General features: G+C 46.4%; 17 protein-coding genes across 34 annotated transcripts; 9 read left to right on the top strand and 8 right to left on the bottom strand.

Annotated features, from left to right (window-relative positions):
* Positions 1 to 9,009: 9,009 nt before the first annotated feature.
* Positions 9,010 to 21,946, top strand: stard3 (StAR related lipid transfer domain containing 3). Of its 2 annotated transcripts, XM_088622585.1 has the most exons (16): positions 9,051 to 9,156; positions 9,335 to 9,557; positions 12,299 to 12,522; positions 12,937 to 13,014; positions 13,834 to 13,911; positions 14,079 to 14,132; positions 14,756 to 14,873; positions 15,091 to 15,192; positions 15,874 to 15,929; positions 16,086 to 16,178; positions 16,500 to 16,562; positions 16,970 to 17,065; positions 18,083 to 18,162; positions 18,292 to 18,396; positions 18,631 to 18,724; positions 18,840 to 21,946. In XM_088622585.1, the coding sequence occupies exons 3-16, from the start codon at positions 12,310 to 12,312 to the stop codon at positions 18,945 to 18,947; spliced, it is 1,338 nt and encodes a 445-aa protein (XP_088478711.1). In that variant the 5' UTR covers positions 9,051 to 9,156; positions 9,335 to 9,557; positions 12,299 to 12,309; the 3' UTR covers positions 18,948 to 21,946. The 2 variants fall into 2 exon arrangements, with proteins under 2 accessions (XP_088478710.1, XP_088478711.1); XM_088622584.1 differs by lacking the exon at positions 9,335 to 9,557 and having other exon boundaries at positions 9,010 to 9,156.
* A 121-nt stretch (positions 21,947 to 22,067) lies between these two features.
* Positions 22,068 to 34,047, top strand: LOC148638666 (melanoregulin). Of its 2 annotated transcripts, XM_088622586.1 has the most exons (8): positions 22,068 to 24,768; positions 24,902 to 25,001; positions 25,518 to 25,701; positions 26,223 to 26,637; positions 26,723 to 26,882; positions 28,256 to 28,346; positions 28,835 to 28,998; positions 29,328 to 34,047. In XM_088622586.1, the coding sequence occupies exons 4-8, from the start codon at positions 26,546 to 26,548 to the stop codon at positions 29,556 to 29,558; spliced, it is 738 nt and encodes a 245-aa protein (XP_088478712.1). In that variant the 5' UTR covers positions 22,068 to 24,768; positions 24,902 to 25,001; positions 25,518 to 25,701; positions 26,223 to 26,545; the 3' UTR covers positions 29,559 to 34,047. The 2 variants fall into 2 exon arrangements, with proteins under 2 accessions (XP_088478712.1, XP_088478713.1); XM_088622587.1 differs by lacking the exons at positions 22,068 to 24,768; positions 24,902 to 25,001 and adding an exon at positions 25,084 to 25,295.
* Positions 34,048 to 35,560: 1,513 nt separating this feature from the next.
* On the top strand, positions 35,561 to 38,538 carry tcap (titin-cap (telethonin)). The gene is made up of 2 exons (XM_088622591.1): positions 35,561 to 35,896; positions 36,414 to 38,538. Exons 1-2 carry the CDS (start codon positions 35,748 to 35,750, stop codon positions 36,799 to 36,801), a joined length of 537 nt encoding a protein of 178 aa, XP_088478717.1. The 5' UTR covers positions 35,561 to 35,747; the 3' UTR covers positions 36,802 to 38,538.
* Positions 38,539 to 43,149: 4,611 nt separating this feature from the next.
* Positions 43,150 to 45,404, top strand: pnmt (phenylethanolamine N-methyltransferase). Its single transcript, XM_088623022.1, has 3 exons — positions 43,150 to 43,727; positions 43,841 to 44,048; positions 44,213 to 45,404. Exons 1-3 carry the CDS (start codon positions 43,547 to 43,549, stop codon positions 44,646 to 44,648), a joined length of 825 nt encoding a protein of 274 aa, XP_088479148.1. The 5' UTR covers positions 43,150 to 43,546; the 3' UTR covers positions 44,649 to 45,404.
* Positions 45,405 to 46,865: 1,461 nt separating this feature from the next.
* pgap3 (post-GPI attachment to proteins phospholipase 3) lies at positions 46,866 to 59,558 on the top strand. Its single transcript, XM_088622705.1, has 8 exons — positions 46,866 to 47,380; positions 48,748 to 48,845; positions 49,167 to 49,319; positions 51,995 to 52,057; positions 52,246 to 52,307; positions 53,419 to 53,555; positions 54,164 to 54,368; positions 54,668 to 59,558. The coding sequence occupies exons 1-8, from the start codon at positions 47,161 to 47,163 to the stop codon at positions 54,729 to 54,731; spliced, it is 1,002 nt and encodes a 333-aa protein (XP_088478831.1). The 5' UTR covers positions 46,866 to 47,160; the 3' UTR covers positions 54,732 to 59,558.
* Positions 59,559 to 62,721: 3,163 nt separating this feature from the next.
* On the top strand, positions 62,722 to 90,605 carry erbb2 (erb-b2 receptor tyrosine kinase 2). The gene is made up of 27 exons (XM_088622632.1): positions 62,722 to 63,015; positions 72,520 to 72,671; positions 73,224 to 73,413; positions 73,548 to 73,682; positions 74,597 to 74,665; positions 74,851 to 74,966; positions 75,195 to 75,336; positions 75,727 to 75,843; positions 76,196 to 76,322; positions 76,415 to 76,488; positions 76,801 to 76,891; positions 77,051 to 77,250; positions 77,408 to 77,540; positions 78,516 to 78,603; positions 78,871 to 79,025; positions 79,335 to 79,382; positions 80,202 to 80,340; positions 80,509 to 80,631; positions 80,755 to 80,853; positions 81,102 to 81,287; positions 81,422 to 81,577; positions 82,639 to 82,714; positions 83,281 to 83,427; positions 83,927 to 84,024; positions 84,242 to 84,418; positions 85,400 to 85,727; positions 86,439 to 90,605. Exons 1-27 carry the CDS (start codon positions 62,937 to 62,939, stop codon positions 86,759 to 86,761), a joined length of 3,768 nt encoding a protein of 1,255 aa, XP_088478758.1. The 5' UTR covers positions 62,722 to 62,936; the 3' UTR covers positions 86,762 to 90,605.
* p3h4 (prolyl 3-hydroxylase family member 4 (inactive)) lies at positions 90,220 to 100,087 on the bottom strand. The gene is made up of 7 exons (XM_088622643.1): positions 99,386 to 100,087; positions 95,180 to 95,329; positions 94,796 to 94,967; positions 94,402 to 94,530; positions 93,670 to 93,815; positions 91,738 to 91,821; positions 90,220 to 90,954 (listed from the first exon to the last, which is right to left on the bottom strand). Exons 1-7 carry the CDS (start codon positions 99,851 to 99,853, stop codon positions 90,811 to 90,813), a joined length of 1,293 nt encoding a protein of 430 aa, XP_088478769.1. The 5' UTR covers positions 99,854 to 100,087; the 3' UTR covers positions 90,220 to 90,810.
* Positions 100,088 to 102,806: 2,719 nt separating this feature from the next.
* Positions 102,807 to 113,121, top strand: fkbp10b (FKBP prolyl isomerase 10b). Its single transcript, XM_088622642.1, has 10 exons — positions 102,807 to 103,276; positions 104,625 to 104,770; positions 105,715 to 105,904; positions 106,308 to 106,453; positions 106,831 to 107,020; positions 107,463 to 107,608; positions 108,089 to 108,278; positions 109,238 to 109,380; positions 109,983 to 110,146; positions 110,989 to 113,121. Exons 1-10 carry the CDS (start codon positions 103,083 to 103,085, stop codon positions 111,175 to 111,177), a joined length of 1,698 nt encoding a protein of 565 aa, XP_088478768.1. The 5' UTR covers positions 102,807 to 103,082; the 3' UTR covers positions 111,178 to 113,121.
* A 774-nt stretch (positions 113,122 to 113,895) lies between these two features.
* LOC148638659 (cytosolic 5'-nucleotidase 3-like) lies at positions 113,896 to 124,578 on the bottom strand. The gene is made up of 10 exons (XM_088622602.1): positions 124,543 to 124,578; positions 123,530 to 123,604; positions 121,792 to 121,890; positions 120,999 to 121,068; positions 119,872 to 119,918; positions 119,626 to 119,711; positions 119,255 to 119,344; positions 118,500 to 118,662; positions 117,849 to 118,049; positions 113,896 to 116,984 (listed from the first exon to the last, which is right to left on the bottom strand). The coding sequence occupies exons 1-10, from the start codon at positions 124,576 to 124,578 to the stop codon at positions 116,874 to 116,876; spliced, it is 978 nt and encodes a 325-aa protein (XP_088478728.1). The 3' UTR covers positions 113,896 to 116,873.
* A 2,142-nt stretch (positions 124,579 to 126,720) lies between these two features.
* On the top strand, positions 126,721 to 131,362 carry LOC148638658 (kelch-like protein 10). The gene is made up of 5 exons (XM_088622601.1): positions 126,721 to 127,077; positions 127,400 to 127,889; positions 128,604 to 129,221; positions 130,184 to 130,333; positions 130,988 to 131,362. Exons 1-5 carry the CDS (start codon positions 126,890 to 126,892, stop codon positions 131,360 to 131,362), a joined length of 1,821 nt encoding a protein of 606 aa, XP_088478727.1. The 5' UTR covers positions 126,721 to 126,889.
* Positions 131,363 to 132,000: 638 nt separating this feature from the next.
* On the bottom strand, positions 132,001 to 140,220 carry klhl11 (kelch-like family member 11). Its single transcript, XM_088622641.1, has 2 exons — positions 139,666 to 140,220; positions 132,001 to 136,554 (listed from the first exon to the last, which is right to left on the bottom strand). Exons 1-2 carry the CDS (start codon positions 140,133 to 140,135, stop codon positions 134,970 to 134,972), a joined length of 2,055 nt encoding a protein of 684 aa, XP_088478767.1. The 5' UTR covers positions 140,136 to 140,220; the 3' UTR covers positions 132,001 to 134,969.
* Positions 140,221 to 142,419: 2,199 nt separating this feature from the next.
* On the bottom strand, positions 142,420 to 179,188 carry aclya (ATP citrate lyase a). Of its 8 annotated transcripts, XM_088622634.1 has the most exons (31): positions 178,976 to 179,188; positions 176,934 to 177,187; positions 171,216 to 171,392; positions 169,353 to 169,475; positions 167,787 to 167,849; positions 167,311 to 167,501; positions 166,214 to 166,293; positions 165,153 to 165,283; positions 163,243 to 163,361; positions 162,137 to 162,273; positions 161,654 to 161,715; positions 160,805 to 160,922; positions 159,419 to 159,573; positions 158,488 to 158,581; positions 156,799 to 156,855; positions 153,642 to 153,692; positions 151,851 to 151,992; positions 150,911 to 151,079; positions 150,671 to 150,775; positions 150,340 to 150,536; positions 149,517 to 149,598; positions 149,122 to 149,232; positions 148,467 to 148,594; positions 148,236 to 148,329; positions 147,617 to 147,771; positions 147,118 to 147,268; positions 146,492 to 146,635; positions 145,767 to 145,880; positions 144,920 to 145,002; positions 144,400 to 144,476; positions 142,420 to 144,023 (listed from the first exon to the last, which is right to left on the bottom strand). In XM_088622634.1, the coding sequence occupies exons 3-31, from the start codon at positions 171,372 to 171,374 to the stop codon at positions 143,929 to 143,931; spliced, it is 3,387 nt and encodes a 1,128-aa protein (XP_088478760.1). In that variant the 5' UTR covers positions 171,375 to 171,392; positions 176,934 to 177,187; positions 178,976 to 179,188; the 3' UTR covers positions 142,420 to 143,928. The 8 variants fall into 8 exon arrangements, with proteins under 8 accessions (XP_088478760.1, XP_088478759.1, XP_088478763.1 ...); XM_088622633.1 differs by lacking the exon at positions 176,934 to 177,187; XM_088622637.1 differs by lacking the exon at positions 176,934 to 177,187 and having other exon boundaries at positions 153,663 to 153,692.
* Positions 179,189 to 184,396: 5,208 nt separating this feature from the next.
* On the bottom strand, positions 184,397 to 198,580 carry LOC148638655 (outer dynein arm-docking complex subunit 4-like). Its single transcript, XM_088622600.1, has 15 exons — positions 198,337 to 198,580; positions 197,971 to 198,102; positions 197,264 to 197,417; positions 196,650 to 196,711; positions 195,882 to 196,041; positions 195,247 to 195,471; positions 194,348 to 194,555; positions 193,890 to 193,976; positions 192,686 to 192,882; positions 192,485 to 192,585; positions 191,658 to 191,736; positions 191,147 to 191,199; positions 186,863 to 187,535; positions 186,189 to 186,325; positions 184,397 to 185,902 (listed from the first exon to the last, which is right to left on the bottom strand). Exons 1-15 carry the CDS (start codon positions 198,454 to 198,456, stop codon positions 185,372 to 185,374), a joined length of 2,919 nt encoding a protein of 972 aa, XP_088478726.1. The 5' UTR covers positions 198,457 to 198,580; the 3' UTR covers positions 184,397 to 185,371.
* Positions 198,581 to 200,586: 2,006 nt separating this feature from the next.
* On the bottom strand, positions 200,587 to 217,408 carry dnajc7 (DnaJ (Hsp40) homolog, subfamily C, member 7). Of its 2 annotated transcripts, none has more exons than XM_088623216.1 (14): positions 217,284 to 217,408; positions 212,389 to 212,477; positions 211,592 to 211,716; positions 210,747 to 210,860; positions 210,426 to 210,500; positions 209,754 to 209,872; positions 209,245 to 209,398; positions 208,453 to 208,617; positions 206,376 to 206,467; positions 205,703 to 205,776; positions 205,049 to 205,195; positions 204,433 to 204,585; positions 203,623 to 203,694; positions 200,587 to 203,524 (listed from the first exon to the last, which is right to left on the bottom strand). In XM_088623216.1, exons 1-14 carry the CDS (start codon positions 217,352 to 217,354, stop codon positions 203,487 to 203,489), a joined length of 1,488 nt encoding a protein of 495 aa, XP_088479342.1. In that variant the 5' UTR covers positions 217,355 to 217,408; the 3' UTR covers positions 200,587 to 203,486. The 2 variants fall into 2 exon arrangements, with proteins under 2 accessions (XP_088479342.1, XP_088479343.1); XM_088623217.1 differs by having other exon boundaries at positions 203,632 to 203,694.
* Positions 217,409 to 218,690: 1,282 nt separating this feature from the next.
* nkiras2 (NFKB inhibitor interacting Ras-like 2) lies at positions 218,691 to 224,908 on the top strand. Of its 2 annotated transcripts, XM_088623139.1 has the most exons (4): positions 218,691 to 218,811; positions 219,743 to 219,849; positions 220,723 to 220,964; positions 221,538 to 224,908. In XM_088623139.1, the coding sequence occupies exons 2-4, from the start codon at positions 219,756 to 219,758 to the stop codon at positions 221,778 to 221,780; spliced, it is 579 nt and encodes a 192-aa protein (XP_088479265.1). In that variant the 5' UTR covers positions 218,691 to 218,811; positions 219,743 to 219,755; the 3' UTR covers positions 221,781 to 224,908. The 2 variants fall into 2 exon arrangements, with proteins under 2 accessions (XP_088479265.1, XP_088479266.1); XM_088623140.1 differs by lacking the exons at positions 218,691 to 218,811; positions 219,743 to 219,849 and adding an exon at positions 220,413 to 220,636.
* Positions 224,909 to 239,117: 14,209 nt separating this feature from the next.
* znf385c (zinc finger protein 385C) lies at positions 239,118 to 411,869 on the bottom strand. 6 transcript variants are annotated; one of them, XM_088623136.1, is made up of 10 exons: positions 411,706 to 411,869; positions 343,538 to 343,783; positions 263,985 to 264,127; positions 257,693 to 257,803; positions 250,533 to 250,725; positions 243,786 to 244,127; positions 243,335 to 243,522; positions 242,069 to 242,167; positions 241,199 to 241,288; positions 239,118 to 240,121 (listed from the first exon to the last, which is right to left on the bottom strand). In XM_088623136.1, exons 1-10 carry the CDS (start codon positions 411,752 to 411,754, stop codon positions 239,891 to 239,893), a joined length of 1,692 nt encoding a protein of 563 aa, XP_088479262.1. In that variant the 5' UTR covers positions 411,755 to 411,869; the 3' UTR covers positions 239,118 to 239,890. The 6 variants fall into 6 exon arrangements, with proteins under 6 accessions (XP_088479262.1, XP_088479261.1, XP_088479264.1 ...); XM_088623135.1 differs by lacking the exon at positions 411,706 to 411,869 and adding an exon at positions 410,904 to 410,995; XM_088623138.1 differs by lacking the exons at positions 343,538 to 343,783; positions 411,706 to 411,869 and adding an exon at positions 307,334 to 307,685.
* Positions 411,870 to 447,926: 36,057 nt separating this feature from the next.
* Positions 447,927 to 459,236, bottom strand: dhx58 (DEXH (Asp-Glu-X-His) box polypeptide 58). 2 transcript variants are annotated; one of them, XM_088622580.1, is made up of 13 exons: positions 459,083 to 459,236; positions 458,472 to 458,676; positions 457,677 to 457,881; positions 456,606 to 456,796; positions 455,810 to 455,926; positions 454,970 to 455,096; positions 454,014 to 454,205; positions 453,331 to 453,587; positions 452,638 to 452,787; positions 451,639 to 451,800; positions 450,907 to 451,097; positions 450,478 to 450,571; positions 447,927 to 449,857 (listed from the first exon to the last, which is right to left on the bottom strand). In XM_088622580.1, exons 2-13 carry the CDS (start codon positions 458,637 to 458,639, stop codon positions 449,666 to 449,668), a joined length of 2,046 nt encoding a protein of 681 aa, XP_088478706.1. In that variant the 5' UTR covers positions 458,640 to 458,676; positions 459,083 to 459,236; the 3' UTR covers positions 447,927 to 449,665. The 2 variants fall into 2 exon arrangements, with proteins under 2 accessions (XP_088478706.1, XP_088478705.1); XM_088622579.1 differs by having other exon boundaries at positions 458,472 to 458,657; positions 459,083 to 459,234.
* Positions 459,237 to 460,034: the final 798 nt, after the last annotated feature.

Below are 460,034 nucleotides of genomic sequence, written 5' to 3'. Positions count from 1 at the left end.
TCAGCTGCTAAACATTGCATTTTTTGTTACATTTCAATATGTACTAGTTAACCTGAAATCTTTAACAGTTTAAGGGCTGGAAGCAAGATAGATCTAATCAATCAAATTACTGATTCAGCAAAGGGCTCAGTTAAATGATTAGGGGCTGAGCTGGAGTGAGGAGACACTCAGGTCCACCACTATGAAAACTGGCACGACCTGAGAGCTATTCGTATGAGTAAATAAGCTGATTTGTACTGATTGCAATGCCTATAGTAAATATATGTGACAATAATTGAATAATTGATTACTCGTTCCAAATATTTGCTTTCAATTGATTGATTGTGACACCTGGGACATTTTAATGGGGTTGTTTTGCTGTTTTGGAGGAGCAAAGGTTTCATTATAATCTTGCTCAGTGCACAGTTACATTCTAATTGATGTTTTCATCAGTGCAGAAGAACAAAACATAAACTAGTCCTGGCTGCCCTGTGCCAACGCTGAGACTGCTCAGTAGTTATGAGATAAGCTTTGACTGCATCTGTAGGCCTGCTGTTCAAAGGCATACTTCCAGAATGAATTTGCTGAATCTTGACCTGCCAGTTGATCTTATTTTAAAACTTGAAATCTTAATCTGTGTTTATTTCTGTGACTTGAAGCGGAGCTTGCAAATCTCCAAACCAATCTCTCCCCAAGCATCTTTCTAAAGTGAAGAAACGCAAGCTGTGGCAATGTTCGGAGCACCATGAGAGGATGCAAACGCTGCATCTCTCTAGCAATCTAAGCCTTGCAATTTCCTGTATTATTAACATTATTACTGTCTGTCCAGAGCCTGTTAATGGATAATCTGGGTATCTGTCCTCAGTGGATTGTGGGTCCTGGGATGGGTTTTGTTAAAACAGTAAGCAGGGAGCACCTAGGAAGATGAAACTTGCTTAAACAGTAAGTTACGCCTCTCTTGCAGCCTGTAGCTTCACTTCCACCCACAGCCCTCAGCCACACCTGGTAGCTGAACCACAAGACATGCGGCCAAGCTTGCTGACAGCCTTGAATTCCTCTGTCCGTCTGTGAAAGCACAGGCTGAAAAGTGTGGGCGGTGTGCTGACAGTGTTCGGGTTCCTTTAGCAATCGGGGATCTCCTGAGTGGCTCTACAAGTAGGTGGCCCCTTTTCAGATTGTAGGCTGGAAATCACCCAGTTCAGATCTGGGAATTTCATCATCCATATGGGACCAGGATTCCCCCAAGCAAACCTCTTGTTGTGTGCTCTGGCTGGGGGCTGCCAGATTATGCTCAATAGCGCCCCCTGTGGCTTGCCAAGTGTAATTGACCTAACAGCACTGACAGTGAGAGCTGTGTGGGTGTTCCTGGATGCCTCCTAAGATGACTTATCTGTGCCATTGCTGCTGCAGGCTCACAGTGTGAGGAGAGAGTGAGTGGCCCGGCGTGATCCTCAGCCCGTTTCTGTGAAGGTTGTCTATATCTCCTGCACTGGTGTGAGGCAGCAGCCAGTAAGGTTCAGTAAGTCAGGTTCAGTACCCTGTGGGGAGCTCTGAAAAATTAAGAGGACTTCCAGGGGTGTGGGGGTGGGGTCCCCTTTATTCTGGCACCCAGTTCTAGCACATTCATCTCATGTAAGAGGTTCAGCATCACATCCAGACAAACACCCCCTGCACACTGGAAGCACTGTGTGACTAACAAATGGCCTTGTTTTCATCCAGCCTTTTCTCACTTTTCCCCCAAGGCCATGCTGTGTGAAGGCTGCTCCATCTTCATTATGGGGTTTAATTTTTAAATTAAATAGGGTTCTGCATTGCTCTGCTCCCCTTCTGTGTCTCGGATTCACTGGTTGAGAAAGCTGTCTTTTAGAGCAGTTCTCATTACATCCCCAACTCCTGAAGGCCGTGGAAAGGGACAGTCAGTCCAGTTAAACCGTGATTGCATCAATTTAATTCCCCATGGGAAGAGCTGCTTCTAGCTCAAGGAGATCTAGAAATCCTTTTTCCAGAGCTGGAGACCCAGAGTTTTTCATAGTAAATGGACGTGGTGTTGCTGCAGTTTTCCCATGGTCTTGTCATATTTGTATCATCTTTACATTTTACTGTGTTTTCACTGGGGTTTACTGCACTTTACTCCACTTTTACAGTAACATGCCACAGTAAAATTCCATTAGCTGTGATTTTATCATGAATCGCTGGAGAAACGGCTGTAGATGCATGCTTTCAGCTCTCCCTGTGAGAGGGTAGAAGGTCACCAGATAAAGGATTTGCAATGACAGTGTGACAGTAGGGACGTTCCGCTGCCCTGGAGCAGGAGAGCCTTGGGGGACGGGCGTGTGTGGCCCATGGCCACTGCCCCACGCTGCTGTGGTGTGTGTGTGGAGAGCTGTGCCAGGGAGACAGGGAGGTGTAGGCAGACAAGCGGAAGGGAAGAGGGGCAGAGCTGCGTGAATAATTGATGGCTCCTGAGGAGGCTGCCAGCTCTGAGCTCAGCAGGACCCCAGCCCCAGAGACACAGTGCCCAGCGATCACACTGAGGGACACAGCCGCCCTCCCCTCGCCACTTCCTCCTCCGCTCAGCCCCCTGCTGTCACTGTGGGCCTCAGTCCTGGCTTGTGATCGAACCACATGTTCCGCTGGGAACGAGCAGAGTCTCTGGCCTGGAAACTGCGCAACAGGAGCGAAACTCGAAGCTGGTGCCTGCATGGCACGCACATGTTTAACAGAGGGTGTACAGTGAGACAGTTACAGTAATGTGACATATTGCCTCCTGCAGTTTGAAAGGGGCTCCAAACCTGCAGGGCCCCATGATTAGGATCAGTAGGTTTATTGGTGTGGGGGTTATGTGAAGCACCAGTGAGACAAGTGGAATAAATCCCATTGAAGACAGACTGCACATGTGACATCAGTGCTGGGGCTCTGATCACTGACACTGACTTCGTTGTCAGAAAGAATGAGCCCGTTCCAGCTGAGCCCTGTTGCACCTGTTTTTTGTCTTCTAAGCGAGTGAACATGAATGTGAGGCAAGAACAGGTGGCGCTTCTAGGGTCTGTAAACAGTGCCTGATGAAACACCAAGTCTAGCAATGGCACTAATGCGTACAGTTAGGAGCACACTGGATGCTTTGGTGTCTGATCGGCGATCCACGTCCACGGACCCTTTGAATCCATGTCATCAGTTTTGATGCACCATAGTGACATTACCATGCATCTGGGAGTAAAGACGAGACAGCTCAACATCATCATCAAGTGCCTATTTTTTTCAGAAAATGACATTATGATTTAACTTTTTCGACCACACACGTTTTATTCCGGATCCTCCCAGACCAGTTCAGTCCTGGAGATCTTGAACCTTCTGCTTTTTCTGGATCGCTCTAACTCTTCAATTTTTAAGGCCATGTGGTTGAAGGGGTGGGGGCTAGGAGTGAAACATGGGGAATCTTTCAGAGCAGTCTCATGCTCTGATAAACAGCCATGTGAACAAGGAAGGGGAGGCACAGACTTCCTCTCCTTTTCTGCAAAGCAGAGTTAGTAAACAAGAACAGCTGTCTTAGTGTCGAGGTAAGATGTTTTCTGCCAAATCCGTCAATGATTTGGTGAGCAACGTCCCCTTTTTGAAAGCAGAGACACGTAATTTAAACCAGATCTTTTTACATCCCAGTTCCTGGTATTGCCGTGTCTCCAGAAGAATTTGTGATTTTTTTTCCAGAAGGCATTTCCTTTTCAGAGGAGCACAGGTGATCCGTCTTGAGTCTGACCACATGTGAAACTTTTTTCTTTGTTTTTTCAAGTCTATTAGAAATCTGATTTTGAGGCCCGAACCCTTTTTGTCAAGCTGCAGTTTGTCTCTGACATTTAATGAAAAATATCATTTTATCCGATAGATCACTATGGACATGTATCATCTTTAAATCTGGAAAGGCTCCCGGTCTTATGAAATTTCTCAATAATATCTTTTTTTATTAAGAACAGAAAACCCATTCTCAATGAGTGCAAATTGATTGATGTAACGATATGTGCATAGCACCCTGAAGTAACAGCAGCCTGCTTTCAGTTTTCCACTGGGTTGCTGCTGACAGGGTAGCTGGGTTTTACTGGGCATTCAGCAAGGAAGGAGACGAAACCAAACAATGGCTGTGTTCTGCAGCATTGAAACATGAACTGCTGGCTGACGTGGGAGACTAAATGATTTCCAACATCCTTGAAGCTTGGCATTCCTGTGGTGAAGGAAGAGCCATCACTAGCAGGAGGCTCCCAGTTCAAATCCTGCAGTTGAGCCGCTGTACGTGACCCAAATGGAGCCCCAGGAGCCCCCTTGAGCTGTGTCCTTCGGAGGAGATGTAAAAGCACAAGACCTGTTGCAGATTTGGATTGCAAAGTTCATCCTCTCAGCTCTGTAAATCACTCTGGATAAAAGCGTTTGCTGATGTCATTGTGCTAAGTGCTTCTGCGTGATAACTTTTTAAGATAACTGTTGTGCAATGCCCAGGCCTATACTAAGCACAGCTCAGAGACTGCAATGCAGGAATGGGATCTGGACCAGCGATTGGCCATCATATACTTCCAGGTTTTACACATGTGTCCGGTGAAGAACTCAATCCGGACCTGAATCCTGAATTTGTCTTTCACATAATCACTTGACCTCTCACCTGAGGTTTTCCTGTAGGGTGCTGTCCTGTTTTAAAGGTGTGGATGCTGGAGTGGACAGCAGAGCCGTAGTGTCTGACGAAGCCCGTCAGGCCTGTGGACTGCGTTGCTTGTTCTGACCATAGTGCAGACGTAGCAGGGATTCTCTGAATGGCATGCTGAACTCCAGTCTGGTGCGGCTCCGGATAAACTGACTGCACGGCTCAGCGGCTCCCAGCGCTCACCCAGGATTACTGGCTAAAGCGTTGGATTATTATTATGACTACTCCATCTGGAATCTGTTAGGAGAAGGGGGTAACCAAGCCTGGAGCCAGGGCCTAGGATAAGCCCACAGCAGTTAGACCCAGTGGCAGGAAAAATCAGATGGATCAGGAGGCGCCGGTGAGCAGGGGACAAATTGAGATGTTTTTTGTGCCACAAGATACTGGAAATCTTGATCCATCGGGGCTGTGTCACTGTGCATACACTGCCAGCTGCATGGCAGTGGTTTAGCCAGAGGATTAAATTACATCATCCGCATTTCCCTGTCACTTGATTTGTAAGGCCTGTGCTGTGTGATCACTCCTGGTTGCCCTGTAGCCAGCATCATGTGTTATTTTCAGATGCTCTTTGAGGAAGTGAAACTGCACAGCACAACCACACAAATAGACAGCAGGTGTCTGGATAGTTCCTTAAAAACCCTGTAATCACCTTCTTGATCACGGGTCCCCAGCAGAAATCCATACCTAAGACGCGATGAGGCTGTTCACTTTGTTCATCCCTGAGGTCTGTTGCATGTAATTGTCCCTTAAAGAGCTTCAGAGCCACCGCCTTTGAGCTGAGTGATGTCTCTGCGGAAGAGTTGTGGCGAGGAAAGTCATCTTCAGGGCCCATCGCCACAGAGTTGCCCACTGAAATCTCGGAGGTTCTCGTTCCCATTCCGCCCAACTCTCACCTGGATCTGAGAAACCTCTGCAGAGGTTGTGGAGGTGTATATAACAAAACAAGCAACAAAACATCCATTTATTAACTGCGTCCTCCAGTTGAGGGTTGCGGGAGAGCTGGAGCCTGTCTCGGCAAGCTTTAGGCACAAGGCAGGGTACCCAGGGTACACCATCACAGGGCAGTAAAACAAACATTCGTCACACCTCTTCCTCCTCCTGGAGTTGTGATTCAGCTCCCAGGCTGTGGCTCTGAAGCTGTTCAAGAGAAAATTACACACAACAGAGCTTAACAGAGTCGGGACAAAATCAAATGCACCATTAATAAAACTAAGGATACTGTTTGACCAGAACAGTGAAACAGTAAAGTGCCTGCTTACATCTTTCTTTAAACTGGTTTCCAGCCAGGGTGGTCCTTTCTGCAACTTCAAAGCCGGGCAGGGAATTTATCACATTTACAAAAGAAAGCGTAAGAATCGCAAAACAGTTCCAGAACGCAGAACACCCCTGGGGTGTGTAGCCACGTAATGAGCCGGATCAGGTGTGCCATTAGCGTTGTGTTTTGCAGGCCTTGTTTACGATGACATAAGTCTTACACCTGTATTGTCAGTGCGGGCTTCAGCAGGAGGGGCTCCAGGTACTGTATCTCCAGTGAGGCTGGGGATGGGACAGTTAAGGGGGGTCAGGAGTGCCCCGTGCTCGAGGCTGACAGTACACAGACACTGACGCAGGGACGTGCCTGTATCAGCAAGCTCTCTGTGTCAAAGACAAATTCAAAGGGATCTGTTGGCATGAATTTCAGTGTTGCCAAAGCACAGACAATTTCCAAACATTTACAGTAAAAACATATTATTGGATGTTACATAAAACATTTTTATTATTGACAGGCTCACTCTGTGTTCCTCAGGCTGTGACAGGAGATGTCATACTGGGCTGCAGCTCTGGGGAGTTTCCTCCCTGTTCCCAGTTGTTTAGTGGGCTTTGAGAAGCCAGGATTTACAAAAGTGACTTCAAGGTTTTGATACAGGGAACATATAGCACAATTTCTTCTGAGTGGAAAAGGCAACAGTGCTGGTATAACATTTCAAAACAGTCTGATCATGGATGTTCAGTCCATCCTATATGAGAGCATTTCAAGAGCCCATATATTGCAAAGAGCGAAATACCTGCAGCACACTGCCGTTGGCACTGGGGTATGGTAAACTCCCTGTCACTATTTACCCAGGACACAACTGCCTCCTGCCCTCCCACTGACCACACGAGCACCAGCTTCAAAGGACGTGGGGGGGGCGACCCAAGAAGGAGCAGTCCAGAACTGACTCGCTACACACGCCACAGACAAGCCGAACAGCAGCTTGCTGTCATGTTGACAGTAAAAAAAAATATGTTCAGTTGCTGTAAAATCAGACTCACTAAAAATACAGGATTTACAGTCAAGGTTAAAGCTTTTACTCGGGAATTCTTTACAACGATATATGTTATTAAGGATTTTAAAATTAATCTCTTTAGTTTTTGGAGGGGTGAGAAGAATAATGTCCTGCCACAGACACCTTGACCCTCCTTGACCCCCCCAGTCTCACTGGTACTGGAATACGTTACAGGCATATATATGAAGCAAAATTAAACTGGTAAGATCTGTGAAAATAAAATAGCCCTTCTGTGTGAGCAGGGATAATCTGAAATCTTTTTATATCACAAAATGCACCCAGAGAGATTTTCTCCTTTAAAGTAAGATTCGTGCCCCAAACTTATGAGGTCCTCTGTCTGCATTACAAATTCTGGGCAGGTATGTTTTGCTTGTTAGGGTGTGTTTGGCGATTTTGCAAAGCATTACGGAACTATACAAATGCAGACATGCAGGGCCCTCCATAAGTGCTGGGACAGTGAAGTCAGAATTGCTATTTTCAAGGATTCTCCAGCAATTCGGATTTGAGATGAAAAGATGAATATTAGTTAAAAGCACAGAACGTCACCTTTTATTTCTGGATATTTCTGTGCATACTGTATATGCTTTATATTTAAGAATAATACAACTTGTGTTCCACCCCCCCCCCCCCATTTTAGGTGAACATAGGTATTGGGACACATCTGGACTTAAAGATGAAACTCTGCAGTTTAAACAAATGTTAATGCCATGTAAGGTGCAAGAAACACATCTGAGCACAAAGCTTTGTTTCCCCGTCTGTCCTGTAGTGTGTTAACTTTGGATTTGTCGCCCTCCAGTGTTCAGCTGCACCCCAGAAACGGAATATAGTGTTGCACCATTCCTTCTCAGGTGCTCTTGAAATAGATGAGATGCCCATATCACATCACACCAGCTCTTCGGGCCAAGTCCCATGTGAGAGTGTTAAAGATGTTTTTATTCCTAGGAACTCACTACGACCTTGTCAATTTCTACAGGGATGGGTTTTGGAGGGTTTTTCAGAAAAAATCAATGAACATTTCCTCTGTTTCTCTGTTTGGAGGCTGTTGAGCTGAAGGTTGTTGTGGACATCCACTTCCCTCCTGTGTCTGGTTTCCTCTCGATAAGACCCATGGGTGGTGTTATTTGCAGACTTGAGCAGCGTGACAGAGGGGTCGCTGGAGGTAGTCGTTGGTGTTCAGGGAGTAAAGCAATGGGGAGACAGCACAGCCCTGAGGTGCACCAGTGCTGACAAACAAGACCCATCTGCCCATACTGCCTTCTGTGTGTTAGACAAATAGATCATCCACTGGCAGGTGGGGAGAAGAACATTTTAATAGGAGAGTTTATTGTGGAGGAATTCTGGGATGATGGTGTTGAATACAGAGCTACAATCAACAACATAGAGACACGCATATATTCCCAGAGATCCCAGATGTTGCAGGATGTAGTGAAAGCAAATATCAACAGCATCATCAACAGAAACCTTCCTGCAGTTTTAGTTTGCAAAGAGTTTTAGGACTTCTTGTTCTTTAATAACAAGTGTAACATTTTTGTATTCATATTAATATGAAGGAAGAAAGTAAAAACTGCACCTGCTAAAGGTTGAATTTGAGAGCGAACGTTTTCATTCTAAAAGGAATATGTGCGGTCACTAACTATTAAAGTGAACCAATCACGTTGTTGTAATTCCTCAACCTTCCACGGGATGGCGGTATGACTGATTAAGCAGAGCTTTCTGGGAGATGTAGTCCTTTACTGGGGACACTATTGCTGAAAAAAATTATCCTCTGGATTGGACGTAAAACCGAAGTCCTGACTCACTGTGGTCATTAAAAATCCCACGGTGTTTCTTGAAAAGAGTTCACAGTGGGTGAAGTAGTGGTATTTAGCATGTCCTGTGATTTGGTTAACTTTGATTTAACAGTGCTGTCCTGACGAGGCTGACTCGTGTCAGTGTGGCCCAGAGTAATGAGCTTCAGAACCAACTGGCTGCGGGGGGTCTTCTTAAGCTTCAACTGGGCCTTGTGGTGGCGGTAGAGATCTGGTCACCGTTTTTCACGTGTAGACTTTATTTTGCTGTTCTCTTCTGTGCATAAACCTCCGGTCTCTCTTTCCCTGTGTGCGTGCGCGCACTCGTCAACCGGAAGTTGACGGCTATACTGTTACGTCGTCTTCCGGAAGTCAGTGCGAACGTGATTAGTATGATCAGGTGAGTTTCGGTTTATTCTCAAACATTGAGCTTTTGCTTTTTGTCGTATAAAAATACATTGGTTTTTTTTAGTTGTACGAGTCGTCGGGTAATATTCTTAAGCTGTTGTGACTGTTTATAGAGGGGGGAGAGTTCCTGACTTATCTGCTGTCCTCTGGTTTATTTGTCTTCTTGCTAGGCAGTGTAGAGAGAAGCAGAAGTTTTGGGATTTTTTTTTTGCTGGAAACGCGACTACCTTTAGCACAGCTCTTCGTCAGAGCCTCAGCTTCTCCACGATCGATTCCGAAACTGCGTGCCGCCGCAAGATCCGAAAACGGTAGATGAATTTCTGTCAGATCATCTCAGTTCTGTCCCAGCGCCAGTTAGGGTAGAGGGCTAGACCCGTCTCCTACCAACAAGAGGTAATGTGTTTTATTTACCGCGCTTATAATTGTACTAGTCGTGTTTGTGCTCCTGCTGCCTCCTGACTGTGGCGAGAGCATCGCATCTGATTGAATTCGTTTTGAAATTTCTTCCCATCTGCAATCCCTCTCTCAAACGATGCACAGTAACGCTGTAAGACTATTTGACTGTACTCGTGGTGTGGGATGTTTTTGTTGTGTCGGACTCTGCTGTAAAACACACTTGCCCCAGGGGACGATAAAGCTCCATTTAAAATGACTACTTGTTACCCCTGGTGTCTCAGCAGCACACCATTCACACCGACGAATCGCATTTGCTCTACTGTTGGTTCCTCTTGGTGCAAGAAATGTTTTCTGTGAACTACGGTACACAAAGAGGTGCCCCAATTGGCGACACCTTCTTCCTGGACGTTTTAATTTAGTTTTGTTGCAGCCGGGATAGTGAGGAATCGATGCGGTCAGAGTGTCTCCGATCTCGATATACGGACTTCGACACAACAGGCTGGATTAGTGTGACCAGGCAAGCTAGCTTTGCAAATACCTGTTTATTTTGGAACCGATCTGAACTGTGTTTTGTTTTTTTTACCTCATCCGGCTTTGATGCCTGTTCGAGTTTTCTGCTTGTAAGAGTAAGTAGATCGTGTTTCAGTGACGGCGTGCAACTCCAAAAGCGCAACATTTTTAAGGTCGCTGTCATCACCTGTACTTCAGTTTGCCTCGGTTTGAAATATTCTATAATAAATATTTAATATAATCAGAAAGATATGCATGACCGTCTGCGATTCTGTTTCTTTCCCCCAGTAAAACACACCGCGCTGGGGCTGCTGTTCCCGGGCTGTTTACTGTAAGTGGTGAAACAGGAATCATCAGCAGATGTCTTGTTAAGCAAGAGGCGTAAATAACCAACATGCAAATATGGAACATCAAGTGCGCTGGAAGCTAAATTAGGAACTCGAGAAAATTCGGAAAGGGGGGGATCACGTGGGTTTGCCCAGCTCGTTTTTTAACTTGGGAGGAGTGAGGGGTATGCGTGACCCCGAGGACAGAAATATGATGGAATTGTTTGGGTTTTTTAAAATACAGCTTCTTGTTTCTACATACTGTGGACCTGTTAACCTCTCCACAGCTGATGAGGGAAGGGGGGGAGAGGCTGGGGTACGGGGGGTTGAAAGATCGTTGTGCCAGCATTAGTATTAATAGTGTAGTATTAGTACCAGTCCAGTTAATTTGTCACGTGCACAAGTGCAATGAAACGCTTATTTGCATGTATGCTCCAATACAAAGACATTGAAGGAATCGCCAAAAACACAAACGCAGAACAGCAGCAGCAGCAACAACAGGAAGTTAAAAAACATACAATTTAAAATATCGGTGTGCGCCGGAGGTAAGGGTAGAGTTCAGTGATCTGACAGCTCGTGGGAAGGAACTGTCTCTGAAGCTGGACGTCCGTGCCTTTATGCTCCTATAACGCTGACCAGAGGGAAGGGGGGGAGAAAAGTGGGAAACCAGGGTGATTTCTGTCCTTAGTGATCCTTCCAGCCTTCCTGAGACAGCGAGTTGTAAACATGTCCACAGTAGAGGGGAGCTGGACTCCAGTGATGGACTAGTAGTCTTAGTAGTGATGCAGGGTCCCCAGCTGACTTTCGCCCAGCAACAGAGAGGCGACCCCAGACTTGGAGGAGATGGGGTGCCCTGCTCATTGGGGTTCCTGGGGCACAGCCTGCAGTGAAAGCCCACAGGCTCCCAGTGTCCAGTGATGGGCCTGACCACGGCAGAGGGCAGTGTGGAAGGGGATTTGTACGACAGGACCCTCGGAGCTGTGGTCTGTGAAGGGGCTGTAACAGCTGTCCAGATGAGAGAATCCATGCCAGTGGGTGGTTTGTTCTGTACCTCTGCAATGCTCTGTGTGGAGAAGGTCCTCCTGCTTTCAGTTTTGGACAAGACTAAAGGAATCAAATTCCCTGAACATGCTTAAGACATTTGTTTCCTCCTAGAGCAGTGGATAACAGTTCTCATGTAAGAGATTAATAATTCCCTCTGGTTTTTATTCCAGCTGAGGTCTGAATGAACAGTCTTTTCAGTTGCTTACTAATTGTCATTAATGTGTCTGCGCATCAGCCATTTTATGCTGCCTGTGAGGTCCTCAAGGCTGTGACTCTCCAGGAGCTGGGTTACTGACCCCTGTTCGAGAGGGACATCTGCTTGCTACTGAGGGTAGCCTTCAGTCTTAAGTGGGCAGTATTTGTCCATATTAAGTCAAAAGGGAGTGAGATCCTTAGTCATATTTTAAAACTATTACGTATCGAAACGGAGACACCGATGCCATCATCCTCTCGCCACGTTCAAGTGTTTTGGAAATTTTCTAACCTGGTAGCTGGGGGGTTTTTAAGAAACTTGCCACGGCCTGGAAGCTGTGCCCTCAAGTACTTAGTCAGCCTCTACAGTCAGCACAGTGGAGAACCCAGGCAGGGGTGTTAAGGCTGTAAAAAGCAGAAGTGCCTGTTCTCTGTAGGCATGTGTGCTGAATCCCCCTTCGGAGTCCTCACAGGCAAGCAAAGAGGTAATTTGGTGAGGCTTCTGAGAAAAAGAAAGCTCCAGATTTGCCTGTGAAACTAGGAAGTCATGGCTGAAACACCTGATGGCAGCAGTATATTTCTACATAATCAATGCATGGATTGATGCTCCTGTAAAGCATGTCTTCAGCGGGAATTCTCTTCCCATCCCTGTCTCTCTCCCTTTAGAGTGCAGTAAGATGCCGGGGGGGGTGGAGAATGGAGACCTGGGGGCCAGTCTCCCAGCCATCGCCTCTCTGAACGCCTCGTACTCCCAGAATTCCTTGTCCCTGCCTCCATACTACCTTGCCCCTGGGGAGCGCAAGCTCATCTCTGACGTCCGCCGGACTTTCTGCCTCTTCGTCACCTTCGACCTCCTCTTCATCTCCTTGCTGTGGATCATCGAGCTCAATGTCCGTGCCTTTATCCCTCTCTCTCTTTCTGTTCAGGTTTTTCTTAGAAAATAAGACAGGTTGCAAATGAGCCAAGACTGTTTGACCCTCGTGTACCCAAATGAGTTAGTAGCTAATTGATTTTAGACCCTGTCCAGCCTGTTTCCAGGAAATGAACAACATGTCTGGACACCTTGTTCATGTCTTCCACAGTCCTTTGTACGACAACGTGCCTCCTGTTCTCTTGGAACTGCGTATACTTAATTTGCATTTGTCTTGTATTTTGTCTATTGGTTTGGCTTTTTTCAGGAAGTTTGACAAATTTAAATACTTCAGCCAAGCTGTTGGAACCTGTAGCTTAAGTCCAGTCTGTTAGTCTCTCTCTGCTGCTGTTGTTGTTGGCCCAGTGTCCTTATCTGTGTCCCCTGTCCTCAGATAAAGGACTCTATCTGGGAGAACCTGGAAGAAGAGGTCATCCGCTACAAATTCGCATCTTCTTTCTTCGACATTTTTGTGAGTCTCCTTTTACAGTCAGAAATTACAGAAGCGAGTGGTGTGAAGTCCAGCTGATTAGACTCATTATAATAAGTGAATCCGACTAACCAACGAAACATGGTTCTGATTAACTCTTGGTTTCACTGTATTGGGTGCAACAATGATGCAGGGGATTTCTGACACCTTTATGAAGGCTGTTTGTCACATAATAATAATAATAATTGCTTACACTTATATAGCGCTTTTCTGGACACTCCACTCAAAGCGCTTTACAGGTAATGGGGACTCCCCTCCACCACCACCAGTGTGCAGCATCCACCTGGATGATGCGACGGCAGCCATAGTGCGCCAGAACGCTCACCACACATCAGCTATCAGTGGGGAGGAGAGCAGAGTAATGAAGCCAATTCATAGATGGGGATTATTAGGAGGCCATGACTGGTAAGGACCAATGGGAAATTTGGCCAGGATGCCGGGGTTACACCCCTACTCTTTTCGAGAAACACCCTGGATTTTTAATGACCACAGAGAGTCAGGACCTCGGTTTTACGTCTCATCCGAAGGACGGCGCCTGTTTACAGTATAGTGTCCCCGTCACTACACTGGGGCATTAGGACCCACACGGACCACAGGGTGAGCGCCCCCTGCTGGCCCCACTAACACCTCTTCCAGCAGCAACCTTAGTTTTTCCCAGGAGGTCTCCCATCCAGGTACTGACCAGGCTCACACCTGCTGAGCTTCAGTGGGTTGCCAGTTGTGAGTTGCAGGGTGATATGGCTGCTTATAAACATGAGGTACAGGGTGTGAGCCTGTTCCATTCCTGTTCTTTTCTCCCAGCTCCTGGCGGTGTTTCGGTTCGTATTGCTGCAGCTGGGCTACGCGGCTCTGAGACTGCGACACTGGTGGGTCATCGCGGTAAGAACCGGTCCAGAGGAGTGACGCTGGGCTCTTGGAGAACCTGGGGAAAAAACAACAACAACCACCACCACCTAACTGTCGATTGCAGAATCATCAAAGTTATCTTCTAAAAGAGCTGTTTGAATTCCGTGATGAACTGTCTACTGTCCTTCCTTCTCTCCCAGATCACCACCCTCGTGACCAGCTCCTTCCTCGTCGCCAAGGTCATCTTGTCCGGTGTGAGTGGACAATGTTTCAAAGAGCCCCAGCTGTATGAAAATGATCTCCGAGTCCCCCTAATTTAGACTTATTTTCCTGTTTCACTTCCACAATTGGTAGGAATGTAAACTTTCTGCCAGATCACCAGCTTACAAACAAGAGGGGGTCATTTTGCCTGTCTGACTCTTTCAGTTCACCTAGAAGAAAGCAGTGCACTGGGGTTAACATAGCTTGAATTAAGTCCACTTCTTCTTCAAGACCAAAAATATTCAGTTTGTTTAGCCTGTGTAAGGCTTTCATTTGAGGAGTGAACTTTGTTACTTTTAAGTGATTCCAGAGCAGCACTGCCCTGGTGCTCTCTGGGGTTGGGCTATGTGTGATGTGATACCTTTGTGCCGGCAGTGCATTGCGTTAGGCAGTACTGCCACAGTAGTGTTTTCCCTGCATCAGGCCTGCCTGTCCTTGTATGGCCACAAGGGAAATGTGAAAGTCTTTTTATTTTGGGGGGGAAAAATGGAGTTCAAGTAAGAGATTGTTGGAAATACTCTGAAAAGGATAATGACTTGTAGTTTTAAGCATAACAGAAAACGCCCTGGCACATCCGGGTCTGCTCTGATAGCTGGTGTGCTCCGGTCTCCCCCAGCCCCTGTTCAAGAATGCCTTTGGGTATGTGCTGCCCATCACCTCCTTCGTCGTGGCCTGGCTGGAGACGTGGTTCCTCGACTTCAAAGTGCTCACCCAGGAGGCAGAGGAGGAGAGGGGTGAGAAAAGGAGCGAGAGGGGATGTGTTTGTAGGGGGTGCGAGATTGTTTTGCATGGAGAGGAAGAGACGGTTTTGTGACTCATAGACTTCGTGCTGCTGTACTCTGTTTTTCACTTTCTTTCTCCGTCTCCAGCTTCCACATTTTCCCCCGTTCTGTGCTTGTCTCTGCCGGTGCATCTTGTCTGTCTGTCACTTAGTGATCCCCTCTCTTTCAGCATATCTAGCAGTTGTGAATGCAGCATTGGAGAGGGGACCCCTGATCTATGCCCAAGCCTTCTCCGATGGCCAGTTCTACTCCCCGCCTGAGTCTCTAGCAGGTGAGATGGCTGTTTGCACCCTGCAACACACGCACATCGGTGGTGACCACTTCTAGGCTTGGAGAGCCATGTTCATGCAGGTTCTGTTCTCTTCACGCGTCACTATTCAGCTGTCAGTGACATGGGGGGGAGACACAGGCACAGTAATCATGGAAAGACCCGAGCGAATGAGAGCTACAAGCCCCTCCTGGCTTCTGAGGCCCAGTAATCACTGGATCATGCTGATCAATAATGCTATTGATTGGCAGCTCCACACCTCAGTGTTTGCTTGCTCTGCAACCTGTTTTTGTGGAACAGCACAGCGGCTGCTGTGTCTGTGCCAGGGTCCAGGGTTCAGTTCTAACTTTACCCTTCTGTCTGTGTTGAGTTCTTCCTGAGTTTGTTTTTGTTTTTTTCCCCATGAGCTCTGGTTTCCTCTCTCTGCAGAAGGCTGTTTGACTTGAGTGGTTTTTCAGAGAGTTGTTCCTTTCTCCACAGCCTTGCAATGATCCTGTGCAGGAGAGCAGTCAGTTCAGTCCTTGCCGGGACTGATTGTTTAAGGGGTTTTCTGATTGTAGAGAGGTGGATGGACTGTTTTTCTTCATAAGTCTTTAACTAGCGGGTGTTCAAAGAGCTCATGAAAACAAGCTAGACTCACGACCTCACTGTTGCTGGTCTGGCCTGACGGCTGTCTCTCCACAGGATCTGATGACGAGCAGGAGGAGGAGACCCATGGGCGCAAAGCTGTGACTCCCCAGGTGCGCAGTGCCTGAGTGCATGTAGAGGTGAAATTCCCTGCTCGTCTCTGCGCCGCGTGGCTGTGTGGGTCGGTGCTAGACTCCCCCCCCTCAGGCCCGGCGTCTGGGCCGTCCCAGGAAGTCCAATCTCTCTCTCTTCCTGTCGCCATCTGCCAGGAGAAGGAGTTTGTGCGGCAGGGCCGGGAGGCGATGGCCATCGTCGATCAGATCCTCGCGCAGGAGGAGAACTGGAAACGAGAAAAGAGCAACGTGAGTCTGTCCGTCTCTCGGCAACATCCCAGGAAGTCTGGGGGTGGTTACTAGCGCGTGGGGCCTTTCTCTTAGTCTGTTTGTGAAAGCTCTGCTTTGTACAGTCTTACTTCTTGGGAGCTGTGCTTGTGTGCGATTGTGATTGAGGAATGGAGTCGTTTGTAACGTATTATCTTGACCTTGGTTAGCGTGTGATGTTTTTTCCAGAGATGAGTGTGTTTAACTTCACGGCAATTCTAGTTGCACAGTCAGGATTGTGGTGTGTGCAGTGTTGCTCTCTCTGTGTGTATCCGTGTGTAACAAGTTATTGATGATTTTTAGGAGCATGGAGATGCTGTTTACTCCCTGGAGATCCCCTTCCATGGGAAGACCTTCATCCTCAAGGTGACAGCCGTCTCCCTCAGCCTAGTCTGTGCTTCCATCCAGCATGTTTAAATCTGAGGATTAATGGTTTTGTAGAATGTAATATTTCTGAATTCCCTTTTAGAATATTAAAATGTTCTAAAAATCAGAATGTAATCCTAGTACTAAAATTATACATAAATTGATAGTGTAATCTCTCGCTATAAATCAAGGATCAATTAGTTTTCAAATAATTACTCAAGTTTTAGAAAGGTGTTACATGATGTTAAAGCTGATTAATAGCAACTGCAGGCTGTAGGCCTGAAGCAAGAAAAGCAACATTTTTTAAAATAATTAGCTTCTTGGAGTGTTAAGGTTTCTATAGTAAACATTTGGGTGCCATGTGTCTTTGACACTTGTCTTTGTCTGGTGTGCCTGTGCCTGACCAGGCCCTCATGCAGTGCCCTGCGGAGCTGGTGTATCAGGAGGTCATTCTGCAGCCTGAGAAGATGGTGCAGTGGAACAGAACTATCTCTGCCTGCCAGGTGCTGTGGATCTGGGTTGTGCGGGGATGTCCGATTGTTGTTTAATGGTTATTAATTAACGCTTAACTCATTAGGTTGAAGCCTTTATGTACAGTGAGCTGTGGTTGTAATTAGTAGACCACACAGTGCATTACTAATTGAATAATAAACCTCATTTTATATAGCTGCTTTAATCATGGCTTCTAAAAGCCCTTTACAGCATAACAGGAGAAGACCCTGTCACCCATAGAATGTAGACAGGCTTGGGGGACAGTTGGGAGACCAGAATTAGAAGAGCGAAGGTTGCGAGGTGGGGAGTAGGGCGATAATAGTTCAGACAGGTACTGAGGTGCCAAGCCATGCAGAGCCTTGTAGGTGAGCATGAGGATTTTGATGTCGACACAAAACCTGAGAGGAAGCCAGTGCAAGGACTCCAGGATAGGAGTAATGTGATCACTTGTACTAGACCTGGTCAGGGTTTTGGATGCTGAATTTTGGGCGTCCCGGAGTTTGATCAGTGTGGACACTGTATGAGTAAAGGAAGGAACACACACAAAATGTGCAGTGCTTTCCATAACCGGAAGACTCAATTTCCTACAATGTGGGTTAGCATACTGGTTTAGCACAGAGCTGTGCAAAAGGAAATTGTGCTTCCTGCATGCTGTAGCTGGGAGGGGGTTGTTCAGCCAGTCTTACTTGTGTAGTTACTGGTAGATTTTGAATCCAGGGGCCTCTTCTGGATGATCTTGGAAGGTCTATTTAACACACCTCAGTCCAGCACTTGCAGCTCTAGTTCTGCTTTGTTGTGCCATTCCCTGTTCCTGCTCTCTGTCCCCCGGACAGTGTGGTGTTAGACTGAGCCTTGGCCCTCCTGCTCTTTCCAGCTGTTTGTTCCCTAATTAGTCAAGAGATCCTCCTCTGAGGGCCAGGTGAGCTGTGCTGTGACACTGGTTGGCTCAGACTGGAACATCCTGGTGCCGTAGTTGTGAATGCCCCCTGTCAGTGCTGTGTGCGAGAGCTGTACTCTCTGTGCCGCAGATCCTGCAGAGGGTGGACGACAACACGATGGTGTCCTACGATGTCTCGGCAGGAGCAGCAGGGGGTGTCGTCTCACCCAGGTAACCTGTCGAAACACTCGGACTGAAACTGCTCGTTTTCTTCTCTCTCTCCCTTTCGTTCCCCCACCCCTGTTGGGTGATGACAGTGTCGGTTGACTGCAGGTCTCCCTCTCTCTCGGTGTCTGTCAGGGACTTTGTGAATGTTCGGAGGGTGGAGAGGAGGCGGGACCGCTACATCTCTGCAGGAAAGGCAACCAATCACGAGTCCAAGCCGCCCCACGTCCGCTACGTCAGGTGAGTCGGACACATCCTGTTCCGTTTGCTCCCAGGCTGCCACCACCATGTGGTGGTCAGGTCTCGGGTCTCCACACGTTACACTTGCTGCCTTTCTCTGTATAGTTGCAGATCAGCTGTTTAATCTTACCAAGCTAACAAACAGTCCCCTCAGCCCCTCTGCTGTAAGTAAGAAGCAGATTCCCTTCACATCTTCCTGTCTGCGGAGGATATAAACAGTGCTGTTTTTTGCAGGGGTGAGAATGGTCCAGGAGGCTTTGTGGTCCTGAAGTCCAACACCAACCCATCTCTCTGCACCTTCATATGGGTCCTCAACACAGACCTTAAGGTGGGCACCCTGTTGTCTTGGAGTAGGATTATGTGTCTGTCGCCCTGTTCCTGTGGGTTTGAATGGGTGTTGCTTGTTTTGGCTCTGAGATTTCCTGTCTCTCCCTCTTTCTCAGGGTCGGTTACCACGCTACCTCATCCACCAGAGCCTGGCCGCCACCATGTTTGAGTTTGTGTCACACCTCCGCCAGCGGATTAGCGAGCTGCGTTCCACTCTGCGTTAGAGTGGTCCCACGCACGGTTCACCCTGCAGCACTGCCCCCTAGAGGCTCGGAGGTCATACTGCCTTCATCAGTGGCAATCCTCCCGGTTCTGCACTCAGACAGCCCTACTGGAAGGCGCGTTGCAGGAGGCACCACCCAGACTGATGCCTTTTTCCACAGGGGGGTGCTCATTTGTTTCTACTCAGTTTTCTAAGCAATGAAGGAAGAAACTGAAAAGCTCTCTGTACAACAGTGAAATTTTGGAAGGATCATTGGACAATGCAAATGTGAAAAGGCAAACACGGGAGATGAACTGGAATCATCTTACTTATTCCTCTGTGTCCTCAAATTGATTGTATGTGATTGAAACCTGCTGCTGTTGTCTACCAGGGGGTATAATGTAGACTGGTGTTGATGTCCGAGCAGCACAGAAGAAGGACCACAGAGTGAGCTTTGCTGAGTCCATCTTGATGTTGGCTGTGGGGTCTTCCGTCCAGACTTTGGGTTCTGGTGAAGTGGGTTTCAGGTGGTCAACACCTAATTATCTGGTCCAATTTGCATTGCTTCTCGAATTCCTCTGCCCGGTTAAAGATACTGGTTCTAGTACGACTCGGTTCCAGAAGTTGTCTCATCTTTCCCCGTGGTCTTCATATTCACTTTTATGCCAGGCGTACCACAGACCCATCCAGCCAGACGTAGGCAGACCTGAAAGGCATACACATGGGGAGCCGTGCGTAAAAAAATAAAGAAATAAAAGGGCATGCATGCATAGCCCTGTTCTGTGAAAATGGGCAGCTTTTCCCTGAGAGTTTGCCTGCAGCACCAAGCAAAGAGCTCTGCCAGCTCAGCCTGGTGCTCAGGCAGGGCCCGAGCAGGTGTTGAGGACCCATTTTCATGTGGCACTCGCATAGCCGCGATCACGCTAAGCAAGACTGCATACAGCTACGTGCTGGGGCTGATGCTTATGGACCAAACCCAGGCTCCCATCCCCCTATCCCAGAGGCTCCGTGCATGTGCGATCACAGGACTCTTTTTTTCTGATTTCCCTAGGAGTACAGGTGATGCCCTTTTGCACCCTCCCTTGGGTTTTAGAGGAGACTGATTCTGTATTGATCTCCCTCAGAGATGTGCTAGGCAGGCGGAGTGGGGTGCTGTCGATTGTACTTCCTGGCCTGCAGGTGTCCTGGAAGGAGCAGTTTCTACATGCACACCATGCAATTCAAACTGGGTTGAACAAATTATGTCTGACTGGTTATTTTTTATATGTGTACATATCAAATTGAATTCTAGTTCTGCTTTGTTGTGCCAGTGTTGGATCACCAGTTCTATTCATGCTTTCTTACTGTTAACTCTGGGGGGGGGGGGAATGTTTTCATATTGCAAAAAAACACTGATCGATGGTGGAAGACAAAATGAGATGGTGTGTGCACACACTCCTCTTCCCCATGGCCTTGTTCTAGATTTTTGTGCAGTGTAAAAAGTCTGGCTGAATCACGTTAGTGCTGAACCATGGGGCCAGAGCAACCACTACAGAGGAGAATAATGCTGCTTACATCATGTGGAGGAATTTTGCCTTGCCTGACAAAAGAACTCGTGCCTTTTTGAAAAAATCAGGAAAAGAGGGGTTCACATTGCATGCATTGTTTTTTTCTTTTCTGTGCCAAACTGGAATTGCAGCCTTGTTCCACACATTGGCCCAAGGTGCTTAGGGCTTTGTCGTGCACTGTGGGTGGAGGAGATTCTCGCTTGACATGTTAATGTTGCATCATCACACTGTATCGGAAATGGAGCAGAGCAGGGGTCTGAGTCATGGGCTGTCTTTGAGGTACCAGCAACTGTAACTTGAGCATGGATTTGACATTGTGCTGTGGGAATTGTTAAGGCGATATGAATTTTCAGAGGCAAACCTTCCTGGAATTGCAGTTCTACAAGAACAACTGTCTACTCCGTCCCTTTGTTGTTTTATTAATGGGTTTCTGGGTTTACAGTAGTACTGCCCTGACTCGAGTCAGTGTCTGACCACCTCCTCCAGAATCTGCAGTGCCTGGCCCTGACTATATTGCTTTTCCATTACAGGCAGCTTTTTTTCCCCACATTTTCCAAAAGGGTTCTTGTTTGTAAGAGAAGGTGCTTGCTCTTTCCTGCTTTCTACCTAATGTCAAGTAAAGTTGTGTAGACCGATGGGCTCAGTTAAATTAATTTGAAAAGTAATGTACAAATACAGATTTTTATATTTCAATTTCTGCTTCATCAGTATATAATTGCACAAGGGCCTGTAGCTTACATATCCTGAAGAGGAATTATTTTTCCTTGTTTATAACCCTGTCGCATCTTCAGCTGGGTGCGGCCTATCTCCCTGCTCTAGGAGAGCTTCCCGAAACGAAATCCCGCACGGCACAGGGTGTCCTGGAGCTGGTCTGGCACCCCGGAGCAGCTGGAGTACAGCAGGCTCTTGTGATCGCTGCCCCCCAACAGATTGGCTCAGAACAATCGCGTCCTCACAGACCAGCCTCTCAAAGCTGCGATTGTTGCCGGTGCTGCTGCTGCTGCTGCCAGCGTTTGTGCTCCCTCACTCGCGTCCCTCATGGTAGACCGCACGGTGACTCGGGAGTCACAGGCCCCAGCCGAAGCAGTAGCAGAGAGAACACATCCGTGTTGCAGTGCTAAGAAGAGATGCATACACTGGGACCAGATCTCTCTGCTGGGCTTGATCTCTGGGTCTCTGAGTGGGACAGACCCACGTATCTCAGGTCTGACTGCTCTGTAAAGCTGAGCTGGGTGAGGCGTTATTGGGGTATGCTGCTCTATCGACATTCCTGATGTGTAATTGACAGTAGCCATCTGATTATTCACCCAGGCAGCAGTGAGCACAGCCTTCAGATAATAGAAATTGCAACAGTGGTACCCTTGCTGACTTTCTGATTGCATGTGAGTGTCCTATGTTCTCACATAGACATTACTGTATTTATTAAGGCCAGGTTTAATAAAATGTCCTCTAAGGGCAAATTACGTTTTATAAACCAACCAGCGTCTTTCTTACATTCTGAATAGTGACATGCTGTAACTGTTTGATGTGGGTCTGCTTTTGCTCTGGGCCGAGAGTCATCACTGTAGTGCACTATAGTAAATAAATACAGACATTGGCAAGTCTAGCCACAAACCTAGAAACCCGAATGCCGTGTCTGTCTGATGTGGAGACTGGTTCTCTGCGTGCTCCTCTTTCCTGAAATCTGGATCGATGGCAGTATCCGTTAAGGGATTCCTTGCACAGCCACAGCCTTCTAGGAAAATAAATATGGTGGGGGAGAGGGCACTTCAGGGACGAGGAGTTTATTATTATATTTTCAAGTATCTTTTGTTCTGAACCTGGCTCCAGAGACTAGTGGATCACCTGAGTTTAGTTACTCCTTCACTCTCACTCAGCCCAGTGTTTGCTTGATGTGACTGGTTTTATCACAGGTCTTCATTTGGGTTATTCTTTATTATAAACCCACCCAGTCTGGAGAGCAAGCGCTGGGCATCAGAGCAAGGCAACTCTCGCTCACACTGCTGCCTGTTCCCAGGAGCACAGACGGTCACGGTTCTGTCCGTTTCTACCCTTTCTGGTGCCCCTCTCGCCAGTCGTACACCAACCTGCCCGCTGAGCAAGCGACTTCGCTGGCTGAGCTGTGCGGGAGCCCGTTGGTTTAAAATGGAGACTGTCGAGTTTGACAAGTCCCTCGGGTTGCCTGGTTCTCTGTGAGACCTCGCTTGTTAAAGACCTGGGACAGAAAAGCACCCACGAACTGGTCAAAACGAGGCCTAGTGGCTGAAGCAGGCCATTGTTGGCTGAATTCGGCCACGGTGTTCTGCAAGCAGTCAGGTGTTCATTGTATCAGTGCTTCTTAAGTGAGTGATCGACTTGTTTAGTCTTCCAAGCCCATAATGATTAATTACAGACAACCAGAAGACCTGCAGCACTGTGGATCTCCTACAGGACTGGAACCATGGGACCTGAACACTATCCTTAACATGTCAAGGCCCTGTGCTTCTAGTCTCTCCCTGTTCCTCTCCATTTGTAGCTGTGTGGACTCTCTACATCGGAGATGCAAGGGTAGAAGTGCCCAGCCTAGCTGAGTGGCTTTAATGCAAGCCTGAATGGAGGCTTTGTTGAGAATGCTCTCGACACACACTCGCTCTCTGTGCAAGTGCTGAAGGCCAGCACACAGAAGACTGTTGTGTACGTGTGTGTCCCTCGGGGCAAGAGGAATCATCAGGGGACAGTCCTTCCCTCTTCCCTGCTTCACGTACAATGCCCCTGTCATGCACGCTGCCTCATGGAGAGAGGTGTGCGCAGGGGACGCAGGCTTATCCTTTCCCCACTGGGACTGAGAGAGGGGGCTACTTCAGCTGGCTTGAGTATTCTGCTTCAGCTCTCTCTAGGGATCAATTCCTGGTGTTCTCCCATGGTGTTGGGATGGCGCCCTGTTCCGTTTCTGTCTCCTAGTTGTAGATTAGGGCCCCTGGAAACGAGCACATGAAAGCACAGTAAAAGCTGCGTGCCCCCTCCCCTGCCTGTGCTGCAGTGTGTCAGTGCCAGCTTTGATTGGAGTTTGTTCCTATAGAGAAAGAGCCCAGGTTCTGATTTCCCACTGTGTTCACAGTGTCCCACTGGATAGAAAGCAAAGGGCAGTTTGTCCAGAGACAGGAGGCCATGTGGGTTCTTGGGCGGGAGGGTTGTCCCTCAAGCATGCAGGGCCTAGCTCTGAGCGTTACAGCAGCCCAGCCCAGAATCTGTGTCCTCAGTCTATCGGTATACTGTATCATAGCGAGGCAATACTACATGATACAGCAGCCATGCTTTGCTGCTCTGCATTTCTCCGGTTTCCCCCCTGCATGAATTGCTTTCAGCTCCTTCATAGCTGTCCTCGCCCTGCTCTCTCCCCATCTCCCCACTCCACACTCTACATTTCTTCCACACTTCTTCTCCACTCTGTGCCTTCATCCTCTTCCTCATTCCCTGTGTCCTAACCCCCCCCCCCGCTCCCCTCCGCTGGGTGCAGGAGCTGGCTGTCTCGGGCCCTGAGCCCCTTGGCGGTTGGCGCAGATCTTGTGATCGTTCAGCTGTTCCGTCTGTACGGGTGTGATCTCAATGGGCCTCTCAGCTTTGTAGCTTTTAACAGTTTGCAAGGCTTTTTCCCATTTCAGAAAAAAAAAACGGAGAGAGCAGGTTAGCAATGGATGTGTTGTCCGCAGTCAGGTGTGCGGCCTGTGTGCTTGTGGCGCTGGTGGTGAGCGGTCAGTGACGAGGGTGACAGCAAGGGCGACTGTGTCAGGGCTGGGTTCCTCCACTCCAGAAGGGCCTGCAAGTCTTACAGGTGCTTTGTTAATGAGCAACTGAGCAAGAGCTATAAACAACAAATGATCCAATTTCTTATGCAAAAAGCTGCTTCAATTAGGCCATTTCAAGCTGGACTGAAAAGTAGAGGATGCCACAAACCCCAAGGACTGTGTGCACCAGTCACTGAGGGAATGTGTGTTGAAACAGCTCTGAGGGCTTGTGCTGTAAATATTGGGCTACTCTACTAGGTCATGAATCTCATATTAGCCCAGGTGAACTCTTACCAAGAGCCTCTCTCCTGACCAGACGAGAGGGAGTGCTTCGTAGCAGGTGACCTGCCGCGTCTGAACATCTGTCAAGCAGGACTGGGGTCCAGAAGAGCACGTGTGTGCCGGCTGTTCGAACCCGGAGGAATGTCTCCTGTGTGGGCTGGGAGCAAGGGGCTGAGCCCAGGCCTGTTTCATGTGACCCAGGCTGGAAGTCTGAAGCTCAAGAGATCAAAGGCTGCCTTTGGAGAGCTCGGTGAGCAGGCTGAGAGGTGGGGGGGGGGGGGCTGAATTTGCCCCTTGTTCCCTTGGGTCTCCTTCCTTTACCCACTCCCTCAGCTAAGCTGTGTGCCCGTGAGTGTGAGTTGTTTCTTTTCTGATCATCCCAGGTGGTTGTCGCAGTGAAGGCAGCTGATGGCCGGTGCTGTGAAGCCTGAGCAACACTGAAATACCAACCCCACCCCCCTGGTACTTCTCAGGTTTTACAATGTAAATGTTCTCAAAAACTTTTAATAATTGTCCAGAATGACGATACACTGAAAGACAGGAGGGCTATCATGGTTGCTGTTTTTTAGGAGGTAGAAGGTGTTCGTGTTGGAGTTCGTTCAGGTTTGTTCGCCTGAACTCTGGCTGTGTGCAGCGTCTGTCTACAGTGCTGTCCCGGGGCAGTGGGCGGAGGGGATACGGGGAGCCGAGACCGCGGTACCCTCACACTGTCAGCCAGTGGGTGCCAGGGGCAGAGAAAGGGGCTGCACATGACTGCACTGTGACTCCCTGATTGCAGTGAGTTTATTTCAGTTTTCTCTAAAAACCGTGTGTCTCTGGCGCTGTGTGTGCGGGTCCTTTTCTCAGTTTGAGCGTGTGTAGCGCTGCTTCACTGTAACACAAGTAGTGGGCTGGGATGCAGGCAGCAGTCTGATCTGCTGTTAAATCTACAGTGACGGGAGAGAGTCTCTGGGACCGGCTCACACAGTAAGAGGGATCACAGTAGTCTTTTTTTCACAGCCTCCTCACTTCTGGACCAGAACCATCGGGTCTCCCCATCGGATCAGGACCTCCCTGGTATTCAGCTGCATGTGTATCCCAAGGATCTGAATCTGTGCAGCAGGATGCTTTCATTCCAGCCCTGAGAAAGGAGATCAGGCTGTTTGTCCCATCTGCAGTTTGGGATCAGAACCAGTCTTCAGAGGTCAGTCCCGGGATAGAGTCTGGAGGTGGGAGATCAATTTTCTAGTTAATTCATCTTGTTTTGTGGACCCGAATACTTTTTCTGTCACTCTGGAGCTGGACCAGGATTTATCTGACAGAGGTGCAGGTCTGCAGCAGTAGATCTCTTGTTATTTTGTAGTGCTGGACTAGAACAGCTCCGGTTCAGCTCCGGTGGTTCTGCAGCCTGTGAGCAGGGGGATTCTGGGGTCATTGCTGGGTTAGTGGGTCACCATCGGGCCAAAAGATAGTGCCACCCGAGTGGCCAAGACGACAGCACAGTCTCCCCGGTACAACTCCTGCAGTTCTTCAGGTTATCTCCAGTAAGCCTGAGGGGTCTGGTACCAGTTAATCTCCAGTCTGGATGGGAAGCAGCTTCACTTTTGAACTAGCATAACCTCCGCAGATAGCGAGCATTCAGACCACTATAGCTACATTGAACCCAGCTGGCAACTTTACAGCCCTGGGAAGAAATTCTGTTCATGTCGCTCTCCTCTGTTTCAGTCGGATCTCCAGAACCGATCCAGTGGTATTGATCTAGTGAACCGCAGTTTGGACTCCCCTGTCAACACCGGTGCACAGAGAGGTCTGTTCTGCCACGCCAGTCTACATTCCCAGCTCAGCCCTGGTCTGTTACCAGCAGGCCCACTCCTCACGGACCTGGGAACTCTCCAGTAGACCAGTGTCAGACTCGCAGCTCTCCAGAACAACTCCAGTCGGGGTGCCATCAGAACTACCGTCCAGGACTCCAAATCCCGGGATTCGTCAGAGCGTGCTCCCTGCGTGGCACCAGGTTCTGACCCGGTCAGCCTCCCCCTGGTGCAGCGATGGGCTCTGGACTCCGAGGGTTCTGCACGCAGTACTGCTGCTGCTGCTGCTGCGGAGAAGAGGAGCCGGAAGAGAAGAGCCCCATTCTGAGGTACCGATCGGCCCCCCGGCCCGGCCCGCCTCTCGCGCCCTGAAGTGTCTGTGTGTGTGTGTGAAGGCGCTGTGTCTGTCCTCAGCGAGACGCTGCAGTACTTCGACCGCGAGGCCAAGAGGCGCAGGGCGGAGGAGACCAACCTGTGGAGTGAGCCGGCCGACAAGTCGCACACGGAGAGAGACGACGACCGCGAGCTGTACAACCTGCTGCACAGGAGAGCCAAGACACGGCGGGGGTCCCAGGTCAGAGGTCAGAGGTTAGAGGTCAGAGGGAGAGAACCAGGGGTGAACGCATTTATCTTTTCACATACCCTGTATGAAATGTGCTGATGGAATGCAAATCCATTTCAAACATTGATCTACTGGTCCTGTCTGTATCTGAATTGTTATCTAAGCTTGAGGAATAGCTGCCCTGAACTTTGCCCTGATTGAAGAGCATTATTGTTCTCTGTCTGTCAGTGATCAGCTGGCAGTTAATCAATCTGCCTTTATTATCATTTAATTAACCTACATTGTTACCTTATTCTAATGGTCATTTCCAGAGCATCTACCCCAGCACACTGTAGGGTCTGTAAACAGTGTTTTGAGTTTGAAAGGTTACAGCTGTAAAAGTCGGGTCACTGTGCTTGAGTCTTATATTAATTAAGGAAGCTAATGAGCCGTAATTAGCTATCAGTTTAGCAATATCAGTATATCAGTATAGCAATATTGGTGACAGTTGGCTAGGTGCAGTTATCACACATGGCCACAAGATGGCACACTAAGCCCACACTAATTGGTGCCTCTTGTCTCTATATTAATAAGTGGATTTTTGTGGGTGCAACCAGCAGTGGACTGGCATTCCAACCAGTCCCACCTTGCAGCCTGCGTTTCTGGAATGGGCTTCCTCGACCCCATCCAGGAATAAACAGCTTTCTGATAATGGTCGGATGTTTCTTATTAGTAAATGGGTTCATGCTGTGTCAGAGGTATTGTGTATTGTGTTGTCTTTTACTGTATCTCCCTGCAAAGCAAAATTCCCAAATGGGACAATTAATAATTAATAATAATAATTGCTTACACTTATACAGCACTTTTCTGGACACTCCACTCAAAGCACTTTACAGGTAATGGGGATCCCCTCCACCACCACTAGTGTGTATCCCCACCTGACGGCAACTGTAGTGCGCCAGAACACTCCCCACACACCAGCTCTCAGTGAGGAGGAGAACAGAGTGATGAAGCCAGTTCAGAGATGGGGATTATTAGGAGGCCATGACTGGTAAAGGCTGGGGGGAAATGTGGCCAGGACGCTGGGGTTACACCCCTACTCTTTTCGAGAAACACCCTGGGATTTTTAATGACCACAGAAAGTCAGAAACTCAGTTTTACGTCTCATCCGAAGGACGGCGTCTTTTTACAGTTTAGTGTCCCCGTCACTATACTGGGGCATTAGGACCCCCACAGACTACAGGGTGAGCGCCCCCTGCTGGCCCCACTAACACCTCTTCCTGCAGCAACCTGAGTTTTTACTTAATTAGGTAAGGAAGGAGGTTTTAAATGTCCACCTGTTTGTTTCCGGCCTTTCCTGTGACTTCCTGTGCTGAGGCCCTGCGCCCCTCTCTCCTCCCTCTCAGGGGTACCGGCGGCTCAGCGTGGACATCCACGCCATGCGGCAGGTCCGCCGAGACGTGCGGGAGAAGTGGAAGATGATTTTGGAGAACCTGGGTGAGTCCCCGAAGGGGGAGGGAAAGAGGAGGGCGCCGACAGAATCCACTGTGAAGGGCAGGGGGACGAGTGAGGTCTGGAAACCGCAGACAGCACCGTCTGCTTGACCACTGCACACAAGAGTCCCTGTCGCCCGTCTCGATCGTTTGACTGCTTAGTTGCTTGGTGATTAAAAGATCTCATGCGGCTCTTTTCTTTTTTTGAACGACACCCAGGGAGTTGTCTTCAGTGATCGAGTAGTTGCTGGGTAGCTGCACCACGCACCCCCAACTCTTCGTGCAGCGAAGTGACAGCTACTTTCCTTCCTAAAAGCACTCACTGCTGGAGCTGAAGTTCTCCAGGGGGCAGACTCTGCGTGGAGCGCCTTTGCAGTCTCTTCTGTTTAAAAATGACCTGGATGTTTGGGGTGTTTCTTACGCTCCCGCCACGCAATCGGACGTCACTCCCTCTCTCCACTGGCCCATTTCCTCTCTGTCTCTCTCTCTCAGGGTTCATGGCAGAGGCTGAGTCTCTGCTCACCGTGTCCTCCAGTACCACCTACGCCAACCTGCGCTATGCCACCACTGCCCGCTCTCTGCTGCAGGCGCTGCACCAGGACACTTCCATCTTCGACAGCAAGGGGGCACCGCCCGAGCGCTACCTCTTCGTGCTGGTGAGGCTCGGAGGGGCAGGGGGGGTCGGGGGGTGGGGGTGGAGAGGGAAGCTGTGTGTGGGGGGGGGGGGGTCAATGACGGGGGGCATGCCCATCATTGGGGTGGGGGTGGGGAACAAGGATATTACAGGGGGTAGCAGTGGCCCCAGGTAAGGATAGAGTAGGAAAAGCAGAAGGAAATGGGGGCGAGAGAAGGGAAGGGGGGAGAGAAATCTGGGAAAAGAGGAGGATGTAAGGAGAGGGCCAGACTGGGAGAGCAGGCAGAGAAACAGAAAGGGAGTATCCAAACTCTTCATCCCATCCAGTCCCTCCTCCTCCTCCTCCATCAGGACCGCCTGATCTACCTGGATGCGGCGGAGGATTTCGTGGACAAGGCCCGCCGATTCTACCCCAAGGAGGAGGAGCTTCCGGACGAGGCAGAGGTGGAGCCGTTGGTGACCACACCCATCCTTGTGGCCAAGGCCAATCACCTGCTGCCAGGCGAGGAGGAGGAGCTAGTGGAGGAGGAGGGCAGTGCAGAAATTGACGAGGACATGTTCATGTCCAAGTCGCTGGAGTGAGCGCGGTGTTGAGTGGGTTACCTGGCAGGGTGTGGGCAGCAGGGGGCACTGTTTTGATTTTGGTTAGTTGCAAGTTGCAAGAGACAGCTCAAACTGGGCCAGTCCAGCCTTATAAACCTTTTTTTGCTAGTTGCTGTTCTTTAGGTACTTCTTTAAAGTATTTAGCTACAAAAAACTCCCCTAGTCCACCAAAACCCAATATTCAGAGTTTTTTTGTTGTTATCAGTCAAAGGCAAGCAATGAACTGGCCTTGTATCCAATCCCAAAACCAAAATCTCCGTCTAGAAGGTATTGCAGGTTTGCCTGTTAACTCAGAATCTACAGATACTGCTTCTGTTTAGATTTTGTAGCTTTGGAGTAAACAAAAAAAAAATATCTTTTTTTACATTAATTGGCCTACATTTGAGGATACTTTCAAAATATTCAAAAATAAGTAATGTCTGCTTCATTGTTCAGTCCAGCTGGAGATTCTGATTGAAAGGGGAACTGCAATGCTATTTTTATATTTTGGGGTTAGAAATGGATGCACAGCTGAGTGCATTTCAATTCAAAATACAATAAATGTAAAATGTACACTGTAACTTGCAAAACCTTAAATTTACATCACAAAATTCCAGGTCTGTGCAGCCCCATGTTCTAAGATTCAGAATTCAGGCAACAAAGCGTCGGCTGGGGTGAAGCGGACCTGTGACATTGTACACAAACAGGCTTCGTGAATCCAGCTCTTTCAAGCCAATAGAAATATCGCTGTCGACTTCAATGTAGTTTTGCCGAGAAATACTATTTACTTGTTTGCTCTGTATGCAGATGGCTTTGGTATATTTCTACAGTGAAACATCTGCCGCACAACCTGCGTGTATTCGCTTGTCCATCACATTAGTGACTAGTGAGCAGGAAGGGCTGCATCACGTTGTGATTCTCGCGAACTCCTGACAACTTGGCAACCATACAGTTACTTTCACAGAGTTCACGATTTTGTGCTTAATTCGAAGTTTGTCAATTTTTTCTGTACCGTCAAAGACTTTATTCTGTGACTGCGATTTAATAACCGGTCTGAGAAATTGGGACTGCAGTTGCCCTTTAAATCAATTGACAAGCCACAGTGTGCCCTTCAGCAGAGAGTGCCTGGCCTGTGCAGTGTGCCCAGCGCTCAGGCACATGCTTGCACAGGGGTCCAGGCTCCAGTGTGCTTGCTGGGGTTACAGGGCCAGTGTGAGGGTTCAGCAGAGAACCAGGGACTCAGGTTGTTGCTGAGGGGTACAAAGCTCACAAGAGTGAGGCAGCACGAGGAAAGAGACGTCAAACAAATTAAGAGGAGTTTGAGAACTTGATCCGGATTTCGTCCTGAGAGAGCGAATTTGCAACAATGGCTCAGGCACAGTTGGTCCCTTTCCTCTGTTTTTCCTGTCAGTTCTCCTGTAAAATTGAAACCAGTGGGGAAAAGGCTGCATGCTTGCAATCCTGATCTGATCCTGGCCGTCCAGCAGGTTCTGAAGGTGTCATCAAGTCCTCAGCAGGGTCACATTGATCTAATTGAGCCTTAATTAAACTATTTCAACCCAAATACAGTTCATTGGGTTGCCTACAGAAGACGAATAAGAACCCATGCGTAATGGAATATTACAAGGCATGAAGTATTAACAAGCCTTTGAGCTCTATTCCCATGTTCTCTGTAAGCCTTTGAAGCCAGAATTAGAATTGTTCCCTTATTAAAAATCCAGCATATCTGAGCAGGACATAAACAAGCTCGTGTGTTTTTCCAGCTCCACATTTGCCAATAGAAACTGATCCGTCTCCTCTGGCCGTAGGGTGTGTGTGATCACTCTGATCCCTTTCACAGCGCAGCTAGAGCAGGGAAGAGTGAAGAGCCCATAGAGAGGATTAACCACAGTGCTTCTCACTGAAAACAATGCCAATTACAAGAACAGAAGAAAGGTCACAAATGAGAGGAGGCTCATCTAGCCTGTTGGGTAGCTAGCAGCGATTGAAGGATCTTTAAAATAAGCCAGGATATCTGCTTCATGAGCATGGCAGGGCAACATGTTCCAGACTCGCACAACTCACACAAAAAGATAAGTCAGCTGTTAGCGAGTAGCTCTGCTGTCTGAGTACCAAAGTGTTTTCTGTAAGAAGTGAGCAGTGAACCGGTTGTGAGTTGTTTTTGTCAGTAAGAGAGGCTCCTAAAGTGGCTTTTGTAGGAGTAGGTGTCTAAAACTGGCAGTACTAGCTGTGAGATGTGGTGCTCTAAAAGCACCAGGGTTCTCTGTATCAGGGCTCAGCCTGCCTCCTGTTGTAATACACCCCTCCGAGTATCCAAATGAAGCATGAGCACAAGCCAGCGAGCTCTTCCCAGAGCCCAGGTGATCAGGAGCACGATGTGGAAGAGGGCGTTGAGACTGGCATTGCTGTGCAGTGACGTGACTGTGCTCCTGTTGTCTGTACGATGGGCTACTGTCTCGTAACTCTGCTGGGATTCTGTCAATCTTTTATTCTGTCAAATAAAACTCAAAAAGAAAGTTCTGCAGTGTCTAAAACTCAAGTGATTTGGGTAGAAGTCTGGCGAGTTTCAGGAAAGCTCTAACAAATGTTTTATGTTTTTTTCATGAAGAACAGCTCAATCGCAGGGAGCTGCTTTCTTTCAAACAGTCCAAACTAGTGGCTTCCCAGTGTTTAGGATGAACTGTATCACAGAGCTTCTGCTGCTAGTGTCATAAACAGCTTGTTGTTTTGTTCTGTCCACTCTGCCTAACTGCACACCTTTTTAAGTACAGGACTGGGTGTCACCATAGGAGTGTGTGTGTTGGAGTGTGTGTCACTGCAGCAGTGTGTGTGAGAGTGTGTGTTTCAGTGCATCACTATGTGCTTGAGACTGTGTGTGTGTCAGTGCAGAACACTGTGTGTTTAAGTGCAGGAGTGTGTGAGTGCGGGACTCTGTGTGTGGGGTAATGTGTATCTCTACAGTAACAGTCTGGCAGTGCTGACAGATGCCAGGTTATGTAACTATGTGGCAAGAGAACAACAACAAACAGCAACAACATAGAACACAGAGTGGTTGCGAAGGGAATCACAGTCTCAGTCCTCCCCCTGGGTCCTACAGCCTCAATAAGCTCAGGGATGGAAATAAGACTCCTTTTGTGCTCCTGGAACATTTAGATCGCCTGTAAAAGAGTCAAAATTGTACACAGACTGTTCAAATTAAACAAAAAAGCCAATGTACATGCTTTTTATAGTTAGGTCGCAGTTCTGCCAGTGCAGAGTAAGGTCTTGTGGGTTAAACACCAGCACCAGGGCTTGGTATGTGGGTGTCCCAGTTCGGATGAGCCCGCAGCCAGTCTGAACTGGGAAGGAAAGGGGAGTCTCTTATCTCCTGACTGAGCACAGGGCATGCGGTGCAGTTATAAACAGCTCTCCATCTGTCCTGATTCTCTCAAATCTCCCTCATTTCAGAGTCTTTCTAGATCCAGATTTAAAGCGCTTCATCCGCATTGCCATGAAATGATACAGATGTGTGCAAAACCAGTGTGCGGAGTAAGAACATGTGTCCAGCCTTTGTGTGATAGGCAACCGTCTCATACTTCTGCTTGTGGGATTTTGTAAATCTGGAATAAGCATTAAAAACTGTTAAAAGTTCAAGCGATTTGGGTAAAAGCATGGAGAGTTATGGGAAAGTTGTCTCAAATGGTCTTTATGAAGAACAGATCAACCACAGGGAGCTGCGCTCTTCTGAAAAGTCCATACTAGTGGCTTCCAGGTGCTGTTTAGGAGGCACTGTATCACAGCAAGGCTCTTGGCTTGCTAGTGGGTTGAGGTACCGCCTCCTCAGTCAGGCCCAACCCTGCAGGATAGATGCTCAAAAAGTAGTTGATCGGTAAGCCCTCTGTCTCACCCACTTACTTCCAGATGGCCTTTCCTCTTAGCTTCCTGTCTCTCCCCCCCACTCCCCATCTTCTCTCTCTCTCTCCTCCCCTCCAAGCAGTTCTTCTCCATTAATAACCACCACTTTCACGAAAACGGCACACAGGCACCTTTTGGGCTGCCTACACAGAGCTGCCCCTGAGCCGAGCAGAAACAGGGAGCAAATCGATGTCTGGATCGAACTGGGTTTCTTTGGTATGTTAATTATATAGTAAATTTAATACTGGCCCTAAAAAAAGAAAACTAGTTTGTGGTAAACCACTAAGGGGAGGAACAGAAGGAAAAACAAACGTGTCCCAATGTCCAGTAATTCCAGAATGCGTCTGTCAGCATTCCATTCCCAGGTCAGCTGTGCTGCTACTCCAGCGGGGCATCTGTCATGACTGAGGGTCTGTTTCTCCGGGCTGATGAAAGAGTTGAGCGCAGGCAACACCTTGACTCAGTGCCCCTGCGTCATAGCTGAGAGCAGAGCCTGCAGAATTAATCAGCTTGTTACCCGGAAATGAGAAATATTGAGGTGCATGGTTACTCTATGTGTCACACTCTGGTAAATATATTCTAAGCCTTGTCCTCACTCTCCTCCTGTCTGGTGTCACTCATTGGTAATCCCTTCAGCAGGTTTGAGAACCCATGGCCTTGCTCGAACATATAAATTGTTTAGTTTAAATAGCACTAGCTGTCTGACACATTGATCCAGACTTGCTGTCTTACAGCTGAACTGCTAGATTTTACTGAAGCGGGCTGATTCAAGTGCGTCTTGCTCAGAGGTATGACAGCCCAGCTGGGGGGTCTGAACACCCTGCCCCTTTGTCCACACTGCCTTCTGAGTCCTGGCCTCTGCTCTGTGCTGTCTGGCTGACTAAACTGTCACCCCCCTCCCTCTGGAGTGGACAGGACAGCTGTGGCGGGACAGCGGAGGCGGGGGCGGGGAGAGGGGGGGGGGTTGGGTGATGTCAGGAGCTGAGCTGGGCGAATGACTCAGGCTGCGTATGTGTCAGACCCTGCCGGGTCAGGGCCGGCTCTACGGCGATCGGTAACGTGAGACAATCTGGCGGTGGTCACATCCCGTCAGCGCTGGATTAGTGGGCAGTGACTGAGCTTCCCATCTCACGCTGCCTGGTCATATCGGGGTCCCCTCTGACCCTTTACCCTTCCCTACCCCTGCTAATACCCCCTTTCGTGACTGACAGGGTGACCTGCATTCTTCCGGAGCTCAGTGTAAATTCAGTGTAATTTCAGTGTAAATCGGCACAGGCCCCAGCAGGTATGGAAATACTTAATATGATCTTCCCACTGATTTTTCTCTCTTCCTCCTTCAAGCACTTACCCGAGGTGAATTTACAGAACCTGAGAAAAAGAGCATAACAGAATCAAAGTCTCAAAAGCGTTCTGCTCCTCAGAGGTCATCAATCAATATTATTTCAGTAGTAGCATTGAAATACATACACCCGACCAACTTGGTAAAGTTTCTAAGAGTACAACCGTGAAATCGAATGTTAAAATACTTTGACCAAAAGGCATACAGTAGATTTATAATAGGCAAAATTGTGGGAAAAAAAAAGCTGTGAAATATTTTGGCATCAGAAAGAGGATGGAAATGTAATCGAAAGCTTTGAGAGGTGTTTGGAGTGTTCTGGCTGTCCCTGAGCCCTGCTCTGTCAGCTGGAATGAGCTGATATTGTGGCTGTGTGATAAGTCAGACATCAGCGTAGTTTAAAAGTCCTCTGAACAGAAGAGAAGGGGGGACCTAAACAGGCCCTTTAAAAAAACAGTCATTCAATTTTTTTTCCATTTAGGGCAAAGGAGGCATAATGAAAGACGCCTGGGGGATTTTAGGGGGATAATTGTAATTTTCCGTTTGTGGTTGGCTTGTCGGATGGAATGGGGGGGGGGGAGACATTGTTATTGGGGTGTCGGGGGCTTTGATTCTCGTCATTTCCAACATCGCCCCCTCCTTCCCCTGCCCACTGCCCGGTGCCCACTCTGCCCTGGGTGTCGGGTGTCGGTACACGGAGTGCGCTAGCTGGATCTGAAGGGTGAGGGCAGAACCTGGAAATAGCAGCACCTTCCCCTATATAAAGCGGGGCTGGGCTGGCGGAGAGGGAGACCGAGACAGAGCAGATCAGAGGACAGCTGCCACTACAGCTACAGCTACAGCGCTACTCACCCAGCAACACAGAAGAAGGGAGCGGTACCATCGCGAGGAGCCTGACCGACCGCACATCGAGAGTGTCCTGGAATCAGAAAGGGCCGACAGACAGACGGACAGACGGGATGCAGGGGCGCACGGTGCTCGTCAAGCGGGCAGGAACCCTGGCGCGGGCCGAGCTGGGCTGCAGCGTGCGGGAGGAGAACCGGGCGGACCGGGAGAGCTACAGCGCAGACTGGCAGAGCGTGAGGCTCATCACACAGCCGCAGGACAGGTGAGAGAGGCGTTCAACCCCTGAGCACTCCATGACGCTTCGATAGGGAGGGCGTCGGGCTTTTCTCATTCAAATTTCCACTGGTGCCTCTGTACAGTAATTGGTGCTTCCCTGGTGTGCTTTACATGATCAGCTCTCCGGTCCTGCCCCATGGTGAGATAATGAAATATTTCATACCCGGACCGCAGTCTTGGGCACCAACAGCCTGTTTGCTGTGCTCTGGTTCTGTGAAATGTCCTGGACACATGGGTGCAAGTTAACCGCTTCTGAACCTGACCACCTTAAGAGCAGCCTTTTGAGCAGCATTACAGTGAAGAGACACCAGCCTGCCTCAGCCCATCGCTGCTGCTGGGAGGGCCTGATGGTGACGGATGGCTGGAGACGGTGACGTCTGGCAATAGTCTGCGGGATTTTGTGCACCCCTGTACAGGAGTGAGCCGTGCTTGAAAACTGCCCTGGCCTGGTTGATTGTCTGCTTCACTCTTGTCCTCTTCCTCCGTCCCCCCCCCCCCTGCAGGCAGTCTCTTCACGCCGTGGATGAGTGTCGGCGCGAGTCTCTGACCCGCCAGTGGGAGGCCCGTCCCCTGGTCCAGCACTGCCCCTCCGGCGTGCTGCGTCTGGGCACTGTGGCTGGGGGGGTGCGCGAGTACCAGCTGCCGTACCGGAACACCCTGCCCGTGCCCCTGTTCGCCCCCGCGGAGCTGGGCGCCCGCCTGGGCAGGGGCTCGCCCCACGAGGAGGAGCCCCGCCCCGTCGTCCTCTCCGACGGTGCCTGTCCAACCAAGAGGGCCCTCAGCGACATCAAGAGGGACCTGCCCCCCATCACCCAGCCAGTCAGGATGGACTTCGCCAAGGCCCCCAGGTCACTGGGCCGCTCCATGTCACAGGAGGCCCAGAGAGGCTGAGGGGGAGAGGGACAGGGAGAGGCTGAGGGGGAGAGGGACAGGGAGAGGCTGAGGGGGTGACAGGTCTTCTGATGGAGCAGCAGGAACAGGATGGAGAAAAAGGGGTGTTATAGAGAAATGCCCAAATTTTGGACGAGTGTAGCTGATTGAATGATGTGATCTGTCTGATTTATGTACCTGGAGTTCGAGGATCTGTTAACAATTTTCTGTGTCACACCCCCCTATGAACCCCCCCCCCAGGCTAAACTTTCTTAAACAGAGGAGGTTTTTCTACAGTGGAAGGGGGAGTGAGGGGGGAGTTATTGAGATTAATTTACATGGGATTTTCACATTGCCAAAGGAGTCACCCCGCCAGCACCCCTCCTTTTCCTGCCCCGAGGGGGAGACCGAGCCTGTCAGAGGCATCCTAGGTAGTGCTGCCCCAAAACCTAATTCAGAGGTTCAGACTTAGTAATGCTCTTTCTCGCTAACGGGACTGTTTCTGCCAAATTTAGATTGAGTCTGCTGCTTTGCAGAGCAGCTTTTGAGGTTGTCATTCTAACTGGATGGCTTCTAGGTCGCTTCAGTATTGGGGTACCCAGATGAAAGGATTTGGCTGGAAAAGCCCCTAGCCCAGGGGATCCTGAGGATTAATTTGCACCCCTGATAGTGGGGGTTTGTTCTCCTGCTTCTTGCCTGTGCGAAAGCAGCAGCACAGCCAAGCTTCTGCAAGACTGTGCTTACTGGTGCGAGCAGGGGTGATTCGTGAACGGACGACCCTGGATTGGGGTCCAGCTGCAGAGTGCACACAGAAATAGTCATGGATACTGGGGGACGCACGGCGTAGTTTTGCACGGAAGAATTGGCACAGCACTGCTCCGCCCTGGGACACTACCCCCCCGCCTGCTTCAATGCCCACGCAGGTGGAGGGCACAGTGAACAGGACCCGATTCAGGCTGAAAGTGGCTGGGGCAGGGCTAATGCCGACAGCAGGTGTTGGCAAGGTGCACATGTGGGCAACAGAGGGCTCGTTTTACAGAGGGAGCACCTTGCTGAAGAATGCAATGCGGGCACGCAGTGTTCCCGCAGAGATGGAGGGATTATCGGAGGTCGGGCACGGAAAAGGGATGAGTGGATACAGGGTTGAACGAGAGAGGGAAGGAGGAGGGGCAGGAGCTCCAGGCCTTGAGCGGAGTCTTCTGGCTGTTGGATTGACAGCAGCTGCCTGGGCTGCAGGCTCGGGAAATTTCTCCGCTGTCTGTCACTGAGCTGCAAGCGCTGCCCATCTGCCCCACCCCTCACTGTGGTGCTTTTATTTGGGGTGGGGGGGGGGAGGCAGAGTTATTTCCCCTGCTGTGGCTTCTGGGGGAACCCTGTGGGACTGCTGGGCGCCTGTCATTTGGGGGCAGTGTAGCACAATGGGTGCTCCAGCTCCTTCTCCCTGAGTCCCTCTCAACGCCGCAGCTGCCTGGGGGAGCTGGGACCACCAGGGCAGATGCCTGTGCAGGATGGGAGAGCAAGCATCCTGCCCTCTGAGCTGGGGTTGAGGCTCGGTGGGGTGGTCTGAGCTCGTTTCGGGATTTCTGCGCCAGTGGGGTCCTCTTGCACAGATTCTAGCAGTGACCAGGTTTGGGCACTCTCTTCGGTGGAAGGGCAGAGACTTTCTTAATATGTAACATTCTGTATAGACATGCTATGGTATCTTGGATTGTGATTTTTATTTTGTACAATAAATTATCCATGTGATTGAAACACTTCCTTCTGGGTGACTGAGTATTTCTGTTAGCAAGTTTGACAGTCTTGTCTTTGTGAACATGCAGGATATGTGTACTAGCTGTTATGGGTATCTGGACCACAATATACAAAAAAGGGGGTCTAACTGGTGCTGTTGTCCCCCCAACTCCCTAGTCGTTACTATTTTACTGTTTGGGGTGTATTTGCACATTAGCATTCATCTATATGAAATGTCAGGTGAGATTTATAATTGGTATCAATCCTGTACCAATTTTTGAGGTTCAGAACTGCACTCATTCAGGTGTGTTGTCTGAAATCTAACTGATTGCACCCCTGCTCCTTGTGGCCTGTCTGAAACTGTGCCACTCCCACTGCAGGCATATCTGATACACTGCCACTCCTGCTGTGGACATGTCTGATACAGTGCCATTCTCATCTGTGTCTGTTCATTAATTTGTCAACTAGAACTGTTCAGTCAGACATAACATGAAACCAACTGAGCACAGCTTAACGTTAAAACAGTGTCCTTGATGTCAGGTATTTCTGATTGACTGAATGACAAGTTAAGTAAAAGTCTAAGACAATAATCTGATCAACTGAGTCATCAGTAAGCCCTGGAGATGTCAGCTGGAATGTAAACCAGTTGGCACAGTGATCCTGCAGGGCCAGGACTGGGAGACCCCTGAATTGGGCAGAGCAGTGGCACTGTGGCTACAGATCTGCGCCTTTGACTGGAAGGTTGCTGGTTCAAATCCCACGGCTGGCAGAGGAATCCTACTCTGTTGGGCCCCTGAGCAAGGCCCTTCACCCCAGCTGCTCCAGGGGCGCTGTATAAATGGCTGACACTGCGCTCTGACCCCCAGCTTCTCTCTCCCCGTCTGTGTGCCTGTGTGTCTCGTGGAGAGCAAGTTGGGGTCTGCGAAAAGACACATTCCTCATGCAAGAAATTGTATTTGGCCAATAAAGTGATCTTAACTTATCATGAACTCCACTTTGTGAAGGGGACCTGGAGTTGTGACAGCCTTTTTTCCCTCGTCTCCTTTCTAATGAAACTTACAAGCCCCCTTTACAACAGCTGTGTGGGCGGTCTTTCTCACGATCGGAGGCTTGTTGTTCTCGGGAGCTGCAGCAGCCTCTATGTCACGAGATGTGCCAGGGGTAACGCAACAAGGCGCCCAGCGTCCAGACCTTTTAATTCCCACTCGTACGGATGCTCTTTCCACCCTTTTATTCTGTGCCAGCTCCCCCACCCTGCCTGTCTGCCAGGGCATCAGCACAGGGGTATATATAGCACAGTAAACACTGTCCTGCCCCTAGAGCTGGGCTTAACTGCTCCTCACAGCAGAGCCCATAATCCTCCCAGCTCTCTGGGGGGTATTTCCAAAATAAGTGCCACGAATAACTGCCCCAGCATCACAGTGGCCCAGCACTTGCAGAGAGGGGGGGGGTGACCAGGCCTGGTGCAGCCAGGGACGTCTGCCTCTCTGCCTGTCTGATTATCGGTGTGCTGGTGGCAGAGCTGGAGACAGGACGGGGGTAATGGAGTCGTAGATATATAGATAAGGATAGAGCTGCACGGAATCCTGACGTTTAAATAAGGACCTGCAAATCACAGCGGGATATTCCAGTTTTCCCAGAATACTTCTGCAGCCGTGGTGATAAACGTCCAGGCTGAGTCTCTCCGGGAAGCGGTAGGCAGGTGCTTTAAGCCACACGGATTACAATGCAGGACAAACAAGACCAAGGCTGTGTCTGGTGACAGCTGGGGATGAGCTGGGAATGTTAGAGGGGGGCAGCAGGGTCCTGTTTCAACCCCTGCTCCAAATAATCCTGTAGGACACTGTTCTCTCCTTTCTTTCATCCCTCACTCCCTGTGTCTCCTCTCTCTCATTCTCTCTTTTTCTTGTTGCTTTTCTTCTTGTTGTTGTTACAAACAGGAGGAGACCCTTTGCCCACCCCCCCCCCCCCCACTGTAGTTCGTTTTGGTTGCAAGCAACTAATCAGTCTCCTCTAACTGTTTCGTAAAAAGGCCAGGGTTTAGAATGGGCTCCAACAACATGGCTGGGCATCTTGCTCCATTCTCCCACAACCCTTGGGGTAAAGACGCCGCCACCGGATCTGAGTTCAAATGCACCTCTAAATAGTTTCCACCTGTGTCCTCTTAGATTTTGTGTTTGGGATTCACACTGATTGATCCTAGAAGAGTCCGTTGGAATGATTTTGTCGATGTTTTTGAGGATTGTGAATATGTTAAATCAGGCCCCCTAGTGGTCTTCTCCTCTTCATCACGGCTTTATCTTTCCCTTATAATCTTTCTCTGTCTGACCTTCGCCCTCTCTGTCCCTTTGTGTCTCCATACCTCCCCCTCCTTCCTCTTCATCCCGTTCTTTCTCACTCAAACACTCTCTCCTACTTCATGATAAAAGAGGTGCTGACAGGTGGCCCTCTTACAGAGCCCAGTCTTCTGGGGGACATCTGGAAAGCTCTGTGTATAGTTTGTGTATGCCCCCCCTACACACACATACACATTCTCCCTCTTTCCCTATCTCCCTCTCTCTCCACCTCTATCAGTGTGATGGCTGACAGCAGCACAGCGCTTGTCTTTATCAGCATGTCTCTATGTTAATGGAGCTCTGGCTTGAGTTAGCATGCCGTAGGGCGGGCGAATGTGGGACTTTAATAGCCTCGTGGGATGCAGGGAGATGCTATCACAGACTCTCACACTATCCTGATGTCTCCAGAGTGTGTGTGTGTGGGGGGGGTTTTATTTAATTAGCGCGTATCTCAGGACATGTGGCCATGATTGTGGAAACCACACCATGCACTCTCAGGAAAGGGCAGTGACAGCCAGCCCCATCTCCCCTCAGCTGCTCAGTTACCTGCCTGCCATGGAAAGATTCAGTTATTAAATCTCGCACAATTGTTCCTGTAGGAGTCCTGATGTGCGATACCGAGACATATCTGTAAACGATAGAGATAAAAAACGCCACTGGCCAAGACATATCTTTATGAGCATATCACTATTGTTATCAGTGCATGTACCTCCTTATGTACAGTTTATCCTGATGCATCCGTTCTTTCTTTCAATCACAGTTGGCTATAGCCATATCGAGCAGTGAGAGTGGAGTATAGAATAATCATGATACACTGTAGCACAGTGATTGTGTACTGTAACACAGTGAACACACTGATTGTGCAGTGTAGCACAGTGAACACGGTGATGGTGCAGTGTAGCACAGTGATTGTGTACTGTAGCACAGCGAACACAGTGATGGTGCAGTGTAGCACAGGGAACACAGTGATGGTGCAGTGTAGCACAGTGATTGTATAGTGTAGCGAAGTGTAACAGTGATGGTGCAGTGTAGCACAGTGAACACAGTGATCGTGCAGTGTAACACAGTGATTGTGCAGTGTAGCACAGTGATTGTGCAGTGTAGCACAGCGAATACAGTGATGGTGCAGTTTAGCACAGTGAACACAGTGATCGTGCAGTGTAACACAGTGATGGTGCAGTTTAGCACAGTGAACACAGTGATCGTGCAGTGTAACACAGTGATGGTGCAGTTTAGCACAATGAACACAGTGATCGTGCAGTGTAACACAGTGATGGTGCAGTGTAGCACAGTGAATACAGTGATGGTGCAGTGTAGCACAGTGAACACAGTGATAGTGCAGTGTAACACAGTGATTGTGCAGTGTAGCACAGCGAATACAGTGATGGTGCAGTTTAGCACAGTGAACACAGTGATCGTGCAGTGTAACACAGTGATGGTGCAGTTTAGCACAATGAACACAGTGATCGTGCAGTGTAACACAGTGATGGTGCAGTGTAGCACAGTGACCACAGTCCTTGACTGGGAGGACAACTTGGAGCGCAAAAAGACACGAGACACAGAGAATGTCAATTGACAGCACCATCCCCTTGCAATGAAGCCAAACACAGACCATGATGGACAAACACAAATACTGACTTTTTTTCCTGAGACATTCAGTTCAGTCAGGAGCCTCACCTGATAGGGGGAAGGGTGAGGGAGTCCAGATTTCTGAAGGAAATATTCAGCAGGATTGTGCCCTGGAGTGTTTTGTAGAAAGCAGCCATTTTGGATCAACTGGAAAACAAGGGGAGAGGATGAACCAAAATGGTGATGGGCACTCCAGTAAGTGATTACACCTGTAGGCTGGGATAATGAGCCCCAGCTGCTATATAAACCTGATAGAACAGGACAAGAGTCCAGCTTTGGGAATTAGGAGGGAGAGAAAGGCATTGAAAGAGGTGTGTGGGTTTTATGTCTGTGGTAATTGGGATGGTTTAAATTAATCCTACTTTTTTTTTTCTTCTAGTGAGGAAAATTAGTTAAACTGTAATTATAACTCTACTAGGGGACTATTTTTTTGATCTGGTCTCAAAAGGATTTGTTGGTTTTCTCCAAGGATATAGACCTTTTTTTTTTTGTGCTAAAGAACCTTTGGTCATCTGCCCTGTGGTACAGCCCAGTGGGTGCAGTGTTTTGCAGTAATGGTGTAGCTCAATGAGAATGCAGCAGGGAGAGTGTGCATCCCTGTTGTACTGGAGAGTGGGTGGTGAGAGAGGAAGGAGGGGGGGGGATATTAACAGGAGAAGTGTGGGTGGGGTGATCCATTAGTAGATGCTGAGGCAGAGAGAGCCTCCTTAGATCATATCACTGCCCAGGGCTGGGGATGACCTAGGGCATGGAGCAGGAGGGGGACAAGTAAAATTCTCCAGACGCCAGGATTCACTCGCACAAAGCGAGCGAGGGGTATAAATACAGATGGCAGCTCACACCCAGGGACAGACTGAGAGCGGCTCTGCTGCGCTGAGACTCGGGTGCCCTCAGACTGGCACGGCTTCCTCGCAGACGCAGAGCTGCGCTTGCAGGCCGGCGGACGTGGTCTCGATCGCTTGTCTTGTTCTGTTCTCGGCCCGGCGAGACTTAAAACCGGCTACGTCTGCGGGGGAAGTCGAGACGGTCTCGCTCCCGGGATTGAATCCGCAGCCCAGCGAGCGGGAGGGATGGAAAAGCGGGAAGAGGCTGGCATCGAGGTGGGGGTGGCTGCCATGGCTCAGTGCTACCAGCCGTTTGAGCCGGCTGCCTACCTGCAGTACAACTACACCCCTCCCCGAGCGGACTTCTCCCGGCTGGACAGCATCGTTCCCTGGAAACTGGGCTGCCTGCACCGAGCCTTCACTGCGGGTGAGCCTGGCACCGGGGCCGAGTGTGCGTGGGGGGGTGGGGGGCGTCTCCCTGGGTGGATCTGTCGGAGTGAGCGTCCTCTCTTGCTCTGACCCCCTCCTCTGCCCGCCTAGGTGACATCTGCGGGGGCACCCTGGTGGACGTCGGCTCGGGCCCCACGCTGTACCAGGTCCTGAGCGGCTGCGAGGTGTTCGAGAAGCTGGTTCTGACCGACTTCCTGCCGCAGAACCGGGCCGCGCTGCGGCGGTGGTTGGGGGACGACCCGGGCAGCTTCGACTGGAGCCCGTACCTGCGGCACGTCTGCCAGCTGGAGGGCCGCAGGTGAGGCACGCTGGGCACGGCGCTGGGGCCTCATTCCCAAGGTGTGGCCGTCGGTGGGCTGAGATCTCCCTCCGTGTGATGGGCAGAGGGGTATTGATCAAGGCCAGGTCAGGGGTGTGTTCAGACACTTGTATGATTCTGTGTCCCTGTTTGCCCCCCTGCAGCCCGGAGGCGTGGCGCGAGAAGGCTGCCCGCCTGCGCTCAGTGGTGACAGACGTCCTGCCCATTGACGTGCACCGTCCCGCCCCCCTGCTGCCCGGTGCCCTGCCCGGCCCGGCGGACTGCCTCGTCTCCTCCTTCTGCCTGGAGGCCGTGAGCCCGGACCGGCCCGCCTTCACCCAGGCGCTGCGCCACGTCTCCACGCTCCTGCGGCCGGGGGGGCACCTGGTGATGATCGGGGCGCTGGAGGAGAGCTACTACCTGGGCGGGCCGGGCGTGCGGATCCCCGTGGTGCCCGTGGACCAGGCCTTCGTCACCGCCAGCCTGGAGGAGTGTGGCTACACCGTGCTGGAGTTCTGCACCTACGTCCTGCCCGCGGACATGTGCGTGGGTGTGGATGATGTGGTGGGCATCTTCTTCCTCAAGGCCAGAAAAAAGTAGAAGGGGGATTGAGAGGGGGCACCATCGTCAAGGCTCCCTACTCAAAGGCAGCCTTGCCAGTCTAATTCGGAGAGTCTGCATCTGCTCCTTGGCTTCTAAATCCCCAACTCGAGACTCATCCTTCTCGGTTGGTATCTTTACCTTTCGTTCTGAAAGGTGGCGCTGAAGCAATCGCAGCAGGGGCCAGTGGTGCTGTCTGGCGCCGGTCCCCAGATGGGCACTAGTGGCATATGTGCACGTCTGTCCAGCTGGGCAGGATGCAGGAACAGGTGGGATTGGAGAGTGAGGAGCAGAGAGGCTGTCTGAAATTCTTGTTCCAGACCCCCACAACTATTTGTGTAATGGCCCTTCTGTTTTTCGGTCTTAAATGCACTTGTTTGCAGTTCCAGCTCGTCTGGGTTGTTTGGAACAACTGCCTTTTCTGTGAAATAGGTGCTATGTAAGATGCAGCTTGGTGATCTGCACTACTTTTATTCTCCTGAACGACGCTGCCTGCCTGTTGTAGAGTCCTGGACCCCTCTCTCACAGACCCCTTTCCAGATACTCGCTGGACACAGAGACCAAGTCCTCCTCAACTGAGGCTGAGGCAGTTTAAACAGGGAAGGAACATCAGCCCTGTTTGAGATCCTCACACACTGGATCAGTTCAATTTTACACCCTACATTACAGTCCTTTCAAAGTTGCTTCTTAAACCCACCTCCCCCCCTCATTTAATGTACATTCATTGTGAAACTTGAATAAATTTTCATATCTGAACTTCCCAGTGTACTTTTCTTGAGTAATTCCACCATTTATGTGCATCTCAAAGGATGAGAGGTTTATTCAGTGGCTTAGGGAGGGTTCAGGCTCCAATGTACCACAGTGCTAAACTCTGCTTGAAAGTTGGAAAATTGTATTGCAAGAAATGCCTTTTGGAGGGGTTAGGTGTCATTTTGTTTTTTTTTTAAATGCTGTGTAATCCAGGAATCGGCTCGGTTTACACCTGGTAGAGCTACTTATCAGCTCCAATAGGTTTCATCAACCTGGAATAGATATTGGATTTTTAAGGATGTGGTCTACTTGTGTGAGTGGTACAGTTAATTTAGAGAACTGCAGCTCTTGTCTAATTGGAAACCTAGTAAATGGCAGCCTTTTCATTTTGTGCAGTCTGAAGTATGACTTTCAAAATGTGCATTTTTGGCCCTGTGTAGAATTACTGACTTGCATTTGGGCATGTTTTTAAATGAAAAGCTGTCACTGTGAAGTTCCCCCAACTGCTCAGTTTTAACTGCTGCTGTGCTTGTTAAAACCCCTCCCTTTCCCATCTTCTCTTCTACTCTAGACTTCTCCCCCAGGACACGTGGGGCTTTGGGGATTTTCCTTAGGTTCTTTGATGGCTGATTAGACAAAGACCTTCACTTCATTAGAGGCACAGAACCTGGCTAGAAAAATATAGAAGAGTGATATAAATAAGAGCATGTCTAGCAAAATAAAACCTGCAGAGAAGCTAGGTCCTCCTTTCAGTATCCTGATCCTGCACAAAAACAGGAGAGGAGATGTTGAGCATCATGGTGCTGAATTAAGACTGGCCAGTGGTTCTCAGTCCTGATCCTTCAGAGCCACGCTCTCTCCTGGTTTATGTTCCAGCTCTTCCCTGTAACCATCAATCTAACTGATCTACTGGCTTGTTTAGGCATTTCTTTCAGTCCTCGATTTTAACTATCCTAAACTGTTGTTTTCCACAACTTCAACATACACACAACCCCATCTCGGCTTGCTTGTTAAAACTAATGGAGCAAATTCTTGACTAAGAAGCTCTTAAGAGGTGGGAATGACAGTGTATCAGACACTGATAACTGGTTACTGTTCAGCTGACCCACTTGCAAGAGAGGAATACTCAAACCCAGCGGTTGGCACAGGGCTGATACCCAACGTGAATTCCGTGCAGCTTTTTTTTTGTTGTTGTTTTAAAGCTGAAAGGCATTTAAAAAAGGAAACGGAAATCGGTTTACCTGCTGGAGAACAGAAGCCTAGGTTTTGCCCAGCACGGGGACTGAGACAAAAGGAACAGGAGGAGTACAACAGGCTCATACAGTGTATGACACCTGCATTTGTCCCTTGCACAGGTGGCGCTTGTGAAGTGGGCGAGTTAGGCGCCTTAGCTTTGGGCTCCCTCTAGTGGCGACAGGGCGCCAGGACACCTTGGGCTTGCGGCTGCCCGGAACTGTGCTACTCGGAGCTCGGAGGCGCGGGGGGAGTGTATTCCCACAGACATAGGAAGTGGAGAGCGGCCGCGGCAGCGCTCCTGGAGCTGGAGCTAGGCAGTGTTGGCACTGCTCGTGTTGCATGCAGTGACGTTTCTGCCAGGTTTGCCCTGCCGCCGCCGAACGCGAAAACCTGCCCGGGGGCCGAGGACGCGATGCCCCGGTGAGACCTGCCGCTGCTTCCCTATGGCTTGATCGCCGCGTCGCCTCCCCCCCTCCCCACCACCCCCGTCGTGTGCCTTCCGTAAACCTGTCCGCCGGGCCCGACGATGTGCCCGTCGCCGTCCCGGGGCACGCAGCACCCCCGCTCCGCTGCCCGCCTGCTCCTGCTGGCGAGCTGCCTGCTCCTGCCGGCTCGGGTCTCCGGGTCCCAGGGAGACAAGGAGCCGTTTTATCGGGATTGTGTCAAGCAGTGTGTCCGAACCAACTGCACCGGATCTCGGCTCAGGGGGTTCGAGTCCTCGCAGCCCCACTACATGGCTCTGACCGGTAAGTCTCCGTGCCGCGATTACCTGCTTTGCGCTAGAAACAGCCGTCTTTTTAAATTACCTACGGACAGACGTGCAGTTCTGCAGCAGCAGCAGCAATCGCCCGGATCAATACTGCACCGCTCGCCACGGTAGATCGCGGCTCACAGCAGTTCATTTGGAGATTTTTAATTCGCTGTTCAAAGTTGCCGTCGGAGCTGGGCTACTTTAAGGGTGCAGCTCGTACATTTCGTGTCCACCTAGGGTCACCTTTGTTGGACAGGGGTCGTTCCTTCATCGGGCCAGCACAATTCTGCACGATCGCACGTTTTCCCTGCCTCTCGGCGTGTTCAGTCTCCCGTCAGTTCGGGAATAAAAGACAGGGCTTGTGCTTGGGTGCAACGGTCCTGTAGCACCTATCGATCTACCTGGGCGCAGTGCACAGTAGCTCCTGTCGTTGTAACCGGTAAACGGAAAGAAAAGCTTTGAGTAACTGCTGGTGGGCTAATTTTAAGCAAAGAAAAGCGACCATAATCTAAGATACCCTTTGCTGGGTTAAATGAAAGGAAGGATTTGTCAGCGGAAGAGTGTTCTGGTTGTCTTTGCCCCGGCTCAGACATAGCACTGGAGAAAAGGGAAAAGGCGGCTGATATAAATAAAAGCCTCATGCCTCTACAAGTCCCTTCAGCTGACAGCTGTGGCAGAGGCCCTTCCGCCTGTGTAAATTGTACTGGAAGATGGCTGCCTTGAGAAAAACAAGAAATTCGGGTTGAATAAAATGAAATGATTTGTTGCCTCAGAATCCAAGACAAGGTGGGGGAGATGTGGATCAGCAGTGGCCGGTCCTGGGGGGGCAGGTCAGTGTGTCTCCAGGGCTTCAAAGCCTGTTTAAAGCAGCAGCACCTGAAGAGCTGGGAGAGGCAGTTCAACTGGTCCAGTAACCAGCTGGCTTTACGACCCTGCTCCTGAAGATCACCCTGGTGCCTCTGGATATCACTGAGCCCCCTGAGCGCCCGGGGGCTTGGCGCACCCCAGTTACCCCCATTACCCCAATTGTGTGATGGCAGAAACAGGATCTTCGGGGACGATTGTGCCCCAGGACTGTGAGTGTGTGTGTGAGTGAGTGAGTGAGTGAGTGAGTGAGTGAGTGTGCGTGTGAGTGAGTGTGTGAGCGTGTGAGTGAGTGTGCGTGTGAGTGAGTGTGCGTGTGAGTGAGTGTGTGTGTGAGTGTGCGTGCGTGCGCGGGGTCAGTTTCACGGAAGTGTCCCGAGCTGGACGCCGCCGCCCCTGGCGACCGGTCTGGCTCCCTGTGTGAGGTGTGCGTGGCGCGTGTGCGTGGAGGGCTGGGCCGCGTGCCTCAGCGCCTGCTGCCCTTGTGTCCGCCCGCAGGCTGGACCTGCCGCGATGACTGCCGCTACCAGTGCATGTGGACCACGGTGGGGCTGTACCAAGCCGAGGGCTACAGGGTGCCCCAGTTCCACGGCAAGGTGCGTCTCTGCCCCCCTTCTGTCTCTCTCGCCTCCCTCTGTCCCTCTTGCCTCCCTCTGTCCCTCTCGCCTCCCTCTGTCCCTCTCGCCTCCCTGCCCCCCCTCTGTCCCTCTCGCCTCCCTGCCTCCCTGCCTCCCTCTCGCCTCCCTCCCTCCCTCTCTGCTCCCTGTTTGTGATTCCAGTGGATATTCCCCGTGCTGTCCTCTCTCGCTCGGTGTATAAATACACTGTATATTGCCGGAGGGGCCCAAATGGCTCCTCTTGTGTGTGAACGTTCCCGTGTCTGTGCTGACATGTTCTCTCCCCTCTCTCTCCCTCAGTGGCCGTTCACACGGTTCCTGTGTTTCGAGGAGCCGGCCTCGGCCCTGGCGTCTCTCCTGAACGGGCTGGCCTGCCTGCTCATGCTGCTCCGATACCGCAGCGCCGTGCCGCGCCAGTCACCCATGTACCACACCACCACCGCCTTCTCTCTGGTCCGTCTGCCTGCCTGTCTGTAGCCTCTTGACTCCATGTCTCTGTCCCAGCCTGCGTCTGGCAGGCTCTGCCACTGCGTGGTTCAGCGTGTCTGACTGAGGCTTATTGTGAGTCTCGAGTGCCAGTGTGTCTTGACTGTGGGTCTCGGGGTGTGAACAGTGCCAGTGTGTCTTGACTGTGGGTCTCGGGGTGTGAGCAGTGCCAGTGTGTCTTGACTGTGGGTCTCGGGGTGTGAACAGTGCCAGTGTGTCTTGACTGTGGGTCTCGGGGTGTGAGCAGTGCCAGTGTGTCTTGACAGTGGGTCTCGGGGTGTGAACAGTGCCAGTGTGTCTTGACTGTGGGTCTCGGGGTGTGAACAGTGCCAGTGTGTCTTGACTGTGGGTCTCGGGGTGTGAACAGTGCCAGTGTGTCTTGACTGTGGGTCTCGGGGTGTGAACAGTGCCAGTGTGTCTTGACTGTGGGTCTCGGGGTGTGAACAGTGCCAGTGTGTCTTGACTGTGGGTCTCGGGGTGTGAACAGTGCCAGTGTGTCTTGACTGTGGGTCTCGGGGTGTGAACAGTGCCAGTGTGTCTTGACTGTGGGTCTCGGGGTGTGAGCAGTGCCAGTGTGTCTTGACTGTGGGTCTCGGGGTGTGAACAGTGCCAGTGTGTCTTGACTGTGGGTCTCGGGGTGTGAGCAGTGCCAGTGTGTCTTGACTGTGGGTCTCGGGGTGTGAACAGTGCCAGTGTGTCTTGACTGTGGGTCTCGGGGTGTGAGCAGTGCCAGTGTGTCTTGACAGTGGGTCTCGGGGTGTGAACAGTGCCAGTGTGTCTTGACTGTGGGTCTCGGGGTGTGAACAGTGCCAGTGTGTCTTGACTGTGGGTCTCGGGGTGTGAACAGTGCCAGTGTGTCTTGACTGTGGGTCTCGGGGTGTGAACAGTGCCAGTGTGTCTTGACTGTGGGTCTCGGGGTGTGAACAGTGCCAGTGTGTCTTGACTGTGGGTCTCGGGGTGTGAACAGTGCCAGTGTGTCTTGACTGTGGGTCTCGGGGTGTGAACAGTGCCAGTGTGTCTTGACTGTGGGTCTCGGGGTGTGAGCAGTGCCAGTGTGTCTTGACTGTGGGTCTCGGGGTGTGAACAGTGCCAGTGTGTCTTGACTGTGGGTCTCGGGGTGTGAGCAGTGCCAGTGTGTCTTGACAGTGGGTCTCGGGGTGTGAGCAGTGCCAGTGTGTCTTGACAGTGGGTCTCGGGGTGTGAACAGTGCCAGTGTGTCTTGACTGTGGGTCTCGGGGTGTGAACAGTGCCAGTGTGTCTTGACTGTGGGTCTCGGGGTGTGAGCAGTGCCAGTGTGTCTTGACTGTGGGTCTCGGGGTGTGAACAGTGCCAGTGTGTCTTGACTGTGGGTCTCGGGGTGTGAACAGTGCCAGTGTGTCTTGACTGTGGGTCTCGGGGTGTGAACAGTGCCAGTGTGTCTTGACTGTGGGTCTCGGGGTGTGAACAGTGCCAGTGTGTCTTGACTGTGGGTCTCGGGGTGTGAACAGTGCCAGTGTGTCTTGACTGTGGGTCTCGGGGTGTGAACAGTGCCAGTGTGTCTTGACTGTGGGTCTCGGGGTGTGAACAGTGCCAGTGTGTCTTGACTGTGGGTCTCGGGGTGTGAACAGTGCCAGTGTGTCTTGACTGTGGGTCTCGGGGTGTGAACAGTGCCAGTGTGTCTTGACTGTGGGTCTCGGGGTGTGAGCAGTGCCAGTGTGTCTTGACTGTGGGTCTCGGGGTGTGAGCAGTGCCAGTGTGTCTTGACTGTGGGTCTCGGGGTGTGAACAGTGCCAGTGTGTCTTGACTGTGAGTCTCGGGGTGTGAACAGTGCCAGTGTGTCTTGACTGTGGGTCTCGGGGTGTGAGCAGTGCCAGTGTGTCTTGACTGTGGGTCTCGGGGTGTGAACAGTGCCAGTGTGTCTTGACTGTGGGTCTCGGGGTGTGAACAATGCCAGTGTGTCTTGACTGTGGGTCTCGGGGTGTGAACAGTGCCAGTGTGTCTTGACTGTGGGTCTCGGGGTGTGAACAGTGCCAGTGTGTCTTGACTGTGGGTCTCGGGGGTGTGAACAGTGCCAGTGTGTCTTGACTGTGGGTCTCGGGGTGTGAACAGTGCCAGTGTGTCTTGACTGTGGGTCTCGGGGTGTGAACAGTGCCAGTGTGTCTTGACTGTGGGTCTCGGGGTGTGAACAGTGCCAGTGTGTCTTGACTGTGGGTCTCGGGGTGTGAACAGTGCCAGTGTGTCTTGACTGTGGGTCTCGGGGTGTGAACAGTGCCAGTGTGTCTTGACTGTGGGTCTCGGGGGTGTGAACAGTGCCAGTGTGTCTTGACTGTGGGTCTCGGGGTGTGAACAGTGCCAGTGTGTCTTGACTGTGGGTCTCGGGGTGTGAACAGTGCCAGTGTGTCTTGACTGTGGGTCTCGGGGTGTGAACAGTGCCAGTGTGTCTTGACTGTGGGTCTCGGGGTGTGAACAGTGCCAGTGTGTCTTGACTGTGGGTCTCGGGGTGTGAACAGTGCCAGTGTGTCTTGACTGTGGCTCTCGGGGTGTGAACAGTGCCAGTGTGTCTTGACTGTGGGTCTCGGGGTGTGAACAGTGCCAGTGTGTCTTGACTGTGGGTCTCGGGGTGTGAACAGTGCCAGTGTGTCTCACCATGTCTGTCTCTGCAGGTGTCTCTGAATGCCTGGTTCTGGTCCACAGTGTTCCACACACGGGACACCTATCTAACCGAGGTAACGCTACAGAAGAGAACTAGACAGCAGAGCAGGCATTAAATAACTGGAAAATATTTGGTGCCCTTTGATTGCAAATGAAAAAAATCATCAGTATTCAAGTCGTATCCGTTTGTGGATTCTTGCTGCCAAGCTTAATACAACCGGCTGTCCTGTCCTGCCTGCCCACCCATCTCCTTCTCTTGCAGAAAATGGATTACTTCTGCGCGTCGGCCGTCATCCTTTACTCCATCTACCTGTGCTGTGTGAGGTAATGAGCGACTCTTCTCTGATTGGCCGTGCGAGCTGTCCGTTCCTTGCTGTCCCTCCCCCTTGCGCTGTTGTGCTGTGTGCGTCCAGCCAGCAGCGATTTCAGGGAAAAGGGAGTTTTTGCAGTTTCAGGTTTTACCGGCTTGTGGAAGTTGTAGAGACGGGGGGGGGGAGAGCCGCTAAGTGTCGAATTCATGAAATGGAATGATGTGGCCGCGCAGCAGGGATCTGTTTTGTCCCACTGGCTGGTTCGTTTCAGTCATGGGCAAGTGGATGAATTTTTTCTGGGGGGGCTGAATTCAGCCTGTTCGGCAGGAGGCTGACAGTCTAATGCTGAGGTCCTAGTCAGGTAAATGCTAGAAGACTGGACTCAGTGACCAGATTCGTTTCAGGGGAATGGATGAGCAATTCAACCTGCTAAACTAAGGTTTTCTCATCTAAACAACTTTGTTCTCTGGGCAAAGAGCACAGGAGAAATTAAGCATGTCTGGATTACTGGTGTTAAGCCACTCAACCCCAGCAGTGTAATCCACTCACTGTCTCCGCTGTGATCCAGGCAGGGCTGAAGGGATCTCTGGTGCGGGACCTGTCAGCAGGGGTTGCTGGGGCTGCGCGAACTGCAGCGTGGGAGTAACGCTCACAAGGTCGTGGGTTCAAATCAAACACTCCACACCCAGACATCTCCAGTTATATTCCCAGCTATCCACAGCTGTACAAGTGATTGCTGCTTTGGTTAAAAACCACATCAATTCTGCTTGACAAACATTGGAACATGCAGGAGTGCCATTGCAAGTTGTTACGAATGGTGTGACTTGGTAGTTTGCTGTGCCCTAGTGTTGGTGCCTATGTGCAGCTGTGGCAGATTTCCTGTTAGCAGCGTGGGGAATCTCGGGGGTTTGTGTCAGTGTTGGGGTGTGGAGCCTGTGGAACCGGGCACTAAAATGGGGACTGGGCAGCTACTTCTCAGTTAGGAACGGATCGAGACTTTTGAAAAAGGGGTGATTTGCCTTCGTATCTAGTCGTTGGTCTTCATTGGCGGACTTCGACGTGGGGTGACGCTCACCGACGTCTCTTTTCCTCCTTCCCGCCTTCTCCGCCTGGCTCTGCCCCAGGACGCTGGGACTGCGCCGCCCCGGCCTGTCCAGTGTGGTGGGCGTGGTGCTGATCCTGGCCTTCACCTCGCACGTCTCCTATCTCACCTTCGTCCGCTTCGACTACGGCTACAACATGGCCGCCAACGCTACCATCGGTGAGGAAGAGGGAGGGAGGAGGCTTGGGGGGGGGGGATTGTGGCAGTGGACTCTGTGAGAGGAACAGTCTACAGCCATGAGTCTGCCTGCTTTGTAACTTTGTGCAGAAAGGTAGTTTTGGGAACAGTTGTTTTGATGAAAACATGACGTCAATGGCTTTGACGTACATTTGCATTCGTTTAGAATAGTTTTATCCCATGCGATGCCAGTCTAGCACTCTCTGGGCTTTGCTCATTCAGTGCAGGCAGCACTCCTGGACAACGTAAATTTTATAAACAACATACAGACAAACATGTGTCTGCAAAAAAAACGCAACGACAACAAACGACAAGAACAATGCTGCACGGATCGCTACAGTAGACCCTGACTCACAGCAGTTAATCTAGAGATTTAATTAGCTTGTGGACACCGCTGTTTACAGACACCAACTATGCAGGTTTGTGGATAAGGGGTTTGAGCAGGTGTAAAGTGAGCACATTCTGGTGTTCTTCCCCTGGGCTCTAGCTGTGAGACCGTGTGCTGTCATTGTTTGTACCTGTGGGTGTCACATGGTACAGTGTGACCCCTGCCTGACCCCTCTCTCTCTCTCTGTGTGTGTGTGTGTCAGGGATGGTCAACCTCCTGTGGTGGCTGTGCTGGTGCTGGATGAACCGGCGGATTCTGCCGTACTGGTGGAAGTGCGGCTCTGTGGTCCTGCTGCTGCATGGGCTGGCGCTGCTGGAGCTGCTGGACTTCCCCCCTCTGCTCTGGGTGCTGGACGCCCACGCCATCTGGCACCTCAGCACTGTGCCCGTGCACTTCCTGTTCTACAGGTGAGGCGCGCCGCGGAGAGCCGGAGTCCGCCAGCCCCTCTCCCCGCTCCCCTCTTTCCTGCATTTCCACATTTCCTCGTGTGTCCTCAGATGTGGGTTGTGACCGGGGTACTGTCTGGGTGGCAGGCAGTAACGTCAGGAAACCGAGTTCCAGGGCTACTGCCCCAGGGCACGATCCCACCCTCTAGCTCCCTTGCCCAGTCCTCTTTTCGCTCTTCCCATTCTGTTCCTCCTTTCTTTTCCCCCTGCCCTCCTTCCCTCGCTCCCATCTGACCCCCTCTCTCTCCTCTCTCCCCCAGTTTCCTGATCGACGACAGCCTGCACCTCCTCAACACAGAGAAGACGGGGGTGAAGCTGGAGTAGGAGAGGCCTGGCCCCAGCTGCTCGTCTCTTTGGGCTCTCCGGTCTGGAGAGGAGCACGCCCTGGTTTCCCCAGCAACCACACTGTTTTTCCCCACTTTTAAAGACATTTTCAGATTTTAATTTGGATTTTATTTTGGGGGAAGAGGGGAGGGGGTGGGGAGGGAGAGATTTTATGTTGTGCCATGATTGATTTCTTTCGAGTTTTATTTATTTATCTTTATTTGCATTCACTGAGCTTTGCCTTGTGGGGGTGAGTGGAGGCCCAGTCAGCGAGACTGTGCTGAGAACCCCCCTCCCAGCAGTGTGTTTTATTGACAGGGGAGCCTCTGAGATCTCTGAGATCTGTCCTGGGTTTTCGTGAGCTGCAGGATACTTACATTAAGAGTCTTAAAGAATTTAATGAGCGGTGCTCTCTCACGCTGTCTGGGGGTAGGGCATCTGTGCTGTCTGCAGGGGTAGAAAGGGTGCTGATGGGTGTTGTCCAACATCCTGTTTTGCAAAGGATGCTGGGAGAATTATTCTCTCACCCCGACTGAAGGAAACGGGGACCTGACCTCTCAGCTGGGCTGATGTAGCTGCAGCGTTGTCATCGTTACCAGCCTCGGCAGTCATCCCACTTTTTATGTGCTGCTTATATTTTAAGCTGTCTGCATTCGTTTGCACTGGAAACGTAGCTAGGACTAGTTTAACAGGTGAGGTGGCGGGGAGAGAGGTGTCCACGGAGAGGAGGGGGTTAAAAAGAGGTGAAGCAAACCGGGACCAGCCACTTTGAGCAGTTTTTAAGACGCATGGCTGGTCTTGCCTTAATATGGTTCACTCTGTCCAAGCTCGTGCAGATTACAGTAGCTTGCCTTGGCGTCGGTTGCTTGGTAGATTGCGATTGGCCCTTTCATTACAGGTTTTCTGCTTCTGTTTGAAGCAGCAGCAGAACCTTCGGAGCTGGAAGACGTCATTGGCTTAGTTGGACCAATTTGCCAACGAGCCGATTCAGGTGGTTGAATGTCCGTGGACAGGGCAGTCCTTCTGGGCTGCAGTTGTGCCGCGCGGCCAGCAGAGGGAGACGTGGTCCTCAGTGTTTGACGCTGTGCTGCCCTGTGCCCTCTGGGGCTCCACGGGGTCAGTGCCAAGCCCTTCATTAGGGATTGACGTGCCTTTGAGCTCAGCTGAGATAAGCCTGGGGCTTTTTCATAGTCGTTAGCAGACAAGGTCTGCTACTAGGTGTTGGTGAAGGGGGTTACACGCTTACATTGCTGACTGGGTGCTCTGTGGTCCTGTTTTAGAGATTTGCCATTTACAGATTTTGTTGCTGCTTTTTTTTCTTAAAGATTACTGTTATATCCTAATTGTTATTGATCTATTTGTTAAGGGTAATGCTTTTTTCACAGAGGGGTGGCAGTGCTCCTATTGCACAGCAGTCTCTCATTTTACCAGCTTAAGGGCTGTTCTATATAATGAGCCAGCACCAGGCTTCTGCTGGTTAACATGGTTTTGACTGGATTTACATAAGTAGATCCATGAAGCTAAAATATCTGTTTTCTGTAAGGTATGTAGCGGAGTCTACCAGCTGGTAAAATCCTGAAATGGATGGCGCTGCTGTGCAATGAGACTTCTGTCTCCTTCCCTGTTAAATGGTGTGATTTTTTTTTGGGGGGGTGGGGGAGTGTTTTTTGACCAAAAGGATGATCAATCTCATTCACCTGGCTGCCTTTATTTTCACAGGGACAGGGAAGGGGTGTGTGTGTGTTTTGGAGGGGGGGGGGGTCTGTCTCCGATCAGGTGACCCTGTCTTCTCCAATGGGATCGCTGTGTGTTTGCTGCGAGTGTGTGGTGTTATGACTGTTCTTGGATCATTTGTTCTGGGAGTGCGACTGGCCTGGGGGAGGGCAGTAGTGTGTGGCTATCTTGAAAGCTGATCTTGAAAGCTAAGCATGTCTGGTCCTGGGCAGTACTGGAATGGAGACTGCTGTTGCAAGTGGTGTTGGTGGACCAGTAGGTGGTGCTCAGAATTTCTGAATTTCCAAAAACTGGTGCCCCAAGTCAGAGGTCCTGACTTCTTGATCTTTAGAGGTCTGGGGGCACTGCTTGTTAGAGTAGGAACACCAAATTCCATGTGACTCACATTGAACTTCATAAAACAAAATACAACTTCATCTCAAACATCGCTTTATAGGCACCCCTCGTATGGAAATGAGGTCACCCTGTCTTAGCATGAAGCAGCTGTGTAGTTATTCTGATGCGAGATTGGGAAGGCTAAGATGCTGAAGAACGCTGATTTACCAGCCCTGTGGCCAGAGAAGACAGGAGTTTTGAATGCGTACTGTACTGGTGCTTTTTAGGTATTCCCGGCTGGCTATTTTAAATTCAGATAGCAGTTCTAACCTGCACTGTGCCCTTCAGACAATGCAATAACTTCCATTTTGGGGAAAAAACTGCAGCTCATCCCCTTCCCCCATCACCCCCAAAAAACCTGATGGGTCGTGAGGTGTTGTCTTGTTGTCCTTCATCAAGGGGATCCAGCTCTTCCAGTGTCTCCCTTATTTTTATTGTGCACCTCTGCCAGTGCTTCACCCTGGGTGCTGTTTGGGTCTGGGCTTCAGCTTCCATGTTTTTTTTTTCCCCCGGACTCAACTAGTTTTACCTCATGACTTAAAAATGTGGCACCGTCAGGTGTTTTCGTCTGGGTTGTGCCCCGCTGTCCACCGCGTGAGTGCGAGTGAGCCTGCATCACCGTGTTGGTGTGGTTACATGCACGTCATTCCCCAGACAGGACCACCGTGCATTGAATTCCCGAGAGGAAGATGACAGGGATTCACAGCCATGGAAAAGCTGTGGGAGTGGGTGCCAAAGGTTTGACTGAGGCTACACAGCAGGCTGCCATGAGTCAGGTGTGGAGAATGGTGATGGCACTGGGCCGTTACTTGAAAGGCTGTATGGAACTGACAGTAGCTGAGTTTTTAGTAAGGAAGTCTACCCTGATTGCTTCAGTATAAAAGTGCCAACATTGCTCGAAAGTGTATGTGTGTTTCCTGTTCCTTATGAGACAAGGGGAATGGAAACTCTGGCCCTCAGTCCCACCTGACCCCAGCCTAGTGTTTAAGAGCCTTTAAAATGAATACTGTTTAAATTGAAGTGCCAAAAGTATAGAAGCGAGTAGCAAAGCATGGATCGGGTGGCCGTGATTGATGACGGGGCTGTCATGAAAACCATGACTGGGAAATCAAGCCCCAAAGGATTGTGGGAAACCTGTGAGATGCATCGTGGGATTTCAGTTCTCACACTTGTGTCCGAGCTAGGAGCCGGTGGTTCTGTCTTGCAGCTCTGGAAAAGAAATTCTACCAAGCTTAGTCCAAAGTGTCCAGTTCTGCGTGGGTTGGTAAATTCCGTTGGTTCTGGTCTTTTTTTTTTTGCCGAAGTAGGTGTGGGTCAGGATGGAAATAAGAACATGACGTTTTCAAATGAAAGAAGGACCATTTTGGTCATGTGATAGTTTGGTAGTAAATGGAATACAAAAGATATGTCTGGATGTTTCTTCAAGGACATCAGAGTTTGGGTCTCAGCCACCCGACTTGAAAGTCTGTTCCAGGTAGCTCTTTATAAAAAAAAGTTTTTAAACAGTGAAAGGGATTTCAAACTTCTCAGTTCTTATGCATTTTCAAGCTTTACAACAGACAATTCCAGTGCAAGTGTGTGCTGGCTGGGGTAAGTGTGCAGTTCAGTGCTTCAGTGTCCTTGAGGAAGTGTGTGTCCTTGGGTGGACAGTGTGTGTTTGACACCTGAGATAAACTGCTTTGAACTGGGAGACAGGGAAAACAGACATCTTTGTGCAGACTGTGAGCAATTCAGTGTGTATTGTTGAGCAGTGAGGCTGCATTGGTATATAAGTCTATGTTGGAGTGTGTTCGCAGGATAAAATTAGTGGTGAACTGTACAAAGTCTGCTTTTTTAACAGAAAAAAAGGTATTCTCTCATTTCTTTGGGGGTGGGGGCAGGATGCAGTTAACTCTGAGGACTTTGCAGTTATACTTTGTACTTGGTGCAGCTACATTATACCTTGTAATTGCAAACTGTTTTAACAGAGTTAAAGTCCGTTAAATTCATACAACCGATTGTGCAGAACAAGGTATCTAGTATAACCCTTTCTTTACATACTAACCTGTATGCTCACAAATGCAGAACACTGCCAGTTTGTCCTGGGCAGGTGATATGTCTGAGTTGTGTGATTGTATGTGTGTAGGCTGCTGTATCCCTGGGAACCCTGTGATTGATCTGGGAATGTGTGTGTGTGTCTGTCCCTTGCTGTCCGGGATCCTGAATGCTCGTGTTTGCGATGCAAGAGTACGTCTCCACTAAGATAGTAGGATGATAGATGATGTGGATAAATATAGCAGCTTTCAGATACAGAGAAAGAGTGAGACGGTGGACAGAGAGAGGGGGGAGATTTAGGATTGAGTCAGGGGGGCAGGATGGCAGAAATTCGGACTGACTCACTTTGGAAGGTGGAGTGGAGAGGATTGTTTCCTGCATACAAAACGTGTCGACTTCCATTCCGTTTTGACGGCCACAAACCTTAAAAGAGCAAGTGGGCGTCCCTGCAGGTGTCCCCAGGTCTATATATATATAAATACCCGAGCCCTTCCTAGCCAGTTGGCATGCCACCAGACACTTTGTGCTCCACAGCGCCCCCTCTCTGCTACGTATGCACATTGTCATTTTTTTCTTCTCTTTGGGAATGATGAACCTGTATATATCCAGTGGTGTATCCAAAAAAAAAGGAGCTTTAAAATGCAAACGAATGAGAATCCAAATAAATAGTCTTCTGTTACTTCAGCTGCCATTTTTGTTGTGTTTTTTTAAAGTCACAGCACCTTCCAGGAGTTCGTCTTTCTCTTAAACTTGTTGTGGGTGTTGAGGACTTGTGTGTTGTAGTCCTGCAGTATCAGGAATGACCAGGGCACAGTGTTGAGAGGCACGAAGGTCTCGGAGAGGGCATACACACACAATACCGGTCCAGGAGGAAAGAGATTGTCCACATCTTGACCCGAGTCCTTTTCTCTGCTGTGAAGAGAGGTGGGTAGCCGATATGGTGGCCACCAATGACTGGCCTTGTTCGTATCTTACAGACAGTACAATTCAGGGGTGTGGGTCAACTTTGTTCAGGGGCCTTTTTAAAGTAAAATGAACTTGGTTCCCCAGTTTGCCTTATGAGTTATCACCCATAGTCAACAATACTTAAAATGCGTCCTCAGTGGTCACTTTCTTGGGGTGGGGACTGAATTGCAACAGTTTAGCAGGGGCTGAAAACAGACCTGACTGACGTGTGAGGTGTTGTCTCCCTCCATTTATTTGTGCACTGAGTTTAAAAACAAACCCTAGCACCTCATCGCCAACGCGTCATGTTCTGCCAAATAACTAAATATATTAATGGTGTGCTTTGTAAAAAGAAAACCCCTACAGACAAGCATCCTTTCTTTAGCTTTTGGAGTATTTTAATGTTTTCCCCGTCTTCTCCTGTTCTAAATCATACATAAGTAAATATTACAACACCAAAAGGAATTTCAACCAATTCAGTGTAATAGAATACATATAAAAAAACACGTCTTCTTAAAACACTGAAGTGCATGAAGCACCAAAAAAAATATATTTTTTTTACAACAAAAGTCTTGTTCACGCCGGAAATGGTCAAAAACCAACCACATATGATTCTACCAATACTTTTACGACGCTCTCTTTAACTGAGGTAATCACCTTTTTGTAAAAATAACAATAGCTATAAAAAAAAGGATCTTAATGACCCTTCGTAGCTGAGTATTACAGACATCCTCCGATGGAATTCGGGGGTGTGCTGTAACATTTGTAACATCATTTAACACTGTAACTAACGTGTAACATTTGGGAAGTATGACCGTGGATCTGTACAGAAAGATATACACATATTTGACCAGGCGTTATGGTGTTTTGAGAAAACTGTGCCGAGACCGCTACCGTTACAGCTCGGACTGGCGCCGTCGTCCGGCATCTCCCACCCACCCGCGAGCTGCTCGAGCAGTTCACCGTCACTAACCCCCCCCAAATAAAACTTCAAGAGGAGGTGCCGAGCGCTGGCCAGCTGAGTTGTTTAGTCTGACTAGAAAGTGGAAGTCAAGGGAATGTCAGCCACAGGGCAACGCCGAAAATGAGCAACTTGTCTCCTCCCCAAGCCCAGCGCTGCGCGAAATCGACGCTCTGTCCAAGCGCTCCGACCTCCAGCTCGGTTTTTATACCTCCTCGCTAATAGTAACGATCATTGCCATGAGTTTGATTTTTTTTGGGGTATAGAAAATTTGGAGAAGGTCTTTTTCCAGATAGCCGAATTTTTTTTCCATGCCAGAATGTTTGAAAACTTCCTGATCAGAAGGTTTCTTATTAGGACAATCATACAATAATACATTGCAGCCTGATTGTCACGACAAAGCCGAGTAGGTGGATAATTGATTTAATTACAATGATTAGGGGAGCTCAGATAAATCTCGGTAGATACTGTATCCGGTATTCCGCGATTATCTTTTTTTTTCTCATTCTCTTAACGATTTATTTTCTGTATATTACAGGTGCAGGCAGACATTACCTAGACAGGTGTCAGTTTTCGCAGTGCGAAGTCATTTTTTCACCTTTAGCCTAATCCGCGTCTCAGGCCACAACTATATTTCCAGGTCAGAGATTTGTCACAGACGGGCCGTGATCCCTCTCCTTAAACCCATCTGAAAAGACCATCAATGAGCAAGAGATGTTTAGAAATCAATACTCCCACGACAGTGCGCGAATACAATACCCCAAATTCACAATAACTGTAGTCAGAAGTGCGACAAAACTTTAGATTTCTATACAGTTCGGGGTGAAGAACTGCAGCCCGACTGTTTCGTAAAGCGCTCTCTTTTGAAAACGGAAAAAATTCCAGTTTGTCAGCTGTGTTCGGGTTGTCACCCCTGACACCAGTCGGGTTTATAATGAACTCTCAGACAATGTGGTTTATTATTAGCTGTACAACATCTCATAGCCGCCTAACCGCCGGAACGAGACAACGGGTGTCACTGGGTGTAATATGATACAAAGAATGACAAACTGCCGCTGCTCGCAAGCTGCTGTCAGTGTAATTGAATTTTAATTAAAAAAAAGTAACGCAAGCAAGACGTTTAAATGGAAATTCCTGGTGCCTGTAAAACGAAACGCGAGGTCTGACATGGGAGGGGTTTGAACTGAATTCCATTCAGGGTGTGAGTTTTTAACTTATTATTTTTAATGTCGATTAAAAAGAATCTGCGAGTGAAAAATGTCAGTCTGGACCATCCAAAGACTTTAAGATATAGGGCAAGCTGCCAGCATTTTGCAAGAATAGAAGAACTGCACCGTACAACTTGTTCAAGACATTTTGCTGAGACGTACGACGATTAGAAAGTTGTTAGCCGTTTGCACCTTGCTCGTTGGCATACACCTGCGGGCAGTTTCATGACAGGAGAAACAGAATGGGAGCTTTGTTTCCTGATTAACGCTAGAATAACAAGGACTATTCAGAACAGTCACCTATTAATTTATCTAAGCCGGGAAAACAAAATCAAACATTTAACGCGATACGAACGTCGTTATGATAGCTGGGTGAATTAATTCAAAAATAAGCGATATAAGTAAGATCAGTCGCCAGTGCAGAACAAATGCGCTTGTCTGCATATCAATAATAATGATAATTTCAGATACTGTTTTGCGTGGGCTGCGTGCACAGACTAGGGAATTTGAACATGGAATCCGAACATTTGTAGCACCCGATTAGCAGCTCGCCCAGTCTCTGTCCCCGTTTTCGGAAGGGTCTTTTTTCCTTGCTGGGGTTCCTCTGCCCAGTCAGAGACAGCCGGACAGGGAGAGAGAGGCGGACACGGCGCCTGCACCAGCACCAGCAGCAAGCTGAGTGAAGTGTGAGGCGGGTCGGTCTCTCGGCTCAGTTTCAGCTCTGCCACTCCCAGCACGGGCCCCGGGAGCGCGCTGCGCGTCACCCTCGCCTACCAGCCACAAGGAAGGGATACAGCGAGTGAGACAGGGAGTAGGAGTGGGGAAGTGCTGGGATATTGTTTTTTAAATCGACAAGGAAGGAGAAGAGGTTCTTGGAGACTGCCCGTTCTTAAGTTTCGACTAAAACCGAGGCGCCCGGTGCTCGCTATGGAGTAGAAGCCGAAGGCGATGGAAACGCCGTGGAGAAGTTTGCTGGTGTTGCTCGGAGCTGCGCTGGTCGTGACTGCGGGCACACGGGGCAGGGAAGGTGGGTTGACTTTGAAACTTTCATTTCTCTTCAGGGCCACGAGAGACGAGAGAGGGGAGGGAGAGAGGGCAGGAAACGCGGGGGAAAAAAAAACTCTCGGGGGAGACTTTGTGTCCCCTCGATTCACGTTTTCCCGGGCGTGAAACTTTTCTTGCGCGACTCGAAAATAACTTTCCAACCCCCAGCCGCGTCACCCCGCGCCGCTCTCTCCCACATTCGGTCCAATTCGTGGGGACTTCCCTGGATGTGTCAGTGCGATTTCAGGCGCGATTTCAGGACGGCTTGGGTGCTGTTTAAAACTCCGCTTTCTCGAAATATGTAAACACTATAACTCGAAGCCAAATACTTAAAGGAGGTGTGTTTGTGTCGGGAAGGGGAGTGTTAGAAAATACTCACGGCTGCCTGAGAACCTGCTTTGCGACTCTGAATGACGACACTCGAGTGGAAACAGAATAATCCTAATAGCGAAGAAGAATACCTTTCTGTAGTAAACAAACCCGTATCCCGTCGCCAGTATAATCTTGGAAACCAGTCCTGACACCTAATAATTACAGACCCGAACTGCGGCGGAGATGCCGCAGAGAAACGCCAAGTTGTGTATTGACATATAAGCTAATAATAAACTAGCCGAGCTTCAGATTTGTGTGAAGTATCGATTTCAGAAACAATTGTATAAGCCTATTTCGAAATACAGACGTTGAGCAAACTTTGTAGTCAAATAGGCTGTTGGCTACGGAATTTGAACTGAAACACTGCACGTCTCCACTCTACAACCCTCTCCAGCGATGCAGCACTCTTGTTGTGCTTGGGCACAGTCAAAACAAACTTATTCGCTGCCGATATCTGGTTCCAGGTTGTGCACAAGGCGGTGGTGATGTGTGTCATATTCTTCAAGTGAGTCTGTAAGGTGGCATTTCCTGTTATCCGTGAAATAATAATAATAAACTTTATTTTATATAGCGCCTTTAAAGGTGGCTTCTCAAAGCGCTTTACAGGATGACAATAACAATAAATAAGAAGACTACAACAATAATTAAGAAGATTTCACAAGATAGGACACAATTATAATTACAACAATGCAACAATAACAATAGAGGAGACCGTGGAAGGTGGTACTAAGAAGAGCAGAGGGGTGAAGCATGGAACCAGTTAAGTAAAGGCTTTTCTGAAGAAGAAGGTTTTGAGTCTAGATTTGAAGGAGTTTAGAGAAGGTGACTCTCTAATATCCTTGGGCAAAGAGTTCCAGAGCTTTGCCCAAGGATGCAGTTGTTGAAATGCAGTTGTTTTCTTACTGACCGGGCACTATATGTGTCGGCTTTATTTTCCATCCCAAAATATTAAGCCTACTTTTATGGCAAAAAGTCTTTCCATGGAGTTGAGTGTTTTGAAACCTTTCCTTTGTAGAGACGGTTTCCACCATCTTTCCCTGTGGAGGCCTGTTCTGCCACCCTGAGCTCAGGCACTGCGTGAGCCTTTTTAACACCCTGGCTGTTGGAAACGCTGTAGTTTTGAAATCTCGTGCCCAGTTCTGGGTCGCACACTTCCCACTGGTTTTTCCCAGAGTCTCCCCTCCATGGAGATGCAGTCCCATTGGCACTTCCAGTTGCCAGTTGGTTTTTTTTTCTAAACAGCCGAATCATTTTTTTTCTATTTTTCCGTTTTTGCAACAGCCGACTTGTTCCTGTGGATAGAGTAATTTCAAGTTCCGCAAACCCAAACCCTTTTTCCCACAATCTTTAAAAATAGGTTTTAGAGCCTGAGAGTCTGTCGGCAGGATTCCGACGGGTTAGTTATGGGATGCAAAGATTCCCGCTGTCGTTCAATGCCTGAAGGAAAGCAGGGAAGTATCTAAACGGATTCTGGGCATAATGATTCCAGATGGGCTTCTCAGCACTGCGCAAGGGCGATTGTCTTCCCCTAAGCATTTTTCAGAGCTCCTTCTGGACGCTGAGGATGTTTTCAGCAGCCCTTTCCAGCTTCTCCTCTGAAGCTAAGAAGACTGACCCTCAGCTTCATGGAAGAAGACATCCTCTTAAAATTAGCAAGCGGTCATTTTTCAGCACAGAAGATGGTTATAATCTCTTTTTTTATGTGGCAATATCTTTTGCCAACTGGACTGTGATTTTAGCCTACATTTGGCCAGTCCAGCATTGTACCAGACGAATGGGTTTCCCTCTGTTTTTCCAGCTTAAACTCTTCTGGTCTTTCCAGACGTAGGCTTCTATGTCCTGTACATGCCAAAAAACCTGGTGCTGGATATTTGCCAGGGTTGTCTTTTAATAATGGTTAAGTGGGTCTCAGAGCTGTAGATAAAAATATGATAGATGTTGTTTTCAGTCATGGGTATTTTTTTCTACAAAATCCTTCACCTAATAAATCCTCAAATGGATCAAAACAGATTTGCTTGGCTTGCAGTAAAGACGCGCACTGCCCTAGCTCTTGTGGATTCTCATTGGCAGACACAGTTTGTCACAACATTTGCACATTTACGCCACCAGCCACCTTTTTGAGTGACTTAGCCTTGGCAGTTTGGTTACAGTGTAACGCCAGTAAAAAGGGACATGTTAACCGTCTCCTGTCCAGCAATAGGTAACCTATTGTTATTTATGCGTAGTGCTGCCTCTAAAGGAACTGAAATACCATTGCTTAAGCTTCCTTGTTTCCTTGTTTTCCTTCATGCGCTGTCTTTATTTTGCAGAGCATTGTTTCCTGGTGGGCCGTTTTTGTCTTGATAATAAATACGCACCCTGTAGGATTAGGGCTCTTTGACTAGAACAAAGCCATTTGAGCACATGACTCCCATTGTTGTGTTTCTGCACTGGCTCCCTGTAGAACTTAGAGTTATATTTAAAATACTGTTACATATGTTTTAAATGGTCCAGCTCCGGAGGGGGGGGGTTCTGCACTTGTGGTCCTGGAGAGCCATACTGTATTCCTTTCCATTCCAGCTGAGATTTAAATGACTTAATTGGATCAACCAGTTCCTTAATTAAGAGGTTTGAACATGTTTTTGAGACGTCTGCTCACTGATGATTAAAGGTTACAAGTAAAACCTGCAGGACTGTGGCTCTCCAGGAGCAGGGTTACAGACCCCTGGTCTGCCATCTGCTTACCTCAGTCAACTGCTTGCATGCCACAGTCCCTTTCTCTGGACAGCATTGTAAACCAGCTTCAAAGAAGTTGAAGAGTCTGTATTCTGCTGTTATGTACCACTTTACCTATAGAAGGAATAGTGACTCCGTCAGAGCTTTTAAATCTAACTTTTAACTATAATTCCTTTTTTTTCCTGATGTATGTTTTGTAGTGTTATATCTTTTGTAAATGCTCTGCAGATCCCTGAACTGCATTGTTGTGAAAGGCCATTTGCAAAATAATAAGTAGTGTCACTTCTGCAGTGGTACTTGGTCAGACCAGAGCATAAGTGAAAGAATCAGTATTCCTGCGGTGTCTTTGCTGATTGTGAGTGGATATTTACTTATTGCTTTATTACATTTTGACTCCAAGGAGGTATAGACTGACAAGAGCAGGCTCTGTGCTTCCAGAAAGCAAGACAAAACTGTTTTCATTTTTCTTATTCATGCTACGTAGGCTATGCAGTTGGGTCACATGAAATAAACGAAAGCCTTGAACTAGCAAAGATATAGGTGTAACGCCCAGGAAAGTTATCTCATTCCGATTGTCAAAGGAAGGTTGCACTCTGTTATTACATAGTGCTGAAAATATGCTGTGATTCATGCAGTGTTTGTGAAGGAAGGAAAGGACGGGACACTTTTTTTTTTAATGGGTTCTGTCCAATTTTGAGTGCTGCCAGATGAAAACACACTAGAGTAGATTGTTACATTATTAGGTGTAAAACTGAAATACCTACATGCGCTCAGTGGCCAGGGTGCATCACATTTCAAGTGGAAGCAGTGGCAGAGAGTGCTGTTGAACCCTCTCAGCGGGTCATGTGCCAAGTACCAAAGGAACGAAAGAGACAATACCGTCAGCCTTTTGTTTAGGTGGATTTCTTGGGCACACTGGTGTGTGCATGGTTTCTGCTTTGTAGTTCAGATCCAAGTTCTTTGCTGTGCAGGTTTCACTTTTACCTTTCTCCCAAGGCTTACATTGAGTATCCAGCCCCTTACAGACTCCTGCCTGTTACTCCGATAAGAGGCTGTGCAGAAGTGTCTCGTAACATGCTTGTGTTGGTCCCCCCTCCCATGCCCCAGACTCAGTACACATGAAACTGTGCAAATAACCTTGGAACTCTGCTCTGCTCCTCCCCTTCCTCCTCTGTATTTTGTGGCCTTTAGATTTTGCATCAAAGCCAATTGTCCAAAGTCTGCAACTGAAAGAGACTGAGAGTTTGCGAGTGTTTCTGAATAGAAACCAGCGCTGTGCAAGGGCTGAAGTCTCCTGTTTTCTGTCTGTGTTCTGATTATTACTCAGCTGTTGACACGTCTGCCACTAGTGAGCACTGACGAAGTTTGTGTGATTGATAAACTCAGGTCTGCTGACTGCATTTACAAACTCCCACCCAGGGCAGTATGTCAGTGCTGCTAAACAGTCGTCTCTGGTCCATCAAACAGCTTTTTTGATTTTCTTGTACAAATCCCTTACCAAAAGCTTGGTGAATTACTTCTAGAAGATATTATTTGTGGCACAGTTAAAAACACAATATGCATTAACGCGTGGATCTGTGGATAACAGTGCAATACTAGTGTATAACTGAAATAAATGAATTGATAAAATTATGCCTGTTTAAGCAGACCGCAGTAATTGTTTAATAGATTATTTCTTCACTGTCTACAGAGTAATTGAGTCAAACTAGAAGGGAGTGGGGGATCTGAGGAATTAAACTCCTGTTTTAAAAGCTTAGCACAAACAGAACAGTGAAGAGTCTTGACTTTTGTTAACGATCAAATAAGGGTACAAAATCTCTGTGGTATTGAACAGAGGATGTTGAGAGGCTGTGACTCAAGTATTTTAAAACCTTGAAAGATCAGAGACAAAGTCTGTGTGGCCAAAAGTAGACACCAGGAGAGAGTGCATTTAAGTTTGATGTCAGGAATAATTTTTACATGAAGATTTGTGATAATCTGGAGTAAAGAAAACTGGATGAATGAAGTTCTTGGATTAATAATTTAGTGGCAACCAAATGAGCAAATAGGACGATTTGGCCTTCTTGTCTGTTAACGTCAAGGTCTAATGCAAAATCCGTGCATTGCCTCTGCCTCTACATTTCCCTGCCATACAAAACAAGTGTACTGGCACAAAGAAAACGCCAAAGCCACAGGTCAAGTGAGACAAACACAGCAGCATGTAGAGGATTGCCCTCTCACATAAGGCAGAGCCTGACACAGATGATTATGCAGGAAGGAGGTATTTATGTCATAGTATTATGGTGCAATGTGGCAGAGCCCCGCTGTGTTTGAAGAGTGCTTATGTTAATAAAGCAAGCTCTGTGCAGCAGCCGGCTCAGAGCTCGTAGCTAAGCACATGGATCGAGCTGCAGTGAGACAGGAAGGGAGGTCACGTGAATGGGAGGCGAACTCTTGAGAGTCTCACTCGCGATCGGGAGGCTGCAGGCTAGCACAGTCTGAGCGAGGTCTGGCAGGGCCTCCAGTTCCTGTGTTGTAATTGCAGTGTGGAGAGGAGCGCGTGGCGGCGCAGGGCAACCCGGGGTTTGCGGAGGAGCAGTGAAGTCATTCTCACTTTGGGCTAAAAGGAGGCGAGGTAAAGCAGGAAGTGAGCTGGAGAGCCGGAGCTGAGATTTATTCCTTCTTTTCATAAAGGCAAAGATATACCAAGAAAATAGAGGCCCCACATGCTACGTGCATTTGTGACACTTTTAAAGTAGACACGCATAAACACAAGATATACACAAACACACACTTGCATAGGTGGGCAAAAGGCACAGGTGAAGTTTGATTTGCAGATAAGCATGAGACGTGCACACCCTGTCCTGCATGTGCATATGCAGAGAAATTGTGCACGCACATGGCCCAGTAGTAAGATGAATACAAAAAGGCCCAAATGAACTCGTGTACATATATACACACACTGCATGCACTTTCACCCAACAAGCACGCAGCTAACATTTCAAAGGTCAACAGTCAGAGTTTCCGGCCAACTGTGGCAAGTTCTTATCACTTGGGATTGTGCTCCTCCTCCTTCTGACACAAAGACACATGTGCACCTCTGCAGGACCTTTGTGTAAAAAAAGTACCTGCTTGTACTCTGTTTCAAATACATTTCCTCATAGTTTTCACTTGTGATCTATGGGTCGTGTTTCAATTGCCGATTTTGAATTTCAGCAAGGGTTGACGTGTCACTGCCTTTGAGGAGTCTGAATACTTGAGTTAGGTTCTTATCAGCTTCCCTGCTTCGAGACTGCAAAGATACAGCTCTTTTAGTCCATCGGAGCTGGAAAGATGAACTCAACCTGAAACTGAAGTCTTAAACAGAAGAATACAAAGGGATCCAGATTCTCGGGCTCAGAATCCTCCACATGATTTGTGTGTGTGTGTTGAACGCAAGGCTGCAGCAGGACTTCTTGCGTAGTTCCAGTGCGGCCAGTCCATCAGGTTGAGCGTGTTGTGGCAAACGAGAAGACGGAGGGGGGGGGAGGAGGAGGAGGAGGGATCTGAGCTGAAACTGAGGAATGTAAGCAACAAGAGCAGGAGCAGGAATCTGGCGCGTCAATCACTGCTAGAGAGACTCTGTTTCCTTGCTGGCTCAGAGTCGTGGACAGGTGTAAATGTGTTTACCTGCTATTTCCTGGTGACCGGCTTCTTGTTTTACGTATTCCAATGAGTGCGCTTCCTGTGACTCTCCATTTTCACTTCTGCTTAAGCCAAGTGTTCCAAACTAGCTTTACGGATGGAAGAAGCGTTGGGATACCCAGAAATAGTCCTAGGAGACGGGCATGGCAGAAGACACCGTACTGTTTCTCCTAAGATCTCAGCAGTGATTAAAACAAGCGCCTGCTCTCTATAGACCTGTACTGATAGTACTTTTCATTTATTTTATTGTTTTTCTCCACAAAACTACAAAAACAAATCCCCCATCCCCCTTAGACTTTCACTGTTTTATAATGGCTCCTCGTGTTGCTTATCATGTTGCTTATCACGATGGTAGGTTTCAGTTTGTATGTTTTACTTAGTGAGAGGCGTGTCTTGAAAAAGGGTTCTGCAGCCGGAAATGTCATAGATAATATAATTAGTGAATTATCTTGTGAATCTATAAATATTGACTTCTAAATCTTAGAAACGGCATGGCATCTCCTTCTGTCAAGTGAAGTCCCCACAGCCTGAACAAGGTTAAAGTAAAATATTCGAACAGCTTAAGGGGCCGTAAGGAGAGGAGGGGGACTCCTACTATTACGACGTCTGTAAACCAAAGCTAAAACTAGTCAGGAAAGAGATTTGAAGAGGCTGAACCTTAATTCCTGGCCCTAACAGTGCGAGGGATGGGGTGGGTCCCTGGGGTTGCTGCGGAAACACTTTGGCACTTTGATCCAGCAGGCCTTCTGTGGGTGGTTGCTAGGAGACAGCGGGGAGCAATGGTGTCCCTGGGCCTCTGAGCCATGGGCACTCTATTGGAGTGGCGAGAGGCAGCAGGGGATTAAACAGGCCGCGCTGTGTCCGCATGTCAGTGAGCACCATTGTCACGCACTGACGCAGGCAGCACAGCTCTAGTGACTCCTGTCATGGCGATGCCCTGCTATCCTGCCTGTTCCAGTGCCATTATTCTTGCTCCTACTGTCCAAAATATCAGAAAGGCCTAGTTAACTCTTTCAGCGTTTAGTAATGCCTAGATTGGCTAGATGCCCTGGTCAGAACAATCCCTAGATCTCAATCCTTTTGAGAACCAGTGATACCACTACTGCTCATCACTGCCTTACTTGAAGCTCATCTGCTAGAACGCTGGGATGAGATTGGAGTGTAAGCATTTCAAAGCCCATTCCCAAGCATTTCCTTTGAGGAGCACATGGCCCGTGTCATCTTCAATTTGCCCTTCTCACAGAAAGCCTGTTTTTGGGACTGAAGGTTCCTAATGGTTTCGCAAGTGAGTATGATATTTTTTGATAAAATTAGGGTAGGTTATGTCCCGCTGCATTACTCCCATTTCAGATGTATCAGCTGCTACTGATGATCTGATGATTAGCAAGATGAAACCTCAGGTTGACCAACCCTGTTCCCAGTGCCTGGTGCACACGCAGTGTTTCTGACTGTACTAATCCTATTCTCAGTCCCCAGCCTGTCCCGTCCCCTTCTGCGTCCATCCCTAATCCCAACTGTCCTAGAACCTCAGCCTCCAGCCCAACTCAAACCCCATCCCCACCTCTGGACATGACTGCCACACGTATCCTAATGCTTGACTCCATGATTGCCTACTAAGAGCCTTCAAATCTTTTTTTCTTGTTAAATTAGTTTAGTTGAGGTCTGCCAGACAGCTCCCTAGTAGTGTGAAAGCCCATTTTTTTTACAATATAATGAGCATTTAGATTTTTTTTCTGTAGCACATGTTTCTCCGTGTTCACATTGTTTCACATTGTACATGTGAAGGCATTTAGTAAAAGTAAATGTAAAGGTGGATTCAGAGAGAGTACAGGAATGAAAACGGGAAGCAAGCTTTTCATTTGAACACGTCTCAGGAGAATTGTCGTTTGGATATTATTGGCGTTCGGAGAAGTGGAATTTGCATTGGGCCAGTAAAACTTTGAAAATCACCCAGCAAAATCAGACAATGTCAGTGGGAGCAAAGAAAAACCGGAATTTAAATCAATTCCCCCCACATTTTACTGCCCTCTCCGCCAATATTTCATAACACTCTTCTTCACACACAGAACAAAACTCCGCAGAAAGGAAGTGGCCAGGAAGTATGAGTGTCATTTCAGACTGTGTGGGCTCAGGTCACAGGAAGTTCACAGGAAGCCACCAGGAAATAATTATAGCCCTTATTGGCCTGTCAGCATGTTGTAACTTGGTAATACTCCCAGAGATATTCAACACTGTACTTCCTGAGAAAATCACTGCTCATTTTCCGAAGGGCTAAAAGGAGGGGGGGTGTCAGTTTCTCTCTCTCTGTCCTTCTCTCAATCCTTCAGTCCCAGTCTCTCTTAAATTGGCTTTCTCTTCTGCTCCATAACAAATCTCTCACATTTCTCCTGTTCTCTAACCCCTCTTTCTCATCACTATGTTGGTGCCCACCCTCACCACCTGTGGACGTTCCATCAAGAAGTCCAGGATCCAATTCCAGAGGGAGGTGTTCAGTCCCAGGTCCTGGAGCTTGATGACGAGCTTTGAGGGCACTGTGGTATTGAATGCTGAGCTGTAATCAACAAACAGCATTCTCACATAAGTTCCTTTCTTATCCAGGTGTGAGAGGACAGTATGGAGGGCAGTAGCAATAGCATCCTCTGTTGACCTGTTCGGGTGATACAGAAAGGCCTGCTGGTGTGTCAGTACTTCATATTAACAATATAAAGTCTTCTTCTTTTCTGCTCTCTCCTCCCAGTGTGCACCGGGACAGATATGAAGCTGGCTCTGCCTTCCAGCAAAGAGAATCACTACCAGATGCTGCGGATGCTGTACACAGGCTGCCAGGTGGTGCAGGGCAACCTGGAGATCACCCACCTGCAGGGGGCGCAGGACCTCAGCTTCCTCCAGGTGAGTGCAGTTGCAGAATTGTGGGAATATTAGGAAATAGTATTTGCATCTTGCATTACTGCATTGCTGCTATATAGAGTTTTGTCCACTGCAATGACCTTTAAATCAAAAGTACATATATGAATGACAATTATTTAATTTTTAGTATGTAGGCATTATGCATATATACGTTCAGGTGGGTAGCTGCGTCAGCATGGGTAGGCTGCAAAGGAACAAGCAATAGGTTTATTCCATGCTGAAAAGAGAAGAAAGAAAACGCAACGTTTCGGCTTCTTCAACCTATTACTTGTTCTTATGCATATATACTCTAGGTCCCTGTTGAAAGTAGTTTCCGTGGCCAGAAAAAACTGTGAACCTTATTACTTGTTAGCTGTTACTTTGACAGTTCTGTGGCCAACCCAGACTCCCTTCAAACTTCACAAAAAGCTCATGTGCAGAAACTGAGCCGGGTCACAAGAGCTTGGTCAAGAGCTTCAGCGATTTGACTTCTTTTAACACAATCCACTGCCTTCATCAATGTGTTGGTTTCTGTCTCGGCTTGTGTCTCTGAAGGGCATTGTGGAGGTGCAGGGCTATGTCTTGATTGCCCACACCACCGTGGAGTCCATCCCCCTGGAGAACCTGCGTATCATCCGGGGCTCCCAGCTCTACAATAGCACCCTGGCCCTGGCCGTGCTGGACAACTCGGTGTCCCAGGAGGCTGGGCCAGGGCTCCGGCAGCTCAGACTGAGGAGCCTGACAGGTGAGAGGGAGGAGGGGGGAGGGGGAGGAGCAGGTAGGGAGGGAGGGAGAAGAAGGACAGGGAGGAGGGAGAGGCTGGGAACGGGGATCGGTCTGTATCTCCATGCAGCTAACTTTTCTTGCTCTGTCCCACAGAGATCCTGCTGGGGGGGGTGCGGATTGCGGGTAGCCTCCAGCTCTGCTTCCCCAACAGCATCCGTTGGACAGACATCCTGGATCAACAGAACAAATTAAGGCAGATTCTGGATATACAGGAGCGGCCTGCCAACTGTGAGTGTGAGAGTGCAGTACACGGACTGTAATACTGAGCACAGAGACAGGACTGCAGTACACTGACTGTAATACTGAGCACAGAGACAGGACTGCAGTACACTGACTGTAATTCTGAGTACAGGGACAGGACTGCAGTACACTGACTGTAATACTGAGCACAGAGACAGGACTGCAGTACACAGACTGTAATACTGAGCACAGAGACAGGACTGCAGTACACGGACTGTAATACTGAGCACAGAGACAGGACTGCAGTACACTGACTGTAATACTGAGCACAGAGACAGGACTGCAGTACACAGACTGTAATACTGAGTACAGGGACAGGACTGCAGTACACGGACTGTAATACTGAGCACAGAGACAGGACTGCAGTACACTGACTGTAATACTGAGCACAGAGACAGGACTGCAGTACACGGACTGTAATACTGAGTACAGGGACAGGACTGCAGTACACGGACTGTAATACTGAGCACAGAGACAGGACTGCAGTACACGGACTGTAATACTGAGCACAGAGACAGGACTGCAGTACACTGACTGTAATACTGAGCACAGGGACAGGACTGCAGTACACTGACTGTAATACTGAGCACAGAGACAGGACTGCAGTACACGGACTGTAATACTGAGCACAGAGACAGGACTGCAGTACACTGACTGTAATACTGAGTACAGGGACAGGACTGCAGTACACGGACTGTAATACTGAGTACAAGGACAGGACTGCAGTACACGGACTGTAATACTGAGCACAGAGACAGGACTGCAGTACACTGACTGTAATATTGAATACAGGGAGAGACAGAAATGCAGTACACTGACTGTAATACTGTATAGAGAAGAAGAAGCCTCTAAGCTCTAACAAAGTTATCAGCATGGTAACACTGCCTGTCTCTCTGTCCCAGGCCCACCCTGCTCTGCCACGTGTCTGCCCCAGTCCTGCTGGGGAGAAGGAAACCAGGACTGTCAGACTTGTGAGTAACACTGTCTTCCTGTCCGTCTCTGTGTCCTATGTGCAATGGTGTCTGCCTGCCTGTTACGTGGGTAACGGTCTCTGCCAGCCTGCCAGTCTCTGTCCTGCGAGTGTCTGTGTGAGGCATGCCCCTTGGCCATGCTGCTGTCCGGGAGACTGACGTTGCTCCTCCCCGTCTCTGTGCAGTGACATACACTCCGTGTGCCTCCGGGTGTCGGCGCTGCAAGGGTCCCCAGCCCAGCGACTGCTGCCACAAGCAGTGTGCAGCCGGCTGCACGGGGCCCAAGGACACCGACTGCCTGGTGAGTCTCGCCGCTGCTCGCCTGACCAGCGCATGCAGTGGACGTCATGTAGGACTTCGGTGCACACATTTCTCCGGGCGTGCTCTTTGTGCATTGCAGCTCAGAGGTGATATCTCTTTTTCCATTCCCTTTCCCCTTTTCCATCCCCCCTTCTTCTTCTCCTCTCCATCTCTCTCCTCTTCTCTTTCGCCCCTCCCGTCTGCCTCTTGCTCATCTGGTCTTCCCCAGGCTTGTCGCCAAGTCAACGACAGTGGGACCTGCAAGGAGGACTGCCCCCCTCCGACCGTCTACAACCCCGTCACCTTCCAGTCGGAGCCCAACAAGGACAGGAAGTACAGCTTTGGCGCCACTTGCGTCAAGGAGTGCCCATGTGAGCTCCGACATCACTTCCTCCTGCGTGCCCAGTCCCGCTCCCCACCCTTCCTCTTCTGGCCTCTCCCTCCAGATCGCATGCGGTCTCTTCCTCATGCTTTGAGATCCATCCATCTGTTCTCGGTTGTTCATTGCGATTGAAACGTAGAGTAAATTTGGATCGGAGTTCAAGTAAATCTGTGTTCTTTCTCTCCCTTCCCCCATCTCTCTAGAAGATAAAAAATAAATAATGCAGAAAACAGAAATAGTACAGTATTCAGGTTAAATATATGTGCAATGAGTGAATATTTCCATTGAATAAAAACAAATAGAAATTCTGCACTTGACAGTTGTCCCTGTGCCCTTTCTTCCTGACTTGTCTTGCTTTTCCAATTCTCTCTCTCTGTAGATAACTACCTGGCCACAGTGGTGGGCTCGTGCACGATGGTCTGCCCCAATCACACGCAGGAAGTGATAGTGAACCGGGAGCAGAAGTGCGAGAAGTGTGATGGGGAGTGCCCTAAAGGTGCGCGCCTCCTCTGTGCACGTCTCTGCACCGATTTCTGCAGGGGGTGTGTGTAGGCGTGTGCACTGCCAGTGCATGCTTTTTGTGTGCGTGGCGAGAGTGTGCACCCTGTATTGAATTCTCTTATTTTTTTCCTCTGTCTTTTGATGAGCTCACTTTTAGTGCTTGCTTCAACTTCATTAGCACAATGACTCGATTAAATGTTGCCATTTGGTTGACCTGTCTCTGTCTCTATTCAAATGATGAAAATCAGAAAGACTTCTATTCGCATTGATGATACAGTCGTGCGGTTTTGCTTCTATGAGAAATATAATCAATAACATGAGCTGTTCTCTGCCCTCTCCTCTCTCAGTGTGCTACGGGCTGGGGATGGGATCTCTACAGGGGGTCTCGTCAGTGAACCCCTCCAACATCGGCCTGTTCCGGGGCTGTGCCAAGATCTTCGGCAGCTTGGCCTTCCTGGCGGATACCTTTGCTGGGTAGGAGGAGAGTCTCCATTTGCTCCTTCTCTTGTGCCTGATCCTGCTGTGCGTGTCGTTCTGCATGCCTGACTTCCTTCTGTGTGTTACAGTGACCCAGCCACCAACAAGTCAGGCCTGGATGTGAGCCAGCTTAGCGTATTTAAAGACCTGACGGAGATCACAGGTACACCCCTCCCTCTGTCTCACTTGTGCAGCCACAAATTCACTCATGTACTTAGAAAGATGGGTTTCTATTGGATGACAAAGTGAAGTGTTTGTGGATTATTATTAATTTGTCTTATCCACTCTATATTTTTAACCAACTTTTACAGCTGGGTATTTTCCTGAGGCAATCTTGAGTAAAATAGCTTGCTTGGGTGTACAACAGATTTGAACCCACATCCTTCCAGCTCACAGCCATCTTGCATCCTCCACATTGCCACCAAATATAGTGAACTGGGCTCCCGCTTCATGAGATCGTGTGTCTGTCTGTCAGGGTACCTGTATATTGAAGCCTGGCCCGATAGCCTGAGAGACCTCGGGGTGTTCGAGAACCTGGCGGTCATCCGGGGCCGGATGCTGTACAGGTGGGCTCACTGTCCGTCCACTTCGAGAATAATTCCGGGTCTTTTTTCCACGTTCAAACACTTTTATCAGTGTATTGACAAGCCCATCAGGTATTGCCAGAGACGCATAACACGGCCCTCCCTCTGTCCCTCCACCTCTCTGTCCCTCCCTCTGTCCAGGGGCGTGATCTCGCTGGGCGTCCAGTCGGTCCAGGTGGAGTCCCTCGGTCTGCGGTCACTGCGAGAGGTCAGCGGCGGGCTGGTCCTCCTCCATAACAACACCAACCTCTGCTACACCCCCTCTCTGCCCTGGGGGACCATCCAGCAGCCACACGCCCAGCAGCTCATTGACACCCACAACAAGCCCCCCGACGTCTGTGGTAGGAGCTCTGCGTGATTCCTGGACTCTGTCTCTGTCTGCGTGCGCCTTCTTTCAATGTGATTAGCTGCTTGCTGTGTTATTGGTTGCCGTGTCTCAATTCACACCCTTATTGGTTCTCTTGCCCTCGATTTTATTCGTTCCTTTTGTCTCCATAGCGGCGGAAGGGCGGGTTTGCTACCACCTCTGCACCAATGGCAGCTGCTGGGGGCCGGGGCCAAGCCAGTGTGTGTCGTGTGACGGATTTCTGCGAGGGTCTGAATGCGTCAAGGAGTGTAACATCTCCCAGGGGTGAGAGACGCCTTACAACTCAGCCCACTGACTCACTGCAAAAACCCTCCTGTGCAAACTTCCATTGCACAGTAGCACAAGATATGCTCGGGAGCTGTCATCATCTCGATACGACTTCGCTTCCCGAAAATAAGGGCATGGTTGCGTGCTTGTTTCAAAGGTCTTCCCAGGGCTGTTTGATGTAAAGAGCCATCCAAGAAGACTAGACAGTTGCAGAAGATGTTGAAGGGGAATTGCGACTCTATTTTTATATTTCAGAGTTAGAAAGAATCAGCATTGATGAGTGCATTTCAAACCACAATAAAAGTAAAATGCACAGTATACAGTAACTTGTAAAACCTCCAGTTTACATCACAAAATCGGCAGAATTTCCAGTTTTGCGCTGCGCCGAGTTCTGCAATTCAGAAAGAGGCAACAAGACTTCTGGTGAGGTGTTGCAGCCTTATTATAAGCTGGCTTGTGGATATATCTCTTTTAGTCCAATAGAAATATTGCTTTTGATTTTGAGATGGTTTTGCTGACAAATACTACTTGTTAACTCTGCGTGCAGACTACGTTAGAACATTTCTGCAGTGAAATGTCTGCTGCACAACCATTATTTATTCACTTGAACATCACATTGCATTCCTCATTACGGTGACTTGTGAGCAGGAAGAGCTGTATCTTGTCCCAATTTGTGGGAACTCAGATTGCAAGTTTGCAACAACATGGCGACTTAGAGTACTTTCACAAAGCTTACGGTTTTGTGCTTAATTTGAAATTTGTCAAAATTTCTATGTCAATTATTTTGTTACCAAGATTTAATAACTGGTCAGAGAAACTGGGGTGCAGTTCCCCTTTAAAATACTGAAAGAAATGGATTCTGGTCATGCTTAACAAAGCTATAAGCTAACATCCCCTTAGAGAGAGTGAAGTACTTTGCCTATCCAAAGCTGTGGAGTATTTTAGTGTGACTTGTCTGTGGTTTGTGCACAGGGATATTCGGGAGTACATTGATGGCCTGCGCTGTGTTCCCTGTCACCCAGAGTGTAAACCCCAAAACGACACTTCCTGCGATGGACCGGTAAGTCTCTGCAGGGCATTCTGGGACACTGAGGCAGGACGATTGCATTTGCCTTGATTTGTCAGTGTAGGATTACAGAGATCAATCTCCTTTTACATAGAAAAGGTTTTTTCCCCCTTGCATTTGACAACATTACAATAGACTTTGTGTTTATCAGTGCAGTGATTGGCTGTGTATATCAACCCTATGTATATCAGTGCAGTGATTGGCTGTGTGGGTTGTCACCCAGGTGTTTATCAGCACATTCATTCGCTGTGGTTTTACCAGGGGGCGGACCAATGCAAAGAATGCCAGAACTTCCAGGATGGGGACAGCTGTGTGGCACGCTGCCCCAGTGGAGTCAAGGATGGCCACTATACCATCTGGAAGTACCCTGATGAGAAAGGGCAGTGCCAGACCTGTAGCACCAACTGCACCCACTCGTAAGTGTGATGCACACAGGCATGGGGGGGGGTTTGTGTGCAGGAGCTGACAAACCACAGCTGTTAGTGATGTGTGCGATATATGCACACAGACAATTCCAAGCACCTGGAGATGCATGTACACTTTAGCAAAACAAACACTTGCAGCTGCAAAAATATTCGCCCAGTGGTGCACACACTGTTCACTTGACATCCAGCAACTCATCTGAAACAAGAATTAAAAAAAAAAAAGAAAACCGGGTTCTGGAGCCTGGTGTGGAAATGAAAAAATGAGGGGAACAGTTTTTGTTTTTGTCGTCCTTTGTGCAGATGCAGCTTGCTGGATGAGAGAGGCTGTCCCATCGACCAGAAGGCTGGGTAAGGACTGAGCCCGAAGGGTCAGCGGCTTTCTTTCAAAAGGGTTCAGGCGCTGAGTTTACATAAAACGCGTCTTTGCGTGAAATATTTTTTCCTTTTATCTATGACACTGAATTTCATGTGTTAGGCTCAGCTCCACTGCACTTAAATTTAAAGAAGAACAAAGAGCAAATTTTCTTTAAAATCCTTTATGCAGCTGTGCCCAGGCAACTACTGGGTCCCTAACTATGTAACAGCCTCTTTTTGGTGACTCATCTGAAGTTTCTAGCTTAAGACACTGGTATAAATGTCACCAGTGTGCTTAGTTGTGCCTCATTTTTTGTTTTGCAATGGGTTGCACTGTTCCAGCAATTCAAAGAAGGATCATATTTTCAGATGAGAAAGGCAATTATTATTAGCTGGGTGGTTGATTGGCCTCCCTCCCTTGGTCTCTGGGAATTGTTAATAAGTGTCTTGATCGCTTTGGAAACGTTAAAGTTGGATTAAGTAAGATGGCATGTTTTAAAGAAGAGTGGAGTAAGCCTTTGAAAGCACAAGGTTTAAAATAGGAGCTCTATATAACTCATCATCATAATTGCACTATAAACGTGATAGATACATTTTTAAGCTATACTGTGAAGTAGCTGTCACTGTACCTGTTTTTTAAAATAATTTCAAGTGGAAACTGTGTGGAAGCAGAGAGTGGAGCTGTCGCTGTAACAAAAAGTATTCTGTTTGTTGATTGGTTCATCTGGGATAATGTGGTGGGATGTAGTTAGGGGCGTGTGGAAAGATGAGCCAATGGCGTGACGGCCCCGGTGGTCTGTTGTCCCCTGATAGGCCGGCAACGTCAATTGCAGCCGCGGTGGGCGGGGTCCTGCTCTTCCTGATCCTGGTGGCCCTGCTTGTTGCCTACCTGAGGAGGAAGCACTACCTGAAGAGGAAGGAGACCATGAGGAGGCTCTTGCAGGAGCATGAGGTGAGAGGGGGAGAGGAGTTGAAGCGAGAAGCCGAGTTATGAGAGAGGTCAAGAGCGGAAGTGAGAAGAAGGGTTTGCTTTCTAATAAAATACGGGGAACCTTCTGGGGCACCACAAGGCTGTAGATCTTTCTTACTGCTGGCCTCTTTTTGCTTTCCTCTCCCCCAGCTGGTCGAGCCCCTAACGCCCAGCGGCGCAGTGCCTAACCAGGCCCAGATGCGAATCCTGAAGGAGACGGAGCTGAAGAAGGACAGGGTGCTTGGCTCTGGGGCGTTCGGCACGGTCTACAAGGTGAGCGCTCGGCCACGGTGAAGAAGCCCCGTGTTCCGCGTGCCGCCGATACTGCCCACAGTCTGTAACAGCCCCATCGCCACCTCTTACTGTTCTGCTGGTCTCTCCTCTGCTTCCGCTCAGGGCTTTTGGACTCCGGATGGAGAGAATGTGAAGATCCCCGTGGCCATCAAGGTGTTGAGAGAGAACACCTCCCCCAAGGCCAACAAGGATATTCTGGATGTGAGTCTTTTTTTTGTCCGTCAGTCTGTCCCTCTCATGACGTTTGCTTCTGTCGACCTTAACGTGGTCTGTCCATTGGCATGACTCAGGAGCGTCCATCCACCTGGACAGCGATCTCATCCCTGTTCCTTTCAGGCAGTCTCTCTATTGCAGACTACATAGTCAGTCCCCCCCCCCCCCCCCTGCCCTGATGAGAGCTTCTGTGCGGCTGTGTAGCGTCCTGTGAACCCCTCTCCCTCCCTGTCCAGGAGGCCTATGTGATGGCGGGAGTGGCCAGCCCCTATGTGTGCCGCCTGTTGGGCATCTGCTTGACCTCGACGGTGCAGCTCGTCACCCAGCTGATGCCATACGGCTGCCTGCTGGAGTACGTCCGCGAGCACAAGGACCGCATCAGCTCCCAGAACCTGCTCAACTGGTGTGTGCAGATCGCCAAGGTACGGTACTGCCCCCTTGCCCTGGACCCGGAGGAGTGTCCCCGTCTGTCCCTCCCTCTTAGCAGCAGCTGGTCCTCGGTCTCCGCGTTTCTGTCCGTCTCGCCCTGGTTACACCTCTTTGTCTGTGCTGGCAGGGCATGAGCTACCTGGAAGACGTGCGGCTGGTTCACAGGGACCTGGCGGCCCGGAACGTGCTGGTGAAGAATCACAACCACGTCAAGATCACCGACTTCGGCCTGGCGCGCCTGCTGGACATCGACGAGACCGAGTACCACGCTGACGGGGGCAAGGTAGGCACTCATCTGTCTGGCCCTCTGCCTCTCTGTGTGCCCGTCAATCCAAGGTTGACAGACTCTTGCAGCTTAGGATGCAGGCTGGTGTCATTTTATGGTTTCTGTGCATTTGCTTATAACACATTATTGTGTATCCAATAATGGATGATCATGGAGATGCTCAAATGGCCATTTGAGAGGAGTGATATTTTATCACTATCAGTTGTACACCTCTTAATGGTAGACACCTGTCCTTCTTAATTTGAGGCTTTTGTCACATTCTGTTACATCGTGATTAAATTGTGACGCGACAATTTTGTTTCCTAAAAACCGGTTTAATGGCCAGCAGTGTAGAGCAGTAGGTAGAGGTCCGGAGTAGTGACTGAAAGGTTGTGGGTTCAAATCCCAGGTGAGACTCTGCTGTTGTGTGCCATTGAGCAAGGTGCTTCACCTGAACTGTTCCAGGAAACACACTCAGCTGTATAATAGGTGCAAATGTAAGATGCTTTGAATTAGGGCTGGGCGTTATGGCCAAAAACATTATCACGATAAAAATGTTCATATCAGTCGATATCGATAATTATCACGATACATGTCAAATCATGATTTCTTTCAAGTTTAAAGGCAGATTTTTTCTCCTGAGTGAAAGTTGAAGAAACCAGGCAGTTAATTGGTAAATTAAACAACTTTTTATTTTAAGAACACAACCAACACTTGCCAAACAGCAGAAACATTAAACAAATCTGTTAGCTGCCCAGTCTGCAACACACTCGCGCAGTATTTTGTGCGCATGCGCATATCATGTGCAAAACATAAACATATATATCGAACCTTTGTTAAAATTATATCGAGGAAAATTATATCGCGATAATTATTATCGAATTATCGCCCAGCTCTACTTTGAATAAAACAGTCAACCAAATAAGTTAGTAATAATACTGCAGATGCACAAGTCTGGATCTAGAATACCTGCCTATAGCAAGCTCTAACCTGTGAGCAGGTTCAACTATTTGGCAGTAATATCATGCAACTTTGTGCGATTCATTGACACTGTGTTTTCCTGTGCTCCCTGTGTGTAGGTGCCCATTAAATGGATGGCGTTGGAGTCCATTATGCATAGGAGATTCACTCACCAGAGTGACGTGTGGAGCTACGGTACGCTGCTCGAATCCTGGCCTTAGAAAATTCATGGCAAAACTCTTCTTATTTTAATTTCAGTTCTTATGACTGTAATTAATATGATTTCTGTACGGTCATGTCATATGTTTCCCTGTGTACCATGTTGCTGTATACTAATAGCTCTCGAGATAGATTAGTATAAGCAACTGACTTGAGTGCATGTTTTTTAATAAGCCTGGAACTGTTAATGATATATTGGAATAGTTGTTTTAAAACTCGACCATCTCTGGGAACAACTCCCAGTACCCACTCACCTCACGAGAGAATGGGACATGAGGACACGAGTCCTCCTCTGACATACACACTGGCAGAATCCATTTGGCCTTAAATCCATGGTGCCTGCCAGGAGGGGCAGCACTGATGTCCCTGCAAGCCTGTGGACGCCTGGCGAGTCACGGGAGTTTCTTGTGTGCAGGAGGTCCAGTTGGCTCTCCGCTCAAACACGTGACATCTGGAGCCCAACCTGTGCTCAGAATGAATGTAGTAGTGTGTGTGGGTCACGTGGGGAAGGCTGTATCAGTGAAACTGTTTCTACATGCCAGGGGTGACAGTCTGGGAGCTGATGACGTATGGGGCCAAGCCCTATGACCAGATCCCCGCCCGGGATATCCCCGAGCTGCTGGAGGGGGGGGAGCGTCTCCCACAGCCCCTCATCTGCACCATCGACGTCTACATGATCATGGTCAAGTGTGAGTAAGAGAGGATGGCAGGTTCTGGGGACCGAGAGGAGGAACTGGACACCAGGGAGGGATCTCTTCAGGGGCAGAGAGGGGAGAGAGGAAGGAAGGTGGGAGAGAGGTATGGGGGATCTGAGATGGGTTAGGTTCAGGGGGGTAGAACGAAGCTGCAGAGAGAGAGGAGGAAGGATGGATTGGGGTTCTGGAGAGGAGAAAGGGGAGTCAGAGGAAGATCCATGGGCAGGCACGAGTAGGGGGAACTGGAGCCTGGTAGAAATATGGGGAGGGAATGGAGATGTCTGCCAGGAACTTTTGGACAGAGGGGAAAGAGAAAGGATGAGCGATGAGGAATCGGGATAAGAGAGTTTGGTGTGACATGCCCAGGAGGACCAAAGAGAAGGACAGCAGAATAGATGGCTACAGGGAGCTACTGGGAGGGAGATATTTATAAAGGGGGAATAAATGAGAGAGCAGTAGCAGTAATGGCCTGTGTATGCATGTGAATCCCCAGGCTGGATGATCGACCCAGAGAGTCGTCCCAAATTCCGAGAGCTGGTGACAGAGTTCAGTACCATGGCCAGAGACCCCTCCAAATATGTGGTCATACAGGTGGGTCTCTGACTGCACGGTACCTTTTGGCTTACCAGTGTGTAAAAACCTACTAGGCAGTTGTTGTAGCAACCTCATCGGAGGTGTTCCTCATTGTCCGTCAAATGCTTGTTCAGTTTCTTCATTCATTCTCTTTTTTGTTAATGCCTCTCGGAATGACAGGCATGGCCCCGTTGACCCAAGCAGACGCTCACTCTCTCTCTTTCTGCCCTTTCAGAATGACGGGCAGATGAGCCTGTCCAGCCCGCTGGACAGCGAGTTTTACCGGACGCTGATGGCAGAAGAGGGAGACATGCGGGACCTGCTGGACGCAGAGGAGTACTTGGTGCCTCAGCCAGTCTTCTTCAGGGGGGGAGACCAGAGCAATGGGCCCACGCGTCACCCCTCCCACAGGGTCAGTGGAAGGGCATGGGATTGTGTGTGTGTGTGTGTGTGTGTGTGTGTGTGTGCTTGTGTTCATACCTCTGGTCACACTGAGTGAGAGGGAGTGCGTGCTTTTGTGTGCAAGTCTCCTCTAATCAAGTCCAGTTAAGATAAAAACCAGCTCCAGTGGTTCAGCTATTCAGGAGTGATGGTGCTTGCAGAGCTGCTACTGTCTCATTACTGCAAGGTCCTGGGTTCGATTTCAGCCTGGGATGCCTCTCTGTATAGAGTGTGCATTTTCTCCCCATTGTTTTTTGCATGGGGTATCACTAGGTGCTCCACCTTTTTCCACCTCATAAAAATAATTGTGGGTTAAGTTGATTGATGATTCTAAACTGTTGCTTTCCAAAGGGTGTTCTGAGGCATTTTCATGCTTGAGGGGCTTGGTTCCTAGCACAAGCAGTACAAACTAGTTGCATGACTGAAGGGCAATGGAACTGATGGAGTACCCTGGGCTGAATGACCTCCAATCAGATGTGCCTCTTCTGATGTTGTAAAGTGAGAAATTCTTATGATCTGTCAGGCCAAGAGTAGCCAATTCCTTCTGTCTATCCATTTTCTAAACTCTTTATCCAATTCGGCGTCCCAGGGGAGCCAAAATGTTATATACATATACAGCACATGATCATTATCATGGTGCAGTGGCTCTGTGGCTGGAAGGTTGCCGGTTCGTATCCCGCGGCCGGCAGAGGAATCTAACTCCATTGGGCCCCTGAGCAAGGCCCTCAACCCCAACTGCTCCAGGGGCGCCGTATAAATGACCCTGCGCTCTGACCCCAGGCTTCTCTCCCTGTCTGTGTGTCTCATGGAGAGCAAGTTGGGGTATGCAAAAAGACGAATTCCTAATGCACGAGATTGTATATGGCCAATAAAGTGATCTTTACTTATCATGAACTCCACTTTGTGAAGGGGACCTGGAGTCGTGACAGCCTTTTTTCCCCCGTCTCCTCAGAGCACGGACCAGGCCCTGGAAGGGGACGGCCCTGTGGGAGGGCGGAGCCTGTACCCATCCGTGAGCACGCTGGGGCGGAGCCAGGGCCCCACGCTGCCCGGCGGAGGAGCATGGGGAGGCCAGTACCCCTCCCTGGCCCGCAGCGTTTCACAGCGGTCTGCAGGGGACCAGTCGGACTCGGTGTTCCTGGACGGGGATGGGGGTGGCCCCTGCAGCCCGGGGAGCACGGTGCTGCGGTACTGCGAGGACCCCACTCTCGGCCCCGGCAGCGACTCTGATGTGGAGGCTGATGGGTACGCGCACCCCCCCAGCGCTGCCCCGCAACACGGTGAGTCTGGGACGGCTGGCCTGCGCTCTGTTCTGCCCCTTCCTTGGTACCGCATGGCCTGGCACCTCCAGCATTGTCGCCATAACCTTGCAGGGGGTTAACAGCTCTTCTGTGGCTGAGCACCTTATTTTCTTTTCCATTCACAATCACCCATTGGTTTTCCGACGCCTTTCCGGTTGGGAATAGCCAAGTCTGTGTCTTTCCCGTCTCGGCTCGCTGCTGTGAAGCCCGTAAGGACACCTGAGGGAGAATGAGCAGGCGCAGGCGGATTCCTCTGACCTGCCCACCTTTGAAACACTCGTGTTTAAACACATCACAGGCTCTGGGCAAGGGGGGCTAAATACCTTAGTGGCATTTAGCCGGTCGTGCTTCATTGGAGAATCGGCAAGTCTGCTAATGACATGCTCCTGGCTCGAACCCGTGATCACAGAGTGCCCAACCTGTGCTCAGCCAAGTCTTTTACCAGCTGAACCAGTTGAGTGGCCCTTCCTCTCCCTCTTCAGTGTCATGCTCAGTATGGGCACAATACATGACAATATATTGCAAAACCTATATAGGAGAGATATAGAAAAATCTTCAATGTTTCTATCCCTCCCTTCAGTGATCATCGGAGTTCTGTTGTAGGAGGAAGGTTCCAGCCACGTTCTCATGCATCTCTCAGGCACAATCACATGAATGATGAGCTGTGCTGCTCTCTCTCCCTTTCCCCAGAGTACATAAACCAGCCCATGGGTGGGAACAGAGGCGGCACGGAGCGGCCCAGTACTCTGCCCCGCAGGTCTCACGGAGCGCCCCGCTTTGCCAACGGGCTGGCGCCGGGCAACAGTGTGGAGAACCCCGAGTACTTGGTACCCATGGGCAGTGCTGTGCCTGCCTTCGACAACCCCTACTACCTGGACCTGGGCGCCAAGGCGGCGGGCAGACATGCTGAGGGAGCGCCCACAAGGCTTGCCAATGGCTTTGTCACGCCAACCGCGGAGAACCCCGAGTACCTGGGGCTGGCGGAGACCTGGAGCGGACCGAGGGAACCCTGATACCGGCACACAGGCAAGAGCTGAGCACACCAGACAGACTTGTGAACCCTGAACTTTTGTAGAGATGGGGCTTGTTTTTACGGGCAGGGCCTGTACGAGGAAGGAGCTGTGGCTGTTCTGCTCGGTGTCTGGTCCAGATGGTGTACCTTCCCAGGACGCTCTGGGGCAGGGCACCCATCTCATCTCCCCATGCTCTTTTACTGCAGTGTGCCTCTAAATGTCAAAACCCCAGAGGATGGAGGGACAACATGGTATGCTGGCATCACACCCTGGAGGTGTTAAGTCTAGGCATCTGTAGCATCACAGTTTCTCTGTGCCAATCTGGTGTACCAACTCAGGCCACTTGACTATGAAGTGTCAGAGAACCTAAGAGCAGCCCGTTTGACTCCAGGCTTCATTGACTGTTGCTGGCAAAGGGTAGGTCAGCAACCTGACCCGACTCCCACTGATGCTGGTCCAGGCTGTACTGTGAGCTTGGGGAACCAGAAGGTATCTACTGGTCCAAGCTGAACTAGTCCAGGCTGTAAGGCAGGCTGCATTGGTTCAGCATTGACGTGCTTTAACCATAAATGACTTTGTCTGTTTTCACCCTAATGAGAAAACAGCCTTTTGTAGCTTAGCTCAGCTAAAATCCATTGTGTGACACATAATTGAAATCCTTGCTTCTTGCTCCTGGTTCTATCTACAATGTTAATCATTTAATTGAATCAATTATTCATTTAGTCCTTAATCATCTGTAATTTAATCATTGATGAAAAATGAGTATCTTACAGTTTTCTATCTGTAAAACCAGAATGGCTGGGACTCTCCAGGAACAGAAGTGAGGATGTATTTAGCGTGGTGTATTCAGTCACCATTCTCCAGCTGTTGGCAGCAGCTCAGAGTACTGCTTGAACTGGAATGAAGGTCCGATTGGTTTGTAACTATGTACTGGGAAACTGGAGTCTTGTTGGGTTAGTTCAGAAATTAAATGAACTGCATGGTGAGTTCTGGAGTGGCTGACCAAGACTAACATTTGACCCTGATCCTAATTCTGCCATCTCCAGATTCCCAGCAGAGTTGGCAGCTTCCCTCTACAGCTGATGTCATGCACTTTTTATTTGCCCCTCCACTCACCTCAAAACCAGGCAGCTGTTTCAAACTTTTCATCTGTAGCTTCTGAACAAAAGCTGAAACTGGGGGGGGGAGCAAAGTCTGGGGTTCTTGCATAGCGCCTCTATCTTGGGGAGAGCCGAGCTTGCGCTGTGGAACATCTTCAATGGTTTTGGGAAAATGGAGAGGAGAAAGATCATTCATTTGCTTTCCACTGCTCACCTGCACGTGGGTCCTCCTTGGCATCAGGCCCTTTACCAGAGAGAGTGTCACCCTCACACACTCTGGAAGTGGCCAAACGGACTGAGAATATGCGAGATTCTGGAGAATCGCAAGTGCCTGGAGAGCGTGCACTGCTTCTGGGCTGGGATTCGGACCATTCCTGCCCTAATGTCCTGGCCAGCACAATGCATCTCTTGAGAACCCCCAGAAATCATATCAGGTCTCTCTTAACAAAGCATTGCATAAAAAAAGTGCCAAAAACCCTCCTCCCTTTTGTAGTCATTTTTGTTCGTCTGGATGCTAGTAGCTAATTGACCTGAGAAGCTCGTCCACCCGTTTCATAGAAAAAGAATCCAGTGTATCAGCAATGATAAATTCGTAGCCTGTTCCAATCACTGACGATGCTAGTGCTTGCAAGGGGATTGGCACACCCCTGCTTGTGCAGAACTCAGCTTGCTCTCAGGCATGAGACTAGAGAAGCTGTTTGCCTCCGGCAGAAAATACTGCTGCTTTCCAGCTCTACCCCTGGCTTTGTGATTGGAGACAGGCTGTAATAAAAGAAGATGTCATTGTGTAGAAGTTATAGCAGTAGCACAGACACAAACACTGCGGCAACTCGTAGGGCTTGTGCATCTTGCAGGGCCTGATACAGAGCAGTTCAGGTGGCTGATGTTTAGCCCCGTGGTGTGGGAGGAGTTGTGGGCCGCTCCACATGTGGTTGTTTGTATATGACGGGGTTCTGTGCTCGCCAGCATGTACTCGTAAGACCACAAAGACTAACGCTTAAGCGTGCTCCTCGAGGGCAGTGGTCCAGCAGAGTGCGCAGGTCTGTTCAACTCGCCATCGGCATAGGAAGACGGTTAAGTGAGTTTAGTTAAAGCCTCGTGGGACTAATTTCCCCCTCGTGCCCATGGGAAGCAGACCTAAGCCCCGCTCGACCTTGCGAAAAGCTTTGGAGAAGAACGACAGCCAACAGCTCGAACCCCTGTTGACAGGAGGAGTGAACACTGGCCTCGACAGGGCAGCATGGCGATGTGCTCGCTGCGAGGGACTGACTCTGGCCTGGCCCTTGGGACCTCAGGACGGTACAGCTGAGGAGTGTACAGAGAACCAGACCCCCCCCGCAGGGCTGGGGCCATGTGGACTAGAAGCTCCAGGCGAGCCGTCCCCATGAGTTTCAGTCCTTGGCAACTCCAGTGATCGTTCACGTTTGCCTCGACCCTCTGACTTGGCCTTGGGGCTTGGTTTGGAAAGGGGGGTTAGGGTATGAGCAAAGTGGTCGGAACAATGTGTACATTTTTTTTTTAAAAAGAACCGTTGTATATTTGATACTTTAATGTTTTTTTTCTATAAGGTACAGTTCTCCTTTTAAACGTTTTATTTTAAAAAACTGTAATAATCTAAATAACTGTTTACGCACTTGAGGGGTTTTGAATTTTTGGAATTAACGCTGTTTACCGTTGAAGGGTCTGGGCAAACGTATGTACATAACAATACAACGAGTGCAGAACTCCGTTCAGACCTGCCAGACCTGCAGCTCTGGGTTGAAGTGGTCACATGCGAACCCAGGTCTTTAAGGCTAGCTGAGGAGGCTCGTTCTGCCCTGCTTTTGGGCTGATAGAGGGACAGTGTGTCCTTGGGGACAGGGCTCGTGGGAATGTCCTCCTCCCCCGAGGCAGGAATCGGCTCAGCAGTGATGGGATGAGCATGAGGAGGGAGGTGGAGTTTCAAACACAGGAAGACCATGAGTTCACCAGCTGTTATTTGGACGGTACTGACGTCCGCTAACTCTGTGAATATCACGGGGGAGCCGATAGTTGCCTACGCTGTTCCTAAGGAGTACAGTTGTCTGGAGCATTGGAAGTGTCCTACCTCCTTCCCCAGGGGCAGGAACAGGTGGATGGGGCTGAGAATTGCTGCTGAGCAGAGCTCTGAAGAAAGCAAGCAGGGACCTTCTGAACGCAGAACCCTGCTTTATTGCGTTCTGGCAGATGTGCCTCTCCTCCAGCACGCAAGTCAGACAGTTGACACATAAAATAAATACAGGAAACAAGTCAACTGCCGTCATAAAAGATAATAGGCCAAGACTTGAAAAACCCATTTCAAAGAGCTACATACAATTAAGCGCCTCGTAAAGGAGTAGGTTTTGTCATTTACACTTTTAATTTTTTGACAAAGCACATTCTGTGTATTTTGCATAATAGTCAGCTAATTGCCCAGGTTACAGTAGCCCTTGGTCTACTCAAACAACTGCTTCTGAAAAAACTCCTCAAAATAGTTCACGTAGTTCAGGGTCAGGAAATGCAGGTTGGTGTTGCACATCGAACGCACAGTGGAGCACTGGGCTCTGCAGCCTGTGTGACCCTCAACTACTTCTCTGCGGTTTATTTTCTATCGCATTCGAACAGGAGGGGTCTTCTCAGAACAACATTTTTGCCTCCTGGGAAAACAGGAGCTGCAGTGTCTGTTTTGTTCAGATTACTCTGTATTTAAGGCACAAAAATAATAAAGAAGTCTTTATCCAGTTGAACAGTCAGTCTGAGTGTTTTTGTAGTTCTGTAAGACTTTTTCAAAAGTGCCTAGAGAGTGTGCATTGCTTCCAGCTGGGATTGGGACCATTCCTGTCCTAATGTCCTGGCCAGCACGAAGCCTCTCTGAGAAGAGCCCAGGCCACTGAGGTATGTGTGTTGAGGGACATCCAAGTCCAAAAGGTGGTCAGGCGAAGAGTGTCTGGCTTAGGGCTCACCTACATCACCCTTGGTTTTGGGCTCCTGCCACCACTCTGCATAGATGGACTCCTCATAATCCCCCACACCCTCGAACTCGGCATCTGGGGGCTCGTCTGGACCCACCCCCGTTACCTCTGAGGTCACCACATCCTGGGAGTGGACACAGAAGGTTTGTCAGTAAGCATGCTGCATGTGGCAGGGTGTGTTGATCGATGTCTGAATAGCATGCTTCTATACGCACACATACATACACGCACACAGCATTCACTCTATATTTACATACAGAAGTCTAGACTGTGCCTGCTCATATTTTTAATTCAGAATTCACCATTAATTCCATCACTCTATTTCATATTTTCCACAGGGTTTGTATCCCCAGGTGTTTTTTCATGCTTCTTTTTTCACTACTCTTAAAGGTCTCCAACCCGGCTGCCAGAGAGCCCCATTTTACATCCAACCAGTAAGTCACTGATTTCTCGGAGGCACACAACAATTTTATTGTGATAAATGGAGCAGGTGACTTGTTCAATGATTTAGAGTCTCAAACAAAGATCTTTTAAGCCTTTAACCTAAAGGGGCCACATTCAAGCAGCTGATCAAACTACCTCCTTAACTGTCAAAAGTGTTCCCCGACATTAGGAACAGCTGATTCGGGGTGATCTACTGCAAAAATACTCCCTGTGAAGAATCTGAACTCCACTGAGCTGTTGATGTGTGTCGTGAGTGTTAGTGTGCTCATTTTAATCTAGTAAGGCTCTGTCGATTTTTCTTCCCACGGTGAGCTGTACAACCTCAAGATAACTTAATCTGAGCTCTTAAGCGGCTAAGCTGGGGTGCCAGGACCTATGCGAAACCAGCCAGGACAGGTCGCAGGATTCTGGCTCAGCACCCCAGGGTGCCCTGGGCTTCACGCGGGCTGGCAGAGATGCTCACCTCGTCATCAGCCTGCAGGTAATTCGTCGCAAACTCCAGCATCTGCTTCTGCAGCATCGTCGTGTTGAAGTACCTCAGAGCCTCCTGGGCAGGACAGCACAGGAAGAGCAATCCATCAGCTCTGACCAGCAACATTCTCACTCAGCTTGTTCCCTTTTCCCTAATCTTCAGCTCCTTTCCCAAAAATGACTTTTAGCACGGAAAACTGATTTCCTTTATTTTCTGCTATGTCTTCAGTTTTGTATCTTTAGATGTCTGCAATTACATTTAAAATATGGGCGGCAAATTCCTCTTTTAGAGACTCCTCTGCCCTGAATAAAGTATTCTTGACTGTTAGTGTTGCTTTGATTTAAGTCGCTGCAATGCTGCAGTATCCAACGGCTGTAGAAATCAAAAAGTCACTTCCCTGGACACGTTTCCACACGAGCCCCTGACTTGGCTCCATGAAAGGAGCTCAGGCTGGAGTCTCTTTCCTGCCCTGCTGTGCAGCAGCTCTAGACAAGGAGAATTCTAACACACCCCAACCCCAGGGGTACAGCGCCGCACAACGCAGGGCTTTGTTCTGCTGAACGGACTGCTGGGAAATCCTTTAGAGTCATTTTGGGGGGGAGGGGAGAGAGTTTGCCAAAATGGGAAGAGATTAGTGTGGAGTTCTGCACCTTCCTTTAAGCTGAACAGCTGAGCCCCAGGGAGGACAGGGTGGCCGACTGGGGGAGCACTGTGACCCAGGGGAGCCCCAGACCTCAGAACCCCCACGCACCCACCCACCGGCTCTGATCCAGCCCAGCTCTTGGTTACTTCATTAAGGCCTCACCTGAGCTAATAAACTGGTTAATCAGACCCATCTACGTTGGCAAAGAAACGCTGTACAGGGGCTGAGGAGGGAATGCCTGTCTCTTTGAGCTCCTGTGGAGGACTGGACAACCACGGTCTCAGAGCCAGGCCAGGGAAAACACAACTGGGCACCACAGCAAGGGCCAGGGCCTGGAGCTTGGAGCTCTTTTATCGTGCAAATCAAGCCACCACAACCACAGTAAAAACAGACAATAATCCTTTAAAGAAAGTTTATAACTTAGCCAACGTTTTATGCTATGTTAATGTGAGTACTAATTGTGGAATAAAGTTTATTTTGTTCAAAAACAAATAAGACCCATCTACCTGAAGGCTGGAGATTTTAAATTTTGTGTAGAATGTAATGGCTACAAAGGCCACCTCCAAGGCTTAGACAATTAAGTAAAGTTAATTTAATTCAGTCATTAGTTGAATCAACATTCAGTCATGTCACTGAGGGCTGGAGGGTATGTGAGTGGGGAGGGACCCCCCCCAAGTATCAGACAGTACCCTGACATAAAGGGTACTTACTCACTCCAGGTGTAGGACAAACCATCACTCTATTCTGAGGCTTAAACGACTGCCCCTCCTTACAAATACAATTTCATTAGTTCTCCTAGCTGTCCAGGCTAAATTCCATGCTGGACTTCTAGAGTCCAGCCTACTTAAAATTCCTCCTCAAGTTAATTAATTAAGCAGTTACACACTTCTCTAACTGACTGGTTGTGCAGCAGATTTCATTACAAAGCCCCCCGGAATTATCGGGCCAGTACTCCGGCAGTTTCAGACATAAGGACGCCCTCTGCTGGACGTGAACAGGCACTGCTGCTCACTGGGAGCTCGACACATTTGGAGAGCAAATCGTCGTAATGAATTGTTTCCAGTGAAGGATTCTCCCAGTTTACTCTGCAACTACAGGAATGGAATTTGGTCTGTGCTAACAGAGGAGATGTCTGTCTCTCAAGAGAATTTAAACCTTTGTGCGACCCACAGGAAACGCGGTCCAGGCTTGCGTTCAAATTCGTTTCACCTGGCACGGCCCTGCGGCACGCGGACCCCGCCAGGGCTACAGGGCTGCTGGGCAGAGCGTCCACAACTCACCGGCCTGGGCTGGAAGTGGCTCTCCTCCAGCCCCCACTGCTCCCGGTAGAACCGGTAGTACACCATGTTCTGCTGCATGACCTTGTCGTCGGGGTCGAAGAGCATGTAGCTGGCCGCACAGGGGGCGGCGTTCCTCACGTCGTTCACTGCCCAGCAGAAGAAAGAGGATCACCTTACAGCCCGCGGTGGGCTCCCAGCACTGCCACCCTGCGTCAGGACTGGGGGCACACTGCAGATCTTCCCACGACCCTTTCAACCCCCATATAAATAGCAGCATCTACACCAGGCCCTGAATGGTGCTAAACACTGCTGTGTTAGTGTATTCTCCAATATATGCATAGTGTTGTGTCACCTACACATTATCTGTAAAATCAGGAGTGGCAGACTCCATTCCTGAATGACCTAGTGTCTCCCGTTCTTTTGCTTCAACCCAAGAAGTCAAGCGAACAACTCATCTAATTATTTTCTTTACGGGATCTTTCTTAAGATCATATACAGTCGATTCCTGAGAAAGTGCACGTCACTAGAAGTCCTGATGCCCATAAAACACCTTCAAGGCCGGTCAGAAACGTAAAGTTCTGCTGTTAATTAAATAGCTGGGCCAAGTACAGTGTCTAACTGAGACACTAACACTAGTAACTACTGTTTGTAACTATCAAGGCAGCTGGAATCACTAGAGCAGTATATAATTGCCACATCAGCACAGACGCCCCCCTGCAGTCCTGTACTCACACTTGTAATAGGCAAACTGCAGATAGTGGTACATGGTGGCCACGAACTTCTCCACAAAGAACCCCCCGACGTTGGGGGTGAGATTGCCCTCGCACTTCACCTTGCACTCCAGCACATCCGTGTAGAGATCTGCAAGAAACGTCACATTTAAAAAAAAATATCAGAACTGAAATTCCCCCGCAGAGAGCATGGCTCTCTTGGCGTGTCGCGATGACGGGGACGAATGACAGATCGGGGAAACGCCGATGACATGGGACTCCCAAGTTAGAACTCCCGAGCTCCTGACCCCTGACCTCTGACCTCTGACCCCTCCCCCATATAATACGGCCCTGATGATTGGGAGCTGGGGACAGCGATTGCCAGGAGGGCAGGGGGAGCGTCAGTGATCACTGACCCGCCAGGGAAGGGTAGAAGTCCTTAAACTCCGTGATCTCGTAGGCGCCCTCGCAGCCTGCCAGGCACAGGTCGTACACATTGAAATACTCAGAGGCGGCCTGCTCCATGTCCCGCGCGCTGCTGCTGAAGTCTCCCGCGTTGAAGAGCTTGACGGCCTTCAGGAAGACGCCCTGCAACACGAGAGACGAGCACTCAGTCACTTCCCTGAGAGACGGCGAGACCCCGCGGATGACAGGAGCCAGTGACAGCCGGCCAGAGGCTTCTGCGTTCGTTTTATTTCACGTATGTAAAAATGCCCACCACACACTGCCTGACCCCCTCCCCGGCCCACGAGCGCCCACCAGGACGGGCCTGTGGAATGCTGGGAAGGCGGGCCCCTCACCTCGTAAGGCTGTTCCTCGTGGTCAATGAGATACTCCTCCACGTCGAACAGGGTCTTGTAGTAGTTCATGTTTTTCTGCATCAGAGCGTCCTTGGGGTTTCTCTGCAGGTAGGTGTGCGCTGCTGAAATAGCCTTTTCCAGGTGGTTCTCCTAGGGGGGACAGACAGAGGACAGTCAAATATTCTTAAGAACATATACAGGTTACATATGGGAAGATGGTCATTCGTCCCATCTAGCCCATTTGGTTGTTAAAGGCTAATTCTCCCCAGTATCTCATCCAGCTGTTTCTTCATGGAAGCCAGGGTCTCGGCTTCAACAACACAGCTGGGTGGCTTGTTCCCCACTCCCACACCCCTTTGAGTAAAGAAGTGTCTCCTATTCTCAGTTTAAAAGCACTTCCTCTTGTTTTCCACTCGGGTCCTCTGGTTCATGATCCACTGAAGAAATAAGCTGAGCTGACTAGGTCTGAGCCCTCGAGGCTTTTGAAATATGCTGTAAAACTTAACGGCACGGAGAACAAAGTTGGAGAGCACACATAATGAGTGAGCATGTGCACATTCACTTGTTCACCACTTCCTGAGAAATATCAGGCACAGACACAGATGGACACCAGCTCTCCTCCTGGTGCAATTCAACCCCACCCCCATACAGCAAACCTAACCCGACCCTTAACCTCCCTTCCACACAGGGACTCTAAATGAGACTGTGGTATTTACTCCACACAGCAGGACTCCCAGCTCATTAGCTGCACATGTGGGCAAAATGTGTAACTGTGTAAGCTAGTTCATTTTTACAAACCCTTTGCACATTTTAATGAGTTTTTTTTTGTGCTGAGCACTAACCTGGCAGGTTGTGGTTATTTGGTTCAGTTTCCTGTCAATAGTCTGGCAGACACGTCTAAGGAAAACTCCTTTATTGCAGAACTGAGCTGCAGTACAGAGACTCACAGGGCGAGAGTCTGGTCAGAGAATACCACCGAGCAGGTTTTCCTTGTGTGTTAATGGCACAGCCACAGTGTCATTGACAACATCATTGAAATGTGCAAAAAATAAAAAGGATTCAGCTACTAATGAGACCGAATATGAACGAGGCACGGTGACAGATTACATGGAGAAGAGAGAGAAGTACATCTAATTGAGGTCCTTGCTTAAATATAGCATGTAATTGAATGTTTAATGGTAACAAACAGCTACATATTCTTATTTCCCATCTCCTCTAGAACATCCCACCTCAATACCTGTCCCACACCTATAAATGCACAGGTAAGAGACCAGGACTGATGGCCAGCAAGCTACCTTAATCAGCCCAAATGAGAGGCATGGGCTCAGCTTGGACAGCCTCTGCCTGGCCTCACTGGTCACGATCTGTATTGCAACACCGAGAACAGAGGCAAGTCAACCCGGAAATCTCCAAACCGGGAATGGAGATGAGACTCCAGCTGCACAGCTGCCTGGTTGCATTCAGGTTCTAGCAGGCAAGGGCCTCTTCATCACATTGAGGATGCAAAATCAAACAACAGGGCTAAATTAGGTACTGCATACAAATACCTGCTTATCCACTTCACCAGTACAATTCCATCATGTGAGGAGGTTTGGGATGACGCCAACTGTACAAGTGCAAGGAATTTTTGTTCTAATTAATTCACATCACAGTCTGTAGTTCATAAAACCTAAGATGGATCAAACTGCTGTGGAGCCAGAGTCTTTACAGTGCTTTCTGCACTTACTCAAACGTCTATTGAGGATGCACCGCAGAAAGGGGCAACCTGAATTTACCAAACTCCATCTGGACATCGGAACCCCGTCTTGGGGTCAAACGAAAAGCAAATTGGGCTTTTGGGGCGTGCTCCTCAGAGTTACGCCTGTAAGGGTAAAAGCTCATGCCCCCTGTGAAATATGGTGGTGGTGGGGGGTCTAATATGTTTTGGGGTTTTTGTACCCAAGGGCCCTGGAGCCCCTGGTAAGATATGTGTTGGAGTTCGTGATTTCCTCTGTTAGGATATTTTGGTCAAACACCTGGTTCTCTCTGCTAAGAAGCTCAGCTTCGCCCTAAAAGAAACATTCCAGCATGACAATGATCCAGAGCATGCAAATAAATGGTTAGCTGCACACAACATAAATATTCTTGACAGGCAGTCTCAATCTCCAGACTCCTGTTGAACCCTTGTGACTCCGACTCCAGAAGGTAGGTCACAAATGGAAAATAAAGGGTCTAAAGGATGAGCAGTTCTATCTGGAGGAAAGGTCAATATTCCTCCTCCGAAGTGCCAAACGCTCACGGACACTATAGGACACACCGGGCAGAGTAATCCCTGCCAGAGGAGGCTTTACAAAATACTTACTACACGGGTGCGAGTGAATGTGACCCGTTGTGTTTTCTGGTCTTTATCGTGTGTGACAAATCCGTCTTTGTTCTGTGCAATGTTTTTAAGATAAAGCCATCTCTTTTTTGCGGTTTTTAAGCAAGTTCGTAAATCTTTGTTACGGGGTTTCTAGTCCTCACTTGGGTGTGAATAATTCTGGGGGGGGGGGGGGGCACTACTGTCTGCATTCCTGCTGAACTGCCCAATCTCCCCACCCCCCGCCGACTACCGCTCTATACCTCTGGCTAATCCACAGCCCCACCTGTGTTTGTACTTAAAACCGGGCAAGTTCTCTCTTGGAACTCGCCGTGGAAAATAAAAGAGGTTTCCAAACAGCAGCCCCCTTCTGGGAAAGCCAAACAGTGTCTGAAGGTATTATTGGTCCTCAAAACACGATATCGCTACTCTCGGCTGGATTTTTAAAGACACAAAAGACAAAAAGTGTATTTCTTACAGTGACTGGCTTTTCAGTTTTGAATCGGTTTCCTGGTAGGCTTTATGTGAAACCAACATTAAGTATGGAAGACAGAACATAAATAATGCACCATATACAATACCTCTGTAGCTATAATTAAACAAGTATGTACACTATTTTTTTCCCCAAACACTGGACATATAAATGCTTCACACCTTCATAAACAAGGCTGTTCACTGCGCAATTCTGATGTTTCGTTTTAACAATTGACTGATAAAATCGGAATGAAAAAATGAAACAATATCGATTTTTTCCCCATCATTACACTTTTGAAAGATGCAAACTCCCCCGCGACCGTAAATGGGGTGAAGCGGTTAGAAAAAGGATGGAGGGATGAAAGATATACATTTATGATCAAATGCACACAAAACAAATCTCAGTCCCATCCTCAGAATTACACTCCGGAAAGGTGGGCTGCACGCGCTATCCGCAGGGCGCGGGGGACGTGGCAGCTCTGATCCAGCCCCCCGCCCCGCGCGCTCTGAGTCACGGAAAAACTCGAATCACGCAGAACGACCGCGGGGGCTCCCTCACAGACAAGACTACGCACAAGCCCGGCAGTCCTGTGAACGGAAAAACAATGTACTTGTCCTCTGGCACACAACCCTGAAGTCACGCCTACCGTTTCAAAAGATTTGTTTTTTAAAAATCTCATTATTAATAATAACAACAATATTTTCATTCACCGTGCATAGACCTCCTGGGCGTTCGTCTTACAGGAGCTTCTGAACTGCCGTGAAATGGAAAAGACATTTATCAAGTAATAGGTTTATTCCATGCTGAAAAAAAGGAGAAAGAAAACGCAACGTTTCCTCACACCTGAAGAAGGCTCCACGGCCGAAACGTTGTGTTTTCTTTCTTCTTTTTTTTTCAGCAGGGAATAACCCTATCATTCGTTCCTTTGCAGCCTACGCCTGCTGACGCAGCTCCCCACCTGATTTATCATTTACGCTTGGTGCGGCCGATCACAGTGAAGCGTCTGGTTAAAAATGTAAACCCCATGAGCTTTTTCTTAAATAGACAATAGATCAAATAAATCCATTGTCTGCATTCGTATCTAATTTGGGACTCTCATTGGGTAGCCTGATACTGCCACAAGACTACCTCGGTCTCCAAGCATCCCGTGTAAATGGGGAAGAAAATGACATGTATCGCTCAAAACCCCACAGCGCCGGTCCTGTTGCTGCTCTGGTTTACACGGCTACACCTATAATCTCACCTACTGTTCTGCAAGCTTCGCCGTGACTAACAGCGAAACAACGTGACAGACAACACGCAGCGCTTGGATCGTGTTGGAAGTCGATGCGCGCCCCGCTACCGAACCGGGATTCCGTTCTCGGCGAGCGGGGAAGGCATTAACAAGCCCCACCTGGTAGTGCGCGTACTGGAGATAGCGGTACGGCATCCTCTTCTCGAACGCCTCCAGGACCTCCTTCCTCGGGTAGGAGACGGAGAAGACGGGGAGGTTCGCCTTGCACTTTCTGAGGCAGGACGCCCGGCGCAGGATGTGAGCGTGGACGCGCAGCTCACTGTCGGCGAAGAGCGAGTCGTGTTCCCGGCTGACCCGGCTGCAGTTCCGGCTGCAGAAGGCCTCGCTGTCCCTGAGCAGCCGGTGGAGCCGCAGGCTGAGCTCCAGGTACCTGATGCTCTCTTTCCAGTTCTCCGCGGCGTGCTGGTCCAGCGCGTACCCGTAGGCGGACTCCAGGGGCATCAGCTCGCTGTGCGGGTAGCTCCTGAAGCTGTACTTCTCGTACTGCGCCTCCGCCGCCAGGAGCAGAGCGGCGCAGAGGAAGACGGGGAGCAGGGCTCCTCTCGCGCCGCGGAGCCCCGGGGACATCGTGAGGGGAGAGACTGCTGCTGTGGCGGCCGGCTCCCAGTCGTTACCAGACGGTCATGCCTGCGCGCACGTACACAGGCCCGGTGGATGAATGAAGGAAATTTGGAGAGGGAGGGAGCGCGAGTGCGAGACAGGAGGGAGGAAAAAAAAGTTTGGGTCCTTCATAAGTTTTGGGCAGGAGTCAGTCAGTCGGGTTCTCGGCTCTCTCCGGGTCATAGCGCCCACAAGACCGCAGCAAATTGCTGTGATAAAGGGCAGCTGTGCACTTTAATCGTATTTCACTGCATTTGCTACAGTGTTACTACATATAGTCATTTGACAACATATCGTGATTAAAGATCATAAATAAGTGCGACATAACCACCATGAACTCTTTTAAGCTGGGGAGTTGCGTCAGCATGCGTAGGCTGCAAAGGAACAAGTAATAGGATTATTCCATGGTGAAAAAAAGAAGAAAGAAAACACAACGTTTCGGCCGTGAAGCCTTCTTCAGGTGTAGAAGGCTGAAGAACCTGAAGAAGGCTTCACGGCCGAAACGTTGCGTTTTCTTTCTTCTTTTTTTCACCATGGAATAAACCTATTACTTGTTCATGAACTCTTTTTGACACTCCTTTTCGACATCATTACGTCCTTCACGTTTTTGTTTATATATATATACGTGACCTACAGTACAGATCCTCCAATTAAAAATGGCTTCAGAAACTCAGACGGAGAGACAGGCTTCTAGTCATGCAAACACGCAGCAGTGCAGAGTAAGATGAGTTCTGTAGAGGGCTGACTAGAACTGTTCTTTACAAGGTAGGATATTCTTCTCCAGATTCAGTCCATTGTACAGCCACGTTGAAGAATTTAAAAGTATTATTATTAATAATAATTGCTCACACTTATATAGCGCTTTTCTGGACACTCCACTCAAAGCACTTTACAGGTAATGGGGATCCCCTCCACCACCACCAATGTGCAGCCCCACCTGGATGATGCAACAGCAGCCATAGTGCGCCAGAACACTCCCCACACACCAGCTCTCAGTGGGGAGGAGAGCAGAGTGATGAAGCCAGGTCAGAGATGGGGATTATTAGGAGGCCATGATGGGTAAAGGCCAATGGAGAATTTGGCCAGGACGCCGGGGTTACACCCCTCATTCAGAAAATGCTAGGATTTCCTGTGTACTAGTGCGAAAAAGACAAATCTGACTATAATGTCTTTATTTTAAAGTGATTTATTTATTTCGCGTATTGTAATAGAATGCTTATCTTTCCCGGGACCCCTCGGGGACATTGCTAGACTAAAAGAGATCTCCGAGCTCTAATTAAAAAAAATGTCAACTAAACCAGGGCAACAGCTTCAACAGTATGTCTGGGCAGCTTGTTACCCACTCCTACACCCCTCTGCGTAAAGACGTGCCCCCCTGTTGTTGGGTTTTAAATGCGCTCCCGAGTCCTCTGGTTGGCGTTGGTCGTACTCAAACAAAAAAAACTATTTTCAAACCTGCTAACCACTCTAGTTATAAGCCTGGGTGTTTTTCCGGAGTGTCATTCTGCAGACAGGGAGACCTCGCTCAGGAGAGTGCTGTCTCTTGCAGCTGCTACCCGGTGTGTCCTGGCCATCGTGGACACAGCAGGCATACTGAAGCTCATTTCTGTCCCTGTGTTTAGGACACAGAATGAGAAACTAGACCCCTATATATTTTTTATTTTTATGCTTAAGTACTTAATCTTTTTTTCTCTTTATTATTACTGTAATAAGTGGTAATGTTGCTATCAATAATTGGATCCTAGACCTGACAGTACTGCCTAAACATCAGTTATTCTAATATTTTTATCATCATTGGACAGTTTGTTCCAGGCCCCCACAACCATTGGTGTAAAGAAGGCCCTGCTGTGTTCAGTCCTAAGCGCAGGCCCTCTTGGTTTCCCGCTGTTCCTGACGCTGGGCTGACCTTGGCAGTTTCTTTCCAGATTGGAAACGTTTGTGTCGCAGTCACAGGCCGGTTCTTCAATTTAAGACAGAGGCGGCTCAGTTCCCCTGAACCAGCACGTATCAGACACTCCTACAGGGCTGAGAACTCATCCCTCCTGCCTTCCCCTGAGCTCATTCCACAGCAGAAAGCTCACATTTCGAATGCAGAGACCAAACCAAATGTCCGGTTGTGCTAAATCTGGTCTGAACAACGCACTGGACAATTTAAGCCAGGGTCCTGGGTTCGATTCCAGGCCTGGGGTGCTGTCTGTGTGGAGTTTGCATGTTCTCCCCGTGTCTGCGTGGGTTTCATCCATGTGCCCCCACATGGCCTCCCACAGTCAAAAAAAGACATACTGTCAGGTTTGTTGGCTTTCTGGGAGAAATGGTGGGAAAACTGGCCCTGGTGTGAGTGTGTGACTGGCTGCCCAGCTACAGACTGGCGTCCTGACCAGGGTGTGTTCTGCCTTGTGCCCAGTGTTTAACGGGATGGGCTCTGTGACCCCCCCAGCTGGAAGAAGGGGTTAAGAAAACGAATGGACTCTAACCTACAGCCTTGTTGAATTACTTCTCCATAAGCACAATGTCTCCATGATATCTCTTGCTCTTTTATTACCGCTAAAAGACATTTTGACCCTCTTGCCCGATTAACCGACATCCTTTGTTACACGTTTTGAACTCACAGACACAGCGCTGGCTTTTACCCGCGGGTGTTTAGGACCTTGAGACGTGTTCCCAAAATTTTGGAAGCCTGAAGGACCTTCAGCGCCGAGCCAGATGTGCGTTCTTTAACTCGCCAGTATATTTGCCCCCTTTTTATTTGCACCAGGAAAAGACAACAAACAGATCACTTTGACGAAAAAAATAATTAAGTTCCCCCCCCCCGCGCGTAAGATCCCAAACAACGGGCAAACGTTGGAGGTTGTGTGAGAAAAACAGATCCGCCCCCCAAAATCCAAGACAGCTAAAATTTGTAGCCGAAGGCCAGTTTACACGTTTGCAGAATTCCTAAAAAAAGTGCTCAACTCCCCCCTCGGCCCCCTCGCCTCCCCCTTCCCTGGGATGAATGAGAAACCGCAGCACTTCTCCTGAGCTTCGAAGGGACGAGGAAGCTCTACAGAGGGGTCCCGCACGATTTGTTTTTTTTGCAACAGTTTGCACTTCGGTTTTGAGGGGAGCCCTTTAATATTTCGACATCTTAGGGAAGCAGAAGCGGGGGGGGGAACCAAACCAACCAAAAAGAGCATCGCCATCGCAGCCGGGAGTCAAGATGGAGTCGACGCTGGTGCTGCTTTTCCTGAGCGCGGTGGGAGCCGGCGTGTGGGGGGACCCCGGCCCGCTGGAGGACGTGGTGATCGACCGCTACTTCGTCCCCAAGGTCTGTCCCCGCGAGGTGCAGACGGGGGATCACGTGCGGTACCACTACAACGGCACCTTCCCGGACGGCAAGAAGTTCGACTCCAGGTGAGACCCCCCGCGGGAGCCTCGGTGCCGGACCCCCACCCCACCCCCAGAGCCCCGCTTGCGCCTCGCGGGCGTCACCTGGGCTGGGTGCTGGGCAGACCAGCGTTTACAGAACGCGACCTCCTTGCAACGTCTAATTAGCGTAGCCCCCCCCCGAGCTGCTCTTCCCCGGGCGTCTGCAGACGTGTCAGGGATGCCTCTGAAACCTCTCCACCAGATGAGAGTGCGGAAGCGTCTTACTTGCACAGCAAAGTCTACTTTAAAGGATTAAAAAAAAACAAAACCTCCATAGAGTTGCCTTTACCCTAAGACAAAGAACATTCCCAACTTTCTTTCCCCTTTATGCATAAAAAGACTTCTGAAACGTGCAACGTTGGTGATGAATCACTCGCACACCGCTGGGTTACAATCTAGAATCTAAAATGCAATATCAGAATCACGACGTTTGTGAAAAAGCTTTATTGAAATCAGTTTAGTGATCTAGAATAGTAGTTGAACAAGAGGAAGCATACATTTAGGCCAATAAGGTTAGTTGAATAAGAGGAAGAATACATTTAGGCCAATAAAGTGCGTTCTGTCCCTTAACAAATAAGAATTAAAGGTGCCCCGCTTTCCTGCGTTATCAAAGTGGAGACCGGCGTTGCAGCGAATTGCGACTCCAGTATCGTTGGTCGTGGAGACAGGGCTGGCGGTGTCGGTAAATTCCAGGTTTAAACCGCAAGCCTCAGCCCAAATTAGTCTGTGTCGCTCGGGGCGTGTTTACTCTGAGAAAGGCCGCTCTATGCACGCGGGTTTTACGGCCTTGAAGTGTGATTTCAAATGGGCTCGACGCAGTCTTGTAGGTTAGTAATTAAAGTATTGCGTTACAGTCTCTCAGGGTCCTGCGATGTCACACTTCTTCAACGCAGGATTAACCGTATCCTGGCGTTCAAGCACGTCTATCGTGAAACACGCTCCCAAATCCACCGGTGTTTTTTATTTTTTTTAATTATTACTTTATTTATCTGATTAAAAAAAGGCTTCACTGCTGTGTGGCGATAATGAAGGCACTCAGTCTAAACGTCACCGGCTCGGCTTAATCACCTTTCCAGGGATTTGGTTGCGTGTAAAACCGACTGGTGACAGTAGGTGGCGCTGTAATGTCGCTTAGTACCGGAAGAGCGTACCGGTACGTACTTTTTTCGGGTTTATATACTGACAATGAAAGCGAACACGTCACCCGCTACTTCAGCCGCTGCATAAAGCGGCCTGTCTTTTCATTTAAGAGCTCCGGCCTGTCCGTCGGAGCGCAGACTGACTGGCCCGCCTGCGTTTTTCTTTTTTCTCCGTTTCCTATCGGGGGTCGCAGCCACGACCGCGGCCTGCCGTTCAGCGGGCTGGTCGGGCTCGGGAGGCTGATCACGGGGATGGACCGGGGCATCCAGGGGATGTGCATCACCGAGAGGAGGAAGATCACGGTGCCCCCTCACCTGGCTTACGGGAGCTTGGGCGCTGGTATGGGCACGGCTCTGTCTCCCTCCCTTTCCTTTGTGCTCTTTTTGTTGCTAAATATCCTCTCCAGGCCTCGCCACGCCGCAGCTGGGAAACCGGGTGCTGGCCATGCTGCTGGGACTGAGGCAGAGGCCGCCCGAGCCGAGCCCCTTCCACACCCGCTCAATGAATTTATACACCACCCCCCCACCCACTGAGCTTTACAGCTGTCTGTCCTGTTCAGCAGCTGTATCACCCTGCAGCTCCCAGCTGGCAGCCCACTGAAGCTCAGCAGGTGTGAGCCTGGCCAGTACCTGGATGGGAGACCTCCTGGGGAAAAACTAAGGCTGCTGCTGGAAGAGATGTTAGTGGGGCCAGCAGAGGGCGCTCACCCTGCGGTCCGTGTGGGTCCCAATGCCCCAGTGTAGTGACAGGGACACGATAAAAAGGTCCCGTCCTTCGGATGAGATGTAAGTCCTGACTCTCTGTGGTCATTAAAAATCCCAGGGTGTTTCTTGAAAAGAGTAGGGGTGTTACACTGGTGCCGTGGCCAAATGTCCCCTCTGGCCTATACCAATGGCCTCCTAATAATCCCCATCTATGAACTGGCTTCATCACTCTGCTGTCCTCCCCACTGAGAGCTGGTATATGGTGAGTGTACTGGCGCACTATGGCTGCCGTCGCAGTGGTGGTGGTAGAGGGGATCCCCATTACCTGTAAAGCGCTTTGAGTGGAGTGTCCAGAAAAGCGCTATATAAGTGTAAGCAATTATTATTATTATAATCATTGCCAAAGCCACAGCCGTGATCAGGCTATAATCTAGCTTGAGAAATATAGTGAAATTTCAATTTAGCCTTTAATTCAATTTAGTGTGGCAGCAGTGGGGAAGCCCAGTGACCAGTGATAACGAGTGCAGGACACCTGGCCTGCCGGGCCTCTCAGAGTTCTGCGGTCTGTCTTGCTGGCAGGTAACGTCATTCCCCCAGACACCACGCTGGTCTTCGACGTGCTCCTCCTGGATATCTGGAACCCGGACGACAAGGTGCAGACGCGCACGCTGGACAAGCCGCAGGACTGCAAGCGCACCGTGCAGAAGTCCGACTTCATCCGCTACCACTACAACGGCACCCTGCTGGACGGCACGCCCTTCGACTCCAGGTAGCGCATCTGGCGCACATCTGCACGGCAGGGACACGAAACGTCAGGGCTGGGGCTTGATTCTCTTGTTTGTCGTTGCCTTTTCCCAGACCGCCGTCGGCATCCACCAGTCCCCTTTCTAACTGCTTTATCCAGTACAGGGTTACAGGGGAGCCAGAGCTGATTCAGGCAGGCCAGGGGTGCAAGGCAGGCTACACCCTGGATGGGACGCTAGTTTATTCCAGGACGCACACAGACACAAACACACACACGCCAGGGTCAGGTTTCCCACTAGCCAGTGAACCGTCCTGTATGTCTTTGAACTGTGGGAGGAAACCGGGGGGGGAGACCTTGTGACAATGGGGTTTATCTCCCCTGGGCTAGAGGAGCAGTGTGTCAGTGCAGTGACGCTTGTGCCCTGCAGTTACAGCCGGAAGCAGACCTACGACACCTATGTGGGGGAAGGCTGGCTCATCAAGGGCATGGACGAGGGGCTGCTGGGGATGTGCGTGGGCGAGAAGAGGAACATCATCATCCCTCCCTTCCTGGCCTACGGAGAGAAGGGATACGGTAAGAACGCAGGGACTTCCGAACAGCCGGAGCCACGAGCCTTTTCCTCTGCCCCGCATTTGAGGTGTAGAACACTGTTATCAGTTTATTTAAATGCCGCTTTTAGACACAGAAGAAGCCAGTCAAAGCCCTGATATACTTGCATGAATAGACTGGAGAAGAGGTATAATACATATACATGTATAATGGATAATTCGACTGGGTTAAACCCCCAGGCACAAACTGGAGATGCAAAACGATTCTAGATTTAGCCTCTCGGCCTTGTTGTGCTATGTGGTCCACCTCATGAGAAACCTGGGCAGGGTCTGTTGCGTTGGTAAGAAAGGGCCTGTCACCTGGCTGCCCGCTGAAAGGCTGACCTTTTTGCCCCCCGCCAGGCTCGGATATCCCACCCCAGGCCAGCTTGATGTTTGACGTGCTGCTGGTGGACCTGCACAACCCCAAGGACGACGTCGTGGTGGAATACCAGCAGATCCCCGAGTCCTGCAAGCGCAAGTCGGTGGCGGGCGACTTCGTCCGCTACCACTACAACGGGACGCTGCTGGACGGCACGCCCTTCGACTCCAGGTGGGTCCCAGGGCACAGCGCTCCATGCACGGGCCAGTCCCCTCCGTAAGGATCAGCCCCCTGGAAACAGCTCTCCAGAGGCGTGCTGTCCAGTTCGTGCACTGCAATATCAGAACCAGATCATCAGTAGCTGGTTCTTGAAATAAATCCACCTGTTCTGATGGTTGTCCTCATGATGAGGATCTTGAACTATCAGCCAAGATCTCAAATGATCTCAAAAGGTCGCAAAGGATGGCCGATGATCTCGCATGATCGCCAAACATCTCGAACGATCTCGGTTGATCTCAAAAGATCTCAAGCAATGGCCGCGATTGCCAGTGATCTCCAAAGATCGCTAATGATCTCGAGCAATCTAAAAAAATAAAGTGGCTGGCATCTGGAGCGATTTCACACGAGTTGCAACAGGACCCACAGTGAAGATTTTTTTCCCCTCTTGTTGCAGCTACACCCGGAATCACACCTACAACACGTACATCGGGATGGGCTACGTGATCGCTGGAATGGACAAGGCCCTGCAGGGAGTGTGTATCGGGGAGCGGAGACGGGTCACCTTGCCTCCTCACCTGGCCTACGGAGAGAACGGAGCAGGTCAGTGTCTGGGGTGGGCTTGGAATCGACTTTTTATAACATGTTTAGTTTTGCAGAACACAGCAAAATGAAAGGGTGAGCTCACACACTGAAAGAATAAAAAGAATAAAACAGCAATTGGAGTCTCTGTCAGGCCCACAGGCACACTCTCATACAGAGTCACCGATTGACCTAGACAGCATGTCTTTGGAACGTGGAAGGAAACTGCAGAATTCAGCATAACATGGAGGCACCATGCAGACTCCATACAGAAACAAGGGTGACTTGTTGGCAAGGTTGAGTCACATACACCAGCCCCTTTTCCAGTCATGACGAGCTAAACAGGATGGGTTTTCAGTGGTGCACACGATGAAGATCTCGTCTTGGACCCTGAACAGGAGGACCTGTTTTAGTCTGTAAATGTCCTTATCCTGCCTGCACTGTAGTGGGTGTGGTGCTTGTGATGGTTTCCCATCTCGGCCTCTCTCTCTCTTACCCCAGGTGAAAGTATCCCTGCCTCAGCCGTGCTGGTCTTCGACATCCATGTCATCGACTTCCACAACCCCAACGACGTCGTGGAGATCGAGACCACCTTCAGGCCGCCGGACTGCAACCTCACCAGCGCCTCCAACGACCTCGTGTACTACCACTACAACTGCTCCCTGCTGGACGGCACCTTCCTGTTCTCCTCGTGAGTGGCCGGCCCGCACCAAGCGCGCCACCTGATTGGCCCTGCCGCACGACCAGGGGGCGGGGTCTTGTGGTTAGGACTGAACTCTGTGTCCTGGCTTCAGTCGCGCGTGACCTCTTATCAGCAATATTGTCTCTTGAGCTGTAGTAAATTCGGAGATCAACACTTGATCTTGCATCAGCTGTGTAAGTGTGATGCCTAAGCTCTCCCTGTTTGTGTGTGACAGTGTTCAAGGCCAGCAGGGGCAGCCCTGTCTGATGGCCTTCGTTGGCCAGTGGTTCTCTATGCATGGGTCCTCAGAGACAGCCCAGGGCGTCCTCCAAAAAGCCTTAAAATTGGAAGGGTGGGGGTATAGTTTGAAAGATATGAGCTTTGTTCCAACTGGTTCCTTCCATGGATTCCATGGAAACGCGAACCTTGTGAGTTCTGGTTTCTGTAGCATGAAGAGACAATAGAAGAGCACATGACTCTGCTACTAGACGGGCAGCTTGTCCATCACAGGGTTACCCTCGGCAGTGCTGGTACCCTTATATACAGATAGGTGGGCGATGGGCTTTTGCTCCAGTCTACAGGGTGTATTGGAAAGTCTGGACCCACAGGGAAAATTCATTCAAACTGGTCCTGTCGACATTCATACACTAATACTTGCACCCACTGTTTTCTCAGCCTTTTTGCAATACCATTTGGTTTTTGGCTGTAAACCACAAATTCCAGATGCCCAACCCATAGGAAAGTCTATGGTTGTTGTGTAGGTCTGGACTGGGCGGAGGGCATCCCACTGGACCGCAGAGGTACCGTTGTGTCACATTGTGTCCTGTTAATCTCCTATGGGTCCAGACCTCTCATGCGTCCTGTGCAAGAGCAGTGTGCAGTAGGGACTTGAACCCGGGACTGCTGTAAGAGTACCACAGGCATGCCTGGCACATGTTGGAATGAGTCTGCGTCTGTCCCCCGTGTAGGAACGACTTCGATCACCCCCAGGAGGCCTTCCTGGGAGCCAACAAGGTGATCGACGGGCTGGACGCGGGCATGCAGGGCATGTGTGTCGGGGAGCGGAGAGTGGTGGTCGTGCCCCCACACCTCGGCCACGGGGAGGAAGGAGGTAAGACTGTGCCGCCTGCCTCTCCCCCCGCCGCGAGGCTGCCGCAGGCTGTGAGGATCCGTACCTCCCGACAGCGGTGTGCTAATTCCGCCAGCGCCAGACTGAACCGGAGGGCCCCGGGCCTGTTTGAGTTTCTCTAGTTTAAGGATAAATGAGAGAGGTGTGGGGTTGGAGAGGGGGGGGGGAGATTTTTATTTTTGTTACTCATGTTTTATTGTTTTTTTATGAACATACAAAGGTAATCAGAAATTAAGAAGTTGTCACTCATCTCAAGTCGTAGAACAGAGTTCTAGTTGTGTTGCATTTTGACCAAGGTTATAGTGCTGGGGAGAAAGCAGGGTGAAGAAAAAAGAACTTATCATTAGGTAGTGGGGGGGGGGGGAGATATTATTCTATGAAATATATATTTATATATATAAAAATATATATTTTCTACAGGGCTGTCTATTTCATTTTCCACTCAGGCTTTAATGATCCGAGTCTGCTTAGTAGCTTAACCAGATCACATTGCAAGCTTCTCCCAGCCTGAGACCCTCCCAGGATGGCTGTTACTCTCTGTCTGTTGTCTCCTGGCCTGACGTGCCTGTCTGCTCCCTGCCCAGCCCGCGGGGTGCCTGGCAGCGCGGTGCTGCGCTTCGAGCTGGAGCTGCTGAAGCTGGAGAAAGGGGTGCCCGACGGCTACCTGTTCGTGTGGCTGGAGGAGCCCCCCGAGAACCTGTTCGAGGCGCTGGACCTCGACAAGGACAAGGAGGTGCCCCTGGAGGAGGTCAGTGTGCCGCCGGACCACGCCGAGCCTGGGCTTCCGTGGAGATCAAGAGCGCCTCTAGGCCTCCGTGTGCATTTTAAAATCCAAAACTGTTTACAAACGTTCAGCACCATAGTTTTCGATTGATACTTGGCTGTCCCGGTATAGATGCATTGGATGCTGTCCCGGTCCTGGCTGCTCTGAGTCAGATGAGCAGTTTCAACCGAGCCCCTCCTGATCTTAAATCCCTTCTCCGGCAGCAGCCCTGTCAACTTCCGGTGCAATAAGCCGTCTAATTCCCTATCATTTCCCTTCTTTGCAAGTTTTTTAGTTCTCTTTTAGCTTTTTTTTATGTGAAGCCCACCGAGAGTCACTGTAGTGAAACGCGCACAGTGGGTTAAATGTATTATTTTATTCCATTTTGCACAGATTTTAAGGGTTAGGGATTGTCTGTTTAAACGTGAACTCGTCTGGACTAAACCCCACACCTACGTCACGCCTCCAAGGTTCACATCGTATTTTTCTTAATTCATCATTGCTCATTTGTAAACGACCAGTTTTGTGGGTTCTGTGCCCTTGCTGGCACCAAGCAGAGGAGCTGCCTGAACCCCGAGTGACCGACCCCCCCCCCGATGATATCACACCACTGTTGAGGGAACCCTAGGGCTTGGGGGACTGGTGACCCAGGCTCGAACCTGCAACACCTGGGCCACCAGGCTCAGCCGGTACCCCACTGCTGCTTGGGTCACCCTGGTAATCTCGTGCGCGTACATCAGCCAGACGGATCTGCCCCCCCCGGTGTTCCTGGCACCCCTCTCAGGCATTAACTCACCTCCTCCTTCTTCCTGTCCCCCCCTCCCCAGTTCTCCACCTTCATCAAGACCCAGGAGGCGGAGGGCAAAGGTCGCTTGAAGCCCGGCCAGGACCCCGACGTGGTCATCCAGGACATGTTCGGGAACCAGGACCGCAACAAGGATGGCAAGATCACGGCCGAGGAGCTGAAGCTGAAGGTGGACGAGGACGCGGAGAAAATGCGTCACGAGGAGCTGTGATTGGCCGGGGGGGGGGGGGCGTGCGCACACTCACACACTCTCACACACACACACAGGGAGGGAGGGAGGTGCTCCCCAGAACCTGCCCATTCAGTACCCAGAAACGCAGACTGTGACCAGCCAGCATGATGCTGCCACAGCTGCAGTTCATTCAGTCGACTCCCCCCCAAAACTTGGCTCAGTAAAAATCTAGGATTCAGTTTTTGGGCAACAACAGAATATCCTAGATGCTCCCAGCCAATAAAATCAAAATTAAGCTATGATTTTTTTTAAAGAAATCATTATTTGGATGCCCAGGCAATCAGATGGTTTGGTGATTACCGTATTGCACGCATTGAGCCCAAGATTTTCCCCAGAAGGGCTCAGGAAATTAAGACTCCTGTCGCCACCAGTGCCTTACAGCCAGTGGAATGAACTCACACACTACAAATGTTTCCACTCGTATTTTCATCTGAGAAGTGAAGCTATACATTTTTAACTTTATTACACATTACTATTTATTTTCTTTTAGAAGAGACAAGCAGCCACAGATTTTACAGAGTATTGTGGCTTACAGGAGTCTTCAGGGACAATCGAGTAGTGTCACATTACATTTTAATTCCTGAGAAAGATCTGAAAACTAACTGGAGTAGCAGAAGTGGAAGTTATGTGCATTTCAGAGGAGATGCGGAACTCCCAACTGGTTTGTAATACAATCCTGCAGGCTCTAATGGTTTAAATACCTTTCATCCTTTGTCTTGCACTTGAAGCAGCTGGTATGTGAAATGTCTACATGCTGAAGTCTAACCTGCGTTTTCACTATTGAGCTTTCACTGTTTGGTATTTAGGCATTATAAAGTCTAAATACTGCCATGTAACTTTGCAGATCATTGATGGAAAGCTTTGTGAAAAAAGCATTTGTGAAAGGTCTCTTCGGTTTATAGCAGTTGGGCATCTAGTTTCCCCTTATGAACATGGTCTGTGATCTGAAACCATGATGCCCTGATATATAAGTGAATGTTTGTGAGAGTGCTCTTCTGGTTTCTTGCTCAGTTACATAGTTACTAATTGATCCAAATTCCTAAGTCCTAGCAGTAATATCTGACACTTCTAAAATCTAGAGGAAATGGTGTAGTTTGATAGTGTAAATCGATGCAGAAAATAAGAAACAAAACTCATGGAATTCCTCCAAATTCAAGGAAAAAGCATATGATAAACAGATTTGCATCCATTTTCTTAGAAACCTTTAGGAAATTGCTGGTTATTTTAAAGCAATCACCCTGCCAGGAACTGCCATTCAAAGGCAGGAGGGCCATATTCAGAATATATTTATACATTACACCACTATGCTGCGTTTACGTTTTCCCCCTGGCTAAAATATCAATGAAGGTGCGCAGTCTTTCAGGTAGTTAACTTAAAAGGGCTTAAAGGCAGCTGCTTCAATGCTTTTTTTTTTTTACTCTGTGAAAATAAGAGTTTATTTTTCTCTCTCAATGCAAATGTGTGAATTACAAAGTCAGGCCAAAGGTGCTCACTGACTGTGGTCCAGAGCATGATGGTGTGTTGAAAAGGTGTGGTTGCACTTGTGAGGACACAGCGACAGTGCCTTTATCAGCAGCCCAGCTCCATGCCAACTGTGCCTTTTACACTGTAGGCTAGTCCAGCTGTGACAGATGTGGAAGCACATTCTTTCGATTACAGCCTGTATACAAATCCGCAAGCTGCAGCCTGGGATCAGGCAGTGGCAGTCTCTGCTTTAGCTTTGACAGCCAAGGTATCTGCTAGGGGCTGTTTTCAGAGAGGAGGCGGTGGCTGTTCACCTGCCTATGCTACTGAAGGCACTGTAGCTGGATCTCGCTCTCTTTGAAGCCATAAGCCGAGTGGTGAAGCCGGTGGGAGGTGTACTTTGCGTGCTCGCGCCATGTACTACTAATCACCAAATAAACAGTGGCTGTTTGGATAATAGCTACCAGCTTCCTGACCCGTGTTTCCTTCCTCTGGGGTGTCTCTGCATCGTACCGGTTCAAGCGTGGGGGGGTGGCGATTGGCCCGTGTGTATGAGCACAGGGGATGATGGTGGGAGGGGGTTCTTGACAGAAGCATTTAAGATCGCCAGAGGTCTTGACAAAACCAACCTCAAGAGACACAGGTTTAAATACACAGCAGGTTGGGGGTTGCTGTTGAAGAAGATTCCTTGTGATAAAGTAGTCACTTGACTATAATAAATTAGTAATTAATAAGGTATTCGTTACCAAATGAGCAAGATGCTTTCTTCTCACCTGAAACCTCTTACATTGTCAGTAGAGTATCCAAAACCTTCATCAGTAAGAGCCCTATTAAAGATCGCTCAGACACTGAGTATTCAGTGACAGGTGCTGCCAGCTTCCCCAGCAGTGAAAGTGCTTTCAGAATGGATGTGTGAAGCTAGCCTTGTGTCAGGGGGAAACATCTTCATAATCACTGGTTCTGCAAAGCGCACAGTTTTAGCATTTAAAGCTCATTACTTTTAAAACTGAAAATGTTTTTTAAAATAAGACAGACTTGTAAAACACACTGTGCGGGAGTTCATTAAGAGTCTTTTCAAGATATTTGTCTTCTTATGCACCTATTATAAGTTTGATGAACACCAGAATTAAACTGACCAGCAGACATCTCCAGTGTGATCCTCAGACCTTGTTGGCCTCATCTTGAAATGAACTCGCAACCTCTGGTAACACAGCACTCCAGTTCACAACATGGGGGAATTCAAAAACGAAGTTTAATGTTAAATAAGGCGAGAATGTTTTCTCATGCAATTTACAGATGTTACAGTCAAGTGATGCACAAACACTGCAGCAATAACCATAACTGGAGTGACCACTCCTGGACCCAAAGCGTCTCTCTGATCAACAATCACATCTAAATCGCAATGAACAATAACCGTTCTATTACATAAACTGATCCACTGTGGGGGGTTCGTTAAGTGATCCACTGTTAAGTGACAAGTACAGTAGTCATTTTTATGTTCGTTCCCTCGGGGACACTACGGCACAAATGCAGCTTTGGCTAGTATTGCACCAAGTTCTGAACAATGGAAACAAAAAGACCATTGTGGGTAAACTAGTACTGAAGAACCATACAAAAGACTGTTTACCAAAAATTAAAAGTCTTTAAGCCAAGTGTCCCAACAGCAAGAATACAACTTAAGTTATAATCTTCAAAATGCTTCTTTTGTAAAAAAAAAAACCCAACACCTTCATAATTGCCAGATTGTTTAAAATTTAAAATTTTCAGTGATCACAGAGAATGTTTTTTTTCCTAACAACTTCTTGTTAAGTGACTTACACCCATCCCCAACACACACCTCCCAGAGGTGCAAAACTAGAAAAACAGCTGCAACTGTTTTAACGCCATGGCATTTTCCCTTGTCATCACACCACAGAAAAAGACCAGCTCTGCTATTGGAACAGCACTCCCTCGAGTCCAGCTATGTTAACGTCATGACACCGTAGAAGAGGTAGATAACCTGGGTCCATGAGCTCTGGGTTAGAGCAGGACTGTCAGGTTTTGGTCCTGGATAGATCGGCTTTAAATAACCAATTTCTAAAGGGGCAAGACAATGTAGCTCTGATCAGTTAAGCAGGTGATTTATTAAAATTAGAAATCCTTTAGAACCAAAGGCTTAGTGCACCTCAGCCCTGACTGAATACAAAACCTGCTTAACTGAACAATAATTTCCACATATTCCCAATCTGTAGAAATGGACTTAACTCATAAAACCTACCAGACTAGGTCTCCCCAGGTCCAGGACTGGACACTCCAGTGCTAAAAGTGGCACTTTTTTTAATTAGCACCTGATGAACACCTTGAAAACAGCTGCCTTCTTATCCAGTCCACTGGTTTGATTAAGTCATTAAGGTCCAAGATGGAATGAAAAAAGCAGAAACATGGCAGTTAAGGACCAAGGTTGTCCACCTCTGCTATCTATAATCTGCTGCACATATATCATGCATCGGACAGCAGGGAGTGTACTATAAGCTGCTGTTAACATTAAAATTAATAAAATACCCTCTAACACAGGGATCTCCAATCCTGGTCCTGAAGGACCACACACCTGCTGGTTTGCGTTCTAGTCGAGCTTAATTATCTAACTGAAGCCTTGAAGGAACTAACAAGTTGGTTGATTAGGATATAAACATTTTTTCGACTCAAAAGTAGTTGGTTACGTTAACCGAGAGCTCGTCCGGAACAAAAGCCAGCAGGTGCGGAAGCCAACAGGATCAGGATGGGGAACACTGCAACACCCTAATAAACACCTCTGGATTTCCAGCGGATTTAAAAATTAATACAGGGATATCGAGAACCGTTCTCTAAACGGAAAGTTTTTGTAAACTAAAAAGGCACAGAAAGTCGTCTTTAAGACAAGCATACTCTGCTTAGCTTTTCAAAAAGTAAAAACTCTGAGTCCGTTTTACCCAGAAGAAGCAGCTGCACATGCACAAGGACCACAGGCACACTATAACCAGAAAGGATGGAAGTGAACAAAGTGAGCACAGCGCCACCTTGTGTCAGTTACCGGTGATACTACAGCTGCCAATCTGTGGGAGGGCGAGCTGGTCCTGCTGACGTCACGCAAACTCTCTCTCTGTCCCTGTGGGCTCCCAACCTGACCCATGATGGCAATTATGCTTCATCCGTTTTCCAGGCCCAGCCCTGGGAACCTAACCCACAGTCTTCTATTGGTTCTCAAAAGCTACATGATCTTGTTTTTTAAATAGACTCTTGGTAGGCAAAAAAAATAATAAAAAAATCATTCCCACAGCAGATTGAAGGGACATAAGCCCTACATTAAAACAATGAAGATTTTAAAAACCGAATAAAAAAAGTTCGGGTTTACGCCTTACATGCAGATCTTTTATGCAAACTGAACACGTGGCAGGGCAGCACAAAAGACTCCAGTTCCATCTGCACAAAACAAACACGCCATGAAGCCACTAGGAGACCGTCTGAGGCGAGCCCCCTTTCCATACAGGTTTAGCACAGGGAGGAGAGGGCCAGTGTTTCTACAGTATACATTTTCTTTATAGCTCAGATCTTACTCATTATGGGAGTACTAGCAACTTCTCTCCATGTCTTCGGGTGTTGGCCGTTGGAAGAGGCCTGGTACACCGGCCCTCCAGGAGGAGAACTGCAGATCACTGATTTAGCGCCCGTGCGTGACAAAGATGCCATCCTCCAAACAGATTAAGCGAAGGGACACCCACTGAGCTTTGACGACACCAGATTAACCGCTAGAGTGAACCTCCACAACAAAACGAAAAACTCAGGAAAAAAAAAAACGTGACTCAGGAAGGAGTTCCCCATTACCTTTGCCGTCTGTAAACGGGACGAACAAAACACTCGTGTACAGTGGAGGTTAAGAGAACAACTGGCTTGATCCTTTAAAAAAAATTAAAAATGAACTTGTAAATCTCAGGCACCGGGGTGTGATGGGGGATACACCACAACGGCATTTTCTCCTTAAGAACGTGGAAATTAAAACAAGGGTTTTGAAGCACTGGTTCTCAAAAAAGGATCCTGTCACCATGCCCCTTATAAACCCATTACAAACTAACTGAAATGTCCTCCCCAGCGAGGAGAGGAGGTAGGAGGGTCAGACATGCCTGGCCTATCACCTATCTCCAAGCGCCTCTCCCTCCTACCCCCCCTCCACTGGCCCGGTGCCTTTTCCCCCTCAGTTAATTGGCCTTGACGATGCGCTGCAGGATGGCATTCACCACGTCCATCGTCTCGTCCTTCTCCAGCACGATGTCGTAGGAGTTCAGGTACTGCTCCTTCCTCTCGTCCACCTGAAGGGGGGGGGGGGGAAGAGGTTGGGTTTGCTCAGGTGGAACAATCTGGGTGCAGTACGCAGCCCTGAGGCGCAGCTGCAGCAGTGTCCCCACTGAAGGGAATTAAAGCCAGGAGTCCCGAGTCCCTGGCCACTACTCCCCTGTGCAAGCTGCTGCCGAGGCCATGCAGGAGCGCCAGTCACTGCAAGAGTGTGCAGCTCGATGAGTGTGCGTGTCTGAGAGTTCACATTCACAGCAATATCTGCTTTGATACCCTGCCAATCCGGAACTGCTCATCAGCACAGCTCACTGCGGCGATCACCTGATCACAGCTCACACACCGAACTCCTCCGACAAGCCCAGCGCCTCGTCGCTCTCTCACCCCCGGCTCCTTGCATGACCTTCAGGAAAGCTGGCGGTGACTGGAGAAGCCGCTGCGCCTCTCCGAGAGCTCACAAGCGCCTCTCAAGTCTCCGAGGGCACCCCAACGATTTCAATCCACTTTTCCTCGCAACGTTACCCGAGCCCCTAGCAGCTGGTGCTGGCTTACATAAGAGCCTACAGCTCGGCGGGCTGGGCTGGCTCAGATAGACGTGGAAAGGCAGGATTACACCTGTCCTAGCCTGCATCTGCCTCTGAGGCACAAGTAAAGGTATATTTCAAGCTGAAAACAGAAGAAAAGAAACAAGTTTTCAGCTGTGGAGCTTTCTTCAGGTGTGAAGAAGGGTAGGATGAATGGCACCCAAAGAAGGCTCCACAGCTGAAACATTGCGTCTCTTTTCCCTTCCAGCGCGGAATAAACCATTCCCTTGCAGCCCACGCATGTTGACGCAGCTCCCTACTTGAACTTCCCCAGCCCACATCTGGCTCTGCTCTGCCCACCTTGTCGTTGAGGTAGCCGATCTTCAGGATGTTTTCCATGTTCTGCACCCCGTCCGCCATGGTCAGGTCCCCCATGGAATCCCCGAGCAGGATGATGTTGCGCCTGTCCCTCAGCTCCGCGAAGTGGCCGGAGTTCAGCAGGGCTCCTTCTCTCTTGTTGTAGGTGTGGATCAGCTCCCCTTTGAAAGCCTTCAAAACCCCCTGGACAAAAAGAGAAAAGGCGCCAAGTTACAAGTTCGAAATCTGGCGATGTCGAGCTTGGAGCATTCCCCCCCGTAGGAAAAGGCACTGCAGGAGTTCCCAAGTGGAAAAGAGCTCAGTTTGTGTGCTTGGGGAAGCGTCTATGATCACAGGTTCAAGCCTGGTCATATTCCTTGCTGACTGCAACTCCACAGGAGGCTACGTCTGTCAGAATTGGAGGCCAAAGTGATTGACACGGAAGGAAAAGAAAAGACGTAATCTTATCCTGCACTGCGAGGACTTTTGCAGAAGCTCCCAAGAGACACTAACTTGTCCACGCGTCTAACTCAGCAAAGAACACCAAAGGCAAGCTGCTGTGTGAACAAAGGAGCGGCGTGATTGTAATCAGGCCCGAGGTTTCAGGGAAACGTGGGTGTAGGAGTCTTAGTTTTGCTGCTGAAAGAGACTCACGTTCTCGTCAAAGTCCATGTAGTTGGAGAAGACCTTGATGTTGGGGTGGAAGACCCCCACTTGCCTGATGATCTCCTCCAGCACGTCCCCGATCCCCGCCGAGAAGATGAGCAGTGGGATGTTGTGCTCATGCAGCTGATCAAAGAAAACCTTATAGCCATCTCTGTATTAAAAAAAAAACTAAGTTTAAGGAACTGTATTCGCCCCAAAATACCTAAAGAGATCAGGAAGGTTAAAGCTGGGAGTCATCCTTACAAATACTCTACAGTGACTCAGCGTTCGCAACATGACCAGCCTCTTTCTGCGCCCACCCACAAAACCATTGCATAATGAAGTCCTTTCTGTTCTCAGTCACGGAATCATGTCAGTTTGCCTGCAGGCCCCAGGGCACCCAGATCTGGGTAGATTTTCCCAACCCCTTCAGGGGCTTTATAATCTGCAGCTGGAGCTTCCAAAAGTGGTCTTGTGAGGACCAAGAGACCAGTCGCTGTGAAGTGTGTCAGTACGCGTGCATTTCCCATGACTTAGGAGCCATTTGGCGGTCACATCCTGCTAAAGACAAACTTAATTCACAGATACAGAAAACAAGGGTAATGGGACTCAGCTCCCATAAGCGAGTTATAAAGCACATTAATGAAAAAAGATGGATGCTCCCCTCATACGTAAAGCCCTCGCCACCCCTTTTCATTTCTCTGTACTTCACATACTCATCTGTCCATACAATCTACCAGCCAAACACAGACCATGTTCTGTACCTAAGCATTACATCAGACTCCTTCACCACCTGGGCCAGCTGATCCTTGTGAATCTTCTGCTCTGTCAGGAGATTGTGGGCTTTGGTCCACCTGCACAACAGAAAACAAGTCTCAGTGTTCAGCCTCAGCTGCATTCCCTTCTCTTTTAAAGCATTAAATACTAATTACACAGTGTGAAATGCTCCTATTTTAACTATATATAGTCTTACTGTACAAGCAAGACTGTTTTAGATGGGGGAAAAAAATTCATATCTGAAGAAACAAAAATTCAAAATCAATCACTGGGAAAAACCACAAGCAGGTATCTGGCATGTTACCAAACACAAACATATACTGTGTGAAAGGATCAATGGGTGTTTGCTCAGACTCACCATTCAACCATTAACGGGAACTTCTCTTCAATTTTGCGCGTGGGATCGATCTCAATGGGGTAGTAGGTGTTCAGAAGATCCTTCAGCTGCAGCAACAAGTGGGGAAATAAGCTTTCCAAGCCTGTCCTGACACCCTGCATGAATGCAGTCTTGCTACAGTATAAACTGGAAAGCCCATCTTTCCCTTACAGCAGCTATCAAAAAACTGAACCGATTCCTCTAGCTCCTTCATCGGCTGCAGCTCACCTGCTTCTTGCAGTCTTCGCTGATCAGCTTGCTGTTGTCCACGATGTCTGCAGCAGAGCACAGAAACCGAGACAGTTAACGGTTTCTTCTCCTTTGCTTATACATCTTAAGCATTTCCCTATAGGTGGTGAACTGCATACATTCAGTATTGTTACATACCATTATTTCCACCTGACAAGGGCAACTGCCAGCTGTGTGTCTGTTTGCAATCTTGGCTCGCAGCTCACAAACCCCACAACCGCACATGGGGGAGAACGAGGAAGGACGGGCAGCCTCCCCTGATCTGCCCAGCAGTTCCCACTGCCCGCCCCCTGCAGGAGGTTTAGCCCCAACTGCAGGAGAGGCGTGACCTTTACCGACAGCACCACGAGCCCGCAAGTCCCCGGGAGGCCACAGGGGGTCACTGTCACCAAGAGCTAAGAGCTCCCTGACTGACTAATACCCCCCCCCGCCCCCCACCCTCAGCAGCTCTTGCCCAATTGTTCGACACCACTCAGGGATTTCCAACCATAGCCGTCCCAGCTAGCGACTTGACTTGAGCGCTATTACCGCTTGAAAGCTTTTGAGTTTTGTGCAACTGTCCGTCGACCTTGAAATCGCGAGACACTCCGCTCACACTCTCACAGCGCCCCCCTCCAACACATTTTAGTCCACTGCCAACACGGGCTTCACTTTTCCCGCTGCACACAGAACTCTGGGAATCTTCAATCTTTTAATATACATTTCTTAAAATCTGTAGGCACCCCACACACCACCTACAGATCAAACACCTGCGTTCAGGAATGTGATGAATGTAAGTACATGCAGCTGTGTTAGTTTAAGCCCCAGGCAAAGACTAAGGGTCTTCCTAGTCTCATAGGAACATGCAGGTTACAAGTGACAGGGCGTCCTTGCTTATTCGGTTTCTAGAAATGTATCGGTTTGAGGATCTTGTCCAGCCATTTCCCCGAACTATCCCAGGAAATCTTCAGGAACACGGCTGTGCATTTCATTCTGTTTCAACCCACCACCACCACCATTTGTGCAAAGAATTGCATAATCCCTTTAAATAAAGGGCAGGGTGCCAGATGGTGCATGCATATATCCGACAGGAAGAGATCGCAGACCGGGAGGTGCTCTGTACTCACTGTGGCACGTTGGGCACCGTTTGCCGTTGTGGGCGAACCTGGTGAGCGTCATATCGAAGTCGGAAATCACCTGGAAGAGAAGAGCGGCACGCTCAGGCCCTGTCCACACACACGCCCGCTGTGCCGACGGCTCGCAGCTTTTCCGTTCCGGGAGGGAGGGAAACCGGGACTAACCCCCAGCCCCCCTCCTGCGACTGCAGCCCCATGTCAAACTGCTCTTCCTTCATAAGGCACATGTCTGTAGGGGAACGCCATCATCACGAGGGACAAGGATGGTTTTTGTGAAACACGCTATGCAAAACAAATTCTAGATTGAAAATGTCAATGTTGACATGGAGGGGAGCCTGCAGAAGCCCCCTCATCCCACAGCTGACCTCCTTTCTGCAGGAAATAATTTCAAACAGACTTCAAGGCAGGCTGTCAAGCTGCTGTCAACATTGATGCTTTTTTTTAGGACCACAGCTACTGATCTGTGTCTTGTGGGCTGTTACAGAATTCGTTAGTATTCAACAGAAACTCCAGCTCATATCCAGAGAGGACGCATGCCCCCTCCCCACTCCGGAGCTCAGATCATTCCGATGGCTAACACTTGAGTATTTCCTTTTCTTGCTTCAAGAGCACAGAATTCTGAACCAAGCACTTAAGTCCGTTTTGTTTTCCGTGCATCACTAGTTTGCCCAGAAGTTTGAAAGTTGTAAGTTGTCTCGGCTTTGTAAAGCGCACACCGATTCAGAGCAAACCTGCTGCTGCTGCAGCGTCCTTACAAAAGCTCTCCCCCGCCTGCAAGACACACCTGGACTTTGCCGTGTCCTCCCCTCTGAAAGCGCTGGATGATCTCCTCCACCCTCTGCCGGTCCCGCATGCACACTGTGGGCTTGGCAAGCTCGGGCAGCTGCAACACAGGGATAAAGATGAGTTCTGTAAGCCCAGCACTTATCGTGACTCACCCACACACACAGGACAATGACCAGCAATGCAGCTCCGGTGCTCTGAACTGACGTTGACCACCCATAGGGCACAGCCCTCTTACGACTTTTCTCTTAGCCAGCTCCCTTTTGCTGCTGCAGGCCTGTTCCTGTGAGGGGGGGGCCAGTATGCTTAACAACACTTTGGAGAATTTTAGGTTCTTAAGCCAAGGCAGCAATGATCTCAACACATGAGCTTAAATATTTAACGGTTCACTTAGCCAAACCCAATTACTGCAACTGGAAAAAACAACTAAAAAGGAAAGCTTGTGCAAAGCCGTTTTGCAGACTGGCCCTGGCACAACACAACTGACTGCGCGCACCCATATAAAACTCCAGTAGTTCCTGTCCAGGCACAGGAGGCTGCAGACAGCCGGGAGTGGTCCAGAGAGCCTCTGTCTGTACTGTACGCTAAGAGAGAGAGGCATTTTTCTCTTCTGGGCAGCCAAGGCCACGAACAGCGCCACATTGTCAATTTCAGCTGCTATTACTGTGGCAAGCAGTCTCAAACCACAAGGCTTCATTGGCAATCGGAAAGCAGTTCTGTTTAAAAACATTACGTAACAAATAAGACTGCAATCCAACATCTATTCCCCCTGTTGCTTGTTGCTGAAAAGTTTTCTGTAGGTTTGAATGGCCGAGTATCAGAGCTGTATTACCGCCTGAGAAGTTAAGCAAGGGTGGGCCTGGTCAGTACTGGGATGAGAAGCCTCTAGAGAAAAACAGACTGATGATATAAGAACAAGCACTTCCAAGACCAACGCCCCAGTGTGGAAACCATGAACACTGTTGAGGAGCTGTCATCATCTGGATGAGACTTCAAAACAAGATGCTTACAACCACATCGCCACCGGTGCAGTGGCTGTTTAGCATATTTGACTTTAAATCATATCCAGAGGTTCATAATGGACTGCTATCTGGAAACAAAGGCTGTTGAAGAAGGCCCTCATCTATTTGAGTATTAGTATTCTTACACACATCTTTGCTCCCTAGCCAGAAGCAGTGGAGCAGGGTTTAAGTAATAAGTTATATCTAACACAAAAAGAGGGTTAATTTACTGTTCCCACTAAGATCTGACAATTGACAACCTACAAAATCTGCAGGTCAACATTTGAGGACTGGACTTTGGTAATCAAAAAGAGCTCAGATGTATAGTGAAGGAATGGTTCTAAATTCAGTGATGAAGGAATGACTGATTGGGACAACATTCTTCCAAATCCATTGTATTATGCATATCTTAACACGTGACGGTGACAAAATAGATCTGCGATTCCCTTGAAAATGTGTTCAACTATAATCAGAAAAGCAACACCCACATATCTGACTTTTAGGGTCCTTGCTCTGTTGCACTCACTTAATCTGCTCAGGGTAAGGATTAAATCTTTTTGGCAGTAAGATTTTAAGACACCAGTGCTTTCTTTTTCTTTCTTTTTTAAAAAAAAATCCCCCCTGTCCTGTTTTGCCAGTACTGGATTTGGATGAATCTCAAAACTCCCAGACGATACTTAAAAAAAAATACATCACAGGGAACATGCACGACACCATACAGTACAGAAAAGGTCTGACCTCGTACTTTTTCAACTGGTGCCAAATGGCTATGGCAGTCCTCACTGGGTTTACTAGCCAGGGGACCTGGTAAATCTGGACAGCAGAACCAGGAGAAAGAGTTACTGGGTGCAGGTTGGAGGTCACCTTTTTCCAAATGATGCCTTACTGGGTGCACAGACGAGAACTAGTTCAAATATTGTGTTGATCCACAATATCGGGGAGGACCGAAGAGGCCGCATGCGTGATAATCTGCATGATAAACACAAGGCTATTCAGCCTCACTTTATAAATAAATAAAATAACATTTATTTATAAATAACTTTTTAGATAAAGAGATCTCCTGCCACTTGAACAGCGCTACAGTGCGCCGTGCGAGATACGAGAGAAATAAAGATCTGCGCTTTAGAACCAGGCTGTCGAGCTCAGCCTCCTTCGCCCTGTGCAAGTAAACAACCGTGTTCTGCTAACACGGGCACCCTTTCAGCTTGCTGGAGCTGCAGTTCAGCCCAGGCGGCAAATGCCGCTTTGCAAAAGAGAGCACACGAAAAGAAACAAAGCACACAAGAAGAAAACAAAGAGGCAATGAACAGCGGCACAGAATTACAGCTAGAAAGACTGATTTCTACATAATTCACATCGTTTGTAAGGCGTGGGAAAGGGCCTCTTCTGGGTGATCCCTGGCCTGGAATCTTGGTTGTGCAACACAAGGGTCGCATGGGGACAAAGGCAAAGACGTTGGACAGGAACCCAGTTATTCAACTGTAACCGACCAGGGAGAAAGTTGCAGTCTGAACTTCGTACAGGCAGCAAAAGCAGAAGCTGGTTAGTTCAGGATAGTGCTCTGTAATCGTTAAAAGGGATTGCCACAGTATAGCAATCTTACCTCGCATCTAGAAGACATAAGATACGGGAAGGGGGGAAGGGGTGTGGGTTAAAAAAATATTTAAAGTCTCCTTTCATTACAAATGTTTTTGAAAAAGTCAAAAACAGCTGTCACTTGAAGTAGTCTGTGTTTCAAAACTAGCGCACACCGTAGGGCCCGATCGCTTGTCCAGCTTTACAGTCATCTGTGTCTCCGAGCCTTTGAACTTCAAATGTTTCAGTTTTCACACAGAAAGCCTCCAGTGACAGGCCTGCAATATTTTCCCTCTCCTTTCAATTGAAGAGTCTGAGTGAAAGGGAGTCACAACCTCAAAAGGGCGTTTTTTTTTTCGGGGAGCACTCTTGAAGCGGAAGAGTTCACCAACACCCCTTTAGATAGGTGCACCCCAAATACACAGCTCCCCCGAAACTGGACTGGGCCTTATTGAAGAACTTATTTTTCAGGGGCAAAATGCTTATCTGTGACGAGGGTAAGCCCATCAAAAACACAGCTGTAATTCACAGTGCTGTGCGGTCCACACACAGCTTGTGGTGTAGTTTTGCTTGTTTGTACCGAGGCTTTCTGAAATTATACAGGCCAGCATTCGCTGCAACTGGATTAAAATCCCACACCAAACTGTCTCAGCAAAACTCCGCCCAGCACTGCAGGGTTTAGCGCTCGATTCCTGTAAAGGTAGGGGTTAATTCGGAATTATGTGGCTTGAAAATAAAAGGACTTCAATAAAATGCACATCCTTCACAATCTCAACGTCAACCCCCGGCAGTTGTATCAACTGAGCCATGTCTGTTGTTACTGGGAGATAAATTGCAGCGCTGGGCGATTTGAAACCACCGGTTTGCGTGACTGAACCTTGTACCATCTATCCTGTACCAAATTACATTGTATTAATTAACGCACCCTACATTTGACACAATCACAGACGGAGCATCGGTCCAACGAGTCGGCATTTATGAAAACTTACCATTTTGTTTTTTTTGCAGACGTGGTGCTTCCCCGACAAGACAAAAACGGTTCAACCGCAATATTAAAAACTCGAACTAATTTTAAAAGAAAGGCGGCAAAGGAAAGCACTGCATACCACAAGCTTACGAAAACACCCGAGACGTGTTTGACAAGTAGGAGCCGGTACTACGGAAACGAATGAAACTTTATGCTCTGGCAAAACTGTCCGAAGGAGCACAGCGCTACAGTCCACAAAGTTCCGGGGAAATAAAGCAAAAGGCACAAACACATAACTGCGCGTATCGTGCGCTGGCTCCCTTAAAGAAATATTTGGCTTGTTAGCTAATTAAATTTCCCTCACAGCTGAGATCTGGTCTCAAAATGATTTCCGAGTCATCACTGTCCCCCCCCCCCAATAATTGAGAACCTGATTTCAACTGACATAACCGGGTAATGTTTTACAGTCATTTAAAAAATATCTGAAGGAAAACTACTTTGAAAAAACTTTGGATGCGCCCGTATTATGTTTACAATGTGTATATTAACAAATGTCAATCACACATCATCTCGGTATGTGCTATAACTGCTTTGCAAAATCATTCAGTGTTGTGTGTAGCAATTTGCAGAGATGAATGTAAGATAGGAAGCTCACAAATACACACAGAGGTATTAAAAACTCGACAAATGTAATTGCATCCAATACCTATATGTTATGTGTATAAGGCCTCAGCAAATATGCAACTAGGATGAATTTGATGTCTTAGACTGATGTTGATTGTGGGGGTGATTTGGTGATTGTGTGATTGTGGGGGGGTTAGAAAGTGATGTGATGTGACAGTGGGGAGTTGTGAAGTCCTGGCAGACTCATCATGTCTAGCAAGCACAGCTGGGACCCCAGGAAGAACAGGGGTGCCTTTGAGCCCACAGGTTCCAATATTCAATATCGTTTGGGAGGATTTGCTGGTCTACAGAGATCTGCATGGAGTACTGGCACACAGAAGCACATGATGGAAGGCTTAATACTCCACACGTAGTACTTGTTTTTAGAAGTGTATAATGTCAGCATGCCCAGAGAGGTTGGGCAGCCAGTTGACCTTGGACCCCCAGAGGTTTTCTTTCTCCTTACAGAGGAGTTTTTGGTTCCTCTCCTCCGTTGTCTTCTGGCTTTTTCTCTTTCTGTGTTGCAACGTCACGTATTGTCACACAGCCTTGTTCAGTGCCTGTGGGCAACCTTGTTGTGAAAGGCGCTATACAAAAATAAACGGCATTGAATTGAACTGGAAGTGTCTGTGACTGGCTGTACCTGAAGGCCTCCCTGCGGAAGCCTGGAGTCGGCAGCCGATTGTGATGCAATGACTCCACACTGCTGTTCTAGAACCCTGGGAGACACGGGCCCTGCCTGGGCTTCAGTTGCGCAGCAGTCAAGCCAGCAGAGAAAGCCACTCCGAGTCCCTTTCTCTGGGGGAATAAACGTGTCCCCTCCCCGCCAAAGCCTCCGCAGACAAACCCATTTAAAAAAAAAAATCGCAAAAGTGTGTAAGGAAGTCGGCAAGATGGAGGAGCCCTCGACCTCGACCAGGGGCCAAAGATCCCACATGGAGCGGAAAATGAGCGCGATGGCGTGCAGCGTCTTCAATGAGCTGCGTCTGGAGGGGAAGCTGTGTGACGTCATCATCAAGGTCAACGGCATGGAGTTCAACGCCCACAAGAACATCTTGTGTGGCTGCAGCTCCTACTTCCTGTAAGCAGTCCAGAAGCCGTATTTAGGGTTAGGGGACTGCTGTATAGTACTGTAGTACTGTGGTTGCATGGCGGTGCTGCTGTATAACTCGACTGTGCTAGAACTGTAATGGTACCTTATTGTAACAATGTTTGGAAAAGCAAAAATACACTTCTCCGCTGAGCCTTCAAGGGCAGACCTAGCATGGTTTTTTCAAATCAGGGACATTTTTTTGTGACAAGTGAATCTGATTTCTCTGGTGTAACTCACGTCTGGCACAGATTATCTGATGTAAAGGGAGGGAATGAAAAAGAAAAAAGTCTCTTGTCTCCTTCCCCCTCAGAGCCCTGTTCACCAGTGGCTGGAATAACTCCGAAAAGAAGGAGTACAACATCCCTGGAGTGTCCCCGGAGATGATGAAGCTGATCATCGAGTACGCCTACACCCGCACCGTGCCCATCACCGCCGACAACGTGGAGGGCCTGCTGGCGGCGGCTGACCAGTTCAGCATCCTGGGCATCGTGCGGGCCTGCTGCGACTTCCTGGAGTCCCAGCTGTGCCTGGAGAACTGCATCGGCATCTGCCAGTTCGCCGACTTCTACCACTGCCCCGGGCTGCGGCGCAAGGCCTACCTCTTCATCCTGCACCACTTCGAGGAGCTGGTGAAGGTGTCCCAGGAGTTCCTGGAGCTCTCCGCCGGCCAGCTGCGCGACATCATCGAGAAGGACGACCTCAACGTCAAGCAGGAGGACGTGGTCTTCGAGGCCATCCTGCGCTGGATCGCCCAGGCGCCCAGCGAGCGCCGGGCCTGCATCTCCGTGCTGCTGCCCAAGGTCAGTGCCAGCCCGCTCCTGGGGCAACCTAACCAACTCTTCAAAGGCTGGAGCACTACCGCACACTCCTCTGTTTGCTCCCGAATCCAGACCTAGGTACTGTAGGCAGGCCTCCAGCCTCTGTCCAGAACTGTACCTGCACTGCCTGTACCTGAAGTTATGTTAAGATTTGCTGAAGTGGCATCATACAGTATGCACACGAGATTGCGTTTGCCCAAGGTATCCGACATGGCTTAAAAAAAAACATCATGTACTAGTGGTATCCTGTCTGTTGAATTAATTCACAACACCACCTTGACTACCACTTTGTTGGAAAAAGTATAGGTTGATTCCCTGCTGCCAAGAGAAGAAAGGAAACACAACGTTTCGGCTGTGGAGCCTTCTTCGGGCGAGAACACAGCTGAAACGTTGCGTTTCGTCTCTTCTCTTTTCAGCAGGGAATAAACCTTTACTTGTTCCTTTGCAGCCTACGCACCCTGATGCAGCTGCCCACCTGAACTACCCCCTCGTTGGATGAATGAATCTAGTGTTAATTGAAACCAACATGAACGTGTATCCGAATATGCCTGTCTAGTTAATGAATAGCCCTGCTTTGGATATAGAGTGTGCATGCTGCTGTATTGGCGGGTGGCAGCCTCTGCAGGAGCAGATCCTGGCACGGGCCGGTCACCCCCCTCCTCCTCCTCCTCTCGCTGTCGCCGTGCCCGCCGACAGGTGCGCATGGCCCTGATGAACGCGGAGTACTTCATGAACAACGTGAAGAACAACGAGCTGGTGAAGGACAGCGAGGAGTGCAAGCCCATCATCATCAACGCGCTGAAGGCCATGTACGACCTCAACATGAACGGGCCGTCCAGCTCGGACTTCCGCAACCCCATGACCCGCCCGCGCCTGCCCTACTCCATCCTGCTGGCCATCGGCGGCTGGAGCGGGGGCAGCCCCACCAACGCCATCGAGGCCTACGACGCCCGCGCCGACCGCTGGGTCAACGCCACGGTGCAGCAGGAGAGCCCGCGGGCCTACCACGGCGCCGCCTACCTGAAGGGGTTCGTGTACTGCGTGGGCGGCTTCGACAGCGTGGACTACTTCAACAGCGTGAGGAAGTTCAACCCCGTGGCCCACACCTGGCACCAGGTGGCGCCCATGCACTCCCGCCGCTGCTACGTCAGCGTGGCCGTGCTCGGCGGCTTCATCTACGCCATGGGCGGCTTCGACGGCTACGTGCGGCTCAACACGGCCGAGCGCTACGAGCCCGAGACCAACCAGTGGACCCTCATCTCGCCCATGCATGACCAGAGGAGCGACGCCAGTGCCACCACCCTGTATGGCAAGGTGTGTGATCGGGGCCGCGGGACAAGTCCTGGCCGGCGCCCCCTGGGCAGTCTGACAGCTGTGGCTCTAAACCAGCTCAGGACTTGCTAGGCTGCTGCCCTGTCTTCTACAGACCTTAAGTAAGGCACTTAAAGACAGCCTTGAGCTGAAATGCTCTTGCACCTCTTTAAGAGCATATTCTCTCCTGTTCGTCAGGGCAAGACCTGCAGATCCCCCCCCCCCACGCCAATCCGCCTCCCATGTTCCACTTCCAAAACAGTCACCTTCAAAGGGGCCTGCAGAGTCGCGTTTGAGCTGAACGGACAGATTTTGACAGAGACGTCACTGTGAAATGCTAAGTGATATGCCAGCACCCATAGGACCCTGCAACTCACAGCTGGCAACCCAGTGAAGCTCAGCAGGTGTGAGCCTGGTCAGTACCTGGATGGGAGACCTCCTGGGAAAAACTCAGGTTGCTGCTGGAAGAGGTGTTAGTGGGGCCAGTAGGGGGCGCTCACCCTGCGGTCTATGTGGGTCCTACTGTCCCAGTATAGTGACGGGGACACTATACTGTAAACAGGCGCCATCCTTGAGATGAGATGTAAAACAAAGCTCCTGACTCTCTGTGGTCATTAAAAATCCCAGGGCGTTTCTCGAAAAGGTTAGGGGTGGCGTCCTGGACAATCACGGCCTCCTGATAATCCCCATCTCTGAACTGGCTTCATCACTCTGTTCTCCTCCCCAGTGGGAGCTGGTATGTGGGGAGTGTACTGGTGCACTATGGCTGCCGTCGCATCATCCAGGTGGGGCTGCAAGCGGGTGGTGGTGGTGGAGGGGATCCCCATTACTTGTAAAGCGCTTTGAGTGGAGTGGAATTATTTTTATTAAGCGAGACGCACAACGATTCAGTAGGCACAGGGGCAAAAGAGCCTGCCGTCCACCAGTTGTCTCCTCGGTGCAAATCTTTTCCCTTCTTTGTACAGGTGTACATCTGCGGGGGTTTCAACGGGACCGAGTGCCTCTTCACCGCCGAGGCCTACAGCCCGGAGACCAACCAGTGGACGCTGATCGCTCCCATGCGCAGCCGGCGCAGCGGGGTGGGGGTGGTCGCCTACGGGGATCAGGTGTTCGCGGTGAGGACCGGCTCAAGCGCATACGGGCTCGAGCTGCAGGGCGGGGCACAGCTCTGAAATCAGCACTCATCGCCATGCAGGGCGAACGCAGCTGGGGGAAGAGAAATAAGTTCCAGCGAAAAGGATTCAAGGTGCCAAGGTTGCCTATGCCTGAATTAAGGCTCAGCATGCAGGCACGTGAATAAACACAAACGTACGCTCTAAGCAAGGCTTGCAAGCTCCCCCCTGCCTTATTGGTAATCTGCAGCTCAAAAGCAAGATTCATACATCTATACTTGCAGATACTCAGGCCAACACAGTTTTGTTAATAAAAAAAAATGATGTAACATTATTCAAAGCAGAGTGATCAACTAATGGAAATCAATATGGGCAAAAATAATGTTCAAGATTTAATAATGCATATCCACACCCTTATGTGATATTTGTTGCATAAACACATGTATACCGAGAGGCATTTAAAGACACGACAATGGGTGTTGTCATGTGTTAGGTATTAATTCTATATTAAGACCCTCTGTTGCAATCAGAGTCTATTAAAAGAGCAGCTGTCGCCCCTCTATCCAGCTCCTCCTAGGAGGGGGCAGCCCCCTGCACACCGCTCACACTCCCATGAGCCGAGGAGTCGAGACACCGCGTGACCTTTGACCCCTATAGGTTGGCGGGTTTGACGGGACGAACCGGCTGCGGAGCGCGGAGGCCTACAACCCGCTGACCAACAGCTGGCAGCCCGTGCCCACCATGTTCAACCCGCGCAGCAACTTCGGCATCGAGGTGGTGGACGACCTGCTCTTCGTGGTGGGCGGCTTCAACGGCTTCACCACCACCTTCAACGCCGAGTGCTACGACGAGAGGACGGACGAGTGGTACGACGCCCACGACATGGGCATCTTCCGCAGCGCCCTCAGCTGCTGCGTGGTGCCCGGCCTGCCCAACGTGGCCGAGTACGCCGCCGCCCGGGACACAGCGGCGCCCTACGGGCAGCGTGACGAGCCCAGAGCGTCAGCCAGCAACGGCCTGCTCTCCGTCTGAGGGTTCCCCTCCCCTTCCACAAGCCAGGAAGCGCAGAGGGTAGCAGACGCATCTATGTCCTTTTCAAGCTGGGCAAAGGCACTCATTTCGTTCTGCCTTTATATTTTGGGAAGAAAGGGAAAAAAAAATACTCATTTGTTTTTTGAGAGGCTGTTGTTGATTTTAAATGTATTGTAGCCAGTGATCATCCTCACAAAATAAATCTGTAACCCCTCGTTTCCTCTAATCTTTGCCCCAGTTTTTTTTTTTAAACCTCAAGGAAGAGAAACTCTAAAACAGCACACGTGGCACCGGCCCAGTGGTTCTTACATTGTCAGACCATGCAACACCCCTGCACACCTGCTGCGTTCAAGTCAGCAAAATCCTCCAAGACCCCCGTCCTCTCAATGGGCACACATGGAGACTGGCTGGAGGATTATTTAAAACAGGAGAACAGGAGGCCCTCCTCTCCACAAAGGGTAGCAGGAGTCGGGAAGAAGATTCCCCAAACAGGCTGTCAAACCCAGTATCCTGCTTCCCTTTCAGGACTGGCTGGAGATCTTAGCCACTCGCAACTGAATACTTTTGATGAGCACTTCCCGCTGGTAACCTCTTCCGGTTTACAGACCTCGAATCAGAAGTGGAAACGACAAAACGGCAGCGATTCAAACTGGTTTTTATTGCAAATGACGGCACTCGCTCTGTATTTTCCACATGTACTGAAACATCACAGACACAAACACACATTTAGTTCTACAGTTTATAGTTCCTGCTGACACGAGTACCACCTACAAGCAGAAGGTGCATACCCGTCCGCAGTGGACCGCAAAGTGCCAACTACAAGGGAAATCAAGTGACTTGATGACCCTCCTACATCAGTTAAGACTCGTGGAAACCCAACCTGCTCACACTCATCGCCAATTTGCTCTGGTCAGAGATTCAACAGGAGGGAGGCAAAACCTCGAATGTCAGATACAGGGCGAACACTGACCACACCGGGGATCTTGTACAGCCGCTGGGAAGAGGGTTTATTGCGATGGATGTGCCTGTATCCTCTAACAGGAAAAGCCCCGAAGCAGGCATGCAAAACAACAGGTATAAACTCAGCGTGCAAGGGAAGAAAGAAGGCACAATGAGAACTGGTTAAAAAGAAGTAGCGTGGAGGGTGGAATCCTCCACCCTCCACGAATGCAAAAGGAGAATTTCGGCTTGGGGAATGGCTCCGACCCAATAATCTCAAGACACGCGACTTCCTAGACAGATGCAAGGTGCTGAATTTGTGCTCTCAATCGCTGAAAAGCCTGTTTCTGCCTGAACAAAATAGGTCAAATTTCCACTGGCAGCCATTAAGCTCTACAGCATCAGTGCCTACAGACAAAGTAATAATGCAGGCCACTGGAATTTCAGGCCAAAGGAGTTTTTTCCTGGGATTCACGTTGTGGCGCATCTCATTTCCGACAGCCAACCTTACAGGTGCTGTTGCTCATTCTTGGAGAAACAGGACGGCAACAGCCAATTTCTAAAAGCACTCTCAGTGGACGTAACCTGCACAAAACTCAAGGGGTGGTACCCAGTGCTTCTGGCTCAGCCCCCAATGAAGTAGGTACGATCTGGACCCCTGGCTTTAAAAAAAAAAGAAAAAGAGCAAACCAACCTAAAACGAAAGCAAAAAGAGCAGGTATTCGTGTGTTCCCAGTATCGGACAAAACTGGGAAGGCCAAAGTTCTAATTAAACAATACAGACAACACACCTGCCACATCGTTTAACAGACCAAAACACAGAGCCCAGGGCCCTTGAAATATCTTTGGAAGACAAGTGCAAATGGTGATGTGAACAGACCAGGGAACGGGCCTGGCCCTCAGACTGCTCCAGGGACAAGCAAACAACGAAAGTTGAAGCGACCAGTGCGATGTCCAGCAACAGCAGGAGCCTATGTCCACCACAGAAACCACAGGCCCCATGGAATGTACTCAACCCTCTGTAAGCATGGCACTGCACCCAGGGCTGGGAGGAGCGCTCGCCTGCTGGGATGTACCATGACACTTACTGGACTTGCTCATATTTTTCAATGAAAGCTAACCCCCCTCCTCCCTTATTAATCCCTGTATTTGACCGGCGAGAAGGAAGCTACACATTTGTACAGCTGAAAGAGCATCATTGGGAAAACACAGGAAGCATGCTGTCAGACATATTTACAGTAATGGAAAAAGTGGATTGGAATGGATGTCCATAGGAATATTCAGGACTGACAGCAGGAATGTATATTACAGAACAGGAATTCCAGGATGTCAGAATAGGGGGCAGTTACACACATACAGGAAGAGTCTTGCATGGAATGTATTGGATGCACAGCCTGAAACACAACACTACTGCAGAACTCCAACGTACAAACCTTTTAAAGGCTTTCGGTTTCTTCCCCCCCCCCACAAAGCCAATAATTGATTTTATTTCCAAAACGTTTCGCAAACATTCATCCACCGCACTCTGAAACAAGTGCAAATACTGGAGAAAACTTCCCTCAAGCACCTCACGCCCCTCCTCAGAGCTCCCGCGTTTGAATTGAAAACCAAGATGGCAGCCGTGCGGACACTGCTTCACTGCCCACCCTACACCGTCTGGGCGGCTCCCAGAGCCAAAAACAGTTTGGACGGGGCGTCCAAAAGCAACACTCCTCCGAGGTAAACCGCCGCTTCCTCTCATCTTCACCCCGGCCCGCAGTTCGTCACTCTCAGGTTTCACGACCAGGCCGATCTGAGGGAGGAAAGGCTGCACAGCTCCTCACAGCCAGGCCGGACCGCGGAAAAAGGAACACGCGTCGAGCTGGAGAACGGAATGGCAGTGGATCCCGGCAGCACCACAGTGGAATGTGAACGCGGAGATCTCCTCCGAAAGATCTGACTGAACCAGCAGGTCCAGGACTTTCAAGAAGGAGATAATACATAAGTTACACAATAACAAAGGAAAGAAACCATACATACATATATACAAACGGTATGTTTTGTGAAAGACGTACAGCAGACAGATTATCGGTCACTGTCCACAGCTCTATTCACAATGTCAGTCTCTTACTTCCACCCGATTTGGATTTTTAACTCTGATCTGTAGAACTGGACCAATCAGAACACTCTTTCATTTTTAAGACACACCCACCCAACCTGGAGCTGCCAACTTGCTTAAGACTCAGGCCACGGCTACGCCCCCTCCTCTCCATGGAGGCACGCCCTCCTGCCAGAGCTCCTCCTGTCCCTAACGCACTGCCCAAACCCCCCCCCCCGGCATCTTCCAGGACCACAACAGGACAAGTGCCTCCACCAGCCCTGCGGGCGGTCAGCGAGCTGCAGGAGTGGCCGTTTCACCCCCAACAGCAGGGAAGACCAGTTTGGCTACCGTCTGCACAACCCCAGCTCGGGACCCGTCCGTTAGCCGGGTTCGGGCCGGCACCATCCGGGGCGCTCAGAACAAGGGCTATTACCTGCCGAGCCACCCGGCGTGACCCCGGAGAATTCAAAGCAAAAACCCCCCCAAAAAAACAACAACGGTTCAGGCAAGAGATTGTGGGAGAGCAGGTCTTGTGCTGGGGCCGAGGGAAATGTCTGGGGGGCCGGGGGGGGGGGTTGGGGACAGAGCTCAACACTCGATCTGTGACTGCAGCTGCCGCCGGAGAGTGAGAGTGCGCCGGTGCAGTTGCTGCATCTGCTGCATGCGGTCCCGCTGGCGGGCCAGATTCTGGGGCATGGGGTAGCGCTGGGAGCCGTACAGGTAGCGGTAGGGGATGCGGATGTGGCAGGCCGTGGCGCGGCAGCGGGGCTGGGGCATGGGCGGCAGGAGCATCCAGCGCTTCCGCTCGGCGCAGTAGCGGTACGCCTCCTTGCGGTACTGCTTGTCGACGTCGTCGCTGTTCTTCCAGCCCCCGATGATGAAGACGTCCTCGCCGAAGTAGCAGACGGCGGCCCCCTCGATGCTGATGACCTCCGGGGGCAGGCTCTCCAGGATCTCGTCCGAGATGCGGGCGCTGATCTTCTGCCGCGCGGCCTCCTCGCGCACCGCGTACCTCTTGGGGCAGCAGGAGGCGGTGTTGTAGAAGTTGGTGTGAGCCACGGCCATCTGGAAGATGCAGTAGTTGTCGATGAGGGGCAGGGAGTCCACGTCCTGCCACTGCCGGCTCTCGGTGTCGTAGCGCGTGGTGACGGTCTTCAGCCCGTCGTCGCTGTCCGTGTCCACGGGCGTTCGGGCCGAGATGTAGACGTAGCGGTCCTCCACGCTGATGGCCTTGACGTCCCGCAGGATCTTGGGCGCCGACTCCAGGTTGTGCCACTTGTCCTGCTCCGGCTCGTACACGCTGACGTCCTTGAAGCCGGGGCTGAAGTTGCCGTGGCCGCCGATGCTGTACAGGATGTCCTTGACGCAGGTCAGCCCGAAGGAGTGCTTGCGCGTGGTGAGGTTGCTCACCTGCTCCCAGGTGTTGCGGTTGGGGCTGTAGCGCTCCACCGTCTTGGCGAAGCCGGGCTCCATGGACCCGGCCACGTAGACGTGGGACTCGGTGGCGGTGATGGCGTGGCCGTCCAAGTGGTTGTGGATGTGCGGCAGGTTGACCCAGCGGTCCTCGTACACGAAGTAGCCCACACACTCGCTCAGGTAGTCCCCGCCCTCCGAGACGCCCCCCACCACCATGATCACGTCCATGTTCTGGCCGAAGCGCGGCTGGAAGGCGGCCATGTAGGAGGCCCAGAACTCCAGGTCGGCCGTCTTGAGGTTCTCGAAGCGGATGGCGTGCCCCTCCACGGCCTCGGACACCAGCCGGAGGCACGCCTCGTTCTCGGCCACCAGCCTCTCCGCCTTGACCATCCGGGTCAGGAAGGTGGGCTTGATCTGGGGCAGCCGCAGCAGCCGGAACAGCTCCTCGAAGTACCTCTCCCGCTCCTCGGGGCTCCTCTGCACCCACTTGACGATGGCCTCGAACAGCACCTCCTCCGAGTCCACCGTGATCTCCGTGTCCGAGAGCCAGTCCCGCACCAGGTGGAAGGGCAGGGTGTAGAACTCCTCGTCCTGGATGACCTTGTGGAAGTTGCGCCGGATCATGTCGGCCGCCTTCAGGGCCAGCTGGTCCAGGGAGTACATGTGTGCCAGGCTGTGGACGGCCACGCAGTTAGCGAGGCTCAGCTTCTTCTTCAGGAAGTCCCCGCAGAACCCCTTCAGCTGCAGCAGCAGGAACCTGGGCACAAACAAAGGACACATGTTCATTCCTGCGTCTTTCCCTGGCAAGGAAGCTACGCGTCCAGGTGACGGTCACGGCAAGCTGGAGCCTAGAACGGAGGATAAGAGTATGTTCTCCCTGTGTTCAGGTGGATTTCCTCTGCGTGCTCTGGTTTCCTCCCACAGTTCATGGCAATGGTCCTGGTGTGAGTGTGTGCACATCTGTGTGTGTCCTGTGATGGATGGCTGTCCTACCCAGAGTGTACCCCACCCGTTGGTTGCTGGGATAGGCTCTGGCTCCCTTGCGACCCTGACTTGCGTCAAGCAGTTTCTAATACAGAAGGATGAATGAATGAATGACAAAACACAGGAAAATAACCCAGAACAGCCAATCAAACTAACCCTGGAGGTATACTACATGGAAGTGCACGGGATAAAAGGTAGGGAGAGTATGGAACAAGCTATGCAGCCGAACTGCTAAAGCCAGCCCCCGACTTCTTGGAAAGAAATGGTGGAATAAGATCCCTTTATGTTCTTAGGATTTGTGGAAACCAGAGTACCTAGCAAAAACTCAAGAGAACACAAAAACTCCACACAGACCTCCCTGACACTGGAATCAAACCACAGCACCCTGCAGCTGGCCACAGGACCATGTCCGTGTTCATTAATTTATAAACCTCCACAAGCACTGTTTCAAGACACACAAACATCCAGTTTCTCACCACTTTATCCACTGCTGGGCGCCAGGTGAGCCGAGCCTATCCCTGCATGCAATGGCTGCAAGGCGGGACACACCCTGGAGGGGACGCCAGTCCATCGCAGGGCCGACACACAGACACTTGAAAAGCGCTGCATTTCATTTCACGTACAGTAGCAATCAAAGCTAGAGCATTCCCAAAAAATTACACCAGTGCTTGACCCATCTCTTCTACATTGGCAGTTTCTTTTGTTTTTTTTTTCCTTTAGTCATAATGCAAATCCCACAGTCCATTCTGAATGACTGAATGCATAAACATACCTGCTCTTCTTGCAAAATGAGCAGCAATGCCATTCTCTTGGAATGAAAGCCCCCGAGACATAACCCTTGATTTGTCATTCCAGGCCGGAATGGATCTGCATCATGCCGGGCTTAACGAACAAGGGAATTAATGTCACTCAAGAGCACGGCACCTAGCTCATTAACACTCAACTGGTATCTACTTGGATCCTTTCACCAGAGGACTCCACCTACACAAGAGACAAAAATCCTTGTGGAATCTCACAGGCTTACATAGGGTTTTATCTTTTGATATTCCATATAATATACTATAAGCACAAGATCTGCAAAATTGTAAGTCATTGATCTGAAAGGCATATGGTGTACATCTGCATACACTAAGGCACTGACTTAAGGATGACACACAAACATCAAATCATATCTTAAGGAATAAAACATTTTTATCCTCCATCTGTCAGACATTTCATCAACCAAAATCCAGCACGTCCCTTCCATCTGCACAGGAAATGCTCATCGGAATACTGGATGCAAAGAAAGCTGCAGGATCCGAGTTAACACTAGCCTGGGGAGACAGGTTATTTCGACAGATGACTGCACTGGGTAACCAGCTGCCCGGCTATCACGAAAACTGAGGCCCCTGAATTGTAGCAGTCATTGTACAAAAGCCAGCAACGAGCATGAAGTGTTCAGTGACATGGGGAGTGAAACTGGACAGTGCCCTGCATAGCGATTAGTGCTGCCACCTCACAGCCCCGGGGTCCTGGGGTTTGATTACAGATGAGGTCACCTTGTGCGTGGAGCTTGCATATTCCCCAGCACCTTTCTACCAGTTCATCCGCTTCCTCCCACCTTCCAGAAGCCTGCTGGTGAGATTCACCTGGCATCTCTAAATTACACGCCTGTGCCTGCATCTGCTTTGGACCCTGTTCCTCAAGGACAGACTCCAGGTGGCTGTGATCAGAACTACTTTCCGAAACTGGACATGTGCACAGGGGGAGCTATACTGAAATGACACACTTCGGTCTGTTCTTCAGCGGTACAGTTTGTACCAAAGCCCACACCTTTTACTATTCATATACTGAGTCTTTCCTCCGCAGCATAAAACACTTTTCCAGATAACAAACGAGGACAAGGTGAGTTTTCATGTGGAATCATTCCGGGAATGGACAGACGTCCGCTTAAGCACTCGAGAAAACGCACAACCCCAGGTCTCGTCCTACTAGCGGGGAATGAAAGATCCGACACCGCTGTTAATTTGACAACACTGGGCAGGAACAATGCATTTACTGGTTCGACGGGTTTCTGTAAATGCTAGAGCAAACCTTTGGGAACCAGATGACTTCAAGTTCACCGGAGACAGGACAGGAGTTTTAAGATTAACCTTAAGCCAAAAACGCGCTAATTTGTAAACTGAGCATTACGATTTTGCGGAGATGGAAATCGGGGTGGCTAACGTTCGTGTGCATTAAACGCGTAAAAATGATCTGACGGCTATTCGCTACTCTTGAAGCCTATCGGACCGAAAAGTGTTACTGATCTGTAGAAGGAAACCCTGATTCGGTCTTGCGCTGATTAAAGATGTCTCGTTTGCGTAGTGATGAATTGAGAAATGAACGCCTTGCAACTGAAACGCAGATTTAACAAAAAAAAAATCACATTGTTTCTGGAGGGGCCTCTCCAACCAGAAGGAATATGGTCCCCCTAGTTCTGGTGAGACAAAAAGCCCAGATATTTCCTCAGCCACGAACATTAGCATTATTTACCCGTGCTGTTACAACATGGGTTCATGGGTTGGGTAGTGTTACACTGCACAAACGCCAACTCGCTGTTCAAAGTGAGTGAAGTATCTAGCTAAGGACTCGTTGTCGGCAACTGCGAGAGAGCTAATTGCACATAAAAGGACCGCGACAGAAACGCAAATCGGGAATACAATAATCCGTTTAATCTTGATATTTGGGCTAACACGCATTGCGGTCTCCCCACCCCTTTTTGCTGCTGTTCTGTGCCACTCAATGGAGGGGAGCATTTAAATGCATTGCGGTTCAGTCCTGCTCAAGCAAGTATCGCCTTTTACACGACTGAGGCTCTTCAAAGCGACCGGGAATCGCCGGTTCCTGCGATCTCTCTCCCCACCTGTCCGCCAGCTCCAACACTTCGTGGACGTTGCAGGTGCTGACCCGGATCTCCCCGGTGTACATGTACTGTATGACGCTCTCCACGGTCTCCGGGTCTGGCCCCATCTCGGAGCTCCACTCCTTCATTTCGACCCGGCCGGAGAGCGACTCCGAAAACTGCCCCCCCAGCAGCGGGGTGAAGTAGTCGGTGGCGGCGGCCAGGACGGAGCGGTGAGCCGCGAACTCGCAGCTCGGCACGGCCCCGGCGGCCGCCCCGCTGCTGAAGGCCAGCGTCACGTCGCAGAAGAGGCCGCGCTTCCTCTGCTCGTTCTGCCGGCGAGACAGCTCCGAGCAGTGGGAGGACGAGGTGAAATCCTCGGCCTCTTCCGCGTCGCCGTCGCCCGGCAGGGCCGTGGCGGCGCAGCCCCCGCCGCTGCTGCCGCCGCCGTTCCGGCTCGAGTCGTCAATATTGGGCGCTGCGGCCGCCATGTTGGTGGAGGATAACGTGAAATTGTAATGGTCTGTGAAGTAACAAAACACACACAGACAGAGACGAATCAACGCACAGAGCCGAAGGCGTAATTCCCACATTGGTTCAAAATGCCCCCCACCCTTCTTGATTACGTACTAAATACTGGGAGGGATTTGCATCATGCATTTAACTACCGATTCTCAATTGCCACCTTCACAATTGTAAAATATCGCCACACAAAACTTTTTTTTTTAATGGAATCGCATTGCTTCCACCAAGGAAACAAAAAACCTGAGTTATCACCTAATTACCAGATACCAAATTATCACGTAATTACGAGATAGCAACGATCATATCCGTGTATGAACAACCCGTTACATTTGCTGTGACAGTACAAGCTATTGATATGTTAAATACTCCTGTGCACAGGCTGACTTTCTCCTGGGGTTAGCAACTATAGCAGATATCATATATGAGAACGCGTGATCACATACGTGAGTATATGCTACCTTGTAATTACACTTATCTCGTTATCAAATTATCTTTTAATTACGAGATGATAGCAGATCAACTCGTAATTCCGAGACAGTAAATCTCACGTACTGTTTGTGATCACGCCACATACTCTAATATGATATCTGCTATAGTTGCTATCTCGTAATTACAAGATAATCTGTTATCTCGTAATTTCGAGATAATTTGCTATTTGGTAATTACAAAATAACTCGGGATTTTGTTCCCTTTGTTGCCAGCAATGCTCTTTAGGGTTACAGTATTACACGTATCAGTATATTAAAACAGTCCAGTGTTTCGACAGAATCGTTTACACCCGACCTGTAACTTCTGTTCTTGTACCCTGGCTACACTTTCCTATGAGCAAAAACGATTAAAAAATCAAATGTAATTTTTCTAACGACGAAGAATGACCAAACTCGAGAGATGCCCACTAACAACACCCATTTAACAAGACGGTGCTATACTGCCAGCTAATAATGAAGAGGAATATCACTGAAAGAAGCAGCCAAAACCAAAAAAAAAAAACACGGTCTCTGCTTCGGTTACCGGTGTCCCGTTACGAATAGGGAACTATGAAACACGAGCAGCTGGAGTGGAAAATCTGTGCGGGTTTGAGAGGAGAGATAAAGAGGGATTTTCGCAAGTTGGGCAGGGACTGTGGGCCTCGGCACGGACTGTACAAAGTGGCATCTGTGAACGAGCCTGGCACGGACAGTGCGAGAGCCAAAGAAACAACACAGGATCGCCCACAACTGAGAACTGAGACCATGACGCCGTGCACGCAAGCGGGATAAACTGTGTTACACGAACCAAAAGGCTCAACTCCCCGAAACAAGCGACAGAAACCGGTTCTAAGAGCTCGGACCGTGTGGGAGTCCAATGGTGAAAGGAGTTTTAATAACGATTTGTTTCAAGAGAAATTACCAGACCGGCTGGTTGTACTGTTTAAGCCGGTCAGTCACAAACCTAAATCAAAGGGGTTTCATTCCATCCAATACATTTTGTGTAAACTGATTATTTCACCGATATGTCACTATCACCCCCCCCCCGACCTCAAGTTTCAAGAATAGGAATATTACAAAGGCCTGCCCAGTGACTTAGGCTTAATATTTTCTTTCACCAAATGACATGGTGGCACCATTTTTCCACATTCCCTGAAGTACACAGGCACGTTGTAGAGTACAGAGCAAGGTACCCAGCCATGCTGTTGAGGCCAATACTCTGACTTCTTTCAGGAAATAGCTAGATCGCTTCGTCAGATTACTAGCCCCTCACAATTAAATAAGCAGGATGGTCCAGATACGTCTTTATTGTACAAACCTTACATTTGTCTTGTCTTTCTTCTGTTTTGACAGTGACTGAGATAGGCTCAAGTTTAGTGTTTTACTAGAATTGAGAGAGGAAGCCCAAACCGATAGTCCAAGATTTGTTGGTGACAAACGTCTGAGCTCCGAAAGTGAATTCTGAAACTGACAAATGGCATGAGCGATGACGGGCCTATTCCAAACTCGGAGATGTCCGATTCCAAATTGGTCTCGGCTTTTATCCCAGGATTGCAGAGAGTTCTGCAAATTAGACCCATCTTTCCTAAGAAAGGACTATTTCATGGCTCTCTCCAGCAAATACATAGAAATGCAAACCTAGACCCCAGGTCGGTTCACGTTCAGGTTTCGGTCCAGGCAGAATCCTGGGATAAAGATGTGTGTGGTTCCTCAATCTTCAACCCTTTGTGCAGTTCAGAGTAAAGCAGAGCAGCACCAAGCAATCGTAAGAATCCCACACCAATTAACTAAGAAGACGTGTTTATTTTCACTACAATATTACATGGGTTATATTAATAATAATAACAACAACAATACAGAAGCACATTTCACACCAAATAAAATAATGTAAAACAAGGTAAAAATAGGTTAAAATGATACAACTGAGGGATGGGTTTTGACAGATACAATGAACAGTTTTGATTTTGTCGATGTGGCTGGGTACAGAAGGGAACACTTGGTACAGATCTCACACAGTTAAGTAAGCGGGCCTCAAGCTAGCCTATGTTAAGCCACAAGAAACACGGATAGCTAGTTAGTTATGGTCCCTTATGCTAAGACTATTTGCTTCAGCTCAATTGAGCCCCAGGTGCCCTTCATTCTTCACTCAACAGGCTCGGGAAAACAAAAACAAACCTTTTTGTTGATCCTCCTAAGATCATTGCAGGATGCACTGCCCTCGAACCCGAGTGACTAGATCTCCATGCACCATGAAGCCACAGGAACATGCACTCTCTCACACAAACTATTCCTCTCCCACACCTTATGCAAGGCTAGCAGATGACACGGCAGATCAGGATTTTACATTCATTTGCTAGATAACGATCGTATGATCTGATTTTTTTTTATGCTTGCCTATATAAAACTACTGCCTAAGCCAGGAGTCTCCACCCCTAACCATCCAGCCAGGCTCGTAGGTCCTCATGAATTCACCAGGTTCTGCAGACACACAACAATTCGTTTGTGATCGATTAAAAAGGTGAGGTGATCTGCTAAATTGAGAAATTCAGAGATCACTTAGAAGTAAAACCTCAATAAACTCCAGCCCTAAAGGACCAGAGTTTTCTTATTTGAACAGTTAACTAGGTTAAGTTATTAATACATTTAAGGTGCTGCCAATGTTTTAAGTAGGTGACCTACAGGACCAACTGGATTGGGGGCCTTCAAGAACCGAGCTGCTGACCCCTGGCCTATACAAACTGGGAGCAATTTTTTGCGCTAACTAACCTGAAACCTCAACATTTAGAAACACAAGCATTCCTTGCTATGCAACTAGAAGTAGTATCTGCAGTGGAGGAGAGAAAAACAAAGCAAAATGCATCGAGGTAAGCACGAGATTCTGTTGATCTCCACTGAAGTGACACAGTGCTAAAGACAGCAAGGCTAGATCACAATTTCACATTTCCTACTCTAATGAACAGCAGACTGCGACCAGCAACACTGGCAGCTTTCTTACCTGTTTAGTTCTTTACATATTTCCCATTTAAACCAGAAAGTGTGATTGCACAGTCAGAAATTGCATTGCTTGTTGAGGATGATGGTATTTTGTATTCATTCATTTGAGAGATTTTCAGTTCAAAACTGGTCACGGATCACTCACGGTTTGTGAAGAATCTGAAAGATACCCTACCCCCCCGCCACCAAAACCTACTCCCATCCCTCCTGCTGCAACTCTGACAGACAACAGCTCAGAGGATCTGATCTCTGAACCCCCCTCACACACACACAAGGTGGCGCTCCTGAGCTGTCTCGATTACATGGTCATGTGCTCCGGCAGCACATAGGAGATATCATCCCATGGGTGACGGTACAAGCCCTGCTTCAGCCTCTTCTGGTCCAGGTAGTGCCCTGGTGGGAGAAAGACAGCGTCATAATACTCCATCCTCATCCTCCCCTCACAGGTAAGTCAAAAACTTAAACGTACTGTATTTCTGCTTTTTTCCCCCTCCATCATGAAGGACACGAATTCTCTCAAGCAGGGCTCTTCCAATCCAGCCCGAGAGAATTGCACAAGTTTTTATTTCCCTCCACGCATTGTAACCCAAGTATTTTAATTTAAAAAAACAGTCATTGGATTAAACAATGAAGATCAACGTTCCCAGGATTAAGAATTGACTCTGGACTGGACAGTAAAAAAAAAAAAAAGGAAATGTCAGAACGAGAGGGGAGGCCTGTCTCTCTGCAGGACCCCCTGCTAGCCCCCTGCCGCAGTCCCCAGACTCACCGATGAAGCCCATGCTCCTGCCCAAGACGAAGATCCCGTTCAGAGCTCCGATCTCTACGTACTCGTCAGCCTCCTCCCTGAAACACAGCCGCAGTGGTGGTGAGGAAGAGTGGAGCCGCAGGTCCAGTAGATCTATCGGGTTTGACTTGGGTCGGCATTGCTGCCTCACAGCGCTGGGGCCCTGGGTGCTGTCTGTCTGGAGTTTTGTATGTTGTCCCCATGTCCTTATGAGTTCCCTCCAGGTGCTCTGGTTTCCTCCCACAGTTCAGAGGCATACTGGTAGGTTAATTGGCTTCTGGGAAAACTGACTCTGTTGTGAGTGTGGGGTTTCTCTCTCTGTGTCTGTGTGTGGCTTGTGATGGACTGTTTAGTCTTCCCAGCAGTGAGTTTGGCTGCTTGAAAGTACTATAAACAAGGTTTCCCTGTTCTACCAGCTCAATCTGGGCCGAAGAAAGTCCCCGAAACGAAAATCGTGTTTCTCGTTTAATGACGCGTTGTCTCGGTATAGCAACCCTCTCACCTTGTGAAGCCATCACAAGTCCTCAGCAGATCCACGAAGGCAACCCCAATGAAACCGTCTACATTCAGGATGAGGTTGGGTTTCTGGAAAATGCAGAAATTCCTCAAATGAGACACATGGCAAATTAAAGCCAGTCAGGTTGGCTTGCTAGCCAACGGCAATCGCATCCCAAAGCATGATTTTTGAATTGGTTGGGTCCACATCGAAGCATTTAACGAAAGTGATGAAAGATCAAACAGGCCACCAGCACAGCTGAAGTGTCGGGTGAAAGGTCAGTGCAGCTCGCACCGAAAACACCAGGTCAAACAGCGGGTGTATTTATCCGAGCTCCTGGTGAGCCCCAGTCCTGCTGGTTTCACAAGCGGACATCAATAAAGCTGGGGAATCCTTAAACTGAGAAATGAAAAGAGCTTCTCCAACAAAAATCTGATGGCCCATTTCCCGTGCGTGAACAAACCGCTTGCTAAATTGATCGGTAGCTCACAGTGTCGTCAGTTTTTACAAATAGGAAGTTTAGGGTGTGCAATATGATCTTGTGGATCGGGGATCACCAGGAGCAGGGCTGGAGATCCGTGGACCGGAGGCCCACCAGTGCCCAGCCAGCTACAGAGCTGTTGTAGGACAAACTGAACATTGTTTAACCAGGCGAAGGTCGCTCACGCAATCATTTTCTGGTGTAACAATTCAGTAGTGGTACAGGGCAGGCAGGGCTCCACTGGGGCGATAGTGCAGGGTCTGGTTTTTATATCAATTCAGATTCTGAGCCTGGAGACCAGGAGAGGATGCTAGCCCTGAACTAGATGTGTCTCGCTCTCAACTACCCCACCAGGCCAAAAGCAGCACATGCCTTAGAGGTGGTGATCTTCTCCACGTCCAGGGCGTAGTCCAGCAGGTGGGTGGCAGGGAAGTGCTGCTTGACGAAGTCCTTCAAGATCTGCACCCTCATGTCCGGGTTGTTGATCTGAAACGGCAGGAGGGCGAACCTCATCAGGCACGTGGAGTGACAATCTCTTACGACCCAATTGCCTCTCCGACCTGCTCAAGGATGGGGCACAAAGCACCACACAAATGCAGGCAAGCATCCTGATTTCCACAGAGCTGACTATTGCTCTTCCTGGGTCATGCCACACTAGAAACCACATCCCCAAGACAGAGATGTTATGTTTGCAACCCTAGTACCAATACTTCGGCATGGGCATCCACGTCAGGCCCTACACAACACGCAAGGTCAAATGACCAGACGCAAATGGCCAAACTTTCTCCCTCTTCTTTTGTCCCTGGTACTGAATCACATATACTGTACGTTGGCTCCGTTCTCCAACTTTACTGTGTCTTCCTCTGAAAACCAATTAAGATGGAAAAAGTACACTTGTACAGCGGCTGAACCCTTTATGCCTGATTCAGTTATCAGATGGTGTGGAGTTACATGACTGCAGGAATAAAGGGATTGTACCAATGCAAGGCCTTTCTTCACACAGGACCCAGCTGCAGGTGTGGTCACTGACGGACAGCATGGCGCACAGGCACAGAGTACCCAGGCTCTGCTCTGGAAAGAAGAGTGTTCTCCCTCACCGACTTGACCCTGTGGCCGATCCCCATGATGAGCTTCCCTTCCTTCTTCATCTTGTTGACGAACTCCATGGGCAGCAGGCTGCTGTCGAAGGCTTTGCTGAACTGCTTCGCTGCTGCGTCCAGGGCCCCTCCAAACCGGTCGCCCTGCAACAAGGAAGAGACGGTCTTTCTCTTGCAGTCGCCAGGTCGGCAACGAACCTTCTCTTTCCGGTTTGTTTTTATTCTCATGGAGCGACATTCATTTTTGCAGTTTTTCTGTTGGTTTTACCCCCAGCATTTCCAGACACTTGTTACGAGAGGCGTGCTATAAAAGAATACTCAGTCTCATCCGTCTGCAAGCACATGATTACTAAACTATAAGCCAACAGACCCCACAACCACAGGACTCTGGGATCACAGTGTAAGGAGCCACCCTTAAACTAAAGGCACTGGGCCGAGAAAGATAAAGGGTCAAGACTAGAACCACTTTCAATGTTACAGAGTGATTCTGCTGAGCATGGGAGTTAATGGCTGCTGTGCACCGGTGATGGATGAAATGGGTGCACTCTGGAAGGCTTGGAATTTGGTATCCTTTGGGCTGTTATACAAATGCATAGGGATGTCACGTTGAGCAGAGGGGTCCCTACGATGGTCAGCAGGCCGGAGGTGAGGCTGGAGATGAGGTCCTTCCCAGCTCGGGCGCAGACGATGGTGTTGTGGGCGCCGGACACCGCGGGGCCATGGTCCGCCGTCACCATCAGGCACATCTCGATGAACTGGCAGGCGTAGCGCGGCAGCCTGGAGCACACACGCAACGCCGCGTCAGGGCGGGCACGGCACACGCTTCCAACATGCATGCCAACATACACCCCCCCCTCCCTAGACTCCTCAACGGTGAATAAATTAGACTGCGCTTACTGGTCTTGTCTTTTCAGTCCCTGAAAGACAAACCCCTGCTGCAAGCCTAAGAAACTATTCATTTTTATACACACCAAATTATTCCCTCTCAGTATTGCAACCTTTGCAGCTTGAAATCCCCTCTAGAGCAGAACTGCTGAGTAATGCTTTGTGCCTGGTGTATAAACCTGGACATGTGAATATGAAGAGCATGACTCAGCGATTAATGAGAACTGCCACAGGACTGACCTCCTCTGGAACCACAGCAGCCCCAGCACCCCGCCGATGCCCATCTCCTCCTTGAAGACCTCGGTGATGGGCATGCCGGCGTAGATGAGCTCCTGGCCCCTCTCGTCACAGATGCTCGTCATGAAGGAGGCCGGCTTGCGGATCAGGCCCAACTCCTGTTGGCAGAGACACGGGCACAGTGAACTTCTCCCATCTCACTGCCTCACTAGTTCCCTCCCCTCGGCATGGGCCGGATTAACGGCGGGACACAAGTCTTCTCTTTCTGGACGGGTGGCTGTTTTTTCCCCTAGCTGCTGAGCACAGACTGGGGCTCTCCTCTGACTGCTAAACCATACCAAGAGCCAAAAGGAATATCCATCCAATCTTCCCAGAAGCCACCAGCAAGTGGGACTGTGGGATGAAACCCACGTGAACACAGGGAGAACATACAAACATACAGTCCTAAGGGACACCTTTCAAAGCGCCCGATTTCCCATCAGGCTGGGCGTCTGAGCTCAGGACAGGGGCAAGAGTCACGCCTTTTCTGCCCTGTCTCAGTGTGCCTGATCTGAGGTGCGCTGTGAAGCAACGGGAGAGAAACGGCGTCCCCTTCTCTTCCTCGGATCCCCGGCAGACCTACCCGTGCCCAGGAATAGTCCATTGGCACTGTGGGTGGGGGCACCTCCTGGGCAGGAACAATGACGCCCTTGGCAACCAGGTCATCATACACTGACCTACAGGGGAGAGGACAACCAGCACACAGCAGTCAGAAGAGGGTGCTGCCTGGGTTAACAGCTGCAGTCAGTGTGTGGGCCCGTAAGGAACAGTCAGACAGTGTAGAACAGCACGGCGGCCCGGCAGCACTACTGACTTGATGGCGTCTCCCAGCTCGTCGAAGCTCTTGGGCACGATGGCGCCCGCCTCCTTCAAGGCCTGGTTCTTGGCGACGGCGGTCTCAGACGCCTGGTTGGCACAGGCGCCGGCATGGCCAAACTGGACCTGAGGGAACAGCGGAAGGGTTACGTGGCAGTGGACACACAGCGCAGTCGGACTGGTCAGACCACGTTTCTGACGGGTCACCCAGAGACACAACCACTGTATGTCAGGGATGGGCAAGTAACACAACACAGACACGTTCTGGGGAGTAACTGTGCTTTATACAAGCTGATCCCCTGGAGGCAGGAGACTGCTGTTTTAGCTTTTTACAGAGAATATTCTCTGGCCTGAAAATGAGCAGCAGCAGCATTCCATCAGAATAAGACTAATTAAGCAATCAGGCATGAGATACAGGCATACAAGCCTCATACTGTCCTCTTCTTGGTCTGTGTTCAGGTCAAAGGAGCAGCTGAGCAACCAGAGATAAGATTAAGCATTTAATCACTGTTCAAACACTGAACAGCCAAGATGCTCAAACTGGTGTACAAGTTAAGGGGGGACCATAAGTGATGTAGTTAAGGCTTCCCATACTGCATGCATGAGGAGAGAGCTGTGGGATTGGGGGAGAAACGTGCGGACAGGACACTCACCTCAGAGGAGAACATGGTGGCACAGGTTCCGATGCACCAGCACACCACCGGCTTGGTTATCCTGCCCTCCTTAATGCCCTGGCAGATCTTATACTCCTCCGTGCCACCGATCTGCTCAGCAGACAGAAAGGGAAAAGAAAAAGGAGAGAGAGGGAGACGTCTTGAAGCAATTGAGGTCTCTAAGGAACTCCCTCCTGAAATGACATGGGTGTCTGTGTTGATCCCCATGTCTCAAGTCTCGCCACGTGGAAGGTGCCCTTTGTAAATGCATTTTATGTGCAGAAAAAACTGTAAATGTTAAGAAACACTGAGCCTTGCTGCAGAGCTTCAAGGCCAAAGAGCCACAACGAAAGGAAATGCCATCCCTGGGTCTCCCCAGAGTAACGTGTTCTCACCTCCCCAAGCACCACGATCATCTTGACTCCCGGGGTGTCCTGGTACCTCAGCACATGGTCCATGAAGGTGGATCCTGGGTACCTGCAGCACAGTAGCCAAGAGGTTTGACGGAGAGGCCAGTGCTTTTCTCACTTGTGTGCACTTTTCCCCCCATCAGCAGACAGCCTGACTGAAGATTTGAAGGGTTTGAGAATTTGGCTAGCGGCCATATCACCCCGCAACTCCCAGCTGGCAGCCCACTGCAGCCCAGCAGGCGTGAGCCTGGTCAGTACCTGGATGGGAGACTCCTGGGAAAGACCAAGGCTGCTGCTGGAAGAGGTGTTAGTGGGGCCAGCAGGGGGCGCTCACCCTGCGGTCTGTGTGGGTCCTAATGCCCCAGTATAGTGACGCTGTCCTTCAGGTGAAACATAAAACAGAGGTCCTGACTCCCTGTGGTCATTAAAAATACCAGGGCTTTTCTCCAAAAGAGGAGGGGTGTAACCCCGGTGTCCTGGCCAAATTTCCCCCCTGGCCTTTACCAATCATGGCCTCCTAATAATCCCCATCTCTGAACTGGCTTCTTCTCCTCCAGTCTGAGAGCTGGTGTGTGGGGAGCGTACTGGTGCACTATAGCTGCCGTCTCATGATCCAGGTGGGCGTGGAGGGGAGTCCCCACTACCTGTACAGCGCTTTGAGTGGAGCGTCCAGAAAAGTGCTATGTAAGTGTATGCAATTATTATTATTATTATTATTATTATTATTATTATTATTATTAATAATGACAGGTGCGGATCTCCGTGTAGGAGTGTTGTTCTGCCCACACGGCCGCCCCACGGGGCTCACCTGTCCCCCCCGATGGCCACGCCCTCGAACACGCCGTCGGTGCCGCGGGAGATGATGTTGTTGAGCTCGTTGGACATGCCCCCCGAGCGGGACACGTACGCCACGCTGCCCGGCCGGTACAGCTTCGAGGCCAGGATGTTGTCCAGCATGCCGCCCGTGTTTCCGATCTTGAAGCAGCCCGGCTTGATCCCGCCGACCTGGGCAGGGGGCAGAGAGAACGCCGGGCTTGAACGGCACTCAGGACGGGCGAAGGGCCCCCCGAGCCCCGGGGGGGCTGGCCGTTCACAACATGCTCTGCTGCAGCCAGGCCGCATCTGTCGCCGCGGCTCACCGTCGCCGGGCCGATGATCGTGACGCCCTTCTCGTCCGCCGTCTTGATGAGCTTGCGGGTCTGCGCCTCCGGGATGCCCTCTGCGATGATGGCGATGGTGTGAATCTGAGGGAACAGAAGGGCCAGTCAGGACAGAGGGCAGGGTAGAATGCCACTTTCACACAGGGTGGCTTAAGTATCAACACGACCCATCGGGGCCTGATCCGGGACTCCCACTGCCCGCCCGCCCCCTGCAGGCACCTGGGGGTACTGCATAGTCTCCATGGTGCTGTCGAAGGCGGAGCGCAGGGAAGCGAAGCTGATCAGCACGTCCACCTCCGGGTGCTTCCGCATGGCGTCGCTCATGTTCTTGTACACCGGGATCAGGATCTCTTTGTGGCCCCAGTAGAACTTCTGCTTGTGGTCCCCCCTGCAACACGACGCCCCACCAGGTTACAGGGTTACCGACGCAGCGCTCCCTGCAGCACCCGCAGGAGATGTTCAAGCACAGGCGCAGCTATTAAACCTGACGGGCCCTGCTGGGTGTAACTACCCGACAGTGCAATTCGCCTGCACACAAAACAGCGTCGGCAATGATCCTACGATACAAAGGAGGTAGACGGGCCACATTCATTAGTAAACTTGGTCTTTCCATCACTGACAAAAATCTTGTGCACAAGTGTGCTGATTAGAAAGATAACCACATCTTTACACAAAGAGTTGTGGGAGGAGGGAACAAGCTGCCAAGCTGTGTTGTTGAAGCCAATATCCTGGATGCTTTCTAAACCAGCTGGCATAGATCCTCAGAGCTGAGAGCTACAAGCAACCAAATGAGCACATTTAGGAAAGAAAGATTGCCAATCAGAGGAGACCACTGGACCCATCTGGCACATTTGGTAACTAATTGATCTAAGGAACTCATCTAGCTGTTCCTTGAAAGAAACCAGAGTATCAGCTTCAAGAACACAGGTGGGTAGCTGGGAGTTCACCACTCCCACAACCCTTTGGGTAAAGAAGGGCCTTCGATACTAAGTTTTAAATGCACTTTGCTGTTCATTCTGCAGTGCATGTGGATGCAGAAATACAGATGGCGAGCGCTTGATAGGCTGAACAGCCCCCTCCCTTTGGTTTTGCGACTCGTCTCTCGTGTTTGCACCTCGGGGAGTTGCGCGGAGAGAGTGGGGCGGCGGCGGTCACTCACGTGAAGGGGTAGACCAGGGCCGCCACCGAAGGCTCCTCCCGGGAGCAGATGTAGTCGAAGTCCAGCATCCCCTGCACTGCCCTGGTCTGCATGCCCCACACGATGGCCTTGGTGTGCTTGGTGAACAGGGTGCTGGCTTTGGCTGCAGGGAGCGGGGGGGCAGAAGAGGAAATGGGCAAGGATGGACTCGCTCGCACACAGACACAGGACCCCGTCTGCGTTGTCCAGATAGACAGAGCACGCCCAGGCTCTTTTTCCCCACCCAACCACCAGAACCACCAAAAAACCCCAAAACGCTCAACTGTCAAAGCACACGAGCAGAGGCTGCGCTGGCAGACTTTCACACACGCGCCAGCTACGCAGATGCTGGATCACCCCCAAAAGCTTAGGCAGGACAGTGCAGGGTTTGGACGGTGTGGTACTGACTTTTTCTTCTTCCAATTCATTGAAATCTCAGGGGAGGGTAAAAAAAAATCCTCTACTTTTGCAATGACACAGAGGGAGGGAGGAAAATGGAAAGAGAGCGATTGTGATAAAAAAAATCGAGAAAACAAAAATGCAGAAAGGCGATGAGAGAGAAAGAGGAAGAAAGGAAAGGAGAGGTAATAAGAAAAAGAGGGACTGAAGACCTCTGCTTTTTACACTACATCCTGTTGAACACTAGGGGGTGCTGTCACACAGCTCAAGGCCCAGCTGGTGCCAGCTCTAGCAGGGGTCACATCACTGGACAGGTCAGGAGTGGGATTTTCTAAGGTCGCATGGAATTGGGCGAGTGCAGAAGTTACTGGCTCCTGCGAAAGGGCTCAGAGCTCCAAGAGTCACGTTGGCTCTGACAGAGAGGTCTACTGGGCCTGCCATCTTCAGACTGAGCCTTGATTACCAGAGCTCTCCAAGATATTTAAGATACTTAAGAGAGAGCAATAAAGCACAGTTACTACAATACGATCCCCGCAACAATGAGAGATTTACTCTAGTGTAGCAAAAATGCGATTTAAGATGGGACATTTCCAGCAACACGTCAAAAGAGAAGCATCTCGGACCCCTCACTTCAACCACACTGAGCTTATCTGTCCAGCCTGCAGGTTGTCCCAGTTCACCCAGTACACTGCTGCTACTGGGGCTTCAGCAGCTCTGTGGCTTTCTTTTTACAACACAATGTGCCAGAGCAGGCACATATACAGGTGATTGTTTTTATTATTCGTCTTAATAAAAAGGAAATGGAAAAAAATCTGGACAAAAATAATAAAACCGCTTATATTGTCTCATCCCTAGTGCCTGTAAGAATCCTTTTCAGTCCTCAAGGCTGCACTGTGATCTACCCAGCTGCTGAAGTTCAGTCTTTATTCAACTTTTAGATGGAGGGAAAAAATAACACCTCAAATATTAAAATGACTTCATGTTCACATTGTTAAAACAATTTTCTTGCCTTGAAGGTTGGCGAATCTCATTGCTGAGGTCAACTGCAAACCACTGATGATGTCCTGAAGGACAGAACGCCACAGAAGGAAGATCAGGCTTATTAAGTTTTACTTCTGGAAATAATGTAACTTTTAAAAATTTTAAATCAAGTGCAAGTCCCCTCCAGCTAAAGACAAACTGAACAGGGCTTCTAAAAGGAAGGAAAAGAACCAAGAGTGGGAATAACACCCCCTCAGCAAAAGTAGGGCAAAGGGCAAAGGGCAAAGGGCAACAGGGCGGGTGACACCTGTGGCAGCAGTGCGATGGTCAGAAGTAGACTAGTGAGGCAGGTGAGCAAACAGCCAGGCCTCACTGAGGCCTGGAGACACTAACCAGACCAGGGGGCTTTCCTACCTCCCACTCCGCCTGCCGAGCCCTGCTGCTCTGTTACGTCACCAGGCGACAATACAAACAACAACAGAACACAACACAAAAGAAAAATGAACAAAAAAAAAAGATCAACCGTCCTGCAGGGCACTGTCACATTCAAATGATCATAAACACCAAGCAGAATGCACAATAACCAGCACAGTATACACATCTCTATTCATATTTAGAAATGCTAAATACTTACCAGTGTACGTACAAATATATAAATGACATTAATGCCACATAACTACTACTAGCAAACTGGGCAATTACATCACACTGTATGTTGGTGAGGTGGGGGTGAGTGTATTTGGTGCTAAATTTAAGATGGCAGGACTTTGAAAGATTTAATGTCATGTTCATTTTAAGAGGGAGTTTTAAACATTACCCACTAAGGAAACACACTCTGGTTGCTCTTGATCCCTAAAGTCTTTAAAATGAAAAATGGAACCAAAAGTAAGGGCTGTACAATTCTGAACTTGTACAACACCAGTCAGTACATGCAGCTGCCTAACTATACACTTAAAACTTTACTACAAACTATGACCTGTAGGGGAGGCTTTTCAAAAGGGGCAGTGTGTGCTCGTCACATGACCAAGTGTTAACTGACGTGCATACTGCTGGCCATCTACTAGAAGAGCTTTCTTTCATGAGCAGCTCAGTGAACACTATTAATCAAAACCAATGACAAAGACAACCCACTCTGATAAATGCAAAGCCATTACACCACTGGTTCTTAATCTTTCCTGCTGTCTGCACCTCTTCGGTTTTCAAAATCTGTTCTCTCACCCCTTATCAAAAAACCACTCAAGTAGAGCAGGTCAGTTCTTTAAAAAAATATATATTTTTCCTGACCTTAGAATGAAAGATGGGATTATTTAATTTCTCAATAAAATGAAAAACGCATGAAAAAGCCTTGATTAGACAAAGTAGTTGTACTTATGTGCTTCTGTTTATTTAGTCTCTTTGATGATTTGCCTTCTTCTGTCAAATCCGGCATTTCTCAGACCCCCAGAAAGTGCAGGCACCCCAGGTTAAGAACCACTGCATTATACAACATTCTGTCACAAAGCTCACAACAATGTGGAAGTGCTTGCACAACTGCACACACACGGGGGTCACAATCACACTCCCAAGCATAGACCTAAGGTGCTATCCACCTGTCAATATCAGCTCAACACTCAGGATGTTCTTGCAAAGGAACAAGAGATCACGGACCAAAATTCCCAAAGTTCCCGAGTTTGTTGAAAGTTGAAATTAAATTAAATATTTCCTCAAAGTAGCCTGGAAATCCAGTAAAGAAACACAACTGGTAAGGACCAAAAGGCATATGCGGAAACTACTCTGCTTGAGGAGATCTACAAATTCAAAAGGATTTCAACTCCAAACTGTACTCAAAGCTAATAGGTGAAAAACTCAAAGCCTGTTGTTGGTTTGTATGGATGTTTAACCCTTTCTGGTGAGATAAACTCAAAGTTAATCACCATGCTTTTAGTCTAAATTGTTTCTCAGGAATTGCATATTTAAACCTGTTAACAACACAATGCCTCTGAGCAATAAGCAATCAGGTTTCTACCTGCTACTGCCAAATGCACTACCACCAGTGGACTAGGATCTTGAAAATCCTATTCACAAAACGTACGTGCAAGCTTCAATCATCACTAAAAGCTTTTGGAATTGATCAGATGACAGAAGCTGCAATGCTTCGTCCTTCTCACTTTTACTGAATGCAGCAATGCAAGGGTGAGAGAGTTTTACAATTATAATAAGTAACACAAAAAACATTAACAGTCAATTAATGTAAAGGGCTAAAGGGAATTGGAAAGGGGATTAGAATCAGATTAGTTGGATTTAAAAGAAAGTTTTTGCCTAACTAAATTGTTAGAGCTCTTTGCATAAACAGCAACAGTAATAAACAGACACAGAGCATCTGATATTATGCATTGCAATTTTCAGAAGCAGGCTGATAAAGTTCTTCAGAAGACTAATAGACATTCAGTAGGCAGTCAGGGAGACAAGTGACTAGTTAAAGAATTAGCTAATAGAGTATATTGGAGGTGAATACTCCAATTGGAGTGATGTTATCAATAGAGTACCACAGGAATCTCTACTAGGACCTCCGCTATTTTTAATAATTCAATTATCAAGATTCCGCTATAGTTAGTAAACTAGTCATGTTTGAGGATAATAGCAGATTACGATAATTTGTAAATGCAGAGAAGCAGCAAATTAAATTTCAAAAAGACTTAAATAAAATTCCTAGGCCAAGCACCTGGAAGATGCCTAGTGTAGACAAGTGGATTTCTTTGCATGCAAGTACTAAAAATAAACTATTAATACAAAATGTTAAGATGTGTAGTCAAAAGCGCTGAATTTTTACCTGCACTATCAATTAATCATGTTAAAACTCTGTAACAGTACTGCAATACAATTGTAGAAAATGTGTACAGTTTTGTTCACCTCATTACAGAAAAGATACCGATGCTCTGGAATCAGCCCAGAGAAGAGGAAGGAGACATATTCTGGGGCTTGAGAAAATGTTTAACCCCGACAGGCTGAAGGAACAGAACCTCTTTAGTCTTGAGCAGAGAAGACAATGAAGGGCAATGAAGACCTGGAGCAAGGATTTAAAATCCTCAGAGCCTCTAAAGACCAAGTTCACCAGGCAGATTTCTTCAGAATGGGCAGAGAAGCACAAACCAGAGGGCACAAGTGGGAAGGCATTTAAAGCTAAGAACGTCAAGCACTTCTTTACGCAAAGGGTGGTGGGAGTGCACAACAAGCTGCCCAGCCACGTTGCTGACTTCTTTTAAGAAACAGCCATGCGAGATCCCTGAAGTGCTGTAGAAGGGGAGCCTGGGCATTGCAACATGGTAGCTGTGAGCCTCACAGGACCCTAGCGAGCCTGCAGAAGTGTGGCCACAGCCTTCACAAGCACACACCAGCACAACGAGACTGGAGCAGTTCTCAAGTGCCCCTAGTCTCGCAATCCTGCCTTGTAGCTCTTCACTGAAAGCCTGCTGACTCTCACAGTCCCTCCCCCCACCTCCTCCCTCAAGGGTGCCATCAGGGACGTGCGGCATTCGGTAAGAGGGTGCTGTTGGTCGACAGCTGGCCTTACCTTGAAAGGCTCCCTGGGAAGAACAGGTCCGTGACCGGGTGTCACATTGAGCAGGGGCTTAGGTATTTCAGGGTGAGAAAAAGAGATAACACTTGAATACAGAGCTGTGCTCGGGAGTAAGCGTGCTGCAGTGGGACAGCCGGAGGAGCCTGGGGTTCAGAGGTCAGACTGGGGAGACGGACACAACTGGAGGCCGTCGGGGAAGCCGTGGGGGATTATGGGAGGAAACGGTTTCCCAGGAGGAATGAAGAACAAAGGGCTGACACTATGTTAGAATATGTAGCTCCTTTCAGTACAAAACAACTCTTTCTGAAAAGGGTTTAAGGTTTTGAAGGCTCATACTTTCAAGTTAAAGAATCTTTTATACTGAGATTGAAGTAGCTGCAATTTTACTTAATGATTACTAAAATATTTACTTTCAGTCTCAATATTGGGTTTCAGCAGCTGGGCAACAACTGCATTTAAAGCTTAATTCATCCTTCCTTGTTAACCTCTTTTACCGAAGCACAAAACCTAAGGTACCTTTCGCACTGGCTACTGTGCTGCACCAAGCAAGGAGGCTGTAAAATGCCTTGTGACCAGTAGGTGGCAGCAGTACCCCAGAGCAGAACGCTACTATGAGAGGTCACAAAAACAGCAATTCAAGATTTAAAAATACAGCACCATAATACAACCGTGCACGTTACGGCATCTAAAAAATCCTTTCCTGTGAAGATTGACGAGATGTGCCATCCAAAAGCCTGGCTTCTTTAAAATCACAAACAACTTTGGAACTGAGCTTTAGTCCAACTACAGGCAATTAAAAGGGTCCATTCAATGTTTCTCCTCTCACTCAACTAGACCAGTACTCATGTTCCCCTCCTAACTCACCCCCCTGCTTTAACTCCCACTTAATACTCCAAGCGGTCAATAATAAAAAATATTCCAGTATCAGTCTGATAAAACCTTTAGCAGAAGCATGAAAACTTGCCTAGACAACCAAAAACAAAATGAGCATCTCGCACAACACGATGAGGACGATGAGGAGGACATCACATAGGAGAGAACAAGAATGTGTAGCAGACAAAACTAAGGAAAAGGATCCTAAAACTCTGCTCTAATTTCCTTTTCTGTTGCCATCTAATCGCACTTTTGCGCTTCAGTTATAAGAGCAATCAGATGCAATTCAGGACTTAAAGGTTTGTCTGGTGACAGGCCAGAGGAACAGAAACTTTTTCATCTTAAACAGAGAAGATTAGAAGGGTAACTGATACACGTGTTCAAACCCACTGACAAAGTCAACCCAGCGAATTCCTTCAAAATGAACAGGGAAACACAAATCGGAGAGCACAAGTGGAAACTATGCGGAAAACAGAAAAAACTACTTTAGCCAAGGGGTTGTGGGAGTGTGGAGCAAGCTGCCCAGCCATGTTGTTGAAGCCCATACCCTGGCTTCCTTTTAGAAGTAGCTGGATGGGCCAAATGAGCTACTCTCATTTGTAGCCTCTCTTACATTTTTATAATTCTCAGTGGATAAAGACCAATTTGTGGCCAATGTAATTAGTGGTGTTCAATAACGTCAATCTACGTCTGTGCCTTGTAGCAGTTCCAGCACCCTGACCTCCTCACAAGATCCTGCCCGGACGGAGGCGAGCAGCCTGAGCCGAGCCCCAGCGGTCGCCAGGGAGAGGGGGGTTCTGGGGTGGTTACCTGGCGGGACTCCCGGCTTGGCCTTCTTCGCCGGCGTGGGCTCATGGGCGGCCTTGGGCTCCGAGAAGGAGGCCGTCCTGCTGGTGGCGGGGGTCTGGAAAGACGATGGGCAACAGCGATGAGACAGCTCTCCGCAGAGATCACACTTACAGTATCTTTGCCCTTAACTTGCTGTAACACTGTTGCACTGACTTCTTGGTCAGTACATTTTTGTGGCATTGTGTTATGTTGGGAGTGTGCTGTAAAACAATTCTCCCCAATGGGACAATAAAGCATGACTTGAATTACACTACACCCAGCTCCTTGGCTTTTCCAGCAGGGAACCCGAGGCCGTGCTTTATCACAAAGGCACTCTGATTTAAAGAGCTGAGCTACAATGGGCTCCTCATGACCTACAGGGGCACGTGGGCTATAATAAGACTCTCTACAGGCTAGGCAACAGCATAATGGCCCAGAATTGTGCACAGTTCTGCATGATTACACTTCAGGGCTGTTTCCTGGATGGCTAGGAGGTCTTTGCAGCACTGTGCAAAGATTTCCACATCTCTGCTCATCTGCAGTGTGATCTGCTGGGTTGAAGCAACTGCCATAGGATGTCATCATTTCAGAGATGCATGAAGCAAACCCCACCTGTAAAGTGCTCGGAGCTGGCTATAGATGCTATAGACCCTAATTCCCATTAGGGTAATGATACTTCATCTTCACAAAACTGAAACAATTGTGAGGCTGAGCTATCTACAGGGACTTCGATCTGCGCCCGCTGAAGTAGGCGGTCGGTCTACTGGGGCACCCTGGGGCGAGTGCTCAAGGCTGCCACTGACCCAGCAGGGACTCGAACTCACAGCCCTCCAGTCCCAAGGCCCAGAGCCCACGACCGTTCGAACCCGGACACAGGACGCAGCAGGCTGCTCGAGCGAGGCGGCCAACTTACCGAGGCGCTGCCGCTGGAGTTGAGCAGGAAGTTGGCGGTGTGGGCGGCCGTGGGGGGCTGGTTGGGGATGGGCCGGTGGCCCAGCGCCATGCCCACGATGGCGGTCATGTGGGTCTCCGTGCCGAACACATGGATCGGGATACCGGTGGTCTTCCCTGCGGAGAGAGACGGAAGCCGTGCCGTTAGGGGGAGAAAAACAAACTCACACACAGGCTGTCTAATTAAACACCCTGGAGCTGCTGCTTCTCCTCCTACTGCCATCAAAGGCATGGGGGTTTTATTCGAATGGGGAGATTAAAGAAAAAGATGTTTTTATTGCTGCTAACATCAACCAGGGGGGGACTGTTAGTTCGGCTCAGGATCTTCCCCCAGCCTCGCGAGCTGCCGCAGTTTAGGGCACAGCACGAGAACCGACGGGGGAATCATTTTTATCTACAGTCCCTTTTCAGAAGAGGTGAAACCAGCCGGAGTTCCTGAAGCACAGCAGGGAGGACCATTTAAGCCAAGAGCTGGGCAACTTCCAGAGCTCCGTTTGACCACATTGGCTTTATAATCTGGTTCATTAGGGAAAACAAAAGGAGCCGAGCCAATACAAAATTTGATAGTGAGGTCCAGCTATTTTTTCAGCCAGCCTTTTATCTTAATTACTTAATTGAACTAAGAGATTGACATACAAGGTCACATCGCCAGTTTTTCCAAAGTCTAGAACAGTTTCCAGTTGAGAGAGGTATCGGCAGGACTCAAACCCTCAAGGATCAGAGATGCCTATAGCCAAGTTAATAAACGACACTCAATCCCCCTATTTGTTTTTATTCCAAATTAACTCTTAGTTATTGAGGATAAATGATCTCCCTTTGCTTAAAATCTTTTGATTTTTGGAAAAAAAACAGCATTGGAATAAGTATCACCTGTGCATCCCTTTCTGGGTTTCAGAACGTCATTAACAGGGCACCTATTAAGAGTGATTTATAGAGAAATAAGGACAAGCCCCCTCAGATGCAAGTTGAAGAGATATAGTACAAAGGTCTATTTTATTTATTAAATATACCCCACCTACAGCCAGGTGTTTCCCCTAAAGGAAAGACTGTGTGCAGAGACAGGTGAATGCAGCTGGATCCCACAGATCAATGAGCCTCAGTAGTTCAGTCTGAACAAACACTGAAGACACCAGGGCCCCCCAAGACCAGCTCATTAAGACCTTTAGCTGAAATAACAACCAGGAGGCCCCGCGGTGCTTTAGTCCCCAGCGAGACGTCCTGTGTCCTGTGTCCTGTGTCCTGTGTCCTGTGTCCTGTGTCCTGTGTCCTGTGTCCTGTGTCCTGTGTCCTGTGTCCTGTGTCCTGTGTCCTGTGTCCTGTGTGCCCCCCCCCCCGCGCAGTAACTCACCCACTTCCCCCATGACCCTCAGGCCTTCCTGGTAGTTGGGACCGCCCCGTCGGACAAAGATGGTGACCTCGTGCTCCTTCAGGGGGACCTGGTAGTCCTTGATGGCCCTCACGATGCCCTAGGAGGGAAACACCAGCACGTCACCCTCCTGCCCCTGCCAGCCCCTGGGCCTCAGCATGTACGGCACTGGCAGGGGACAGAGCCATGCTGGCACTGCCAGGCCAGCGCGGATCAGACGGCACATACAGTACAGGGTAGAGGAGCTAATCTGCCATATGTACATGTACAATGGAATTCCTCTTCGCGCTGATCACTCAGGACATGCACAGGACATTACAAACGGGCACATACTAAATCGTAACAACCAGAACAAAAAACGTGTTGCAGAGAACAATAAACATGTGGTAGTGGGGAAAAAACATGGTCATCCCAATCAAAAGTGCAGAGTGCAGAAGTGCACTGAGCTCTGAGGCATTGCACAGTTAGCATTTAAGGATGTGCACTGCTGTAGGGGGGTAGAGGCAGTTCTTAAACCCAGTGGTCCGTGCTTTACTGGCGAGATACTGCTAACTTTCGTTACGTCATAAACGGTCAGCAGCAGGGTTGATGCTTCATTTAATTAGCTGAACCTTCACTGATGCCTTAGTCAGCTGGAAGACGTGTGAATGGAATAGACTAGAGAGCTCTCCTACAGCACCCCGGAGAAATACCAGCAAACTGAAACACTTCACTGCTGGGCCTGGCTATGATCCTGCAGCACAGGGGGGCCTTCTGGAGCCTCTTCTTGAAGGACTTTAATTCTGTAAAGACCCAGCAGCCTCACGTAACCCCCGCCCCACCCCTCATCACCTTGAACGTTGCCGCCACGTTGGTGAAGTTGGCGATGCTGCCTCCAATGATCAGGACCTTCCCTGTGGCCAGAACAGACAACAGTGAGGAGAAGCACAGGGATGGTTGGGTCCTTCCAGAGCTCTCTGTTAACACTCAACAGGGTCCACAAGAAAGTGCAAAAACAAACAAAACATTTTCCTCAAAGCTTTAAGACACGATTCGCTTTTTCTCGCCCGGAAACAATATCAACCCGAATGCTCGCGCTGTTGCCGAATCGCTTAAGTTGTGACTACTGGCACAGCTGGGTTTGCCAAAAAAAACTCCTAACATTCTCCGACACAGTGGTACTAACCCCACACTCATCACTGGAGCAGACCCCCTGGTCCAGACCACCCTCAGTCCCATAGACTACCCACACACACACCTCGGTCCAGACCACCCTCACACCCCGGCCCAGACCACACACGCACATCCAGACCACCTACACCCCCGAGCACCCACCTTCATTGTGCTTCTCCCGGGTCATCAGGGACAGAATGGTCTTGGCGTAGTCGTAGGTCTGCTGCTCGCTGGGGGCCCCCGAATACTCGCCGTAATTAGCCAGCTCGTTAACACCTCCCAGGTCGCAGATGGTGTCGCTATTAAAATTGAATGAAAACAAAGAACGAGGGCTCTTTATTTACAAGCTCAGCCATTCGGATCGCCAGTCGGCTGAAGCTCGCCCACAAGTGCATGGACACTCTGCTCTGATCCTCCAGGAGCATTTGTCCATTTTCTCACTGCTTCATCCAGTACAAGGTTGTAGCGGAGCCAGAGCCAAACACGGCAAAGCAACAGGCACAGGGTGGGATACTCCCTGGATGAGGCACCTGTCCATCGCAAGGCCCACACAGAGACATACAACTTGGCCCTGGTACGAGTGTGTCTTTGGACTTTGGGAGGAAACCAGATCACCTGCAGGAAACCCACATGAAAGTGGGGAGAACATACGAACTCCACACAGACAGCATTTGGATTTGAACCCATAGCCCCAGCTCTGCGAGACAACTGCGGCACTGTGCCACCCTGTACGTATATTACTAAAACTGCTGTAATCTGGAGAAGGACTACCACAGCAATTTAAACAAAAGGAGAAATTATTCGCCATGTCCCTGCAAGCAAACAGTGCATTTGTATTCCAAATGTTATTGACCAGGACTCAAGCATTTTAATGATTCAAGGCTCCTATTAGGCAGCATCATTTGCAAGTATTTCACTTTCGTTGCAGTCAAATGAGCCATGTCTGCGCAAGATCGCTTGGCAGAGAAGCCCAGAGTGACTCAATCTGTTCTGCGTCTGCCGAGTTACAGGTCCCGAAGTTGCTTTGCTCACAAATTAATCAGGAGGAAGCTGGGGCTTTTAGGCTCGGCTGTCTAACTGTCAAAACGTATGGACGGGACATAAATTTGTGGTCCTACTGCAAGCAGCTCTAGTGTCTGTGAGTGGAAGACGCCTGCCTGATATCACACGGTAAGTAGGACTCCCCAGAACACAACAGCACAGGACTGTGTCGGGTGAGTGTATAGGTCAACAGCATTTGTGAGCACTGCGGCGCTCGGACAGCGTACCTGTAGACCACTGAGGCCCCCCCGCCTGCCACCATGGTCCAGATGCGGCCCCGCGGGTTCAGCAAGGTCAGTTTCAGACTGGCGCCGCTCTTGGCATCCAGGTCAGCAATGTAGGCCTCCTGCAAAACCCCAGCGACACCCTGCGGTTACCAGACTGCTCCGTCCGCGGGGCAGGGACGGGCGTGCCCGGCGGGCCCCGGCCGCCCACCCGGACCCCCCCACGTCGGAGCCCCCCGAGGAAATTCGCCCCAGATCAGGATCAGGGAGCTGATCAGATCGATAGATCACTTTATTGGCCAAGCAAGTTTTCTCTCACAAGGAATTCGACCTGGGGAGTTCCCCATACACTCAACACATACCATATATACACAGACACATAAAACTCGAGAAACGTTTCAGACATCAAAGGAAAAATATACATTGCACTTCAGGAATGTGTCGGAACTCTAAATCAATAAATCATCATAAATCCATAATAAATATCCACATACAGACAACGATATTAATAAATCACTTAATGCCGTAGCTGTATACTAAGTAATCGATATTCAATTTTAATAATACAGATTGTTCAGTCACTGCCTGGGGAAAAGTGACTCAGTCGGAGGCTCACATCTCCCCCTACTCTCTGTGCGAACAACAAAGCAGCAAAGATTTCCTGCAATCCAATTAAGGCAAACGGGCTGCGGAAATAACAGCCCCCGAAGCGACAATTAAGAACACCTGAATGGCTGGGAAAGTGACAGGAGGATGAAAACTCATTCGCATGATCACATGAATTTTCCAAGAAAAAAAGCAGACAGCTGAAATGCTCTGTAGCCGTTCTATATTGTAGAGCTCAATGACAACACGGCAGGAATGGGTTAGCTCGGAGCGCTGATCTTGCACTTTGAGGACAGGGACAGGGACAGGGACAGGGACAGGGACAGGGACAGGGACAGGGGGCACAGGGTCAGCTGCACGCGAAGCAACAGGCTGCCTTTTACCATATTGCCCTGCCATCTCTCAGAAAGAATGAGTCAGAGCTGGATTTACTGCACCGGTTAGATTCACTCCCCATAATGAGCGCACCCAACGCAGTCAGGGTAATTGCCCGAGGGAGATGAAATATGAGGATGGGAAAATAAAAATACAAATTAAATTTGGGAAGAAAGAAACGGACAGTAACTCTTGGCAGGCAAGCGCTGCAGAAGGCCCGGAGGAAGAGCAGAGATCTGGAAGGTGATCAGATCTCGTTAGCGCTAAGAGGACAGGGATGAGGAGCAGGTTACTGCACAGGGGAAGAGAGCTGGCAGAGAATAGGGGACAATTTCCGACTTGGAGGAGGCTGCATGTTGAGGCAGGAAAACAAGACCCAGAATTTACAGTGATTCCCAAAACTACTCCAGTCGCCTTAAATACCTGTGGGGGGGGTCAAATATTAAGGCTTTGCTGGGGTTAGCAAACTGGAAACATCCTATAAATGAAGGCAGTCTTATGCAGCATAAATCAGGTTTGCTAAAGGCATTTGCAATCCCCTATCGTCATTTTTCCCAGCAGTGTAACAGGTACAATAACCCAAAACCTAAGACGTGATGTGACAAACATGAATACTTACGTGCCTGTCCTGTAAGTCGTATGGGAACAAAACGCCCTCCACAACAGAAAGTGTTTTTTTACACGGTGATATTTAGCCTTAACGACAGTGATATGCATCTCATTACACGGGCTCTATAGCCGAGGGGCCACAGGGGTCACCACTGTAAGAGCAGGTGGCTTCAGAGTTTAAGCCTCGGCAAATCCTGAAGGAGCACATTGATGTCAGCCACATGCTGCAGTAAGGGTGCTCAGGATCTTCCAGTCCTGTGTCCGGAGCTTCTGGTCACTCAGCAGGATGATGACTCCCCCCCCCACCGGCTCAGTCTGCTCACCTCGGGGTAGGCCTCCCTCCCGAAGGGGGGGGGGAACTCCACGTCCCCCCACTTGGCCTTGCAGAGGTAGTCGGCCGTGGCGTCGATCTTGGCTGCCATGTCCAGCACGTATACGCCGTCTTTGGTCACCACTGAGGAGCAGGGCAGAGCAGACAGTGAGCCCGGGAAACACACTCCCAATCTGCCCAACAGGAGGCGCTAGAACTGAACAACTGGCTGCCTCACCCAGACAAACATGAACTAATAAGATCTCTACAAACACATAAATGCAGATATATAATCACATATAACACGATTACGGGTGTGGCCTAATGGGTTAGGCGTGTGCCTTGCATGCCTGAGTCTGGGGGTTCGATCCCAGCGGTCACCATGAGATTTCTTTAATACAAACTTCCACTTGCTTAAACAGAATTAAATACCTGCAGAACTTGACCGTTTTACATTAAGTCAAAACAGGCTCTGCAATTCCAGGATACTTAAAATTGTTATGGGCTGAACAAAAAAAATCCTCAACTGAATGGATCTCTTTTTTCCCCCCATTTTTGAACTTATTCTGGAAAGAACATCAAAGATGTTTCATCAGTTGTGATCTTCACAGCAAAGCCAGATAACATCTGCTCATCTGTGGGCATAAATTCATTCATCTGATTTTCAAAGACATCTCGAGCAATCAAAAATTGAAATTATGCAACTATGGATTATTCAAATGTTTTTTTCTCTGAAGTTTTGAACTTACTACTCATCCCTTGCTTTTTATCCAGAACAGTTATGGATGCATTGTAATTAGAAATGACCCACTGAACTGAACTCTAATCAAATTCCAAATTAACCTGATAATCAATAACTTCAAGTAATAAGGCTCTCAGGTCCATAAGACTCTAGAAACTTGAAAACACTGCTTTATAAAATCTGTATCCTTATCTCATGCCACAGGTTTTTAATATAATCAACATTTACACAGTCTAAGACTGTTAATGTGCATCTGATACCAGTTACCAAGCCTTTATAGTTCAGGCATTAATCAGTTGAAATCTTGGGTGTCAGCGCAATTTGGGACATACCCAGGGGGTTGATCTCCAGATAGGTGAAGTACAGATCTTCATACAGGTTGAACAGCCCCATCACGAAACTGGCCAGCACACTGCAAGAGACCACAGGACAGACATAAAACACAAGACATTCAGGTTTTGTTTTGATCACCTCTGGTAAGACTTCAGAAAAGAACTTGCACTTTCTGGATAAATCTGTAGATCTTTTTTTTTTCAGGCATCAGTTAGGGTTAACAGAGTGGAGGCAGGCAGCAGGTTTTGCTGAAAAGTGGTTCCAAAACACGGAAGAAACTAATAATAAAATGACTCAGGCTGGTTGCCTGGGCACAAACAACGCAGCAGAAATCCCACTTCTCTAACCCAGCCCAGCAAGGAGGAGGAACGGACAGATCAGAAATAAAAAAAAAGACAGAGAGCAGCTTTTCCAGCCTGTCAATTTCTGACAGACGCTGTGCTTGCTGGGATTCAAACTGTCAATTGCTCACACTTTGTTTTCTCACACAACCCCCCAGTCCATCAGCCCATGAGGCCCCGTTTGTGCGAGAACTCAGATTCAGCTCCTCCTGTCAGGCCTGCTGATGGATGCCCAGCTTGTTTTGCTTTGGTGTTCGCTGGAAATCAAAGAGCGAGCAAGGGGGTGTGGGTGTGTGTGTGTGTGTGAGAGAGACGTCTATCTCAAGGCCAGCCAAGCGACGAAGAGCAGCAGCTCATGCATCCTCCTGTCAAACAGGGCCGCCGAGGTCAGTGGGTTCAAACAGATCAGGACAGGCGAAGAGCAAGGAAAACGTGCCAGAAACAAACACAGAACGAGCATGAGTGATGGACCAAACGTCCATTCAGAAATGTAGGTCTATGTCTGTAGCACACTGCAGGCAGGCGGCAGGGTCCAGTAGGCTGAGCACCACAGGGTGGCCTGGGTGGTTTGCTGGGTGGGACAGGCTCAATTGGCCATGGAACATCAACCCATGTGACGTCCTGGGTACCCAGTTTTTCCCCGTGTTACCAGTGAGAGCTGCACACGCCCTCCGATAACACTCAGTGCGTCTGCTGTGGGCTTTGCCGAATGTAAGAACAGCTGCCCCCCCCCGAAGGAAAAACCCGTGGCTCACTCCTTCTTGGCGGCAGGCACGTGCTCCAGCAGGTGCGTCTTCACGGCCTCCTCGGTCAGCTTGGCGCCCACACCCACCAGGTGCTTCTGCGCCTTGGCGTCCACGTCGCCCACGTCCACGCCCCCCTCGTGGTGGAACAGCACGTAATCGCCTTCCCGCGTGGCGTAGATGCACACGTAGCACTCCTCCGCCTGGAGAGACGCGGAGCAGCCCCGTCAGACAGGAAAGAGAAGGCAGGGCGGAGGAACGGAGACTCTAAACAATTAACATCGTGACGGAGACCGGGAGGAACTGGCCCACAAACACAGACGCCGCGAGGGAAATCACAACAGACACAAGCAAGCCGGCTCACAGGAACAGAAGACGCTGTTGGAGCCGGCGTTTACTCATTTAGAAGCCAAGAGACGGCAAAATCCGAGATCGGCAGGCTTGCCTGGATCTGAAAGCTGGCCCAGCACACCGCCCAGCTCTCCTACCTGCTTGTGAGCCACGAAGGGTTCGATGAGAAAGTTCTTGAGGACGCCTTTAGCCTTTGCAATCTAGGGGGGAGGAACAAAAACAACAATACAAACTCTTAATTGCAAACTAAAAAAATCCAACAGTCTTTGAATCTGATCCACAGCCGTAAGCGAGCTGGACCAACGCAGCACGTTTCCAACACAATAAAAATCACATTCAGGGTTATGGAGTGTCTGCGGAACCAATAATCAAGAGGATGGGTGGAGACCAATAAAAAGAAAATGGAGAGACACAAAAGGAAAGACAGAAAAACCAAAGGAAAGTCTCTGTGAGCCAGGCTGTCCACTCCAAGCTCCTGTCTGTCCGTCTGGAGCTGCTCCTGTCTCCGTGAGTCAGGCTGTCCACTCCCAGCTTCTCAGCATAATAACAGCCTGCAGCCACACCGCAAATTCAGTTGTATAAACAGGAGCTTAACAAATTCTATTACACATCAGTTGACTATAAACAGAGATTCTGTACACGATAAATAAAACACAGATGCACAGTACTAACTCATTATAATAATCTGTAATTTCTGGAAAACTGATATTAGGTAGAATATTTATTTAATCCTTATCTGTTCAACTTCAACAAAAGCATAACCCAGACTGCTTCACAGCACAAATCCCGTCTGTCCTAGTCTGAGGAAGCGGGACACACTGACAGGAGGGCAGGGCTACCGCAGATAGACTTTCATGTCAGAGCAGAGCGATCACCACAGACACCTCGCACCAGCACGATAAACCAACCAACAGCCTTGGAGCAGGGGCAAGCCTGTAACACAACACCCGGCAGAAAAGCGGAGGAGACACTAACACCTCAGCCTGGCCGCCAGCGGTCCTTGCATTAAAGGCACTGCAGCAAAGCCTCAAGAAAAAAATAAAAGCAACAGACAACTCGGCCTCAGCTGGTCGCATCAAAACCTGTCATCGTAAATCCAGATAAAGGGGAAACAACTCCGAGATCCACTGCCTGTCAGAGTCAAGGACGCCGCTCTGCTGCAGTGGCCCAGAGACTGGAGTATCGAGACGGCACTCATTAATGCAGAGAGCCACACTTCAAATGCCAGGCACCTGCTTTAGACGTACCAAATAAATGAACAGCGCACAAATTGCTTCCAAGTTTCCAAGCCTGCGGCGTTTTGAATTATGTTCTCGGAGAAACTGACGTGACTTATTGCACGTATTTATTTTTCAATCCGTCAACACGCAAGAACATTTTCCGGGCGACAGAAAGCTCCATCCCTGGACACCCACGCCCCCACGCCAGAGTGTCACCTGAGACTCCCCTGTCCAAACTGTTCCGACCACTCACACCGCCCCCTCCCTCTCCCCAGGTCCTGACAGCTCCCCGACAAGCCCCCCGATCCGCAGGGAGGCCAACCGATGCGGTGACTGGCATCCCCATATTCTGGGAGAGGGGATCTGGACAAGCCTCAGGACCACCCCAGTGAAAAGAAAGATGCAAAAAAGCCCCCGGCCCTCCACAGGGTGTGCTCTGCGCAGGGGAGGGCGCTGGAAAGGCAGAGGCATGGCGGTACTCACAGTGGTTTCCACGTTGAGCCGCGGTTTCAGCCACTCCTTCACCCCCTGCAGGTCCAGGTTGACGCCCACGAGGCCCAGCTTCCCCCGGCGCTTGATCAGCTGGTCCGGCTTCACCACCAGGCGCTGCAGGAGAACAACAGAGAAGTGTCACCAGCCACCAGCCAGGCACCAGAGAGCCGTCTCCAGGCACCAGCCAAGCACCAGAGCGCCGTCTCCAGGCACCAGAGAGCCGTCTCCAGGCACCAGCCAAGCACCAGAGCGCCGTCTCCAGGCACCAATCCTCTGATCACCTTGGCATTTTCCTATCTCAGTCCTGCAAGTGCCTCTGAGTCCCCCCAACAAACTCTGCTCCTGATGAAGCTAATTAAGTAATTAACTAAACTGTTTGATCCTTAATGGATCTCTGCACTCAGATCTAACTTTCAGAAATAAATCCCACAGCTGCTGTAACACGTCACCATTTCGACATGGTTTTAAAATTGGTGCTCTTCGCCATTTTCTGAGCAGATTAACACCACAAGCACGGTCTCCAGACTCATCCGGTCCTTTCTTGCAAGAAGCACAATTTACAGGTGAATTTTTAATAAGCAGCCAATGAAGATCCTCTTTCACTTGAGAGATTGTGAGGGAGGTCGGATTTTGTGAAAGCCCTGAGCAGACTTTTACCAGGACAGTGGACTACAGCTATACCAGCCTAATAAGAGCATATTAACTGAAACATGCAAAGGGAGCTGCTTTTTTAATTTCTGAGATATGCAATGCTCAAGAACACTCTTGCATGTGCCTCATATCTTTGCCAACCTGTGAGTCTTTAGGGCTGCTTCCCTGTTATTGGTCTCAAAGAGCATTCTGGGTTTGCACATTCCCCAGCCCACGTGCACAGACTTCAGCACATCCTTGAATTTTACTGAAGGGTAAAAGCATTCAGGTTAGATTGCTCTCCTTCTCTTCCCTGATGCAATCGCTGTCTCCGGGAGGGACACATTACTTTGCAGACGTCTTTTGTAACGTGTGGAGTGCCAAGGTAATTGAAAGAACACAGCCATTTAATTCTGGATACCTGCCAGAACGGCAGTCCATCACAAAGTTAATTCAATTGTCAAATAAATCCCATCTCTGTCGCTGGCATTTTACAGCCATTCCTATTCATATCTGACCTTAAAAAAAGGTTCACTAACCTCTTAAAAGCCAAGTGCTAGGCTGCATTTTCTGACTGCTGCCAGTCTTTTGAAAAATGCATGTGAAACTCTTATCTTCTGCGATACCACTGCATGCTATTAATAGAGCAAATCAGTGTCCCACAAATCTGAGTCATGTGATGCCAATGTTAAGACTTTTATAATTTGTTCTGATGGCTCAGAAATCGTATTAAGATTTCTTTGAATGTCCTAAAGTATTTACTTCCAGAAGTGATTCTGTCTACCTTATTTTTGCACTGGATTTTCAAATATGTCATACCAATTCAGAGAGCTGGGCAGTCACGAGTAAATTGAGAGAATACTAATTTATTTTATATTGAAAGGGAGAAACCGCTTCCAAGAACTGACAGTGCTCCATATAAGAGCACAAATCCAATGTTATCCATTCGAAATCCAATCACAGATAGTAATCAAATTATTGTCTCATTTAAAATAAACTTCCTGCTGCTCAATAAGACTTTGAACCTCCAACATGAGCTTGAAAACTGGGAACAATATTTGCTGTGTTGCGTCCGTCTCGTTTTCCAATTACTGCTTCACTTTTCAAAATAAAATGTAAAAAATGCCCCCAGGTCTACTATGAAGCAGAACTGGCACTAAACGATCTTGAAATCAGACTCCACCATTCATACAGCGCCCCCTGGTGGCGGGAGGTTGCTCTGACCTCAGTCAACAGCCATGGGTGGTCCTGGGCCAGTCTGCCCCAGTCGGTCTCAGCTGTCACGTTGGCATATTTGAAGCGGTTCTGCACGGCCGCCGAGGTGCAGATGTACTTGTACAGGAACTCCTTCCCCGTCTGCTCGGAAATGGCCTTGGCTGACATGGCTCTTCACCGCGATACCTAAGCGGAAGAGGCAGGAAGAAAAGAGATTCAAATCCGATGTCCTCCATGGGAACGAACGTGGTGGAGAAGGAGAACGATGCTGTAGAGAGACCTTTCACTGTCACCCGGCCCACCTCCACACACACCTGATCACGGGTGGGGTCTGATCATGACTGCAGCCTCAGGTTCCACATCACAACTCCATAGGCTCTTAAGATCAAGGAGACACAATCTCGTCACTGAAACCCTGTTTATTCCAGGCTCGACTTCAGCCCTTAATGGTGCAAAATGAGCCTGTTAATGGAGATCTCAGAGAATAGAGATCTCGGAGACCTCCTAGGAGGAAAAACGGGCTTACAGTGGGAGCGAATGGAATTGCAAAGGTTTTATCTATCCTTGAAACAAGGTCATTAAACAAAACTGCGTTCTGAAGAACACGCACGCACACACTGGGCTCTGAAACAAATTTAACAAGATACTTGGCTCAAGTACTGTCAATCCGCCAACGACAACTCTCAGGTTTATTAAAGATTTCGCGTAGTCCTTGACCTGTGAGCATGTAGATTGCGGCACAGGAACACAAGCTTTTAAAAGTCACCAACAAAACCAAAAATAAACAACACTTAGTCCCGAAAGTAAGAAACTCATTTTCAGGTGGGCCTCTGTAAAGCAGAGCACAGCTCTGTGCTGCGTCATCTGTCGCTCGTCTTCGTTAATTGAATCATCCCTCCCCCCTCACTTCTTCTCTCTTTGCTGCCGATTTGAAGGCTAAAAATAGCTCCCCCCCCCCCCAATGGCTGGCCATCGATTTCTCCAAGACAGCGCTGACTTCAGCACAGCAGCCCCAGACCCGTGCGGAATCAGGGGGTAACAGGTGTGTTTCCCTTGCCTGCTCTGGGGGGCGTGGGGCTGTCCAGACGAGCACTGGGGGGACCCAGCCTATCCTGCCCCACACGTACCCAGGTCTAGCTCTTTCCCAAGCAACAGGATCAATGAAAACGCACTACGGTCCGAAGTGCATTGAAGAATTTATGGCCTAGTTTACCTGAAGATGTGATCATGTTTTTGAAGACTGTGATCAGTATGAATTAAAGATGCTAAGTGAGAAACATTGTTACTCTTCAGCTGAACTAAACTATACTAACAACAAAGCTGTTCGACCTGAAGAAGACACTAGTGGAGGCTCTGAATAACCTGTTGATGTTCACATGCATATGTATTGTATTCATCACAGCAACGCTGGCGTAATCTGAGCCCCGAGAACCTGACCCCCAACTCTGACCTGCAGCAGGAGGAAAGGGGTGTCACGTCAACGCGATTGACCGCAGCCATTGGAAAGCAAGGAGAAAAAAAAAAAAGCTTCTCCTTCTCCAGACCAGTTTAATGATTAACAAACTCCGGAGCCCCAGGTTGTGGTGGAAATGCCCAACCCAGCACAGCATCAGGTTGGGAGGAGGGGCCTGCATTTCTGTTTCCATTCTCCCAACAATCTCGCAGGCTGGAGGAGGAAGAAGAGGGCTCTACCACCCTCACGGCTACAGAAGCCCTCTTTACCCCCCCCACCTCGCCCCCTCACACAGGTCTTCCAACTTATTTGGGCTGTCTTGGGCAGGTCTTCCGGAATTCTTCCTTGTGGATTGTGCCAAGAAATGTATTTCACATGCAAATAATTGCTTTACGGCAATGACCGGCTGCATCACAAGCTAAGCATGCAGAAACGGCAGTTTGGTGACTTTTAAGGCACGCCAATTTCCAAGAAGTTTTTCATATTAGACAAAACATGGCCCAGTGTCTTCTCATAAAACGGAGAAGCTGAATTTAATACACATTTCCTTGACGCAGAAGCTGCTCTGGGTTTTACCCAGGAAACACCGCATTTTTCTGTCCAAAGGTGGCCACCTCTTAACCAGTATGAAACCATGCAGTTTTGATAAAGCCATGTGCTCCAACCGAGCCGACGCCTGGGACTACAAAACTGCTTTATTACTTGACTGACAAAATCACGGACAAGCTACTGAACACAGCAGCGACGAAAATGTACCGATTTGTTTTTTTGGATTTCTACACATGGATCATGATGTTAATTAGATTCGACTTCAGTTAAAATCAGTCCATGAGACATCTTATTCTTCTCAAGTGAACGAATAATATATTTTTGACAAAAAGGTGGGGTGGCACAGTGGCTAGTATAGCTGACCTGCAGAGCTGGGGCTCTGGGTTCAATTCAGACAGACCCGGGGTGCTGTCTGAGTGGAGTCTGTATGTCCCCCCCTCCTCGTTTCCTTGTAGGTTTCCTCTTGGTGCACCGGTTTCCTTCCAAAAACATGCTGGTCGGTTAATTTGCTCCTGGGAAAACTGACCCCAGTGTGAGTGCGTGCGCCCCGTGATCAACTGGTGTCCCATCCAGGGTGTACCCTCCTTTGAGCCTGTTGTTGGTTTGGCTCCAGTGACCCTGAATGTGATCAAGCCCTTATAAAATAACTGGCTGGATAACAGAAGTTAGGTGAGCTGGGAACCTAGTTCTGCACGTCTTATATTGGGACCACTTCTCCACAGAACCAAACCCGTACAGAAAGCTGTAACTGCAAACAGCCACCGCAGCCTCACATCGGCAACAGATGGCAGCCAGCTGAGGGGTGTCCCTTGTGGCAAGTGGGGGCCGCGGGTCTCACAGGCATGACTCAGGCCAGTGCCATCCGTAGGGCGGCGGCTGTCAGGTGCCACAACGGGCGAAAGCAGAGGGAGAGGTGGGACCTGCTGGCTGGGAATCCTTTTTCAGGGCAGGTACTGGAACTAAACAAACACGCCTTTTAAGCAGCACTCCAGACTGCTTCAGGACATGACACCCGGACCAGGCCCTGCAGCTCTCCAGGCTCATTTTTTAGACTCCTCTTCTGGAACGAATGCACAGACAACAGGATAGACAGAATCGGTCTGTCCTGTCAGGGAGGGTTTTAGACACTTCTTTCAACAGCCAAAGGTGAAATTTAAGGATCTAATCGTATCCTATTCATTTCCTGACTCCTGAGCGTTCCGCTCACCACTGCCATTTACTTCTGAATTCTGTACGACTGCGGGGAGGGGTCTGTGGAGACAAGGGAATGTATATTTGTATATACTGTACATACACTTGACTGTAGGTCATTCAGCAATAAAAAGGAAGCCACAGCAATTATCTCTGAACCCTCTTATCAAGTGTCTACAAATACAGCTAAGCGTCACAAACTGTCCACGTGTATATGACAACTGCACATGCCCACAGGGAGGAAGAATTGGGCTCACTTACTCGGAAAGGCTTTTGAAAATAATTCATGAATGCATCCGAGCACTACGAAGACTGTTTTTAGCTAGAAATGGCCCAAGGCTAGGGAGCATCGCAAACTGGCTGGGGATGGTTTCTGCACAGTCACAGGGAGGTACCCTCGCCGGGCCCATCTCCTCCTCCTCCGCGAGCCGAGCCGACTCTGGGCAGAACGTCAGGCTTCTCCCCCTTTCTGCACCTGAACCACCTCTGAACCAGTCGGGGAGCCCAGAGGGTTTCCTGCAAAACGCAACTCATCTTAACTTGGTCAGACCTATAGAACTGTCTTGCAGAAAAAAGGCTAGATGGCTGTACAAAGACAAGGGCATTTGCCTATCAGAGGGCATGCCGAGGACAGGCACAGGTCAGCAACACCTTCTACAGATACCTGGAACATCAGGGAGGATAACACTGCCCTAGGCTAGGCCTGTTAGCCCTTCATCTGCTCATCTATGGACAGTTCATTGTTCTCATGTCCTTTCTTTACACAGCATTAATATACTGTGGTATTTTCAATCTGTATCTACTGTACCTATGCACATTTTTCACATCTTTTATTGTTTTACAGTGACTATTAGCATATTTTGCACACATCTATTTTTTCCTAACTATTTTTTTTTATTTTTGTATTCTGTATGCTTTTTAATTACTCGAATGCTGTAGTTATTTCAATTTTAGTCTATTCTGATGTCTGTCTTGCTTTATTTGGGCTGGGCTGCTGTAACACCTCAATTTCCCTTTGGGGTCAATAGTCTTGTCTTACCTGTATATATTACAGAGGCCTGTCAGGTATTTTGTACATGTCCGTGCCCAGAGAGTAGTCCTGCCTTGAAACTGTCCATCCAAAATAGGTTACAGGTTGCTCTTCCACGGAATAAATGCCTTCCTGATTACTGATGTATGCAATTCTGGAAATTCCAGCTTAAATTTTAATTACATCTCTGCATTCCTATATCCTTAATACTTTAGAGTTACACAGACTGCTCTGGACTGACCTGTCAAGCCTGTTGGACACAAAATCTTTCCTTAGGCAAACAAAAAAGCAAGACCTGTCCAACAGTCTTGCAAGGACAAAATAAACAATGTCTTTGAAACTCCTAAACAAAGCCTCAATAGGGGGACTGGTCAGTCCCTTCCTGCGTGTTGGCACAGCGTCTCTGGGCTTTACACAGGTGAGCAGGGATGTCCATTTAATGGGCAAACACAGCTGAGTGCACAGAGCCAAAGAGGAGCTGCTTCACAGTCAGTCAAACAAGGAAATGAAGCCTCCGGGAAAGAATGCAGTCAAGCTATAATTTGCCTTATCTGAGTTTTTATTTTAATCTAGAAATACAGCAGTATAAATACAGCACAGCTGAACTGCTAGTATCGCTAGTAATAAAAGCACTGATAAAGCAGAAGCAGTGCCACTCAGGAGGAAGACACCTGGCACACTTTATCCCATACCAGCATGCAGATGCGTTCAGGGAGCCAGTTTTCAAGGGGCTCTTTGTACTGCAGCTTGAGGGTCCCAGGCAAGAAAGAGAAGCAACTCTTGATCTCCAGGAGAAAGAACACTTCAGTTGTCTTGCCCTGCTAGAGAATTTGATGGGGTTTTTTCCCCCCGAGACAAAGTGATTTTACTACCTCTAGAGTAAGTACTGTGCTCCTTTTCTCCCCCAAATCCTAAGGTTTATTTAGTCATTAAATGCCTTAGAGGAGGGGTCACCAGCCCTGGGCCCTGGAGAGCCCCAGTCCAGTGAGTCTGATAGGCCACCAGTTCATAAAGACTGGAAAACATCTGCACGATACTGCTGAACAAAGCAAATTACCCGCTCAATTAAGAGAACTGTCTCTTGAGGGCTGAAAAGTACTCAGATTTCACTGCTAAATAAACAATTAGAGATCCTTTAACAAATCACCACTTTAATCGGTCATAATTTAAATGTCCCATTTCTTTAGAAACTGGTGTTTTGACTGCTGGACTGGCAGTCTCCAGGACCCAGACTAAAAATCCTTCCATATTCACGACCCCCCATCTCCTGCCTCAGTAGGTTGAAGAAGATTGTAACGCCGAAGTACACCGGCGGGGCTCTGCGATGTCATGCCCGTCCCTTCACATTCACCACATATCCAGCACGACTCGGCATTTATGAGCTCACCCAAATCATTCGACACTCAAACCTCAACTTAAAACCTATTTATCCAAGTTGGTATTTGATGCTCGGCCTTTGCAGACAAACAGCCTTTCAGATAGCGTGTCTCCTTCTGTCACCTACCCAATCCCGAAAGCTTCGTTCCGGAGTATGGGAACGCAACAGTGTGACAAGTCACTCTCCGGCACTGCTGCAGACCGAGCGCTCTTTCCTCAACTCGCAGATCGTCGGACGCCCAGATTGAGGGGGTGAGACTGGGGGGGGAGCCCACACGTGTGCCCGGCGGTGCAACTCTGCCCTCCTGTCCCCAACCTCACGCACACACACACACCCCTGCCGCTCCGGTCCCGGGCAGCTCTCTGAATTGACGGAGGAAACTCAGGGAGAAAGACACGTCACTGAGGCAACACGCAGCATAAAAGGGCTTTTTCAAGGCCATTCCACAAGACAGAACAATGTTACAGAAAGAGCCGTACACAACTGGAAACAAAAAACAAAGGAGGACAGAGAAAATGATTATCGCTTGAAAGCCGATTCTTTTTTTTTTTTTAAGGCGGGCTTTCAAAACGCTGCAGGTCACAGGACTGAAGACTAAGGCTTGACCTCTGCCTGGACACAGTGATGGTCAATAACGTGGAGGGCGGGGGAGGCATTTTTAACGTCTTGAAAAGTCATTAGCAGAGCTTTCCGAGTCAAACCTGGACTCATCCGGCAGCCAGCCTGCAGAGATTTCAGGACCAGGGGCGATATGGGCACCAGAACGGGGGCTGAATTAAAATGCAGCTGCCGGGATGCGAACTGTAGCCGTGTAATTCACAGTACATCCTTCAGCAAGCTACTGTATATACAGGGCACAGCGCGTTTTCACTGGCCTTACCTGGCTTGGTACCCAGCGCTATGCGGGTCTCATGAAGACCAGCCAGCACGTCTGCTGTGCTCTTGCAGCACGAACATTATTACACGATAATAATAAGCGCTGTTTCCTACCCGTCTCATTCTTATTATAAAATGACAAGTAGGCACATACGCAGGGGGTCCAGTTTTCTTTAGAGTAGCAATGGATTACTACATCTTTCTCTCTGCCTCCTGTACAAACAGCACACGGTGATCTCAGGACCTTTAAAAGCAGCAGATCAAGCCGAGATGCTGAACAGCTATCTCATATTCCCGAACCGAACCCCCTAGAAATAAAGATCTTTCAAAGAACAAGAACGAAAGGTGCTACAGAGTTTTAACCTCACTTTTGTTTTTTACATGATTAATGTTTCGGAGGTGTATTATTTGGCGTCTGTGGTTACAACCGCATAATTCAGCCACAGTATATATATATATAATTCAGCAAAACCGTTTTGTTTTTCCAATACAGACAGTTCTGCGCTAACAAATCTATCCGGAAACAGGATTTATACGATGATTTCAAAGGCATTCAATTATTTCAGGCTGTGAAAAACTTGAGATCTGGTTCATGTGAAACACTCCAAACTGACACTCCGTTTACAAAAGCCTCAGTCACTTTGCGCGGAGGAGGGGGAAACTAACCCTTCATTAGTTAATTGCTTTCATTCATTCCCTGCGTCAGAAATGTGACTTAAAAATGGAATGTTATAGATATATTTCGGGGGGGAACCTGCACACCTGCAACCCTTATTTCTGGGCCCTGAGTTAGTTTTAAGGTCGCGTACAAATTATTAGCATTCACGTTTTAAAATGTGAACAGCAGCGATTCTTAAAACAACTCACCACACAAAAAACACAACACGCCATCAGCTCCACGCTGTTGCTGATCTTCACCGTTCCCACTTTTAATCAAGGATGGCGACAAAACTTAGTATATAATACGGGATGTCTAGGTATTGCTCAAGCTTAAACTATACCTAGATACTGTATATAAATACCCAGATACACACACATCACAACTTGTGCGATCCACCAAAGCGAAATTATTCATGTAACAAGAACGCAGCTAACAACTTCAGTGGAAACAAAATGTTTCTTGTACTCTGATTTTTTTAACATTTGCTACATCAAGACTATCAGTAAGTCAGCATCCCCAGCCCACTGCACATCTTCAGACAGGACATCCAACAAACTAGCAGAGCAGAGCTGAGCCAGTTTGCACAGTGGACACAGAACACGATGCATCTGCCCGGACCCACAGCTCCTACCTTCACAGATCAAACGGGGACCAAGCCTGCCACGTACCCCGCGTTGGCGACCTCTGGAAATACTGCCCTGCTGGCTTTTGTCTTGCGCTGCGCTGCCTCCCAGCAAGCCAGATTCACCGACACCTCACGCTACACCCTGTACATCCGCCTCTGGAGCGGCTCTTCCTTCTCGGCCCCTGCCTTTTCTCTCTCTCTCTCTCCTCACCATCTGCCGATATGGTTACATGACCTCCCGGCTTTCCGATTGGCTCAGCCCGCCCCATGTGATCCTCTGCCTTCCCCCGTCGGCCCCGCCCTCCCTCGGCGGCCGTTCGCTGACATCAGGACAAGCTTTCGAACTGCGCGTCTTGTGAAACTGGTGCTCACGCAGCGGCGCCATTTTGGCTCCTAGAGGAACTTGGGAACAGGACACACTGGAGCCAGACTGGACTCGGCTTCAGGGGCGTGGTGTGACGTACCAAAACGTCTTCAGCCGTCATAGAGAATAGAAGCTGTAATTGGACACTTAGATTGGGGGGCGGGGTTTAACGATTAACTACGGCTGTGAATGGAGGAGCATGCCTTGACCCCTAGATGAGTAATAAGACGATAGCATCAGTTTCACAACCTCACAGATGAGTGTTGTTGTAGTACCGGTGCAGTGACTCTGCATAACTTTTTTTTTGCGGTTATTAGCGCTTTAAAAAGCTTCTATTTCCTGATTTAATGTATATATTAAGAAATATCGTAAAAGGTATTCACACCTAGATTATTTGTTTACCATACTATGAAATATACCCCACCTTATTAGTAATAGTTTTGTTCCACGTCAATTAAAAAAAAAGCAATGATTATTTTTTATGTTATTAATACGCTAAAATGTCGTGTAGCGGAGAAGGAAGCCGGGTGCGAAAGAGACGTTGCAATAGGGCAAAGAAAACAAAATGCATACCGGATACTTGGCACAACTGGTCGTGAGCGGACAAACTTGTTTCCACAGGAATGCTGTGCCCACAACAAGCACGCGTGGGCAAACACAAGCACAGCAGTCTCCGGTTTGCAGAATCCGGATTCTTTACTTGTAAAATAGGCCTCAATTTGTAATCCCCTTTACCAATAACCTAGAAGTAAAATCTGAAGGAGTCGGCTAAAATATTTGACTAACAGTTCCTTAGTTACTTCCTTTCGCCTTTCTGTTGCGTTACTGTATTTCCTTCTATTGCTAACGGCCGTCACACAGGTAATAGTGAAATATTTGTTCTGCGTCTTTATTGCTTCAAGACGGCTCGGACCAGAGATCTCTACAAAGACGTGGCATGCCCTTATATCCCATCTCAAGCACAATCTTTTTAATGAAATATAAAATGTTTCAAGAAAACCTAAAAAAAACGGAGATGACAACAGTGGTTGCAAAATCCTTAAGTTTTGTGTCTTCCCAAACCACAAAGGAACTCAGCAGCAGCAGAGTCCCCTATATCTTTACTGCTACTACGGTACTGAAAACCATGATAATCCCCGTCTGTCTTCAGCATAATTTAACAGTCATTCCAGCAGCACAAAGGTGTTTTGTGGTACTGTCCAGCTGTTTCACAGAGCTCTTGGGTCCTGCACACCAACCCAGTCCGAGACTCATTGTGTGAGGAGTTAACATGTTTCTGTAGGTTCTCTCTGGGTGCTCTCGTTTACTCTCACCTCCCAAAGACATGATAGCTAGGTAAGTGGACTCCTCTAAATTGCGTGCACGCCCTGCGACGGCCTGGTGTCCTGGGCAAAGTGTCACCCTGTTGTCCAAAACGGGCTCCAGGCTACGGTGACACTACGAGCAGAAGCATGTTTCGCCAAATGACAAGAACATAAAAACAGCCATAAACAAGCTGAGGCCAATTAGCCCATCCAGCTCATAGAGTTGTTCGCATCTTATTGACGCACAGATCTCATCCAGGCAGGTCTTGGAAGAAGCCAGGGTATCGACTCGAACAGCATGGCTGGGTAGTTTGTTTCACACCTCTGCAACCCTTGGTGTAAAGAAGTGACTCAGTGCTGATTGGAGAATCTCATTCAGAATAGGGCCGGGTAACTTGTTCCACACTCCCACAACCCTTTGTGCAAAAAAAAGTGGCCCCTGCGGCCAGTTAGGAATACACTTGTAGCCTGTGGCTCACGGTTCACTGCAGTCACTGAGTAAAGTCATTCAGAAACTGGTAACGATCATGGGGTGACTGAGCCTTTTTTACAGAATGCACACCTTCATTTAGCTGCAGCACTATTTCCCCTGAAGCTGAATTAATGGATATTTAGCAGGAGCATGAATCTTTCCTGTGCACAGATCCAAGAGTTCTGCCCCTCATCGTGAAGCAGCGATGGAATAAAACGAGCTAACCAGAAGGGTTAAAAACTGAAATGATGAGTAGCCTGATGGGGAGTGATCGCACTTAAACTTAAAAGGTCTTATTGACTCCACACGTGGCTGTACCGAACCGCCCCCCTCACCCGACAGCCTGCTGAGGCTGTGCCAACAGCCGACGTTGTGCAACAGAAGGGAAACAGCCAGCACACCAGCCTCCTTCTCTTACCTCCCCAGTAGCCCTGAGACTCTGGAGCCCTGCCACACAGACAGGCCGATCCAGGACAGCAGGCAGGGTGAACTCACATGACACATCAGACGTTCGGATCTGGCATGTCAGGGTGGGGTTAGCAACACTAATCCAGTGGTGTTAGACTGAGTCTGCAGGTCTTCACTTCAAGACTGCTCTCAACGACTTACTGTGACTCAGCTCGTTGTTGCCTCAACTGGAACAATTTAGTCATTCAGAAGTCATTACACCACTTTCTCAGCCCTACGGTCGCTGGCACATTGAAGAGACCTAGAAAGCCCATCGACACACTGTCCCTCCAGGACCAGGACTGGAGACCCCTGCGCTGAACTGGTCCTAGTGTAGGTCCTAGGCAGGCTGGAACTACACAGGAACAGGCTGGTGTTCAGTCGGTCTGAGCCAGGCATGGGTACTCCCCTCCCACACAAGTGTGACTAGCAAACCTCAAGTAAACAGGTGAATCCAGGCATACTCAAATAATCATTTGAAAAAAAGTCATTAAGGTGGAAAATAAAACCAGTACAGCCTCCACCTTAAAAGGAGAGCCCCAATCCAGCAGATTATATAGCTAACCATTAAATAATCTCAAACCCCAAAAAATTAATTGTGCTCAATTAAGGAGAGTTAAATTAGAGTACTGGAATGTAAATGTGAACATCCTTCATCCCTCAGAGACCAGTGATCCTTTTTAAATTCTATATTTAATTGATCAATAAATTAGAGGTATCCCCAATCTTTATCAGTAGGTAATTTAGGATGACCTACAAAATTAGATCAAGGATAGTAGACCAAGGAGTGATGCCTCTGAACTGAGCTCAATTATTTGTACCAATTATTGATCCATTTCTATAACAAAATCAAAATCTACAGCAGGCCTTCTCAATTTATAGCCTTCCCAAACTGCTCCAGTACAGACTTTTGTTGCAACCAACTCCTTGATAATTTAATTGCTAATTAGCAGGATCAATGTAGCAATTAAGGAACTGGTTGTATCAATCTCTGGAACTTGATTCCAACAAGCTCAGCATTATTTATAAGTTCCAGAAAGCTAAACTAAGCACAATATTCATGCAACCATTTGTTATGCCACAGCGATTCTATAGCCCATGTTTATACAATGCATCCATCACTTTGCAGTAGAAAAAAATTCTTCTAAAAACATCACACCAGAAACACCAGCTTCTCCTTTCATGAAATCGGTAGCATCGATTATCAGTTTTAAGTGCATTGATTTTATTGGCATCTTGCACCACTCATGTGAATCAAGGTTAATGAACAGAAGAAGTCTTGCAGTTAAGAGGTTAGGCAGACAAATTTGGAAAGTGTCTATTTCTCAAACTGACCTTGGTTAAACAGATCAGAATATTTTCAGATATATATTTAGCAGTACTTCAGTTTATTGTCCTGAACTCAGCAGAAATTATGCAGTTACAGAATTGTACCTTTTCAATGGACTAGAATCATCTTTGGATATTAAAATTGAATATTTCCAAAATATAACTTTGAAATCATTGCCACTAATCTCTTCACGAAGGTTGCATTTGAACAGTTTGTGCTCTTGTTGAGTTTCTGAAAACATTAAAGTGTTTTAAGGATTAATTATAACCCTGTCTATCCCATCCTAGCTCAAGGTCAATTCTGATCCAAGTGTAAAAGCCTGTTGGGACAGCTGAGGTAAATCTGATTGGCAAACACTTGCAGGTTCAATGATAGCTGAAAGAAAAATGCATTGTGCAACTGAGCTGCAACCAAGCCCTCAAATATCTGATTGGCAGCTGGCTTCCTGAACACCAGATCTGAACAGAGAGCTGTATATCATGCAATATCTAGGCAGGAACAAGGCAACGCAATCAAGTTGGTAAACAGTGGTGTGGTATTGCACTAGACCTCTCTCGCTGCGATCCTGGAGAGCTCCAATCCAGCAGGTTTTGCAAGATGACAGACTAAATCAATTGATCAGGATGCAAAATAAACATTGTAAGAGATAACAAGCAGACAATGTTAATAAAGATCATACAGAACCAGCATCTAACTTCAATGAATCAGAATTCTCTTAGAACTATACATCTCAGACTTACAAGTGAACCCAGTCTTTAGAAAGCTTATTTAGGGTAGCCTATAAAAGCAGCCCTCTAAAACAATCTGTAGGATCAGGGCTACACGTCAAACTGCAGGCACACAATAGGACTACATAAAAGACGAGACCACAGCAAACATGACAAATGGGCCCTTCTGATTAAAGCCACTGGGACAAGCCCCACTCTCAAACGCTACCGAGTATTTGTAAATGTGTAACTAAAGCTATCAAGGTACTCTGAACTGTACAATAAGTTCCAAAAAAAGGTATTCTTCAGCTATAATGCCATTACAGTACATATCCATTTTCCAACCACTTCATCCAATCCAGGCTCTGGTTCCCACACAACCCTATCCCAGCAAGCTCTAGCACATACCCTACGATCCTTTTCAGAAACTTGCAGACTGGCACCACCTAGTGGACAGACACCGTATTGTGAAGTTGTAGAAAACTTCACTCCCCTTTCTTCACTACTGGAAAAAAGGATCATCGAGAGGTCCGTATTTTACAATGGCTTTTCTTACTTCTAAAGTTTTAGTGCCCTGTGAAGTAAAAGTGCTTATGCAGTCCATTTATACAGGTTTGAATGTGTTCAGCATTGGTTATAAGAAAATTCTTGCTCTTCAAAACCATCCATCATAGCAGCTATGCTGTTAATCTATCAGATCATATTTCCGGAGTTGGTAGGCACAGTCGCCAACATCTGTTTCAGTCTTCAGGAAACACCTGTAGCACAGGATCCCTAGGCAGTGCAATAAACGTTCTTGTCAGTTAGAGCAAGCACAGTTTTATTAAGTCTACAAAAACAGTTACATTAGTGCAAAAATATATAGTACCTCATCACAATAAGAGCTAGTGGAGCTTTCTTACAAAATCAACCGCATGAACAGGTTCAGAGCCAGGTCTTCCATGGACAGAAGTGCAAAGAAAGGCCAAAAACCAAAGTGCAAACAAAGCCAGTTATTTATCAACACAAAAGCAAAGAAGTGCTTTGGGACTGCCAGCAATCAGCTCTGCAAAGCTGTGATCCTGAGAAGCACAGCCACCCAGTGCCACAGGTTTCAAACAGATCAGATTTAAGAGGCATTGCACTGGGAAGGGAAAATACACAGGCAGAGTGTTAAGACTTGTATACACCGAGAAAGCTCCACAGACTTCAACTGCACACCTTTAATCTTCGCTTTGGGTCAAGTGCCTCTAGTACAACATGCAGTGAAGGCAAAACGAATGTTTAACTGCATGCGGAGGGGCTAAAAAGTGGCAGAAAGCCCTTTTCAGAATGTCACCCATGTACCAAATGCCTGCAGGCACTTCGTTTCATTTAGCAAGGCACAGGGGGAGTTAAACACCATTAATATTAGCCAGAACAAGTTTGTATAAAACCTGCATTCTGTCCACCTCCACACTTGGACCTATGTGACCAGGGGGCTTTTTGGTCTCCAGCAACAGCATTCCAAAAAAAAAAAAATGCACAACAGGAAAGACTCGAATTGTGCCAAGAAAAACCCTATCTGCCGTGAAGTGTCTAAATCACAGCGGCGATCGGATGCATGTGGAGAAAGTGGTTCAGCGGCACCACAAGACTGACAAGGGGCAGCGAGATCACCTCGCCAGCCCCTAGCCACAGCCGAATTGCCCCCAAACCCCCCCCCCCCAAATGCTTTCCACAAGCAAAATGCCAGAAAAATGCACACTAACATCAAAAATCACTGTGCCACAGCTGCCAGATACTACAGGGGGAGACCATTACTGGACAGAGCACTTGGATTTCTTCTTTCCCTCTGGCTGCCCATCTTTTTTTTCCTCCTTCTCCTCCTCGCCCGCTTCCGCCTTTTTTCCCTGCTCCTCCTCCGGCTTCTCCCGCGCTCCGGCCCCTCCCTCTTCCTCCTTCTTCTTGCCGTAGAAGCCGGAGAACATGGCCGGGGCTTCGACGTTCCGGGACAGGCGCAGCATCCACATGTCGTTGCCGTAGGAGTACAGAGTCCCGTCCCCCAGGTCCTGCACCTTGTCCCCCGAGCCCTCCTTCTCCAGCTTGGCGAACTCCAGCAGGTCGATGCCGGTCTGGACGCTCTCCACGCCCTCGGCGCACCCCAGGGTGACGTGGGCGCGGCTCCCCAGGGGAAGGTCCACATCCGGCATGACCTCCTTCTCCGCGTCCGGCGGCCACAGCCTCAGCTGCTCCTCGGTGAGCGCCACGCGGGCGCCCACCGTCCTGGGGGTGGCGAAGAAGGCGGAGATCTGCAGGACGGTCACGCAGCCCATGGACTCTCTCACCACCTGCGAGGCCAGAATAACCGACATGTTTTTTTTCCCTCCGCCATTTTACAAAGCATCGAGGAACAGATCTCAAAGAAGGGAAGATCAGCAAGTTCTACGGCTGGAGAAGGAAACTGGACACATGGGCTTTCTCTGGAATGTGGGGAGGCTGCACACATTGCACACAGAAAGGTACCCCTCCCGAGACTCGCACACGATACCCGCAATCACACCACAGAGGCACACAATGCCTTTTATTAGGCCCTGCGTGCTCCATCCGAGCTCCAGTACAAAGACTTGGACCAACCTCTTTTTCTGCGTAGGCCTTGGCTCCATCCGCCTTCCCAAAGTCGCAGAACTTGGTGGTGCAGTGCAGCACTCCTCTGCTCTGGAAATGCTTCTCCAAGTCCACCTCCCCCTGAGACCCCAGCTCCTCACTGGTAACTGCAAGAGCCAACGGAGATAAGACATCAAGGAAGGTGCCAGTAGTGTCTAGAAGGAGATTTCAGGAGGATCGAGTCCACCGTTTTCTCGCTCAAGGGACATTCCCGAGATGAAAGGCACTTGCAGACCTTCAACAAGGCCCTGCTCTCTCCATGAGTCACACTTGCATAGGCAGAATAAGGAATATGGGGATTTAAGATGAGCATGAAGAGTATCTGGGTTTGATGCACCTGTTAGAACCTCATTCCAAGGAGCTGCATTAAACCCACCAACCTGAAAACTAGCAGACAGACAAAATTGATTCAAGGGTGATTTAAGATTCGAGATTCAAGCAAGTTTTGAAAACCGTCAAATGGCTGCAGGGGACTGGCGTCCTACCCAGGATGCACCCTGCCTTGCACCCGTTGGTTGCTGGGATAGCCTCCCACTACCCTCCCTAACCCGGTGCGGGACTAAATTTAGAAAATGAAATGGATGGACAGGGTTCAAGTAGGATGGAAAAAAAGAGCAGTGCCCCAGATTAAGCGTCGCACTCACACTGACTGATGTGCTGCTTGAACTGGTCCAGCTGGCTCAGGGTCTTGAGGAACTCCCTGCTCCTCTTCTCCAGCTCGAGCGCGTGCTTGTGGGCCAGGAACCAGCCGAAGAACAGGGGCAGAGCCGCGGCCTCCAGGGCACTCATCGCGGACTCGGGCAGCTCCTTCCAGTGGGTCTTCAGCCGCAGCTGGGCCGGGTCGGCCCGCCAGGGCGTCTTGGGCTCCACGAGCAGGACGCAGTAGCCCAGCTCCTCGGCCAGCTCGGCCAGCCTCTCCAGTCGCACCCCCTCGTGGTGGGTGTCGTCCAGCACCACCAGGGGCGTGCCGGCCTTGCAGCAGCTGACCAGCGCCTCGTCCAGGGCCTGGCGCTCGGCGCCCCCGGCCGGCTGCACGCCATAGTCGTCCGCGCACAGCACCTTGCAGGCGTCCTGGTACCGGGCCTCGATGACCCCGGCCAGGGTGGACTTGCCGCTGCCCGGGAGCCCACGCAGGAGGAAGAGGGTGCGGGCCTCCTTCAGGGCCGCGACCGTCTCGTCCCGGTCCAGGAAGGGGAAGGAGAGGGAGCCCTCGATGTGCTCGGGGGCCGACCCAGGCTGAGGCTGCTGCTCCGCCATGCTGGTGCTGAACAGGCCAGGAAGACCGTAAGGGCGCGTGCGCTGCAGAAACCTTTTGATCTGCACGAAAAATAAAAATAAGACGACCAACCTTCAGACCGTTTCAACCCCTTGAGTTTCCTGCTCGGCACTGCTAGCCTTGGGCGCTGTTTTGCACTGGGAGGAGCAAGAGGTCAATTTTCGACCTCTGAAGCGTGTTAACCGGCCTTGTTGACTGTATCACAGCTGCTCCGAAGGGTGGCGGTTAAGGGAGATTAAAGAGCGCAGCTGCATGTATTTATTCTGATGCAACCAAGTAGAAACAACCGGGTCCAGACTTGTAAAGCGCCGCAATCTCACTCGCGCATCACAATGCACAGGCTCGTAAAGCGACATCACGTCAGATGAAGCGCTATGCACCATCGCTGCCTGCAGTCAGAGTGGGGTTTTACTACCTTTGCTTGCATTAATTAACTGAATGCAAAATATCACAGAAACAGCGGTGGCCATCCCCCATTTATTATCGGACAATTCGGAGCAACTGAGTGGCGGCGAAATGGAGTTTTATCGCGCCAGACTATACGACAGCATCTGCACTGGAAAGTAACCCTTGTGGATTGAGTCACTATAATCTCAGATGGGCTGTTTGACTCCAAGTGGAAATATACCGCTTTCAAACGAAAAAGCGACAATAACGGCTCTTCGTACTGGTAATGCAATCGCTTTTGGGTATTCATTAAGCCACAACGGTTAGAATCTAGCCAGGCGACTCAAGACGCACACCAGATAATCAGCAGATGTCCCCCTCCCGTTATATAAAAAAAAAAACAACACAGCTGACTAGGCTGTTGAGAGAAAAAGACACCTGCTGCTCACTTGATAAAAACAGCCACTGTCTAGGCAGCAGGAAAGGGAAACTCACCAACTTGCATCGACTCAGTTATAAAACAGACCCCCCCGCACTGCCTTGTGCCAGTCATGGGGTCTCTGAGCGACGGAGGAGGGGAATCCCAGCGTAAGGGATTGATTTAATAAAACCTGTGCGACTGTGCGAGGCGACTTCACAAACTGGACCTTAGGAACACCCCCCCACGCCCACACTAACACAAAGACCACAGCAATCACTCCTCCTCACTTAGTTTGAAACACGTTTAATATAGACTTCTCTCACACCTGAAGAAGGCTTCAAGGCCGAAACGTTGTGTGTCTTTTCAGCATGGAATAAACCCGTTACCTGTTCCTCCACGTTTAATATAGACTGGGGAGACGGCTACAAAGCATTAAAAAGGTGTGAATTCGATTTTTTTACAGAGACAAGCAGCACAAGTCTAACGCTACTCGCTTCTGCAAAGTGGGCAGCGGTCAGGCTCGGCTCTCCAAGTTGTCTACCGGGCACACCCACTTGAAACAAAAAGACTGGCCTTTTAAGAGACGAGGACAGCTTTCTGCATGCATTTATCAAAAGCCATTTCTCAGCTGCAGAGGCGCGACATTCGCCAGAAATCGCGCAGAACTTTTCTAGCTCCCCAATCAAGCAATAACGCTTTCCCGTCTGTCCCCAGTCTGCGCAAGAGTGTGGCCAAACCGCGACTGCCTACTAAAAGACGCCCTTTTGTCTGGGACGCTTACAATCTAGGTGGCGAAACCGCAGTAGTTTTCAACAATGATACTGTGAACGATAACAACAAACAAAAAAAAGTCGCAACAGGTTAAAACTCACCAAGCTGGAGCTGGTAAGCAGCATGCGTGTCACCCTCCTCAGCTCGCGTTGGCGTATGCTCCTGCAAGCCTGCGCTTTGTACTTGTTTTAAGTGCAGATACCGCCCCCCTCATTAACAATGCCAACAGACCTCCTGCAGGAAACAGAACCAGAAACAGCGGCCTTCCGGCAGCTCTGGTGTGCGCACGTGATGCTTCCAGGGCCGGGCGGCGCGGCGCACGCTCCCGTGCGGGCACGTCGGACGGGCTCTCGCGTCGCCCATTGTCAAAAGTGTTTGTTTTGTGTTTTTAAACCAGCACACCTTATTCTATTTGCGAGTCTTAATGACCCATGCAGGAGAAATCAGAACTCCCCGATATGAGTCTAGCTTGTTTCTCCCTAGCCGAAACTGTTGTCGTTTTGTATGGGGAGCAGATTGAAGCTCGCTAGCAGCTGGAATGACATTGTCAGGGTGCCTGACTCCGTCTATTTGTTTACATTGTACCTTCTAGAATAGTTCCTTTCGGGTACCAGTGCAGCCCAAGGACATGAATATGCTTGAATATGCACCTGTCTTCCAGCATTCCTGCTCACCCTGCGGTCTGTGTGCGTCTTAATGCCCCAGTATAGTGACTATAGTGTAAAAAAGGCACCATCTTTCAGATGAGTTGTTAAACCGAGGTCCCGACTTTCTATTTTAATTTAAAATTCTTTGACATGACAACTTTAAAACACCTTTAAAATATCACATGATTGAACATTTTCCACACCCAGAAAATAAAGTATCTGAATGCCCTACTGCTTCCTGGTGTTACAGGTGTCATGGTTTGATTTGTCCTTATGAGACATGGAATGTCTGTTGGTCAGATGTGTCCTTTTAGACACTGAATTCGACACTGGTCAGAGTTCTTCTCCCAAACAGACCGATGTGAACTGTGTGCCACTGGAACAGACTGAATTTCAATGTGCACACTCTGCCAAGTTTTCCTGTGCATGAATGAAAAAAAGAACTGCTTTTGAAGCAAATTGTTATATCTAATAACTGATAAGTCTATGTATCTAATAAAATAAAATATGCACACCTTGTATGAAGGAATCCTTTGACAACCTTTTAACATCAGAATATTCAACATGAGTAATTTAAACACAGACGTCCAGACATAGAGATTTCCCTGCACCTAAATAATGCTGCCCCTAAATATCATTGTACAGCAATGATCTTTTTGAATGAATTTTCTATCAAAGGAAGCATTCCTATAATATACGAGCGCTTCTTACTCTTTCTACATAGAACAAAAAATCAGTTCACAAAGGGTCATACTGTACTTTTTTATTTGGATGATAAGGCCAAGTCTTGCGTTCATCAGCCCGTGGTGTTCTGTAGCAATAACAAACAGACGTACGCAGGGATAGACACGTAACCCATTGTGAAACTCTTTCTGTACGGTTCCTTAACAGCAGTCAGCAACAGAGAAGCGCAGTAGGACAAACCCACCCTCACAGGCACTCCCCTGGAGAGTGGGGCGCTGTGCCAGTGTGCGAGCTGGAGAGGAGCAAGCAGAGATCAGCTCTTCACTGAAACGTAGAAAGAAAGAAGAAAGCACAAAGACTCAGCTATGAAGCCTTGGGCAGGTCTGTACATGTATGCATGTGGCTGTACAGCCAAAATGTTGTGTTCTTGCTTCTTTGTACTTTTTTCCAACTTGGAATTAAACGTATGTTACCAGTGCCAGAGTCCAGTCTGACTGCCTTTTCTGGGGCATGGCACAAAGAGCTGGTCAGTCATAAACACCAGTGTCCATAAACACATGCGTCTCGGTGTAGCAGAAGCCAAAGGATAAATGATATCACAATGAAAAGGAAGTATTAAATATATATATATATCAGAGGGAATGGCTGCAACTAAAATGAGAATGACACAGCATAGAAAGGACTGCAAAATTGGGATATAAAATGTTATTTTTTCATAAGTTCCTGAAAAGTTTCCTTTTCAGTCTTCGTTAACCTCCATCTTCTCTTTCATTTGCTCTCTCACATTCACTCCATCTAAAAAAAAGGAAAATGAATAACTTAAGCTATACTACATTACCAACAACCAATGAGTGATTGTAAGACAGACTTTCTGGTATGTATATTCATTCAGGAAACTTTCTTTTTTACTTAGATGGAAAAAAGATCTGCTATGAAAAATCAGATTGCATCTTTATTGAGTTATCCGTTCAGATGGAGTACAATCCTCTATTCATTTCTATTTATTTAAAGTCGCACCTCTGTCCATTCATAATATCCCGCACTTCACTTGAATAAGCGCAGGGCAAAAGACTTAGACTCCAATGATTTGATATTTGCACTTGAAACAGCTGCAATTAGGCTAATTAAGCCATTTTTTATTTAAGACACTTTTTAAATGTTTTATTAATGAGGGGGGTGGAATTCATGAGGAATATCATAGTGGCTCTGCTGAAGACGTAGACGTTCCTTCATCATCAAAAGCTATTAAATACCATCGTCAGCCATCTTTTCAGCTGTGCTCTGATCTGCTTTCGGCTCACCAGTGGTGTGTTTTGCAGCATCATTAAGAGCCTGAAGGACAAAAAAAAGCAAATCAACAGCTTCTAACATCAAATGTATTACCTACGAAAAATAATTTCTGTAGAAGACAAGATAAAACACATACTATACAGTATATATAGGAACAGAAATCTCTCTATACAAATGATTTTGTTCCACTAATCCAAGAAAGGCAATGACAATATCACAGCGCTGTTATCACACCTTTCCTTTAACTCAGAAAGCAGCGGCGTCAACACATTTCGTTCAATTTCTGCTTCATAGATTGGGCCCGTTGCTGGGAGGCGCAATCATGGTGCCTTTCTATAAAGCCTCACAAGGCAAAAGTTCATCAGGCTAAACAAGATGTTCCCTGCAAGAAGAAACTTAGTCTCTCAGCAAGAGGAACGTAGCGAAAGTTCAACTGTATTCAGCAAAAAAAAAAATAGTTCCTTGCATTAGTGTAGTGTTGTTCCTCCAAAAGCAGAAGCACTTAACATATAGGGGGGGGTCCGGTTCGTCCTCCGCTGAAGTTCACGACTCACCCAGGAGACACAAGGCAGCTACTATGCATCAGCAGCCCCTCCACACAGCAGAGCAGTTGGACAACGAAGAGTCTGAATTAAGGTTGTGCCAAGCTTGAAGTGGAATTTAACCAGGGAATTGGGCTTAATATCCCTACTCTTACAAACAGTGCCAAGTAGTCAGAACCTTATTTTAACATCCATCTGAAGGACACCACATTGTGGAGGCAATATTCTGTGCGCCAGGGCGACATTACCTTCTGGACGGCCTGCTGAGCTGCATCATCTTTCAGGAGCTTGGCGATCTCGAGCGCCTTCTGGAAGGACGTCACGGCAGACGGGAAGTTGCCCAGTTTCACTGCGTGGGGCGAACAGGAGAAAGGTACGGTGAGGGGGCGACGTCATCACCGGCCCAGGGCCACGAGGGGGGGGGAGCGGGGCCCGGGCCCCTCACTCACCATCGGACTGAGCCACCAGGACGCTGGCGTTCAGCTGCCACTCGCTGTCCCCCGTCTCCAGGGCCGCTGCCAGCGACCGCTCCCCGTAATCCCGCGCCACCGCGTGGTGGCCCAGCTCCAGGTGGCAGCGCCCGATCTCGTGGAACAGCCACGTCTTCTCCAGGCTCGTCTTGGCCAGAGGGATCTTCTCCTCCCAGCTAAGGAGAAAAAAGAGCACCCCCCACCCCTCTCCCCTTTAATACTGTTTACTGGGTGCCCACGCTTGCCCATTGCGTTGTTTCTCAAGGATGGCAGGAAGCAAGAATGGAAACCAAATATCAGGTCACAGATATTTCAGATATTTTTGTCTAAAAACCCTTAGATATTTTTGCATTATACACAGCCACACAAATTGGAATTACCCTTTATTTCCTGCATCCACTCAGGCTCTCCCACGGCTACCTGCAGAGCCTACATGTATGGCCCACTCTGCAAGCACCACAGCACTCGACGTAAGCAGGCAATGCATCAAAATCAAATAAGCATTCAATTGTACCTGCAAAATTCTACTCTGATAAGGCATTCGGGAATCCTGGAGTGAGTTGTTCTGCTGTCTGTCTTCATATGTAAATGTTCATTTGTATTTAGCAAATAACCCTTTACAAATAGTACATATGTAGAACATAGTATAGTGTTCTTAATCTCAAGGGAGACGGACACTTCACTTATAGGAAGGAACCCACTTCATCCACCACTGGTGTTTATGACTCAGTCAGGTGACACAAGGCAGGCATTGTGCATCAGGAGCCCCACCAATTAACAAATCAGGTGGAGAGTTGAGAGTTTGAATTGAGGAGGTCAGGTCACGCAAGCCTGAAGTGCAATTTAACAGGGGAGCCGGGGCTAACACCCCTACCCTTACAAACAGTGCAATGGGGTCATTAATGGTCTCATCTGAAGTACACCACCTGCTACAGCAGTACCCCGATCACCGTTCTGGGGCACTGGTTTGGAAAGTATCCAGAGAAAAAGTAAAAAACGCCACATTCTGGCCCACCAACACCACATCAGGCAACGGCCTGATTTTCCAAAACGATCTGGGTCCCAGTACCATACCAGTCTTGCCTGTTTCTAAGATGTGATGAGATCAGGCTACAAAGAGGTAAGACTGCTGTCAAACCATCAGTTCAATACCAAACTACATGCACAACTGCTGGTCACTCACGCTTCTATGGCTTGTGGGAATTTTCCAATCCTGGCGTACACTCGACCAATGTTGTCCAAAGCCCTGGATTTTGCTTCTGGAAGATTGCTATTACAAAGAGAGGACAGCGGAAAATCAGAGGCGTCAGACAGCGTTTAAAAACTGAATGTGCATTTAAAGGTAGAGGTGTCTGTTCTTGACAAAAAACTGAAACAAACCTAGGGAAAGTCAAATTAACTGGCCTAAATAACCTCTTATTTCTTGGTGGTTAAAAAAGTCCTCTTCCTGCAGTGAATAAAAAGGTCCCAGATCAGTCACATTCGCCAATATGATCTTTAACTCCGAAATCTAGGTCTGTGTGGTGTCAGGGGAAGACAGTGTTTAGTATCCAAACCATCTCTCTGAGTGCTTGTTTTAAATCCAAATTAATATACAATATTTAAGGTTGGGACAAAGGGGAAAGTGATTCTGAGTCTTACTTCTCCTTGGCAATGTCCAGGTCCCTCTTGTGGTTGTCCAGCGCTCCGTCCATGTCCCCCATCTCGATCAGGGCGTTCCCCATGCAGCTGTACAGGTTACCCATCACCTCCCTCTTGTTCGGCACGTGCTCGTCGGACCAGGCCTGGACCGTGTGCAGGACCTGCCGCGTTTTTTTGCAGCTCCCCTCCGCGTTGCCCGCAGCCAGAGCTGAGAACACATCCGGCGGACACGGCCACACTTAAAGGCGAGTTACAGTCCCAGTTTCTCAGACCGGTTGTTAAATCTCGGTAACAAAAGGAATGCAATGGTCAGATTAAGCACTTTGTGAAAGTACTGCACGTTGCCATGCGTCTTGCAAACTCACATTCTAGTTCCCATGAATTGCGACGTGAAGCAGCCCTTCCTGCTCACTAGTCACTATAATGACTAATGTACTGTGATATAGAGTCTCAAAATCAAAAATTATGTTGCCTCATTCCCAATTGCAGAACATGGCGCAGTTTAGTTTAGTCTATTTTGTTATATAAATTAGAGGTTTTACAAGTCATTATGTACATTTGACTTTTATTGTGGTTTGAAATGCACTCATCAATGCTGAGTCTTTCTAACCCCGGTTTATGAAAATAGCATTGCAGCTCCCCTTTAAAGTGCAATCCTGCACGTGAGGCTAGTTCATCACCAGCTCTGCTGGCCTGGGCTACTGGGGATTAACCTCACCCGCACGTCCATTTACTCAACAGGCGAATATAATTAAAGCGTGCATTTAGTGGATGGACACCCTTCAATTCAATTCAATTCAATTCCATTCAAGATGAAGAACCCATCAGCAGTTGATCCCCTGTCAAGGTGCTGCTGAAGAGGTCAGCTGCACCCATGTCTGCAGCTGTGGGGGGCTCACCCATGTCGATCTCCTCCAGGCTCCTCAGGATGTATCCGGTGGGGTCGCAGGGCTTGTTCTGCCGGGTCTTGTTCCACTTCTGCTGCATCAGCTTGCGGTCCCGCTCCCGGGCGTAGATGGGCTTCTGCTGCCTCCAGAATTCCGTGCGGGTGTCCAGGTAGGCGATACCGCCGAGGATGAGGTCCTGGACCTTCATCCCGCTCCGCAGGTTCCCCTTGATCAAATCTGAGGATCACACGTTCCCAGCGACATTAGCGCTCAGAAAACTGGACAGGGGAGGCTCGTGGACTCGACTGGCCCCTAGCAACGGGCGCACAAGCGCAACGGGGAAAAAAAAACAAACAAACAGTTGATCCTACTTGGCACAAATAAAAAAAGATTATTCCAGCTGAGCAGCCAAAACTGCCGACAGAAGTGTGTACACATCGAAATCATTCACAGCCACCTCAAACAGGGATTTAAAATACGCTCTGAAAGTTTTGGTTCCGATTTTATGCGAGAGCAAGCTCTTTGTTATTTTGGTTTCTGAATGAACAGGGTAAAAAGTGCTATTTCATACTGATGCGTCTCGCTGCGCTGAAGATGCTGAGAGACGCCCAGGAGTGAAGGGTGATCAGTGAAAGAGCACTAGGCACCTTCATCTTTCAGCAGCTTCTCCAGGTACTCTTTGTCGCTGTACAGCTCGCCAAGCAGCTGCCTCGCTGTCTTCTCCGTCTTCGGACTCTCCTTCTTACTCTGCTGCTTCTGCTCCCTCTTCAGGGGCCTGACCGCTTCCTTAGGCTTCCCTTTCTTGACCTGCAAGAGGCTCAGAATTACCTACCGGTGTGCCCAGAACAGCCGATGGACCAGTTATCACATCTGTCACACGTCCCTGCTTTCTCTTACTGGGCTTGTGTTATGAGAACATTAAGACAGGTTACAAATAAGAGATGGCCACTTAGGCGATCTAGCCTGTTTGGTAGTTAGTAGATAACTCATCCAAGAATCTCATCCGCCTGTTTCTTGAAAGAAGCCAAGATGACTAGATAGCCTGTCTCCTACAACCACACCCCTTTGGGGAAAGAGGTATCTCCGATTCTCAGTTTTAAATGCACTTTCACGTACAGTAGTTTCCAGTTTCAGCTCATCAGTCTAGGAGATTCCCTTAAGCCCCAGGATGGATTCTGTTGTTTTGATAAGTTCTACAAACAAAAACAAAATATACTTTGGTGCCCCATATTTACAGAGATTTGCTGGACACAGAAGACACAGTAAATAATGTCATTAGCCGGACAGAAATACAAAGGAACTTGTTCCCCTTAACAAGCTCTTATTAGTAATGAAAGCTAAGAGCACCTCCAATCATTTTGAAAAACGGCACTTAAGCTCCCTGTTTAACAGCATTAACAAGTAAGCAACCTTACCTCATCCTTTTTATGGAAGAAAGACAGGTCTCCTTTGTTTTCCAGCTTCACAGATGAAGGGCCTGGGAAACAGAAGAACACATTTGAGACCATTAACATTCCCTATAAGGTCTATTGGAAAGGTCTTTGGAAAGAAGGATGACTTCACCTACCACTGTTAAGAATCGTAAAAGAAATGGGACTACTGCTTATAACTAAAATTTTTTATTTTTTTTATATCCTTGCCAGCCCAATGCTATTCACAGGACTGAAGCAGGAATCAATGCAGAATGTAACACAAATACAGTACCACACTTTGCAGTTACTAAAGCCCGAGTCATTCCAAAAGACATGCTCACTCTCACCCCCAGGGCCAATTTTTGCAGAAGCCAATTAACCTACTATATGTGTTTTAGACCGGAAACTGGAGCACCTTCTCATGCAAACATGGGGAAAAACATACAAACTCCATCCCAAGCCTGTAACTGAATCCAGGGCCTCAGCACTGCCAAGGCAGCAATTCTAACCACGTGCAAATGTGCCGCCTATATAGCAGTTAATTGCCATATTTAATTCCTTATCCTTTTCTAAAGCTCTTGACCAGCACATTCCATGAGTGCACTCGGCTTACTTACTTCCTACAGAATTATCGATTGCCTCCTGTGCTTTTTGGATGCCCAGTCTGAATTCCTGGAGCTCCGGGCGCAGTTTGTGTCCCCGATGATAAAACACCAAAGCAAATTCAAAGTCTCCCATTGCGTACAGAGCCTCTGCTTTCTGATAAAGACCCTGAGGGATTCACCAGGTTAGAAACAGTTAATGACATCAAAATAATACCACTTCGCCCTCTGATTTTCTTCCGCTGCCTGCTCGCAACGTCTACAACATTTCATGAGTTCAACTTCATTTAACACTGGCGGGTTAAACAAACAGTCTATCAGTATAAAGCATTGTGGTTTTTCTTGAAAACTGTATGCTTGTTTATAAATGGAATGAGACCCCTTGTGTGCCTGTAAGGCCTTACAGACTGCTCCTCAGATTCTTTGATGCAGCTCTGCACTTGCTAATGTCGTTGTACCGTGTATTGTTATGATTGTATCTTGTTGAATTTATTCTGTTGACGCTATTTTTTTCCCCGGCTGAGTTTTTATGGTTTAAAAGGCCTGATTGCATCATTAAGGATTCAGACACTCATGTCTGACTATGCTGGAAAAGTTCTTTTTTTAAAACCTTTGGCTGCCTGTACAATGGTCTGGACCAGAGCTTTTCGCTGTGCACACTGACTTATGACTGCGCCTGCTAATTTGAATCAACTCTAATTTGGTGGAACGAGAGGACGTGCCTTGAAGAACTCGTTGTCTTCCTTGAGGGACGACTCCGCGTCCTTCAGTGCTTTCTCTGGGTCTCCCATCTTCAAATAGCAGCGCGACCGAGCCACCAGGCAGTTCCTGTCGTCAGGCTGCAGCGACAGTGCCTGCAGGGGGAGTCAACGGCAGTTGAAATGGTTCTTCTGAAGCTTTTGAGGACCGCGTTCAGACTCAGTGCAACTCTCTCTGATTTTGCAAAAAGGGTACCCAGAGCATCGAGCACCAAGATAAAAACAATTGGCAGTTTATACGTGAGAGCATTAACGGCTTTTTAATATGCACTGAACACAATGAGCACGGTTTTAAAAGGCGTTAGCATGGTCGCTTTTACATAGGTTTACCGTGGTATAGCTTTCGATGGCTTTGACATGCTCCCCCTTCTGATACAGCTGATCGCCTTCCGCAATGTAGGTGGTAAACGAGCTCTTGGGGCCCTGCTCCCCTTCGTCTTGGTCTGACATGCCGGGTTATCTTTAAATATATATGTATTTCCCCCGTAAAAATATCAAACTTGTCGGAAATTGAGTCGCCTGATGCACTCCGCGTTGTGTTGGTAAGCAGCACGGACGGTATCCTAGCAACCAACCTAACTATTTCAGAACCACTTCCGTTTCCAAATCAAAACCAGTGTTGACATTTTTAGACCCACCGGAAGGAATTACGACTACTTTCTGGTAATCTTCGCAAATGTCGAATCGGTAGCCCATTGTGAAATTTGACTTAATTTGGTCGCTTAGTTAAAGGAGGGAATATTTATCAACGGCGTTTCCATTTGTAGCACTTTTAAGCGAAAGTGCGCCCCCTGCTGTAATGTCCAGCTCAAGCAGCTCGATGAGGGGTTTGGGGTAGATGGCAAATTCAGATCATTTTGATCCCTTAACCAGCAATCTTTTCTTCCAACCAGCCTATAACATTCGTACAGGTCTTGAAAGGAAAAGTAAATTAATATGTTGCTTCAGAAGGAAGCCAGGGTTCCTGGAGAAAACCTATACAGAGGGGAAGAACCTGAGCACTACAATGTAAACAGCTGTATTACCATTTAAAACCTGCGGGCGACTCACTCGGCTCCACACCCTGGAATTCGCTATGCTTCACGAGCTGGTGTTTTGTCTGTCTGTCCCCCCCACCACATTCTCCACCCAAAGACAGGGCAGATCACTAAGGCAGGGTTCTCCAACCCTGGTCCTGCAGAGAACTGGCCCGATTCTTCTCCCCCACTCCTGTTCCTGGGAATCCCCACACCTGCTGGTCGGCGTTGAGCCCTTTATTTAAACAGTTGGCTTTTTTGGAACCTCACTGGTGCTTGGTTAGCACCTCCCTCTGTTTGCTCAGAAGCTGGAGACCTTGAAGTAGTTAAGCACAGTGGTGGGAATGCAAATTTCCACAGGTCGAGGAACTGAAAACGAAGCTGAGATTCAGCTATTACTAGGTCTATAAAGGGTTCAATTATGTGAGTGTTCAGGTGGAGCAAAACCCAGCAGGTATGTGGGTCCCCAAAGCCAGGATTGGGAAACCTCACTCTAAACATACTCCTTCATTTCCTGATGGCTTTCCTAGGGACAGAATAATGGCACAGAAAGCACACAGATTCACACAGCATTCAGAGCTCAAACTATGAGATTTTTATAATACTACTAACTACATAAACAGTTTGGGGGTGAGTGCGGGTTCTTCTTAAACCATAGTGATACATGTCATAAACTCATCACTTCAGGTCATCCACACCTGAAGAAGGCTCCATGGCCGAAACGTGTTTTCTTTCTTCTTTTTTTCAGCATGGAATAAACCCATTACTTGTTCCTTTGCAGCCTACGCATGCTGACGCAGCTCCCCACCTGAACTACTACATCCCATAAACTGCTACACGAGCCAACATTGCTGGTACAGTGGAGTTGATTTAATAAGTGTGCATTATATACATACAGCCTTCAAATATCAAACCCCCGTGGTTTGCTTTTGCATCAGGAGATGAATTTTGCGCCGAGCATGCCAGCAGAATGGAGAACATTTAAGGTCTAACAGACATATTCAAACAACTAACTTCAGGTGCTCTACTTCCATCATTCAATATCGACGGACCTTTTCAAATTCTGTAGCTGATAATATCAGTTTGAATATGGTTATTAACTATTAAAGAATTAATAGGAAAAATGCACCCCTCTCCTGGAGCAGTAACCACATGGCTTGAAAAAGAGGCCATGGTACCTCACTGACAACTGCTGGTCACTGGAGGGATCTTTGCATCAGAAATACCTGGAGGCTGCATAAGCCACTGACTCATCAGTAACAGAATCTGCAAACCACATTCCAACACTCCTGTGGAGATGTGATAATAGCATAGTGTTAATGAAAACATGCCCACTGCTAGCACAACAGATTGTAGGTGACCATTACGAAATAACTGGCTGATAATTAAAATCTCAGTCTTTCCTGTTTTAAAGACGATGGGTAGTTACGCAGCAGCATTGCAATTGAAGTTAATGTTTTCTAAAGTGCATTAACGTATTTTTACTTTTTCTTCATCATAATCACGTCGTTTACGACACAGTCATTTACAAACACTACGTGATATAGCACTCTGTACTCTAACATTTATTACAAACGTCACTTTAATGCCAACACAACGTTTTAAATACACAACAGTACTGGGGTACAGTCCTTAAAGATCGTAATTTTAAAAATGAAAGGCCAGAACCTTTTAAAGTGGGAAGTGTTCCACTAAAATGTTCAGTATAACAAAGATCCTACTTGAGGAATTTCAATAACTTTTTACTAATTTCTAAAATATTTAACATGATATCACCTTAATTCAATATTTGGAGGCCGTTACATAAAACAACAGCAATCATAAAACCCTTGCCTGTTAAAATAATTAAAGAGTTTGTAAAGTACGAATATAAAGATACAAATGTTTAAACATTTCAATTACAACATATGATAGCCTATCTCTTATAATAAATGTTGCCTGTGGGGGAAGCACACTTACTATGATAACCTACTGCTTTTTTGTAATAAAACATGTGATTGGGTAATTATACTCTGAGGTGATAAAATGTGACTTACTGTTAATGTAGTCTTGTATTATCAGATGCAGATTTGCATTTTTAAAATACTGTACGCCTGTTTGTACGAAACTGCTGCTTACACTATATACCATTCAGTATTGCATTCACTATCCTATGGAAAAAAAGGAAGAGCATTTGAGAGATAAAAGATGCATATTTAATATCTATAAACAAAAAAAAGATTACTATAGACATCCCTCTATATTACTCCGGTGGCATATTCAATTGAAAAATGGTTATGCATACATCAGGTCAACACAGAATGTTGTTTAATAATTCAAATTGAGATACACTGCAGCTGCTGAAATTAAGAAAAGGGACCAGGCCTTGTAAAAACAAAGAATTAAAAAAAAACGCTTGCTCATACTCCCCCATTGCATCTTCACTTGGATCGCTGAGCAGAATTAACACATAGGAGAGTGAATGTGCACCATAACAGAGGTCTCTGAAAGGATTTGACATTATAACATGTGGTCATCAAGTCTCCTGAGGGGCTGTCATTACAAAGGCATGAATGAAGGCAAAATATATTTTAAGGGGTCCAGAGCCTTTATGTTATTGGGATTACTAGAACATTACATTTGACCAAAGCATTTTCTTTAGATACAAAAGTAAGTGCAAATACTCACATTCATACACACCACTCCTGACTGGGGCCAGACAGAATAATATTTGAGATTTAACTGTTTGCCAACAGCAAGAACAGTGCCTGGCAATGACAGGAGCTGATCACATGCAGATCAGGGCGAGGGTGAGGGGAGGCCCGGGCCGAGGGTCAAAGGTTTCTCTGTATGGACCCAAGACTACCAAACACGTTCACACTGCAGTTTCATTCTTCTCCGAGTAAAGAACCAAAAACAATCCATGCTTACCATTGCAGGTAGTTAGCCAACTAAAATTAATCAGCCCCCTCAAGAGGCATCAATGCAATGCACTGCGAGCACATGCCTGAGTTTTGCAGTGCTGGTACCTTTGGCAATAACTCCATTCAAGGTCAAGAAAAACAGGCCAGCAAAGTTAACAAAATACATCAGCGAGGAGTGAAGGATTCTGGGTTTCTTCGGTCTCGCCTGTTCAATGGATCAAATTTCAGGGTGAGAAGCTTTGAGAATGGGGGGGGGGGAAAACCATACCTCGACTTATAAAAACGAAAGGAAAAGAGAGGCTAACTTTATTTACAAATTTACGACGAAAATTAATTCATAATCCAATGACTTTTTCCATGCAAGAGACGTGGAGGTCATGTCGAGTCCCCGCCTTTTGAAGCCTCTGCACAGTTCTCTAAGATCGATTTGCCACAAAGACAACCCGTACGATTGGGAATGAGGCCACGGCTTGTGAAATTACAATAAATATTATATAAAAAATTTCTTCAGCTATCAACACAAATAGACACTTTACATTCCAGTAAAATGTACAATGAATGCACCAATGATCGACTGGCAAACAGCACACTGAAGCCAATGAAGATTGGATGACCAATGAACTAGCCACTGAACCGGCTAGCATCAGCAGCATAATGCAGTGTTTAGATGTTTACTCCATTACCTCAGCATATTTCAAAAGCACATTATTTGTTCCTAACATGAGACTCAAAAGGGGTGTATTCACAAAGTATTTCGCATGGAGTTTAGGACAGTTCTCTCACCCCTTCCTTCACATGGAAAAGACTCGGTCATTTCTAAAAAAAAACCAACAACAATCACTGCAGTTTCAAATGTGATAAAAGGAATACCGATACTTTGTGAATACAACCAAAATGGCAAAGAGAAAGGTAGAACAGGATTCAAGTATGTTTTGTGTGTGGTTTTTTTTTTGTTTTCACATGTTTTATTCTAGGTTTCTTCCCAGCTGCTCTGTCTTGGGACTGCGAAAGGTTTTCCACTCAGGTGAAATCCCTGCTCTGGACTACCCACAACATCAACAGTCTCTGAAGCAAGACAAAGCAGAGGCCACCTGCAGCTACGCTCCATCTCCAGCAGCAGTCCTACTGTGATGCATGAAGCTAAAGTTTCTCCATTTTTTGGGGGGGAGGGGGACAGGGCATACCATTAAATGTACAATGTATTCAGAAATGTCTGGTCTCTGGTTTTTAAAGAACGGTCGAGCACAAAGTGCCCTCCTGCATTTCAGTTTCAGAGGAACATTAATCCAATCTAAGAACCATGCACCAATTACAGTGACTACGTTTTTTTAAGAACCATTACGTTCCAGGAATATACGATTAAAAAAAAAAGAGGCAGTCTTATGTTTCTTCCGTTATCTATCCACAAGGTGATTTAACTTTCGTCACATGTGAGCATAAATAGAGAGGTATCCAACTGAAAACAGAAACTACTGGAACATTAAAAACAGGGAGGGAACATGAGTCCGTTTCAGTGATGTCCATGACAGAGCTTGGCGAACGTGTTGCTGGCCTCCACCCTTTACCCAAACTGGAAGAAGAAATTCCCGGGTCCAGATGCTATAGGGAAGATAAGAAAAAAAAGGAATAATTTAAAAAACATTCCTTCGGCTTTCCCTTCAAAAGGTAAAGGCGGCTATCTCGCAGCTCATACATACTTGAATTACCTTCAAAGCTGAACCCCCCCGGACCACCGAAGAATGCCTTAAAGATGTTGTTGGCATCGAAATCTGAAAAAGACAGATCAGAAAAAATTGGACTCTTATGCTTAGGAAAAGACTGCTTCTAATGGGAAAACTCTACACAGTGCCTTAATGGCATGTAATATTATCATTATTGATGATAAATAATGCAACTATGCTCTATTTAGCCTAAGAAGCAAGAATAAATTTACAGTAATAAATGAGAATAATTGTTTCAACAGCACAATATTTCACTACTGCAACTTGAGCGAAAGACTTTGATCAAGGATATAACAGAATCTCACCACATATTTGAACCCACGCTGAAGCGGACAATTCTCGAGATTTCATCATAAAACCAAAATTGAAAGCAAGTGCAGTAATATCATAAAACATTTCCAAGGAAGCAAATGCTCCTGGTCAGCCACAACCCAGCAGGATGTCTAGGACACTCTTAATTAGTAATCAAAAAAAGACTCGTAAAACTATATGCTTTTGATGAACTTAATTTTAAATATTCTTACTAACAAGGACCTCCAAGGTTGCAGGGCACTCTTAAGCTGTAATACAATTTCTTTATTAATCCAGTTATCTGCCAAGCAGGTCAGTTGGCCCCCTTGGCAAGTAATATAATACAATGGTAATATAATGGTAACTCACAAACGCTGGTGAGCTGTGGCTCTCCAGGACCAGGATTGCTCATCTCTGATCAATGAAGGAAACATTAATTGGGAATGGAAACCCAGAAAGCCCAGCGGCGCTCAGGGCTGGGAGACGGAGACTGACCTCCCATGTTCATGCCATCATCGTCCAGGTCCTGACCGCTGTCGTATCTGGCCTTCTTCTTTGGGTCTGAGAGGACGGTGAAGGCTTCTCCCACCTCCTTGAACTTCTTCTCCTCCTCCTTCTGCACCTCAGGGCTGGCTCCGCTGTGGCGATCTGAGCCGGGAGAAAGGGGTTGTAAAGAAGGAAACTTCTTATGTGGGTGGCAGCAGGTTCTAGCACAACCATGCGGAGATAAGAAACGCTACAAACAAGAGGTGGCCACGACTCCTAATTTCGCCTGTTTCGCCTGGTAGTATAGGCTAAAGATCTCATACGGCTGTTTCTTAGAAAAAGCCTGGACACTGGTGGAAGGAAAGAAAAAAAACAGCTGAGTGTCTTTAATGGGGAGAAACGGGATTTGGTATCTAAGCTGCAGGCCACAGCAGCAAAGGAGGCCCACATGATGAAAGAGACAATGTGGTATTGGGCCAAACACGATCTTGCAGCAAATTATGCAGATCTAACATCTAGAAATTTAGCAGGGAAACTTTACAAAGCACAGTTGAATCTTATAGTGATTTAAAAAACAAATTGATGACTTATGTCCCGTGTGGAGCACTGACTCCACTGCCCTTACCTGGGTGGTGCATAAGCGCTCGTTTTCGGTATGCCTTTTTGATTTCATCTTCCGTGGCGTTCTTGTCCACTCCCAGGACTTTATAGTAATCTTTTCGCTTGCTTTTCTTCAGTTCCAGCTGAGCTGTCTTGAGTAGAATCTTGTGTTCTGCGAGAGAAGAAAGGATGTTTCAGCATGCACAGTTTAAACAATTCTGGTATTGACCGTACCTCTGAATATTCATGAGTATTGCGCTTATTGGCGCAATACCAGTGGCAGTACACAATTTAGTCAATCTATGTGCATGTAAGCCTTCAGGTTGGTAAGAATGTTGCTGCCACTGATATTTTGATACATCTCAAATCCAGAAAGTGTCACAAATTCATCCTCTGTAAATACAGAATCAAGCTAGCAAAGCAAACCAGCAGGTGGCACTCTGAAGTACAGAAGATCATACTGTAAATGCCAAGAAGTGGGAAGATGAGAAGCAACATTTTCAAATAAGATTTTTTCCCACTTAAATGTAACAGAAGGCTGCATAAGAAACAGAATTGAGAGGAGACCTTCTGGTCCATCGTGCAACCCAAACAATCTGAAATCAATTTATATTTTGAACAAGCATGGTCCGTGGCAGAAAGCTCAGTTTATCACTGCTTATCAAATAAAAAAATATACCTTTTGTTTTCTCTGTCTGATAGACTTTTTCATAATCTCGCACAGCTTCCTCATATTGCTCGGTGTCCATGTAACTGTAAAACAGGAGGGAAAAAACCTTCAGCGATGTGTATTCCTGGCTTTATTTCCCCCAAAATTTCAGGTGTCCCATCCAGATGTTTGCCTCTGTTTTTCCACATGAATGGAGATGATGAAGAGCCTGGAACTCAAGTTGCCCCAACCCTGATCCCTGTGACCTTCATGTCATCGGATGTTCATCACCAGTTTTTTAACCTGAAACTAAAACCAATGGCAGGGAGAGTCCTATCCAGAACGTAACGTCCATGTTGATGTCGAAAACATGCTTGACCCAACAATGGCTTTCCCCTGCTCGGGGGCCTGTCAGGGCACAGAGAGGTCTCAGAGAGGGAGGCACTGGCCCTGCATCGGCCTGCCAATCACTGCCAACACTCCAGATCCATGCCACAGAGCCCGTAGCATGACAAGCTGCACATGGATCGTTGTGAGCCCTTGCAGGGAAAAAAAACCTTCGACAGCGCTGCTTTCTGCATACTGGCATGAAGGTTGTGGGGACATGCCAAGCTCATCAGCCACTGCCAATGCATCAGTGTGATGAGGAAAGTGGAAACATTTTTGGGGATACCAACCTTAAAACAACATAAAGCTCTCTTACCATTGTGCTCTCCGTAAGTATGCTTTGATGTAAGTTTCGTCCAGTTTTATAGCATTTGTGCAGTCTTCTATTGATTGCTCTATTTTATTCAGCTGTGGAGGGGAGAAAAAAAGTAATTTAATATTTGGGGAGCTACGGGATACCAAAAGGTGATGCCTCAGTTTGGAAATAGCCTTCAGATATTTCCTGTGTCCTGAAGCTGTACCTGAACTTGGTGGAAAACAATTAAAAAAAAGATGCCGAGTTCTAAAAATTTAGAACTGGAGCAAGCAGTTTCACAGATCTCCGATGTGTTTTTAGAGGGAATGAGGAAACCTGAGCCAAAAGGCAGATTCAGCATTTTCTCCAGAAGCATTGATTTCAGCAGAAAAAAAGAACAGCCACAATGAAAAAGAGAGCACAGTGAAAAGGGCAACATGAGCAAACTGGAATATTTAATTGGAAAAACATGACTGAAATGTGCATGTTTGAGGACAAGCTGTGTTCTGCTGCCTTTTGCCTCAGCACAGACTACTGTGCCAATCACAGACGAGCAGCAGAAAAAGTCAGCACCCGATGCATGAAAGAACAAGTCATCTGGCAACTATCTCCGTAAGAATAAACAAATGTATACGTACAACTATTTCTTAAACTCAAAAGGAGAAACACAGTTAAGTTGACTCTTCACTTAAATTACACATCCACTCTGTGATACCTGAGCCACTTTCTCTTAAGAACCCTGGACATTCTAGGCACTGACATTGCTTAGATTAAAAGAGGATAACGAAGGGTGCATTAATGCCACATGCTGATGCTGGCTTCGCGGATTTCTCTCTAGGTATGGCCCAAAGAAAGAAATCTTCATAAGATTGTTCTGCATCCTTTCCTTTTATACCAGGTTGATTTGTAATAAGCCAACTGCTTCTTTATGTCACAGTAATTCTAAGAAGGAAGGTAAGACATGCTCCTCGAATCCATCCCACCCATCAAACCATTCATCTTTTGACACACTGCTGACTCTGGAGCTTGCCGGGAGAGTTACCAATGATGGGAGGAGCAGCACATCTCACTAATGAGAAAGAAGGCCAGAGAAGTAACAGGGGACTCTGTTTTGCTAGACATTGAGAGTCCTTGAAGATGGATCATATTCCTCCTATTCTCTAGCGATGGTCTGCCAACTGTGCCCCTCCTTTTAGGGAATCCTGGTCACAGCTGGCTAGTGGCATAACCCAGGCCAGAAGTTTTAGCATCTGGATCTCATGCTCTGAGTGAGCCACATGGAACCCCCTGCTATAATGAAGTTAATTAAGGCAAGAGCAGGGGTAGACACCAGTACATCATAGGGGAAGCTCATTATGGAAAGCCTGTTAAGTGATGCAAAGGAGCTTAGCCAAATTACATCAGTCATTAACATCAGCCCACTCCAGCAGCTGTAGACCTAAAAGCCAGAAGACCTCCCTTTGTCAAGCACTTTTTCCAACTTGGACTAAAGGACCAGCACTCAGATTCTGGCTGTTTTTCTAATAGCATTTCTTTTAATTGCTTTGCCAATACTCCAAGTGGAACAGTAGTCAGGGCACTGCTCTCTTAAGTGGCAGGCTCTGGGTTCAAATTCCAGGTGCTGTCGTGTTCTCAAGCAAGGTGCTTTAACCAAACTGTTCCTGCAAAATGCCCAGGTGTGTGAATGGATGCATGTTGGATAAAAGCATCATCCAAAGTAATCATGTTCAGAATCTGACCTACAACTAATTTGAAATAAAAACCAAACTGTGTACCAGGTAGAGTTGAACCAAAGGGAGCAACCTTAAGAGTCATTTAATTAACAGCACACAACAGACTTTCACTGGTGTTTTGATGCAGGATACCCCTTCCATAATTACAGAACGTCCTTTTTAATGTTTTAAAATTAAATTTAAGATTTGTGCAAGTATCTAGCCCCACGTAGATCACAACTGGAAACCAGCAGTAAGAAACAAATCACAAACCCAGAGGTTGATGGCATAGGACTGGAGTTTTTTTAAATCCTATTAGAGGGTGCAAGTCTGATTTCAGTCAGTGCTGTTCCGCTAAAGACAGTTTCTGTGGAGTGCCGCCATACCTTTGAGCCCACAGTGCCCCTGTTGCAGTAGAGCTTGGCGTTGGTCTTGATGTTGTTGGGGTCTATTTGTAGTGCCTCAGAGTAAAGCTCGTAGGCCACCTCGTAGTTCCCATCCTTGAAGGCTTTGTTCCCTTCCTCCTTCTTCGCTTTCAGCGCCTTGGCATTCTGAAGAGGGGAAGGCACAGTCAGTCAGAAACATCACCGTGATCAGGACGGCTTTCAAACACATCACAAACTTATACCAGTCAAAGACTTTGCATTTCTCATAACTCATATTTTCAAATGATTAGTTCACAATCTCAACTGAAATTAGAATTAGACTGCTGACCATGTTTTATATCTTACATGCACTTGCTCTCCTAAAATATTAAGACAATGAGCTAGTTGGTAAACAGAAGAGGAATTACTGATACATTAAGCATAATTTAGCAAACACTTCATATACATCATAAACAATTATGTATTAGTGAGTAGCCTTGTTTTAGGCAAGGTCCACTTCAATGCATGAAGCAGGCACACAAATCACATCATTTTAAACAGATATAAACAAGTGTTATGTGGCTGTAATACCACAACTTAGCACTAGAATATTTAACTTTAAAAAGATCAGGCTCATTTAGTAACAGGCACTCTACCGTGATTGGTACTGTACATCCCTGTAATTTACTTTTAAAGGACAGAAAAATAAAAAAGGTGATTCTTCAAAAACCGTAAACCAAGCAATTCTCTACAGCCACATCAAATGAACTATGTCAAGGCTGTGAGGAAGACGGGAGCTGCTTTCATACGCACTCGGCACGCCAGCCGCGCCTTCTCGTGATCGGGGGCCATGCGCAGAGCCTGCACGAAGAACTGGACGGCCTTGTCGATGCAGTCCTCGTAGTAGAGGCACAGGCCGCGCACGTACAGCGCGTCGCCATTCGTGGAGTCCAGCCGCAAGATATCGCTGGGAGAGAAAAGACGAGAGCTGAGACGCGGCCGAGCAGCACAGAAGCAGACTGGAATGAAAAGGCGTGCGAAAGACTCAAAAGCATCAATGTACCATACCAACATCTCGATAACATACAATCAACATATGCCAGCAGCCATATCACCCTGCCACTCACAACTGACAACCCACTGAAGCTAAGCAGGTGCGGGCCTGGGCAGTACCTGGATGGGAGAAATCTAAGGAAATTTTCCCTGAATGAAACGTCTTTTTGCTCACTAACACTGCCCTCTTGTAATGTGAAGGGATCACCAGTCAGATCATGTGGCGTCAGACTTCTCCTGTGCGGTAAGCAGACTCCCATAACCCCCACCTGGCTACAGACTGGGCTTCAGGGTAGCGCCCCAGCAAGGCCAGGCACTCTGCTTTCAGGATTTTGAAGCGGTGACACACGGGGGCATATTCCAAGGCACGGTCCATACAAAACACCACCTGCAGACAACCAGTGGGAGAACAGTCTTATTACATGTGCAAACATGGAGATCTTCAGCAGCTGCTCGAATGGAAGGAATAAAACACAGCTTCCTCTTGTGTCCCCTGGCTCATGTTTCACTGTCCACTGGGTTGACTTTATCATTGCCTTTGAGGATGCTGAACACTTGTGTCAGTTACCCTCAGTCTTCTCCGTCAAGACTAAAAAGGTTCAGTACCTGTAGCTTGCGTGAGTAGGGCACCCCTCAGTTGCTCTTGACCTATTCCAGTTCAGCAATATATGTTTTATAACATGGTGACCAAAATTGTGCACAATTCTAAATGAGGCCTTACTAGTGCATTGCACTTTTCCCAATAACTAGTTTTAACAGAAGAAAAACATTACCCTTGTAATCCCTGCACGAGCTCTGTAGGCAGAACTTTAATTTGTGTGAAAAAAGTACTCTACTTCATAAGCATGCAAAGATCTTAACTTCAGCACAGGACCCTCAAACTCCTCCATTTGCTTTCTAAAAGTAGATCCGAGGCACGGTGAGTCAGGAATGACACGTACCTTCCTGAAATCCCTTTTCTCAAAGTCAAACTCTGCCATCTTCTCATATTCCAGCACTGCGTCTGCATTTTTCAGCTGCAAAGTTGGAAGGCAATCATGAAAATTGACAACAGTTTGTCTTTACACCTAAACTCCAACACCAGTGAATATACTCTGTGATTTTTGCCTAGTTTATTGCAGTAATGCACAATCTAAACTAGCATTGTAACTGTAATGTACTGCAAGCTGCTTCAACTCTCACAAAGGTTTTAGGATCTGCAACCAATTCCAAATTGCCAGATGGGATTCCAGTAGTTTACAGGGAGCTGGTCCTGGACTCACCTCTTGCTGAGCCTGGCTGTTGTCTGGCTCCAGTTCTAGAACCTTCTGGAAGCAGCGTCTGGCTGCCATGGCGTTACCCAGGGACAGGTGGCACTTCCCTTCTCTGAGATGTCCCTACAACCCACGCGGAACACGTGCAAGAAATAGAAAGGGGGGAAAGACCTTTTATTAAAAGGTTAATTAAACGTAATTACATTGAAAGTAATTAAAGGTTAACAAAATGTAAATTAAAAAGCCACATTATTACTAAGCTAAGGCACAGAAGAATAAATGCCAGGCATTACCCCATACATTCCTACACAAAGTAAACTGATCTCTAAATCACTCAGAATGGAGATGAAAGCGGAATAATAGTCTACAAGAAAATTATGATCCATGATGCATACAGAACTATATCTCACTCATGAAATTACATAAGACAGAGATGTGTGATAACCTTTAGATGTCTAGAGCACAACAACACTGAAGTGCACTTTCAGCTAAGAAGGAATTGATTAAAAGGAACTGAACTCAGGCATTTAACAACAAATTTAAATTGTCTCGACAATATTAGGACAGTTCCTTGTGCCACCTGTATTTCTTTCTGGCATTTGAATTGTAGTTCCCAAAGAATGTCACTTTCCAGTTGCACTCAATGGTCCTTATCAGTGCAGCCACAAAACTCCACACCAACTGAAAACCCTAAGAATTCAGAAGGTGCTCGTGCTGCATCAAGGGCTCTTGTTAGCGCACACACGCTGACAGGGCGATCTGGAAATAAAAGGGTCGGGCAAAATAAAAGCCCTGCAGCCGCAGGTGCCGGGGGTGCCCGCCTCCAGTGGCCCGCGCGATGCCCTCTTGCATACCTTGACGAAAGAGTCGTCCAACCGCACGGCCTGCTGGGCATCTTCCAGGGCCTCCCGGAACCGGCTGAGCATCATCAGAGTGGCGGCTCTGTTTCCATAGTAGCTGGCATTTTTAGGGCACGCGTCTGCCATGGCAAACGGACACAGGGGTTAACGTCGTTTCTTTTACACAGGCCTGCGAGGAAAAAAACCAGCTGGGCGGAACAAGGATTACTTAAAATACCCTGTCAGTTCTTCAGCAACATTTTCTTAACTTATACTTCAATATCTGTATCTGCCCCAGCTTCTATATCACATTTATGACAATCTTTTTTTAAATCTGGCATATTTTATTTCTCGCCGCACCGATCACTGTGAAGGAGGCGGACTAAAGTGATGGGGAGCTCCGCTGCCTAGGATACCTCGGTCATGTACAAAAGCCTCAGTTCAGGCAGTCCCAATGTGATTACTGCCAGGAAAGGACACTGTGACACAGTGCAAAGACTGGTCCAGCGAATTCTGCCCTCCCTGACCCTTGGGAACAGTAAGGGCCAGATGGCACAAACTGTAAATCAGCAATTAAGATCCGACAACTCCCATCAAGAGACCTTTTGGACCCATGAATAGAAACATCAACCTTGCTTTTGCTTCCCCTACACTTGAACAACACCTTTAAAAACTCTGCAAACCATCAGGCTAATCTGTTCCGGAGAAAATCATTCTACTCGGTAAAGAGCAGCGTGACAGCAGTTTCCACCTGTCACTGGGGGAGAAACCTAATCCCTCGTGATCAAAGACCAATGCCAAGGCATCCTTACCTATGGCCTTTGTGTAGTAGTTAAATGCTTCAGTATAATCCTTCTTGATGTAAAAGGCATTTCCTTGTTCTTTAAAGCATTCAGCTTCCCTATAGTCACAAAAAAGAAAAGCATCCATATTAAGTCAGGCAGCACAGTTGCACAGTGGTTAGCATTACTGCTTTGCAGCACTGGGACCCAGAGCTCAAATCCTGGGGTGCTATCTGTGTGGAGTTTGTATGTTCTCCCCATGTTCACATGGGTTTCCTCCCACAGTCCAAAGACATACTGGTAGGTTAACTGGCTACCTGGGAACCCGGTGTGAGTGTGCATGAGGGCACTGTGTTTGTGCCTGTCCTGTATAGTGTCCCCCACAACCCTGAATCAGATGAAGTAGTTAGAAAATGAATGGATGGATTTATATTAAGTCTGTCTACTGAAAACAATGTATTCACATAAGGCTGTAATAAAACTATTAGCAATGTTGTGCTTCAAAGAGGCAACCTACAGGCCTGTGGAAAGTAAGGAAACAGCGCTGATGTCCTTCTATTAGCACTAGGAAAAGGCCAAGGTTCCCCCGAGCCCAGAGCTCATAAAGGTTTTACAAATCAAGAGGCAGAAAGAAAGGATACAGACATGCCTGTCTCATTCTTTTATTGTTGAAAAATCCTAAGAAGCTTCCTTAATTAATGTGGCTTAGCTAGTTTGTCCCAGACACCACATCGGCACAGTGGTGTTAATGTGAACACCAAGCATTTTGCTGTTGTTTTTTTTTGTGTTGAGAGCAGATGTTAAGATGTTAATACAATATTTAAAAAAAAATTAAACCTGAAATCCAATCAAAACGTGCAGGATAGAGTCAATTAAAGACCCCTGTTCTCAAGCCACAAGTTGAAAATGGGAGGTTCTCCTTTGATTGTAAAGTTCGGTATTCATCTGCACCACTGCTGACCTTTAAGTGCTAAATTAATGGACACCCAAGCAAGCAGGTGTCCACAGTTATCAAGGATTGCAGCGTCTTCTCTAAGCTTAACCATTCACTTCCCAGCTCACAAGGGCAGTGCTGATTACTGAACTGGGCAACACTTGGAAAAGGACAGTTATCGCTGCATTACAGCTAACCCTATCACTGGATGGCACCATTTTAAGTCCCTCCAACTGACCCATGATCTCAGCTCAATCTACTTTGACTCACTGTCTCATAAAAGGCATGCCTAAGAGTACAATGAGGTTATCTTTGCTTGTGTAAGGCGAATGCAGAAATGTTTTAAACAACCAAGTGTAATGGCTTATAAGGCTAATCATTTTTTAATGTTTCCTGAATGCACCTGTAAAACTAAAGCATAAAACAGTCAGACCAGAACTAGTTCACTGAAAATCAGCTGTCCTTATTCACCAAGATCATTTTAAAATAAAACTAAGAAGGAAAGAGCTGCAACGTTAATAGGAAGCAGTATATTTTACCGATCATATTTCCCAGCCACTTAAGTTGTCCTATTAGAGAAGCTGGACTGGTTCAGCCTTTGGAGTAGCCTTAGAAATCACAGGAAGCTCACAGCACCAACTCTGCCTGTTGGAGCAGTACAGGCTGTAGGTTAAATAGTTTTTTTGTCTCTACTCATTTTTAATTTTTTCAAATCACCACATTTTGGGGAGACAAGAAAACAAACTGGCTGTTGGCATGATTTAATTTGACAGTTACAGGGCTCTACACCTTTTAAATCTCCCCCATGTGCAAATCAACTCCAAAACATGCCTGGCACAAAACTCATTACAGCAGAGCAGGAGAGCAGTGCATTACCCCCCCTCTCTGGGTCTATACATAGAAAGAGCAGGACCAGTCAGGGGAGTGGCCAGCTGGTGTTATCAGTCATGGGGAAGCTTCTAGGGGCTGGTGAATTAACCCCACCGGTTACAAGAGGTGTTATGATGAGGCCGCAGAGACAAAAACTATCAATAGTCACTCTACCCTCCATCCATAACTGTTTTTTTTCCTTCTTCCAGGCCACCAGTCCCTTGGTGCACTGTATCAATTGAAATATAGGTCACCTCTCTGGAACAAACATGCACTGTATTAGCACTGTACTGTGTCATGAGCTAGCCTGAGGAAGCTCTGAGATTACTGCTGAAAATTAAACGCACTCTCCTTCATCATCTAGAGGCGCAGCATCATTACAGAAAGAACCGAGACCTCGCTCTAAAGCGATCCAGAACTATTTATCTCTAAACTGCCCTGCGCAACATCAAAGCAAACCTGGGCAAGTATTACGCAGCTCAGACAGGCCAAGGTCAAATTATATAAGATTTCTAAGGACAGTACTGTGAAATGCAAGTGAGAGCATAATTTTCAAGCATAGATACTGAACCGCATATCACAATTTACAGGAGCTATTTGTAGTGCAATGGTGCTAGAGGTCCATATTGAAGTGCTCCTCTTAAGCCATGCTGTGCAGCTATATTTACAACATGTGAAGTGTTGGATGGCTGGTTAACTTTACACAGTAATGAATATAGATATGAATCGAAATGAATAGATAATTCTGCATGAAGAGTCAAAAGATACAGTCTCGTTGTACCAACACTCAAGTGCTCAAGCACTACACCAAATTCCAAACCACTGCCTTTTAAAAAAAAATAAAGGCAAACAGTGGCATTCTATGACAGTTACAATAGAGCAACACTGTATAAATCACACACTACAGTGGCTCACACTGGCTTGAAGTCTGGAACAAAAAATGCCCCATTTGTTAACAACTACTAAAACCACATCTCGTTCCAGGAAGGGAGAGGTCAGGTGTGTTTAAGGTTAGAGAACACCACTATGTCACTGCAAAGCTTTCTGTAACGTTTCTCCAAATGGAGAGGCAACATATGAAACACTAACATCCCTGATCTGATAACGAATCTGTCGCTTTTGTCACAGCATCTCTTCACTGAGAAGATCTCTTCGCATCATGGAGTCTGGAACTGACACCTCCTTCTCTACCCCAAGTCTTCCTCCAGCTTGTCCATTTTTCAGTACAGCAGCAAGACCTCACCAAACAAAAGAAACATACCCTGGAAGCCCTAAAAACAAAGGATGACCCTGAGCCAGATCTATGGTTTACAAAGGCCACAAGTGAGACACTAAATTCCACTACTGATTGATTCTGTTTCACAGCGATTACTGAGTAAAGAAGATATGATCGGATTCCCGTCTTGAACTGTAATTGATGTTTTTCCATCAGGCTTTTCCTGTTGGCACAATTCCTATGCCTATGTCACACTAAATTCAAGTATGAGCACAACAACAAAACGAGACAGAAGAATCTATTACGTTCTGTCAGAGTGGGACGGTGCCAGTCATTGCCAAGGCATGTATCTATACCATATAAGAGGAATAATGCACAGAAATACATAGTGACTTAATACATCTTCCTGCCATAATATAGCATATCACAGGGAAAGAGCAGAGTGCGTTTCTTCAGGTACTTCGATTCACTCAGTGCTGGGTAGCATGATTGGGCAAGGACTCTGAAGCGCACCTTCGCCACCCACAGTGAGGATCCTGGGTTTGCTTTTCGTACCCGCAATGTAAAAACTACTACGATTTAAGCGCAGGATCGGTGTTCCGTGCTTTTTTGGAGTGACGCTGTATTCCCGGGTTGATTCGTGTGCTGCAGTCAATCTGACGTCCGCCTGGAGCCAGCGGAAATAAGGTCCATTTAAAATCGGTTTCGGTTTTGTTTCAGCTGTCAGGCTTTCGATTTTAGGCTGGTGAGAGCCGACCTCTACAGACTCCCCACCCCCCATCTCATCATTCCCGGAGCTGTCCCTCGCCCGCTGCGCTGACCAGCCGCACAACCACGGCGTGCAGCTACTGGGACAGGACGGCGGTGTCCCATTGATACAGTTCCCGAACTAGAAAAAAGTCATAATGTATTGACTGTATGGGAGCTTATAAAGGAAGAGTCTGCAGATCTGCAAGTCCCGTTGCCGGAAATTCCTTTCAATGACTCCTCTACAACAAATACTCGACGCATGCCACCAATAAAAACATGCCAATCTACAAACTGGAATATCGCGATTCCAGTTGCTACCGTGTTACCTAAAATGAAGACAGCACATGGAAGAGATCATTCTACTCGGGGACCCGACTTTCCGGGTTCAAACAAAGTGAATTACTTCTCCGCAGAAGGAAGAGGCACCGCTGATACACAAACGACAGCACAAGTACAAGCAGGGCGCACAAACAACACTGTTGTCTCACTCGGTCGCTCTGTGTTGTCGCTCTTATTAACTGTCAAGACAGCCGCGCTTGCCAGAGGAGTTTATTTCATGTGTATTTCCAGCTACACGTCTAAAGAAACGTATTTGAGGCCTTCAACACCTCTAGGTAATTTCACTCAGATATTGGGGGAGACGACAGAACGAATTACACAAAGTGACCCATTTCCCCGTTTTTATAACGAAACGAGACCGGCTAGCACTGGAAAATCCAATACTTGCCAAAGACGTATACAACAACCTGACCTAAAACTATCTGATTTATTTAATAACAAAGCAACAAATGATTCGTTTATCAAGACGACTATGTAACGCCACTCAAAACACCTTCGCGGAAATGTCGGGTTTCCTTTGTTGTTTTATTCAAATAATTGTTTACATCTGGGACTGCGTAGACAACGCCGTTGTTTTTATTCTTATGTAAAAGACGGCCGCTGAAAGCAGATTTCCAACCCCGGCGGCTGACCGGGTCTCGCTTAAGAGACACCGGGACGGATCCCCATGCCCGCGTCCTAGGGTGTAGGCCTCAAGCAGTCCGGCAAAACTTGGCTCAAGAACCACATACGAGCCTTATCTTATAATGTACGGTCTATCCCCGAGAGCGTCACGGCGCTAGCGACTACCGACTGAAATAAATATCCACGTTGTACCTCGCCAGCTCCTCTTCGTTCATTATTTGCGGCTCTGGATCCATGATCACATCGCAGTCAACAGCGTCCATGTTACTGCCGGGGAAGAGAAGACAGACACTTCCGGGAACCGTAGAAATCACCGAGCGCTAGAGCGGCCTGCGGCAAAGACCCATTTCCTCTCCTTTTTGGGAGGGAGAGAGTCGAGCCCGCACGGCCGCTACACGCCGACATGAAAAGGCGCAAACAGCGCCTCCAGTGGCGGCGCCAGGCTCCAACATCCCTTCAGATTCAGACTTGATTATCCGCCGGTGGAGCTGTGTTCGGAGTCCAACACAACAATACAGCATAACAGCCGTCACCAACCGACACCAGATCAGGGCAAACATGACTAAAAGTCTATGGAAACCATGACAAAAATAAAATGTGAAATTCCGTAGGGTTGGAAGGGTTTTCAGGCGACGCTTTAGAACCGTGGTTAGCATTGGTGCCTGGGTTCAGTTCCTGTGGAGTTTGTATGTTCTCCCGTGTTCGTGTAGGTTTCCTCTGGGTGCTCCAGTTTCCCCCCACAGTCCACAGAAGTACTGGCAGACTTGTTGGCTTCTGGGGAAATTGGCCCTGGTGTGAGCGAGTATCTGTGTGTCTCTTGTGATGGACTTGTGTCCCGTCCAGGGTGACCCTGCCTTGTACCTGTTGTGTAGTAATAATAATAATAATAATAATAATAATAATAATTACACTTATATAGCACTTTTCTGGACACTCCACTCAAAGCGCTTTACAGGTAATGGGGATCGCCTCCACCCCCACCAGTGTGCAGCCCCACCTGGATGATGCGACGGCAGCCATAGTGCGCCAGAACGCTCACCACACACCAGCTCTCAGTGGGGAGGAGAGCAGAGTGATGAAGCCAGTTCAGAGATGGGGATTATTAGGAGGCTATGACTGGTAAGGGCCAATGAGAAGTTTGGCCAGTACGCTGGGGTTACACCCCTACTCTTTTCGAGAAACGCCCTGGGATTTTTAATGACCACAGAAAGTCAGGACCTTGATTTTACATCTCATCTGATGGATGGCAGCTTTTTTCAGTATAGTGTCCCCATCACTATACTGGGGCTTTAGGACCCACACAGACCTCAGGGTGAGCGCCCCCTGCTGGCCCCACTAACACCTCTTCCAGCAGCAGCCTTAGTTTTTCCCAGGAGTCTCCCATCCAGGTACTGACCAGGCTCACACCTGCTGAGCTTCAGTGGGCTGCCAGTTGTGAGTTGCTGGGTGACACGGCTGCTGGTTATTATTATTATTATTATTATTATTATTATTATTATTGAAGCTTATATATAAAAATGATTGGATTTGTTATAACCTGCGCACAATCACAAATGCGCTAGAAATCGTAACGCCCTCCGGTCGACAGGGGTCGCTCTTGGTTACGATCCCAGGTTGCTCCTGTAACCAGCCCATCGATTCGCAGCCTGTGGGTTGGGTTAGTGCCTACGCAAATTGTAAACAGGAAATCGCCGCGGTTGTCTGCCTCTGCACTTTAACAGTACAGTATTTTCAATTATTTTAATATAGTTTTGCATTTTTGTTACTTTTAAAAATGTGTTTTTAAACGAGTGGAAGCGCGCTTTTTTCCCCCGGTCGCGGTGTTTTATAGCTTGGCCGTGGTTATTTTACATCACTTCTTGTGAAATGATGAAATTTTACCCTGAAATGATGTTTCAGTGTAAGATGTAATAAATGTAACCTCTTTTAAACTTAATTGCACTGGTTTATGCAGTACTATTTAATCTCTGGGAATATCAAGATAAATTTGCTGGGGAGCGTTTTGACTCTTACTTTTATGTTGTAAATGTCAGGAAGATGTAATAAAGAAAACTGCTTGCCTGCAAAACTGTATTTTTCAACGGCGCCTGAAATACATCCATCTGAAATAACGCAGTGTGCAGTTCTGTATTGTAGCTCCTCGTCTAGTTGCTCTTATTAAATGGACGATAGCTGTTCCGTGCATTCGCTGTCAGAAAGCCACTTATTCCTGGTTTAGGAATGGAGAATAAGTACAGCCACTCCGCTTTACACAGTGGTGTACTGTGTTCCTGGTGTAATGTAAGATTGTTGTGGAAGCCGGCAGTGTTACATCTCTTTTCCGAGACTGGCGGCAGCTTTTCAAAATTCAACAGGTTGGGCCCGTCTCGTTATAGCAGTATCGTCTTGAAAACGAAAAGAAATGTGACCGTTTCTACGTAGATCGAGGCTGGGAGACATGCTGAAGACGGTACTGAAAGCTAGCGCAGTGCTCGTGTATTTGACATTTACAATAACCGCGTGTAAAAGGTCTTAAATAGAGACAAAAAGATCAATGTTTACCGCTAATGCAGATGGCTAATTTAGAACGAGCAAGTCATACCGATCCGAAAAAAAGGAGAGGATGGGGCTTTGTTGAAATGTTTTTTTCTTGTTTTGTTGATATCGTGTAGACGCCAGCGGACTATGGGAAAGAGCTGTAAGGTCGTGGTGTGCGGACTGGCAAGCGTCGGTAAAACCGCTGTGCTGGAACATGTGCTGTACGCCAACCATGTCGTCGGTAAGTAACCGCGACCTGGTCTGTCGGGGGATTTTCACAAATTCTGTCTCGGGACCTTGAATCAAGTTTTCAAAACCCCCCAGGGAATTAACAAAGTCAGCGCAGTGGGCTTGTTCAAAATCGAGAGCTCAAACCGGAGGACACAGGTGAAAACTCCGGGGAAGAGCATTTAAAACCAAGAACAGGAGACAATTTTTACACGATGCGTTGTGAGAGTATTAAGACTCGCAGTAGTTTTGTTTAAGCTAATACTCTGGATCCTTTCTGGAAAACGGAAGAGATCCTTGTGCCTAGTAGTAATGCAGCTAGATGAGCCAAGTGGTCTCCTATGATTAGTAAACATTTTTATATTCTTATATTCTTTATTATCAAACTTCAGGTTCACTGTAATGACTCATTCTATTGTTGCAATTCCCAAATAATTATTTTCTTGAACCTCAAAAACATATTTTCTATATATTTCTGTGCCCTGTTCAAAGAAAAGACATTTCAATGTGATTTTTGTTTTCATTTTCATTGCGATTACCTGTAACTGTAATGATCATATCATCAACTGACTGTAACCAAAATCTCACCACTGGAGTCACATAACTGGCAGAGCAATGCCAGGGGTAGCTCTTGTGACTCTTTGTGATGTCACAGAGAGATGCCTCTCCTCCCCTCCAGACCAGCCCTGCCGTCAGGCATGGTGGCTCTTGTAGAGTGGTCAGCTCGTCCGCCTTTCCTCATCCCTCCCTGTGCACAGTAGAGGAATCTTTGCAGTGAGTGGCGATACACAGAAACAGCTGTAGGTTTCAGACTGGCTGGGTGTAGCTAAAAACCATAATAATAATTGCGACGGCAATGAAAGAACCACTCTGCCTGTCCGTGCAGGCTCCGAGCCCATGGAGACTCTTGAAGATATTTACATCGGGTCCATTGAGACGGACCGTGGGGTCCGGGAGCAGGTGCGCTTCTACGACACCCGCGGGCTGAGGGAGGGCATGGAGTTTCCTCGCCACTACTACACCTTTGCCGATGGCTTTGTGCTGGTGTACAGTATCGACAGCAAGGAGTCCTTCCGACGCGTGGAGGCCCTCAAGAAGGACATTGACAGGCACAGGGACAAGAAGGAGGTATGACCCTCACCTGTCCCTTTGTATGTGATGGATGCAGTAGCTTTGCCCTTGCGTATGCAGCCAGGTGGTATGCTCATGCTTTCAGTTGTATGTCTTCAAGATAAACAGGAAAAAAAAAACACAAAGCAGAGAACACAGCAGAAACAAAGGTTTATTTAAGGTTTTTAATAGGAAACACTTACAGGCCAAGGGTTTGAGTTTCTGGAACACAAATCTCTGCCTTGTTGGTGAAGACAGTACTCTGGCTTTCTTCAAGTCACAGCTGGATAAGATCCTTGGGTCAGTCAACGATTTAGGCCTCCTCTTAACTGAGAAATTTCTTACGTTCAGAACAGGAGTAAATGAGAAAATAAATAAATAAATAACAATAGCAGGATTATTGAATAATACATATTCTGCTTACTCTTTCTGCTTGTAAGAAGTTCTGATTGAGCCACATGAAATGAAGGGAGATGTTCGGGGCTCTGTGCGCTCTGCTGGGGTGTAGCGTCGGTCAGTGGTGTGTTGTTGAGAGGCACAGCAGTGTACAGGTTCCACTCCCACAGTCCTTATCATGGTGCTTCTCCACAGGTGACTATTGTGGTGCTGGGGAACAAGTGCGACCTGCAGGACCAGAGGAGAGTGGACAGCGAGGCCGCGCAGCAGTGGGCCAAGGCTGAGAAGGTGCGGCTCTGGGAGGTGTCGGTGGCGGACCGGCGCACCTTGATCGAGCCCTTCGTCTACCTGGCCAGCAAGATGACCCAGCCGCAGAGCAAGTCCACTTTCCCGCTGAGTCGCAACAAGAACAAGGGCAGTGGCTCCCTGGACAGCTGAGTGCATGGACCCAGCAGGACCGGACTGAGAGCTTTCGGGAGAGGCCGGGGCGAGCGGGTCAGAACTCTAGAACCACAACACAAGATAAGGAAGGTAATTTCCAGGACACAGGACATTGGAAATGCTAAACTGAGTACAAGCGATTGGCAAAACAAAACTAAATTTTGTGTTTTACCTAATTCCCTCCTGTTATTTTCTTGGTGAATTAATCTCTTAGTTTGTGAATTGTGAATGGGGCGGTGTGCAAAAGTGTTTATCCCACTGTGGTGTCGGAACAGCAAGGGCTCCAAAGCAACACTTGACAGGATTCTGGCAAATCCTGTATTACCTGTGTTATTTAGAAATCCACACAACCATTTATTTTCTTTATCTGAAAGGAAACCAAAAAGCATTTCCCTTTGCAGATTAAGGACTGAATAATTTAAAACTGACTAGAAAGAGTGAGTTATTTGTTTCCCTTATTGCTAACAATTAAGTTGCTTGTTTTAAGCTTTCTCTAACCACTCTGCTTGTTTCCCAAAGTGCCTGATCCCTTTGTGTCCATCAGGCAACAGTAGTTTGTGGTTAGGCTTCATACGCCAGGCACCATTCCAGATTTCAAACCACTTTTTCCATAGCCATTGGCGCTTGGGGCTTTTTCAGTGTTGCTTCTTTCCTGTTCAGCTCATTGCTGTTAAGAAGCATTTTAAATTATACATTAACGGACCCAAGTGTTGTAAAATGTCCATTTATGTCAAAACAATAAATAGGAAATTGTTACACAGGTTTGTTAAGCAGATTTTGAAGTGTAGATTTATTTTTTTTTATAAGTGTGACGTGTGATTCTGCATCTCATCTTCTGTTTAATCTTCTGTTGGGGTATTTTTTATTTAAAAGCAGAGAAGGGAGTGATGGCTCAATAGCAATGTAGGAATTACATAGGAATTCCTGAAATTCTTTATCCCATTAAAAACGTTTTCCACCGTTTTCTCATTTTACATCTTTTATGTCTTTAGATAAACACTCTTTTTCTTTAATAGATTATTTAAAACCACTTTCTAATTTTGTATATTTTCTTTTTTTTGTCTAAGAAAACTGTTTCTGTCAGCTGCAACTGTTGCTCTCTCTGGACTGAATGTGCTGAACCCTCTTGTAGTGCTGGGAATATGACTTGTCCCCTGGGCTCACTTTACTAAAAAAGGCAATCAGGTATTCACCCAGCGTACTACTTTTCAAAGAGAGAGAGAGAGCTTGATCGATGTTTGTGTTTTTCTTTTCTGGGAAAATATACCACAGACTCACGCATTTCCATTCACAAAGATTAATCATACCACATACAACTGCAATTTAACTGCTGCATGACAGTTACAATAAATCAGTGAAATGTTATTTAGATCCCGCATATGAGAAGTACAAATTAAATTATTTTTTTCCAGTGCTTTTTGTTGTATGCGCCTGTTTAAGAAGAGCCAGTTGTGGGTTTCTCGGCTCTCAGCTGCAAACTTAGCAAACGCACACAGGGGATCCTCCGGGAGGGTCCTCTGAGAGGGGGTCAAGAAAGCTGACTAATCACATTATCCCTTGGTAGAGCTTGGCTACTGACATGCACTTAGATGTGCTTGGGGAATCCTGTTCACAGTCAGTTGGTGACATGACCTGGGCTTAAATCTGAGACACCTGGATCATAGAGGTCCACCTATACTTGAGCAGTGCCCTCTACTGGTCTACTGGACAAGATTGCTCACTCACTGGAGAGTCTTGGCTTTAATACCACTATCACTTATTTTTTATGAACGGCAGTTCAGTATACATCAGTAAACTTAGAAGAGATAGACTTGACAAACAGCCAGTTTGATATAGCCATCATAGGTGTAGCTGAAGGGATTACGACCCCATTCCTGCAGGTACTGTAGGCAGTCCTGAGAGGTCAATGAGCAGAGATCTGGAAAGCCTGCTAACTCTTACTAGTTAAACAACCGATGGGTCCAATAAAGTTATTCGGTGCCTGGCTGGTAGAGAACCAGATGACAGCACTGTCCACAAAGCCATAGCTGCTGATGCCTGCTGTAGCTTTACAAAAATAATTATCCTCATTAAATTACTGGATAACATTGTTTTAGAAGCAGGAAACTCACTTCTGCACTGGATTTGTGAGCATCTCTATTTTAGATTTTTCCAGTGCAAATCAGACAATTTACAATTTTCCAAGAGGAGAACTAAAACAGAGCTATCATCAATTCATATCAGAAACAAAGCCCTCATGTCAGATGTCCCCAAGGATACTGAGCAAGCTAGAGTGTGAATGAATTTTAGCCATTTGATGTATGCGTACACTTAAAAATAAAAATGAAAGTATTTTATTTTGGGGGGTATCTGCCCTTAAAATTAGTTAAAATCCACTCAGTCCATCCAGATCATTTGTCAGAAGCGAATTGATCCAAGGATCTCATCCTGCTGCTTTTTGAAAGAATCCAGGTTATTAGCTTGTTTCAGACTCCCACAACACTTTGTGTAAAGACGTGCCTCTTCTTCACAGATTTAAATGCACTTCCACATAGTTCCCCCTTGTGATCTCTGGTTTGTGTTTCGGTGTCGATACTGTGTTGATTTTGTTCAGCGTGTTGATGTTGTTAATAACGTATACAAAGTCAGTGGTCCACCTGTGAACCTTACCTGGCTCTTGATCTTGTGTAGTTTGTTTGTCACTAGTCTTAAATGCATGCTGTCCCATTGAGATTTGGAGTTTGTAAAAAAAAAAAACTACTTTTTAATTTTCAGTTCTGTTTAAAAATGTTTCCGTTTCAAAGCACTCAACAATACTGTATCTTGATTATTTCATTAGCTAGGGGGCCCAGTGCCCTCATGGTTACAGTTTTTTATTTGTGTGTATTTTCTAAAAATACTGACAATTCCCATTATGTCTCAGCTGTTCTGAAACACTGTTTTTCCACAAAAAGAAATGACAAAAATGAGGTTGTACATACAGTATATATAAATAATATTCAATATAGAATGGTATTTATGTCTGTGTTATGTTTTTTTAATTATTGAGCTTATAACTACTGCTACTAGTAACTAGTTTTCTGCTTTGCACTCATAAATGTATACTTTGACCTAGAGAGTATTAAAGGGTTGAAAAAAAAATCAAATGCCTTTACTTGTCAGGACTGTGTATATTTTTCTGGACTGTATAATAAGATGGGTTGCTTCTGGCTAAGGGTAATAAGGTCATATCCTATGAAGCATTTGATCCTTTCAGGAAGCATATGTACACTTCACCACTAAAATGACAGGCAGATTTACATTAAACTTCAACAATACTTCTCCAGCATACAAGGTTTTTTAAAAAACAACAAATCAGATTAAATCATTTTGTCATCTTGCCATCAGATCAAATCTCTTTTTCTCTCTAAGCACAAAAGTGAAATTATGACAGCAGGGAATTTCTGTCTTTCACTGCAGAGAAATATAAAACATAGCATAGCATTATACATTTAATGGAATATTGTAAAACTTTTTGAAGCTTATTATAATAAAAAAATGTATAAACATTTATTTCTGACATCTTACATGCAGGATAAGGGTAGTAAATGTGCTGAATCGTCTCGTAGTGCTGGGCTCCCCTGGGCTCACTTTACTAAAAAAAACAATCAGGTATTCAGGTAGTTTTTATTTTATTCTAATTCTGGGCTCTATGATCTGAAAATCTATTTTAGCATACACCTACTGAACAAGGTACTGTGTGATAGTACTGCAGTCATGACCCCGAATGGGCTGCAGAGGGCAGTGTTGCACTGTTATTTCCTCCACTGATCCTCTGTAAAGCTCCCTTTGTACCATAAGACTATCTAATATCCGAGCCTGTCAGTAGAATAAAGCTTAAATCCACCATAACCACTAAAGCACACTAAACGTTGTTTCCTGTAATCTTAGAAAGCTCTGCATTTATTCTAAATCCCCGTGCACAGCTGTAGATTTCCCCTTCAACCATCAACTCCAATTGGCTAGACAGAAAGCCGAAGCAGAGAATCCGTCTCATCAGATTTCTTGCTTTGGAACATGAGAAAATTTGACCAATTTGAAATAAAAAAAAAAAAATTGACTGCTGGCAAAGAAAAAAAATAATCATTTTATACTGTAAATGAAGCGGTCATATGTGGGATGTTCTGCTTCAGCACTGATCTATTTGTTTCGTCTACACCAGTTTCCACTGCTAGTCCAACACCTACCTGGCAGCCTGTGCAAGCAGCAGAAATGGTAGCCCAGGGACAGCAAGGTGCTGCTCTTGGGTCTAAACATCTCTTTAGACACCTTCCACAGGTGTGGAGATCCATATCTGTGACCCTCAAACAGCACCTGAGCTAAACCCATCCCATTCTTCATACTTATGTACAGTATGAGCGAGCGGTGTTGCAGATAATCTGCAGCAGGAGATCAATGGGTTGTACATTTTATTTTGTGAAACCCCTGGGGTGCACACTTTCCATCTTCAAGGGCCACAGGAACCCGCGGTCCACATGAGACCCTGCTGACATCCCTCGCCTTGCTTTGTGTTTCGGAGAACAGTGCAGTGCTAAGGGGAAGAACAAGCCACTTGGAATAAAATGATGTAAGGAAGAGAGTATAGTAACTTTGAATGGGAAGGGGGAGCAAAAGTTACAAGATGGCATGGTTAAATGATCACAACATGGCTCCTGGAGTTACAAGTCACTTATAGAAAATAAACACCTACACCTCAGAAAGGTGCATCAAGGAGAGAGAGAGATAATAAGAATGCATTTGCTGGGCTAAAACAGGAATATCCCATTGGATATTCCCTGCAAGAGTGATGAAAGACCTGAAAAAAAAACAACTTGATGCAGTCACAAAAGATGGGACTTTTCATTGTTACTGCTTTATTTTCACATAAGGTGAGGAGAGAATGGGAAAATTTTTATAGTCTGGAGGTATTTTATTTCACCCTGGCAGTTACTGTGGTGACCTTATAATCCTCCCCACTCGCTCCCAGCAGTATATCTTTCAGCGGCTTTTCTGTGAGTCATGCGATTAAGGCTTGGAATGATTTTATAGCGTGGGGCAGATTTACTGCAGCTGCCACATGGAATATAGATAGAGGTTTTATGAACAGGTACACAGGCTCACTGCAGGCCAGAGCCGACTAAATGCTGCTCCTGTGGTTTTTGTATTTGTCTTTTAAAAAAAAAACCAACATACAGTCAAGGTTTCAAATGTGCAATTCCAAAGAATTAAAAAAAAATCACAGATAGTCAAAGATACTAATAGAGTCAGCAGCTAGAATTTAAATTTAATCTCAGTCTGGTGGCTATAGCACTTCTGTTGAAGAACTTCTGTTATAGAACTTGAGTCTCTGCACACTTTCTGAGTCACTTTCAAGGCTTTGAATGGCTTGTCCCTGCACACCCTTCCATCACTGATCTGTTGACTTGTTATACCATCCATTGGAGCAGACCAGGCTGCAGACTGTGGTGGACAGGGTTTTTTTATTGGCTACATAGTGTACCTGTACTTAGTACAGTATTAGGAAATCTGACTACTTGGGTGCATTTAAACCAAGCATCCAAGATTTGTAATGCCAAAATTAACCAAGTCAGAAATGAATTAATTTAAGAGGATTCTGATGATTGAGAAGTTTGATTTTGCATCTTGATAAACTGATTTAATCGATCGCTAGATTACAGAACCTGCTGGATTGGGGCTCTCTAGGAGCACAGCAAGAGAGGCCTGGTACAATCCCTTTGTGTGATGCAGCTAAACTAATTTAACTGATTTAGTAAGGCTAGAAGGAAGGATGATTTTGTTCTATGCGACATTAATTATTGTCAAGGTGTAAAAAAAAAACCTCTCAATTCTTCTTAGGAGAAGGAGATCAGTATCACACAATCCTTTCAGGCCTGCTCGTGTCCCACTGTGCTCCAACACTACAGTGGTTTCTAATTAGTCAAGGGAATTATTTTCAAAGGTTATATCAATTTTTTCTTCCAAATTTAAAGAATGTGTCATCCTTGAACCTCTGGAGAGCTGCAGAATATTGCCCACATTCCCCATAATAACAACTAAGATTTTGAAATTCTTGAAGTGCTATGGGTCCCGTCCCCACTTACAAATCACATCACATACACTCCTGAGAAAATCAATAGAGATCTGAAGCACCCCTTTCGATACAGGAGGTTTAATACAGTGCCAGAGCCAGATTTCCCAAGTGTGAATGCTGGGTGTGTAGGTCTGTGCAGCAGTGCGTGAGAGAGCTTGATATCATGTACACAGAGCCAGAAGTTCAATAACGCACAAAGTTATGAATTTATAAACAACTGAATGCATGAAGTTCTGCCTAAAGTTATTTGCAAAATATATCAAATGTAACTTACATGAAAGTCATAAGTATATCTTGTGCATCTGTCTAATTTTTATGTTTTTATCTTGTTGGATTTTGTTTTAAAATATTTTTAATTTAAAATAATGGTTTTGTTAATAGCCCTAAGGATATGCTTTAACATGTCACTTAAAGATTAAATTAAAGACGACTGCCCTGACAAGATTCTAACAAGAAAAGGTCAAATACATTTCTATCGATATGGTTGTATAATCAAAAGCATAAAATTTAACTAAAGGTTGTATAAAGAACTAGTAAGATCTCATTTAAAATACTGTTTACAATTTTAGTCACCATGTTATAAAAAAGATACTACACTGACATGCTGAAGAAACCAGAGGACACAAGCAGAAACTATTAGGAAGTAAATTTAAATCTGCATGTAAAATTGACAGTAGGAGTCACTTTTTTACACAGAGATTTGTAGGGGTCTGTAACAAGCTGCCTGAGGTTGTTAATATTGCTTCTTTCAAGACACTAGCCCTCAAATGGTATAGATTGGCATAGCCTTTCTTATGTTTGTGTGTCAAAGCTTTTGCATTACATTAAGCAACTTACAGAGATCTGATCTGGGTTTTACACACACGAGATAGTGTTTTGGGAGAGGTGAGGGGTTAGTGAGAGACAAAGGGGTTGTTGGGAATAGAACAAATGAATGAGTTACTTGAATCAAATATTGACTTAATTGGTATCACAATCCCATTCAGGTTTGTAGCCAATGGAGACCTTGAGTTCCCTACAAGGCACATAGGGCTGAGACTCTCCAGGACTGGGAGTGAGGATCACGGTCTTAAGACTTCAATCTTGTGTATACGTTCAAGCTGTCCCCCCCGAGTTTACACTCAGATGAACATTTTGTCCTTTGTTGTGTAGAAGAAAAGTCTGATTACATGAAGACAATATTAACCTGATACAAACCCCTATTTATGTAGTAAGCTCTGCCTGTAAGGGACAGCTTCATTTGTCCAGCGTCTCCTACCTGTAAGAACACAGAAGTGTGTGCAATAATCTAACTTTGAATCGAACTCCATCCCATCTGCTCCCAGGAACATGGCTCCTGATCACTCATTAACCCCCCTCCCCCAACGGAGCAATGCAATCTACTTACCATGATGGAGCATGGCTTTCACACTGCACTGGCATTCTGTGACATCTCTTTACCCCCGTCCGCGTGCCAGTGTGATCTTATTGCTGTGCATCTGTCAAAACAACCTGAATGGTTATACCAGCTCTGCTCCAGCAACCATTTCTCTCTTAGGAGGCACACGGAGAAAATCCCATCAATTTATCAGGAAGCAGCTTGTCTGTGGTCATGGGTCGTGTCGACTCAGAATGTCTCCTATAAACACAGGGCGCAATGCATCACGCCAATCCAGCACAGGGTGCTCAGACACAGGGAAAATGTGTAGGAAAGGTGGAGGGACATACAACATACAACCATACAAATTACACACAGAACTCTCTATAAATCACGTCAAGACAGGGCAGGATGATTCAGCATTAGCACTGATTCTGGAGGAGGATTACAGTGCCGAACGAACCAACAACCCACTGGATCCTCTCTTGCTGCTACAAGAGCATAAGAAAGGAGTGGTCATTCAGCAGAGGTACAAGGTGAGACCCAGAAGATATACTTGATTGGAAGAGCTGACAAAAAAATAAATCTTCTTTCCAAAACCTTAAGCACATTTGAACACTTCAAACGTGTAAATTTCAAACAACATTCCAATTCCTGTTCCAGACAATCACAGCTTCCAAAGGTTTGCATGAAGCTCCATGATGATAACATAGAGGGAGTAAATCCTTTAGTTTTCCACCTGAACTCCAGCAGATTATGCCTTGAGTGTATAGAAAACTTCACCCCATAGTCACATGTTTTTCAATGAAAATGTAAGTAAAAAAGGCAGGAAGTCTGTACCGAGACTGGAATGAGCAAAGCCCATCATCATTGAAAATGTCTGCTAGAACGCTAATCCCTTTATTTCTCCAGAACGGAGAAGAGAAAGAGGAATTGCTTGTAAAGAGTCTGTCCACTTATCCGTTGTCTACCCTCTTTACCCAGTTGAGGGTTGTGGGGGAGCCGGAGCCTCTCTTGGCAAGCAACAGGAATGAGGCGGGATAGGGACAGGGCAGGACACAAGTCCATGGCAGGGCACACTCAGACAAGCACCAGAAGCCAATTACCCTACCAGTATGTCTCTGGACTGCGGGAGGAAACCAGAGCACCTGGAGGGAGCCCATGTGAACCTGGGGAGAACATGCAAACTCCACACAGACAGCACCAGAGGAATTGAACCCAGGCCCAAATGCTGCTGCGAGGCCTTAATGCTGGCCACTGTGCCGCCCGTAAGGAGTTTATGATTATGGAAAATATGAGAATGGGAATAACTCCTCTTCTGTGATTTCATGAATCTCTAGTAAATGCCAGTTGTAATTAAGTAGGTAATTACAGGACCAAAATGTACTCTGCCGGGTCTAGGGGGAACACTCATATAAATTAAATCTTGATGCCTGTATGGAGAGACCAGACCTTCATCAAGCGGACAAAATTCAGCAGTGAAACGAAAACAAAACAGTAATTGCAAAATAAAGGAGAAGGAATAAAATGTAGGTTTAGGTAGAGCCGGCTACCACAGATCTTTTCAACTCTAAACTCATACTGGAAGTGTTTCTGGTGTGAGCAATATTAGTTATTCATTATATTATAATGAACACAGGAGCATGGATCCTCTCGACCAGAAACCAGAAAGGGCCACAATTAATATCACGTATATATTAATTCATGCATATGGAATACATACATGATACATGTGCACACTATATGCTAAGCATCTGATTGGGAGCCCCTGATGTCTCAAGCTTCCAAATCAACTTGAATTCATCTAATTAGCATCTCAGTTCGGACACATTATGAAATGAAATCAAGTTCCGTTGCCTTTGATTGAAGAGGTGCACTCAAATTCAAGTGCTTCTGAGGCCTGGAGAGCTAAAAAAAAATTCAGTTTTGATATCGGCAAAGTCAATCGTCGTTTGAGGTTTGACAGACAGCAAGCAGGGGGTGAGTAGGCTGGCGCTGGTTTGAAGACACTTGAATGATGCAGTGTGAAGAGAGTGAGGACTAAGGCACGTGGCATAAGGGAAAGGCAATACACAGCACCAGGGCATTTGTCCCCAGCTTAGCCTAGCAGAAGACGAGCACTGCCCAAAACCTTTCACTGCTCATTCCCACTGCAGGCTGCTTGAAAACCTAAGGCAACTGTGTAAAGTTGGTGTCCAGCGGCATTGGGGGTGGCCATCACAGTCATTCATGTGTCCTACCCATACCTCCCATGGCCCCAGAGCATGCTGGGAGTGACATGTCAGCAGCTATGGAGTATGACAAGATGACAAGGAGATGCTACGTGTCATTATGTTCCCACTTCCAGTAAAGCAAAACGTGACACAAATAAAGTGGAAGCTCTAATCGATTTATTTTGACCTCCACCCCCACCCCCACCCCTGTCTCTTTCACTCTCCTCTGTACAACACAATAAAAGCAATGAGCAATCTCTTTAGCAAAATATTTTCCTCTCTTTCGACCTAACAGTTATTATAGTACATCAGAAAAAAATGATATTATAATAAATTGTACAGTGAACATTACAGAGGTTATACAATAAAATACTGGCCAAGTCCCTAAAGTCTTTATTTTTTCATTAATAATTTCATTTTTGTTTGGATCAAACACAACTTTCACGTACTGTAACTTCAAATATTTATATACAACCAGACACACAAACAATGATCTATGAACTATGACCTTTAGTCAGGGTGATACTCACAGTGATCAGTACCAGAGGAGGCAGCTGTGAAATGCCAGGGCACATTTGTTTGGTATTTTTTATTGAAAAGGAAAAGATCGGAAAAGGAGAACAGCAAGGTATATTTGAGTGGCACTGGAGGCCTGCTGACATTTCTGTGCTCTGTGTCCAGCACGTTTTCACTCAAGTTCAGACTTGCAGTTTATTAGAGCGATATCCTCTTTTGATCAAAACTGAAGACAACGGCAGTTTTTCTTAAAAAAACAAACATATCCATTTTGAAATAATATACTGGTTGCAGTCTGGCCACCTTCTGAAATTGTATTTTTGTTATTTTGTGCTTTTGTCAAGAATTCCATTTGCAGAGAGTGTAGTTACATTGTTCAGTCACGTGGTGGCACTATGTGCTGGGGGGGGTTACATTTTGTATAAAGCAGAAGAAAATCTGATATATTGCAGATACCTTTTCCAGCTCTCCCCCTTTAACCACCCACCCAGCAAACTGGTTTCAGCAGTGACAGGGACCTGCTCCACTTTCCCACTCTTTCAGCTGAAGGAGAATTTCCAAAGCGGTGATTCTTTGTTCCTCTACAGCAGGACATATGACTGTTTCCAGCGCTTAAAAACCAGAAAAACCCATAGAAGTCCTTGCACGAGTCAAGACAATGTACACATGACACACATACAGTATGAACTGTATAGCTAGAATTTAAAGAGCAGGTGTTACCAGTCTTAGGAGACCTGCTGATAAAGTAAATGTTTTATTGCCAGGACTGACTCATTATCAGCTTTTTATTTGGCACTAGGTAAGGAAACACTGGTCTTCCAGTTTTAATTAAAAAAGACTGCCTGTTTTTGTGCTTGAGGCGACCAGCTTGGGGAAAGGTGAGCTCTCAGTCCAGTCACAATACTTCCATGCCACATCTTTAAATGTAAAAAAAAAGAACAAAAAAATTAAAAGTGTTTGAAAACGTACATTTTTTGTATTTGCCTTTACATATTAGGTAGGCACTGAAGCAAAAGCCTAGTAATTCTCTTAAGTTCCAGTACTTCTGTTGTAGTAAAATTAAAAAAAACTAACACAAATTGCACATTTTATTCTATTAAGTAATGAAAAATTGATATGCACTACATGCCCCAACTATCGCCACATTATATCTTAAATTAATTAATTCACCAGGATGTCACCTATCCCAGATCAATGAACACAGAAGAGGCTTCACATACAAATGGGGATTTATAAGCAATACCTGTGTCAACCGATTAGAAAACGTTTTTGAGATAAAGAGCACCAGTAGTCTGGATGCCTGCAAGTGTAAAACTCATCCAGTTCTACCTTTGAGAACTGTTCCAAGGTTGAAACCTCGGTTGAAAGATTCTGCAGCAGCTGTGAAGTACAGGCGTGCTGTTCTGTACCGAGAGGGGAGTGTGCCAACTGCTCTTGAGAGCTGTGGGAAGACTTGCATCTAACTATTCCTCTTTCCCTGCGAACGCATCGGCGAGGAAGATGCAGCACTTAAACAAAATCAATATGTCAGAAGAAAATACAACCAAGGAGAAAACTTGTATGAGCATCTCCTACTGTATTCATTTGTCCGATTTCGGTCACAGTCCATCACACCGACTTCAGAGGCACAAAAGACTATCAGGGTTTAGAAGTAGCGCATTTCAGGTTTTTGTGAAACAAGTAAGAAATTGTAATAGTATATAGCTGATGTTCATTGCCGATTCTGAATCATTAAGAAGTACTCATTAGTATAGCCTACACTAGTTACATACAATACAAAGTATCTAATCTCCAAGAGCACTGTGCTCACATACATCAGCCGCTGGTGTGAGGGAAGATTTGCCAGGAAGCTGCCAGCAGGAACACGGCCAGCTGTCACCCTGTGAGAAGAGGGGAGGCTGGTTCACCACTCTTTACACGATGGGGTTGTTATCACTAGAATCCATTCTGGGGCGAGAACTCAGGTGAGTGGGTTGTGTGCTTTAATCTGGAATCGGGTTGCTGGGGTGCCTCCAAGTCAGGTCTGCCCAATGACCGCTGTGTCTCAGCCTGCGGGCTTTAAACCCTCGTACGGGGGCCGACAATGGAAAAAAAAACCCACCCAGAACTTCAAAAAAATCATAACCAGCTCTTTTTTTTTCACAATACAAAGATGACGACAACCACAGCAATCCCATCCTGCCCCACCTTTAAAATACACGAACAAAATGCACCGACACTGAAACACACTATGAAGGCTTCCCAGATTTCTGAAAGCCTTGGACTGATCGGACCTTGTGCCGCTAAACTGCTCCAAGCCCAGCTGAAAGGGAACAAGAGGGCTGGAGAGCACTGTGCTGTCCATACGTGCGCGATTTAAAGTGGACTCTCACCGCAATAAGGAGACTTGCAACAAAAAGACCGAATGGAGAGAAAAAGCATTTCTCTGCAAGGAAAATCCAGATGCAACCCAGGTTTTTTTCCATCCTGTCGTGCTCTGCCATTTCCTTCCCAATTCCCGTCCCAACATTATTACTCAAATCCCTTTGTTATTGCTAAAAAAGAAAGGGTTTTTTTTCCCAAGGCTTCCTCTAGACAGACAGACGTATCTACTTAACATTTTCTAAAAGCAAGTTTGAAAATAACAGTCCACTGGATTCGAGTAAAACCTTCTGTAATCAAATCTATTTAAATCAATAAATGTTGTTGTGTCTTCTAGGTCAGTGCTTGACCAGTCTTCATTTCCGAGCAGCAATTCTCCTCTTGGAGAAAATGTTCACCCTTAGGCCTGTGATGAGAACAAGCTTATCGGCACATCTGGCCTGTTTGATATTGTAGCTAATTCAGTTGATCCAGGATATCGGCTTCAACAACATGGCTCCATAGTTTGGACCAGAGGCCCACAACTCCCCGCAAAAAGATGTGCCTCCTGTTCTCCATTTCCAATGCACTTGCACACAGTTTCCACGTGTGTTCCCCGTGTGCGCAGAAACGCTCTAGAGCTTTGTCAAAGTCGATCCTCTGAGATCTGAAACGCCAGGAGAATCCACTGTTAAGATGTTACAACTCTGAGCCTCTTGTCCGTTGCGTCTGTACTGTACTACATAAAGGGAGGCGAGGCAGACATTAGGCGATATAAAATCATAGATTACAAACCTTGGACACTGAATACATTAAAAGCAAATCACAACTATTTACCTTCTCCTTTACAGACAGGAAGAATTTATTGCAAGTCCTCACTGACCAATGACAGTGTGCAGTCCCGCCCCAGAGGAAACGGAATCCTTATTTTCCTCATCAAAATCAAAATGCCAGAAAGATTTCTTGAATTATTCATTAAAATGCAAAACGGCCATCCTTGTGGATGAACTTAACTCTTCAGAGGGCTAGGTCTCGACAGCATTTTGCCGAGCAAAAACAGAACTTGAGGTCGACCTCAGAATTTGACAGTTTTGCCAGACACGGATCGGTGGAGAAAATTCTGTCACCTTGAAGAACAGTCTGAAAGAGCTTTGATAAAAAAGGGGGATTTTGCAACAACTTCGGAAAGAAACGGAGAGCAGAGATCAAACGCACAACCGCAAGCCTGGACGTACAGAAAGATTTTCAGAACCCTGAGAAAACCTGAAGACTCATCAAATGGCTGTAGACTGTGGAGAGTCTCCAAAAGTCGAGATTTGTAATGCGATTTTGTTAACATTTTTGTTTTTTGACAGTCCTCATGATTAATCTGATTCTTCTTTTTACGTACCTGGCTGAAAGCGTATCACCCCCAGCACATTGTCTCCGTTTGTTTTAAATGAACAAGTCAATATTGAAATTCACCCCTTTCCCATTTTAGGGATTCTGAATTGTGCGCACATCAATGGTATCTACAATGTCTCCATAACAGTTTCCGCCTATAATCAATTCATAAAAATGTATGTAGTGTACTCTGTTCTCTTATTTTACAATATTCTATATTTAAAAACTCCTTGAAGAATGGAGATATCCCTTTAAAAATAAAAAAGCTGGTTCGTCTAACCAGGATCAAGGGTTTCAGATAAATGGATTTGCATGGCATGAAAATGTGGCGTCCTATTTCAAAACGTGTTGCCGACAGAAGCCGCAAAAAGAGGTTTAGCTGTAGTTTTGTCACTTGAACCGGCGAGGTTGCGTTCGAACTGTAGGGGGAGCTGCTGAGCTTCGGTACGGGTAAACACGGGCCCCTAACCTTTTCGTCAGTGCAATGCACTCGCTGCCAAACCTGCTAAAAATTATAATCGAATTTGGATGCTCTGTCATTGCCGAGGTAAAAAAAAACAGATGGAAAATATGTGGACACGAGTCCACATAACCAGGTGCGTTAGTCTTTTGAGAGCGTAGCCGTTTGGTTTGTGTTGACTATAGCGAAGCACTTTCAGCAGGAAACTTGCACCGCAATCTGAGACAAATCGCTGATAAAGACTGATATATTATAGTCCCCATAAACTCACTGTAATCTCCTTTTTTTTTTGGTGTTACAGTGCAATACAGCTCTCATCAAATTACAGTGTACAGGGATATAATCATGTTAGCTCATGATACACCGAGTCCCTGCAACGCCACCTGCTCTAATGGAAACTTTCTACGGCACCGATACGCCTCTTCATTTTACTCTGCATCTCTTCCTGCCGAGCCCTAACAGCAGTATGGACACCAGCCTGTTAGATAACCAGTAATGTTCTGTTACCAGTGGTCACAGCGCGCAGCCCGCATCGGATCGGGCTCAGCTAACAGCGCCGTGCCGCAGCCTGCACTGGTGTAACTTTTTAACACTGGAGCCCCGAGAAGACAAAAAAACACTGTAGCGGTCGATCGCTCCAATAATGAAGCCTGGATGTGCAGCGTAAACAACATCAAAAAAAGCCTGCTGGGTGGATTTACAAATCGGGACTAGTTTTTGGTCACGGTTTTGAATGCAGGTAAAACAATCTACAGCGGACACAGCACCGAGCCCAGCCGATTATCCCGTTGTTTCTGAAGTCAGATTTGAACGCAGGATAATCCTCTGTCCACAGGGAAGCACAAAAGCTCTTACAGCTTCAAACGCTCCCGAAAGCCAGCCAGCCAGCCTGTGGCATCGAGGCCCAATCCATTTCCTTTGTTTAGGATCCTTTTCTCCTTTTTAGTTGTCAAACAGGAATTAAAGAAAACAGCGAACACAAAAACATCATTCCAGTAACATCAAACCCTCATTCAAGGGGTCGAGGACTATAGAAGACTTCTCAGTCTCCAAGAAACAGGATCAGTTTTACTGAATTGAGACTCCAGGCAGAATTTGAACACTTCCCTTGAAAATAGTCCAGAAATACATTTACCTGAAGCTCTCGGTAATAAAGTTCGAACTGTGAAGACAGAGTTAGCCTGATCTTGAGCAACAGGATATGAACATACCCCAGTATTCCCATAATTCACATTTCAAGGTTTACATACATTATCATGAATATAAAGTCTATTTTTTGATAAACTGAACACTTAATAAATATGTCCTTAATTAATGGAATAAGACTTAATTCTTCTACTTAATTTGATATTACAGTAACATTCATCCTACATCGCCTGTGGTAGTTCTGTTTCCAAGGGGATGTGTTTATGTTTAGTCACAATGTTTATACAGTATTAGCATCTTAGATCTCGTTAAATTTGTCTCAAGAGAAAAACCTTTGAAAAGATGCCAAAGGTTTCAATTACTCTATAATGCTGCTTAACAGCTACAACTAAGGGTACTAATTAACATTGTTTAAATGTACAAAAGTAACCCTAAAACATCTACAGCATTTAAAAGCATGTAATCGTGGTGTAACACTAACAAGTGCTTTAATTGCACCTGCTTGGTGTTAATATATAATACTGAACACGTTTTGGCTTTTGTCTATTAAATAAATACAATGTCTAACTGATTATGAAAGCCTTCCTATGACTCTAAAGGGATTCAGAGCAGTGAGAGACAGAAATATCAATACCGCTCACTGATAAAATTGCTCACTTACGATTGTAATCATCTTACTTGTGATGCTCCCCTTTTCTGCTAAAGCAGCAACATCTTCCGAAGTAAAACACACATAGTACTGTGCTTTGTCTCTGACCATGTAAACAGTCCTGATAGTCACAGTCCAGACTCTGTAAAAAGGAGCCATTGGAAATCATTGAAATCCAGAAAGACTAATTATGTCTCTAAATCCCATTGATTGCTCGTTATTTCTACTTTCTTTCTTAGGTTTCTGTCTGATAAATTATTGCCTTCTTTTTCCTGGTTAACTAAAAGAACAAAGAGCTAAAGTTGGCCTCTTGAAGGTGAGGAGGTAACAAGACATGATTATCCCCTTTTGAGACTGAGCATCCAGTGAGGAACCTTTTACCAATGACCAATCAGCAGCTGCCTTTCAAAGGGGCGGAGCCTGTACGTCAGCTACAGCAGTTCCAGGTGTATACAATCGCCCAGGTTTCCCAAATTCATTTGATTTTTATCAAACACATTTTGGTTTTGGTAGATCTGCATGCTTCTTTTTATTTAACGTTTAAATGGCAGAAAAGGGGACTGTTGACCTGCAGAATATGGCATTTAAATCCACTGCAGTGTGATTTTGATTAAAATAGTCAAGTCAAGAAAAGCTGACCTGTAATGTATCTAATACATTTCAAATAACCACTTTTTTACTACCCCTGATTAACCTACAAATGATATGAGAAACTTGGATTCACACAGCAAATACGACCTATTATAACTTTTAAAATGATAATATTGAAAAAGTCGACCTGGGAAGTTCTATGCACCAGGAACTATTATATCTGACAGCATCCCAGAAACATGGCAATCGGCACCTTCCATGTCCACAGGCATGGGAATATTTTCTCTGTGTGCTGTACCATGCATGTCTGTAAAGTACAGAATATCACATCTCCTTCTGAAATCTCACCCAAAGCATGAGAGCACACGTGTGTCACACACGCATTTCACAGGGATGTGATAATGTGTTACAGAATAGCCAAGCTGTGCGTTGAGTTTTCTGGGCAGGTCTAAGACTCCAACTAGAAAGCAGGGCAGGTCTACCACAGCTATGGCGACTGAGATGGTGTGGCGCCCACTGTGTGCACATCCCATCACACGGAGATCATCATCTCAAATGAGGCTTTTGAAGGAAAAAAAAAACGATATAAGATTTAAACTGATGGGGTCACATTTTTACTCTGAGTACGATATGGTCATTTTAGCCCCCGTCTGTCGTTATCTAATGCCAAGCTACTGTCTCCAGAGTCACCAACACCGGCCTGGGAACAGGAGCGATCACATGACACCGGCTACCTTGGGCATCAGCCTGGAACCTGCTCAATGGAAGTGTTAGACCTCAAGCTCCTCACCAGGTATTCCCAACCACTGGAGCTCCTGTCGCATTCCACTGCATTGTCCCACGTTAACAAGGCCATCTTGGGGATATGTCGTTGATGGATGAACCTATTCCCTTAGTAAGGAACTGACAGGAATAGAAACCCACACTGGATCTGATCAGACAATCCAGGGGCTAGACATCCCAGATATCCAGGGTTAAAAATATTTAAGAAGAGTCAAGTAAAGGGATCTGGTTTTTAGGAGCCACAATTTACAAACACGGTACACTTTGTGATAGTAGGAATCTAATATCTTTGAACCGTTTTCTCAAAAGGCTTCTACATTAGAGTCTCCAGCTCACGCAACAATTGCAAACCGTCGTCTGGAAAAAACAAACAAACAAACAAACCGAAAGGTTACATGGCTCCAAAACTCATTGTTTTCTTAAATATTTTTAACAAGGTAATGCATTGCATGTGTATTATATATAAATATAAACATATTTATAGGAGGGAGATTTTATGACTGTTTGCTCCTAGCTTGCCATGGCTGCATAGCTCCATTTCACCCCTACTGAAGGTTGTGTCCAACGCCACAGTGCTGGGCTTAGTAAGGGGTGAACATGATAGGGGTGTGTGTGGCCCTCAGGGGCCCCGGTGCCGGCCGGAACAGGGCAGGTCCCAGCAGGGGGGTCTGGATGAGGGTGGCGGTGCCCGCCGGGTGGCGCAGGGCCAGGGGATTGGCAGCTACGGTGCACAGGGCTGCAGGGCTGAGTGGGCTCGGCAGGAATCCTGTGGTCAGGGTCTTGGTCAGCTGCTTCTGCAGGGCCAGTTTGGTCTGGAAGAGACAGCAGGACAGGGTCACACGAAGGGTCTTCCTCTGGGGAGGATCACTGGCAAGGCAGGGCAGCTTTGCACTTTCCGAACAGCTTTTTACAAGCCTACCAAAATGTCCTGGGAACAAAGACACGCGTTTACCAACTTCCACCGAAAAATCTAGAAAATAACACAACAGAAAAAAGATGTTGCATTTGTCCGTCCATCAAATGAAGCCTTTTGTAGGAACAGACTGAGAAAAAAATGCTTGTTTTCACTGGTGCAACAGGCACATAAACCTAGTCATCTCTGAGAACCCCCAATTGGGTTATTTTAGTTATGGGCAGTACCGAAAAAGCACAGGCTAAGAGAAACAGTTTCAGGGTGGCCTTCCAGCCCATTAGATGTTAAGGCTGACAATGAGAGATGAAATCAGAGGTCATTTAACGGAGAATCTAAAACCAGCCTCCCATTCCTGCTTTAAATATCCCAGACAAGAATTTCTGCTACACAGGGACCGTCCATTTCCCCAACAGCTGGATAAATAAGAAACTTGCATGTGTCTGGCCCCTCTTCGCCCAACTCTTCTGTTTTTGCACAGTTTATTTTTAAGCTGTCCAACAGAGGCAGAATTCCAAGACCAGCGTCACACTGCTTGGTTTATTCCTTTCCTCCACGCTGCTCAGACTTGGATATGGAAAAACAACAACCAGTTGTCATGAATGTGACGGGAAGGTTTCTCCGTAAAGATGGCTTAAAATGGATTTTTTGTTTTTTAAATAAAGATTTTTAAAGAATAATAATAGCACGGGTTGATTATGAATTTCTTGGGGAGGTCCAAAGCAGTGCATGTTCATGATGATGTTTGGTTGTGCTCATTTATAATAAGAATAAAGTTGATGCCATTGCAAAAAATTAATTAAATATATACATGCTATAGACTCAAAGGCAATCATGCCTGCAGGAGAGTTTAATTTGAATAATTTGAATTTTCTCTTTGTATCTCATTCTAAAAAAGCCCTTATGTTTTTTCAGGTTGGCACAACAAACAGTGCTCCTTCCCCTGCACCTCAACCCACCTGCATCCACTTGTACCCACCTGGGTGGAGAGTGAGGTCAGGTTGCAACGCCCAAACACTTTCTTCATGGCTGATACTGCGCCTCCAGCGTATCCACTCCACCTCACGTTCTGCCAGGACACAGGAGGACACGGTCAGATCAGAGGTGCCCCCATCACCCTCAAGGCCCAGAGGGGGCAGGGCAGGGCAGGGCAGAGCAAAGAAAGGTTACAAACCAGAGGAGACTTTCAGCTACTTTAGCTCCCAACAACGAAGTCATCCAAGGATCTCTGGGCCCTTTCATGAAGGATGCTCAGAAATCACCTTTAATGACGCGACTCAGTACCGTGTTTCAGACACCCACAACTCCCAGTCCTACTGTCAGACTTCACTGCACCCTCGTCATGTTGACCTGCACTCTCTCTGCATTTCACTGTTGCTCTAGAAGCCATCCTATGTCCATACTTTCTAGTACTGTGAATAATTGTTTTCCTCTCACAGTCCTCCCGTTTCAGAAGTGAAAAGATTCGGTACTTTTCATCTGCTTCTGTTTAAGGCACAGCTTTGAGCCTACTGAACATCTTGGTCCTGATGAACTGCAACACACATGAATACGCCCACATACAGTGCAACTACCTGTTTTTTCCCCACAGGCCTTCCTGGCCCCCGATGAGACAGGTCACCTCCATGAGCAACTGTATCATGAACAGCATGAGAAAGATGGCAAAGCTACTAGGATGCTGATCTGTGCGTGCTTGCATCACTTGGTGCTTGCTCACATCTTCCATATCACTGACTGCAGAGCTGCTTTGCTGGGGTGGAGGTCTCTGCTGCCTCACACACCTCTGCAGTCAGCCATACAGATGGCTGAACTCAGGTCCTGCAAGCAGGCTGGCCCTTGGTCTACTCACCGCCAAGATGGAGTTCTGCTGGGTTTTGTTATAAGGGGTGAACTTGGGCTTGGGGGGTTTCCCAGCCAGCCTGTCCTTGTGCCTCCTGCTGTTCATGTGCTGAAAACAGAAATCACATGGGACAGGTTACCGTCTCCTCCTGACCCACACCTGAACTTTTGCTCATTTCCAGCCTCCATGCTCAAGTGATCCCGGCATCTCTAGATCATGAATTTCTGAGCCCCTCACGTACAAAGCTATTCAGACCCCTTGACTCCCTCTAACTGAACAAATGAGTTAATTTATGACTAAAGAAAATGAAAGAAACCTACAGCTTTCCATGAAAACCTCCAAAGGATACCCTCCCCTTAAATGAAGGGTATTGGTTATTCAGGCCAATGAATTTAAAAGCTCTAGGAACCACAACAGCAGGGTTGTCCAGTCTTGGTCCAGGACAGCCACAACCCTGTTAGTCTCTTTAAATGGTCAGTTCTGACTTAAGGATAAGATTAAGAGCCATTTTACTTAAGGAATGGAGGCTGAGACCCGGCTGCTAAACCAATAAGTGCAGATTCATTTGTGTCCTATTTACAGCTGTTGTAGATACGCAGAGACCAGTCCACTTGCAGTGTGCTGCAGGCTCATTCATCTTTTTCTAATTAAAATTTGTTAAAATCTAACTATGCTGGCTTCATCAGAGTTTGGCTTTTCAGAGACGAATTGCAGAGAGAATTACATTTCTATTTTACGGTGGGGCGGCTGGGGGTGAGTAGAGGGTGTGGCTTGTAGATCATCAGTTGTTGAGGTAATCTTCTCTGCAGCAGGGCTGTGCGTTTGCTTGCACTCCTGAGTGTGTGTAATAGGGACTGGAACACAGCCTCTCTTCCTTACCAGAATGAATCAGGTCTTTGATTTACAGTGGTTCAAGGTAATCAAACCCCACAGTGATTCTGCACATGTTCTTGTCTTGTCCAGAGCGGGATTCTTTTTGGATTTCTAATTAAGTGAACGTTAACCTCTGCGAACATGACCTTTTTTCCCCAGACACACCTATTGATCCAAACCCTCTCACTGGTCACTTTATTATAGTTTTGGATAGAACCGTCAAAAAACCTCAATGAGAGGCACTCTCGCAGACCCCAAGCTTCTCTCCCTGTCTGTGTGTCTCGTGGAGAGCAAGCTGGGGAAAAGACAAATTCCTAATGCAAGAGATCGTATGTGGCCAATAAAGTGATCTGATCTTCTCTCCGTTCCTGTTGTCTGAGCCGCGCTGCAGGGCTGACTGACCTGCTTGAGCTGCGTCTCCGAGTTGACGTAGATCTCGCACACCTCGCAGTGGAAGGCCTTGCTCTGCACGCCCAAGCTGCCCTTGTTCCCCAGCCGCTTGGTCTTGCAGGCCGCGCGGGACAGCAGCATCTTGCTCCTCCGGCGCGGCTGGGTGCTCTGGCCCTCCAGCATCAGCTTGTGTTTGGCTCCTGGGAGGAAGGGAATCACAGGACACTTGAGCAGCCCGGCCAGAAGCACAGCTGCTGCAGCTAGTGCAGGCACCGCCCTGCTGTGCAGCAGCTAAGTCACTACTAAAGACTAAAAATCCAATTTAAATTTAATTGCTGCATCTTTTTTTCCCCAATTGGTTTTCCAACCATGCCAAACCCCACTCATGGGGTTCACCTGTCTGTCTCCAGGCCGGGCAGCTCGCTCAGGCCCATCTCTCTTCCCAGAAGGCTCTGTGACGTACCGCTGTTGTGGGCCTCCAGCTGGGACGCGGAGTTGACTGTGACTTTGCAGATGGGACAGTGCAGGTGGGGCTTGCTCTTTTTGGGGTCCTTGTCCCCCTCCCCGCGGGGTTCTGCCTCGCTCTGGGGGGGCTCCTGGCTGCTGCTCTCGAGGACGGGCGCGGGGGGGTCGGGGGCGCCGGCCTCGGACACTCTCTCGGAGAGCTGGGAGGCCGGGGAGACCTGGGGGGACGGTGCCGCCAGGGCCACCAGCTCCAGGGAGGAGACCTCGGAGACGGGTGTGAGCACCACCAAGCCCCCTGGAGTCTCCTTCCCCTTCCCAGACTCGGGGTCCATGGACAGAGCTGGGGAGAGACCGCACTGAGTCACTGGGGCAAACAGGAAACACACACTCCAGCACCAACACACACAGCAGCACTACAGCACTCGCTGTGCAACACAATTACAGTCCCGCACACAGCCTAACAACACAAAGCCCTGCTTATTATTACACCAAAGAGCATTAGGACTTTGATTGCCTCCATCTGGTTTTCAGTCTGGTTTTTGACCTACGGATTTCGACCAAAAGTTCTCAAATTGTAACAATCCCCTTCTCTCAATTCATTGACCTCTGACCTTCGCTGCGGAAAGTGAAAAAGTTGCAAGTTCAACCCCACCCCCGACTTCACCAAAGAGAGCCCACATCTTGCCCCATTGTTGCTGTGAAAAAGTCCACGTTTTCCTGGGAATTCAGCGCCGGAAGGCGTCTGATCCTGCCATGTTCTGACACTCTGCATCTCCGTTTGATTTTGTGTAACAAAGGAGAGGTTAATACTAGCGCTCCCACTACAGCAAAGTCCAAGTGCCAGTCAATTGATTTTCTTATTTCTCTTTATCTTTTAGAAAGGGAAAGCGCTGCCCTGTTTTGAATTATTCAGTTCCTCCTGCTCCAGTTTTTAATCTCCTTTCACAGATTTTCTCATTTTTGATTTGTACGGAGGCTCTTTCAGCGCGAGGCCTGTATTTCTACAGGGAGGGCGACCCCTGGGAGGGCAGGTTGTAGTTAAGGGGGTTCCTCGTTGTGCACTGATGTACAATGGAAACACATGCTGATGACCATGGCCGTGCCCACTCTCCTGAAGTCAATAAGCTGCTGTTGCATTGGGTGGCTGGAGGTGAACAACAGAAAGCTTTCAGGACGCAGCAGTGAAGAACTTCACAGTAAATCTATATAAAACAACAGCACAGGCTTCCTCCCTGTTTTTGGTGCCGTATTAAGGAACACCCATTCCTTCTGGGAAACGAGTATAATTTGCAATTCAGGTGTATATCTAACTGGCGCACAGATGCCTGTCATGTTGTGGGACAGCCTCACCTGTGAATACCCGGGCACCTGCCCACCTGAATCAACCCGAAATCACCCGAATTCTTCTCACAGCACCAAGAAATATGACAACATGGTCTATGACGGTGAACTCCACAATTTAAGGGCACTGAAATAGTCCACACAGAAAGCAAAAAGACTGTTCCTTGATAATGTTCCCAAGAACCCTGACTCATCGCTCCCAGATCTCTGGGTATTTGTAAATTACAAATGGTTGCATTGAGGAACAAAGCAACTTTTATTTGCCTGAGTAAATTATCCTTAGTTATGCAAATGAAGACCCCCCCAAAAAAGTGACGGATATTTATGCTTAAACATCTTTTTGGCCTCCTGGCATTTTTCTAAAATCAGGGCTTTAGTGAATAAGCTTGCAAAGAATGAATAAAGAACAACAAAGATAATGTAACGGTTTGATTACATTGCTTTTCCTTTAAACTGTTCTCCAGGTTTAATTAAATAAAAGTCGATTTTGCAAAGATTGCTTTTGCGTTGGCACAGCGGCTGCTGGTGTAGAACCTGAGCTGCTAGGAAGGTCAATCGAATGTTTATCAGGACTGTCATGGCGATAGATGGCACTGCATTGGAGGGGAATGTTCTGCTTAAGCTGTTTCTCGAAGACAGAGCACAGGAACAACACCGAACTAAAGACGAGCTAATGGTCTTGCAAACAATACAGGTCTCGCGCCAGAGTTACACGAGCAGTTTATCTTGAGGAAAAGGCTCGGCCAGTCTTCTGCAGCCTGCCAACGTCCCCTTCATGTTAAGCCTGCTCATGGAAGAGGATATTGACTCATGTCATAAAACCCTTTGCTTATTGCTAGAGTTCTGAGAGGTGACAGTTGCTTACTTTGCATAAAGTAAGTAGCACAAGGGGACTGTTTTTTTGGTTGTAGATGAACTGACTCGGAAAAATTCAAGAGAAAGCCTTTAAACCACTGCGAGCACACCTTCCTAGCTTAATTAAAGCCTACCAGATTCATCGAGCACATTGAGATTTAACACTCGCAGTCATTAATTTAACACCAATATTATCTCCGATTACAAAGTAAGGAAGCGTGCCTTTATTATGCACTCACCGAGCGTTTTCTGATCTGATCTATTTTCCAGCTCGCTGCTCTAAGATGCAATTTAAAATACAGCAAAATCAATGAGTCGGGTTATTAAACGTCTGAATAATTCCCACGCACACTGGTGAAAAAAACAGCAAGAAATGCAGAACATAAACAAAAAAAGGCTTAAAAGGTTGTGATATTTCACCATGGTCCCCTCTCATGACCCTTTCCCATGACCCCGTGGGTCTCTGTCTGAAGATGGGCCTCCAGAGTCGTGGGGCTCTCCTGCTCTTTCTGGCCAATGGGGGCTCATCGCGCTCACCAGTCGTGCTTGCAAAGCCACCAGCTGCTGTTGGACTGTGAGCAACAAGTTAAGAGAGCAAAAGTGCCTTCTTCTTGAGTGTCTGGATCAGGCCCTGCATGCTGCATAAAGCCAAGCCAAGTGACCAGAAACCTATCTTCTTCCCATTAAGCCTGCTCATTCCGAGACCCAGTCTGTATCATCTGGCCTCTCCTAGAGTGCCAGCTTCCATGCAAAGTCTGCTGGCTTGTGGAACCACTCTTCAGTGCAATTCGAGAGGGACACACACTGGGGAGGCCAGCATGCATTGCACACAGGCACTGTACAGCTGACCTCACCTCCCCATCCCAGAAGAAGGAATAGCTACTGAATGCAGCAAAGAAGAAAAACAATGGCAATCAACAGAGATATAGGCTAAACATATACAGTAGACACAGGAAGTGAAAGTACTGTATAAAGTAAATCATGCTGGGGCTACATTGTACTACATATAACGTGATGTAATGCAATACCACCCTGCACTTTCAATCTGTATTGTACTATACAGAATTGCAGAATGTTATACTGCTCTGTACCTGCCACATTGCGCACCTTAATGTTCGCTATTGTATTGGTCCAATTAACAGTACTGTACTTATCTTCACTACTTTGCATTCAGCATTAGGATGTGCATATCCATACAGTACTGTTTTTTGCTAGCTTGCACTGCGCCAGATGGAGCTCAGTACCCTCCTCTGTACTCAGCCATAGTCAATACACCTCCACCAGCTGCAGCTCAGCCCCTTCACTCACATGTAAAAAATCTTCTGTGATTCTGGGAAGGTCACGTTTCAGTCAAACAGATTGTATCAAATGATTTTCTTTCAGCATCCTTGAATGCTCTTAAAATACAGCCTGCTCCCTTTCATCCAAAGCAAAACAGTACTGTTAACTGAAACCATTTCCAGCCTTTGAAGAAGTCAAATGGCAAGCTATTCATAGTAGGAATCGCATATTGTTCAGCATTTTCCACTCATCATGAATCCAGGCCTTGCTTGCATATTGTTAATATGGGTTACAAATGCAGCTAATTTCATACAGCGTTAATTCTGGGCATTATCACATTACAAAGCCACATTGTCAGACAGTGAGGCTTGCCTGCTCTGATGCATTTCAATTTCACATTAGATGAATTACACAAGTGAGTTTATTAAGGATCATTCCTTGTCATGAAATTGCCTTGGAAGTGTAAGATTATTCAGGACATAAAGTGAGCTGCGGCTTATCTGCTCGTCTGCCCAGTTTTTTTTTCTTTCATTCGCTCTCTGTCTCCCCACAGTCTTTTCAGATGCTCCTCGCTGAAGAATACGAAGCGAAATTGGATGGGGAAGGCTTTTTGCGCCAGGCTTTTGTCAGCTTTTCATTCCTGGCTCCCACAGAAAGTCTGAGTTCAAAATCTCCGTCGCTTCTTCAATTTCTCAAATTGATCTACAAGCCCGAGCCCCCTTGCGTGGTTTGTGATTTCTTCCTGGCGGGCTTGCAAGCACGGATGGGGACTATGAACTCCTGTGTGTACCTGAGTGTGCAAGCATGCCTTCTTTTGGCAAAAGCGCCACTGCAGAGCAAGCCTCTGGATCACCCTTGGACCAAACAACAAAAAAGAGTAGGGGTGTAACCCCGGCGTCCTGGCCAAATTTCCCATTGGCCCTTAACAATCATGGCCTTCTAATAATCCCCATCTCTGAACTGGCTTCATCACTATGCTCTCCTCCCATCTGAGAGCTGATGTGTGGGGAGTGTTCTGGCGCACTATGGCTGCCGTCGCATCATCCAGGTGGAACTGCACACTGGTGGTGGTGGAGGGGATCCCCATTACCTGTACAGCGCTTTGAGTGGAGTGTCCAGAAAAGCGCTATATAAGCGTAAGAAATTATTAATTATTATTATTATTATTAACATTTCAAAGCTGCTCTTGACATGAAAGAAATGACTGCATCAATTAAGCAACACACCACACACATTTCTGCATTACTGTTCATCTTTCGTTAGTTAATAAAACACTGCGAAAAAAAGTCTGAGCTGGGAGACCCAGATCACACCTGCTTGGATTATTGGCCGGAGTGAAGGGCGCCCGAACAGTGTGGCTTAATAATTGTTGTGCGGTGGAAAAGCCAAAATATCTTTGCATAATATCTGCAGCACAACCCGTACTGATTCACTCGTATATCGCATTACATTAGTCACTATGGATACTAGTGAACAGGAAGGGCTGCACCACGTCGCCATTCACACGGACTTGCGTGGTTTGCGACAACAGGGCGACCATATAGTACTTTCACTAAGTTCACAATTTTGTGTTTCATTCAGAATTTGTTAAAATTTTGTGATGCCGTCAATGGATTTATTTTGTTACCCTGATTTAATAACCGGTCTGAGAAATTGGGACTGAAGTTCCCCTTTAATTAACCTGTTTGTTTATTTGTCTTTAGAGAATAAAATCTCCAGCCATCCTGGTGATGGCAGAGCCAGATGGCAGCAGGTGGCACCTTGCCCACCTCCCAGAGCTGGGGTGGTGGGGAGTGGGGAGCTCTCCAGCCTTACTGAGCACTCAATCATGAAACTTTCTTTTTTACAATATTACTCTAACACCGCCATTTCCCCATTGTAATACTAGCCTGTTTGAGCCACTGGCTTGCTGTCACTTTCTGAAGTGCTTCAGAAATGTGGGTTGGAGCAGTTGTCAAGAAAGCGTCCTCTGTCTACTGTGCAGTGTATTAACAGCTGTCAGCAGAAACAGAACAGGAATACCAATAATGGATCATTAGCATTATTGATCTTGTGTAACTTCTCGATAGGTGTAACACCAGAGATAAGAGCGATATTTCTGGGGGAGGGGAGAGTAAAAAGCTGTGGGCAGTGATGTCACGCCAGGAATAGGCAGACGCAGCCTCGAGTTGGTGGAATGTGCCCTCTCAGGCTCCTTACACTTTTATATTCTTTAGCCATTATCACATACGCCCAGAGTGTGATCAAGTAAACCAATGTCAGTTTCTATTAATAGTACAGAAATGGAACAGCTAGTAGTCATATAGCTTTTATGGAACAAACCAAACAGAGGTTAATTTCATGCCGAAGTTCATCCTTTGCAACCTGCATGGTGATGTAGCTTCTCACTTAAACCTCATATAACTTTTATGTCACCACACACTGTAGCCCTTTAAACCACACAAGTACACATCGGCATGCTTGTTCCTGCGCTAATCTGTTGTTGAGCACCTGGGGGGCAACAGCAGGGAGAAGGTTTGTCATACCACTAGGCCACACCTGAAGGAGGCTCCACAGCTGAAACGTTGTTTCTCTTTTCCTTTCAGCGTGGAATTAACCTTTACCTGTTCCTTTGCAGCCCACGCATGCTGATGCAGCCCCCTACTTGAACTACCTCTCAGCTACTCTTTTTTCCCCCTACTTAATTATCTTTTTACTTGAAACCATCAGATGTGAAGCTGATGGATTCGGTCTGTTGCTGTGTCTCTGGTGGCCAGGTGCCGAAGGATCACCCCCATCGCCACAGGGCCCTATCTTTGTTTTCATCTCTCTACCTAAAGTGCAGCATCAATCCTGCAGCACCATGAAAAAGAGACCTCGATGGATCAGGTTCACTATATTTGGGCCCATCTGCCGAACAGAGAGAGAGAGAAGCTGAATGGGACAATAAATCACCTGCAGCTGCTACTCCTGCAGGCCCAGCCCCTGTTGGCTCACCAGCTCCTCAGGAATGGTCTGGGGAGCACTGGGGTCTCTGAATTGGGTTTCCCTTGTTGCAGGCGGTACAGAGCCCCAGCAGAGACCACAGAAACAGTTTGCCACTGGCTCATGTCGCCCAGAAAAACTGGAAATGGGAGGGGAGGATGCTGGAGTGGCCTGTTTATTGCAAATTCTACAATATCTGAAGAGGACAGGGAGAGGGAAAGGCAGGAGAAAAAGAAAAAAGAAGGACAAGAAGTGAACCTGCTTCTGCCCATTTCTCTTTCTTGGTTTCGGGGGGGGTACTCACTGGTGGCGTCCATCAGACTGCGCTCCATGAGCGCGGGCAGCGTTTCGGGGACCCTGATCTTCTCCCGGTCCCTCTCCCTCTCCCTCCCGGCCGACACCGCGGCGCCCGAGCTCCTCTGCTTGTTCTTCTGGGCTTCGATGGCTTTCAGCTTGCGGGTGTGCTTGTGTCCTTTGTAGTGGGCCTCCGCTTGGTTCTGTGTGGCAAGAAGGTTTAAAAAGCAAAAGCTCAGACACATCGCGCCCGCCTAGCTCCCCATCTCACGGAGAGAACGTGCTCATCTGCGTCACCACCAGGCCACGCCTGGCCCTCCCTGCTCTCGGACATCCGATCGAGCAGCAACAGGAGTAATAAAAGTCAGAAACGAGAGAAGGCTAGTGATCCCCAGCTTGCTGGTCTCATTGCTAGCAGCTCCCTGATCTGAGAACCTCATGATGCGATTCCTTGTGTACCCAAAAAGGGTACGCAAGACAGCTTTATGTCCAGTGTTGCAACGTCTGCTACCTGAGCCAGTCGCCCTTCAGAGACCTACAGATGTTATAAAGTGGAAAAGGGGTCATATGTCTTTAACCAACTGCATTCGTCATGTCCAGACTGTAGCTGAACAACATGATCCTCTTTCAAACCAGGCCGTTACCCAGCACAGTAAAAGAGTGGGGCTCCTTGTTGTACTTGTTGGCCTCTTTCTGTACTGGCGAGATGCAGCAGTCCAGGTCTTTGTGAAGTTCTATGACACAGTAGTACGAGGCGCTGGTGTCTGGCTGGTTGAGAAAACGTGGCGGACGATGGGAGTCTCTGCTCCGCAGGAGTCGCACCCCAGTGACGGGGGGCCCAGTCCACCCACGGACGCGAACAGGCGGCCACTGGCACGGAGGGGCTGCTGCCTTTGCAGTCGCGGTGCAGGCAGGACGAGCCAGAACAGAGTGCCCTGCTTTGCTTCTATTTAATAGCAGGAAGACTCGGTGACCCGAAGTGATGGTGCCATTTGCAATTTAAAGCAAAGTGATAAAAAAATAAGAGGACAGTGTTGTCACTGCTGATAAGCTTTCCCCAGCATGGAGAGCGCTCGGCTCCAGAACAGTATGTGCCCTCCGAAGGGAATTTATAACGACGCACAACGAATTGCTGATGTAAATTCTAGGGGGGATATGTCGCCTATTATCAAGACATTGGCTGGCTACATGTGATTTACATTCAGAAGCAGGGCTCCAGTCAAACAAGAAACAATACAGGACAGCCTGCCGGTGAGAGCCTGCTCATGCCTGATAAGAACCCCGACACAGACACAGGAAACCAACGGTATTATTATGCGATTGTGATGTGCAACAAGGCCGCCTCTTATCTGCATAACTACCTTTTAAAAGTGTAGTGCTGGCATGCACAATGGGAGCTCACTCTCAAGCGTCTTCCTCAGTCAATACGTGCACCCACCCCCCTCCCATCCCCATCGCCACTGACACCTCCTGTCATTTTCAAAACACTGCTGTAGAGGCACAATTTCCCTGGCCCCCATCATCCCCAAATTACAGGCCCGAACTCACAACAACAGATAATAAAAAGCAAAATAAATAAATAAAAGGGGTCTTTCATTATCAAGTGAAAACCTTTTTAAGAGCTTCTCCATTAGCGTTCAATGGGTAATTTCTGCCATTATTCAGGCTGGTAATTGCCAGCAGACACTAAAATGTTAACAACCCAACACCCTGCACTTGGCACTTAAGTGCTGAACGACATTCTCTCTGAACTTAGAGTCTGCAGGAGGCCGGCGCTATCAGCGGCTTCTGATAAAAGAGTCAGAAAACGGTTTGCAGTTATCGGAGATTGCCAGCACTTTACCGAGCCCTCATTTTGACAGCACTTATTCTGGTTAGGCCTTTCGTACATGCATCTGTGCCCTTGTTTCGCTAGTCGAGCCTGTCTACCCTGTCTTCCCTGCTTTAGAGGGAGGAGGAAGGTGTAACGTGTGCAGCTCTGCTCCCGCTGGGATTCAGTCATGGCCACTCACTGGCACCTTCAATTTCAGAGCCACATGGTGCTGCTGCTCTACTGACCTGTGCTTAAGCATTACATAAAAGTAAGGACAAATATTCAATATATAAATCCTAGAAGTAGTTTAAGTAGTTCACATGCTGCCGACCTGGACAGCGGTGAATTCTCCTATGCCAAAGGGCCGGCCCTCGTGCTGTGGGAGAAGCCAGTTCCAAGGGAGTGACATTGCATTCCCTAGCAGGCTCAATACACAGAAGCCTTACTGTAACTCCTGGTGTCGTTACTCCTACCGACTTCAAATCTGGATGCGAAGGGGAAACTAGTGTCTGAATTCTAAAGTACTCGGCGCCCTTAAAAGCTTTGACAGTCAACCTTAGGGACTTGTTCAGAATCAACAATGAATCACAAACAGAGGAGTGGTGTGTGCTCCCAACAAGAGGGAACTATGGGGAAGGAAGTGCTCTGAAGAACATAAGAAAGGTTATAAGCAAGGGGAGACAATCCTGGCTCATGTACAGCAGCTTGGTTGGCTGCTAGTAACTAACTGAGTTGACCTCATCTAGCCTTTTCCTGAAACAAACCAGGGTGTCAGCTTTGACAGCAAGGCCAGGCAGCTTGTTCCAGTTTGTTCTAGTTGGCATCCTGGCCAGATTTCCCATTGGCCCTTACCAATCATGGCCTCCTAATAATCCCCATCTCTGAACTGGCTTCATCACTCAGCTCTCTACCCACTGAGAGCTGGTGTGTGGGGAGTGTACTGGTGCACTGTGGCTGCTGTTGCATCATCCAGGTGGGGCTGCACACTGGTGGTGGAGGGGATCCCCATTACCTGTAAAACGCTTTGAGTGGTGTCCAGAAAAGCGCCATATAAGTGTAAGCAATTATTATAATTACTAATGAAGTCCTTCCTGGTCTTTCAGACAGGTTGCCTTAGGATCTGAGCTCATGTGCTGTTTTAATGTATTAAAAGAGAATGCTACTGCAACAGACTGAGGTCCACCGATACATTGCTTGGCCTTCAATTCATTAGCCAGAACGTAATGGCTTTCTGCCTTATTCTATAAGCCACTGTGACAGTGACTACTAGCTACTGTAGTATAATTACTGGAACTGAAAGGAACGACTGGTCGCTTATTTCCTTCTCCGTCAAGACAGTTTCTATAGTCATCACCCCTCCCATCCCACTAAGGCACAAATCACCCCAGAACCAGTCCTCAGTCCTGAGGCTCACACTCTGCCTGGCTGGAGACTTGTGAATCGCAACAGTGATACGCTTTCAAAACCCTGCTATCGAAGGCGACATTGGCTTTCCTTTTTCCTGAAATCAAGAGATGGCTAAGCTTGCCACTGTTAAAGCCAGACAAGCAGTAAAAAGAATTAAAGGCGGGTCTTCAAAAACCCCACTAGAAAGTAAAACAAAAGCATAGCCACGGATAACAAAACAAGTTAATTAAGAAACAAAAACAAAGAAAACAACTTTAGAAAGAATAAGGATAATAGTAATCAAATGTGGCGTGATTAAGGGATGCAAGTAGTAGAAAATACGATTAAGGAACAGAATTAAGCAATAAAACCAATCTGCAATTCTGAGATTTCACTAGCTGCTTCTGCAGAGCAATTTCAAATGACTTGGGGGGGGCTGGGGGAGCAGGAATTCTTCTGGGTTTAACTGATTAACCCACTGTGAAAGATACTCCCCAGCGGGGATCAATGCTAATAGTGCCTAAAAAGTGATTATTCGTTAGTGCTGGAGAACAGGACTGATGGTTTGATGCAAACTGTTTCATGCAGCGAAAGCGCAGGCAGGACATCTGGTGTTTTAATATGTTTGAAACATCTTTGCCAAGAGGAAGCGGTGAAGCAGAGATAAATCGCTTTTGGTGATACGGTGATGGCGCAGGGGGTGAGATGTTGTTCAGCGGGCGCTGGATGTACCTCTGGAATTGAGAGCAGCACATTTTCTGCTTTTCCTTTTACTTCAGCAATGTTTTTCCACGGGGGTGGGCTTGCTCCAACTTTTGGACACTTTTTACAGCACAGCCATATTTCAGTACGCCCTCTCCCAAAGTAAGCGTGATCAGGTTTTACTGCAATATGAATTCCTTCACGTACATTTCCTTCAGTGTCAGGCCCTGGGTTGTGCACAAATCAACCCGATACTGTTGTTTTCGTGCATGCTCTGTTTTGTGTTGGGCATTTTGTCATCCATACGTGAAACTTACAAAAAAGCAATTGCAACTCATGGTCAAGGAGGGGTGCTGTTAGTTATGGAAAAAATCCCATTGTAATTTAAATCCCTTATCTCAGAAATCCCTCCTCTATGTCACAGGCTGCAGAACCTAATCACAAAGGTGACTCTGTGATGGCTCTGTCAGTCCTCTGTTCTTGCAGTGCAAAACTATTTTGAGATTTAGTTTTTTCATCATCTTTCCTGGAGTGGAGTAGTGTAGAAGCATGGGGAGCTGATGAGGGATTAATTATTTTCCCTTCTGAAATTAGTAGCTTTTGCATTCAGCAAAAATAATTAGCATCTCAACATTTTATAAAAAGAAACACTTAGTCCTCTCGACTTGCAGGCTGAAATGTGTATGACAGTGTCCCTGCACCCTGCCTGATTATTACAACTGCAGAAACATAAGCAAACTCTATCAAGGCTGTAATGACCCAAACTTCAATTTTCTGGAGCACTAATTTTTTATTTTTTAATTTATGTCATTAAACGGGTGTCACATCGGTGAAATATGGTCTCTCTGCTCACCTGTGATAAAAATGACCTCCAGTTTCATTTCGAGGAAAGCCTCATTAGAATTCCCCAACTTTCACTCTGTCATATAAATGCAAATAAGCAATAAAATAAAGTCCCGATACAAATAAGAGTAAAATGAATTGAATTAGTGAAAAAAGAAAAAGCAATTTCAGACCGGTTCACTGACAGCCTGTCTAATAGAAAAGATGAAGGGGACGCAAGAAGACAGCGTTATGAAAGAGAATCGTATCGATTGTTAATTAGTTCAAAGGTAGTGACACAAGGCTTTAATAATCTCGTGCTCATTCTGCTTTTCATTACTCGGATGCCCACGCTCTGCCTCAATCACACTGCTCAGATGATTGATGATTTGCTTCTGATTTTTCACGGGGGTATTAAAACCGAGGAATGGAGTAGTTACAACACAAAGCCAGGAGGGGGTACTGTTTGTTGTACTGTATGCCACTGGGATTTACTATTCGGTATTGCAAAGAGGACAGACCAAATGAATGGGCTTTCGGGTTTATAAAAATAACAAGCCTAACAGAATTTCTGTTTGCAAAAAACAAAGAGGAATTTAGCTCTTTGGATCCAGATTAAACACATTTTCAGATCAGTACTAATTATGTAGATCCATTGAAATACAGTAGCACGTCGGTTTTTAAAAGACATGATTTTAAGAGGTTGTACTACAGGAATGTTGTATTAATACAGAATATAATTTAAAACATGTTTTTCTTTTACAGGCATAATATATTAGGTATTTGGGGATCTGGTCTTAAAACTGATTAAAGGATTACTTAGCATTTTTAAATCAGCTTTTAAATATGATCTTTCTAGATTTACCATGCAAAAAAAAAATGCTGTAATACTCTGGACTTCATGGGGATGTAATAACTTTGCCTGGTGTAAGTACACAAATGTTTATATAATAAATAATACACAACAATGCAGAAGTCTATCTAGCCAAACTAAAGAAACCCAAATTAGAAGCATAGGTTAAGTGACACACTGTCAGGGATTTTAAACACACTTTTTTCAGTCATTGCCTTGCCTGACAGATGCTGCTAATTTCAGGAGAAAAAAAACAGTTTTTCTCCACAGGATTGTTATGACAGCATAATGATGAATTTCATCATCCGTCTTAAAATATGCCCGTATCACTGAGCTGATAACTGTAATTCGTTTTTCTGTATTAAGATGGAGGATCTAAATCTCCAGATGTTTCAGCTTCTCAGCCTGCTCGCTCTCTTTTTCCTTTTTCTCAGTTCTTCCCCTCTTTCTGTGGAGATACACTGAGTGCGGTGCTCTCCAGGGGGACCTGTGCCCGAATCTCTGGGAAGGAGTTCTGCCAGAGCACACCACAGCTTCTGCTTTTCTGTGATAAGTGGACTCTCCAGGCCTCTTTCTACCTCCCCCCCTCCTCCTCCACAGAAAAAGAGGAGACAGAAAGGCTCCTGGTTTCTTTTGATAGGCAGCACAACCCGATCCTGTTTTTGGGGTGCTGACAGCCTTTCGGGAGCCTCTCTGGCGTGACGTAAGCCACATACTTGGGCACAGGTATTCTTTATTGCCTTTCTTCCAGTGAGGCCCTACGACACAGAACAGCTACCGGCCCACTGAGCGGCCCTTGTTATTAGGTCTGACGTTGTCTTGAATAGATTTCTGTCTACGCTTCTGTACTGCCAGACTTGCTTGCCAGAGAGGGAGGCTACAAAGCCAACCACCTCACAGACACACAAGAACACAGAAAGTCCAGCCACTTTCCTCAGGGCTCAGTAGACAGTGCCGTACAGTGTGTCTCTGAGAGGTGGGGACTGGACTACCCAGACAGAAGTACAGGAGAGAGCATGTTAACTCACTCCCGTGAATTTACAACAACACCTTAACTGCAAAGATTATTATTTTACCTAGAAGAGGTATCACAAACAACCGCAAAGGGAACTTAAGTAACGGCCATTTATTCAACCCTAGGAATTCGAAACTCAGCTAAGGTCACCAGTGGTAGGGCATGTGTTTGAGACGTTTTTGGCCATTCCAAAGGGCTGTGCCTGGGAGTACATGTAAGGACAAGGGAACTGCATCAATCCCTCATGAGCCAGCCTAGAAAGTCTCCCAGGAGGCTCCGAGACCGCAATCTGCACCCCTTCCTTTACATTTCCACCTAATCATCTGCTGTTCATTAACAGTCTGTCTCAACCTGCTGGGATGACCTCTCCTCAGTCTATACTTCAGATGGGCTGTGACTGCGCCTCTCCAATTCGAGACGTCACTTTGACACTGAGCAGAGAGCTAGAAAGGTGCAGGCCATGGCCTTATTAGAGGCAGGGAGCAGGGGAAAGATGCACACGGAGATGAAGGCGGAGAGATGAAACAGTGTGATAATGAAAGACAGAAAGCGAGAAAAGGGGCTCAGCTAGAGACTGACCGTGGAGTTGAACCGCAGATGACAGATGTTACAGGAGATGATCTGTTTCTTCTTGAGGGGCTGGGGCACCCCAAATGTGTGGTTGATCACAGCTTTCTGCACGGGGTCCATCTGCAGGAGACAGAGACATGGGATAACCATCCACCTCCTAGACCCAACGGTACACAATTCTCAGAAGACCCCTGGTGTAATGCTGGATTCTTAAAATTAACATCTTTCTATTTGGATGAATGCAGAGTGATATGGACACCCTAAATATTACCTTTGCCTCCACATCTAGCTCAGCCAACGAGTGCAGCCATGAGACTTACTGCACCAGATGTGGGCTTATACCATGTACTGTACAAGAGCTCACAGTCTGTAACTTGGATAAAAAAAACTGTGGAATGGGAGGCTCATCATTACTGCCCTCAGACACTCAATCCCTCTACAGCAGTGAGCATTTGGGAAGGAAAGTCACAGACAAAGAACGATCTGGACAGGTTTAAAACTGACAGTGGCGTATTATGATCACGTTGGCGGTGAAAGGTACTGTTTACATTACTCTTTATAAGCTTTTGCTGAAAGGGTTCATATGCTCCAAGACATATAAATAAGTACGTTTGGTTTCTTATAAAGATCCCCAAATCATTTTAAAACGGTTTGATCTTTTTCCAAATTTAAGCATTTTGGAAGATAATTTATAAATGCAAAGCCTGTCGTTTTGTAAGTCGAACACACTTCCAGACAAGATCAAAACTCTGCCACTGAACAGCACCTTGACATGGTCATCCCTCCAGTGGCTAGGCAAACAGAGGTGAAGCATTTCCATCTTGTTATACATACACATCAGTAATATCTATATTGGCAGGTGCATATAAACCCTTTAATGGGAGCAGGAATGACTTTGGCACAGCACATTAAATATACCGTAAAAATATTAACACTCAGTTATTCTGAAATGCAACACAGTGTATACTCACTACAGCAGAAGCCAGTTACTGACACATACTTTAATATTTCAACAAAATGCAAAGTGACACAGTTATGTTGGTGACTGACCACAGTTTGCAATAGGGGCAATAATGTATACTGCATGCTTCTGAGAGCTGAAAAAGTTGAAAAAAAGAAAGGTTCATGTGATGTTTTGGTGCTTGCGTTTCGATATAGAGGTTTCTTTGAGGAAGCAGTCACATCGAGAGACCTGTCTAGTAAAGGTTTAGTTTTTGTTTTGTAAGTGAAGTAATCCTCACTTGCAACCATACAACACAAGACCAGATATTAAGCAACGTCACGTTCTGACTTGGGCTGTTTTTGGAATATGAAGTTGTTGATGGGCTTATTGCAATATTTGCTAGACTGGTTTTAATAAATTTGTAATTGCCCAACATTTTAGCATGTAGCTAACCAGTTGTGAGGCTCCTGTTATATCAGACTTAGCTCTCTGGCCCCCTAACAGAGCCTGGCAGGAGAATTAACACCAACAGGAGAAGGGGGCTCTTGCTGATGTCATGCATGTTCCAAGAGAGAAGCTGATTGCCAGATGTGCCTGATTATTAAAACCACTCTATCCTCATCATCATTCTGGCAATTGTGTGCCTTTGAGAATCACATCCAGTTGTTTAAGTATTAACTAGGCCATAGGGCTTACTCTGCTATCTGAGCAAAATATTTTTTTGGCTTGATTGAGCCTCTCGGTAGCCTGTTTATTTTTTTAAAGTAGAATATGAGCTGTTTTCCTGCAGGAGGCCCACTGTTTCTGTAGTACTGTTTTAACGCGTTCTTTGCGTTCGACAGTCCAAGCTTCCAATGTCTCTCGCAAACCCACCGCGTCCGCCAGCTCAACAATGAGGAAGAAAGTAAAAGCATTTATATCTTGGAAAAAAAAACAACAACTAAATCAATGCATCCTACATGGACAATGTTTCTGCCTGCTTGATGTAAAATCCCAATTACAGCGCAGCAGCCTGTAATCAAGTGTACTAATCTCGAGAGATCATCGCGAACCCCAGGAGATCAGCATGAATAAGAATTCCAATGCACTTGTACATATGACAATCAACTCCTCTACTGCTACTACTAATCATGGCTGGGTCTTCATGTCAGCTCTCCAGGTCGTGGGCATCTGTGTCCTTATGCGTTAAGCAACGGACGCTAAAACAGAGACAGGTTTCCTCTGCATCAGGGGTTCTCGAACTTGTCCTTCATCTGCAGCCGCCAGATCAACTTCTCTGCGGCGCGGGATCGAGCCGGAGCTCCAGCAGAACGGGTCCTCCCCGGCACGGGCCCCCAACCCCTCCCTCTCCGGGGCCCCCCGAAGGGCAGTCACTCCCTCCCAGCTGCCAATAAGCGCCGCTAATCAACTCCCACCAGCAGCTCTGGGCTCCCCTCTGCGATCTTCATTTAAACAGGAGCCCGCCGATCTGTTCTAGTGAGCGCCGCGGGAGACTGATTGGGCGCCGCGACACAGCGCAGGCCTGCCCAGAGCTGTGAGAAAATGAAGTGCCGGGACTCTTCTTTAAAAAAAACCCCAACAAAACACTTATTTCTGTTACGGCACAAGATCATCTATCTGAGATGACTTCTTCGTTTGGGGTTTAATTTCGCTGCACAGCTGGGGGCTACAACCCTCCATCACTGCCTCCTGCCTGCGATCCTCCGTCCTCCTCTCCGCCAGACGCGCGGCTCGGGAGCAGAACTCAGACCTGCTGTCGAACTTCAGCGTGCGTCACTGGCGGCAGTGGGGCATTCTTCTTCTCTCTTTCATCTGCCACTCTCGATGGCGGCTCCCTGGCTGCGTGACGTCAGCCCCACTCGTTTGAGAACTGGGAGCAACAGGAGCTCGCTGGCTGAACGAGGCCCGTGCATCGGCACCGGTGTTTAATAAGATCCCACCGTCTTTGGGGAAACTGTGCACAATTGTTTGTTTTAGAAGCGGAGAATGCAGCCTTTGTCCGGCTGCAGCCAGGCTTTGCAGTCCTATAAATGAGGCCGTTGTCTCCCGCCAAGCTCGCCGCCGAGGGGAATTATCTGATCACGGCACCCCCCCACTTCCATGCGGTCTGGGCTTTGAGGGGATGGTTGTGTTTCTTGGAGGGGGGAGTGGGGCTGGTTGGGGGGGGGGGTCAGCTATTTAGTTACTGAGACAGGTGCATTCATCACACAGGCAAGGCACACGCCAGAACAACACAGTCATTATCAGGCTTGCGGAGCCCAGACCAGAGGTAAAGGCAGGCAGTGGCAATGCCAGGTGATTAATGGCACATCTGTTTGTGCTACAGTATGCAGCTTTATTTACCTACCCAGCATTTTAATGAATGGCAAACTGGGAAGGCAGAGCTGAGGGCCCGACAAGAGTCAGATGCCCCTTTGCAGAATACAAAGGCAGGCGCTGGGCCCCTCCTTAAGGCCATGGAAACGCTGTGAGGACTTCTAATTACGGGCACCTGCCACAGCAGGACTGCAGGGTTAATTTACCTAGCGTGCTGCGCATGAAGTGCTCTCCAATGCACTTAACAGCCTGAGCGTGAGGCCAATTAATGTCCACATTCTGTGCCCTGCTCTCTCTCCATTTTTAGCTCTTCCTTTTTCTGTGCCTCTCTATCTCTTTCTATCTCTCTCCTCTCTTTTCCCCCTCTCGCTCTCCCTCCTCTCTCATCTCTCGACTGCCGACAAAGGCCATCGGGAGATGGCAGAGCCAGGCTTCAGAAGAAACTGCTGAAACCGCGCATTTATCTTTCGCCTGTTTTACAGGTCTTGAGACCAAGGAGAACTGTGTCTAAAAGTGTTTTATGCACTTTGAAAAGTGCTGTGATGGGCTACTTGGTCTTGTAGGCTGACGATTTTCAAGTCCGTGACTATCTTTTTCATTACATGGGTATATCTTCCATTCGACTTGCTTCTTACCACGGTTCGCACTCTCAGAGTTGAGGGAGTTCCTATTTCACCAGCGGGATGGGGCGAACCCAGCTGGGCCCTGCCAGTTGTGAGGCTCTGCTTGGGGAGCCCGGACATCGCTGAAAGGCGTCAACACAGACGCAAAGACTTCTGCAACGTCTGGGAGACAGGGCTCACCCTATCCCCTGAGTAAACACCTCAACGAGTTTCGGAGCCCCCCTTCTGTGAGGAGTGTAAGGACTCAGGGAGTTGCTAGGCATAGACTGGCTGAATCAAGCCCATCCATGGTCTGTCAACAGCACAATGCTAACTAGAGGTTCCAGCTGACTAATGAAAGGCCCCAGTTTTAACTGGAGACCTTCAGGTTATAGGGATTAACCTGCATTCTGAGTGAGCACCTTTACTGAGTGAACCTCTGGGAAGTTCTTTTTTGCTGAAATGAGGACCACCTCTCTACACTACTATGACAGTTCTTATGGTGCTGCCCTACAGTATTAGCTATCTAGAAAAAAAACTACACTGTCAATGAGCTATTGCATCAAAAATAGTTTAAATGGATTGTCACTTTGGTAATTTTAGGCAACAACAGGTATCAGATTCTTGTGTATATCTTTCTCTAATAGACCTACAGCACATATGATCATACACTACAGTTAGGCAATAAGGAGATAACCTTACAAGGAGTTTTTGTTCAATCCATGCTCTCAGTTCCTCAATTTTCTATTTAATTAAGTGCAATACTTCTATCCAGGCTCTGAAGTTTACTGTAAGTAAGTGTATTTGTAATGATATGAATGTTGAGGTAATCATGTATAAGGCCATAAAAAATCCTTTGCATATCTGAGAAACTATTTAGATGAATTGTCTGATTAAAATAAGTCACGTTGGAACAAAAGCTGGAAGACACTGGGCCCTCCAGGAACTGTTTGAGACGTACACAAAAGCGAGGGAATTTGTTTTTTGCTGTTAAGTGATTGGATTCTTTTCATTCTTTTACAAAATTGATTAAAACAAGAAATGAGGCACAAAATCAATGTAAAAACTCTAGATGGCTAGAAAATCGCGCACGGATAGACACCGTGCCTCTGTGCTAAAAGAAGATTTGTTCAGACTTCCAAAGATAGTGCATGACAGCTTTCTCCTCCTACCAGGCCAGCACGCTGAAAAGGCTTAATTAACTGATGAATCAGTTCCCCTTGAATTCGCTTTTAGATTATGTGCTTGAAAGAGGGAGCACATGTCTCCCCTCATGATAAGTCTTGTCAGTGCCCAGTTAAGAAAGCAAGGAGCATGCCTGCAGAAAACATGACACACTGGCAGAAAACACGGAGTGATTTGAAAAAAAAAAAAGTCGCAATCCCATGATATTGCAAGCTGCACAGCTTCGCAGACTGCTCCGCTGCAGTAGACAGACGGCCTGTCTGAACACAGGAAATAAACAGCTCAAATCAGGCTACAATACACAGCCTCGACACAGAGATGATAGGTATGTAACAACACCAGGCAGAAAAGGCAGCAGACTCAAACATTGCAGAGTGTGGCAGCTTGACATGGTGCATTATGGAGGAGCTGTCACAGATGGTCTAGTCTAGCAGTATTTCTATTGTGGGAAGTGGCACTCATTTGAGTTTGGCCTTTTAACGCTTATTTGACAGGACTCTGGAAAAAGGAAACTAAGGTCTAATGGGCTTTCAAGCCTTGCAGTAGGGCTGGCCAGCCCTTGTCCTGGAAATCCACAATTTAGGGGGCTACATGGTTCCCTCCTGAATCACAACCCATGGAACACTTTCGTTTTGACCACTGAAGGAGCTGACACTCCTGCCAGAACCCTGCGTCCTTCTTTCAGTCCAGCTCCGGAGAAAAATTGACCCGATGCCTGAAATTGCCTCTGAATCACTGAGAAACAAGCAGTAAAAGTAAGAAAGTGAGACCAATATCTTGCTTCAAGTCACACAGTTTAGAGAGCAGTTCACAGTTTCGAGTACAGTTTTTCCAAGTCTAATCCCCTATACAGTATGTCTTCAATTATGGAACACCTTTGACTTGCTAATCCTTCTTAACAAGTTTGTATTTGCAGTACCATTTCATTTAGCACCACCCCTTTACTGCACAACTCTAGTCAGGTCTATCAGACATCTCTTTTATTCATTCTGAGTACATGTTACTGGGAAACAAGTGCAAATATCACTCATGTGAATAGCGAGGATTTTCATTAAGGTTGACTTTTTAACTATAAGCTGTATCAATTAAGGAATTATAGACGAATCATACACAATATGGGTCACAGACAATACAATATAGAAACAATTAACAAAAGGTGTATGCACACATTATTCATGACATATGACAGGTAGTGTCCAGACATCTACAGAACTATTAACACTGAACTGAACAGCATGCGTGTTGTGGTACTCACCGTGTTGAAGTTGGGGAAGAGGCTGAGAGGGGAAGAGCTGTTGAGCCTGAAGGGGAGGAAGTGTTTAAGGTCCAGCTGGGGCTGCAGGGGGCGTCCTGGGACAGACAGGGAGGCCAGCAGCGGGCTGCTCTGAGCAGGGCTACCTGCACAAACCAGCATACACACACCATGAGTAACCCTCCTTGGCAGTCCTTAGCCGCAGTTAGGATTTAATGATGTGCAAACTCAGGCAAGGTACCGTGCTTTAGAGAATCTGCACCCTTTAATTGTAATTGGTAAAATGTCGAAAACATAGAAAAGCTTGAAAGAGTTGAATGTCTGAAGAAGATTTTAGACATCACTCCCATCTGCCATGCCCTGGCTGTTGTCTGCATGTACAGTAGTACCCTGACTCGCTCCTGATCTGTCCTTGCCACCAGCACAAATGACTTCTCACGGCTCAGTGTCAATCAGTATAAAACCACGACTTTCATTGTCAGTGATCAGAAAGTTGGGATGTAATTCCTCTCTACAACATGTCTCACTGAGCTGTGAACTCTTTTCAGCGGCTCATTGCTGACACCCATAGCCAACATGGCACATGATCCCAGCACGAAGGGCTAGAGAGAACTGCGTATATCAGGGGGCACTTGAAATAGAGAGGAAAGCGTCCACACAAACCGCCAGGACGCGCATGCTTGCTCACTCCGTATGGACGGACAGCTGAGAAACTGGGCTGGGCTGCCTTCAGTTTGAGCTTTGGCTGCTGTGCTGATGGACTCTCTGACCATCTTCGGAAGTGCAAATGGGAACTGAGAGCTATTGGGCATCAACGTGCGGCTGACTCCCTCGGTCACCTCCAAACTCCTGTGTGCAGTACCAAGGACAGCGTCACAGCCTGTCGCTCAAGGCTGTGCAGAGACACCCCGCTATCATTATTCCTCCTCACCAAACCCGTGTGGGGGCGGACGCACACACACTGTACACGGCTTTGTCATCTTTCCTCTGCTGGGCTCTTACAAGGCCCCTGCTGGGGACGAGCACGCCCGCGGGGAGCTGATTTCTTTCCTGCAGGACACAGCTTTCACGCGCACTGCTGAATTTAACAGACACAGTCCATTGTCCGGTCCTGGGGCTAATATGGGTATTTTTTCTTTTAATTCCCATGAGGCATTGTAATGGGCATGTTGGCACTGGACTGCTGGACAATACTGGTCCTCCCTTTCCAGAAGCAATAAAAATATTCACTACAGAAACATCTGGATCCCACCTTCAACACGGGGCTCTTATGTCTCTCAAATGTTTTTGAGCTGCTGAGTGCAGATTTCTAGATTTCAGGTTTCTAACATTATACCAACAGCCTTAAAAACCTTAAAAATTTTAGACAGTATTTCTGCACTTGATCAAATTACCAGAATTACAAGGCTTTACAAAACAAACATTAGTTAAACATACAACATATGTCTTACTGGCTGAACAGACCCTACTAATGTATCATGACAGGAAAATCACGTCATGGTCTGCTGATCAATGCATCTACTTTAATCCTCTATTCCGGCTCATTCTGATTTCACAGATGTTTCTTCATCGTCGTCTTTTTTTGTACATTACGCTACCACCTAATTCCTAAGCCACATTTTCTCACCAAGAGAGCTGGGGAGCCACAGTACAATGTGTTCTAAAAACACTGCTTCCTCAATTTGCCACTTGAGGAAGCAGATTTCTTGCTTGGCCACCAGCGCTGAGACGTCTTCACAGAACCTGTTTTTGTTTGCCGTTATGGGTCCTTAGAACAGTGCAGAGCAGGAACGGACAACAGGGCTTTGACACAGAACCACTGCAGCAGACATGAAAAGAAAGAGAGCTGATACATAGACTTATCCCTAAATAGACGCCAGGGAACATGCAGAATTCAATTTCAATGCATAACGCACCACCCAAAAATCGTTTAACTTCAGATTAACATTCCTCAATTTACAAGGATCATTAAGCAAAGCCAGGGATGGTCCATGTTGCTCATGGCCCCGTTTGCCAGTGCTGCAGCAACTGTCAAGACTAACACATGGAGCCACTTTGAGTAAATCTATAAGTCCAGTGTGAGGCTGTTTCCTTGATGCACGCCCTGGGCAGCTGTATTGATGGAGCCATCCACCTATTTCAGCATCTGCCTGCAGAGCTGAGCGAGAGTTTAATGGGATCTCAAGTCTACGGCTCCCTTGGCGACTGCATTAAAGAGGAAACCTGCCAATGATCCCCGCTCAAGATAAAGACGCCACAGGACTGTGTCCACTGTGCACTGCAGCCCCCATATGGCTGCACTTGAAATAGCCAGGCAGATCTTTGCACAATGTTTGCAGTAATGTCACTTTCTTGTTTTTTATAAACTGTGTTTTCTCAAGGATAACTATGCAAAAGAGAGAGCCCCAGTCATACTTAATTGATCAGACTTTATGAACCGATACTGTATGTGGCACAACAAGCATAGAAAAATCAGACGCACACAAAAAAGCAGCTTTTTTGTGCATGATGCAGGGTCTGATGCAGATGCTCATGCAGCACATTTGTAGCTGACAGATCCGGCACAGTGTCAAACACAAGCCTACTGTAGCTTGTAGATACACAAGACATTGTGGAGTCGCAATATAATCAGGAGGAAGTATTTTTAAGTATGCATGGCTTAAAGAGAGTTTAATTGTCACTTTGACAAAGCAGGACAACACTTGGAGAGTGTGGGCAGGACCCACTTGCGGGGAGCTGGAGGAGTTGGCCGTGTCATTCCTCAACCTTGCCCGGAGCAGAGAGCTGCACAAAGGACATGGTTCTGTCGGTCACTGCTGCTCACAGCACTGCGCGGCTCGGAGTGCACCGCCGACAATGCACCAGGACCATCTGTCAGGAGCACGCTTCTCCTGCAGGCCCAAAGGTGATTTTCTCTTTGCCGTTCATGCAGCTGAAACACCATCATTCATTTCCCCGCCCTGACGGTACGGCATCCAGAGGGGATGAGAGAGCTTGGATCGGGCTGGCCCCATCCGCACGCCTGCAACGTTTGCAGCCTATTAACAATCCTGGCCTCCTGGATCCTGGGCCGGGAGGCAGTGTGGGGCAGAATTCATCAAACAGAAGGGACAACTGCGGCATTTTATTGGTTACTGATGTGGCAAACCCCACCCCACAGACCACCTCCTTCACTGACCTGCTGAAGTCCCAGACCACCTTCACCTACCAGTAAGCAGGCTGCTAAAGCAGTGACTCCCTTTGACACTTACAAGTGCCCCTAAGATGTATACAGAATGCTACAGTAAGTGAAGGGGAGAGGAGCAGGGTGATGCGGAAAAGGCACATGTCTTCATAGCAAGACAGTAGGGTTTGGGCATAGCCCACAACCAGAGATTCAGCCTGTTTTTGATCTGCACTGGGAATCCTCTTTTGAACGGTACACCAGCTTTATTGTCCTCAAACTATGAGCCCACCTCTCGCTTATCAAAATGACAAACCTCCACTCAAAACAGTATTTTGGTGAAAAATCATTTAAGTCTGCCCGAGGGCCTTTATCCTCTGCCCCTACAGTAAATCCGTGCAGATCATTTACAAATACCGCTCTGTAGAAGTATTTCAACAGGGAAACAAATCGTGTTCACAAACATTAAGCACTAGCCTTGGGATCACCGATAGCTATTTTCGGACAAACAAGTCAAAGAGCGCAGCTCATCTCACTGCCGTGAAGCCAGCCTGCAAGGTTGCAAGCACAACAGTTGCTACTTAATTGGAAAAAAATATGAAATGAACTACATATTGGCATTCCTCTTCCCCATGCATGAAGACGCCCTGAAGAGCTGCCTGGTGATTCTGGCTGCGTCGAATGCGGTCGAGAAAAGGCCTGTCCTGCCCCCCCCCCCCCCACTGGCCCGCGAGCGAGAGCTAACCTCTTTCCATCACATTGCGTGAGTTTCTCTTCGTAAGGGATCGGTCCTTGGGCCGCGCGCGCCTGCGAGCTCTGATTAGTTCAGCACAGTCGACTTCTTCCAGAAGGAGAAAGGGCGGGGGTTGGGGATGCACACATTTACAGAAATAAAACTGCAATCATAAGAAGTAATTATCTTGCATATATGATATTGTAATATATAGATATGCCATATATAATTATTTATTATATTATTACATTAAAAATATCTTACAAAAGATTCTATTTCCGAGGATGACCAAAGACTGGGCTGAAACGCTGAGAAAGGGAAAGGCACACTCACTGCTTCCCTGGGACTGGATATGACAAGGTTAGCAACACAGACGCCAAGCCCTCCTGGGATCTAATGACCCGGACTTTTATTTGAAGTAATGACACTCTTGGGAGAATAATGGGCTAGTTGGGGGGGGTTACTGTGAGTGAATTAATTTCAATAACACAGTGTACCAGACGAACATGACGTCTGACATCAAGGGGCTATTTGTGCCGAACGTTCTGCTAGATTTCTGCTGCAAGACAACTGTGGCGTTGTGGAGTTCGTAGTCATTTTGGCGAGTAATGCCCAGATCCCCTTCTTCCCCCTCCAATACTCCGGCCTCACATTGCTGATGACTAGAAAAGCTTTGGATCTCTCTACTCCCGGGATACCAGGAACATACTGTGCCTCCACAAATCTCAGGGCTAACGAGGCGGAAAGGACAATCCTGGGTTTACGCGTCAATGCCGAGCCTCTTTCTTCCTCCCAGGCCAGAGAATCTGAAACCAGGACCTCTGCTCATCACAAGAGCGAAACTGGGAATTGTGCTGTAACTTCGGAATGCCCTTCCAAAGACCATAAAAGAGAGAGTCCCTCTTGCGTCTTTAAATTAATTCCACCTTAAAGCACAGTTCTAATGACATGGCCTTATATCACACAGGTGCTTCGGGCTGACTGTGTGCTAATGAGCTTAGAGGTCTCCTTGCGAGTTGCGTTCTAGTAGCAGTTTTCCATTCTTGCTCATCTGTTGCACAGCACTCAGAGGTTCCAATGAAAGGCTGTGGAATAATGCAGTTATCTCAATGACATCCCTTTTGGCAGTATCTTTCTAACAAGTGGAAGATCAGAACTGGAGATCCCAGAACTGATGCTTTCTCCAGTTACTCCTTTTCTGTGTGGAAATGGATTCGATATTCAAGCAGGGAGTCTGAAAGGTCTAAAAAGCAGGATGTGGAATATCAAGCAATACTGAATTAGGTTATTTCTCAGGATTGTGTTTATCCTGTTTAAAGAGGCGTGTCGATCTTCTGTAACACACTCCGAATTCTTTGGCATTTAATTTGAGCCAATGAAATGGTTTACGAAAGCTTAAAAATAAAAATAAAAACCCACAACAAACAACATGGCTGTTCTCAGGTTCACAACCCGTAACTTCCATCAGTCAAACCATATGGGCAAAAAAAAACAGAAGTGAGCTGGGAGCATTCTGATGTGTTTTTCAGTGCAACGCAGACAGAAGGTGATCTCTCCGTTATCAAGCAGAGCCTTTTATTTCTGTATTTGTAAAGACAAAACACCATCTGCCACTACCCTCCCTCTGTAACGCAGATTTTACAACCGTGGCAGAGAAGACAGAAGAAATGCCTGGCTTTTCTCTTTAGGATGCATGCGGGTAATCTCAAGCCTGAGTGTGGAAATTTGCGAGGCATTTAATAATGAAGAATTCCTTGCATTTATATACAGTTGCACGCCAATGTTTGGGCACCCATGGTCAAACTGCATGTTTTACTGAGTCTCTTAGTGAAAAGAAGTTGGAGCGACCACTGCAGGGTACAGACTTTTTTCTGCACATTTTTAATGCACAATTGGTATTTATTTGTTGAATTTGACAGATTAAAAAAAATAAAATGGTGAATGTGGCATGTGCAGTGTCAGTCAGTACTTAGTAACACCTCCTTATGTCATGTTTAAGTTTGTACCGTGCAGAGGTTGTGTTAAAACGGCTTTTCACTTAGAAGTTCTGTGAAACATGCAATCTGACCAGGGGTGCCCAAACCTTTGCATACAACTGTAGCATCTAATACCCCACAGGACCCTAAAGCCAATGTTCCCGCTAAGCTGTGCGCGCATGTACACACACACAGGTTATGAAATCAGCGCACATAGCAAATTGAACTACGCCCACAAAATTAAATTAAAAATAAATATGATGATAAAACAAACATGGTTGTCAATTGAAAAATGCTAAATTGACCACGAGACTGCGAGAGGCCAAGCTCGGCTGTGTGCATTATTATTGCTACTCGATATTCGATATCTCTGCTCTCGTGGTCTCGAACCTCACTGCTCCTGCTCGCTCGGCACGCCGTCTCTATGACTGGGCTCGTGGAATCGCTGTCCAAGTCTTTTGGATCTCTATGCTACTATGAGAATGACTACATTAACATAAAATAATTTCAGGTTTACAGTTTTACATACACTCACTTTAGTGCGCACACGTTTTTGTCACTGGAGAAAAAATGTGCACAATTTGAAATTGTGGCGCACACAGGCCATTAAAAATTCGAGGGAACGTTGCCCAAAGCCGTTCACATACAGTATAGGAGGCGACCTCCTCCATCCACTACAGGAGTGTCGCCCCACTGGGCTGAACCGCACTGTACAGCAGGTCGGGCAGGGAAGCGAGAAAATACTTCGCCAGTTGAGTTAAGGGGAAAAGTTAGGGAGGCAAGGTAGCAGAAGCCCAGAAGACCGAAGACCGGGTTTAATCCCCCCGCACTTCTGACAGGTGCTGTGGGACCAGTGATCAGGTCAGGACCTCAGTTCAATGGTTCATCCAGTGGATAGTCCCACCTACAGCACAGCGTCCCCTGCCACCACGCACACGCAGCACAACCCTACATCAGATCACCCTAAATCAGATTAGGGAAACGTATTTCGCCAACTGATCAATTATTCAAGTAATGCAAGCAACACTGAAGCGTGAAGGGAACACTGGTTGTTGAGGGCTGAAAGATAATGTGATTTTTGTTGCAGACGTCTCTGACTTAGTTAACTGATCACACCTGTTTAATTGATTATAGTTCAATTGTTCAGGTCTGTAGAGATTAGGTGCTACCTATAAAACCTGCTACACCTCCCAAAGTAAAAAAAACCCAGGGAGCAGCCAGGAGTGAAGATGAAAACTCTGGATCCCAGCTCATCCGGGTACGGAATCTCTGGAGCCAACAGACCAGACCAGGCAGATCATGTGATGTCCTGCTAGTTGGCAAACCAATGGGCTTTTTTCCCCCTCTCTAACCCTTGACAGCTTAGTGATGCGTTGCTCGCAAACCAGGAAAGCTGCAATTGGAAACCATGGCCCGTCCATTAAAAAAACCCCCACATACACACACTGCACATTAGATAGATCTGAAATTAAACGCAGGCGATTAGTTACAGTGCAGTAGTTCTTCACCCTCCATTGGTTGGCTTTTAATTTACAATCGTGCATATGCACAGGAAAGAAATTCAGAAGGTGCAGAATGGATGTTAGATTGGAATGTCCTCTTGGGCAAAGTGAAAAGGGCCTTGAGCATTAATGGCCAAAGAGCACTAAAACTGCCATCGCTTTTTTTGCAGGTTCTTCTTGCAGAAGGAAAAATATTAGGGGCCAAGGAAGGCAAAAAACGTTCCCTCTGGGTACTTAAAAAAAAAAGAGATTGCCGTTTCAAGTAGATTAAATTGGTTTAATGTAGTTTTGCTCACTGCCAGCTGACAAGATACACAAATATATATAGCATGTTAATCTCTACTTTTCTGCTGGCTTTTTACTGGGAAGATCTAGCCTTTCAATGCAAATCTCCAAAGTTCAGTCTTATTATTCTGCTTAGCCTCCAGGTACTTAATAAATAGCTGTTTTGTAAAAAAAAAAACGATAACGGGGAAGGTCTTGAAATGATGGATTGCATGAAAATAAATGACACCTTGTAGCCACTGCAATTAGCCAGGAGAGCATGAAGCACTGCATGCAGTCTTCAGATATGAGCTTCAATAATACAATCCCTTCAAATGCGATTTAATCTCCTCTCGGGAGAGTTTCTAGAATGCTACTGTCCGTTCACTACTCAAACCGCATTTTGAACGCTGCACATTTTACTAACTACCTTCTGGTGATAGTAATTTTATGAGGTAAGAACTACTAAAATTATTTTTGGGGCAGAAGCACAACTTTTTGCTTTGACTGTAAAGCATACAATGAAACGTGATAAATAAAAATAAAAAAAAACAGCCTTCCATGAGAAATGACCACACGACACTGGAAGCGCAAGTGTGTCTCTACGCAACACTGCCAGAAAGCCAGTCTGGATTTTCCATGAATCCCGACACGATGCACTGAAGCAAGGCACCATGTCCTCCTCATGCTGATGGGATACTGCACACGGGAGAAAGCCAGAAATGGCAATTCTGTTTGGCCTGTTGGAACACGGTTCAATGGAGAGCTGTCCTCCTTTTTGAAGGATCTACAGTGGCAGTCCTCAACGATCACGGGCGATCTACTGCAGCAGTCCCCAACTGTCACCGGTAATCTACTGCAGCAGTCCTCAACGATCACCGGTGATCTACTGGAGCAGTCCTCAACGGTCACCAGCGATCTACAGAGGCAGTCCCCGACTGTCACCGGTGATCTACTGCAGCAGTCCTCAACGGTCACTGGTGATCTACTGGAGCAGTCCTCAACGGTCACTGGTGATCTACTGCAGCAGTCCTCAATGGTCACTGGTGATCTACTGGAGCAGTCCTCAACGGTCACTGGTGATCTACAGAGGCAGTCTCCAACAGGCACCAGCGATCTACAGAGGCAGTCCCCAAGGGTCACCATGGATCTACAGACGCAGTCCCAACGGGCACCAGCAATCTGCTGTGGTCACTGGCTATGTACTGTGGCAGGCCCCAGTGGCAACAGGTGATCTACGGCAGCAGTCAATAGTGGGCAGTTGATGCTCTACTAGTAATTATCTACCATCGCGCCAGAACAAGGAGCACATTTGAAGTTTTACAGGCCTACAAACGACCGTGGCTTAATTTAAAATTAAACGCATACAAGACAAAGAACAAGGAGCCTGCTGCTTGACAACAGTTCATTTGTACTTCCCCAATGGTCTTTGGTTAATTAAAATGTGCATCCCCAATGTGCCTTTTCAGTTTAATGCAAAGGTACACAATCAATGGCTACACATTGTATGCGAAATTAAAATGGATAAAACTGTGCTCAGAGAAGGGGCGGCAGGAGCTAATCTGAAATACCAAATTAAATTTCTCTGTGCGCTTCGGCAGGTTAAGCCCACCTGGACTGCAATTACATTCTGGACCCAGCCATTAACAGTCATCAGATTTAATTACTAAGAGATTGGTACCTCTGCCCCCCCCCCCCCAGCTCTACTCCTCCCTCCAAGAACGATAATGAAAAGATAAAGCAATTGTCCCTGATTACAAGTCACATTAACAGTGTATCAATTAAAGAACAAGTCCTAGATCAGGTAGGCTGCATCTTGTGCTAAGATTTTTAACAGAAAAAACAGCCGATACTTACAGGCACACCAAGACTGCTTTGTGACCTCAATTAAACTTGTTGCAGCTCTGGAATTACAAACTGTCCAGCTTTAGACAAGCAGTCTCTGCTTCAGGCACCACACTGAACCTCAGGGCTGGAAATTAAAGCTTGCTTAAGCCCTGTGGTCCAGTGCAAGCTCTTGCACCAATCTTCCTCATGAAGCAGAAATAAAAATCCTGTAACTCATATTATTCTTAAATCAACACATATTATTTAATCTCTGGACAACAGAAGGAGACACCTCAAAACTTCTTTCAGTACAGCAATGAAGATGGCTCCTGGTATTTGCACAAGAGAACATGGAGAGAGAAGGTACAGGGACAATGTATTAGCTTCTTTTTGTAAGTCTTTTTGTCCTCTCCAAAGATAAATGTGCAGCAATCACACAGCTACCTGATCTTCCCAAGGCCTTCTGTCTGGTTTCTTCTGAAATCACACGGCACATGCACATACAGTACAGACAGCAACCATGCCTTTATTATTACAACCACAGAATCTTTTTTGTGTGTCAATGACGTGCGACACTTCCAAGCAGTAATTTCAAGCTTTAATTTCTCTTTAATGTAATCATCGGCCCACACCTATTTGGTTTCAACAACACAAAAAGGTAAGAGTAGAATTTCTGAGGTGGCAAGAGTGTTAATGGTGTGGTCAAGCAGTTGGTACCCAGTCCACAACCTATCACAAGCCAGATTAGGCTCTAAATCAAATTTTCAGAATCGTGCTCAGAATTTACAGGACACAGGACTGCACTCACATTTTGGCCATAATAAAACTGTGCATGGGGCAAATTTCACCAATGGATATTCCCCATGCTATACACCACTGCAGTGACACAGCACAGCGTGGTGTGAGAAACCACGAGAAAATGTGTCAACATGTATAGAAATCCAGGGTCAATACCGTGAAAACACAGACTATTAACCAGACTTAGTGGGAAGACTATGAAGTAACAGACAAATCATTTCTGGATCCCGAGATGAAGTTTAAACTGATGAGTTTTATTGCATGCAAGGAACAATAAGATCGAAGTATTGTTCGAAATACAGGTACAAAACTTCTGGTTATATAGAACATTTCAGCCACAATTTCTGACGTAGTTCGTTTCCATGGTAATGGGGAGAGGTCACGGTGTTCGGACAGTCCCCCAGACTTTGACCACTCTTAATGGTCAGTTTTAGGTTTCCTTCGTTGGGGGGGGGTTCCTAGCTGGCATCTAGAATCCTTATCATTTAACCCTCTTTCCTACCATAACCTAAAGCCTGGAATGTCTTGTGTCACAAGAAGCCCAGTCCTTGTGCAGAAAGGAATCAGTTAACCCCTTCTTCACATCTTATATCTTTCTTCATTTATGTAGTAAAAGGCAGTTTTTTAATCATTTTAAAGCGGCCTGCATTGAAATCACTAAGAAAATCTTACTTGGCACCAGAGAAGCAAAGAGATATTTAAAGAAAGCAGACGTCTCAATGCAGAGCAGTCTCCAGTGCTGGCAGATGCCCAGACAAGCACAGTAAACGCAATAAAGTGATCAGTTTTCACAACAGCCACGCTAAGGCGCGAGGTTGCTGCTCCAAATGTTTATTTCCTTCAGGCAACAAACAAAACACAAGAACAATAAATAATTCAATCTGTAACATTAAAAGTTATGATGCTTAAATGGACTTCCGTGAATTGTAGTCGTATACATTAGCCCAGGAGGGGGTCTCGACTCTTTTCAATTTCACTCTCAATCCCTTTCCGAAATAAATAATGCACAGCCCATCTGGAGCCCTGCTGAAGAAGACAGAGAACTGGGCTCGACAAGTTGGTAGAAGAAAGACAACTGGTACCATGTCCACTGTTAGCCCACACTGTGTCACAGCGCTAATCTGCTGTCGGTGATAATGACTTTTGGAGCGTGTGATTCGTTCTCTCAGGAATCCGAAATGGATCTCATTAATCTTCCGAGCACTTAAGGGCCTGTGAAAGATTTAATTCTTTAAAGCCTCAATTTCCACTCGATTCCCATTATCTTTTCTAATGAAAACTGTCCCCTTCATCAGTCCTTTCAGCGGGAAGGTCTGAGCTCAGTTTTTGAATAAAAAACAAGCTTGAAGCATGTCTTTTTTTTTTTGCTTTTAAAAGAAAAAAATGAATATACAGCAGCAGGTGCTGTCCTACGAAGGGAACAAGCTGTGGGTTGTAAGATCAGCAGCAGAAGTCGAAATGCTACAGAATTAAACAACACAGACGTTCAAAATGAATAATATTAGTGCGACTGCAATTTATATCAATGTCAAAACAGCACTTTGGCTATTCAAAATACACACTATGGAAGATTAATTAAAACCCCCCTCACGTGCACAGGTCCAGCTCTCTCCTGCTTCATCGCTCATACCAGAAGCTCTATATCATTAACCTGATGAGGTTAAAGAGTTTAGTAGTGGGCATCCCAAGGATATATTAATAAACAGATATAAAGAGGGATATGAAAACAAAGACGATGTCAGGGTAAAATTAGATAGATAAAGATCCAAAATCACATATCATTCAACCTCATTTTCTGACAGTATATCTAAAAAAATCTACTGTCCATCTAGAATACACCTAGTGTCCATAACATCTTTGATATTGTAACACACTTGTCAGGATCCCCAAACTATTTAATCTGACCTCCATTCTGGCAATGCTATTTTAAACAATTGCACATGCACTTGTCAGTCTGGAGGAAAAACACAGCTAGATCTCAATGCATCCCGAGATGAGACCTTGTAACCAATCTAATTTCACAGCTGTCTGGAAAAAATATAAGCGCTCAACAAAGGCAACCAAGCACTGCTTTGTATACATACAGTAACTAGATAGACTGTAAGTAGGTGTTGCACGTCCTCGGATGTTTACCGGACCTCTGAATGGATGTTTTCATCAAGACCATGGTCCTGTGACACATGGGGGTTTATGAGGAAAAGACAAAACGTCAGGTGTGTGCTCCTCTTACATGAGCCCTTCAAGAGATATGAAAGTAAGAGGATTCCAAGCGGTGGGGTCAGTAGAAGGAACAGCTTTGAGCAGGTCATAAGTCCCGTTCTGCAGATTGAGGCTGAGTGAGGCCGACAGTGGCAAGGATTCTGTCAGGCAGGAGGTGACCAGCTGGCCGCAGGAATTCTCGGCCTGCAGCTCGATGGCAAATCCTGCAGAACCCGTGCACATTTGTGGGTGCACACTACACCACCCACCCACATTACTTTCTGGTTGAAAAGCGTCAGGCATCTCTCCACAACAGCATAGGTTTCAGAGGAAAGCACAGACAATCAAGCTGTGAGATTTCATGATCATAGTAGTCACCCCAGATGATTGGGGGAGGGGGGCGTAGCAAGCAGGAAAACAGGAAACTATAAAGCAACGACAAAATGACTCACAGCACAAGCACCGATGCCGACACAATTAGAGCGCTTATAGTTCTGTAAAGCCTTTGAGTGAATTTGACATTTTGATCAAGGAGCATGGGTAAGGTCACTGGCATCTAGAGCACCCTTCATGAATACATCTCATCATCACACCGAAAGCACACATAAAAACAAATTAGGATTTATGCTCTCGGATAAAATCATTTGGCTGTTAATCAAAGGTAGCAAAATCCTTGGACACTGTGCTCTTCACCTTGAGTAGACAAACTCATTTTTTTACTAATCAATACAGATTAGTATTCAATACTGTACACTTGGGATCAGAGGTATTAAATCACAGCTTTTTAAAAAAAGATAGTTTAATGAAATATATGCCAATACAAAAGTAGAAATCAAAAAGGCAACAGAAATGAACAGCATGTCATTAACAACAAAGCTCCTGCTCACACTGCACAGGCATCCTTCAAAGCATTTAACATAACACAAATCAGATTTTCAAACTTCCATGTAAACAGAATTATGCACTGTAGGCCAGAAAAAAATGAGCCAAACTCAACTGCTGTGAGGAACAGGAAATTGTCCAATCTCTCAAAGACAAACCCAGAACCTCTATAGCACAGTATATCCAAAAGACAATGTGAAATATAGGAAAACATTACAAGGTACCATCATCTGTTGAAAATTTGCTTTGGTCAGACAAGCACATGGAAACGATCTTCAGAAAAGGAACATCCTTCTATTATACTGATGTCATGTCATGTAAATTTAACTTGAATAATATTTGTTTTATGCCCGTTCCAGTCTGTGGGGAGTGGAGAGCCAACTGAAAACACGTATGACAGAGCAATGGCCAGCAAGTATTAATCTAGACCCTGTGACCACATCATGTGAAACTGTACTCTATACCGTATATTGCGACCAATTTCACTAGAAATAGAAAATAGGAGGAAAAATAATTCTCAATTTTTTCAATTTTGAAATTGCAATACACAAAAAGTATAATTTAACAATTATATTGGATCTTGACTGACTGTCCCCTAACCCCTCTGGGGTACAACAGTACACCACACTACTTCTGCCAGCTCCGAGCTTTCTGTTCATTCCTTGAGAAGAAGATGGAAGCAACTGAGGACAAATCTGAAACTTCACACGCCCTGCTCACAGCGGCCAGATGTGCATGTTCATACAGAAGCACAACACGCGACACTTGATGTTGCAAAAGCACTCTGTGGAAATCTGCTGTGAAGGCTTCTGCACTTAACTAAACTCGGACCGAATGACATGTCGTTGATGATTTTGGTTGCCTGTACCAATCAAACTGCACGCTAAACATGAAACCGGTGCCACATCGGGGTCGCTCTCCAAGATGCAGGCAATCTGGTCATATGACCATGGTCTTTGAAGTGCACATATTAAGAAAACTTCAAATATTACTAAAGAACCTCTTATTTCACAAGATTTCCAGTTTTCTTGTGGACCTTTTCATAACTTGAATGTATTTCACTTTCAGGTGACTCATACCCATACATGAGAAGGCATGTGTCTCAGTATGGACGTTTTGGCAAAAGAGCAGGTGTACATCGCTTACTGTGGTCCTAAGCCTTTCATCACTTGCAGACAAGTGTGTTGCTTTACGACTGCCTTCTTCAAACGGGGGTCCAGTATCGTAACCTTATGCTGTGTCTCACAAAACATTTGAAGAAGTCCTTGTATTTATACCACCTAAGCCACCACTGAAATGCATTCAAGACAGGCAGACAGTCTTTGCCTGCAGCCCCAGTACAGAACAGATTAGGTGGCAAAGTGAGAAATTATTTTGCAAATTGACTTAAAGGGGAACATTCTTTAGAAAACCCAGACTGAACAAGCCCCGGGTAGAATTTAGCAGAGACACCTAGGGACATTGGCATGGAAATTCTGGCAAAGAGGGAAGATCGCCACCTACAGGTTCACATACAATACTTGCAGTAGCAACCTGTTTAGTTCCAAGGTCAGCATGACTGACCGGACACAGCCTTGCATGGCTTCTCAGGTGTGATAAAATCAGGATTGAAATCTAGCCATCGACTTTTTAACCGTAAAAAGCTTAAGAAAAATAGTTCACAAAAAGACAAATCTTTTAATCTACCGAGTGATACACTGTGAAAATTAAGGCTTCGAAAAAAATTGCCCAGGAGCCCTTTAAGTTTGGTAAGTAAAACAGCATGTAGTCAGAGCTACACCATGTAAACTGAAGCCTTTGATTAAACCGGGATAAATGGTGCTTAAAAAGTAAAGCTATTTTAGATGTGAAATTGAAACGCTTGAGAAACAGTGTGAAGGAACTGTGAAAACTAAAAGATTAAATCAGAACCTTATATGGTTTATCTCCTCAGCAGTTCATGAGGAAAAATCCATTTTTAGAACAAATAAGATCTGCTGCTGACACGACACAGCAGATTAGGAATGTTTTTACAGATGCAAGAGCTGCCGGTAAAATCTGATTATCAACACCTTGTTTGTATTCTGAAGACCCATGGGATGAATTCATTCATTTTATTTTAGCTATCCTTAGCTCCTCTTATATAGCTATTGGTTTTATGGGCCTTCAGCACACGTAGCCTTTTCAAAAACAAAAAAGATAAAAAGCTATTTACATTGAAAATGTGGAACAAAGTTTCTAAGGTATCTACAGCAGTTAGGAGCAGGTTTAGCAAAGGAAATATTCAGAATTATTGGAACAGCTTGCAATTCTTATCCCAATTACATTATTTTTCATGATTACAGCCTTTGAGTGACTTGGAACTGCAGCGCAAAATAAAAGAAAAAAGGAACATTGCATTTAGTTTAAATGAGACGGCTTCATGACCGACGATAAATAAGACAAGTGCTCCATTTTTTGTATTAAATCCAAGCCTCAGTATTATTCTGTCTTTGATATTTACTGGTATTTAATAAACAACTGTTTGATCAGGTCTCATTTTCTTAGTTTTATCTTCTAGGTTAAGAGATAAGCTATAGCAAACACCATGACATTTAGAAAGTTATTTGTTGGATGGGAGGTGGGGAGGTTAGGAATGGGGGAAGGGGGCCACCATCCTGACTTGAAATGACTTGTTGCAGGAGGTACTAGCTGTAAAAAGTGCTGGGGAATCCTTCTTTGTCATTATATGCTATATATACCTAAATACCTGGGTTCCAAACTTGGTATTTGGGGGTTTCTTTTTTCAGAACATTTAATGTTCCCATATGCCATTTGGTGACCCCAGGACACCTGAAAACTCCCATCCTCTCATCCCCATTTCAAAAAGATACATCAACTACCTTTGCCTGTTGTGTTGTGCTTCAAACTGCAAACTACATGACCCATGCGATTAGAATATATTCTCCTGGGACACTATAACCGCTTCTTGATGTATATTATTATCCGTATTATACAGTCTCATTACTGATCTTCTTCTGCATTAACCTTTCACTTTACATGAAAATACAACAGGAAACACTTCAGGCCACATAAGCATATGATGCATCTTCCTGAAGAGATGTAACTCAATTGCTCCTTATGAGCAGCTATTTGTTGACAAGCCTAAAGGTACATGCAACATTTTGTTCTGCCTTCTCTTTGTCATCATTATTTGAAAATAATGGACTTGATTCTGTGAAGTTATGTCACCCCTCTTTTCACAACTTTCACTACATAATAAATAAGGAAAACAAGGAACCAAGCGCTTAAGGCAACAATAAGTACAGAAACTTTTACCATTAAGTTACAATGAAATGGCAGCAAGCTGCTCCTTTTTTGGTTTAGTCCAGAATCAAAAATATAAAAAGTGAATAAAAGCACCAAATTCATCACACAACATTCTGCTTATCTTTAATGGTTTCATAATGTTCAATGGCAGCTTCAAAATCAAATTCACTGATGGTTGGGCCGTCTACTGCAATCTTAACAACATTGGACAAGCCCTCTTCTGTCAGGAGTTTTTTGGTTTGGTCTTTGGCCCTGAAAACCTTTTCACACGTTGCAGGCTGTACAGGTAACACCGAGGCCAGAGAAGCCAGCGTGGCAAAGTCAGGAAAGAGCTCGCGCATCTCCGAGTCAATGAACACCAGCTGAGCACAGAGCTCCTGGAGAGACAGGTGGCCGAGGCTGACGACGACGCGCTTGAAGAGTGGGAAGTCAGTCCTCGCTCTCTCCTGGCTCACCAGGCCCCCGTACTGATCTAGCAGCAGGTTTAGCTCAGTCGCCCCGTAGCTCTTGATGTCATCATCCAAGGCCTGCACGTAGCACTGGGGGCTGAAGAGCACCACGAAGGCATTCACAAGTTCCACAATGTCCTCCGGTAGTCTATCCTGCAGGCTCTTGCAAAGAGTGCCCAGGTAGGCATCTTTCAGCTGCCCAAAAGCTCGTACATCCTCCTGGGAGCAGTTGGTCATCTCCACTCCTTTATAGTACAGTCTGACGCCCTTTTCGCAGTCCTCCTGAGGGTGCTCGTTCATGTCACAGAGGAATTCCTGAAACTGACACCCACTGGCCGACCTTAGTGCCTTCAGGCAGGCCAGAGATGCCGATATGACTGGCTTGAGGACGGACAAATTCAGCTCTTCAGCTCGGAAGAACGCGCTGAGCTTCTGCAGGATGGGCAGAACGTCCATCAATACTTTTGTGAAGGCCACAAAATTGAATTTTTTTAGCTCCTTGCAGAGTCCTAAGGCCAAGGGAGATTTTCCAGCCAACTCTTCCAGAAACAGGACCAGTGTGGGCCACAATGAGTTTATTGCCTCTACTGCCGGCAACACTGATGCCCATTGAACGGGCTTGCAGTCCCTGAGGTCAATCTTGCTGGACTTCAGGACCTTATCCAGCTCTTCCAAGCTGTTGTTGTCATCCTCATAACTGGAAAATAGACGAAAGACAGCATCTACAGTTTCTTCATACTTTCTAAGGTAGGCAACATCCCTGATGATATCGGACAGAGCAAGACAGTCATTTGAGGATAACCAGGGAAAATGTTTTAAAAGAGGACACAAAGGTTTCAGTCTGGACACAGCGTTGCTGATTTTGTTTGTGCTCAAACTTGGTTCATCATAGGCAAGCCAAGACACCTTGGAAAGAGGAACACTAAAGGTGCCGAAGATTTCTACTAGCCCGTCTACGACTGTCTCGGTTTCTCCATCTGGAAGGTCAAAAAGTCCGAGAAACATAACTGAGGCATGTCGGTCAAAGGGGGACACTGTGCTCACAAACAGAACTAGCTTTTCATTTTCCAAAAGGTCAACAGCTCCTCTCACAATGAGCCCAATAAATGGGGAATCAGTCATTCTGCGGCTATCTTCATCATGAAGAACCTTGACAATTGCCTCCTACATCCATTAAATAAAAACAAAAGAAGAATGTTTAGCTTTAAGTAATACAAAGTAAGTTAGATTTCTCACTACTTGTACTCAAGAACTACTGAGACACAAAGGAAAACGGTAAGTTTCCTGAGCACAAAATAAAAAATCCAGGTCATCAGATTCATGAGCTCTCCTATAATAAAGTTGTACCAATAACGTGAAGTGCTCTGCAGACAACCAGGACTCATTTAAGTCTCTATCAAACAATGTCTACGCTATTGTTTTTTTGTTGCACTGAACTATAATGGGTTCCCTTTGCTTAGCGTATGTGATAACTCAGTCTGCTGCCTGTAAATTAACTACCTAGACCTAGTTCAAAAACAACAATAAAAAATATACACATGTAGTGAAGCATTTTATCACTGCACAGGATTAAGAACAGCAGCCAAAATGAAGCAAACGTAAGACTGCCACACATGATTTTTCTTATCAAAAATACTCTATGTTAAATGAAACACACACCTGCATTTCCTTTATACTGTGAGCTGAGTAATAATCATGGCATTCCCCAGCCAGTAAGGACTGGCAAAGGTTGTACTTTTGGAGCTCCAGCAGCGGACTAAGCTTTGAATCTGGAATGCCTTCCTTCGCCATGCAGTAAACCGTGGTCATGATGGCGATTTTGGCTGGGCTGACCAGCCTCCTGACCGGCGGCTTCAGGTCGCGTTCATTCTGGGGCCCGAGGGGCTCCCATACCTTCTGCCCCCGGCCGGCCGCCAGGGCGTGCCGGTGGGCGCCGGAGGTGACGTGGCGCAGCAGGGCGTGCCGCTGAAAGTTGTCCGTGCCCACGGTGAAGGCGTTGTCCGCCTTGCCGTGCTTGTTGCTCACCAGCGCCCGGCGACACGCCACGCAGAACATCAGCTTCCTGTCGTAATCGAACTCCAGCCAGGGGAACTCCCCTTTCCACTGCTCGTTGAAGTAGCGCTTGCACTTCTTGTTGGAGTTGGAGGCCTCCCCCGCCGGCTTCTTCCCTGGCCTCGGCATCGCCGTCCCTGGGGTTTGAGCGAGCGTTATTTACCGACACCGCACTGAAAACATCTTCCGAGAAACAAGAACACATTCACCTTAGCTCTGCTTTCAGCTACCACGTCATGACTAGACTGGAGAGAGGGAAAAGAAGACAGGTGTCAGGAACTAGGGGAGACACACATAACAGCAATGTCCGTTAACCAAAGGGACAGACCCAATAGACACTACTGTGATGAAGTAGCTGGTAAGACGCACGATTATCATCAGCAAAACAGACTCCTTTAGAGTACAGATTTCCAGCAAACTTCGAGACACGACATTTAGACTTTTGTACTGCTGTACTGTAAGCACACCCAATGCAAAAAAGTAGCTTCCTAAACCTTTTATTACCATTCAAAAAAGAAAGCTTAATTTGGATTCATCCAATGTTAATTTTTTGACTGACTCAGATGACAGCAATAGACCTTCAAGAAACCAAGGCCCCCCTCATCTGAGAGTCTTCTGTAGGAAACACCAAAGCACTCGATCATCACATGATCAGACATGATCAGGCAGGACAAGTGTATTCTGAAGCAGATTTTGCAACTATGGGCTGAAGTACTTAAGGTTACATCCAGTGCAGACTATACGGTGAACTGGACTATCCTGTGCCTTGTGGATCCAATGCCAAGTAATTTGATCAAGTTCTGCGTAATACAGCACTGGCCTGCATCTAAGGACACTAGCGACATAAAACGGGGCCGTCCGTAAACAACCACTCTTCACAGCTCTTGACTGTAATAGTAGTGTCAGTATCTTTGAAAGGTGTACAAAATAATTTAATTGAATAATTGCAGTCAATATACAGTGTTACTTGGATGGCTGACATAATGCAACTAGTTTAAACAAATTCTTTCAACACAGAACAGGCAATTAACAAACCAAACCTAAAATGGGTTATTCTAATGATTTTAATAAAAAGACTAATACTATAACTGGAAAGTGACTTTTCCAAACCATTAAATACCATGCTGGCGACAAAAATGAGTTATTACTCAAAACCAATTATGAAGTGTATTCAATTTACTCCCGCTACACTGCGCCACTCCAAAAGGATGTACTGTATCATAATTGATGGTAACCAATTATTTACACAATTTGCACGCTCTATTTATTTCATTTTTGTAATACACCACAATAATAAACGTCTATGCAATATTCTCCTTTTCTTCTCTCGATTTCCATCTCCTGGAGATGCTGTTAAGAGTGCCCTTCACACTTCGCTTAAGACTCACGTCTGGGAAATGTAATCTCCGTGCCACTCGCCATTTTTCCTGACCGTAACTTTTTATCACCACATAACACACTTTCTGCTTCCGTAAAGTTACCGCATTAAGAACTATTTATGTGTGTTTGTGTTTTAATATAATTAAAAGGGGGCTTTAGGGGCTTTTAAATGCAAGACCGTAGATTTAAACGCCACACTCAACAAAAATAGAACACTAAATTGATCTAGACGCAAATCTACCACTTTAAAAACTACGTAAAACGCTTAAAAGTAATTGGCATTATTTATCTTAATGGCACCACAATATGCCACAATATACACATATGCACACCTATTAGTAAAGGTTAAAAAAAAAGTAAAAACCGTTAAGCATCTCTGGCTACGCAAACCTGATTTCAGTTCGAAATAAAAAATATATTCTCCTGGCTCAAAATGTGATATCAGACGTTCATGAACTAAACTTAATAGGTACTATTAAGTTTAAACGACTGTACCTCTCTCCTACGTCTATGGTGATGGCACAAAAGTTGATATTTGAGAAACTTTGCTAGCAATAATCTGTAGGCAGTACACCGTTACTGCGCAGCGCTGGGAGCCGCCATCTTTGTTTGCCATTGCTTGTGAGGCACTGAGGGGTTTCTCAAACAGGCACGGCCACTAACGGCGGAAGCAAGCGTAGCTGTCTGGCTAGTTCAAACACGATGAGATGCCACATACAGTAGCCAGGTCTACAGTCGGAACCGAAGACCTCCCTGCAAAAGGGAAATTCGTGAAGGCAGCCGTTCAAAAAAAGCGCACCACAACCCCGCAAGGCGAGTGCTGTCGCGCAAGCGAAGACCTTCGTTTTAATCCCCGGAGCGCCACGGAGCCTGCCTGCGTAAATAAGTCACCCTTAAAATCTGTTTCTAAACAGTCGGGGGACAGTTTCATCTTGACCCACTCAGCACGTCATTTGGTCTCGGCGTTTAAGAGGTCGCTTGAAATAACGCCAACAACCCCGCAGTTCTTAGCGGATCACAATACTAATGATTTAAAGGTGACATGCAAAGACCGCCCTGAGTATACTGCGCCATTACTACTAGAAGAGATTTAAACATAATCCCGAAGCTATTAAAGGAGAAAGAGTTAAAATGTAATTTCCAAAAAAATACGGTGAGACTGATTTTGCAGACAGTATAATACTTTCGGACGTCCATAATCCATCAACATAAACACACGTTTAAGAGCTTGCCATTTAAATGACTACATGACATTGCTACGTATGTGCTCCCACTATTTAATAATTGTAACAGCTTCTTATTACAGTTCATTAGAACTGCGTTAATGTACGAGGATACTGTAGCTCCACACGAATGCTATTCGAAATGAACGGTATGCGCTATTTTAATTTCCCAGGAAAGCAGAAACACGCACGGCCCAGGCTTTCTCATTACGCCGATGTCTTCCCCGGCTGTCAACGGCGTGACAATTGAAATTAGGCCGCTTGCATGCAGGAAATGCTCTCTGCGTCGCGAAAAAAGCGAGGACACGCTGACAGCTCCTGTCTGGCTTGCTTAGAGCTGCTTTATTGTCAGGTAATACCATTCAATGCAACTGTTTACAGAACCAAGACCTCATAGCACCAAAAGTACAGAGCAAGATTCTCAACAGACTTAAAAGCAAGAAACACACTTGGTATAGCTGTCTCATTGAAATGCCTTTCGGCCCACCTGTGCTTAAAGAAAAAGAAATCCCTACACTGGTTTTCTTCCTTTTCGGTTTTAGTTCAAACACGGGTTATTCTGCCTTACATCTCCCTGTCATTCACACAAGACAGAAAGAAATTTTTTGGATTCTTCAGATTACTGTACATTACAAAGCACGGTGATCCAGCACAACCACTCTTTGTGCACAACAGGAATCTGCTGATGTTCTGCTGTTACATTCAAACTCCAGGGACAGTCAGCCTCGACTCTTCCACTGCACTGCAATCCATTCCAGCTCTTTGCTCCGGCTCATCCTTAATTAAGTGGGTTAATTAAGCACTGAAGGATTAAATCTGTCATTTATTGGAAGGTACCCAGTCCTAGTAATGGAATGGGAACGGGCAATACTGAGGACCACTCTTGTTCTACTCAATAAAAAAAATGTTCCAACCGATACTGTCATAGGCAGGTAAGCAAATAAAATAAACACTGATAATGAAGTAAGAATTGTAAGGTTGTAGACTGCCAGTAGCATAAAAATACATGCTGTTACTCTGATATAGTACAGTATGTCATGCATGTTTGCATATACAGTGCATTCATGCCAACTTCTGCAGACCATCTAGTCTAGATTTTCTTCCCCTTAGGATGTCTGTAAGATCATTACCGCGACTGAGATTAATATAATGTAACATTTCCGTTTCTGAAGACACACCAAATGGAGGTTTATGCACTGCGTTGGTGAGAGCTTCTGTTGTGAAGGTAAAGCACACACAGTTCTCTACTTGAGCAACTGGATGCATTTTGAGAAGTCAACTACTTTTAGAAAATAAGTTGAATAACTAAAACAATCTTTAATTTCAAATAGGTTTTAAAGAAATCTGCCCACAATAACACCGATAAAACCTTCTACCTTCAGCTTATATCATATTTATTTATGAAGCCTATTTGGCTTAATGGTAAGAGCTCTTATCTGTATTTCCACAGTGGCACTGAAGCCGTAACATGCTATAGAATTCCAACCTGGAGATTCCCTGACTGTAGTCTCAATAACTACATCTTTAACACCCATAATTGTGAATCTTACTAAAGATAGACCAGGAACTCCTGCACTCCTAGAGATAAGGAGCCAGTCATTTTGGTGAATAGAGCACTGTGCAACCTGACAGTTTTACGTCTCTCCTTTTCCTGTCTACTACTGCTGCTTATTAAAAGAGCTCTTAATCACAGTAACTAAGCTCAGGACATGAAAACTAAGCAGCTGTGGTTGAAAAGGGAAAACAATATATACACACAGACAACATCTGTTGGCTTTGAGCTGCTTTTTCCAGCACAGGCTGTGTGAGTTAGTTCTCATTCATTTTAGACCAAATGAGAGGAGACCATTCATTGGTTTGTTTCTTTTTTAACCCAGGGGTCCAGAGAGTCAGCATCAATAACCTGGCTGTTCTGTTTATTGCAGACCCTCACAGCCTTCGTCATAAGTCCACATTTCAACCTCTGTCCCCACATTCGTCCTCTGGGTTGACCTTGGCAGAGCCTTTTTAAAGATTTTCAAATACTAAAATCAAATCCTCTCAGTCTCCTCTAAGTCAAGACTTCGCTGGCTGAGCTCTGAAAGACAGCTTTCAGGGAGCCAGAGTGTATGATTTGGGATCTTTATTTATTTTACAAACACGGCCTCAGGGGATTCGGTGCTCACCATTGCAAATCTGCCAGAATCAATAATGTCAGCTGGAGAATGAAATTCTCTCAAGGAGTCCATGAAAGGGAAAATGGGAATGTCAAATGAAAGAGCACATCCCATTCCATCTCATTCACATCTTTACGGCTTACCACAACACCTGATACTGTATACTCTGTGGTTCTGGCTGACCCAGAGTTTCCCACAATGCACTTGTTGGTTTTTGTTCCACTGAGCTTTCGGTTAAAATACTTACAGTAGTAATGGGAAGCTCTTAGAGTATCAGGGGGTCCAAATGGAACAGTACACTGCAGGAGTGGGGGTTCTGTGGCTCGGAACCTCTGAAACACTCACAGTCCAGTGATCAACAGAATTCAATGTCTTTTCGTTACTGGCTGTAATCTGTGTACATGCCTGCCTCTCAGATCAGAAGGTCTGGTGCCAGGACAGCCACCCATCACATCAGTACTTCTGTTCTGTCAGAACGGCTCCATTCATTTACACTGAATGAATTAGAAGAAGCCGATTTTATTTTCTTAGATATTCTTAAACGGGTCAAATTCGGGCTGAGGGATAAAATCTGCAGCCCACCTGGAAACAAATGCTCGGAAATCCCACTTTATTTCCCAGACAGTTCAGACACTGTTTTCTGGCAGAGTGGCTATTTTATTGTCAATATTGCAGTGGCGCAGAACGGTGTTGCACACTGGGACTGCTCTATCTGGATGATCGGCAGAATAGCTGAGCTATGTTCTTTTCAAATGGGAAGATTACATTGAATCACACAAATATACATGTACATTAAAAATGATGTGGTCAAGAGACAGGCTGCTGACACTACCTGACAAGATGACATGTTCACGGCACGTGTTGCACCACATGCGGCTCACTGATCCAAGATCAAAACATTTTTTCTAACCATTTTTTTCCCCAACTAGGAGGTCAGAGACAAATCCATGGGAAATCTCTCCTGTCCATTACAAAAGAATGAACACTCCTGATCATTACGGTTCTTGTCGCCATTGGACAGTGCTGTTTTTTGATGTTTAATAGTAATATTTTTAGAAAAGGTCACAGACAGAAACAGTTTGAGGAATTACACAGTCCATAGTTTGTGGACTACACGGTAAAGAGATTCTTGTGACTAGACAAGAAATGAAAAGCTTTTGTTTACTTTAGGGGCTGGAAGTTCTTATTTACCACCTCTAACATCATTTCAAAACAGTAGATGCCCAAAGATACAGCTCCTTTGGGGTGACTTTCGCCTCTAGATTGTTCTCCGCTGGGCTCTGAACTACTTAATTCAACTACATTTTACAGAATCGTTCTGCAGGGCATCTTCCCATGTCTTCAGTGGCTGTCGGATTTAAGTCCCACTGTCTTGAACCTTCACCCTCCACAAATCAGAATTCCCATTAGACTATCTAGAAGGAAGGTCTCCATTCTCACGCATGAAAGGTCCTCTTGACTCTGGATTTATGAAAGCTGTGAATGGCTGATTGCGATAAGCCTTTGCTCTGTACACAGCTATTTTATACCACTTTGAGAAGCATTGGTCTGCTTGGTTTTTTTCAAGAGCACAATGCCCTTTCACCGAAAAAGGAAACACACCTTCAAGGCAGGCTAGAGGGCAAGCAATTGATGCCCTTTGTTGATTAAACAGTACGACAGCTGATGTTCAAGCAGGATGTGAATGCATGAACAACTGACCTTATATTGTAACACGTTCAATGAGTTCAAGCCCTGTTTTAACAAAGCCTCTGGAACCTAGAAGCTGAGAAAATGACTGTACTTCTCATTTCCAGCAGCATTAAAGACAAGTGCACATTACTGGATACAATGCCACAATTTTAACTCAACCTTCAAGCAATCGAAGCTGACCGAAGCTAGTTAAATGTACAGTATAAAGGCCCTGAATGATTCAAAAGACTGTTCCTTCAAGAATGCTTTGACCTGTGTAGCTGAAGGCACAGAATGTTTGCTGAATTGAACAAATGCTCTTTCAAAAAGGCCAGCTCAAATATTTGAAGAAGATTGTTCCTGCAATTGAAACCCAGTGAAGTGTCGTTAACCATCAAAGCATGGTACTTACTGGAGAAAGGAGAAAAGAGATTTAATATACAGATAGGAAATAAGACGGAGGTCACTGGAACAGGGTTTCAGATTAAGCTACATTTGTATGTGATTTGTATTTAACCCAGGACGACTCCATTTCAGTCCTTTCCAAAGGAATCCCCATTGTGCACTGCCATTCCTGCAGAAAAATCCATGTACACTGCGAATTCGAGTCCTTACTACAGAAAATTGCAGAGCATTTTTACATTAACATTTGTCCGTATATTGAAAACAATCTTCACATAGGTAAACAATGAGGAGAACCTGTCTCCGATCGAGTCCAACATCAGGAAGGGATTCCATGATACAAAAGCAGTGGTTTAACACTTGAAGCTTCAGACTGTCGCAGAAAGTGGGCGTTAGTTCATTCCCAATAACGGGTCGGTAACACAACCACCCAGGTGGTTGCCAGTCCTGTTGCAATTCAGAGGAACTTGGCGGAGGTCACAGTGCCACAGGCCAATACTGTATGTTTCACTTTGTCCAAACACACGGTGCACAATCCGATCGTGCCCGCAACCCTGTCTGGAATTTTCTTTGAAAACAAAATCGAAAAAGATCTCAAGGAGTTTAGTCATTTCTATTTTTAATGGCATAAATTATAACCCTCTCTAGCTCAATTAGAAACGCGCAGTTAAACCCACATAACCAAGAGCTCCAGCTCTCCAGCTGACAGACATACACAGTCTCTCGCACCCTCTGTTTCACACGCACAAACAAACAGGTTGTGCTCCCATTTCCCAGTCGCATCCCAATTTAATTTTGAGACATGCCATATATATAAATAACACCTTTACCATGGTAGGTCCGCTTCCTGGACAAGATTGTGAGTTTCAAGCTTTATACTTCATTTGAAGTGGAATTGTGAAGAAGGACTGAGAGGTTCACCGAATATGATATGAAGGATCCATTCAGCTGTAATATCAAGCAGACGTGCACTCGGATTAAACTCGGCAGTACAGCCTGTGGTTCTTCACAGTAAGCGAAAGACCGGGCTCCTCAGGGCAGCCAATGTTAATGCTGTTGCTACAGACGGGAAAACTTTTAATTTATTTCAGCTTCTGTGTGGGATGAATATCTCCCTTAAATCCCCGGACATCTCTGCCCATCACACCATCCCTTAATTACAGTAAATCCTTGTGATTATTGCCTCTAAAATCTGTTTAGAAATTGGTTTGTTCCTGTCTTTAGCAAGACACCTCACTGAACACTACTACTGTATATAAACTCTGTCTGTGGCCATAAAGGCTTTCAGGCTGCCATCTCTGCTAGGATGAAAGGTGGAACTTGCAGCAGAATGTTGTAACTGAAAGGTCACATGGTGCCTTGGGTCTGGAAGACAAGACGAGTTTCTGAGCTGGTTGTCACATTCGGAGTCGAGCTCTGTCAATTAAAATTCAGCAAATAAAAGGGTCACGATCTTTTGCTTTTATAAAAACAACCCAGTAAGAACAGGCAGAAACTGTAATTTGTTTAGATAGGTACAGAAGCATTAAGGTACGGGGTGAGACTCTGTGAAGACGTTCTGTCAGTCTGACATGTCTGATAGTGTGGTGAAACTTATAGCGTGTTTCACTGGAGCAGAATCAGAAATTGTACTCCATTTCAGGGCGGGTTCCCTAGTTCCCAATTTATTTGCCAATCAGTGGGAAAAATGCCACTAAAGGAAACACAGGGTGTATTGCAACAAGCACCCAGAGGCTCCCAAGGTGGCTTAACAGTGAAAGATGACGCTGATGCAGATGCTCCCAGCTGGAGCCTGTCATGGTCACTGCTGGCCAGTGACAAGATTCCCCAAGCACCAGTGGGGCAGGACTGGGACTGATCAGACTGGACCAGCAGACACTGACTCCTGTGACGTCCTGGGCGCCTGCAGGCTTGCAGGGACGTCAGTGAGAAGGGAGCTGAATTTTGCCAATGCCCTCGAACGGCTCTGCATCACAGAAGCACGTCCAAATGCCCCGTCCTCCCCAGAGGGCATGCCGCCATGAAGTCGGATTGGCGGGTATATATAAAACAACAGCCAGCGATCCCATGTTTATTTCAATGACGGGATGGGAATGACGTGTCATGAGCCAATCCCTTTCACTTAAGGGGTTCAGTGTCGGAAGTGAGGTTTGGCGTAACTCAGCAAAGCTCTGTCCCCACCTATCAAAGACCAGTGTGCCCTTCACTGTGGCGGGTCATGGCCAACATTTACTAAAGCACAGACAAAAATGACAAAGTCATGGCACAGAAAAGAAAAAACATGTAAAAGAAAATTCCAAGTTGGAATATACCATGGGAAAATACTGTGTAAATTTCTGGGCAGGCGAAGTAGGACACGGTAAATCACTTTCACAACAAAATGCTAGAAGTGTCATCTCTGTGTTGGAAGAGAACACACGTTGATTTTTCTTACTGGGGAGTTTTTGTAGCCCTCCTCCCTCCAAATTCATTAGAGAACAGAAATTCAAAGGTGGAAGTTGCATATACATATTAGAATACTTGTCCTGAAACCAAACTTCAAGATGAATTATTTTGATTCTTGAAAATATATTCAGACTGCAAGTGCACAAATAATTAGGATTATCAAAACAGTGACATTGGCTACCACACCTTAAAAATGTCTTTCTCCCAGGCTGGTCAAAAAGATCACGGAACTGAATGTGGAGAATTAACCTCAAAGTTCAAATATACATGTTACGCAAAAACAAGCATTTAGGTTTACAGCTTTGAAAACAAAAGGGAGAAAAGCAGGCCAGGAAAACCCTACAGGAGCGCAGGTGTGGCTGTTTTGGGAAGCACCTGTCCGTCACTCCCTCCCTCCCTGAGTTCTCAGTACAGCACAGTGCCGCTGTAATGGAGAGACCGGAAAGAGGCTGCTCATTAAAACACTGAAGCAGGGGGTCAGGGAAATCAGGTTGTCTTCAAATCAATTACAGAATTGCTGCCCCCCATCAGAGAGAACAGCTGTGGGGGCACTCTCCGAGTGGCACACATTCTAGACCTTCCTAAACCCTGTGCAACATTTTGTGGAGTATACTGTCCCTGGTTCGATAACAGGAAACATCACTGGTGCTCTGCTCTAATTAATACAGCTCATAGGTTCTTCAGATCCCACGGTTTGCTTTTGAACACTGACACAGACACGAGGAATGATCACAAGCCAGAATAGCCATCCTTTCTTTGCTGTTCCCAGCCCCCAGACACAACACAAGCCCAGCACTCTCCCTGCTTTTCTGCAAATGGAACAGACTAGTAGCACACAGTGCTGTCACAGCTATTTGGAACAGTTATTTAGTGTACCAGCCTGGATGTGCACTTGAACTCTGCAGCTCAGATCTGTCCCACACATGCCAGTTCCAAATCACTGACTGTGCCCGCTAAACACTTGTATTAAAAAAAATGTTGCATTGCCAGTAAATGCACAGGGGTCAGCAGTTTAGATCTTATTTTCAATGCAATCTTTTTACTGTGTTGCAAATCCTGCTACCGGTGTTTCCATTATTTTTTAAAGTGGTATGATACCGTATGTGCTCAGGTTTTTAAGGCATGCTGGGGAGCAAATCTCTTAAGTACACTGCTGAGACATTGTGCTGTCATGCCTTTGCCATGCCTATATATGGTGTTGGGCAAAGTAACTTTTCAAATGTGATGGATCTTAGCCAGTGCTTTCTTGTGCGAAGTATTGCTTCTTCAAATCTTTAAAAAGCAATCATTTGCAGTTCTCAATCCAGTCTTTACGCCAGGGCCTCCAGCAATTACACCTCGCCTATTAAAAACATTTTCCCCCTTCTTAATTAAAAATGTAATCCCTTACATAAGTTAATTGAAACTATAATGCATTACTACTTGAAAATAACTTAGCCCTGCAAGGGATGTACATTTCTCTATCTCACATTCCACCCTGCTGAAATTAGATTTTTTTCACCACCCAAAGTAGCTAAAGCAGGACTTGGTGGTTTGAAATGGACAGTGCATGGATTTGTACAGCTGTTTGAATCAGGAATGATAAATGCATTTCAAGCAACAATGAAACTACCAAGTATACGGTGGTGTGTATGACCTCCAATTTACATCACAGAAGAGATGAAGTTTCAACGTATGCACATAGTATGACATAGTGCCGTCAATGTATGCAATTCAAAATGAGGCATCAAAACTTCTGGTGACGTGGAAGTGACTGAATTTCATTGTAAGCATGCTTTAGACCAAGCAAATTCTACTACTACATTCATAGTAAATATTTTCAGGAAACATGTTTATTAGATACTTTTAAAGTAGTAAAAAAAAGAGTGACATGCCAACCAACTAAAATACACATTGTTAGGAGACCATGATTCTCATGTGCTTAGAGTGACTAGTGAGCAGGAAGGGTGGCTTTCACATCACAATTCTGGGGAGAACAGCGGTTTGCCTGCCACCAAACAGTACTTTCACCAAGTTCACGTTGTGAACGTTGTACACTTTGCAGTTTTGAAAATTGTGATACTGTCAATTAATTTTATTACCACGATTTAATAACCACCCTCTGAAACTGGGGGTGCAGTCCTCCCTTAAAGTTCCCCCTTTTTATATGAGAATTTCATTTCACTCTTTGTTTTATCAGGCCAATTGAAAGTGCTCCCTTTTCAGCAGCATGCACGTGCTGAAATACAGAGCTTTGAGTTTGTGGAGAAGTACATAGAAATAAAATTATTATTATTAGTGATATACTTTTGGTAATATTTGATGAACCTTGCTCTTTATTATGCATCCTCTTTTACATGCCTACTGGGAAGGCAGTGCTTTATAAATCAGCCCTGTACTGAACTTCTCCCTCATTGGTTTCACAATTGCACAAGGCCAGCATTCACCCCATAGGCAGAAGGTTTTTATGCATTTAGAAATCAAAGAACTGGGAAAGGCAATTCTAGGCTGAAAGAAAAAGCCACTGGCACAGTGACATTTCTTCAAAAGAAACAGTTGGCTGCTTGTTCAGGCAGAAATTCTAGTTAAGAAGATGTGATTTTTATCTCCGTTCCATTCCGAGCAGAGCAAACAGAGCAAAGGACGCACAGTGCACCTTCCTGGGGGTTCCAACACATCCCTGCTACACACGCAAAAAAAAAAAAAGAGCTGGACGGCTTCAAAAAAAAGAAGTTTTTTTCCGTCTCCCACAAAGTCACGGGTCTGCGTGAGATTCCAGCAAGAACAACAAGTCTGCTCCAGTGCTCCCCTCCCATGAGGAAGGCATTTTTAAAATGCCCCTGTATTGTCTATTTGTGTCCGTTTTTTCTGTTAAATGCCATTTGTGAAGCAAGGAGAACACAAATAAGGTATAGTAGTCTTAGATAAATATGCTGGAGTTTAAAGGCAAAAGCTTGCTGCTTACACTGGAGTCTCCTGGCAATTACACTATTCAGAGTGGCTCTTGCATGGGCACCCCAAGTCCATCATCTGGGGATCCCAAAGGCTTCTGTTGCCATCAAATCCTCACAAGGAAAAAGACATACAGGCTTTCGACATTTTTTTAAGTCAACAGCACAAAACCTCAGGCCTTACTGGATGAATATATGCCTGTTGCACTGATATGAAGCTACTGGTGGTTTTTGAAGACCTACAAAACCTAGTGGAGTAAAGTAATAAATTACTGTAATATAAAGTATCACAACATCTCACCCCGACACCCTTGGAACTGCTTTTAGAATCAGGTGGCACCAATTTTCTGTGGTGTACTCGAGCTTTTACTTGTTCATGGTTTCCATATATTTCAACTGCACCGTACACGTGCATCAGCAGATCGGTTTTTAATATATCGGGGGTTAGAGAAGCGGTGCTGTCAACAGCAGGCTCCACTGAAGTGAAACTTGTGTGCTAAGGCAGATGGTTGTGCCTTCCTTCTGCTCTGTCTGGGCTGCACAAGGTTTGTGGCCATTTTCAGACAGGAAATCTAAAGAGGGGAGACAGGGCATGTGGCGGTCTCCGTCTTCTCTCCCCCGTCATCCGCGCGGTGTCATGGTAACGGAGGGCAGCGGTTACGCACGTTCACGCAGTTCTGACTAACCCGTCCTGACTGTGCCCCCGAGGGATGAAGTCAAGCGTGGGGCTAGGAGGTCTGCGCAGAGCTGGATCAGGGACCAGCATCCCGAACTACACAATTCCCTTCTTTTAAAAAAGAAATTTGGATATGCTCCAAGTCTGAAATGGCCATTGGCTTACCATACCGGCACGGGGGAGGAGGAAGACCTGGAGATACACAGTTTCAGCACTTTTCATCATGTTGGGGCCGGTCACCTTTCGAGGGACAGAGAGCCCCACAGTGCCTGGCAGGAGAGTTAGCACCAACTGGAGGAGCGCTGCTCAGGTAAGGTAAGGAGGCATCCCTTATCCTCTCTCAAGTGGAGGCTCTGATTTGTCATGCTGTCAGGGCAACATGCTCCAGATAGAGGTGGGGATCCCTATGTGAATACAACTTGTGCTAGGAAACTAGCCTTTCTGGGGGGCGAGTACTGAATTCCATTAAACATTTTTTTTTAATAGTTGGGACTTTCTGTTGCTTCAGAAAGTCTAATTGATTGTTCAGCCGTCTCTTCATGGCAAGGTCGTTATTAATTTCCACAGCCGTCAGAAGCAGGAGAGCTGATTCACGCGGCGGCGACTCTCGCAGAGGAGATGAAGCGTAGTGCCGTCTGTTAGTGATCGTTTCTCACCACTTTCTCAAGGCGTTTCGCTGGGCGCAGTCAAGCGCTTGCACAGTGGCCTTTGTCACTCCCACGGCAAGAAAAGCAGCTAAACAGAGGGCTCGGCTCCTTGCCCCGCGGTGACTGTGAACAACACACAGAACACCTCATGAAAATGAACCGTGAAGCCCATCAAGACAAACTGAGAATTCAGCTAAGGAGAGGAAATGATGGCGTCTTGCCGAACAGGGGGCCACAGCATCACAGACTTGGCTAAAACAAAAAGAGTGGGCAATATACTTATTTTTTAATCATGTCCTCTTCAACAGCCTAAGAAGGAAGTTTCTTATGTTCTTTAGAACTGTTATAACCAAGAGGAGGACACTTAATTTGGTTGCTAATTGATCCCAGGATCTCATCAAGACATTTCTCGAAGGAAGCCAGGGTCTGGGGCTTCAACATCATGGCTGGATGGCCTGTTCCACACTACCACAACCCTTTGGGAAAAGAAGTATCTCCCGCTCTCAGTTTTAAACACAGTTTGATTTGTTTCCACTTGTGTCCTTTGGTCTGCATTTCACCATTCTTCTGCATTGTGTCAGTGTGGGTTTCAAACCTACTGCGTTGTTCTTGAAGCAGACAAACGGAACTGATTCTACTGTTTGTCTTCCAGACACCCCAGACCCGATGTGTGGCTGTGCAGACAACATGCAACATCACTGACCCAGCCCCAGATGGAGTGGCTCACGCCAAGAAAGCAAGTCTGCAGATGCCCAGCAGTGCCAAAAGTTACTGGAAGTGCCTTTGGAATAAACCCAGCGATGCAGAGTTAGTAATGAAATTTGCTGGCCAATCTTGTGGTACTAACATCTTTTAAGAGACTGTTTACAAACGGCAACTAAACATTCAGCAGCGAGGAGAAAAAATGCCTCCTGTATCCGACAGCAGTGGTTCAGAAGCACTATATCTGCTGCTAGAAGCTGAGATGCTCATCTTTTGAATATGGCTAAAGCCATGCCTCAGCCAATATAAGCAAAGCATTAAGGGAATTCACCAGGAGGCCAATTATTTCTAAAGGATATGAGGATTATGGGTATATTATCTTCGTTCAATCACAGCACTGCATGACATTGAACAGTCTTAGGACATTTCATTCCACCTGTTCCACCCAGAAGACAAGTCACAGGATAGTTTTGTTTTCTGTAGTGTTGCCATACCCTGCTCTTAACTCTCTCCTTAACCTGGAAATGTGTTCCTTGTCATTTCTATACACTAGGATACCCTGAATATCTCAGTTTCTTACACTGTATTTTTGGCATCTACTACTTCTTGATGGGGACAGTTTTAGCTCATGCTCAATGATGCCTTTTAAAGTCTACAGCATTGATTGCCCTGTGAAAAAGGATACCTGCGAAAACTCTTAAAGGGCAACTTTAAGACAGTATAGTTTCAAAAGGAAACGTTAATACGCCCATGCCTCAAAAGTGCCAACTTCTGCTGCTATTGAAATCACATTTCCAGCAGAAATAACACATTGGCCCAACCTTAGGCCTGATAATCCACAACTAACGCATCGAGATACAGTGTAACGCACAATCCACACTGTGGCAAAATGAAGCAAATGTGTAGTGAAATGCCTGAAACATTATGCAAATTGACTGTGGTAGGCCTGCACGAGGCTACAAGTGCTACAGGCAGAGGAAGGACACAAGAGCAATGCAATTGCAGAAAATCCTATAAACAATTCTGGGAAACAAACATTTCTTAGGCTTCTCATACGGTCAAACTGCCACTGGTTTTATCCATCCCCGAGTCAGAGAGGGAGACGGAGTGGAACGTTTTTTGAAAGATTAGCTCATCTGAAGCAGAGTGTTGCGGACGCCGCGCCTTCCTGTGCCCTGCAGATGCAGAAGAGCAGTGCTCCCAGGCCATTAATCAGTGTCAGCTTTAATAAGGGGGTCTGTACTGAGGCTATGTTAGTCCTGCTCCAGAACTAAGACTCTGGTGTTTGTCTTTAACACTTCTTAGCTGGAAGAGCTAACAGAGATGTTATGTGGCACAAGTGCACTTGCTGACTAACACACACATGTGGGCAAGTGAAACTCTAGTTAAAGACTTGCAGAAGGCCCTCGGTGTGAACTGCTGAAGATACAGAGCATCTGTACTTACCCGGGCACCAGCAATCGAACCAGCATCATTCTGTTTTGGCAAAAGCCCCATCCCTACACATGTGGCATTAGAAAAGTCCTGGGAGCTCAGGTGAATATTGTATTAACTGTAGCTATCATCTAAAGTCCCACACTGGATAAGCCGAAGGCAATGACACAATAGACGATTCCCGATTCATGTGAAGCGGCATTTGAGAGTTTATGAGCTTTATGAAATCTGGAGAAGAATTTCACTGTAATGCAGTTAGGGAATAGAGGTTGATTTGCGCTACCTCACACTAAGCAAGATTCCTGGTGCAGATACTGCACCTCAGGTCTGGTGCATCGCTGACAGCAAAAGCAGACCAAGCCAATGTGTCACTAATGGCCTAGATTCTTATGTAGTCATACCTCAAACAGAGATTCACCATCTGCTGCTGGCTGAGTGGTCTTATCTACACTATGGTCCAACCTGCTGCTATTGAGATCCCACTTTTTGGGAAGAACAATTTCCAAATCCCTGATTTGGATCTGCATTAAGAAAGAAAACAAACACTTGTGTTGCGTGAGATGCACTGCAGTGAACATGCTGGAGATGAAGTAGAGGAAACGGTAAACAAAAAATAAAACCACAGTCCCAAACAGGAATGTTCAAGGTGCTCCAAGACAGCTTTGAAGTTATGGAGGGCTCCCTAATGAAATGGAAGGTTTGAAAAAGCAGCCTCAGATGCCTGGGAAAGCCTTTGGAATCACTGGCTGGGCACAGGGAGAGCTCTGGGGCAAAAAGGAAATGAATCCGAGATCCAGCATCACCTGGAGCTGCACACTGGATAAGCAGAAGTAAAATCAAGACAAATGCTCTGCGCATTAAACATAATAAACCACTGGAAACCTAATGAAGACATGCCCAATAACAGTCTGTCAGCCCACTGCACAAAGCAGAGAGGCGTACCGCTGTGTCAGTAGTTAGTATTCTCAGTTAATCACTTTCTATTAATAGAGCTCACATGGTATTTGTCCAATAATGAGATCATGTAAAAACCATCATGAAAATGTTCCAGTTTCATTTGGAATTACTGAGGAAAACCAAGAGTTTCAGTGGGGGTGCGTATATATCCTGTGGCGCACTCCACATGTGCACACAGAATTATCTATCTGCTTCTATGAACGGACAATCCTCTTTTTTTTTTAATAAGGACATCTGACAAAACTTTTTCCAGAAAATGCAATGACCTTAAGACAGAGATTTTAAAAAGTTAACAGGGGAAATGAGCCAGAGATTTGTATCCCTCACAACTGGAATGTAAAAAAAAGAAATGGAACGGCTTATATCGAGGACTCTCAGTCTGATGTGACATACCGAGAGAGTTGGCCAGATTCTCCTTCCTCTGGTCTCAGTATTATTTTAATGGCATTGTGTCTAAGGAACCTTCAAAGAGTCTTGACATCAGCTCCTCTCCAGTCAGTCTGGATGGATTACCGACTTCAAAGATTTCCCCTGCCACAGCTTAATATTGAGAATCCTGTCCCTTCTGGCGAGTGCAGTGGGGCTGGAAACTCGCACCACAATGGGGTTAACTCCTTCAGACAGAGAGGGACGCAGGCAGGTAGAGACAGGGAGAGGAGACGGCGTGCGTCACATGTGTGATCTGTATCACGCTCTGTGGCCAGAATGCAAATGATTGTAAGCCCACGTCGAAATTACTGCACGCCACCAACTTCTACACTCCAATATCGACTGTCATTAGAAGATGGAAAACCGCTTCCAGAAAAGAAGGACTTGACGCCGATCTCCTTTAATTTGGGGAAGAAACGCCAGAGAACTGGTATGACATCTTGCCTCTTAAGAATGACAGTAAGTGCAACAAGTACAGTATAACTGTCAAATTAAAAACTGAAAAGGGCCTAAGGTAATCATCCTATCAGCCGGCATGCTCCTGATCTCTGGGAACTTTAGAAAACGAATGGATATTGGTAGGGAGATCCAACCCTTAAGTTATGCCTTCATGTGAAGTGACTCAATTTTCCCGAGGAGGGAACTAGGCATGAGTGATGTGAGCATCTTTACACAACAGCTCTCTCTGTATCACTTAAACACACCTAAATAAATATGATCTGTATATCTAGGCCTGGCTGGGGGGGGGGTGAGGGTAGAGGGATTTAAGTGAATTTACACAGCTCTGCGTACAGTACGTACCCCAGAACTCTTTCACCATGAAGCAGGGATATTAGGAGCACTTAAAACAGACAGCTCATTTCTTCAGTCCCTGCAGATTCCAAGGCCTACAGGCTAAAGGCTAAAGAAATTCTAATAAACAAAGTTCAAAGGCAGAAATATTCCGTTTTTTTCTTGGCTTCACATATCACCTTTTATTAATTTCATTCTTGTTTCAGGAAATGTGTACTGGGGCTACCTCCATTTGCTCAGGAAACATTTTACAGTGAGAAGCCGCAGTCAGGCAATAGCATTGCAACATGACAGAAGGGATCAGGATCCATTGTTATGAATCTATGTATTTGTTGTTTTTTTAGTCACTCACTTCTTATTTAGCCTGCTTCCATGGTCATAACTGGTCTGTGTCATGGTCAGAGTGTCCCAGTGAATTAAATGCCTGCTTGTCAATGGGCTCATCCTGCATAAATAAGGAATCAAGCGAATAAACAGTCACCATGAGTCACGCTGAAGAGGAAGGTGCCGCCAGCACAGCCTGTCTTGCCGACGCGCGGATCACCAGCACTGTCCGATCGGTTTCGCCTGTCTGGGACCCGAATTCCATCGCGCAGGGGAACAGGGACGCAGCAGGGTTATTTCTAGAGCCCCTTCAGGTCTGTGCTGCTTGAGGTGAGGGCCAGCATCCACCTGAAAAGGCCGAGCTCTCCCCAGCGGAGGTAGACGCGCATGCTTAACGACGCCGCACTGAGCCGAATAAACGATCCTTCCTTCTAATTCTCGTCTGGGGGGGGGGAGGATACGGTTTCAAAGGGTTTCGCCAGTAAAAATACTGTATTTTGTGAGGAACACAGGGAGGCTGTACATCCTTATCTGAGGCAGATGTGCAGAGGATGGAGACTACTAACGCTCTGCTGTAAAGACAGCTACAGCTTCCATTTTTAACCCCCCACCTGTCTTCTTTAGTTTGATTTCAACTGGAATACTCTATGTAATGCAATCCCCCCCCCCCACACACACACACACACAAAACAGCCTGTTGGGGTGTCAGGCTCAGCAGAAGCAGAGCTCTGCATGTCCACCTGTGAGTCCTGTATATTCAGCAAAGACAAGCTGTCTGCTCTCTGGTGCCCCCTGGACTTGCAAGACTGAGGTGCAACAGACTTCAGAAGGGTATTCACATATTTAACAAGATCACCTTCTTCATTCCTCCTGTGTCCTTGTTCCTCGGTCCTCAGTGTGACTATGAGGTGTAGGTGGCTGACAGAGGGGGGAGGGACTGTGAACGGATATGTAAAACTGTGGATTGCATGTGTAAATACACGTCAACAATTTTTAGGCAGTGTTATTCCCCCGTTATGGATAACTAATCAAACCAACAAATCAAGGAAAAGCCTTCCCATGCTTCCTCTCACTGATCCACTCAAAACAGTGAGCAGGCAGCTCCAGAGCCATAATGCTTTGGGTTTTCCACGGGTCACAAGTACTGTAGCAGCTGGCTAATTGTCCAGAGGTTTCTCTCTTCTACTCAAGGAACAGGTCTGTGATTTGCAGCTGGTGGGTAGGTTTCAATTTTTGATCTGAATGAGAATGCACGATGAGGCACTGCTGGCTTTAGGACAGGGACAGATTAACACTCACCAGGCTTGGCTGCAGAAACAGGTCAGTTCCATGAGTCCGGAAAGAAGTTTAAGCAAGCAGACAGATGACACCCGACTTGATGGTGACAAATGCAGCATCTCATTAAAAGCCCACTAACTCCAGTTCAGAGAGCCAGTCCGGTTCTCGTCCTTCTTAGCAAATCAAAACCTACAATAGTGCCGAGGGTGTCCCTGAGATGCTAAATCTACACTGGAATATGTAACGCTAGTAAAGTTCAGTTCATCTAGTTGGAAAAACTGCTATACACAAGGATACCTGTGTGGAATGATTAGTTCCTGATCAACCAAGATGAACCAATCTGAGGAGGTAAATGAGAACGTTTTTAACAATGGAGCAGGAAATAAGTTAATTAGAAATTAAGGGTGTTCTTGAAGTCTTCTACTAATTAAGGAATGTTATGTGGTAAAAGACTGATTGTAAGATATAAAGCACTTAGCCTCTGGTCACCAGCTCAAAGCAGCTCTGGGCTGTCTGATCAAAAGCTATTTATCCTTCCTTTTCCCGCTCAAACAATTTAAGATGCAACAAATGAGCCCCACATACTGTTTAATCCTCCTCCGAGATCATTTCAGGAGCGTGTGCTGCTGAAGACAGAATGCTCCCTGGTTTCCAAAAAGAGTCTGGATCTTGGTGACGGTGCAATTTACAGACCTGCCACTCTGGGTGTGCCTTTTCATCTTCTCCTCCTGCACAACAGTTTACATCTTCGCTTAAGTTCGCTTAAGATGGACCCAACAAGCCAGAGTGCATGAGGGCACTTTGCCTCCGTCTCCATCTTGCCAGCAGCTGTATCACCCCGCAGCTCACAGCTGGCAGCCCCCTGAAGCTCAGCAGGTGTGAGCCTGTCCAATACCTGGATAAGAGACCTCCTGGGAAAAACTAAGGCTGCTGCTGGGAGAGGTCTTAGTGGGGCCAGTAGGAGCCGCTCACCCTGTGGTCTATGTGGGTCCTAATGCCCCAGTATAACGAAGGGGACACTATACTGAAAAAAGGCGCCATCCTTCGGATGAAATGTAAAACTGAGGTTCTGACTCTCTGTGGTCAGGGTATTTCTGGAAAAAGAATAGGGGTGTTACCCCCGTGTCCTCACCAAATTTTCCATTGTCATCTACCTATTTTGACCTCCTAATAATCCCCATCTATGAACTGGCTTCATCACTCTGTTCTCCTCCCCACTGAGAGCCGATGTTTGAGCAGATCGGTGCACTGTGGCTGCCGTTGCATCACCCAGATGGGGGACTACACATTACTGGTGGTGTTTGGAAGTTCCCATTACCTGTAAAGCGCTTTGAGTGGAGTGTCCAGAAGAGTGCTCTATAAGCGTGAGGAATTATTATAATCTCAGCATGCAGGTGCACACACCCCCCCGATACCCCAGACAGCCATGGTCCTGTCTGCATGGCGTGCGGGTCTCTCCTGCACCGGCACCTAGGATCTGCTGCAGGAGAAGGTGGTCAGCTCTCTGCTGCAGGAAGAGCCCAACCCTTGTGCTTCTGCTCTTCCTCTGCTTATCCATTCTTGCTCAGAAGCTCAGAAGAATCATACCTGCAGGTGGCACACAGAATGCCTCTTTCCTTTGTTCTCACTGTGGCTGCTTTCCTCATACATACCCCCACCCAGCTGCCCAGATCACAGAACCGAAAGGCAGGTTGGGCTGGTGGAGGGGGCGGCAGAAATAACCCCTTCCTTTCTTCTTGAGCCCTTCCTTTTGATGCTGTGAGATAGTGGGAGCACAATGGAGACACTTGACGCTTGGTCAGACAGCCTGTAATTATCCACCCTGATGCCACATGCCCCTGGGTCACAGCTCGGTCCCACTCACAAGTAATCACAACTCAAATATTAGAATATTGACAAAAGCCACAACTAACACTTGATATATCATACATTTCTCCTAGTCCGAAGAGTTTATCATCATCAAGGGTGAATACATTATGATGTTTAATATATTATACCCTATATTATAGGGAATCCGATATTAGCATCAGAGGGGAACATAATCTCGTACATACTTGATATCATATACACTCAGTGTATCAGTGACTCAAACATGCTGTTCACCATATAGTAGGGTGTGTACAGTGCGACATTTAAAACAATTTTAAAAATCACACTTACACTTAAAAAATCAATAGATGCATCTCCTGTTTGTTTTTCTACAGGTAAGATTATTCCCATCTAATAATATTTGTATAAATGCCTAATTCAATCCGAAATTGAAACCAGTCAGAATTCAATGTCTTAATAAGCAAACTCATTTTCATGATCAGTCTCATGGCATATAAGAACAGTAGGCATCTTCGATCCAGGTAAAAAAGAAATTACAGGCAACAAATACCGACAGTTCTGCACAGGTCTAGTGCCTAAAATAATTATATTTGCTCCTTACACATAATTACACAGTTATTCCCTGCAAACAAATGCCAAATGAGTGAGATTGGCTGAATGTCCTCTTCTCCTTTCTAACCCTTCTGTTCTTTACAACAAACCACAAATATAAGATCTCCGTAGCCATGATCCCTAAACAGACCACCTGCTGAAAACATTAACAGTTAAGGATAAGAAATTCTTTTACAACTACAAATATACTGTATAACACTTCAAAGCACCTTGCTGTTTCATGACATATTCTAAGAAGCAGTCTGGCTTTCTTCTTTGATAATCCTGAAACAGCTTTCTGACGCTTCAAAAAAGGAATTTGCAAAAAAGCAAATCTATGACATAAATGCAAATTTTGACCAAATCTTTGCAGATTTACTGCCTCATTTACAGCTTTTTCCATGGATAAATACTGTTTTGACCGATGAACTACTACAAATGAATGCAAAGACAGAATGGCTGTTGTTGTATTGGCTGAGGCTTTAATTGTAAATTCAATGCATAAGACAGAAAATACAGAATGTGCTCTGCACACAACAAACAGAACCAAGACATTTAAAGTGTTCTCACAAAAGGTCAAGGTAGCAGCTACTGCAGAACTGCCACTTTAATAGTAGAGTTTCACCAGCACAAACTGCAAAAACAGAATGCAAGAAGCTTCATGAAGGGCTGCTCTGTGTGTGTAGCTCAAACTATCACATCACTGTCCACACAAACGGCAGGACTGCAATTTTGCTTTGTGTCGATGAAAAACGTCTTTTTGAGAAAGGTGAAAAGTAGCTGCAAAAGTGGGAATAGAGGAGAAAAGAGTATCCCTCTGATTCCACTGGAAAATGAAATGAAAAGGCTTTTCTTTAGTAAAGGCAGCGCGGAACCACAAAGGAGAGCAATCGCATTTCTGGATTCTGCACCCAGAAATTCCACTTAACCCAAATTCTAATTTGAAGCGGATATCTCAAACTCAGGTTTTTAAAAACACATTAACGCTGATAACCCTTGTCACTTATGAACGTCTGCAGCTCCCGCTGAGCTGTTGATATCAAACCGATGCTTGCGACGAGGGATCTAATTTAATCCATTATTGTGCTTAAACCAAAAAGCACAATGCATTTTGAACAATAACATAGACCACCATTTTCAACAAATATCTACTGATGCATTCTCATTTATAAGCACTAAATAGAAACATCATCATATCGTAACATCCCATAACCATTAAGGTTATTTTTAAATAAAAGACTGATGTACTCCAACCAAAATAAAAAGAGTGAGGACATATTATTGAGAATTAATAACTAATGTATAATGAGTTAATAGAATACTATAGTCTGTGAGTCCAGCAAAAACAACACAGGAAACTGAATAAACCTTTAGCATCTTCTCAAAGGCTGTATAAAGTTGTTTGTGAGCAGCAGGAGAAACCAAGGCAGCCAATAATCCAGAAAACTGTTCTTGATGTCGCTGTCTTTACTTTGTTTCGTTTTTTGGAATGACCTACAGTTTTGTCTCTTTGTTTAAAAGCCGAGACTTCCGATAACTAAAACCCACAGCCATTTCCTAATGACACTGCTCCACAACCTGCCTCAGCGAGGCACTGTGGGTGGGTGTATTAGTACAAGTACATTTCGTTTGAGTTCTTCACCCTCAGGAACACACAGGCTCCCCGCGGCTCTGTACACATGCCCGTGCTAATGAGAAGACAAAACTGACAGTGTGGCAGAGCCCCTGGGCTCCGTCTTTGGCTCTTGGACCTGTTTCTCGGTCAGGCTGATGGGACGCAGACCCCCACACCCCCCAGCCCCCCAGGATCCCGTCTTCAACCCCCCCTGGCTGAAACCACAGGCACAATTCCGATAGGGGATAATCCGCCGCTGGAGCAGATCGTCGCCCGGCGGGGAGCTGGAGGTCCCGAAGAGGTGCTGCCACACCGCGAGCCCGCTGCCAGCAACAGGGGATGGAGCTGATTGATCGGCGGGCTGCCCATGCAAGTATGGGGGGCACGAATGCTGCCACTGTGACCTTCCGCCAGCCACAAACCACTCACTCTAAGCCCTCTTTTTATGGCTGAATTATTCCTCCAAGTCCTTTCTAACAGTCTAGCGGCTTCATCAACAGCGCTTAACATATACATTCAGTACAGTACGACGTCCCTTACACTGAAGAACTGAGATTGCCTTTTTGAACAGGCTGCTCTGACATTCCAAGAGAGCACATCTCTAATACATGCACATACATCTCTGCAGCACATAAACAACAACAACAAAAAAACAACTTCAAGCACCTGACCTACAGCAGAAGCCCCCCAGCCACATCAGCTCACTTTTTGATGCAATTAAAGTCCAGCTGACTTACCTAGAAGCATTGCGTCCTGTGCAGTTCAGACAGACTTCTCCAGCTCCGCGTCTCCAGTTGTCTGCTTATTTATTGCGTGGCTGTTCTCTGTCTCCCCCCACCACCACAACACACACTCACTCACACACACACACAGAAAAACTGTTGCTCAGAGTCAGGAGATGCAATAAATATTTCTTTAAAAAAAAAACCCCAACAAATTTGTCATTTGAGAGTGCTACTGTACATCAAGGCTTCTCCTGATGTTTTATTCTCCGTCTCTTTCTTCCCTCACAGTGACAAATCCCTGCGAATCCCAACTGCTACAACTCCGGAGAACGATACACATGCACCTCAATTAAAAGCTTAATGCTCTACTGATCTGTGTGCCCTGAGGAGGCAAGGCAAGGAGGGAGGGGAAGGGGGGTTGCGATGGCCTCCACTCCCTCCCATCTCTCTCTCTCTCTTATTCGCATAGCTGCTGGCCAAGGCTTAACCAAAACAGACAACACAGATGGGAAACTACCACAGCTTTCCTCCCGCTTAGTAACACCCGCCCCCCCTTCTTGAAGCAGGACCGGGAAATGTGTGAAAACGGGTCCAATTGTGTGTGTATGTGTGTGTGTGCGTGAAGTTGCAGGAAGATGAAACAGTGCACGTGATGGAAGGGGGTTCTCTTCTGGGCTCTTATGTACCCCAGTCTTGTTGTGCCCGATGGGTTTGTGCAAGCGGTTAGGATGGTTTGTTGAGCAATTTGCTGAAAAAAGAAAAGAGAAGGCAGTTTTTTTTTTCCAGAAACCGGAGATATTGCTGCCGAACTGCAGTGGCTTGTGTTTTTGGACACAGGAAGGAATATGGTTCAGTGGTTGTGCACGCTTCAGAATTAATTGGATTTATGGGTCCAGTTGTCACTTACAAATATAGTTCCCAGCTGTCTGATGAAGGGTGAATTTAATGTTGATCCTATTTTCCTCTCCATTGTGCATTGTTTTGTCTCAACGTCCTATTTAATGAATATATTTGGAGATACTCTGAGCCATGCGCTCTGACCTTTACCCAGCTAGCAAGATAGTGGAGACCACTCTGAAAGCTCTTTTGTATACAGAATTCAGAGTCCTTTACCTCTAACCTTCCAAACTGTCCAAGCATTCTGAGAGGCCACCTTTAAAGGCGCTATATAAAATAAAGTTTATTATTATTGCTATTGTCTTGGGGCCTGATCTTCCTAAAACAATTTCTGTAAAGTTAAATCTGAATTCATACTGACTAGCACAAAAACAGCTTTAAAAGAAGTCATAGCCAAAGTGTATGTTTATTATTCACACAGATATGGTCCTATAAAACAGGTATCTAACCTTCCTTACTTACAAGTAAGAGTTCATTCGCTCTTCTGAATCAAGCTTAAAGAAACCTGCTTTAGAGAGCACAGATCAGAATTTGTTCCAGACTACATTTTTGAAAGCAAGATACCCTATTGATGAGGCTTTAAAAAGAAAAGAAAAGAATCACTACACAAATCACACGCACACACATCTGAAAAGTAAAAACAAAATCTTCAGATGTCTCCCACCAACATGAATCTAATAATAAAAGAAAGTGCAGAGCACCAGCAACTGTGACAGTGAAGACTCCCAGACCGCAGAAAGGGTGAATTCTAGAGCCATTGTGTGCCACATTAATCTGAGATTTCTCAGAAAGCTACTATAGGTAAAGTAACCTCTTATAGTACTTTGTACCACCCAGCTGAAGCTTAGTGTCCACTCAGCTTTTATTACAACAGAGTCAGCTGTAGTCATGAGCATTGGTGCCATCTTCCTAACAGTGATTGCTTTATTTATTGAGCACTACAAATATTGCAAAACGCACCTACTTGCCAGTTATTATACCTTTTCTATGATTATCAAGCACTAAGAGCAAACAAGGGCGCAAATAAAAGGTTTGAGGTGGGAGTGGGTAATAATCACCAGTCATTCCTCCCTAATGTGGTACCAAAGTGGCTTTAATTAGCCCAGCGGGTCTCCTATCTCTCCTGACTTAAAATCATGCTGGGTCAGTCCTCAGAAGACCAGCGTGGAAATGTACACTGTGATGCTGGACACCTGCAGTGGCTGTGCAAGCCACCGTGCCTGCTTGCACGATCACAGCGTGTCTGCATGCATGCCCCATTACTGGACAGAATCAATCTGGCAGGAAGGATGTTTGAAAAAAAAACATCCAACAAGACCTGGGAAGATCGAAGCAAAGCAATTTATTCATCCGCTGGCCTGTTCTCTGTAACCAACGGGCTGTTTCTGCGCTGCGAGCCTGCAGGAGCCCAGGCACTTGAAAGCCTCTGAAAACGACTTGCTGCGTAGCAATTTTACACTGCAGAGCCGCACTGAATGCACAGTGAGTCTCACCCTCTTATTCTGCAACCCTGATCACTACCTCCGTTTAGCAAGACTTTCCCATTGATACGCTCAGTGTAAGAAGCCTAAAAGACAGTCCGGCAGCAGAACAAGGTCTTCCCTAGCCATTGTTTTTACTTTATTTTTTTAAAAACATGGCACTGCTATCAGGTTCAATCTCTCCTTCAAGTAATTTAATATTATACTATACCCTCCAAAGCTGGGGCTTACCTTTAACTTCTTCACTGCAAAAGCAGGTGTTCAGAAAGCACACCTTCGAGGGTATTCTGCAGCAGAGCGCTGCCGGCTCAGTGCAGCCTGGAGGGGTTTAATTACAATTTCATGCTCTTTTGGAAACAGAAAGAGCCTTGCTGTGGCTTGATGCAGGTTCAATAGAGAGTCCGGGAGATCAGCACACAGCAACAGTAAATGAGGTATATGAAACGGCACAAGGGAAGGGATGGCAGTTGCAAATCGGAGGGTGATATACAGTATATGGGGAAATCGCTCCCAGATGTGGGACTCCAGCTGGAAAACGTTGCTTCTTTTACGAAAATGTACTTTGAAATTTTGTAGCGGTCCCACAGGGTGGCCCGAACACTTGCCCCTGCCGGGTGCCCAGCTGCAGCTGTGATGTCACTCTGAGTCAGACTTTACAGTCTCGCCACATGGGCCCAAAGCTCCTGTCGGAGCAGCACGATGAACAAAGAATGAAGGGGAGAGGTGCTTCTCCACCTTGAATTAATTACGTGTCTGTGTGTTGAGGGCAGGGGGAGGGGATATAGACTGTATTCTGGAGCTTTTTAACCCTTTTGTTAACATCTAGCCCTCCTCTCCCCATTGAGGTCTTCATCCTCACCAGAACCCCGGTTTTAAACTGCTGAATGAAAACCTGCTGGGTCACAGTAACTGGGGCCTCCTTGCACCCCCTGCAGCTCTCACTGCTCACTGCTCTCTGGAGACCCGTCACTCTCCCATGATGACCAGACACACAGCTGAGGCTCAACGCAGGAGAATTAAGAGCGCAAGAGAGAAACTTCAAAACACTTTGCAACTGCTCTTAATGCATCTTGATGTTTCACACTCATCATTTTCAGTTTTGCCACTAATGTTTTCCTCATTATTTTGTTCCAATTGCGACTTTTGTCAAAACGTAATTACAGCTGTATAGTGTTTCATATGCGGTATTTGTACCAATACACGCATCTCTCTCCTCCTGTCACTTTCTCTCTCTTAAAGGACATACCCTGCCACACGAAAATGAGCATTTCCTATCTACTTCTGCAGCTATCAATACCAGCGTCCCACAGGATCGTCTGCAGCAGGCCCTGCTTGTCGCTTGACGCTGTGTAGACACGTAGTTTTCCCTGCTACTGCCTAAGCCCTGCTTCACCAGTGCTTGTCAAGTGTGACTGCATTTAAATGTCAGTCTTCATTTCCCAGCATGGCTCTAGGGGTAATGGAAATGACACTGCCTTTTACATGTACGGCTAATACAGTATTGCACATTAGCATTTTCATTACCTTACTTGATTTCCAAACTTGTTGGCTTTCCTATTCTTAGCTTATATAACTCTTGTGTTCCCTTCTTCCGTTTTTAGTATCTGTGCAATGAAGTGTAGTGGCAGAAGGGAAGCATATTAGTGACGCACAAGGCTCTGAAGCCCATTGAAGACGTTCTACACTTTCAAGCTTGCGCCAGCTTTGAATATGCACTTTATGATTGAAAGCAGTTAAGTAAGAAAACAGGCTGGCATATTGGCATCGCGGCCTCAGTTCGAGTCCAGGATTCTGGACTGGGGCATGTTAGTGTGCATGTTATACGCCTGTTCACATGGCTTTTCTCTGGGTTCTCCAGTGTCCTCCCACCTCCCACATGTGCAGTGTGGTCTTCATTTAATCAGCTGTTCTAAATGGACCCCTTTTCTTTGGATCAGCTATGGACTGGCTTCTTATCCAAGACAGGTGAAGGCAGTCGTGCACGCTCAGACCCACCCTGAGCTCTTAGATTCTGGCTCTGGATTGCTGGCCCTCACAACAAGAAATCCTTGGGTGCTACCTGATCGCTTTGGCGAAGCCAGGAGTCAGCTCCTGAAACCTGAGAGCAGCTTTTTTTAAGCACGATGTCACAGTGAGCTCGAAAGAACCATTCTAAATCGCAGACAGGGTTGGGTAACGGGCAACTTGGAACACACCTGATGTTGCAGTGTGTAATTAATACTGACTCAGTAACTGATGCATCCAGAGATGGTGGCATCTGGTCCTTAATTACTGGAAACATTCACAATCTCAATGCTGTGCTTTGCAAATGCCAGCCACCACTGCAGCACTTTCCAGCAGCCATAAAAAAAATTAGTGCAACCACACACAAGTGTAATAAATAGGCCCCGTGTAGCTGTCGACGCTCTGCCTTGGTGATGAGGAATTCGGCTGCATTGCACTGGCCTTCTCTCCTGTACGATCAGACAGATGTGCAGTTAACAGAAGGTTAGGGGCCCTGGCTGCTCCCTATTAGTTAATCATGTATAATAAACAGAAGAGCATTCACTGGCATCGGGAATCTATTTAAATGAGGTAAAAGCAGGCGATGAGGCACAAGTACTCATTTACATTTAAAAAGAGGAAAAGTGCTTCAGCAAAATTCTATAAACATCCATTAACTGAATGTCACAACAGGCTGAGACTTGAGTATTGTTTTGCACTGAAAAAAAGATCATGCTTGAAGGTGTCATTTGTATTTCTGCCCAGAGTTCAGAGAGATGGGCTAGATGGCAGAGGTGTACCACTTTGTGGAAGAAGCGCATTTAACAGTGTAATTTTGTTAGCAAACATACTTACAAAATACTGACCTTGAGAGTAGTTTCTTTATTGTTCTTAATTGCAGTATAATTTTTTATCTCTTATTATTAGTTGTTTTGGTGTTCTTAGGGGTTTGAGACATCTTATTGCACCACCTTGAAACCAGATGTACACATTTCACCCAAGCTGAAGTCGCCTGAGCTGAGCTCCACACATCTGGATTGTTTACTTGATGACCTTCAGGAGGCAGGTAACAGGATGAAATGGCAGTACAACCCCTCCCCCCTCCCCTTCCTGTTATGTATTGGGATAGACTGTGGCAAATCAAGTTGTAGTGCAGGACATTCAGAATTAAGCAAAAAAAGGAGAACTTAAAATTGCTATACTTTGAGCAATGAGCAAGATATTTCCTGCTGACATTAAGCCCCAGGGTAGTAAGCAGTTAAAAAGTGAGATCCTCACAATGCAGACTTCAGTGTCCCTTCTGGTCCTCCCTGCCTGTACGGCCAGCCTACCTCGCCTTTCATAGGAGGCTGATGGCAGACCAGGGCAGTGCAACTTACTTCCTCCACCGTCCAGCAAGAATCCTAGCATTCCTACGCAATGAAAGGGCTTCTGTGTGCTGGTGACACGCAGCTCCTAAAAGAATGCCAGATTGAAATTTGGAGACTGCTGAAATCCCCCCCTCAAATCCTCAGCAATACGCTCAGCTCAGCTTCATCTGGAAGACGATGGCTCAATCATCACACTCCCTGAGCTTGTTTTAATCAACGTCATGCACCGCTTGAACGCTTAGGAGATCACATTTCAACTGGCTCTGCAGAATAAGGATTGAGTTATTCTCCAGTCTGCTGAGGGATTGCATTATGTACTTGTAACTTGCAAGGGTAACTCTGTTACTGTGTGGAAAGATATTACAGTACCAATGTGTGTCAAAACTATTCTGAGTTCACCTCGCTTTTCTTTCCCAGCTGCTCATCTCCAGTGACCCAAGTCTCATGCAATATAAAGTATCAAATGATACAAGCCTGATGGAGTATGACTTCAAGATATTAAACAGAACTACAGGTGCAGTGCATTCCAAGTAAGCTCAGCTAGACTACGGATATACAGTAGGAAGTAAATAGCCTACTACAGGTGTTAAAGCTGTATCGAAGTCTGACATTTACCTGTACAGCCCATGAACAGATATTATCTGAATGGAGCTCAACACTAAGCACAAAACAGAGCAGACGAACATAGCAGCATCTTACTGTGGATCATGCAGGGTTTAATGCAAAGGATTAGCAAAATGCATGAACTTTGCAGAATAGAAGACTTAGTGTTGGAGAAACACTGAACAGCACCACCATGTTTTAGATGGTGCTGACTCAGAGCTTAACTCTGTTAGTTTACTCTACTGTACAAGTAATTATTCAGAAAACAAAAAATGATCATTAATCTTTTACCGAAAAGTGCTTTGTTTTTTTTTAATGGGTTGCTGGAGATTTTATCCTTCAGATGCAGAAGCTAACAAGTGACACTGAAAGCACACTCAAGGATTTATGAAAAACAGTTAGCTACTAATGTTTGACTGGAAGATTAATCTTATTTCTGGAACCACAAAAAATGAAATCTCATCAGCAAAAGGGAGAAAAGAAAATAGCCTTTTAAAATTATAAAGCTGCAGTGAAACTCAGCTTTACAATATTTCTCTTTTCCAGTTGTCAAACAGGATTTCTAGACTTCTGTTAAAAGAAAATAACTACATTTTGCTTTCTGTAACATCAAAAACCTCATTACAGATGACCTAGTCCAGAATTCTCCAGTACACGGCAATAATGTCACACTTCTCGTTCATTTGTTTTCCACAAAACAAATATCCAAAAATAATAATAATAATGCCTTATTCCTAGGACACGCTGCTCAAAGCACTTTAGAAGTAATGGGGACTCCCCTCCACCACCACCTACAGTAGGTGTAGCTCCTACCTGCATGATGTGACAGCAGCCATAGTGCTCCAGTCCTCTCCCCACACACCAGCTCTCAGTGGGGAGGAGAGCAGAGTGATGGAGCCAGTTCAGAGATGGGGATTATTAGCAGGGTATGATCGGTAAAGGCCAATAGGACATTTCGCCAGGACACCGGGGTAACACCCCTACTCTTTTCGAGAAATGTCCTGGGAGTTTTAATGGCCACAGAGAGTCAGGACCTCAGCTTTATGTCTCATCCAAGCAATGGAGTCTTTTTTACAGTATTGTGTCCCCATCACTACACTGGGGCATTAGGACCCACACCGACTGGAGGGTGAGCGCCCCCTACTGGCCCCACTAACACCTCTTCCAGCAGCAACCTGAGCTTTTCCCAGGAGGTCTCCCATCCAGACACTGTCCAGGCTCACACCTGCTGGCCTCCAGTGGGCTGCCAGCTGTGAATTATATAGGATATAGCTGCTGGCTAGAGGAAATACACTGGGAATGGCACAGTATCCCAGGGGAGGTTTTAGCAGGATGTTATGGTTCAATGCCATCGGCCATTTGGACATGGAAAGGCTCTGAGATGACTAATGACGAGCAGGGGAGGCTGCATGCAGACCCAGAGCCACAGGAGGAGCTTTCGTTCAGGAGAGGGGCTGCTGGAGGACTGCCTACAAGGGCATTAACGATAACTACAGCAGGGCAGGAACACAGCTGGGGTGTCCAGAAACAAGCAAAAAATGTCTCTGTGAACAAAAAGGCCAAAAACAATTCAAAACCCTCTTCTGTAAAATTTCTGTGAAACTGCTACAAGGTCTAGCAAGCTGCAAAAAGGGCACATGTCAAATTATTATTGAACAGAATGTCCCATAATTCAGAGAGGGACTAGCACCTTGGCCAGATCCTGTCCTCCCACATTCATCTTCCACCAAGGGACACAGGTCCCGAAAGCTTTAGATCTGTGCAATATCAACAGAAATGGCAAGAAATAGCAGAAGTTAATGAACGCCAACAGAAACAAGGACTGCCTTAAGGCATGCTGCTGCTGTTCCCTGCTCGCATTAGTGTTGCGTGTGAAGTTCAAACAGCTCCCGATGTCTCTGGCTCTCATTCTCCGATATACAACGGCAGCAGCCCCTTCCCAAACTGGTTGCACGTCTTTATTCGTTGTCCGATACTGACCTGTTCACAGCATCATCAGATACCCACATCCTCCCCCATCCCCTATCCCTGACTCTTCCAACCCCCCCACCCCCCCTCGAAACCCCCCTAACCAAACGGGCCACATGAACATTCTCAATAAAATCGCTCTGTATTTCTTCTGACTCCTTGTCGGTAGGAATAACCCGATGCAGCTGCGGAACGCTGACTCATCCTGACAGGTTTACACTTGACTTCAAGCCACAAAATTCAAAAACAAATCTGCCTTCCCGTCTCTCCATACGCACCCTCCCAGCCCCCCACCTCATTTCCAGAAAACAAGGCTCTTTTTCTGACGGGGCCAGTGGGGTCACGGCCCCTGCCCAGACCGCGGGCCGCAGCACAACAGCATGATGTCCGGTGTGCTGGTGGGGCAGATTTCCTGGTTCCGGAACGCTGCTGGGACCCATGTAGATACGCGCCATTTCTCATTTGCCAACCCTGCCCCCCCTCCAGTCCAGTTACAGCTCTGGCTTCCCATTTGCCCTGATAACCAGACCATCGCCAACGAAGTTCCTCTGTCCCTGACCGCCACTGCCAGTGTTAGCCACTCTAACCAGCATCCTCAAGAAAGCTCAGTGCATGACAATTTCATTTTTTTAAAAACTTTCAAAAGCTCTTTGAAGCACACCACTGCTGTCTCCTTCTTCTTCAATCACTAGCTTTCTTTTTGGAGATGATAATAAATGAAGCCTTGCATATTGAACGATATGAATTGAAACGTAAGGGCAACGACTGTAGAGACAATTGCAAACTGTACACGTTGTCCTTTTACAGCAATCTGCCAGATTTGTGGAGAGGCACTGAAATAGGTCAGAGACGTGGTAGAGCTTTGGGAGCAAGCAGAGCTTTGAGGGTTTTTCATTCCTGACAGAACGCTCTTGCTCAGGTGTTAAACCCCGGAGCAGTTGACCGGGATGCCTCATCCTTAAGTGTCGCGGGAAAGTCTCAGGTGTGCGGCAGAATCGGAAAGACATCATGTTTAAAAAGCTTCACACAGCTCTTTCCAGAGCTCGATCAAACATTAAATATTCAAGGCCACTGACGCAAGCTGATGTTTCACATTGAAATGCTAGTCAAAAAAGCAAACCCAAATGCTTTATTAAAATTCCAGACTACGTCTCAGTGTGAAATGTTATTTCTTGCACTTTAAGTGCCGGTGCTAAAATGATGTGGTGCATTACAAAGGGTTTGGGAAGTTAAAAGTGTGCCGTGGGTTGACAAAGTTTGGGAAGCACTGCGACGCTTTAATGACTTTCAAGATCGTGGAGGTTCTCTTGCTTTTCCGTGCCGCAGAGCCTTTAACTAAAGAGCTTTTCAAAGAAGAAAAATAAGAACAAAAACCAAATACAGATCATTTGCCTGCAGCAATCCGCCAGATAACTATGAAGGGTCTTGAGAGGAATGCAAAACCAGAGCCACTTTGTAAATCCAGGGCAGAAGAAAATCCCAGTAAAGCTACATTTCTGGCAGTCTTGCAGATACACTTGAGGAACTGTCCAGCTTTCAACACTTCCTCTGCGCCCACAGTCTTCCAGATGAGTGTCACAAGAAGAGCTTGTTCGAATGACTAGAGCACGAGTCCTGGAACTCCTGTCCTGCAGAGTCTGGTTTTAATTCCAGCTGACCTCTGGACGACAGAATGAGATCATTCAGCTGCTCAACTAGGAGGCACCAACATGCTTGCCAGATCTTTGTTCACTGACCGTTTAAGGCTGCCTACAAAACCTCCCAGAGTCCAGGTCTCCAGGATTGGATTTGCAAACACCTGCACGAGACCAAGCTACAGGATGTGAATGCGATCGGGTCTTCTTTGATTTGTGCCTTAAGTCACAGCTGTGTGAATAGGTGGGATTCTGCAGTTTATATTTAAGACCTTGTTTCAAAAGAGGAGCCCCATTCCACTCTCTATACTAACATATCAACAGCACCAAGCTGTTGTCAGATGAGTGTCTTTCTGCATTTCACCACTGTGCATTAAGCGGGTCTGTGCTACACGCCTTTGGAGAAAATGATGCCATGGCTGTACATCCGATGTAATGGGGCGTTAGCATGTGATTTCAACGTGATAGCATGGCGCAAAGGGAATGCGCTTGCGATCGCTCATGCATGTGAGCAGCCCCGCGTTGTCTGAGAATCGCTGCTTCATTAAGCGTTGACTCTGAATCCGGCAAAGCTGAGCGAAGACCCACCGCTCTGGAAAAAAATGGCTAGAGGCTTTCTTGCATGGGCCATACTGCCCTGGCAATGAAAATAACTTTAATGTTTTCTGGACATATTATGAAATAGCCCGACTTCATTTTTACACGCTCTAAAAGGGACCATGAGGCAGTCTATCACAATACACAATAGTGTAACACCTGGAAACTTTGGCTTGTTAATAATGCTATCAATCAACACTTTTGGAGTGCTTCACTAGAGTCTTTTCAGTCCCCTTGTGCCTTCTCTGCATATTTCAATTTAGTGTTATCCAAAAACAGCACGCTTTTCCCTCTTTCTGAATACAGAAATATAACACTGCTTGCAAATGCTTGAATAGGAAGGTACTGTAGGTTTAAGCCAACAAATCCCACTTTCCCAGATTCTGGAAACAAAGAAGGTGGGCCAAGTATAATCAGACTGAGACATTATGTAATATCAATTCCGTTCTAGCAAATCTTAACATTTGTATACATTATTTACAACTTTATTGGGAAACAACGTTTTTGCAACTCCAGCGAGATTGGGATAGGGTGATGTATTATATGATTCCAGGGGGGAAGCATGCAGAGGAAAGATTTTGCTTTCAAAATCTTTTTCTATATTAATTCTGCGAAGAGCTAAGTTATGGAATGTTAATGTACCGTTATTTCTGATCTTTTCAGATTGGCCACAGAGCAACGCATAAAATAGGACTGAGTAAACTGGATATTGAGTAAGTTAAAAATAATTCCATAAGGGTCCTATAATCTCACCTAATACCGTGTCGACCTCCTGAAATAAACTAGAGGTCATCACAGATCAATTCAGATTGCAGGCAGGGTGTTCATCTCAGGATAACTCAGCATAGCCTCTCTGGTTGCCTGCTCAGTGCAGGGTGTTCAGGCTCAGCAAAGGATGTTAATAGCTCATGATTTTACCTCTCTTACATGCCAATAAGCGTGACAAACCGAAAGACACTGGAGGGGCGGAACAGAGCATCATCACCTCAGCACATGAAAGAGCACTATCTGCACTCTACAAGGAATCAGGGAGATCGCTAGCGCCGGGGAGGAGTGGATCTCCCATTGTATAAACCGAGTGAAGACAGACAGTACCGGCCACCCGCTTCAGGCTGAAGACCAATAAAAACACGGGTGCGACAACATTTTGGAAAGGCACAAGAGCAGGGAAAGGGCTGTAAGACAATAACAAGCTAGAGGTGGTGGATATCATGTAAGACTGTCGGAGAAGGTCAGTCTCGTCTTTCAACTCCTGACCTCGGGCCAGATGGTATCGGCCACAGTGTATTCGTCCCAAAAACCAAACACGCAGTTCAAGACTTAGACAGCCTGAAGGGGAAGCAAGAAAGAAGTTAACAGCCCCGGACGTCAGGCCTGAGACGGAGTCTCCACAGGATGGGATCTGTTACAGAACACACCTGCATGGCAGTCTGGGCTAGGATGAGCACTGAAGGGCCAGAACGCTCTAGTCTGGACCCATCCAGCACCTCGCTCCTCACACATCACTACACACTCTGCCTATTACTGATTGAATTTCTTCATTAAAAAAATTATCTTACATCCGAGCAGGACGACATACCTTTAATTTGTTTACAATTCTGATCATGTCTAATGGGACGCTCTTGTTTTTGTTTGAGCATCTTTAAGATTGCGATGGCGTTTGTTTCTTGAGTTAATTGCCTTTGCCCCGCACAAACGATTTCTTGTTGGGTTTTTTTTGCAACCGATTGTGTTATTGGCAAATACCTCTTCCTTGCATTTGACCCCATTGATTACCAGGTCGGGGTAGAACGGTTCATTGAGTACATCTGAGTCAAATGAAAGGAGTGCTAGAACACAGAGGAACGCAGTGGGGCACTCAGGGGAAAGACATCGATCTCTCATGAAAGAAGCACAGAGCACGGGCGCTCCAAATTAATACAGAAATCTAAACCTTAAGGGTTCCAAGACAGGTACCTAGAACAAAGAGTTGGGAAAAGATGGGGAAAGAAATTTGGAACACAGGTAGTATTTCAAGGCAATCCAGAAATCTAAAACATGGGGATGTACAAATAAACCAAGCTGATTTAGCTTAGCAGTCCCCGGGACTGTTCCCTCAGTGACTGTGCAGTTCTGGGGCTCAGCTGTTCACACAGCTCTCTTGAATAATCTGTGTTCAGTCGCAGAGCAAGCCATACTGAGCAACATTTCCCCGACGTTACCCGGCAGGCCTAACATAAGATGTCCTTCAGAAAGGCAAAACCCCCTTCTTCCATGCCTATAGCATACAAAAAAAAATGAAAAAATATAGCTGGAGGAGTGCATGCTCTTCTTCATGTGAGTGAGTGTACTTTGTCCTGCATGTCATGTTTGATTGAAGAGAAGTCTAATGAGCTAAACAGTTATTTAAAGGTTTCCTGAGATCTTGCCCGCAGAGTTTTGAAGCAAGTGGCAAACTGTTTAGTCTTGAAGCTCTGCTTGTATTTTTCTATTTTTCAGACACTTTCCACATGCTCCAGCTTTTTCTTCTAAGCGGTATTCATTTTAACTGGAAACTGATGACATTCAAAGAAACATTATTCCTAAGCTTACAGTTAAAAGGAGGTTAATTTTCACATACCAGGTTATCAACTTTTACCAACCCTGAAAAACAGCTTTAAAGGCAGAAATGATCACTTTTTTGCATCAGCTCTAGTATTTATAATGTCATATCTATGAGAACGAGCTGCCCAAAATCAAGAACCTCATCTGGAGAATTAATCTCCAATGTGTTTTTAAGCTTGTTAAGCTTGAGCTTGTTGTTTTTCCCAAAAGTTCTTTTGAGCATTTGTTTTAGCTAAACAAGTCTGACTGTAATAAGGGAAGGCAATTTCTGAATGCCCCACACTTTTCTACAAGTTTGATATCAGGAAAATCATTAAAAAAAAACAAAACAATGGCACTTCAAGTGGATTTTCCAAACATCCCCCCCCTCGACTTCCCGAGCAATTTTTCAGAGCAAACCACCAATTTTTAAAATCTTCAATTTGTCCAAAAAGCAAGATGTCATTGTCACCGTCTCTTCAGCTAGTTCATTCACAAGATAGCTTCATCTATGGTGTGCTGGGATTAATGAGCATGCACAGAATTTGAAAACTGTTATGAAAAGGAGTTTTATTATTTGAATGCAATAGCAGATCGGGCAAGTTTATTTATTAAAAATGTTATTTATCTACGAGGTGCCAGATTTAACCATCCCTTCTGCGTATTTCATACAATTTACCGAGCCAGCGACAGAAGCAACGCCATCCCCTCTGAAACCTAGACAGACAGAGCTCTGTCCTGGCGGAGGATGCAGTCTAGTGGGGTGAAGGAATTACCCACTGTGCCGGCAGTGGCGCTGTGCATGCTCTGATCACATCCCAGCAGGGGCGGGGAGAGCTGTACGCGTCACACAAGGATAGGGCTAAATTAAGACTTGGGGAAAAAAACCTCCCAGGATTCTAAAAGCCCAGCTGCTCATGACAATGGCGGAAAGAGGCCACTGCATGACGACTCTGCGACTGTCTGCCGCCGACGCCAAGGACATCACATGGGGCTCTGTGAGCCACGGGCTCGGCGCCGGCAGCACGGCGCAGGCCGCAGCTGAGCACGCTGGAGCGTGAAGGGACCAGAGCTGCCCTGACGAGACTCCAACCGCTGAAACCGGAATAGCAGATCCTGTGTCTGCAATGGGTCCTGCTGCAGCTGAAAAGCCGGGATGTCAGTGTATCAACAGTTGCACTCAGAGAGTAATTACCCAACAACTGACGTCATGGCCAAAATATTAAGAGCCCCATTGAGAAGCACTTGGGTCCTCTGAGGGCAGGATGCATCAGTCTATGTTGCAATGAGAGCAATAGTGTGCAAGACTGTACTGCATATTCTACCAGCTCCTCCAGTTTTCAACAGGAATGAAATGGTGGGATTGATGCTCTGATCAGGATAGGTAACGTCAGAGAGTTTTTCCATATTTGGGCCAGTAAGTGTATTAGCTCTTCTATTAAACCCAAACACAGCCTCTTGAGGTTTCACCACTTTCAGATTTCAGACGCTAACGTCAGATAACGTCAGTCATGAATGAACTGTTCGGCGCTACATTCATACTGTAGGAACCTAAGAAAAACTGAAAATGAGAGGAGGTCATTTTGCTCATTTGGTTGTATAGCAGCACAATAAATCTAAAATGTTGCCTTACTGAAGTAGTCTGCAGTTTTAGCTCAACCAGCTGGGTGGGATGTCTGTTCCAGACACTCATAACCCTTTGTCTATGTGTTATTGTAAATTGATCTGCTTTTAGATTTCCAGTTGTGATCCAATGGCCTTGTTTTGCAAAGTCTGAAGTAATTCCTACTTACTGTATACCTCTTACTGTATAGGATTTTATATGCTTGGTTCCAACGTCATCTCAATTGCATTTGCTTCAGACTGAAGAGATTTAGTTCTTTTCACCTGTCTGTATATTAAATCCTTTAAAGAAATTCTGAAATTGCCAGTTGAGGTAAATAACATGACAGAAATCCCATGCTTTGAAAACCATGGGGCCTTGTTATTATTAAGACATGCCCAACCCAATTAAAATCAGGACACAACGAATTAAAGTGGAATGACTTCAAATGAAGACAATCTAAATGTTGTAAAGCAATGCCTGGTGTTTAAATAAGGTGGACTGGCTCGTTAGTTCCTTTCAACACATTCTTTCTGCAGTGTAACCTTTAGGAAAGCGGAAACATTTCCGAAAAATAACTTACAATGTGGACTTTGGCCTTTTAGACTGAAGGAAGCTTATTTCATTTTTATTCTGTGTTTATTTTTTCTGTGCCTGTGACATTTTACAGTTGCTTTAACAGTGGTCGTGTGGCACTCTACTTTTAGTCGAAACTTATTCAGCCATTGCATTATTGATACCCACTCTCTGGAATAAGGTCTAAGCGATGAATGCTGGGGTTTAGGATTACTTCTAAAAAATTCCCAGGGGAAAAGCCACTGCAGGTCCATCGCCAGTTTCCTGCGTGTGCACCGAGACTCCTAAAGGAAATAAAGAGCTTTTGAGTGTTGAACGTTTAATGCGAAGCTCAACAGCGCAGCAAGAAATGGATATTTTTGTAAGTGCATCTCCCACGCACACATCACATTAAACTTTTCATCACTCAAAAACCCATATGCCAGACGAAAAAAAACGAAAATTGTCGCATTAAAAAGAGAGCCAAGTTTAAAAATACCCAGAGCAGCTCTGGTAAAGTGCTGGGCATTTATTACCAATGCAGAATGCAGGCCAGGTAACCAAGGATCTGCTCCAGGAGTATGAACAGCCTTAAAGGGTTCTGCATTAAAGAAGATCAACGCCCTGGAATTATTAGTTAAGATAAGGGAAAAAAAACAATTATTTAATACTTTGGTTCTGCAAAAGAGTTTAGTGGCTTGATGCTCTTGATTGATTGATGCTCTATTGATTGTCAAATGTGCTTTTTATGGTTGTCTCCTGTTAGGACTCATTTTCTGCCTTCTGCCCCACTTTTATTTTTCCTGCCCTCAAACCCAACCAGCTCTTAGTCCTACACCACCGCTGTCAGTTGGCGTCAACGACAATCCATCCATCCCAAACTAATAGAGTCTGGCAGGTCGACCCCGAGCCTGACTGCGCCCTCTGTGTCCACTCTCTTGGCCACGTCTCTTCCAAACTACGAGCCCAGGAGTTGGAGAGACGTAAAACAAAAAGGTTACAACTGAGAGGAGGCCCCTTGGCCCATCTTGCTCATTTAGTTGCGAGCGGACTAATGAAAGACGAACCCTGTCTGTCCTTTAGTAAAGGACTTCATGATTTCGTCCTCACAGGGCTCAGGAGCTCACAGTCCTGTCTAAAGAAGTGTCTCCTGTTGTCTGAACCAAGCACGTGCTGGTGAGAGGATTTAGCCTCATCCTTTGCTCATTTCAGTCTTCCTGGACTTCGGCTCTTACCACAGAAACCTAAAAAACCAGTCTAACACCCCAACCCGGTTGGTACTCTTGGTCTGCTGTGCTTCACAGCAGCCAGTAGTTTGTTTTTTTTGTTATAGATGTTGGAAAGATTCAAACAACGTTTTTGTGACAAAAACAGACAAATCTGTTTGTCACTTTCATTGCTTTATGAAAAGATTCTCGATGTGTTGCGGGAGATTGGAACAGGCTACCCAGCTGTGTTGTTGAAGCCAAGACCTTAGTTTCTTTCACAAAACTGCTGGATGAGATCCTGGAATCCTTAAGATGCTCACTACTGGACGGGCTGGAAGGCCTCCTCCTGTTCCTTGCTGTTCTTAGCTACACATAACCTTTAAACACCAGTACAGATCCAGTACAGGTGAGGCAAACTAGGCTGAGGAAATCAATAAGCATGTCAGCATTCCTCAGACAAAACCTGATTTATAGCACACTGAATGCAATGCAAGACTTATTTTACAATATACAGTAAATGAAACAAAAAAATAATCTGATACTGTATGCCTCGGTGTTTACAGTGCTCAAGATTAAAGTGCATTTTTTAACGTCACTCAGGTATTGGAAGGATTCTTTCCACTTCAAATTGAACTTCGGTTTCAAATTGACAACGTTTCCCAGGAGCATTTCAGAAAATAAAGGACATGAGCACTTTTCGCTGCAGAGATAAACCGTCCCATTCCAGCAACACCCATCTTGGGAGTCACGAGGGCTTGGGATAACATTTAACAGAACTAATTCAGAAAGAGCAAGAAAGAGCCAACGGCCGTGTTTCTTTAAAACGGGAAAACAATCACGCGCAGTCTGGTGCCGCAAGGAACAAATGTGAAGTGAGCACTGGTTTCTGAATTTTAGACACGGCATTTGCAAACCTCCGCAAAAACAAACTGACATAAGATGAGCGAGCTGCCTGCTGTAGTTACTATGGAAGAAGCCTCAACGTGTCAGATGTCAGCCTTGCTGGGCTCACTTGCATAGAGAAATAGCTGCAATAATTCATATTAAATTACTGCAGAGACAGTGCAAGACAACTGCACTGCACTGTGGGTCTTGGCACAGCACATGGTCTGGTGCCCAGAAAACAGGATATGCCCTTGTGAATTCTTTACAGTACTTCCCTCTTCTGGGACCACTGTCATACTTTCCATCACATTCACAGAGCTCCCTTGCAGTTCCCTACTCTTCACCCCACTGTTGCCTTGGCTGCGGTGGGTCATCTTTCCCACGCTGGGGATGTTGTAGGTGGAAAGAGACTTTATCGCAGCTGTGACTTTATTTAGGCTGAGTAAGACAGGTAATCCAGGTCAAGGGGCTTCTCTAGGCCCCGACTGAACCCTGTGGTCCAGATCTCACCAGCTCAAGCCCGGGTCATGTCTGCTGCCAACGGCGACTGGGTTTCGCCAAGGGGGCGTCAACCCAGCAGGGCTTCTTCAGAATGAACAGTGAGCCGCCAACCAGAGGACAAGTGGAAAACCAAAAACAGCGGGAGCTGGACTACACGAAGGGTAGGCATACCATAGGCATACGGTTGAAGTCGATACACTGGCTTCTTTCAAGGAAGAGCAGAATGAGATCCTTGGAAGAACTTTTAACTACCAAACAGGCTTAAATGGACTGAGAGGCCTCCTCTCGTTTCAGCCTGCCGGCTCCCAGTGACATCAGGAAGAGAGGCGGTGCTCCCATAACCTGGAGCTCGCCCTCCTGTCCCACACGGCTGAGATCGGTGCACGGTGACGAACGACAGGTGGACCCGCCAGAGAAGGATATCTCTGTGCACTACAGGAATTGTACTCAGAAAATGGTCTTGAAAAAATTATTGATGATTCCAAACTTTTGTTTTTAAAAAGGAAGACAACTAGATCAATTAAGCATTTGGATATAACAAAATCAATGCTCTTGCTCTTTCAAAAACACCAGCCTTTGGTGTACAGTTAGGTGTCCAGTCCTGGTGACCCCAGCTTTTACTCCAGTTGGCATTTCTACTTAAGAAATGCCTTCCTTAACTGAACAAATAATTTAATGACATTTTTTTAGCTGCCAAAAAGTTGCAGGTGTCCATGCTCTTATCTGAAAGTTTACTTGATATCTTTAATTAATTCAGGTGCGTAGCTGCATCGGCATGCGTAGTCTGCAAAGGAACAAGTAAGAGGTTTATTCCCCGCTGAAAAGAGAAGAGAGAAAATGCAACGTTTCGGCTGTGGAGCCTTCTTCGGGTGTAAACCTTACACCTTAAAAAAGCTTCACAGCCAAAATGTTGCGTTTTCTCTCATCTTTAACGAATCAATTCTTTTTAATAAGATTATTTGATCAAGGCAGGTCTCAGTTATATAAAGGAAAAGCCAGCGAGATTGAGAATTGGCACATACCTGTAGTGGGGTGACCAGCACTAGAACAAGGAGCCCTACCCTTCAGAGAGAACATTCAACAAACATTCTTCAAAGAGACAACTCGCTGCATCAACCCATGCACCAAATTAATGAGCTTCACACTTCATTTACAGATTCTAGTATTAGGAACACAGCAATCTCAAGCTACCATCTTATTAACACTTCACAACTAATTAACATTTATCCGTGCATTACCCACAAGTTAACTGATGAAGTGAAATGTGATATTTTCATTCAGTGGCAAGAGCATTAAAAACTAATCTTATTGCATCACTAAACGTTCCAATGCAGAAGGTTACGTGTTTGTGGGATTATTTCGAAAATGTTTTCTTTACCCTTTGCTGTGATATTTCAGTCTGTTTAAAAGCTCCAAAGCCGGGCTTTTCTTTTGGCCTGAACAGGCAGAAAAAATACTCTTCTGTCAGAAGCATTTCCTTCCCCTTTTTTATTCTTTTTCCAGCAATTGCTTTTCTGACACTTAATCCCCTTGTGTTTGTGCTATACAGTATTTCACAGCATTCATTCTGACACTGGGGTGTTCACAGTGGTATTTCTTTTAAAAAAGTAAGGAAAGACTTATCTTGTTGCTCTAAGAAATTAAACGGTAGAACCTGTTCCGTTTACAGGTCATTTTCTAACTGCAGTTTTATGTTTTTTACTGCATTCACATGATGACAGAAGTTGAAACAGAGGCCATTATTCATTGCCGTTCCCTTCTGGATCTCAACTCTGTAAGAAGACTGCGAGACTGAAGTATGTAGCAAGTGCAGGTCTGCCCATGTCAGGCTGGATAACAGTCATTCATGGGCACCCCCAATCCCCATATGCCAAATGGTCAGGCCTCCTGCCTCAGGAGGGAGTGACATCACCCACATCAGTGCCGCACGAAAGCTGTTGTGAATGCCGTTACAAATGATTCTTTTAAAGAAGGCTGTGTCCCATGATGTGCTCCGCTTCTGAGCCATGAGTATTACTGTTATAGTGTAGTCAAGTGCAATGCTGAAAGCATTGGAAACTGCAGTGAAACTAAGACTTCATAAGTGAAAAATGCTATGAAATGAAGAGAGACAAAAAACAGTATTAGAGCCGTGACCCTCACCAGGAAAAGTGGACTAAAAATGGATGGATGGAAAAGTATTACAATGTACTCAATCAATATATACAGTATGTAATTCTAAAGAGACAGCAAAGGCACGGAAATGGAAAGCTTTTATTTTGTTTGTTTCATGTGGAACTCAACTTTCTCGTAGAAATGCAAGCGTGTTTAATCTTCACTTCAGGCAGGAGAGTTTGCGTATCCTGAATTAAAGCCAGTGAGAGAGAGAGAGAGAAAATCTGGCTCAAGCCATAATTGCACTTCCCAATGCAGTGAAATTTTCCTTTATTTGATGTACCTTTTGGAGCTCCGTTAATCCTTTTATCAAACAGAGCAGATGCTGTTCATCATAACACACACACAGGAAAAATTTCAGGAAGACTCACAGGAGGCCATTAACACAGTCATAATACAGTCTATATACCTCTACTGTACATATGTGCTTGACATTCACACACTCCTGATGTGCATAAGACTGAATATACACGTTTTATACATCTGTCATGAGCGGGACGATCAAGATACTGTATGCACGACGGATCTTCAATAAGGAGGGGCTAAACATTTTCCAGGCATACATAATATACCAGAGCTTTCAGTGCAGATATTATTACTCGCTTACGTTGGGGTGCCAAAGAACTGAGCAAGGATTGAAAAGAAAACAGCAGGCAAGAAAGAAAAGGCTTTTCCTTCTATGTATCTCCCTACTGGATTACATCCTGTTAAAAATCACTTTGTTTCTGTGCACACTTCATTAAAACCAATTACAGCAACCGTGTTCCTGAGGGTGATGCGGCTTGTGAGATAGGGGTATCTGGCACCACTCTCTCACTTAAGAGAAATGAACTGAATAGGCTGTTTCGATCGATGCTGCTGGTTTTTATCCCTCTCTCCCTCTCCCCTTCTTCTGCTCTGCTAGTGGTGGGCAGGGTATCTCCCCCTGTCCTGGATGGAGTCTACCCAGCACGCCACACAGCAGAAGCTCACACATCTGGTGCACAGGTACCAAACCCAAGCGCAGAACAAGTCTTTGGAAACCAAACTGTGATTTTACGTGTTAGAGGAAATGCTTTTCATGCAATGTGATTTACAGAAGCTACTGTATGAGTCAGCAAGTGCTGCAGCTGAGTCTCTTGGAAACAGGATTGTGATCACATAGTAGCAGGTAACAGACCAATCTTGGAGGTGAACCGTGAACCTCCTAAGAAAAAATGCTTTACCTTAACCAGCGACTGCAAATATAATAATTATCAAACATATGTGGGTTGTGCCTGTTGGCAACAAGACCCTTGTTCAGAAGATACTGTACCTGGGAAACCACTATATTGTGACAATCCAGAAGACCCCACTCCTAGGTGCACATTCTGCAGAATGTGATGGTTAAGAACTGACTAAGACCACCAGACTCATGTACGAAGCTATGAGCTGCTATGTACAATGGCTTTGTTTTAACTGTATTTGAATATAACACGTTATATTCACAAATAACATCTTGGTTCTAGTTTATACATTTCCATTGCTTTTCTTTCTTTTCCAGGAGAACCCAGTGCAATAAAAGAAATGTGTCTAGTGGTGTGAAATTTCACAAAGACGTCTGTCTTGTCATTTTATTTCAAAAGCCTGACAAATATCCTCTGTGAGCTCTGCAGCATCTTGGAGCTGGGCCTTTTATATACAACACAGGCTCTGAAAATAATGTAGCATTAGGAAGTGCAAACAAAAGACTTCACTGCCGCCTGGAAGAGAGCAAATGACATGTGAAATCTCTGAAGCTAAACCTGAAGAGAAGGGAGGGGGTGAGGGGTTTGTATGGCTCACGCTTGGAAATGCTCGCCTCAAATAGCCAGCAGCCATATCAGCCTGCAGCTCACAGCTGGCAGCCCACTGAAGCTCAGCAGGTGTGAGCCTGGTCAGTACCTGGATGAGAGACCTCCTGGGAAAAACTAAGGCTGCTGCTGGAAGAGGTGTTAGTGGGGCCAGCAGGGGGCGCTCACCCTGCGGTCCATGTCGGTCCTAATGCCCCAGTATAGTGATGGGGACTCTATACTGTAAACAGGCGCTGTCCTTCGGATGAGACGTAAAACCGAGGTCCTGACTCTCTGTGGTCCTTAAAAATCCCAGGGCGCATCTCGAAAAGAGTAGGGGTGTAACCCCGGCGTCCTGGCCAATTTTACATTACTCTGCTCTCCTCCCCACTGATAGCTGATGTGTGGTGAGCGTTCTGGCGCACTATGGCTGCTGTCGCATCATCCAGGTAGGGCTGCACACTGGTGGTGGTGGAGGGGATCCCCATTACCTGTAAAGCGCTTTGAGTGGAGTGTCCAGAAAAGCGCTATATAGTGTAAGCAATTATTATTATTATTATTATTATTATTAAATAAGTTGCATGATATTTATAAGCCAGACCGAATAACTGAACCTTAGCACCTGGATTCCAAGCAAATGCAAGTCTTCATTCTTACAATTGATTCCTAACTATTTTAAGGGGATCAGCAGCTCCCTGGTTAAATAAGTCATTAAGGATCAATTCAGTCTTATCTTACTACTCAGAGGTTCAAAGTCTTACTGTAATTGCATATAATCTTGGTCTAAAGGTAGTCAATGTCCAGAATAAACCTCTGAAATCAAAAAAGTATATGGTACACAACTAGTGGCCAATAAGCCTGCCGATTTCCATAGAACCTACAGTTTTTCTATGTGTATCCACTCTCCAATGCCTTTCCTCTGGGTGGGTCGAGCTCATCTGAAAACATCATCTTATTGCAAAATGAAACACACACTGTGTACTGTATGTATACACAGTACATACCAACACAGTCAATTTTCCACCCCGCCTCTAGTCTACAGAGCATGATCCCACCAATCAAACAGTTTGGGCTCCGTCAAGCACCAGTGCACACTGGAGTGGAAGTGTGACTCTGAATGCAGGTGAATGCACTCTATTGATCCAGCCCTGAAAGGAGCACTGTAGGGCTTCCATTGTTTGTTTGTTTAGCCGATCCCCTGAAGGCCCAGTGGAAGCTTATTTTACAGGCTGGAAAAAAGGGGGCTTACTGGCACAGTAGGGGAGGGCAGAAGGAAGGCGGGGGGGGGGGGGGGGGCGGCAAATAACTTGCACACTGGCCTGTGGACAAGCCTCCTGCTTCTCGGAAAGTCTCGGCTTCTCTTTTTTATCAACACCCCTGAATAATAAAGCTCTGACGAAAAAATACGCTACATGCCAGGATGCGTTATAATGCTGATTCGCTCAAATTCAGATACAGTGCAAAGGCTGCAGAAAGTGTCGTCTGCAGGAGTTAAGTTACTAAGTTCACACTGAGAATCCATTAGGTAATATATATATATATAATATGTAATATATACAGTATCCACTATCCAATAATGGATTTTTTACATTATGGCAAATAATCTTACATTTATTTAATGAAATGAGCATTATGCATAGAGCACATAGGAGATGTGACCAGTTTCTTTGAAATTTATTTTATAATAAATAATCCATATATTCACAGTATATAGCACTTTTCTGGACACTCCACTCAAAGTGCTTTACAGGTAATGGGGATCCCCTCCACCAGCACCAGTGTGCAGCCCCACCTGGATGATGCGACGGCAGCCATAGTGCGCCAGCCCTCTCCCCACACACCAGCTCTCAGTGGGGAGGAGAGCAGAGTGATGAAGCCAATTCAGAGATGTGGATTATTAGGAGGCCATGATTGGTAAAGGCCAGGGGGGAAATCTGGCAAGGAAACGGGACTTACACCCTTATGTTTTGTTTTGGTGTGTGAACCCTGGTGGTTAACTTTTGTTCTGAGGGGTTCTGAAGCTGAGCTCTCCGATTGCTAAGGCAATTATCAGACTTCTCAGTATTATCAGACCCTGATTCCATGTAGGAATGTGCGTGCCGAAATACTTAGGAGCGCTATTTATCGTGCACCCCAGCACACAGTACACACAGTTCTCAAAGTTTTGGAAAAGTCTGCATAGCTGTCCCCATATTTCTATCCTAAACAGTGGTCATCTGTATGCATCTCGTCTCCTAAGAAACTGCTTGCCACAAATCACTGGCAACAACCAGAGAATGAGAGAGCCATTGACCTTTGTGCCAAACACCCCGGAACTCTCCGATTTTATTATTGGTGCCAACTACAGAGCCAACAGACCAAAGCCTCCTACAATGGTGTGAGATGTATCTGTGTTTTGAGGTCTTGCTTTTAATGAATCAGTAAAAGACGCTCAGCAGAGAGGATGCCAGTTGGCAGGAAAGTTGTCTGTCTATGCAGAAGACCCCGACCTCTATTCTCCATCTGTCAATGCCTCAAAAAGAGTTTACATAACCCGTGTGCGTTTCAGCCTCCTTCCAAGTAGCTGGTGCTAATTCCTCGCATCATGTGATTAAATTAAGCAGACTGCCCGTGAAATTGCCTGATAGGGCTTGAGGGGGGCTTGCAGTGCTATTTAAAGATCCCGCGTTCTGATTGAAATGCTGCCATCTGTCTTTACTGCTTCTTAGAAATCAGTTTCGGTTTCCTCTTCCATGCCCCCCACTTCCTCTGACGGGCGCTGCTCATCTCCGCAGGAAGAGAATATGCCGAAGCTGTACACAGAAAGAGGTCCTACTGTAGCAGGTCTCAAGAGCAGGTAGACATGCTGCAGTCTATACTGCACGTGTGAAAGCAGCTGATTTAGCATCCACACAATTTCCACATGTGACCACAACTATCACCAGGAACAGTGTACTTTCTGATGATGGATGGACGACACAGAGAGAAAACCACTCTAAGCAATTGGCCACTAGGTTTTTAATGGCTGCATAGATTTGTGTTAAAAGTGATTTGTTCAAGTGAATCATTTGCTGTTTTGTCCAAATGAAGTACAGTATGGCCCTCATCAGCACGGCTCATGACAAGTGCTGTGAATGGTTTGTAGAGGTGGGGATTTCCGATTGGTTCAGCCACTGAGGGAGTCCATTTGGAGCTCAATGCAAATACAATTTCGAGCACTTCCGATTGGAGGGCATTCATTTGAATCGGGGAGTGGTTTTACGGACATGGCCCTCAAGCTGCTTCTTTTCACGGTCTTCTTCTCACTCCTCTGTAAAAGGAAAACCAGCTTCTCGTTGCTTTTAATTATCCCTATTTTTCAGTCCTGGAGGACCACACCTCAGTGTTACTCCCCTCACAGTTTCCACCTAAGGACCTCTAATAACACACCCAGCCCATACAATGATCCCATATAAGGTCCGTATAAACAATACCTGGACAGCCCAGAACCTTGCAACACTAGAAGAGGGAATGTGAATGCTCCCGGTGCAGAGCCACAGTCTAGCTGGTCAGCCAGACCTGTTTCTGGGGCTGCAGGAAGCTCTGATTACAGTCATCGTCCAGCTGGAGAACTGTGATCCAATTGCACGTCGCACCACACAACACAGTCATACTGCTAAATCAGCTGCTTTCGCACGTGCAGTATAGACTGCAGCATGTCTACAGTACCTGCTCTTGAGACCTGCTACAGTAGGACCACTGTAGCTTACAGCAGCAATTGACATGTACACGTGCCAACATTTCGGCAAAACCCCTTCCTTATTCGGATCCAAATTCACCAAGATTTAAACCTGTTACCTTTTCAGATCAGATCTTTGTCCTTTGATGTCTCTTTTTAAATGGTATACATTTGACCCCCCTGTACAGGCATGTAAGTACAAGAAATACACTTATTTCTGTTTTGTCGAAATAAGTTCAGGCGGGTAGCTGTGTCAGCATGTGTAGGCTGCAAAGGAACACAATGGGTGCAAACCTTACACCTGAAGAAGGCTCCACAGCCGAAACATTGTTTTCTTTCTTCTCTTTTCAGCATGGAATAAACGTATTACTTGTTCCTGTGTACAATTAAGTATAACTGACAACTTCTGATTAAAAGTAAAGTTTAGACAAACACAAGAGTCCATTTTTAAGGTTCAAGAGACCAGCCGAACAGGATGAGGCAGTAAGTAATGCCTCTGTTCCTGCACGTGTTGAAGGCCCACTGCTCAGACTGCGCTTTGAACCTTCAGGTGAGGGAACTTCAAGCAGCTGAGCTGTGACCTCTAGTCCACTCTAGATGACCGATTTTTTAATCGAACTCGCCCTCCCTTCCCACCCCTTCCAGCAATCAATGTCTCTTTTCTTCAATCTGACCAGACTCCACAGGCCTGATAACGAAAGAGCCCCCGTGACAAAGAGAATGGGCACAGTAGCACAATCATTCCCCACCTGCTAGACAGCTCCTATCTAATTTTGTGGGAGGGAACAAAGGCACAATGTCAGAGAGGTCGCGTTAAACAAGGGATCGGCCATTGCAATGATGAATTAACACAGCGGCGTTCACAAATGCAGCGAGGGCATTCTCCTGATGCCAATTAGAGTGTAGAGAGAAATTAAAAACATCTCTTCTTCCACCGGAACACAAAATCTGAGCCCCCACAAAGGCATTATCCGTTAAGTTGTGCTCATCGGTGCACAAGGAAAGCTTCAGTTAGCTGGACAGGTGCCGTTTTATTGTATTAGATTTTAATGTACTGTAGGTCATTACAAAGTCAAGGTAAAAATATTTTAGGTTTATGCTAAAAGAGAGAATGGAGAACATTCCTCGCAAAGCCAAAGAACACACATTACAAGAGCCAGCTTATCAATTTGTATCCAGTTTTAAAGACATTTTAGAAAATAAGCATCCTTATTTTATACTCCAGGCAATATGTTACCCTCCTATGAAAATTACAGAGGTGGGCAGTTCAGATCCCTGCCTTCATCCTCAGCTTCGGTCAAAACAAATCTTTCCAAAATCTGTGAGCGCAGCCCTTCTGACCCACACCCCAAGGTCAAGGTCATTACGCTGTTAGAAGAACTGACGCAGACTACACGTGATGAGAGACTATTTCAGGAAGCACAACATTGTGTAGCGCTTGCGATGTGCTTTAGAGGTGGCATATACTTGGATAAATGCTTGTTTCTTTGGAAGCAAAGCCAGTTACCAGCTGGAGGATGCTGAGCCACTCAAACTGTGTTCATGAGGTCAGCTGAACCTCAAGGGCCTTCTTAAGGACCTGTGGACAGAACGCCTTCAATAATATTTCAGTTTTCTCCCTTAATTCGATTCATTTCAATTGGAAGAGACAAACTGTATTGAAATCAACAACTTGGCCTAAGGAACAAGTAAGAGAAAGTGTATTTAAGACAGAGAACAGGAAAGAAGGTCTTCACACAAAAGCTTCTAGAACAAGCTGTACAGTCCCAGGGTTCCCACAGGTAACAGCTGGATGAATATGAAACAGCTGGGTGAATTAACGACTAGCAACAAAACGAGCAAACCGGGCTGAGCACCCTCCTTCTCATTTATAACTCTCCACATTTAATAAACTACTTCATACCTATTTCCTGCAGCTGACCCCAAGCCACGCCTGACCTGCAGAGGCAGGGGATCCTTCTAATACAGAACACAAATAACTGCCAGCTGAAGAGACACATACTGTAGGTTCTCCATCGCGGAATACGGAAAAAGATTGGACCATATATGTTAGAAATGTTAGGGATTCACCCTGAATACTAAATAAGATCTGGAACTGCAAGCAGATGTACACATGAAGGGAACGACACAGCAGGTCACTCGGAAGGCGCCTAAATTCTCATTACACAACACATTAGGTCTGCACCTACTATTTATATAAATAGGCAATTAGAAAGGTCACTTGCTCTAAGCAGTCTAATTGCTTTCCCATCAGAAGGATGGATGGTCATGGTAGGACAGACAAGATGTAAATTGGCATCATGCATGAATGAAGATAACCCCAATTACAGTGTGCTGGTCTCATTACGCAAACGTCTGCGCCCGTTATGTACTCTACCATAGGGGACATCTGCAGAAGAAATGAAGAATAAACACATTAGCCAGGGATTCGTATCAGACGTTTAAAGAAGGTACAGTACTTGCAGGAGCTACAAGCAAGAGTTTACAAGCAAAAAGAATGAACAGACCGACAGATCTCGGAAAGCATGCCACCTTGAAGTATGAGCCAAAACATCTCAGTGCCACAAAGCTCCTTTGTGTTTCAGAAGCCAGTGTCATGTCATGTGACAGCTACTGCTTTTCTCCACCACTGGTCATCAATAACCTTCCCCCCCGTGCTCCTTACAACTTAATCCTGCCCCCATGTCATGGAATGCTCTAAACACACAGTCTGCGGCCCCTAGCAACTCCTGTTGTCTTTTTCCGGGAGCATCCTAGTTGTTTCTGCTGCTGAATGTTATCCTGAATCCTGCAGGACTTGCAAAACTGGAGAATTTCAAAGACTTTTCTTCTTGATCGTAGTCCAGGAGAGCTCTCGACAGCAGCGCGTCACATTTCCCTTTGTTGTATCTTTTGTTCTTTACTTTTCCTAGTAGGAAGACTGTCCCTGCAGTGTGAACTCTTACTCCAGATACACAAGCTGAACAACAGGCCTAGTCTGCTCAGCTCTACAGGCTGATCACTAAGCACTACAGTGTGATTAGCCCTTTAGAAATACCGCAGGCTAACCAAAGGTCAGACATGAAAAAGGTTACAGATGAGAGAAGAAATTCAACATTACTACTATTAGACTGCTTGTAGATAATTAATCAGAGAATTTCATCCAGCCATTTCTTGTAAGAACCCAGGGTATTGGCTTAAACAACATGACAACAACATGTATCTTGTTTTACACTCCCTCAACCCTCGGCTTCCTCCTCTGGGTTTAAAACGCACTTCTGTGTAGTATACCTTCAATGTTTCACCTTCACAGTTTCTTTCCATTCTGACAGCTCAGTCTCTTCTCTTTATTTCTACATTTCTAAGACAGAAACCGAATCCTTACCACCATCAAGTGTTTTACCAGAACTCTGTAAAGTGCCGTTGCACTGACTCAATGAGCAAACAACACTTGGGCTTTGATAAGCACAGATGGTGCCTGAAACCAGGATCTATAGGATCAAATTAACCGATTAAATCAAGTTGATTGTTCTTAACAGATCAGGGCAGCCTGACATCACCCCGTTTTGTTTGAACTTCAGTGACGCTCTTGTCTAAAATAAGGGAAGCAAAACACAGCAAAACAGGGACCATTCGTCAGCTCCGAGCTGAAGGGCAGGATCGTCGCATTGCGCTCCGGGGTTTTTGAATGGCGTCATGAAGCTGTGTTCAAACCGCGGGCTCAGGTGTGATTCCAGCAAACACTCAGCCATGGCTCCTAGCCTCTGGGATGGGGGGCCAAACGAGCAGAGACACACCGAGAGAGTATCCCCAGGACAAACTGCACTCCCACAGCCAAGATACAGTACCAGGACAGCGTCACCTTTCCATAAATAGGGAACCGATCAGCCATGCACTCACCCCTCTGCTGGGAGATGCATTTAATTAGAACTTGAGACTATCTTTTCCCTGGGAAAAAAAACAAGGTAGCTGGAGGGAAACAGGGTTTGAAACGGAGAGATTTTGCTGTAAAATGCCGACTTGAGCTCCAAATTTAATTTATGAACATGACTGCTTCGCTCCCAGGCAGTGAGACATTTCTGGTCTGACTCGCTCCTCAGATTTTAAAGGTGATACTGCGATCTTCAAGTCTGTCATCCTCACTTTTTCTCCACCAGGGTCCCCAGAAAGGCATTCTGTAGATGTAGCTGGTTGATAACGTACAGAACTGGAGCAGGACAGATTTGGGAAGACAAACGCAGTGGGGAAAAAAAAAGTGAACTCTGAAATGTGACAATAAGCAAAGGTCGATAAAAAGCAGACAGCTGTGAACGTAATATTTCCTAGAAAACGTGTGGACAGGTGGGCAGAAGAGCCCATACGATACGGTCTGCAATTCCAACATGGAGAGCGCAACTCAGTGCTCAAACTCCAAATGAGAGCTGTTTTTGATTAACCTAAAAAAAATGTTTCTCTTCTACGCAACGGTGCACTCCATCCAAATGTTACCAAGCCTGATTAAAGAGATCAGCAGCTTCGATCCAAAAACAGAGAGGGGTGGTGCAACTGCTTGGAGTTTCATTAACAGCCAAGATAGAGCTGTCCGAAGATCAACCCCCAGCCAAAAAGGTTAAAAAGCCCCTCATAGCCTGTCTGCATCTGTCCGTTTGAAACAGCTATCACAAATTAGCCAGCATCGTGCCTTTCTGGTACATTTAACCTAGCCTCACGTTAACAGAATAAATCTGAATAGGCCATCTGCAAAGGCTTAGCAGCTCATTACTGACAGACCCCTTCAATGGGAAATGTGCAAACCTTTGGCTCAAGCCCTTTAAATGAGCTCTGAAAACAAGGTGACTCATGAAGCTGGAGAACCCAGCAAAGCAGTGCATATAGAAAAATTTTCTACAGCAGACCCGGTGTCGGTTGTGTTTACAACGACTATTATGGGAACACAGCATGCAGAAACGACAATTGCGACACTGTTTTGTTGAGTTGCAACTCACTGATGTAAGGACAAACAAATGGACATTTAGTTAATTTTCAGCAAAATTATCCTGTAATGAAGCACATGCGGTATACAGTATTTAACATTGTGAAGCTCTGAGCAAATACATGTAAGACAGGCATTAACAGACTGTGAGTGATGAGATGGATTACTATAAATGCACTTACACCATAATTATATTTAATTGTGAATTGCACAATTACTTTTGAAAATTAACCTCAGCTCTCCCGCTGAGGCTTTTCAGTGCATCCTTTTGCAGTGTCTTCCGATTTGTAAAAGGAAGCTGGCTAGTTCAGTATTATACTCCATCAAAACTGTTTGGCCAGAGATGCAAAAATAACAAAACATGGTGAAAAATGTCACCTTTTCAGCTTTTACGATCGCATCGACAACACCGGCGATTCTAATAAAGTCAGTGCATGGGAGATAATCCACATGCCTTTGAAATCATCACTGACACGCAATCGCAGCAACACCCTCTTGCAGGCTGTCAGCTTAGGGGGCTCTCTGACACGTGGGCGCAGCAAGCAGCAGGAGATCCATTAAGAGAGGATGATAAATATTCATCACTGAGGGCTGTGCTGTGGCTGCTGTCAGTCCCCCTCTCATGCGCTCTGACTGGGCTACAACATGGGCTTGAGCACTCTGCCAGTGTGTACACAGAGACGACTGCGCTCTGCTGTGCGGCAGCCCCTTTCTCAATTCCACCTCAATCCCCTCTTACTCTGCTGGAGATCTTCTTGATTTCCTCCAATTTTGTCTTAAGGGTGCAAGCTGTGGCACTGACAGAGCCGCAAACTAATCCAGCCCTTCTCCGCAACTGCACTTACTTGTTCAAATTAATGCAGCCCATAGACCCTACCCACAGCCCTTGCACACAACTGATTGCCATGTGCTGGCAAACAGTGCCCAGGAGCCACACTGGGAATCAGGTCAGAGAGAACTAAACAAAAGAGACATGTATGAACCAATTTCTTCTGCGCCCACAGATTTCCACTGTCCAAAGCAAACAATGAAGGCTCTGTCTCTGGACTGTCTGTCAGTTCTGTGAAGCTGCTTTAATAGAAACAAACATGGACAAACTCATGCACAAGCAGACACGCCCACATGCATTCCTCTCCTTTCTGATGCTGGAGACTATCTGCCCAGAGCAGGGGTCAACTGATTTTGCTCAGTCTCCAGATCTTGCACCATGAGTCGCCCAATTCCCTTTGGGTCCTGGATCAGAATTCATGGACCCCAAAAAATGTGTGCCATCACCTTTTTTTGTATTAAAAGTGTTTTCCCTTACGAAATCTTGGAGCAAACAAATTCACAAAGTGCAAAAGCAAAGCACAAAAGCACATAAGTGACGTGAATCATTCCACTTGATATTTTGGAACCATTCACCAGGGACTCCTTGAGCACGTGCACCGTGGAATTCGCAGACACACTCACGACATCGGCAGGTACAATAATCATGTGAAACAACATTGCTAAGTGGGACATCAGGCAAAGATGACATGAAAAGAAAAACGGTAAACCTTCATTTATTCTGCAGCTACAGCTTAAACTCAAAATGTGAGGAGAGGAATGGCACCCAATTATTCACAGTACTTCCAGTCTTTTAAAAAGGCTGAGTAAGTGCTGCGGAGCTCTGTCACAACAGCAGCTTCATGGTCGTGCCTGTCAAGCTTCTTCCCCTCAGAGATTTGGACACCTATTGGGAATATGTGACTGAATATCACAAAGCAAAAGCGATGATCCTTAGCAGCTACACAGCTGTTTTCCTTATCTTTCTTCCCTGTAAAGCAGAGTTCACGGGTGGATGAACACTGCCTTCTCTTGAGCACTGCTTTTTAACACCTGCTTCTGCTGTCTGGCACCGAGCGCCTTACAGGAAAGTGACATCATCCTCTCAGAACCTGGACAGGACAGGAGGCCAGCCCTTTTGGAATAGGGGGATTCTCCACTAACACGGGGGCGGTGCTGTGATGCCTATGCTTATGATGGAAGAGCCGATGAGTCCACGCTCACATGGCAGTGGGGTTTTCACGTTATCTCTTCCTTGTTGTGGACTGTACAGTTGCAGCAATACGTTTTTACCGCCAGTGTCCTAAATTAGCCACATTGCTACTGCTTGCTGGTATGACAGTGTGTTCAAGAAATGTAGAAGAGCTACTGTAACATCCAAATCCATGGTATGGCATCTGCTAGTCCCACATGTTCAAATTAAAACTCTTGCTAGCAGGACTAATTCCAGCAGAAAAGAGGCTTGTCCTTCTCTGGATTATCTCAAACCTGCCTGGCAAAGCGAGCACCTAGACTACTACAGATCTGGACTGAACAGGCCCTGAATATGGGATATTATTCCTGCACCTGTTATATTCTTCATTTTGACAGGACAGACTCTGCCCTACATGAACACCTTTCCTCATTTATTTACTACATGTCTAAATCTGTGAGCTTTTTTTTTTCTTACAATTCCTTATGATTTTAGAAATGATGCATCTTCATTATTTTATCGATCTTTGTAAGCTTTGAGGCCGGGTTGAAAGAAAATAAATATTTTTCATTAAGAAATAGGCATCATTTTAACTAACGGCTTCTCCTGCATCTGAATCATTTCTACCTGAGACAAAGCATACTGTGCAACTGGGTTATGTACTAAGCAGGAGCTGCATTTAATGCAACTCTGTTTTGCTTGACTTACAAGCTAATGAATAAGCAAATGAAATCAGGGTGCTGAAATTAGAAGCAATCCTGAAGGCAGCATTAGGTCCTTTCTATTTTCTCCTGCACTGCAGGCAGCATCGTCACGCCCCACTGATCCAGAGTAAGACCCACTCCCCTGTCTCGGCATCCAGGCTTGGCAACAATGAACAAAAATAGAAGGCTAGAGGAAAGGGATTAAGACTTAAGAGGTGACATTCCAAGAATATGGCTGTCTAAACTCTCTCAAACGATCGGCTTCTCTGCCTCTCCTCATTCTCATTACTCCTAATGTTCGTGTGGCTTTTCACCGAGATGGCGGGCCTCTTGAATGCTGAACAGCATGGCAGAAACGGGCCAAACCAACAATGAGAAGACTAGTGGCCCCCAGCAGCCCCTGGACTTCGGCCGCCCCGTGCCTCGTCTGGTCTAAATGAAGATTGGAGACTCTCTGCTGCTCGGGAATGCCTGCTTTCTCGAATCATTGGCCCAGAGTACTCCTGAGACCGGTGCTCGTGCCGCATAATGAGGTGTCACTGGCGGTTACGCAGAGTGTCAGTGTGCAAGCGCTCCTAACAGCCGGGGCGCCCCGAGAAACGAGGCGCCGGCGTCCAACTAATCAGACGGCTGCGATGAGAGTCAATTACCTGGGGCACGTGGGAACGGGAGGGAAGGCAACAATGCCAGGTCACCGATCGGCACCTGTGCTTCCAAAATAAAAAGGTTTTGCCGTCTTCCTTCACTTTGAGAAGGGAAACTTTTCCCCAAGCTTAGCCTTTCTAGCACGAACACTCGGATTGTTCTCGAGCCTGGAGAGTGGCAGTCCCCACAATAATAACAATAACACTGAAAGCTGGCAGATTTATCCAGAACAGCTTACTGGGACTCCACTGAAGAGATACAACACGCACAACGAAGTTACAGATTCACTTATAACCTGACCTCAGCTTTGAGTCATCCAGACAATGGAGCACAAGAAGGCAAAGGACTTTTGTCATGGTGACCCATGTGATTTAGTGGCAAAGCTGAGGCTTGAACAGGCAGCCTTAACCACTGAACCATCTACAGCTTATCCAGCATATGGATTAGAAAGCAACTCTGAGTTTCAACACCCATAGTTAAAACCCATAGTTTTGATAAAAACCATTAAACAACTAAGAACTCCCAAGCAAGGATATTCTCAGGGCCACAGTCCACCAAGTTTAATAGGGTAAGAATTATACAGTATATACCTTACAATACTCACGGATACAGACCTGGAAAAAGTGGTATTAAAGACCCATTTGATGCAAATCATATTAATATATATTCCTTACACTTGTATAGTGCTTTACTGGACACTCCACTCAAAGAGCTTTACTGACAGCGGTCCGCCTGGACGATGTAATTGCAGTCATTACAGTACACTCACCTCACATCAGCTAAATCATGCCGTTGAGAATCCATGGTGGAGTAAAGACCAGGAGTGAATATACTGGAAGTGCTCTGGAGACCTTTCATATTGAATTTTCATATTGACCAGTTTAACAGGAAATGTGTTCAATCAACACTGCGTACCCTCCAGGGACTGGAGCTGGATCCTGCCCGACACAGGTGAGCAGGATATTCATCGGATCAAAAATACACACTGCTGCAGGTCCCTGAGGTTTAATGATTGAGGAACTAGAGGCTGGAGAGTGCTACACGTCTACCTGGAAATGCACTGTGAAATTGATCAAGCACAATCCATAGTAGAGCTACAAACATTTTGAATAAACACGTACCTAGCCAAGTAGAGTGCTACACAATTTGCACAGAACTGATATTGTTTTCATTGCCACCTTTAACTCAAGTCATTCTTCACAATAAGGATTTCCAGAATGGTTCATTAGCCGCTCAATTAATCATTTAATTCTCAGCCATTCCCATTAATGTTCGGGCTGGAAGAAGCTAATCCCTGCTCCCTCTCCTGCACTGCATTAAGAAAGTATTGAAACACTTTACTGTACAGTCCAATGTCTTGCTCTGGAGGAGCTGGACCACTTTTGAGTCAAAACGAGTTGTCTTTATCAGTTAATCCAAATTCTTGAATTCTTTATGTTTTTTTCCCTGAATTCAATTTTGTCTTTAGTCTCCCAAGAAGCCCCAAACCTATGCTGTTTCAAATCAATGTTTCTCAGGCAGGGGACCTCTGAAACATGCAGTGAATACAGGCTCCTGGTTGAAATATTTATTTTAAACAACACCTTAAATTATAGCATCTACGTGTTAGCATGGCACTTTACAGTGAAAGACCGCAAAAGCAAAAAGATTAGATGTACAGTAATATGCTCGATACAATGCAAATTAAACTAGTGCTCAAAAAAGGTGTTAAAAAGGGATTTAACAGAGCTGGCTGGCTGGCTAACTTGCTGACATACAAGATCTAATAGAGGCTCAAAGGTCATTCCACAGCACTGGAGCACCCGAACAGAAAGTGTAGTCTCCCAGATTTCAGATCCTTGGCCTGTGAATTGTATCGAGATGCTCTGTGGTTTTCATCTCGTTAGGGGGCCAGGCTAATGAAATCAGCAGAAATGGAACAGAACTGTCTCCCAAGAGTAAGATGCACCAGGGTTATGCTTGAAGAGGCCCTGCCACATGTTTTCCCAGCTACCCATTTGGCACCATGCCGTTCTGCGACATGGGCAGTGTCGTTCTGGGGACATGTCTCTCATCAGAGACACAGAGTGATGAGCAAGACCACAGATAGACCACCATGTCTATGCCTGAGCCCGTCATGCCAAGAGACTCTGTTCTAAAGCACACCTGAAGAGACACAGGTCCAGTCCTGGCTGCTGCAGTGCCAGCCCTACAGGAAGCATCTCTGAACACGAGCAAGGCAGCCGGTCAACAGGCTCAGAGACCTGCTTCACTGCCTTGTAGGGTAGACATTCCCTCTTGACACAGGACCACACAGGCATGCTGAAACTCCTCCGTTTGCGGGTCGCAGATGGAAAAGCAGGCACAGTTAGCATTGATATGGCGCAAAAGCAGCACAGCAGGAAAAGATCCTTCCCCCGCCAGCCAGAGTGCAGATCTGTGGGTCCTACCTTGGCCGCCGGCCGGCTTGCCGCTGCTGAGCTGCTTGAGACGCTTCTGGTGCGATTTGCCGTTGTAGTGGATCTGGGCCTGGGCGGCGGAGTTGAGCTGAATGTTGCACACCTCGCACAGCGTGTACGTCTGGTGCTTCTTCTCCCGCTTGAGGCGCTGCTCCGGGCCCCCCGGCGGGTCCCCCGCGCCCCGCTCCGGCGGGCCCTTCTCCAGCACGGGGGCGGGGCTGAAGGGCCGCTTCATCCCTGCGGAGGAGGAGAGGGGGCGTCGGTGAGCGGGCAGGGCGAACCCCACTTCAGACGACACTGCGACAGGGTTGCCCTAATTGTAGATTGTGGGTACCCCTAGGTGCCCTAAATTCAGCCCCCATTCTTACAGTATACAATTCTTCAACAGCAAGGAGAGGCTTGCATCTCAGGAAAGCAATTAAAACATGTCAATGCCAGGCAAGCAAGCGAGTTTTGCTCCCTTGACTTGTTCATTTCTATTTTGCTTTTTCCATTCAGAAATCTCAGGTATTAACTGGGGGTGTGTCCCCTTATCCAACCCATTTCTCTTGGTTTTGCAATTACTTGATCCAGCCATTTGTTTTTCCCCTGGAGGTGGTGTGTTACAATGAATAAATAAAGGTCAAATAAATCCTGATTCCAGGCATCTTGGTTTCAGGCTGTTATGCCAAGAAATACATTACTTTGGAAAGGATGTGCAGACTTTATATACTGTAGGCAATGTATATCTATTTGTTCTTGATTTCTCCAAAACCTCTTCCAGGCTAAGAACAGACCCTGTTTTATATTTACTGTAAGTTTTCAATAGCTGGTGTACTGAGGTTTCCCTTTACAAAGAGGAGGATTTCAGAACAAAGTTATCCTAACAGCTAATATCTCAGGTGATGAAAAAGGCTAGGAAATATTATAAAGAGCAACACTCATGACCCGACCACTCCAACTATTTAACTCAGCGATGCCACAAACCAGCCCTTGATAGGAGTCACTAGCCTGTCTTCCACTTAATTACCTCCAAGACACAGTTAATGTAAACGTGAGCTAAGGATCAGCTAAATTGTAAGATTCCTAGAATTCAGAAGTGTAGAACTGCGCCCAAAATTTGAGCTTGTGGGTGCAGTTCTGAGAAACATCCACTAGGGGACGCATATGTGCCACGTTGTGAAAAGTTGCTCAGCAGACACCTGATTGGGCTGAGCTAGCCCCTGTCATCACACAATTTTCTAGCTGAATAGCTTTGTAGCGCCTTTATTCCCACATTTTCTGATACAACAATAAATTAAGAGTTAAAAATGCGCTGCCTGTGAAACACTTTACTGCACCTTGACACAAACAGGAATAACTGTACAGCTGCTGTGGTACTACCATACAGTTGCCGTTGTGAAAAACGACAAGAATATATGATTTTAGAATAAATTTAGAAAAGCCTTCCGAGAGATCAGCAGTAGAGCCTGCTGGGAACAGCGGTCGATCAGTTCTGGTTCTGACCCGGTTTGCCATCCCCTCTGTGCTCCAGGATTGTTCTGAACCGGCTTTCTGAGCTAATGAGACAAGAGAGGACCCCAGAAGGACTTGAGCTGAGCCGGCAGCTCTGTTCTCTGCACCCCACTCGCAGCTCTGTTCATTTCGAATCATTTTCATTACCCTCACCTCGCCTGCCCTCAAGAATTCCCCCTGGCTCGGTCTGTGCAAATGCTGAAATGCCAGCATATCGGTCACATAGAATATGAGCATCAACCACCCACCCCGACAAGAGTTTCAGCCCGAAAGACAGACGACAGCACAGAGACATCACATTGTCGCCTCAGGCACACCAAATTGTGGATGTTTTGCGCACAGGAAAGGGATTTTGTGAAGGAAAAAAAAAACAACAAAATTGAGGCCACTCTGTCCAGTTTGCTGAACTGCAGAAGGATGACGCACGATACAGTTTTTGCTGTCCTGCATCCAGAAAGATTAGAATGAAGTGTGGATTAGAGATCTGTTGCAAAAATGAAATGCATTACGGACTGTTAGTGCCTCCAGAATACTGTAATTTAAAGCATTTTGTAAAGGGAACTCGTATATTCCTAGCACACAATAAGTCTTGATTTTAAACAAGCATTATTTATCTGTTTTCATCAGCTTGTTTTATTATTCCCAGCATGGAAATACCATGGTAATACATACTGTACAGCAATGTTGGAAATTCATGCATTAAGTCTGACAAATAAAAGCATCCCTCACTGAATTGTACAAGTCGTCGGTCTCCTCGTGATCTACATTTCAAAACCCCCCAGCTGTAAAGTCATTTTCAGTCACTGCGGTGTAAAACGGTCACTTTCCTATGCCTGCTATTCCTGTTCAAGAAATTCATTCTGACCACAATGGCGCCCCCTGTGATCCAATGTTGAAGACTGCAGCTGGAATTAAAATCGGCCCTTCCTTGAACAAGTTGAGTGCTGTGATTTCTTTATGTATTCTCATTAAAAAATTATAAACCTAAACACAATAGTTTATATAAAATGAAAGGAATAGAATAAAATACACTACAAGGTACATCGGTCAACATACACCCACCCCAGGTAGGCTCCTACTGTATTTCCAAAGAGCAAAATGTTTTAATTGAACAATTCAGGATTAGAAGAACATACTGTATTTAGACTTTGTTCAAACAAACCGTTACACACTTGTTTCATTATGATAGTGGAGGGGGCTCTGTTCTCTGGAGGTTGTGGGTTCAAATCCTAATTTAAAACTGCTACTGTGCCCCTGAGCACCAACATTTTAAATGGGCAGCAAAATTTATAAGCTAAAACGAAGAGGTAGGTATAAAGTCAATAAGGACATCTGTTGAAATGTCCGCGTTGGTAATAACAACAATAACGACAGCAGCTTAATTCGATTTTCGTTTGAGTAGGGAGCTGCGTCAGCATGCGCAGGCTGCAAAGGAACAGGTAAAGGTTTATTGCATGCTGTGACACACCTGAAGACAGTTCCACCGCCAAAACTCCTGTGTCTCCTCTCTTTTCCTTTCAGCGTGGAATAAACCCTTGCATGCTCCTTGGCAGCCTAAATTTCATAATATTGATTGTTTCAACTCTTGAAAACAGATGCAGAAAAAGCAGAAAGCTAATTAACTGCAACTCGCCACATTGCAATGGCCATCTCCAGGCGCGCCTGTCCCGTGCCAAGGGCAGGCTGTCCTTGCAGGAGCCGGCCAGCCCCTGGTTTATGCACGACACTTACGCAATATTCTACTGGATGCGGTATCAGAGTGGCGTTACAGGGAACGGAGTGGTACTGCAGGCGTGTTCAATGTATTACAGCCCCCGTAACTGAAACGCGAGAGCCGGAGGGATACCGATGCCACAGAGGCACCGGCTGGCCTTTCTCCTCCCGGACAGCACACGGCCCGCCGAGTCATCCCGCGCTCCTGCCTTTCCAGCTGGGATTGCCCCGCTCCCAGGGCTGCCCTCCGCTTCCTCAGTTCCAACCCATTCCTGACCTTCTCACTGGGAAAGGACTCTCGCCCGACTCCGAGCGAGAGCCGATCTCACAGCTGCTGGGCTGAAATTCAAAACTGCGATCTGAGCAGGTAACTGCGAGAAGATGACCAGCTGTATACGAGGAGAGGTCCTGCCATGTTTTCACACCTCTTTTCTTTGCAACTTTTGGCGTATTCAATTTCAAGCAATTTTGCACACAAAAAAAACAACAAATGCTGCCCAGCAATGCAGGGCTGGCAAACTGCTTTGCGGTTTTGTGACTTTTATTTTGGAATTAAAAACATTAGCTACATAAACCCAGTCTGCCGGATCCATGAAAATGTCTCAATTAAAAGACTTTGAAGATAAAACACAAGACATATGGAAAGCGGTCTGTTTCATTACAAGGTACAGTGATTTCCATAAAATATTGTCTCTTGAAGTCTACAGAAACAATCTAGTAAGCATTGCCTAAAGTTCATTTTTTGTTCACTCTCGGTGCCTGTAAATGTCAACAGGAATCTAAAAGCTTTGCTGTAGAGAAGATTTTCCTTGAAAAACACTTCCTTCATCTGCGGTGGGGTACATGGTCCCACACAGTCGTGCTCTCAAGCTCCGGTGGCTGTGATGCTGGCGGTATAGCCCGAGGAAATGCAGGGAATGGCTAAACTAATGATAGCCTGATAACGAGCAATGAAAAAAACTCTCCGACTTCCTAATGTCAGCATCATCAGTGGAGCTGGGGAAGCACACAGTTCAGCTGCGGGTTGAGATCTCACACTGGGGCTGCTGGGAGCCTTTTGCACTTAGAAGACAGACCACACGTCTCCGGCCTCCTGAGAACACGCCGCTCAGCTCCGTGTGCGGGGACGCCCTCCACACGCCAGGCACGTTCATTCCACTGGATACAACCGGCTGTTTCCCGGGACTTCATTATTACTGGGTTAGAGGTCGTAGGGAGCCCCCAGCGGAACAAGAAAATCAGAGTTAGAGCACTGTGGAGCTGCGGCACGCTGCACTCCTGCCTGATCATCTTTCCGAAAAGGCATTTCTCCCAGGGCCTTCCTTCCCTTCAGAGCTCCCCTCCTCTCTCTGATGTCTACTGCTCTTCGGTCCCAGCCTGTAGGTTCAGAGCTTAACCCTGAGAGCAAGCTCATTATGGACAGAGCCCTGCCACACCAACATGGACAGTCCAGTCCTGCAGGGCTAAGGTCTCTGCAGATTTTCATTCCAGCTCAGCCATTAAGGACTCACACGAGCTAACTTTTCATTTAACTGAAGCACTTCCACGGCTTGTCCTAGACCTTGAGGTGGTGATGATTTCAAAAGATCTACAAATCTGGACTGCAACCCCTCCAGGACTTGGCACGAACAGTAAAAGTACATTGCACAACAATGAGCACTCCCAAACACAGCAATATCTGGCACTGAGGCTTAAGCACATCCTTCCCGTCCTTATTTACTATTCTGAACTCTAAAACTAGTCCCTTACAAGCAAATTAACCTAACAGTTCTGTCAAGACTTGGGTTTGAATTTCCCAAGAGAAAACACGAGGACTAGTTATCTCTTTCCGTGTTCAGTTATGGGATTGCTTTTCATTTTATGGGAAGAGTGAAAGATTTGAGGTAATGATGGGAATCATGACACCCATCTTTATGAACCAACTCTTGCTAGAGGCTCACAGCACATTCTTAACAGAATATCGTCTGGTTTGCGCTATTTGTGTAGGGAAGACAGATTAGACAACTGCTTACTTGCACACGAGCATCTGTTTGGTTGCTTTTCAGCTCATTTTCAAGAGAAACCCAAGGACTCATCACTTCTCAACTGCAGTCTCCAACCCCGGGAAAACATGACAGGAGAGGATCACAGGAATGCTAAAGGAAACCACAGGAATCTTTGAACCAATGTTGCACCTATTATCTCAGATTAGCTATAATGCACCAAAGACTACACAGTAACAAGGAGGTAGACAACAGGAGACAATTTAAATACACAACGACTGATTCAAGATGTGCTTTGCTATTCAAAATAATAATTATGAGCACAATCACAATAATTTAAAATTATTTGCTACATCAATTTACTAAATTATATATTTGCACAGAATGCTTTTCAGTACAGGGAACATGAGATGGTTTATACTAGACAAGAAAATAACTATAAACTGTAAATGCTTCATTTACATAATCAAATTTTGAAATGTGGTCTGATTGTACATTTTGGAATCTGAGTTAATTCAAAAGGATATGATTAATTCTTGCATTACACCAGCTCTGGCATCTCTCCACTGGTTGCCTGTTCAAGAGGAATGATTTCAGACTTCAACTGTGAACCTGTCCAGCCATGCCATTAATGGTAATTAAGTGTATTCCAATGTGTCATATGTGCTTTGGAAATTGTTCACTTGAAGGAATAATTCCCATGTGAGAAGAGTGTTGGTGTTGTGCAGGTAAGCAAGGAACCCAAAATAATTAATGTTTTTAAAAGCCTGTTTACTGTATGCCTTAGCTACAGTACATAACAGAACCGTTACATGAGTATATTCCTGTGTTTAACTTCCAAGTGTTTAGTTATATGGCTACTCATATTTTTAAAAATCTTTAAACCTCAGTATGAAGAGTTTTCATACTTCAGTACTGTAGCATGGTGAGGTACTGTATACTGAACGAACTTATTGCAGTTTTCAAATTGCTATTTTTTGCTCACTTCTTTTGTCACATTAAGACTTGTTATTGTTTTGTGGCTGGTTTCAGTGTTCTTTCCCCTCTTCTATTTTTAAATGGTACGCAAGCTGAATGAAAAAAGAAATCTTCACAGCTTTAACAACGCAAGTGGGCAGTTTTTTCTAGTTTCTTGTAGCTCTCTGGGAAACGATGTACTTCTTTATTTAAATCAAGCAGGGATGTTTTGTTCACATGACTGTATATTTTGCCTTCCCCCAAAATTAAACACAAGGACTAGCCACCAACAAGCTTTAAGCTTTTGCGAATCTGGAATGCATGATCGGTAGAAACACGATGATGGAGAATGTCAGCAAAGGCCAAAAACAGTATATTTATCCGCACACACCAGAGTCATTAAAAAAAAAGTCACCAGAGTATATTATATAAAATAAAACTTACAAAAAATATATATAGTGTTGTTTATAAAGCCTCTTTTGATATTCCCCCTCTGAGTGCTCCTTCAGTTTCCATCAAGTGTTTTTTCAAAGGTTTCAAGTAGATTTTGGCACAAAGTGAAGAACCTCTTTATAGCTGTGCTCCCCCTTCATCTCCCTGCGCCTCACACCCCCGTCTCCTGGCTCCTCCGCTTGTCCGCTTGTATTCCCTGTGGGAGAGGAGGCGGCGTCTCCGGATCCCTCTCCGCTCCGACCCCTGCCGCCCCCGGCACGCTCTCCCTGACCTCCTCACGACCCCCACCCCAGCCTGCTCCCCTCCACGGCGTGGTGCCCTTCCTGGGGGTGGCGAAGGGTGGGGAGATCATGCACAGGAAGAGGGGTCTGCAGTCAGCAGTCGCAGGCCGGAATGCACTGGCAAACACTGCTCAGAGCGGTCCTATTGATCAAGGGGAGACCTGGTAATCACACCCTTGTGGACTCCCATCCTCAAACCCCCCATGAGTTTTGGAAGAGGTGTGACTGGGGGATAGTCTTTAAACTATCCCAACAGTGCTTGAAAATGCATTCGAACCAGAGTTCAGTCAGCCCTTCCTTCTTTTTTGCTCCTGGCTGTCGTCCACACCAATTTGCACAGTTTCTCTACCATTTGCATTGCAGAGCTGTGTTACAAACCTGCTCCTTCCCGAGAGAACCTGTTTTAAAAGTCAGAGGGACTAAACAGTCAGTAAGTGGCACGGGTGCTGGGCAGAGTGCCATAATGTACCCCTCCTTTCCATTTGGTGTGCCCACATATCCCATTCATCATAGTCTGATCTTCTGCTGACAGAGGCCAAACCTCCTAGAACGTCAGTGTGGTATTTTCAGAATTTATGGGCCCAGGCTGCAATCCAAATTCACCCTAAAATATTTTTCTTATTACAATTGCAACATGATCCTGTTTAGCCTGCAGCTCCTCCACAACCCAAAACAAAACATGATAGACAGCCCTACACCATAGCCACTTAGTAAATACCAACCTCCTCTGGCCACTGTCCCCATTCTTGATGCTTATTCAGGCCTCCTGAAATTAAATCTGGGTTACCCTTTAAGGACAGTGATCTTGTGTTTGTGTGCTGGAGAGAGGGAGACCTTCAGATTGGCCTTTATACACAATCAGGAATAAGTCTCTGCTTGGCACATGCTTGGCAAATATGGAACCGTTTTTTTGAATAAAAATGTTAAATGTCAGTGTCTGGGCGCAAACTTTCTGTGCTGTAAACAAAAAATACCAGCCACTTCATTGGAAGCGTTGCGCAAAAGAAACATTTTCTTCAGATGCCAAGGTGCAATTGGTGGGTCACATGGTCGTTGTATACTGCTTTTTTTTTAATGCTGGCATTCTTCGTAAGAACCTGATGTCCCGATGCCTTAGAAATCTTAGCAGATGGAAGCACGAGCGATCTCGTCATGAGCTGAAAGGAACACAGAGCCTACACTCGCGTACCTTCGTGTCAGATATAGTGACCTTGAACACTCAGGAAAACACAAGGACTCCTGTAGCCAGTCAAAGGGCTACAAAAACTAAGAAGGCTTCCTTTCCTTGGAAGTCAGAGGTGCTTATTGGCTGTCCACCGGCATGCAGCAGACTGTATAATGTCACTCACTGGATCACCTCAAGTTGGCAAAACCTGCCCCAAGCACAAATGTTGCATATTCTAAGCATCTTAAAGGTAAAATGATATTTGAACTCCAAGCACTCTTATGTTAATATTAGAAGTGGCTAACACAGCACATGGCCGACTTAGTCTCTTGATGTTCACCAGCAAAAAATAGCACCTACAGTTGCAGGGTCCTGTGGAGTTTGCAGAGCCAGGTAAGGAATGTCCAGGCTGGGCAGAGTGATGTGTGAGTGGCCAAGCGGTGTGGACGTGCTTAAGTTGCTTAAGTAAGCTGCTGAAAATTCTAGGCGTGTTGTATAACAGAGAGTGGCGCATCGCAGATCGGGGTCATTTTGGTTCAAAGGAAGGATTCTCTCCTCCTTTTTAAGTCAATGCGGGACAGAAGAAAGTGTCAAATGAGTTTTTGGTCTACGCCTGACACAAGACAGCTACAGACGTGTCTGGCAAGGTGGTGTTTTTCCTATTTTCCTGCTCTTTGTGCTCGCGCCAAAGTGAATGAGAGATGAAACTGAAACCGACTTTGATCACTGGAAAGTGTGGCGTGTGCCAGTGTGTGCTCGTCTGTGAGCACGGGGTGTGGGGTCTTGACAGGTCCCTGTGTGTGAACACACAAGGTCTGTCCCTGTGCTTTTTGAATAGGGTGCAAAGCCATTAGGTGAGGGTGAGTGACTGTGATACGTTACAACACAGAGGTTGCCTACGTTGCAGGGTTACAGGCAAGAAACCATGCTGGAGATAAATTATCTGACACTTTGAATCTCTCACGCCAAGCCACATGACCAGCATGGACAATCTGTGGGAACCGATTATTTTTTATCCCCCCTCTCCCCAAATGTGGCATCTCCAGCTGCTCCATTCGACTTGTCTTTTCTGTTGTGATCCCCCTACCACACAAGAGAGGCAGGAACTGCCCAGACTGTCCTATGAAAGCAATTGGAATAAGCTGCAGGTCCTATTGCCTCTGTCTAGCAGTCAGCACGGGCTGCAGGAGTGCCTCTGTCATAGACTGCACTACTTCGCAAATGCATCTGCCTGCAGCTGTCAGCGCTTTTAAACAGGTGAAAGACGGCCTCCCATGCTACACTGCTGAACACCTTGTGCTTTCCTTCATAGAGAAGCCGCCGACAGCAGAGTGATGTGAAACAAGTGTCGGTCTGTTCTGGACACTGATCCTGGCTGCTGCCTGACACCGCACCGATTAATCAGAAATCGCAAGAGCCTGGTCCATCTGGCGAGAGAGAGGAAATAAATTGTTCGCGTAACCAAGCTTTCAGGTTACATTTATTCTTCCTAATCACGTGCAAAACCGATTTCGATCTGTTCACTTGTTTCCATACGTAGGACTACCTGACAAGTAGTGTAATCCACAGGTCTGCCCCACTCAATCATTCTTATCTCCTGCTAACAAATGAAGCCCAAATCGTCTTATACAGCTCTAGGAGGCAGGAAAGGAAAAAAATAATTTTCCTAAATCTGTTTTTTTCCTAATCTCAAAACGCAAAAACGGTTTCCTTCGCAGCCTGTGTGAGCGCTTGCAAGCATGTCTATCTGGGAGTTGCTGTCACTCAGCAGGTGCTCCAGGGTGTCTTAAAAGTGGTGCCACTTGACCAAACACATGGTTCTGTTCGCTTTCCTCAAGCAGGTGGACATGGAGGCAGGGCAGTGACCGAGGAGTCAGGAAGAAAGCGCTGTCGCACACCCTCCTCGTCAGCTGCAACGACGCTGGGCCTCTGCCCAGGCTCATAAACACCATTTTCTGCTCGTAGCGCTCTTAGAAAGCCAACCAGAAAAACATATGGGATGACAGTAGTAAATTTAGCAGTAAAAAAAATGTTTTATGAGTCACTCGTAAAAAGGTGACAAACTGCTGTTTACAACACTACATGGCGCAGGCGGTATCTGTCTTACACTATTAGTGCAAGTTGCAATGAGCAGCACAAGTACATTCTGGGGGCAGCCACTGTGGGATGTCTCGATCGATCTGGGCCAGCTGGGCCACTCTGGGAAAGACCTGACCATCCTTTTGACATCTTCAGTGAAACATCACAAAATGTGGCTCTGCTGTAAAATATGGCTTGGTATGTTTCACGGGGGACGGAAATCTAATCCTCACTGGTATGCTTTTCAGCTCCCATCAAGCTGCAGACTCCAGGGCTCTAAGGAGATGGCATGCTGTGCACTGGAAGCTTAGGTTGAAAGAAGTGTGAGAGCTGAAAACAGAATATATTATTTGCATTGCTTTATTTACCTACAGGAAGCTACTGGATTAAAACAAATTCCAGGTTTCTGCCAGGCTTGGATGGGACAGAACTGTCACATTAAAGCCTTTCCTCCACCATAAAGTCTGAAATGTCAAGAGTGTGAACCACAAAAATAATCAAAGGACCTACAGTGCACCAAACATCACAGGGAGAGAGAGTATGCACGGTTGTCCCACTGCAAACGAAACCAGCAGTGATTGAAGATGGAGCTCCAGGCTCTTGGATTGCAGCAGCTGGTGGCTTCAGTTATGATCGCAGGCCTCTCAGGGCAAGGCCTATGCATTCTCACAAGTCACTCTCACTCCCAGTGGATCTGGCGGTGGGCTCTTAATCGAAATTGCAGGCTCTCCCATGAGGCCGATAAGGCAAAGCCCCAAGAGACCACACCTGTCAGGCACCCCCCCCGCACGCCCTCCCCTGGGGGTTGTTTCTAAACTTAGCATTCCACTGAGGCAGTGACATTCCTCACATGATCCAGGCGGCCTGGAAGCACGCGCAAGACCTCGACAAACTGACCCCCCATGCCCGGAGGAGGTCACACAAACACGAAGGGGACATACCTTCTCAGCCCACAGCACCCCACTCGATCTCAACCCATCAGAGTCTTAAAATGCCAATTCCGAGTCCATTTACAGTGAGGGCGTCCCGTCCTGGTGCTGCTCCACCTGACTCGGTCTCACTGCATGCACGTGGGGTAACATTAGCCTGACTGGAAGTCTCCATTAACGTGTATTGTGTTTTACGAGAGCACACTGGACCTTGTCAACACCTCGGGCCCTATAGATTGCATTTCAGGGATGATATTGGACAGGAGCTAATGGTTTGAAGAAGACAGAGTGCTGTCGCGATTAATGCTCAGGCTGGATTTATCGCAGCCTGAGCAGCCAAGTGCAATTTGCACCGTGTTTTTTATGCAAGGGAAAACGATCCTTTTCACTTACTCTCTTGGGGGCAAGGAGCATTTCCCTGGTTTTCTGACTGTGCATTGCGGTGGCTCTCCACACCTGCTGCCTGTTTTTCTGAAGGAGGATTCGTCATGGTGCCTCGCAGCTGGTTACTTTGTCTAGCTACAGGTGACGGGATTTGGTACTTTCCATTTTCACTCCATTCCTTTTCGCAGTTTCTTTCATAAATTTAGCTTTGCCCAATTATTCTGCCCTATTTGGCAATAAAGATTTAATTGCCTCAGCTGACTGCTGTAGCCCTTGTACCAGCACAAGAGCTCAGACCATCTACTTCGGCCTTGCATGGTAAACGGTATGACTGGGGAGAGAATAGATACCATTCTGTCCAACAACTCAGTTCTCATGGGCACCACATGTGCCACAGCTGTGGCCTTATGCAGGCCTGACTCAAGTTGCCCCAGCACAGCAATTTCTACACTCCAGGGCCTATCCTGCCTTTAGGATAATTAGGAACAAATCAGCCCCATAACTTTCAGTTGCAGTACCTTGCAAATGCAACTGAAGCACTTGCTACTTTCAAAGCCTCAGATGTCAAGCACACAGGCCCCGCAAAGTGTTAGATAGTGTTATTTTTCTTACTCCATCAAAGTGTGTTTACGTTTTTAATCCTATACATAAACAGAAGGGGAATATCCAGCTACAGAACTTCATAATTCCTCCTGACTGACTGTGATTTTTTGAAAAGGAAGACAGTACCTTCAGCAGAGGTGTTTTAATGCTATATTTACTGAACTGCATTCTGTATTAATGGTAACCATTTACAGTTCCTGAAAGCAGAAATGACTCCACTGGTTGGAATGAGTTAGAAGTGCCAAACATACCTATTGAAAACGATCTGTTTCTCTGCTGAATCACCCAAGGAGGGCACCACAGTCGGAGGTAGAGACATACTGAACTGACACTTCCCATAATAGAGCACCACATACCACAATGAGCAGATACCACAGCAGATACTTGGGTGACACAACGTGTTACAGACACTCCTGCCATTAATCAAGTATAGCAAGGCATTGTTGAATATCTCTCAGGAAGAAAATGTTGTTTTTGTTGGGGTTAAGAGGAGTCCTCTTTCCTAGAAAGCCCAGGGCGACAAGTAACAATAGCTCAGTGAAGTAGCAGCTCTGGGGTCTAGAGATTCAAGGTTGGGGTGACTGTATCACCACCTAAGCTATGCGGCTAGAACTCTCCCGTTTCGCTCCCTAGTCTGGGCCAAAGGAACACCTGCACAACGCCGTAAAGCCTGTCATCAGGAGCGATTCAATCTTGCAAGGTTCCAGCTCACAAACACAAACAGGCTGTCATCTCTTCCTCTCGAAGCCCTTATCTGCTTTCTGTCGGACAGCCTCGGTCAGATTTCCTTGCATCGGTAGCATTTGACAAAAAAGAAGGCATATCGTTTAAATACTATCCCCTATCCCAAAACAGCCATCTCAAAAAGATCCTCTCTCCACAATGGAGAGCAGGCTGGCCTATCCCCGTCGGTAGTTATTACTCAGCCTGAGAAAATGAAGCCATGCTGTTCAACTGGATGTCCTGGCTTCTTTCAAGAAGATCACTTAACTACAGGCAAACAAGGGCTTATTTCTGTATGGTTAAACATCAGGAGTTCCAGGTAACAAAAGATGTAAAGCAAATAAAAGGAAAAATGTTTTAAGGTCACACTGTATTTTTTTTTTTTTTACAATTACACTGGGCACTTCACTCAATTTCAATGCCCTCTACAGAAACCCTGAACTAAGCACATTGAGAAACTCTGATGTTCACACTCAATAACTCGACAAAGTGAATTTGTCACCTCTTCGTTTTATACTTAACAATGCAATTGAATCAATAAAACAGACATGACCCCACTTCATTCGCCAATCCTTAGGCTAGTCCTCAGACTCCATTTGCTGTGGAGTAAATTTAATGCAGTGCAGCGCAGGCTATCATCTGGCTTTTCCGAAGCAGACAGTGAGCACACGTTTGGGGAACAGACAGATGTCTCAGCCACTGTTCGTCTTCAGCAGTGTTTTTGCCCGAAGGTGAAAGTAACCAGCATCCTGCTGCAGATGCACTGTATACATATATCCTTCTTGGAAAGGGCTTTATCTAATTTCTCTGGTATCTTTCAGACATCTTGAGTGCTGACCAGAACTCTTTTCTCAAGGATGGGTACAGCTCATCTCCTTCCCCCCCTATTTGGCCATCTTCAGTTTCAAAAACGGTGCAGAATAACAACAGATTGAATTAGAAATCGATGCCCATGGCCCGGAGCTCAATGTCTTCAGCTCCACACCAGATGAGCCACAACCCAGCAGGCTCCCCATGTCTCTTTAAAAACTCCAGCAGCCTAAGAGCTGAGGAAGAATAGTTCAGTCGAGGCTGAAGAATAATGTTATGTATGCATAGGTTTTATTTTACAGCACCTTGAGAAGATGTTTCATGAAAAAGCACTGTACACAATTTACCTTTTTCAACAGCATCTTAGACGTAAAGGGACTTAGCATACCTCTATGCCAGAACTGGGGCTGCGAAGACATCTGAAGACTAAACTGTATACATTAATATTAAACACATACAGCACAGTGCAGGATAGCTCTCAATGTCAGGTGTAAAATGAAAAGCACACATTTTTTCCACACCTGTGCTTCCACAGTCACACTGTTTTTTTTACAATGGCTCAGCAGTTCTTGAAAGTTATGTTTCAAGAATAGAACTACTGTGTTTCAGTATGCTGTGTATCCTGCAAGGGGGCTGTACTGAACCGTGCCGAAACGCACCATGGGTGTTCCAGGCACTCTCGTGCGAGAGAAGCCCGCTGCCCTGATTTTCGTCAATATTAAGCTCTCAAGCTGCGCGGCCTGTGAGGAATTGAGCTGATATTACGTGTGGGGGGGGGGAGATTAGTCAGTTTATCCCCCGCAATTATGAACATATTGTTTACAATTCTGTGTCGTTCTGAGAGCCGTGGGGTGCAAATGAGAAAGCACAGGGAGAGGACAGCAGCAGAGCTCAAGACTTGGAACCAGGAGGGGACCTGGTGGGGACCAGGAGGCTGAAGGTGAGCACGAGAAACAGACACGCTTCCTAAGATTTTAAACTTTCAAAGAGAGACTGAAACGGAGATTCGAGATATTCACTGTGGCATAAAAAATGGCAAAGCACGGCGCGGCTTGTTTAAAGCACAAGGAAAACAGGATAAAGGCTCAGAGAGGGCCCTATCAGTACAAACGCTTGGGTCAATGCAGCAGAGCAAAAGCACAGATTTCTCAAACTGCTATTCCCTGGGGGTGGTGAAGTGTGAATCTGGGACTTCATCAGCGGGTTAAACTAACACATCTCCTCTGCTTTAACAAGAATGACTTGGGGAACCCAACCTGGGGAATTGGCTAACGTAGCCTAGACTTAAACTCCCAAGGTTTACACTATGGGTCTCAAGAATCACCCCAAAGGGAAGCTTTCTTACCGGCTAAGCCACATGGTAGATGCCGAATTTAATGTATGAGCAAGAAAAAGCTCTGTGTACAAAAGCAGCTGAAGCAGATAGTCTTTGCTATGGCAAGACTTGGCCTAAAAGATAAAAGTCTGCATTAAAAAAGACTTTTGTTCTCCTAAATCTCAAACACTTCTCCTTCTGTGCTTATTTATGTGCCCTTGTAAATGCAAACTTCATTGATCAAGTAGCCAATTCTAGTTCCATTACTGAACAATGAATGCTAATACATCCAGGCTTCAGCAGTAAATTACACCACAGTATGTAGGCTGAGTGGGCTGCTGTTCTGCCGTGTTATTGTGTATAGCATGAACACCATACCTAGATGTCCATTCAGAACTGCCTGGAGCTGCAGGTTTGCAAAATTACAAGCAGTATTTTTATTAAAAATGTCAAAGAGGTCTGAGCTTCTCAGCTTAGTCATCCCTTGCTTTTTTAACTGCAAATATTTAACCAGAGAGCAAGGCAGCGGTTTGTCCCTCGACTCTCCCTCCCACCAGCTCCCCCCCAAAAAAAACAGCTGTTCTTTTATAATCAACGTGCCGTCTTTTGCAGCAATCAGATTGCATGAAAGGAGCTGTTTAACGGCACACTGAGCTGCTAACAAGTCGCTCTGCTTTGGCACTGTTGATTCCTGAAACTCTGTGCTTCGACGCTGTCCTTGTGCTGCTGCAAAATCACATGATGCTAAACGACCCTTCCTCTAAATACTTACAGCAGTTAAACAGAACTGGAACCTGTATCTACAATATTTAAACAGCTTTAAAGCACAGACAACTGCAATGGTACTGACCCCCAAGAGGGGAAGTGTGTCTTGTGTGTTTGGTATGGAGAAAGATGCTTGGATCCCTTATCAGCAATAAGGACGTTCATGATTGCAGATTTAAGTCTGTATCTGATTACAGATGTTCATGCCTTTAGAAAAAGCACATATTCTTTGTTAAATTACAGCACCCTCACTGGTGCCTCTGCTAATTTTATTGAACAAGACGGATTTAGCAAATGGACGTTCAGATTGTCAAGTGAATTAACCAAAGACACAGAAATGTCTGGAGCTGTACTTTCAGTTCTGCAGGCTGCTTTCCACACTGCAAGCTGTCTCATGCAGAACAGGACAAGAAAATGCTCTGGCTTTTCAGAAGAGAACGTGAGGCTGTAGACAAGAACAACTGCATCTGTAGAAAAACTAGAAGTGAAAAGTCTGAAACTGCTATCCGTAAGAAAGACAGATGAAAAGCAAGGCCCTGCGTTAAACCTCAGGAAGTCAGAGAGGTGTCTGCATTCAGCCTGAATAAGGGGTCTGAGCGCATCTGGATCAGATCCTCACCATAAAAAAAAACATTAAGTCTGATAAAAATCCCCCAATGAAGTCAGTGGCAGACTTGTATTCTCTTTTTTCCCCCTCTGTATTCTGATCACTTTCTCTGTAATCTGACTTCCGAAGTGATCCAATTTAATACCGACTGCGTTTCCTTGATGCGCCTGTTAAAAGTCCCGAGTGCTGCAGTGGGGGGGGAGCTGAGTTCTGAAGGCTTATGAGGGCTCCTGATGTTAATGATTAGCCCCCAGGGGAGACAGAAAATGCTCGCCGAGCTGCCACATCTTCTCAGGCAAGTGCGTAAATATTTTAGAGACAGTCGCAGAGGCGGCGGTGGCAGCACCAGCAATCTGCAGTCTTGACTTGTTTCGCTGGTCCTCCTGTCGAGAAATTGGACAGGAACGCCAGCTGGCTCAAAACGTAGCGGATTCCTAAGCTGTCCTCCCCGGTCCCAAGGTCCCATCAACCCTTCATGTTCCAGTTTGGTAGCTAGGCTTCCTGCAATGTCTAGAAGCTCCATGAATCACCCATGCAGCTCCTTACATTTAATGGCATTCATTTGGGATACAGGTTGACACGCGTGACCCAGATGGCTCCGGCTCGGGTCACATGGCTCTGGCCAGGATTCTGTGGCATCACACAATCAGCAGAGCACCAGTAGTTAAGGGCTGGCCTTAGCTGACCAGGGTGCCCTCAGCTTCCCAGCAAACAGCAACTCCCATGACTTACTACCCACCTGCAGAACCTAACTGTTAGGTTTATATAAAAAACATTCACCAATGTTCCTCGGCCCCGTTTTATTGGTGATCTATTCTTTCAAAATTCCACTTAGCAGCAGTTATTTGTTATTTATGTTGTAATGTAAAAATAACAACTTTCTTACATACTGAAACTGCAAGACTTTGTTAAAAGTGGGCATATGAAAGCCACAATCCGAGAGCCTTTCTGATTGGGCCGAAACAGCAACAGAAAAGATGCCTGAGTCGTCTGACTGATGACACAAAGGAACTGAGCAGGGCTGCATCAGATGCTGGCTCTGATGACATTTCCTAGGAGCGGCTTTGGAATGACACTGATTGAGATGATGAGCTCTTACGAGTGATGAACAGCTGTGAGGGATCGTGTTAATTAATTAGTTCCCTGTTGGAAGACAGGACAAGAACTGATTTACCCAGCAAGAGCAAGAGGGAAAGGAAAGGTATTAAGAAAACTTGCCTTTGCAGGCTTTTGCGGTTAGTTCTTAAGCCTGCATTTCTTATTTAAATTTCACGATTTTGCACTAGTGAATAATTTAACATTATTGGAGATATCAGAGCACCCGAGAGCGCTTCCCCCATTTTTATTATAAAGCCAGCTAATTTGGAATGGCAGACTTTTTAAAAACTCAGCTTTACAGCTACGACTCCTGCAAGTGGAAACGAGGACCTGCGCAGTTGCTCCTCTGACACACCCAGAGTGTCAGAACCATTCATCTTTTGAGATGCTGGATGCTCCTCTGTGTACTAAATGTGGATTAGTATCAACTTGGGGGGAGACTTTGTTCTCACTGACACTGCTTCAATCTTGTAGGTGCCTGATGCACCGTGGGAGTCATCGTTTTGCCACAAGCCAAGATAACCCTGCCCGACTCTACCCTAGAGATACTGTGACAATTGTGCACAGATGCTTGAAAATACTGGGGCATGGCAAACTAGTGCCATTTCTAACGCTCCAACACCTGATGTTGGAGGGTACAGGACTGTTTTGAACTCTTCCAAGCTAACTTCATGTAAGTAATCCAATGACTGCTTCGTGTAGCTCTTGAAATAATTGACAAATTGCTAAGTTAATCATGAGAGGAGTTACTTGCCGTCTTCTGCACCTGCTGTCAGCAGACCACACGAAAGAGCGCACTGCAGATCGCAGGGCCACACGGACAGCTCTCCCTGTGGGAGGTGCTCCACTCTGCCTGGCTCTGCACACTGAGTCAGGACTATTGTCCCATCAGACCCAGCTGTGGCATTGATGGAGTGTGTGTATCTCTGCTGACAGGACCATCTGTATTACCACAGAGCGCTGTGGAGACCGTAACACTTCCTTATCCTACACAGGCCCAGAGGAACTGGAAGCACTCGCTGTGACTGCTGTGCTGGCATTGCTTTTCTCCACTGCCTGTGACAGTCAATAGGAAAGTTAAAATACAAGAGCAGGCAGTAGGCTGGGCAGTGGTGCATGACTCCAGTGCTATAAGGATGCTGTCCCTGAAACTACTGCTCCCACCTGAGCTTTTAAGTGATGTAATTATTGGCTTTACTGAACCACGTAACACTGTTTCCCATTTCTTTAGGTGCCAGACATAAAAATACTTACAAGACCTACAGTACCCCCCCCTCCAGGACTGAAGTTCTACACCTTAGAGGGAGACACACACTTGGACATAACATAAGACTAGAACATAAGTTACAAATTAGAGGAGGATGCTGGTCACACTTTGCCATTTCTTGAAATCAAACAAGGTATCCACTTCAGCAACATAACAACATTACTGGGTAGCTTGCACCAGTGCCTTTCTGCACTTTCTGCATTGATCTTCAATGCACTACCCTTTGGTGGCTGCCTGTGAACCCTGTTTGGCTGCTGATTCTAAAGGCATCCATTGAGTTGAGTCTGTCAAGGCCTTAGAGGCCTCTCTTGAACTCAAATAGTACAATAGCCAATCACAGGCTGCATGTGTAATCGGGGGTGGGTTCTTTCCTCCGATTGGCTAAGGATGTGCAGAAAAGGCGAGGCCCTGGTGCAGAACACGAGGTTTGAGTACAGTACAGGGATACAAGATAACACGGTTGAAGTTGTAGGTGATATAAATCTTTAGATTTCAGCCATTATGTTGATGTCACCAATTTCAATTTAAATGGTGTTAGTTGGTTTTATTATTTTACTTGATGGAAGCTCTTGTGATTCTTGTGATTAAAAGATTATGCAGCTGTTCTTAACTATGACTAAACCTAGTAATTCAGGTGGGTAGCTGCATTAGCATGCGTAGGCTGCAAAGGAACAAGTAATAAATTTATCCCATGCTGAAAAGAGAAGAAAGAAAACACAACGTTTCGACTGTGAAGCCTTCTTCAGGTGTAAGAACTATTTGAGGTATTACACCCAAAGAAGGCTCCACAGCCAAAACATTGTGTTTTCTTTCTTCTCTTTTCAGCATGGAATAAACCTATTACTTGTTCCATGACATATACTGTAGTATACATTTAATTAGCCTTCTACAAAAGTTAGAATGTTATGGAGTGGAGTTACAGTGGACTAAGATGAATCTTTTCACCGGCAGAATTCTCCAAAATTAATCTTGTTTTCGTGAACACTTTGCAAACACACTCCAAACAGGGATACTGAGAGGTGCTGGCGTTTGGGTGCGCCCTTCATGTTGCCTGTCCGAAATGAACCCAATGAGGCTCGACAATCCACAGGTTCATCCAAAATGCGATATCATCTGCCTCCGTGACTGGTGCACCTTTAGGTGTAGTGCACTGAAAGAAAGCTTGATCGCTTTCTCATAATCAAGGATTAACCAACTGGCCAACTGAAGCAGATTCCCTGGGGTCCTTAAAGAAACAAGCAAATGATCCTCACATCGATAAGCTACTGAGCAACCAAAAGAGCAAAGAGGGGCCGAATGACCTTGTCCTGTTCATGTTAATAAAAGGCAATCGCAGTCACCACCTTGTGAAATTCAAAGCAGCTTGCTTAAAACACTGCATTTCCCCAAATCATCCCGCTTTATAACAGTCGCCTGGCTCTGTCCCTCAGCTGGGGTGTTCGAGTGCTGTTGCTCTTCTAGTTTCCCCTCAGTTCTGTGATGGAGTGTTTGAAGCTGCAGGATGATTAATTCATCAGCCCCTTGAACAGAGCTGAGCAAGCCCATCTGTTAAGCAGACAAGCTCGACACTAATGTTTGTCTTGGTAGATACGAGAGAAACTAGAGCACCTGAAATAGAATAATCAGTCAGTGTGATTGCAGTGCTTTCTTGGCATGGAAATGGAGTACACAAATGTGACAAACTATTTGCGTTCAGGGGGGAAAGGTCATAAATATCATTTTAGAGGTCTCTCTACTACTGGCTCAGTGTATCATGTTTATTTTCCTTTAAAAGAAGGCCATTCTGCTCTTGTGCAGTCTGTTTTATTTGCGCTACTGTACATCCACTGCAGTACCCTATGCTCACACTAGGAGTGGCATTTGAAGTGACCTCTAACATCTAGTGTATTCTCAGGCAAGGGTATTCTCTAAGATCTAGTGTATTCTCAGGCAAGGGTATTCTCTAAGATCTAGTGTATTCTCAGGAGCGGGTTATGAAAATAACTGCTTTCAGTACAGGCATCAGTTTTCAATTTAGGGAAGCAACAGCATAAAACAGAAAACAGAAAATGTATAACAGGATAAAATAATAATAATAATAATAATAATAATAATAATAATAATAATACTTTTTTAGTGCTTTTCTTGACACTCTGCTCAAAGCACTTTTCGGGTAATGGGGACTCACCTCCACCACCACCAAAGTGCAGCGCTCACAATGCACATGCATTCTGTTGCCTTCATAATCCTTTTATGGGTCTTTTGCTGTTTTTTTTTTATTTTTCTTCTTAGATATGTCACGATACCATGTTTTATTTACCAGTTTTATTCAGAATGTGTTGTGTGTTGCACTGCTTGCTTTTTAAATTGACCACCCTGAGGGATGAACAAAGTATTCTGAATCAAACAGAATCTAACCTGCGTTTCACATTTGGTAAGGTAAGGCTCCTCTAAATCCACTGGCGACTTCATCATCCTCCTCCTCCTCCTCCTCCTCCTTAGTGTCTTTTGAGCCAAAGAACAGAGCTTTCCTTGCCAGGCAGGGGCTTTTAATTCTCCACACTGAATTTTTGAGCATACACACCGCACCTATAGACTGCAGTCCCTTTCTGCAAAATTTCACTTCCCGATTTATCTCCGTTAACCTGATCCCTGAATGCCGGGTCTCTGGAAATATGACTGCCCCCCGGCGCTCAGCAGGGAAGAGGCACGTGCATGTTTAGTGAAGAGAGGGCCAGAGCCCTTGTCAAAAAGCAGAGAGGAGGGAAGGAGATGGAGGGAGAGGTCACCCGCGTTGTGCCAAAGACTTCAATACATCCCCCCCCCCCACCACTACACACTGTGCCAGCGATTGGCAGGGACATCTCACAGCATGACAGACGCCCTCTGCTTCCCCTGAGGTCTAGCCTCTTCACTGCTCTCCTCAGTTTCACAGACACCACGTATCGCAGAGCTCTGACCTTCCCTGCAACACAACAGCAAACATCCCAGATAGAGGACGAGGGAGGAAACCAGCAGTATCAGCCAATTCATCCTCAGATATGGCTGGTTTTCTCAAAGAAGCCCACCGCCTGAGTTGCATAACCCTGCTAAACCGCGCAGTTTCAGGAGTACAAAGCACTCTGTTATAATTGGAGAAGATCTGATGTTTGATGCCCGACAGTGACAGGTTGTTTATCAACATACTGAAAATCCACTGGTGTTTCAAATCATGGAAACTATTGTTTAATCCAATGCAAAAACCTAATCCAGCAACTGTATAGAATGATTCAGGCCCTGCGTTTGAATACAATTTGAAGAGCTGGTTTGAAATAAATAAATAGATCTAACATTTTCTTAACTGTTTTGTCCTTTGGAATTATTTCCATCATATGAAAGCCTGTTCCTGAGGCCAAGTCTGCTTCCTTCACTGCCCCTTCGCTCCATGCTGTAGGGTCTCAATATGTTGGCCTGGGAATTCCCAGTTAAACCAGTTAAATTCCCAGTTCAATCCCCCTTATTCCCAGCTAAACCCGCTGGCTTTCTGAATCCATCACCTCAAAGACTGCAGCAGAAGACAGAGGGTCCCAGCATGTGCTCGGAAAACAGCTGCCCAGAAATCCTCAGACACTTACAGAAGGAAGTTTTCAAAAGCTACTCACACAAACTGTGCGTAGAGGAATTCAGACATCCCTGATGGCCCAGTAATTGTGAAGTGATGGAGAAAGATTCCAAATACAATAACAGACTAACATAGGTTGTTTTCTTTTTTGAATGAAAAAAGACTGTTTTGTGATCCTCATCACCCCAACGCGCGCACACACAATTTGGATCAGCAAGTTTTTAATCCATCTGGGGCACGCTCACAGCTGCTACTAGCATCGGAGAGAAGATCAACTGTGAAACATGAACTAAATGGCTCCAAGTGGAAACTAAGGGGGAATGCACTCAAGTCTGAGAACAGGGGTGCCATCTATTCGCAGAGCATGGTGTGAGCCTGGAACAATACCCCATAAACTGCAAACAGCAGAGCTAAGGCACAAGAGGGAGGACAAGTGCAGCCCTCTCTGATAGCAAGACAAGCTCACATGTGTCTTGTAAGCCCCCAGTGGACTTTAAAACCACGTCCTAGTGGCACTTCTCCAGTCGTGCAGTGCTGTCTTGCGAGAAAGAGTAAACTACAGTAATTTCAGAGCTCTGTTTCAAACCACCCACCTCTGGACCATTTAGGAGTCCCAGCACACTTGTAAAAGGGGAACTGCAACTCTCAGCATTGATGGATGCGGTTCAAACCACAGCAAAAGTAAAATGTAGACAGTAACTTGCAAAACCTCCAATTTAGGGTACATCGCAAAATAGACAAAGTTTCCAGGTATGTGCAACGCCATAATCTGCGATTCAGAAGGAGGCAACAAAACTTCCAGTGACATGAAACAGAGCTATGACATTATAAACAAGCCAGGTAGTGAATACATCTCTTTTAATCCAATAGAAATATTGCTCTCACAGATACTACTGACTTGTTAACTCTGCATACAGATCGCACTGGAACATTTGTGAAATGTTTGCTGCACAACCTGGACTTATTCGCTTGTGCATCGCATTACTTTAGCCATTACAGTGACTAGTGAGCAGGAAGGGCCAGTCTACGTTGCAATGCTTGTGAACTCTCGCCTGTAGTGGCCATGCAGTACTTTCACAAAGTTCACGGTTTTGTGCTGAATTTGAAATGTATACAAATTTTCTAGACCATCAGTGGATTTACTTTTTTACCAAGATTTAATAAATGGTCTGAGAAATTGAGACTGCAGTTCCCCTTTAAATCATTTCCCAAATATTCCCAAAATATTGTCTGAGACAGCAGGCCAGCCGCCTGTTTTTTTTAAATCATACCGCACCTCTGTCTTACAATATCTATCTGTCTTACAATATGTAACTATATGAGACCCCCTCCTCAGCACCACATTTTCCTCTTTAATGCTAAAATCTCAGCTCAGTTAAAACGGGAGGTGTCAGTTCTGTCATCTACAAGCAATGTATTCTGAGCTATTCTGAGCATTCATCACAGTTATTATTTTGCAGGAAGTGGTCCTCAGAGACTAGACAAAAAGCTATTCATTAGAAATGCAATTCACTAAATTAAATGGTCATATTAGCCTGCCTTTCACAAAGTGTTTAGGCAAAAAAATGGTCTTAGAATGATTTAATCCAGAGTAAAATAATAAATAAAAGCCAAAAAAAGGCACTATCACAGACAGAGGCAGTCAACAGTTTCCTATAATGAAATGGAAATGTCACTTAAAACGGCAATCTGACAATAAAACATAATAACAACAAAGAGAACAAAAGCTCTCCGGCAGGCTTATCATGATAAATGCACTGAACATACACTAACAGGATCCTGCTCTGAAAGGCCGTCTTCATTTGCCATTATCATTCCAGTTACATCTCCAACCCACGGACCCCCTGCCACTTGGCTCTAGCTTAACTCTCCCAGAAGGCTTGAGCTGGCGTTTCATAACGAGACCCAAACTCCAGTCGTCTATCCCGAGCCTCCAGCGTGGCCTTCACCATCCCACCCAGGGTCTCGGACTGCTCCGCCGGGCATTCTCTCCCGCAGGCTAAAAACGCAAAAACAGACACTGAAACCTGATGAATACAGAAGCTCCAGCCACCTCTGCTGCACATTTTCTGATGATTATTATTTTTTTCAAATAACATCCCTCTCTAACTCCTGAAGATAGGTGACCTGCCCTCCTCTCAATTCAGGTCAAAACTCAGTAAGGAGCAGATCTTCTGAAGCCCTGCAGAGCTTTAAGAGCCCTAAACAATCCTGGCTGCTCCTGCAAGCAGTGTTGGTGGACCAGTAGGTGGTGCTCTTTCCTCTGGACAAGATTTTCCACATCAACGCCCCAACGTGGAGGCCAGGGACACTGCGCTGTTGGAGGTAATATCCTTCGGATGCACAATAAGTCAAGGTCCTGATTATGTGGTCAATACAGAGCCCATCACACTGTAATATTTATAATTAATATTTAGTCATAATAACAACAACAATAATAATAATGGTTATTCGCAGGCAAAAGGTATTCTCTAACATCTAGTGTTTTCTCAGGAATAGTTTATGAAACTAAATACTTTTAGTGCCGACAACAGTTCTCAAATCTGGAAAGCAACAGCTTAAAAATATACAGAAAAGTTATAATAATAGGACAAAGTAATAGTAATCCATTACACTTACTGTACATAACTCCACTTGAAGCGCTTTACAGATCATGGAGACTCCCCTCCACCACCACCAATTCGCATCCCATCACTCTGTTCACCTCCCCACCCACCACACACCAGCTCTCAGTGGGGAGGAGAACAGAGTGATGAAGCCAGTTCAGAGATGGGGAGTATTAGGAGGCCATGATTGGTAAAGTCCAATGGGTAATTTGGCCAGGACACTGGGGTAACACTCTTTTTGAGAAACACCCTGGGATTTTTAATGACCACAGAGAGTCGGGACCTTGTTTTTACATTAAGAGAAGGGGTGTTTATCCTCAGTCTCCTGGCTAAATAGCACTCTGGATTCAAACAACCAGTCTAAAGTTCCCTATTCAGTCGACTGCTGAAATAATTTCTCACTACTCCACCTGATCAGAGTAGTGGGGCTGCTGGAGACGTGTGGACAAGGTGGGGAGGCTCCAGTTGGGTTAAATGGATCTCATCTTGTTTGCAGAGTTCTTTGGCGTATACTGCATGACGCCATTAGCCACTAGGTCATGTTGGGTTCCACACTGGCAATCCACAGGCACCCCTCTAGTTTACAGCATAAGACAGTGGTTTAACATGTTCCTGTACTCCAGTGCCTCTCAAAGCCAGCTCTGACAGCTGTAAATGTCATGCTCAGATGCAGTACACAGGGACCATGCCACATCTGAAGGCTCAATGAAAATGGTCTCCTTTGAGTAGATCTTATCTGCCACAAAAAAAAAACTCTTTTATGCCTTTTGCTTCCAAACCTGCAAAACCAAATTTCACAGTGAATGCTGTAGAATGGTTGATGGCTTGCTCCACCTGCGAGAAACAGCAGTGATGTTCTGATGTAACAAGAGCCTTTTCTGTACTACGTGCATTCAGTAAGCCTGCACCACGATGCAATTTAGCTAACAGTTAATGAAAGCAGATTAAAAAACAAACATTTAGCACTCAATGCTGAATGACAATTTCGGATGAGTCATTTAAAAGTCTTAAAAGCATAAGAAACATTGAGAGCTGTAAAGCGTGGAGTGAAATCAAATTAAAACCATTCTACGGCATGCTTTGGAAATTGAGTCTCATTTTAACTTTCCAATGGCCAAAGCATGGGCTTAGTTATTTCAGGTGCACTATAACACAGGGCAGCTCAATTAACACGAAGTAGATGTTTACAGTAGATCTTTGCGGTGTTTTGCACAGATCACCTGGAGGAGAGGACTGGGCAAGTCAAAGCCAGCGTGTGTTAGCTCTCTGGCAGACCTAACAGACTCGTGACAATCGCCACCCATGCTCTGAATCACACCCTAGCTGTATGGTGCAGCCGTCCACATTGTCAGTGCCAGAGTTACGGCACTTTCATGCCTTTGAACTCCTCAAACCCTGAGCCCCAGAGAGCAATGAGGCACCACACTGAAGGGGGACAAAAAAAATTCGCAGAGAGGGGAGAGGGAGAGCAAACAGGACAGGGCAGGCTGCTTGCCACGTGTCCCTGAACTGAGCCACTTTCAGCTGATTAACAGTCTATTTACTGTATGTGTACCTGCTGAGTCGAGTTCTTTTCATTGCAAAGACTATCCCTGATGCCATGACTTAACCGTGAAAACACAGTAATGTTATTACACCTCAATACACCAGCAAACTAAAACTTCAGTGCAGCTTCTCGTGAGTGTTCTATATATAAACCATGCATTTAGATTGCTTCACCATCGTCTCCTACAATCTCTATTATACAGTAATTTAACATGCACTAATAGCAAAGGGATGATATCAAATCAATAGACTCTCTATTAGAAGGGCAATGCACGGCTGGCTGTAGGAACATGAGACAGACTCCCATCGCCTTCCCCATCCAGAACAATCCCTACATTGCAATCCTATTGAAAAAGTGAGGGGTGAAAGGAATGGAGCAGGGCTGTAGATATTTCAAAACCTTGTGAAAAACTAACCATGTCCTGTATCCACTGTTCCTGCTGTGTGCAGGCAGGGATTCCTAATAGTTTGGCCAGTGAATCCCATGCGACACACAGAATATGCTTTCTGCACTGTGGTGCAACACTCTACATTGGTGCACACTTTAAGAAGGGGCAGGCCTGTGTTGGAAGAGAGCCTGCCGCAGGATGACAGAGCCCACGCCTCGCATGGTTTCAGAAGGCCTGTGAGCATGACGCAGCTCATCGGTATGAAGCATGTTTAGCCATCTTAGCAACACCCAAAGGCATGTGAAGGACAAGGCAGACTGGGCCCAAGGACGATGGAGTTTGTCATGAAGGATCACAGTTTGCGCTGACTGCAGCGCTGCAGGGGCATTCAAATAATATGCTTGACACCTGCTGTGTGCTGCCCATCTATCGAGAAACACTTCCCCATCACTTAGTTTGCCCCCTGAAAGAAGCTACCTGGGGCCTTTTGGAACAGCTTTTCTTTAAAGGATTCTCCAAGCAAAGATGATGCGTGTCTTGAATGCATTGGAAAACAAAGAACAGCAATTTCAGGAAATATTTCCTCAAGAGCAGGCATAGATTTTCATGTCAAATTAATAATTCAGAATTAATGCAGGAAAGTATTTTTTTTATGAACAGAACTGTCTGTTTGATTCATAATCAAATCTATGGTATTGCTGCAAATATCCTGACTTTATAAGATCCCATCTGTGAAAAGATAAAAAAGATATTGGCGATAGCGATAACTCCCAGAGTTACTGGAAATAACTCCCAAAGTTTAACTGGAAAGCCAGTTAAATGCTCCCTTGACACAAGACAAAATTAGATCAATTTATTGGCCATATACAATTTCTTGTATTAGGAATTTGTCTTTTCGCATACCCCAACTTGCTCTCCATAAGACACACAGACAGGGAGAGAAGGATGGGGTAGGATTCCTCTGGAGCCCTATTCCTAATCCTAGCCCTAGTCCTTTCCCTGCTTGTAATACTTCACTAAAACAGGGCCCAAAAAGACAAAATGAGCTGTGTGCCTATCACTCTTAATTGCCATGCTTTCTGTTGAAAAAGCCCAAACCATCAAAAATTAATTTGTTGGGGCTCTCATATTACTACACAACACATTAGCATCCAGTCTAGGCCTTGTCTAATTTCTCATAGACAAGCAGACACAGACACAACACTCTGCAACTGCCTGCATTTTTCCCCATTCCAGAGAGCGTACAGCACAGGAATCACTGAAGAAGTCAAAATGTACGAAGAGCCTATGATTTCAAGTGCATTCAAGCCCCCGAAAAACAAACAGAATCTGGGTGATGTGTAACAAGAGTATCTAATCTTCTGTGAAATCGAATTATGCATATTCTTGCCTACAGGTGAAAAGGGATTCCACACCGTGCTGCTCTCAGCCATCAGGATCAATTATAGTTGACTGGAAAGGCAAATTTGTCCACGGACATCTCTGTTCTGCAGTGTCTTCTCAGAGGTTGGACAAAACGCAATACCAAGAATTCAAAATCATCAGGGAGAATGTTTCCCCCCCCCAAACATCAAGAGTAAAATCAACTACACAGGAGGTCATTTTTTGCTAAACACTCATATGCAGAGCTTCCATTAGTCCAGGGATTTAGTGGGATTTGGAGAAAGGCTTATGCATCTCTTTCTAAAGCCTAAATAGTTTCTTAATCTAATATAGTGTAATACTGTGCTGGCAGCACACAGTGGCTCCCAATATGGAGAGCAGCAGGGTAGGTGTGGTGGAGACAGGGAACTCTACTACACTAAAGGTCACCGAGGGAGCTGGGCGAAAAACAGCTCTCCCAGCCAGCTCTGTCACTCCCTCTCCGGCGTCTCGTCCCGCTGACAGTAATTGCCCTTGAAGGATACTGATCTAGTGGTTTGGGGGGAAGTCTGATGCAGCGAACAGCTTCCCAGGACAGAGCCGCTGATGAAATGTCATTCAGAAAGCACTCCATCACCGTTAGCCAGAGCAGCCAACAAGGGAACCACGTCGAGAGTTGTCGTTTTCTTCCTCCAGTTAATTAAAGCATTTATCTTCTGTCTGGCTCGCACTTTAGCATGGTCCACAAGCGCACAAGAAATGAGCAGCGAGCCATTTTTTCAGGCAGGGCTAAAAAAAAAAAATCAGGGGACAGACATTTGCAAGTGAACCAAATAACAGTAGTTTGGGAGGGGGGGGCAAATAATCTATCCGATCATATTTCTATTTCATACAGGATAATGCCCTCGTGATTAGTGATAAACTTGTCAATCGTGTCAAACAGACCTGCTAAACCAAACATACTGTAACGCTCCAGGGTTCACCCGGGGCGCCCTCGCGCTGCCGCATCAGGTCGGCCCCCCACCGTCGGGGACTCGAACCCGGGCCTGCGGCGTCACTCAACAGGGACCCAGCCTCTTGAGCCAAAGGGAAATCTCCCGTCAGCTATCCACAGACGTCACGGCGCTGGTAAGCCAGCTCTCACAAGCAATGGAGGCCGTATGCATTACAATATCGACTGTGGCCTGGCAGGAACTGGAAGGGAAGATGAGGTTAAAGAAAAAAAGGAATTGTTACCAGGCTACCAGTTCACACCCTGCCTCCACCTCTCTGTGCTCTGTCCTTTGGATCAGACATGAAATTGACTGTCAATCAGACTTTACTCAGAGGACGGTTCACTGTGGGATCTTGTCACAGGCCAAGGTTAGATAGGCTTTCTGGCTGAACAACACATGAGGTCATCCAAAATGAGTGGTAACAGGAACCTGCACAGCCACTAGATTAAGAGTTAGTGCTGCAGGTGCAGTGTTCCCTTAAACTTCACCACAATGCTGTTTGTAAGAAACTACCAAAAGCTACGGGCGAGTCTCATGCTCCCTGTAGGTCAGGATAGGACCAGGTCAAGTTCCTCAGTTGCAAAATTTCAGCTCCGCAGCTCCTCATGCACAACAGGCTGTGCACTTCCAGCCACTGGTGACACACACAAGGCTGAACCCCATTACAGCACATGAATTTGACGCATTAGATCTTGTAATGGTTTAGTACAGGTGTACCGCACTTTTTGTATTCTAGTTTGTCACCGTGCTGTGTACCCTTATGACTAATCTTCGAGAGTTCAAAATAGAATCGCATTCACCCGCTAATCAGAATGATTGTCTCACACCACAATTGCCGCGCAATTCAAAGCAGGAGGGGGCTTGTCTGGAGCCACTGGCGAGGACCGGAAATAACCCGAGAGCAGATGCAGCAGAAAAAAAGAACTAGCAAGAGCGTGCTCAGGAAAACACACACGCAACAGGAAAGAAAAGTTTCGAGCCATTTTATCGAGGCATGATCCGAAAGAAAAAAAAGACTGAAAACTAGCTGTGCAAAGAGAAACAGAGCTCTCAGGCCTGGGGGAAACTGCAGAGCCACTGAAAATTTATCACAGCAAAGTTCATACGGGGCTCCTTAGCTCCTGCTGTTTAAAAGCAGGTCATAATCTTACTGAATGATATCAACCATATTGCCCAGAATCCCCGGCAAAGCGATCACTGATGTTGCCGTCTCGCTTGCTCATTCCTCCCCTGGCACGGGTCGGGTCACAAGTCCCGCTGGGCTGCGCGGGAGGACAGCAGAGCAGCCTCGCTTTATCGTCCCCATCTCAATTTCCAGCCAGACAGGACTAAAAGCCGCTCATAATAACTCCCGATCCCCAGCGAAATTAGTTTAATTGGTGGTATTATGCTGCTCCCCGGGGAGCATGTGGAACAACTGGCCCAGCTTGGCTTTTCTCCAGCGGCTGCGGCACAGCCAGGGAGCCAGTCCCCCTATCCCGGTGGGGACAAAGGGAACGCAGGGGTGGGAGCTTGAGTCCATCGTGCCGGAACAGCGCAAGGGGCTAGGGTTTCCCAGGATTTGTGTTCCAGCCGAGTTGTCCGTTCCACCATCAAATATATAATTGACTTAATAACAAGATTAATCTGAACTCTGGGACTGTTTTCTCATTTTAAAGCTACAGGAGGCCACCCTTTTAACTAGTGCATTTCCTAATTGACATCAAATCCCAAACTCTTCCATTAAGACAACGTACTTGCAAATCTTCCAATCAAGCAGCTTATTCACTGGAAGAGAACAAACTCCGCCTGCAGTTACTTTCTGCATGGGGAACCGTTCTCCTTGAACCCCAGCCTGTGGGCTTCTACACCCCACTGTCTCTTCCGTCAGTGTGCACCATGCCCGGTGTGCCATTCTGAGTGACCCTGTTGCGCTGAGCTCGAAAGGCATTGCAGAGCACCCGGGTCACTGGATCGCTCTATCGGGATCAGCCAGAAACGAACTACCAAGAGGGCCGCCTGGACCAAGTGGGCTCGTCTGTGGGCCTAACAGCTGTGGAGGTGTGGAGGTTGGGAGATTTCCCAAGACAAGTCCCAAACCCCACTGGAGTTCTTCCAGTCGAATGCCTGCCTCTCACGTGGAAATGGGGAAAAGTGAAATAATGCCACAGGGATCAGATCAGGACTCTCCTATGTGCTAAGATGGGGTGGAGGGAGTGAGTCAGTGTTCAAAACTGAACTTTCTTCAGGTCATTTATTTCCCCAATGGATAGGTTTTTGCCAATTTCTTTTTAAAAACTTTTCATTGCTTCTCTACAAGAGGTTCGCAATTCAGAACAGTTCAACTTGATTTTACTGAAGAGCAGAGAAATACAGTACAAACAGAGGGGGGACCCCATTGCTGGAGGCCGTTCTGCTTCAGCATTTCACCCTCTTGGATGGCTCCCCCAGATGGGTGAAGACAACAATGAGCCACAATGAATGCCTGCATCAGTTCAAATAGTTTGCTTGTTCGGGCTAAGTGCCTCCATCCGATATTTATCTCTGTGATCCTGCTACCTTAACGTAGAAATGGAAGGTGGAGAACGTTCTCCCAGAGAGCGTGTTTTATTTCTCCACTCCGAGACAGAATCCCTGGAACAATATTTTAATCCACTTCTCTGTATTGCGGTGGCCCAAATTCTAATCTGCAAACCATCTTCTGCTGTTAATCTACTGTATGCGCCTGCATGCATCCTGCTCTCAGTTCAATTTTCAGCTAGGAAAGATTATTTTCCTAAAATAGACTTCCATATAGAAGCAGTATGGCCCGACAGATTATGGTGCTGATCTGAGCCAACGAGACAAAATCCAAAAACATTTAATAAAAATCACTGTCCCAAAATGAAAAGACTTCAAACCGGTTAAGCTAATGAAATAGGGGTCCCTTGCAGAATTCAAAAGCATATCTGAAGAAAAATCACAAGCACTCCTCCCAGTGGAGCCGTCACTCAGCAGCTGTCAGTGAGCGTGGACTGTAATTACAGTTCCCTGTATTTAAAATGAGCCGCGTGAGAGATCGCCAACATCTGTCATTACGAAGCTGAGAAATGGTGAATGGTCCTTGAACTTTCTGGTTAACTGTCATTCAGGGAGGCCTGTGATGGCAGCTCGGGCCCAGTTACACTGTGAAATCTGTGTCACGTTTAGCCCCAAGTGCTCATTACGCTTCCATTACAAAACTCACTTTGGTCAGTTCTGGTGGCCTCCAAGATTAGGGCTAAAGGCTAAAGGCTTGGCAGCTTTTGATAATTGCAAATCTGCCAGCTTGGAGCAGTCCCCACAGAGCAGCAAGGTTAGAGGTGATCGAACATCGCTTTGCGGGGAAAACTACCCTAAAAGAAAAAAAAAGAGCTGACAACTTCACATAAAACCAGCATCACAACTTGTCTTATTAGAGCAGATCTGAAAACAAGAGCAAAAGGCAGTATGGGATAAGGTTGACGGGGGGGAAAAAAAATCCTATTTTATGGTCTAATTCTCTTTGAAAGAGAAATGTTTAGTGAAATGGGCCGGATGATATGAGGACAGCATAGACAAGCTGAGAGGATGCAGTCACCTAGTGTTGAGCTGAACAGGACCAGCAGCCTACAGCCCTGACCACAACCCCTGGACCGCTGACCAGCTCCCAGGCTGCCCTGCAATCCGCTCCTTCACAGCACACACAAAGAGGGCTCTGGTCTGGGATGACAGCAGAACCCCCTCCACCTCACAAGCCCCCTGCTCACGCCCTTCCGCTCAGAAACAGCAGCTTGCCATAATCCAAGATCGAGTCACTCCATTGTGTCAATAGACAGCACTAGAAGTCATTTTGGAAACGGAGGATGATGGGGAATATGAAACAAATATGTTAAATATGTGGTATACAGAAGTGTTATATCAGATTGCCCAAATACCCATTGAATTGTTCCAATCCAGTACATGCTCTGCAGAATTACACTTTAGAGTGTCAAACATGTGATGAACATGATGACTCCTGAGTGGGAAAATCACCTAACTGCACAGGAATAAAAGTTTTAGCTAAAGACAGCTACACCTACTGACAGATCACACCCACCTACAGGTCTTGATAAGAACAGAGACCACAGGAGCTTGCATGGATATTGGGAAAGAAAATCCTAATCCTAACCAGAGTTTAAACCGCTCCACCATCCCTAACCCCACACTGAGTCAGGGGTTTGTAACATCACTAATAACACATAATTGGGACCTAAAACAAAAATCACTGATAAAATGTGGTAGGTGCAGGAGGATTCAACATTCCTTCAACATAAAGGAGTACAAAGTCAAGCTTTGAAACCTTGGCTTTATATACAGTACATCAAATGATGTTATGAATGACAATCTTTGCATATTTTCCATAACGTATAGTGCTTATGTTGGTGCGGATTTTCTAAATACAATCTACATTAATAGCCCACTACTGTATGTTCTCTTTTTCCATGTCTATACTTAATGAGCACTGGCGGCTCAGAAAATCACTCCCATCAAATTTCTCTTCCTTCCACCTGCGCCGCGGTCCAGCAGAAAGCTCACCACACACTATGGGTAAGCGCACTTTAAAATTGCCATGTTTCACCGCTACAGCTACAGCTCTGCCCTGGGAGCTCCAAATGGCACCAAAGTGCATTTATATGCATGCCGCTGCCCAGTCCAGATTACAGGCTTGGCACAAGGGGCCCTTTGGCCGGAGAAGTTGTAATGTGGCTTCTGCTCAATTCAGCACTCATGTCCACTGCTATTAATGCGAGACATGCGATTCTGCAGAGTCAGATCTAGGCTGCTTTGTGCATTTTGCATATATCTCTGAAGGCTTTACATCACAGCACAGCACAGTAATCTGCAAGAAAACACTACGCAAAGCACTTTCTCCTTACTGCGCTGAAGGGCTCTTTGCATACCAGCTGATCACCTGCTTGCCTTCGCCATCGGTTAAAAGATTTTTCTTCTTCCCCTTTATAATGGAAACGCTGTAGCTCCCATTAAAAAAAAAAATCAATCGATTTCATCTTGGAGAACAATTCCAATATGTCCATGGCCATTCCATGCAAAGGGTTTTACTCATTATTTTAACGATCTAATGATCAATTTCATAACGCGCAATGCTTTACCCGAATTCACCAAGGGCTGCTGCAGTGAAAAACGCACTGCTCTATTTCCCTTCGCCCAGAAATGTCCCACTGATGGCCCAGACTCTCCCGAGACGCCGAGGTCTGAAAAATGTAAAATGAATTGAGCTAATCAAAAACGTATTAGCCATCAGCCTCCTACCAGAACATCTATGAATGAAGTAGTCTATTGGGATCATCATGTGTGTGTGTGTGGGGGGGGGAGAGATGATGTACAAATAATTGTGCAAATAAAAAAAAATCAAAGAGAACAGCCCAGGAAGTGTATTTATAGCTGTAGAAACCCGAGTGAGATGTGCACAGAACAAAGTAAGGATTTCCCCTGCCAGCAGTCTGGGGTGAAGTGACAATGTTTTACAGAGCTGAGATATACTGTAGTCCTTTATTTCCTGGTACCGGAGAGTGTCTGGACTGCAGCTCAGAGAAGATGATGCAAGCCGACAAACACGGTGGACACCCTGACCGCCTCAAAATCTCAGGATCCCCGCAAAGTAATATCTGCTTGAGGCATTTAAAAATAACACTGATTTAAAGTCTCGCATTTGCTTTGCTTAGAGACAGCCAAAACCCCAACACAAAAGGATGATATTTGCTCAGCACATTACCGTTTGCTGACAAATGGAACAGACTTCTTGTTATTCAAGTTCATATCTTAGCCAAAGCCTGAAAGCTTAAAAAATATGACAGATCGGAAAAGTGGTCAACTGGTTTCATCTGGGGGAGCGTCTAGAAAAGCAAACCCGGACAGGCTGCTGAGAATTCTGAGAAAGTGACACAAGTGAGTGGTATTCCTGCAGTGGGAAATGCGGATCGAGTGTCATGTTTCTGATGGCATTGAGATGTAAGCCCTGTTACTGTCAAATCCCAATTTACTGTAGCTGTAACAGCTGCTGTAATTGGTCAATATTTGGACAAAGTGAATAACCTTGTTTTTCCTTTCCCCTGACCATAGTGAAACTGGGTTCTTACACAAACTCAGGCTAAAGGCATCAGGCTCACCTGAGTCAGGGAGTCCTTTGAGAGCTGGGCTTGTCCAGGAGGTCAGTGACTGGTTCCCAATTGGCTAGGTACAAGGCACATTTTTATTCTGGACTACATTTCACTGGCTTCTGTGCTCAGACACTCACTCAAAGAAATTAGACACGCCGGTACAGAGATTTAACACAAAAAGAAAATGAAAGGTGCCTGTCTGTGACACACAAAGCACGATGGCGTTTGAAGTCTGTCTTGTTAAAATTAAATATCAAATGCATTCTGTTATGCAGCTAAAGAAGAGAGAGTCTAAACAGAAATGACAACACTCAGCAGCTCCAGTCAAAACAAATCTCCCAACGGGCATCAGAAAACCCGTTTTGTAATTCGGCTGGGGTACTTTGTCATTCTCTCTTATGTTTTTGTGTTCTTCATAATAGAAGGCAAAACTCAGGAACAGACTAGGATTCTATGTTAATGAATGATTTTTGTCATTTATATCTAAGAATTTGGATTTGCCTTATACTACTGAGCCTGGTTTACCACTCAAGATCCTGCTATGGTTGTTGGGACAGAATCACAGCTGGTGGCCTCAGTGGGTTCCCTCCTGTATGTCAAGCACTGGGTAAGTGCAAGGATGCTATAATCACTACAGTGGTCTGGGAGACACACGCCGTGATTTTGAAGCACACTAGAAAGTCAAAATAAAGTCAAAACTCATACCATGTGCCCAAGATGCAATGCATGATAATGCCCTATTGCCACAGGCAGTCGGCCACCAACAGGGGGCACCGGTGCACAGAAAGCTAAAGATCTTTCAGCCTTTTCTCAAGAAAGACAACCCTGGAGGCATTTGGCTGGCCAAAACCAAAATTTGGCCAGTGCAGTATTTGACCTTTTTATTCCCAGGGAACTGTATTTGTTTGATCAGCACCTCGTTATAAAATGTACTCTTTTGTGTTTCTTGAATGTCTTATTTTAAAATAGATGTTTGCATAAATAGACGCTGATGCGATAAAAAAAAAAAGGACTGGTAGAGCTGGCCATAAAGGAGTGGGATTGAAGCACTGAGCAATCCAGATGTGCAATTTCTGTAACAGCTGGATTGGAACCCACAAATAACCTTCATGGCCTAATATCCGCTGTTCACAGAGACTTTTTAAATCCCTCCTCAGAACATTGCAAGTTTCAAAGTTTAATCGGTCCGCTTCATATAATGTGCTATTTAAAGGTTCTCGTTACAAGAAGAATTTAAACACCTCTGCATTTCTCGCTTGGGTGGGAAGCATATTAAGCAGAAAAAAAAGCTGTGAAATAAAATGAGATGAGCACAAAGGAAGGGGTTAATTGGGGACAAACGATCTAAATCTCAGGTGAAAATACTGGAACACAGAGAAAACCAGAGAAACCAGAGCCATGAATCAAAAGAAGCAATTAAACCGTAGACTGCAATGGTGAGATTTAAAAAAGAGAAACTCTGTACCTCATCAAAAATGAGTTTTCTGGATATTATCGCACCAAATGTTTTGCTTTGTGCATTTTTTAAATGAATACGCAAAGCAACTTTGCTTGCACAGATTGTCGGGTGTAATTTACAATCTCATTCTCTGGCCGATGTTTTAATGTCTCGGCATGAACGCATGCATGCTGAACAGATTTAAAGTAGAGTGGCATCGTTATCGGTCCTGCTGCACCCAAAACATTCCTGGGAAGAGGTCCACAGCCCCACCGCAGAGAGAGCAGGGGGAAGAGGCCAAGGCTGCAATACCCAGGGTGACAAGAAGGGCCCTCCTGTTTCATAGCAAAACGGCCAATGACAGGGATCATTGGAGACACTCGGGTTACTGTAGGAACAGGGCTCAGCACCACTGGTAGAAGACAAGAGGGTGGGAAAAATATAACAATCCAATTCAAAGTAAGTCCAGTAATGTTTAATAAGGTTTTCCTCCTGATGCTTTATCCATCTCTCAAAATCCATAAGCTTTTTGCACAGTATGGAGCAACTACTCATGCAATAGCCATCCATTTTCCAACCACTTCATCCAGTTTGGTATCCCAGGGGAGCCAGAGCCCATGCCGGAAGGCAATGGACACAATGTAGGGTACACCTGGACAGGATGCCAGTCCATCGCGGAGCACGCACACCAGGGCCGATTTTCCCAGAACCCAGTTAACCTAGCGGTACGTTTCTGGACTGTGGGAGGAAAATAGAGCACCCAGAGGAAACCCATGTGAACCCGTGGAGAATATACAAACTCCAGCACCCCAGGAATCGCACTTGGGGCCCCAGCGCTGCGAGGCAGCAAAACGAACCACTGCACCACTGTGTACTGCCCTTCCCGTGCAATAACCCACTGACCAAATTAATCAAACAAGCTGACAAGAAGCAGAGCTCAAATAAAACTGTAATTTTGGTATTGATCCGTAGGACACAAGAGTCCCCTTTTCCAGTGAGAGGATGCCTGTGCTTATTAACTTAGAATCAGCTGATAACTGCACTCCCAGAACAATTAAAGCTTTAATCTAATATTAGCTCTCCTCTGGGTGCGACATACAAAAAAAGAAGGAGAGGACAAAGCTAGAGGTGACATCTGAGAATGTGAACTACATACAGTAATAGCACTCTCTGAACACAGTCCAGACTCCTCGATTGCCTGGACTCTTATCCAGCAATAGTTCATTCAAACCCCTATACTGTAGTTACAGAGTTGGAAAATCTAATCTATTAACAATCCTGCAACTAAAACAGTACTTATGATAGGTTGTACATAGAAATTAGATGCGTTTAATTGCCAGCACCTATCACTGCTTTTTCATATGCATAAATGCAAGTCATGTGCAGTTCACTACTCGTGTACAGTACCTACTGTAGGCACCAACACTATTATTTGCACAAAACAAATAAAGGGGTAATCTTACACACAGTATCTAATTAGTGATGCGTCCCTATTATCCAGTAGAATATAATTAAGATGCTATCATGTTTTACAAGACTGTTCAAGCTTGAAGAGGCCACGACTGTTTGAAATAACTGGCATGATAAATCTTCACACCTGGGCTGTGAGAGCTCTCTTTTTGGAGTAGATGATGTGTTCTTTTGTCCACGCGGCGATGAAAGACAAGGAGACATGAGTGCAGTAATAGCACACGGTCTAAAGAGTGTTTTGCTCCCCCACGGATGGCAATTAGACTCACACTGCAGGGGGATCTACTGTACTGAGCGGCTGAAAAGAGAGGTTTAGCGACACAAACAGCTCTGCACAAAGACCCCCCCCCCCGCCCCCAAGTTAGACAGCAGCAGGGCCAGCCTGCTGGAAGGTAGGAGACATTGCACGTGCACGCCAGGAAAAACACTGCCCGCAAGAGTCGATGTTGAGACCGGAGTCAACGGCCTAAGTTGGTTCGAATTGCGAAGCTCTGTTTGCATATATTCTTTTTAGGAGATACCCGGATGTACATTTGGGTAAATCATACTACTGTATGAAATTCCAGAGTGTCCAGAACGTGAAAAGGTGCACAGGATTGGAAAAGCTAAAGGCTACATAGCACGATTCTTGGAAAGGGATTGCAGGCACAGGGGCTCACTCAGAGCACAGCACACGGGCAATGGCGTGGGACAGCAGTAACTGGGATTCCCCACACTGCCGAACCCAATTGGGGGAGCTCATCCAGAGTTGGGGGGACTTGTCGTGGCCACAAAACAGCAACCCCCCAGGTCCCTGGGAAGCCTGAGATCTTGCAGCAATGTCAGCAAGAAGGACTCCGCCCCCCCAGGTACCAGGATCTCGCTGTAAGGCAGTTTGGGTCCATTTCTTTTTACGCAACACTATTGGGGACTACAAGTTTTAAAAGCATCTTAGTAGTGCCTCTAAGAACGGTTCAAAAGTTACTTTCAGCCATGAAAAAATAAGCACCAATGAAGAAAACTACTGAGACTGCCCACAAGTGTGATAACACTTGAAGAACAGCAGCAAAATGATAAATCAGAGCAAAATCTTATCTTTATATCGCTCTGGTTCAAAACCAGAGCAATACAAGAGCAGAGTAAACCTGTGGTGAATTATTGATAGTGTTGTTACAAGATAACTGCCTGAGGCCCGGGGTCCGGTTTTGCAGATCTGTGCTCACAGTGAGGAAAGATAAAGGGTAAAGAAGCTCCGATTTAGACTGGAACTGTAACATCACTCTCAGAGGTCAAACAACGGGAACAAATTCAGAACAAGTATAGGTCAGAGTTCATGTCTTGGATGGGAGTTAGAGGGCACTCCACCACACCCCCACTTGTCCCCTCCTCCTAAAATAGTTACTCCCCAGAAAAGTGTCAGCAACCACCTCATTACCACTCTGGGTCAAAATCATCTGTTGCCCGCTGTATTGCCACCCACCCACCAAAAGAGGGCGCTGGGACACTAAGGCCAGAAGTAAGCCAGCACCGAAAGAGCCTCTTGGGTCCCCCCAGTGACTGTTCCAGACCGCTCGCCATTCTTGCCAGAACTGAGGGAGCGTACTGATTGAGAGGGGCAACAAGAAAGACTCATCAAACACAGAGCAAAGACGGTCATATAATGAGGTCTCTGCACACCTCCACCCTTGTCCATACAAGACAAGTCATGGAAGATACAGTAGGGGGACGCCTGGCTCATGTGTGGTCTTGGTAGTTCACAGATCCAAGGATCTCATCCATTCCCTGCGGTTCGGGCAGCCAGAACGCCCAAGTGGTCTCCTACACTCAGACCACTGGGGCCCTATCCTGCTCAAAGCCTGAGACCAACCACAAACAGGTGCACACCGTGTCCTATGCCCTATGCGAATTTGCTCTGCAATGCAATATACCTTTTTGGGATTTTTTTTTACTTTGTGGGGGGAAAAAAAAAGCTTAAAGTGGCCAAGGATAAATACGGCTTTGTAACCAATATAATACTGTACATAGCCTGTATAACGCAGAAACTTTGAGGAACTAGTTCAGAGTTATATGCCAGGATATGAGAAGGAGAGATAGAAAGATTTCAGGAACAATTTAGAGAAAAATGAGCTGTTGCCAAAGCCTCTTAAGATGAAATTGCATGGAGGTTTGATGATGGCTACTCGCGTTTGTCCTCGTGCATGTGTGCGAGGTCCTGGAAGCCTTAGAAATGGCCCTGCCTCAGTAAATATTAATGTGCAGTTACAGCCGTGATATTGCTTATAGAGATTACCCCAGTGAAAGGGGGAGTAAACATCCCTTAGGGCAGTGCTGGAGCAAGCTGTGCAACACAATGAGTTTTTATTAAAATCTGACATTGTAAAAAAAAGACAGGACTAAAGGTTAGCCGCAAAGACATGTAAAGTAATTAGGCAGAGGCTAACAGAAAGCCAAGTTATTTCACGTAGGAGTTCATAAAATACTCTCCGCTGCCATGAAAGGTCTCTGAGCTTGCTTCAGCATTATTGCATCCTCCTCTTTGCAGACATTAGTCATCTTGATTGCTTTAAAAGCACCAAGATATCTCATTCACAGAAAAGTAAATGGTGGCTTATTTCGTACGCTGATCAAGAAAGTGCCCTGTTTATAATATTGATTTAATGATGCGGCATTTGCATTTATATGGCTCAGCTGTGAAGTCGCGGCAAAGCTCAAATCCTGCAAATTTCTGAGGAAAAGTAATTTTCTCGCCACATCCTTGCTAAATTGGGATCCGTGGCATGACAAGTGACATCATCTGTGCAGATGAAGACGAATGCATTATTTGCGGCTCCGATTATGGGGATCATTCCCTGCCATTTATTGCAATTTAAATCATACAGAATAAATGTACAAGACTCATGATCAGGACTGACAGGTGCATTTTAAAATGCTTTAAGACAATGCTTCTCAATCTGTACACTGCAGTGGAAAATGCAACGTCTGTAAATATTATATTGTGCTCAAAGCAACTAGGTGACTTGAAATAACACTGCAAATGAGACTGGAAAGGAATGATCAGCTGAATTAAGGCTACCAGCTAAAAGATGTGTAGGGACAAATGAGCTATCAGGGATTTCTATAGTTCACCCAAAAGATAAATTGATGCTTTTTTTTTCAGTGGGAAGTATTTAGGTTTTAAGTCAATTTTCTCAGCCAGTATCCTCAAAAAGTACACTTAAGGATTTGTCATGAACACTGGCCACAGCTTTAAGTGCAATGTTCAGGATTGCCTTCACACCACAACAGCCCTCCCCCACCATCTCTACGATGTTAATGCACCACAGAGATTTTCTGCAAAGGGTCCAATTTCCTTCCCCTCAAACCAAGTCAATCTGCAATCAACTGCTGCTCAACTCATGTGGTCCACATACAGGGAAGGGCAAAATGGGCCATTTCTGAGAGTTGTGATCATGAGGGGCACTGAACAATCAAGTACAAAGCCAATGCAGGCAGATGAGCCACAACTACACCCGCTCGTTAGTATTTACACAGATACTCCCACCTAAAATTGATTTTTTTTAAGCAGCTGTACTAAAGCAAGGTAGAGAAATACCAGCTATTCCAATTATAATGCAGTCTAATCCAGATCTTTGGCACTGCCACCTTTTTTATTGCGCAATTGAATCAATTAAGTAATTAACAAGCTGACAGTCTGAAAATGTCAAAGTGCAATCGAATGAAAAAGCTGTCATTAAACTACATGGGCCCTACCAGTGGCTAAACGGTTTTGAGGGTAGAATCAGAGATGGGTACTCTTTAGCTAGTGGGGGATCGCTGTGGCTCACAGGCCATCCTCAGTCCCTCTGACTTCGCCATAGGATTCAGTGCAAAAAAAACAAGAAGTGAATGGTTTGGCAGTGGACAGTTCTGAAAGGAGCTGTGCACGCTGCCTTCTTGCTCAGAGCGATGGCCTTGGGCAAGCTTCAGAAAGCAGAGCAGCAGTATCAAATCGGGCCTAAATCCAACTCGGAATACTGTGGCTACCCAAATGGCACAAACAGCAAAATCTTGTGCTTAGAACACAGGTGGACTCTTGCGGCCATGACCAGAATTTGCTGAGCGGAGCTGCACAACCTGTAAGTCAGCTGGGATCCTCTCCCAGGCTGGGCGCCCGCCAACAATTTAAGCATTTAAAAAAAAAAAACTTGCATTAGCATACAAACAAATTCAAATATTTATCACAGCCTCGTGCACCTGTGCACTGTGACGCTGATATGAGTGTTACAGAAATGTGTTGCTGTACTGAGACACAAGGAAAATATAATTTAATCCATTTCAGCATTTTTTAGGCTGTTTAATGCGATTCGTAGGTAGAGTACCAGATCCCACTAAACCCAGCAACCCTCATCTCGCATTACAGAGACTGCCCCTGGATAGCCTGGCAATTTCAGAGTGATTTAGACCCACAGTTTTCAGATACAGCCGCTTTAACAGAAACACTGCCGGGCAGGCCAGCCCCTTCAGACTTTATCAGGAGTGCCCAGGCCTGGGAGAGAGCCCCAGCCGGAGGCATCTGATTTTATTAGAAAAGGATTAAATTTAAAATAACTTTGAAAACAGCAGTCTGGGATTAGCGTACAAAAAAAAAAAAAACAGATGAGTTGAACTTAACAAAGGAGAAAGGGGTGAATGCAAACAGCAAACGGAAGTGCAGCTAGAAAAAATTGGATTTAAAAAACCATTACAGGTCCGGCAGGGCTTTTTTCCGAATTGCAGGCAGCTGACAGCAGCGTGATGGTTGGCTGCTGTTGTCAATCCTGTGATCTGCGCTCCCCTGTCTCCGGAAATCTGCATTTCTACCCTTCCACCTTTCACCACACACAGCACTGTGTGCAATTCTGCTCCTAAAATTCCTTCTTTTATTGGACATGTGGGGGGAAGGGGTGTCCATTACTGAATGTCCATTAAATCACGGATGAAGGGTGATTTAACTACATATAAGAGAATTATGAGAAATCTTTTAACTCGAAGTCCAATAAACTGAGGGCTTACTCGGTTTAATCATCAATGAAACTTGCAAGACTTCATATTGTTTCAATTATGCATTGCATGTTTCCTGTATAACCCTTGTAAGCCATCTTAAATACTGATGTCATACAATTGATTACAGTTTTGTTAATGGGACAGGCTTCTGTTGCATTTCATTGATGCAATACTACTGCTGTGTTGTTTCACAAGGGGGCTTCACAGCATTCTGTCAACACACTTAATGGGCAACACAGACAGGCCATACTTACTGCCACACCAACATTCATTCTGAGAGATGCCCAAATACATGCATACTGTACATGCACTCAGTGCAACACCAATACACACAAACAGATACTCACAGTGACAGATACCTAAAGAGACACCAATTCATGCATTTATACTTAACTGTACATTAAAACATAGATGCCAAAATGACAGTATTAAATCAGTAGGCAACACTGCAACTGCGGTTTTCAAATCTTCCTGTAAATGGGAAAAAAAGGGTTTACAGGTGGAGCCCAGGAATTTCCTTTGTCTTTCTCTTTCCCCTGTTTTTACTTCCAAATCAACCAGGAGCCTCAAGAACTGTTACTATCAGGACATCTCAGAAAGTCCAGATTTCAGAAAGCTAATATAAACTTGTGAGAATCTGTATCTAGCATGCAAAGGGAATGCAAATTTCTGCTTAAAATAAGTTTGTTTTTTTTAACAAACTCTTTCGAGAGTTTTATGTTAATATTTCATCCTTTACATGGAAAATTTCTGAGGTAAATATGTGAACTGTGCATCTATAAATGGAACCTTTGGGCTTTCTTCACTTAAATATGTTTGTGAATTGAAGCATACTGTATACTGAATGACCAATCAGATGGCTCACAACGGATACTAAACAAATTAGTCATGCTTTCAAGCACATGGCTTCTCAAAGCCAAAATAGTGAAATTATGTTTTGGGGTCTGGAGTTGTGTGGGTGGTATTCGTAATTCAAGAAAAATTTGCTTTGAATGGCCAAGCTGGAGCGTGTGTAATCACGTGAAAGGCCATGCTACCAGGAAGACATATATAGATACCAGCTGCCGACAGATACAGAAACCGAGACACACGCCCATGAAGTAGTTGTTCAGCCCATGTCCATCTTCCCATTTCTTTCTGTCTTCTCCATCTTGCTGCTCCCTGGACCCCTGAAAATGTGGATCCTTGAAAAAGCAGAGGCTTTGCCCTCCATCTGCCTTTGCCTACCTTCAGATTCCAGCCTTCCCTCTCCACATTGCGTCTAAGAGCAATTCTGGAGCTCCAAGCCGATCTTGGTGAGCAGGCCCACCTGGGCGCCGTCTAGGAGAGCTCCTTCTGTAGCAGCAGTGTGCGATGAAGAAAATCAGAGCCCTTTTCCCACTGCCAACCAGGCTGGGACGTGATCGCTTTCTAAAACAGGCCGAACGTGCACGCAAGACTCATGCATTAGATGGAGTGTCAGAGACACGCCAAACAAAGATAGTGCCAGATGGATAGAAACAGTAAGGTAGATGAACAGACTGACAGCGTGACAGAGATAGATCATCGGAATGGTACATGAGCAAACGAGACTGATACAGGTGACAAAATGTAGTTAGATTTTAGTTTTCATAGGGATTCATATTTCATCGCGACAGAAAGATGGACGGTTTCCCTCTCAAAAAAACAGAAACCTGAGCAAAGCTTGTAACAGAACTGCCAGCTGGTCTTTTATTAACTGCATGCTTTCGGAAAGGATAGATTTTTTAAGACGTCTTTGATCTAAAATACACACCCCAACTAATCCATCTCTTTTCCTAAATTCAGATGTCACCCTAAGAATCAGCAATACTCATCGCCACGCTGTTCGCATTAATTAATCAGTAGTGAACAAAGCAAATTGTTTAATCGCACTTACAAGGACAATGTACAGTATTTAGCAAGGGGAGTGAACAAGTATTGCTTCCAGGCAGGTAGAAGGACTGTAGGCCTTCTCTCCTGAGTCTTGAAACAAGAGACCAAAAAGGAGAATTAAATCTTTGCACATTCAAGGATGTAAAAGATCAGAGATAGAAGGTAAAAATCAATGCAATAGACTGCTTAAGGATCTACACAAACACAAACTGAATAAGCGGATATTAGCAAGAAGCGCAGACCTAATTAAGACAAAGAACAGGGAGAAATTATTTGCACAAAAGGTGTCATATCTAGAGAATGCAAGTACTGTAAATGAGCAAGACAACCCAAATGGCCTCCCTTCATCTGGAACCTTTCATTTCTGCTTGGAGACAACTTGAAAACTAGTCTCCAGTTCATTTGAGACCAGTTAGCCAAAAGGGAAAAAAACTAAAAACATTCCTGCAGTTTAAGAATATTGCTTTACCAGTCAAAAAGACTAGCATTTATTTTCACAGCTTACTTCCAGGACCAGTAAAATCTTATAGGTTAGAACAGGAATTCAGTGCAGCATGTTGGACATCACCACTGCACATTACAGAAATGCATTTTAAAGGCTAGGACCCAGTAGAAGCCTAGCAGAATTTCTGAAGCATTTAATCTTTTCAATATATATATATAGAAGCAATTAGAATTCTGCCAGCTGGGTCATATTTCTATAAGGAATAACAAGACCCATTGCTAGAAATGACAATTCATATTAATACATCGAGATCTCTGTCTTCCCAGGATGCAACTCCCTGAAGAGCAGATCGTCTGCAGCTCCGGTTCTACCCCAGATGGGTTTGGGTCTGTGAGCCTAGGGAGAACCACAGGGCTTTCCGATAGAATAATCCAGAAGGTAAAAAAAAGACTTACTGGCAATTGATTTGCTTTGCTCAAGAGCACGACTCTGGATCACAAAAACGCTTCCCAAAATTCACCTTGAAAATCAGCATAGGACTTCTGAATGTTACCCACAGACTTGCTTCGTCATTGTAGGCTCACCATGACACTTATTATGCTTTATGATACAGTACCTCCAGGTCTTTTCACTGCACTTTATTCAGAATAGCTAGAGAATTGTCAAGGACCTCGGAGTCCTTCAATTAAATAATTGATGACCTTGCAATCATCAATTATTTAATTACATTCCCATGCATTCTGGAATCAATAGCTGGTTAAAGTTTTTTGGCTCCATTCCTGTACTGCCTAGAAAGAAAGTGGACTACTCCTCTGACACACCCATCTGGTAGAGCCATTCATCTTCTGACAGTAGCTACAAGACACTTTCTATCAATGTAAACTGTTTGTCCCAAACCCAATAACCCTCACCCTGGCCCACTGATGCTCTACCCAGCAGTCTGTGGCCACGTGGTTAATCCTGGTACCACTTGCCTACTGGCATGACCCCAACTTGAACCCCAGACAATATCTGAGCCACAGGCCTCTGTCTGCACTCTGAGCTAGTGCTATACCGGCCACTTGGCAGACACCATCTAGCTTCCCAAATCATTTTTGTTGCAGGTCCTGCTTGCTCACTTTCTGACATTCAAACAGTGCATTAGACGTGAAAAACAAGAAATCTGGCTTTGTTGCATCACCATATCTGTTCTGCTATACAGAATGTCACACAAAGGAAAGACAGCAAATTCCTACAGAACTCCTTCATCTTAACTCAAAACTGACAGGACAAGGCTTTTTTTTAGACATTTACTGTCAAGATCTACATGAAAAGGCAAAGCTTATTTAAGAAGCACGCCCGTCCAGAATACAGGGACGTGGTTGTCTGATTTCAGACAGGATACATTATGTTGCTGAGGCAGCTCCTGTCTTGGTCAGCTTCAGGTACAGAGCCGGGTGAGTGACTCTGGCACGTGGCGTGACTGGTGCCCTTAGTTCTGCCGGAAGAAAACTTTGCTTGAAGCTGAAATAAGACTGCAATGGCTGGCCGTCAGTGCAAAAGTGCCCACGGCACGACAGACAAGCGACTAAAGCCATTTTTCCTTACTAGAACTGGTCATTTTGATATAACCCTGGTGGAGGCAGAAAAACAAGAGTACAGCTGTATCACCACGCTGCAGTGGATTCCATTAAACCAAAGTGTGGCGTTTCATTTTATCAAACTAAATGACAGGCTGAACTGCAAAGCCAGTCTCCCGGCAGCACACTACAATGTACTTAGAGCTTTGCACTTTGGTGGGGTTTTTTTTTTAAACTGCAGCAGTGATCTTTCTCTAGATGCACCCCAGCTTCACACCAGGAGCCTGTTTTCGCACACAGAGTGCCGGAGCAATAATGATAGTAAGGCAGGAAAGAAAAAGTGAAAACCACAGCCGGGCTGTGAAGCTGCACCCCATGAAGTCTATCCAATGTATGTGTGTGTTGTGTGTGTTGTGTGGATTGTGTGTGTTAGTGCTGAGGTCTTTACAACTCTGCAGCAATCCATAAAGCTGGGGCTCAGCGATAACAAAGGATGGACAACAATCAGTGCAGAAATGCAACTGCGGGATATTTCTTCAGCTACGATAAGAGAATTGGGAGACTATTCATTTCCCTGACTGTGTTTTACTGTTTTTTTGTGGTAAATCAAGCTGTGCTGCCTCTTGGCTTTGAATGTAATGTCAGTTTAGAAACTGATTGATAAAAACATGCTGAGTGTTGTTCTCTCTTACCGTATACTTACTGAAACCTATATAAATATCATCCTTGGAAACTTTGTTAAGGTAAACCTTGGTCTTATTCAGACGGATTTTTGGATATCAACGTTCAAGGATTTTATCCGTCTCAGGTAACGGGCATTTTTTATTTTCAAGGAAACCAACAGTCATAAAAGGGAACAGATGGAATTATCTGCTTGCTGCTGTTGCGCTCATAAATTATTGCGGATCTTTTTCTCAAAACTGGAATGCAGTTTGTTTCTGTGTTTGTGACAGCACTAAACCTGCCCCACCAGTGAGAGGACAGCTTGCTATCAGACGATTTGTCCTTGTGGGTCTAACTAGCCTTGGGGAAATTCAAAGCTCCTCTCGCCACAGGCTTACGGATTTTGTGCCGGACAGAACTGCCCTCTCTATAGTCCCCGGCCGCTTGGAAGAGCTGTAATCCCGTTTTAAACGACCCGAGCTCCGTTACCCAGCTTAAATCCTCCAAGACGCATCGTTGAGGCTCTGCAGTGCGGTCACTACAGCAAGGGCAGCGAGGTGAATCTGGACATAGACACCCCACAGCGCACCAGTGGCTGCCCTCTCACCCCTTGCATAACTCACGACTAGACGGCCTTTCGCAAGTGGAAAAAGAAACAATCTTTTGAAGGGTGTGAAAAAAAAACAAGCAACGCCTACTGCCTAATGTAGGGAATCTAAGCAGCTACAGTATAGAGGCTTCTCTGTGTCAGCGCACGTAACCTGCCTTAAATGACTGGAAATTCAGGCACACTATCGGCCGTCTTGACTACCACAAACAGGCGCCCCTGTGTCTTGTGTACAGGCACGGGGTTCTTGTGGTTTTGGGCTGGGGTTTGCCATCAGAAGCTGTGGCAATGTTTACAGGAAGGCAGGAAACGAGTCGATAAAAAAGAGCTTTCTGTGCTGAATCCAGCACAGCTCAGTCACTGTGAGGTTCGCCAAGCTGTGCAACTTCACGTAAATAGCCCACAGGGTGCTTATAAAGTTAGTTGGCTCATTTAGCCAGCGCAGGCGTGCTGATGTGCTAACAGCAGTGCTCTTGGGGCTAATTCTGGATACAAGGTGAGATGGTGTAAAGGTGGATCAAAACCTCAGTATAATTCTGCTTTTCAAAGCCATCTGTGTTTAAAACTCAGACTTGATCTCGAAGACCTAAGAATATCAAGAGAGATTCGAAGCTGACCGACATCAGGTCAGGCCTTGGTCAGCAGGATGGTGAACCTTCGAGGAAAATAAGCTGCAGTCGTTGATGGTGTTGATGAAAGAATAGAAGGCACTCTTCCCTCCGGCCCAGACTTTTCACATCAGTGCCCCAGTATGGTGACCAGGTACACACTGCTGTAGGTACAATGTCCTGTCCTTTAGATGAGACTTTAAACCAAGGCCCTGACTACTTGCTCATTAAAGATCCCATGGCACTAAGGTAATAACAATTAATACCTGTGTATTAACCCCAGTGTCACTGGGGAAAAGTGTCAATACAAAGTGATAATCTGGCCTCCTTAAATTCCTCCCTTAATTCTGCTGATAAAGTACTTCCTCACCTCTCGACCTGATCTGTGCAGTGGGAATACAGGTCCAGTGGTTCACTCCTGTAGTTTATGAACGGGGTCCCCTCCTATATGTGAAGCATATAGGATCTTTCTGGGACAAAAAGCACACTATAGAAGCAATTCATAAAAGTTAGTTTACCTTATCATATCAATGCAGAAGACAGAGAGATAGGCCTTCACAGACGCACACTCACAGAAGCACTTGTGTTGTGTGTCTGTTGCTATGGGGGGAAGCAATTTTTCATCCCCCTTATCTTCCTAAACTTCACACATAAGACCCGACTGCTATCATCTTCTAACGTTACCAATCTGTCTGATAAGAAACGTTATCTGTCAACAGCACTGCCATTAGGTTCAAAATCTGACAGTAATTTATGGGCAGGAAGAAACTTTAAAAAAAAAAAAAAGAGGAAAAAGAGCTCTTTTCCATTCCTGAGTAACAGACCTCGGGGATAAAACCTTCCGGGCACACAGGATTCAGCTTTATCCTCAGGCAGCTCACAAGCCACCTGCAAGCCTTCTCCTGGGCTTTCCACAGGCAGCGAGGCGGGGATCTGGGACAGACAAGACCGGATTGTCTTGAAACTAGAAGTTCATTCATTTTGAGGGTCTGGGTGTTCTTTGCAATGTAAATTTAGCGCAGCCATCCACGGGCTGCTATCGGGCCGAGGTGCCTTTCCATTTCCAAGGTTTTCATTGACCTTCATAAACTAATCTTGCTGCCTGTGCTCTTTCTGAAAGAAGTTTTTGTAGAGTCAGATACTGACGCGTCACTGAGCTTGCCAGGAGCTGGCCTTTAGCACAGCGAGCAATGAACCGTGCCCGAGAGCTGAACCAGGTACAAACCCTGGGGTATACTGTACGTCATTGTGACATGTGAAAGCTATTCTGGAATAGGGGTGGGGGGTCCTGAGAGACTCACCTGGTAAAGGTGCTTGGCCAAGTGCAGGCAGTGCCCTGTGATCAAGGGTTTGAGTCGGGTGTGTCCCAGGCAGTCTCAGATCCCTGCAAGTTCGCTGTGCTGCTGGTGGAGGACACACCTCTCTATAGGTCTCTACAGATCAGCACTGGACCTCTGGTATGAGACCGGGGCACAAAGGACGTATTTAAGACACGGTGGGCGGTTTGCTGACATGCTAAGCTGCCGGGTTCGTCGCTGCTCTCTGAGATGCAATAAACGAGTAACAGGGCCGGTTTACAAACATCAGTTAGTGTGTGAAGCACACCCCACTTCAGAAACAAGTGGTGCTATGCCACAGGCTTACTCCCACAGGGCTGATGTACAGGATGACTGACAGTTCTCACCAAGAGCAACCTCCCCCCCCCACCAGACAGCTGCAGGGGAAGGGGGTCAAGCCTGCATCACAAGCGGAGGGATTCCTGTATCTGGTTCCAGTTCTGTATTAAGACTAGTGGGATTTTCAGTGCAGAATATGGAATGCCTGCTTCCACATGAATGATTTCGTAGGATTTCCAGTGCCCTGTTATAACAATCTTCAATGCACTCCCCAATGGAATGAAAGCAAAAGTCTTTTCAGACCCAAAGAGCCTGAAGTTGGGTGACATCCCAGGCACAGCCAGGTGCTGCACTAGGTGGGGGGAGCAAGTGAGGAGGAGGAGGAGGAGGAAGGGTGCCGTCTGGTCAAGCTGCCCAAAAGTACAGATGCAGAAATCACCATGAGGAGGATTACCCATGACTCTCGTGTTCCAGACAAGCCCGGGCATAATCTCTCTTTAATCAGAGGAGAGCTACACCTCATGTAACCTGTCTGGAATCACAGCTAAGCCACCTTTCATTTGCCTCGAAAGAGCATGGATTCAAAGCAGGTGCAACTGAATAAATGAGCATCGCTCTCCACCCGAAAATCCCCTAAACAGGATACAGTAATTACAGTCCTCAACAAGCAACATTCAAAACGTTTTGTCGCATGCTCACTTTTCCTTGATTGACTCATTCATGCTTTCCCCCTGTTCAGAATTTCATTCTCCTTTGTTTCTGGTTCCCGGCCCACTTCACTCTGTGGGATCCAATACCAGCCAAATATGCCAAGTGTGGAATACCACAGTACAAGAAAGCAAAGGATGATGGCAAGCTACAGGAAAGGAGGTGGTAGAGTTCGGCTCAGGCAGTCTCTGCACCTTTTCTTTAAGGGCAGGCTGCGATTCGGCAAGCAGCTGAAACCCAGATTTCGTTTCCCTTCGCCTCCCTCGGGAGAGCAGGAGGCTGATGATGTGCTGACATCGGGTCTCAAATCAGCGCCATTCATCTGGCCTTAGCAGTTGAATCCCAGACTTGATGACCCCAGCGTTTCTTGGAGTGGTGTAAAAAAAAAAAAATGAAAAGACTCTTAAATTACTATTCATAATAAAATTTGCAGCATGCATGACTTAAAAATATGCAGCATGTAATTGTGTATTACTACTGGGCATAATATATGACGTTCAGAAAACATTTCAGGATGTATCGTAATCCAGTCAAACCACCTAAAAAAAGAACAGCTAACGCCACATGTCAGGATGAAATGCTGTAAAGGGCAGCGCCTGTCTGGACATGACCCAGGAGAGCCGGCGTGTCAGTTCCACACTCTGCTCTCCTGCTTTTTATTTGAAATCCTCGCTTTCTGCTTGTCAGCCCTTTTGATTTTATTTTCCTTTCTGCATCTGCAGGGCCCCCTCCAGTCACCCAGGCCACAAGGCACAAGGGCGCGTGCTCTGCTGTCCGATATGACGCAAGAGCCCAGCCTCTCTCAAACGCGCAGCCCGGAGTCCGAGACGGGACAAAATCCGGGGCACAGAAGGGAGCAGAGACAGCCGCTAGCGTCCAATATAGCGTCCTGTGCATCATGCAGGGCCTGATGCAGATGGCTGATATTCTGGCACTGGGGAGTTGCTTGATTAAAATGTCTGGGCAAAGGGAAGGGACAGACTCCCTCCCACTTTCTTTGGCCTCTTTTGAGGAGCTAGCATTGACGTGTGAAAAATGAATTGGGGTGCCCCTCAACACCTCGAGCTGTACTTACAAAAATTATATTTTGGGGGAAGGGGAAGGCACAATATCATAGTTTAATGGCAGGGAGGCCCAGGATTAAGTGGCCGTCACTCCTTTTGATCCCAGCAGATATGCTGCTTTTTGCAGTTCCTTGTTTCTTGTGTTTAGAGCTCGGTACTGTGAGGCACGGCTCTGCCTGGAGATCAGCAGATACAGTGGCACCGCGGGGCACAGTGAACCTCCTGAAAACCTTTGCGTTCTGCCACAAGACTGGACAGGTGGTGGGCCCATCTGTGAGGGCTGTGGGCAAACGGTACTGACCCGTTCAGCAGAGGTAGGGGCACGTGCAGCGCCTCCAGTCTTTCTCACAGGAGATACAGCTCTGCATGGATTATCTGGAGCGTGAGAAGAACCATCCCACACACACACACACACACTCACACACACTCACAGCTTTCCCCTACTCCCATCTCGGTTCATGTCACCATTTCCTAGGGCTTTACCACCTACGGCAAGTATGAGCGGATGTGTACAGTGATTCAGCTCAATGACTTTCTCTTTGTACTGGTGTTTTATTTCCATCCCAGCGTCTCCATTATTCCTTCGCCAGGGGTATACTTTTTTCTTAAGCTTAGTTTAAACCGCACAACAACAGAAATAAGAACCCAGAGGGGGCAGCGACAGAAAGGTTGAATGAAAGCCAAACAAAGAAAAACACACTAACAACTGCAAATCTTCTAGCTCAGAAAACAGAACCAGCGATCTCTTCTGTTGAGCTCAAGGTTCTTTCTGTTAAAAAATATAGCCATAAACAGAACTGAAATTCTAAACTCTCTTTCGTACATCTACTATTACATTTAAATAGGGTATTGGCTCAGTAGATTGGTCAACCAATCAATAATCAAGAAGTCCCGCAGGTGAACAAACTCCAGACTACAGCAGTCACTGGTTTTGGTTCCACTCTGGAGCTTCTCCACAACAGATCCACAATTGTGGACTTCAGCCAAGCAAGGAGAACAGAATAGCACTGCAACAAGGGAGAGAACAGATTCCTGTGCAGTGAAGTGCTTACAGAGCATGTTGTTCGAGCATGCAGACTGCATGCTGAACACATAGCAGTGTTACAGACAGCAGTTCACACAAGTGGCATTCAGGTCCACATGCACCACTGGTTAAAAACATATACTTCACCGTCCAAACCTCCTCTGTACTCCCACCACCCCTTAAAACACCCATCTACCCATCAATTCAGGGTTGCAGGGGAGCCAGAACCTATCCCAGCAGGCAATGGGCACAAGGAAGGACACAGCCCGGACAGCAGGCCAGCCCTTCAAAGGGCACACAAATCCACACACTGCCACCAGGGCCACTTATCCCATAAGCCAATTAACTGACCAGCATGTCTTTGGACTGTGGAAGGAAACCCACGTAAACACACAAACTCTACACAGACGGCTATCCAGGAATTGAACCCCGGGCCCCAGCACAGTGAGGCGGTAATGCTTGCCACTGAGCCACTCTGCTGCCCCACTTACATTATCCCCCAAATCACAGGGGTGTCTGACATACTGTAGCTACAGCGCCTTGTTGCTGCAAACTCTTTCACACAGGTTTTCACAAACGCAGGTTCCCCTCACTTGATCACTTCTGCTGGTACTCATTTTAGGAGCCATAGACAGAAAGGAAAGTCTCGCCTTCCATACAGAGAACATCATGTAGACCATGAAAAGTTTGCAGCAAATGGTTTTCATCAGAAGATGTGCACTTTTCAGCTTTCAATTCCTTGCTATTACACCGGCAGCACAGGGATTGAATAAAGTCGAGCAAATGTGGTGGAAAAGCTTTTGGGGAATCCTGGATAATGTGCTGTTAAAGAGAATTGAGCAGAGACAATCTCCTCTGCCCAGGAATGACAGCCCTACCTAAGCACAGGACAGGGACAAGAATTTCTTCCTCCCTAACACTAGGACAAAAGTACACGTTTCTACACTTAAACGAACCAGCGTAACTCAAGAACAAATTAGGCTAATGAACTAGAGGAGAAAGCGGTTCTAATGAAGATGTATTTCTTAAATACATAAATATTAAGATAACGTATTGATTATTCAGACTTCCCCATTGAAAAGAGCAGCCAAGGACTCCTGGTATTATCTTCACATCGACAATGGAACTGATTAAGAGTTTGAAACGGTACGTCTGGGTGAAAGCCCCGGTCATCCCCTGCTTTTACAGGAAAGAAAATCCTTTAAGCGCGTCGGCAGGCAGTCGAGCAGACGAGTTTATTCTTGCACTACAGGGGGTGTTCATCCCCTGAACTCCCAGATTTACACCTGTTGGTCTGACATTTCGAGCACTGGTTCCCCCGCCTTCAGCTCTCCATGCCAGAGAGGGCAACTTAAACAACGGCTGGCAAGATCCATCCACTTGTTTATCCTGCAGTTTTTACTCTCGTATAAACTAGAAGTCATTAAAGTTTTTCACTTCACTGAGACCGCGACGCTGGATGCAGTTTAAGGCAGAGAATTCACACCTTCTGCCGTGCCAAAGGCACTGACATTGGGAGGCACTGACAAAGTCAAGCCAGCTGACTTGTTCTGAATGAGCAGTGAAACACAAACCACAGGACGAGGTGGAAGCTACAGGAAAGTGCATTAATGGAACAAGCTACTCAGCTGCTGATGTTGCTGAAGTCTTTCAAGAAAGGGCTAGATGAAATCCTTGGATTAAATTACCCTAGATGGGCCAAATGACCCTCTCATTCTTAACCTCTCTTAAAGGCCATCCCACGTAAAATTAAAAAATAAATAATAATGCAGCAGTGTAATGTAGTTTTGACAGCTCAAGATGACAAAGCTGCAAGCACAGTGGTGCTTGAGCTCTGACAGGGGGCAGCTGTATGTTATCAATCAACAAGCCACGATGCCCCATCATTACTCTTCTCTCCCACATTAGAGTGGAGAACAACGGCAAAAAACAAAGCACTACGTCACCACTTATCGTCCGCTAAATGCGTCTCGAACGGAGTGGAAAGGTGACTTATTGCCCATGCAAACGCGTTCCCCCAGTCTTTTCATTCTGAGTGACAAAACATGGCCTGGTTAACCGCCAGTTCATCCTGTCCAACGGAGAGGGCCGCTCCAAGCTCTCCCCACCACAAGGGGGCCCTGCTCCACCCCGTTTCATCCCACAACCTGAGACAAAGCGGTTTATTGTGCACGGTGTAGCCCCCTTGCTCTCCCTGGTGCGTGCGCAGACGCACACCTTTGCCCTGCCTCTAACCCGAGAGCGGCGTGTTCACCTGATTGCAGTGCAGAGGTGGAGTATGGCGTTGGATGAGTGGGAAAAGCCCTCCAGGCATTCCGGCTCCCACATTCCTCCCACCTCCAGTTCCTTTCAGACGCCTGTATGCTTGGGAGGGCACTTATCAAGTGTTGATACTGCAGAACTCAATTGTTTCTAAGCTAACAGATGGCAACTCATCAGGCAACAGACATCCTGACAAAGTCTCTAGATGAGAGCAATGAAAGTATAATTAAATGAGCACCAACCTATTTTGCGCGCACAGCAATCCTGCTGGCATTACCTGTACCAACACTGCTATTCCCCATCCGTGTACGTTGAGCCACACGCCACACACATGCACACACACACTCATGAGGAATCTTATCAGGATATTAACTTTCCAAAACCCTGCCACCACCACCGTTAGCACGGTATGATAACACTTAGAATCCTAATCTCACAAAGGCTGTCTTTGTTATTGGTGATGTTTTGAAAAAGAGGGCTGCTATCGGTTTTAACAGAATCTAGTTACGAGCACATCACTTACTCTTTGATGTCCTCCTGTTACGTACTGCATCCTAGCACAACCGAAAATCATGTATGCACTGTGTCCTGTAGTAATAAATTCAAAGCTCATGAGCTTGCCTCCCCAGCTTGTGTGAACAATCCGCCCATCATTGCTGTATGGGATGCATAGCACTATTCTGAGAGTTCTCCTTGCTGCTTGCCAATTCTATTATTTCTATCGCCTATGACACGAAGAGTGTGAGAACAGACAGTGGATGACAAAGGCTTGAGAACTGAAAACTGGTATCCCCTGCCTTTCCTCTCCCGTATGTCCAGGGTGAGGCAGACGCCCAGAGTCTTGGGAGTTTCAGCTGGCTGTCTGAAACTGGAGAAGACTACCTGATTGAGCAACTGTGCAAGCAGTTTGCTGCCTACAGACCTTGAGTGTGCCACATTGCCTCTTAAAATGCACGGTTAGTCTTTCCACCCTGTAAGGCCTGCCCCAGGGGATCGGGGCACAAGGTGTGCCGGCCTCATACACTGACGGCTTTTACACACCAGTTGTTTTATATGAAAACACTAACGCCCAGGAATGGAAAGGAGGAGCTGGCATGAATTCATCTACACATGGCTCCTAACACTGGCCTGACTGTCAGACTCCAAAGAAAAGCCCGACTTGCACTGCAATCGGATGGGAAATAACAGGAACCTGGTGGACACAGCAGAACCAGCACCAGGCTACTGCAAAACTCATCCTGGCTGGGGCAGCTTCACTTGAGGTCCAGCACCATTGGGATTCACAATAATATAAGGGTTCCTTAGTTAGGATTAAAATGCTAAATTTATTCTGCACTAACAAAAATGGATTGAACGAAATGCCAATGAAAAACAAACATTGAGAGCAAATTACAAACTGCCTGAGCACGTCCCAAGAATCTAACAGAGCACGTACCAACAGATCAACCAGGAAGCAGAACTTTACCTGCTCAGTCAGGGGATTATTTTTCATCCATATATTGATCATTTAAGATCTAAAAATAATTTCTTAAAGTTAAAAAGCAGTTAGCAGTACTATCTTGGAGCTTGCATCTGAGGTTTAATTCCAGTCTTGGCGAAGTGAATATTCTCTTAATGGGCTTTCACTGGATCCTCTGCTTTCCTCTAACAGTCCAAAGACTTGACATCTTGGGTAACTGGCATCTCTGAATTTTTCCGATTACAGTACCTGTGTCTCATCCATCAATTTTCTAACCTTTTGTTTTTCAATACAGGGTTATGCAGGACCTGGAGCCTATCCCAGCAAGCAAAGGACACAAGGCAGGGCACACCCTGGACAGGATGCCAGTCCATTGCAGCACAGACACACAAACACACATCTAAGACCAATTTTCTCAGAAGCAAATTAACCTACCAATATGTTTTGGGACTGTGGGAGGAAACCCACACAAACACAGGGAGAACATACAAACTCCACACAGACAACATCTCAGGAACTGGACCCAGGATCCCAGCACTGTGCCACCTATACTTGTGTCTCCAGTGATCAAAATCATAGATACCCTGTAGGTACCCGTTTGTGAAACCAGGTTATTCCAATATTAGGTGTTCTGGAGATTGCGTGATTAACTATAGCTATCTCAAAATGAAACTTCCTTAAAGCTTCCCAAAGTAACTCATCTCTCTGGCCAAGTCACAATCAGCATCTGCTAGCACATGGGTTCTCAATTCCAGTCCTCAGGACTCCCACACCTGCTGGATTTTGTTCCACACGAGCTCTCAGATCTGTAATTGAACTAACAACACAATTCATTTGACCTATTTAACGGTTTTCAGTTCTTAAATACATTGGCAACCACCACATTTTATCCTCTAGCTGCCGAGGAGATTAAAACCCAAGGAAACCCATTTCAGGAGCCTACTGAAAAGATTCCAATTAAGCATCTCATTAATTCAATTAAGGGCTGTATTAAGTAAATGGGAGCTTAGCTGGAGGGAAAAGAAGGAGGTGTGGTCCAGATTGGGAACCACAGGTGAAATTATTACTTAAGAATAAGGGTCCATGTCTGCCACTGCCAGTGTCTGTTTAACTGTGTACGAGGGTGCAGGAGAGATGGCTTTTATAAGACATGCATTTGTAATTAGAAAAAATGGTTTCCTATGCATCATGTGGCCAGGTGTCTGTTTGGAGTATACTCCCCTGACTTGCAAACAGACACGCAGCGCTGTTTTGATCTCCAGACCTCGGGGACTGAAGCACTGGAAAGAAATGGAAAATGTCCTTGTCTTCAGGGTGCTCATTATAGCAGAGCCATCCATCCATGCAGGACTATATCCAGAGGTACAGCTGTGCAGCAGTTGATGTGCAATGTCAGAGAGATGGTCATCCATCAACGTTCAGAAAACTTGCTCTGCAGGTGTTTATGAAAACGCAACATTTAAGCCTGAGACAGCAAGATATAAAAAAAACCCCAGTATTTCTGGAGAATTTCCAAGGCAGCAGTTTAATCTCACTGAGAGAAAGATTCAATTTTTAAGCCAAACATAATGCCAATGTCCCCAGTAGAAAAGCCTGCAAGTATTGAACTGGACAGCCTGCCTCCTAACTGGGAACAACTGTCAAGTGTTTGCAATATAACCTCTCTGCCAGGTGCACCACCCCTGCAGCCATTTCCCCAGTGCTGTCCAGAAGAGTCGTTGAGTTAATATTAAATCTCGGCTGCTTGCATGCATAAGCCTTCATCCAATATCAATAAAAGGCGCAGCTCGCTCTCCAGACCTGATCCTCTGAACTATAGGGCGCCGTAAAGGGACCAGGTCAGGGAGCATGTGTGTGTTCTTTCTTTAAAGGAGTGAAAAGTTTGACATGTTCAGTATTATGCAAACCCCCTCAATCAATTGGAGCATAGCGAGCCTTTTACTATCTCCGCACTTTCAAGAGCAGTATAGTCAACCCATTAATATTGACTTTTGCCAAGAAATTACTTCCTTTACAGTAGGCAGGTCTGCTTGATGCAGCTGCTAGAAACACTACATCCTAATGTAACGGTAAAGGTTACCATTTCACTGACTGCAGGTACTGCTGCTGAATTGCTCTTCCTAGATTCCTTTTGTGCACTAAAAGCAAATACCCGAGGACTAATATATCTTATTTTCAAGACCACAAAGAGACGAGGCCTTGATAAAGTGAAATATAAACGCACACTCTCAGCCTCTTTAGTGATGTTCACGTCAACCTTGTGCATTTGAGAAGAGAGGGGTTTTTTTCCCCCCATTGTGAAATTCTGAGTTTTGACTTTAGTCATTGGGTGGTTTTGTAAACTGGAATCGCCTATTGGATTTCTTCAGTATGGGGGGCCTTTTGTTAAAGGGGGGCCACCTCTACACCTGCACACTGGGGGGAATGAGGAACGCAGACAGCCCACTCTCAAGCCACCCATCTTCAGTGGGCGCACTGCTCACCAACATCACCGCTAAACCTTGGGTGCCTGGGAGGTCACAAAGGTTGCGGCTCCTTTTGGAAATGAGAGAGAGAGTGAGAGCTAGATTGCTCAGAAACACCAGGTTCGCACACACGGCGTCTGGATCATTACTACAAACTAATAACTACCGGACGGGCCACATGGGCCACCGGTCATGCTCGTTTGTAACCTTCCTCCTGTTCTTCCAGAGCTGAACGTCGGCTCGGATTGAAGTTCTTCACAGCGGGAGCCAGAGAGAAGGGTTTCGCATTGCAGTTTTCCTTCCGTTTCATTTCTATTTCTCTACATCCTGTCGCGTGCCCCTTGTGTTTTGCCCCTATGCTGTTCTAGCAGGGGTTATGACTGCGCCACTTGGGATTTTCCAGCAGGAACAACAGAACAAAAAGATGACTTGAGCAAAACAGATGAAGGACATAGTGGCATAGGCTTCAATCCATAAAGTTTCATTAACGGGCTTCAGAACCCTGTGCAGCGTTAATATCCTTCCCCTGCTCCTCACAATTAGCCTTGGAAAGTGTCTCGTGTTTTTTTTTGTGCTAAGTTACAGCAGTCAGTCCACAATCCCAAATAATAATGCAAGCAGAGAATTACTCATCGCGTGAGTGATCAATAAGCAAAATCAGAGCCAAAGTAAACCACTGCTTTGAGACTAGTCACAGATCACAAGAATGAGCTGCCACACACCGCAGCTCTCATGAAGAAAGACAAAGGAACATAAAGCAACAAAAAAAAAACTCAGCAAGAGAGACGAGCCTTTAACAGCACCGAGAGTTTCGATCCAGATAAATCAATTCACTTCTTCGGGAAAACAATGTTTTGTGCTTTTTTTATTTTGTATAATAGTCAGCCGGAGGCACAACAAACAGACAAGTTAGAGCACTAAGGACTTGATTAACACAGCAACAAGGGAAAAAGCAACTCTCCTTGAAACTCGGAGTTGCCTGTTCCTGAGAAAAATTTGCTTTACTCAGCCATCACTGCACTCTGTCACTCACAGTGCTCAGCTCTACCACGCTGTCACTGTGCTTTATTCTGCCTCCACTCAGCTCTCCCTGTGATTTACTGCATTGACAGTCCAGTGCAATGCACTGTCGCCATACCTCATCCTGTTCCAGGTGTTGTTGTTTCTTAATGGCTCTGTCCACACTACCAAATACATTTTACCTCTCTGTGTTTATAGATTGCTGACATCTCATTATGTGGGACTCTTTTTCATGCGGTCCGCTGAGATTCCAGCCTACCACGCCATGTTCCTGTTACAATCTGGGACAGATTTCACACTGCAGGCGAGCTGCCAAGGTAATTAAACAACAATGGTGTGGGCATCGATTGCTGAGACTAAAACCACCTATTTCATCTTTACAGCAGACTCAATCACGTTCATTTGTATATCTGTAAAGTAATACTAAGGTAAGATCACTTTACTTGTTTCTAGACCCTCTGAACAATCTGGGGTATGCCCAGCAGTGCCCAGGGTGAGACACGGGTTCAAGTGCATGGGCCAAAACTACTCAAAAAGTATTCCGTTTTTGGTCTCATTCATCATGGTCAAAAAAAATAATCTATTGATCACGCCTCTACTAGATGACTTTCATTCAACTGAGTCAAACACACCTTCTCATGATCTCAGCCTGTGAAGGGTTCAGCTAATAAGTGGTTGAGTCTGACTGTGCTGAATGGATTATTTTTTGTAGAGATGTGATGAGTAGGTCTCACTTTGACTAACATTGTACGCAGATGCATTTGAGGGCAACTTCTTCCATCACCAGTCTGAACTACACTCAACATACAGTAAATCGAGAGGCTCACCAGGGCATTGGTACCTATTGGGATTTTTACAGCTAAAAGCACTAATTCCTAACAGCAAGTGCAACAATGAAAATATCATTTAGAGAACATGGAGTAATATATAATGTAGCTAAATGGTGTGCAGACCTCTACTTTATAAAAGTCTTTGTGACAGTGCAGCAAGGGCAGTGGCACAGAACCTTACTGAATCCTTATTTCCTGCTTTTATAGTCATTCTGCCTTTATTTACATCAGCTCACACAGTATGTACGCATAATCAGGTGGCTAATATAAAAACTGATCTGCTGATGTACAGACAGGATAAGGCAACCACCTATAAGGAAAATAATAGGAAGCACTGCACAGATGGAGATTTATCGTTAAGAATCTTTGCAACAGCCTGTGATGATCATTAATTGGTGGTTTTTCACATTACGCCATGCAGAAGAGCTCCACAACTGACAGCATTAAGCAAGATCTCAACACTACAGGCTGTCGCCATGTCTTTCGAGGCAACATGAATGAAGCTCTCTTGCCTGTCACTGGAGTGTGCACGTACTTTCTAAAGGGCTGCCTGAGAACAGTCAGTCTGAGCTTAAGTCACACTGGAGCACGATGTCACCTTTCACAATGTCAAGGCACTATATTTACACACTCGGAACCTCACAGAGGCCAAAAGATCCACCCTGAAATATTCACACGATAACTGGCAATTCTATTTTAAACCATTTGAACGCAGGGACCGAAGCCCTGTTGTGCCCAAGGCATAATTGAGATTAACTGTTGTTTTTAATGGCAATCAGGCACTGCTTTGAGCGCAGCAGGGCTATTTAACTTAACTATTTCAAACAATTGGAGAGACGAATGCATTCAGTTTATTATTAGCTAGACGGCTATGATTCATATCTGCCGCAGCTTCAAAAACTTTTCAGAGAAAGAAAAAGGAAAGAAATACATTTTATGGAGCTAAAGCAAAGCCTCCTTATAACTGTGAAGACTTCCTTTGGCACAGGCCTTGGGGAGCTGTGTTTTTATGAACAGCAAGCAAGATGGCACATTCAGAGCAATACTGCAAAGCCAGGATGGAAGAAAAACCCCAGGAAAGCTGCAACTCTGTAAGCAGACTTCCAGCGATTTCTACAGGGTTAACATCATGTAACCCGGCAATGCGAGCACCAGAAACCCATCCATTTTCGAACCAGTTGACGCAGTATATTCCCACCAAGCAATGGGTGCAAGGTACGGTACACCCTGGACACAGCCTTTGTGTCATCCACACCAGATCTACTTGGTAGTGTGATGTCCCAAACATTAAGGCAGTGGTCCTAGTACTGGGGCACAGCTCACTCATTTTCATTCCAAATCAATAGATCTCCACTCCCAACTGAATGTCTTTTATTGAGCTGCTTGCTTGTTCAGAGTTTTTGGGATCCTGTCTTTTGCACTCAGTCTCAAGTTTCAAAAATGCCTCAAATCCAGCACATTGTTCCCAATAACTTCAACAAACAGAGCTTTTAAGCACTCTTCCCCTTATTCCTGTCTGAACTGCACTGGATGCCCAGTTTACGAATAGATACAGGTGAGAAGTTCAATGCATCAGAGAGTCCCGTAACGAGCTGTTCTTCCTTCTCCAGCAGTGGAATTGGTTACATTTCAGGAAAACCATATGAATGAGGCCTGTTCGAAGTCTCGGGGATTGCTACAGGCTTGATACCAATTACAAATCCTATTCACATTTGAAGAGGGGAAATATAAATATGCACCATATACAAAGTTTCAATCAACTTATTAACATCGGAAAAGAAGTATCCAGTAACCAGAGGTTACAGTGACGCCCCAGGTCCAGGAGTGGGAAGCACTGCGTTAATAAATTAATTGACTCAGCAATTGATTATTTAAGCCTTTAAACCTGCAGGATTACGGCTGTCTAGGAAGAGACCTGACCACTCTGTTGTTATAGACACAGACGGGAAACAAAATCAAAGGAACATTCATTCGCCTCATTAAGCCACATCAATATCACTGAACATACGCCCATCCATTCCAGACCGAGACTGCCTGAGCCGAGACCCATCTACTGGGCAAATCATATTGACTTTAAGCCTGCGCAGGCTTGAAATAAAGAACTAATTTATTTTTTTCCAAAACTCATACAGAATTATTAGGATTGTCTTGGATTAACAGTATGGACCGCTCAACGTTCACTGCAGCAGGTTCACCTCCCTTCCAGCTGTTTCTGTGCTCGCAGTGTTCAGTCGCTGATGAAGGTGAATATCAATGCAGCAGCTGGCTTTGCTGGCGAGGCCACACGTTCCCTCGAGCACATAACTTGGGTGTTTAAATCAAAGCTCAGCCATCCCTCTCCGCGTTCTTTACAATTGTAAAAGCCAAGATCTATGGGCTTCGGCCAGTTCATTCTCCCACGTTTGATGAATGCTGTGCTTAAAAGTCAGAGCAGCGACTTAGGCAAAGGCAATTTAAAACGATGTTAACTTTTTAACAGCGTGATGAGCGCTCTCCTGCCACGCACTGTAAATTTCTTACCGAGCCGGAATTAATTTTCTTCGGCTCCCATCACTCCAGCAAATTCCCCTCTGTGGTTTTCTGAGGATTCATCTGGCACATTAGCCTAATTAGTAGTTTTATGCTCACTTCCTCCTGCCCTCGTCAGGCAAGGTGTCTCCTCGGCCCCTGAACTCCCATGGTCCTCTTGGTCTCCTCTTACTCTGGGCGTGCAGTTACAAGAGGCTGGATATACGCATCAGGTAGCGGCAGAGAACCAGTCAAACGAAAGACGAAGTAGCAGCATGGTAGTTGAAAAGGGAGGAGGAGGGAATAAGAAATCAGGCTCTTCTCAATGCTAAAATAACGCCAAGGCCCAGTGTACTTGCTGAAAATGGAAATCCAATGAAATATTCATTATTTTTTTTGTATAGCCTACCTTCGTAATAACTGCACTTTCTCCCAACCCATGTTCTTCGACTGAAAGAGCTGTTTAGCCGGCTTTATGCAAAGCAATGCTGGCAGATTTGGCCCTACATATGAAACAGTCAAATCGCTCCTGTCAGACAGTAATAGACTCCAGCTCACTCCACAGAAGCCTAATTTACAGGGCCTGATTCTGAGACAGAGGCACTGTTTTTGTTGGGAAAGAAAGACCATTTAACCTCTTGAAACAGCCTATTATGGGTCAACCCGCCTAGTGCTCGAGATTTGTTTTGTTTTGATTGCTGCTCTTTTTTCTTAAGCTTGGCAGACACATAATTAGGAGTCTGCCAAATAATAGCGCAGCTTACAGTATGTAAGACAGTGCCACTTTGTCGTCTTGTTGTTGTCACAGCTACAGCATGAGTGTAGCCGAGTCAGAGTGGGCTTCAGGCTCTATTGCGATTATGTTCTGACACTGCACTTATTTCAGACCTTTACTGGTCACAGATGACACTGGAATTGTATGCCCAGGTTTCAGGCCTACAATTTCAATTCCCTCAAAAAGGCCTTCAAGCAGTGCATTGCCTGAAAAACCCTGTACACAAGAAGTCAGCTATATACAAGTAGTATCATCTTGTAAAGCCCAAAATATTAGAATTTATTTACATTACATTTATTTACATTATTACATGACAGGAAAGCAACAATCCACAGCCTGCCAAGGTGTTTTTGACCCCATCTGAGCGAAAGAATGTTCTTTATAATTTACTTTGGCATCACATTGAACACATTTTTGCATTGAGAGCACCCCGAACATCACTCACCAAAATTCACAAACATACCAGACCTGGTGATAAGGCTGTCTCAATGCCTCCTGGGCCACAGTAAGCTCACTGGTGTCGCCTCCTCCACAGCTGTAGTGTTCACAAGCTTAATCTCTGTTTGACGTGGAATTATGGGACAGGATCACTGCACTGAAACTCAACTCACTGTAAGAGAGCTAGCCTCTACAAAGACAGAACAACACAGCTCATGTTGCAAATGTTTTTCAGGATATCAGACTCAACTTTTTGAACCCTGTCCTAAAATGCGCTGTTTACCTTTTTAACCCCACAAAACAGTTTTAATTTCATAGCCCTCTGAAGACTGGATACTGACTGTCACCAAGAGAGCAGGATGCTTTTCTAACTTCTGACTAGAAACTTGCCTATTCTTTGTTGTTTCTAGAGTTTTTGCAGAATTCTGACCAAAGCCTAAACAACGTTCCTGAGAAAATTATTTTCAGAATGTATTAGTCTGGAGGACAGAAAAATGACAGCTGATGAATTCTGGCTTAAGTCTTTAGGCTATAACGTAGATTTGAATTTGACTAATCATCATCGTCCTCTCTGCCCAGCTACAGCATTATCTTAATCAAACATGTCTGCACATGAGTGCACTGATTTCACCACAGCCTCACCTGAAGACAAATCCCTCACACTTAAAATGAGATGGAGAAAATGACAGAGTTTTTCTAGCACGCTTACTTGTAAATACCCATAAATCAAAACTAAGAGTGCAAGGAACAACAGAAATCATTATGTTGGTTTCATGTTATCTAAAGGAACTCCAGACACCAGAAAAGTCTTTTATATCCTCTGTCAGTTTTTCATCTTCTGGAGTACAATACAGAACAACGACAGTGAAAAAAAAAAACATTTCTCCCAGCTTCAAAGTGAAGCTCTTCCTCGTGTGCCTGGAGATGCCTGCTTCGTTTCCACAACAAGGCGACAGCGGACACAGATTGGTTTCTGCTCAGACTAGGGTGATTGGAAGGTGGCAAAGCACAGCGTGAGTCAGAAAGCACAGCACAAGAGAAGATGAGAGTCCCAGTGTTCACATGCAAAAATCTTCAAAACCCTCAAGGGCATCAGACACCACCGTGATGGAAAGCAGCAAGTTGTTTTTCTTGCTAAATGACCTAGAATGGTATCAGTAACAAAACCACTCATCCACCACAGAGTGGTGTTAGATCAGGGGTCGCCGGGCCTGAAACGCTTGTACGTTATTGATCCATTAAGGAAGTGATTTGTCTAAAGCAGCTTGGGTCCTCGAGAGCAGAAAAAGATCCAGATTTAGATCTCTGGATTAACTGATCACAATTAAATTGTTAAATTAAAAAAAAACTAAGACACAGAGGGCTCTTCAGCACCAGTATTAAAGAGCCCTGCCTGAAGCCCTGTGATCAAAGCTTTCTCTAAAAATACCAACATTCGTGTGGCAACAATGTGTGATGCAGGATACCGTGTGTATCCAGTCTTCTCACCACAAAGTTAGCAAATTGTAAATAAGTGCAAGCAACATCACTGTAGCGAAATCACGGACTCAGCATGCACCGACTATTAATATATATAACCAGTTGATACTCCTGCAGGTGCTCTGTCTCTGTCCCAGCACTCGGAACTTCTGCGCGCTGACCACCGAAGCAGGGCGATTTGTCATTGAGAAGACAGAGGAAGTGAAACCCCCCCCCAGCCTGTATCTCTCGGGGGGCACAGCTGGCCATTCCTGACTTGGATGAACCAAACTCGGCAAAGTGCTCAAAACTCACGTGTTACACGTCTTTGCAAACCGAGGACGAAAGGCTTTCTACAAAACTGCAGCCTCTCATTACCGTATCCAGCCGCCGCTGGGCCATGGGTGTTCAGCCTACTACACACTGTTAAGATGTTAACACATGCAGAGGTTTCACAACCACTTTGCCTTTTCTTTTTACTTTCCACTGTGGAATAAACCTCTCATTGTCCTCCCGCAGTCAGCACATTGACTCGACTCCCCACTCGGCCCGTCTAATACACAGTACCTACAGTATTTACACACAAGACATTTTCTTTTTCTGTCAAACGATTACGGTAGCAGGCTGTTCAGAGAGACCCCTGTCACAAACCCGGCGGGTTCACAGGACCGTCTCGTCCCAAGATACAGTACTGCGCAACCCCAGCAGTCCGTAACCTAACCATTCAGAAATGCATTTTAGAAATTCCTCCCTTCTACGCCGAAAGAGAAGCAGTGTCGCTGCTCCCCATTGCGAACCTATACTCACTGAAATAAAGACGGACTTGCACTGGACGTGGTAGGCTTCGCTTTTGAGTCGCGCATCTCCCCATCAGACTTGATCATGCACAGCGCTACATCACACGACTGCGTCGCGCTAAGTGCGGGGATTAGATGAGCTGTCAATAGCTTTCAAAAATAAAACACGAATGAGAAAAATGGGACATATGAATAGGTATAGGGGACACCGCTGTAACACAATCCTCATGCAATTATGCGTTAATATATGTCAAGCATCCCGTGGTATTAACAACTTGATTTCGGTCTGCAGCCCGAGTTTACGTGTACTGTATTTCCAAAGCAGAGCTGAGTTGAACTTGACTGAAGTCAAAGTTTTATAAAAGCGGAGGACGTGACACACAGGGTGAACCGACACAAGTCGGATTTTGTCGCCCTGGAAAAGAAGCTGTGCGAACTGTTTGCAGAGCCCGACGCCTGTCATATTAACTTCCCGAGCTACACCTGACGGTGCCGACTCATTTCACGGGACCACGCTCATGTCTCGCCCTTATTAAATGTCCATTTTTATTGACAAAATGACATTCCTAAATCCTATAAGTTTTAGAGGAACCACCGTTTCCCAGCAGACACATAGGTCTCGCCTGCTCTTTACTTCCATTTGCTTTCCCCCCAGTGAAATATGCGCAATTTAGCGGCTTAATTCAACAATTAAGGACCATATATTCAGTTAAGAAAAAAAGGCTCTTAAACGCGCAAACACGCCGAAAACACGGGCTGAACTGATTTCCAATAACGCGTAGAAGGCGAATATTTTGGGGTTCCTAGCCTACCTGTCCCGTTTCGCCTCCGAATATCTCCGTGGTCGTCTGTTCCCAACATTTCTCCCAACAGCACTGTGACACAACTGAACGGCTTCAGATCGGCGCCGGGGCCGCGCTTCCGAAACCACAGCGCGAACGCGCACAGAGTCGGGATTTCCACAGACCTGACGGGGCTGCGCCTCTGTTAGAAGACTGAGCTGCCGAAGTGATGTATGTATGTAGTCACGGCGCTAAGGTTGTGGGCGCTGTTTGACTTCTTAACAGTGGGCGCGACAAACCTGGGAACGTTGCACGTATTTAATTCCAGATAACTTAAATTTATGAGGAGGCTATACATAATTCACCCTATCCTGTGTGTTGATATACAGTATACCTCGGTATAAAAGGAACACAAAACCTGTACATTTGAGAAAACATGCTTGCAAACCGGTGTTTTATGCTACGCCTCTTTAAAAAAGAATGACATCAAATATCACGTTTACCAGAACTTTTTTTTTCTTGAGCCCCTCAAGAAATCATGGCTACCTCATCTAAAACATTTATGTATATATATATATCGCCCTTGAGTTAATTAGTGGAAGTTCTCGGAGCCCCGGCTCCGCACGCCTGTTATACTGTAAATAAGATCATCTCTGTTTTGGAAAAGAGCAAAGCTAAGCGATTTCAGACCGCTGCGACAGGTAGTCAAGCGATCTGGGGGCCGGACTGGTCCCCCACTCACAGTACCGCCAGGTATACTGCTTGGGGTACTACGGGGAGGTACGGCAACAAGCTAGGTAAGATTAAAAAAAACAACTATCAGGGAAACGTTTGACCGACGGATGATGAAAAACGGTCTTGAACCTTAAGAGTGCTTCCCAATCTGGAACACCAGCTCTTACTGGCTTGGGAAGCTAGGGGTCTCGCTCTCGCTCTCGTTCCCTGCACGGCCTCGTGCTGCCTCGTTCCCGTTCCAACCTGCGCCGTCAATTGAACAATTCACCTGCTTATTGTCTTAATTAGACACGTCTGCAGCATGCGTCTTTTCTGAAGCTGGTTTTCTGTTGCAGCTGACGGCGCAGAACATTCACTTCGTTTCAGGCACCATAAAAACACCCCAGCGCCTGGTTAAAAATATCACAATTTCTGATGCACAGACCCGCCGAGTGAATGAGATCACCGTAGGTACAAACCCCACAACCCACCGAGCCCCCCAAGAGTCGAGTGTGAGACCTCTGTGTTAACAGATTATTAGTTCAATTAAGCACAGGTGTCTAGTCGTGCTTCTGGAGGGACGGTGTGTCGGGGGAGGGGGGGTTCATTCCGACTCGACTCTTTAACTCTTTAAACCAGCTGGTTAGAGGCTTCAGTTGCCCGGTGTCCCTAGCGGTTCCTCCCAGCTCTACACAGGGTGCTGTTTTAATGAGACTTGGGACCGTCTGCAGACGCGCCGGCCCTCCTGTGCCTCTGTCAAAACACACTAGGCGTTTGTTTCATTAAACGTTTTGGCATCGTTTTCGGTTACTTTGTTTTATATATATAAAAAAAGTTGTGTCGCTGTGCGCTACTTGCTGTTGCATTCTTACACGGAATCTCTATCGGTTGTATGACATAGTAACAAAAACGATTCAATTAAGGATTAAGGATTTCATTAAGAGCTCAGCTGGAGCGCCACCAGCAGACCGCCTGTTGACAAGCGCTGGAGCCCAGGCGCCCCTGGTGTGAGATCTAAGTGTAACCCGAGTATACGGGACATCTTCGGTCTGCGGTGTAGATAAGGCTCCCCCACTCTGCTCCTCAGACTGCGGGATCCGGCAGCTTTTTCACGTCTCTTTAAACCGACAGCGGCTTAAGGCTTTGGAGAGGGGATAAATTGGTCCGCTTAAACCTTCATGGGATCAAACTGACGCTTCTCCCCGGATGAAGAGCGGTGAAGGAGAAGCTAATGGAAGGAGACGTGAAAAACGCAATGGATTCCAGATCCAGCGGGTCGCACAGTGTGACTGACCGCACAATTCGTGGTGAAGACTATAGAGAGGGAGATAACGCACACTTCTTATTTTTCAAAACAGAATACACCAACAGAACAGAACAGAGGAAACTGCAGCGTCATACTGGCAGAACGCGGTTTCTGTTCTCGGAATAAGGTTTTTAAAAGTTTAAGTCAGTTTATGACCGGGGCACTTCGCTTACAGACTTTTCCCCGAGAAACGTGGGTTAAATTCCACGTGGGAAGACCGCCCTGTGAGGGAGTCAGCGTAAAACAAAGCGCTCCTTTTTCAAATGAGCCGGCGGATCTTTTCGGAAACCTACACTGCGTAAAGTGTGTCAGAATGAGCTGTCTTGCCGAGGCCAGGAGCCTTTTCTGCGCAAAAACCGTGTCCTCTTACAGACACCAACCCTCGGGCCATCGGATCCTGTCGTGGCGGAGTTAAATGACGGTGCTCCCACCGACATTTAAATCCTCCGCAACGTAGGACTCTCTCTCTCTCTGCCATGTAGCACCTACTCATTAAAATTGTTGGTCCCGAGTCAACTCCCAGACGCCCCCGGCCAGGCGCACGCTCCCGCAGGCAGACGGTGACGGACGCGCGGCGGGAGCGTACTTGCTGCTCGAGGTACGTCCTCCGCCCGCAACAGCCTGGGAACCGGCTGAGCCAACGAGGCCGCCTATTATAAATAAATCCTGAGCGCACGCAACGTGCTGTAAGATAATACGTTCCTCCAGAGCTTTTCTGCCGCGGCATGTTGCCTTCCCTGTGGGCCTCGGGGGAAGAGGGGAGAACTCTTCTTGAGTTTTCCCTGCGCTCTGTCTCCTTCTTTTGTATTACCGCCAAAGAAACATTTTTTTTTTCCAAAACGCATTTATGGCCTATTTCTCCTTATTTGACTTGTGCTGCCCTCTTCCCGAGAGTTCTCTCCCAACTGGCTGCTCTTATACCCGTTCAGTACCCGACGTGATTACGCACGGACCGCTCTCGAAATGCGCCACAGAAACCTCTCTCTCTCTGAAAATCAGACTCCTCTTCCCAACTCGGGCCGCAGTCACCGCCTCTTCCCAAACACCCACTTCAGCGAGGCATCTGGTGCTGTTGAATACTGCGCTGGCCAGTTCCAGAACTTCAATTCCGTTTCTCTGGATTCCAGACTCCAGCTACAAGTAGCCATTGAGCTGGCTGTGAAACGCTAAGGTTATTTATAGATGAACCATTAAAACCTTAATTCATTTTAGCCCATATTGGTGTTTTGTGTGCCTCTGCAAAATTAAACATTACTTTTGAGCTCAACTCTATCTTTCTTTTCAAACATGAACAGAACCTTAAATGTACTCATCTATATACAGCAGTTGTTTCACAATAATGTGCTTTTCCTTGGCAAGAGCTTCAACATTGATTCACGTTTACATCAAAGACCATGTGATTTATGTTGGTGCTCCAACAGGCTGTAATACAGTATATCCCTGTATAGAAATTATTATAAATAATGTATTACTATAACCCTAATGTATGCAATGGGTTGAGTCTGGATTCTCGGACTTGGCATAGGAACACTGGACTTGCATATCATCAATGAAAACATCCTGAGCAATAAGTGGCTTTCTGATGTTTGCACAGAACACAATAAAAAAAAAATCTGTATACTTTAACGTCCAAGAATCAATTGCAGTAAATTATTAATGAAAGACGAACAGCATTTTTCTTTATTGTGTTCATGGATTGGGTTTCCTGATCCTGAGCAAGTGTAATTTTATAGCTCAGCACAGGAACCGGTGACAGAGGGTGCCAAAAGTAATGATGAATAAATGGAAACGCAAAAATGTAGCGATTGATCCCAGATAGGTCAAGAAATTCCCAAGACCACAGCTGTCTCCCAATTTAAAGAGATGTAAAGCACTTGAATTGGAGTCCGTGAATGAGTTCTGGAATGACCGCAGCTCTTGTCAGAAGGCAGACTTGGGTGTGGTGCATGAGTCTGGTCAGTGGTGATGTTCTGCAGGGGGAGTTCCCAGTCATGGTCCTGGTATTTATTCCTGCTAGGTGCATTACTTTCAGAACTCCCCCAGTGAGCTACAGTATCACTTGGGCTGACTGGAAGCTCTGCAAGTTTTTCTGTGCTCTTAAGTTGGAGATCGTGAAATACTCATATGAAATATGATAGTTATTAAAAGGGCCTTCCTTTTTGTAAAATGCACATTTTAAGTTGCACAACCCCGTTTGAAGAGGCTATATATGCCTTTTACCCTTTGTGCTTATTCTTGTCTCTGGTTTAGTGCTCAAGGAGGTCTCAAGCAATCTAACGAACCACATTTTTGAAGTTGATTCCTGGATTCCAGGACCAATTAGTTACTGGTAGCCAAAGAAGCAAGATGGGGCTGAATCGCTTCCTTTTTTTTGGAACGTGTCTGGTGTTCGTAAATGTAGACAAGTCAGTTTAATAAATATGTTTATCTAATTGTTCCTTTCTTCAGCTTCAGTTTCAGCAAAAAAAAAAGAACATCCTCTTCAGTCAAACGTTCGCTGGAGTGGTTTTTCCGAGCAGCCTGTTACACTCCTGCATTCTAATTTCCTGTAATAAATCTGACGCTTCCCTTTCAAAAAAAAAATTTTTTTTTCTTCCTCCCGGTCTATTCCAATTTACCTGGTTGCCATGGTAACCGCCTCCGAAGCGTGCGCCCTGATTTTTCACCAGCACTGTGTCTTAATCCATCCCTTAATGAAGCACTTAGAAGACACGGTGATGAAGAAGAACAAAAAAAGAAAAAAGATGTTAAAAACGATAACATCTTTAGGTTTGTGATTAAGGTAGGGAGAGAACAAGAGAGAAAACTAAAAGCTTTGGCAAAGGCTGACAGCCAGAGTTACCTGAGCATTCCATTGCCTGTAACCTGCTGGATTCTGCTGGCTTTGTGTTCTCAAAGTACTGTAATCGTAATGACTGGAGCTCCACAGCAGCTGTCTGGGCCTGGTTCCAGGGAGGAGCTCACAAACTCTGAATGTCTCCCATCTTCAAGCACCGGGCCAAGAATCCCAGCAAGCAGACGGATGACCCCATCGTCCTGACAGTAAAGCTGTTTCCCAGTTACACATGTTTTTGTCCATTTCGATTCATCCATTGTCTAAGCACCTTATCCCTATCTCAGCAAGCAATGGGCACAAGGCTGTGTACACCATCGCAGATACTCACACCAGGGCCAGTATTTCCCAGAGGATAACCCACCAGCCCGGCTTTGGACTGAGGGAGGAAACTGGAGCACCCAGAGGAAACCCACGCAAACCCAGGAAGAACATGCACGCTCCACACAGACAGCACCCCAGGTCTGGAATTGATCCCAGGGCCCCAGCGCTACAAGTAGCAACGCTAACCACTGCGCCTCTGTGACGCCCCCACTTTTTTTACCTCATTTATAATTCATTGGGGACACTGATTTTAAAAGAATACATCTCCCCGCCCAGGTGCAACCTCAGACACTGCAAAGAATTGTGAACCTAAAGCCTGCTTTAAAAACTTGCTTGCTGAGCTGTCAACATGCTGGAACCCAGAAAAAAAAATCTCAACAGACAGGGCTGCTACACTTAGTTTAAAGACTTTTTCCCCAAAGTCAGTTCAGGAAAGAATATATTTCCCTTGTCAGAATGTTTACAGCTGTTGTATTAGCTGTTTTATCAATTCTTCCTTTTAGACCAACATCAACCACTTACAGCTGGAGCAGCTCAGCTTATTCTGTCTTGCAGGTGTCTGGAACTTTCTTTCAAATCATTTTTATGCAGTAGGCCACATCTTAAATACAGCTCACAGTTTCACAACTTCATGCTGCTGATATCACATCCCATTCCCTCCTAAAGCTGTACCGTCCTCCCTTCACATTACTGATACCACAGAAATATTGGAACTTCCCTACCTGACTCCTTATCTTAACGTGATATGACTTAATAGAGTACTCAGAGGGCTTGCGGTGTGGAAGTCATCTCAGGTAATAACTGTCATGCCTGGATGTGAAGACAGAGCTTGCCTCCTTTCTCCAGCACACTGTCTGAAGGGCCACTTGCCATTTCAAGGTCATTAGCTACTCTTCATCTGTCCATAAATTTACACAGTGCACATTTTCCTACACGCAAAGACGACTCTAGGCTCAGGCTCGGGGTTTATGAGTAATGGCACTGATTTTAATTAGAGGCGAGCGGTGAACTTATCAAGCAGCTAATTACATCAGGCACTGTTATCATGTAGCTGCTGTTGGTATATGAGATTGCCACCTGAGAACAAATTCTGAAACCTCTCCGAGACGGATCCAAAATGCAACAGGATCCTCATTTCTTTGATAAAAATAGTCTGATTTGGCAGCTACGTTTTCAGTATGGGTGGCGTGATAATTCAGCCTGGGCTGTGGTCTGGCAAGACTTCTGTGTGGAATTCGCAGATGTAATGCCACCCCATGGTCATGTGGTTCTTCTCCTGGCGCTCCTGATTCCTCCCATCTTCCACAGACATGCTGGCTAGGTTCAATTTCTGGGTTGTCCTGTGGTGGACTGTGGTGGTGTCCTGCTCTGATGAAGACAGGGATGTTTTCACCATTGTTTTTTCTTTCTCTTCTCCTCCCTCTGCTACCCTTTTCCTTCCTCTAAATAGCAAAAACCATTTTGCCCTTCTTCAGTTTCACAGTGCATGGCAGTGGTGGGAACAAGGAACAGGAAAATGCAGCATTTCCATTCACTACACAGTTTGTGTGCATTTAGTACATTACTGCCTCTTCCACAGGGCTGTTGTTTTACTGCATTCACTTGCCATCAATATTCACAGCAGCAATATGGAATCAGTACCATTTGACAGGTTCATCCTCATTTGACAGCTTCCAAATGAATAATCATTTACTTGCATCTCGGAGTCACTGAAAATTTCAATGAGGGGTTTGCTGTGTGGGAGGTGGATACAATATATAGGTTGTTAAAAGCCATTTTCTCTTTTTTTTTTTAGCAGAAGCACTCTCAGCCAGCGTACAGCGTGCAGCAAATAACTATGCATCCTAAAAAGGGGCTGTCCCTGTGCTTTATCTAATTCACGCAAGTTGACAGGTTAAGGTTTACTTTTAAAACAATAAGGTGACAGCTGTAATTGAGTTTGTACATCACTGCTCCATAGTACCATGGCAGGGACCATGGCCAGTGAGGCCTACACCATGCTTTAAGCAGTCAAAGAAAAGATACGCAATTTCCAGGTTCACTGAGAAATAAATTAGAAATAAAAGCTTACAAAGCATTTTGTTTTCCCACAGGGCCAACCCTGAGTGACAGAGGTAATTTAAACTCTGTGACTGTAGTTCCTATTTGAAGAGGATTTTGCTCTAAATGATAAATTATCGTAAGTGCTTTCAAAAGCTGATTCTGAAGAGGTGACACAGACCGTTGGAGTGCTTGAAATGCAAAGGCACACAAGCTCATATTTGTTGTTAATTTCTGGATGCTTTATTAGGGCCTAAGCGTATTAGTGTAATTACAGGGCTGTAATGTGCGTGACTGATGGCTCCAAGCGCTTTTAAGGGGAAGAATTAGGACAGCCCTGGCTTTTTTTCTTGACCGCAGACTTGGTGGTATTGGTGTAGATTACATAACCAATTAAAAAGTCCCACGCAACTGCTACCGGAGTTTTGTGCCGTTTACAAAGAAGGCTTTCAAATTGCTTGCATTTGCCTTTGCCGTTTAGTTTTAAACGTGTGACGAACTGCGCCACTTTAAAACGCTTGAGCAAAAAGTCACAGAAAACCAACTGCTGAAATCGTCGGGACTGGGAACCTCAGACTTAGGCAGGATGGATGCCGTCCAAAATGCAGGTTTGTTTTCTCCAGAAGGAGGTGGAGTTTCCGTGGAGTGAACCTTCATAGATTTTGACGAAAAGGTATTTTTTTCCCAGGAAGGTTCCGGGGGACAGCTGCAGGAAAGGAAAAGGGTATTAAAAGCAAAAGCGAGCATGCACAGGCATGGCACAACCGCCGAAAATATGATTTTCTGCCAGAAATCATGTTTCCAGGTGTTTACAGATGAAGAAAAGGCCTTTAAGTCCCATTTGATTGTATTCTTACCTTTGCCTGTTGATCCAGGAAACTGGGATCGAGCCATTTCTTGAAGAATCCAGTTCCACAACAAGGCTGCAACTTTCCATGAATCAAGTCTCTCCCACCATTCTTCTGTCAATCGATTCAATTCCTGTATTGCACATTTTAATTGGAGAATTCCAAGACATCAAGTCCGTGGTAAAATGTGAAAGCCATTGATAGAAACAGTACGTTATATAATATAGCTTGTGGAATATAAAAGGGCAAAACACAAAAAGAAGTGAATAAGTAGAGGAATTATGTTTTTCAATTGTTTTCACCTAAATCAGCAGCCATATCACCCTGCAGCTCCCAGCTGGCAGCCCACTGAGGCTCAGCAGGTGTGAGCCTGGTCAGTACCTGGATGGGAGATACTAAGGCTGCTGCATGAAGAGGAAATAGAGGGGCCAGTAGGGGGCGCTCACCCTGCAGTCTGTGTGGGTCCTCACCCCAGTATAGTGATGGGGACACTGCGGTATAAAAAGACATCGACAACGTCAGATGAGACGTTAAAATGAGTTCCTGACTCTCCGTGGTTATTAAAAATCTCAGAGTGTTTCCCAAAAAGAGTAGGGGTGTTACCCTGGTCTCCTGGACACATTTCCCGTTGGCCCTTACCAATCATGGCCTCCTAATAATCCTCATCTCTGAACTGGCTTCATCACTCTGCCCTCCTCCCCACTGAGAGCTGGTTGCATCATCCAATACCTGTAAAGCGCTTTGAGTGGAGTGTCCAGGAAAGTGCTATATAAGTGTAAGCAATTACTATTAAATCACTGTACCTTCAAGGCTGCAGGTTTGCACTGAGCTGCACTGTGCTCTGCAGCTGGTACATGCTCTGTGGAGCAATTTTCACTAAAAACAGCTGTCCATTCCTCTGGCTCTGAACCATAGCTCATCAGCACTTCTTCCCCAAAACAGCCGCTGAAGAGTTCTCAGAGCCTTATTTAAGGTAGCTGTGTTTTAAATAGGAAGGACATCTAATTAAATTCTCAAACAGTACATTCTCTACATTCAGCCCAATTATTTGCAGGGTGCCAGCGGAGAGACAGAAGAAGACCTCATTTTTGTTTACCCTGGAAAATCTTTCAGTGAAGGAAATTCACAGAAACATAGCTGCCTTTAACCAAATTTACTTAATGGTAATAAATGTTGAAGAACTGTTAAGGGGCCTGAATTAGAACTTGCAAAATTGGTCAAATTAAACAACTTTTACTGGAATTGAATCTATGAACATTGCAAAGATACATACAATGTATTTATAACTTCCATGTTACAAAAACACAGAGTTGCGTATTTCAGAGCCCTATCTCAAGGGTCCTGCATCTGAGTGACTGTGCATACGGTGTATATGTGGTTTAAAATAAATCACACATTTTGATGTGTGACCTTTTGAAGATTAAACGTACACACGCACGGTAATGGAATGGAATTTAAAAAACCAGGCCACAGAATTTAGCACCTACAGCCCTGTACTGTTCATTACTTAGCCGATGGCCTTTGAACAGCAGAGTAAAAATTGCCGTGCACATTCCTCTCTGGCCAAGTGAGTCCAAACAAATGCACCATTCATCAGGAGCTGCCAGAGCCCAATTAGGGCTCCCCAAACTTGCCATCAGATATAATCAGCTTTTTAACTGTGGTCTGTAATGACTTCCTCCGCGAGACACTGCCGGAGCTGCAAAAATGGAGAAATATCTGGCTGGCGTCTGAAAAGGCTACGAATTCCTTTCACCGCGGTGCAGCCATGTCATTTCTCCTGAATGAGCCTGTTATTGATATTAAGACAGGCCTGAATACTTTATGTGTTACCATTCCTTTGGTGTTTGCAGACACAACCCAGTACATTCTGTTCGGCTCACATTAGGAGGCACAAGCAGCAGAACTGCGCTGGGTCCCATAGGCAATATCTCAAGAAATAAATGAGACCAAGGTTTTCAATGTTGTGTTCTGGAGGTGGGATTAAGTACAGGGAGCTGCCAGATTGCAATGAGCACCTCCAAACATGAAGCAGTGTTTCAGGCGTTGTATCATACACCCACGCCCGGCAGAATCAACAGCAGAGCCCCTGTTGTAGTCTATGTCATCACGCCAGGCTCCCAGGTACTGCTCTGTTTTGTGCTTGGTGTTTTCTCTTTGTCACACGCGTCCTCTCTCTGTGGAGGTCGTTGTTTCCATGTGCCAGGCCCCTGTAGAGTCAACTGTCCATTTACAGCTTTGACAGTCTTAAGCAGCGCTTTAAAATGCGCCTCTGCGGACCATCTCAGTGCATGCTGGTGGCTCTGCGCACAGATTGCATATGCAAATTGTTATGTCACTCTCAAAACCACAGCAGTGGCACAGTGACCCCTATCAGGCACCACTTTTTTTTCCCCCCACAGTTCTATATTTTCCTGAAGGTTACATTTGCCTAGAGGGCTAAAAAATGTCAGAAAGGCCTACTCCATTTCCAGCTACATAAATAGCCATTTCCCACCAGAATAAACCCACTTCTACACGCTGACCTACTGTGTCAAGCCTCCCTCTTCCAGTCCCCTGTTGCTCCCCGTCCTGGATGCTTTTAGATTGGTAGAAGGAATGGAAATATTTCTCCCCTCCACTATTTCGATTTCTCACAGCAACGGCTGTTACAGGATCATGGACTGACAGGGATGGGAACTGGTGTACGTGTGTGTGACAGTGCAATGGGCTTTAGTGCAGATTCGCCAGGGTGGACCACTTAGGTAAAAGGCCTGCAGTGATTCAGGTGGAAAGGTCCATTATTTAAACTGTTGTTGTGCTGATTTTCTGTTCCACGGGGGTTGAACTTAGAACGCCCTTTGACACCTCTTGTGAAGAACAGAGACCAAGGAGTGATGCAGAGTGAGGGCTTAATAACAAGACATTCTTCTTACCTTGTAGAGGTTACTGTCTAGCCAGTTAGATGTGTAAAACGATTTGGTGGCTTTAAAGCTGGGGGAGGAGGCAGGGGGAAGTCCAAAATGCCAGCCACTAGCATAGAGTAGTAGTTGTGATCAAACTGTCTCAACACAGTGTTACCTTGACTGTGACACTCAGTGTGATCTTCATATTGGCAAAATGTCAAGTCTCCCTTCTTATATGATCGATAGAATTTTCACACAGCATCAACACCTGATTACTCAGCAGCAACTGCTGCACTAATTAAAAAAACAGCCTTCATATTAAAAATCGCTTTTGGTTGCTGTTCCACCACCTAGAGTTCCACAGCTGGAATGCTGAAATCAATAGGCACCAGGCATTTTGAACAGCTTCAGTCAGGCACTGCAGACTAATTTCTTAAAAGCCTGTGCAGATAAAGACTTTTAAGGCACTGTTTACAGACTGAGTCAGACTCGAGCATTCTAATATTCTGAAGACGTGAGTGCGGCAGATTTGCATTTTTAATTTTATTCCAGAATTGCTAACACTATCATTAATGCATTTTCCGGCCCAATTGAATGCAGATGTTTCTGGATAACTTCCTTCAATTCGTACTTAAATTCAAAGAGACCAATCATTTCCCAACTGCTTTTACCACAGTGCACGCCAGATTATTCTACGTCAGGCAGTGACAACCAGTTGTCTTTCACCTTGCGTCAATTTCATGCAAAGCTTGGAAGCACAAACAACACTTGACTACGATTGTGTCAGAGGGCAGTCAAGCAGCGCTCCGTTATACACTGTCATGGGTGAAAATACTCAAGATACTGAATACTCTTCTGTTCCTCTGTACACCCTTCACAGACGTTTAGTGAGGAGCTAAAGGAGAGGACGGGCACACGATTCTAGCACTCTTAGAGAAAAGAAAAAAAGAGACGCAGTCAAAACGGCGTGTTCCTTGCAACACCGAACACTTTCATAGCACTGTCGCCCTCTCTGAGCTGAAGCAACAGCCTTTGAGTTAAGTTAAAGAACCGGCGCCTTGCTGCAGGGGGATGTAGAGAGAGTCTCAAGGCTTTCCACTCTCTGGACACCAGGGGCTTTGAGTCTCTCTGCGCATCACCTCCACATCCCTCAACATGTTGGGAATGTTGCCTAAATTTTCCCCGGTACACACAGCAGCGCAGGGCAAGGTTGGGTCACAGCACAGTGCTGCCAGCTCAGAGCGTTGTGACAGCTTCCAGGACACAAGACCTTGAATTATATGAAGCTGCTGCCTGCCTAAGCATTGCGAGTGGTAGCCTCAAGGATAGTAGTAGAGTCTGTCCCAATCTGACTGCCTGCTTTTAGATTTAGATCTTAAAATCTATTACATCCCCCCTCCCCCCCAAAACTCCCAAATTCCCATTCCAAAAGCAACCTCAACACAGTAGTAGCATTTAGTTCTGTCCAGCCTCACAAAGTCATTGTGGCAAAACATACATCATATGAATGATGACTTGAATCCTTGATACAAAAGGGGTACAATCTGCACATTTCTACTGCTGACCTAGATATTCTACAGTTAAAAAATACATTTTACCGCAAACCCCAATTATTTCAACTCATAGACATCTTGTTTGGACTACAAGTGCATCGTGTAATTACCTCCCTTCTAATTATCGTAGGATGATGGTTGGATTTTTAGAAGAACAAACAGCCTAAAAAAGCATCAGAATTTCATTACAAGACAAAAGCCAGCAAATTCTATTTCAGGCACCCTGGAAAGTAACAGATTGCAGGCAGTAAAATTTGGAAACAGAAAACAAAAGAGCATTTTGAATACAATTATATACTAAGGAGCCTGCATGAATACATCTAAAATCAACTTGTTCAAAGCAATTACAAGACTTGTCTAGAGGGAAAAGGCTATCTGGCTTGTTTGACAACTATTTTGTGAGCATAGCAGGTAGGAAACTGTTTAGTATAAACTGATGTTCATTAATAGTTTCATGACTATTCGCCAGCTGTCTGCTGAAAAAGACCTCTGGGATGAACAATACAGACATCGGCAGCTTCGAGCACAGAGTGACATTTAAGGTGACTTTGAAAAAGGGCTGTATTGTGAACCATAGAGCACAAAGAATTAAAAGACTAATCTGCTGAAAATATTGGTCAATGTATTAGGTTTTTTTTTATCTGAAAACAGAAGGAATAATTAAAAGTCAGATTCTTTGTTTTTTGGTGTTTTGTTTCTGAAATACGGGGACAGATCAGGCTAATCAAGACAAATTCCATCCATACCTGGTCTTAATTGCTCCAGTCCAATTAATTTACTGTTCAAAACTCCCTCCCACTGACCACCCCCCCATGCACACACACAATTCCTCTCCACTCCAGAAGCTTGTCTGCCTCATAGGATTGTATAACAACTCCACATTAAAGAAAACAATAGGACCTTGCTCTTACTGCAGGTTTCCTAGCAGAAATACACACCCTATTGATCTCCTAATCTCAGCAAGAATCAAAAGTCATCATCTCAGTTCAGTTCAATAACGTGCAATTACTGCTGCTCCACCAGCCATTAACGATGAAGTGGCCGCAGTCACCGATACAGTAGCTTCTCTCCTCGTGGCGTTAGTGAGCTGCAGAAGAACAGCACAGGCCTGTGAAACTCCAACTGTGATCAGTGTGTGGGAGCCCCATTTCTCAAAGGGGATCCCCAGGTATGCAAGTCTTTCAAGACACTCACCTGGACCTGAGATCTGTAGTTCCAATATTGCCAGTCTGACTTGTCCCTTATCCTGATAAGTGCACTTTTACCATGATTAAATTGTAGGTATGCTGTGGTGTCCTATGGTACTGGCATGACTGTGCTGTAGTACACTGGACTATGGACTTTCCTCTAGAATGTGTACCATAGTACTCCATGGTATGCATGTTACCCATAGGTACCAACAGCAGATCTATGGTAAAACCAAAGTATGTAAAGATTATAATAAAAATCTTCAGGGTTCTCTTTCACAATAGGTGACATTCCCCTGTAAGCAGGATTCGCCCAGTGCAAGGCTGACTCTTGTGGGTCATCCCTGGCTCGCTGTGCCACAGCACCCCCTGCAGGTTTGGTACACTTACCGTCCTGTACTGTCAGCCAGAGGGATCACCACCAACACTGCCCTCCAGCTGCTGCTGACCTGGCGGCCTGGGCAGTGTGGGGTCAAAGGCTGAGAAAAGGCAACTGACTGCATGAGAAATGGAGCCTCGAGTGACCTACCAATTCAAAAACAAATCATTAGTTCCCATATTTGAAAAAAAAAATAAGGAGGAGGGAAAAGGGAGTTATTTTTCCCCTTCCTTTTATAATGCAGCTGAAGGCAAGCCTCCGTGGTCAACTGAAGCGCTGCCTTTCAATTAAGACCCCTTATTCCTGTGCTGATTCTCTTACACAAATTACATTTTTTTCCCTTTCTTTCTCTCCTCAAACCTTGAAATTAAAAAGCAAATATCAGAAAGTGGGGTAGACAGATACAGACTTACCACATGCACTTTATTACTTTTTTTTATTAGATTTTAAAAATTAAATTTAGCCCAGTGTGATAGCACTGTAGGTGGCACGGTGGTTTTCAAGTAGTGAGATTTATCCCTGTACTGACAGAGATCTTCGACTGACACATGTGGCTCACTTACTTCACTTACCTCCAGTTTTAAGGTGATATAACCCCATCCTTTTCCTCAACACCATAAACAACATCACCTCCTTAGGGGAAAGGGGATGTGACTTTTTATTTTGGACAGGTGGGCACTGTGCTGTTCTTCAGGTGACACTTTAATCCGGGATCCTGACTCCCTGGATGCTAAAATCTCTGTGGCACATCCTGGGAAGGAATAGGGGTGTTAACCCTGGTGTCCAGGATAAAGTCCACTGTGGACTTGTACTGTCTGCCTAAATTCCCCCCTCAGTCCAAAAGGGGAAACACCTTCTCAGTGTCCACCTGTCCTGCCGTGCAGTGGGGCTGCTGGTGCAGAATGGTCACCACAAGTCACCCAGGTGGGGGCTGCTCTTCAGTGTGGGTGTCCTTCATTGTGAGATGCTCTTGGATGAAAAGCGTTATGTAAATGCAAAGAGCTATTTTTATTAATCATGCTTCTTCAGGCCATGCTGGCACTGCCTGCTTGAGACAGTTTGCTCTTTAGCTTTCGTGTGGGAAGGGTTCCTAATAATTGGGCCAGGGTGTGTGTTTTGAAAATGTCCTGCCAAAATCCAGACTCATGCTCTCTTCTGAAGCCCTCTGGTCTTACAGTCTCAACACCCTCCTCCATAAAGTAAGATCTCTAGGAGTAGAATGTCTACACAGATGATCAGCTGCCATGCAGGTCCAACCTGCTCTTCTATGTGTTAGGAAAGCCTTGTCTCTCTCATTCCCACACCACTGCAGCCTGATTGTCCTGATCCATCCCACCCCACTCCCCACTGCTGGGTCCCACTGACAGAGCTCAGAAGTAATGCAATAGCAGCACTAACTGGTGCAGTCTTTGCTCTACAGCAGGTGTGACTCACATGCCAGCGCTGAAGGCATTGTCTAATTCACGGCCCCTAAGCAGCATGCACGTCTTCCAATCCATTTCACCTCGGTACTTTAATATTAATTGGCACCTTAATGGTTATATTGATCTGCCCATCTGTCAATTAAATAATTAAGAGAGATGGAGCAAAATTCTGCCATGGAGTAGACTGAAAGAGCTATAGTGTGAGCACCTCTAATTGAGCTCCAGCTCGTTTTCTTGAGTACCTGCTTAAAGCTTTTATCAGAGGTTCTTTTTTTGCCTTAACCGTTATCTCGTTCAGATTTACAGCACCATTATGTGGGGTTTGTGGGTCTGAATTAATGAGGCGCAGAAAATCGCTGGATCGTGACTATTTACACACATGGACACAGGCAGTAAAAGTTTGCAGTTCTGTGTGTGTGTGTGGATCAGCATTGCAGTTCGTTAAAAGTGCAGCTTCCCACAATTACCAGCCATAAGCAAGAATAGCTGGCCTCACTTTCGCCACTGAAAACAATCTTTTTCGGTTCGGCTGTGTCTAATCTGACCCCTGGCTTGAGTAAGATGGCCTGTAGGTTCAAGGGTGCAAGCATACATGCATTTGCTTGAGTGTGGTGCATCTCCAAACATAGTCCTATCAGGTTCGTAGTATCCACCTCAATACAACACATGGAATCAGAAATCCAGAACCAGGTTCCTTTACATAGGACTAACCTGTTAATGGCTTGTTAATTGCAAGATTGTATTTTTACTCCGTTGCCGGTTGCCTTCATGACTCTTCCAATCACTGATTAACTACAAATGTCTCCTGACGAAAGAGAATTGTAGAAATTTTATAAGCTAATTTCTAAGTGGGTTGTTCGCTTGTCATTTTATCCACCTCTCTATGCTAATATGATGAGTAATATTTGTTTTGATTACAAACAGCAGAGATTAAATTTTCACTGATGAACTGCAAGGTCTCCAAGCCGTGCAGCTGCTAATCAAATTTACTGTGTGGACACAAGTGACAGCATTTCATGGGCTCAGAAAATGAATATGATTTATCACTCTCTTATTATGAGTGCATAAATTGATGCAGATTAGACTACACAGCAAATAAACTCGCTGCCCTGTTCAGCAAATAGCCTATTTGTAACACACAGAGGACGCAGACGGTTCAGAGTGTCAGAACATACTTGCCAGTTGTCAGTTTCAACAGCTTTCTGCACTGCAAATGTGTTTAAACAGATAACATTTAGAGATCCACAAGCACATGCCCTCTCTAAGTGTTCAAAGCCGTCGCTGGGTGAGATCAGACCTCGGTCTCACGCGGTCTTCCCACGTACACTCCCAAGATCCCCAAACTGCACGGCCTGAATGAGCACCAAACCCACTAGGCGAAACCCCTGGTGTGGGAGATGAGCAAACCTTAACAGCCCAAAGGAGAGACACCAGCGTAACTCCATTATTCCGCACTATAAACCCTACCATGTCTGCCAGCCTGCAGATGTGAGTGTGTGCAGACATGCAGCTGGAGCCCAGTGTGGAATCTGCAGAGAAGCATGGCTCCAGCTTTTCCAGTAAGTGGCTCTACACCCTACAAGCTCCTTGCTTTCACAAGAACATGAAACACAAGAAAGGTTTCGAATAAGAGGATGCTAAGCGGTAGTGCTTGTACAGATTATTCTTTTCACATTTTTCACAAAGTACCCTTTAAGGCAGTGACCCCCAAGCCTCTGGGTTTTTGTTCCAGATGAGCCCCCAGTGAAAAAAGCAGACCCTTCATTGACTTAATAATAACAAGATTCTTTTGAACTGTTTGTTCCCCAGCTCCTAAACACGTTGGAGCTTTAACCCTTGTATTTTGTAAGTGAAACAAAATCCCAAACTTGTGACTAGAAACACGATGCAAATATTCCTATGAAGCACCTTCTCAGATCAATGAAGGCTTCAATTACCTAATGCAGGTGGGAATGAAAACCAGCAGGTGTGTGTGGGTCACCAGTGCCAGGACTGGGAACCTCTGCACTAAAGGAAACTCTTTACTTAACACCCTGCTACCTGAAAATAGGGAAGGCACCTTTTTTAATAAGACAGCCGCCTGCACTGTCAAATAATGATATAAAACAGAACAGAAGCTCACACGATCTCGTGTTGTATTCAGAACAGGTCGCGCTGTGTTTAAGAGCGTGACTGCAGCTCAGAACTCTGCCTTTGCCTCACGAGCAGGAACTCTTTGATATTTTTATTCACTCAATCTGCATCAATAATATAAGAAACTGTCACCTCTTCAAAAGGCAGAAAAGCGGGTTTATTTCTTTTTCTCCGTCATTTCCTCATCCAGTCCTTCGTTTCCTTGCAGCCAAGAAAGGCGTGTGTGAAAGGAAACTGAGAAGCGACAGGCTAATGACATCCCGAATTTCAACTTGTATTGGCATGACTCACAAACGCGAGCTGCCAAAGCAATAACAGCTAGCAAGACCTTTACCGACATTTACAACAAAATGAAAACATGTTATTATTGGGAGAGGCCAGCTTGCCAACTCTCAGACCCTTCCTTCGCTGCTGCCACCTCAATCGATCAATTAATCAATTAGTCAAGCGACCAATGTTCTTCAATAACACCTTTCAATCAAAACATTTTCAGGGCTCTTTACATACATTGTACATAACAGATAAAATGTATAGAAGCGGGAAAATAAAAATATGTCTAAATTATGAAATTAAAAGAAAGAATTGCATCATTGAAGGCCATCAAGACCAAATCTTGAGTTGAGAAGCCAAACAGAACCAAACAGCAGACTTATAAAGAGTTTTTTAAAGTCATTATCATTGCTGCTGAACTATCAGCTACCACATCAGATTGAAGACTCTAGGCCAGTTGCTTCGCCTGCGAGACAGTGAGACTGGAGCCTCTTCAAGCTCATTGTCCTCCTTAACTTGTTTCTGAAGGTTACCGTCCCACTGGGAGAAACCCAAGAGCGGTTTGAAATTCTCTGAAGCTCTGCCAGATCTCCCAAAGGACTTGTCTTATAAAACAGTTCTTATTTTTCTATTTCTTCTTTTCGTTCCTGAGTTCTCGCCAGGTTGCGATTGGTAATTACAAATATGAATAAGAGCCCCATGGAAACACACAGGAAAGCAAATTTAGCTGCTGGCAGAAGGAGAACTTGGACTGCTGAGCCTGGCGCATGGAAAGGATTAGTTTACATGGACGAGCTCTTCGGAGAAAATGCCCATGAAATTAACTTGTTTGAATTGCAGCGCCTCTCTTAACAAGGGAACATCCCTCTCAGGCCTTCACAGCTCAGACCCCGCTGAGGTGGTGGATGACAAGGTGGTACTGGAGAAGGCGGGAGTTCTTGTTTTTTAAAGAAAAGCTCTTGCGTTTGGCTGTGGTTCCAAAGCCCCCCCCCCCCCCCCTCTTCTCTTTGAAGAGAAAATGTTGTGATGATAAAAAATCTTGGCAACAGTGAAAAGAGTCGCAAGAGCTGTTTTTCAAAAAGAAGTTTTTTGCTAGCCTCTAAGTAATCTGTAAATGTACAGCATTGCTTTGAGTGTGCGCTTGGGGTGTTATGTGTACTGTGCAGGGAAGAGAGCGTGTTTGGAGCTGCGTGTAGGCATTATCTGACATTTGTGTCTGGAATTTTATGACTTTTTGGTCTTCACAGTCCCTAATTTCGGCATCATTTGGGATTTCAAATCTGCCTTCATTTACATTTGAACTTGCTTCCATTGAAATTACCCCTAAAGTAGCATTCAGCAAGCATTTTTCAAATACCAGCTGTATTAATGCTGTAGTTGTTTGTGTCTGAGGTACTTTTCCTGCGTTTGTTAACTGTGCAATTTCTTTTGCCTTCTCCAAAGTGCTCTGAGCAGCAGTCAGAGTCAAGTGAGCAAACATATAATTAATTATTAGAATTAATATAATAATCACACTGGTTAAAGTAAAAGAGCAAATCATGTGGGCTCATTAGTAAAGGGTGTTGATTTGAAACACAGGTTGAACTTCCAGACACTCGGCTACATCCTTAGTCAACTCAGCTACAGTATATCATCAGTTGGCTCAGCTCCATCTTTAGCTGACTCAGCGCTAAAATGACTCCATCATTGGTTGATTCGGCGAAATCACAGGACGCCTCAGCGTCATCTCCAGCCAAAACGACTTCCCCGTTAGTTGGCTCATCTTCAACAATCGGTTGACTGCGGCAGGTTCTCCGAGCCGTTCAGTACTGTTGTGCCAGGCTTTGATGGCGTTTTGATGGAGCTGGTTGGGCTTGAGGTGGTGAACATGCCCTGGGCTTGCCACGCCACAGCGCCCCCTGTCTGCCTGTGCAAGACACGTCACTCCTCTAGTCGACATGAGCTCTGGAGCCAGTGTTAAGGGAGTCGCACTCTGAGGAATAAGCAGATATTTCTCCGAAGGGACTTAGGAATTAGCTGAATTTTAGCTAGGAATTTGGTGACATTTTAAAACAATAAATCTCCCACTTTTGTGCCCCATCATGACTTATATGTTCAGGTGGTGATGCCAGATCTGTTTCCTAGTCTGCAGATGCGTGGGTCAGGAGAGTTTATTCTGTGCAAGAGGGTTTAGGGCTGCGTATGTCCTTTTATGGGTGGTTCAGGGGGGATAATGCTCGAAGTGACTGTCCGCCTGTGTTGCGGTCAGCCAGTTTTGGGGCGGCGTGCGTGTGATCAGTCAGCCGAAACACATCTGGTGGGCAGCATGAGGGCCCCTAAGGGAAAAGGAGACATGTCTCAAACCCGAGGTTTTCGAATGAGGGAAAATTACGCAAAGGATGTGTGTTTGGATCAGGTCACTAATGACGGAGTCTGGTCAGCCCAAGAGCACAACAGAAACTGGAGTACAAGCACGTAATGACTTCACACGTGATTTGGCAGGCTAATTAATTCAAAAAGATTTTCAAAATAAGGCAGAAAAATAAGAGAATAAGAGAAACAGATCAGCTGCAAATACTCCCAACCTTTTGAATCAACCAAACTCTGTTTTCCAGGTAATGATTGTCACTCAAGTGTTGTGGGAATAGCAGTTTTGTGTTTTTTCCAAGAGGAGCTTATATCATATTATTAGGAATAGCACTGTATCCTGAAACTACAGCTTAAACCTCACACTCCAAACAAAAAAAACAAAACATAACACAGAACATAGGTCTAAGCTCTTGTTTTCTTAAGTGTAACTACACTTTTCCATTTTCTCTTTAGAAATAACCTGGGCAGTCAAGCTTTTTACTGGCGTCAAAACCAAAAGTCTCTTCCAAACTCTTTTCCAAAGAAAACTCACAATACATACCCACAGGCTCAAACCTGGTTGTTTCCCTGTTCCCATCTCCCCGTGGTGTGGCACATTAGAGTCTCTGCTCTCTCCCTGTGCTGCAGAAATCTTAAATGCCTCTACTTCCTGCTTTTCAAAAGTCACCTGACCAATCATCCTCCAGGAAAAGACCGGTCCTCTACTGTAGATCTTGGAGGGAGGTGACATCACTCCTGTAACGGGCGCAGTGCTCTGAGCCCTGTTACATGAAGGCGCTGACAGTGGACTTTGATGTGCACAGACACACAGCAGTCCCACCAAACACGACACCTAAAAAAGTTAAGAACATGTGTACAAATGCAAATTGAAATCACAGATGTGTGCCCTGTAGCAAAAATGAGTGTATTGTATCCCATACGGCAGACATTACAGGTGGTGCGAGCCGGCTTGCCAGTGCGGTGACGTCACCGCCCTTCCCTGTGAATAGCAGGGACCTCAGCCTCCAGGCTGGGGGGAGATCTCCCTTTAGCTCAACTGGCTGGTTCCCTGGGCCCGGGTTCGAGCCCCAGCGGTGCACGGCCGACCTGAGGCAGGAGTGGCGAGGGCGCATACCCACGTGAACCCAAAAGCTCTACAGTATGATCTATAAACCCCTACCCACGCAAAAACTAAAATCTTACATCTGCAAATGCGAATTAAAAAAGGAGATGGTCGGTTGATATTTGGCAGCTTTGACACCCCACTCCCCCGGCCTCCGAGAGAAGCCCCCAGTTGTCTACTGTGCCTGCTTGCTCATGTCAATTTCACAGCTCCCCTGCTCTTAATTTGAGCGACGCGCTGTGCGGACCCTGGCTTTCGAGCTCACTTCAGCTGATGCGCTGTCAGTCTCCGACTCTACGCAGAGAGAGAGAGAGCGCATGGAGTGGGTGGGGGGGGAGATCGTGAGACACAGGCAAGCTGACACCCGCTGAGACCTGGAAGAAAAAGGGTTGGGCGAGGAGAAACAGAAATAAATAAGTCAAGGTTGGGGGGGCAGCCTTGAAGAGGAGAGAATGGCAACATGTCTTGTTGATGGCTGTACATTAATGAAGAAGGGCTGCAGACAGATCCAATTATAAAGGCCCGTCTCGCTGGAATCTCTGCTCTCCTGTTATTTTGGAGCACAAAATGTAGAGTATTGCCGACTCGCTCCAGAAATCAGCACGGTTTGTAAATAAACACCAGTCCCGAGCAAGGAAGGTACAGTCTGTAGCCTCTACATGCTCAAATCAGCAATTAATTGCCTCTCTGGGGTTACCTAGGGCTGGATTCAGAAACAGCTGTCCACCATCATCTGTTTATGGTCCAAGTTTACAAATTGACCGACCTTTTTCTAAGTGCTGGTGCTTTAAAGATACCTAGACAGCTCGCACAATGGCCTTCCAGGAATGGACTTAGAGACCACTGGCCAATATCAACAATTGTTACAAGCAAAGCCTTATTCATAATCTATTTCCCCACTATGTTCAGTTGATTCAAAGCATTTTTTTGTTATTAGAAAAGACAGCACAGTGAAGCTTTAAAGTGAAGCACACAGGTATTTTAGGATGCTAATTTATCCGCCCTTTCAGACATTTTGCGTGTTTTTGAATAAGGAGTTTTTCCTTTCTTACAAAATACATGTACAGTACTTAGCCATGCATGAAAATTCACTCTTAGTATGGTCCTTCACCTGGTGTACACCAGGAGCCAGTACTGGAGCAACTGGTTTGCTCCATAGGTTCGGAGATTGCAAGTATGGAGGGCTTTGACCGAAAAGCACAAAAGATAATTTGATCACATCCCCCCAGAGGCCTGAGACCTCAGAGAAAGGGGGAAGAAGAAATGATTCATTCTTGTTATGAGCTGCATTGTAGTATATTATAAAAATGATGTTGAACAGTGGATATTCATGTCGTTGACTGTGCTGGAAAAGAAGAGCGCAGATCTAGTGAAAGAAGTAGGTTGGGGATGCCGTGGTAGACAGGGGCCACTCCGGAAAGAGTGGGTGAGCCCTACATCTAACTTAGCCAGACCGATGGATTGCTCTGGGGGAGAATCTATCACAGCAGCCCCCTCGCTACAGAGTCTGACGGACAGCCCAGAACAAAATAGCCAGACTTTCTTATTTTCTGTTCTATTTCTGTTGTGGTATGTTGTGTGTGTTCCATCTATAACCACACAAATTAGAGGTTTCGGCTAACGGGAGAAAAAGGACAAAGAATAAGTTAAAACATCTGTGAGTGGGCACATCCGCACCGAAAGCATTGGGAGAATTTTTAGAAATCCTTCTCGATGTCACACAGAAAAATTCCTTGCTTTCCGTCAACAACAGCGAAGGCACCAGAGCGTTTGTTTGTCCTGCTTCGGGTGTGCCGGCGTGTTATTTGAAAATAGAAGTCTGTTCTGGCTGACAAACACGGACGACTGAGGTTAGTGTGTGTGGGCTGGGGGGTTAAACAGCGGGGTGAAAAAAATGATTTTTCTCAATCAAGCCCACATGCTCTCTGTTCTCCACGCCAGCCTCTCCTGTCTGTCCAACCGACTACAGAGCAAAACGCTTCACAAACAGCGCAAGAGTTAATGACCGGAGCGGGTTTTATCCTAATGATTACCATTATGGGAAAAATCAAATGTGTGAGTTAATAAATAGCTAATAACAGCTAATAAAATACTTTTAATAACTTTTAACAAGCTCATAAGGGTATTTCTTATTTAAGACGTTTTTTTGCATCATTTAAAAGGATGCCAGACTTCAGCAAAGAATGCCTGCAGGTTTAACCAACTATCTTTTCTATTTGCAAGTCACCGAGCACCACAGACTAATCGGCATCAGGCAGTAAATAAGCACATGGTTTCCAAAGGAATGATTTCATTGCCTTTTCTTTTAAAGGACTTGAGCTTTTTTAGCAGTGATGCTGTCAAGGTCGTATACTGTTGTTTTGCTACCTTTTGTTTGAAAAGCAGTTTCGAAGGGCTCTGGCTGTGGAAGGCTCTGTATTAGTTTTCAGGATGGTTGGAGCTCACTGAGTAGTGAGATTTCCCTGTGGCGCTGGCCCGACACAAAGGCTTGAAACCCACATCATTTTACACCGTGTTAATTGGTTTCCAGTCTGGAACGGCCAACTGGTTTCTTGATAAGTAAAGGGTGTTGGTGAAATTCATTTCAAATGATCTCTAAAGTACTTCATAGAAATCCGAAATTGTTCCAAGTGTTTGGAAAATGATGATTTAAAAGAGATCTACTGTAAAAGTCTGCTGGACTTCAGCTCTCCAGGACCAGGGCTGCCCACCTCTGTATGAGAGGGATAAAGCCAGCTGTGGTGCAGAAACTCTCTAATCAGGAATTAAGACAATAAGATCTAATCGGGGGGAAAAAATGATAAAACCGCATTAAAAAATGGGACTAAGCACTGCAATTTTGGAATTGCAGAATGGCACAGCAACAAGCTGTCGTGATCACATAGACTGCCTCTTGAGAGAGGGGGTGGCTGATTTCACCTTCATACTCCCACTATTCCCTCTGTTTTGACCCATCCCTATTGACATCATCCAACTCCTCCACGAAAGCATAGCCCCTATGCATTGTGGGTGAGACCATGACTCACTCCTCAATTTGTTTATGAATGAACGACTATGCTTTTCTATCGATCTGTTGATATCATTTTCCTACTCAAAACAATGTGGAGATGCAATACAACAGGCAATACAAAATGTTAAGATTTATAGTGAGAAGAGCAGATTTGAAATCATGGGATGTTAAAGTTGTAAAATGCACCAGAAAGACTTCATAGTTGTGAACAATTCTGGTCCTGCCCTGAACCCCTGTGGGGTGATAAAATACAATAAAAGACCTTAACTCACCAGGATAGCTCTGTCCCCATAGTGAACGCTTTCTGACAACTGGGAAAGACCCAGCCTATACCTGCAGGACAAACTTTGTTCTTGGGTGGTAAGTAGTTGCTGAATTTTAAAATTAATTTTGTCTTCAATGGATTTCTTAAGATTCTAGCATCTAGCACTTACACTGTCCTTTTTTTAACTGTTTATTAATTTTAGCACTGTGGGGCATATGGCAATTCAATATAGGCACCTAATATCTTATAATAATAATAATAATAGGAAGGCCAAAATGAGTAATGTGGTGCCAAATATATTTAAAATGCTAAGCACTGTTTCGCAGCTCGGTCTTTTGCTTTCTGTTCTGGGACTGATGAGTTTGACAAAGAAACATGCTCTTTGAGGAATTACTCCCCCCTGCTGGACTAAGGTGTCCCTTCTATATTATCCCCTCACTTACTTCAGTACCCACCACAAATCCTGTTGTGTGTGTCCAACAAGGTTTGCCGTGGTTTGCTATATATTAGCCATGCAAAATACTATTACAGACAGAGGGGGAAAAAGGTGAGAAATTCCTCTAGCAAGACTGTGCAGGTTAAATGGTGGGGAAAGAAAACAGTGCTGCACTGTAAACTGAAGCCCAGCATTCTGGCTACAATGGCAAAAACAACAGTTAAAACGTGATCATCAAAGACGATCCAAGCAGCAGAAGCCCAGCACAACATGAAGCAGGTGAGAAGCAACATTTTTGAAACTGTGCTTTTCACACGGCTACACACTTCGCAGTTTTCTGCAGACAATTTGGCACTCTAATGCTGTCACTCTGCAAAGTAATGACAGAGAAATTTCCACAGCCACGCTCTTATTTTCGACAGCAGGGTCAGATGCTTAAAATCAAGCTTGATGTGTTCTGCTAGATTCAGTGCAGCGCTTACGTTACTGCCTACAAAGTTCTGCCGCGCGGTTTGATATACAAATCGCATCCCCCAGATGAAAAGTCTTGCTGCTTGTCTGAAATGTTTTAATCCCAGCACCCATCCTTCAGCTGCGTGGCAGGGATGATAAAAATGAGGAGCCCATCCTGTGGCCTGAGTCTCTTTCAGTTTCCAAAGACGCCACCCACATCACCCTACTTAACCTCCCCCAAAACCTGTCAAGCATTTGATAGGGAGAGCATAGGAGAAATGACTGACGCTAGAGGTTCTTTTTTTAATTATTGTGTATTAATCCTTTTTGTCAGCGTTTTATCAAAAGCCGCAGTTTTTCACTGGCAGAAAATGTGGAGCAGACAGAGAGGAGGGAGGAGGGGAGAATCGCAGCTTGCTCAGTGAAAAACAAGCCCGCGTGTACAGGCCTGCCGCTGGGGGAGGCATGCTCTAGGGATGCAGTGGGCACAAGGTGGCACAGGTGGCAAGATAAATGATGAGCCTCATCAGGTGGTTTTGTTTCTTTCTTTCGAAGGCTCTCCTTTAGTTGAGTGAATGGGCACAGCTCCCTACAGTCATTCGTGCTGAATTTGAATCTCTTGGCTCTGCTCTGTCCGTGGCTGTGATGTAGATCCCATCCTTCTGCATGGGTCTCAGTGCTAGGTCTTGGATTTGCTACCTGCTTACGTTGGGTTTGTGCCTGCTCCGTTTCATGCTTGGTGTTGTGTCTTGTGCATATGATATGGACACAAAATGTGTTTTACTCTTGTTTTGGCAGGGAGCACACTATGAGTCTATGAGGCATATGGGCACACTGTTGGACCAGTCTACAGTTTCCCCTTTGTGAGTCTGGACACAGTTTACCATCTCACATGCTGGGGGAGAATAGCCCATACACTAGCATTTATTTTGTGGGTGTTTAGAAGAGGAAAGATATTATGGAGGCCTGTAACTACTGTTCGTAGTTCTAAGTTGATGTCTTTATCCAGCAAAAGAACCTGCAAAGACGCAGGTCTCACCTTACATTATATTTGTGCTAAGAGTCAAGCCAGCGTCCAGTATCACCCCCCCTTCAAATGGAACAAAGTTAGATAAGCATGAATGGGAGCAGACAGAATCCTAAATGAATCCGTTTCTGGCTTAATGTCCATCACTGAGGAAGTCAGATGGCCCAGAGGATTAAAGTAAGGGATTAGCAATGACATAGAACAGTTTTCCTCTAGGAAATAAAAAATAGGACAAGTAATCTCCACTCAGCCACTCCCTCAAAACAACAGCCATACTGTCGCATCTCCCTCCTTCCACATGCTAAAAGACTAGAGCTCATTTCATCAGATCCACATCAGAGCTGTGTTAAATGATTATCTGATAATTCAGACTGGTGCAGAAAGACACTGATTGACATGATTAACACTTAGAAATTGGAGACAGAGCTGTGAAACCAGTATTGATTAATCAGCATCAAATTTAAAAAAAAACTGACTCACCACACAAAAGAGGAAAAGGGATTCTTCACAGAAGCAAGGTTCAATTTGTTGTCCCAATCATATGTATAAACGGAACATTAACAACTCAGGGACTTTCACTTGATTGCGCAGTTAACATACTGTACAAGAAAAACAGTGCCTAGCCTCTCTCCTAATCAATCAACTTAAACCTCTCATGGTGAACTAAATCTGAATAATCAAATGAACATCTCAGGTAGTTACACTCATCGTTATACAGTACCAGTTAAAGCTTTGGAGTTTCAAATAGCAGGGCAAAAGTACAAAGGAAAATGTTATGAAAGCCCAATCCTATGAACATCCCTACCCAACAGACACTGAGACACAGGGCAAGCAACCACACCTGAATCACAACCCATGATTTTCAGGAAAGAAAGTTCAATTTGCATCATTTTAGCAGAACATTTCAGCATTGCATTTTAGCAGAGACATCTCTACAGATTCAGAACACCATTTCAAAAAAAGTACTCCTCACCTAGCAAATTGTTTCCAACTTCTGACAAAACTTTACAGTTACTAGTCTAGACACCACCCTTCTGTCTGAGTCTCTGTGCTAAATCTTGGGTTAGCTACAGTACCTGATAGTGCTGTGTCTGCTCTGTTTTATGCTTGGTGTTGGCCAATGGCAACAAAAGAAGCAGGCGCTTCTTGACTGTCTCACTCCCAGTCGGACTACAGTCCACTAGAGAACTCAAAGGACTTTGCTCATGCCAGAGGAAGGAGAGCAGCCAAGAGCCTTGTCTTCCTACCACAGCTCCGCAGGACCAAGCAGAGGTCATCCTTTCAACTTCAAAGGGTGATGAAGAAAAAACTTTAAGTCCTGTAAAGAAAAGTAATTAAGAAAACTTGTTAAAAGTTAATCTGTTTCATTCAGATTAGGTTTCTAATCTGCTTTGAGGTCTCAATGGTCCACTTTGAGAATCATAATAAAAAAAAGAACAGGGTCTATAGTGGAACAAAGCCAGGCGTCTATCGGGGAGAAACCACATTTTCTTTTATCAGGATGATATTAGAGCATGAAATAGCCTTTTAAATTCGTTAACTCTCCCCCTCTGTAGTTACAGCACTCTAGCACAGTCGGGCAGCGATAATTCTAGTTAGCTTAAAAGAACAGAGATCTGTATTAAAAGCCCTTTTTAATGCTTCCACAGAGCACAAACGCTTTGAAAAATTGTCACTCTAAATCCTGTGTTCCCTCTCTACTGCACAGCTGCAGCAGGGAAATTCACTGCACTGTTACTGTACCGAGACCACTGTGCCATCTTAAAAAAAAAGTGTGATCACCAGGTAGGTTAATTTTTATAAAGTGCCAGTTTGGGATTGCCATCTGTTAATGAGTTTGGTCTACAATTACAACCGTCCTACCAGTGTGGGAGAGCTTACAGCTGTCCCTGCTTCCTGACTCCACATGGGCCTAACTGAGCTATCCTTTGCCTCAACTTCTGCACTGAAAGCAACACAAGCTTTTGGAACACCAGGGTACCATCTGGTATAGCCAAGCAGAAATTTGAGATTATAAATTAATCTAACATTCCTGCATGTTTAGGACAATAAAATGGCACAGCATTCTACATGGTTTTGTCTCATTCCATGCATGTGCTCTGTTTTCCCACTATTAGATTTATGCTTTACTTACACTTTCTGTTCTCTGCTATTCATTTACCAGGACTTCAGTCATTAACTACATTTACTCTTCTTTTACCATGATATTCCACAAAGTCAAAATTCTATTAAGTTTAAGAAAATGTGCTTCTGATCAGCTGGTGCCTTTCCCAGTTTTCTTAGTCTCTATAAATCATCAGCAACTGAAGACCAATGCACAGAGTTAAATCAGTCAGGTTGAGCTAATTAACTGAGCTTGACTGGTAAACAGACACTGTGTGTTTTTCCGAAATGTGTTCTGGGCAGAGCAGAAGTCAAGTCTGGGTGGCCGATCTCTCTCAGGAACATTTGCACCTTTATAATTGAAACCCAAAAAGCAAAGGTTTGCTCAGCGGAGAAAAAGGTTATGAAAATAGACCGGAATGTAAGATGCATTTATTATTTTGTCCACAGCTAACCACCAGACCACCCAGTATTTTGTGTTCTAGTTGCCATTAGTCAAATAAAAATAAACTGTTCAGCAAATTGGAACACGTCTAAACTACGAAATAATTCAGATGTTTGCCTCATGTTTCATGTTGATTGATTTGGCATAATGAGAGTTTATAAAATTAGATGCAATGCTTAGATAAACGTTCCAAACTTCAGTCATTTGATGCTCTACAATTCTGAAACTACCAAAATTCACATTTTGACCATTGCTGATTATCTCAAATATAATAACTTAGATAATGCATTTAGAATCCTAAGTGCTCACAATTCAACAGGGAAGTCTTGAGTTCTGGAGAGTAAAATCTTAAGCAGCAGGAGATCTTACAGCAAGGGTCCTGAGTGGATGGTGTTTATATAAAATCTTAGTCTTGGACAAGAGTAATCAGGACAGTTATCACACAACAGAATCACTCTGAGGACCCTGAATAGGGAGAATACCCCAGTCAGTGCATGTAGACTTAGGATACCATCACTAATGTGAGTGTGCAGATGCAATGAGGACTCCCTAACTGCTTCCCTGCAGATACTATCAACTCAAGCAACGTGACTGGGGTCAAAATGTGTGGATCACCATCAATCTCTGTGGGCACTCTCAGTTCTGCTTCCTGTGATTTCTATGTACAGTACATCACAGCCAGGCTGGACTGCAAGCACATCCTGCAGTAATTTGGACAAAAGAGCTAATTGCACTTAATACGCAGAAAATTAGCTGAAGCCTCTCGTGTAGAAAAATTAATTACTGACATGATTAGGGAATCGAGTAACTGTCAGCAATCTTCATGTTAATGTACCTTAACTGTTTGTGATGGCGCGTGGTGAGAAGACATGTCAGATGCCACCAAAAATCTGCCACACTTGGGGGGAGGAAAACTCAAGCTGGCTGATTTGAGGTCAGCACATTTTCTGCTGTAGAATTGCCTTGCAGGTGGTGGCTCCCTCTCTGAACGGAAATATATCTAAATCTATTGTGGTGATGTTCACTCCCAGTCATGAGCTGCTGTTCAGCAGGTTACATAGCTAAATTTTAATCCTCAGTGAGTAAATAGCACTTTATACCAATTAAGTGAGCACTTAATTTCAATAAGCCAGCAGCAGTGTCACCCTGCAACTCACAACTGGCAGCCCACTGAAGTTCAGCAGGTGTGAGCCTGGTCAGTACCTGGATGGGAGACCTCCTGGGAAAAACTCAGGTTGCTGCTGGAAGAGGTGTTAATGGGGCCAGTAGGGGGCGCTCACCCTGCAGTCTGTGTGGGTCCTAATGCCCCAGTATAGTATTGGGACACTATACTGTAAACAGGCACCGTCCTTCGGATGAAACGTAAAACTGAGGCCCTGACTCTCTGTGGTCATTAAAAATCCCAGCGCATTTCAATGTAGGGGTGTAACCCCAGCGTACTGGCCAAATTTCCCATTGGCCTTTACCAATCATGGCCTCCTAATACTCCCCATCTCTGAACTGGCTTCATCACTCTGCTCTCCTCCCCACTAAGAGCTGGTGTGTGGGGAGAGGACTGGTGCACTACGGCTGTATCATCCAGGTGGGGCTGTAAAGCGCTATATAAGTGTTTATTAAGGATTATTAATTAGAATTATTAATACAATCATTAGATGTCCAGGATGGGTTGAAAAGCAGGAGAGACAGAGCCTGCCCAAAACCAGCAGAGACTGAAAGTAAGCAGTTCATTTGACTGGACAAATGTCATACTCTGGGCAGTGAGCAGTTTCTGTTGGTATTTATGAATTTGAAAAACAATTCCTATAGAGGTTCAATAAACCTGCTATAGAACATTAAATTAAGATTTAAGGAAGCTGAATATCTATAAAACCTCAACAGTGGTCACTCAGAATAAAGCGTATCCAAATTAAGATTAATAGCAAAAAAGTTATAACTGTTTATTTTAAGAGCTCTAATTAACATTTTTAGAAGGTTAGAAGGTTTGTTAAGAACCATACAAATAATTGCCAGAAAAGGTTAGTTTCTACCAATGTAGTGTCACTTTATTAACGCTGTTGATAAATGGGATTTCCAGCCTCTAATCCAGTGTTACCAGAAAAAGTTAAACTCAGAGGGCTATGAATATTGTAATTTTCAAGAGATGACTGAAAAGCTATGAACTACCATCGGAGAGAGGCATGCATTTGGACACATTCGATTTTCAAGGCAATAATGTAGTGAAAATTAATTGTTCCACAGAAAGTTGGGGGTAAACTTTGTTAGCTTTGAAGTAAATTTATAAAGAAAAACTCTGACATATCCCTTCTCCTACCAAAAGTCAACAATAAAACTTAAGAGCATAATTATCTCTGCATGTCCCCTATTAATAGCTGCATTCAAAGTATGTTAACATCTACACAGTAGAGTCTCCCAAAGACTCTGTGTTGCACAGACGGCTTTCTACAGCAGTAAGAGTCTGTCTTTCAATGTGTTGTCAGCTGCTACCTCCTTAACTGCAAATTAAAACTGGTTAACACTTGCTGTTTAAGCAGTTCAGAATCTTTAGCTCAGCTCCACACTGCATTTATTAGGTTTGTCTACTTTGAACTTAAAAGATTTTTTCAGACACACAAAATACCCTAATAAAACACCAACCCTTATTTCCAAAGGCATTATGTTAATCTGCTTATTTTAACATGTTTAATGATCTGAAACATGAGCATTTAGCATTTCCAAAACGCGTCCTTTGCCTTTTAAAACACATAACGCAGTCACTTCGCATTGACTTGCAAATTATTTTCAGATAATGTGAATGCCTTATGATCCTTCCACCCCTGTTTTTGCAAAGGCTAGAAAAAGCCTTTGAATAAATTAAGAGATACATTGCAGTAATGTTCACACTAATAAAGAAAAAATAAAAAAAACTAATGAATTGATTAAACGAGATGCAGACCAAGAAAGTAACTAGCACGTATAGAAGTCATCTTAAAAAACATCTAAATAACTAAGTTTAAAATGTCTAACTATGGTATGTTGTGCACATCAAAAAGCAGAAACATTACAAATATGAAAGCCTGCTTATTATCATATCTTCAATAAGTCTACAGCTACAATATTAATATCAGCTTATGCATTATCATCTGCATCACACCATGCATCAGGCTCGGGGCCAAGTGACCAGCTGCTGTGGTGTTTGTGTCTGCTCCACTTTGTGCTTGGTGTTCTGTAGCATTATCTCTCTTCAAGCGGCTCAGTATTAAAAATCAGTCAGTAAAGTCAGTTTTAAATACTGTCAATGCCACTATTGTTTTTCTAAATTAAAGTGCAAAACACACTTAGGACCACCGACAACAAAACTGAATATCAAGTGCTGCAATTTGAGTCTATTTAATTTGAAACAAACCTGCTTCAGAGCTGACATTCACTATATAGCTCATCCAGCTCAGTGATAGGGCTGCATAGAAGCTGATGGGAGTTTTTCTTGAGTGAGACATCGTTGTAAGCCACTAGTTTAAGGTATCTCTTCACAGTTCAAAAACGTGCAGTAGGAGACTTGGATGTGATCTAGGTTCAGGGACGAATGCAGCTCTGCTTCCTTCAGGATTGGGGAAGGCAGTGTCCTGCAACAAGAGTTTTTGACTCTACCTTGAGTTGAAAGAGGTGATGTCACCTTCTGTATCAGGCTCAGTGCCCATGAGCCCTAGTACACACCCATGTGCTCATCAGTCCCTGTGCTGGTCAAGGTGTGTGTCTACTGTAAGTGAGTGTGTGTAAAGGGAGGATTACAGGAAGAACAGGATCTTGACTGATTGCCAAACAAGACCTAATGCCTGAGTTCGCAGTCAGCAGGAGTGTCCATAAACCGCAAAAGCAAGGCCACCACTGGTGCTTATTCTGTGTTTCACGAGGGTTTAGAAACGCAACCTTGCTGTGATCTGAGGAAGCCTTGGGGTGTTCACAAACATTGCCTATGCATGGTTTTTGAATGTGTGTCAGTTCTTTGCCTGTCGTGCCTGAGGTGACAGATTACGATAGACATGTTGCACAGATCTCACCCTTCAGAAGAGCCTGGAGGTGGCAGAGGATCTGAGAGGCAGGGTGCATAATTACAGTCAGTGTACTGGGTCACAGAATCCCTGAGGCTCAGAATACAGGAATCTAGATGGCCAGAGAGACACACACTGGTGTGGAGACCGGGGGAGCATGCTGTTGAGGGAACTGAAGGGTGTGCAACTTCAGACTCCTCATAGAGCACGAAACTCTTCTGCACAGAAGACTAAAACAGATACCTTGCTTTGTTGAGTGAGGAAAAATGAATTCCAGCTTTCTCTAGTTACCGTTTAATTAGTAACCTCTCTACTTGCTTAATGTGAAGTACATCAACCAAATGAGCCAAAGTCAGTGGCTCCCAGACGATCTTCAATGTAAAGGAATCTGAACAACTGTCTTGCGTTTCAGATGAAACTCACAAAGACACATGGTACCACTGTGCCACTGCTCAGCCTTGGCCGGTAATCAATACTGATTATCCCATGTAAAGACAGGACGGATAGGAGTAGCTGACAGCTGACATAGCTATTACATCCTGGCCTGCCAAACACAGATTTCAATATCATTTGTGAGATAGGGATAAAATATCTCAATTCACTTAACACAGAGTTCTCACTAAAAAAAATGCTTAAGGTCGGCCAAAAGTTCTACAGAGAACAGCCCCACTGCAGGGAACATTCGCAAGACAGATAAGACTTCCATTCCAAGGAGCTGCACATGTGAAGCAGAATAAAGAAGTTTCTGCTTCATGGTGGCAACAGTCAGTTCTTTTGCTTCGGCACGAGCTAGTCTGTGGGTGTTAGAGTCGGAGCCAAATAGTTCAACAGACGTCCACACTGACAACAGCTCCCACTTTGTGGCTTAATTTGAGGAATGCCGCAAGGTAGCCCAGAGATAATATCCCTCGGTGGCACAGCTCGTTAATTAATTAAGAATGGGCTTTCATGTCATCGTGTCATTTGGCCACCTGCAGGCCTTTTTCTGCCACAGCCCCGCTCACTGCAACATTGACTGAGTAGAAGTTCAGAGGGCCTCTGAGTGCGAGCCGGGGACTGGGCTTGATGCAGCCTGTCAAACGAGCAACGTCCACGAGCTCTTCAGCAATCTGGTCCGTTTCTTTCCAGATCCAGCCAAGTCGTTCTTCTATTATTAAAGACGGTGCTGCCTTATTGCTCCTTGTCATTAGGAAAATCTGGATTGCATTTCAGCTAGCAGTCCTGTGACAACCCCGTGAGACTGGTGGACCTGAGTGCGCTGAGTCCGCTGACTAATCAGATGAGCACTGAAAGCCCACAGAATAACTGAACAACTTTGCAGAAGTGCACATTTTATTCCCCTTTTTCAAAGTCCTGCTGCAATTGCCACATGCAATACATGTATGTAGAGACACACTCTGTAAGAAATAAGAAAGGTTATTTACTTATTTAATTCTAACTATAAGAATAATTACAAACAAGAAGAAGCCATTTGGTCCATCAAGCTCGTTTGCTTGCCATTAATTAACTGATCCAAGGATCTCCTCCTGCTGAGACATGAAAGAAGCCAGGGTATCAGTTTCCACATTAGGGCTGGGCAGCTTGTTCCATTCTCCCACAACCCTTTGTGTAAAGAAGTGCCAACCATTCTCAGTTCTAGAGCAGGCAGGAAAGGGGTGGAATTTGAAAGAAGCCGACATGTGAATGAATGAAGTGATGTCAAACCGATCCGACCCTGCTGAAGGAAGTGGAAGTGCTTTGGTTAATAGTTATAAATAAAGCATAAAAATTGCGTCAAGAGTGTCACTCAGGCTGCGGGTGCGTTATACTCGCCAAGCCCAGCGAACACACGAACGAGTTAAACAGGCATCACGGCAAAGCTCAAACAATTCCCTTAAAAGACCCCAAACGAGCTTGTTAGCGCGGCTCCTTCATTATTAATTGCGGTACAGCTGTTCCTCTGGCGCGCTCAAAGGCTGGGGCCCGTCTTAAGAGCACTCGTTGAATCTGCGGCTTGACAAACACGGACTCTGCGCCACAGAGAGAAGACAAAGCGGTGGTTTCAGGCTGATTAATAACAACACGCAATGAAAGACCAAATGAAATCTCAATCACGGAGCGACGCCTGAACACAAAAAAAAAAAAACCCCAACAGAAATGTACAGCACGTCCTCGGTTATAATTAATTTTTGCAGATGGGCAAATTAAGTGTCGCGAGAATAGCTTCAAAAACAAACAAAACATGCAAATGTTCGTGACGAGACTCCTGCGACGTTAACACATTACAGCGCCGATACATGCTGTGTGTTCCGAGTAGGATTACTATACTGTGGGACAGATATTTTGCAATTGTTCAACAAAGTGAAAAGCCAGCTTCAGTCAAACCGCTGATTAAAATCTTCCTACAACAGCATAAATAATAGGAAAAAGAAACATCTGAAAAAGGGCATACATAGCGACAGGAGGAGGGCAGATCAGAGGCCTACTGAGCACCTACAACTGCCCTTGGAGCGGGGACAGCAGTTAACCCCCTCGTGTTAAATATCAGCTTCAATCTGAAACGCTTAACTGACAGCTGAAACCACAGTTCAGAGGTCAGACCACCCCTTCAGCCGCATGGTCACCATAATATCACGGTCCAGAAACTCCATTCTTGTTGTTTGTCATCTTTGTGCATCAGGGCCGATCGATCTGGTGTTCCCTCCTTACTCCAGAGTTGACAGTGAAGCAGGGAGGCCTGTCCAGGATCTACCACAACTCAGGCGAGAAAGTGTTTGTGCTGCGTTATAGAAGCCAGGCTCTCAAAGAGCAGAAGTCCACCACCACATGGGTCAACATGAAAAGCATGAGGGGTCAGCATGAAGCCCATTTGATGCTACGTCTTCATCAGTCTGGCCTTAAAGTCCTTTTTCTGTCCCCTGGCCCACTGACCATGACTAGTTAGGGAAACAAGGCAGACTTGTTTTTGGGAGTTGGTCCCAGGACATCAATTCTTTTTGCATGTTTCACCCAGTACAACGTAGGATCCTGCCATTATAACCTTGAGCTCTCTTGGGAATGAGGTACTCTATTTCAGTCTTTTGGCCTGTGTATTAGTTTACTCAGTTCTGACTAACCAGTGCTCTCGATAACAGCCTGTCAATACCCACAGAAAACAACTCTTTTGATTATGTTTAATGAGACAAAAAAAAACTTTATTCAGTTCTCTATAAGGAATAAACAATTTAAAACATATAAATGAACCAGACATCTGAAAAAAACAAAACAAAATACAGAATAAAACACGGAATTAGTTTCCCCATTTGGTCACTCCAGTTACACTAAACAACACTGCCATCTAGAGGTAAAATGAGTCAACTAAGTACCTGATGTAATTCAGTACAAATGTTTGCATTTCTCTAAAGGGAAATTAAAGTGCATTTGTGAGCAGCAGTGTTTTAGTAACTATGTTCAACATACGTTTCCTAAAACAGTACAGAGATGACAGGAATGTTGAATTAAAAAATCTATGCATAACCTAAAACCTGCACTGATTTGTACGTGCAGCAGGCATTGTGACTGAAAGGATCACCTTCAACCCGAATCCATGTGCTGCTTTTAAAGAACTGCTGACTAAATCCTGGAACACAGACGCCTTTGAGCTAAAAAAGCTTAGCATGCAGGATTGTGGCCTTAGAAAGACAACAACAGAGACCTTGGGCACAGACAATGCAGGTGCACTAACCTGACCAAGGGCATTGGTATGTGTAATACAATATCGCACGCTGATGATACACAACTGCTCGTCTTCATCAAGTCTATACCATGGTCAGCAGCTTATCTGGTTTACACTTTCTCACTATTGCAACACACAGAGGACTGCTTTGGAGCAGATCTTGAAAAACAACTGACACACAAGACCTCTAGGATCTCAGAGTCCTTGCAGTGCAGAAAGTCGTTTACCCAAGAAATATTGTGTGCTGAAAAGGCAACAGTAAAAAAAAAAAAGCCAGTTTTCACTGAAAAGGAAATGACACTCTGCGGTTACAAATTACACACTACCGTCTTAGGAGAAGATGAGCAAAAAAAAGTGTTGCACACACGATCCCCTGTCATCCATTATTATAGGCCCTCTTTTGAGAACATTTTCTGTTCTGCTCAGTAAAAGCCCTGCCTGCAAATCAGTGGTTTTCCCAAAACAGGCCCTCCCTCCATGTGCAACTTGAATTAAAAAAAAGACTGGGAGCTCTGAAGTCAAAATAAAAAAAACAACAAGACAGATTGAGTCTGGTCTGCACTGGGTCACTTATCATTTGAAAGGAACTGCCAGGCTGTGATTAAGACATGTCAGTTCATTTCTTTAGCTCTGCCTTGTCCGTCTCAATAATTACGTTCAGTAATTTTCCAGAAAAATAAGTACATTGGTGACAGCCAAATTAAAGCGTTTCTTCAGAGACTTGAATACCGGGAAAGAGGAGAAGAGAGGACTGGAAAGGCACTTTCTGAAAGGGCAACTGTAATTAATGCCAGTATTCAAACTGTGAGCCTCAGGGATGCTTCTTTATCCACGAGCCAGTATTCAGCACTCCACCGAACACGCGGAGCTGTGCAGTTCATTAAAATAATCGGCTGGAAAATTTCATGGGATAGTCCCACCACCCTAGCAAGAGCAGAGATAAAACCTGGTTCAAGGGGCACTGAAGGAGGCTGCAGTATTTCATTGATCCTACATCTGGCGAGCAGGACATCCACAAAGCCCTGAACTCAAAAACGGGTCTTTGACAACAAGGACAGAATTCAAGCCCAAGCACTTTCTCTATATGTAAAAATAGAAAGGCATCTCTGTCGCACATGTGTAAAACAGAATCCATGGTGTGAACAATTTAAGAGGATTAAAATCTGAGGGGCTTTGTGAATGGTGTTAGGCCAAGTCACCCAGGGAGTCGGAGAACTTTCTCTCGCAGTACTTGATGTAGTCAAACTCGTCCATGCTGAAGGGGGCGTCTTTCCACTGCTTCTTGGAGAAGCGTCCGTCGGGGGTCTCCATGACGAAGTTTTTGATGGACAGATTGGGCAGAATCACTCCCTTAAAGATCATCTCCATGCCCCACTCCTGCGCGGCGAGAAATAAGCACACACTTAGATCACGGGACTGTTTTGGGAAGCACACACCACATTCACGCGGATGCGGATGAGATCAGCCATTCTGCCCGGCCTATCGGAAAGGCTGTAGTGGAGAAATGATTTTCCCTTCCAAGTTTCTTGGGAACTCGCAGGGCTTGGGAGTGCACTTCTGTGGGAGCTCTTCCGAAATGGCTTGATGGAATTCCTCAGACCGCTCCTGACAACCATGGCCCAGAAGGATGAGTCAGTGCACAGGTCTCTACAGCTGATGGGGCAGATGACTGCAGGGGGGTGAGGAGGTAGGCCTTGCAGGGGCTTTAAACTTGACTTTGCTGAGGGCAATACAGTTCCGCATTACGTGCTACTGTCTGCATTTTCAGTACAAGTGCACAAAAGCATGTCCACCCGCATCCTGTACCTCTGCAACACTTGAATCCCTTTTCTTGGATAATTAAGATACAAGCAATCAACTCAGCAACTGCCCAAGCACTGGGGGAATATCCAGTCTCAGCCCAGGCCAGCTCCCCCACTCTGTGGGTACACTGCCCAGTCTCAGCCCAGGCCAGCTCCCCCAGTGTGAGGGTATAAGGTGGGCACAGCTGTACTTACCTGGCCACAACCAGCGCAGCTAATTGCACAGCCCGGCTCCCAGTCTTCAAACGTCCGTGGAAGGATGACCTTTCCGCCCTTTTGGTAGTAGTACCTGAAAAGCCAGCAGGGAAAAAAAATGACAGTTTTAACAGTGACAGAGCCATCGCCGCGTCGGCTGGGCCCAGCCATATCAAAACGAGCACCCCAGAACTGTCCCTTTCGTAACACAAACATCAGGCTGCTTGACCAGGTCTTTGCCTGACCCACAAAGTACAAACAGATGCCTTTGTCTGAAGGCTGGTCGCTAAATAGAGTGCATATAGGGTTTCAGCGCCACAGGTGAAAAACCAGGGCAACAACAGAACGGAAACACGCATCAGAGATTAGGGGGTAAGGGGATGCTGGAGATTCAGGCAGAGGAAGAACGAACAGAGAATCTTCGCTCACTCGAACAGGGGGTTGACCACGACGTGGTGGTTGTTCTCGATGACCTGCAGGTCGTTGCCGTGGCAAACCGCGGTGTTGCAGCGGCGGCAGTGCAGGCGCACGTCGGCCGGCCCGTAGCGGCTCCTCTTGCCCTCCGCCTTCTCCTTCGCCAGGTGGCGAGCGATGACCGCCTCCTTCTGCAGCTCCCGGATCTGAAACGGCAAGACCGGTGTCAGTGCAACTGTGGGACCGTGCTCCTGAGATCGCCAACGATCCCGCTCAAAATGACTGATCTCTAGTCAAAGTAACTTTATGAGTTCTGTATGCTTAGCCAATGGAATAATAATGGGAAATGATTCTATCACCTTTATAGTCAATGCAATCATATTCAACAGTGGGAACTAGAAAGGTCAGGGCTCAGGACTTGGAACCAGAAAGGCTGTGGGTTCAAATCCCAGGCGTGACACTGCTGTTGTACCGCTTGACCGACTTCACCCAAATTGTCACAGGCTGTATAAATGGGTGCAAATAAAGTGTAGGCCAAATAAGCCAGTATTTACAGTAAGAGTAATTAAAAAACTCCTCTTGTGCCGGAGGCCTTACAAGCACCATACTTGAGGAAGTAGTGGCAGCAGGAGGAGGAGCATTAGAAGATCAGTCATCTAGCAGGTTAATGTGGGGTAACTCTGAGGACTGGAAGTCAGGGCGCCTGGCATGAAGCCAGCGGAGTGGTCAGGCTGCAGAGTGACGCACCTTGAGCATGTACTCGCGGGGGGGCATGCGCTGCACCTCGTCGATGGCCCTCTCCATCAGCCCCTCCAGGTACTCGTTGGTCTTCTCCCTCCTCAGCTCCCGCCCGCCCTGTGGTGCCACCACCGAGTACACGCTGGCCTCGGCCCGGGCACGCCCGCTGGCCTGGGAACACCGGAGAGAGGGAGCGTGACCAAAACCGGAATCTGGGGTGAACATGCATACTCCACGCAGAAGGTGTCCCGGTGCCACAGCCCAAAACCTATGAAAAAGCAGCACTAACTGCCACTCCATGACTGCACCTTATGTGCATATAATAATAGGGCCTCCTAAGTGGCTCAGTTTGTAACGCCACACAAACCTTACAGTTTATGCAGTTTAGGTTGAGCTCTATGAGTCTGGATCCTGTGCAACCGGGACTGATGTGCAACTAGCTGAGTGAGATTAGTCAGTCAAGGCTCTCTCTCGGCTCTTAGTGACACAGCAAGCCCTGTAGCGTCCCTCCTGCGTGCAGTCTGTATGTTCTCCCTGTTGGTTTCCTCCCACAGTCCAAACATAGTGATAAGTTAATTATAATTAAGAATAATTGCTTACACTTATATAGCACTTTCCTGGACGCTCCACTCAAAGCGCTTTACAGGTAATGGGGAGCCCCTCCACCACCACCAGTGTGCAGCCCCACCTGGGTGATGCGACAGGGGCCATAGTGCGCCAGAACGCTCCCCACACACCAGCTCTCAGCGGGTTAATTGGCTTCTGTGAAAACTGGCCCTGGTGTGAGTGTGTGTGCCTGTATCTGTGTGTGCCCTGCGATGGACTGGCGTCCCACCCAGGGTGGACCCTGCCTTGCACCCGTTGCTTGCTGGGATAGACTTCATCTCCCTTGCGACCCTGAACTAGATGAAGCAGTTACAAAACGGCTAATCGAGCCACAGCTCCTTTTCACTCTGCTCTCTTGTGCCAAGATGCGCATGAGGTGCCCAGCCCCTGTGGTGTGCCCACCTGTTTCATGGCGATCTCATTGGTGATGAGGCCATAGCGGACCACCAGGTTACACTCGGGGATGTCCAGGCCCTCCTCAGCCACGCTGGTGGAAATCAGCAAGTTCAGCTCGCCGTCCCGGAACCGCTGGATAGTCTCCTGTTGCTTCCGCTGCAAAGAGCACAGGCGGACCCGAGTCATAACCCGCTGAAGCAAAGCCCTGCGCTGACCGAAGGGAAAAGCTTTAGTGTGGAACAGAGAAATACAATGGGAAGCTGAAGTATTCCGAACCCTCGGTTCCAAAACATTTCGGCTACGTCCGGCTGAAGCACATCTTTGGGATCGGCAAAGAAGCAAACCAGAGGATGCAAATCAAATGGAGAGTCTGGGAAAGTGGGGAACAGAAAGCACTACTTTACGCAAAGAGTGGTGAGGGTCTGGAACAAGCTACCATGCTGAACTGAACGCTGAGCCTCACACTCCTGGTTTCCATTCCAGTTGCATGAGATCCTCAGATCAAATAGCCACCAGCCATCAAAGGAGGTACCGCCTGCCTTTTAACTTCCTGGCTTTCGAGAAAGCTGTGGAGGGTGGCCCAGTCCACCGAAGACAAGAGGTGTCGCGGTTCCAGAGGATGACGAGACCTCTGTGTCTGTCGCAATCGCGCCGATGCCAGCCCAGTGGGGGCTCCAGCTGGCAGCTCGTGTGGGGTACCTGCGTCATGTGGCCCGCCTGGTTGCTGACCCCGGCCCCGGTGAGGATGGCGGCCCGGATGCCGGCCTGCTGCAGTTGCGGGTTGGAGGAGACCCAGCTGTCCAGGCAGCGGGTGCTGGTGCGGGTCTTGGAGAAGAGGATCCCGCGCGACTTCCCCTGAGCCCCGAACTGGTCCAGCAGGGTCCGCTCCAGCACAGCCAGGCGCGGGTTCTCAAAACACCGCTGGGCAGCCAGGCGCTGCAGCTCCGTCTCACTATCTGGGCATGAAAACACAACCGGGCACATGGCAATCAAGCACACACCCAGGTGCCTGGCTGTCAGACTCCTCGGACTGGATGAGCGCATACGAGGCACGTTTATTGAAGGTGAAGCTGAACAGCAGCTCATCTGTAACTACAAGCAATACCTTCACAGCTTCCCTAAATCAATATTTTTTGCATGGAAATAGGAGTTCTTATTTCTGGAGCCTGCTACCAGCAAGCTGTTTTTAACCAGACCACAGATTTTCATCATTTGAAGTTGCCCCCAACAGTTCAGCTTCTCGGTTTGTTCACTCCGATCTGTAAAAAGGATGTGTTTTTGTACTGTCTGACTCCAAGAAGGCCAAGTGAGCAGAAGGTTGTGGTGTTTTGGCGGAAGGGTACAAAGTCGGGGGCAGCGAAGGCTACGGAGGGGAAACTCACTCTGGAAGAGTGCGAACAGGAAGCGGTCGGTGTGGTCCAGGCCAGTGCGGGTGGCCCTCTGCACGCTGTAGAAGTCCTCCAGCACGGTCAAGGCATCGACCATGCGCACGGTGTCGTTGATCAGCAGCGAGTCGTTGTACTTGCGCAGGTGCAGGGCGCACTGACTCATCTGCCTGTTCCCCTCTTCCGCGCCTGCAGGGAGACAAAGTCATGGCAACTGCCTGAAACTGCTCCAGCCTGCTCCGCCACTGTCCTTTCTCTGTTCTGACATCAGTACTGACCAGCCCCAGTGCCTAAAGAGCCATCTACCAGTCATACAGGACATGGCTTGACCAGCTCCTGCAGGGCACGGCTTGACCAGGCCCTGCAGGGCACGGCTTGACCAGGCCCTGCAGGGCACGGCTTGACCAGGCCCTGCAGGGCACGGCTTGACCAGGCCCTGCAGGGCACGGCTTCACCAGGCCCTGCAGTACAGATCTTGACCAGCCCCTGCAGGACAGATCTTGACCAGCCCTTACAGCGCAGGTTCCCAGTCCTGGTCCTAGAGGCCCACACATCTGCTGTTTTTTATTCCAGCCCTGCTTAATTACCTTAATGAAACCTTAACTAACAAGGCGCTGGAGTGGATCATTTGCAAGTTTCTTTTTCTACTGAAAAAAATTGTTTATGAAATACCATAGTTAAAAGGTAAACTGCAACAAGTTTAAGAACTGAAATCAATCCCGACTCAAACTGAGCTTATTTTCAATTCTTCTTGTCCAGTTTTAATATAATATTTTGGGGATGGTTCCTTAGGGGACCTGGCAACACCCTCTCTGCCCCATCCTTGTTCCATTTAACTGGATTCACTGTCGGAGAACACTGGTGGAAACTGGAGTTCTCAGCTGATACTTTCTGAAAGAAATGTCTCGAGTGCAGCTGCAGAAAGAAACGGCTGAGATGTGCCCCCTGCTCACCTCTCTTCTCCAGCAGCACCACCTCCTGCTCGTACTCCTGAGTGCCAAACGTCCGGCTGATCCCTTCAGCATCCATGTAGTTGTGAATCTGCCTCATCATCTCCTTCAGCTTGTCCCCAAAGGGGTCCTAGGATAACCAAAGAGGTCAGCCCTCACTGACTGACACTGTCCCATCAGCTACAGCTAGAGGTCGATCACAAATGGCTGGAGACAACCGTTAAAAATAAACCAGCCATTTCTATTAAAATGTGGCGAGCACGTCACATGGGCAGCATGTGGTGCAGTGCTCAGCATCCCTGTCTCACAGTGCTGGGTTCAATTCTGGAGCTTAGGGCACTGTCTATGTGGAGTTTGCAAGTTCTCCCTGCGTTTCCTCCCATAGTTTAAAGACATACAGGTAGGCTCGTTGGCTTCTGGGAAAAGTGGCTCTGGTGTGAGCTTGTTTGAGCCTGCTGTGGACTAGCGCCCTGTTTAGGTGTGCATCCTGCTTTGTGCCAGCTGCTTGTGGGGACAGTCTCTGACTCCCCTGCAACCCTGTATTAGATTAAGTGGTTAAAAAAATGGAGGGATGGAGCAAGCATATCACATAACTGTAGGAAGCTGGGGCTGCTCTCAGAAGCACAGATGGGAGGAAAGTGAAGCCTCAGTAGAAGTCCACACAAATAGAGACCATATGAACTCCACATAGACAGACACCCAACTCTTGAACTGAGCCTAAGTATCCTGAAGCTGTGGGGTAGCAAGGGTTTCATGATCTGTCAGTAGTACAGTTAGGTACAGGTGTGATTCTCATGGGAAGCTCTTCACCCGCAGCTCATGTGAAACAGTAGAGTCACCCACCAGCAGTCGCGGATTGACGATGTCGTACTGCTTTCTCGGCTTGGGGACTTTCGCTTGCAGCTCTTTGTGGTGCACTTTCGAGGAGACGATGGCCGCCGCGTCAAGGTTCGCACAGATCTGCCGATGCAAACAGCACATCAGAGAGATGACAATCAGAGTCACAACACCTCACTTGGTACTGAAGAGACACGGATCGCTGTTTCCTCTCAAAAATGCCTCCTATTTTGTGTCCAAAAACCAGATTATTTGGTTTCAGTTTATTGGGGAGAGAAAATGTTCAACTTAGGGGAGACTGCATTCACTGACTTGAGGCTATGCAATCATTTGTACAACCTTTTTAAATTAACTGGAAAGAAAAACTGAAAATGTGCTCATAGTGTACTGTGTACTGTAAGCTGTAAAAAGAATTCCTCTCCACTGTCTGCAGCGCTAATGAGAAAATAAAAACAAACAAGGAGCCTAATGAACTGGAGATCTTGTCCCGCTGTCTCCTTAAAGAGACAAACATAGCTGGGCAATTTGCTCCAGATGTGTACAGACCCATGTCTTCTGTGCCGATGTTTCCTGCTTCTGAATCTGTCTCACTAGCTGCACAGCTCGGTGTGTGATGCACCGTACCTGTTGTGTGTGCATCTGTCTGGGGCCAATGTCCGTGTGTGTGCTTGTGCACGAGGATTCCCATGTGCATCGCACTTTGAATCTGGGAGCTTCTCTTTCTGTCGGTGCGATTCAGGGCAAGTGCACTCCGGCAAGCCTGTGTTCAGGAGAGGGTCCGGGTGTCAGGAGAGGCACAGACCTGCAGCACGTGCTCCATGGCTCCCTCAAAGGTCTTGGCCCCTCCGGTCCCTGGGGAGGCAGTGAGACCGAGCACCTGAGGCAAGTCCCCCTGCCTCTGCAGCTTCATGGCGAGGAAGCACTCCATGATCTTATTGTACACAGCATCCTTGTGGGTGTGGTGGCACTCGTCGAAGATGAGGAGCGTGAAGTCTGCCACAGGGAAGAGGGCAAGGTTAGGGAGGCTCATGGTACTCTGGGTCTCTCAGAGGAGCCAGGCAGGTCATTGCACACTAGAAATGACAGGAATTGACATGCTCTTCTAGGTATACACTATACTGGGAAAGCTAAGGTTGCTGCTGGAAGAGGTGTTAGTGGGGCCAGTAGGGGGTGGTCACCCTGCGGTCTGTGTGAATCCTACTGTCCCAGTATAGTGATGGGGACACTCTACTGTAAAAAGGCACCCTTACTTCTGATGAGGTCCTGACTCTCTGTGGTTATTAAAAATCCCAGGGCGTTCCTTGAAAAGAGTAGGGGTGTAACCCCGGTGTCCTGGCCAACTTTCCTATTGGCCCTTACCAATCATGGCCTCCTAATAATCCCCATTTATGAACTGACTTCATCACTCTGTTCTCCTCCCCACTGAGAGCTGGTGTGTGGGGAGAGGACTGGTGCAGTCTGGCTGTTGTTACATCATGCAGGTGGGGCTGCACATCACCCCTGTAAAGCGTGTTGACCGTCCAGAAAGGTCCTCAACACATTAAGTATAATCCTAGATTACTTGATGTTTACAGATCAACCTCTAAAACATGTTCCTGGGAAATCTTATAAGATTCTGCGATAAGACACATCACTGCTGCCTTCATTGTGCTTGTTCCTTTTATTGAGCTGCATGCTGCTGCACTGGTTCAAAACAAAAATTTAACTATTCTGAAAACTTTTGTTGGGAAACACCTTTCTAGGTGCAGACTTTATTGGCTGGTCTGTCTGCCACCTTGTTTAAGATGCTGAACACTGATCAAATGAAGATCAGCTACTGTTTCTGGGCACCTGAGGACATTCCAACTACCTGCTGCTGAGCTAAACGCTGTACCTGTGAGCTTCACATGCTTCTCCTCCTCCGTGTTCTTCAGGGCGTTCTCCAGGATCTGGGCTGTGCAGATGATGATGTCATTGTCCTGCACCACTTTGGCAAAGAAATCCTTCTGGTCGGAGTCTCCGCTGATGTGCGCGATGGCGTAGGAATTCCCCAGGAAAGGCTGGAATTCCTTGTTGTAATGCTGGTCCACCAGGTGCACCTGCACCAAAGGGAAAGATGTGGGATTTGGGACAGGTTCCGTTTCCCTGGCATTGAAAGAGCACAGCTCACATGTTCTGTGTTAACAATGGACCTTACAATCATGAGAACTCCAGAAGCTGCTAACAAAGTACAGTATTTGTTATCCACGTACAGTACAGTATTTTACTCTTCCTAAAATAAATCTGAGCACTAATTATCCCAGTGACATGCTGAAAAAACAGTATTAAATTCAGATGATTGCCCATTTAATCCAAATAATCTCTCATTTTTTCCAGTGAAATGAAGTCGTATTCACATTACAACAACCAGGCTGTAAACACTTCAGTTTAAATCCGATCTACTGCTGTAGATCTGTGCTGCATTTGAAACACTCCCCCTCTTTCCATAACAGACTTCTGATTTATACCTCTAAGTGCTTAAACTAGTTTCCATGATAATCTATTTTATATCACATTCAGTCTTCTTTCAAGTCAAAGTTACCGACTGCAGGTAAGGTTAACAGAGCTTCACTGACAACGCTGCTCAGCGCCGCAGCCTGTTTGTTCAGCTGGATCCATGGTTCTCAAACATGGCAGATTGGGGCCTTACCTTGTTGACCAGGACAGCCACCTTCGCCCTGGGCTTTGTCTGCAGGTGTCTCTTGGTCACATACACCGCCGCCCTGGTCTTCCCCCCTCCAGTGGGGAGCCATATGATAATGTTCTTTCCCTCCAGAGCCATCTGGACCACCTCCTCCTGATAGCTGTACAGGTTCATCGCCACCAAGCTGAAGAGCTTGAAGACAAGACAGATACTTCTCTTCATCAGCGATGCTCAGCTCACACAGCAAAGAAAGCTGGCAGTGTTTCTTCTGTGTCTCATCTTCCTCGATTCCTCCTTTCCTTTTTATGCTGTGATTCTCTCTTCTGATGTACCACAAAGTTTAAATTATCCAGAGTAACATAACCCGAAATCCCAATTGATCATCTGTGTTTAACTACCTGTAAGCTCACCTACAGCTATGCAAGCTTATTTTCAATATTATGACCCACTCAGCAAGAACTGGTACTTCCTGTTATGCCCCTTACTTCACAAGCACATGATCCATTAAGAGCACAGAGACATTTGACACAGAACATAAAGCCACTGCCTCAAAAACAAAAAGCCTCAAAAACAAAAAGACATGCATATGCAGGTGTAGAATTTTGTTTTTCACTCACCAAGAATTGGAACCTCTCTTCCTTGCCACACAGAACTCGTCTCTGAAGCAGCTGTCGCAGTGCCCGAGCTCAGCAATGTGATCCGCCTCCTCTTACCTTTAAATACTCAGCTCTCGGAGTCGAGAGCAGAAATCGAAACTGAAGCAACACTCCAAACAAGGGCCTCCCTGAGGGAGTATGTGGAAGGACAGCACGAGGCCTACTCTGGAAATGACAGCCAGGAAAGCCAGGATATAGACAAGCAGCCTAAAAGCACTGAATCCACTCACACAGCTTTGACAGTACTGCACTTGAGTTGGCTCCTTTTGTTTCCCCATTACCACTGGTCTCTAAATTCAGTTAGAATTTTCTTTCTGTTCAGATAATGGTATCGTTTCTTATTCCACAGCACAGACACAGTTCAGAAGGCAAAACTGTATTTACAGGGTTGCAGTCTGGGCACCCCCCTCAGAGGAGCCCTGCTCAATGAGGTAACGAAAAGGAAACCGATGGCCCAGGCCTGCAGCAGAAGTCCCCAGCGTCTCACTGAGAGCAACTCTTCAGCAAAACAAAATCACAGCCGCAGCAGCTGATAGAAAAGAAACCGAAAGGGAGAAGATATGGACCTGGAGGTCCCAGCACACACTTTAAACAAATCTCAAACTAGCCGTTTCTCCCTTTTGTTTATCCCACTGACAGGAAACTGAGAAACATTTACAGGAAGCACAGTGAATATTATTATTACCTCACTATTATCTTATTACGATCACAGAAAAATCTGCCAAACCACACAACATATTTCAAACAGTCTCCTGTCTGCCCCTAGTGCTCCATGAATCACTAACAAATGTAAATAATCAAATATCTGGATAAAAACCAACTTAATTACTCAAAGGCAAGTTAAACCATTTTCTAGAATGTTTTTGGCACCCAGTAGAACACAAGTGCCAAACACCAGACCCGCTTTCCATTT

Source organism: Lepisosteus platostomus, chromosome 28 (assembly GCF_059453375.1).
Source record: "Lepisosteus platostomus isolate fLepPlt1 chromosome 28, fLepPlt1.hap1, whole genome shotgun sequence".
Taxonomy (NCBI): domain Eukaryota; kingdom Metazoa; phylum Chordata; class Actinopteri; order Semionotiformes; family Lepisosteidae; genus Lepisosteus; species Lepisosteus platostomus.
The sequence above is the reverse complement of the archived record's forward strand: the minus strand, read 5'-3'. Positions and strand labels throughout refer to the sequence as shown.

Bases quoted from the DNA above. Each gene is read 5' to 3' on its own strand.
- LOC148638655 (XM_088622600.1), bottom strand. From the start codon at position 198,456: ATGTCAGACCAAGACGAAGGGGAGCAGGGCCCCAAGAGCTCGTTTACC. The intron at 195,472-195,881 runs GTGCCTAGTGCT...TGTGATCCTCAG, and splicing joins GAAGCTGCTGAAAGATGAAG to ATTTGATCAAGGGGAACCTG. The intron at 186,326-186,862 runs GTGAGTGCGACG...TGGCTCTTGCAG, and splicing joins CAAGCAGCACATCAGTCAGT to TTACCAGTGAGGAGCTGGGG.
- fkbp10b (XM_088622642.1), top strand. From the start codon at position 103,083: ATGGAGTCGACGCTGGTGCTGCTTTTCCTGAGCGCGGTGGGAGCCGGC. The intron at 103,277-104,624 runs GTGAGACCCCCC...CGGGGGTCGCAG, and splicing joins GGCAAGAAGTTCGACTCCAG to CCACGACCGCGGCCTGCCGT. The intron at 108,279-109,237 runs GTGAGTGGCCGG...TCCCCCGTGTAG, and splicing joins GGCACCTTCCTGTTCTCCTC to GAACGACTTCGATCACCCCC.
- erbb2 (XM_088622632.1), top strand. From the start codon at position 62,937: ATGGAAACGCCGTGGAGAAGTTTGCTGGTGTTGCTCGGAGCTGCGCTG. The intron at 73,414-73,547 runs GTGAGAGGGAGG...TCTGTCCCACAG, and splicing joins CAGACTGAGGAGCCTGACAG to AGATCCTGCTGGGGGGGGTG. The intron at 77,541-78,515 runs GTGAGAGACGCC...GTTTGTGCACAG, and splicing joins GAGTGTAACATCTCCCAGGG to GGATATTCGGGAGTACATTG.
- pnmt (XM_088623022.1), top strand. From the start codon at position 43,547: ATGGAAAAGCGGGAAGAGGCTGGCATCGAGGTGGGGGTGGCTGCCATG. The intron at 43,728-43,840 runs GTGAGCCTGGCA...CTGCCCGCCTAG, and splicing joins GCACCGAGCCTTCACTGCGG to GTGACATCTGCGGGGGCACC. The intron at 44,049-44,212 runs GTGAGGCACGCT...GCCCCCCTGCAG, and splicing joins TGCCAGCTGGAGGGCCGCAG to CCCGGAGGCGTGGCGCGAGA.
- aclya (XM_088622634.1), bottom strand. From the start codon at position 171,374: ATGTCAGCCAAGGCCATTTCCGAGCAGACGGGGAAGGAGTTCCTGTAC. The intron at 165,284-166,213 runs GTATGTCCCAAA...CCTGCTCCTCAG, and splicing joins TCTGGAGATCAACCCCCTGG to TGGTGACCAAAGACGGCGTA. The intron at 149,599-150,339 runs GTGAGCCCCGTG...ACTGTGCTGCAG, and splicing joins GTGGCCATCGGGGGGGACAG to GTACCCAGGATCCACCTTCA.
- LOC148638659 (XM_088622602.1), bottom strand. From the start codon at position 124,578: ATGACTGTAAAGCTGGACAAGCGATCGGGCCCTACG. The intron at 121,891-123,529 runs GTCAGACCTTTT...CCTGTGTTGCAG, and splicing joins ACCAGTTGAAAAAGTACGAG to CTGCCCGAGCTTGCCAAGCC. The intron at 119,919-120,998 runs GTGAGTACAGAG...GCTCTGCTGCAG, and splicing joins ACGGTGCCCAACGTGCCACA to ACATCGTGGACAACAGCAAG.
- pgap3 (XM_088622705.1), top strand. From the start codon at position 47,161: ATGTGCCCGTCGCCGTCCCGGGGCACGCAGCACCCCCGCTCCGCTGCC. The intron at 47,381-48,747 runs GTAAGTCTCCGT...GTCCGCCCGCAG, and splicing joins CCACTACATGGCTCTGACCG to GCTGGACCTGCCGCGATGAC. The intron at 48,846-49,166 runs GTGCGTCTCTGC...TCTCTCCCTCAG, and splicing joins TGCCCCAGTTCCACGGCAAG to TGGCCGTTCACACGGTTCCT.
- tcap (XM_088622591.1), top strand. From the start codon at position 35,748: ATGCAGGGGCGCACGGTGCTCGTCAAGCGGGCAGGAACCCTGGCGCGG. The intron at 35,897-36,413 runs GTGAGAGAGGCG...CCCCCCCTGCAG, and splicing joins ATCACACAGCCGCAGGACAG to GCAGTCTCTTCACGCCGTGG.
- p3h4 (XM_088622643.1), bottom strand. From the start codon at position 99,853: ATGTCCCCGGGGCTCCGCGGCGCGAGAGGAGCCCTGCTCCCCGTCTTC. The intron at 94,968-95,179 runs GTGAGGGGCCCG...CTCGTGTTGCAG, and splicing joins ACGAGGAACAGCCTTACGAG to GGCGTCTTCCTGAAGGCCGT. The intron at 93,816-94,401 runs GTGAGTACAGGA...TCTGCTGGGCAG, and splicing joins GCAGTTTGCCTATTACAAGT to TGAACGACGTGAGGAACGCC.
- klhl11 (XM_088622641.1), bottom strand. From the start codon at position 140,135: ATGGCGGCCGCAGCGCCCAATATTGACGACTCGAGCCGGAACGGCGGC. The intron at 136,555-139,665 runs GTGGGGAGAGAG...GTTTGTGCCCAG, and splicing joins GTGTTGGAGCTGGCGGACAG to GTTCCTGCTGCTGCAGCTGA.
- LOC148638658 (XM_088622601.1), top strand. From the start codon at position 126,890: ATGGAGGAGCCCTCGACCTCGACCAGGGGCCAAAGATCCCACATGGAG. The intron at 127,890-128,603 runs GTCAGTGCCAGC...GCCCGCCGACAG, and splicing joins TCTCCGTGCTGCTGCCCAAG to GTGCGCATGGCCCTGATGAA. The intron at 129,222-130,183 runs GTGTGTGATCGG...TTCTTTGTACAG, and splicing joins CCACCACCCTGTATGGCAAG to GTGTACATCTGCGGGGGTTT.
- nkiras2 (XM_088623139.1), top strand. From the start codon at position 219,756: ATGGGAAAGAGCTGTAAGGTCGTGGTGTGCGGACTGGCAAGCGTCGGT. The intron at 219,850-220,722 runs GTAAGTAACCGC...CTGTCCGTGCAG, and splicing joins GTACGCCAACCATGTCGTCG to GCTCCGAGCCCATGGAGACT. The intron at 220,965-221,537 runs GTATGACCCTCA...GCTTCTCCACAG, and splicing joins GGCACAGGGACAAGAAGGAG to GTGACTATTGTGGTGCTGGG.
- stard3 (XM_088622584.1), top strand. From the start codon at position 12,310: ATGCCGGGGGGGGTGGAGAATGGAGACCTGGGGGCCAGTCTCCCAGCC. The intron at 15,930-16,085 runs GTGCGCAGTGCC...GCCATCTGCCAG, and splicing joins GCAAAGCTGTGACTCCCCAG to GAGAAGGAGTTTGTGCGGCA. The intron at 18,397-18,630 runs GTGAGTCGGACA...TGTTTTTTGCAG, and splicing joins CCCCACGTCCGCTACGTCAG to GGGTGAGAATGGTCCAGGAG.
- LOC148638666 (XM_088622586.1), top strand. From the start codon at position 26,546: ATGGGCTCTGGACTCCGAGGGTTCTGCACGCAGTACTGCTGCTGCTGC. The intron at 26,883-28,255 runs GTCAGAGGTCAG...CCTCCCTCTCAG, and splicing joins AGACACGGCGGGGGTCCCAG to GGGTACCGGCGGCTCAGCGT. The intron at 28,347-28,834 runs GTGAGTCCCCGA...TCTCTCTCTCAG, and splicing joins GATGATTTTGGAGAACCTGG to GGTTCATGGCAGAGGCTGAG.
- dhx58 (XM_088622580.1), bottom strand. From the start codon at position 458,639: ATGAACCTGTACAGCTATCAGGAGGAGGTGGTCCAGATGGCTCTGGAG. The intron at 455,097-455,809 runs GTGGGTGACTCT...TGGTTATCCTAG, and splicing joins TCGTCAATCCGCGACTGCTG to GACCCCTTTGGGGACAAGCT. The intron at 451,098-451,638 runs GTGCGTCACTCT...TTGCCGTTTCAG, and splicing joins CCCGCGAGTACATGCTCAAG to ATCCGGGAGCTGCAGAAGGA.
- dnajc7 (XM_088623216.1), bottom strand. From the start codon at position 217,354: ATGGACGCTGTTGACTGCGATGTGATCATGGATCCAGAGCCGCAAATA. The intron at 212,478-217,283 runs GTACAACGTGGA...TTGTGACTATAG, and splicing joins AACGAAGAGGAGCTGGCGAG to GGAAGCTGAATGCTTTAAAG. The intron at 209,873-210,425 runs GTACGTGTCATT...GGTTGTCTGCAG, and splicing joins AGAAAAGGGATTTCAGGAAG to GTGGTGTTTTGTATGGACCG.
- znf385c (XM_088623134.1), bottom strand. From the start codon at position 283,243: ATGCCGAGGCCAGGGAAGAAGCCGGCGGGGGAGGCCTCCAACTCCAAC. The intron at 282,227-282,721 runs GTGTGTGTTTCA...TAATGGATGTAG, and splicing joins ACAGTATAAAGGAAATGCAG to GAGGCAATTGTCAAGGTTCT.